We start from the raw sequence: 576,716 nt of genomic DNA on the forward strand, positions 1-576,716 counted from the left end.
GAAGCTAAGTTCAGCTCCCTAAAAAATTTACAGTGAAAAAAATTGGTGGAGGCATTTGCCTCAGTTAATAAGACTCATCTTATGATGTGTCCTTTGACACATCATAATAATAAGTCAGTTAATAATAATAAGGCTATATTGCAGTTTTGAAACAATTCACTGAAACATGGAAAGGTTTAGGAAAGTAGACAGAATGATAAATACCACAACCACTTGCTACAAAGAAATTTATGCAAAAAAAGCAAATGGTGCAGAATAAGATGCAGTGTACAAATTTTAACCCCCACCTCCCAAAATGAGTCTAAAACTTTCCACGAGTTAAGCATCTGGTGAACCACCCTCAGAATGTTTTGTTCAAATTTGAATTTGAAGAATTTTTTGTTGATGACACAGCCTCTATGCAGCCTCTGATTAATCATCCAATTAATAAAGCAGCAACTTTGAAGAATTATTCTTGCTTCAAGTGTTTCCAGCTGGTTATCCACTACAGATATAGTGGATACCGCTACCTAAAGGGCTGCGGGTTTGAATTCCTCCGTGGGCATGGATGTTTGTGATTGTCTGTGGAAATGGTGGTGGTCAGTGGTTGATGGTGTTGGTGTAGTTGTGGTCAGTTGATGGATTGAGTGTTGGAGACAGAGTTGTAGAGCAAGTGCCCTCCCTCTATGTGTCTTTGGACTCCCTGCAGGCATCAAATAATAATAATTATTATTATTTTACTAGCAAGTGAACTATACATTCATGTTTCATTATTTACTATATAATAATAATAATACTCAAATTCTGTGACTAACCATTCTTGGCAAAAAAAAAAAAAAAATATTGACACTTTTCCAAAAATTGATGCATTGATAGAACTAGAGAAGTATCAAAACTGTTTTGATAGTCTTTCATACATTTTTATTAATACATGAGAGTCAATGAAATAAATACTAAATAAAAGTATTCAGTTTAATGACTATACTAATTTTATTGTACAATTTGTGTGTTCATTTACATAATTTGTTGTGAGAATGAATTTTATCCTTTTGTTTTGAAAGTAATTTGAAAATTAACAATTTCAGATATTTTAATTACAATAAAAGGATTTGTGTGATGAATCACAGAAATAATATAACCTTTTTAATGATATCTATACATTCTCTCATTTGTGCTTCATTAATAATAAGTGGAGGTGCGAGGCGAATCTTATCTCCATGGGTAGGCTTAGCCAAGAGGCCATTGTCCCGTAATTGCAAGCAAACATCCCACGCATCGTATTCTGAAAAGTGAATGGGATTAATTTCTTCTTATATTCAGTACACAAAACAAAACTAAAATTAAATTAAATATTTTATCACTTTATTTTATTTTAAATCTAATTATGACTATTTTAAAACTAAAAAAATGGGGAACAATCTAAATAGTAGAGATTGTTCACATTACTCAGCAGTAACATATTGAGACATTTCATTTCCTATATTAAAACACATCTTTTAAATTGAAAGGAAGAACATGTAAGAAAGTTTTAAAGCGAATAAAATTCAGTGTACAGTTCACATCTGACCAGCTCTCAGATGTGAACTGTACACTGAAATATACAAACATTATTCGAGAAAAAATGAAAGAGTTTGAGAACAGGAATCAAACCTTTGAGATTCATTAGCAAGCTCTGAAGAAAACATTGATTGATTTAGCCAGAGAGGCATGTGGTGACATTGTCTGCAAGGATAGAAAAATCAGAACTCCACGGTGAACACAGGAAGTTAAACAGGCAGAGAAGGAAAAGAAGAAAGCATATCAAAAGTTCCTGGCAAATAAGTCAATTTACACTCTTAGAGAATTATTATTATTATTATTATTCAGGCCAGAGACAAATGTAAGAAAACTAAACAATGTGTAAAACTAGCTAAACAAAAGTCATAGGAAGACTTTGGTAAGAACATAGAAAATAAATATCAAGAAGATGTGTAAAATGTACGTGCTATTACTTCTATTATTTCTTGCTATTTATAAAGCCTGCTTAGTTACTGTGCCTTTGAAATACCGTTATTCTAATTAACAGTGCACACTTTCTCTCTTGTAACCTTTCTTGCTTACTGTGTTTATCTATCTTTCGCACTACGAGTCTTATGCCTACGGATACTAGAAAATTTATTTTTTATTGAGAGTGCGCCACTAATATCTTTAAATTGGCATAAAACTCGGTAATATGGCCTGTTGATTTCTTTCTTTCTCTAACACAAATTCCTTTAGTAAAACTTTATACAAATAGTTGTGGTCTATTTGCACTTAACTATACGCTTCGGCTATCTCACTTGGTTTCCAGCTCACAAGTCCGATTTTTTTTAGGAACAGTGCATTGTAAAATAAACAATCGGGTGGCACTCTATTGACATATAATTAAAACACATTTATTTACATTTTAAAATATCATCATCATCATCAAATTCCTGCCATGTACCCTCAAGGGGTGTACATTTTAAAATAAAAGTTCATTAAATAAGCGATAGGGGGGTTACACTTCTCTCTCTACCTATCCTTTTGGCATAAAGAAACAAACTTTCCCTTTTCAATATTAAATGACTAAACAATATATTTACTCTGTTACTTCTCTGCTTAAGAAAACCCAATTGCCGAGACTAATTTACTCATAAAGAGATTAGCTAGCTATGGCAAGTTATCTTACAATTTATATTCCAGTTAACAACAATTCAGAGGACTCTAGAGATTAGCTAGCTATGGCAAGTTATCTTACAATTTATATTCCAGTTAACAACAATTCAGAGGACTCTCTTATAGATATTTCTTATTTACTATTTCTTATCAGTCCATCTATGACATATCTTCTAGATTACAAAAAGAATGTACATTAAAGGTTGGACACATGGAGGCTCTTTGTCATGACACCTTCCATAGGTCCTGCATCAGAGTCACTATGGTTTTTCCTTCATCTCAGGCCTTTTCTTCATCATCAGGGGACATTTCATTGGTGTATTAGCGATTCTTGGACTGCAATTTTCCCAGTACTCAAAAACTCAGGCAAGAAGTTTCAGCATACAGGCTTGAAGATCGTTCTGCAGCTTTTGGCTTCAGTTGACTTCCTAATTTTTTCCTCTGGCGTGGGTTAGCCGTAAATTCTGTTTCTCTGGGTCAGTATGTTCCTGATTCCCTGCCAACTGCCTCTCTTCGGTAACAGCGCTTCGCCTCTTCTGCTTCAGCAACTAGACCTTGCCTCCTCTCGACTGCCTCTGGTTCTCTACCGAAAGCTGCCCTAGTTCTCTGCTGGAAACTCCCCAAGGTGTTCGGCTCTGTCCTCTTTAATTTTTGCCTTCTCGGGACCTTACACCAAGGGTTGTAAACCCTGAAGAAATCGGCAGTTCTCCTTGATCCTTTTGTTAAGGCCGGCCTGTTCTTTTTTCTCCTCCGTGTGCTCTTTTTTCCTTGTCTTGTCAGGCAGCAGAAACTTCTCTGAAACTAGCAGACCTCTTTGATACTAGCTTTGAAAGTGTTCATGCGCAGAGCTTATAAATAACTTTCTCACACACTTAATCGTAAACAACTTTCTTGTACTCTTACACATAGCTATTATACATTATACAAAATTCTGATGCCAAAGCATTACATTTGTTTTTGACATTCTAGAAACTTTAGTTAAAACAGTAAATACAATCAATTCCCAGGGTTATTTACATTATATATTTAGCAAAAATATATAACAAGGTTAAATTTTGTAACAGTTCTCATGAGACTTGACCTCTGTAAAAATCGATGTAAAGCGCTATGGTAATTTTAAGCTACATTGAGTTTTACAGGTGGATAGATTTTCTGGGGGCTGTCGAAAAAGCTCAGAAATGGAGGAAAGCATGCTGTAAAAGGAATCAGAGATGATAAAGGTGATATGAAAACTGGAGAAAAAGATATCCTTGAAGTACGGAGTAATTACTTTGAAAAATTGCTAAATGAAACTAGCAGTGATGACAGCACCCCCCCCACCCCCCCCCCCCCCCACCCCCCCCCCCCCCCACCCCCCCCCCCCCCCACCCCCCCCCCCCCCCACCCCCCCCCCCCCCCACCCCCCCCCCCCCCCACCCCCCCCCCCCCCCACCCCCCCCCCCCCCCACCCCCCCCCCCCCCCACCCCCCCCCCCCCCCACCCCCCCCCCCCCCCACCCCCCCCCCCCCCCACCCCCCCCCCCCCCCACCCCCCCCCCCCCCCACCCCCCCCCCCCCCCACCCCCCCCCCCCCCCACCCCCCCCCCCCCCCACCCCCCCCCCCCCCCACCCCCCCCCCCCCCCACCCCCCCCCCCCCCCACCCCCCCCCCCCCCCACCCCCCCCCCCCCCCACCCCCCCCCCCCCCCACCCCCCCCCCCCCCCACCCCCCCCCCCCCCCACCCCCCCCCCCCCCCACCCCCCCCCCCCCCCACCCCCCCCCCCCCCCACCCCCCCCCCCCCCCACCCCCCCCCCCCCCCACCCCCCCCCCCCAGGGATAATCCCACTAACACCATCACTTCGTACTCTCTCTCTGCTACAGTACACCTCTTTCTTTTTTCTGGCCTTCCCTGTTTCCATGAACCTGACTCTAATTTTCATTCATATCCTTATCATCCCCTACCTTCCAAACCAATATCTCATGATCTCTTACCAACAGGTGGCAGTGTTAATACCTCATTCATTCACAACCACATCCTGTGAGGAAATCACCTAATTCAACACTGATAGACCTCATATTGCTTCCATCACATGCTGCTTTAGATAGTTATCCTGCCAAAACTCAACAAATTTACTCTCCTTGTTACCACACACTATCTCTTCTTTCTAATCCACATTCCTATAATTAAAATCTCCCATTAGGAATATCTTCTTTTTACCTGTCCACCTAATTTGTCTAAACATTCCCTGGCCTATAACAACATCCTCATTAGATATACTATTCTAATGATCTCAATTTCACACCAAATAGCTTCAAAATCTTTACATGTGCTACTATTTACCACTTCCACTCTTCAAGGAAACAATTCCTTTGCTTTCGTTAACAGTACTCCCCCTCCTCTCTTCATCTTCCTATCCTTTTAGAAAATTCTATATCCTGTCATTTCTAGTCCTGACAGTATATCATTCTCAGTCAACCAAGTTTTACTTATATCAATTATCTTTGGGCATATTGATTTGATCAATGCTACAAACAACTCTTTTATTTCTGATATTCCTTATATTAGTATGCAAATAATAATGATTATTCACTCTTTGAGACAAGGCATCTGTGACATGACTATAAACAATAAATTACACGATAACCACAGTAATTAACTTTAATGAAATGAAAGTACAGATATTTTGTACTAAAAATAACAGTACACCATCATCAGTATGTAGAAACAAGCAAATCAAAGGAACGGGAATACCATGTACATACAACAATCAGTTTGCCAATTAAAAATGGTTGCTGCATGCTAGAAATTAATATATTAATAAATAATATTAATTTATTGATAATAAATAATATAAATTAGTGACAGCCTTGGGCTAGATATCTCTGATTGGCTGCCAGCAGAGATTGAACTGCCCACTCAGTCTCCAAAAGTTAGATAGGTCTAAACTAGCCTCGCTTACTCCCTATATGGGAATAAAAGGCGTGAGCTGATTTTTCTTTTTTTTTTTTTGATAATATTAAAACTATTTTTGATGGTTACATAAAATGAGAATCTCTAAAACTTTTGGGAGAGAGACAATCATTCCAATTCAGATTTGGCTGATGTAAAAGAGCTTCACAACTTTCTTTGAAACGGCATTGGGAGATTCTCATTTTATGTAATAATCATCAAAAATAGCTGAAAAAGAGAGCCAAAAGGCTTCACTTCGGCGATGCAAACTTATTCAAATAAAGTGCATATTGAATCCAACATTATTTCAAAGCCAAATAGAGACACTACAAGAGCTTCATGCCAAATACAGAAACTATAACAGTTTCGGCAGATCGAAGCGTAAGCAAACCTTTCATGACAGGGGCAACTCATAGTAAAGGTGGAGTAAGCTCTGATCACTATCCTTAGTATTTCCCATAATGTAAAATACATCTCCTAGCAGACATGTATGATGTTATACATTATGGGGGGGGAGTTACTACCCAGACCAGTTTCGACCTTTGTTGAGGTCTCGTCAGTGGGAGCCAGACCCAGAAGTAAATGTAAATAATCAGGTTAAAGTGATGCAGAACTTATACTTTACCATACGAGTGATCAGAGCTTACGCCACCTTTACTACAAGTTGCTCCTGTCATGAAAGGTTTGCTTACGTTTGGATCCACCGAAACTTTTACAGTGTCTATATTCGGCATGAAACTCTTGTAGTTTCTCTATTCGGCTTTGAAATAATGTTGGATTCAATATCCACTTAATTTGAATAATCAAAAATAGTCTCAATATTATTTATTAATATATTAACATGTTTGCTACCATGCTACTTCAGCATAGTTTGTTCCCATACGCCAAGCAATTTCACTTCTTCAAGGTCAGTATGGTAATCTCGATGCCGGCGGTAATCGACATACGAGTATACTTGTAGTTGGCTTGTGTGGACCATATTCCATCTATGAGTATACACAGTTTTGCTGCTAGCTCCACAAGCCAAGCATTTTCACTTCATCAAGGTCAGTACGGGTAACCTCGTTGCCGGTGGTAAGCGTCACACGAGTATACTCATAGCTGGCTTGTGTGGCTCACATACCAACTACGAATATACTCGTAGTTGGCAGCAAACGTGTTAATTTCTAGCACTCGGCAACTGCTTTTAATTGGGAAACTGATTGTTGTATGTACCTTGTATTCCCATTTCTTTAATTTGCTTGTTTCTATGCACTGATGATGTACTGTTATTTTCAGTACAAAATATCTGTATTTTCATTTCATTAAAGTTAATTACTGTTGTTATCATGTAATTTGTTGTTTACTTTCTGCTACAGTACACCTCTCTCTTCATTCTGATCATTCCCGTTTCCCTGAACCTGACTCTGATTTTCGTTTGCATCCTTATCATCCCTGCTGTTTGCACCTGCAACACTCTGCTCTACCATAATCACTTCCTCACCTTTGTATCTCTCTTCTTCCTGTCCTTCTACAACCTGCTTCTCAACCTCTCTCTGGCTTTTAGCAATACTAATTTCATATGTGATACTCATTCAAATGCATTCCATCAGCTTTAAACCATTCTAACTTCCCTTCAAATTCATTCCATACATTCACAAATTGAATACTCTTTGCCTGACACATTTCAGCCATTTTGTCATTCAATATCATTGCTCTCCTTCTCAGTTCACTACTGTCATATTTAGACAACAAACTAACCACTTTCCTATATTATCCTTCATCTCTGCAACAACTTCATCAAATTTCTATCCACATTCTTTGTCTCACTATCCAAGTCATTTGTGCCCACCACTACCACTAATTCTGATGCCCATTCCTTCCTTCCTTCTATGCAAGGCATCTGATATTTGTTTTATTATTATTATTATTATTCAGGCCTCCAAGGAGTCAAAAGACTCTTCGAGGGAGGTCCTTCCTAAGACATAAAGTCTGTCAAGACTCACTGAGGGGAGGTCCCCCCCCCTGAGAAACACAAAGTCTATCATACCACTCTTTAAACTCACTGACCGTTCTCGCTCCCACCACTCCATCAGGCAATGCATTCCACGGCTCAACCACCCTCCACACAAAGAAACCACTCCTTACCCTCTTGCTCACAGTTTCCTTTCGTAACTTCCAGGGATGGCCTCTTGTCATCACTCCTTCCCGCTGATCAACCAAGCGAAAGAACTCCCCAGTGTCAACCCTGTAACCACCTCTCAACAGTTTAAAAGTCTCAATCATATCACCTCTCCTTCTTCTATCCACCAAACTCTGCAGTCCACATTCTTTCAGCCGATCCTCATAACTATCCTTGTACAGTCCTGAAACCATCTTTGTATCCTTTCCACAGTTAATTTATCCCCTTCAAATCCTGGGGACCAAATCTGAGAACAATAGTCCAAGTGTGGTCTGATCATGGTCTTATACAATGGAATGATAACCCTCTTATCTCTGCAGGTCAGTGTCCTTCTCATAATAGCAGCAATCCTCTGTGTTACCTTCACCACCTTTGCAATATGTCCCCTAAACTTCAGGTTTCTATCAATCATCAACCCCAGATCTCTTGTCTCCCCTACTTCCTCCAGTATAACTCCTCCCATAGAGTATGCAGCATCCCATCGATGTTTCCCAAACCTCAAGACCTTACATTTTGCTGCATTAAACTGACACCCCCCTTCATTTGCCCATCTATCTAGCTTATTTAAATCCTCTTGCAGGGCTACCACATCTGCACTATTACTAATAATCCTTCCCAGCTTCGCATCATCTGCAAACAACTGAATATCCCCCTGCAATCCACTGGCTATGTCATTGATATAAAGGTTAAACAATATAGGTCCTAGTACTGAGCCCTGTGGGACCCACTTGTAACCCTCTGCCTCCTGGAAACTGCTCCACCATACACAACTCTCTGATACCTATCAGACAGCCAATCCTGAATCCAGTTGACCAATCTGACATCCAGACCCATGTGCTGCAACTTAAATATCAGCTTATCATGTGGTACCCTGTCAAATGCCTTCGCCAAGTCTAAGAAAATTGCAGTATATGCCTTTCCCTCATCTAATGTTCTTGTAACTTTATTATAAAAGGCTAGCATATTGCTGAAACAAGAGCGTCCTTTCACAAATCCATGTTGATTCTCACAGATAACATTACCCTCATCTGCCCAATGCTGTACACGGTCCCTCACTACTTTCTCCAAGATCTTAACAACTACTGATGACACACAGACTGGCCTACTGATGTAGGCCAGTCTGTGTGTCACAGACTGGCCTACATCTATATGTCAACTACTGATGACACACAGTCACTCTTCTGGCCTGTGTCTTATATTCCTCATGCATCTCTTCACCTATCTCCTTAGATCTCTTCCATAGCCTCTTTTTCGCATGCAATTCCTGTTTAATATTGTTTGTCATCCACTTTACTCCAAATTGCGTCCTCTTCTTCACTCGTGGTATACAACTTACCATTGCTGATAACAAATATTCTTTCACAATTTCCCACGCACTGGTGATATCCCGGCCTTCCAATTCCTCCCTCCATGAAACTTCCCGAAGTTGACGTCTAAGACTATTATAATCACCTGCCTTATAATTCCACATAAGTTCCCGTCTCTTTGATACTCCTGCATGTCTATTCATTTTCCAAGTCAACACCATATGGTCACTCTCTCCAACTGGTGGGAGAGACGTCAACTCAGTTATTATCAACTCTTCTGATGCTATAACCAAATCCAAAATTTTTGAACCTCTTGTTCCCTCTGTTACATGTTGCCTAAGACATTTGTCCCTCAAGAATTCTAGAAATTCCATTCCCCTATTGCTACATGCATCTTCCTCTCTCCAATTTATACTACTGAAGTTAAAATCTCCCATAACAATCATTCTTCTTGCACTTGCCAAACTTAGCTGTCTAAACATCTCCTGGTCCCCATCCTCTGTGCTCCTGGGTCTGTAGCAACACCCCACTAAATATCCTGTCTTGCCTACCTCTACCTCACACCATACGCTCTCAAAATCATTTGTCTCACTTCCTTCCAAATTCTCCACTCTTAGAGGACATAGGTCATCACTTATCATAAGCAGTACCCCACCACCACGCTTTCCCCTCCTATCCTGACGAAAAATGCTATACCCAGCGACTTCTATTCCTGTTGTTATATCCCCTTCTGTCAACCACGTCTCAGTGATCGCAATAATTTTTGGCCAGGCTGATGCTATCTGCGCCACCAATTCCTCTCCCTTATTCCGGATACTCCTGGCATTAGTATACAGCATATAAATGCCATTGTTTCTATACCCAGCATTATCTCTTCTGGACTCCACTGGGCTCAGTGTTACCTGACATTGTCTCCCTTCTCCCAAGTATCCATTCCCACAAGAGGCCACCCCTGCTATCATCCTCCCTGGGACACACTGACTCGTTCAGAACAGCAATCTCTCCAGATGCCTACGTCCTTCCTCATTCAAATGTAAACGGTCTCTCGCATACAACTCCTCTCTTTCCTCAAACACACTCCAGGCATCCACATATACCAGTCCTCTCTTGTCACACATTCTCGCTATTATGCCATTCAATATCACCGCTCTTCTGCTCAGCTCATCATTATCATACCTAGGCAACACGCACACTATTTTTCCTCTCTCTGTCTTCTTCCGTACAGTCTCAAGCAAAAATCTCATATCTCTCGCTGCCCGACTTACATTACCACTCAAGTAATTCGTTCCTACCATCACAATCATCTCATCCACCCTTTCACCTCTCTTAATTGCCATAGCCACCCTTTCTATTGTTCCTCCTGGCAAACACTCCTCATGCATCCTATCTTGAACACCACGGATCACTGAGTCGCCATACATTATACCTCTTACCATTCCCTTGCTCCTATTGTTTCCATTCTCTCCTCTTCTTTCATTCCCATACCTTTCTCTTCTACTGTTTCCATTCTCTCCTCTTCTAGCACTCCCATACATCTCTCTCTCATTCCCTCTCTCCTACTGTTTCCATTTTCTCCACTTCTAGCAATTCCATATCCCTCTCTCATTCTGTCTCTCCTACTACTGTTTCCATCCGCTCGTCTTCTAGCATTCCCATACCTCTCTCTCATTCCATCTCTCCTACCGTTTCCATTCTCTCCTCTTCTAGCACTTCCATATCTCTCTCTCATTCCGTCTCTCCTACTGTTTCCATCCTCTCGTCTGCTAGCATTCCCATACCTCTCTCTCATTCCCTCTCTTCTACTGTTTCCATTCTCTCCTCTTCTAGCACCCCCATACCTCTCACTCATACTCCCTAAATTCTCTCTCTCTCCTGCTCTGATTCGCCTTGCATTTATCTCTTCCATTCTCCTAATCTTATCTTTCATACTTCTGCTCTCATTCACAAGACATTCCACCTCCTCTTTCAACTCATCTATCTCCCTCTGCAGGTCAGTCACTCTTAATCTAAATTCACTCTCCCAAACAAAACCATCTCCTAAACTTCCACAGTCACTCACACCTTCCACACTATCAACTATTATTTTCTCATTCTCTGCTATCATACTACTTGTCTTCCTACATTCATTCTCCGTTCCTAGAGCAACAAAGTCGGATATCGATATATCTAATGTACTTATTTCCTCCAACTGCCTGCATTTTGCGCACATACGCTCTCCACTCTCTTTACTGGAAAAGATGTCTTATGCACCTTATTATTTACCACATCTTTAATGATTGAGTCTATACATAAAGCTACCTTATCATGGATTTAGAGAAAGATGTTGGAAGTTTATTTTTCACTTGGTTAGACTATAATAAATTTAGTTTAATCCTTTATCTAAATGTAAGCAAACAAAGTTTGTGCCTGAAAATATCTTCTGAGGTAAGGTAGTGCAACACCAGGCAACTCTGAGCAAAGGTGGACCAAGATCTCATCACTCCTTGTCTCAGTATCTCCTATAATGCAAACAACATCTCCTTGCGGACATGTATACTGTTATGCATTAAGGGAAGGGCCACTACCCAGATCCTTGCAGACATGTATACTGCTATGCATTAAGGGAAGGGCCATTACCCAGACCCTACGAGACATCGGTAAAGGTTGAAACTGGTCTGGGTAGTGGCTCTTCCCTTAATGAATAGCAGTATACATGTCTGCAAGGAGATGTGCTTTGCATTATGGGAGATACTGAGACAAGGAGTGATGAGAGCTTGGTCCACCTTTGCTCAGAGTTGCCTGGTGTTGAACTAACTTACCTCAGTCCTGAAGATATTTTCAGGTGCAAACTTTGTTTACTTACACTTGAATAAAGGATTAAACTAAATTTATTACTACCTTATCATCTTTAGATACTTACTTCTTCCTATTAACCTCCTCATTTACATCAGTAAATTTCTTCTTTGAATGTTCAATTTCCACCTCCATACATTTAACCTGACTCTTCATTTTCATTAACTCTTGCCTAAACTCTTCCACATCACTTCTATTATTACTGTCACAGGCACTTCCATTCATTTCCTGATTATTCCTCATAACACAGTTCTCTTTTTTGGAATGCCCATCACACTTCCCTCACACAATAATACATTTCTTCTTACCATTTAATCTAACACTCCTTTAACTTTTTGGGCACATTAATAAAACAATTGTTGTATCACATCCACTGCAAAATTTCCAGGAAAAAAACTTAAATCTCTAAGATGAAACCTTTTACCTTGCTGGTGTAGGCTTCTTTACTGCTATCATGCTACCATTTTTGTAACTTTAACTAGCGCTTCCACATTAATCAAAATAACAAGTGAAAGAAAGACTTTAAGAACCTCAGTACCATAGTATAATGATTATATCCAGTCTGACTATCACACAAAATGACTACTTTTAAAAATCTGCATGATATAATTAAGGGAAAAAAATTTTTCAAACACTGTTCAAGTACACCTCTACTTCTCCTTGTGACACCAGTTCACTGCCTGAGCTAGTGCTGCATGAGAGGACCATACACATATGGTGAGTATAGCACAAAAAAAAAAAAAAAAAATTCGAAAAGAAATTTTGAGGCTTATCTTATGCATCCAGATGCCTTATATGCCAGTATATCAGTATATTATCAGCCAAAGGAAATCAGAGTTCTCTTGATAGTGATCCAGAAATGACAGAGAACAGGTTTAGGGGAAATGACAGAGTCAAAGTTTAAGGGATATACTGCATTGTGGACAAACTGAAAAGGATCATTTGGTTATTGAAAACCACAATGCCAAGTAAGGAGAGATAAGAAAGTTCTTGCCTCTCCTTAAAAACATTGAGATGATAATATTGGACTACTATGCTCAGATTTGAATGCCTGAGTTTTGTGTATATGAAGAAGTGATGGACAAGATTTTAGCTAACTTACATGGAACACTTTGAAAACAAAATACATACCATAACTACATACAAGCCCTTAGTGTGGTTACACTCTGTTAATGATGTTAGCCATTTGGTGACAAAACACCTTGGATTGTTTTGTTACTTACCTAAACGGCCAATACTCCAAAATTCACTTTACAGTGGAAAAATAATCTAATAACTGTTTGCCTTTTCTTGACACATTAGTCACCCGGATTTCAGATAGTTCACTATCTTTTTCCATTTATAGAAAACCAACATACACAGAAAGATATCTATATAAACAATCACATCATCATCCAACCCAACAGCATGGTATTTTTATAACACTTATACACATACAGATCCAGAGCTATTTGTTCTAATGATGCAACTCTTTCCAAACTTAAATATCTTCACCATACTTTACTGCCAATGGCTACAGCTCCTACAAAATAGATAAAACACTATATGATCCTTTTACTTCCTCCTCCTCAAACACACAAGAACAAAATCAAAATACTACTATTACTATTCCCTATGTCCAAGACACATCCGAAAACATAGCCAAATATAACCTTTGCACATTTAAATCACATGAAAAATTAGCAACTCTGATCTGTTCATCTTGAGATACACTCCATCCCTTGTCATATCCTGGAGCATACGAAGTTCCATGAGACTGTGACTTGGCCTACTACGAACAGACAGGAATATCTGTTAACATCTGCATTGGAGAACATAAAAAATACATTTGCTACCATTATTATAGCAAGTCTGGACTGGCAGACCATGCTTTGAACATCCCTTCATACAAGATTAGATGAAAGAAAATTAATATGCTTTATAGAAGTCATTACAAGTCAGCAAGGCTATTTTTAGAATCGGCCATGACTATGAAGCATTCTCCTAACCTGAACAAGTATGGTTTCATTAATTTGCCAAAAATGTGGGGGACTGTTATCTTAAGATCAACTCATACATAGAAGTAATACTTCTTTCTTACAACATTAGAGGATGCCAAATTAGGACTTTAGATCTTTTGTCTGTTACAATTTGAATTGTTTCCCTTATTCATTGTCACGTGTTAACCATAACATGTAATGTGTTCTGAAGATGCAGGTTTGAAATCCAATGAAATATAAGCCAGTTAGTAAACACCTTTTTATGATTTAGTTGGTTCGGTGTTGTAATGCCGTTAAAATAAGTTATGAAACTGATATTATAATAACTTAAAATATCAGTTGAAAGAATATAATATCATTGAGAGGATTTCAAAGACCAGTACTGGGGAAATTTTTCACAAACAGAAGAAGCAGAAACAAGAAACATAATTATTCACATGTGATGTCATTGGACTCCGTATGGCCACTCCCATACCTCAAAGTTTCAGGACAAAATCTTCTATCCTTTGTATAAGGGGGACTGGAAACTAATCAATTTTTTGAACTACATTTTTAATTTTAATATAAATTTTATTCAAGAACAAATTAACATTATTCAATTCTATAATCGCCATCATTAATTATAACCTTATTCCAACAATCTACTAAGTTTAGAATTCCTTTTTTGAAAAAAGTTTTTTTTTGGAGGCAAAAAATGATATCAAACTCCTTTGGACATCATCTTGCAAATGGAAGGTTTTATTTCTTATGCTGTGTTCTAAGGACCTGAATAAGTGATAGTCACCAGGGGCAATATCTGGCGAATATGAAGGATGTGGTAGAAGTTCCCATCCTAACTGCCTATTTTTTTCTTGAATCATTCTTGCAGAATGTGGTTTTGCATTATCTTGCTGCAAAATTACCCCTTTTCGATTGACAAGCACAGGACATTTGATTAACAATGCTTGATGTAGTTGTTCTAATTGTTCACAGTAGATGGCTGAATCTATTAGGTCCCATACTAATAAGGTGCAAATCTCCTTACACCATGAGTTCATAATGAATAATTCCATGAGTATCCCACCAAATGCACAACAGAACCTTTTGTGGATGAAGTCCATCTTTAGGTGTGTTGGAATTGGAGTTTGATTTGGAGATAGTAACTGTTTTTTGCATTTATTATTCTTATATAGCACCCATTTTTCGTCACCAGTTATCACCCATTCCAAAAAGTGGTCATTTTGTTGTCTGGTCAACAATGAATTGCAAATCGCCCATCTCTGTGCTTTATTGTTTTCTGACAGTTCATGCGGTACCCATACACCCTGTTTAAGAACCTTGCCACTCTTATGTAAGTGCTCTTGGACAGTTGACCATGATGAATTTTCTCTGCTAATTCTTGTATGATTTGTTTTGGATCTGATTTAATGAGAGTCTTAAGAGCATCATCATCTAGAGTAAGAGGTCTTCCAGATCGGCAAATCTCCTAAACCATCACTGACATTTGTTAACTTCAATACGTCTCCATAAGTTGAGCAAATGATTTTGGTAGCCTCGGTAGCATTCTTTCCTTGGTGAAACAAAAACAGCATACAATGACGTAAATGGTACTCTTCAACTTTAAAGTCCGCCATATTAAAAAAAAATAATCTAAAATTAAAAAAAAAAACATTTTTTAAATAGAAAAGTAATGCTAATATTTAAAAAAAATCAAATTTAATAATTTATGTGTTATTTAAGAAAAAACAATCGGCTAAAAATGACCTATTAAAAATAATTGATTACTTTCCTGTCCCCCTTACAAATGCATAAATTTTAAAGTAATATAACAGGTACTGTGGAATTTAAAGGAAGTCCTAGATGAGTCTTTTGACCTCACAGCTAATATAATACTAATAATTATGGCTTCTCTACAGAGTCCTATGGTTCATTATGGGACCATACTAATTACTCACACAACACCAACAATGAATTACAATACACTACTGTTAACACGCACACTCTGTTAACTTATTCCATCCTCTCATTAGTATCCAAGCAAAATAATCCTCGCTATCTTACTAAACACACTTTTACTCAAGTTCCAGGGATTACTTTTTGTTGTTCTCTTCTCTATTTCCATATTATTATTCTTTTTATTATTAATATCAAACCTCCATGGAGTCAAAGAATCATCAGAGGAGGCATACAGTTACATACAAATCCCATCACACCAAATCTCATTCAATATATTTGCATTCACCACAATGCCAGGTAATGCATTCCACTTACCAACCACTCTCCATGCAAAGAACCCACTCATGCCCTTCTTATACAGCTTCCAGGAATGTTCCTTCTATCCCTTTCTCCCATTCTATGAAAAATTTCTTCCACATTAATCCAGTAACAACCCTTTACAAACTTAAATGTCTCAATCACATTCCTTCTCTTCCTTCTATTCACAAGGCTTTGCAAACTGCTTTCCCTCAATCTGTCCTCATGTCCCACATCTGAAAGACTACTTACCACCTTAGTCAGTCTTCTCTGTACCCTTTCCAATATATCATAATCACCATGAAAACCAGGGGAACCTATTCTGTGCACAAAAATTCATACGAAGCCTGATCAAGGCTTAATGGAACCAGAACCTATTCATTTTTGCACATTTCTCTGATTCATTGCTGTAATATGATGTGATAACTTCACAACTTCTACAATGTGAACTCTGAACTTCTGATCCTTGTCCACCACCACTCCAAGGTTTCTTCTTTCTCTCCTCAACTTCCTCTGAAATTTCCCCACAAGTGTATATTTTGCATTCCATTGTTGACTACCAAATTTCAGAACCTTACACTTTGCAACACTGAACTAATAGTTCCATACTGTTGCCCACTCATACAGTCTACTCAAGGCATCCTGTAAGACCACAATATCTGCTTGATTCCTCATCACTTTCCCCAAATTTGCATCATCTGCAAACAGTTCCATATCATCAGTTAAACTTATCGCAATATCATTAATGTACAAATTAAATGACAATGGTCCCAAAGCAGATCCCTGTAGCACACAACCAGTGACTTTCCTCTTGTAAGACAGTACTCCTCCCCCCCCCTCAAACAACTTACTGATACCTATCTGATAGCCAGTCACCTATCTAACTTACTAGTCTATCATCAAATCTCCATCTGCTTCAGTTTGGTGACCAGCTTGTGGTATGGGATCTATCAAAAGCCTTTGCAAAATATAAGTATATCACTATATATGCATCTCCCTTGTCCAATATGTTCGTCACCTTGTTATAGCATATAAGCAAGTTGGTTAAACACGACCTCTTTAACAAACCCATGCTAACAAGTACACTACTGTTATCAACTCACTTTTGTATCTTATCTCTCACCAACCTCTTCAATATCTTAACTACAACTGCAGATATCAGCCTATAATTTTTTGCCTTAGGCTTATCACCACCTTTGTGAAGTGGAACACTTTTACCTTCTTTACACTCCTTTGGGACTCTTGTTAAAGCAGCAGGCCAAGGCTAATACTAATTGCTTTGAAAATTCCCTTAAGATATGTGGCAAAATGACATCAAAAATGGTATGATTTTTCCTTCTACTTGCCATATATCTGAAAAACTCTCCAGGGTTTTTCTTGGAATGATTTGCCAATTTCTGCTCGTACTGTAGTTCTGCTGCTCTTAGCAACTGAGTCACTCTTGCTCTTTACACTCCTGAATGGAACTGATTATTACCATTATTGATCCTGAGCTGCCTCCAAAAGTGTCTTTTTCCAGATTTCATGCTTAATCCCTTCATTCATCCATTTTACACCTACCTTATTTAACCTTTTGACTTTCCAAAAATATTTACTCATTGATGCTGTTATGTATTTCTTTGTCAGTTCCAGCAGCATTTATTTACTTACTACTGAACTCCTCATACCATGCTGTAACTCCAAGCAGTCTCCTAAGCTTGTCATAATCACCAGCCTTGTACTTTCACATATATTCTTTCCTCATAGAGGTCTTCATATGACTAGCCACATCCCAGGTGATGTGGGATGTGGCTAGTCATATGAAGACTTCTTACCAATTGGTGAGTGTGACCCCCCCCTTCACAATTCATACTCTGATGAAATGATCACATTTAAAACTCACTCTTGATCTTTGCATGCCCTCTTTTACATACTGCCTAAGATATTTATCTCACAGGAACTCCAGAAATTCATTTTCTTTATTCAAAAATGCTCTCTTCATTCCAATCTATACTGCCATAATTCAAATCACCCATAATAATCCCCCTTCCCTTCCTTGCTAACCCAAGTTGTTTATACATTTCTTCATCACCTCCCTCCACATTCCCTGTGCTATAGCAACATCCAACTAAATATATCTTTCTTTCAAACTCCACCTCACACCATCTTACTTTAAAACCATTGCCACTATTTCCCTCTTTCATGTCTACCTTATTATGTACACATAATTCCCTTGCTATCATCAACAGCACTCCTCCACCTTTCTTGACTTTTTTTATCCTCATGAAAAAAAAAACCCACTATATTTTCATTTCTATTCCCATCAAGATATCATTTTCATTCAATCATGTTTCACTTATTCCAACAATTTTTGGATGAATAAGCTCAATCAGTGAAAAAATTTTATCTCCCTTATTTCTGATACTCCTGGCATTTGTAAATAAACACAGCAGTTCAAGTTTTAGGTCTATAACCAGTCCTCCCCAAGCCACTTGTTGGTTGTGATTTCCTCACCACACTTCCCATTGACCAATCACCTTTATCATCATATATCTCCTCAATCTACCCTACCCTTCCATTTCTATGCTGATTATTCTAATACATTCAGTACTACTGCCAACATCCACTCTCTTTGTGATGTGTCTCACTATCCACTTGGACTAACCCTCCCCCCCACATTTTCCTGTTCCTCTTGCATTCCCATTCTCTCTTCATCTCTCAGACTACTACAATCTGAATGAGTCTCTTCGTTCCACTCTCCTGATCGTTCACTTCCTCTCCTGCTTCTGACCTCTTGCTCGCAGCACCCTCTGCATTTTCATCTAGTGATAGTTTTTCCAGTTCATTCACTTCAAAGCCATTCAAATATAATTCAACACTTTTGTATAATTCCATTATTCCCTCAAATACATGCCACACATCCACAACTTGAACATCCTTCTCACACAGCTCTGTCTGCATACCGGTCATGATTGTTGCTCTCTGCCTCAATTCATCATTGTCATACCTCAAGCAACACACTGACAACCTTTCCCACTTTACTATTATCTTTCACTCTCCTAATAATCGGTTAGATTAGACAGGTTTTTCATTAATTCTTTCACCATATCTGGATTTAACTTCTGATTCCTTCAGTTATCCATTATTAAACTTTCTGGCATGATATTCATTCATCTTCCTTGCATTTAAGATTCTGCTTCTAATCTTTGATATAACTAAATAGTGTCCAGAGTCAATATTTCTCCTCTACAGGATCAGACATCCATCAAATTGGACAGGTGTTTTGCATCAATTAGAAGATGATCAAGTTGGTTAAAGATGTTTCCAGTGGGAGATTTCCAGGACATTTTATGAATGTCTTTATGATTAAACATTGTACTAACAATAATGATGTTTCTTAAAGAAGCAAAGTTGATCAATCTGTTCCCATTATCATTGGACTCATTATTATTATTATTATTATTATTATTCAGGCCTCCAAGGAGTCAAAAGACTCATCGAGGGAGGTCCTTTCTAAGACATAAAGTCTGTCAAGACTCATCGAGGGGAGGTCCCCCCCCCTGAGAAACACAAAGTTTATCATACCACTCCTTAAACCCACTGACCGTTCTCACTCCCACCACTCCATCAGGCAATGCATTCCACGGCTCAACCACCCTCCACACAAAGAAACCACTCCTTACCCTCTTGCTCACAGTTTCCTTTCGTAACTTCCAGGGATGGCCTCTTGTCATCACTCCTTCCCGCTGATCAACCAAGCGAAAGAACTCCCCAGTGTCAACCCTGTAACCACCTCTCAACAGTTTAAAAGTCTCAATCATATCACCTCTCCTTCTTCTATCCACCAAACTCTGCAGTCCACATTCTCTCAGCCGATCCTCATAACTATCCTTGTACAGTCCTGAAACCATCTTTGTCATCCGTCTTTGTATCCTTTCCACAGTTAATTTATCCCCTTCAAATCCTGGGGACCAAATCTGAGAACAATAGTCCAAGTGTGGTCTGATCAGAGACTTATACAACGGAATGATAACCCTCTTATCTCTGCAGGTCAGTGTCCTTCTCATAATAGCAGCAATCCTCTGTGTTACCTTCACCACCTTTGCAATATGTCCTCTAAACTTCAGGTTTCTATCAATCATCAACCCCAGATCTCTTGTCTCCCCTACTTCCTCCAGTATAACTCCTCCCATAGAGTATGCAGCATCCCATCGATGTTTCCCAAACCTCAAGACCTTACATTTTGCTGCATTAAAATGACACCCCCATTCATTTGCCCATCTATCTAGCTTATTTAAATCCTCTTGCAGGGCTACCACATCTGCACTATTACTAATAATCCTTCCAAGCTTCGCATCATCCGCAAACAACTGAATGTCCCCCTGCAATCCACTGGCTATGTCATTGATATAAAGGTTAAACAATATAGGTCCTAGTACTGAGCCCTGTGGGACCCCACTTGTAACCCTCTGCCTCACGGAAACTGCTCCACCATACACAACTCTCTGATACCTATCAGACAGCCAATCCTGAATCCAGTTGACCAATCTGACATCCAGACCCATGTGCTGCAACTTAAATATCAGCTTATCATGTGGCACCCTGTCAAATGTTGAAAGTTTATTTTCCACTTGGTTAGAGTATAATAAATTTAGTTTAATCCTTTATCCAAGTGTGAGCAAACAAAGTTTGCGCCTGAAAGTATCTTCAGGACTGGGTTAAGGTGATACACCACCAGGGCAACTCGTTGCAAAGGTGGAGCAGTGGCCCTTCCCTTAATGCATAACATTAGACATATCCGCAAGGAGATGTGTTTTGCATTATAGGAGATACTAAGATAGGAGTGTTGGTAGCTTGCTCCACCTTTGCAACGAGTTGCCCTGGTGGTGTATCACCTTAACCCAGTCCTGAAGATACTTTCAGGCGCAAACTTTGTTTGCTCACACTTGGATAAAGGATTAAACTAAATTTATTAAACCCTGTCAAATGCCTTCGCCAAGTCTAAGAAAATTGCAGTATATGCCTTTCCCTCATCTAATGCTCTTGTAACTTTATTATAAAAGGCTAGCATATTGCTGAAACAAGAGCGTCCTTTCACAAATCCATGTTGATTCTCACAGATAACATTACCCTCATCTGCCCAATGCTGTACACGGTCCCTCACTACTTTCTCCAAGATCTTAACAACTACTGATGACACACAGACTGGCCTATAATTAGACACTTCCAGTCTGTTACCACCCTTATGCAATGGCACTATCTTACCTTCCTTCCATTCCCTGGGCACCTTTGCCAAGGCCAGACTTTCATTGAGCCACGTTAAAGGTATTGTCAATTCCCTAGCACATTCTCTCAAAACTCGTGGCGAAATACCATCCAGTCCCACAGCTTTACTGACATCCAGAGTACTCAGTATCTGAAACACACTCTCCTCCTGTACTCCAGACCTCGTACCAGTCCTATCCCTCTAGCATTAAAACTGACTCCTCTAGGATGAAATACTCCAATAAAGTGTTCATTGAACAATTCCACTATGTCCTCTGCATCAGTCACTCTATTCCCATTTTTATCCCACAATATCATTCTTCCACAGTCATTTCTCCTCCTACTGGCCACATGGCTAAAAAATTCCCTAGGATTTTCTTTGGATCTTAGAGCCAATCTCCTCTCATATTCCAGTTTCGCTTTCCTTACCACATGAGTCACTCTTCTGGCCTGTGTCTTATATTTCTCATGCATCTCTTCACCTGTCTCCTTATATCTCTTCCATAGCCTCTTTTTCGCATGCAATTCCTGTTTAATATTGCTTGTCATCCACTTTACTCCAAATTGCGCCCTCTTCTTCACTCGTGGTATACAACTTACCATTGCTGATAACAAATATTCTTTCACAATTTCCCACGCACTGGTGATATCCCTGCCTTCCAATTCCTCCCTCCATGAAACTTCCCGAAGTTGACGTCTAAGACTATTATAATCACCTGCCTTATAATTCCACATAAGTTCCCGTCTCTTTGATACTCCTGCATGTCTATTCATTTTCCAAGTCAAAACCATATGGTCACTCTCTCCAACTGGTGGGAAAGACGTCAACTCAGTTATTATCAACTCTTCTGATGCTATAACCAAATCCAAAATTTTTGAACCTCTTGTTCCCTCTGTTACATGTTGCCTAAGACATTTGTCCCTCAAGAATTCTAGAAATTCCATTCCCCTATTGTTACATGCATCTTCCTCTCTCCAATTTATACTACTGAAGTTAAAATCTCCCATAACAATCATTCTTCTTGCACTTGCCAAGCTTAGCTGTCTAAACATCTCCTGGTCCCCATCTTCTGTGCTCCTGGGTCTGTAGCAACACCCCACACAATATTTCCTGTCTTGCCTACCTCTACCTCACACCATACGCTCTCAAAATCATTTGTCTCACTACCTTCCAAATTCTCCACTCTTAGAGGACATAGGTCATCACTTATCATAAGCAGCAATGTAAGCTACATTTCCCAATGACTTTATCCTCTTAATTCTAAGTGCTGACTAACAACTCAAATAGAGACTGTAATGCTTACTATAAAGTCCCATTTATATCATATAATTGTAATAATTTGAACAGCTTTTCTTTTGGTATCTTGTCATATGCCTTTTCTAGATCTACAAAACTCAAATATAGATCTTGTATATGCTCATAATTTCTCACCTATTTGTCTTAAAGTGAAAATTTGATCCTAATATTCTATATTTGGCTTGAACCTAGCTTGATGCTTCTTAAAGTTTCCCTTTCAAAATTTTTCTTAGCCTTTTCTCTAGTATGTCTGCATAAATTTTATCATGAACATTCAGTAGGAAAATTCCTCTATACTGCTCACATTTAGTTTTATTTCTTTTTTTATAGATGGTTACTATGAGAGCTACTCCCATTATCAGTAAGTCTATGTTTGGACCAAGTCTTCTGAATTATGCAAGATAGCCACTGTAAAACTTTTATACCTCCATATTTCAAGAGTTCTGGTCAAACATCATTTTGAGGTTTTTGATGGATTTTTCTACCAAATTATTGATATGTATTCCTGATTACATTTCTTTGCAATGTCTTCCACCACTGTGCTATCACTGCTTGTCTCATTTTGCAATCTTCCAAATTAATTATTCCAGATATCTAAAATATCTTCAGTTTTCATGCACGTTTATGATCTTTGATTCTTTTACAGTACTCCTCTTTCCTCCATTTCTAAATTTTTTCAACTGCTTCCAGAATATTTTGCTTTCCTGATAATAAATTTAGTTTAATCCTTTATCCAAGTGTGTGCAAACAAAGTTTGCACCTGAAAGTATCTTCAGGACTGGGGTAAAGTGATACAACACCGAACGACTCCTTGCAAAGGTGGAGCAAGCTACCAACACTCCTATCTCAGTATCTCCCATAATGCAAAACACATTTCCTTGTGGATATGTATAATGTTATGCATTAAGGGAAGGGCCACTACCCAGACTAGTTTCGACCTTTATTGAGGTCTCTTCAGTAGGAGCCAGGCCCAAGTGGAGATACCAAGGCAGAAGTATTAGCAAGGTCATCTCCTCCTATAGGAGCTGCCAAACAGTGTGCCCCCTTTTTATTAAATTACTCTGGATTTAGAGAAAGATGTTGAAAGTTTATTTTTCACTTGGTCAAACTATAATAAATTTAGTTGACTCCTTTATCTCAGTGTGTGCAAACAAAGTTTGCGCCTGAAAGTATCTTCAAGACTGGGGTAAAGTGGTACAACACCGGGCAACTCCTTGCAAAGGTGGAGCAAGCTACCAACTCTCCTACCAACACTGCAAGGAGTCGCCCAGTGTTGTATCACTTTACCCCAGTCCTGAAGATACTTTCAGGTGCAAACTTTGCATACACTTGGATAAAGGATTCAACTAAATTTATTATAGTCTGACCAAGTGAAAAATAAACTTTCAACATCTTTCTCTAAATCCAGAGTAATTTAATAAAAAGGTGGCACACCGTTTGGCAGCTCCTATAGGAGGAGATGACCTCACTAATGCTTCTGCCTTGGTATCTTCGCTTGGGCCTGGCTCCCACTGAAGAGACCTCAATAAAGGTCGAAACTAGTCTGGGTAGTAGCCCTTCCCTTAATGCATAACATTATACATATCCGCAAGGAAATGTGTTTTGCATTATGGGAGATATTGAGATAGGAGTGTTGGTAGCTTGCTCCACCTTTGCAAGGAGTCGCCTGGTGTTGTACCACTTTACCCCAGTCCTGAAGATACTTTCAGGCGCAAACTTTGTTTGCACACACTTGGATAAAGGATTAAACTAAATTAATTATAGTCTGACCAAGTGAAAAATAAACTTTCAATTGCTTTCCTGATATTTATTTTCTACATTCTTACCAAAGTCTTTCCATGACTTGTTTAACTAGTTTTACATTTTGCTTCCTTACATTTTTCTCTGTATTTTCTCAGAGTACGTGCTGACTTACTTTTCAGGAACTTTTTGATATGCTTTCTTCTTCTTTGACTGCCGCTTTAACTCCTCCCCCCACCCCTGTTAGTGCCTATGAGCACATAACATTGCTTTGTGATCCCTGATTATGGCAATGTACCGTTGCTAAAATACAGGAAATATTAATTAAAGTTAATATAATTAATATTTAGTATATGTTGTTATTTCCTGAAAAACCATAGTTATGAATAGATAACATATAATGATGCTAATAAATAAATAAATAAATAATAAGTATAACAGACAAAATATTAAATGAAAACAGAAGTTCACAAAAATTAAAATAAATATTAAATGGAAATGAATTCATTCAAATATTTACTTTCATTTATCACAATAGCATTGAGAAGTCCTTTTCCTCTTACTGTCTTCACAATATCTTTTGGCAACTTCTGTAGTTCGTTACGAAGCATTATCCCCATCTTCTCGCTATGTTCTGCAAGCTTTTCATCTACTAAAACCTATGAATATGTAATTTATGTAATTTATTTAAGCCAGAAATTTCCAAAATACAGTATAGAAAATAAAACAGAAAAAAAAAAAAACTTGTTGTTCTCTTTGCAATATCTATGTCACATTTATTTTAATGGTCTACTGGAATTATATACATGATCTCTCATTTATTTCTCTTCTGATTAACTGCATACTTCAATTATCCAATCTTATATAACAATATAATTCAGGAATCTGGACTTTTAATCAGATTGTTAAACAAGCCAAAATACATATTCCCATTAGTTCACTTAGATCTGGCACTTCCTGGTCATTCTCTTAGACCTGGAAGTTCCATAACATTACTGTCCTTCCCATATCACCAAAGACCATTCTGAATATCCACCCTTTCAGCTTATGTAATAATCTCTCATATGGAACCATGTCAAATTCTTTGGAAAAATCCATGCATATCATGATATACAGGGTGTTCGGGATAAATTTGACATATTTATAATTAATTATATTTTTCCGTAAGTTACATGTATTAACACACACTTCTCTTCATTTAAAAGTTTGGACCCTTCTTCATTCACATACAAGATGTCAGAAAGGATGGATAGCTGGAACCCACCTGAATCATGGAAGAGAATAACTTGTATCATGATGATTCGTGCCCGCCATCAAAATAAGGATATTACGACTGCTGCCCAATGCTCCCTGAATACAGTAAAAACAATCAGGCATGAACTAGAGACTTGCAATGGTGACTACGAGGATGTAGCAAGAAGAAAGATCCCTAGCAGACGATCTGATTGCGTTCGTACAGCAGAATTCCTCGCAAATCTGCAGGAACAGGTGTTGAAGAACCCTGGCATTGGAATTCGGGCTTTGTTCGTGGAGTTGCTAACTGTAGTCAAGCCCTGGATAACAAGGGTAGCCAATGGTAGGCCGTATGTATGGCAGCAGGATTCGGCCCCTTGCCACACCTCTGGGAAAAGTCAAAAATGGTTGTCTGAAAATTTCTACGACTTCACCAGTCCAAATGTTTGGCCTCCAAACTCCCCAGACCTTAACCCCATGGATTATTTTGTATGGGGCGCAGTTGAAAAAGACACCAATCGCACTTCCAGTAATACAAAAGCCCAGTTAATGGATAAAATTAAAACAGTTTTTGCGGCCCTTCCCAGGGAGACTGTAGCATCAGCTTGTTCGAGGTTCCGAAGCAGAATTGAAGCTGTGATCGATGCTAATGGTGGTTATTTTGAGTAAATCTTGTTGATAGTATTGTAATTAACTCTGCCTGTAATGTTTTTTTGTCAATTCATTAAATTTAATAGATACAAAGAAGATTTTCTTTTTCCTTACGAAACTGTCAAATTTATCCCGAACACCCTGTATATATATATATGAGGGTGGTCTGAAAAGTTCTCGACCTAACAATAAAAAAAATGAATTTATAATTTCAAAATTATGTTTATTTTTCGACATAATCTACCATAAGACTAATACATTTATTCCAGTGATGATCCAGTGCCATTATCCTGTCCCTGTAGTGGTTCTCAGTAAGATCTGCAAAATACCCCTCTACAGCTGCAATTACCTCTTGATTCGAAGAAAAATGCTGCCCAGCAAGGAAGAATTTTAGTTTTGGGAAGAGATAGAAGTCAGAGGGAGCCAAATGTGGGGAATAGGGTGGATGTTCCAACAATTCATAGTGCAGATCCCTTAATTTTCCCATTGCCAAAACACTTTTGTGGGCAGGTGCATTGTTCTGATGAAAGATGATATTTTTCTTCTGCAAATCGGGTCTTTTCTCATGAATTTTTTCGTCTAGTCTGGTTAAAAGATCAGAATAATATTCCCTGGTTATTGTTTTACCTTTTTCAAGATAATTAATAAACAAAATAACTTTATAATCCCAAAACACTGAAGCCATGACCTTTTCTGCTGATGGAGCCGACTTTGTCTTCTTTGGTGCTGAACAACCAGCTTCTCTCCACTGTTTTGACTGCTGTTTGGATTCTGGTGTGTAATGGTGAATCCAAGTCTCATCCATAGTAATAAATCGACGCACAAAATCAGTTTTATTCTTGTTAAAATGCTCCACGCACTGTTCAGAGAGTTCATGTGAGTGTGTGTTTGATCTGCTATGAGCAAGCGTGGCACTCATCTTGTGCAAAGCTTTTTCATTTGCAAACTTAGAAAAAACAAAAAAATCTTTCCGATAGTTTTGCCATCTATAGTCGAGGCCAAGAGTTTTTCAGACCAACATTCATATCTAAACCATCATCCATCTTTATTGTTACTACTATAAAACATAGGCAGACTGCTAAAGCAAGTTCAACTACTAAGAAAACCAAGCTTTCCTTGTATACAGAATCAAAGTGCTATCTACCCACCTCTAGATGAAGGTCTTGACAAGCTTTGCCAATACCTAAATGACTGCTCTAGAGATACTGAATAGTCTATAACTGATTGCATTATCTTGCTCTCCTACCACTTAATAGGAATTATGCTCACAATGAGATACAAGCTGAAAACAACTGGGTCAGGAACACTGCTAATTTTCTAGCATGTCCTTTCAGAACTGTGCTGATATCCCATCCAATATGTGGATGCTCAAGAGGAAGTGAGAGCATGTGTAGACATGAAAGGAATGGGATGACATGGGATCAAGAGGAAACAGTTGGAATTGAAGAGGGTTCTAAAATGAATAAGCAGAAAGGAAAATGGCCCCAGTCAAGCATGGAGAGATCACATCGAATGAGTGTTATCAGTGGAACCAGCTGTAGATCCAGGAATGAGCTGTTGTGTTTATATACAAATGCTAGAAGTGTAAGAAACAAGGCAGATGAAATGGTTGCACAAATTGAGTCTGTTCACCGAAAAATTGTTGGAATAAGTGAGACATGGTTAGATGAGGACAACATGCTGACAGGAAAGAATAGAGATGGAAGGATATGATGTGTTTTATAAGGATAGAAAGGGTAAAAAGGAAGGGGGGGAGTGCTATTGATGATAGAGAAAGGGTTAGGTCCATACAAAGTAAAGATGCAAGAGGAAAATAGTGCCAGTGGTTTTGAGGCAGTATGGTGTGAGATAGAGGTGAATGGAATGAAATACTTGGTTGGATGTTGTTATAGACCAGGAAATGTGGATAGTAGTGACTATGATGTGTATAATCAAATTAGCCAAGCAAATAAAAAAAGAGATCATTATGGGCGATTTTAATTAGGTCCATACAAAGTAAAGATGCAAGAGGAAAATAGTGCCAGTGGTTTTGAGGCAGTATGGTGTGAGATAGAGGTGAATGGAATGAAATACTTGGTTGGATGTTGTTATAGACCAGGAAATGTGGATAGTAGTGACTATGAAATGTATAATCAAATTAGCCAAGCAAATAAAAAAAGAGTGATCATTATGGGCGATTTTAATTATGACAATATAGACTGGAATGATGAGATAGCAACTGGAAGTGAAGAAAATGAGTTTCTTGAGTTCTTGAGGGATAACTACCTCAGACAGTATGTAACAGAGGGCACACGAGGATTGATGGTCTTGAATTTGGTCATCTCATCAGAGGATGTAATTATAAATGAAGTGTCAAATCACCCACCAATTAGTGAGAGTGATCATGAGGTGATTACCTGGGTGGTTGTCAGCAGTGTGAGGACCACTGTGAGAAAAGGGTATATGTGGAACTACAATGGGGTGATTATGAAGAGCTCAGGAGACAGCTTGCAGGTGTAGCATGGAATGAGGAGTTAGCTAGAAAATAGATCAATGCAGCTTGGGGTATTTTCAAAAACTATCTAGTAAATGCAATGTCTAAATGTATTCCAAGGGTGAGAAAGTTAAATAAGGTACGTGTGAAATGGATGAATAAAGAAATTAAGCATGCAATACAGACAAAAGGGCATTATGGAGGCAGAATAAGAGAAGTGGAAATGACCAATTCCATGAGGACTACAAAGACCAGGCAAGGTGAGTGACTTGGTTGGTGAGGGTGAACTGAAGTGAATGAAGCCAAAAAGAATCCTAAGGCGTTATTTCGATATGTAGCCAGCAAAAGAAAGAAAGACTATGGAAGGATGACATTGATTGAAGAAATTGGTATAAAGACAGCTGTTGCATTAGGTATGGTGGAAATACTTAATTAGCAGTTCATAAAGGTCTTTCAATCTTGTTAATGTGACTTCATGAAGAGAATGAGAGCAGTTGATAATGTGGAAGAGAGATTGACTGTAAATGAGCAAGAGGTGTATGGGGAGTTAAGCAAACTAGATGTAAATAAGGCTGTGGGACTTGATAATACATCACCACGTATTCTGAAGGAATGTGCCAGAAAGTTAGCACCGGCCTTGACATATTTTTTTAACACGAGTCTTGCACTTGGTCAAGTTCCTAAGGAGTGGAAGGAGGACAAGTTTGTGCCATTTCATAAAGGAGATGATAGAACTCATGCATCAAACTATAGGCCTATCTGTGTGTCACGTGGTGTAGTCAAGTTGTTGGAGAGGCTTGTGAGAACTAGGATCCAGAGTTGAGTTGACAACAATGGTATTATCTTTGATGGACAGCATGGATTTGCTAAAGAGAGGTCATGTTTTTAAGTAATCTACTTACTTATTACAATAAGGTGACTGCTTCCATGGACAGAGGAGAAGGATACACAGCAATATACTTGGATTTTGAAAAGGCTTTTGATAGATTACTGCATGATAAGTTGATAGCCAAACTAGAGTGGATGGGGTTGGATATTAGATAGGTGCATTGGAATGGAGACTGGCTATCTGATAGGTATCAACAAGTTGTGTATGGGGGAGCGATATCCGGGAAAAGTAAAGTTACTAGTGGTGTGCCTCAGGAGTCTGTTTTAGGGCCACTGTTTAACTTGTATATTAATGATATTGGTGAAGATTTGGATGGAGATATTCAGTTGTTTGCAGATGATGCAAAGTTGGGATGAACCATGAAGAGTAGAGAAGATGTTGTGGCCTTACAAGGAATTAAATAAATTGAGTGATTGGCCACGGGAATAAGAATGCGAGTTGAATGTTGCAAAATGTAAGGTTTTAAAATTTGGAAAACAAAAATGATGCAGAATTTATGATTGGTGAGGATATATTGTCAGAGGTGGAGGAAATAAGAGATCTGGGGGTGATAGTGGATAAGGATCTGAAATTTAGGGGACACAGCCAAAATTGTGAAGACAACACAAAGGCTTCTAGGAATGATGCAGAGGACACTGACTTGTAGAAGTAGGGAGATTCTTGTTCCATTGTATAAGGCTTTGATTAGGCCACACATTGACTATTGTGCCCAGATTTGGTCATCTGGTTTTCAGAAGGATGAAGAGATTAGAATAGATTAGAAACTATCTTAGCCGACTGACTAAGATAGTTTCTAATCTCTGGAATGTCAAGTATGAGGAAAGATTGAGAAGATGCAACTTGCAGAGTCTGGTGGACAGGAGGAGGAAGGGAGATATGATAGAGACCTACAAGTTATTAAGGGGTTGCTATAGGATCAATGCTGGAGAGGTTCTACAGAAAATAGTAGGCAATCAGGGGAGAACCAGAGGTCATCCCTGGAAGCTGTATAAGGAGGGTGTGAATAGGGAAGTGAGAAGCAGGTTTTTTCATGCAGAGTTGTGAATGATTGGAATGCCTTGCCTCAGAGTGTGGTGTCTGCAGAGAATTAGAGTGTGTTTAAAGCACAGTATGATGAGCTGTATGTTTGATAAAAGGACCTCATAGATGAGTCTTTGATTCCATAGAGTCTTGGGTAATAATAATAATATCACTACTGTGTTTGAATTATGTCTTTTGCAGTAGCTTTAATACCTCTAACTCATCTGCCCTCTGTTATTTTGCCATGTTCCCCTCTCAGTATCCGGAGAGCTAATGAGTCTGCTCTGCCAGGAATATATACCTTGCTAAAGGGATCAGTCTACAACCCTATTTCTATTGTATCTGACATTTACTTACCATACATATTCACCAAGATTATTCTTCAATTCATCATAAAATATTATTATTGGAATCACTTATGTTTAATTTAAATGTCTTATTTTGTTAAATTTTTGGTAAAATTTTACACATAAAGACATTTAAATTAAATTTAATTCTGGTAATAATATTTTATGATGAATTCTTCCTCTTATATCTTGAGTTTTAGAAGGAAAAAAAAATTATTCATCCATGTTATATAAAAAGTACCAGATCGACATAATAGAGGTGACTGAAACAAAAAACACAAAAACTGGTGAAATTTTTCTGAACAATAAATACAAAATGTTATATTCAGGCAATGACAATCAAGGAAAGAAGGAATAGCCATAGTATTCAACACTAAATAAGAGGCTAATCTTGAATAGCAGGCAGTCTCAAGTAGGGTTATGTGGACAAATACCAGAATGGGGAACAAGACAAGGAGACTTATTTGTGCCTATGGTCCCACAGAAGGTTCTACTAAGGTAGAAGTCGAGGAATTTTTTGAGAGTTTAGAGAAAGCAATTCACACAATGAAAAAGGAAAAACAGTCCTTGTTGGAGATCTAAATAGAGAGTAGGAAATGATTGTAAGACATACAAAAATATTTTCGGAAAATTTGGAGAAAACAGCAAAGCTAATAATAATGGCAATTTCTGCTCAGTACATGGACTGGTTATTACTAACACAATGTATCAAAATAAAACCGTGCACAAATTCACACGGAGAGAAGAGTAAAAGAATAAGAAAAGTCTCATTGACTATGTTATTGTCGATAATGATGTTTTCTCCCTGGGGCAGGACATCAGAGTGTACAGAGGGTTTGAAATTGGAAGTGATCACCATCTAGTCTTGAGCAGGATAAAATTGAATTTCATACTGAAAAGAAAAACATGTAAGAAAGTTTTAAAACAAGAGAAGTTGGCAGCTCTCAGATATGAACTGTAGACTAAAATATTATTATTATCATTATGATTATTTTTATTATTATTATTCAGGCCACCATGGAGTCAAAAGACTCATCGTGGGAGGTCCTTCCTAAGAAACACAAAGTCTATCAAGACTCATTGAGGGGGAGGTCCACCTAAGAAACACAAAGTCTATCATACCACTCCTTAAACTTATTGACCGTTCTCGCTCTCACCACTCCATCAGTCAATGCATTCCATGGTTCAACCACCCGCCATGCAAAGAAACCACTCCTCACCCTCTTGCTCACAGATTCCTTTCGTAACTTCCAGGGATGGTCTCTTGTCATCACCCCTTCCCACAGTTCAACCAAGTGAAAGAATTCCCCAGTGTCAACCCTGTAACCACCTCTCAACAGTTTAAAAGTCTCAATCATATCACCTCTCCTTCTATCAACCAAACTCTGCAGTCCACATTCCCTCAGCCGATCCTCATAACTATCATTGTATAGTTCTGAAACCATCTTTTTTATCCACCTTTGTACCCTTTCCATAGTTAATTTATCCCCTTCAAATCCTAGGGACCAAATCTGAGAACAATAGTCCAAGTGTGGTCTGATCATGGTCTTATACAACGGAATGATAACCGTTTTATCTCTGCAGGTCAGTGTCCTTCTCATTATTGCAGCAATCCTCTGTGTTACCTTCACAACCTTTGCAACATGGCCCCTAAATTTCAGGTTTCTATCAATCATCAACCCCAGATCTCTCATCTCCTCTACTTCCTCCGGTATAACTAGTCCCATAGAGTATACAGTGTCCCATCAATGTTTCCCAAACCTCAAGACCTTACATTTTGTTGCATTAAATTGACATCCCCATTCATTTGTCCATCTATCTAGCTTATTCAAATCCTCTTGCAAGGCTGTCGCAACTGCACTATTACTAATAATCCTTCCCAGCTTCGCATCATCCGCAAACAACTGAATATCCCCTAGCAATCCACTGACAATGTCATTGTTATAAAGGTTAAACAATATAGGTCCCAGCACTTAGCACTGTGGGACCCCACTTGTAACCTTCTGCCTCTTTGAAACTGCCCCACCATACACAACTCTCTGATACCTATCGGACAGCCAATCCTGAATCCAGTTGACCAATCTGACATCCAGACCCATGTGCTGCAACTTAAATATCAGCTTATCATGTGGCACCCTGTCAAATGCCTTTGCTAAATCTAAGAAAATGACAGTATATGTCTTTCCCTCATCTAATGCTCTTGTAACTTTATCATAAAAGACTAGCATATTGCTGAAACAAGAACGCCCCTTCACAAATCCATGTTGACTCTCACAGATAACATTACCCTCATCTGCCCAATGCTGTATACAGTCCTTCACTACTTTCTCCAAGATCTTACTAACTACTGATGACACACAAATTGGCCTATATTTAGACACTTTCAGTCTTCTACCGCCTTTATGCAATGGCACTATCTTACCTTCCTTCCATTACATCGGCACCTTTCCCACAGCCAGACTTTCATTGAAAAGCCAGGTAAAAGGCACTGTCAGTTCCCTAGCACATTCTCTCAAAACTCGTGATAAAATACTATCCAGTCCCATAGCGTTACTGACATCCAGAGTACTCAGTATTTGAAACACACTCTCCTCCTGTACCTCGAACCTTCCCTATCCCTGTAGCATTAAAACTGACTCCTCCAGGATGAAATACTCCTATAAAGTGTTAATTGAACAATTCCAGTACGTCCTCTGCATTAGTCACTCTATTCCCATTTTATACCAAATATCATTCTTCCACAGTCTTTTCTCCTCCTACTGGCCACATATCTAAAAAATTCCCTAGGATTTTCTTTGGATCTTAGGGCCAATCTCCTCTCATATTCCAGTTTTGTCTTCCTTACCAGACTAGTCACTCTTCTGGCCTGTGTCTTATACTCTTGATGCATCTTCTCTTCACCTATCTCCTTATATCTCATCCATAGCCTCTTTTTCGCATGCAATTCCTGTTTAATACTGTTTGTCATCCACTTTACTCCAAATTGTGTCCTCTTGTTCACTCATGGTATACAACTTACCACTGCTAACAAATATTCTTTCATAATTTCCCACGCACTAATGATATCCCAGCCTTCCAATTCCTCACTCCATGAAACTTCCGCAAGTTGACATCTTAGGCTATTATAATCACCTGCCTTATAATTTCACATACGTTCCCATTTCTTTGATACTTCTGCATGTCTATTAATTTTTTACAAGTCAAAACCATATGGTCACGCTCTCCAACTGGTGGGAGAGATGTCATCTCAGTTATTATCAACTCTTCTGATGCTATAACCAAATCCAAAACTCTTGAACCTCTTGTTCTCTCTATTACATGTTGCCTAAGACATTTGTCCTTCAAGAATTCTAGAAATTCCATTCCCTTATTGCTACATGCATCTTCCTCTCCCCAGTTTATACTACTGTAGTTAAAATCTCTCATAACAATCATTCTTCTTGCACTTGCCAAACTCAACTGTCTAAACATCTCCTGGTCCCCAACCTCTGTGCTCCTTGGTTAGTAGCAACACCCCACTAAATATCCTGTCTTGCTCACCTCTACCTCACGCCATATGCTTTCAAAATCATTAGTGCCACTGCCTTCCAAAGTCTCCACTCTGAGGACATAGGTCGTCGCTTATCATAAGCAGTACTCCACCACCACACTTTCCCTTCCTATCCTGCCGAAAAATGCTGTACCCAGCGACTTCTATTCCTGTCATTATATCCTCTTCTGTCATCCACGTGTCAGTGATCCCAATAATTTTTGGCCAGGCTGATGCTATCTGCGCCACGAATTATTCTCATTTATTCCGGATACTCCTTATTATAAAGCATATAAATGCCGTTGTTTCCATACCCAGCATTATCCCCTCTAGACTCCACTGGGCTCAGTGTTAGCTGATGTCGTCCCCCTTCTCCCAAGTACCCATTCCCACAAGAGGCTACCCCTGCTACCATCCTCCCTGGGACACACTGACTAGTTCAGAACAGCAATCTCTCCAGATGCCTACATCCTTCCTCATTCAAATATAAGCGGTCTCTCATATACAATTCTTCTCTGTCCTCAAACGCACACCAAGCATCCACATATTCCAGTCCTCTCTTGTCACACATTCTGGTACACAAACATTATTCAAGAAAAAATGAAAGAGTTTGACAAAAGGAACCAAACCTTGGAGATTCAGTGGCAAGCCCTGAAGGAAACATTGATTGATTCAGCCAGAGAGAGGCATGTGGTGAGGTTGTCTGCAAAGAATAGAAAAATCAGAATTCCATGGTGGACACAGGAAGTTAAACAGGCAGTAAAGGAAAAGAAGAAAGCATATCAAAAGTTCCTGGCAAAGAAGTCAGCTTGCGCTCTTAGAGAATACTGAGACAAATGTAAGGAAGTTAAATACTGTGTAAAACTAGCTAAACAAACGTTATGGGAAGAAACTTCGGTAAGAACATACAAAATAAATATCAAGAAGGTGGAAAAATATTCTGTAGGCTGTTGAAAAAGCTCAGAAATAGAGGAAAGAGTGCTGTAAAAGGCATTAAAAATGATAAAGTGATATGAAAACTGGAGAAAAATATATCCTTGATGTATGAAATAATTACTTCGAAAATTGCTAAATGAAACAATCAGTGACAGCACAGTGGTAAAAAACACTCAACAGGCATGCAATCAGGAATATATATCCATAACTGAAGCCATCAAAAGCCTGAAATGTGGAAAGGCAGCTGGAGTAGATGATGCGGAGGTATAAAATTGCAGTGGCTGCACTGCATAGTTCAGAAGGGCTGAACAGAGTAATGAATTCCAGATGATTGGAGTAGATCTCTCATAGTATCCATATATAAAAAAGGGAAATAAAACTGAATATGAGAATTACTGAGGTATTTCCCTGCTGAATGTTCCTGGTAAGATTTATGCAACGGTTGAGAATGATTATGGAAGTGAAACATGGTGAAGTAGAAGTTTGATTCAGACCAAATAGAGGCGTATCATATTTTCACTTTATGAGAAATAGTTGAGAAATCGTGGGAATATAAAAGAGATCTGTATTTAAGATGCCAAGAGAGAATCTATTCAAAATGCTACAGTTGCATGGCATCAATGGGGCATTATATCAAGCAATACATAGTCTTTATTTTAGTTGTAAGTCAGCAGTTAGAATGAAGGAAGTACAGGAAGGCGGTTTAATGTTAAATCTGGTGTCAGACAAGGATGTACATTATCCCCTCTGCTATTCATTAACTATCTGGATCACATTATGAAGGAAAGTGGTATTAAACCTGATATCAAAATTGGAGATGTTAATCTCAGCTCTTTGCTTTATGTGGATGATGTTATACTTCTAAATAAATCAGCTACAAGTCTGCAAGATTCCTTGACTAAATTGAATAACTGTTGTAATAGATATGGTATGAAGGTCAGCAGTAACAAAATAAAGACAATGAAAATAAGCAGAAGCATTGAAACTATCAACTGTTGTGAATGGAGAACCTATAGAACAAGTAAAACATTTCAGCTACTTAGGCACGAATTTTAGCAGGCATAATTTTTCAAATGACGTTTTTAAAGCACTTGAAAGCAAACTTGATCATTCAAGATCTAGTAATTATGACTTTAACTAATTTTATTATTTCTGGTGACCCTACTCGAAAATCAATGTAGCAGGTTTTTCTGTTATAGCTAAAACTGATAAAAAAACATTTCATATTATAACAGCTGTGAAATGGATATATGTAATTACCAGGGGCGAATATTCCGGGTGTGCTAGGTGAGCAGTGCTCATCCACGAAATATCAGTATCACCCATATTATATTTTTGCATTTATTTTCATTAAAGACTCCCCAAATGTTTGCAGACTTTGTGCAATTCCTAAAACTGAACACAATATAGTATACTAATGCTTCATTGTCCTCTTCACGAGAGTAATAAAGCATTAGTGCTTCATGAAGAAGACACTTTTCGCCACATAAACATTGCGTCACATTCACGTTAATAGCCCAGGTGTGCTTTTGAAATGCATACACCTTTGCGCCCTTTGAAAAGATGTAAAGAGGGCGTAGCAGGTCAAATTCTTAGCTTTCTAATATTTTTAAACCGCTGAGAAGGTGGGGCTGGGCGAGCTAAAATTTTGAGCTCACCCAGCACCTAGCTGTGATTGGTTATTGTGTCAACCAATCCAATTGAATGTTGTCACTTGTCATGAGTTGAGCGATTACTATATCCAATGGCTTTGTTACAAACAGCTGTTACACGTTTTCTGGAACTGAAAATTTGAAAGTGGATGTTAGGAGAAAAAAACTAAATGTTTCTCTTGCTATGCAGTATAGTATCTGTTGAGGTAGCAAAGTTTTTTTTAATGGTATAGAGACATTTTTATTCTAGTCTTCGGAAACAACAGACAGTAAAAAAATATCTATTCCTGGATAAAAGTGACTATTCTGTGTATTATAAGATGTTGATCTACAACAAAATACCAGCATATGTGAGATTGATAAAAACAAAAGAACCGCTGATGCTAAAATAACAAAAAAAAAACTGGTGAATGTAGGATTCTCGAAAGTGTGGATAATTCTGATAATGATCGAATGTTACGTATACTGAGTCCCCGTAAACAAAAGAAATTTCTTGGAAAACGAAGTGAAATATACACAAACCAGAGAAATACGCATAATATGGGCAACAAATTTGAGAGATGATTTGCTGCTCCATCAAACGATATTTATTCCTGCCATTCTCTGTCTCCTAGTAAGTTTTTTTTTTTAAGTATGTCATCATAAATTCACTTATTCATGTCTAGACTTTATAGGATCGTGCTATTTGTCCAGCAACTTATAGGACATACACATATCACAAATGCTAATTATTAATAATTCTTTTACCGTTAATGAAAGTATTTCTACTGACACTTATTCTTTCCTTTCATTTCCTATTCTAACATGTCTTATAAATGATGGTTCACATATTTCCATCTTTGAGTATTTCAAATATACCAACCAACTATAGCATTCTCCTTCATTGTTGTTTTCTAATAAAACTTAAAACAAACAGATTGTTCCCCACTCTACATAGAAGTATTCAAAGTTATCCTGCAATTAATTGCATTGGACCAATTAAGATGAGTGCTGATGCGCTATGCACTCTCAAAACTTTCATGCATCGATAAAAATGCAATCATGCTGTCATGGGCGTCTGTAGAGGGAGGGGGAAAATGGGAAACCCCCCAGGCTCGAGTAAAAAATTCCACAAATTATAATTGTAAAAGTGATTGAGATATGTAACCTTATGTCTTATAACTTTATATGTAAGCTTTGTCTGTATTAAAATTTTATTATGAGTTAGCCTGTTTCGGCCCATGGTGGAGTAGCTACAGAATACATGTTTTATTGCAACAATAAAACACGTGTTCCTGTTTTTGGCTCATCTTTTTCTGATTCGTGAACAGCGAGACCAGTTCATTGGTCTAGTGAGTCACTGAATGAAGTGTAAATTGTAAATTTATAGTGAAACAAATTTAAACAGAAAATTACATTTTTAAAAGATAAGTGTATGTAATTTAATATTATTTTACTTGTTAGTTTTATGATTTTTTTTTTTACTTTTAAACTGAAATAATTTAATTTAGGATTTTGGGATTAATTAATTAGTTGATTTTTAATAAAATATGCCATTCAATTTTTTATATATGAAATTGTGCTAAAACTGTATTAATTCTGAATACTTTTTCCCCAAGAATTAAAGATCATTAAAATCAATGTAAAATGAAAATAATGTACTGTATTTATAGTTTACATCAATAAATAATTACATCAAAAAATTCTAAAAAACACTGATGTAATTATTTAATTAAATCAATAATTATAAAAATTTATTGATGCAATTATCTCTCGGGGGTGGGGGGCCCCTGCAACCCCTAGAGAGCATGTTCCCTGGGTAGCGGATAGGGGAGCCCACTGTGTGTGTGCGTGCACGCACATCTGTATGTATGGTGGGGTGGTCTGAATAAGGACTCGTGGACCAACAGGGCAATCATCTTGATTGAAAGGGAAAGGCCACTCCCATGGACCGCTAGCTGGATCTATCCTCTTCTTCTTCTTCTACTTTGAGGAAGATCCACTTACTTTAATCTTTCCTATAAGGCCTTATCAGCCAACTCTTCTAATTTTATGACCCTTATACTATTAGAGTACTTGAGGGCCATGGGGTCTTTTCATTTCTGGCCTTACAACTATGCCCTCTCTATAAACCTTACTATAATTCTTCTATAATCTACTCTTTCCCCCCCTTCAATATACCCTATTCTATCATCAGGCTAGTCCCCTGATATGGAGAACATAATTCTACTTGTAAGCTGACAGAAAAAGATAATCGGATTGAATCTATGGAAAACGACCCTGGAATGGAAAAGGTAAAACAAAAATGGAAACGACAAAATATGATACACATAGCAAACCTCTTAATGTAAGAGGTATAGCATATAAAGAAATAGAATTAGACCAACTATTAAATGAAAGAAATTTTAATAGCAGTAATCACTGAAACAAAAAAAGAAATTAAAAGGAACTATGAGAAATGAAAATTTTAATGTGATATACAATAGAGTTGACAGAGACCAAAGAGCACAAGCAGGAGTCATGATTTGGATTCATAACTCTCTTTCAAAACAGATAAAACATTATAAATCATGGAATGAAAGAATAATAGAAGCTAGAATAAAAATAGATAGAGGCTATTTAACAATAATTGGTTTATATGCCCCAGAAGAAGGAAGAGAACAGAGAACAGGATAATATTGATTTTTATAATCAGCTACAAAACATATATAATAAAATAAATAAAAATGCTTACGTAATTTTAGCAGGAGACTTAAATGCAAGAATTGGAAACACGAAAATTAATAATAATACAGGAATACATGGAGAACATATTCTAAACAGGAATGGTAAAAAATTGATCGACTTTGTAGTTTATAATAACCTAAAAATAATGAATTCCTTCTATAAACATAAAGACATACATAAATATACTTGGGCAGCAAGAGAATGGAAATCAATATTAGATTATTTTATATTAAATGAAAAGACATCAAAATTTTCACTAGATGTTAGAGTTCACAGAGGATATGAAATATCCTTTGAAATAAGAAATAAGCAGTGACCACTTCCTTGTTAAAATAAAATTAAGATTACCACCTAAATGGCTACAAGTAACAAGAACGGAAAGAAAATTTGAAACATTTGTTTATAAAACTAGTGTTACATCTCTAAGTTCTCCTTTCTGGTTTTCCTTTTTCGGCTTCTAGTTATTTTTGTTATCTTATAATACCCTAATTTAGTTTCTTATTTTAAGAAGTTACGTGTACCTGAAATTAGTTCCTGACAAATTATTTTAGGATAGACTGCGCCAGCCAGAAAACAGTTTCTGATACTAAAACTTAAGCTACTAATTATATCAACAATTTAATTGAGGTTAGAGATCACGTGGTATGCAGTCGTGGCCCACTTTTTTCCCGCTCTTTATGCAATATCCCCTACTTATACAGTTTCTCCTACTTATACAGGTCCGAACTTTTCTAAGCAGTAGTTCAGTCTCAGACAAAAGACCCTTGCCACATCCGAAGAAAACCCGGGACTAAAGTTAAGGAACCAACTTCACTAAGGAAATAGCCGGTAAGGTGCAGAACTTTTATTTTATATTCACTCAATTAACAGTTACTGTTTTAGTCAGAGGATTAAACTCTTTGCTGTAAAACTTATATAAGTTATAGGCTCAATATAAGGAGCAGGGCCTTCACACACTATCAAATATACTGAATCATTTAATAACTGTTCTGCTATAATGTCTCTCTTACACAAGAGATTAAACTAACATAGGAAGGTCTTATCACAGACGATTAGTTCAAAAGGATCACTTAGATGGCTCGAGCTGGGCTATGCTAAAGGTTCTCTCTCCTTTTGTTTCCTCTCTTTCTATATGTCTTGTTATATATAAAATAAAAGTTCTGCACCTTACTGGCTATTTCCTTAGTGAAGTTGGTTCCTTAACTTTAGTCCCGGGTTTTCTTCGGATGTGGCAAGGGTCTCTTGTTGCACCGCTGTCTGTTGCTTTTCTTTCTCCTCAAAGGATCTCCTTTGCCGTCCTCACATTGGTAGTAGATATACCAATGACTCTGTCTGCTGGTCTTTTGATGTTCTGTTGGATATCTTGTGCATATCGGATACCACAGCAACGTGGAATGTTGCTGGATACCGGAGACAAGCTTCCTCAGCCTTCACGGCCTTCGAACAAGAACACAGGAACACGAGAGAGCGTTTAAAGTGCGCACGGCTCCTTATATTTCATCCGTGAGCGATCTCTCTCATTACTTTCATCACCTACTTAACTATCCCTGATTCGTCAGGTATTGATGATGTCACATTCTTTTCTCCACGCCTTTCTTGATGAAACTGTTACGGTTGAGGTTACCGGATGGCTATACGGTTTTTCTGCTGTGTCACTGTGGACGCTTACGTAGTGATTTGACCTTCCGTTGATTGGTTGACATATGATTCTAATTTCTTTAACATAATTTTTCCATACTGGACATGATTTTAGAATACAATTTGGACTATTTTATAACAACCTTACTAATTAAATTGATATACCGTCTTTGATTACAATTCATTTATTATTTCTTTACCCCTGCTCTTCAGAGTATAAGCATGTTTTTATCGTAAGTCAATTTCTTCTCATGTTGGGTCCGAAATAAATGGCTGACTGATAGTGGGCCGTTTATTTCCAAACCAACACTAGACTATTGAATGACACAAATGTACAATAGCTATATGAACAAAGAATTAACCAATAGCTAGATAATATAAAACAAAATGAAGAAATAGAAAGGCTTAATATAAAAACTAAATGCAGCAGCAAATGAAAGCTTAGGAAAGACCAAAAAATTCAATAAAAGGAAAAAACTGAAGATCTGGGATGGTACAATGAAATAATCAAAAAGAAAAAAAGAAACCTATCACAAATGGTTAAGCAGTAAAAGATTAGAAGATGAAATAGAATATAAAAGAATAAGAGCCATAGCTAAAAGAGAAGTCAGAAAAACTTTGTTTTTCTGACTTCTTTGTTTCTAATTTAGATCATGATTTATACAGAATAAGACCCAATGTATATAAGATTTTGAAGCACTTCAATAGAGATACCAAAGAAAACATAAAATTAAACACCGAATTGAAATTAGAAGAATTTCTAAATTACTACACAGAATTGTGGACAGACAAATATTTTAAAAAAGACAACTGGCAAACAATTAACGAAAATGAAAAGGAAATAACTAAAGAAGAATTAGAAATCAGCCTGAAAGAAACAAACGGAAAATCACCTGGAGAAGATAAGCTAGGTTCAGAACTATATACATACATAGGAACAAAATTCAAAGAAAGACGCTTAATATTTTTAAATAAAATTTATTCAACTGGTATCCCCCCCAATAGAATGGAAAAAAGCAATTGTGATTCCTATCTTTAAAAAAGGTAATAGAGATGACCCTAAAAACTATAGAGGTATCAGTATACTAAATTCCTGTTACAAAATATATAGCAGAATCTTAAATAACAAACTAATGAAATATTCCAAAAACTTTATTTTAGAAGTACAGAATGGATTTAGAAAAGGACAATCATGTAAAGACTTTTGCCTAAAATTAATAATAGAGAAAAGAAGAGAATACAATTTAGAAACACATATTGCATTTATTGACTTTGAAAAAGCATTTGACAAAGTTAAACGAAACATATTATTTAACATATTAAAAGAAAGACAAATACCAAATAATATCCTAAAAGCTATCACAAGTATATATGAAAATAATCAAATACAAATAAGATTAAATCACGAGCTATCATATATGAGAGAGATAAACCAAGGGGTTCGACAGGGATATCCCCTCTCAGCAACTCTTTTTAATATCTACGTAAATGAAATAATAATAAAGTGGAATAAAAATTTACATCAAGGAATTAAACTTTCTCCTACAGTGAACTTAAACACTCTCCTCTTTGCCGACGACCAAATAATAATTACAAATTCTGAAGATAACTTACAGAAAGCTATTTTAGATCTAAATGAGATAGCCAAAGATTATGGTATGATAATATCAACAGAAAAATCAAAAACTATGGCCTTTAAAGGACAAGATCCAGCAAGAACTAAAATGGTAATAGATAACAAGATCTTAGAAAAGGTGAATTCATTTAACTACCTAGGATGTATGATCATATATGAAAATGAAAAAGATATAAATGTAAAAATTGCAAAATATTTAAAAATAACAGGTGTAATTAACTCTATATTTAAACCAAACCTAGTTCAAAAGCAAACCAGACTAAAAGTATACCATACATTAGACCTAGCAGTCTTAATGTATGGAAATGAAATCTGGACAATAAAACAAAAAGGCAAACAAAGATTAATAACAGCAGAAATAAAGTTTATGAGAAAAACTGCAAAGTATACCCTATTTGATCACAAAAGAAATGAAGAAATTATGAAAGAATTAAACCAAGAACTAGTAATAGAAAAAATTAAAAAATATAAACATAAATGGATGGAACGTGTTCAAAGAATGAAAACAGAAAGATTACCAAAACAAGCCTTAAAGTACAAACCATTAGGAAAAAGAAAATCAGGACGTCCTCTTATATGATTCAACAATGACTTCTAAAGTCGGAACAGGCCATGCTAGGCCTAAATCCTTGATACGCATGATGATGATGATGATTGATGTAATTATTTGTCTCCAAGCTTCCCCCCCCCCAAAAAAAAAAAAAAAAAATTTTCTGCAGACGCACATCCATGCATAAGGTCAAATTGACATGAAATTTGTAGCTCATGTTGTATAACCCACATGACAGTAGACACCAACTGAATATCACTCTGAACAGTGATTATCAGTGGCATGTGATGCCACTGATAATCACTGTTCAGAGTGATATTTGTCTATCAAGTACTGATGGCGGTAACTTGTGGAAAGTGGTGGGACTTTATATATCCAAACATTATGAAGTATCATTTTACCACAGATGAACAATGAAATATAGACAAAATAGGATACATGTCAGATTGCTTTAAGATTCAAATGTTGTACTAGTATCAAATTATCTGGTATTACACCAAACCAACAAACTTTACATTAAGATAATTCTGTATTCTATATCTTTTCATGTAGAACACTTTATGAGGCTATGTAACTCACTTAATAATGATGTTCTCTTTCTTTGGAAAGACAACGGTTTAAATCCCTAAGAGAACCTTTTTCAAGGCTTTTCTACTTAAAGTGAGTTAGATGGTCTCATGTAAAAGTAGTTTTTTTTTACCCCCTCCTGGCAACTCTAATTTTTCATCCCAAGAAAATGAGGCAGAATACAAGCATTAACAGATATAACAGACTATGCGGAAAGGATTAAGCCAGACATTTTAATAGAAGAAGAGATGAAACATTTTTAACCACGCTACCGGCCAAGACGTCTATAGACGTTCACGTTATCATGGATGTGAAGTGCTTATTAAAATTGTAATACCATTGTTATAACAATGAAATATATGATGGATACGAAGCGTATGCGGATGCGTATTTGATCCATAACGGCCGGTAAGGTGGTTAATAAACCAACAAGCATTATGTGAGTGGAATGTTTCTAATTATTATTTTTTTTTTTATATTCTTCTTCTTCAACCTTCTAGTTCTGTCCACTGCTGGAGAAGATCTCCCCCATTATTTTCCAGATCACTCGGTTTTCTGCCTCTCCCATCCATCTCACTCCTGCAATTTGTTCAAGTTCATCTCTTCACCTTCTTCTTCATCTTCCTCTTTGTCTTGCTCCATCCATTGGTTTCCACTCTGTTGTTTTTCTAGTCCATCTCCCATCACTGCATCTGCAATATGGTCCGCCCATCTCCACTTAGCCTGTTTAATGTATTTTACAATATCCATGACACCTGTTTGAGATCGTATCCAGATATTTGTCTTCCTATCTCTTAATGTTATTTTTAGCATACTTCTTTCCATGCGATGTTGTGTTGTTCTCAGCTTTTTATTTAGGGCTTCTGTTAAAGTCCATGTTTCTCCTCCATATGTTAGGTCAGGAAGTATGCACTGGTCGAAAGCTTTCCTTTTTAGACTCATAGGGATGTCACTTCTGAATATGCCTCTCATTTTCCTATAAGCCATCCATCCAAAGTGAATTCTTCATTTAATCTCTTTTCTTTGGCACTCCTCAAAGGATAACAATTGGCCCAAATATACATATGAAATAACTTGTTCTATTTCATGGTTTTCAACTTTGATAGTTCTATGGTTTATGTATTTATTCATCATTATTTTTGTTTTTTCTCTATTTATTAATAATCCAATTTCTCTGGAGGCTTCATTTAGCTGATTTAGCCTTTCTTCCAGATCTTCAAGATTATCTGCTATTAGGACAATATCATCTGCAAATTTCAGATGATGCAGCCTTTCTCCATTTATGTTTATTCCTTTTGTTTCCCAATCAAGGCTTCTTAAGACTTCCTCTAGTGCAGCTGTAAATAATTTGAGAGATATGGTGTCACCGTGCCGGATGCCTTTTTGTATTGGGAACTTTTCACTGTTTTTATATAATTTAATTACAGAAGTTCATTATTGTAAATATGTTTTAGTGTTTCAACATATGGTTTCTCAGTTCCCTGGGTTTCAAGTGCTCTAGTGTTGTAGATGTTTTAACTGAATCGAATGCTTTTTCATAGTCTATATAGGCCAGACATAAGGGTTTATTGTATTCAATTGATTTTTCAATGAGCTGTCTTAATGTGTGAATATGGGCCAAAGTATTGTAATTCTTCCTAAATCCAGCTTGCTCACAGGATTGCATTCCCTCTAGTTTAGATTTTATTCTATTATTTATAATTTTTGTGAAAACTTTACATATGGTGGGGAGTAGGCTTATAGGTCTGTAGTTTTTAATTTCTTCCTTATTGCCCTTTATAAAAATTAATATTAGAAGTGAATTGTTCCAATTTTTCGGAATTTTTCTCTGTTTCAGGCATTTATTGAAGAGTTTACTCAACTGTTTGATAACAGGGCTTCCTCCCAGTTTTAAGAAGTCTACCATAATTCCATCTTCTCCTGGGGCCTTTCCATTCTTCATTTCCTGCAGTGCCATTTCCACTTCACCTTGTAAGATCTCAGGGGCATCGTGTTCTTCCTCATTCGAGTTATCCATAGAGGATTCTTGGATGTCCCAGTCTTTGTCTTCAGAGAGTTCAGTATAAAATTCCTGAATTCTTTTGATTATTGCATCTCTATTTTTTTATCAGTTCACAATGTTTTCCTCTTACAACAGCTATTTCCTTTGTTCCAACTGACAATATTCATCTTAGGACCTTCATATTACTATTGTTTTCTATTGTTTCTTTAATTTTCCTAGTATTATACGATCTAAGTTCATGTTTCATCCTTTTATGTATAGTTTTACAAATTTCCGTATATTCTATTTTATTGGTGTCATCCAAATCTCTTTTCATATCTCTTCTTTTCTTCATCAGATCTAAGGTTTCCCTTAGTTTTTCCTCTCAGTGGTGCCTTTTTACACCTCCTATTTCTAGTGCACAATTCAAGATAGATTTTGTTAATATTTCATTAGCATCATCGATGGTAGTAGCTATGTTTAACATTTTTAGTTCATTTTTCAGTGATTCTCTATAACAGCTTTTATTGTGGTAGAGGTTCTGTAGATTCACTAAATTGGACTTTTTTCTTATGAGCTTATTCCTTTCCCATTTTTTGTTGATCCATACTTTTGCCCTTACTAGTCTGTGGTCACTTCCTGTGTTAAATCTATTAAGCACTTCGGTATTATTTATTATATATTTTCTGTTGGAGAGGATGAAATATATTTCATTGTAAGTTTGTCCATTTGGGCTTCTCCAAGTCCATTCTCAGTTGATTTTCTTCTTGAAAAAGCTGTTCATAATAAAGAGATTATTTTCTTCTGCAAATTCAATAAGTCTTTCTCCTCTTTCATTCCTCTGTCCAAATCCAAATTTACCAATGGAGTTCAGATGGTCATCTCTGCTTCCAATTTTGGCATTAATTATTATTATTATTATTATTATTATTATTCAGGCCTCCATGGAGTCAAAAGACTCATCGTGGGAGGTCTTTCCCAAGAAACACAAAGTCTATCAAGACTCATTGAGGGGAGGTCCCCTCCCCCTAAGAAACACAGTCTATCATACCACTCCTTGAACTCATTGGTCGTTCTCACTCTCACCACTCCATCAGGCAATGCACTCCATGGTTTAACCACCCTCCATGCAAAGAAACCACTCCTCACCCTCTTGCTCACAGTCTCCCCCTCGTAACCTCCAGGAATGGCCTCTTGTCATCACTCCTTCCCGTTGTTCAACCAAGCGAAAGAACTCCCCAGTGTCAACCCTGTAACCACCTCTCAACAGTTTAAAAGTCTCAATCACATCACCTCTCCTTCTTCTATCCACCAAACTCTGCAGTCCACATTCCCTCAGCCGATCCTCATAACTATCATTGTACAGTCCAGAAACCATCTTTGTTATCTGCCTTTGTACCCTTTCCACAGTTAATTTATCCCCTTCAAATCCTAGGGACCAAATCTGAGAACAATAGTCCAAGTGTGGTCTGATCAGGGTCTTATACAACGGAATGATAACCCTTTTATCTCTGCAGGTCAGTGTCCTTCTCATTATTGCAGCAATCCTCTGTGTTACCTTCTCCACCTTTGCAATATGTCCCTTAAATTTCAGGTTTCTATCAATCATCAACCCCAGATCTCTTGTCTCCCCCTACTTCCTCCAGTATAACTCCTCCCATAGAGTATGCAGAGTCCCATCGATGTTTCCCAAACCTCAAGACCTTACATTTTGCTGCATTAAAATGACACCCCCATTCATTTGCTCATCTATCTAGCTTATTCAAATCCTCTTGCAGGGCTGCCGCAGCTGCACTATTACTAATAATCCTTCCCAGCTTCGCATCATCTACAAACAACTGAATATCCCCTTGCAATCCACTGACAATGTCATTGATATAAAGGTTAAACAATATAGGTCCCAGTACTGAGCACTGTGGGACCCCACTTGTAACCCTCTGCCTCCTTGAAACTACCCCACCATACACAACTCTCTGATACCTATCAGACAGCCAATCCTGAATCCAGTTGACCAATCTGAAATCCAGACCCAAAAATTTCCTCTAGTCACCGACTAGACTTGAAACTAAGTCTTCCTTCATGCGGCCAAGCGTCGTGGTATGCAAATGTCACATCCACTCAGCTACACACTCACTTTAAAATCACCCATTATAATTATGTAGAATTCTTTAGAATTATAGAATGTGGATTCTAATGTTTCATAGAACACTTCTATCTCTTCATCTGGATGGTCCATAGTTGGGGCATATACTTGTATAATTTTCTGTTGGTATCTTTTATTTATGAAGAGACTTAGTTCAGCTATTCTTGATGTTATTTTATTTACAAACAAGACATTGTCCTTGATTGTTTTATTTATTAGGAATCCTACACCACCAGTTGAGTTTCTGTCACATTCACAGTGATAGAGTAGATTTTTTTTTTATATTAGAACCTGATATTTACTTGATTATTAGAACATTTACATATGAGAAACAGATCAGAGCAAAAATATACGACAAACTAAAGTAAGTAATGGGAATTTTAGAATACCGAATTTTTTTCTTTTTTCAGAAATGGCAGGAGTTGCTATTTGGGGAAAAATAATGAAATTTTATTATTTGATCTGGGCATGCTAGTTAAACTGTAGTATGTTACTTCACACACTGATCTTAACTCAAATTACTATGAATGTGAATTATTACAAATGATATGACATTTTCAATAATTAACAAGAGATTGTTACTGACAATGCATACAACAGTCTTGATATCATCAAAATAAAATGCACACACAAGCAAAATTGGAAGCACTGTATAAAACAGCTGAAAAGGTTGGTCTTAAAATAAATATCACTAAAACAAAAGTTCTTAAACTGAACAGGAAATGCCACAAAGAAATTAAAATCAATCAACATGCAGTATGAAAAGTTAAGAATTTGTGGATAATGAAGGTGGAATTGACAGGGATATGCAAAGATTGACAAAAGTAAATACTGCTTTCAGAAATCATCCAAATGTCATAATAAAACTAAAATAAAGATCTTCACTAGTAGTAATCTGATCCTTATAATGATAAGGCCTTAGCATTACTACTAGCTAAGGCCTTATCATTATAAGGATCAGAGACATGGAAACTGATGAAAAAACAGAAGGCTAAATTAAATAGATATCTGTGTAAAATATTAAAACTATTTTGGCCACAATGTATAACAAACAATGACTTACATGAACTGACTGGGCAAAAAGTATCATCAGTGAAATAAATAAATACAGATGGAAATAGACTGGGAAAATATAGAAAATGGACAGCAGGGAGATTCATAGCTTTGGCATGAATTCCAGAAAAATTAACTTGGCAGAGTATGACAGAAAAAGGAAAGAAGTATGGCTGGTTGACTGAGCTGGAAAAAAGATCAATTAACACAAACAGATGTGTCTGGAAGAAACAGATTTACCCTCTTTGTGCCTCATGGCACAAAGAGGGTAAATACGTAAATATAAGGGTACAGTTGAGTAAAAAAAAAATTTTTTTTTTGCAACACAGCAGTTGTAATGCAGTTACACAAAGCTCAGCAAAACTATACCACAGTTTAAAACAGATCTAATTCAACATAAGGCCTCTAAAATTTCAAAAGAAACTGCTTTGTTAAGAAGACAGAAGCAACTGCTTGGTTTATGAACAACGAACCATTCATCTGCCATGCATTTCAATGTATTACAAGGCATGAGGTTCTGTATTACACTTCTTTTTCATTATATGGCAACAAATGCAATGATTTTTATACTGGTGACCAGTTGACCAATCTGACATCCAGACCCATGTGCTGCAACTTAAATATCAGCGTATCATGTGGCACCCTGTCAAATGCCTTCGCTGTCTAAGAAAATTGCAGTATATGCCTTTCCCTCATCTAATGATCTTGTAACTTTATCATAAAAAGGCTAGCATATTGCTAAAACAAGAGCGCCCTTTCACAAATCCATGTTGACTCTCACAGATAACATTACCCTCATCTGCCCAATGCTGTATACGGTCCTTCACTACTTTCTCCAAGATCTTACTAACTACTGATAACACACAAACTCGTCTATAATTAGACACTTCCAGTCTGCTGCCGCCCTTATGCAATGGCACTATCTTACCTTCCTTCCATTCCATGGGCCCCTTTCCAGCAGCCAGACTTTCATTGAAAAGCCAGGTCAAAGGCACTGTCAGTTCCCTAGTACATTCTCTCAAAACTCGTGGTGAAATACCATCCAGTCCCACAGTTTTACTGACATCCAGAGTACTCAGTATTTGAAACACACTCTCCACCTGTACCTCTAAACGTTGAACCTTCCCTATCCCTCTAGCATTAAAACTGACTCCTCCAGGATGAAATACTGCAATAAAGTGTTCATTGAACAATTCTACTATGTCCACTGCATCAGTCACTCTATTCACATTTTTATCCCACAATATCATTCTTCAACAGTCATTTCTCCTCCTACTGGACACATATCTAAAAAATTCCCTAGGATTTTCTATTGATCGTAGGGATAATCTCCTCTCATATTCCAGTTTTGTCTTCCTTACCATACTAGTCACTCTTCTGGCCTGTGTCTTATACTCTTGATGCATCTTCTCTTCTCCTGTCTCCTTATATCTCTTCCACAACCTCTTTTTCGCATGCAATTCCTGTTTAATATTGTTTGTCATCCACTTTATTCCAATTTGTGTCCTTTTGTTCACTCATGGTATACAACTTACCACTGCTAACAAATATTCTTTCATAATTTCCCATGCGCTAATTATATCCCAGCCTTCCAATTCCTCACTCCATGAAACTTCTGCAAGTTGACATCTTAGACTATTATAATCACCTGCCTTATAATTCCACATACATTCCCGTCTCTTTGATACTCCTGCATGTGTATTCATTTTCCAAGTCAAAACCATATGGTCACTCTCTCCAACTGGTGGGAGAGATGTCTTCTCAGTTATTATCAACTCTTCTGCTGCTATAATCAAATCCAAAACTCTTGAACCTCTCGTTCCTCTATTACATGTTGCCTAAGACGTTTGTCCCTCAAGAATTCTAGAAATTCCATTTCCGTTATTGCTACATGCATCTTCCTCTCCCCAGTTTATACTACTGTAGTTAAAATCTCCCATAACAATCATTCTTCTTGCACTTGCCAAACTCAACTGTCTAAACATTTCCTGGTCCCCACCCTCTGTACTCCTGGGTCTGTAGCAACACCCCACTAAATATCCTGTCTTGCCCACCTCTACCTCACACCACATGCTTTTAAAATCATTAGTGTCACGTAGCCTTCCAAAGTATCCACTCTTAGAGGACATAAGTCGTCACTTATCATAAGCAGTACTCCACCACCACACTTTCCCTTCCTATCCTGCCGAAAAATGTTGTACCCAGCGACTTCTATTCCTGTTATTATATCCTCTTCTGTCAACCACGTCTCAGTGATCCCAATAATTTTTGGCAAGGCTGATGCTATCTGTGCCCCCAATTCCTATCCCTTATTCCGGATACTCCTGGCATTAGTATATAAATGCCATTGTTTCTATACCCAGCATTATCTCTTCTGGACTCCACTGGGCTCAGTGTTACCTGACATTGTCTCCCTTCTCCCAAGTATCCATTCCCACAAGAGGCCACCCCTGTTACCATCCTCCCTGGGACACACTGACTTTTCAGAACAGCAATCTCTCCAGATGCTTACGTCCTTCCTCATTCAAATGTAAGTGGTCTCTTGCATACAATTCCTCTCTGTCCTCAAATTCACTCCAAGCATCCACATATTCCAGTCCTCTCTTGTCACACATTCTAGCTATTATGTCATTCAATATTACTGCTCTTCTGCTCAGTTTGCCATTATCATACCTAGGCAACACACACACACACACACACACACACTATCTTTCCTCTCTGTGTCTTCTTTTGTACCACCTCAAGCAAGAATCTCATATCTCTTGCTGCCCTATTTACAGCACCACTCAAGTCATTTGTTCCCACCATCACAATCATCTCATCCACCATTTCACCTCTCTTAACTGCCAAAGCCACCCTTCCATCGTTCCTCCTGGCAAACACTTCTCATGCATCCTATCTTGAACACCACGGATCATTGAGTCCCCATACATTATACCTCTTACCATTCCCTCTCTCCTATTGTTTCCATTTTCTACTCTTCTTTCATTCCCATCCTCTCTCTCATTCCCTCTCTCCTACTGTTTCCATTTTCTCCTCTTGTAGCACTCCCATACCTCTCTCTCTCATTCCATTTTCTCCTCTTCTCTTAGCACTGCCATACTTCTCTCTCTCATTCCATCTCTCCTACTGTTTCAATTCTCTCCTAGCATTCCCATACTTCTCTCTCATTTTGTCTCTCCTACTGTTTCCATTCTCTCCTCTTCTAGCATTCCCATACCTCTCTCTCTCATTCCCTCTCTCCTATTGTTTCCATTTTCTCCTCTTCTAGCACTCCCATACCTCTCTCTCATTCCTTCTCTCCTCTTCTAGCACTGCCATACCTCTCTCTCATTCCGTCTCTCCTACTGTTTCCATTCTCTACTCCTCTAGCACTCCCCTGCCTCTCTCTCTCTCTCTCTCTCATTTTGTCTCTCCTACTGTTTCCATTCTCTCCTCTTCTAGAATTCCCATACCTCTCTCTCATTCTGTCTCTCCTACTGTTTCCATTCTCTCCTCTTCTAGAATTCCCATACCTCTCTCTCTCTCATTCCTTCTCTCCTCTTCTAGCACTTCCATACCTCTCTCTCTCTCCTGTTTCCATATCCAATTCCATTCTCTTGTCTTTTATCATTCACAAATTTCTTTCCTCTCCTATTATTCCCAAAACTCTCTCTCTCCCCCCCATTCCGATTTGCCTTGCATTTATCTCTTCCATTCTTCTAATCTCATCTTTCATACTTATCATACTTCTCCCAAGACATTCCACCTCCTCTTTCAGCTCCTCTATCTCCCTCTGCAGGTCAGTCACTCTAAATCGAAATTCACTCTCCCAAACAAAACCATCTAAACTTTCACAATCACTCACGCCTTCAACACTATCAATGATTATTTTCTCATTCACATTTTTTTCTTCATTCTCTCCTATCACACTACTCGTCTTCCTGTATTCATTTTCCGTTCCTGGAGCAACAAGGTCAGTTATTGAGATATCTGCTGCATTTATTTCCTCCCACTACCTGCACTTTAAGCACACAAGGACTCCATACTCTCTGAAGCCAGATATCCAATTCCCGAGACGCATACATGCTGCAAAAACTGCATGCCACAAACTCCCTTATTATATTGCTTATAAATGTAAGCAATATAATAAGGCGGAATTAAAAGCAGAGATTTGTTCTAGAACTGTTTCATTATCCTGCTATCAGTACCTCCAACCATTGCTCCCTTCTTCTTCAACACCTGACCCATTGGTACAAGTTCCACAAATGTTTTCTCATTCCTGTAGTCTCTACGCATGCCCCCTCCCCATAATCATAATTTTGTTAAAATTTACATTAAAGCATTTTATATCAAGGAAATATATTCAATCACAAATCCATACAAAAAGAATAAAGGGAAAACACTTGTGCTCTTTTACATACCTCTAAAGCAGCAATAGCAACTTTACATGCAAGTGGATTACCACCATAGGTGGAGCCATGCTCTCCAGGCTTAATAACTAGCATGATGGAGTCATCAGCAAGTACAGCAGATACCTAGGAAAGAATGGAGACTTCACTGTTAATGGTAATTATAAGTTGAAATATCTATTGTGTATTTCTGGAAATTTGCTAAGTTCTCAGTGTGTTATTTGTAAACATTTTAGAAGCGGAGAGGGAGAGTTGTACAGTTGGGGGACCTCCCGCGATGAGTCTTTGGACTCCTTGGAGGTGTCACGGATAATCATCATCATCATCATACGTATCAAAGATTTAGGCCTAGCATGGCCTGTTCTGGCCTTAGAAGTCATCGTTGAATCGTTTAAGAGGACGTCCTGGTTTTCTTTTTCCTAATGGCTTGTACTTTAAGGCTTGTTTTGGTAATCTTTCTGTTTTCATTCTTTGAACGTGTTCCATCCATTTATGTTAATATTTTTTAATTTTTTCTATTACCGGTTCTTGGTTTAATTCTTTCATAATATCTTCGTTTCTTTTGTGATCAAATAGGGTATACTTTGCAGTTTTTCTCATAAACTTCATTTCTGCTGTTGTTAATCTTTGTTTGTCTTTTTGTTTTATTGTCCAGATTTTGCTTCCATACATTAAGACCGGTAAGGCTAATGTAGTGTATACTTTTAGCCTGGTTTGTTTTTGAACTAGGTTTGGTTTAAATATAGAGTTAATTACACTTGTTATTTTTAAATATTTTGCAAATTTTACATTTATGTCTTTTTCATATGTGATCATACATCCTAGGTAGTTAAATGAATTCACCTGTTCTAAGATCTTATTATCTATTACTATTTTAGTTCTTGCTGGATCTTGTCCTTTAAAGGCCATAGTTTTTGATTTTTCTGTTGATATTATCATACCATAATCTTTGGCTATCTCATTTAGATCTAAAATAGCTTTCTGTAAGTTATCTTCAGAATTTGTAATTATTATTTGGTCGTCGGCAAAGAGGAGAGTGTTTAAGTTCACTGTAGGAGAAAGTTTAATTCCTTGATGTAAATTTTTATTCCACTTTATTATTATTTCATTTAAGTAGATATTAAAAAGAGTTGCTGAGAGGGGACATCCCTGTCGGACCCCTTGGTTTATCTCTCTTGTATATGATAGCTCGTGATTTAATCTTATTTGTATTTGATTATTTTCATATATACTTGTGATAGCTTTTAGGATATTATTTGGTATTTGTCTTTCTTTTAATATGTTAAATAATATGTTTTGTTTAACTTTGTCAAATGCTTTTTCAAAGTCAATAAATGCAATATGTGTTTCCAAATTATATTCTCTTCTTTTCTCTACAATTGATTTTAGGCAAAAGGCTGGGTCTATACATGATCGTCCTTTTCTAAATCCATTCTGTACCTCTAGAATAAAGTTTTCGGAATATTTCATTAGTTTGTTATTTAAGATTCTGCTATATATTTTGTAACAGGAATTTAGTATACTGATACCTCTATAGTTTTTAGGTCATCTCTATTACCTTTCTTAAAGATAGGAATCACAATTGCTTTTTTCCATTCTATTGTGGGGGATACCAGTTGAGTAAATTTTATTTAAAAATAATAAGAGTCTTTTTTTGAATCTTGTTCCTGCGTATTTATATAGTTCTGAACCTAGCTTATCTTCTCCAGGTGATTTTCCGTTTCTTGTTTCTTTCAGGCTGATTTCTAATTCTTCTTCAGTTATTTCCTTTTCATTTTCGTTAATTGTTTGCCAGTTGTCTTTTTTAAAATATTTGTCTGTCCACAGTTCTGTGTAGTAATTTAGAAATTCTTCTAATTTTAATTCAGTGTTTAATTTTATGTTTTTTTTGGTATCTGCATTTAGGTGTTTCAAAATCTTATATACATTGGGTCTTATTTTATATAAATCATGTTCTAAATTAGAAACAAATTTATTCCATGATTCTCTATGTCTTTTTCTGACTTCTCTTTTAGCTATGGCTCTTATTCTTTTATATTCTATTTCATCTTCTAATCTTTTACTGCTTAACCATTTGTGATAGGCTTCTTTTTTCTTTTTAATTATTTCTTTGATTGTATCATCCCAGATCTTCAGTTTTTTCTTTTATTGAATTTTTTGGTCTTTCCTAAGCTTTCATTTGCTACTGCATTTAGTATCGTTTTTATATTAAGCCATTATATTTCTATTTCTTCATTTTGTTTTATTTTATCTAGATATTGGTTAATTCTTTGTTCATATAGCCATTGTACATTTGTGTCATTCAATACTCTAGTTTTATAAACAAATGTTTCAATTTTTCTTTCTGTTCTTGTTACTTGTAGCCATTTAGGTGGTAATCTTAATTTTATTTTAACAAGGAAGTGGTCACTGCTTATTTCATATCCTCTGTGAACTCTAACATCTAGTGAAAATTTTGATATCTTTATTTAATATGAAGTAATCTAATAGTGATTTCTATCCTCTTGTTGCCCAAGTATATTTATGTATATCTTTATGTTTATAGAAGGAATTCATTATTTTTAGGTTATTATAAACTGCAAAGTCAATCAATTTTTTACCATTTCTGTTTAGAGTGTGTTCTCCATGTATTCCTATATTATTATTAATTTTCATGTTTCCAATTCTTGCATTTAAGTCTCCTGCTAAAATTATGTAGTCATTTTTATTTATTTTATTATATATGTTTTGTAGCTGATTATAAAAATCAATATTATTCTGTTCTCTTCCTTCTTCTGGGGCATATAAACCAATTATTGTTAAATAGCCTCTATCTATTTTTATTCTAGCTTCTATTATTCTTTCATTCCATAATTTATAATGTTTTAACTGTTTTGAAAGGGAGTTATGTATCCAAATCATGACTCACTGTTAATGGTAATTATAAGTTGAAATATCTATTGTATATTTCTGGAAATTTGCTAAGTTCTCAGTGTGTTATTTGTCAATATTTTAGAAGCAGAGAGGGAGAGTTGTACAGTTGGGGGTCCTCCCACGATGAGTCTTTGGACTCCTTGGAGGTGTCACGGATAATAATAATAATAAAATAATTGTGAAAATAAAGTAATGCAGTATAATTTATATTCATTTAAAGAGCGTGAAAATTACACAACAGTTCCATGAAATAATTTGAGTTTAAATTATTACTTTTTTGGCATAGGTTGCAGATTGCAGCTACAAATTTTTCCTTTTTTTAATACATTTAAAATTTGTAATACATAACTTTATACAATGCTACAATAAAGCAATGCAACACAGAAGCATTTATTTACATATATGTTTCTGCAAATCAGGAATTTCTCTCACTATATGTAGTAAGACCATGATAATATTACTTATAGTGTATCATGTGGAGGAATTTTACAGGGCCTTTTTCAAATAATGCCTCAGAGTGATTGGTCTTCAGTGGAAGTATTTCTTCTCCAAGTAACTCAATCATTCCTCACCTGAAAAAGAAATCAATTCCAGAGACAAGTGACCAAGATGATAGCAGGTCTGTGGAAACCTTATGAGAATAGGTTGAGGATTTGTGGGTTGCAGAAATTGGACGATAGGCGAAGGAGGGGTAATATGATTGAGACATTCAAATTACTGAAGGGTTTTTATAAGATTGATCCATCTTTGTTATCCGTCTTTGTACCCTTTCCACAATGTGGAAAGGGTACAAATGGAGTACAAGGACAGAATGAGAGAATGTAAATTGCAAAACGAGGTTTTGCAATTTATATTAGGAGGAAGGGGGGGGGGATATGATTCTGACATATAAGCTAGCCGGGGGTTGTTGTCAGGTCGACATGAAAGTGATTTTTCATAGAATGGCAGAGGGGGGTAGAACAAGAGGTCATCGTTGGAAACTATATAAGGAGGATGTGAGCAGAGCAGTGAGGAGCAGGTTCTTTGCATGGAGAGTGGTTGGTGAGTGGAATGCATTGCTTGAGGGTGTTGTGGATGTAGAAATGAATCAGTTTAAAGCATGGTTCGATGAGCATTGCATGTAATAGTGTGTACCTCTCATGATGAGTGTCTGACTCCATGGAGGCCAAATTGCAATAATAATAATAATAATAATAAATACTATATACATTGCTTATTCTTATGTACTAGCCCTCCTGATGCACCCTGTATGAGAAATGGAATGCAAACTTACAGAAAATAATTCTGAATTTTACTTACGGGATACAGTCCACCAGAAAGAGCTTTTCCAAGCATCACAATATTTGGCCTTGCATTTTCATGATCCACACATAACATTCTATAAAAGCAAACAAACAATATATATATCGAAACACACACACACACACACACACACACACACACATGCGTGCGTGCATATGCACACACAGTATAGCAATTAACAAACTAGATCATGTAAATAGAAATAAAACTTTCACCACTGAAGTTACAAAATTCAAAGTAGTCCTAGTCCCCATTGTTTACAATGCACTTTATTATTCTCTTCTTCCATGCTTCAAAACAAAAAACTAAATATACTCTTAAGTCTTCTGCTCTTTTGCAGTGCTTTATATCTTGATGTTGTCAGGAAAAAAAATTCCTTTAATGAAACTTTAAGTCAGGAAAAGAAGGAAAAAAGTGATAAAAGCAAGATTTGGTGAAATGTATCTGACATTCCATTGTTTCAATCTGCATTTAGCCCAAAAACTGCTTCACCGATTAAAACAAACATGAAGGAGTGTGGCTCTGATGAAGAACCTACCGTGGGGATAAACTTCTTGGTTTACCTTATAGTTTATGATGAATTTTTATTTAAAATGCTACAAAACATTTAGAATTACTGACTAATCATCTTGTCCTGCTAGAAGATAATTATAGTGCATGACAACATTAGCATCAAAAAACATAATGAACAGCATCTTCATTTTTGAGCATCACATTCATGTCTTTTTTCAGTGTCTGGAGAAGATGTAGTTATTGTCCACTAGTAGCTTTGCCTTTTAGTTTTCAGGGTCATACTGGAAAGCCCATGATGAAAAAGTTTAAAAAGTCTGCCTTTTCCATTTTGTTCATCAATGTCAATATTTAAATTTATTGTGGTTATAAGTCATAAATTTATACATCTTCTTCACACACATATAGTACACTCTTTCTGAACGGAACTAATGGAAATACATACAATGGAGATAATTAACTATAATAAGTGATGTTTAGAACAAATACAAAGTTTTCTGGAGGTTGAAGATGCTAAGGATGTGTGTTTATACCAGAATAGGCTAGATGTGAAAGACAACCCAAGAAGAGAGAGCGCTAATCTTGGTTGATGAATAGAATGTTATTAAAAGTGGGGGGGGGGGGGAGAGTGAGGCAAGCTCTTTCTTCCAGAAGACAGCATGTAGATATAATTACAAATTCATGTTTAGCTTCTTACCCACAGTTTAATAATAATAATTACCATTATTATCTATCATGTGTATCTCATACTAATCATTATTTGAGAAAGACTATCACACTTCATTGATCTTATTCACCAAAGTAATCATTGACCAGTGCTCAACAAATTATGCATCCTACTGACCATGCAAAAAATGTACCCCCCCCACTACTCCATTTTTTAAAATAAATTGTATGTCCTAGTAAGTCTACAGCAGTTCCATAAGATGACTTGTGGTGTTGCATGTAAATTCTCTTAAAAAAAAAAAATCCTTTAGAAAGTTATAATTTATTAAATAAAAAAATATTCTATTTTGTCCAGTTTCCAGCTGATCGTCAACTGGCAATATCTACTTATCACGTATGAGTGGGCAAGTGTATTTGTTGAGTCCTCCTGATAACCATGTCTGGCAATCCATTCATCATGCACCAAGCAAAAAATATAGTTTTCTATTAAGCTATCTGATTAATAGATAATCTCCTTTTCTTACCAATTCTCTCAAATCACTTTTCCATCCATCTACTTATTGGATATCATTAGATGCCACATGGTCGCTCCTTTCCTTGGTGATGTTCCACACTAGTCCTTGCCAAGTGGTCTTGTTATATGCTTTTCTGGAGGCTTCAACTGTGAAGATAAGTCACTCAAGACACACTATATCAATCCATCTCATGGAAGAAGGTCCATTTTTTTCCAGGAACTTTACCCTCTATTACTATTTTGAGAAGTCCTCCTTCCATCCTTTCAATACGTCCAAAGTATTTCAGCTTTCTTCTTTCAAGGGACATTCTGTTTCAGGGACAAAGTGAGCTGTATGGGAGCGATGGACTGCATTTGAGTGGTTATGGTGTGAGTCGCTTGGAGAGACTGCTGCTGGAAGGTAGAGAAGTGAATAGAGAGAATGAATCAGATCGAGAGGGGAGTGATGTGGAAGAGCAAGAGAGTAAGACAAAAGAGATTGAAGAGGTGGATATGAATGGGGAAATGAGTGATATGAATACAGAAAATGAGAGAATGGGTGTGCAAGGGGAGCAGGGAAATGGGGAGGCTCAGGGTGAACAGGAGTACACAGCATGAGAAAGGTGGATGCTCCAAGAGGAGGTGAAAGCATGTGTAGGCAGGAAAGGAATGGGATGACAGGGATCAAGAGGAAACAGTTGGAATTGAAAAGGGTTCTAAAATGAAGAAGCAGAAAGGGAAATGGCCCCAGTTTAGCATGGAGAGATCACATCAAGTGAGTGGTATCAGTGGAACTAGCTGTAGCTCCAGAAATGAGCTGTTGTGTTTGTATACAAATGCTACAATTATTAGAAACACGGCAGATGAAATGGTTGCACTAATTGTGTTTGTGCATCCAAAGATTGTCGGAATAAGTGAGACATGGTTGGAAGAGGACAACATCCTGACAGGAATAGAATGATGGAAGGGTATGATGTGTTTCGTGAGGATAGAAGGGGTAAAAAGGGAGGGGGAGTGCTATTGATGATAGAGAAAGAGTTATGTCCATACAAAGTAGATATGCAAGATGGGAATAGTGCCAGTGGTTTTGAGGCCGTATGGTGTGAGATAGAGGTGAATAGAATCAAATACTTGGTGTAATGTTATAGACCAGGTAATGTGGATGGTGGTGATAGTGAAATGTATAGTCAAATTAGCCAAGCAAATAAGAAAAGGGTGATCATTATGAGTGATTTTAAGTATTGCAATATAGCCTGGAATGATGAGATACCAACTGGAAGTAAAGAAAATGAGTTTTTTGAGTTTTTGAGGGATAACTACCTCAGACCGTATGTAACAGAGGTCACACGAGGATTGAGGGTCTTGGATTTGGTCATCTCATCAGAGGATGTAATTATAAATGACCTGCAAAATCATCCACCAATTGGTGAGATTGACCATGAGGTGATTATCTGGGTGGTTGCCAGCAGTGCAAGGACCCCTGTGAAAAAAGGGTATATGTGGAACTACAAGGGGGGGGATTATGAAGAGCTCAGGAGACAGCTTGCAGATGTAGCGTGGAATGAGGAGTTAGCTGGAAAAGAGATCAATGCAGCTTGGAGGATTTTCAAAAACTATCTAGTAGATGCAATGTTTAAATGTATTCCAAGGGTGAGAAGGTTAAATAAGGTAGGTGTGAGATGGATGAATAAAGAGATTAAGCATGCGATACAGAGAAAGAGGGCATTTTGGAGGCAGCATAAGAGAAGTGGAAATAACCAATTCCATGAGGTCTACAAAGACCAGGCAAGGAGGGTGACTTGGTTGATTAGAGTAGCTAAAGAGAGGTATGAACAGCAGTTAGCTAATGAAGCCAAAAAAGAATCCTAAGAAGTTCTTTCAATATGTAGCCAGCAAAAGAAAGAATGATTATGGAAGGATGACACTGATTGGAGAAAATGGTATAAAGACAGCTACTGCAGAATGTGTGGTGGAGATACTTAATGAGCAGGTCATAAAGATCTTTCAATCTGGTGAATGTGACTTCAGGGACAGATGGAGAGCAGTTGATGATGGGGAGGAGAGACTGACTGTAAGTGAGCAAGAGGTGTATGGGGAGTTGAGTAAACTAGATGTAAATAAGGCTGTGGGACTTGATAATATATCACCGCATATTCTAAAGGAATGTGCCAGGGAGTTGACACCTGCCTTGACATATTTTTTTAATATGAGTCTTGCACTTGGTCAAGTTCCTAAGGAGTGGAAGGAGGGCAAGATTGTGCCACTTCATAAAGGAGGTGATCGAACTCAAGCATCAAACTATAGGCCTATCTGTTTGTCATTTATTTTGGTTAAGTTGTTGGAGAAGCTTGTGAGAACTGGGATCCAGAGTTGGGTTGACAACCATGGCATTATCTTTGATGGACAGCATGGATTTGTTGAAGGGAGGTCATGTTTTAGTAATCTACTTACTTATTACAATGAAGTGACTGCTTCCTTGGACAGAAGAGAAGGATACACAGTAATATACTTGGATTTCGCAAAGGCTTTTGATAGAGTACCTCATGTCAAACTAGAGCAGATGGGGTTGGATATTAGATTAGTGCACTGGATTGGAGACTGGCTATCTCATAGGTATCAACAAGTTGTGTATGGGGGGTGTGATATCCAGAAAAAGGAAAGTCACTAGTGGAGTGCCTGAGGGATATAAGGGGAGCTCTGAATATATTGAATAAAGAGCCCCTTGACCTGTGATTTTGGGAGTCTGTTTTAGGGCCATTACTGTTTAACTTGTATATTAATGATATTGGCGAAGATTTGGATGGAGATATTCAGTTGTTTACAGATGATGCAAAGTTGGGATGAACCATGAAGACTAAAGAAGATGTTATGGCCTTACAAGAAGACTTGAATAAATAGAGTGATTGGGCACAGGAATGGGGATGTGAGTTCAATGTTGCAAAATGTAAGGTTTTAAAATTTGGAAAACAAAGATGGGACGCAGAATTTATGCTTGGTGAGAATATATTGTTGAAGGTAGAGGAAATAAGAGATCTGGGGGGGGGGGGGTGATAGTGGATAAGGATCTAAAATTTAGGGGACACATCGCCAAAATTGTGAAGACAACACAAAGGTTTCTGGGAATGATGCAGAGGACACTGACATGTAGAAGTAGGGAGATTCTTGTTCCATTGTATAAGGCTTTGATTAGGCCACACATGGACTATTGTGTCCAGATTTGGTCACCAGGTTTTCAGAAGGATGAAGAGATGTTTGAAAGGGTCCAAAGGTGACTGACTAAGATAGTTTCTGACCTCTGGAATGTTGAGTATGAGGACAGATTGAGAAGATGTAATTTGCAGAGTCTGGTGGACAGGAGGAAGAGGGGGAGATATGATAGAGACCTACAAGATGGGTTGTTATGGGATCAATGGTGGAGAAGTTCTACAGAGAATAGTGGGAGATCAGGGGGGGAACCAGAGGTCATCCCTGGAAACTGTATAAAGAGGGTGTAAGTAGGGGAGTGAGAGGCAGGTTTTTTTCGTGCAGAGTTGTGAATGATTGGAATGCCTTGCCTGAGAGTGTGGTGTCTGCAAGGAGTTTGAGTGTGTTTAAGACATGGTATGATGAGATGTGTGGTGTGATAAAAGGACCTCCCAGATGAGCTTTGACTCCATGAGGTCTTGGGGTAATAATAATAATAATATCATCTTTAAGAATCCTTAGTTCTGAAAGGCAGTCCATTTGACTGCCTTTCAGTATATGATATTCAACAGCCTTTTGTAACATCCTACCTCAAAAGCAACTATCCTATCAGAATTCTTTAGGTTCCAAGTCTCACATCTATAAGTCACTGTTGGAAAAAACAGCTGCATCCAGAATTCTCAACTTTGTTCTTGTGAAGATAGATTCATCCTTACAGATTATAAACAAGTCTCTGACTGTTGTTTTAGTCATTCCTAGTCTTCTTCTGATGACTTCTGAACAGCAATTTTTCACATTAATAAGATCCCAGGTATTTGAATTTGCTGACTTCCTCAATTCTTCCTCTGTTAAGGAGAAAGGAGTTTCTCTGTCTACATTTCCTTTGAGAACCATAATCTTTGTCTAACTAGGATTGAGTTGAAGTCCTCTGTTCTTACTGATCTCATTAAATTTGTTAAAGATCCATCCTAGTTCTTTCTTGTCATTACAATGGAGTACTGTATCATCAGGGTGCCTTAGATGTCTGATCAATCTGCCACCTATCCTAATTCCTGTGTTAAGCTAATCCTATAGTACATGCATAATGTCTTCAGCATAGATACTAAATTGGTGAAGAGAAAGTAGGTATGCTTACCTAACTCCCTTGCCAACTTGAAGCCAACCAGTTAATCCAACACCTGTTCTTACCATGGCTTCTTGCTCACTGTATGCAAGTTAGTTATCAACCTGATAATGTTGAGGAAAACTAATTATTTTTATTATCTCCCATAAATGTCTGTATGTATATCCATGGATACTGCTCTGCTGAACTGGTCACCATCAGCAGAACAGTGTCCATGGAAATAACTACAGAAAAGATATATGCAGATATAGAACATGTATGGGAAAGCAGTTGGAGGGATTCAGAGATAAGGGCATCTATTAAATGAATGTTTCTCATGAATACAATAATGCATTCAGAGGAAGATTTTTGGTGTGCCATTCAGATGTGAAAACAATATTCTAAGGGTGGATGGATAGAGATTTATAAAGTATTAGGAGTTGAGAAGAAAAAAAATTATCATCATCATCATCTGACCTACATGGAGTCAAAAGACTTGTTGTGGAATGTCTCACTATCACAAACAACTCATCAAACTGTTGTTGTAGATATTTTCACTCGCTCTGCACTCGCCGTAATCAGATAATTCATTCTAATTACTCAGTACTCTCCATGCAAAAAAAAAAAAACTACTCTCACCCCCATGTTTCTTCTTTCTTTAAAAAACTGCTCCTACATTAATCTGGTAATAAACCCTTACCAACTTATATATTATAATTATAATTCCTCCCCCTCCTCCTATCCATTAGACTCTGCAAATTCCATTTCCTCAATCTTTCTTCATGCCCAACATTATAAAGATCAGAAACCACTTTAGTTAATTATCTCTAGAACCTTTCCAATATCTTTCATCCTTCTGAAAATCCAGGTAATCAAATCTGTGTACAGTAATCAATATATGACCTGATCAAGGTCTTATAATACAGTGAAAATCATTAATTGTAATAAATAATGTTTAGAACAGAAAAGCATACCAAGCTTTTTGGAAGTTGAAGATACTAAGAATGTGCATTTATGCCAAAATAGGCTAGATATGGAAGACAACCCAAGAAGAGAGAACCAATCTTGGTTGAAGAGCAGAATGTTATCAAAAGTGGTGGTGATGGTGGGGAGTGAGGCATGGTCTCTCTTCTGGAAGACGGAGTGTAAATGTAAAATATCTGCACTCCACTTCAGAATAGTTAGAAGATCAGTGTGTAAGACACTGGCCATAGAAGATCTTGAAGCTTGAATTGTCTGACTAAAAGATTTTACATATGATGAAAAGGAATGAAATTTAATATCATCAAGAAAGCTATGAATAGGATTGGATGTTAGAGAGATATCACTGATGTATAGGAGGAAGAGTGTAGGTGAAAGCGGATCCTTACGGTACTCTAGTACTGATGTAAAAAATCAGATGATTAACAACCATCCAACAATGACACATGCAATGAATGACTAAGAGCTGGCAATCCACTTACTAAGGGCAAGATGGAGGGTTAGGTTAGAGAGGAGGTCTGCTGTAGAATGAGAATAGCAAAATCGATATGGGTGATCAATAATAAAAAATGATGGTTCTCTAAGAAGTAAAGGAAATGTTTGTTGATCACCTTCCTTATCATTTCACTTTTGAGAGCTGAGGTGAGGACAATGGCATGGTAGTTTGATGACTCTCTTCCCCACCCCCTTTTAGGATCAGGCTGGATACAAGCTTGCTTCCATGCTGTTGAGTAGATAACAAATGAGTATGACAGCTTGTGAAGGTGACATAAGATGAGCTTTATTTCTTGAGCAATTTCTTAGTATAACTGCAAGAGAGATACCATCTGCACTGACTTATTAGTATCAAGCTACTTATCATACCTCTCCTCATACTCATTCAATGACAAGGCACTCACAACCAACTCTGGAAATCCATTTCTTGGAGTGACTGTTTGTTCTCTTCCTTCCTTCCTGCTGTTGTACTGGGAAAAAAAGTCTTTAGTGTTAATCCTATGAAATTCCTTTAATTATATATATATATATATATATACTAGTTTATATATATATATATATAAACTAGTTTTTGAAATTACTAATTATATGAAGAGCCAAAGGCTTCAATTCAGCAACTTCACTACCCAGACCAGTTGACCTTCTCTCATAATGTAGAACAGTAATACAGCTCCTAGGAGCTGGGTTTCACATTATGAGTAAATACCAAGAACAGTGATTGGAGCTTGCTCCACCCTGCTATGAGTTGTCTCAGTGTTGCACTACCAAATGGGTTATGTGTTGCACTATCCAGGTATTTGCTTAAGCTTGGACTCACCGAACTTTATTTATATAGTTTCTATATTCGGCATGAAACTTTTTGAGTTTCTTATTCGGCTATGAAACAATATAGGATGTAATATCCCTTAACTTAAATAACTAGTTTTTGAAGCCCACAAACCTTCAATCTATTCTTATAGGGAAATTCTGTGGAACTGCCACAATCTTGATCACTTGCCTCTGGATCTTTTTCAACACTTACATGCAGAAGTCTAATAGACTAATTAAAGACTTATAAAGAAGAATGGTCCTCAACAACCACATAACCTGATGTGCTGTTCTGGTCACCTTTGTAATGTGCCCTTCTATAAGTCAACTATCTATTCATAATCATCTCTAAATCCTAGATTAATCAATTTCTACAGTTCGGTTCCTTCATTACAGTACAAAGCTTGTAATCTCTTTATCCCAAACTGCATGACCTTACACATGTCCATGTTAAACTGGTAGGTTATCCTTTCCCATACTGCCAATTTTTAAGTCATCCTAAATGGTCTCTACATCATCTTCATTGACTATCACTCTTCACAGCTTTGTATCACAGCAAACGACTGAATATTTCCATTAAATGACTTCCTATATCACTGATATGTAAATTAAATAACAGCGGACCAAGTAATGAGCCAGGTGGCAAACCACTAGTCACCTGCTCTCTCTCCCAGACCCAACTCCCCATACACCTCTATGATATCTGTCTATCAACAATCATGATATCCAAATCACAAGTTTCATACCCATCCTCTATTTGCTCTGATTATAAATCGAAGGATGCTAAGTGGAACTGTTGTTATGCAACAGTTTCATGTAGCATCCTGTCAAATACTGACTAGCCTATAACTGATATTTCTATCTTGGAGAATTTTTTTTTTATGTAGTGAAACTATTTTACCCTCTTTCTACTCCATAGGCATCTTCCCAAAACAAGCTTACATTAAATAGGTTGGGCCAATTCCTTTACACATTCTCATCGTACACACTGAAAATATCTCATCTAATACCATTCTTGCATTTGAATTAAGGTTCTTCAATAATGTAATTCCATTTCATTTATTTCTATTCCCACATCAGTTAATGTCACATTGGCAATGCAATATTTCCACATGGATGGTAAATTTATCCTTACAAAATTATCACTCAGTAACTCAACTGTTTCATTTGTTTCTGTTAACTTCATACTATCAGCATTGTGAAAGTCATCCTTCCTTTTACTCTCCATATAACAAAAGAACTCTGTAGAATTTTCTGAAACTCATCAGCTAGCTTCCTCTCATAATCAGCTTTGGTTTTCCTTAGCAGGTGACCCTTCTTGTCTGTGCCTTATACTGCTCATGGGATTGCTAAGCACCTTTCTTTATAGTCCTTCCACAACTTTTTCTGCCACTCAGGTTTAATGATGCTGCTCATCCACCTAACTCCTGACTCTGGGTATAGTCTGATACGGCTTTCTTCAAATATCTCTTGACCATCTCCCATGCACTGCTAATATCTCTCTAAATTCTTATGCTATGGGACTGCTCTGAGCTGACTCCTCAGATTGTCATAATCACCTAATTTGTAATCTCACATATGCCCTTGTTCAACAGAAAATTCTGCATGTCTGGCATTCTCAAGGTCAAGACAACCGTTGCTTTCTCAAAGTGGAGGCAGTGCAGCTACACTGGTTACTGCTAAGTTTTCCGATGCTATAACCAAATTCAGCACTCTTGAACCTGATGTCTCCTCCATTTCCTCCTCATATCACATGTGATTATCTCCAAGCAGTATAAACTTCATTTCCTTTCTTGTTGTGACCATTCCTCGTACCAGTCTATATCCTCATAGATGAAGTCCCATATAATAATTACCTGATCTGCATCCTGCACTCATGCTAATTTGCCAATATATGCCATCTACATTTATCCTTATATCCTCTGCCTATAGCAGCAACCAACTACATACACTGATACTGCTTTCTTCAAATATCCCTTGACCATCTCCCATGCACTGCTAACATCTCAGGGCTTCCACTGGCTACCTCAGATGGTAGATAGGGAGAAACCCTGATTACCATCTGTTGGATATCAGGGGAGCTCTGAATATATTGAATAAAGAGCCCCTTGACCCATGGTTTTGGGAGTGAAAATTTGGGAGTGAATAGCAATATTTTCGTGAACCAGCATAGTGAATAACGGTCCAATCTTCCAAGATGAAACAAGCAGGAATAAAATGGCCCTAAAATTCCCAAGAGGCCACATTATTACTACCTGCGGAAGCAGGTAGTTAAACATGAAGGCAGAGGGTGTTAAGAATTCTCAGGTAACCAGATCCTCCTGCTCTTGGAGACTAGATCTTGGAACTTTAAACTCCGGGACTCTGAGCAGTGAACCACGACCAACTGAAGAGCAACTAAAATGGGACATTCTTGGACTGTGTGAAGTTAGATGTAACAGTGAAGAAATTCTTAAATTCCACAGTAAGTTGCCAATTAAAAAATGAAGACATACTATATTATAGAAGCCAAGATAAGGAAAGATTCGGTGGAGTTGGATTCATGATTAACAAAAAATTGAAGAACAACATGACAGAATTTGACAGCATATCTGATCGAATTAGCAAGTATTGTTATCCAAATCTCAAAAAGATATACTCTCAAGACCATCCAAGTATATGTGCCAACAATAAGTCATCCTGATAAAGAAATTTAAGACTTAGCATGATGCACTCCAACTTTACAACGAAAAACATGGAAACTGAGTAAGAGTGCAGTTAGCAAGGGTGCAGTTAGAACATCACTTGAAAATTGTAATGGGAGACTTTAAGGCCAGAATTAGTATACATCAATCAGATGGGGAAAAAAAGCTCAATAGGAAATTTTAGATATACAAATGATATATAGGGAGCAGGCTAATATAATTTGCTGGTCGGAAATTTGCTACATCTAGCAAATTACTGACTGATCAGCATGTCAGGATGTATTGGAGAAGTTGGTCAAGAGCAAAATACAGGAATGGGTAGATGGAAATAAGATACTGTATGGGGGGAAGCATGGTTTTGTGAAGGGTAGGTCATGCCTCAGTAACTTGATCACGTTTTATAATACAGTGATAGCTGTTGGATAAAGGTAATGGGTTTCCAGCAATACTGCTGGACTTTGCAAAGGCTTTTGACAGTATACCACATGGAATTCTAATCAGTAAACTGCAGCATATGGGATGGATATAGGGTTGGTGAGATGGATAGGAGGATAGTTGATGAAAAGATATCAGAAAATAGTTTATTCAGGAGTCCAAAGAAGGCCTGTGACTGGTGAAATGCTGCAGGGTGCTGTTCTAGGACTGCTACTGTTTAATTTGTACATTAACAATATAGGAAAGAATCCGAGAGAAACTATTTTCAGTTATTTGCCAATGATGCGAAGTTGGGTAGAGCAATAGTTAATACAGATAATGTCAAAATTTTGCAGGATGATTTCGATAGATTGGCAGACTGGGCAAAGGAGAATGGATGTCAGCTTAATGTGGCAAAGTGTAAGGTTATGCATTTTGGAGTGAAAAGATTACCAGTTGTATACCACATTGAAGGAACTGTACTCCAGTAAATTGACAAAGCCAGAGACTTGGGAGTGTTCATGAATAGGGAGTAAAGCTTAGGGGACACATAGCAAAAATGGCTAAAGCAGTTCATCAAATTACTTGGTTACTGAAGAATACTTTGACGAGTAGAGACAAGTGGGCTATTATTCCTCTTTATCGAGCCTTGATAAGACCTCCATCTTGACTACTGCATGCAGATCTGGGCACCAGCGTTTCTTGATGATGAGGAGGAGGTGGAGAGGATTCAGAGACGAGTGACCAAGATAGTAGCAGGTCTATGGAATGAACTTAACGAGAATAGGTTAAAGATTTGTGGGTTACAGAAACTGGTTGATAGGCAGAAAAGGGGTCATATGATTGAGACATACAATTAATCAGGGGTTTTACAAGATTAATTCAAAGGAAATTTTTCAGAACAGATCTGGTGGTGGAAGAACTAGGGGCCTTCCTAGGAAACTGAGTAAGAGTATAGTTAAGCAAGGGTGTCAGAACCAGGTTTTTTGCTTGGAGAGTAGTGAATGAATAGAATAGGTTTCCAGAATCTGTTGTGGGTGCCATGAGTGAGAATGAGTTTTCAAAGCAAAGTATGATAAATACTGCACAAATGTTGGACGGTTCTTGACATGATGTTTAGAGCCTCCCTTGAAGAGTCTAAGGACTCCTTGGAGTAGTCCTTAATAATAATAATAATTTGCAGAAAACGAAAACTTGTACATCCTTAATTCTTAAAAAAAAAAAAAAAAAAAAAAAAGGAAGTGGACAAGGAAAAGTCCAAGTGGAAAAACTAGTGAAATTGACTATCCTCAGCAACAAGAAAAATATCTTTCAGGACTGTTTTGAAAATCAAAGCAAAATATAGATATATACAAATTGAGCATTAAAAAAGTTATATTCCAACATGAATAAACAACAGATTTAAAAATCTTATTACAGATGACACTGCTGATCCATCGGAAAGTAATGACATTATTACCCAAAACCTTTTTACAATTCTCACCTGAAATATTTGGTACCACAGAACAGAAACATGACAAAATTTCTGAAGAAACCAAACAGCTTGTGAAGAAATGAAGAGAAATGGAAGATAACTCACAGAATAAACTGAATTGTGCAAACAAGATAGGACTATAACCAGAGATAGATATGCTATAGCAAAAAAAAAAAAAAAAAAAAGAAAAAAGAAATTAAGAATTTTACTCAATGTTATATCAGGATGACGAATCAAATGAAGAAGAAGACAACTACGAAATAGCTGAAGTGCCAGAGATTCTAGTAGAAGAAGTTATGTGGAGCATCCAAAGCTTGCAAAATGGGAAAAGCTGCAGGTGAGGATGGAGTTATAGCTGAACTTTTAAAAGCAGGTCGGGATATGATCTATAAAGTCATGGCAAAACTATTTACCCAATGTCTAAAGAAAAATTATGCATTAAGAACATGGAAAAAAGGTTACTCTTATTCTGATATACAAAAACTGACCCATCAGTCTACTATCAGTGGTTTACAAAAGTCTTGGCTCATTGGCTTTGTGCACTCAAAATCTAGCACAATCAAAAGAACAGGCAAGCTTCTGAAGTGGCTTTAGTAGAATGGACCGTATTCAAGTTGTATAACAGATTATCAAATGGTGTAATGAATATCAACTAATTATGTCTTGGTTTTATTGATTATGAGAAAGCCTTTGATTCAGTAAAAACTTGTGCAATACTTAGAGCATTATGAAACCAACAAGTGGAGGGATCCTCCACTTGTTGGTTTCATAATCAGGACCATCAAATCAGCATACACACTGCCATAGCAGCAATTGATTTCAGTGGAAACATCTCTACTGTGGAAATACAGAGAAGTATAAGACAGGGTGACACAATTCTAGTGGTAAGACTTTAGATAAGTGGTAAGACCTTAGATACCCACCATAAAATTCGTTGGAAGAAGACAAAAATAATCCATCGCAGCAAGTTTAAATACGAAAGATTATTCAAAGAATCTTCAGCAGCTCTAAAAAACGTTCCTAACCTCAACAAATTTGGGTGCATGAAACTGCCCCAAATTTGGGAGACTTTCATTATGAGAACTTCAGCCCAACGGCCAAGACTACCAAATTAGCCCGCAAGAGGGCACCATTAGGACTTTAGGAACAAAATTAGTGTCTTAATTTCTTCCTCATTTGCTTTGTTAGTTCCTTTAGTGCACATACCATATCTTTATGTTCCTGAAGATGACAATGTGACATTGTCGAAATATAGAAGTGATTCATTAAAGTTATCTTTAATTAATTTACTTTATATGCGTTGTTAATTCCGTAAATTAATTACCAGGGTGACACAATATTTCCAAAATTATTCACAGTATGCCTAGAAGAAACATTCAAACTTCTTGAATGGGAAGAGAAATGTCTGAAGATAAATAGAAGAGATTTAAACTATTTATGCTTTGCAGATGACATAGTTATATTTACTTCAAGTGGACATGAATTACAGACTCACATCAATGAACTCCAAATTGCTGGCTTAAAGATAAATCTAAAGAAGACCCAAATTATGTTCAGTAGCTATGTCCAACCAGAAATAATCAAAATCAGTAATGATGAAATTGAGCAAGTAGATCATTACAATACTTAGGACAAAGGATATCAATGGAACAAAATATCATGGACAAAATTAAAAGATGCACGATGTTTAGGTGGAAAGCATTTGGAAAATTATAGTCAATATTTAAAAGCTAATTACCATTATGAAAAAAATTTTTTTTAATCAATGTATTCTTCTTGTATTGACATATAGTTGTGAAAGATGACACTAAATGCAAAGGAAATTCAAAAATTATGAAAACCACAATTTAATGTGGAAAGAAGTATGTTTGGTATCACAAGACTAAATCATAAAAAGACTACATGGATAAGAAATCAAATCAAAGTCTCTGACATCGTAGGAAGAGTGAATCCGAAATGGCAATGGGCTGGGCATATTGCTGGAAGATAAGATCATCAATGGACAAAAGAAGTATTGATTGGATTCCATGAGAGGAAAAATAACCATGACTCTGACCCAAATCATGGCAAATTGATGATATCAGCAAATTTGCAGCAGTAACATGGGGAAGGAGCCATTGCCAGACAGTTTTGGAGTAATCTTGGAAAGGCCTTCGTCCAGAGGTGGAATGAAATGGCTGTGGATGATGATGATATATATATATATATATATATATACACACACACACATACAAATTCAATGGCGAGGCATACATTCATCCTGTTGGCCTCTATCTCACATCAGAAGTTCAAATCAAATGAACTGCCTTCTGCATCCCTGACCTATTGATATACTTGTACTCATATGGCTTCCATTCTGAAAATGCTATACTCTTCTCTGAAAATACGAGAATGGTCTGAAAAGTTCTCGGCCTACTTCTGCAAACCGGGTCTTTTCTCACAAATTTTTTCATCTAGGCTGGTTGAAAGATTGGAATAATATTCCCCGGTTATTGCTTTACCCTTTTCAAGATAATTAATAAACAAAATGTGTTTAGCATCCCAAAACACTGATGCTATGACCTTGTCCGATTTTGTCTTCTTTGGCACTGAACAACTGAGTTCTGTCCACTATTTTGACTGTTGTTTGGATTCTGGTGTGCAACGGTGAATCCAAGTCTCATTCATAGTAATAAATCGACACACAAAATCAGTTTTATTCTTGTCAAAATCAGTTTATTCTTGTTATTCTTGATCATGCACTGTTCAGAGATTTTCATGCGAGTACGTTTTTGATCTACTGTGAGCAAGTGCGGCACCCATCTTGCGCAAAGCTTTTTCATTTGCAATTCTTCATGCAAAATATATCCTACATGTTCTTTTGAAATACCTATAGTTTCAGCAATTTCACACACTTTGACTCACCAGTCATCCAATACCATACCATGCACTTGATCAATGATTTCCGGTGTTGTTACACTTTTTGGGCGTCCTTCACGTGGATCATCTTCAAGGCTGGTACAGCCACATTTAAACTCGGCAGCCCATTTCTTAATTGTCAAAAACAAAGGAGAAGAGTGTCCATAAACTTTTATGAACTTCAAATGAATTTCTTTTGACGTTAAACCTTCTTTTACAAAGAATTTTATAACCGCACAATACTCAATTTTATCCATTTCAAGGTATACAGACAACACTTTTGCTTCAGATAGCTTTATAAAACAAACTACTTGATAGAATGATTTGCAATTTCACATGGATGCTTATGACAGATGTACCAACTTAGAAAAAAAAAATCTTGCCAATAGTTTTGCCATCTATGGTCGAGGCCAAGAACTTTTCAGACCACTCTCATACTATATCCCTTGCATTCTATCCCCACAAATACATTATCTTTGATTGACCAATCTCACTTATGCCTATAACCTTCAGCCAAGTTGAACTATCCAATATCAAAAGGTACTCTTCCTTATAAGGTTCTGTAATGTTCTAAGCACCTCTAATTCAGCTACCTCTATTTCTATAAGTTTCATTAATTCTCTATTTCTAACACTAGTCAATGTTAGAAATAGAAATATTTTGTCTTCTCCTGTTACCTCTCTACCACACCACTCAATTAAAACAACTGAAATATGGGAGGGAGAGAAGATTTTGGCATTCTTTAATTCACCCTTGCCAAAAGTTCCATAGTCATTTTTCCTTTTTCCATAACACAGTGAAACAACTGTGTTATTTTCTTTGGCCTTCCAGCCAGCTAGTTTAATAATGCTACTCATCCATCTGCTTCCTACGTGATTTATCCTCCATCAGGTAGACTGATGCTGCTTTCTTTAAACAACCCTTTGACCAAGTCCCTTGCACTAGTAACATTTCTCCTCCAGATTCTTATGTCCTGGCACTAAACCAAGCTGGCTCCTGAGCTTGTTATAATCACCTGCTTTGTAATTCCATGTATACCCTCCTTAACTGAAAATTCTGCATGTCTGGCAATCATCCAGATCAAGACTGCATGATCACTCTTCCCAGTTAGAGGCAACGTGGCTGGCTACTTTGGTTAATGACTAGATCTCTGATGACATCACCAGATCTGGAATTCTGGAACCCCAAGTACTCTCCCATGGATGTCTCAAGTAATTATCTCATTGCAGCTGTATAAATTATATCTCCCTCCCATGACCATTTCTCTTCCTAATCTTTGTTTCTATAGTTGAAGTTCCCCATAATAATTACGAAGGCTGTTCGATAAGTCCTTGCAAAGTCAAAGAGATGGCGCCACCAGTATGTATCGAGGCTATTTTTAGTTGCTGGCAACTGTTGGAGGATCACACACACTAAGTTTCAGTCAGATAGATCTATTACTCTGTGTTTGGCGTTCATTTGAATCGATCAAGTACTGTGATTTGTGAAAAATGGATGAGAAAGAATTTCGTGTAGTGATTAAACATTACTTTTTGAAAGGCAAAACAGCTCAGGTAAAAAAAAGCTAAGCTTGATAAACATTATGGCGAGTCTGTACCTTCAATTAGAACGGTTTATAAGTAGTTTAGTAACTTTTGAAGTGGCCATATGAGCACAAGTGCTGCTGAACATTCTGGATGCCCTGTTGAGGTCCTCCAGAAATTATTGAAAAAATCCATGATATGGTAATGGATGATAGAAATTGCTAAGGCTGTGGGCATAATAAATGACTGTGTACATAATATTTTACATGAACATTTACATATGAGAAACTATCCGCAAGATGGGTGGCACATTTTCTCACACTGGATCAAAAGCGTCAATGTGTGAACTGTTGCAAAATTGTTCGATTTATGCTATGAAGTCCTTTTGCATCCTCCCTACTCTCCAGACTACTGTTTCCAAACATGAAAAAATGGCTGGCAGGAAAGAGACTTTCATCAAATGACGAGGTGATTGCAGAAACAACTGCCTATTTTGAAGAGATGGACAAATGACACTGTATGGATGGAATCAAAAAACTCGAGCATCGTTGGACTAAGTGTACAGACGTCAAAGGAGACTATGTTGAAAAATAAAAAATGTATGTTCCAAATAAATTATGCTTTCTTCATTTTTACATGGACTTATCGAACAACCCTTGTATTTGCCCTACACTCAATGTGCTAATTTGCTGATGCATGCCAGCCCCATTCTTCCTTATACCCTGACCTACAACAGCAACTAACTATAAATTCATTCTATTAGCCTCCATCTTATACCAAATAGCTCAAATGTCCTCCTGATGATTTCCTACTCCTTTTTGGTTTCTATTCTTTGGCAATCATTAACACAACCTCTCCTCTACCCAATTCTCTCTCTCTCTTCTCTATGAAAAATAATTCATCTCTTGCATTTTATCTCTATGACTATCATCTTCTGTCAAGTAAGTGTCACTAACTTTTGGGCAGAGTGAACAAACCGATGCTAAAAACTTCTCTTCCTCCCTCATTCCAGATATTTCTGGAATTTTGGCTTCAATTCACAACCTCCCTTACACCTCATGTGTTGACTCGCCCACTCAATTTCAGGGATACCCACCCCCTCAAAAAAAAAAAATCTCCAGTTTCTGACTCTGAACTGACCGAACACTTCATCCTGAAACCTAACTCCAAATCCATTTAAATCCAGACCATCAGTATTACAGTATATAAGTCAGTATTCATTCATTTCATCCATAAAATTCACTCCATACATTCACAGATTGTATACCAATCAAGATTCAAATCTGTGCAGGGATACCACAATGGAATTTAGTTCCACTGCCTTAACCACTTGGACACAACTACACAAAAACAGAAAGCCAGTGGCATCCAATATTCCCAGGTGGTAACTCTCCAACTACTAACAGGACTCAAACCTGAATATCTTTGCTAATCACATGAGAATGTGTATTTAGCCTAATTTCACTGTTGGGTAATATATATAAAATGGTAAACAGTAATCCCTGTATACCAAATTTCAATTTTTCAATATTATCAGTTTCTGTGTGGTTCCAGATCAATCAGGTTTCAGATCATTCTATACCTCTTCTCAATCATCTTTTGCATCACGCCAAGTATATGAACACAAGATGCTGTATTGCTACCAAACATTTTTCAATATTCCAAAGTTTTTTGTTAACAGATTTTTATATTTGATGAAAAAATCGGTGTTAATGTACTGCTCTAAATTTCTATCACACAATTTCCAGAGAGTGATTTTATCACTCCTCAGCCTATCAGATTGAAGAGTGATAAAATTGCTTCACTGATAATGGTGAGGAAGAATCTCCTTGTGGGGGATTCTAATTCTAGATCTAATTCTGGCCTTTTATGACACTTTTTCTGAAATGTTTGAAAACATCTATGTATAAGTAATGCTTGACTGTTTGTTCTGTTGGAACATGCGTATATGGTTCTTATTGTACAGGTTTATGAATATTTACCATCTTTTAACTATGAAACCTTCTGGGATTCAATTAATGTATTTTATTGTACATTTTACTAACATATATTCATTTTGTGGTTTTTGTTCTAAAGCTGATTCCCCCCCCATCTTAGCATTTGATTAACCTAGCTAACCTAGTATAGTTAACCTTTCTATTGCCTAGCACAGATCTGGAAGTAGTCTGATATCATATAACTTACTACGGTAATAATATTTTGAGTGTAAGCTAACCAAATATAATAATGAAAAACTGAAAAACAGCACAAAGTGTTTGTTGATTTACCTGCCAGTTCTGCAAAGACCAGTTTGTACTTCATCTGCTATCCATAGTACATTGTATTTAGCACATAATTCTTGAACACCTTTTAAATAACCTTGCTTTGGTACAACAACACCTGCTTCTCCTTGAATGGGCTCCATCATATATGCACAAACTGTTGTATCTTGAAGAGCAGCCTGCAAACCAACCCAAAACAGAAAATGTTATTTATGATAAACTTTCAGGGAATCAGTCTCATTGTGGGAGATCTCATTCAGAAAGCAAGTGCTGTATCAATCACGGTGAAACTTAAACTCAGTCATACTATTAGCATTCACAACACATTCTGGCAATGTTTTCCACTCATCTATCACACTCTGCATAAAAAAAAAAAAAATTCTTCATTCTTCTCTTCACCACATCCATACACAACTTCCTGGTATGGTTCTTATTCTCTCCTGAAGCTTTATGTATAATTCCTTCTATATTAATATGTAAAAATCCCCTTAATTTAAACGGCTCTATGGTATCACCTCTTACCTATCTATCCAACAAACTCCCCACAGTATCTACTGATATCATAATAGAATCAAAATCATCAACGTGGTGAAACCAATTCCATATATTTTCTTCCTGTTTTATCATAGAAGCTCTGCCGCTGTACTTATTAACATTATATCTGCAACTCCATTCATTTATCAGAGATAATATTTCAATCTTCCTGAAGAGTGATCACATCAGCATCAATCCTTATAGTTGTTCTCAACTATGCATCATTAACAAGCACCTGAACAACTCCTGTCAATCCACATGAAATATCATTAACAATAAACAGTTCAACCGAATTCTACAGTACACCACTGGGTAGTATTCTTTATGGGACACAGTCTGTCCCCCCCCCCCTTGCAACATACACAACTGGCTGGTATCTTTCACAGAACCAATCTCCTATCATGAATCACTATTCTTCTAAGAAGAATCATGTATGTGTGTCACTTCATCAAGATAAAAACAAGCAAAATATTTACTCCAGTAAATTGGAGCAAATTGGAATAGATATGTAACAGATAAGAGAGAGAGTGGCTGATGGACATACATCAAGTAGCATTATTTGGTAGAAGAGAAACCAGAAGAAATGCAGGTAGCCGGCAGTGTACAGCAGAACTGTGTATGGCTGCTTAATCTGTATTATAAAGATACAGTGAATGATTTCAAGGGAATACTCAGCTGTTTGTCGATGAATTAAACCTAGGAAGATGATTTAACCAGTTGACAGTGTGGGCAATTTATATTTTTGCCATCTCTTCCCTTAACCAACATTCCAAGACCTGATGGTGCTTTAATTACACATCTCTGTAAAGTTTCTGATCATAATGGAAATCAGGTGACTAAATTTATTATTATTATTATTATTGTTATTATTATTATTATTCAGGCCTCCAAGGAGTCAAAAGACTCATCGAGGGAGGTCCTTTCTAAGACATAAAGTCTGTCAAGACTCATCGAGGGGAGGTCCCCCCCCTGAGAAACACAAAGTTTATCATACCACTCCTTAAACCCACTGACCGTTCTCGCTCCCACCACTCCATCAGGCAATGCATTCCACGGCTCAACCACCCTCCACACAAAGAAACCACTCCTTACCCTCTTGCTCACAGTTTCCTTTCGTAACTTCCAGGGATGGCCTCTTGTCATCACTCCTTCCCGCTGATCAACCAAGCGAAAGAACTCCCCAGTGTCAACCCTGTAACCACCTCTCAACAGTTTAAAAGTCTCAATCATATCACCTCTCCTTCTTCTATCCACCAAACTCTGCAGTCCACATTCTCTCAGCCGATCCTCATAACTATCATTGTACAGTCCTGAAACCATCTTTGTCATCCGTCTTTGTATCCTTTCCACAGTTAATTTATCCCCTTCAAATCCTGGGGACCAAATCTGAGAACAATAGTCCAAGTGTGGTCTGATCAGAGACTTATACAACGGAATGATAACCCTCTTATCTCTGCAGGTCAGTGTCCTTCTCATAATAGCAGCAATCCTCTGTGTTACCTTCACCACCTTTGCAATATGTCCCCTAAACTTCAGGTTTCTATCAATCATCAACCCCAGATCTCTTGTCTCCCCTACTTCCTCCAGTATAACTCCTCCCATAGAGTATGCAGCATCCCATCGATGTTTCCCAAACCTCAAGACCTTACATTTTGCTGCATTAAAATGACACCCCCATTCATTTGCCCATCTATCTAGCTTATATAAATCCTCTTGCAGGACTACCACATCTGCACTATTACTAATAATCCTTCCAAGCTTCGCATCATCCGCAAACAACTGAATATCCCCCTGCAATCCACTGGCTATGTCATTGATATAAAGGTTAAACAATATAGGTCCTAGTACTGAGCCTTGTGGGACCCCACTTGTAACCCTCTGCCTCCTGGAAACTGCTCCACCATACACAACTCTCTGATACCTATCAGACAGCCAATCCTGAATCCAGTTGACCAATCTGACATCCAGACCCATGTGCTGCAACTTAAATATCAGCTTATCATGTGGCACCCTGTCAAATGCCTTCGCCAAGTCTAAGAAAATCGCAGTATATGCCTTTCCCTCATCTAATGCTCTTGTAACTTTATTATAAAAGGCTAGCATATTGCTAAAACAAGAGCGTCCTTTCACAAATCCATGTTGATTCTCACAGATAACATTACCCTCATCTGCCCAATGCTGTACACGGTCCCTCACTACTTTCTCCAAGATCTTAACAACTACTGATGACACACAGACTGGCCTATAATTAGACACTTCCAGTCTGTTACCACCCTTAAGCAATGGCACTATCTTACCTTCCTTCCATTCCCTGGGCACCTTTGCCAAGGCCAGACTTTCATTGAAAAGCCACGTTAAAGGTATTGTCAATTCCCTAGCACATTCTCTCAAAATTCGTGGCGAAATACCATCCAGTCCCACAGCTTTACTGACATCCAGAGTACTCAGCATCTGAAACACACTCTCCTCCTGTACCTCCAGACCTCGTACCAGTCCTATCCATCTAGCATTAAAACTGACTCCTCTAGGATGAAATACTCCAATAAAGTGTTCATTGAACAATTCCACTATGTCCTCTGCATCAGTCACTCTATTCCCATTTTTATCCCACAATATCATTCTTCCACAGTCATTTCTCCTCCTACTGGCCACATAGCTAAAAAATTCCCTAGGATTTTCTTTGGATCTTAGAGCCAATCTCCTCTCATATTCCAGTTTCGCTTTCCTTACCACACGAGTCACTCTTCTGGCCTGTGTCTTATATTCCTCATGCATCTCTTCACCTGTCTCCTTATATCTCTTCCATAGCCTCTTTTTCGCATGCAATTCCTGTTTAATATTGCTTGTCATCCACTTTACTCCAAATTGCGCCCTCTTCTTCACTCGTGGTATACAACTTACCATTGCTGATAACAAATATTCTTTCACAATTTCCCATGCACTGGTGATATCCCTGCCTTCCAATTCCTCCCTCCATGAAACTTCCCGAAGTTGATGTCTAAGACTATTATAATCACCTGCCTTATAATTCCACATAAGTTCCCGTCTCTTTGATACTCCTGCATTTCTATTCATTTTCCAAGTCAAAACCATATGGTCACTCTCTCCAACTGGTGGGAGAGACGTCAACTCAGTTATTATCAACTCTTCTGATGCTATAACCAAATCCAAAATTTTTGAACCTCTTGTTCCCTCTGTTACATGTTGCCTAAGACATTTGTCCCTCAAGAATTCTAGAAATTCCATTCCCCTATTGTTACATGCATCTTCCTCTCTCCAATTTATACTACTAAGTTAAAATCTCCCATAACAATCATTCTTCTTGCACTTGCCAAACTTAGCTGTCTAAACATCTCCTGGTCCCCATCCTCTGTGCTCCTGGGTCTGTAGCAACACCCCACTAAATATCCTGTCTTGCCTACCTCTACCTCACACCATACGCTCTCAAAATCATTTGTCTCACTTCCTTCCAAATTCTCCACTCTTAGAGGACATAGGTCATCACTTATCATAAGCAGTACCCCACCACCACGCTTTCCCCTCCTATCCTGGCGAAAAATGCTATACCCAGCGACTTCTATTCCTGTTTTTATATCTCCTTCTGTCAACCACGTCTCAGTGATCGCAATAATTTTTGGCCAGGCTGATGCTATCTGTGCCACCAATTCCTCTCCCTTATTCCGGATACTCCTGGCATTAGTATACAGCATATAAATGCCATTGTTTCTATACCCAGCATTATCCCTTCTAGACTCCACTGGGCTCAGTGTTACCTGACATTGTCTCCCTTCTCCCAAGTATCCATTCCCACAAGAGGCCACCCCTGCTATCATCCTCCCTGGGACACACTGACTCGTTCAGAACAGCAATCTCTCCAGATGCCTACGTCCTTCCTCATTCAAATGTAAACGGTCTCTCGCAAACAACTCCTCTCTTTCCTCAAACGCACTCCAAGCATCCACATATACCAGTCCTCTCTTGTCACACATTCTCGCTATTATGCCATTCAATATCACCGCTCTTCTGCTCAGCTCATCATTATCATACCTAGGCAACACGCACACTATTTTTCCTCTCTCTGTCTTCTTCCGTACAGTCTCAAGCAAAAATCTCATATCTCTCGCTGCCCGACTTACATTACCACTCAAGTCATTCGTTCCTACCATCACAATCTTCTCATCCACCCTTTCACTTCTCTTAATTGCCATAGCCACCCTTTCTATTGTTCCTCCTGGCAAACACTCCTCACGCATCCTATCCTGAACACCACGGATCATTGAGTCACCATACATTATACCTCTTACCATTCCATCGCTCCTATTGTTTCCATTCTCTCCTCTTCTTTCATGATTATTAATATTATTATTATTATTATTATTATCATCATGGGAGGTGCACAATATTGCACACAATGCTCATCCAACCAAGCTTTAAACTGATTCAATGTATTTACATTCACAACATGTTCAGGCAATGCATTCTGCTCACCAACCACTCTCCATGCAAAGAACCTTCTCCTCACTCCTCTGCTTACACCCTTCTTATACAGTTTCCAGCAATGGCATCTTGTTCTACCCACCGTTGCCCATTCTATGAAAAATCTCTTCCACATCAACCTGATAACAACCCATGACTAGTTTATGTCTCAAGAATATCCCACCCCCTCTTCCTCTTATTCACGAAGCTTTGAATTTTCTCTCTTTTTCCTTGTATTCCACATTCCAAAGACTACTGACTACCTTTATGAATCTTCTCTGGACCTTTTCCAACATATTCTCTTCACCATGAAAACTCAGCAACCAAATCTGTGCACACTAATCCATATGAGGCCTGATCGAGGCCTTATACAATGGCATCATAATCTCTTTATTTCTTCATGTCAAGGTCCTCTGCATCATTGCCATTATCCAAAGTGATATCTTCACAACTTGTGCAATGTGGCTCCTGAATTTCAGGTCCTTATCCACCCATGCTCAGATCTCTCATCTTCTCTACTTCCTTTAAAGTTTCCCCACCAAGTATATACTTTGCATCCCATTTACTTTGCTTACCAAATCTCAAACTTTACACTTTGCAACATTGAACTGACAGTTCCACTTACCTGCCCATTCATGCAATCTATTAAAGTCCTCCTGTAAGGCCATAACATCCGTGGTACACAGATGTTATGGCCTTACAGGAGGACTTGGATACTGCACCCCATATAAAACTTTCTTTTTGGATACTGCACCCCCATATACAACTTTCTGATACCTATCTGACAGCCAGTCACTGATCCAACTCAGAAGTCTGTTATGCAATCCCATTTGTTTCAATTTATTTAACAGCTTGTAACTTGGAATATGTGGCAGTCTATCAAAAGGTTTTGCAAAATCCAAGTACACCACTGTATATGCATCTTCCATGTCACCTTGTTATGGTACATAAGTAAGTTGGTAAAACATGATCTCCCTTTAACAAGCCCATGCTGATAACCAGAGAGAATACTGATGTTATCAACCCATTTCTGTATCCTACTTCTCACCAATCTTTCTAGTACTTTCACCAACTCCAGATATACAGATTGACCTATGATTTGAAGCCACAGCCTTATCACTATCTTTATGCAGTGGAACAATTTTACCTTCTTTCCACTCCCTTGGAACCTGTGCTGTTGAGCATGGTGATGACATATCACCATGCTTAAGATGCATGGTGATATGTCATCAAATCCTATCACCTTACTGACATCAAGGTTATTTATTTCCTCAAATACCTCCTCCTCACTCACAATTAAGCTATCCTCTCCTATGTCATTAAGTTCCTCATGATTCCACCCTGATGAGGATGAAACACCGTTATAAATTGATCACTGAATACTTCAACAATGTCTTCTGCAGCAGCTACTATTTTCATCCATATTATCATCATCAGCAGGAGGCAATGGTTGACTGTATACCAAGAGTCCGAATAATAAATCAGGTAGGGGTTAAATGGATGAATAACACTATTAAGCTTGAGCTGCAAAAAAAGAAACAATTTTGGAGGGAATTTAAGGAGAAGGGTGACCATCAGGTGCATGAACAGTATAAAGCTCAGGCCAGGATGGTAACAAGGGTGGTAAGAAAAGCAAAAGCAGATTACGAAAGGAAATTGGCCATGCAGGCTAAAGAGAATCCCAAACAGTTTTTTCAATATGTTGCAAGTAAAAGGAAAAATGCTCATGGTAGAATGATCTTAAAAAATGCTGAGGGTAGGGAGGTAACTGAATCAGTCGATGTTGTGGAATTACTGAGCGAGCACTTTGCAAGAGTATATCATCCAGGTGGTGGCTTTGCGGAAATGGAGGAACCAACAGCTTATACTGGAATTGTGATGAATGAGGTAGAGGTAACTAGTCTATTACAGAACCTCAATGTCAATACATCTGTGGGATTGGATGGTATACCAGCTCGTGTCGTACGTGAAGCGGCCAAAGAATTGTCAATGCCCTTGACCATTATGTTTAATTTGAGCCTCAGGACTGGGTCAGTCCCAAGGGGGTGGAAAGAGGGGAAAATAGTTCCACTGCACAAAGGTGGTTCCAAGGCTGCTGTTGAAAATTACCGGCCAATCAGCATAACAGGAATCATTATCAAGGTCTTAGAGAAAATAGTCAAGAGGAAAATACAAGATTGGATAGAAGAAAATGGGATACTGTATCGGGGACAGCATGGTTTTGTGAAGGGTAGGTCATGCCTCAGTAACTTGCTCACGTATTATAACACAGTGACGGCTGAACTGAATAAGGGTAATGGGTTTACAGTGATTCTGCTGGACCTTGCTAAGGCCTTTGACAGGATACCACATGGAATTCTAATCAGTAAATTGCAGCATATGGGAATGGACATAGGGTTGGTGAGATGGATAGGAGGGTGGTTGACGGAGAGATATCAGAGAGTGGTTTACTCAGGAGTAGAGTCCACAAGACGGCCTGTGACTAGTGGTGTACCACAAGGATCTGTTCTTGGACCACTGCTGTTTAATTTGTTCATAAATGATATAGGAAAGGATCTGAGAGGAACAGTTCATTTGTTTGCGGATGATGCGAAGTTGGGTAGGGCAATAGTGAATGCAGATGAGATGACGTCAAAATTTTGCAGGATGATTTGGATAGATTGGAGGTCTGGGCAAGGGAGAATGGATGTCAATTTAATGTGCCAAAATGTAAGGTTATGCATTTTGGGGTGAAAAGATGGGAGGCAGTTTACTGCATTGGTGGAACCGTGCTCCAGGAAATTGATGAGGCACGAGATTTAGGAGTGTTGGTGGATAAGGAATTGAAATTTAGGGGACACATTGCAAAAGTGGCTAAATCAGCTCATCAAATCACTTGGTTGCTGAAGAATACGTTGACAAGCAGAGACAAGCAGGTTATTGTTCCTCTGTATCGAGCCTTGATAAGACCTCATCTTGACTACTGTGCTCAGATTTGGTCACCTAGGTTTCTTCTTGATGGGGAGGAGGTGGAGAGGATCCAGAGGCGAGTGACCAAGATGATAGCAGGTCTGTGGAATGAACCGTATGAGAACAGGTTGAGGATTTGTGGGTTGCAAAAATTGGTTGATAGGCGGAGGAGGGGAGATATGATTGAGACATTCAAATTACTGAAGGGTTTCTATAAAATTAATTCAGAAGATATTTTTGAGAACAGGGCTGGTTGTGGGAGGACTAGGGGACATCCATGGAAACTGGGCAAAAGTGTGGTTAGTAAAGGTGTTAGAGCTGGGTTCTTTACTTTTAGAGTAGTGAATGAGTGGAATGTGCTCCCTGAGTCTGTGGTGGATGCTGTGACAGTGAATGAGTTTAAGGCGAGGTATGATAGATACTGCATGAATGTCAAATAGTTGTGATGAATATGATTTGGGGCCTCCCTCGATGAGTCTAATGACTCCCTGGAGTTGCCCGTAATAATAATAATAATAATAATAATCTTACCATGATCATTCTTCCTTCTTACTTGCTACATATCTAAAAAAACTCTCTATCATTTTTCTTCGCCTGATTTGTCAATTTCTGCTCATATTGCACTTTTGCTTAACTTACTAAGTCTCTCCTGGCTTGTTCTTTATACCCTTCATGTAACTGATTATTACCATTATTCTTCTTGTACTGCCTCCAAAGCATCTTCATCTTCCAGATTTCATGCTTAAGCCCCTTATTCATCCATTTTACACCTACCTTATTCAGCCAAAAGGCTGAATAAGGTAGGTGTAAAATGGATTTATCATTGAGGTGTAAGTGTAAACTTGTAGGTGTAAAATGAATTTATCATTGCAGCAATATGAGATGAAGTCTTTAACAACTCTTACTCTCACCCTTCAAACTTAGGGATCTATCAATTACTCTACTATATACCAAAATCTAAACCATCTTAGAGCACAGTTCCACCAACATCATCTAATAAGTATCATGTATATATGTGTGTCAATGTATCAAAATAGCACACATCGTAACCTAGTATTACAATGTGTGCTATGAATTGCAAAACCTTGCAGCTTGTGACATTAAAATGACAAATCTTCTTAAAGTTTTTTGAAGGAACTCAGTGTTGATAACTCTCCCCAGTTTTCAGCAATCAACTGAATATACTCCATGAAATATCAATTTAAAAAAGCACCAAACAATAGAAGCTCAAGAACAGAACTCGCTGGCTTGCCAATAGGTACCATCCTTTTCTCAGATAATGCCTTTCCCAAAACACAATTCCAGTACTTTTCAGACAACAAATCTTTATCCATCTGATTAATCTATTGCAGGTAGTTTAACACACCCTTTATAATATCAGAAGATGTCTCTAACAACAGAATGAAATGATAAATGATATGTACATTTTAATCAATTAGGACACATGTTATTATCCATACCCATCTTCCTTCAATTTGTATGCAAACTTCTCATGTGATAATCACCTTATCCAAATTTTGCAATTTATCAACCTTTAATCTGTTCTCATAGCAAACATGGTACTCAACTTCTGAATCATCTTCATTACTTCTTCAGCCCCTAAGCAATCTAGAGGATTAATCTGTACACGGTATTCTTTGAATATGAGCACAGTAATTTCTCTTTCAACTATCATTAACTGATGTTATCAGCTTCATATCCATCTTCATTTATTATGAGTCACATAATGCATTTCCAAGCAGTATATCAAGTCAGATGCTTTCATTTCACAAAATCAATTACCAAATTATCACCCATCAAAGTAAAGCTATACTGTTTCACATTATAGTATTATATTTCTATCTATCCATTCCTAAATTTTGTTGTCCTTAACTACCACTCATGAGATACTGAACAGTCTATGTATGTTCTGTCCTGAAGCTCCCTTTGCAGAAACCATTAAGTCTTGTTAAAAGCCAGTGCCAGTTATCTTGCAATACAGGGGGCTACTATTCCATTTAACACTATGACCAATGTTCACAACAATATCTTGTAATATCCTAAGTTCCACTATCCATTCAATACATTCCCAAATTGGTCCCTGTCACATCAGTCACTGCATTATCTCCATCTAGATGATAAACCTTCACACTATTTCTTCAGCAGCTGTCACCATCCTACAACATGCATTCACTAATGGTCTCTTTCCATAATCATTCCTTTCTCACATAGCAAAACAGTTCTTTTGAATTTCCTTTGGAGTGTTCTACTAATTTCCTATAATAATCTGAACCTATGCTCCTTGCCAAGTCAGTCACTTTTCTTGTATGTACTTTGTAGTTCACTTAAGATTAGTCATTGCAATTCTCCTTATATTCTTCCAATATACTTTACAACTGCTGCTTAATGATGCTATTCATCCACTGACTTCCCCCTTTCCTACCTAAACACATTTCATGACGTAAATCTGCTAAGCAAGATCTTTACCTGCCTATGGTGCTCATCTGAGTTTCTGTCAATTTAAACTGTATTCCAGTTCTACCCCATCTTTCCAATACCTTAACCACAACTGCAACTATACAGACAATATAATTGCCAACCTCTGTATTAGCATAAACTCTTGTGCAGTAGCACCATCTTGGCCTCCTCACAATCCTTGGAGATATACCCCCCCCCTCCATTATTAAATTCCTTTAGTCAAGAATTCAGCTAATTTCTTTTCATATTTTCTACAAACATGTGGTGAAATATGGTGATCTTAATATAAGTATCTCAGATATTTCAGTTTTCAGTGGTGGTTATAGTGCTAAGAAAATGTGTTTACTGAGAGAGAGGCAAGCATCAGGTGGTAATAGACTTGATATTAAGTAGCATGACTGGCGAAAGGGGGGGGGGGGGGTGCTTAAGGGTCAAAGCTGTATAACTGAGAGGAGACCTCCACATAGCGAAGAACCGACCAGGGCTTCTGACCTAATGTCCAATCCTCACCGAACGAACGAGGATGGGCTGGCAATTTGGGATTTAGCTGACCAAATTGTATTCTTATTGGCTTAAACCAACATATAAAATGATGGTACAACATGACAAAATTTCATGCTGGCTGGGGCGTCGCCCGGTTAAACAAGCCCCCCCCCCCCGTTGTTTTCACCAGGGAACGAGGGTGAACAATGAAAAGTCAGCTCTACTGGAACAAATCTGAAAGCACACCCCAACTCAACATCACCAGAGTTAAAGATCGGTACTATCAACATAAGAAGCCTGAATGGCAAAGAAATGGAGCTAGCTGAGCAATTAGATAAGTACCAGATCGATATAACAGGGTTGACTGAAACAAAAAGACAAAAACTGGTGAGATCTTTCTGAGCATAAATACAAAATGTTATATTCAGGCAATATAAATCAAGGAAAAGAAGGAGTAGCCATAGTATTCAACACTAAATATGAGGCTAATCTTCTTGAATGGCAGGCAGTCTCAAGTAGAGTGATGTGGGCAAATATGAGAATGGGGAACTGGACAATGAGACTTAATTGTGCCTATGGACCCACAGAAGGTTCTACTAAGGTAGAAGTGGAGGAATTTTTTGATGCTTTAGAGAAAGCAACTGACTTGGGGATCTAAATAGCAGAGTAGGAAGTGATTGTCAGACATACAAAAAATATTTTGGGAAAATTTGGAGAAAACAGCAAAGCTAATATTAATGGCAAATACCTGTTGGATTTCTGCTCAGGACATAGACTGGTTATTACTAACACCATGTTCCAATATAAAAATGTGCACAAATTCACATGGAGAGAAGAGGCAAGGAATAAGAAAAGTCTCATCGACTATGTTATTGTTGATAGTGATGTTTTCTCCCTGGTGCAGGACACCAGAGTGTACAGAGGATTTGAAATTGGAAGTGATCACTATTTAGTCTTGAGCAGGATAAAATTAAATTTCATATTGAAAAGAATGACATGTAAGAAAGTCTTAAAGCGAATAAAAGTTGAGCAGCTCTCAGATGTGAACTGTAGACTAAAATACACAAAGATTATTGAAGAAAAAATGAAAGAGTTTGAGAACAGGAACCAAACCATGGAGATTCAGTGGCAAACCTTGAAGAAAACCCTGATTGATTCAGCCAGAGAGGCACGTGGTGAGGTTGTATGCAAGGATAGAAAAAATCAGAACTCCATGCTGGACACAGGAAGTTAAGGAGGCAGTGAAGGAAAAGAAGAAAGCATATCAAAAGTTCCTGGCAAATAAGTCAGCTTGTGCTCTTATAGATTACAGAGACAAATGGAAGACAGCTAAACACTGTGTAAAACTAGCTAAACAAAAGTCATGGGATGACTTTGGCAAGAATATAGAAAATAAATATCAAGAAGGTGGCAAAATATTCTGGAGATTGTTGAAGAAGCTTAGAAATGGAGGAAAGAGTGCTGTAAAAGGAGTTAGAAATGATAAAGGTGACATGAAAACGGGAGAAAAAGATATCCTTGAAGTACGGAGTAATTACTTTGAAAATTTGCTAAACAAAACAGGCAGTGATGACAGCACAGAGGTAAAAAACACTGACCAGGCATGCAGTCAGGAATACATATCCATACTTGAAGTAGAAAATGCCATCAAAGGCTTGAAATGTGGAAAGGCAGCAGGAGTAGATGATATTCGACCAGAAATGATGAAATATGGTAGTATAAAAGTCTTACAGTTCAGAAGGCCTGGATAGAGGGACGAATTCCTAATGATTGGAGTAGAGCTCTCATAGTAAACATATATAAAAAGGGAAATAAAACTGAATGCGAGAATTACAGAGGTTCCCTATTGAGTGTTTCGGGCAAGATCAATGCAAATATACTTGAGAAATGGTTGAGAAGAATTGTGGAAGAAAAGATTGGTGAAGAACAAGCTGGATTCAGGCCAAATAGAGGCTGTCAGGATCAGATCTTCACTTTACGACAAATAGTTGAGAAAGCATGGGAATATAACAAAGATCTGTATTTAAGTTTTGTCGATTTGGAAAAGGCATATGAAAAGGTGCCAAGAGAGAAGCTATTCAATATGCTACAGTTATATGGTGTCAATGGGGCATTATATCAAGCAATACTTAGTCTTTATTTGAGTTGCAAGTCAGCAGTTAGAATTGAAGGAATTACAAGAAGATGGTTTAGTGTTAAATCTGGTGTGAGACAAGGATGTACATTATCCTCTCTGTTAATTATCTATATGGATCACATTATGATGGAAAGTGGTATTAAACATGATATCAGAATTGGAGATGTTAATGTCAGCTCTTTGCTTTATGTAGACGATGTTATACTTCTAAATAAATCCACTACAAGTTTGCAAGATTCCTTGACTAAATTGAATAGCTATTGTAATGACAGCCAGCATTAAAAAGACAAAGACAATGAAAATAGGTAGAATTTTTGAAAATGTCAACTGTGTTTTGAACGGAGAACCGGTGGAATAAGTAAAACGTTGGGTAGCTGCCGCTAGAGGGATTCGAGGTCTGTGGTGTTTGTTGAGAGCTCCTGATAAGATAAGTGTTATTTTAAGTTATCATTGACAATTTTGCTTGAATGTTACGTAGTTTTGTTTGCTTTGCGTATCTTAGTGTGTCTGTTTGTGTGTTTTTGGTGTCGCAATTATTAATTTGATAAAATACGATAGAAGCGAGCACATGGCTCCCGTAAAAAGGAAAATGGCGGCTAGTAATAATGGTTCGCCATCTTTGTTAAACAACTGTAATATAAAGGAGTTTATTCAGTGTACTATCTGTGAAATGTACGCTTTGCGGAGAGCGGTTGGAGTATGTTTAGATGATGATAATGGAGTGGATGTTTGTAGAAAATGTAAGGAAAATGAAGAATTAAAGTGTATTTCAGGTAGTGAGTGTGATAGTCTTGATAGTCTTGTCAAATTTCAGAATGAAGAATATAACGATATGATAAGAAATTGCAAGGTTGTACCAGAGAACTGTGAAGGCGTGAATGATGGTATTAATACAGAGGAAATTAGTGGTTTAACAGTTAATAAAATAGATGAGATAGATGCAATGAGTGAGATCGCGTTGTTGAGCGGAGCGATACACAGAGCAAAACGGCAGCTAGAGCATATGCACAAATGTCTACCGAGTGTACCAGCCAATAATAAAAAGTATGATAGGAAAAATAAGAGTATGTTTGTGAACGTAAACAAAATGAAAGAGGGAGTGCTATATGGAGATTCGCTAGTACGAGGTATGTTAGTAGAGAATTTGACAAAATCGTACCAACCAGGTGCGACCATCAAGGACGTAAGTGAATCTAATAGAGAGCAAAAGGAAAGGGTGAAAGAAATGATAGCTGTGGCAGGTACGAATGATTTGAAAGGAGATAAAATGGAAATGATAGAGGACCTGAATGAATTCTTTGAGGTAGCAAAAAAAAAGAGCGAGAGAGTTAGGATGATTAGTCTTTTGCTGCGGAACGATAGTGAAGTGTTTAGAAGGAGGGCCCTAATTGCAAATAACTTTATGCGTGGGTTATGCATGACGAGTGGTGTGGAATTTGTGGATGTGGAGTGAGTTCGATGGGCGAAAGGATTTACATAAGATGGATGGTTTGCATTTGAATGGATTCGGTGTAAGGAGACTTGAAAAAGTGTTGTTGAATGAAGTGGATGTGCAGAATCAGGGGAAACTAGATTGATTAAGGGGGGGGAGAGTAGATATGCAGACCTTAGGGAGGCAGTTGAGTGTATAAATGAGTATAATATGCCAGAGCGAATAAGGACAACAAATCAGAATGGGATAGTTAGTATAAGGCATCAAGGTAGGAATGGGGCTAATGGGGATCTGCAATTCATGTACACTAATGCTAGGAGTATTAGGAACAAGAAGGAAGAATTTTTGGCCTTGGTTGGCACTTCCAGACCACAGGTTATTGGCATTAGTGAAACATGGCTGGCTGTATATCATATAGCTAGTGGGATTGAATGTGATGGGTATAATGTGTTCAGGAATGACAGGAAGAATAAAATAGGGGGAGCAGTATTGTTGACGATAGCTGATGAGCTGCAGCCAAGGAGAATAGAAGTTGAATTGTAGGATAGAGAAAAGAGCACATTTGAGGCCATTTGGTGTGAGATTGTGGCTAGCAGAACAAAACATACAATTGGGTGCTGCTATAGACCAGGTCATGGAAAAGATTGTGGAGATAGTATGCACAAGCAAATAGAAGAAATGAGTAGAAGGAGGGTAATTATTATGGGAGATTTCAACTATGGTAGCATTGATTGGAGTGAGCAGAGCACACACACACACGGGAGGAAGGAACTGGATTTTATGCAGTTATTAAGGGATAACTATCTGCAACAGCATGTAATGGAAAATACTAGGGGTCAGAGAGTGTTTGACCTAGTAATTGCATCTGACGATTTGGCTGTAACTAATAAGACCACATTGCCACCAATTGGTGAGAGTGATCATAGAGTCTTGACTCGGGAGGTGGCTAAAGGTGTGGAATTTAAAATTAAGACAGGGTATATGTGGAATTATCGGGCTGGTAAGCATGACAAGCTTAGGAGTTTGATTGGTTCAGTGGCATGGCATGTACAACTGCAAGGGCTAGAAGTTGATAGTGCAAGGGAGGCGGTTAAGAAGTGTTTGCATGAAGCAATGGCTGACTGTATACCTAGAGTCCAAATAATAAATCAAGTAGGGGTTAAATGGATGAATAACACCATTAAGCTTGAGTTGCAAAAAAAGAAACAACTATGGAGGGAATTTAAGGAGAAAGGTGACCAGAAGGGTAACGAGTGTGGCCAGAAGGGTAACGAGTGTGGTAAGAAAAGCAAAAAAGGATTACGAAAGAACATTGGCCATGCAGGCTAAAGAGAATCCTAAACAGTTTTTTCGATATGTTGCAAGTAAAAGAAAAAATGTATATGGCAGAATGATTTTAAAGAATGCCGATGGTAAGGAGGTAACCGAATCAGTTGATATAGTTGAGTTACTGAGCAAGCGCTTTGCAAGATTATATTATCCAGGTGGCGACATTTTAGAAATGAATGAACTAACAGATTATATGGGAATTGTGGTGAATGAAGTGGAGGTGAGTAGTCTATTGCAAAACTTCAATGTCAATACATCTGTGGGATTGGATGGAATACCAGCTCATGTCGTAAGTGAAGCGGCTAAAGAATTGTAAGTACCCTTGACCATTTTGTTTAATTTGAGTCTCGGGTCTGGGTTAGTCCCGAGGGGGTGGAAAGAGGGGAAAATAGTTCCACTGCATAAAGGAGGTTCCAAGACTGTTGTAAATTACTGACCAATTAGCATATCAGGAATCGTTGTCAAGGTCTTGGAGAAATTAGTCAAGAAAATAATACAGGATTGGATAGATGAAAATGGGATATTGTATGGGGAACAACATGGTTTTGTGAAGGGTAGATCATGCCTCAGTAACTTGCTCAAGTTTTATAACAGTGACGGCTGAACTGGATAAGGGTAATGGGTTTACAGTGATTCTACTGGACCTTGTAAAGGCCTTTGACAGGATACCACATGGAACCCTAATCAGTAAACTAGAGCAGATGGGGATGGATATAGAGTTGGTAAGATGGATAGGAGGGTGGTTGATGGAGAGATACCAGAGAGTGGTTTATTCAGGAGTTGAGTCCAAAAGACGGCTTGTAACTAGTGGTGTGCTGCAGGGTTCTGTTCTTGGACCACTACTGTTCATCAATGATATAGGAAAGAATCTGAGAGGAAGTGTTCACTTGTTTGCTGATGATGCAAAGTTGGGTAGAGCAATTGTGAGTGCATAGGATGTCAAAATTTTGCAGGATGATTTGGATAGTTTGGAGGACTGGGCTAAGGAAAACGGATGTCAATATAATGTGGCAAAGTGTAAGGTTATGGGGTGAAAAGATTAGCATCAGTATATCACATTGGTGGAACCGTACTCCAGGAGATTGATGAGGCCAGGGATTTGGGGGTGTTGGTGGATATGGAATTGAAGTTTAGGGGGAACATTGCAAAAGTGGCTAAATCAGCTCATCAAATCACTTGGCTTCTGAAAAATACTTTAACAAGCAGAGACAAACAAGTTATTGTTCCTCTGTATCGAGGCTTCACAAGATCCCATCTAGACTACTGTGCCCAGATATGGGTGCCAAGGTTTCTTCTTGATGGGGAGGAGGTGGAGAGGATCCAGAGACGAGTGACCAAGATGATAGCAGGTCTATGGAATGAACCTTATGAGAACAGGTTGAAGATTTGTGGGTTGCAAAATTTGGTCGACAGGCAGAAAAGGAGTGATATGATTGAGACATTCAAATTACTGAAGGATTTCTATAAGATTAATCCAGAAGATATTTTTGATAACAGGACTGGTGGTGGGAGGACTAGGGGCCATACATGGAAGCTGGGCAAGAATTTGGTTAGCAGGGGTGTCAGAGCTAGGTTTTTTACTTGGAGAGTGGTGAATGAGTGGAATAAGCTGCCAGAGTCCGTTGTGGGTAATATAACCATGCAGAGTTCAAGACAAGGTATGATGGATACTGTGTGAATGTTGAAAAGTTGTTCTTGACATGATATTAGGGCCTCCCTCGATGAGTCTGTTGACTCCTTGGAGTTGCCCGTAATAATAATAATAATTTCAGCTACTTAGGCATGATTTTTAGTGAAGATGGTAAATTAAATATGGAAATAGACAACAGAATCAACAAAGCTGGTATGGCAGGAAGTCAATTGAATAAATTCATATGGAATAAGAGAGAAATTAGTCAGAACACTAAGTTAGCTGTATACAAGACAGTGTTCAAACCTGTTTTAACTTATGGATCAGACGTAAAACACTTGACCAAAGACTAGAGACCGCAGATATGAGAGTCTTGGGAAGGATTAGAGGCATGAACAGATGGCATCAATGACAATATCATATTAAAAACGAGGATATTAGGAAAGACCTTGACATTGTCAGCATCCCGGAATGCATTAGCAGAGCTAATCTCAGGTGATATGGTCACTTAAACAGAATGGGCGAGGAAAGATTAGCCAAACAAGTGTTCTCTGCTAGGTTGGCAGGAAAACGACCCAGAGGAAGACCATGAGATAGATGGATTGATATGGTACAAAGTGCCTTAGACGATAGAAATATAAGATCTGATAATGTTGGAGTTTTGACAAATAACAGAGTGATTTGGAGGAAAATTGTAGATAGTTAGTTAGTAATGATGTAATTTTTTCATGTAGTATTATCACATCCAGTACACCCCTTTAGGGTACATGTCAGGAATTTGATGATGATGATGACTGGTGAAAGGAGAGAGAGAGAGAGAGAGAGAGAGATTGGAAGATTTGAAAGGCTGAATGATGCAAGACAAACAAGAAGTGGAAGAGAAACATGTGAGAACACAGGAGTAAGAGAAAGCGAGATGAGAGGAAGGCAGATATGAGTGGGAGAGCAAGGAGGAAGAATGTTGGAGGGAGGAAGATGGACAGAGAAGAAGGTGAGCAAGGAATAAATGGATTTGTGAGGGGTGTGATGTATGGAGATTCAATGATAAATTTAGTTGTGGTATTCAGAAGAAAATGTTAGAAAAATACTTGCCTGAAGAATATGTGAAGGCAAGAATAAGGATGATATGATAATGATGGTTGGTACAAATGATCTGAGAGGTGGTGTGAATCGCAAGAGATCTGAGGTTACTATTAGGAGATGTGCAGCAGAAAAGTGTAAGAGGAAAGATATTGAGTTTTACCCAGATATAATAATGCACAAATGAGGAGGAGAGAAGCAACAATGAATGGCATGATAGTGTTGTGTCCACTTTCAATATTATTCCTTGTATCTCTATATCAAGCCGCTAAAAGTGAAGTCTTTTCTATATGGGTCATGTAGTATCTCTATCACACAAAGAAATAGCCTCAGGGTAGAGCTAAAATTCAATGTGACAGAGTCCTCAAACCTTACTTCTCTTAAAATTCTAAGAAATTTATATTTTTAGACTGCGCCACTTAGAATTATTAGATTAAAGATATAACTCAATCAAGAAGTAAGTTAGAAGATATGCTCATGTGACCTAGGGTTGCAATCGTGTCCTTAACTTTATTAAATTAAACTCCCACTCAGATCCGTAATGAGTTTCACAAGTGGTGCATCGAATTCTATACATAGACTCATATATTTAGTTAAAATCAAGCAAGGTTTATTTGTTTCTAAGATTCTGTCTTGCATGCACCTCTCTTGTATCCTCAAATGATCTTCAAGCATCTACATATTCCATATATCTCTCATTCTTGATACATCCTTGCTATTGTTATACCCTGATAAGTTAAGAATGTTAAAATTCCACTTATCATGGTTTAACGAGCAAAGAAGTAAAAAACCTGTAATATAATTAAGTAAACATGCTTGTTTCTAAGTAGGTATCGTTGTAAACTTTAGAAAATATTGAATACATTGATTTAAGAAGAAAGAAATAATTAATTAGCTCAAGAAGAATTTTATAATGTTTAAAAAAAAAAAAAGGGAATTTAGATAAATATGAATAAAGGAAAGTTGCCTGAGACAAAGTGTAAATTAAGAGAGTTATGGTTTTGTGTTAATATTAAATATCAACACGATGCAAGAATAACTTGTAAAGGAAACACTAGAACGTATTCTGTGTGAAAGATAGCCCAAGATTCAAGGACACGCTGACGATTGCCCCCCCGGCGGTCGCGTGCTTGGCATATGGAGTAAACAAGCAGGCAGAGAACGGACGTAGCGAGGTCACGTGACATACAAAATTGAGGTGCTGGGTGAACAGCGGAGTTCGCGGTGTTTACCGATAGGGTGAACATATAAAAGGGTTAGGAACCCCCCACACACACACAAGACTCTCCTGGTCTTTCGTCGTGTGGAGTTCTCACATTTCCTCGAGTAGTGAAGGTTTTAGTCTTATGCTGGTTCGGGGATGGCCGAACGATACCTCTAGACTAGGATGATATTATAGTGGGTAACCCTGTCCTAGATTCCCGGAAAGTAGCGGCAGACCATGCCGTTGAAAGATCAGCAGATGCACGCATCCCGAAGTCTAAGCTTGTAATTACTATGAGATCTTGACCTGAGGCAGATTGAAGGAAACAAAGAAATGTCCTCAGAGGATAGACTAAAGCAGAAGCAGACGTACAGCGGTACCATTGAGTGGAGATAAGTAAAGCTTGTTATTTATATGAATGTAATCTGAATATGTATTAATATGTGAAGATTTATTAGTGAAGGACTCAGATACAAGTATAGGTCAGGACTGTAGCACGTCTGTTTTATAGAAAGTCATGAGTGAATGGTTATTAACTAAAACCGAATCTTTGTATGTTGAAGAATGGTTAGTGTTACCAGTAGTTAGTATAGAAATTAAATACTGGAATTTAGTAGTAATCTAGATGATATCGAATTACTTACTTTTGTGTGAATTACTTGAATATCTAATGAAGTCAAGCTAATTAATTGATTTAGATTAGAATGTGTTTTATTTAGAGCGATGATTATTCTTGTATGTTAAACTGTAATCTTAGAAACAAATAAACCTTGCTTGATTTTAACTAAATATATGAGTCTGTGTATAGAATTCGATGCACCACTTGTGAAACGTTTACGGATTACGGATCTGAGTGGGAGTTTAATCGAATAAAGTTAAGGACACGATTGCAACCCTAGGTCACATGAGTATATCTTCTAAACTTACTTCTTGATTGAGTTATATCTTTAATCTAATAATTCTAAGTGGCACAGTCTAAAAATATAAATTTCTTAGGATTTTAAGAGAGGTAAGGTTTGAGGACTCTGTCACATTGAATTTTGGCTCTACCCTGAGGCTATTTCTTTGTGTGATAGAGATACCACATGACCCATGTAGAAAAGACTTCACTTTTAGCGGCTTGATATAGAGATACAAGGAATAATGTTGAAAGTGGACACAACATAAATGACGCAGTCGACAGGATGTAATTTGCATAATTAAATAAGTAAAATATATGTAAATTACTGCAAGTTGGTTTTGAATTCTATCAAAAAAAAAAAAATTTTTTTTCTAAGCAAAGGTTGAATTTTAGAGTTTGTTAACTTAGATAGCAAGCACGTCTATCATAAGTAGTGAATCAGGTATGAATGATAATGAGTTTTTTAAGTACATTAACCCACAACAAGTGTTTCTTCAATTTTCGGGGGAGGAGACGGATGACGTGATCACGTTTCTCAATTATATATAGGAGCTGAGAAAGGTTGGAGGATGGACCGACTTTCCGTTACTGGTTCTACTCCATAGCAAACTAACAGGGAAAGCCGAAACTTTCCTGTATGCCTCTCCCATTCTAAGAGAAACGCTGGAGTATTCCAAATTTAGAGAGGTCCTAATTTCTCAATATTCCAAATTATGAAGTTTGGGGCCTAATCTGTGGAAGCTCCAGAAGTGTATTCAAAATGATAGGGAGAGTGCTTCTGACTTTCCGAATAGATTGCTATCAGTGGCCAGTGCTTTAAGTGTCTCCAGTGAGGAAAGACCTCACTTAGACTGGGCTGTCTTCCAGCAATTCAGGCAAGGAGTGCGACAGGAATTAAGAGAAACAGCTTTCAATAAAAGACTAACCAACCTGGATGAATGTTACAATGCAGTCAAGGATAGAGAGCAGATGCTTGGGGATCTACATCCCACATCTGCTGCTTGCCATGTTAACTTGGTTGAAGGGGACCGTAACTACATGAGGAAAATCAAACAGGAAAGGGAATATAAAGAGAAGAAGAAATCTAGAGTAAGAAAGGGAAATGAGAGCAACTGTAAAAGCTATAAATAAAGTGACAGAATTCCTTCCTGAAACACATGACATCAAATCTATAATAAAAAGAGAAGTAGAACTTTTCCAGAAACCCGTTATGGAGCGTCTAGATGAAGTGATGAGGAAGCTGGAAGCAGTGTCTGTGAAGACCTCAGAGCCTAAAATTGATAAGGATGAAGAGACTACTAGGCTAGTTACCGAGGAGTTTGACAGGATGCAAAGACCCCTCATTGACCGATTAGACACCATCATGAAAAGGCTAGCAAATGTTACCTCCCAAGAATAAGCAACTCCTTTATCAAATCACAGGACCATCAATGATCTAATTGATAGAAGAGAGCCTCCCAGATGCTATATTTGTAAGAAAATTAAGGATCTTGCTGGCAATTGCTACCAAGGTAGAGGTCAATCTGATAGATATTATAGAGAAGAACCCAGATCCCATACTTATACAAACAGAACATGGAAAAGCGGGTAGGGAAGGAAGGAACGACCTCATGGAATGATGATGAGGGGAATTGCCTATGGAAAGCATTGTAATGTTTTATTAGACACTGGATCCCAAACCTCAATTATTTCTGAGGACTACTCTAAGCTGATAGAGCCCTATGTAAAGGATAAAGTTACTTGCCTCGGAGAATCAGTAAGAATATCTGGGATCAATCCCTCCACAACTAGTGCAACAAAGTCGGTACGTTTAAGAGTGTACCTACCTGAGTTCAGGCTGTGTGCTTGGCATGAGTTTTTGGTCTTATCCAAAGTTTCTCTCCCACACATAAAACTGATTCTAGGGGATGACTTCTTGATTAAATATAATTTCAGGTGTGACTATGCTAAAAGGGATGTGTATCTCTTTGGAAGGAGGAAATTCTCCAGAGAAAGTCATTATCAAAGTTCTTGCAACAAAAAAAAGGAATTCTTTCAGACATAATCTCCAGAACCATTATGGAAGAACAAATCAGCAAATCAGTCGTTAGACCTAGGTGTGATAAGCTCGACATGGAAAAGTCCCAATTATTGGAAGAGGCTGACCCTCATGTGAACTGTGTGTCACAGGTTGAAGGGTTACAAAGGGAAATTAATACTGATGTTGAGAGCATGAAATCGGACGAGGTGCAACCTGATATTAGGAAAATATATTACAATCACATTAGGAAAGGAAAGAGAAATACATCCAGGGTAGGTCAATACGCATTTGGTAATTTAAGTGACAGTAGAATAAGAAACCTTGGGTGCACACGGTTCTTTTATAATAAAGAGAATTCACATTACATAGTAAGGGGGGGAAGAACCCGAGAAGTTGACTGACCCCCCCCTGGGATATGAAAAGAGGAAAACTTGGCAAGAAAATTTTTTTTATTAAAACGGGGGACCTTTGTTATACCCTGATAAGTTAAGAATGTTAAAATTCCACTTATCATCGTTTAACAAGCAAAGAAGTAAAAACCCAGTAAAATAATTAAGTAAACATGCTTGTTTCTAAGTATGTATCGTTGTAAACTTTAGAAAATATTGAATACATTATTTAAGAAGAAAGAAATAATCAATTAGCTCAAGGAGAATTTTATAATGTTTAAAAAAAAAAAAAGGGAATTTAGATAAATATGTATAAAGGAAAATTGCCTGAGACAAAGTGTAAATTAAGAGAGTTATGGTTTTGTGTTGATATTAAATATCAACACGATGTAATATATATTGCAGTTATTATATATATATATACAGGGTGTTCGGGATAAATTTGACAGTTTCGTAAGGAAAAAGAAAATCTTCTTTGTATCTATTAAATTTAATGAATTGACAAAAAACATTACAGGCAGAGTTAATTACAATACTATCAACAAGATTTACTCAAAATAACCACCATTAGCATCGATCACAGCTTCAATTCTGCTTCGGAACCTCGAACAAGCTGATGCTACAGTCTCCCTGGGAAGGGCCGCAAAAACTGTTTTAATTTTATCCATTAACTGGGCTTTTGTATTACTGGAAGTGCGATTGGTGTCTTTTTCAACTGCGCCCCATACAAAATAATCCATGGGGTTAAGGTCTGGGGAGTTTGGAGGCCAAACATTTGGACTGGTGAAGTCGTAGAAATTTTCAGACAACCATTTTTGACTTTTCCCAGAGGTGTGGCAAGGGGCCGAATCCTGCTGCCATACATACGGCCTACCATTGGCTACCCTTGTTATCCAGGGCTTGACTACAGTTAGCAACTCCACGAACAAAGCCCGAATTCCAATGCCAGGGTTCTTCAACACCTGTTCCTGCAGATTTGTGAGGAATTCTGCTGTACGAACGCAATCAGATCGTCTGCTAGGGATCTTTCTTCTTGCTACATCCTCGTAGTCACCATTGCAAGTCTCTAGTTCATGCCTGATTGTTTTTACTGTATTCAGGGAGCATTGGGCAGCAGTCGTAATATCCTTATTTTGATGGCGGGCACGAATCATCATGATACAAGTTATTCTCTTCCATGATTCAGGTGGGTTCCAGCTATCCATCCTTTCTGACATCTTGTATATGAATGAAGAAGGGTCCAAACTTTTAAATGAAGAGAAGTGTGTGTTAATACATGTAACTTACGGAAAAATATAATTAATTATAAATATGTCAAATTTATCCCGAACACCCTGTATATAGTTATTATATAAAGTTATTATATATATATATAATAACTTGTAAAGGAAACACTAGAACGTATTCTGTGTGAAAGATACTCCAAGGTTCAAGGACACGCTGACGATTGCCCCCCCCCGGCGGTCGCATGCTTGGCACATGGAGTAAACAAGCAGGCAGAGAATGGACGTCGTGAGGTCATGTGACATACAAAATTGAGGTGCTGGGTGAACAGCGGAGTTTGCGGTGTTTACCGATAGGGTGAACATATAAAAGGGTTAGGAAACCCCCCCCCACACACACACAAGACTCTCTTGGTCTTTCGTCGTGTGGAGTTCTCACATTTCCTCGAGTAGTGAAGGTTTTAGTCTTATGCTGGTTCGGGGATGGCCGAATGATACCTCTAGACTTGGACGATGTTACAGCGGGTAACCCTCTCCTAGATTCCAGGAAAGTAGTGGCAGACCATACCGTTGAAAGGTCAGCAGATGCACACGTCCCGAAGTCTGAGCTGGTAATTACTATGAGGTCTTGACCCGAGGTAGATTGAAGGAAACAAGGAAATGTCCTAATGAAACAGGATAGACTAAAGCAGAAGCAGACAGATAGAGGTACCATCGAGTGGAGATAAGTAAAGTTTGTTATTTATATGAATGTAATCTGAATATATATTAATATGTGAAGATTTATTAGTGCAGGACTCAGATACAAGTATAGGTCAGGACTGTAGTGCGTGTGTTTTATAGAAAGTCATGAGTGAATGGTTATTAACTGAAACAGAATCTTTGTATGTTGAAGAATGGTTAATGCTACCAGTAGTTAGTATAGAAATTAAATACTGGAATTTAGTATTAATCTAGATGATATCGAATTACTTACTTTTGTGTGAATTACTTGAGAAAAAAACATGTTCAGAGATCATATCTCATGAAGTCAAGCTAATTAATTGATTTAAATTAGAATGTGTTTTATTTAGAGTGATGATTGTTCTTGTATGTTAAACTGGGAGATGGGAGAATGTATGATATATTGCAGAGTCAAATGGAGTCTAGAGGGAACAATAATAGGTACAAAAATGGTAAGAATGTATTGATGATTCTTTATACAAAATGCCAGGAGTATCAGAAACAAAAGAAGTGAAATAGTGGCACAGATAGTCTCAGCTGTTCTAAGATTATTGGAATAAGTGAAATGTAGCTAACTGAAGATGATATCCATAATCTTCAGTCAGCTACATTTCGCTTATTTCATTTTAGCATATTTCATCAAAATAGAAGGGCAAAAAAGGGTAATGGATTGTTACTTATGATAAGTGATTAGCTGAGTTCTCTCAGACTGGAGAATTTTGAAGGCACTAATAATTTTGAACATGTATGGAGTGAGGTGGTCAAGACAAGATATTTAGTAGGATGTTTCTATAGGCCAGGGAACAGAGTGATAAGAAGGAAATGTTTAGACAGATCAGTTTGGCAAGTGGAAAGCAAGTGATCATTATAAGGAGGAGAAAGGAATTTATATGGAGTTATAAGACAGATGACTATAATAATCTTAGAAATCAAATTAGAGCCAATCCATGGATCGAAGAATTACAGAGGAGAGATATTAGCAATGCATGGGGGTTAGTGAAAACATATTTATCAAAAGCAATGGCAAATGACACCAAATTGTTTCACTTTTTTTTTTTTTTTTCAAGTGAAAAAGATAAAACAACTTGGTGTACAGTCAATGACTAATGAAATCAAACAGGAAGTACAGATGAAAAAGCGATTCAGGAAAAAGTATAAACAGAGAAACAGAGAATAGTAATATAATAAGAAAAACAAAAATTGAACATAAGGAGATTAGCTCTACAGTGCAAGGAAAATCCTAAGGAATTCTTTCGTTATATCGCCAGGAGGAGGAGGAGTAATGATTGTTGATGAATGATCCTCCTTTTTCTTAGGATCATTCATCAACAATCAAAGTGATCAGTGTAGATGATACAATGGAGCTGTTTAATGATCAGTTTATTGAGGTATTTTAACCTAGAAAAGCAGGGTTTATTCCTGGATGAATGGGAAAGACTGAAGCTCTAAGAACTGCATGAGGAGAATGAGATTCAAGCACTAAATATTCTGGAAGTCAATAAAAGGAGTGAAACTCGATGGGATTTCATCGTGTATTTTAAGAGAATGCACCAAAAACTTGATTTCAATGAATTGGCTGCTCAAATGCAAGTCTCTAGCTACTAGGATAGTGCCTAATGAGTAAGAGAATAAGATAGTGCCATTACATAAGGATGGTGATAGAATGTAGGCATCAAGCTATAGACCAGTTTATATTTCTTCTAGTCTTGTTAAGATTTTGGAGAAATTAGTGATATATTGTATACAAAATTGATCACTGAGAGTATTATTATCTGCGAAAGTCAGCATGGATGTGTTAAAGTACACTCGTTTCAGTGATTTGCTTTGATGATAAAGTAACAAAAGTGGTTGATGAGGAAAAGGTGTATAATGCCATTTTTTGGATTAACAAAGGCATTCAACAAAGGCTATAGGGTGCCACATGATGTTGATATTTAACTTGCAACACAAGGCACTGAATACCAGATTAGAAATTAGCTGTCTGATAGATATCAGAGAGTTGTGTATGTGGGAGTCATATCAAGGATGAGGAGGTTCACACACAGTGTTCCACAGAGATCAGTACTGGGACCTTTGCTTTTTAACTTTATATAAATAATTTTGTCAATTAGTAGACAGTTGAGGCTATAACACAGAATGAGGAGTTGAGCGGTAAGGAAATAAAAGCTGCTTGGGAACTGACAAACAAATACATAGCATCTTCAATGGGCGAATATATTCAAAAAGCTGAATAAGATAAGTGTAAAATGGTTGAATGAGCATGAAATATTGAAGGAGAAAGCACTTTGGAGGTAGCACAAGATCACTAATGGTAATAACCAATTGCATGAAGAGTATAAAGAAGAGTATAATAAAGAGCAGGCAAGAAGAATGATTCAGTTAGCAAGGATAACAAAAGTGCAGTACAAGCAGAAATTAGCAAATCAAGTTAAGAAAAATCTTCGTCAATTTTTCTGATATGCAGCAAATAGAAAGAAGAATGATAGTAAAATGATATGATGGATGAAAGTGGGAGATTGGTAACACCTGCAGAGGACATAGTTCAGATATTCAGTGAGAAGTTCATCAAGGAGTTAAATACTCATTATGTAATCAGAAGCTCAAATGTAGAGTATCAAATGAGAAAATACTTAATGGTGATTGAGCAAGAAGTATATGAGGAGTTAAGTAAGCTAGATGTCAATAAGGGAATAGGACTTGATATTATTATTATTATTACCCAAGATCCCATGGAGTCAAAGACTCATCTAGGAGGACCTTTTATCATACACACAGCTCATCACATCGTGCTTTAAACACACTCAAATTCTCTACAGACACACTCTCAGGCAAGGCATCATTCACAACTCTGCATGAAAAAAAAAACTGCTTCTCACTTCCCCACTCTCACCCTCCTTATACAGCTTCCAGGGATGACCTCTGGTTCTCCCCTGATCTCCTACTATTTTCTGTAGAACCTCTCCAGCATTGATCCTATAACAACCCCTTAATAACTTGTAGGTCTCTATCATATTCCCCCCCTGCCTCCTCCTGTCCACCAGACTCTGCAAGTTGCATCTTCTAAATCTTTCCTCATACTCGACATTCCAGAGGTTAGAAACTACCTTAGTCAGTCAACTCTGGACCCTCCCCAACATCTCTTCATCCTTCTGAAATCCAGGTGACCAAATCTGGGCACAATAGTCCATGTGTGGCCTAATCAAAGCCTTATACAATGGAACAAGAATCTCTCTACTATTACAAGTCAGTGTCTTCAGCATCATTCCCAGACGCCTTTGTGTTGTCTTCACAATTTTGGTTATGTGTCCCCTAAATTTCAGATCCTTATTCACTATCACACCCAGATACTCTTATTTCCTCCACCTCCGACAATATATCCTCACCGATCATAAATTCTGCATCTCAGTTTTGTTTTCCAAATTTTAAACCTTACATTTTGCAATATTGAACTCACATTCCCATTCCCGTGCCCAATCACTCAATTTATTCAAGTCTTCTTGTAAGGCCTCAACATCTTCTCTACTCTTCATGGTTCGTCCCAACTTTGCATCATCTGCAAACAACTGAATATCTCCATCCAAATCTTCACCAATATCATTAATATTCAAGTTAAACAGCAATTGCCCTAAAACAGACCCCTGAGACACACCACTAAAAACTTTCCTTTTCCTAGATATCGCTCCCCCATACATAACTTGTTGATACCTATCAGATAGCCAGTCTCCAATCCAATGCACCAATCTAATATCCAACCCCATCCACTCTAGTTATATTATCAGCTTATGTGGTAATCTATCAAAAGCCTTTGCGAAATCTAAGTATATTACTGTGTATCCTTCTCCTCTGTCCATGGAAGCAGTCACCTTATTGTAATAAGTAAGCATATTACTTATTATTTACTTACTTACCTAGTAGGTAAGTAAGTAAGTAGGTCAGTATTATTTACCTACAAGGGGTGATATACCACCCTGTTATGTTTCTGTTTACATCTATATTTTACCTTTGACTACCTCTAAATAGCCCCTCCTTCTAATCTACTGTCGTGCCCTTAAAATATTAATTCAGATTTATCTCCTCTTCGGATATTGGCAAAATTTTTATTATGCTGCACCAGCCAACATCCTATAACAGAGGAGACTCTTATTCAGAGAAATAATTCTAAAATCAAAAGGGATACATACAATAATTAATCTCACGCTAGCACTGTGCAGATTCAGTTAGCAGTCGTGACTCAAATATCACTTAAACAATTATATCTAAATTCCTTCCTGCAAAAAAGTTCTATTTCATAAGTGGTGGTATGAATTGGTAATCAGGCATAAACTCAGGTATAAAGTACAAAACATGTTTATTGGAAAAACATAAAACATTTACAGTTAAGAAAATTCAAATACTCAATGGATCAAAATTCACTCTAAGTTAAGGTTCATATTAAATCACAATGAATCTGAGTATGCTAAATCCTTCAATTACGAAAGGATAAGATTAAGTGTAAGCATAATACTACTAGGATATAATTCCTTTCACAAGTTATTCACAGAACATGCACTGAACACTTTCATTAATATTCTATCAATAACTATCTTAATTCTAAATTTCATTAAGCAAGCCTAGCCATTCTCAATCAAAATACTGCCTATCAACAATTCTTGTTTGTTCCACAGGGTCTTAATTAATTCAATCAAATTCTCACTTAAAAGTTCTTTACTAGCTAGTGTCCTTTAGTTTACAGTATACACAAATTTCTTATTCTTCTAAGCGATTTTTAACATAGAATGAAAATCTTTACATTACCAGATCCTTTCAGATTTCATGCCACCATCTCATGTAGATCTGGATTAACTTACTGTATATTCATCGGCCATCTTTTTGCCTGGCAATGCACTACACTTTTCTTTTAATCGTTTCCGGCTGTGGCATGCTGTCTACCGCTCCGCAGGAAACTTTCTCCAATGGGACATTCTGCTAAGGCTCGATTCCGCTTAGGCCGTCATATCGCGATCAGCTCCGCTTGGAAATCTTCAAGCATTCTCAAGAAAAGAACCCGCCGTCCGTCATCACTGTAGTTGATCCACCGCTCTCTCACGAATCCCCCAACAAACCTCCTAAAACTCAAATCCAGGAACCGAAGAAGAAAAAGCCCTGTAAAATGGCCCGCTTCGTCTTTTATTCACCCTTTTCGGGCACCTCTCTATTCGATGTGGTTTTCACCCATGAACTCCATCGTTCATGCCCTACACTCTCCCTAATCTGTTAGGTTATATTATTCCAGGTAGCCGTTCTGACGTCATTTTTCGCATAGGTATAGCCTCCATCACTACACTCAACTCGTACAGATTATACGCAATTATTCCGGATTACTACTTATAATTTTTCTCAGAATTTCGTAATGTACTAGACAGCTTAATGGAAATTACAAATAACTTAACAATTCCCTTACACAACTGTTACTATTTTGACACAAAATTCTCTGCTTCTCATTTCAGTTATGCAGGAATAACTCTCACTATATGGCACACATGGACTACACATTATTACATAACACAAAATAATACTTCATAATTATTAGCTGATGTGCAGATATCTCCTTAATTAGTAGTATTTATCATGTTAAATCCTGAATAAAGAATTTACTTGTAAAGCTCTTCATTCAGGATCTAACAACCCCTTGTCTTAAGGGAATGTTTCAGGGAATGAGCTTCGGCCTTGTCTTGCCTGTTTAATAAGTCTTGCAATAGCACAAGCCTCAAACGAGTGAAAGGAAGGTAAAATTGATCCACTTCACAAAGGTGGTGATAAGGCTAAGGCAACAAATTATAAGCTGATCTGTACATCAGAAGTTGTAATCAAAGTATTGGAGTGGTTGGTGAGAGGATACAAAAAGGGGATGATAACAGTGGAATTTTTTGTGTATATCAGCATGGGTTTGTTATAGGGAGGTCATGTTTTACCAACTTGGTTATTATTATTATTATTATTATTATTATTAAACAAGACCTCATGGAGTCAAAGACTATCTAGGAGGTCCTTTTATCTCACACACATCTCATCATACCGTGTCTTAAACACATTCAAACTCCTTGCAGACACCACACTCTCAGGCAAGGCATTCCAATCACTCACAACTCTGCATGAAAAAAACCTGCCACTCACTCCCCTACTCACACCCTCTTTATACAGTTTCCAGGGATGACCTCTGGTTCTCCCCTGATCTCCCACTACTCTCTGTAGAACTTCTCCACCACTGATCCTATAACAACCCCTTACCAACTTGTAGGTCTCTATCATATCTCCCCTCTTCCTTCTCTCCACTAGACTCTGCAAATTACATCTTTTCAATCTTTTCTCATACTCGACATTCCAGAGGTCAGAAACTACCTTAGTGAGTCGCCTTTGGACCCTCTCCAACATCTCTTCATCCTTCTGAAAACCAGGTGACCAAATCTGGGCACAACAGTCCATGTGTGGCCTAATCAAAGCCTTATACAATGGAACAAGAATCTCCCTACTTCTACACGTCAGTGTCCTCCGCATCATTCCCAGAAGTCTTTGTGTTGTCTTCACAATTTTGGCGATGTGTCCCCTAAATTTTAGTTCCTTATCCACTATCACCCCCCCCCAGATCTCTTATTTCCTCTACCTTCAACAATATATTCTCACCAAGCATAAATTCTGTGTCCCATCTTTGTTTTCCAAATTTTAAAACCTTACATTTTGCAACATTGAACTCACATCCCCATTCCTGTGCCCAATCACTCAATTTATTCAAGTCTTCTTGCAAGCCCACAACATCTTCACTACTCTTTATGGTTCGTCCCAACTTTGCATCATCTGCAAACAACTGAATATCTCCATCCAAATCTTCGCCAATATCATTAATATACAAGTTAAATAGTAATGGCCCTAAAACAGACCCCTGAGGCACTCCACTAGTGACTTTCCTTTTCCTGGATATTGCACCCCTATACACAACTTGTTGATACCTATCAGATAGCCAGTCTCCAATCCAATGCACTAATCTAATATCCAACCCCATCTGCTCTAGTTTGACTGTCAACTTATCATGAGGTACTCTATCAAAAGTGAATTTTGTGAAATCCAAGTATATTACTGTGTATCCTTCTCCTCTGTCCAAGGAAGCCGTCACTTTATTGTAATAAGTAAGTAGATTACTAAAACATGACCTCCCTTTAGCAAATCCATGCTATCCATCAAAGATTATACCTTTGTTGTCAACCCAACTCTGGATCCTAGTTCTCACAAGCTTCTCCAACAACTTAACCACAACACCTGACACACAGATAAGCCTATAGTTTGATGCTTGAGTTCGATCACCTCCTTTATGAAGTGGCACAATCTTGCCCTCCTTCCACTCTTTAGGGACTTGACCAAGTGCAAGACTCGTATTAAAAAAATATGTCAAGGCAGGTGTCAACTCTATGGCACATTCCTTCAGAATACGCAGTGATATATTATCAAGTCCCACAGCCTTATTTACATCTAGTTTACTCAACTCCCCAAACACCTCTTGCTCACTTACAGTCAGTCTCTCCTCCCCATAATCAACTGCTCTTAATCTCTCCATGAAGTCACATTCACAAGATTGAAAGATCTTTATGAACTGCTCATTAAGTATCTCCACCACACATTCTGCAACAGCTGTCTTTATACCATTTCCTCCAATTAATGTCATCCTTCCATAATCATTCTTTCTTTTGCTGGCTACATATCGAAAGAACTCCCTAGGATTCTTTTTGTCTTCATTAGCTAACTGCTGTTCATACCTCTCTTTAGCTACTCTCACCAACCAAGTCACCCTCCTTGCCTGGTCTTTGTAGACCTAATGAAATTGGTTACTTCCACTTCTCTTATGCTGCCTCCACAATGCCCTTTTTCTCTGTATTGCATGCTTAATCTCTTTATTCATCCATCTCACACCTACCTTATTTAACCTTCTCACCTATGGTATACATTTAGACATTGCAACTACTAAATATTTTTTGAAAATCCCCCAAGCTACATTGATCTCTTTTCCAGCTAACTCCTCATTCCATACTACACCTGCAAGCTGTCTCCTGAGCTATTCATAATCACCCCCCCCTGTAGTTCCACATATACCCTTTTTTCACAGGGGTCCTTGCACTGCTGGCAACCACCCAGGTAATCACCTCATGGTCACTTTCACCAACTGGTGGATGATTTGATATCTCATTGATAATTACATCCTCCGATGAGATGACCAAATTCAAGACCCTTAATCCTCGTGTGCCCTCTGTTACATACTGTCTGAGGTAGTTATCCTTCAAAAACTCAAGAAACTCATTTTCTTTACTTCCAGTTGCTATCTCTTCATTCCAGTCTATATTGCCATAATTAAAATCACCCATAATGATCACCCTTTTCTTATTTGTTTGGCTTATTTGACTATACATTTCACTATCACCACCATCCACATTACCAGGTCTATAACAACATCCCACCAAGTATTTGATTCTATTCACCTCTATCTCACACCATACTGCCTCAAAACCACTGGCCCTATTTCCCTCTTGCATCTCTACCTTGTATGGACATAAGTCTTTCTCTATCATCAATAGCACTCCCCCTCCCTTTTTACCCCTTCTATCCTCACGAAACACATCATACCTTTCCATCTCTATTCCTGTCAGGATGTCATCCTCATCTATCCATGTCTCACTTATTCCGACAATCTTTGGGTGCACAGACGCAATTAGTGCAACCATTTCATCCGCCTTGTTTCTTATACTTCTAGCATTGGTATACAAACACAACAACTCATTTCTGGATCTACAGCTAGTTCCACTGATACCACTCACTCGATGTGATCTCTCCATGCTGGACTCGGGCCATTTCCCTTTCTGCTTCTTCATTTTAGAACCCTTTGCAATTCCATCTGTTTCCTCTTGATCCCTGATCATCCCATTACTTTCTTGCCTACACATGCTCTCACCTCCTCTTGGAGCATCCACCTTTCTCATGCTGTGTCCACCCTGAGCCTCCCTGTTTCCCTGCTCCTCTTGCACACCCATTCTCTCATTTTCTATACTCATACCACTCACTTCCCCATTCATTTCCATTTCTTCAATCTCTCCTGTCTTACTCTCTTGCTCTTCCACATCACTCCCCTCTTGATCTGATTCATTCTCTCTATTCACTTCTCTACTTTCCAGCAGCAGTCTCTCAAAGCGACTCACACCATAACCACTCAAATGCAGTCCATCGCTCCCATACAGCTCACTTTGTCCCTCAAACTCATTCCACACATTAACAAACTGTACTCCCATCTCCTCACACATTTCAGCCAGAATATCATTCATAATCCTTACTCTCCGCCTCATTTCACCACAATCATACCTAGGCAACACACTGACTACCCTTCCTGTCACACTATTCTCTTTTATCTTTCCAAGCAGTCTCCTGACATTCATTTTGACATGCTCTTTGTTCTCTCTCAAATCATTTGTACCAATTAATACAATTAACTCTTTTGCTCGTTCCCGCCTCATATTCAATGCCTCAATCACTCTACTCATTTTACCGCCTGGAAAACATACCTTGTGCATTTTATCCTCTAGCACACCTTTAATAATGGAGTCGCCATACAACGCCACTCGCTCATCTTTCGTTAATTATGTACTATAACAAGGTGACGAATGTATTTGACAAGGAAGATGCATATACAGTAATATACTTATATTTTGCAAAGGCTTTTGATACATTGCCACACCACAAGCTGGTCATCAAACTAAAGCAGATTGGGATTTGATGAGATGATAGACTAGTAAGTTGGATAGGTGACTGGCTATCAGCAAGTTGTGTAAGGGTGGGAGGAACACTATCTCAAAAGAGGAAAGTCACTAGTCGTGTGCCATAGGGTCTGTTTTAGGAACGTTGTTATTTTTGTACATTAATGATTTTGGAGATGTTTAACTGTTGATATACAACTTTTCACAGATGCTGCAAAACAGAGGGGAGTGATAAGGAATCAAGCAGATGTTGTGGTCTTACAGGCGAACTTGAATAGATTGTATGAATTCCAACAGTATACGGAAGTGCCAATTCAATGTTGCAAAGTAAGGTTCTGACATTTGATAGGCAACAATGGGATGCAAAGTATGCACTTGTGGGGAAATTTTAGAGCAAGTTGAGAAGACAAGAAATTCTTAACTTCAGATCCTTATTCACCACCACTCTTGGAGTGGTGGTGAATAAGGACCTGAAGTTCAGAGGTCACATTGCATAAGTCGTGAACATCAGATTATGGCAATGATGCAGAGGAACCTTAACTTGTAGAAATAAAGTAGTTCTGGTTCCATTGTACAAGGCCTTGGTCAGGCCTCGTATGGATTACTATGCATATATTTGATCCACCAGTCTTAGATGATGATGAGGATATATTGGAAAATGTCCAGAGAAGCTTAACTAAGATGGGAACTGGCCTTTGGGATGTGAGGACAGATTGAGGGAATTCATTTGCAAAGCCTTATGAAGAGGCTTAAGAGAGGGGATATGATTGAGACATTTTAGTTGTTAAAGGGTTGTTAGTGAGTTAATGTGGAAGAAATTTTCCAACAGAATAAGAGAAGGTGGGTAAAGTGTGGGAACATCGCTGGAACCTGCATAAGGAGGATGTGAGCAAGGGCATAAGGAGCAGGTTCTCTACATGGAGAGTGGTCGTTGAGTGAAATGCATTGCCTAACAGTGTGATGAATGCAGATACATTGTATGAGTTTAAAGCATGGTTGATGGTTTTTTTTTGTGTAACAGTGTTTCTCTTCCACAATGAGTCCTTTGACTCCATGGAAGTCTGTTGTTAACAATAACAATAATAAATATTTTCACGACTATTATACTGAGGCTGTAACTTCGCATCAATTTGCCTCAGTGTTCCATTGCCATTAGAGGGCTTGCAGTTCAGTCTAATGCAAAGTTTGTGAAAAAGAAAAAAGAAAAGTTTCGATATTAATTGGTAACGATATATATATATAAAGGCTTTTGTGTAAATTGAGCATAATTTTAGTCCTGTTTTGTTGTGATTGAGTGTGGTGTGTTTGCATTTCGAAGCTAATCAATCTGAAGCACTTTTTTGAAATAACAGTTAATAATGGCAGTAAGAAGAAGAATATCCAGATGCATGGCACGAAAGTCGAGTATGTTCAGTGGGGTAGATTTTATCAAGATGGTTCATTGTCGGGAATGTGGAAGATGTGTTTGAGAGATTAAACAAGAGAAGCGAGAGAGTGAGGGCCTGTAGTAAGTGTGATATGTTAATGGGAGCAGTGATCTGAATGAAAGTCGGGAAAGTAATATGTATGAATCAGCGAATGTGGCAGATGTGTTTGAGATATTAAACAAGAGAGTGAGGGCCTGTAGTAAGTATGATATGTTAATAGTTGCAGTGATCTGAATGAAAGTCAGGAACTGGAAGTGAAGAATACCAGACAAAAAGTAGTGATGGATGTAAAACTAGGAATGATAGCCAGAAGAGTGTGCATGAGAATATGAGTGTGGAGAATGTGATTATGAATATAATCATCATCAAATTCCTGACATGTACCCTTCAAAGGGTGTACAGGATATGATAGTACTACATGAAAAATTTACATCATTACTAACTTCCCATCTACAATTTTCCTCCAAATCAGTCTGTTACTTCTCAAGACTTCAACATTATCAGATCTTATATTTCTATCGTCTAAAGCACTTTGCACCGTATCAATCCACCTATATCTTGGTCTTCCTCTGGGTGGTTTTCCTGCCAACCTGGGAGAGAACACTTGTTTTGCTAATCTTTCCTCGCATATTCTGTTTAAGTGACCATGCCACCTGAGATTAGCTCTGCTGCATTCCTGGATGCAGGTTCTTTCAATGTCAAGTTCTTTCCTAATATCCTCGTTTTTAATATGATATTGGCATTGATGCCATTTGTTCATGCCTCTAATCTTTCTCAGGACTCTCATATCTGCGGTCTCTAGTCTTTGGTCAAGTGTTTTACTTCTGACCCAGCTCTCAGATCCATAAGTTAAAACTTGTTTGAACACTGTCTTGTATACAGCTAATTTAGTGTTCCGACTAATTTCTCTCTTATTCCATACGAATTTATTCAATTGACTTCCTACCATACCAGCCTTGTTGATTCTGTTGTCTATTTCAATATTCATTTACCATCTTCACTAAACATTGTGCATAAGTAGCTGAAATGTTTTACTTGTTCCACAGGTTCCACTTTCACAACACCGTTGACATTTACAACAATTCTACATATTTTCATTGTCTTTGTCATTTTAATGCTGACCTTCATACCATATCTTATACAACAGTTATTCAATTTAGTCAGGGAATCTTGCAAACTTGTAGCAGATTTATTTAGAAGTATAACATCGTCCGCATAAAACAAAGAACTAACATTAACATCTCCAATTCTGATATCATGTTTAATACCACTTTCCTTCATAATGTGATCAATATAGATAATGATAAACAGAGGGGATAATGTACAACTAACTATGTTTTGCATGATATAATGCCCCATTGACACCATATAACCATAGCGTATTGAATAGCTTCTCTCTTGGCACCTTGTCATATGCCTTTTCTAGGTCGACAAAACTTATATTCCCATGCTTTCTCAACTTTTGTCGTAAAGTGAAGATCTGATCCTGACAGCCTCCATTTGGCCTGAATCCCACTTGTTCTTCACCAAGCTTTCCCTCCACAATTCTTCTCAACAGTTTCTCAAGTATACCTGGATAGATCTTGCCAGGAACACTCAGTAAGGAAATACCTCTGTAATTCTCACATTCAGTTTTATTTCCCTTTTTATATATTGGTACTATTAGAGCTCCAATCATTGGGAATTCGTCCCTCTGTCCAGGCTTTCTGAGCTATGCAGTGCAGCCACTGTAAGATTTTTATACCACCATACTTCAGCATTTCTGGTCGAATATCATCTACTCCTGCTGCCTTTCCACATTTCAAGCCTTTGATGGCTTTTTCTACTTAAAGTATGGATATGTATTCCTGCCTGCATGCCTGGTCAGTGTTTTTTACCTCTGAGCTATCATCACTGCTTGTTTCATTTAGCAGTTTTTCAAAGTAATTACTCCATACTTCAAGGGTATCTTTTTCTCCCATTTTCATGTTGCCTTTATCATCTCAAACTCCCTTTACAGCACTCTTTCCTCCATTTCTAAGCTTCTTCAACAACCTCCAGAATATTTTGCCACCTTCTTGATATTTATTTTCTATATTCTTGCCAAAGTCCTCCCATGACTTTTTGTTTAGCTAGTTTTACACAGTGTTTCGCTTTCTTACATTTGTCTCGGTATTCTCTAAGAGCAAAAGCTGACTTATTTGCCAGGAACTTTTGATATGATTTCTTCTTTTCCTTCACTGCCTCTTTAACTTCAGAGGCAGTGAAGTTCTGATTTTTCTAACCATGGAGTTCTGATTTTTCTATCCTTGCAGACAACCTCACCACATGCCTCTCTGACTGAATCAATGGGATTTCTTCAAGGTTTGCCACTGAATCTCCATGGTTTGGTTCCTGTTCTCAAACCCTTTCATTTTTTCTTCAATAATCTTTGTGTATTTTAGTCTACAGTTCACATCTGAGAGCTGCTCCAGTTTTATTCGCTTTAAAACTTTCTTACATGTTATTCTTTTCAATATGAAATTCAATTTTATCCTGCTGAAGACTAAATAGCGATCACTTCCAATTTCAAATCCTCTGTACACTCTGGTGTCCTGCACCAGGGAGAAAATATCACTATCATCAATAACATAGTCAATGAGACTTTTCTTATTCCTTGCTTCTTCTCTCCATGTGAATTTGTGCATATTTTTATGTTGGAACATGGTGTTAGTAATAACCAGTCCATGTCCTGAGCAGAAATCCAACAGATGTTTGCCATTATTATTATTAGCTTTGCGCTTTTCTCCAAATTTTCCCAAAATATTTTTGTATGTCTCACAATCATTTCCTACTCTGCTATTTAGATCCCCAACAAGGACCAACTTTTCCTTTTTCACTGTGTCAGTTGCTTTTTCTAAAGCATCAAAAAATTCCTCCACTTCTACCTTAGTAGAAGTGGAGGAATTTTAACCTTATGTGGGACCATAGGCACAAATAAGTCTCATTTCCAATTCCCCATTCTGATATTAGCCCACATCACTCTACTCAAGACTGCCTGCCATTGAAGAAGATTAGCCTCGTATTTTGTGTTGAATACTATGGCTACGCCTTCTTTTCCTTGATTGTCATTTCCTGAATATAACATTTTGTATTTATCGCTCAGAAAGATCTCACCAGTTTTTGTCTTTTTTGTTTCAGTCATCCCTATTATGTCGATCTGGTACTTATCTAATTCCTCAGTTAGCTCCATTTCTTTGCCATTCAGGCTTCTTATGTTGATAGTAATTAAAAAAAGGAAACTCAGGTGTAAGTAAAAAGAGAAAGTGTGCCTGAATGACGAAGCAAGAGCTGGTGTGACTGTGTAAATGGAAGAAAGTTGTACTGATGAAGTAATAGTGGGAGCAATTGCTGGAATGTAAGAGTTGAAGAATGAAATGATATGAGGAATGTACAGAACGAAATTAGATGTATGGTGGATATGAATGGAAGAAGACAAAATAATAAAAAGAAAGCAAGTGGAGAGAAAGAAGTAGCAAATGACTCAAGAATAGCACTATATGGAGATTCGATCATAAAAGGTGTGGTGGATGAGAGGGTACATTCCAGAAAGGAGAATGAACAGGGAGATTGAGACACTAGATATGAGAAATAAGCATGTGAGGGAGTTAGTGGTTGTAGTCAGGATGAATGAGATGGTTGAGCATAGAAAGAACATGAGATTGGATATTAGCAAATTATTGAGGACAGTAAAAGACAACAGTGTGGCAGGAAGAGCAGTTTGTGTGTTGCCCAGGTATGACAATGATACGTTGCAGTAGAGAACAAAGATCTTGAATGGAATGTTAGCAGAAATGCATGAAGAGAAAGGAGTGTAGTTTGTGAATGTGTGGAACAAGTGGAGCTATAGAAGAGCGATTGGCTGCATCTGAATAGTTTTGGAAAGAGTCATTTGGGGAGGCTGCGCTTGGGACAGAGTAATGAGTGATGCAAACAAGAGATCAACAGAAGTCAAAGATGATGATGTGAATGAGCAGGAGAATGGAATTGGTGAGACTGTTGTGGTTGTGAATGAAGAAGAGAATGTGACAACAGGAAAGCAAGTTGGACAGGGAAATGGAATGGGTCAGGGAGGTCAAGGGAACACAGCATAAGGAGTGTGGATTCTTGAATTGCTAATGAATGCATGTATGTGGATGCATTCATTACCAATTACCAATGTGGTCAAAATAGGAATGGAATGGCCAGGAATACATGGGGGATTGAGTCTGAGAGGCTATATGGGGCAAAAGATGAGCAGACAGGAGACACACGAGGGTTAAGAGTCTTAGATCTGGTTATATCATCCAAGGATGTGACTGTGAACAGAGTTTTTAATCTTCCTCCAGTTAGAGAGAGTGACAGTGAGATGATCACATGGGTTTCAGTCAGTCACATGAACACTTCCATAAAGAAGATGGAACTACAAGGGTGGCGATTATGGAAAGCTCAGAAGACAAGTGGTAGCTATATCATAGAAAGAAGAGTTGAGTGAAAGAATATAACACAGCATGGGCAATTACCAAGTGCTATTTAACAGCAATAATGTCTGAGTGTATTCCAGAGGTGAAAAGGGCTAAACAAGGTAGGAGTAAAAAGAATGAAGGAAAAGATCAAGAAAGAAATCTGGAAGAAGAAGAAGAAGGAGGTACTGTGAAGGTAACACGAGATGAATGTTCGTAATGATCAGTTGCATGAGGAGTACAAGGAGCAGGCCAGGAAGGCGACTTGGTTGGTGAGGGCAGCAATAATGGAGTATGAGAAGACATTAGCCAATAAGGCAAGAAAATTCCTAGTGAGTACGTGGCAAGTAGAAGAAAAAATGACTATGGGAGGTTGATGAAACCGGCAGACTGGTAACCGATGCAGAGGGTGCAGTTGCAGTATTAAATGATCAGTTTATCAGTGTATTTCATCCTCATGAAGGCAACATCAGGAAAAGCTAGCATGTTGAATGTATGAGTAGGAATTGATGATGAATGAGCAGAAAGTATATGAGGAATTAAGTAAACTTGCTGTTAATAATGCAGTAGCATTTGACAGTATATTGCTACGTGTCTTGAGGGAATGCCCTATGGAATTAATGGTACCAATGGCACAACCATTTAACATGAGCCTTGCAACAGGGCAAGTCCCAAAAGAATCTAAGATGGGAAAAATTATTCCACTTCATAAAGGGAAAAGTGGGTTGATAATAGCAGTATTCTTTATGATGGTCAGCATGGTTTTGATAGGGAGGATCAAGTATTACAATGTGACAAACTCACTCGATAAAGGAGATTCATATATGGCGGTGTACTTGAATTTTTCAAAGGCCTTTGATAAACTGATGCATGACAAGCTGCTAGCAAAACTGAAACAGATGAATTAGATAACAGACTAGTAAGTTGGTTGTCTGATTAGCTTTCAGATAGGTATCAGCAGGTTGTACATGGAAGAGTGGTATCCCAAAAGAGGAAAGTCACTAGTGGAGTGCCACAAGGATCCATGTTGTGACCATTATTGTTTAACTTGCATGTTAATGACAACAGGAGAGAGCCTTAACTAGAGATGGGCAACATTCCGTTAATGCAAAGTTGGAAAGGGCGAAGAAGTAAAGCAGATGTGGCCTTGCAAGAGGATCTGAATAGACTATATGAGCGAGCAAATAATTGGAGCTATCAGTTTAAAGTTGCAAAGTGCAAGGTCTTGAAATTTGGTAGGAAAGGATGAGATACACAGCATACAATTAATTCAGAAATTTTGAAGGTGGAGGAGATGATCTGGTGAACAGAAATGAACAGAAGTGATGGTGAACAGAAACAAAGTTTAAGGTCACATTGCCAAAATTGTAAAACATCCTAATGGATTATGGCAATAATGAGGATGACATGCAAAGACAAAGAGGTTATGTTTCACCTGCATAAGGCTTTGATCAGGCTGCATATAGACTACTGTGCATAGATTTGGTCACTTGGTTTCAGGAGGATGAGGATATTATTATTATTAACATCTGACCTCCATGGAGTCAAAGACTTATCATGGGAGGTACACATTATTACACGCAATGCTCATCCAACCATGATGTAGACTGATTCAAAGTGTCTACATTCACCACACACTTAGGAAATGCATTCCCCTCACCAACCACTCTCCTTACTCCTCAGTTCACACACTTTTTATACAATTTCCAGTGATGGCATCTTGTTCTACACCTCTCTCTCATTCTATGAAAAATCTCTTCCATGTCAACCTGATAACAACCCCCGACCAGCTTATATGTCTCAATCATATCCCCCCGCCTTTCTCCTATTCACGAGGCTTTGCAATTAATATTCTCTCAATATGTCCTTGTACTCCACATTCCAAAGACCACTGACAACCTGTGTGAATCTTCTCTGGAGCCTTTCCAACATATCCTCATCACCACGGAAACCTGATGACCAAATCTGTGCACACTAATCCATATGAGGCCTGATCAAGGCCTTATACAATGGCATCATAACTCTTTATTTCTTCATGTCAAGGTCCTCTGCATCATTGCCATTATCCAAAGTGATATCTTCACAACTTGTGCAATGTGGCCCTCCCTGAACTTTAGGTCTTTGTCCACCACCACCACCACTCCCAGATCTCTCATTTCCTCTACCTCCTTTAAAGTTTCCCCACCAAGTGTATACTTTGCGTCCCATCATTGCTTACAAAATTTCAAAACCTTACAATCTATTCAAGTTTTTCTGCAAGGCCATAACATCTGCTTGACTCTGTATTGCACTCCCTAATTTTGCATCATCTGCAAACAGTTGCATATCACTAGTTAAACCCATCCCAATATCATTAACATACAAATTGAACAAAAATGGTTCCAAAACTGATCCCTGCAGTACACTACTAGTGACCTTCCTCTTACAGGATACCACACCCCCATATACAACTTTTTGATACCTATCTGACAGCCAGTCACTGATCCAACTCAAAAGTCTGTCATCCAATCCCATCTGTTTGAATTTCTTTACTAGTTTGTCATGGAGGAGCCTATCAAAATCCAAGTAAAGTGCTATATATGCATCTACCTTGTTTAAGGTATTTGTCACCTAGTACATAAGCAAGTTAGAAAAACATGATCTCCCCCAAACGAACCCATGTTGATAACAACAAAGAATACTGTGGTTTTCAACTCAATTTTGTATCGCCCTTCTCATAAATCTCTCCAGTATCTTCACCACAACTTCAGATATAGAGATTGGCCTATAATTTTAAACCGCAGCCTTATCACTACCTTTATGCAGCGGAACAATTTTACCTTCCTTCCTTCCACTTTCTTGGAACCTGTGCTGTTGTAGCTGAACTACAAAGCAGTAATTTATGACCAACCGAAGAGTATACTGAGTCCAGTGGAATGGGATCAGTTGCCGGTTGGGAAGAATATCGACAATGCATGGGAAGCATTTAAACAATACTTAAATGATGCAATATCAGAATGTGTCCCGAGAGTTCAAAGAATAAATAGGGTAGGAGTCAAATGGATGTGCAATCTTATTAAGCAAGAGATTCGTAACAAAAGGATGATGTGGAAGGAATACCGTGTGCATAAGGATGATGTCCATTATGAAAATTATAAGCAGCAGGCTAGAATAGTCACAAATGTTGTATGGAAAGCAAAGTCTGAGTATGAAAAGAAATTGGCTCTGCATGCTAACCCACAAGAATTCTATCGATATGCTGCAAGCAAAAGAAAGAATGAATATGAAAGAATAACTCTTCTAAATACAGATGGCATGAAAGTCACAAATGCAGAAGAGATTGTTCAACTAAGGAATGCCCATTTTGTTAAAAGCTATCAACCTTGTGTATGCAACATTGAGCTCACTGTTATCCCTTCACTGGATGAAGAAACTCAGAAAATAAGGATGATGTCCATTATGAAAATTATAAGCAGCAGGCTAGAATAGTAACAACTGTTGTACGGAAAGCAAAGTCTGAATATGAAAAAAACTGGCTCAGCATGCTAACCCACAAGAATTCTATCGATATGCTGCAAGCAAAAGAAAGAATGAATATGAAAGAATAACTCTTTTAAATGCAGATGGCATGAGAGTTACAAATGCAGAAGAGGTTGTTCAACTAAGGAATGCCCATTTTGTTAAAAGCTATCAACCTTGTGTATGCAACATTGAGCTCACTGTTACCTCTTCACTGGATGAAAAACTCAGGTGTATGAGGACAAAGTATTAGAGCTGTTGCACAAACTGAATAAGAATTCAGCAATAGAGACTGATGGGATATCAGCACGTTTGCTAAAAGAGTGTTCAGCTGAACTTGCTATTCCGTTGACCAGGTTTAATATGAGTCTCAGAAAAGGGAAGATTCACAGGAATAGAAAGAATGTATGGTAATTCCATTGCACAAGGGTGGTGCAAAGACCGATGATTTGGCCACTGCTACTATACAGTGCTAGTGACCATGACATGATGGTACTCATATACTGCATACTCTCCTATGACCTTTATGAAATCACTGAACCTTTGGGCAACTATCAGTGATGGCTAAAGATGGAGAATGGCACTCACTGATATTCAAAAAATTAGGGCTAAAAGTGCTTCACCTACTCTTTTTGGGAATTAAAGGAGTTAGAGGAATATATAATTAAGATATTCATTTTTCAGAATTGGTAGCAGAGCGAGGGGATGATGAACTGTATAACTAAGTTCAGTGATCAAAGGCTAGATCTTTGTAATTACTGCTATGAATATAAACAAATCTACAGTGACTTACCTCAAGTGCTATCAGATCATCATATGGGATAATTTCATAACCAGGCATATAAGGACCAAATCCACTGTAGCTAGAAGGATCTGTAGAACTAGATACAGCTGCTAATGTTCTTCCCCAAAAATTACCTTCTGCAAAAATAATCTTAGCCTCATTTTCAGGAATACCTTTTACAGCATATCCCCATCTCCTTGCCAACTTACAAGCTGTTTCCCCAGCCTCAACTCCTAAAGGGGAAGAGAGGAAGGAAAGCAAATGATGAAAGTGTATTTTCAAATGAACAATGGAAATCATCCAATCACGTTACTATTACAACAATTCGGAAAAAATATCTGCTATGGCACAATCTGCGTACAAATCTCAGCTGTTATGTCTATCAATTACATGCATTCTGAAATCAGTTTGACTGCTTTGCTGGAGGGGGGAAGAGGCAGAGAGAGAGAGTTTAAGATAAAAAAGCTCTCTCTCTCTCTCATTAATTTGTTGACTTGACCTTGAAACAAAATAATGCCAGTAAGAAATGATTCCAGAGCAATGCAATACTTCAGGTTTGACTTGAACTGTCAGTAGCCATAAGGCGGGACACCTTTTGACTACTTATATATGGAAATATGACTTCTGCATTACTTCAACCTTGGTATCACTTTTGAGTCTGGCTCCCACTGATGAGACCTCAACAAAAGTCAAAACAGTCAATATAAGCCATCGAATCTGTTTAATTTCAGTCAGTGAGAGCAAGGCCTCACAGCTCTCCTTATATAACTGCTCCAAACGATTTTACTTCTTTGTAAAGATTTATTTTTCTTCCAAAAATCTCTACGTTTAATTGAGATGGCATGTTCTGCTAGGCAAGACTGCTCAGGTTCAAGATACTAGATACCTGTTTTTCATGACAAACGGCTGCAGATCTGCCAGAGATTGTCCAAAGTAAGACAAACCACAGGAGCAGGTGAGCTGATAGACACCTGGAAGGTTGAGTGGAGAAAACTTGTCTTAAGATGAAGAAAGGAAGGTAGAAATCTTCCTGACAGCACAACAGTATAGTGCAATATTAAAAGGTTTTAGAACTTAAATTATATGTTCAGAAATCACTTTAATATTATTAACAACAAACCTTCACGCAGTCAAAAGAGTCATTGTGGGAGGGAAAAACTTACAAAGCCCATCAAACCATGCTTTAAACTCATACAATGTATCTGCATTCACCACACTGTCAGGCAATGCATTCCACTCAACAGCCACTTTCCACACAGAGAACCTGCTCCTTATGCCCCTGCTCACACCTTCCGCAGATGTCCTTACACTCTACCCACCTTCTCCCATTCTGTTGAAAAATTTCTTCCACATTAACTCACTAAGAACCCTTTACCAACTAAATGTCTCGATCATATTCCCTCTCTCTCTTACTCCTTATCACAAGGCTTTGCAAAATGACTTCCCTCAATCTGTCCTCATATCCCACATCCCAAAGACCAGTTACCACCTTAGTCTTCTCTGGACCTTTTCCAATATATCCTCATCACCATGAAAACCAGGGGGGGGGGGGGGCCAAATCTCAGTACCTCTTTATTTGTATATGTTAAGTTCCTCTGTATCACTGCTATAATTTGATATGATGATGTCACAACTTGTACAATGTGATCTCTGAATTTCAGATCGTTGTCCACCACCACCATTCCAAGTTTTCTTGACTCTTCGACTTCCTCCAAAATGTCCCCACAAGTGTATACTTTGCATCCCATTGTTGCCAAATTTCAGAAGCTTACACTTTGCAAGACAGAATTGACAGTTCCCTACTGTTGTTCATGCCCATACTGTTTTACATGGAATTAGTTCCATACCGTTGTCCACTCATAAAATCAACCTCCATAGCTCAGTCGGTATAGATGAAGTCCTTTGGTCGGAAAGACCTGGATTCAATTCCTGTCCATGACATGAGGAACCTTTATCTGGTCTCTTTCAACTACAGGCGAGTTAGCCAGTCTCATACAGCGGTAGAGGACTTTTTTCACCTGGAAACTCGGGTTTTTCATCCCTCAGAACAGGCAAACCAGCTAGTGAACACAAATAGATCAAGAGTCATAAAATACATACTTAATCCCTCATCAAGAGAGCTCAACCAGTCCTAAGGGATGGTGGAGTAAAGGCGGAACCCTCAAATAAATGAACTCATAAAATGTATTCAAGTCTGCCTGTAAGCGCATAATATTTGCTCAATTCCTCATTACTCTCCCCAAGTTTTGAAGCATCTGTAAACAGTTGTATATCACCAGTTAAACTTGTACCAATATCATTAATATACTATTATTATTATGTGACACCTCTAGGAAGTCCAAGGACTCATCGAGAGAGGGCACCTACTCTACAACTCTGTCTCCACCACTCAATCCATCAACTACAACAAACTGCAGCTACACCAGCACCATCTACCACCCACCCACCACCACTAGTATTTCCAGAGACAATCACAAACATCCAAGCCCATGGTGAGATTCGAACCCACAACCTTTTGGTTGGAGCGGATATGCTAACCACTTTGCCAACCAGGCCGGCATTATTCCCAAGTGTTTTCATTATTCCCAAATGTTATTTCTTCATTCCAATCTATACTATCATAATTAAAATCACCCATAACAACAACCCTTCCCTTTTTCACTAACCAGCATTGCTTATACATTTTTTCATCATCTCCCTCCACATTCCCTGGCCTATAGCAACATCCATTTAAACATCTCTTCTTTCAACCTCCACCTCACAGCCTCAAAACCATGCCACTATTTCCATGTCTACTTATGTGGATATAATTCACCTGCTGTCATCAACAGTACTCCCCTTTCCTTACTGTTCTTTCTATTCTTGCAAAAAAACACTGTACCCTTCCATTTCTATTCCCATTACGATATCATCTTCATTCAACCATGTTTCACTCATTCAACAATTCTAGGGCAAACAAACTCAATTGGTGAAACAATTTCATCTCTCTTATTTCTGATGCTCTTGGCATTTGTAAATGCTCCTACACAAGCTACTTGCTGGTTATGATTTTTCCACCACACTTGCCCAATTATCTTTATTACCATTTAACACATATCTCCTCGGTCTCAACTATCCCACTTCATATCCTGATCTATTCCATTTCTATGCTGATTATTCCCATACATACATTCATTCACTACAACTTCCAACATGCCCCCCCCCCCGTTTCCCTGTTCCTGTTGTATTCTCATTCTCTCTTCATCTCTGACACTACTAGTCTTTCCATTGCTAAGCACTTCAGTCTCTTTCATACCACTCTCCTAATCTTTTACTTCTCCTTGCTTGCATCACACACTGCACTTCCATCTAGCAACAGTTTCTACAGTTCACTCACTCTAGTCATTCAAATGCAATCAGTCACATCTGTATAATTCCAATGTCCCCTCAAACATGTCACACATCTATAAACTGTATTTCCTTCTACTCACACAGCTCTGCTAGCATACCATTCATGATTCTGGCTAAACGTCTCAACTCACCATTGTCATACCTCAGCAACATGCTAATAACCTTTCCCACTATACATTATCTTTCACTACCCTCAATAATCTCCCGACATTCATCTTGTGTCCACTTAAATCATTTGCCCCAACAACCAGCACTATTTTTCTTGCTTGTTTCCTCCTCATATCCAAAGCATGAATTAAATTGCTCATTCTCCCTTCTGGATAGCAGACCTTATAGACTCACTCATTAACCAATCCTCTAACAATGCAATCTTCATACATTGCCATTCTCGAATCATTTGTTACCTTTTTTTTCCCCTTTTTTCCTTCATTCTATTTTTTCTGCACTCTTTCATTTGTTTCCACTAAACATCTAATATCACTCTGCATATTCCTCATTTCATTTTGAATATTCCTCATTTCAATTTGTTTATTCAAAACTTGCATTCCAGCAATATCACACACACTGTAGTTTTGTTACCTCTTGTTCTGCTGCACCTCATGTCCGTTTCCTCATTCATAATTCCTTTTGTTCCCACATCACTTACTATTTCTTCCTTCTCACATTCTTTCAATACCTCAGTCTCACTAGCTTTTGTTCCATTTCTTCATTTACACTAACTTTCATTTCATCAGTCTGTTTTGCATTTGTTAACTCATAGTCTAACAAAATATCACACTTTCTACAAACCCATACTTTCTTTTGTGTCCTGATTCAATCTCTCCACTAGCACATCTTTCATATTTTGCCACACATACATGTTGCACTTATAACATCAAACCATTTATGAAAAATTTACGTCGTTAATGACATTTGATCTTCATGATGCTAGTCTAAGTGAACTCATGCATACTGCCATTGTGTTCCATTCAAGAAAAGATTCAAATATTCAATAACAAATCAACAAGGCCAATAATCACACACACACACTAAATTATCAAAAATAAACAATAGTATACTAAAATGCAAGCAGTAATGCTAATTATAAGTTTAGTTTAATCCTTTATCCAAGTGTGAGCATCAAGTGTGAGCGCCTGAAAGTATCTTCAGGAATGGGGCAAGGTAGTACAACACCGGGCAACTCGTTGCAAATGTGAAGAAAGCTCTTTCTCATCACTCCTATCTCAGTATCTCCCATAATGCAAAGCACATCTCCTTGCGGATATGTATAATGCTATGCTATATCCGCAAGGAGATGTGCTTTGCATTATGGGAGATACTGAGATAGGAGTGATAAGAGAGAGCTTTCTCCACCTTTGCAACGAGTTGCCCGGTGTTGTACTACCTTGCCCTAGTCCTGAAGATATTTTCAGGTGCAAACTTTGTTTGCTCACACTTGGATAAAGGATTAAACTAAACTTATTATAGTCTAACCAAGTGAAAAATAAACACTCAACAGTAATGCTAATTATTATACAAAATAGCACTTATCTTTTCTGGAGCCCTTTACCAACAGTGTTCTTATTGTTTTTGTTAACTTACTACAGCTAAGTATGACTGCACGTTTCAGAATTGAAAAGATGACATCAGAACCAGAAGGCATTTCAGTGTCCAAATTTTTTAGTATTCTTATATCATTTGTACAATTGCTGTTCCTTTTCTATATCGAAGATGCCTTAAAATTTTACAATTAAATATCAAGATTTTCTACATGACATTTCCATCTTGTATTATTACAAGATGGAAATCGCATGTAATAAATTGGTTTGAGTTAAATAACTATATTTTTCACTTCATGAAAAGAGAGGAGATGACAAGGGTTGCACTCAAAAGCTATAACAACAAAAACAGTGTAGTTAACAAAGATCTAGATTTTTTACTTAGCGAGTGGTGAATAAGTGGAATGAGCTTAAGGTGGCTGTGAATGCTTTTTTCAGTGAACTAGTTTAAGCAGAAGGATCATAGGTTGTGTGAATGATGATTAGTGTGAACTTTCCATGGATAGTCTTCAAGCTCCATAGATATGCCTTTTCCTCATCTCCTTAGATGAGGGAAAGGCATATATTGCCATTTTCTTAGACTTAGTGAAAGCATTTGACAGGGTGCCACATGATAAGCTGATATTTAAGTTGCAGTACATGGGTCTGGATGTCAGATTGGTCAACTGGATTCAGGATTGGCTGTCCGATAGGTATCAGAGAGTTGTGTATGGTGGGACAGTTTCAAGGAGGCAGAGGTTTACAAGTGGGATCCCACAGGGCTCAGTACTGGGACCTATATTGTTTAACCTTTATATCAATGACATAGTCAGTGGATTGCAAGGGGATATTCAGTTGTTTGTGGATGATGCGAAGCTGGGAAGGATTATTAGTAATAGTGCAGATGTGGTAGCCCTGCGAGAGGATTTGAATAAGCTAGATAGATTAGATTAGCTAGATGGGCAAATGAATGGGGGAGTCGGTTTAATGCAGCAAAATGTAAGGTCTTGAGGTTTGGGAAACATCAATGGGGTGCTGCATACTCTATGGGAGGAGTTATACTGGAGGAAGTAAGGGAGACAAGAGATCTGGGGTTGATGATTGATAGAAACCTGAAGTTTAGGGGACATATTGCAAAGGTGGTGAAGGTAACACAAAGGATTGCTGCAATAATGAGAAGGAAACACCTGCAGAGATAAAAGGGTTATCATTCCGTTGTATAAGTCTCTGATCAGACCACACTTAGACTATTGTTCTGAGATTTGATCCCCAGGATTTGAAGGGGATAAATTATATCTGTGGAAAAGGTACAAAGGCGGATAACAAAGATGGTTTCAGGACTGTACCATGTTAGTTATGAGGATCGGCAGAGGGAATGTGGACTGCAGAGTTTGGTGGATAGAAGGAGAGGTGATATGATTGAGACGTTTAAACTGTTGAGAGGTGATTACAGGGTTACTGGGGAGTTCTTTCACTTGGTTGAACAGCAGGAAGGAGTGATGACAAGAGGCCAACCCTGGAAGTTACGAAAGGAAACTGTGAGCAAGAGGGTGAGGAGTGGTTTCTTTGCATAGAAGGTGGTTGAACCATGGAAGGCATTGCCTGATGGAGTGGAGAGAGTGAGAACAGTCAATGAGTTTAAGGATGATATGATACCACTAGGAGTGGTATGATTGACTTTGTGTTTCTCGGGGGGGGGCCTCCCCTCGATGCGTCTTGATATACTTTGTGTTTCTTAGGAAGGACCTCCCACGATGAGTCTTTTGACTTCATAGAGGCATGAATAATAATAATAATAATATGCCCATATAATAATAATTTACATTCTTATGTCTTTCTGGTTTCTTTTGTCTTTCCATTTTATTCAAATGCAGTCCTCCTAGTTAAAAAAATAAAAGTCTTTGCTTGTTGTTTTTTTTAAAAGCAGGAAATAAACACTAAATTGCTTGTTAAAAATCTCCTTTTAAAAATTTACTAGATATTTACTTAATTCTTTGCTTAACCAAAGTAGTTAAATAACTTACCTGTATTCATTGGTAAAACTTTGTCATATCCAAAGAGTTTAACTATGAACTCTTCGAATTCTCCCAAACAGGAATTATAAAATGCACGAGATGTTAATGTAACTACCTCTGCTTGCTTCTGAAGTGCTTTAACAATTTTTGGATGACAGTGACCTTGATTCACAGCACTGTATGCACTAAGAAAATCATAATACTGCTTTCCTTCAACATCCCACACATATACACCTATAAGAAAAATTAAACAGTTTCTGGAAAGTTTCAAGAAAATGGAATAGTCTTGAATTTATTTATTAAAATATCTATGAAAAGACCACCAATAAAGAAATTGTTTTTGTATTGAATGCAAGAACTTAATTTTTCAGCAAATAAGCTGTCATGTCACATCAATAAAAAAACGTGAACTACTCTTTGAGAATATTATCAATTGTCTGAGTTGTCTATTATTAATGCATTAATTACACAATTCAGAAACTGATTTCTGAACTGTATAAGACAGCTTCTGAACTGTTTGAAGGAAGTATATAGACTGTACTTGCAAAGAACCTGTGTTATTATTTGTTCTAATATTGTTTTAAGGTGGGATATGAAAATTCTTTTCACATCAGATTGTAGTCTGGTTGAAGGATGATAATAATCATAATATTAATTATTATTCAGGACCACCATGGAATCATAAGACTAATTGTGGGCAAACTATCTTAAACAAGGCTTCAGAAAATCAGAGGCAAGATGTGAGTGAATTTTCAACATCATTCTAAATACATTCAAAATATATTGCCTTATTTTCTTCACATAATTTACACTTTTTTTAAACATCTCATTCACTATCAAGTTATTTGATCACAGGAGGCCTCAAACTAATGTAATAAAGAAATTTTATTTTCAACCAGGACATAGTACAGGGTGGCCCAAAATGTACCTACCAAGTTTAAAACCAATTTTCTGTACAGTTAGCTGGTATAATTAGAAAAAAACTTTACTGACACATTATAGCCATCAAGCCATTTGTGTTAGTGTATCAGAACAATCCAAAGACTTTGGAGGAGCTAAAGTCATCTATGGAGCATGAAATCTTGGCTATTCCAACAGACATACTCCACAAGGTGGTGTACAATTTTGTGATACAATTGCAGATGATCATCGAGACTGAAGGTAAACAGATTGAACATGTAATATAAATGGCATAAGATGTAGACCTTAATACATTTTGGATGAGATTCGTATGCCTCCTTGTTCAGGAATAATACACCATTAAATTTAGTAGGTACATTTTGGACCACCCAGTATATTTTAATAAGTTAATGCCTTTGTAGACTCTTTTGTCCTTGCCAAAAGTTGGTCTAAACGGAGATACTCTCACAGATACCTTGCTGCTGTTCCTGAAATGTGAAGTATTTCCTATCTATGACAACAGGTTGCACTATATAAACTAAAATGTACCTTGTCTCTACAGATTAAATTTGAAATAAATAGACTGGATTTTCAAACATTTTATTTTGCACAACGTCCAAGTCATCACCATTCTTATAAAAAATCAGACATATCATTAAATAAAAAAACAAGTCCATTTAACAAAGTCCATTCATTTGTTTTACTGCCAACTGTAATTCTCCCAACACCCTCTTTAACCCTTAAGTAGGTATGCAGTTGTAACGTAGTATTGGCATAAGCCTATTTTCCCAATTCACAACATGAAATACTAACTTACTTACTTAATCCTCTTCACTCCACCTGGGAGGGGGGGGTAAAGATGATTTTCCACCATTTTCCACCAGACTCTGTTTTTTGCTTCTGCCTTTATTTGGTTCCAGTTTTTATTAATATTTGTTATATCTTTCAATATTGTTCTTTTCCATGTTTCTCTTGGCCTTCCTCGTCTTCTTTTACCCTGTGGGTTTCAATCTAGAGCCTGTTTTACTATTATCTTATCTTCTTTCCTCAACACATGCCCCAACCATCTCAATTTCCGTTCATATATCTGTTGTAACATGGGTTCTGGTTTGTTCTCTGCCAAAGTTCTTCGTTTGGCTAATATATTCCCAGTATCATTCTTAAACACTTGTTTAGGAAGACCTGGATATTGTTAACTATCTTTTTGTTTAACATCCACGTTTCTGATCCATACATCAGTATTGCCTTTACACTTAGTTAAATATTCTCATTTTAGTTTTTATAGACAAATTCTTGTTTTTCCATATATTTCTAAGTTGGTTGAAAGTTGAATAAGCAAGCTGTTTCCTTCTATTTATATCTTCAGTAGTTCCTCCTTTCATTGATACTATTGAACCAAGGTATATAAATTGTTCTAATTCTTTAAGTGGTAGTTCTTCTATTGTTATTTGTTTATTTTGCTTTGCATTTATTTTCATCAACATTGTTTTATTTTTATTTATCCTAAGATCAACATTTTTGGCTGTTTCTACAAGCATTGTTGTTTTTTGTTCTATATGTTGGTGCTTCTGTGAAAGTACGCAGATATCATCTACAAAATCTAGATTGTGGAGTTGGTTTTGTAGTAATTTCCATTATTTTTTGTGGGAGTCCATAATTTCTAAGTAATTTCCATAAGGAAGCTCTGCTTATACTGTCGAAAGCTTGTTCAAAATTGATAAAATTTAAATATAAGCTTGCCTGCCATTCCAATGATTGTTCTATGATAATTCGTAAAGTAGCAATGTGGTCAGTGCATGATCTATTGGCTCTAAATCCTGCCCCTGTTCTGGTCTTAGTTGTTTTCTATTTCTATTTTGATTCTTTCTAGTATTATCCTTGCTAGCAGTTTACTTATAACACTCAGCAATGTTATACCTCTCCAATTTTTGCATTCAGATAGGTTCCCTTTTTTGGGTAATTTAACCAGTAATCCAGTATTCCATTCCTTAGGCCACTCTTCTTTCTGCCATATCATTTAGTAAGGGATATAATATCTCTCCTATAAGTTTTGGATTTGCTTTTAGTATATCGCCAGGCATGTTATCTGCTCCCGGTACTTTACCTATTTTGATTTGAGTTATTGCTTTTGTAATTTCTATTTTTGTTATTTCGTTCCAATTTATATCTAATGATGCATTTTATTCATTTAATTCTAGGATCTGGTCACCATCAGCCATTTCTTGAAATTTCTCTCAGAAGAATTCCACCAATCTATTTATCTGTTCTTTTTCATTTGATAATAGTTTTCCTTCTGTTTGTTTCTTTTTTTCCGCTTAATTTCCTTGTAATATCATACAACTTTCTAGTATCATTTATATATGCAGCATCCTCTGCCTCTTGTGCTAGATTCTCTATGTATTTTCTTTTATCATTTCTTGCCCTTCTTTTTATTTCTTTGTTAATTGCTCTATATCTTTCTGATTGTTCTTGTTCAACACTTTTGCCAATCTGTAACAGTTTCTCTTTTATTCTATCTCTCTCCTCTATTTTTAATTTGGTGTTTTCTGATATCCATTCCTTGTCTGTATTAGTTCGAAATCCCAATATCTTTTCTGATATGCTTATTAGTATGTCTTTGATCTTAGTCCATTTTCCCTCTATGTTATCTCCTTCTCTAATTTCAAATTTATCCCATTTATCCTGTAGAGCTGTTATAAATTTATTTCTAATCTCTTTGTTTTTGAGTTTTTCAATTCTAAACCTATTCCTATTGTGCACTGTTTGTTTATTTTTAAATATTTTTACTTTCATGGTAGCTGTTAGGAGAAAGTGATCTGAATATGCCTTGGCTCCCCTTTTAACTCTGACATCCAGGAGTGATTTCCTCCAATTCCTTGATATAAGTACATGGTCTATTTGGTTCTTTGTCTTTCTATCTGGTGTGGTGTTATCCATGTCCACTTGTGTATTTTTTTTTTTTATGTTGGAAGAGACTCCCTCCTATTACAAGCTGATTGAACATACAAAAGTCTATAAGTAACTCTCAATTTTCATTTATTTCTCCTTCTGCATACTTTCCCGTAACAGTTTCTTTATTAGTATTATCATTTCCAAGCTCAGCATTAAAGTCTCCAATTATAGGTTGCATATCTTTTTTATTTGTTGTTTCTATACTTCTCTGTAGCATGATATAAAAATTATCCTTTTCTTCCTGGATCACATCATTTGTTGGTGCATATATAGCAGTAACTGTGATGTTCTGTTTGCCGGCTTTATATCTAGCGTTTAGTATTCTTTCGGACATTGGGTTCCACTCCATTAGTGCACCATAAGCTTTCTTTGTCAACATTAGTGCAACTCCCTTTGTGTGGTCATTCGTATTTTGGTTCCCAGAGTAGATTAAGTAGTGACCAGAGTTTAATTTGATTTTTCTAGTTCCTATCCATCTCGTTTCGCTTAATCCCATTATTTCTAATCTGTATTTTTCTAGAACTCTCGAGACTTGGTATGTCTTCCCAGTTTCGAACATGGTTCTGACATTCCAACATCCCAGTCTAAGCTTGTCTTTTGGTAAGGTATCTGTCACTTTCTTCAGCACCTCTGCATTCCCCAGAAGGGCTTTCACAGAGGTGCCTCGTGTTCGTGGCAGTTCATGTTCTATTTTCTTCATCCAGTATCACATTTTGGAAGGTTTCAGTTTGCATAGCAAAGATTTTTTTTCTGAGACTGGGTTGCTAGCCCTGCACTCAACCCTCCCCATTTATTCAGGCTTGGAACAAGCATGTCAAGTTTTCACTAAGCATGGCTGGGTTTCACAGCATGCGAAACCTGCTTAAACCTGTGAAACCTGAACTCAGGTTTCACTTAAACCTGTGAAACCTGGGTTTCACAGGTTTAACACTTTTTAATAGTGTTATTTAAAAAACAATTATCTTTCAAAGGCGATGTGAGACAGAATCATGTTCTTGACATCACATCGTGAAAAGTTAGACTTGCTCCACTGCAAGTGTCAACCATTTTCTGTAGTTCTGATAAACTTCCTTGTCTTAAACTTACTTCTTAAATTTAAAGGACCAGAAATATTTTAAAATAAACTGGAGAAACTGAGTTCTGTTGTGTTGTGCTTTCAGGACAAATGGCTTGAGGAATTCAAGTGATTGTGCAATGAAGACAAAATTGCATTCTATAACATACAAAAAAATATCCTGGGACTGCTGACATAAACTCTAGATTACTACAAGGTTTTTCCAAGGACTTTTTAAACTGGAGACATTTAGGTTTCATGAGACTTAAGTTTTCAAAAAAAAAAAAAAAAAAAGCAGTGGCATAGACTTGACCAAAAATCATCTAGGAAACATACCTGTATACCAATAGAGTAACAAGAGCAGCAGATGAGGTTAAGGCATACAGTCATTTTTTTATTTTTATTTTTCAAAGACATTTGATAGGGTACCATATACAAGTTCATTTTTAAGTTACAACATATGGGTTTTGATATCAGGTTAGTGGACTGGATTGGTGACTGGCTCTCTGACAGATATTAGAGTTGTAGATGGGTGAGCAGTATCAGGAAGTAGGAAGGTTACAAGTGAAGTTCCACAGGGTTCAGTACTAGGACCATTGCAATTCAATCTTTATGTCAATGATATTGTCACAGGAAGATGTTCAGTTGTTTGCATATGACATGAAGCTTGGGAAAGTTATTCGTAATAGTGCTCATGTTTTGGCTCTTCAAGAGGATTTGAATAGGCTGGAGAGGTGGCCAAACAAATGGGGGATGTCAATTTATTATTATTATTACCACAAGACCTCATGGAGTCAAAGACTCATCTGGGAGGTTCTTTTATCACACACACACACACACACACACACACACACACACACACACACACACACACACACACACACACAGTTGATCATACCGTGTCTTAAACACACACACACACACACACACACACACACACACACACACACACACACACAGTTGATCATACCGTGTCTTAAACACACTCAAACTCCTTGCTGACACCACACTCTCAGGCAAGGCATTCCGATAATTCCCAACTCTGCACGAAAAAAACCTACCTCTCACTCCCATACTCACACCCTCTTTATACAGTTTCCAGGATGACCTCTGGTTCTTCCCAATCTCCCACTATTTTCTGTAGAACTTCTCCAGCATTGATCCTATAACAACCCCTTACCAACTTGTAGGTCTCTATCATATCTCCCCTCTTCCTCCTGTCCACCAGACTCTGCAAATTACATCTCAATCTTTCCTCATACTTGACATTCCAGAGGTCAGAAACTACCATAGTCAGTCACCTTTGGAATTTTTCCAACATCTCTTCATCCTTCTGAAAACCAGGTGACCAAATCTGGGCACAATAGTCCATGTGTGACTTAATCAAAGCCTTATACAATGGAACAAGAATCTCCCTACTTCTACACATCAGTGTCCTCTGAATCAATCCCAGAAGCCTTTGTGTTAACACTAGACATAGCATTCTTTGGAACCAAACCAAGATTCTTCATTTTAATAGATATGGGAATGATAAAAGAGGAGAGAACAGGAATAGTGGAAGAGAAAGAGTTGTGGGAATGATAGAAGAGGAGAAAATGGAAACAGTAGGAGAGAGGGAATGAGAAGAATGCGAGGGAGCACTGGAACCAGGGATAGAGTGATGTCAAGAAGGCAGGTAAGTAGGGGAATATAGAGAGAAAGTGTTAGAGGAGAGAGAGAGAGAGGATGCATGTGAGCAATCAAGAAACGGGGTGATAAGAGGTGTAATGTATGGAGACTCAATGATCCTGGTGTGCAAGATAGGATGTGTGAGGAGAGTTTGCTTGGAGGAACGATAGAAAGTGTGGCAATGGCAATTAAGAGGGGTGAATGGATGGATGAGATGATTGTGATGGTAGGAACAAATGACTTGAGAGGTAATGTAAATTGGGCAGTGAGAGGTATGAGATTCTTGCTTGAGGTTGTATGAAAGAAGATGCAGAGAGGAAAGATAGTGCGTGTTGCCTAGATATGATAGTGAAGAGCTGTGTAGAAGAGCAGTAATATTGAATAACACAATAGCTAGAATCTGTCAGAAGAGAGGATTGGAATATGTGGATGCTTGGAGGGTGTTGAGGACAGAAAGGAATTGTATGCGAGAGACCACTTGCATTTGAATGAGGAAAGACATAGACTTTCTGGAGAGATTGCTGTTCTGAACAAGTCGGTGTGTCCATGAAAGGAAACTAGAATGCCAAAGGTGGATGGTAGCAGGTGGGAATGGGTACTTGGGAGTCAACATCAGGTAACACTGAGCCCAGTGGAGTCTAGAGGGGATAATGCTGGGTATAGAAACAGTGGCATTTTTATGGTTCATACTAATGCCAGGAGTATCTGGAATAAAGGATAGAAATTAGTGGTGCTGATAGCGTCAGCCTGGCCAAAATTATTGGGATCATTGAGACGTGGTTGACAGAAGAGGATATAATAACAGGAATAGAAATAGCAAGGTACAGCATTTTTCAGCAGGATAGGAAGGGAAAGCTTGGTGGTGGTGGTGGAGTACTGCTTTTGATAAGTGATGACTTATGTACTCTAAGAGTGGAGGCTTTGGAAGACAGTGACACTAATGATTTTGAAAGCATATGATGTGAGGTAGAGGTGGACAAGACAGGATATTTAGTAGGGTGTTGCTACTAACCAAGGAGCACAGAGGGTGGGGACCAGGAGATGTTTAGGCAAGTGCAAGAAGAATGATTGTTATGGGAGATTTTAACTACAGCAGTATAAATTGGGGAGAGGAAGATGTATGTAGCAATAAGGGAATGGAATTTCTAGAATTCTTGAGGGACAAATGTCTTAGGCAACATGTAATAGAGGGAACAAGAGGTTGAAGAGTTTTGGATTTGGTCATAGCATCAGAAAAGTTGATAATAACTGAGATGACATCTCTCTCACCAGTTGGAGAGAGTGACCATGTGGTTTTGACTTGGAAGATGAATAGACATGCAGGAGTATCAAAGAAATTGGAACTTATGTGGAATTATAAGGCAGGTGTTTATAATAGTCATAGACATCAACGGTGAAGTTTCATCGAGGGAGCAACTGGAAGGACGGGATATCATTAGTGCTTGGGAAATTGTGAAGGAATATTTGTTAGCAGCAACAGCAAGCTGTATTCCACAAGTGAAGAGGAGGACACAATTTGGTGTAAAGTGGATGACAAACAATATTAAACAGGAACAACATGGGAAAAAGAAGCTATGGAAGAGATATAAGGAGACAGGTGAAAAGCAGATGCATGAAGAATATAAGACACAGGCCAGGAGAGTGACTAGTATGGTAAGGAAGGCGAAGCTGGAATATGAGAAGAGATTGGCCCAAAGATCCAAAGAAAATACTAGGGAATTTTTTAGCTATGTGGCCAGTAGGAGGAGAAATCATTGTGGAAGAATGACATTGGGGGATAAAAATGGGAACAGAGTGACTGATGCACAGGACATAGTGGCCAGCAAAGGTTGGTCGATTGATAGAGCCTCTGCTACTAATGGCTCAGTTAAGTAAGTTTGAGCGCGGTTAGTAGTTGGAAGGGGACCAATCGTTCGATGCTGTTGGCACACTCTCCCTCGATGAGTCTTTGGACTCCCTGGAGGTGTCAAATAAAAATAATAATAATAGTGGAATTGTTCAATGAACACTTTATTGGGATATTTCATTCTGGAGGAGAAAATTTTAATACTAGAGAATAGGGCAGGTTTGAGGTTTAGAGGTGCAGGAGGAGAGCGTGTTCCAAATACTGAGTACTATGGATTTCAGTAAAGCTGTGGGACTGGATGATATTTCAACATGAGTTTTGAGAGAATGTGCTAAAGAACTGACAGTTTCTTTGATCTGGCTTTTCAACGAAAGTTTGGCTACAGGAAAAATGCCAGGGAATGGAGGGAAGGTAAGATAGTGGCAATGCATAAGGGTGCCATTTTCTTGGATTTAGCGAAGGCATTTGAGAGGGTGCTACATGATAAGCTGATATTTAAGTTGCAGCACATGGGTTTGGAAGTCAGGTTGGTCAACTGGATGCAGGATTGGATTTCTGATAGGTATCTTGGAGAAATTAGTGAGGAACCGTATATAGCATTGGGCAGATGAGGATAATGTTATCTCTGAGAGTCAACATGGATTTGTGAAGGGGCGCTCCTGTTTTAGTAATATGCTAGGCTTTTATAATAAAGTTAGAAGAGCAGTAGATGATGGAAAGGCACATTCTACCATTTTCTTGAATTCAGCAAAGGCATTTTACAGGGTGCAACATGATAAGCTGATATTTAAGTTGCAGCACATGGGTGTGGATGTCAGGTTGGTCAATTGGATGCATGATTGGCTGTCCGATAGGTATCAGAGAGTTGTGTATGGTGGGGAAGTTTCAAGGAGGCAGAGGGTTACAAGTGGGGTCCCACAGGGCTCAGTACTAGGACTGATATTGTTTAACCTTTATATCAATGCATTGCGGGGGAGGGTCTAGAGTTTAAAGCCAGTATAGAAAACCTCACACTCCAACACACTGACATAATGGTCAGTTTTGACGTCTCCTCCCTATTCACTAATGTCCCACTCAAAGAAACCCTAGAGCTCATCCAAGCCAAGTTTCCTCCCGATATCTCATTCCTCCCTTGGCCAATTTCTTTATGGAGACATATGAAGAGAAAGCCTTAAACTCCGCCCCACAAAAACCCACTATTTGGCTTCGTTATGTGGATGACGTGTTTGCTATTTGGCCACATGGCTCAGACACACTCCACTCCTTCCTAACACACTTAAACAACCAACACCCCAGAGTCCAGTTCACCTTAGAAAAAGAGGAAAACAACACCCTCCCCTTCCTAGACACTTTAATCACCCACCAGCTTGATGGATCTTTGGTTTTCTCTGTTCACAGAAAACCCACCCATACTGGCAGATACATTCACCAGCAGTCCCGTCATCCCCCCTCACAACAATATGGGGTTATAAAAACACTATATAACAGGGCAAAATTAATCTGCTCAGATGACAAGGCCCTAACGACTGAACTAAACCACATCCTCAACACTTTCTTAGCCAATGGCTATAACCCCCAAAAAATCCAAAAAATACTAAAACCAGTAAACCACACCCCCCCCCCCTCCACAATAAAGATTACACCAAGTCTATCACCATCCCCTACATCCAGGGCACCTCTGAGAAAATAACCAATATCCTCAAAAAATATGACCTTACTTCCTGTTACAGACCATATAAAAAGTTGGCATCCCTTATCCGCTCTACCAAAGACCAACCACTTCCCCTAGAACTACCTGGTGTATACCAGGTCCCTTGCAGCTGCAAATTGTCCTACTTTGGCCAAACAGGCAGAACAACAAATATCAGGATTTCAGAACACAAAGACTACATCCGGTTCCACCAGTACAGCCGCTCTGGGCTGGCAGACCATGCCTTAGATACCCACCATAAAATTCGTCAGAAGAAAACAAAAATAATTCATCGCAGCAAGTTTAAATACGAAAGATTATTCAAAGAATCTTCAGCAGCTCTAAAAAACGTTCCTAACCTCAACAAATTTGGGTGCATGAAACTACCCCAAATTTGGGAGACTTACATTATGAGAACTACAGCCCAACTGCCAAGACTACCAAATTAGCCCGCCAGAGGGCACCATTAGGACTTTAGGAACAATATTAGTTTCTTGCTTTCTTCCTCATTTGCTTTGTGTTAGTGCCTGCGTGCACATACCATATCTTTATGTTCCTGGAGATGGCAATGTGACGTTGCCGAAATATAGAAGGTTATTCATTAAAGTTACCTTTAATTAATATACTTTATATGCGTTGTTAATTCCGTAAACTAATTACCAGTTATGTCTGACCAACGTATAAGCCTTGCTACTAGGATTTTTAATAAATTCTAATTCTTTTGTATATGAAGTTGTATATAAAATATGACTCATATGCATGTTCCTTAGACCCAGTATATTTAAGTCATTCTATAAGATCCCTATATCTTTATTAACCTGCTCTTCCCAATTTTGCATCATCAGCAGCAGACAACCAAACAATTTCCCCTCATATTATTTTCTATATCATTATTATTTTATTATTATTATTATTCAGACCTCCATGGAGTCAAAAGACTCATCGTGAGAGGTCCTTCCTAAGAACATAAAGTCTGTCAAGACTCATCGAGGGGAGGTCTCCCCACTTAGAAACACAAAGTCTATCATACCACTCAATGAACTCATTGACCGTTCTCGTACTCACCACTCCATCAGGCAATGTATTCCACGGTTCAACCACCCTCCATGCAAAGAAACCACTCCTCACCCTCTTGCTCACAATTTCCTTTCGTAACTTCCAGGGATGGCCTCTTGTCATCACTCCATCCCGCTGTTCAACCAAGCGAAAGAACTACCCCAGTGTCAACCCTGTAACCACCTCTCAACAGTTTAAAAGTCTCAATCATATCACCTCTCCTTTTTCTATCCACCAAACTCTGCAGTCCACATTCCCTCAGCCGATCCTCATAACCAAAATTGTACAGACCTGAAACCATCTTTGTCATCTGTCTTTGTACCCTTTCCACAGTTAACTTATACCCTTCAAATCCTGGGGGACCAAATCTGAGAACAATAGTCTAAATGTGGTCTGATCGGAGACTTATACAACGGAATGATAACCCTTTTATCTCTGCAGGTCGGTGTCCTTCTCATAATAACGCATCAAGATAGGGGTGGGACAAAGGGATTACTGCATTTCATGTATACTAATGCCAGGAGTATTAGGAACAAGAAGGAAGAATTTTTGGCCTTGATTGGCTCTTCCTGGCCACAGGTTATTGGCATTAGTGAAACATGGCTGACGGAAGATGATATAGTTAGTGGGATAGAATGTGTAGGTTATAGTGTGTTTAGGAGGGACAGAGAGAATAAAATGGGGGAGGGGTGTTACTGATGATAGCTGATGAATAGCAGCCAAGGAGAATTGAAGTTGTATTGCAGGATAGTGAAAGGAGCTCATTTGAGGCTATTTGGTGTGAGATTGAGACTGGCAGAATAAAATATACAGTTGGGTGCTGCTATAGACCAGGTGATGGAATAGATGGTGGAGATAGTATGCATAAACAAATTGATGAAATGAGTGGAAGGAGGGTAATTATTATGGGGGATTTCAACTATGGTAACATTGATTGGAAGGAGGAGAGGACACATGTGAGGATGGAAATGGATTTTATTCAATTATTAAAGGATAACTATCTGAGACAGCATGTAATTGAAAATACCACGGGATGTGAGAGTGCTTGACCTGGTAATAGCATCTCACAATTTGACTGTAATGAATATGTTCATGTTGCCACCTATTGGTGAGAGTGATCATAAGGTCTTGACCTGGGAGGTGACTAAAGGTGTGGAATTTTTGATTAAGACAGGGTATATGTGGAATTACCGTGCTGGCAAGTTTGACAAGCTTAGGAGATTGCTTGGATCAGTGCCATGGCATGTACAACTGTAGATTAGAGCATGGGAAGTGGTCAAGCAGCATTTCCAGGAGGTTATGGCTCATTGTATACCTAGGGTCTGAATAGTAAAACAAGTAGGGGTTAAATGGATGAATGACACCATTAAGCTTGAGCTGCAAAAAAAGAAACAACTGTGGAGGGAATTTAAAGAAAGGGATGACCTGCAGGCACATGAACGGTATAAAGTGCAGGCCAGAAGGGTAACGAGTGTGGTAAGAAAAGCAAAAGCCGATTATGAAAGGAAACTAGCTATGCAAGCAAAAGAGAATCACAAACAGTTCTTTCAATATGCTGCAAGCAAGAAAAAAACTGTACATGGCAAAATAATTTTAAGGAATGATGATGGTAAGGAGGTCACTGAACCAGTCGATATATTGGAGCTACTGAGCGCACACTTTGCAAAAGTATATCATCCAGGTGGTGACATTGAAAAAAAAGGAAGGAACCATTAGTTTATAAGGGAATTGTGATGAATGAAGTGGAGCTGAATAGTTTATTACAGAACCTTAATGTGAATACATCTGTGGGATTGGATGGTATACCGGCACGGGTCTTGCGTGAAGCGGCTAAGGAATTATCAGTGCCCTTGACCATGTTGTTTAATCTGAGTCTCAGGTCTGTTTTAGTCCCGAAGGCATGGAAAGAGGGGAAAATAGTTTCACTGCATAAAGGAGGATCCAAGTCTATGGTGGCAAATTACCGACCAATCAGCATATCAGGAGTCGTTGTCAAGGTCTTGGAGAAAGTAGTCAAAGGAAAAACAAGGAATAGATTGATGAAAATGAGATACTGTACAGGGGACAGCATGGCTTTGTGAAGGGTAGATCATGCCTCAGTAACTTGCTCAAGTTTTATAACAAGGTGACGGCAGAACTGGATAAGGGAAATGGGTTTACAGTGATACTGCTGGACCTGGCAAAAGCGTTTGACAGGATACCACATGGAATTCTAATCCATAAACTACAACATATGGGAATGGATATAGGGTTGGTGAAATGGATAGGCGAGTGGTTGATGGAGAGATATCAAAGAGTAGTTTATTCAGGAGTAGAGTCCAAAAGACGGCCTGTGACTAGTAGTGTGCCGCAGGGTTCTGTTCTTGGACCACTGCTGTTCATTAACGATATAGGGAAGGATCTAAGTGGAACAGTTCATTTGTTCGCTGATGATGCAAAGTTGGGTAGGGCGATAGTGAATGCAGAAGATGTCAAAGTCTTGCAGGATGACTTAGATAGATTGGAGTTCTGGGCTAAGGAGAATGGATGTCAATTTAATGTGACAAAATGTAAGGTTATGCATTTTGGAGTGAATAGATTAGCAGCAGTATACCACATTGGTGGAACTGTACTCCAAGAGATTGATGAGGCCAGGGACTTGGGAGTGTTGGTGGATAGGGAGATGATGTTTAGGGGGCACATTGTGAAAGTAGCTAAATCAGCTAATCAACTCACTTGGTTGTTGAAAAATACCTTGACGAGCAGAGACAAGCAAGTTATTGTACCTCTGTACCGAGCCCTGATAAGACCTCATCTCAACTATTGTGCCCAGATTTGGTCACCTCGGTTCCTTCTTGATGGGGAGGAGGTAGAGAGGATCCAGAGGCGAGTGACTAAGATGATAGCAGGTCTATGGAATGAACCATATGAGAACAGGTTGAAGATTTGTGGGTTTCAGAAACTAGTTGATAGGCAGAAAAGGGGAGATATTCAAATTAAGAGACATTGAGACATTCAAATTGCTAAAAGGATTCTATAGTATTAATTCAGAGGATATTTTTGAGATCACGACTGGTGGTGGAAGAACTAGGGGACACCTATGGAAGCTGGGCAAGAGTGTGGTTAGCTGGGTGTTAGAGCTGGATTATTTACTTTTAGAGTGGTAAATGAGTGGAATAAGCTGCCAGAGTCTGTTGTGGGTGCTATGACAGTGAGCGAGTTCAAGGCAAGATACGATAGATACTGTGAGAATGTCGAATAGTTGTGTGGACATGATGTTTAGGGCCTCCCTCGATGAGTCTAAGGACTCCCTGGAGTAGCCCGAAATAATAATAATAATAATTGCAGCAATCCTCTGGGTTACCTTCACCACCTTTGCAATACGTCCCCTAAATTTCAGGTTTCTATCAATCATCAACCCCAGATCTCTTTTCTCCCCTACTTCCTCCGATATAACTCCTCTCATAGAGTAAGCAGCATCCCATCGATGTTTCCCAAACCTCAAGACCTTACATTTTGCTGCATTAAAATGACACCCCATTCATTTGCCCATCTATCAAGCTTATTCAAATCCTCTTGTAGGGCTACCACATCTGCACCATTACTAATAATACTTCCCAGCTTCGCATCATCCGCAAACAACTGGCAATGTCATTGATATAAAGGTTAAACAATATAGGTCCTAGTACTGAGCCCTGTGGTACCCCACTTGTAACCCTCTGCTTCCTTGAAACTGCCCCACAATACACAACTCTCTGATACCTATCGGACAGCCAATCCTGAATCCAGTTGAACAATCTGACATCCAGACCCATGTGCTGCAACTTAAATATCAGCTTATCATGTGGCACCCTGTCAAATGCCTTCGCTGTCTAAGAAAATTGCAGTATATGCCTTTCCCTCATCAACTGCTCTGGTTACTTTGTTATAAAAGGCTAGCATATTGCAAAAACAAGCGCGCTCTTTCACAAATCCATGTTGACTCTCACAGATAACATTACTCTCATCTGCCCAATTCTGTATACAGACCCTCACTACTTTCTCCAAGATCTTAACAACTACTGATGACACACAAACTGGCCTATAATTAGACACTTCCAGTCTGTTACCACCCTTATGCAATGGCACTATCTTACCTTTCTTCTATTCTCTGGGAAACTTTTTCGCAGCCAGACTTTAATTGACAAGCCAGGTTAAAGGCACTGTCAGTTCCGTAGCACATTCTCTCAAAACTCGTGAAATACCATCCAGTCCCACAGCTTTACTGAAATACAGAGTACTCAGTATTTGGAACATGCTCTCCTCCTGCACCTCTAAACCTCAAACCTGCCCTATTCTCTAGTAGTAAAATTTACTCCTCCAGAATGAAATATCCCAATAAAGTGTTCATTAAGCAATTCCACTATGTCATCTTCATCATTCACTCTATTCCCATTTTTATCCCACAATATCATTCTTCCACAGTCATTTCTCCTCCTACTGGCCACATAGCTAAAAAATTCCGTCGGATTATCTTTGGATGCTAGGGCCAATCACCTCTCATATTCCAGTTTCGCTTTCCTTACCACATTAGTCACTCTTCTGGCCTGTGTCTTATATTCTTCATGCATATTCTCTTCGCCTGTCTCCTTATATCTCTTCTATAGCCTATTTTTCACATGCAATTCCTGTTTAATATTGTTTATCATCCACTGTACTCCAAATTGTGCCCTCTTCTTCACTCGTGGTATACCACTTACCATTGCTGCTAACAAATATTCTTTCACAATTTTCCACGCACTAATAATATCCCGGCCTTCCAATTCCTCCCTCCATGAAACTTCTGCAAGTTGACATCTTAGACTATTATAATCACCTGCCTTATAATTCCACATAAGTTCCAATCTCTTTGATACTCCTGCATGTCTATTCATTTTCCAAGTCAAAACCATATGGTCACTCTCTCCAACTGGTGGGAGAGATGTCATCTCAAGTATTATCAACTCTTCTGATGCTATAATCAAATCCAAAACTCTTGAACCTCTTGTTCCCTTCGTTACATCTTGCCTAAGACATTTGTTCCACAAGAATTCTAGAAATTCCAATCCCCTATTGCTACATGCATCTTCCTCTCTCCAATTTATACTACTGTAGTTAAAATCTCCCGTAACATTCATTCTTCTTGCACTTTCCAAACTTAACTGTCTAAACATCTCCTGGTCTCCACCCCTCTGTGCTCCTGGGTCTGTAGCAACACTCCACTAAATATCCTGTCTTGCCTACCTCTACCTCACACCACATGCTCTCAAAATCATTTGTCTCACTTCCTTCCAAAGCCTCCACTCTTAGAGGACATAGGTCATCATTTATCATAAGCAGACCCCACCACCATACTTTCCCTTCCTATCCTGCCGAAAAATGCTGTACCCAGCAACTTCTATTCCTGTTATTATATCCTCTTCTGTCAACCATGTCTCAGTGATCCCAATAATATTTGGCCAGGCTGATGCTATCTGCACCACAAATTCCTCTCCCTTATTCTGGATACTCCTGGCATTAGTATATATAGCATATAAATGCCATTGTTTCTATACCCATCATTATCCTCTCTACATGCCACTGATCTCAGTGTTACCTGATGTCGTCCCCCTTCTCCCAAGTACCCATTCCCACAAGGGGCCACCCCTGTTACCATCCTCCCTGGGACACACTGACTTTTCAGATTGCTTAACAGCAATCTCTCGAGATGCTTACGTCCCTCTTCATTCAAATGTAAGTGGTCTCTTGCATACAATTCCTCTCTGTCCTAAAACGCACTCCAAGCATCCACATATACCAGTCCTCTCGTCACACATTCTAGCTATTATGTCATTCAATATTACTGCTCTTTTGCTCAGCTCATCGTTATCATACCTAGGCAACATGCACACTATTTTTCCTCTCTCTGTCTTCTTCCGTACAGCCTCAAGCAAAAATCTCATATCTCTCTCACTGCCCGACTTACATTACCTCTCAAGTCATTTGTTCCTACCATCACAATTATCTCATCCACCCTTTCACCTCTCTTAATTGCCATAGCCACCCTTTTTATTGTTCCTCCTGGCAAACACTGCTCACGCATCCTATCTTGAACACCACGGATCATTGAGTCACCATACATTATACCTCTTACCATTCCCACTCTCCTATTGTTTCCATTCTCTCCTCTTCTTTCATTTCCATAAGTCTTTCTCATTCCCTCTCCTCTACTGCTATTCTCTCTTCTAGCATTCCCATACCTCTCTCTCCTACTGTTTCCATTCTCTCCTCTTCTAGCACTTCCATATCCTTCTCTCATTCCATCTCTCCTACTGTTTCCATCCTCATCTAGCATTCCCATACCTCTCTCTCTCATTCCATCTCTCCTACTATTTCCATTCTCTCCTCTTCTAGTACTTCCATACATCTCTCTCATTCCCTCTCTCCTACTGTTTCCATTTTCTCCACTTCTAGCACTTCCATATCCTTCTCTCATTCTGTTTCTCCTACTGTTTCCATCCTCATCTAGCATTCCCATACCTCTCTCTCATTCCATCTCTCCTACTGTTTCCATTCTCTCCTCTTCTAGCACTTCCATATCTCTCTCTCATTCTGTCTCTCCTACTGTTTCCATCCTATCGCCTGCTAGCAATCCCATACCTCTCTCTCATTCCTTCTCTTCTACTGTTTTCATTCTCTCCTCTTCTAACACTCCCAAAATTCTCTCTCCCCACTACTCTGATTGCATTTATTTCTTCCATTCTCCTAATCTTATCTTTCATACTTCTGCTCTCATTCACAATACATTCCACCTCCTCTTTCAGCTCATCTATCTCCCTCTGCAGGTCAGTCACTCTTAATCTAAATTCACTCTCCCAAACAAAACTATCTACTGAACTCTCACAGTCACTTACGCCTTCCACACTATCAACTATTATTTTCTCATTCATATATATATATATTTCATTCTCTCCTATCACACTATTTGTCTTCCTACATTCATTCCCCTTTCCTGGAGCAACAAGGTCGGATATTGATATTTCTAATGCACTTATTTCCTCCCACTGCCTGCATTTTGCGCACATACACTCTCCGCTCTCTTTCACAAGCCACATATCCAATTCCCGAGACGAATACATGCGGCAAGTACTGCATGCCACAAAGTCCCTTATGATATTGCTTATAATAGAGTTCTTAAATTGCAAAGGACTTGGCGATATGCCACTTGCGATGGCAGCTGAATCCGCCATCATTCCTTACTGCCGAGTAGCATAATTATTAATTATTCAATTAATAAATTCCGTTAAATAAATAAGAAAAAAAGTGCAAACAATTACAAGCAAAACAAAACATTTAAGTACACTAAATATAATTAAATAAAATGAAATATAACTAAATACAGTAATGAAAACTTAGCTTCGTTTTGTCTTCCACCGTTATGCATTCGATTCCGACGGTAACCAAAATATATTATATCACGACAGCAACTAACTTCCAAAAAAACAACCACTGAAGTACACTCGTATTCAGAGAAACAATTTAGCACTCAAAAACGTAGAAAAATGGGGGAGGGGGGGGGATGTACTATTCACTGATTAAAAATCGCTTTCAAAAAATCACTAAAAATCATTATTGTCAAATTAAATAACTGTGGCCCAAGTACAGAGCAATGAGGCACTACTAGAACAGTACTTCTCCTGAACTCTACTCCTGAATCAACTATTGTCTGATATTTCTTCATCAGCCATAATAATAATATGAGATCAGTGACCCACTTTCAGCAAAAAAGTGCTTCAATGTCTTGGTCTCCTAGATAGAATTTAATCCTGTCCTTCAAAATAAACTGCATTACTGATATTGAATGAGCTATTCAGGCAGAGGTGATACTGAAAAGCATCATTTGTTTTCTCTCCCTCACTGTAATTTGGGAATTTTATTATTTAGCTTTTTATTCTCATCTATGCAAGTGGGAATCCCTTGGCACAATTTCTTATTATAATAACCCATCTTCCATCTTTGAATGTGTTATTATGGAAAGATTCATTAAAATATCATATACGATCAGTCACATACATATAACTTACACATCATTTCATACAATGGAAATGAGGAATAATTGAATGACACATGCGACTGTTTTGGAATAACACATACTATACTGATTTTGCTAATGCTTCTGCCTTTGTATCTCCACTTGGGCCTGGCTCCCACTGAAGAGACCTCAATAGAGGTCGAAACTAGTCTGGGTAGTGGCCCTTCCCTTAATGCATAACATTATACATATCTGCAAGGAGATGTGTTTTGCATTATGGGAGATACTGAGATAAGAGTGTTGGTAGCTTGCTCCACCTTTGCAAGGAGTTTCCCGGTGTTGTACCACTTTACCCCAGTCCTGAAGATACTTTCAGGTGCAAACTTTGTTTGCACACACTTGGATAAAGGATTAAACTAAATTTATTACATACTATACTCGGTTTATTTCTCCTTTTATATTCTACATGGTTGTAATGTTAAATTACAGCCTCTATTAGAATATATAGCCATGTGCAGTCTTGAAAAATATACAGAAATTACAGAGATAATGACTATAAATTGATTATCCAATTGTCACAAATGACAGGAATGGAATGTGGTGAATCAATGAATGCTAAAAACAGCATTCAATCTTAAGCTTTGTGAATATTAAGATAAGACCTGCCTTAAAAAAAAATAAAATAAATAAAATAAATAAATAAATAAATAAAAGGCTTATCTTGATATGGATATATAAAGCTGTTCAACTGAAATAAGAGAATATTATTATAAAATCATGATTATAGTGATATAATAATAATAAATTTTTATTAAATCCAAGTTGTTGACTGTCACTTACCTTTAGCTTTGTGTATAGCAACAGGTAAGGGCTTATAGTTATGTGCTCCATATTTGGCTTCTTTTTCAAAAATTTTCTCTGCCGACAGATGACGATAGGTTTGTGGCTGCTGGTTTAGAGATGGTGCAGTTGTAATGGTTCTCACACACTGTTTAACATAAACAAGATGTTTATGTAAATAACAGCCAAGTCTTGATATATGGATCACTCTCTTCATCTTTAATCAATCTACAAATAGAGAACACCAAAATGGAATATTACATCTACTTTATAAGTGGTTAATTAATAAGTCAAGGGATTAATTGTTATAGGTTGGGCAAGCATAGGCTGATTCAGATAGCATACTCAGTAAATTAATTCAGTGAGCACAGGGTGAGTAATTATCATGGAGGGCTTCAACCATGTGAATGCAGACTTAATCCCAAAGGGTTACCTTAACCACCTTTGCAATATGTCCATCAGCGATGCCAGAAGACACAGGTAAGAAGGTCTCCATTCATAGTCTGGAGAAAGTACTGTTCAGTGGGAGAATGGAAGTGCAAAATCAGGGAAGCAATAATTATTACAGGAGATGCAGTTTTGATTTAGATTGTTTTGTTTGTAATTACAGGTGAAGCAACTAAGGCCTACCAGTTTATTATATCAGTTAACTGCTACTGGCTGTTTGACTTTATTTTTGTTATTTATATATATTTTTATTATTAACTGCCCCAGTGCTGATTGTGGCGGTCAAAAGATGCGAGCGTACCAGTGAGCTCCAGGAGATACTACAGCTAAAGTAAACTAATGCAAAGAATCGAGAATGAGTGAGAAGTTTGGTTATATTTTTAGGATAGAGAGATTGAGAACAGGAAGCAGAAATGAAGCCAACAAAATCAGAGGTTCAAAAGGCAGGTAGAGTGATGGGAGGTAGCACCATGAAGGATATCTGGTGTGAAATGGGGGCAGTAATACAAAATACAATAGATTCTGGTTAATTGGGACACATCAGGTCTAAAACATTTTGGCCCAATTAAGCAGCTGCCCCAATAATGGAAAGTTTCATGTTAATATTCAAAAAGATTGAGCAACAAATCATTTATTCAAATTAATTACAACAGCAAAATATGTACATACTTAAATTTTTCTAATTACCAATATCAACAGAACTGTTGTCCTTCAATGTAATCCTATTAAAACAAAATACACATCACATTAAGAAATATTCAATATTTAAACATTTTATTTATATACAGTCATCCCTCGACTTATGTCGGGGTTCCGTTCCATCAGGCAGGACGTAAGCCGATACATTAAATCAACAGAGTTATACAGGTTAGGGAGTTAACAGTAATGAGATGAGATGAGACTTAACAGAGATGAGATGAGATTATAAAACTGTACCATGCATTACTGCCACTATAAAACATGAGAATAATCACCCAAATCTTCCTCCACAATCACATCTTCATTACCTTCCCTATGTGAAGGACCAGGCTGCAGCTCTTCTGTTGTAACGTCTGTTTGTTTTTTTGATGAAAATATACAATGTGCTTTGCTTATTCCTCTTCTTCTTTTCATATAAATTTGTTTACAGAAAGCAAATGTATCATGTACTTTCCTTTCTACTAATAAGTAGAAACCATTCAACCATTTTGAGAACATTGCTAACTGCAGAGAACATTTCTGCAAGACCCTTCACTGTGAATTGTTTAACTACCTCTTCTTGTTTCTCTTTTTCCTCTTCCTTTTCTTGTTCATTTTTCCTCTTCTGCAACATTGTTCCTCCAGTTCAACCAATTCTTTGTTGTCAACTCTTTAGGGGCACTTCCTATGAGTTGAACTATGCCATCATCATTCACTCTGAGATTCAGGCTGTTTGCTAGGCCCACTATTTCTTCATTCAGTTTACAAAAGGTATCTTCATATTTTTCAAAACTTCCAAAATTGTGCACAAACCTTTTTAATGTATTTTTCCAACATTGAGAGATCACTTCTTCCTGAACTAAAGCAATATTTTTAATAGCATGATAAATATTGAATGCTTTCTAGAATTGCATGAGAGTCTGGTCGTTATCTTCATCAGCAGAAATGACGTGAAAAAGTTCTCTGTAGATAATAAACCTTAAACACTACTAGAACTCCCTGATCCATCAGTTGGATCAATTAAGTAGTGTCTGGAGGGAGAAACATAACCTTGAACTGGATGAAGATCACCGATATAAGACGGTTGACCTGGAGCATTATCTAGAATTAATAAAATTTTAAATTCAAGATTTTCTTTCACAAAATAACTTTCCATTTCACTCGCATAACAGTTGATTAAGGTACCATCAAACAATTTTTGAGTCATCCACTTCTTATTACTCGGATAATGAACTGGAGGAGTGTGCTTCCTAATGTTTTTGAAAGTTAATGGATTCTTACTGTGCCATATCACAAATGGTTTCAGTTTATATCCAGCCACATTACCCCCTAACAGAATCGTAACATGGTCTTTAAGAGCTTTGAAACCAGGCATAGATTTCAGCTTTTTGTGGATGAATTGTCGGCTCGGACATTTTTTTTCCGAAACAAGGAGATCTCATCCACATTATATATTTGCTGTGGCAAATAATTTTCCTCCATAATAATTTTATCCAATTTCTCCATAAACTTCTTGGCAGCCTTCTCATTGGAACTTGCAGATTCACCATATATTTTCACATTATGCAGTGTAAAACACTGCTTTAATCTCATGAACCAACCGGAAGAAGCATTGAATTCACAGTCGTAATCAGGTCCTGCTTTCTCCTTCAACATAAGAGACTTAGTGCCTTAGCGATTATGGTCATAGTGCTAAATGGTATGCACTTTTCGTTCAGGTACTCTATCCATGATGCAAGTAGCTTTTCCATATCACCGATAGGACCTTGTCATTGCTTTGTCACTATTGTTGAACTTGCAACTTCGTTTCAAGATCAACTGCTCACTTCTTTTTCTGTGATTCTTCACTAGGTTTTTTAATTGGGTGTGTAGGGGCCATATTGCACAAAATATCGCAAAATATTTAATGATAAATACACAATTAACATATTTTCAAACACAAAATCATCAGAGGAACTGTTAAAGCCAAGTGCTAACTGCCGAAGGAGGTTGCCACTAAATGCACTGTTGCCACTGCATTGTTTCTAGCCTGGCTCTCACTGATGAGACCTCAATAAAGGTCGAAACGGGTCTGGGTAGTGGCCCCCCTTGCCTTTAATACATAGCATCATACATCTCCTCCAGGAGATGTGCTTTGCATTAAGGGTAAATATTAAAAATAGTGATCAGAGCTTATTCACCTTTACCATGAGTTGCCTTGACTTGCACTACGTGTGGGGGTCACCTAGACTTGCAATACTTGCAGGCACAAACTTGACTTACTTGTCTGTTTGCTTACTTGGAAAACGGAGTAAAACCAGGTTTAAAATAGCTTGGTATCTTTAACATTTATTATACCCAAGGTAAAATACTTTCTACATCTATCTCTCATCCTGAGATTTTTATTTAATAAGGTTAAAACACCTCATGGTAACTTGTTCTGGTAAAATACTTATAAGCTCTGTATTACTAAAATCTGTATTTCTAGCCTGGCTCCCACTGATGGGGGCTGGCTTTGAGAGGCTCTGCTTGGGGATAGGTTTTTGCCTATCTCTGAGTAGGGCCACCGCTGAGATTATGGCTTTGGCTGGTGGTGGGGTGAGCCTGCCACTGGGTAGAGCCAACACTGAGAAGTTCTTCTCGGTGACAGGGTGAGCCTGTCATTGAGTAGAACAACGCTGAGTTGGACGGTCTTTCGACCACTATGGAGTGGTCTAGGGATCGTCCTAATTTTTAGAGAGAGGTCTTTACTTAAATACACCTCAATAAAGGTCGAAACCGGTCTGAGTAGTGGCCCCTTGCCTTTAATACATAGCATCATACATCTCCTCCAGGAGATGTGCTTTGCATTAAGGGTAAATATTAAGAATAGTGATCAGAGCTTATCCACCTTTACCACGAGTTGCCTTGGTCTTGCACTACGTGTGGGGGGGGGGGAGTCACCTAGACTTGCAATACTTGCAGGCACAAACTTGACTTACTTGTCTGTTTGCTTACTTGGAAAATGGAGTAAAACCAGGTTTAAATTAGCTTGGTATCTTTAACACACACACACACACACACATCAGTGGCAGCTTGTACATAAGCACTGCAGCACCCTGAAGAAAAAAATAAAAAAATAAAATTTTGTTTGTGTTTATAATTCCCAGATGAGTCTTTGACTCCATGAGGTCTTGGGGTAATAATAATAATAATAAATAATAACAATGCTTACAACATTATATAAATGCAATACAACATGTTAAAGGTTACAATTTATGTTTTGACATTAATTGAATAGTTAATTGGAATTGTTTGATTAATGCTTTAGATTACGAAACAAATGCACTGCAATCTAATGCAGTGTCGGAATTATCACATTCAGTCAGTTCCAGCTAGACTCGTCGATATTCATTTGCACTTGACATAACAAATGAATCTGACACTGCTCGGTTGAGCAGTGTCGCTACAGATAAATTGTATGTTTACACATGTAATTTCTTTGAGATATGAAACTTTTATTATTGGGATGTGTTCGTCGTGAGGGTGAAATATTTTTGGTAAACCTTATTTTATTCTGTTAAAATAACAAAATTATTTATTTATTATAAATACACGGCTGAATTATGACGAGTGTCACTGTTGAAAATATGAAAAGAATTATATTTTCTCATTTATCATTACACGAAACAAATGCACTGCGATCTAATGCAGTGTCGGAATGTCGAAACCGACACTGCTCATTGAGCAATGTCGCTACAGATGAATTGTATGCATGCGTGCGTTATATCTGTGTACGAAACTTTTATTATTGGTGTGTGTTCGTAGTGAGGGTGTGAAATATTTTTAATAAAGCAATTTTTTGTAATATGTAAATTTACTTATTAATAAATTGGTTACTGATTAGGAAAAAATGAATTATTTTTTCTAATTTTGCATATGCAGCATCCCCACTTAAAATTTTCACCAGCTGCCACTGATACATATATTCATATACACACATATATACATATATACACATATGTGCTCATACATATGTTAAATTGTGAATGAAGCTATGTTATGTAATTTATTATTTTTCATTCACATTTAACATTGCTTATTAAATATTAATCATGGTTTATATAAAATTGTTTATTATTCCTTGATTAAGAATTACTAATTAAATATTTACTCAAAACCTGACCTATTATTAACTTATAAAATAATAAAATGTATAGAATCTTGTATAACTAAATATATATGGTGTAACGTAAAGTGTTATTTTATATTTAAATGTATACGTAATCAAAAAGTTGAAGAAATAGCTTAAATATTATATTGTTCTTATTTGTGAAATATTTAATGTTATGTAATCACTCATGTAGCAGTAATATAGCATACATTACATTGGCGAAATGTTTACGCTTAGTCTATTGTCATGGAAACGCACGCGAAAACAACCACGAGTGAAGAGAGCGTGGCGTTCGAACGTAAGGTGGGAGTGAAGGTCATATAGAATAAAAAAAAAAAAAGGGTAAAGAAGAAGGAAGGTCATAGATAAGATAGAGAGGAAGAGAAGAATTATTATTAAGGAGTGAGGAGAGAGTTTTGCGGAACCAAGATTATAAAATCCTCAGGGCAGAAATTTATGAGTATAGTGTTCGGAAGTGAACCTATAAGTAGTGAAACATAAAGTTTAATGTTATAAGCGAAATCTGCTGTTGTTATGAAGAAAGGTTGATACCGTAATCAGATAAAACGAAACTGGACAGTCAATGCGAAAATTCTGATTAGTTCCAGTTAATCTGGATTACGATTAAATTCTATGTTGCCCTAGGAAAACGTTATATTGATTACTTGGAGGAAAGTGAACTGGAAAAGATATTAGTACCTAATTACTGTTATTTGGAATAGTGAAGTGCGACTTACAGTAATACAGTTTAAACTATGGAGAATATTTGTTATGTGTGTTCCGCTAATGTTAATTAAGTTAATTCATAAGTGCTCTCTCAATAATTTGATGTATTGGAGAATTTGTCTGGTAAGAGTAGTTGTATAAGTTTGTCTATTTTAGCATTAACTGTGATATATCTCCGATGCTCAAGGACCGGAATATATTTGTTTGGAATATTGCTTACGTAGTTTATTGCCTGCTGTGAAAATAAACATTGAGCTGATAGATTTGTGAAGACTGATTTAATGTGAAGTTTGTTATATTAACTTGAGATAAGAAGATTTGTGTTTTTGAGACTGTGAATTGTAAATGGAAGTTAGAACATTGATTTAGCATGAGTGACCTAAGAAGTTGTATTAAGTTAATTGTATAGTTCCATTTTAAAATAGAGTTTTTGTATTTGTTAACCATATCATATATTAAATGTTTTATTTTGTTGATCTAAATATTGTTTGCCTGAATTCCTTATTATTGCACCGTTCATAAATATTCGAATCTAGCGGGAACCCCAAGTAAAAATGATAATAGATGATTCGGCCTAATGAGATGACTGTTAACTTAATTTAGAACTGATCCTACTATTTATATAGACTAATCTAAGAATAGGGTGGCGCAGTATAAATATAAATTTCCCTACTTTTGGATCGGTGATCATTTCGTAATTAGTTGTATTATTCATAAAGGTGACTTGAAACTAGATAGATTTAGAACACGACAGAAGGAGTCGTCACGACAAATGGCGCAGCAGTCGGCAGGATGTGATTTAATAGGTAGGAATTAAATTTAACAACTATAAGATAAGAAATTGAATTTAAGTTTAGTGATAATAATCGTAGAATTACTCCCTGAAATTTTAGAAAGTGAAATAATTAAATCACAGTGAACTGGTTATAATCTGGACTCAGGCAAAGATAAAAGTTTATTTTAAAGTAGAAAGATTGAATTAATTGAGATAATAATTTATTAATCACTATGGCTGTCACATCAAGCTCTGAAATGAATGATAGTGAATTTTTTCGTACGGTAAATCCGCAACAAGTTTTTCCCCAATATTCAGGTGAAGAATCAGATGATGTACTATTTTTCTTTACCTATGTTGAAAAACTTAGAGAAATTGCAGGTTGGACTGATTTTCAATTGCTAGTTTTGATTAGAAGCAAATTAGTAGGTAAAGCAAAAACATTTTTGCATTCTTCTCCAATACTTCGAGAAACTTTTGAGTATTCTAAATTTAAAGACACTTTATTGTCTCAATTTTGTAAACTCAGAAGTGTAGGTCCTAACTTGTGGAAATTGCAGAAAATTGTTCAAAAGGATAAAGAGACTGTTACTGATTTTCACAATCGGTTATTAACATTGGCCAACAGTTTGAATGTTACTGGTGAAGATAAACCTCACTTAGATTGGGCTGTGTTCCAACAATTTAGACAAGGTGTTAGGCAAGAATTAAGAGAAACAGCCTACAAGAAGAAAATTTCTACTTTAGAAGAGTGTCTCAAAAGTGTTAAGGAAAAAGAACAAATACTAGGAGACCTTTATCCCTCAAACAATGCAAGTCTTGTGAATATTGTGAATAAGACTGATAGTTCATTCAACCAATCAGAAATAGAAAAGAAGAGTAAAGTTGAAAAAGGAAAAGCGAAGAATACTGGAGAAAATTCAAGTAGTGTAAACTACATGACAGAGAGTAAAGAGCAAATGGACAAGAAACTGATGACAGAAGTGAAATCCCTAATTCACCAGGAGGTGAATAAGTTAAATCAGCCAATAATGGATAGTCTTAATGAAGTTGTGAGACAGTTATCAGCTATTACTTTGAGTTCTCAAGAAAATCAAAACCCCACTACAAATAAAATTGATGAGATGATCAAGCATGAGGTTGAAAAACAAAGTCAACCTATTTTAAGTAGCTTAGATGAGGTAATCCGAGGATTAAATGATGTTAGACAACAAATGTCTGCTATCCCTCAATCCAAGACAGAGACAAAGCAAAGAAATCCTCTTAGGTGTTACAATTGCAACAAAGTTGGACATTATGCCAGGAACTGTTTCCATAACAAGGATAACTACTATAACAACAGATGGAACTCAAAGTTTGGATACAAACCCCACAGTAGAGATAAAAGAATTCAGAATTATCAAACATCTAATGAGAGAATGATGAGAATTAGAGGTGATATCCAGGGCTCTAAATGTGACATCTTATTAGATACAGGATGCAATGCCTCTACCATCAGGATGGATTATTTCCTAACATTAAAGAACAAACTGTGGAAGAGTACTGCTAAGCTGAGACAACCTGTAAGGATTACTTCTCTCTCAGACTCAAACTTTATGGCATATGAAAAGGTTCGAGCTAGAATATACCTGCCAGAATTTGGACTGTATGTGTGGCAAGACCTACTTGTTGTCCCCACTACTTCCAATCTAAATTCTCACATTATCTTGGGAACAAACTTCTTAGCAAAATATCAATTTTCTTGTGACTTTTCTAAGAAAGAAATAACCCTGATGAACAAAAGGAGATATATCAGAAGAAATGAAATTCATGATTGTAATAAGACTAAGTATCAAACAAAACAGTATAGATTGCCACTTGAATCAGGACCATCTACTGAAGAAAAATCAGCTGTGAATCAATCATCTAATAGAGATAGTGGTGATAACTCTCATGTACACATTCAATCTGAGACTCCTCTTCTTACTGATGAACCAAAAGTAGTAGTGACAAAGCCCAAATCAGAAATTGCCACTGATAGTAAACTAAAGGTTGAAGTCAATTTTGGTAAAATGTCTAATCTATATCGTAGAACAAACCACCAAGTTCTGGGACAACAAAAACTTAATTCTAATAATGGAGAACGTGAATTTAATTCAAAGAAGAGAATCCTATACTACAAACTTGAAAGACATGCAGAAAGTGATAATAATAGTAATAAGAGAATTGATGATAAAGTGAAAGAGAATAAAGGCACAAAACATAATAAAGAACCAAGTTTCAGTAAAACTAGCTATTACTTAAAAAATCGAAAAGGAATATGTAATCCAGTTTTTTTTAAAGGAGCCTAGTGTAAAAAGAAAAATTTTTCTTATAATAAAAATTTTTCAAAGAAAGGGTGAGCCTATGTTAAATTGTGAATGAAGCTATGTTATGTAATTTATTATTTTTCATTCACATTTAACATTGCTTATTAAATATTAATCATGGTTTATATAAAATTGTTTATTATTCCTTGATTAAGAATTACTAATTAAATATTTACTCAAAACCTGACCTATTATTAACTTATAAAATAATAAAATGCATAGAATCTTGTATAACTAAATATATATGGTGTAACGTAAAGTGTTATTTTATATTTAAATGTATACGTAATCAAAAAGTTGAAGAAATAGCTTAAATATTATATTGTTCTTATTTGTGAAATATTTAATGTTATGTAATCACTCATGTAGCAGTAATATAGCATACATTACATTGGCGAAATGTTTACGCTTAGTCTATTGTCATGGAAACGCACGCGAAAACAACCACGAGTGAAGAGAGCGTGGCGTTCGAACGTAAGGTGGGAGTGAAGGTCATATAGAATAAAAAAAAAAAAAGGGTAAAGAAGAAGGAAGGTCATAGATAAGATAGAGAGGAAGAGAAGAATTATTATTAAGGAGTGAGGAGAGAGTTTTGCGGAACCAAGATTATAAAATCCTCAGGGCAGAAATTTATGAGTATAGTGTTCGGAAGTGAACCTATAAGTAGTGAAACATAAAGTTTAATGTTATAAGCGAAATCTGCTGTTGTTATGAAGAAAGGTTGATACCGTAATCAGATAAAACGAAACTGGACAGTCAATGCGAAAATTCTGATTAGTTCCAGTTAATCTGGATTACGATTAAATTCTATGTTGCCCTAGGAAAACGTTATATTGATTACTTGGAGGAAAGTGAACTGGAAAAGATATTAGTACCTAATTACTGTTATTTGGAATAGTGAAGTGCGACTTACAGTAATACAGTTTAAACTATGGAGAATATTTGTTATGTGTGTTCGGCTAATGTTAATTAAGTTAATTCATAAGTGCTCTCTCAATAATTTGATGTATTGGAGAATTTGTCTGGTAAGAGTAGTTGTATAAGTTTGTCTATTTTAGCATTAACTGTGATATATCTCCGATGCTCAAGGACCGGAATATATTTGTTTGGAATATTGCTTACGTAGTTTATTGCCTGCTGTGAAAATAAACATTGAGCTGATAGATTTGTGAAGATTGATTTAATGTGAAGTTTGTTATATTAACTTGAGATAAGAAGATTTGTGTTTTTGAGACTGTGAATTGTAAATGGAAGTTAGAACATTGATTTAGCATGAGTGACCTAAGAAGTTGTATTAAGTTAATTGTATAGTTCCATTTTAAAATAGAGTTTTTGTATTTGTTAACCATATCATATATTAAATGTTTTATTTTGTTGATCTAAATATTGTTTGCCTGAATTCCTTATTATTGCACCGTTCATAAATATTCGAATCTAGCGGGAACCCCAAGTAAAAATGATAATAGATGATTCGGCCTAATGAGATGACTGTTAACTTAATTTAGAACTGATCCTACTATTTATATAGACTAATCTAAGAATAGGGTGGCGCAGTATAAATATAAATTTCCCTACTTTTGGATCGGTGATCATTTCGTAATTAGTTGTATTATTCATAAAGGTGACTTGAAACTAGATAGATTTAGAACACGACAGAAGGAGTCGTCACGACACATACATATTGGTAAGCAGATTGAATTCGGTTTCTAGACATGTTAAATATTATTTAATGACTGAATTCCAAGATAATAAGGAAACAAGTAAATTTAATATAACCACACAACTAGTTTTGTTTGAATGCCAATTTCGTTAGGTGTGATAACATAAAAAGCAAATAAAAGACTGTAAAAAACATTGTGCCATTGAATTGGAGTCCAAGCTACAGTTCTATTGTTATGTACATGTGCAAGCATATGACTTCATGAGTTTGTCAATACCGAATAGCAGAGCTATATGAGTCTGGCAGACTGTAACTGAGATTGCTGTTTATGTGGGAAGAGTCAAGGATAATTTCTTTTGATTCCAGGATACAACGTTCTAATTCATAGTAACATATATGAATGTTGGATGTTGAATTTCAATCTATTTGATGTTGTTGGCCGTCATCGTTGGAGTTAACTGAGAACAAGACGTGGTTGGAGAGGGCGCTGGCTCTGGTTCTATTGTATGAGATGTCTCTCTGGTGTTCTTTGAGACGTAGAAAGATAGACTTTTCAGTTTGGCCGTAATACGGTTTCCCACAGTCGCATATAATTTTGTAGACACCTGGAAACTGAAGATGGTAATGATTTTCTTTTGGGTGGCTTAGAATTGACTGTAGTTTAGGTAGAGTGTAGAAACACGAAGAAAATGCAAAAAATGCTGACAAAGGAAATGCAACCGTAATCTTTAACAAAACAGAATATGGCAATAAAATACGTACTTCAACTAGAGAGAGAGACCCCCCCCCCCACAAGAGAGAGAGATGCATGATCGGACCAACAATCTTCTTAAAACGACCAAAGAACTACCAAGAAATATCCGCCTATCTATACGTTCTCTTCATCCACTCATTCGCCAATTGTATGGCCTTCCAAAGATACATAAAGAAAATATTCCTTTTAAGGCCCACAGTTGAAAGTATTGACTCTCCTATATATAACTCATAAAAATACCTTGCTACCTCCTTGAAAGGCTTCACAGGGAAATCTTCTTCTTACATCAAAAATTCAGCTTGTTTCCAAGATAAAAAACCTCAAGCTCAAGAATTCAGATATCATGGCAAGTTTCGACGTAGTAGCGCTTTTTACTAATGTTCCCACCCAAGATGTTCTCGCTCCTCTAAGAAACAAGATTTCAAAAGAGATGTTCTCTTTACTTTTACATTGTATTAATTCAGGCTACTTCAAGTTTGAAGACAAGATTTACAAACAAAATAACAAAATAACAGATTGGCGTTGGATAGTCCACTGTCTCCGATACTAGCTAACATTTTTTTCGAAGATTTTGAAGAAAAAGCCATTTCTTCTGCTACACTGAAACCTAAAATTTGGCTCCATTATATAAATGATATTTTTCTGATTTGGGAGCACGGCATAAACAACTTTCATGTTTTTCTAAATTATTTAAACAACTTTCATCCAGATATCAAGTTTACCGCCAAACTTGAAGTAAATGGTTCACTGCCTGTTCTAGACATCAAACTTATCAGGATGTCTGATTCTTTAAAAATATCAATCTTCAGAAAACCCACACACCCACAGATAGATACCTGAATGCATCCTCTCACCACTATCCAGCATAAAAATTAGGTATCGTATCCACTCTCGTTACCGTGCCAGGTCCGTATTGTCAGACGAGAAAGAACTCAAAAACTGAAACATCTTAAAATGACCTTCACAAATAATGGTCTTCCAAAAGTATTAATAAACTGCTATACCGCCATCATCAAAACACTGTTGAGGCTTCTACCAAACCCCAGAGCTCACATCTCCTTACCTTACATCAGTTCTCTCTCTAGCAAGAATTTTGAAGAAGTTCAATATCAAAACGTGTTTCTCCACTCTAACTAAACTCTGGTTAATTCTAAGCCACCCCAAAGAAAATCATCACCATCTTCAGTTTCCAGGTGTCTACAAAATTATATGCAACTGTTGGAAACCATATTACGGCCAAACTGAAAAGTCTATCTTTCTATGTCTCAAAGAACACCAGAGAGACATCTCATACAATAGAACCAGAACCAGTGCCCTCTCCAGCCACGACGTGTTCTCAGTTAACTCCAATGACGAAGGCTGCCAACCAGTGGCGCACTCAGGATTTAATCTTGGAGGGGGGAGGAGTGGAGTAGACGATTTGAGAATACACACTATGCATCGCATACGACTTATGACTGAGCATCTGAAATGATCACTAATTCATAAGTAGTATAGAAATAGAAGACACAACACAACATAAATTTAAAAAAAAAAAAAAAAAAAAAATTAATTAGGAAAAGATTTTTGGAAAATTTTTGAGTGTTTTTTCCCTTTTTCTTTTGGGGAGCCAGGGCTCCTTGGCCCCCTCCCTGGGTGCACCACTGCTGCCAACATCAAATAGATTGGAATTCAACATCCAACATTCATATATGTTACGATGAATTAAAACATTGTATCCTGGAATCAAAAGAAATAATCCTTGACTCTTCCCACATGAACAGGAATCTCAGTTACAGTCTGCCAGACTCGCATAGCTCTGCTATTCAGTATTGGCGAACTCGTGAAGTCATACGCTCATATGTACATAACAATAGAACTGTAGCTCTGACTCCAATTCAAACATAACTACAGTTTTTAATGTTCTGTTGTTGTAATGGTGCAATGTTTTTTATAGTCTTTTATTTGCTTTTTATGTTATCACACCTGACGAAGTCGACATTCCAACGAAACTAGTTGTGTGGTTATATTAAATTTATTTGTTTACCTATTATCTCGGAATTCAGCATTAAATAATATTTAACATACATATATATGTTAATATATATGTATGTTAAATATATATATATATAAACATATATATGTTTATATATATATATATATATATAAACATATATATATATATATATATATGCTGTATTCCTGGGATAAAAAAGAAGCATGGATTGTGTGCATCAGAAAATTACCTCACTGAGCTAGACTGGAAGGAGATATACATGAGGAGAAATAAATGGAATTTATGCAAAAATTTATGTAATTCATGGATGGCCAGTATGAGAGTGCTGAATGTGGTGACATCAGAGGATCTGTCCATAACTAACTCTACCTCAAGAATGGAGGGGGGGGTGAAGAGAGAGATAAATTATGGAGTCCTGACCTGAGAAGTGACTAAGCATTTGCAATTTTTAGTTAAGAATGGGTACATATGACACTAAAGAAGCACCGAAACAAACTTAGGAGTCTGTTAAAGTTAGAAATGCATGGAAAATGGTCAGGGTTGTTAGAGAAAAGCAAGATCAGGTTTCATACCTCTTAGGAAACTAAATCAGGAAGGAAATAAATAGATATCTGGAATTAATATGCAAGAACTACAAAAAAAAAAAAAAAATTAAAAAAAGAAGACAATGTGATCAAACTTGTAGGGAGTACAAAGAGTATCCAACACATAAGATGAGCAAAACTGGTTTATGATGAGAAAAAAATTGCTGATTGAAATTTTAATGTTAATCTGATTTTTTGTAGGGGGTATATTTCTAATATGTTTCCCACAATTTTTGTTCTTTTTTTCTGGGAGATTTTTTCACATCTACAGTAACACCAGCATATGCACAGTTATCTTTCATGTTAAAATTGATGCAGGAAACTTAAAGAACGGGGGCATGCAGCTAAGATGAGGGACGTGCATATAACTCTGCACAGAGAGTGTCTACACCAGCAGTCGGCAACCTGTGGCTCCGGAGCCGCATATGGCTCTTTGAATGAATAATTCCGGCTCTTTTCATTATTAAACAATCTATTTTGGAATAATGCAAAATGAATGTTATTTATTAAATTAGAAACTAAAACCCCTAAATATAGCATTTGCAATAAATTAAAGACATTTTACATTTAATCAAGGACATTTTAAAATTGAAAATAGTATACATGCGATGTTGAAAAATTTAATACTTTCATGTTTGAACTCTATGAAATCATTCGGGATAATCCTTCTTTACATTCGTCTTGGATTATCATGGATAATGCAAGAATTCATAAATCCACTGATTTGTCAAATATTTGTTTTTAATTATTCATGCCAATTAAAATAAGAAGACATTGAATCTGCTGTTACCACTTGCTTGAAAAGTAAGGGTATTAATATTAACAAAATAATATCTATTGAGACCGTGGGGTGCTGAGCATGAAAGGTACAAAAAACGTTTTTTTTTTCTTTATTTAAAAAACAAATTTTGCATGACGAATTTTCCTTTCACTGCATAATCCATCAAGAGATACTTTGTGCACAAACTTTTCCAAAAGAGATAACAGTAGTGATGGATTTGGTTGTAGAAATTGTTAACAAAATAATGGCAACACTGCTACATCATTGGCAATTTTGTGAACTTCTTTAAGAAATCAATTGCGAATATTCCGACCTTTTGCATAACAGAATAAGATGGCTTTCCAGAGGTGAGGTGTTGATGCGATTTGCCACCTGCCTTGGAGAGGTTAAGTTGTTTCTAAGACAAAAAGACCTTGAATATGCACAGTTAGAAGATACTCGTTGGTTACAAAAATTCTACTTTATGGTGGATATGACCTCCCATTTAAACACACTAAATAAGAAACTACAGGGAAAGGGAAATACAGCAGTTTTGTTTTTAGAAGAAGTGATCCCGTTTGAACAAAAATTATATTTGTTTGCGAGGGAAAGGCACATTATTACAATTTCGTATGTTGCAAAAATATCAACAAGAACAAGCTGATAATAATTCCATAAATTTAACCTTTTTCAAAGAAATTGTCATAAATATGCGATCTGAATTTAATAGGAGATTTAAGGAGTTTAGAAAGAACAAGGCAACTATGTCATTTTTATTGCGACCACTTGAAATTGATCCTGCCGAATTAAATTTTTCACCTTTTGCTGGAATTGATGAGGCTGCATTTCAACTTGAGTTAGAAGTCTGAAATAGAAGATCTTAAAAAGCAAGATCAGATTGTATTTGACATGTGGAATTGTTTACCGGACACTTACATTCAGTTAAAAACATACGCATTTGGACTTCTATCGATTTTCGGATTGACATATTTTTGTGAGCAAATATTTTCTAATATGAATTTTATTAAAAGTAAGTTGAGAAACCAACTAAACAACGTGAGTCTTTCATCATGTTTGAAAATTAAAATTACGGCGTATTCATCGCATATTGAGAAACTATCCCAAGAAGTTCAACAGCAAAAGTCACACTAAGAAGATATTTTAAATTAAAAAAATTAAAGAAATAGGTATGTTATTGGATTTTATACATGTGTTTTTGTAAGGAGGAGGAAATCTTTGTTTTATTATCTAATATTTAAAAATATCATATAATTTTGTGTGACATGCCACCCCTGTGTTTTACAAGTATGATAACGTGTTACTGTAAAAAAAACTGAATAAATAATTTAATAATAATATTTTTCAATGTAGTTTCTAAATTAAAAGCAGTGATGAGCAATTAAATAGTAAATCAAATATTCGGTTCGATCTGCATAAAGAATATTTTCTCTTTCTTTGATAAGAAAGTATTAATTTATTTTCATTATTCAGGTATATTTTAATTTTTTAACCTGCACAAATAAATCCACATGTAAAAATCAATATTCATAAAATAGATTTTTAATTAAAATATACTAATTCTGCAATACAAAACGAACACCGTGGACCGCAAAAAAAACCTGAGAGGGCCACATGCAACTCGCAGACCATTGGTTGCTCATTACTGCATGTGGCTCCCTAAATTTTTTTTTAACAGATACAATTTTAAAAATGGCTCTTCACTCCAAAAAGGTTGCCGACCTCTGGTCTAGACTCTAATCCAAATCTGGTCTCCCCTGCATGTTGCTATACCCTAATTCCCTAAAGACATAACCTAACAGTGTAAGCAGTAGCTGAATAATTGACAAGCTGATCAGGAATCCTCCTGAAGTGTTATTAAAAAGTTTGATCCTATCTGGTAGCAAGTCTGAAGAAACATGCAGATATGTATGTTGGAAAATGTATAGGAATAATGGTGTTTTGCTCTGTGTGTTTGGAGAGGGGAGGTAGTAGGGAGGCATATGGTATTCTATGTATTTTGTAGGAGCTATAGCCATTGGCCAAAAAAGTATGGCAAAGATAGTAGAGTTCTATGGCAAGGGGTATATCACTAAAATCATTTTTTGGTCAATGGCTATATCCCATACAAAATGGATAGAATACTAAATGCCCCTACTTTCCCCTCCCCAAACACACATGAGCAACAAACCATTATTTCTTTACTATATATTTCTATACATTGAAAAGACAGCCAATGTACTAATAAAATATAATATTCAAACCACATGTCAAATTAGAAACTGTGATCTGCTCTCTAAGGACAAACGAACTCCATCCTATAGCACATCTGCCCTTTGATCATAACTTGACCTACTATGAACAGACAGGAAGATCAGTAAGCATCCACCTAAAAAGACATACAAAATTTAATCGCTACCATTATTATAGCACATCTGAAATGACAGACCACGCTTTGGACAACCCTTCACACAGGATTAGATGGAAGAAAATCAATATACCATATAGAAGTCAGCACAGGTCAGAGGGACAAAATAATTTTATTCAGCAATGGCTATGAAGTATTCTGCTAACATAATTAACAAGTTTGGCTGCATTAATATATCAAAAAATTGGGAGGCAGTCATCTTAGGATCAACTCCTATGCAACTGTAATAACTTGTTTTATACAACATTAGAGAATACCAAATTAGGACTTTACATCTTTGTTCATCACAATTTGAAATTTTCTGAGGATGCTCTGAGTTTGAAATCAGCAAAATATCAGTTCATCAAATAAGCATCTTTTTATAATTTAGTGATCTTGTGTTGTAATACTGTTAAAATTAGTTATGAATAACAAGAAACCAGAAAATAAAAATTACTAACACCAGACCTCAATTGAGTCAAAAGATTCAATGCAGGAGGCAAACATGTTACACACAAAGCCCATCAAACTGTGCTTTAAATTCATTCAATGCATCTGAATTCAACAACATGTCAGGCAATGCATTCCACTCACCAACCACACTCCATGCAAAGAACCTATTCTTATCCCCCTGCTCATATTCTCCTTATACAGCTTCCAGGTGTGTTTTCTGGTTCTAATCCATTCTGCCATTCTATGAAAAATTCTTCTACATTAACCTGGTAACAAGTTAGTTACAAGGTTAGTTTTCGGCAGGATAGGAAGGGAAAGCTTGGTGGTGGTGGAGTACTGCTTATGATAAGTAATGACATGTCCTCTAAATGTGGAGGCTTTGGAATGCAGTGACACTAATGATTTTGAAAGCATATGGTGTGAGGTACAGATGGGCAAGACAGGATATTTAGTGGGGTGTTGCTACAAACCAAGGAGCACAGAGGGTGAGGACCAGGAGATGTTTTGACAGTTGAGCTTGGCAAGTGCAAGAAGAATGACTGTTATGGGAGATTTTAACTACAGCAGTATAAATTGGGGAGAGGAAGATGCATATAGCAATAAGGGAATGGAATTTCTAGAAATCTTTTGGGATAAATGTCTTAGGCAACATGTAATAGAGGGAACAAGAGGTTCAAGAGTTTTGGATTTGGTCACAGCATCGGAAGAGTTGATAATAACTGAGATGACATCTCTCCCACCATTTGGAGAGAGTGACCATGTGGTTTTGACTTAGAAGATGAATAGACATGTAGGAGTATCAAAGAGAGGTCTATAACAGACTTAGTTATCAGCTTGGGGAAATTTCATGGCAGGAGGAATTGAAAGGCCGGGATATATTAGTGCTTAGGAAATTGTGAAGGAATATTTTTTAGTAGCAACAGCAAGTTGTATTCCACAAGTGAAGAGGAGGACACAATTTGGTGTAAAGTGGTTGACAAACAATATTAAACAAGAACAACATATGAAAAAGAAAGCTATGGAAGAGATATAAGGAGACAGGTGAAAAGCAGATGCATGAAGAATATAAGACACAGGCCAGGAGAGTGACTACTATGGTAAGGAAGGCGAAACTGGAATATAAGAGATTGGCCCTAAGATCCAAAGAAAATCCTAGGGAATTTTTTTAGCTATGTGGCCAGTAGGAGGAGAAATCATTGTGGGATAAAAATGGGAATAGAGTGACTGATGCAGAGGACATATTGGAATTGTTCAATGAACACTTTATTGGAATATTTCATCCTGGAGGAGTTAGTTTGAATGCTAGAGGGATAGGGCAGGTTCAAGGTTTAGAGGTACAGGAGGAGAGTGTGTTTCAAATACTGAGTACTCTGGATGTCAGTAAAGCTGTGGGACTGGATGGTATTTCACCACAGGTTTTGAGAGAATGTGCTAGGGAACTGACAGTGCCTTTGACCTGGTTTTTCAATGAAAGCCTGGCTGCTGGAAAGGTGCCCATGGAATGGAATGAAGGTAAGATAGTGCAATTGCATAAGGGCGGTAGCAGACTGGAAGTGTCTAATTATAGACCAGTTTGTGTGTCATCAGTAGTTAGTAAGATCTTGGAGAAAGTAGTGAAGGACCGTATACAGCATTGGGCAGATGTGAGTAATATTATCTGTGAGAGTCAACATGGATTTGTTAATGGGCACTCTTGGTTATGTAATATGCTAGCCTTTTATAACAAAGTAACAAGAGCAGTTGATGAGGGAAAGGCATATACTGCCATTTTCTTGGATTCAGTGAAGGCATATGACAGGGTGCTACATGATAAACTGATATTTAAGTTGCAGCACATGGGTTTGGATGTAAGGTTGGTCAACAGGATTCAGGATTGGCTGTCCGATAGGTATCAGAGAGTTGCATATGGTGGGACAGTTTCAAAGCGGCAGAATATTACAAGTGGGGTCCCACAGGGCTAAGTACTGGGACCTATATTGTTCAACCTTCATATGAATGATATTGTCAGTGGATTGCAGGGGAATATTCAGTTGTTTGCAGATGATGTGAAGCTGAGAAATGTTATTAGCAATAGTGCAGATGTGGTAGCCCTGCAAGAGAATTTGAATATACTACACAGATGGGCAAATGAATGGGGATATCAGTTTAATGCAGCAAAATGTAAGGTCGTGAGTTTTGGGACACATCGATGGGACACTTCATACTCTATTGGAAGAGTTGTACTGGGGGGGGAAATAAGGGAGACAAGCGATCTGGGGTTGATGGTTGATAGAAACCTGAAATTCAGGGGACATATTGCAAAGGTGGTGAAGGTAACACAAGGGATTGCTGCAATACTGAGAAGGATGCTGACCTGCAGAGATAAAATAGTTATCATTGTATAAGACTCTGATCAGACCACACTTAGACTATTGTTCTCAGATTTGGTCCCCAGGATTTGAAGGGGATAAATGAACTGTGTAAAGGGTACAGAGGCGGATAACAAAGATGATTTCAGGACTGAACAATGTTAGTTATGAGGATCAGCTGAGGGAATGTGGACTGCAGAGTTTGGTAGATAGAAAAAGGGGATATGATTGAGACTTTTAAACTGTTGAGAGGTGATTACATGGTTGACACTGGGGAGTTTTTTCTCTTGGTTGAACAGCAGGAAAGGGTGATGACAAGGGCCATCCCTATAAAGTACGAAAGGAAGATGTGAGTAAGAGGGAGGGGAGTGGTTTCTTTGCATGGAGGGTGGTTGAACCATGGAATGCACTGCCTGATTGCGAGAACTGTCAATCAGTTCAAGTAGCGGAGGGACCTCCACTACTTGAACTTAGGAGGGAGCTCCCGCGCGTGTCCTAGGAGGGACCTCCCGCGATGAGTCTTGATAGACTTGTTTCCTAGGAAGGACCTCCTGCGATGAGTCTTTTGACTCCATGGAGGCCTGAATAATAATAATAACCCTTTACTAACTTAAACTATCACAATCATATCACATAATAATAATAATAATAGTGAATGTATGCATGAAGATGGAGTATGATGCAATATCAGTGGGGAAGTGGAGACTGAGAAAATGTGGTAAGTTGTGATAAAGATGATTGGACAGGTGTGGTTGAGAAATCACAACCAACAAGTGTCTTGGAAAGGGCTTGTTATCAACCTAAAAATTAATTACTATGTTTGTTTACAAATGCCAAACGTATCAGAAATTTGGTAAACAATGATGGGATGCAAAGTATACACTTGGTGGGGAAACTTTAAAGGTAGTAGAGGAGAAGAGAGATCTAGGAGTGATGGTGGACAAGGACCTGAAATTCAGGGCCCATGTTGCACAAGTTGTGAAGACATCACATCAGATAATCGCAATGATGCAGAGGATCCTGACAAGCAGAAATAAGGCCTTGATCAAGCTTCATACGGATTATTGTGCACAGATCTGGTCATTGGGTTTTCATGATCACAAGGATATGTTGGAAAGGTTCCAGAGAAGGTTCACAAAGAAAGTTAATGGTCTTTGGAATGTGGAGTAAAGGACAGATTGTGAGAATGTGAGTTGCAGAGCCTCGTGAACAGGAGGAAGAGGGGGGGGGGAGGATATGATTGAGACATATAAGCTAGTCAGGGGTTGTTATTGGGTCAACATAGAATAGATTTTTAGTAGAGTGGGAGAGTGAGGTAGAACAAGAGGCCATCACTGGAAACTGTATAAGGAGGGTGTGAGCAGAGGAGTGAGGAGTAGGTTCTTCGCATGGAGAGTGGTTGGTGAGTGGAATGCATTGCCTGTGTTGCATGTGTAAACACATTGAATCAGGTTAAAGCATGGTTGGATGAGCATTCTGTGTGTACTTCCCACGATGAGTCTCTGACTCCGTGGAGGTCAGATGATAATAATAAGTTTGTGGTTGAATATCATCTACTCCAGCTTTCCACATTTCAAGTTCCTGGTGGCTTTTCCCTACTTCAAGATGTACTCCTGATTATATTTCTCATGACTGTTTTCCACCATTGTGTGTCATCTATATATTTATCTTCAGATTTTGTCATTCTTATCAAATGATTCCTTTAATAGTATTTTTTTTTCCCCAGTAACCTACAAAACACTTTTCTACCATGATATTTAGTATTTATAATCTTACCAAAGTCTTCACATAATTTGTTTAGCTACTTTTATACATAGCTTCCACATTTTTCTCTGTATTCTTTAGACAAGCCAACTTGGAAAGAAAATTTGGTATGACTTTTCCTATTACTGCATCTCACTTCTTTTATAACTTAACTCACCTTTTTTAGTTCACTGGCTAAAATAATCAGCATTTTCTTTAGATTTTGCCACTGGTTCTTGTTTTTGAACTCATGCTTACTCCAATAACAATTGTATATCTGAGGCTACAATTCCAATGAATGTTGCTGAACTCAGAATTTTTTTTTTTAACCACCCAAACAACCACATGGATAACATATATCAAAAATGCATGCTTCGTATCCATATTATTTCCATAATATTCAAAGGTTATATTGCCTTCAACAGGCACTTTGCATCCATGTAATTATGGACATATACACATATATACACACACACACACACACACGTGCAGGCTAGCACAGTGGTTAAAACAAATAGATATGATCATTCCTATTTTAAATTCCTTTTAAATCTCTTTTATACTCGACTAGTATGAAGATATTGACTATGATATTGCTATTACTGATAAGACATTACTTTCTCTCTCCATGTTAATTTATGTAGATTTTTATGTTGGAACAAGGTGCTAAAGACTTATAAATCTCTATCCTCAACTAATATGATGATATTGGCTGTGATATCCATGAAGTATGGAAATCATAGAAATCCATGAGGTACTTATCACTAGCTTTTGAAGAGAATTCAGAGGCAAGCAACCGAGATGGTGAGCGGTCTGTGGAATGTCCCTATGAGGACAGACTGAGGGTATATGGACTGCAGAAGTTGATTGATAGGCAAAAAAGGGGGATATGATAGACATATTTAACTCACTTAAAGAGTTTTATAGGACTGATGCAGGGGAAATATTTCATCAGTTGGCTTGAGGGAGAAAAACAAGAGGCCATCACTGGAAGTTGAGTAAAAGTGTGGTTAGTAGGGGGTATGATGGCTAGATTTTTTTGCTTGAGAATTATGAATGATGGAATGGGTTGCCAGTGTCAGTTGAGTGCTTTATCTATTAATGGGATCATGGAGAGGTATGATAGATTGTGTGGATAGATTCGAGCTCATTAACAACCCTTTACCAACTAAAATGTCTCAATCATATCCTCCTCTCTTAAGCCTCTTCACAAGGCTTTGCAAAATGAATTCCCTCAATCTGTCCTCATATCCCATATCCCAAAGACCAGTTATCATCTTAGTTAGTTTTCTCTGGACATTTTCCAATATATCCTCATCACCATCGAAGACCAGTGGACCAAATATATGCACAGTAACCCATACGAGGTCTGATCAAGGCCTTGTACAATTGAACCAGAACTGCTTCATTTCTACAAATTAAGGTTCCTCTGCATCATTGCCATAATCTGATGTTCACAACTAATGCAATGTGACCTCTGAACTTCAGATCCTTGTCCACCACCACTCCAAGATTTCTTGTCTTGTCAACTTCCTCTAAAATTTCCCCACAAGTGCACACTTTGCATCCCATTGTTGCCTATCAAATGTCAGAACCTTACACTTTGCAACAATGAAATGGCACTTCCGTATACTGCTGGAATTCATACAATCTATTCAAGTTCTCCTGTAAGGCCACAACATCTGCTTGATTCCTCATCACTCCCCCCAGTTTTGCAGCATCTGTGAAAAGTTGTATATCACCAGTTAAACCTATCCAAAATCATTAGTGTACAAAAATAATAACATTCCAAAAAAAAACAAAAAAAAAAACAGCCCCTATAGCAGCACACCACTAGTGACTTTCCTCTTTTGAGATAGTGTAGTGTTCCCCCCACCCCACCCATACACAACTTGCTGATAGCCAGTCACCTATCCAACTTACTTAGTCTATCATCAAATCCCAATCTGCTTCAGTTTGATGACCAGTTTGTGGTGTGACAATATATCAAAAGCTTTTGCAAAAGCCTTGTCCAATACATTCATCACCTTGTTATAGTGCATAAGCAGTTGGTAAAACATGACCTCCCTTTAACAAACCCATGCTGACAAGCATAAAGAACACCACTTATCAAACAACTTTTGTATCCTATCTCTCACCAACCTCTCCAATACCTTAACTACAACTTCTGATATACAGATCAGCTCATAATTTGTTGCCCTTAGACTTATCATCACCATTATGAAGTGGAAGCATTTTACCTTCTTTACAGTCCTTTTGGACTTGTACTGTTGCAAGCCTCTTGTTAAAGTGGTAGGCAAAGGCTGATGTCCTTGGAACACTGCCTTAAGACCCATGGCGATACGTCATCAAATCCTATTGCTTTATTGACATCTAGATTACATAACTCCTCATATACCTCTTGCTTGCTTCCTCACTATTAAGTCTTCTCTCATTTCAATCTTTACACTTAAGCTTCTGATTTCATACTGAGGATGAAACACCCTGAAGTGCTCACTGATTACCCTAACCATGTCTTCTGCAGCAGTCACCAATCTCCCACTTGCATCCATTAACATCATCTTACCATAATCATTCTTCTTTCTACTTGACATATACTGAAAAAACTCACAAGGGCTTTTCTTGGCCTGATTTACTAATTTCTCTTCATACTGCACTTTTGTTGTTTTTACCAACTGAGTGACTATATATGTTTAATTATCACAGATCTTGGAGCAATTAAAATTATTACAGCTGAGAAGAATTCACTTTCTTATCCTTATACAAGCTATCTTGAAGTTAAAGGATCAGCTGTAGCAACCTTCTTCAGTAACCTCCATGGAATCAGTAGACTCATGGTGGGACGCTCACTTAACTAGACATGTCTATCCTATTGAACCTTGAAATCATTTATGCTATCCACATTCACAACAATATCCACTCTCCATATAAAAATCTACTTCTCACACACTTCTTCAGACAACTTTCAAGGATGGCCTCTTGTTCTTCAGCTATTACTTTTTATTTTTTTTTATAATTTCATCTATATTAATTGATAAAATCTCCTCACTAACTTAGATATCATATCACTTTTTTTTTCGCAAGTCCACCAAACTCTGCAATTTACATTCATTTAACCTATCTCCACAACCAACATTTCAGAGTCCTGATATTGTTTTAATTACCTCTCTCCGGACCTACTGAAATGTTTCCACATCACCATAAAAACTAAGTAGCAAAATCTCAGCATCCGGTCTATGTGCAATGTGACCAGTATGTTATACAGTGACATAACCACCTCCTCATCCCTACATGTCAATGTACTCATCATAGCAGCAATACACTGTGCAGTCTTTACAACACAGACACATATTGCCAGCTAAACATCAGTCCACTGTCAACCATCATCACTAGATCCTTAATCTCATCCATTTCATGAACCACAGTCCTACCAATACAGTACACAATCTTATATATTCTCTGCAGCTTGTACATCAATCTACCATGAGGTAATCTATCAAATGCTTTTGTAAAAGTCCAAATCACTGTGTAATTTCTCTCTTATCCAACATATTTATCACCTCATTGTAAAATGCATGTAGACTGCTTAAAGAAGACCTAACGTTTACAAATCCATGCTGATCATGATAAAGAATCCAATGTCCATCAGTCCAATCTTGTATTCTATTTGTAATCAGTTTTTCCAATACCTTGACTACTGTAGATATCTAGACTGGTCTATAACTGGCAACTTCTGTCACAGAATCATGCTTGTAGACAGACACTATTTTTCATCTTTCAATTCTTTGGGTAACTTTGCCACTGCAAGAATCATTTGAATAACAAGGTTGAGGATAGAGCGCTTTTGTATATTTCTTAAAAATATGTGGTGATGTGATCCATTCCCACAGTCTTACTGACATCTAACTTAAACAACATCTGATTCTTTCACCACAAATTCCCTTAATATTTTCCTCCTTTCTACATATTGCATAGCATCATTTACATCAGCATGATAAACTGATATAGGGCTCATTAAAAAACTCTGCTGCATCCCTTGCAATGTTCACTCTGCTACCATAACTCTCCACCAATATCACCCTTCCATAATTATTTTTTTTATTCCTTGTCATATAGCAGAAGAATTCCCTTGAAATATCTTTGCCCAAACTGGCCAATCCTTTCATACTGCACTTTTCTTTTATAATTAGTTTGTTACCTTTCTGGCCTGCACTTTGTACTCCTCATGTGTCTGATCACTATGAACTATCCTGTCCTCCTCCATGACCTCTTTTCCAAGCTTCTCTATTATTCATTTAACTCTTGGTATTGCATTTCTTGTGTCAGATGCTGCCTAATCAATTCACATACTATGTCAACTTATTTTCTGCACAACTCATTAACCTAAGGTATTGAATGCCAGTTGACTATGGAACGTCCATAATCAACCATCTTATAATTCCACATATATCTTTTTGATAATAACCTTTTCCTGTTTGCCCACCTTTCAAACAGTATCATATTCACTATCACTAACTAGTAGCAGTGTTGATTTAACACCCTGCTGCTGGTTGTTCATGCAACCACCCTCCTTCAGCCTGTTCATGTGGGATTTTGGTGATATCCTGTGAGAATATTACCAAAATCCCATACTTTATTAAACCTGATGCTGCTTTCATCATATGATGCTTAAGATCCTTCAAAAATTCAAAAAACTCTCTCATTGTTTCTCATATAATCCCCTCATTTCAATCTACATTCCTATAATTCAAATCTCCCATTAGGATCACCTTTTTACATGTCCAACGAATTTACTTAAACATTTCACAATCAGTGCTCTTTGCATTTCCTGTCTTATAACATCTTACTGGATATGCTATTTTATTAATTTCAACTTTCAAAATCTTCACATGTACAACCATTTTCACCTTCCACTTTTAACAGCAATAATTCCTTTGCTATTATTAACAGCACTTCTCCCACCCACCCCCCTCCTATTTTCACTTTCCTAACCTTCTGAAAAATTCGATATCCTTCCATTTCTATTTCAAACAGTACATCATCCTTAGACAATTATCTTGAGTATAATGACTCAGGGCCTCTATAGCTCAGTTAGTTTCCATAATGCCCTTTGGCTGGAAAGAACTGGGTTTAAGTTCCATGTAAGACATGAACCTTTATCAGGGCTTTTCAATTAAAGGTGAGTTAGCTGGTCCCATAGAATGGTGTCAGTATTTTTCCTCCTGGAAATTCAGATTTTTCATCGTGAACAGGGGAAACTGGTCAGAACATGCTGAACATACATAGGAGACTATGATATAAGAATTATCCAACCTATTCAGCAGATTTAGTTTTGAAAACCTATAGTATAGCGTGGGTCTAAAAGTAAGTGTAAAACAAAATAATGATTAAATTAATGAAACAAACTCAGCTCCCTATTTCTGGTACTCCTTACATTAATCAAACAATTCCACTGTTTGAGGCCATCCCACTCCTGAACACTCCTCTCTACTGTAGCTACTATAGCACACTTGTCTATTCAGTCTGATTACTCCTGTTTTGCAGATCGTGATTGATTTTCATTCTACCCCTCTCATCCCCACCTTATGCATTTCATCACTCTATCCTGCCATAATCACATCTTCAACCTTGTATCACCTTCTTCTTCTTGTCCTTCCACAATCTGCTTCACAATCTTACTCTGATCCATAGCTATACTAACTTTATCTTGATTCTGTTCACTCTGAACAACAGTTTCTCCGAATGTCCGAATGCATGAAACTACAATCTATCAACCTTAACAAATTCCAATGGTCATTCAAATTCATTTCACAAATTCACAAACATAACATCTTTTACCTCACACAACTCAGCCATTTTGCTATTCATTATCTGTGTGCTCCTTCTCAACTGACTAATAGTCAGTTGTGCTCCTTCTCAACTGACTATTATCATATCTGGGCAACATGCTAATTACAATTTCCATATCTACATTCGTTTTTCCCATCGCTCATTAATTTATGCCTTCAACTGCCACAAATTCTGAAGCCTGTTCCTTCCATGTAAAGCATGAGTTATTTGTTTCAAAGTTCCATTATTATTATCATCATCACACCCTCCATGGAGTCAACAGACTCGTTGTAGAGGGTTCATTCAACTGACAAGACACTGATCATACTGAACCTTAAAATCCTTAACACTTCTTGCATTAACAACATAATTTGGTAATGTGTTCCATTCACCCACAATTCTCCATATAAAAAAATCTACTCTCGCATCCTCCTTCACCAAACACTCTTACACTTCAGGAATGGCCTTTGGTTCTTCCCCCTCTAACCTTCTTGTCTTTTTTATAATCTCCTCTGTATTAATCTGATATAATCTCCTCACTAAAACATCTCTATCATACCACCACTTTTCCTCCCATCCACTAAACTGTAATTTACATTTTTTTAGTCTCTCTCCACAGTCAACTTTCCAGAGTCCTTATATTGTCTTAGTCACTTATCACTTATGCATTTCTTCTGAATTTTCTTCAATGTTTCCACATCACAATAAAAACCAGGTGACCAAATCTGAGCACAATAGTCCAAGTGTGGTCTGACCAGTGCTTTATACAGTGCCACAACCACCTCCTTATTACACGTCAGCATACTTTTTATCATAGTGACAATACGGCGTGCAGTCTTTGCAATATGCCCTCTAAACTTCAGTCTACTATCAATCAGCTATTACTAACAGATCTCAAATTTCAACCACTTCCTACAGTAGAGCTCCATCAATACAGTATACAACTTTATATTTCTGCATTCCAAACTGCAACAACTTGCACTTATTAATATTAAAACTACAATCCCACTCATTTATCAAAGCTAAAAGTCTATTCGAAAGGAATTAACATCAACAGTGCTCCTTATAATTTTCCCAACTTTGCATCATCAGCAAACTACTGAAGATCCCTACTCAAGCCACACAAAATATCATTAACAAGCAAGTTAAGCAGCAGGGTTCCCAAGAACAGAACCCTGGTGCACACCACTGGTTATCCTCATTTTTTGATTTACTGTTCCATCATACACAACTTCTTGGTATTGTTCAGAGATCCATTCATAAAGGGCTTGCATTTTTCTATAGCTATATTTCTCCATTCTGAGAGCATCCACTCATAGCAGTTGTGTGTGCGTATGTGTAATGATAAGTGATATATGATAGTTTCCTTTTCCTGCTATATTAGTTCCAAGCTATCTTCAACTTCGATGCCATAATTTCTTTCTCATCAACTGAACTCACTGGACTCCTCGCCTGCAGTTATCGCCAGCAAAGGATTAGTGTCCAACCACAGATACTAGAACCTCAGTTGGCTCGATGCCAAGAAGAGTCGATTCGTGTTGAAGGGGAGAAAGAAATAAGCTGATGTACAAATTAGTCACCAACAAGCGAAATTACGTGCTTTATACATAAACTTTTCCAACTGTTATACAAGTTGGAAATTATAAACTACAATATTCATAAAAGAGAAATTAATTTTCCAACATGTAATAATAATCAACTCATCCCACAATAGTTGATTTACCCTATTATCGTAATGGATTCTCCTTCTTCTGACATGCGCAGAAATGTCGAAAGGTCTCGCATCTGTGGGCATACAGTACTTGCCATGGCACTGCATGTCCTGTACCACTGACTCAGCAAAACAAAGACCCCTTACTACTTCACACCTGAAAGGAAGAGCAACATTCACAGAAGCTACAGACATGGAAAATGGGTCAGTCAATTCTAAATCTTATGTTAATATGGTATCCTATGGATATATCCTACTTCCCCAAAAACAGTGATCTCAAAACATCAGCTACATAAGCCATCATTATCAATATCATTTCTAGAGAAAATAGAATTATTATTTTTGCTGCACCCCCAAAGAAAACACCCCACTAAAAGAGTATCTGATGGCATTCCCAAAAATTGTACCTGCAAAAAATATCACCGATGCTTCCTTCATAGCTGGTACTGTGCATATTTATTTCAGCCACATTTCATGGACACGAACAGTACTGCAAAAAGGCACTGACATCGGCATCTATCACCTTGAAGTAGCCGCAATAGCACTAGTCTTAACAAAAATAATGGTATCACACTCTCCCCCTCCAAAAAAAAATAAAAAATAAAAAATTCCCTATCAACTCATCAGATCCATGTTATCAAGCTTTCTCTTTTCTCTCTCTCAGATCTCCTCATGTCTGAGGACTTGTGACCTTCCTGATGATGCTTGGCCATTTCTTTCTCCTCTGTGCTTCTCTTATTGCTTGTTCTAGTTTAAGTCTGGTGATTATATTTGGTCAATCCATCTGTTGGGGGGGGGGTTCCCCTCTTTTTCCACATGGTTTATTTACCCTGGATGACTATTTTTTTCCAAAATACTGCACAATTCTCTTGTCAATTATGTCAGTCTTGTGTGGATATTCGGTTTTTCTAGGATACTTTTGTCTGTTCATTTTTTTCTGTCTAAGACACTCTTAACACTCTTCTCCAGCACCAGAGCTCAAATGCCTCAATTCTTCTTCAATCGTCTTTTGTCATTGTCCAAGACCCAGAAGCATAGAAGGTTCCTACAAGCTTAATTTTGGAATTTTTGGAGATGTGCTTGTCTTTCCAGATTTTAGTTAAATCAGTCATTGCTTTTTTTTAGCTAGTGCTATTCTTCTTCTTATCTCTTTTTTACATCCATCTTTTTTTTGTTATTATCACTCCAAGGTAGGTTGAAATTGTCAACAATTTCAATTCCTTCTATATCTGCGTTGTTTAAAATCATTATTTTCTTGATTTTAGCTTGATTTGTTTGTAAACCAGGGCTTAAGCTTTCCCATTCTAATGATTTAGGATGGATTTTAATTCCTGTTCATTTGTGTCTATTATCACTGTGTCATCTGCATATCGTATGTTAGTGATTATTCGGCCACCTAATTTAATGATTCCATTCCACTTTTCTAGAGATCTTTTCATTATAGTTTAGCTGTAAAGGTTTGAGCAGTAATAGTAAGAGTATGCATTCTTATCTTGATCCTTTTTCAAATTGGAATAAAAGGGACAGTGAGTTTTCAATTCTTACTGTTGCTTGATTTTCTTGATGTAAGATTTTTATGAGGGTTACTAGATGGTTTGGTATTCCTGATTCTTGCATGATATCCTATAAAATATCCCACCTCATACAGTCAAAGGCTTTGGAGTAATCTATAAAGCATAGATAAAAGCTTAAGTTGAATTCCCTTGCTTTTCTGATTATTTGTCTGATGTCAGATATATGATCTCTAGTTCCTCGACCTTTTCTGAATCCTGTGTTATATCTCGTTACTCTTTATTTTTTCTCTTTTGCTTTTACTTAGTATAGTTTTACTTTTTCTTTACAGGTTACTTCTTACACTTACCAGAAATTAGCCTCCGACAAATTTTTTTGTCTTAAATCGACTGCGCCAGCTGGTGACTAGTTCCTGATACTTAATCTTACTTTAACAAACTATCTCGACAATATTGCTTAGCATTGGGAAAGTGGTATGCAGTTGCGGCTCCCTCCTTGACTTAACATCGAGTGTCTCAACCCCCCCACACACACACACACTTACACAGATTCGGTTTTTTTAATAAGTGGTAGGTCAGTCTCAAACAACAGAAGCATACAAACTCTGATTTAAGATAAAACATTTTAATGCAGCTAAATTCATATACAGGAAAAAATCATGTAAATATAATACTAAAAAAAGGAAGTAGGTTCATGTACAAGTGCCCACTCAATAGCAATAGGCTCAATCAATTCTTCTCACGCACTTCCTAATGTGCAAGCTTATACAATTCTAATCGAGGAGCATCAATTAATCAGTGTGATTTGCACTAAGATTAACTGATACTCCTGTCCTTAAGCAAGTTTAACAACACTTAATAAATCAATTTATACATGACACGTTCTCTCAATCCTATAGATTACTTATCTTATGAGAGGTAAACTCCTTGCTATTTAACTCATGCAAATCGCAGGCTCAATATACAGAGCAGAAACTTCATTTATAGCATTTCATATAGCACTTCATTTCTAAAACAGTTCCACTAAAAGTTCACACAAACACAAATTTACAAGTCACAGCAGGAAAGTCCAATCAAGACGTATAGTCCAAAACGGATCTTCTAGCCAGATCAAGCAGGGTTATGCTTAAGGCCTTCTCCCTTTTCTTTGTTCACTCTGGTTTCTACAGCACTTCTCATGCGTATAAGGTAAGAAATATTTGCCTTACCGGTTAATCTCCTTAGCATGGTGGTCCCTTTGATTTATGTCTGATCCTTCCTCAGATATGGCAAGATTTCCTTGTTGTTCCGCTGTCTTTCTTCACTCATTAATTCTGAGGTGTTGAGCCCTTCGAAATCGTCCCATTGGCAGTAGCTCACCAATGGCCCTGTCTGCTGGTTCCATGTTGTTCAGATGGATGACCTGTATGCTACAGGACCCACTGCAACGTGGAGGGTTGCTGGACACCGGTGACAATCTTCCTCAGCCTCCACGGCCTTCTAACTCGCACACAGGAAAAATGCAGGAAACAAGAGAGCGTTTGAAGTGCGCACTGCTCCTTATATCTTAGTGGCGAGCACCCTCTCTTTCTGTCTACGTCACTCACTCAGCCGTCTTTGATTTGTCAGGTAAGGTCACGTTCTTTACTCGGCAGCCCTCTCGACGGAACTGTTACTGCAGGGGTTACCGGATGACGTTTCGGATTTTCTGCTGTGTCATGGACTATTACGTAATGATCAGGCCTTCTGCTGATTGGTTAACATGAATTTTCCCTGTATTGGGTATTATTCTAAAACAATATTTGAATTATTTTACAAGAACATTAATAATTAAATTGATACACTTTACATTTACAAGTTAGTTGTTGCCTCTGTACGTAAACTCTTGAGAGTTCAAGCATGTCTTTACATCAAGATTCTATTCTTTCATGTTGTGTCTGAAACCAATGGCTGACTTATAGTGGGCCAGTAATTTCCAACACAACACCTGCTTGTTCTTCTGAGATTTGATGGTCTATAAAACTTTGTGATCTCTCCTTAATAATGTGTAGTAAAATCTTGCTAGTATGTGAGATAAGAGCAATGGTGCAGTAGTTTTCACATTTGTTGTGATTGCCTTTTTTGTAGATTGGGATAATGGTGGAACTAGTCCAGTCATTTGGTCATCTTCCAGTCTTCCAGATTTTGTTGAATAAATCAGTTGACTGCATTCTCTCTAAAGTTTTTCAGCATTTCAGCCAATATTGAATCAGGACCTGGAGCTTTGCTATTCCTTAATTTTTTGATTGCTTGTTCTACTTCACTTTTGAGCATCTCTGGTTCTGTTTCTATGTTTTCGATAGTTCCTTCATCTTCTTGTTGAATAGCTGGGTCCTTGTAAAGCTCAGCACAATACTCTTTCCATCTTCTGGCTATGTCGTTAGTGTCATTTAAGATCTTGCCATTTTTTTCTGCAATTATATTAAGTTTTGGTTTGAATTTTTTTGGTTATATCCTTAACTTTCTTGAATAAATCTGTTGTTTCATTAGAGTTGGAGTGCCTGTCTATTTCTTTACAGATGTTATGAAATAACATCTTTAAAGCAACAGTAAGAATTGAAAAATATGAACATTGTCAGCAGCCATGAAAAAGCCCGAATTTGGCCACACCAAAAGCTTTCAAAGAAAGGCATTAATGCACTTTCCAAACAATGCACTACACAACTTGCCAAAGTTAATCAATAGGAACACAAATAGAATCACCTAAACTTTCTACTTATCTTTCTCATCACAGTGCTTCTTCTCTCATGAGGAAGGTCACATTAGAAAACACTACACCTATATTTCCAATTATTCATCAACAGATATCCCAGTTCAGAATATCAAACCAGTGGAATAGAATAACATCGTACAAGAAAAAATAAAATAAACCAAAAATCCTCTCCTCATCATGAATTTCAGAGCCAAGAAAATCCCAAACTGTACAAGATAAGGTTCATGTCACTCTTGAATGCCTGCAAGCAATGAGATACAAGAATCTGATAAAGAAGTTTCACAGCTGCAATAAAAGCACTCAACCATAACACCCTGCAGGATGTTCTGGCATCACAAATCTTGGACTTCATTCAAACTCATCTTTCCAATATGACCAAGAACATATAACAGCTGAAGACTTTAACTGCCCTACTGACCAAGAAAAAGACAGACTTCAATGTGCTGAACATCATAGCTCATTAATAAACAAACTTCAAACACTGGTAAATGACAATGAACTTACTGACATCTTTCAGCATCAACATCTAGATAAGTCCTACACATGGAGGTCAGCAATCCCAGCAACTAATATGCCTCTCTACCAAGCATGCCTGGACAAATACCACATTTCCAAACACACTGTTCCTCTAGTTAGAAACATCTCACACATTCCTTCCTGCATCTCGGATCACTGCTTCATCAAACTGCAACTTTCATTATCTTTGGAAGCATCCAAATCAGAAAGTGCCTATTGGATCTTCAACAATACCCTCCTGAATATTCAGATTATGTAATAAACATTCAAGCTTTGATATCTACCCTCATTGACTTAAAAGTGAATACAGAACCAATGAAAACATGGAGGTCCCAAAGATCAGAGGAACATTAGCATCCAACAAGCCCAGGAACAGTTCCATTATCTCCCAGAAGAAATTCCTAAATATCACTCAGCCCTCCAAGCCATGCAAAGAGCAAAGGCACTTAGAATTATCTGCAAAGGGTGCCCTACTTAGGTCACTGTATATATACACACATAAATCTGACAGATGTACCCAAAAATATTTTTTCCCTATGGAAAAAATATTTTTTGGGTGCATCTGACATATCACAGATCCAAATAAAATCACTTCTGAAACCATACAATACTACAAAAGAATGCATACACCTCTACAGGAACATTATTATTATATTATTATTAAAATCTGACCTCCATGGAGTCAGAGACTCACTGTGAGAGGTACACACCATCGCACAATGCTCATCCAATTGTGCTATAAAATGATTCAATGTGTCTACATTTACAGAACACTAAGGCAATGCATTCTGCTTACCAATCAATATCCATGCAAAGCACCTGCTCCTCATTCCTCTGCTCACACCTACCTTATACAATTTCCAGTGATGACCCCTTGTTCTACACCCTTCTCCCATTCTATGAAAAGCTTCCTTATGTCAACTTAATAACCCTTGACTAGCTTATATGTGTCAATCATATCCTCCCTCCTCCTCCTCCTACTCACAGGGCTTTACAATTTACATTCTCTCAATCTGTCTTCATACTCCACATTCCAAAGACTACTGACCACCATCATAAATCTTCTCTGGACCCTTTCTAACATATCCTCATCACAATGAAAACCCAACGAACAAATCTGTGCATAATAATCCATATGAGGCCTAACATAATTGCATCATAACCTCTATTTCTGCATGTCAGGGTCCTCCACATCATTGTCATTATCTGATGTGATATCTTCACAACTTATGCAATGTGGCCCCTCAATTTCAGGTCCTTGTCCATGACCACTCCCAGATCTCTCATCTCCTCTACCTCCTTTCAGGTTTCCCAATCAAGTGTATACTTTGCATCCCATCGCTGCTTACCAAATTTAAAAACATTACACTTTGCAAAGTTGACCTGACAGTTTTGCTTTCCTGCCCATTCATGCTATCTGTTCAAGTCCTCCTGTAAAGCCATAACATCTGCTTGATTCTTCACTGCTTTTCCCAATTTTGCATTATCTACAAACAACTGCATATCACTAGTTAAACCCATCCCAATATCATTAACCTCCCAAATGGCTAGGACATCTATAGACATCCAGCTAAATCTGGATATGATTCAGCCCACCTGTTTAAAGAACCGGGATAAGAAGCACAATTTGGCCATCATGTCCATTAGAAGGTGTGATAAACCCTCACGCTGAAGAGAATAGTTAATCAGATTATCTCACGTTCGTAGCTGCCTCTCAGTTGCCTATAACAAGAAATGCACATCCTTGTTCTATGCTGGGTAACTGGATTTTAGTTATATAGGATAGACTAAAAATAGAGAAATTATTTATATTTTTGTTTTCTCTTTTTATTGTACAATATAATTTTAATGTCTGGACAAAATAAAGGTCTTGCATAACTTCTTCACTTAAATATTGCCTTACCTTGGAGAACCAATTTCATTTTTAATTTTTTTGCGCTAATTTTTTTCTAATCGCTTTCTAGACAAAACATTTTTCTTTGTTCTCAAAGAAATTAATTCACGATAATTATTTGAAATATTCTTTTAAAAAAAGAAAAGAAAACCAGCTGCCAAAGTTCCAGATTATATTATTTTTATTTTTGTACAAAAACATCGAAATCGAATAATATTTCACAGATTTCCTTTAGGACACACTGGAGCAACTTTGCTTTATAGAGAATAACATGGAATTCTTTAATCATATCACTAAACTTTTTCTTTATATTATATAGTAATCTACTGTTCTTTGTACTTTCACTTTCTTGGTTTCCCTGTATAATTGGTCATTACAAAATGAAATTAACAGTCATGATTTAAATTTATATGTAGATATTTTCTACATAATTCAGATATTTTATTTTCCAATTTTTAAAGTAAGCGATACATTTGCTTATTTTTATCATTCAAAATATGTATATCAAATGCATCAAATGTGAAATTTCACTTCCTTTCACAATAGAATTGAACTTTATTTTGCCTCTGATGGTTTAACATCCCCCCCCCCCGTTGCATCACTATCACACACCCGAAAATTGTTATGAACCATAGGTACAGTTTTTATTTAATTCGTTATTTTTCTCTAGTAATTGTTCCACATAACTTTAATTTTTCGATACTGAAACTATGTGGTGATTATTATTATTATTATTATTATTTGACACCTCCAGGGAGTCCAAAGACTCATCGAGGGAGAGTGTGCCAACAGCATCAAATGATTGGTCCCCTTCCAACTACTAACCGCGCTCAAACTTACTTAACAGCCATTAGTAGCAGAGGCTCTACCAATCGACCAACCTTTGCCGGCTAAGTTTTGCTTATAAATTAGCAAATTATAAATAAAATAATATACATATCATTTCCTGATTATTATAAATCAGGAAATTATGTGATATTCGGTAATAGGTGAAATTAATATTTAAAATCACTGTCGTCCTTCAAATGCAATATCAGAATAAAGAAAGTGGAAAACCAAAAAAGAAATTTCTGCCTGTAAAATATTCAGATATTGCTTGAGGGTCTTTAGTGTGCTGCATGTTCTATTGTTTTGTTTCTCAGTAGAGGTTAGTAATTCCATTAGCTTAGAGCTGGGTAGAAAGGAATTACTGGGCAGAAAGAAATAATTAGTAAGTATGCCCAAGACACAATTCATTTATGAGATGGCAAGCAGCAACAGCAGTAGCAGTGACACTAAGAGTAAGAAAATAAAACTTTGTGGGATGCAGAAAAGTTGGAGCCTTCACCTTTCGAGCAGCTCTTGTTCTACCGATGAGGAGAGAAATCTTTCTAGCTCTGAAGATAGCGATTCTGCCTGTACTTTAGATATATCTTCGTGCAGAAAATGGGTGATCGCCACTGAACATACACCAGCTTGTACACGGTTTCCCTTCATAGGTAAGCCAGGAATTACTGAAGACTTTGACTCCAGCAACATTTTAAGCTCTTTCCGTCTATTTTTAGATGATGATATTCTTTCCTTCATAGTGGAACAGACTAACCTTTATGCTTGCCAACAACATCAGCAAGTTGAGTACAGTCTGCATTCTCGCAGTAAACTTTGGAGCCCAATAGATATCAACATGCTCCTTACATTTATAGCACTCTTGATTGTGCAAGGTATCGTGAAAAAGCCCACTCTCGAAATGTATTGGTGTACAGACTAGATTCTGAACATGCCAATGTTTCGTGATGTTATGACTGAAAAACAATTCAGTCTCATCATGAAGTATTTGCATTTTCAGAATAACGAGGAATACAAAGAAGGCAACCCCCTTTCGAGTTTTCAAAGTTCGAGTCATCAGAATTCAAGGAGAACTTCCCTACCAGTCTGGAACATGGGGGATTGGGCATAGTCCCCCTAGTTAATAAATGAAATATATAAATAATAACGTGAACATTTTCACCTTGCCAACACTCAACATTGATGTGATATGGGTTCCAAATTTCTTGTTTCGGGGAGATATATATATATATATATATATATATATTACAAAGTTTTGTAATAAAAATTTCTGCTACAATGAAGTTTGACAGAATCAACAATATTTACTACCTTATTTCTGTTCCTCGTGTGGGAGAAAAACGGTAAAATGTCACTCTTATAATTATATCAGATGTTATAATGGCAAAAATAGTAAGAAAAAAGTCATTTGCACTTTCTCTTCAAAACACAATAAAAGAACATTGTAAATTCAGCCAGTGGAAAAGAAAATACTACATATTTTTCTTCTGTTATCTGATTTTTTTTTTCTTGTAGTACAAAGAAGAAATCACTGCATGTAACATGGAGTCTGCAGGAGGGAAAAAATCTGGAAATTGGTTACATTATAACGAATAGAGAAATCATGTCAGAAAAATTATTCACCTAAGATTCTAATATCAGCAGACATAACATTTTCTTCTAGATTAGATATCTAAAGTAACTGAACCTTGGCTACTATTTTACACTAAAATGAATGGGTATGTTCCCCAAGTGATTTACGTTTGTAACAGTTGTCTTGCGAACGATTTATGAAATAAATTCTCTGAAATATCTGCAGATTGATTAAGTCCATACCCCCCCCCCCAAAAAAAAGAAGATTATGAAACGCATATGTGCCTTTTCTTTATAATTTATAAATAATTTCTCATTTTTCGATAATAAAAGTGAAACTGATCATAATAAATTAAGAAATTATTTTGGCATAAATAATGTATAAGCATGTAAACGAAATGTCAGTATTTCTGTTAGGATATCGGTAATCAACAATCGAAAAGGAAACAAGACATTCAGAGGAAGATGGGAAGAATATTTTCGTAATCTACTAAATGAGGAGAATCCAAGAGAGAGAGGTGTGAGGATGGAGAGGCAAAACGAAGGATCGGTGCAGGACATAAGCAGAGAGGAAATGTATTGGGCACTGAGAAAAACAAAGAATGGAAAGGCTGTGGGGGCAGACCAGATACCTGTAAAGTGTGGAGAAGCTTGGGCAGTGAGGATGTAGACATGTTATGGGATCTGATGAGGAAAATAGCCCAACAGGAAAAGATACCAGAGGAATGGAGGAAAAGCATTCTCGTCCCAATCTACAAGGGAAAAGGAGATGTTCAAGACTGTGCCAACTATAGAGGGATCAAGCTGATGTCACACACGTTGAAGATATGGGAAAGAGTAATTGAAGGAAGGATATGGCAGGAAACAAAAATTGGTGAGGAGCAGTTTGGATTTATGCCAGGAAGGACAACGGATGCAATATTTGCGCTAAGGCAATTGATGGAGAAATAAAGGGAGATGCAGGCGGAGCTACATATGGTGGTTATAGACCTGAAAAAGGCATACGACAGAGTGGCCAGACAGGAGGTATGGAGGTGTATGAGGAAGAAGGGGGGGGTGTCGGAAAAGTACGTCAGGTTGATGGAGGAGACGTATGAGGGAGCGAAAACTCAAGTCAGGTTTAGTGTCGGCATGACAGAGGAGTTCCTCATTGTCATAGGGCTTTATCAGGGCTCTGAGCCCCTACCTCTTTGATCTGGTCATGGATGTACTAGTGGAGGATGTAAAGAAGGAGGTGCCATGGAGCATGATATTTGCTGATGATATTGTTCTCTGCGAATCATCCTGAGAGAAGCTTGAAAAGACCCTGGAAGAGTGGAGAAAGGTATTGGAGGAGAGAGGCATGAAAATTAACCGGGTAAAGACTGAATATATATCAATGGGGAATGATGAGGATATGATCATACGACTCCAGGGTGAAAGGTTAACTTCAGGGAAGAAATTCAAGTACCTTGGGTCAGTCGTTGAGAGGAATGGTGACCTGGATGAGAAAATACAGCACCAAATAACATGCAGCTGGATGAACTGGAGGATGAGTGGGGGTCCTGTGCGACAAGAGAGTGAGTTGTAAGATGAAAGGAAAGCTGTATAAGATGGTGGTGAGGAAGGCGATGCTCCATGGCACGGAGACGTGGCCTATAACAAAGGCACAGGAGAGGAAAATGGAGGTGGCGGAGATGCAGATGTTGAGATGGATGAGTGGTGTGAAAAAGAAGGACAGGATAAGGAATGACTACATCAGAGGAACGATCAAGGTGGGACCGATCGGTAGGAAGGTACAAGAAAGCAGGCTGAGGTGGTTTGGTCATGTAGAGAGAAGGAGTGAGGAGTATGTTGGTAAACGAGTGGAGCGTATGGAGGTGGAGGGAAGGAGGAAAAGAAGCAGGCCCAAACTCAGTTGGAGAGATAGGTGGCACAGGATCTTAGGGAGAAAGGATGGAGTTAGGAAGATGCCCTGGACCAGAGAATCTGGAAAAAGAGATTAAAGATGGGAATGCTGACCCTGTTTAACACAGGATAAGGCATAGCGAAAGAAGAAGAAGAACATCATCCTACCATAATCATTCTTCCTTCTAATTGGCATCACATATCTAAAAAACACTCCAGAGTTTTTCTTTGCATGAAATGCTAATTTCTGCTCATACTCCACATTTTTTTTCCTTACTGAGTCACTCACCAGCTTCTTCTTTATATTCTTCATGAACTGATTATTAACATTATTCTTCATGTACTGCCTCCAACGTACCATCTTCCAGATTTCATGCTTAAGCCCCTCGTTCATCCATTTTACACCTACCTTATTCAGCCTTTTCGCATTCCGAATACATTCACACATTGATGCTGCTATATATTTCTTTTCAGTTCCCAAGCCACATCTATTTCCTTACCACTCAACTCATCCTTCCATACTATAGCTCCAAGCCGTCTGCTAAGCTTGTCGGCCTGGTTGGCTAAGTGGTTATCATATCCACTTGCAGCCAAAAGGTTGCATGTTCGAATCCTGCTGTGGGCATGGATGTTTGTAACTGTCTGTGGAAATACTAGTGGTGGGTAGTAGATGGCACTGGTGTAGATGATGTGGTTCACTGTAGTTGGTGGACTGAGTGGTGGAGATGGAGAGTCGAAGAATAGGTGCCCTCTTCCAGTCTTTGGACTCCTTGGAGATGTCACGTAACGACAATAATAATCACCAGCCCTGTACTTCCACATATATCCTTTCCTCAGAGAAGTCTGTATATGGCTAGCCACAACCCAGATGATCACTCTCGCACCAACTAGAGGAAAGTGCGAAACCCACTCACCATTACATACACTGATGATATGATCGGATCTAAAGCTTTCGATCCTCGCATGCCCTCCTTTATATGCTACCCGAGATAGATAGCTCTCAAGTATTCGAGAAATTCATTTTCCTTATTCTGAAATGCTATCTCTTCATTCCAATCTATACTGCCAACATTAACACCGTCCATAATAATTACCCTTCCTTTGTTCACCAATCCTAGTTGTTTATACATTTCTTCATCACCACCCTTCCGATTCCCTGGCCTATAGCAACATCCAACTGAATATGTCCTGTCAACCTCATACCAAATTGCCTCATAACCATTGTCACTATTTCCCACTTTCACATCAACCTTATGCAGACATAATTCCCCTGCTATCATCAGCAGAACTCCTCCCTTCTTGTCTTTTCCATCCTTGTGAAAAATACTATATCCTTCCATTTCTATTCCTGTTAGGATATCATCTTCATTCAACCATGTTTCACTTATTCCAATGATTTTGGGACAAATAAACTCAATCAGTGAAACCATAATAATAAATTTAGTTTAATCCTTTATCCAAGTGTAAGCAAACAAAGTTTGCACCTTAAGTATCTTCTATGAGGCAACTCGTGGTAAAGGTGGACCAAGCTCTCATAACTCCTAGTCTTAGTATCTCCCATAATGCAAAGCACATCACCTTGCAGACATGTATAATGCTATGCATTAAGGGAAGGGCCACTACCCAGACCGGTTTTGACATTTATTGAGGCCTCGTCAGTGGGAGCCAGACCCAGAGGTGGTGATACTAAGAACGCTGAATGATACTGATTTGATGGGTGAAGCATAAATGCTTTTCATATTTCCCCTTTGTCTGAAAAGGAAGTTCTTTGAATGGAGAATTATTGAGCTTTAAGCTCACCCTGAAAGGGCAGTGAAATTAACTGTGTTCAGCTGAGCATAGAATTGACTTGGGTCTTTTGTATTTGTAAAATTCTGCTTCATTGTAGTCTGAAGCTTGCTTAATCAGTGTTTCTGAATCTGAAGTGAAAAGTGAATCTGAAGCTTCTCTGTGAATCTGGGAGTTTATGATAAACCATAGGGCATCCAAACTCATTCTCAGGCATTTATTCTGTATTCTCTGCAACTTCTGAATATTTGTATTCGAGGTATGGCTCCATGCAGGAGATGTGTAAGTGATGACTGGGCGTATTACCATCCTGTATACGAGTAGTTTGTTCCGAGTATCCAGTTTGCTTCTTCTGTTGATCATCGGGTAGAGCTATGTGATTACTTTAGATGTCTTTGAGGTTATGTGTTTTATATGACTGGTGAATTGCAGTTTTTTGTCGAGCATCATGCCAAGATATTTGACTTCGCTTTGCCATGGGATCTTAACTCCTAGCAGATGTATGTCTTCCGTGGTCTGAAACTTCTTTCTAGTGAACAGTATGGCTGAACTCTTCTGTGGGTTTGCTTGGATCCTCCAGTCCATCAACCATTTCTCTAATGTATGAATACTGCTTTGGAGTCTTCTGATAGCTAGTTTGGGGCTGAGAGATCTTGCTAATAATGCAGTATTATCTGCATATAACGTAGTGATTGTTGGACTTGGGTTTTGAGGGATATCAGCTATGTAGATAGAAAATAGCAGGAGGTCAGGAGTGAGCCCTGTGGCACACCTGACAGGATCTTGCATCTGGTTGACACAGTTTCATTTATTTTGACTTGCATGAATCTGTCTTTGAGGTATGTGTGAATTATTTTTACTAGATTAGTTGGTATGTTGAATGCGATGAGCTTGTAGAGAAGACCCTGATGCCACACCTTATCAAAAGCCTTCGCAGCATCTATAAAGACTGCAGCTGTGTGGAGGTTCCAGTTGAAGCCTTTGGTGATGAATTCGACCAGTCGGTGTATCTGTTGTATGGTGCTATGGTTTTTTCTGAATCCAAACTGCTCATTAGGAATTATACCTAATTTATCCATTGCTGATTGAAGCCTTGTAAGGATGACTTTTTCTACAACCTTTCCAAGGCTGGACAAAAGACTGATAGCTCGGTAGCTTTCGGGGAGCTGGGAATTCTTTCCAACCTTTTTGATTGGCATGATATCTGCCATCTTCCATGTTAAGGGAAAATACTTGAGTCTGAGGATGGCATTGATTATATTGACTAGATGCACAATGGCTTTTCTGGGGAGTAGTTTGATTATTTTGTTTGTGATTCCATCTGGACCTGGAGCCTTATTGTTGTTCAAATGGGTTATGATATTTATAACTTCTGCTGGAGAAGTGGGTGTGATAGGTTCTGGGTCATCCTTTTGTTGTGTTATAGCGTGCTTGACTCGGCGGTGAATCTTCTAGATAAGATTAATGTTCAAATTTTCATAATAGGGGTTACACTGAGTTTCCAAGCTGCCTACCAGAGCCTCTGCCTTTTCCTTGTCATTATAGGCTATTCCCTTCTTGGTCTGAATTGTGGGTATAAGTTGCCTTTTAGTGCGGAGGGTTCTCAAAGAATTTCCAGATGGAGTTTTCCTCTGGGTTTAGCTTCGTCAGCTTGGATTCCCAATCTTGGTTTCGATGTTTATGGAGAGCTTCACGGACTTGTCTATTTAGATTATTCAGAGTTGTTTTATCTTGTGGGGCTTTTATGTTATGGTACCTCTTTCTGGCTTTGTTTTTCAATCTGATTAGATCCGTGATTTTATCAAGGATCTGACCACTAGGGTGAAAGACTGTAGTTTGGGTGACTGACTTTATTTTTTTGATTTGACTGGTTAGGTTGTTTACAGCAAGATCTAGCTCCTCTTTATTGTGAATAACAGGGACTGGCCAATGTAGTCTGGGAGAATTCTGGAGAACTTGTCCCAAGATATGAAAGAGTGCAGAGGAGAGAATTGCTCTTGTGTACTGAGTTTAAGCAGAATGGGGTTGGGGTCGGAAGAAAGTTCATTTAATGTTTCCAACTATACTGGTATCTGATGTTTTTGAGGATGACTATGTCAAGTACATCTGAGCTTCCAACTGAGCTGTGATGGGTGGGCTCTGTGGGTCCGGCTATGACAATAGAATTTTGCATTGAATAATAGTTTAGAGTACGACCTTTGTTATTGATTGTGGAGCTGTATCAAGCTGTATGCTAGGCATTAAAGTCACCAGCCATGATGATGGAGTCTGTGAAGCTGAGAATGGAGTCCTAGTCAGATACCAGTAATGGAATGCTGGGTGGATTGTATACAGCATAGATTTTGATAATGCCAGCATTGTTAGTATGAACTTCAATGCCTCTTATCTCTGGGTTCTTGGTTTGTGGATTGGTCAGGACATTGTGGCTTAGGTAGTTTTTAATGTATATGGCTGTACTGCCTTCGCTGTTGGCGAGTCTGTTTTGTACATTATGTAGTTCCGTAACTTGGAGTTATTAGCTGGCCTGAGATGTGTTTCATTTACTAATATTACATCAGAATTGTGTCTGTGAGTGAACTCTTGCAATTTCAGAATTTTGTTACTCAGTCCATTTGTGTTCCATGCAGTGATCATGAGAGAGTTGGGCTGGAATTTTCTTTTATTCATTATTGAGGGATGTCAAAATTGAGTGGGTACCTTGTAGGAATCTTTTCATGGAGGATGGCGAAGGATTTGTCATGCTGAATTCTTGTAACATGGTAGCTAGTGAGGCAGTTAATACTGATGTCAGATTAGAGCTTATTTGTTCATGGGATGGAACAGCCTTAGTTCGTGTGGCCTCGGCATAGGTTTTAGACATTGCTGCAGCTTGTTTTCTTTCCTGAGTTGTCAAACTGGATATTATTTAGGCTGGGATGCAACCTGCACAACTGCCTTGACCGTCGCCGTAGGGTGTCGAAAGGGAAGTTTTTGCTGACCCACGGTTCTTTGGGTGTATAATGCACCCCTTGTAGTTGGCAGGGTGAGGTCCTCCACAGTTGGTGCATTTAGCTGACGTGGATCTTGGCTTGGTGCACATGATGGTCTGGTGGCCCTCGCCACATTTTAAACACCTGAAATTTGCCTTGCAAAGTTTTCGGGCATGGCCAAACCTTTGGCACCTATGCACTGTCGGTGTCAGGTTATTTTGTGCCCTAGGCAAAGTTTACAAGTGTGCCACTGATTTCACAAGTGCGCCCCTTATTTCATAAACTAAAATGTTTCCAATTGACATTAAACAAAATAGAATTGTCTTTCAGGTTAAATTAATAGGTATATTAATAGGGATTTTTTTTATTTTCTTTTTTAATTAATTTGAAAATTCTCTGTTATAATTCATTTACAAAAAAAAAGTTATAAAATACCAAAATTTAATATTTTAAAATGTTAATGTTTTAAAATATTTATCTTAACTGAATTTTAAATAGTGGATTTAAATTTTTAAAAAGTTCAAATCATTCAGGTAAGGAACAAAAAAGAACCAAGAGTTAAATAGTAAAATAGTGTGATGTGTGAGGGATAAGGAAAAAGAAGCGATACCTAAATCATATATCACTATTTAATTTTGATATTTTAGTAAAGTATGAATAAAGCATAGCTTGAAGTTTTGTGCTCCTTCATGGCTTGCGTCCTAGGCAGTTGCCTAGTTTGCCTAAATGGAAATGCCGGGCCTGCACTAATGGCACTGCCCAGCTGACGACTTTTTCCTTAGTGGCTCAGTAGAAATTCTGAGGCCACAGATAGCGGTCAGTTCATATATCTTTTTCTGTATCTTGTCAATCTCTACAAACTGTGGCATTGGCCGTTTATCTGACCTGAGCATCCTGCTCACTTGATACTAAGACAAAAGCAATGGAGAAGTCATATTTACCTATACGAGTTGCCAAAGGTGTACCACCTTATTATTAAATTACTCTGAATTTAGAGAAAGATGTTGGAAGTTTATTTTCCACTTGGTTCTTCTTCTTCAACCTTCTGGTTCTGTCCACTGCTGGACGAAGGTCTCCCCTATGATTTTCCAGATCACTAGGTTTTCTGCCTCTCCCATCCATCTCACTCCTGCAATTTGTTCCAGTTCATCTCTCCACCTTCTTCTCGGTCTTCCTCTTTGTCTTGTTCCATCCATTGGTCTCCACTCTGTAGTTTTTCTAGTCCATCTCCCATCACTGCATCTGGCAATATGGCCAGACCATCTCCACTTAGCCTGTTTAATGTATTTTACAATATCCATGACACCTGTTTGAGATCTTATCCAGATATTTATCTTCCTATCTCTCAATGTTATTTTTAGCATACTTCTTTCCATGTGATGTGTTATTCTCAGCTTGTTGTTTAGGGCTTCTGTTAAAGTCCATGTTTCTCCTCCATATGTTAGGACAGGAAGTATGCACTGGTCGAAAGCTTTCCTTTTTTAGAATCATAGGGATGTCACTTCTGAATATGTCTCTCATTTTCCCATAAGCCATCCATCCATCCAAGGTGAATTCTTCGTTCAATCTCTTTTGTTTGGCACTCCTCAAAGGATAACAATTGGTCCAAATATACATATGAAGTAACTTGTTCTATTTCATGGTTTTCAACTTTGATAGTTCTATGGTTTATGTATTTATTCATCATTATTTTTGTTTTTTCTCTATTTAATTTTAATCCAATTTCTCTGGCAGCTTCATTTAGCTGATTTAGCCTTTCTTCCAGATCTTCAAGATTATCTGCTATCAGGACAATATCATCTGCAAATTTCAGATGATGCAGCCTTTCTCCATTTATGTTTATTCCTTTTGCTATAATAAATTTAGTTCAATCCTTTATCCAAGTGTAAGCAAACAAAGTTTGCACCTGAAGTATCTCCAGGACTGACGCAACTCGTGGTAAAGGTGGACCAAGTTCTCATCACTCCTAGTCTTAGTATCTCCCATAATGCAAAGCACATCTCCTTGCAGACATGTATAATGCTATGCATTAAGGGAAGGGCCACTACCCAGACCGGTTTCGACCTCTATTGAGGTCTCATCAGTGCGAGCCAGACCCAGAGGTGGTGATACTAAGGCAGAAGCAATGGAGAAGTCATACCTTTACCACGAATTGCCTCAGTCCTGAAGATACTTCAGGCGCAAACTTTGTTTGCTTACACTTGAATAAAGGATTGAACTAAATTTATTATAGTCTAACCAAGTGGGAAAAAACTTCCAAAATCAGTGAAACCATTTCATCTCCCTCATTTCTGATACTTCTGGCATTTGTAAACAAACACAGCTGTTCATTTTTAGGTCTATACAATCCTATTCAAGCCACTTGTGGTTGAGATTTCTCCACCACATATCCAAGTGTAAGCAAACAAAGTTTGCACCTGAAGTATCTCCAGGACTGACGCAACTCGTGGTAAAGGTGGACCAAGTTCTCATCACTCCTAGTCTTAGTATCTCCCATAATGCAAAGCACATCTCCTTGCAGACATGTATAATGCTATGCATTAAGGGAAGGGCCACTACCCAGACTACTCTGGGTAGTGGCCCTTCTCAGATGATGCAGCCTTTCTCCATTTATGTTTATTCCTTTTGCTATAATAAATTTAGTTCAATCCTTTATCCAAGTGTAAGCAAACAAAGTTTGCACCTGAAGTATCTCCAGGACTGACGCAACTCGTGGTAAAGGTGGACCAAGTTCTCATCACCTCCTTGCAGACATGTATAATGCTATGCATTAAGGGAAGGGCCACTACCCAGACCGGTTTCAACCTCTATTGAGGTCTCATCAGTGCGAGCCAGACCCAGAGGTGGTGATACTAAGGCAGAAGCAATGGAGAAGTCATACCTTTACCACGAATTGCCTCAGTCCTGAAGATACTTCAGGCGCAAACTTTGTTTGCTTACACTTGAATAAAGGATTGAACTAAATTTATTATAGTCTAACCAAGTGGGAAAAAACTTCCAAAATCAGTGAAACCATTTCATCTCCCTCATTTCTGATACTTCTGGCATTTGTAAACAAACACAGCTGTTCATTTTTAGGTCTATACAATCCTATTCAAGCCACTTGTGGTTGAGATTTCTCCACCACATCTTCTCTTGCCCAATCACTTTTATTACAGCTTACCACATATATCCATTCAGTTTCAACTTAGCCACCCACATCTCAATATACTCCATCTCCATACACGCACAGTCATTGTTACTTTCAACATCCACTCTCTATGCTGTCTCCCTGTCCACTCAGGCTCCTCCCCCTTTCCTGTTCCTCTTGCATTTCCATTCTCTCTTCATCTGTCATGCTTCTGTTTCCACTGCCAAGCACTTCTGACTCTTCAATACCACTCTCCTGATCATTCACTTCATCTCTTAATTCTGATCTCTTGCTTGCAAAACACACTATACTTCCATCTAGCAACACTTTGTCAAGGGCACTCACTCCAAAGCCATTCAATTGTAACCCATCACGGCTGTATAATTCCAATCTTTTATCAAACAAACGCCATACATCCACGACCTGTACTCTCTTCTCCTCATGCAGCTCCACTAGCATATCATCTGACTCTTCGTCTCACCTCATGTCATACCTAAGCAACATGTTGACAATCATTCCCACTACACTGTTATCTTTCACTTTTCTCAATAATCTCCTGTTTGCCCTCAATGCTGCTTATGTCCACTTAGATCATTTGTAACCAGAATCACCACGAATTCTCTTGCTCATTTCTTCATCATGTCCAATGCCAGAATTATTCTACTCATTCTCCCTCCTGGATAGCAGACCTTACAGTCTCTCATTAATCAATCCTCTAACTATGGAATCTCCATACACTGCTATCCTGGAATCACTCATCACCTATTTTACCCTTTTTTCTTTCATTCTATTCTGTTGCACATTTTCGTTAGTTTCCACTAAATGTCTAATATCACTCTGCATTTCATTTTCAATAACTATTTCATCAAATCTTGCAGTCTTAAAAGCCACAATGTTAAGTTAGGCTTCAACATGTCTGATCATAAATTCTAAATAGTAACATTAGCTAATGAAAATTGTTAAGTTAATGAAAAATGATCATAAACTATATTTCTTTACAGAAATAGAGAGATAATTAACCATTTAACAGGATTTTGTTCTGAAAATGTGCATCTGCATGGTTAATTAAAATCAATTGCTAATAATATCGACATTACTGGGATGAGAAGTATACTTGCCATGAGTTCAGAATTTTTGGTTTCGGTCCTTTCGCTTATTTTCTCTTGTACTACATTAGCTGTTTCAGTTTTGCTTTTAGATTTAATCAAAGCCCCGCTTTGTTTCTGAATATCACGTTCTTTTTCCGATTTTCGTTTGCGATATTCTGTGCCTGATAGATTTTTAAAAAAATTTTTTTATCAAAGGATCTCTTCAGTATGAATTAAAAAATTTATACCGAATTTTATCAGACATATTGGAATGTTAAAATTATTTTAAAATCCAAATCCTAATAATTGTATCAAAAAAGTATTATTAACAATCACTGCACAACTGTATTATCAAAATACATAAATACAGTTTGTATTTATGTGTTTCGATTCTATTTCTTTAACTGGTTTACTCTTAACCAATTATCTCATTATGATTGTTTTGTCTCATTGATTAAATGAGATTTACCCTCAAGTCAAGGTCAACTCACTGCCAACAATGGAATCGGAAATAAATGCAAAATAGGTGTTCTACTATAGTCATGTCATCTGGTATTAACACCGACAGTGCGATATTAAATGCAACATAATACTACATTATTTTAAATTATTATGATTTTTTAAAAAAAAAATATGCAGTACAATGAAGTTTTATTATATAAAAATTTAACTAACGACTTCCTGAAGTCTGGTTTCAACAGAGAAGGAATAAATGATTTTATGATTTATTTTTCGTACACTTTAGGCCGATTTTGCCGCTCCCAAAAACTTGTCACCTCGTGCAAATGCACATGTTGCACCGTCGGTAGAGCCAGCCCTGTATGGAGGCACTTATGTAATACGTTAAACTGGACACAACTGCACAACTACTTTGAACGGCATACGTTCCACATCTTCACCTAGAGGAAGAGTTCTAATCATCAACCAGATGGCCTCAAAGTACTGACCCCACTTGAAGACTTTCTCCATCACATTCAAAAGGCAATCGCATGTTTCCTCTGGAATAATACTAACTGGACAACTTATTCTGCAAGCCAAGTACTCAGTAAGGGAGGTCAAGGCCTGATTTTCCTTGAAAACAATATTACATCTTTCAGGATCATCTTTCTCCTAAAGACACTTTAGTCCAATCATACTTATGTAACCACCTTCGCTTACATTATGAAATCATCCACCAGAGGACTTACACTATCCACAATCCTCCAAATGGCCAGTTCTGCACCATCAACTCCTACACTACCTCGTTTTTACAGAGTTGCTCTAGAGTGGTGGAAAAACACATAACTTAATCACACACTAACACGATCAACAGAGTAGTGCAAGTTGTACTTACAGGACCACTATTTTCAAACAGAAAATAGTGGTCCTGTAAGTACATGAAAGAAAGGAATAAGAATCATAGGGGACCTCCTAACCTAACCTTAAAGTGAAAAACATTCACATGCATACTGCTGAAAAACCCAAAAACCGAAAAGCAATACCAGTACTGTAGATACAAGAGGCTATTATAAAAGTCTTTCAAGATATTGTTACGCCTCAGGGAAATCCAAATTCTTTCTAAAAACTGTGGGAGCCCACCTTTCAATAACAACAAGAAAATATTCTATTTCCTCATGTCATTGCCTCCAACTTCGCTCTTCACATATTCATCCATATCTTTCTCATCTAAAAACTTGCACATGCCATCAAGTTTTCAGTGGGACCACCTATACAAATCAAAGTGTGCCAAACCAGATTCTGAGGCTATGGCACAACATCTTGCCTACTCCTACTAAGCTCTACATATTTCAACTTAGAAAATTGGATCTGTGTCTCTTCTGCAAAGTTTCAGGTACCTTGAAACACACATATCTGACATGTGCTGCAAGCAAAGCGATGATCAGCTATGCCCTGAATACTGCCTCTAGTATCTGTAACAACACACACACAGCCAAGAAGACTACTAGAATTTAGTCCATACAGAATATGCAACTTTCTCTTCATCTCTGCCAAAATCATCTACAGCTTTTAAATTAAGCACAAAAGAAATAACCAGAATCCATCAATCACCGAACTGGAACAAACTCTCACATAGAAGTTACATAGGATACAAAGCAGGCTTTCACTGGAATATGATTATCACAAAAAAACAAAAACTGTAGCCAAATTCATTAAGGAGTGGAATCCAAATGTACCCTGTTCTGGATTGCCAATGACGATACACTTCAACTGAAAGATAGCTAAGAGTGATACTGAACTTTAATGGTGACTCTTTTACTAAGAAGACAAACCCTCTCTATCAGTCATGTACTATTTACATCCTTTCTATTTTATATCCGGAAAAAAAAAAAAATCCTTTTTCTCTGTAATATATTCTTATAATATGTAAATAGTCTTTTTGTTGCCTATCTTCCAATGTATATTTTATCAAGTTAGATATATAAAAAAAGTATCCATTCTCTGCAGCTTGTACACCAAATTATCATGAGGTGATCTTCTTTATCCAACAAACTTGTTACCTTATCATAAAATGCAAGTTAGTTGCTAAAATAAGGCTTACCCTCTACAAATCCATGCTGAGCATCATAAAGAATCCTATGTCCAACAATCCAATCCTGTATTCTATTCCTAACCAACCTCTCCAATAACTTCAGATATACAGACTGGTCTATAATTGGAACTTTCTATTCTATAAACATGCATGTGAGGTGGTACTATTTTGCCTTTTTCCCCCTCCCACTCCTTAGGAACATTAACTGCTGCATGACTTTCATTAAATAACTAGGTCAAGGGCTTAGCTAACTGTTTTGCACATTCCATAAAAATACATGCTGATAATTCTTCCATTCTCACAGCCTTATTAGCATCTAACCCAATCAACACCTGCCATATCTGATTCTTTCACCTCTAATTCTTCTAATACTTACCTCCCTTCTACATGTTGCAGATATGAATCAGCACATATCATCAAGTATGATATGCACATAAAAATTAAATAATTCTACTATATCCTTTGCAATGGTTACTCTGTTACCATGAAGAATAATTATTGACAGTGTCAACCTGCCATAATTATTCTTCCTCTTGCTTGCTTGCCCTTATAGTGGAAGAATTTCCTTGAATTATTCGTGGCCTGATTAGCCAATCTCCTTTCATATTGCATGCTTTCTATATCATGCTTGTCACCTTTCTTCTCCACTTTATACTCCTCATGTAGCTGATCATCTTCTGTCTTGTACCTTCTCTATCACATTTTCAACACAGCTTGCTAAATGTCACTGTTCATCCATTTCACTCCTGCTCTGTTTATTTGCTTAAACAGAGCAGGAGTGAAACTTATTTGACAAGTGATGTATAGATACTATCTTATGAATTGCCATGCACTATCTAATGTACTGATACTAATCGACACGCTCCAGATGTTTTATTTCACTCTTCCTTTTCATCAACTCTTGTGTAATATTCTGTGTAATATAATGTAATATTCTGTGTAATATAAAATGTAATATAATGTGTAAAATGGTTGACAACAATGGTATAATCTTTGATGGACAGCATGGATTTGCTAAAGGGAGGTCATGTTTTAGTAATCTACTTACTTATTACAATAAAGTGACTGCTTCCTTGGACAGAGGAGAAGGATACACAGTAATATACTTGGATTTCGCAAAAGCTTTTGATAGAGTACATCATGATAAGTTGACAGTCAAACTAGAGCAGATGGGGTTGGATATTAGATTAGTGCATCGGATTGGAGACTGGCTATCTGATAGGTATCAACAAGTTGTGTATGGGGGTGCAATATCCAGGAAAAGGAAAGTCACTAGTGGAGTGCCTCAGGGGTCTGTTTTAGGGCCATTACTATTTAACTTGTATATTAATGATATTGGCGAAGATTTGGATGGAGATATTCAGTTGTTTGCAGATGATGCAAAGTTGAGACGAACCATAAAGAGTAGTGAAGATGTTGTGGCCTTGCAAGAAGACCTGAATAAATTGAGTGATTGGGCAAGTAAATGGGGATGTGAGTTCAATGTTGCAAAATGTAAGGTTTTAAAATTTGGAAAACAAAGATGGGATGCAGAATTTATGCTTGGTGAGAATATATTGTTGGAGGTAAAGGAAATAAGAGATCTGGGGGTGATAGTGGATAAGGATCTAAAATTTAGGGGACACATCGCCAAAATTGTGAAGACAACACAAAGACTTCTGGGAATGATGCGGAGGACACTGACATGTAGAAGTAGGGAGATTCTTGTTCCATTGTATAAGGCTTTGATTAGGCCACACATGGACTATTGTGCCCAGATTTGGTCACCGGGTTTTCAGAAGGATGAAGAGATGTTGGAAAGGGTCCAAAGGCGACTGACTAAGGTAGTTTCTGACCTCTGGAATGTTGAGTATGAGGAAAGATTGAGAAGATGTAATTTGCAGAGTCTGGTGGAGAGAAGGAAGAGGGGAGATATGATAGAGACCTACAAGTTGGTAAGGGGTTGTTATAAGATCAATGGTGGAGAAGTTCTACAGAGAATAGTGGGAGATCAGGGGAGAACCAGAGGTCATCCGTGGAAACTGTATAAAGAGGGTGTGAGTAGGGGAGTGAGAGGCAGGTTTTTTTCGTGCAGAGTTGTGAATGATTGGAATGCCTTGCCTGAGATTGTGGTGTCTGCAAGGAGTTTGAGTGTGTTTAAGACACAGTATGATGAGATGTGTGTGTGATAAAAGGACCTCCCAGATGAGTCTTTGACTCCATGAAGTCTTGGGTAATAATAATAATAATAATAATAATAATAATTCCATTCATCTAAATTTTCGGAATTAATCTTGGCAGCATTATTTACTTTTTTGAAATGCTCTAGCCCAGGGTTTACCAACCTTTTTGAGCTATGGAGGACTCTTAAGATGAGGAAACAGTATGGGGGGTCCCCCCCTACCCCACCATCTTTCTTAAAGCAATCAAACAATCAAGATAATTTTATGTTGTGGATAATAAATAAAAGGATCATTGTAATTTTGTTTTTATTGGAATGTAACAAAAATGTTTAAAACAATTAAATTATGAAGAAAAATGGATTTTAATGGAATCTTTGGAGTTGTATATCATTGACAATCCTTCATAGTTGAAAATATAAGACGATGTTGCAGCTTGCAAACAATCATTGACATGTTCATCCTTGAGTGATGATCTGTATTTAGATTTTATGATGTTCATGATGGAAAAAAATGACTCGCACAAGTATGCTGATCCAAAAAACAACATTATCTTGTATGCACAACATTTTAAAACAGGAAATCTTTCTCTACCAACCAACCTCCAGATGTTTTCATCACCTTTATATGACTAATGTGATATCATTCCCGAGATCAAAATTTTCCAGTTCTACTTCTTCTGTTGTTGTCAAAGTTTGTTATAAGTTCAGCAATTTCAATCACACTTAAGTCTGTAAAAAGGTTTTAAAAAATGATACCATTGGCTCAATGGTGTTGAACTGCCGAAACCCCTTGTCAAATTCTTTCCGAAGCACTTTAAGCAATATAGCAAACGATTCCAGGACAAACACTCTGTTGTCAATCATTTTCCTCAGATTTGGGATCATCTGAATGATCTGATCGAACTTATCAGCACAATGTGTTAATCAAAAGTTTATTTTTCACTTGGTTAGACTATAATAAATTTAGTTTAATCCTTTATCCAAGTGTGTGAGCAAACAAAGTTTGTGCCTGAAAGTATCTTCAGGACTGGGGTAAGGTGGTACAACACCAGGCAACTCGTTGCAAAGGTGGAGCAAGCTAACATCACTCCTATCTCAGTATCTCCCATAATGCAAAACACATATCCTTGAGGATATGTATAATGTTATGCATTAAGGGAAGGGACACTACCCAGACTAGTTTCGACCTTTATTGAGGTCTCTTTAGTGTGAGCCAGGCCCAAGTGGAGATACCAGGTAGAAGCATTAGCAAGGTCATCTCTACCTATAGGAGTTGCCAAACGGTGTACCACCTTTTTATGAAATTACTCTGGATTTAGAGAAAGATGTTGAAAGTTTATTTTTCACTTGGTTAGACTATAATAAATTTAGTTTAATCCTTTATCCAAGTGTGAGCACTTGGATAAAGGATTAAACTAAATTTATTAATGTGTTAATCCTTTCCTTGGAATTTGATGTTTAGAGAATTTAATTTTTCTATGATATCTGTAAGGAAACTCAAATCCATTAACAAAAAGGATCACTTAACTGTTCATTCTGTCTTTGGAATTGAGAAATTCTTTTATCTCTTCAATCAAACTCACAAATCTTGAAAGTACTTCTCCTTTGCTTAGCCAGCGAACTTCAGAATGAATAATAAGATCTTTTTTAGTTACATCATTGGTACTCTCAATGAAAGACTTAAAGAGGCAGTGCTGTAGAGGAGAGGCTCTAATTGAGTTTGTTATTTTTAGAACTGTTTTCATAATGTGACTGAAGGAGAGAACTTTACCGCACAATGCTTCTTGATGAATAATGCAATGGTATGACGTAAAGATCGGAAATAATTTGTCCTCCCTGCAAAGAGCAATAAATCCTTTGGAAGTACCCACCATTGCTGGGGTTCTATCAGTGGTGATCACTGCCAACTTGCTTTGAAGGAAACCTATTGTTTCAATGTAAGGTAAATTTCCATTCCTGCTGTTTGACCATTCATAGTCAATAATTTTAACAGCTCCTCCCTAACAGAAACGTCCTCAAATACCATTCTTACTAAAACAGCCAGTTCTGCTGTATCTGATACATTCATTGACTCATTAAATTGCAGGGATAAGTATTCACATTTTCCTAAATTATTTTTCAGTTGGGCTTGCATGTCAAAAGAAACTGAGCTCAATCGCCTTGTGATTGTTTTAACTGAAAGCTCTGTCACATAATTTCTTGTTTGTTTTTAAAGCCTTCAAATAGAGAATCTGCTCCTGCAAGAAATGCCTCTTTTATCAATTCTGATCTAATCTGATTTTCCCTTTCAGTTGTTTCTGATCGTAGATGACTTTGTAGGCATTGCCGACAAAGTATTCCTGGTGAGATTTTTACAGGGTAGTTCACCATTGCTTTCCCCATTCCCCCAATTTTATCCAGGCTCGAGACTGGCACATGGTTTGGACGTATTCTTGGCTTCCATGTGTGTTCACAGGGCTGGTTCGCCTGTTCTAGGGGGACGAAAAAACCGAGTTTCCAGGTGAAAAAACACCCCTACTTCCGTATGAGACTAGCTAACTCACATTTAGTCGAAAGAGACCAGATAAAGGTTCCTCACATCACTGATAGGAATCGAACCCAGGTCTTTCCGACCAAAGGGCTTCATCTATACTGACTGAGCTACGGAGGCTCTGATTAGGATGCAATGAAGCATTTCTGTAGAGGAAAACCTGTACTCAAATCATAAGTTTAAATGAGCAATATATCCGACTCATTTATCAATTCACCATCCTGATATGGTTTTTTTTCCTTTTTACTATTAACCCTGAGGAGGTCGCATGTATCTGAGAGATACATTCATTACTAGTATGTGCTAAAATGTGATAAAACTTAAAAAAAAAAAAAAAAACACTGCAAATATAATACATGATGGTTTATTTATTTTCAGTTAAAATCTAGAAATTACTGAACAAAGAAACAAAAAAAACAAAAAAACAATATGATGTTTAGGGCTTCCCTCGATGAGTCTAAAGACTCTTTGGAGTTGCCCATAATAATAATAATAATATATTTGGCACCGACATTTTCACCACCCATCTTGAGCAATGCATACTCACATTCCTACTAACCACAGGGCTGGTTCGCCTCTTCTAGGGGGACGAAAAAACCGAGTTTCAACTTCCAGGGATGACTCCCTTGTTCTGGTCCCTCTAGCCTGAAGCATTTCCCCTGCATCAATTCTATAAAATCCTTTAAGCAACTTAAATGTTTCTATCATATCCCCTCTTTTACTCCTATCAATCACCTTCCGCAATCCAAACACCCTCAATCTATCCTCATAAGGAACATTCCACACAGACCACTCACCATCTTGGTCCCTCAGCTCTGAATCCTCTCCACTGCTTCCTCATCCCCAAGAAACCCAGGGGACGAGACTTGAGCACAGTAATCCAAATGGGGGGGGGGGTATATCAGGGCCCTATAAAGAGGAAGAACAACTTCCATATCTCTACTTGTTAATGTGTTCTTCAATAGCCAAGTAATCTTATGGGCTATGTTTGCAACCTTAGCAATACATATTCTAAACATTAACTCTCTGTCTATCACCACCCCTAAATCTCTAGCTTCATCTATTTCCTGGAGTATAGTGCCATCAATGTGATACATGGCTTGTAATCTATTTTTCCTAAAATGCATAACTTTACATTTTTCCACATTAAATTGACACCCATTATCTTTAGCCCATAAGAGCCTATTTAAATCATCCTGCAAGCTCTTCACATTGCCTTAATTAACTATTATTCTAACTAATTTCACATCATCAGCAAACAACGGAATATTTCCTTTCAGGTTATTTCCCATATCATTTATGTACAAATTAAACAGCAATGGTCCCAGCACTGAACCTTGCTGCACACCACTGGTCACCTGTTTTTGCCTTGATTCTGCCCCTCATTATACCAGTTTTTGATATCTGTCCAGCAGCCACTCTCTTATCCACTTAACCAGTGTCATAACCCCATTTGTTCTAATTTGCATAACAGAGTTCCATGCAAATATCTTTCTGTCAAATGCCTTTGCAAAATCATTATGTAGCCTTTATTCAACTCAGCTGTTACTTTATTGTAAAAAGATAGTAAATTACTAAGGCATGACTGACCCTTCACAAAGCCATGTTGACTCCACAGTATTATATTTTTATCTACCCATTCTTGAATTCTCTTTATGAACAATTTTTCTCGTACTTTTGCCACTATGCCTGAGATACTGATTGGTCTATAATTTGATACTCAGTATTAGAACCTCCTTTATGCAAGGGAATTATTTTGCCTTCTTTCCACTCCCTTGGAATGTAAGAAGTACTGCTAGTTGCCTTGCACATTCTCACTAAACCCTAGCTGATATCCTATCTAATCCCACAGATGTATTTACATTGAGATTCTGCAATATCCGAAGAACCTCCAATTCATTCACCTCTGTTCCCACATCAGTGTCTGTCACATGTGTTAAAGCAGTAACCTCACTAGGATGATATATCTTTGCAAAGTGGTCACCTAGTTACTCAACTATTTTATCTGCTTCTGTCTCCTCATGACCATCATCACTCATTACTATTAATCTTCCATAGTCATTCTTCCTCTTATTTGCCACATAAAAAAAAGAACTCTTTGGGATTTCCTTTGGCCTGCTATCACACTGTTTATAAGTTTGCTGTTTGCCTTTCTCTTTATATACCCTCCACAGCATTTTCTTCTTTGCAGCTTGTGCTTAATGATATTACTTATCCATCAAACTCCTATTTGATTAGCCCTCCTTACCTTAGGTGCACTACTAACATCATTACCCTGCAGTGTTTTATGCCATGGCACAGATTTAAGCTTCTTCCTAAGCTTATCATAATCACCTGCCTTGTGGTTCCACATATACCCTTCTTGACAGAATATTCCCCATGTTTTATAATCTTCCAAGTCAAGACCGCATGGTCATCTCACTAATTGGAAGAACTGTGGTTATGGATAGTTCTTCTGATTCTATAACCAGGTCCAATACTCTCCCAATACCCTAGTCCTCTCCATCACATGCTGCATTAAGTAATTATCTCTTAGTATTATCCTATGCAATATTTTCCCTATATAAGGTTCCTCTTACCAACTCATATACCTCAATCACACCACACCTTTCCTTCTATTTTCCAAGGTCTGCAGAACACATTACCTCAATTTGTCCTCATGCCAGAGTCCCAAGACAGTCTTAGTCACTCACCTCTAGACATTCTCTAATGTTTCCATTATCCAGTTATGTGCATAGAAATCTAGATATGGCTTGGGCAATGCCACCACAGCAACATTATCAGTTCTATATCGATTTATTGTTTGCATTATGACAACAAATTAATGAATAATCTTTACAATTTTTCTTATGTGTTCCTGAACTTTCTCTTTATGCACCAACTTCTAGAGCGTTCATCTCTTCCCTTTCTAAAGTGAGACTCCACCAATACAAACATAATACAGCACCAATAGTGGAATATTGGAGAGCGCAGCTTGACACTTAGCAACAATGAATTGATATCTCTATTCATCTGCCCACAAGCACCAACTGATTCAAATACACTAGTAGCAAAAGTACATGACAGCCCTGTGCCCTTATTCTCCCTTATTCACCTTAGCATCATCTAGAAGTTATGCATTCCTTTTTTAAGTTACCGACGTTAGCAATATCAAAAGAAAATTAACATAATACAACAGTTCATATATTTAAAAAGAGAAAGGGGAAAAGAAAAAAAAATGAAAGCATAAATATCTTTTTTTTTTATCTATCTATATTTATTTTTTTTATCTATCTTTTTTTTTTTCTCTCACTGGCTTCTAGAAAATAAACAAAGTCATGGAATGACATTTTCAAATGTCATGACGTATTTTCAAATACGTCAAAACAGTTTACCTGAATGCTTCAAATGTAACGCGACACTACCTGTACGATGTCGATAAACCGAAACTTCAATAGCCAAGCGTCATACGCTTACGTCATGTGTAAATACGATAACAAGAACTGCGATATATCTTTATCCGCTGCATGAAATAGTTCGCTCTAAGGAAGGACGGTAATACGAAACCTGTTACGAAACGTTCCCGACCGGAGATGGTAGTAGCGATTTTTGACAATAGGAGTTTAAAAATATATTACATAATAGAAAAGATTTCTCTAGTTTTATAAAAAAAAAAAAAAATCGCAAATTTGCTGCGCAATCATGTAGTTGGATATGTATTACACCATGCACCCTGGTTGAAACGTCTGATTTATTATTATTATTATTACAAGTGCCTCCTAGAATTAAAATGTCATCGTGCGGTTTTAACTACATATGGAAATATCTAACAAGCGAATTCTACGGCACATATTTGAATCACGTTCAAAGAATGAAAACAGAAAGATTACCAAAACAAGCCATTAGGAAAAAGAAAACCAGGAAGTCCTCTTAAAAGATTTAACGATGACTTCTAAGGCCGGAACAGGCCATACTAGGCCTAAATCCTTGATACGCATGATGATGATATCTGAATCACCGTTTGCGCACTCGACGTTTGATTCTCGTGAGTTATCCTGCCTCTGGTAATTTTTTTTCCTTCGGAAAAGAGAAGAAAAATATACAGCCGAGAGACAAATACCTGTAATGTGTAGCATGTAGTTGGATGTTTTGTGTAGTGCTGTATAAACAGTTTCTTGCAAAGAGGTCTGGAATTCCATGCTGACGAGAAGCAGTAATAATAATACGAACTCGTGAATCTATATGAGAGAAACTATTACTTATTACCTGACTCCATGGTAAGTCAGGTAATAATTATTGTTGTTTTATCTCAGTAATAATTTTAAAAAGTAATAATCAGTAAATCATTGAAGCTTTACTGACTGAGGTAAATCGATGTTTACTGATTTACCTCAATCAGCAAAGACTCAACGCGGGAGGGCACCACACACACACACACACAGCGGCGTAGCTAGGGGGAAGGGGGTCCTCCCCGGGAGGCATTTTTTTGGTGGTTTCACGTGAGACACAATTTTATTTGTCGAAGATTCTTTTATTTATGTTAACTTAGTAATTTTTATTACTTAATTAATTATTAGTTTTTAACAACTATACAACTAAAATAAATAAAATATAAATATAACAAAACCGTTACATTTCTCTATCATACTATAATTCAAATTCTTAAAAATAAAACAATAAAACGCATGGCAAGGCGATTGCTTTATTGGTTATTGCTTATACTATGGTAGCTGCTTCTCAGCAGCGAGCACCGCGCAGTCAGTACACATTTGTGAAAATGTTTTTTTTTTCCTTCTAATTTTGCGTATAACTAAGGCCATCGACAGGATTTTAGGACCCCGGTAATTATATCTCTGTGGTTCCCTATTATATTAGGGTTTTTGCTTAACTTGTATAAAAATTAACAAACATTATTCCGTTTTTACCCTAAAAATGCCCAAATGCCTGATCATCATTAGTTTTTTCTAATCTGTTACACATTTATATCATTTAGCTCGTTATCGAAACCGTTGAAAAAATATTTATTATATTCTTTATGTATGGTTAATCTAGAGCACGGGTTGACAACCCTTGGCATGCCTTCCAAATGTGGCACGCCAACGACTTTTTTCCGGCATGCAACCCAGGGCTCATCTTAAAAAATAATTAAATTAAAAAAAAAAAAATACATTTCAAACATCTTCGCTGACTTGTATATTTTAACTTAATATAATACAATTTTGTTAAGTACAACGATACCAAATAAAAATTCAATAAATAAGCAAACCCTACCAACTGTTTTAGTAATAATAAGTAATAAGAAAATAAGAAACAAGCATCCTATTTCCAAGCCATCTATCTCCGCGATATACTGATGTACAAGTTTCTTCCAGTTCAGTTGTTGCATCATTCGTCAGGCATCCAGACGTTTACCATCATTTTATATATCTTTTCATGTTTCTTAAAGAACGTATCCGTTTTCTAAAGTGTGTATATATGTGGATTTGGATTTTATTAAATCGTAAGTCATTAAAATATGGATTGGAAGTATTTATTGTCAATTAATATGTTTAACTTATTAGATATAAAAGCAAATTTCCTTTACATTGCCATAAACATACCATATAATTCGCACTTTTTTTCTCCAAAAATTAAAGCTAAAAATCGTGGTGCGAGATATATGTGGGGATTTTCGGAAACTAAAGTTTTCAGTTTTTTTCGTAAAATCCGCGCATATATCTCGCACCACGATTGCAATTGCTATTTCCTGCCTAGAGAGCAGTTTCCTTGTGTGCATCCTACCCGAATAGTACCATCTTCTTTCCCATTATTTCAAGCAAAAATTACCAATAATTTACGAGACTTAATGAACAATCCTTCACGAATGACTAATGAACAGACAGCTATAGTACTAGGCCAGTAAAGATATAGCAGCTATGAAGATGTGAATATGATTGGTGCGGTATTAACAAAAGATCGCGAGTCAAAGATAAAAGCAGCAGACAATTTTTGAATTGAAATGCTAATTTCCTTTAACCAAATTTAATATATGAAAAATTCCGCCATGGGATCCTTAGGGATCTCATGCCAGTCCCAAGCCTGGATAAAGGAGGAGGGTCGGTCAGATGAGTGTCGATGCTCTGACCGTAAAGAAAAAACACGATTGTTATCTGATGCCTATATAACCAACAGCTACAACATGCCGGCTCGGGCGTCGCCCGGATAAACAAGGCCCGCGATACCAATCGAGCAATCGGGGTTGGATCGAAAAGTGGGATACCGAAAGGAAACTGAAACTAACAGAACTGTTATCAGTAGGAACATGGAATGCGCAGACACTCTGGATGTCAGGAAAATTAGAACCACTTCGTGAGGAAATGAAGAGATCTCGGTGGGATATACTAGGATTGGCAGAGATGAGATGGACATCATCTGGAGAGATCAATGGATGCGAAGTAATATGGTCAGGACATGACACCATGTACGAAGCAGGAGTTGGCTTCCTTCTCGGCAAAAGAGCTCGAGAGGCACTGATAGGCTACAAACCAGTAAATGAACGAATCATAGTAGCAAGATTTCAGGCAAAGCCATTCAACATATCAATAGTCCAGATATATGCACCCACATCTGACAGCACAGATGAGGATATTGACTTATTCTACAAAGATCTGACAGAGACAATAGAAACAATACCAAAGCAAGATGTGCTAATTATTGAAGGAGATTGGAATGCCAAAGTTGGAATAGATAATGATGGTTGGGAAAATATGGTTTCGGAGAAAGAAATGAACGAGGTGAAAAATTGTTAGAATCTGCAGTGGACCACGAGATGATGATCTGTAACACAAGATTCCAACAAAAGGAGTGTAGAAAATGGACGTGGCGATCAAATGATGGGAAAACCAAAAACATGATTGATATGATTATGATTAAAAGAAGATGGATAACATCAGTACAGCAATGTCGAACTTTTCAAGGAGCGGATATAGACTCGGACCATAGTTTAGTGATTGCACACATCAAGATGAAATTGAAAAAGAAATATAAACCCCAACATCAGAATAGAAGAGATATAGCACGAATAAGTGAAGCAGAAATAGGAAGAAGGTACAGAACAGTGTTAGCAGAGAAACTTAAAAGTGTGGAGAAAGAAAAAAAACTCAAATTTTTAGTTTTTTTTCTTTCTCCACACTTTCTCTTTGAGTGAAAAGAGTAATGAAGGCGATAGAAGATGCAGTTGAAGAAACAGTACCAGAAGAAGAGAAGATCAAGAAGAAATGGATTACACAAGAAACACTGAAGTTAGTACAGAAGAAAAGAATGTTGAAGATAAGAAAGGATACATCAGAACAAATAGAAGAGCAATATAGAAGAAAGTGTAACGAGGTGAAAAAAGCAGTCAGAATGGATAAAATGAAATGGTTAGAAGCCCAATGCAACAAGGGAGGTATACAAAATGATCAGAATCATTAATAGAAAGTGGCAACCAAAACAGACCACAATTAAAGATGAAAAGGGCAAAGTATTGATGAATAAAGAAAAAATTGTACAGCGGTGGACAAGATACTGTAGTGAGTTATATGAAGGAAAACTAGATTCAGATAGCATTGGGAAACTCACTGAAGAATTGAAGCAGATATCACCACCAGGTAATGAGCATGATATGGACATTTTAAGAGGAGAGGTAGAAAAAGCAATAGGACGGCTAAAACACAAGGGTCCTGGTAACGATAACATTACTGGAGAAATGATTAAATATAGTGGTGAAAGTATGGTTACAGAAATGCACCAACTATGCAATATGGTATGGAAAGAAGGGAAAATGCCAGAGGAGTGGGTGAAATCAATATTAGTAACATTATACAAGAAAGGATATAAGCTAGAATGTAAAAATTATACAATTGCCTTGATAAGTTATCTTGGTAAAGTGATGATGATCATATTGACAGAAAGATTGAGAACGCAATTGGAAGCATACCTTGCAGACGAGCAAGCAGGATTTAGGAAGGATAGAACCACAATTCAACAGATTTTGACAATGAGGTTAATAGCAGAGAAAGCTAGGAGAAAAAACAAAAACATATATACTTGCTTTGTTGACTTTCAGAAAGCATTTGACAGTATTGACCAGAAAGTGACATTAGCAGTTCTGGAATCCTATGGAATTGATAAAAAACTAATAGTTATATTAAAAGATGTTTACCAGAATGCAGTTGTAGCAGTTAGAATAAGTGATGATTTCGGGAAATTATTTAAAACAAGCAGAGGTACTAAACAGGGAGATCCAATATCACCAAGCATTTTCATCGCACATTTAGAAAGATCAATGGATAAAATGAAAGAAGATACCAAAGGAATATCTGTACACGGAATGAGAATTAACAATCTGAGATTTGCAGATGACATTGTTATTATTGAAGAAGACGAAAGAGAACTACAAAAAACACTGAAACTGTTAAATGAGGAAGGGAAGAGATTTGGACTTGTTATGAACTTTGAAAAAACAAAGACAATGGTATTTGGTGAAAAGAACATGAAACAAAAGATACAAGTGGATGGAACTGATATAGAAAATGTAGAACAATTCACATATTTGGGAAGCAAACTGACATATGACTTGGACTGTAAAAAAGAAATAAAGATCAGGATTGCAAAGGGAAGAACAAATCTGAAGGCCATGGATAACATCTGGAAAAGTAAAGTGATCAGTCTGCAAACAAATCTAAGAGTATTGGAAACATGCATCTTCAGTGGTGTACTGTATGGATCTGAAACGTGGGTAATAAATAAGGAATCAAGAAAAAGAATTTTGTCATTTGAAAGAACTTGTTACATGAAGATTCTAAGAATAGGATGGGTACAGAAAATCACCAATGAAGAGCTCTATCAGAAGATACAACCAAAATAGAATCTAATGCAGAAGATTATAAAAGGGAAGCTGCAATTATTTGGACACATCTGTAGAATGAGTGAGGACCGGAAGATAAAGACATTTATGTTTGGTATTTTGGATGGTTTAAACAGAAGAGGTAGACCATACAGAGAATGGATAGACGATATAAGACTGGTGTGGAATGGGTGTACAAAAACTGCGACACTGTGCACTGGACAAAGAAAGGTGGAAGAAGATAGTGAAACAGGCATCAGACATCAACGGGCAGTGAGCCCATTATTCGTGATGATGATGATGAATATCTGAAAGTGCCATAACAATATTCACTCTATATTTCTTAGCTTTAACATGTTTACGAATTTTAACACTTTCCATTAATTTTTATTGTTGCTTTGCATTTGAGCTGGGGGAACAGACTCCCACGCATCTAGTTTTTAGTGTTTGCCAGTGCAGCATATGGTTTTGCTTGAGTCTAAATAGCATAGTTTCTGTGGGAAGGGGACATGCAATTCATTAGTTAGTGCCATTTTTATCACACCTGTTTGTAATTGCACTATTTGTTGAGAAATATATTACTCAGACTGCAAATGTTTCTGTACCTTATTCAGTGATACAATAAAACGACATATTTTTACTTGTGTCTGCAGTCACTATTGGCTACTGGGGAGGACGCGTGGTTTGCCATGGGAAGCGAGTCACTATCGCTCTGACGTGAACGTGATTAAACTTTTTTTTTTTTCCTGTGCGAGGTATACAGAATACTTTTCAATTTCTTTTTTCGCGAAGTAGTAAAATTAGGGGTGCGAGTTATATTCCAGTAAATACGGTAAGTTATTTTTAAAGCTATGCGAAATGTATTATCAATATTCATGATTATGAAGTGTTATCTGCACGTGATTAGATTGCATGCATACCCTTCTCTTTCATGTGTGTAGGTCGGCTTATAATTGTACTTTGACAAAGCGTGAAAAAGAATGTCTCGAATCTAAATTCCGATATTAGCATGTCATGCAATTTGTTACCTTTCAGTGAGAATAGCGCAACTTACTAAAATTAGGGCTCGTTTCAGGTTTGGGAATTAATCCATTTCGAAAATCGGACTCTTTCCCTTCAAACGGCTGGTTCTTTAACATGGTAGCCTATGGGAATCTTTGCTCGATTTTGTAGGGATGACGAAGTATGCAAAGAGATGATTAACCTTGTAACACTACCTGAGCGTACGTGGGGTTGAAATATGTAAAGCAGTTAGGAACGAATTATCTATTCAGCAAATTGATATTTCAAAAGTAGTATCCATCACAACAGATGGTGCGCCCAGCATGATTGGTAAGGAAGCAGAATTTGTAAATCTATTTGCAAAACATGTTGGTCATCCACTAATAGGTTTTCATTGCATCCTACATTAGGAGAATTTATGTGCAAACGCTGGCCTAAAGGAACTTCAAGAAGTGATGCAAACAGTAACCAAGGTTGTTAATTACATTTCTGTACTTGCTTTGAATAAAAAACACAGAATCTATTGAATGAAGTGGATTCGGTGTACAAAGGACTAATAATGTACAACAATGTTCGTTGGCTTAGTCGGTCTTGTTCAGAAAAGATTTGTTGAATGCCTGGATGAGATAAATCTCTTTTTGACTAATCAACAAATGTCTTATAAAGAAATGTATGACATCGTGAGGGTTTGTAAACTGTTTATTACAGATTTTTGCGAACATTTAAATGACTTGAACCTCAAACTACACTACACGAAAACATCTTCAAATAAACTTGCAGATGCTTTCGTGGATAAATACGGAAGATTTCGAAATGCAGTTGCTTGATTTTCATAGTAGCTCAATTTGGAAGCAGAAATTTGTTCACTTCAAAGTTGACTTGGAAAATATTGAAAAGAATCGATTAGAGACGGCAGTAACAGAGAGAGAGAGAGAAGTGCGGAAAAAGGGGTACTAAGAACTTGCAATGCTATTCCCGAAACTTTGGTATGTTTAAAAATCCTTGCAACAGCATTAATATAATTTTTTGCATCTACATATTCTTGTGAATCATTGTTCTCATGTGATGAACTTTGTTAAGTCTCGTAAAAGGAGTAGCTTTATAGATGAAACTAGTAGCGCAAGCATATCTCTACAGGTCACAAAATATAAACCTGATATAAATTAATTGTCATTAGTGCTGCAGCAGCAGAAGTCTCATTGATTCTAAAGAAATAAAATGTCCACTATTTTTCTTTCTCTAGTTTTGATTTGATGTTTTCTGCTAAAGATTAACATCCGTTTAATAGATTATGTAGGTAAAATAACAATTTATTTTGTTTGTATTTATGTATTACTCTTAAGGGATTAAGAAGTAATACAATTATATCTTTAATTTTATATTCTTTTATTGTGCTTTAGTCAAGTAAAACGATTATGAGACTGTGCACTGCAATATATTGGAAAAACTTGAAAAAACTTATGTCTGACTGATCTTTATAAAAAAAAAAAATCAGAATTATTGTTTAGACTTTTGCTGATGTTAAAAATTGCGTCTTTAAATTGTGCGGCTTTATATGGCAGCTAGAATTACACTTAAATGCAAATAAAAATATTCACGCTATCAACAGGGTACAAGGACTTTTAAGTAAAAATTCCGTCACTAATTTTTACATTCATTCAATGTTTACAATAATCACTGTTACAATATTCTTTGATTTTACCATTCTAGTGTGATTTTTGATTATTTGAAAAGGAGGTTCTCCCAATACTTTAGACACTAAATAATAATATGTTACTCCCAAAATTTCGGTTGGCACGTGAGAAAATTTTGCACCAAAGATTTGAGGATTTTGGCATGTACAAGTTGCTCATTCCTGGTCTAGACTCTAGATTTAAACAAATCTATCATATTGCTGCGCGTTTGGGAGTTTACGGCGATCAGGGAGCTGCGCAAAAAAGCCAGCCAGTCTTACCAGCGGTGATGGTGACTAAGCCTCAGATTGCCAGAAAGGCTATATCTTTTTGGCTTTTTTTGTAGTATATTTGGTGTGTATTGAGAAGGGCAGCAAACTCAGGGATCGCTCAGGCGGCAAAAGCTCTAGCTACGCCACTGACCACACACACCACTGTCTACGTTACTTATTAAAGAATAAAATAAATACAGTACGTATTTATGCCGGTGTGTGTGTGTGTGTGTGTGTGTGTGTGTGTGTGTGTGTGTTCACGGGACCAATTTGCCTGTTTTGGATGAAAAACATGGGTTTTCGGAAAGAAAATACTCTTCATTTTCGTATGAGACCGCTTAACTCACCTTTAGTCGAAGGTGACCTAATAAACGTTCCTCGCAGGAATCTAACCCAGGTCTTTCCGAACAAAAGGTTTCGTCTATACCAACTGAGCTATGAAGGCTTCCCCCATTAGACGAAACACTCATTTACGTTAATTTATCTTCAACCTTAACTGGAGTTTCAATTTATCGTGCAATCTTTCAAATCCTACTTATCTATTAGTTTAACTCTTCTAAGATTTTGTAAACATAGACAGCACAGTGAGGCAGTAAATACAGCACACACAATGTAGGTAATTAGTGGTGTCTTTAGTTTCCGTCAGCAAAATTTATTCGGAACACTTTATAAGTCCTTCCTGATTTACGCTCACACACGTTGACCTACACTTTTTACTGTATAGGCATTCGGAACCGAATCCTACGGAATAGGTGATTACTCCTTATTCCTGGAGGTATCCTATGTCTGTAGAAGCGTGTGTTCACGGGGCCAGTTTGCCTGCTTGCAGGAGGAAAAACCCCAGATAAACGGGAGAAAAACCCTGCCGTTCATGCCCAAAACTGGCTAACTTGGCTATGTCTGAGAAAGATCCTAAGCTCCTCACGTCAGCGACGGGAATCGAACGCATGACACGCCTTTCCCAGCCATATGGTTGCAAAGCGGCTAACACTTTATAAGTAAAGCTACAATATTCTGATCACCAAATGAATTGACCATTTTGTAATATGTTGATAAATAAAATTGAAATCATTCCGTAAACAGATCTGTAGTGAGGTGAAGTATCATAAATTTCTTTCAACTAAACCATGCGAGTTTTATAGAAATAATAAGACTACAGCCATCCTACTCAGCGGTTCAACAAATACTAATTGAAAGGTATTGACAACTGTCAGAAGTAAACTTGCTTGAGGAACCTGGTGGAATACGTCAAGTCTGTGGTGTGCTGGAGCCAGTTGTTAAAATTTCAAGTACTGTATTTTGCGAGGCGGTTGTTAAACCAACACTAGTTATGAACCGTAGACAGAAATGCACTTCATCCACAATGGCAAGTGGCATTCGGGCTATAAGCTTGTGTACAGTGACACAGAAAATCCAGCAGGAGCATTTTTGCCTGCACGCTGTATGCTTCTTTCTCCCCTCTCCCCTTTCCTACAGGGCATACTGTGCGTGTGTTTTCGCGCTTCTAAAATTGTATTGAACCTAATAATAAGGTCACTTCCCTAAGAAGTTGCCCAGGTAAAATTAGCCGATGTTTGTTGAATAATAAAATTCGTTTATACTTTCCGAGGGGTAGGGTTGGTAAAAATTCACCAGCAAAGGTTGGTCGATTGGTAGAGCCTCTGCTACTAATGGCTCGCAAAAAGTTAAGCAGGTTTGAGCGCGGTTAGTAGTTAGAAGGGTCCCAATCATTCGATGGTATTTGCACATTCTCCCTCGATGAGTCTTTGGACTCCCTGGAGGTATCACATAATAATAATAAAAAAATTCACCAGCATACCACTCTCCATAAAGTTGATTTTACTGGACTACAGCATCAAAGGATACCAAACTAAAACTGGAATATAAGTTTGATAAACAAACGAAAGTTATCTATTCACAGAAAATAAAAATAAGTACAGTACTATCCTATGATTGCACTTTTTTTTCTTCGAAATTCAGCAAACATTTTTATTTTACGTGTACTGGTGATCATATGACACTTTTATACAATTAACAATAGCAACAACAACAACACACACACACACACAAAACACCTCCAAACGCAGTTGCAAAACAAGGTGGCTGATATTGTAGTTATTTGTTTACTAAGAAAATGAAATCACCTGATGAACTTGCAACGGTAATGTTGGAAGTTCATCAGGTGAATTCATCTGTAAGATGAATTCGACTATCTTTCCTGCATATTGAATTCACGTATCAATATGGTATAAATCAGCAAAACTATTATTACATATAAGAATTTTAATAACTTATTTCAATATTTAAAATATTAAATAACATAAATCATCAGGGGCTCACTTAAGTGAGTACCGGCGTGACAAACACGAGGTACCTGATGCCTTACTTCATGTAATATACATTGTTATATTATCTTAGATTGGTCCCTCCTCTTCCTCCCTTGCTTCTTTCTTTCTTCTCTTCTTGCTCCTTCCCCCAAATGCTATTAGAGTATTCAAGAGGAATCTTTCCTATTTTGCTGTGTCATTTCATCTTGTGCTAACAGGACACTATCAAACACTGTAACATGATCAGGCCATCAAAAAATGTTCATACCGCACGGATTACCAAGGGATGCATTCAGGTTTTAGGCAGAGGGACCCATTCGAAAAATATGTTACAGTCTCCCTTAGACGCCACTCCTCAGCACTCTGCTAGAAGAAACTCCATCAATGGGCCCGCTACCCGTTTGGGGAGGTGTTTAGGGGAAGCGCAAAGAAATGGTTCTGCAAAAGGACGGAAATGGCAATGACAGCGGCACCAGACTATGGCTTTAGGCAACTGGAACATCTTCTCTCTGACAGGGAAGGAGTTGGAACTGGTCGAGGAAGCCAAGCGCTACCGGCTAGACTTAGTTGGGCTTTCTTCGACCAAGAGGAGAGGCTCTGGAACTGTCGACCTGGATAAAGGGTGGAAGCTCTACTACTCTGGTGTGAGCCCGACAATGTCTGCTCAGGTGAGTGTGGGGATACTCACAAGCCCCCAGCTGTCAGACTGTGTTGCTGAGTGGATCCCACTGGGGACACGGGTGTGTGTGTGTTAAGGCTTCAGATGAAAAACCATGATTTGGCTGTGGTGCAAGCCTATGCACCTAATCTGGAGTCAGAATACTCTGCCTTCCTAGAGGAGGTGGATGCTGCTTTTGACAGGGTGGCAGACATGGAATCAGTCCTGCTAATGGGTGACTTCAATGCATATGTTGGAACTGATGACCAGACATGGAAGGGTGTGGTTGGGAGGAACAGTGCCCCTGACCTTAACGCGACTGGGTTGAAATTATTGGACTTCTGCTGTACTAACAGCTTGTCCATAATGAATACCTTCTTCCAGCACCGAGAAGTCCATAAGTATACCTGGTACAGGGATACACTAGAACAAAGGTCTCTGATTGACTTCTTTATAGTCTCAGCAGACCTATTTTCCTCAGTGTTGGACATTCGTGTGAGGAGAGGGGAAGAACTGTCAACTGACCACCACCTAGTTGTGTGCACTCTACGGCTTCAGAAACCAGATGCTACCATCAACGCTGGTAGGCCTAAGCAGCTAAACCGTGTGAAATGGGAGGCATTGGAAAATGAGGCTGTGAGGAAGAATTTTGCAGATGACATTTCCTCCAGGTTCAAAGAGATTCCCAAGCATACTACAGATGTTGAGGAGGAGTGGAAGCTGTTCAGAACAGCTGTCACTGCCTCTGCACTCTCATGCTGTGGCAGAAAGCGGCTCAGCATGGCAACGGGCAGTGAGAAAAGGACACCTTTGTGGAACCAAGAAATCCAAAAAACTGTCTGGGCAAAAAAGGAGTCCTACGTAACATGGCTTAGGGTCAGGTCACCTGAGATGCGTTTGCAGTATGCTGAGGCATGAAAAGCTGCTGCTGAGGCAGTAAAGACAGCAAAGCAGGTCTTGGGAATCCTTTGGAGAAAGATTAGACTCATCCTATGCAAATGCAAACAAAGTATTCTGGCAGACCATCCGCCACCTTCGAGGGAGGAAATCGTGCACAGCAAAGGCAATTAAGGCCTCTCATGGTGCACTTTTAACAACCAAGAAGGATATCCTCCACAGATGGAGGAAATACTTTGAGAGCCTTCTTAACCCAGGTGGCCCAGCAGTTGTGGGCATCCAAGAGGTGCAGATCGGGGCAATGACTAGTCTCACAGCAGAAGAGGTCCATTTAGTAATAAAATCGCTAAAATCGGGCAAGGCAATGATGAAATTCGGCCCGAAATGCTAAAAGCCTTATATCAAGATGGTGTTCTGTGGCTGACTCAAGTGTGTCAGGCTGCTTGGATATCTGGACGAGCACCAAAGCAATGGCAGACAGGCATAATAATACCAGTCTTCAAGAAGGGAGACCAGAAGGATTGCAGTAACTATCGTGGCATCTCTCTGCTCAGCCTGCCTGGGAAAGTGTATGCTAGGTGCTTGGAAAGACGGTGCAGGAGCATAGTTGAGTCAAAGTTCCAGGAAGAACAATGTGGCTTTCGTCCTGGTAGAAGCACAACTGACCAAATCTTTACTTTAAGGCAAGTCCTTGAGAAATCTTAGGAATATGCCAAGAATGTCTACACGTTTTGTGGACTTGGAGAAGGCATATGACCGGGTTCCTTGGGATAAGCTTTGGTAAGTAGTACAGGAGTATGGAGTGGATGGCCAACTATTAGCTGCCATCAAGTCCCTATATGAATGCCCAGAGTTTTGTGTCAGGGTAAACAGCACAAAGTCTGAAACTATCACAGTCTCCGTTGGCCTCCGCCAAGGGTGTGTTCTGTCACCCCTCCTTTTCATAATATTTATGGACTGGATTGATTGGCACAGCCAAGGCAGTGAGTGTGTCAGAATTGGAAGATGTAGCATTGGATGTCTGCTTTTTACAGATGACTAGCTTAGCTCTTTCACAAATGACCTCCAGCGGACCCTGGATAGGTTTGTAGCTGTTTGTGTAGATGTCAGAATGAAGATCAGTGCGGCCAAAACTGAAACATTTGTGGTCTCAAGACAACCATCCCAGTGCACTCTACATGTAAGTGGAGTCGCAATGAGGCAGGTGGAGAAGTTTAAATACCTTGGGTCCATATTCACGAATGATGGAAAGTGGGACTTAGAGCTAGATACTCGAATTGGCTTAGCAAGCTCAATATTGCAGGAGCTTGGCCATTCAGTAGTATTGAAGCAGGAGTTAAGCCAGAAGGCAAAGCTGGCTGTCTTCAATACAGTCTATGTCCCCATCCTCACCTATGGTCATGAGAGTTGGGTAATGACTGAAAGAATGCAGACACGAATCCAAGCGGCTGAAATGAGGTTCCTTCGAGGGGTTGCGGGACTGACAAGACTCGACAGAGTCAGAAGCTCTGCAATTCAGGAAACCCTCATTACTCAACTGCTGCTTCTCCATGTTGAGAGATCACAGTTACGTTGGTACGGGCACCTGGTCAGAATGCCACAAGAGAGGCTCCCTCAGCAGGCCCTCTTTGCCAAGCCAGAGGGTGGGAGGCCACGTGGAAGGCCAAGGACTCGCTGGATAGATTATATCCAAAACCTTGGGTGGACACATTTGGGAATCCCACCAGAACACCTGAGCTTGGTGACAGAGGATCGTGACCATTGGAAGTTCCTCTTGCAGCTGTTGCCCCCACAATCCAATTAGGAAAGGTGGGCCTTGAAGATGTATGTATGTATTTATTATATCAGGCATTTATTATAAATAAAATAAATGCCTGATGTACACTGCTTGAAAAGAAGTCAACAGACACCATAGTGTGAAGAACAAGCAACCATGCCAATAAGATGCAGGCAGTGCATAGAAGCTGCCTGCTCACGGCGTGGCTTAATAAGGGTGCTCATTCAGCCATATTGTGGTAGGTGCAGTCGCTATGCTAACAATTTCTGTTAGCTTAGCAAGTGTGGAAAGAAGTTTTTTCAAGCTTAAACTGATTAAAAATTATATGCGAACAGCAGTGACCCAAGAAAGATTGGTTGGTCTAGCAACTATATCGATAGAGGCCGACATAGCTTATAATTCAAATTTAGAAGAGCTTAAAAATATTTTTTTTATTCTGCAATATCCCCATAGAACAAACATTTAATTAATATTATTATGTAATCACTTTGCATTAATGTTTCTCTTGTAATAAAAAGAAAATAACAATTGGAGATTTTCTTATATTTTTGTCTTATAATCCATCAGGGGCGATATTTAATTGTTTACCTCAGAGTGAGATCTAATCTGGTGACGGCCCTGGATGCAGGACCTCCTTTCGCTGCAGTGACTGCAGCAATCCAACAGGACATACTTTCCACAAGCATATACAAGAGTGATCAATCGGAATTTTGGATTATTTTTCCTGTAGGCATGGAATAAGGTCCTGGGCTGTTGTGGATTGATGTCCCTTGACCTCACCAGATGCTCCAGTTCATCCCACAGATGTTCAATAGGATTGAGATCATGGCTCTGTGGAGGCCAGTCAAATGTGGTGACATTCATGTCCACAAACCATGCAGTCACAGCAGCAGTATTATGATACAGTGCATTGGTCTTGATGAAAGAGAATGATCAGTTCCATAAAAACACGACAAATTAGAAAAAGTACATGTGTTCGCTATTTGGCTGTATGGCTTGGACACGCTCCACAACTTCTTATCACACTTAAACAATCAACACCCCAGGATCCAGTTTACCTTGGAAAAAGAAAACAATAACAATCTCCCTTTCCTAGACACTCTGATTACACGCCAGCCTGATAGATCCATAGCTTTCTCTGTTTACAGAAAACCTATACATACAGGTAGATACATTCACCAGCAATCACCCCCCCCCCCTCATAACAATATGGGATTATAAAAACCCTATTTAACAAGGCAAAATTAATCAGTTCAGATAACAGTGCCCTTACTACTGAATTTAACCATATTCTTAACAACCCCCATAAAATCCAAAAAATATTAAAACCAATTAACCTCAACCCCCCTCCATAACAGGGACTACTCTAAATCTATCACCATTCCTTATATTCGGGGTACTTCTGAAAAGCTAACAAAAAAATCCTAAAAAATATGACTTGACAACTTGTTATAAACCATATAAAAAATTGGCATCTCTTATCTGCTTCCCAAGGACCAGCCATTTCCCCTAGACCTACCTGGAGTATACCAAGTCCCTTGTAGTTGCAAATTGTCTTACTATGGCCAAATAGGCAGGACAGCTAACATCAGGATATCTGAACATAAGGATTATATCCGTTTCCACCAATACAGCCAGCCACTCAGGACTTGCTGACCATGCTTTGGACACCTGCTACAAAATACGCTGGAAGAAAGCTACCTTACTACACCGCAGCAAGTATAAATATGAGAGATTATTCCTGAAATCAACCTCAGCTCTAAAAAACTCCCCAAACTACAACAAATTTGGATGCATGAGATTGCCCCAAATATGGGTAGCTTGCATTCTTAGAACATCAGCTCAACAGGCAAGACTACTACTCAATTTAGCCCACATGGTGGCACTAGTGGGCTAAATTGTCTTCAGCCATATTTGTTCAGTGTTAGTGCATGCGTGCACATATCATTAATTTTATGTTCCCTGAAGATGGTAATATAACATTACCAAAATATAGGAAATATTAATTAAAGTTTCTTAATTAATATAACAATATATATGTTGTCTTTCCCTAAAAATTGATAGTTATATATCACCAATGTAAGTTTATCTACAAGAATAAAGAAACACCTGCAAGTGCGAAACTTCCTCCCCCTGATATTCCCAAGTTTTTCAACTGACATGTCCCTTTCCTCAAAGCCATTTTCACTGTCATTTTCCCTTATAAGAATAACATACTTTATAATTAAGATTAGCATTAGAATCAACATAACCTAATCATTCAATTATATATAGAAACACAATATTTATCTCTTCTGGAAACTTGGGGTTCAAATCCTGAAACTCAAAATTAACCATGAATTCTATTTCAGAAAATATATTGCTGTTATTTAGTCACAAGACAGTGGTTTTCTACCATTTTTTCTCTCTTCCTCAAATAGAGCTCAACTATCACCAAGACTGTAGGATATAGAGTAGCTGTCTTCAAAAATAGTTGGGACTAAAGAGCTCAGCATATTCCCTCTGGAAATGAGGAGTTGGATTTTTTTAAGATCTATCATGAAATCAAGGCTGCTTTATGCAATACTATTCATGAAATCATAAGGAAACTTACAAAAATCATATCATGCTGACAATGATTTACCTTAGATTTTTTTCTCAAAATATTGACAGATTTGTTTTTAATTTCAAAATATTTGGTATAAAGATGATTTTTTTTTATATACTTTGCAGAATATCTGGCATGCATGTGTCCTTAATTCATTTTGTTCTTTCTTGAAAAAAAACAACAGCAAGAATTATGAAACCTATATTAAAAATTACATAAGCTGCTATACTCAGCATGAATTTAAACAAAAAATCTTTAATCCCTCTTATTCCCTAAAGGCAGTATGCAGAACTCCATTAGCCCTAACTACTTTTTGAAGCTAGATAGACAGAAAAGTCTCCATCCTTCAAGCATTCACCAACAGAAATCTCAAGCCATCAATGAATCAAAACTTTTCAGAGAGTATGGCAATCCATTGCCACCATCTTGTGGTCCTAAAACTCATATTACTGTCTGTATTAGGAACTCTGGAGTAGTTTGAGATGTAATATTAAAAACCAGAGTTTTTGGAAAGAAAGCCCTATTTGCTTGAGCCAAAGATTGAATTACTCAGGAAACACCTCCTAAGGGAGCCACAGAAAAAGACCAAATCTACACACATAAGAGGAACTTATGTGTGTAGATTTGGTCTCTTGGGTCCCAAGGAGATAAAGAAGCTGTGGAAAGAGTGCAAAGAAAAGTTACAAAGATTATATTAAATGCTAGAAGTATCAGAAACAAGGGAAATGAAATGGTTGCACTAATTGAGTTCATTCACCTAAAAATTCTTAGAATAAGTGGGACATAGTTGAATGAGGATGCCATTCTGGAATAGAGATGGAAGAGTATGATGTATTTCATGAAGATAGAAAGGGTAAAAAGAGAGGTTGAGTGCTGTTTATGATAGAAAAAGAGTTATGTCCATAAAGGTAGAGAAGAAAGGGGGAAATAGTGACAGAGGCAATATGGTGTGAGATAGATGTGAAGAGAATAAAATACTTAGTCATATGTTGCTATAGACTTGGTAATGTGGAGATTTTGGTAATGACTATGAAATGTATAAGCAAATGAGATAAGGGTGAGCATTATGGGTGATTTTAATTTTGGCAATACAGATTAGGGTGACAAGATCGCAACCAAAAGTAAGGAAAATTAGTGTCTTCAGTTTTTTTTAGGGACAACCACCTCAGGCAGTATGTAACAGAGGGTACGTAAGGATGGAGGGTGTTGGATTTGATATAATCTCATCAGAGAATGTAGAATGTTATTATAAATCAGATGTCAAATCTCCCTCAGTTGGTGAGGGTGACCATGAAGTGATTACCTGGGTGGTTTCCAGCCATGTGAGGAAAGGGTATATGTGGAACTACAAGGCTGGTGATTATGATTAACTCAGGAGACAGCTTGCAGGTGTGGCATGGAATGAGTTGGGTGGAAAAGAAATCAGTGCTGTTTGGGTGCTATTCAAAAACTATCTAGTAGTAGCAGGGAATACACTTCTAGTAGAAGTGTATTCCCTGCTACTATAAGTTATCTAGTCAAATTTCGTACAAAACTTTCATAGTTTCTACATACATTAGGGTTTGAAATAATGCTGGATTTAATATCCATTTGATTTATATAATATCTTTAGACAGTTCCTGAGGTAGCCAATTTTTAGCAAAGACATGAAGGATTTTCTTTTCTCAGAAACTCTGGTTTTTAATCATGCATCTAAAAAAAAAAAAAATTACTGTAGAAGTCACATTGTAAGAGATAGTAATACAACTGTTAGGATTTGGGACCACAAGATGCCAGCAGTTGTCTTTCTCTATCTCTCTCTCTTTACCAAAAACAGTTAACTCATTGATAGCTTAGGCTCACTAACAGTGAAGGCTTGAAGGAAGAAAATAGCAACACAAGTAAGTAGGCACCCCTCTCTTCCTCCAAGAAATTTATTATTATTATTATTATTCAGGCCTCCATGGAGTCAAAAGATTCATCGTGGGAGGTCCTTCCTAAGAAACACAAAGTCTATCAAGACTCATCGAGGGAAGGTCCTCCCCCCCCCCCCAAGAAACACAAAGTCTATCATACCACTCCTTAAACTCACTGACCATTCTCGCTCTCACCACTCCATCAAGCAATGCATTCCATGGTTCAACCACCCTCCATGCAAAGAAACCACTCCTCACCCTCTTGCTCACAGATTCCTTTCGTAACTTCCAGGAATGGCTCTTGTCATCACTCCATCCTGCTGTTCAACCAAGCAAAAGTACTCCCCAGTGTCAACCCTGTAACCACCTCTCAACAGTTTAAAAGTCTCAATCATATCACCTCTCCTTCTTCTATCCACCAAACTCTGCAGTCCACATTCCCTCAGCTGATCCTCATAACTATCATTGTACAGTCCTGAAACCATCTTTGTTATCTACCTTTGTACCCTTTCCACAGTTAATTTATCCCCTGCAAATCCTGGGGACAAAATCTGAGAACAATAGTTTAAGTGTGGTCTGATCAGGGTCTTATACAACATATTGGCACTTGTCTGCTGTAATCTCTCCAATGAAAGCCTTGATTCACTTATACCTTGAGCTCACCATGAGCAACAGCTGAAGAGTGGAGACCAGCTGCATCTCAACAGCAAAAAGTTAGGGCTAAAGAAGCCCCACCTGCTGACTTTGAGAAAAAAGAAAGAAAAAAACAGAAGATTTTATGAAGCAAATGGATTATTGTGTACATTTAAGATATTGCTAATAAATACTATTTTTGGCGAGCTCCAACATTGGCTATACTGTCATTTTGTCTTAATGTAATCTTAAATAATTTAATGTAGATGTCAGAATTCTAGTTGTGAAATTAACAGTCCAAACAGTATCCATCCATCCATTCTTAATATTTTGCAGATGAACTAAAATAAGTTAAATAAAAAATGCCCAAAGTATTAAGATGAAGCTGTAAGCACATGTGAGTGACCTCATTGATGGTCTTCTTGTTGTATATTTCCAATTTTTATATTTAGCAATCTTATCCACAGATAAGATTGCAAACAACTCTTCTCAACTATTTTATACTCCTTGAAGGCAGTACAATAGCTTAATCCTTTATCCAAGTGTGAACAAACAAAGTTTGCACCAGAAAGTATCTTCAGGACTGGGGTAAGGTGGTACAACATCAGGGAGACTCCTTGCAAAGACTCCTTGGGCCTGGCTCCCACTGAAGAGACCTCAATAAAGGTCGAAACTAGTCTGGGTAGTGGCCCTTCCCTTAATGCATAACATTAGACATTTCTGCAAGGAGATGTGTTTTGCATTATGGGAGATACTGAGATAGGAGTGTTGGTAGCTTGCTCCACCTTTGCAAGGAGTCGTCCAGGTGTTGTACCACCTTACCCCAGTCCTGAAGATACTTTCAGGTGCAAAATTTGTTTGCTCACACTTGGATAAAGGATTAAACTAAATTTATTATATTCTAACCAAGTGAAAAATAAACTTTCAAGTACAATAGCTTTATATGGGTGCAACACATAATACCTTTTTTTTTTCTAAATTATTATTATTATTATTATTATTCAGGCCTCCATGAAATCAAGAGACTCATCGTGGGAGGTCCTTCCTAGGAAACACAAAGTCTATCATACCACAACTTAAACTCATTGACCGTTCTTGCTCTCACCACTATCAGGCAATGCATTCCAGGGTTCCACCATCACCCTCCACGTAAAAAAAACACTCCTCACCCTCTTGCTTACAGCTTCCTTTCATACTTTCCAGGGATGGCCCCTTGTCATCACTCCTTCCTACTGCTCCACCAAATGAAAGAACTCCCCAATGTCCACCCTGCAAATGCCTTTCAACAGTTGAAAAGTCTCAATCATAACGCCTCTCCTTCTTCTATCCACCAAACTCTGCAATCCACATTCCCTCAGCTGATACTTTAACTATCATTGTACAGTCCTGAAACTATCTTTATTATCTGCATCTTCTCCACAGTTAATGTATTCCCTTCAAATCCTGAGGACCAATTTTGAGAACAGTAGTCTAAGTGTGGTCTGATCAGGGTCTTATACAGCAAAATAACTCTTCTATCTCTGCAGGTCAGCATCCTTCTCATTATTGCAGCAATCCTCTGTGTTACCTTCACCACCTTTGCAATATGTCCTCTAAATTTCAGGTTTCTATCAATCATCAACCCCAGATCTCTTGTCTACCCTACCTCCTCCAACAGAGTATGCAGCATCCCATCAATATGTCCCAAACCTCACGACCTTACATTTTGCTGCATTAAACTGAGACCCCATTCATTTGCCCATCTGTCTAGTTTATTCAAATCCTCTTGCAGGGCCACCACATCTGTACTATTACCAATAACCCTTCCCAGCTTCACATCACCTGCAAACAACCGAATATCCTCTTGCAATCCATAGACAATGTCATTGATATAAAGGTTAAACAATACAGGTCCCAGTACTGAGCCCTGTGGAACCCCACTTGTAACCTTCTGCTTTCTTGATATTGCCCGACCATACACAACTTTCTGATACCTATCAGAGAGACAATCCTGAATCCAGTTGACTAACCCAACATCTAAACCCATGTGCTGTAACTTAAATATCAGCTTATCATGTGGCATCCTGTCAAATGCCTTTGCAAAATTAAAAAAAAAATGGCAGTGTATGCTTTTCCCTCATCAACTGCTTGTGTCACTTTATTATAAAAGGCAATCAAATAAAAGGCATCTCTTAACAAATCCATGTTGATTCTCACAGATAACATTACCCTTATCTGCCCAATGCTGTATATGGTCCCTCACTAATTTCTCCAAGATCTTAACAACTACTGATGAAACACAAACTAGCCTATAATTAGACGCTTCCAGTCTGCTACTGCTCTTATGCAATGGCACTATCTTATCTTCCTTCCATTCCCTTGGCACCTTTCCCATAGCCTGACTTTCATTGAAAAGCCAGGTCAAAGGAGCTGTCAGTTCTTTAGCACATTCTCTCAAAACTCAGGTGAAATACCATCCAGTCCCACTGCTTTACTGACATCCAGAGTATTCATTATTTGGAACACACTCCCCTCTTTCAAATTTTGTTGCATGTCATAAAATACACTGAACTTCTCTCTTGAACTGCTTTCACATCACATCTATTGATCAGAATGGAAATGCCATGCATTTGCATAAGTTCTTTTGGTAGGTGATCAACAATCTGTTTGAAAAATATCTGCATTTCAGACACCAGTATTCCTTTCATGTCAATCCATTTCTGTAAAGACACACACACAAAATAGATAAAATAATAGAATCATCCAACATTATCCACCACTAACAATGTGCAACTAACAACAAGTTGCAGATACTGGTTATAAATAGACAGCACACTCTTTTGAAAGACAGTATTTTTGTTCATATATGTGATAGTTGTCAAAGATCATACGTGACTAAGTTACTATGAATGAGAGGTGACAGAGAGGCTGGTAAGAATACTGCTGACTGCTGCTCTGCTAGGATGATCATGTACACTACTGTCCTGAGTATACTTGAGAATGGTGTGATAAACAGCACATCAAAACACTGTCAGGAGTATAGATAACTGATGAGAGAGAGAGAGAGAAAAGCGTTGTTGACAGAGGCTTATAGTCAAAGAGACATGCTATAGTTATTCAGTCAAATGACTACAATCAGAGACTTAATCTGATTGTGGAATGTGTTGGACACTAACCTGAAAAAGTATAACATAACAATAGACAACCAGTGAGAATACCATCCTTATGTAACAAAAAGAAATGCTAAGCTAAAGTGGGCAAATCATCAGCACTGTACACCAGAGAAGGAGTGTCACACAAAATGATGAATGCCAGTTTTTTGTTACTTTTTGCATCTAGAAGGAAGGACAACGGTATGGCAATATTAGCACAAATCCATGAATCTATCATATTTTGTCAAAATACAAGATGGTGGACTAATAGTCTGTGGCACATTTTACTAACACTTTCATACCAATAGAGCAAGGACTAAGTGATGCAGCCTACCTACTTGAGTGCACTGAAACCAAGTAAATCCATTTGTGCTAACCATTTGTCCTGTACATGATGGAAACCTATCAGCAAGGTAATACACCATGACAGGGGATGCACCATTGAAGAATGGTTACAAAAAATGTGATACTCATACTTGTGCCATGAGTGGATTATTGGCATGATAATCCAGAAATCCTGCTCTGTAGATCAAACATGGAACTTTTTTTTTTCAAGTCACTTCAGGCATCCAATAAGTAGGTTGGCATTTTCATACTGGGCAATGATGAAGTCTGATTGCAGACATCATCCTCTCCGTTGTTTTTTTTTAATTTTTAATCTTTTTGAATTGGACAGAATACAGACTTGCCTGTGTAGCTCAGCGGATGTGGCGTTTGCACACCGCAGCGCTTGGCCGCACGAAGGAAGACTTGGTTTCGAGTCTAGTCGGCGACTAGAGGAAATTTTTCTAAGCCTTTTTTCGACCGGTTCCAGAGTTAGTCGATCTCTGGCACGGGCAAGCAGGTTTTTCCTCCCGGAAACTCGGGTTTTTCGTCCTGTAAACTCAAGAAAATCGACCGTAGAACCCACATTATTTCAGACATTAAATATATTGTGTTAGGGTTAGTGACCACGAGATGGCGGCACATTTGAGCCGTCTCTCTTCACTGCGTACCGCTTAATTAGTGATAGCCTTGGGCCATCTGTCTCTGATTGGGTACCAGTGGAGATTGAACTGCCCACTCAGTCTCCAAAAGTTAGATAGGGCTAAATGGCCTCACCTACTCCCGTATACGGGAATAAAAAGGCGTTAGCTGATTTTTTTTTTTTTTTTTTTTTTTACTCCATGTATTGGAGTATGCCAGCCGAGTATAAAAATGCAATAAGTGTTAATTTGGGAGCACACTTTTGAGTACAGCTGGGTCAATGCTATCAGGATAACCAAAAAACATTTGGATTTTGGTATGCAGGTTATTTGAGATTCTTGTTCTGTCTTTTTTGTCAGAGGCAAAAAGACATCAGAGGCGATTTAATCGGTTTAAAGCATGGTTGAATGAGCATTATGTGCAATAGTGACTCCCACAATGAGTCTCTGACTTCATGGAGGTCAGATGTTAATAATAATAATAATAATATCTAAGTGAGAAAGAAGTAGAAACAAAGGAAAGCAGTTGTGTCTGATGACCTTTACAAGGGACCAGAAGACATAACTTCCATTTGGAAAGGAGGTGAGTTTTCTTCTATTTCTTTGAAAGAGTTTTCTTTGAAAATTAGATTTGTTAAGTTGCAATCGCTTTGCATTTCTTTCATGTTTCAGTGCAGGGTGAGTATGAAGCTAGAGTTCTTGTTACAAGCCACATGCAGTATGCTGAATTTTTGTAAAACTGCCTTGGTATATCTGTTGTACAACTATGGCTTGTAAAGTGGGTGGGAATTTTGGATGGAGTGAAGAATGAAGGCAGCGAGAATAAATTCCATAACTCATCCAGATTAGGTGTTTGGATTAGTAGTCTGAACATGGAAAGAAAAACTAGAAGTTCTGGAGGTTGTCCCACTTGGCACCACTATAGTGCCAAAACTGAGTTTGGGGAGTAATTGAGGGAAGGCAATTCTGTGAAGCAGGTTCTCTTCCAAAGAATGGTCTAGTAAAAGATTATGATCGGAGTTACCAAGAGGAGAGGTAATCTTCATTCAGATGATTTGCATTAGATAATGCTTATAGCAAATCCTAACTCATATTTGCCAGGTTGGTCAGCAGAATTTAAAAAAGGAAGCCAGTGAAATTGTGGATATTGAGAGAAAACTTAGAAGATGATCTAACTGTTTAACAGAAAATAGAGGTCCAGAGATAAGAAGTTGAAATCTGACTGATTTTCAGAATTTAGAGAGCAGTAGATACAGCATATGAATTTTACTGAATGGGAGGACACCTTAAGCTAGAGGATTTTATATACACTTGCAAGCAATAATTCAAAATAATAATAATAATAAAAAAATCAATATCAGATCAGCAATATATCTATGCATAGCTTATTTTAGCATTTATGCCACAAATATTAGTGACATGGATGCAATTTTTTGTAGATAGAATTGTTTTTTATATTTTTTTTTATTAGACTTTTGTTTATGTTATAATTTTTTGTTTGGAGTTTGTTTTGTGGAGGGAATTTAATTACAGTGTCACTACAAATGACTGTTGTACTTTTGGTGGTTCATTTTCATGAATAATTAAATACAGAACAGGGACATGCAGCAAGAGGAGACTCTTTGACACATTACCCTTACACAGCATGGTCCAATCTCCTTGTTAGAATGCAGCCATAACAGTACCCATCACACACACACACACACACACACACACACACACACACACACACACACACACACACACACACACACACACACACACACACACAATTTGGAATCCCCACCACCACAACAAGCAGATTTAGCAGAACATGTATACCAGCTGACTGGAAAACTTCCTAATGTGTTACTATCAAGTTCAGTCCAGTGTACTATCTAGCAACCAGACTACAGAACCATTTTATTACTATGCCCTCAAAATGAACGCTTTTGGTCTCCAAGTATGTTAGACATATCCTCTAAGGACACGACTCACACTGCATGAAAAAAGAAGGGGGAGAGATTGAACCTCGAATTACTGCTCTTTGAGGGCAAACATGACCATAATCACTTCCTCCAATAAGCAAAATTTTGTGTTTAACTGGGAAGTGAAGTTCATCCACCACAGCGAACATTTTCTCCAACAAGGAAGATATCCTTCTATAGCAGGAATACTTGCTGAATTTTCCAGAGCCCCTTTTGTGGAAACAAATGACACCATGAGCAGGACTGATAACTGATAGGGAGAGGCTAAATGCATGTATGAGTATACTTAAGTGTATAGTGAAAGCTGTTCAAACAAGCATTCTTTTTTAAAACTGTCTTATATATTTTTTTTTTTCAATATGATTTTCAATTTTATTCTGCTCAAAACTAAATGGTGATCGCTTTATATTTCAAATCTCCTATATACTCTTTCGTCCTGATCTAGTATGAAGATATTGCTATCCACAATAACATAGTCAATGGAGCTTTTCTTATTCCTCATATATTCTCTCCATGTAAATTTGTATACATATTTGTGTTGGAACATGGTGTTACTGATGACTAGTCCTAGACCTGAACAGAAATCCAGGTACTTACCAATACTATTAGCTTTTCCCTTTTTTTCCAAATTTTCCCCAACACATTTCTATATGTCTGATATTCATTTCCTTCTCTGCTGTTTAGATTTCCAACATGGGCCAACTTTTCTTTTACCTTTATATCAGCTGCCTTCTCTAATGACTCAAAAAATTCCTCTGCTTCTTCCTTAGTGAAACATTCTGTTGGACCTTAGGCACAAATAAGCGTCACTGTCAAATTCCTCATTGTAATGTTTGTTCACATCACTCTACTCGATACTGCCTTCAATTCAAGAAGATTATCTTTACATCTTTGTTGTTGAAAATTATAGCCAGTACCATCAACAGGGTGTAGCATAGAGGCAGCCTGTCTCACGGCACGGCTTAATAAGGGCGCTTGTTCAGCCATTGCGTAGCAGGTGCTGAAAGAAGTTTTTCCAAGCTTAAACTGATTAAAAATTATTTGTGAACAGCAATGACCCCACCAATGAACAGCAAGAAAGATTGGTTGGTTTAGCAACTATCGATAGAGGCAGACATAGCTTATAATTTAAATTTAGAACTTATAAACAGTTTTTAAACGATATCCCCGTAGAGCAAACATTTAATTAATATTATTGTGTAATCGTTTTTTGCATTAATGTTTCTCCTGTAATAAAAACAAAATAGTAATTGGAGATTTTCTTATTTTTTTGTCTTATAATCCATCAGGAGTGATATTTAATTGTTTGCCTCAGGGCGCGATCTAATATGGCAACGGCCCTGATTATAGCTGCTAATTTCTTTCCCTGATTCCATTGCCTGAATATAAATCTTGTAGTTTTTATTTTCAAGAATTGCACCTCTTTTTTATGTTATTACTAGAATTAAAACCATGCATTATAAAATCATGCAGTATCGAGAACGATACTGTGTTTCATTTTAGACAGACCGCTACGCTCTTTAGCTCGCAATGAGTGTCTGGAAGACACCGATTCCCTCGGTGCGGATCGCTGTAGTTTGAGCGGGTGATGATGTCATTAGGCGTTCATGCAAGGTTGTTGCAGTCAGCTAGTAACTGCATTCACAGTAATGTTCCCTGCAAGAATGCTTCGTTCTTATTAGCATTATGATAGACAAAGGTTTTGTGATTGTTTGTAAAGTGTGCAACTGTATAGTGTAGGCCGTGCGCTAAAAAATAAAAGAAGTATTCTTATTAATTTGATTTTTTAATTATTAAAATTATATTTTTAATTTTGTTCGTATTTGTATGGTATGTAATGTATCGAATTTTGAATTTATTGTACACTTTTTCTAAATAAATGTTTAATGTTTTATATGACTTTTTTTATTAAACAAAAGTGATGCACTTTTTTAAGTGGGACCCGGACCACAGACTTGTCACGGGCCCGAAAATTTCTCTCGGCAGCCCTGTGCAGGAGTATCAAAGAAAAGGGAAAGAAAAGTAAAGCAGGTGATTATAATAGTCTTAGACATCAACTTGGAGAAGTTTCATGGAGGGCAGAATTGGAAGGTCAAGGATATCATTAGTGCATGGGAATTTGTGATGAATATTTGTTGGCAGCAATAGTAAGCTGTATTCCATGAGTGAAGAAGAGGACACAATTTGGTGTTAAGTGGATGACAAACAATATCAACCAGGAACTGCAGGTGAAAAAGAGGGTTATGGAAGAGATATAAGGAGAGGGATGGAGAGCAGATGCATGAAGAATATAAGACTCAGGCCAGGAGAGTGACTAATATGGTAAGGAAGGCAAAACTGGAATATGAGAAGAGACTGGCACTAAGATCCAAAGCTAATCCTAGGGAATTTTTTTTAGCTGTATGGCCAGTAAGAGCAGAAATGACTGTGGAAGAATAACATTGTGGGATAAAAATAGGAATGGAGTGACTGATGCAGAGGACATAGTGGAGTTGTTCAATAAACACTTTAATGGAGTATTTCATCCTGGAGAAGTAGCTTTTATTTCTAGACAGATAGGGCGGGTTCGAGTTTTAGAGGTGCAAGAGGACAGTGTGATCCAAATACTAAATACTCTGGATATCAGTAAAGCTGCAGGACTGGATGGTATTTCACCACGGTTTTGAGATAATGTGCTAAAGAACTGACAGCTCTGTTGACCTGGCTTTTTAATGAAAGTCTGGCTATAGGAAAGATACCCATGGAATGGAAGAAAGGTAAGATAGTGCTACAGCCCCCCTGCATAAGGGAGTAGCACTATCTGTGTCTATAGGCCAGTTTGTGTTTCATCAGTAGTTGGAAAGATCTTGGAGAAATTATTGAGGAATCATATACAGTGCAGGGGTAGATGAGGGTATTGTTATCTGTGAGAGTCAACATGGATTTGTTAAGGGGTGCTCTTGCTTTAGTAATCTGATTGATGAGGGAAAGGCATATACTGCCTTTTTTTGAATTTTGCAAAGGCATTTAACAGGGTGCAACATGATATAGTGATATTTATGTTGCAGCACATGGGTTTAGATGTCAGGTTAGTAAACTGGATTCAGGATTGGCGATCTGATAGGTATCAGAGAGTTGTGTATGGTAGGCAGTATCAAGGAGGCAGAAGGTTACAAGTGAGGTCCCACAGGGCTCAGTACTAGGACCTGTATTGTTTAACCTTTATATCAATGACATTATCAATGGATTGCAGAGGATATTCAGTTGTTTGCAGATGATGTGAAGCTGGGATGGGTTATTAGTAATAGTGCAGATGCAGCAGCCCTGCAAGAGGATCTGAATAAACTAGACAGATGGGAGAATGAATGAGGATGTTGTTCTAATGCAGCAAAATGTAGTCTTGAAGTTTGGGATACATCGATGGGTGGCTGCATACTCAATTGGAAAAGCTGTACTGGAGGAAGTAGGGGGGGGGACAAGAGATCTGGGGGTGATGATTGATATAAAACTGAAATTCAGGGAACATATTGCAAAGCTGGTGAAGGTAACCCAGAGGATTGCTGCAATACTGAGAAAGATGCTGACCTGCAGAGATAGAAGAGTTATTTCCACTGTATAAGACCCTGATCAGACCACACTTAGACTATTGTTCTCAAATTTGGTTGCCAGGATTTGAAAGGGATAAATTAACTGTGGAAAGGGTACAGAGGTAGATAACAAAGATGGTTTTTTCAGGAATGTACAATGTTAGTTATGAGGATCGGCTGAGGGAATGTAGACTGCAGAGTTTGGTAGATAGAAGAAGGAGAAGTGACATGATTGAGGCTTTTAAACTTTTGAGAGGTAGTTACAGGGTGGACACTGGGGAGTTCTTTCTCTTGGTGGAACAGTGGGAAGGAACGATGATAAGGGGCCATCCCTGGAAGTTGCAATAGGAAGCTGTGAGCAAGAGGGTGAAGAGTGTTTTTTTTTTTTGCATGGAGGGTGGTTGAACCATGGAAGGCATTGCCTGATAGAGTGGTGAGAGCAAGAACGGTCAATGAATTCAAGGAGTGGTATGATAGACTTTGTGTTTCCTAGGAAGACCTCCCACAGTGAGTCTTTTGACTGCATGGATTCCTGAATAATAATAATAAAAATAATAATATGTGAGAGAGAGAGATCATCTATTAGGCAAACCGTTTTCTGCATACACTCAATAATTCTTAGAAAGGTTTTGGGTGCACCCAAACAAATAAGAAAACAATATTCTAAGAATGGTCAGATTTGGTATTTATAGTTTTAGGATTTGGGTGGGAGAAGAAGCGTTTTGAGCAAAATGAATATATGAAGTTTTTGGAGGCTATGGATTCAATACATCTTTGCAAGGATAAGCTGCATGTAAAAGTCAGCCTTAGTAAGGAAAAACTGATCTTGACTAGAATTAGAACCTTATCAAAAATAAGAGGGAGTGAAGTAAGCTCTTTCTTCTGGGTAATAAGCCAGGAATATGTTTTAAAAGCATCAGAATTCACTGGATTATCTTTGCCCCACTTGTTAATGATAAGGAGATCAGCATTTAAGACATTCATTATAGAAGATCTTGAAGCTTGAATCATTTGGATACTACAAGATGTCTTGAAAGAAGAGTACTGCCATGAGAAAACTACAAATAAGATTTGAAGTGAGGGAAAAGATCATTGAGGGAAAAGGATGTATAGGAGGAAAAGCATGGTTGAGAGTGCATAACCTCAGTATTCTGCCATGATAGAGATAATCATTCACCATGACATGCAGTGAATGACAAAAGAAGCTGAAATCCATTCACATAAAGAGTGGGAGCACACCATAATATGGTAGTTTGTGAAAAGACCTCAGTGTCAGATGTAACCAGATGTCTTGGAAATATCACAAATAACTGCAAGTTTCTCCAAATCTTTCGATGGCATGTATCCAAAGTAGAGTATGGTTAGCAAGGTTCTGGTTCAAAGCAGGGATGGTAGAATCCATATTGGCAATCATAACTGAGGGGTTCCAGGAGACAAGGAAGCTGGTTGTCAATGACTTCCTCCATCACTTTAGTTCAGGATATTGAGGCAAGGGACATGGGATGATAGTTTAATGGCTGACTTTTATCTCCCATTTCAGGGAACAAGTTGGATAAAGCTTGTTTCCATGCAGTTGGGCAAATGCAAGACGATTATGAAAACTTATATAGGGAATACAGGATGGGTGTTAATTCTGGGGCACAAGTTTTGATCACAACTTATGAGATACCACCTAGACCAGGAGACTTATTAGTATCAAGTTATTGGATATTTTTCTGATGTCCTTCTGACAGAAGTTCAGAGGAGGTATGCTGCAAGTAGTTCATGGTATTGTAGGAGGTGATTTGCCTTTTTTGTATATGAGAACACAAGGAAAAGACTGCCTTACCATGATACCATTGGAATTTGAGAGGTGGAAACAAGAAAGGGTGGAAGTTATGCTTAACAGCCTTTGAGGGACCAAAAGGCTCAACTACCAGTTGAGTAGGCAACATGCTTATTGCATATGAACAGACGGCAAGTTTATATATAAATATCTTATTATCACCCAAGATCCCATGGAGTCAAATACTCGTCTAGGAGGTCCTATTATCATACACACACAGCTTATCATACTGCACTTTAAACACACTCAAATTCTCTGCAGACACCACACTCTCAGGCAAGGCATTCCAATCATTCACAACTCTGCATACAAAAAACCTGCTTCTCACTTCCCTGCCTCATGCCCTCTTTATACAGTTTCCAGGGATGACCTCTGGATCTCTCCTGATCTCCCACTGATTATCATTATAATAAACCTCAATGAAGTCAAAGGTCTTGTGTTTCAATAGACTTAACATTATTCAAGGATTATCATCATGAGTGTTATGCTTACTGCTAAAGCAATGTGGATGAAACAATTTTTTATAACAATTCCAGCCATGAAATATACGAAACAAAGAAGCTAAGCTGCTATCTCAAAGACCTAGACTGAAGGGAGGAGGGGAGAAAAACTTACTTGAGCTTTGAACTGAGTTTTCTTTACTGATTTCTCTTGTTTGTTCGTTATCTGTAGTTATTCCACTTCTCTCCAACTCTTTTATTCTAATTTTTTTTTTTTTCATCTTGCCTTCTTGTGCCTCTGTTACCCTAATTTCCAGACCCTCTCTCCCTTCCTAATCTGCTTAACAAAAATTCTGTCACTTCTTTCTTTACTTTAACTTTATTGTCAATAAATCTGTTTCAACTTTATTACTCACAGTTATGCTTCTCTGGTAAATCAACTCCTTTTGGTTTTATCCTCAAATATTGTTAAGCAAGATAGGGAACAGTTACAGTCATCACAAGCCAATCAATTGATTGGCTTGTGATGACTTATTTAGAATTGATTTATTTACAAAATGCTCTGAAATATTTACAGGTCAAAATTAGTACTAAAAATTTTATGAAGAAGATCAAAACAGGCTTTTTTTCCCCTCCCTTCAAAATGAATGTAATGGATCATCTAGAATTATAGTGGAAGCAACTGCAGCTATGTGGCCAGTATTATGTCTGTTACTTGCATATATTGCTGGAAGAGAAGCTGTACACTTCCATATTAGACCCAAAATCTCCAAAGAATTATTTTCATTTCAGTTTTATTAACCTACAGAATAATGATTGAATCTTTTTAACAATCAATACATAAATTCATTTTCTGTTCTGCCACCCATAGTATGACTGCATTTAAGGAAGCGAATGGCTAAAATATTCAAGAATTTAAATTCTTTGAAATGGTCTGAAGTCAGTAACCTGAGAATCTGTTTCAGACTCAAGTGTTGAAGTTTATTGTTTATAAACTTCTTGGATCATTTTGATGTCAAAAACGCTAATTAAGTAGTTACAAGGCAGTTTTAAAACTTACCTTGATGGTAAATACTCGTAAATTTGAAGACCAAAACGTTCTAAGTGCTTATAATACTACTTTTTTTTAAAAAATAAACAACAGTTTAGCACAAGAAGTAAATACTATTTGATTATACTAAGCGTCTCAAACGATAGCCCCTCCCGGGAAATGTGTCAGTGTGACTGCGTTATATTTTTACATCAAAAACAAGAATGCCTTGCTGTTGCGTAATACACATACTTTGCATATCCCTATATTTTCGTAATGTGTTGTCATTTGCACTTTAACATTTTGCCACAACACATGGTCCGATTAAAACCTATAATTAAGATGACAAGACAAATTTTAATAACGATACTAAATTTCACTAAAAGCAAACCAACCAAAGCGGAGTTAATAATATGCATACGGAAGGACAAAACGTCTCATTTTGTGCAATGTATCCAAAAATTTTCAGTTGCGCAAGCATCTTATATGTCGGAAGTGTATGAAGGTCAACTCTACTCGCCTGTTTAACAGTTTCTAATCATACTCGCTAGAAGAGCTGCAGGCGGGTGAATATACAGTATTATTCAAGTGAAAGCTTTTTCTGTTATTTAAGGTGATCATCACTGAAACTAAAAGTAATAGAATAACTCATATTCAATTAGCTTTTTCGGGCCTAGCGGCTCGTTACTGTCATGTTATGCGCAATTTGTACTTTCATGCATATAGACTAGGTATCCTGTTTTGGTGCATACCAGTTTCATCGGATCACCTGTTACTGTTCTGCAGTTCATTAACATCCTAGGTTAGGTAGGTCCTAACATATCACACTTATTCTGAATAATGTCAACATTTTTTATTATGGTGAATGGTTTAGTTCTTTCAATATATCTTCATTTTGTTTTATTTCTTCATCTAGTCTTGTATAACCTTCTATTTATTATTATTACATTGACTCTCCTGGAGTCAAACAGTCATCGAGGGAGAAAGAGGTTTATACCATTAACAATTACATAGATTATATAATGTATGCAATGTTGTTATTATTATATCGCTTATATATAGCAAATATCGCTTACACAGATATACAACACGACATCGATCAAATCTAACTGAAAACAGCATATATATAAATCCTGAAACAACAAAGCTAATGACATTCAAAAACCCCCAGGAATATCTCATTATCCGACATCCAGCCTCCTACACAGAAAGCGTCAGGGTCGTCGCCAGATTAGATCGCGCCCTGAGGCAAACAATTAAATAGCACCCCTGATGGATTATAAGACAAAAATATAAGAAATTTTCCAAATGCTATTTTGTTTTTATTATAAGAGAAACTTAATGCAAAACGATTACATAATAATATTAATTAAATGTTTGCTCTACGGGAATATTGCACAATAAAACTGTTTATAAGCGCTTCTAAATTTAAATTATAAGCTATATCTGCCTCTATCGATATAGTTGCTAGACCAACCAATCTTTCTTAGATCATTGGAGATTTTTGGAAATTTTTGTAGTTTTTTTTCCCTTTTTCTTTGGGGAGACAGGGTCCCCCTCTGGGTGCGCCACTGCATCACACAGGCGAAAACAACACGTTATCTCGGATTTCACTTCGATGCTGATCAAAGTTGGAATAGCCATACAAACTATGTACACAACAAACTCAGGATAATAGCAAGTAAACTATATCGATTAAAAGACATTGTCTCGACACATAAAAATATTCATCTATAAAGCATTATGTGAAAACATTTTAAGATATGCAATTACATCATACGCATTCTGTGCAGACTACAAACTTAACAGATTACAATCGTCGCAAATTAAAATGGCAAAAACTGATATTCTGAGAACAAAGAGAACAGCCCACACTTATACAAGTAGCAAGGACAGAACACAAAATATTTAGAGTGAAACACTTATGCCACTACACAGTCATGCTAAAACATTACTTCAGTCCTACCTACAGAATAACCAGAACAACATATCAGATAACAAGACCATAGACAACAAACTACATAACGTATAAATATAATAATCACTACGGAAAAGCCACCCGAAACTTCTACATACTGACATGATAAGCAAACTGCCATGATAAGCAAACTGCCATTCAACAACAGAAACCTAGAGATCTACAGAGAGCTGAAATAGGTGCACTATATATCCACTCTATATATATAAAAAGATAAGCCGAGATTTGAAACATTTTTATGTCACGTTTTGAAACGTCCAACAATGTGTTTGCCTTCATGAGACAACAATTTGTTAAGCCGATAAGCTGAAGGCTTAAAGATAAGGATAAGCCGAAATTTGTCACGTTTTAATGTCATGTCTTCATTGTTTTGAAACGTCCAACAATGTGTTTGCCTTCACCAGACAACAATTTTATCATTTCAGGATTACAACAATCAAATTCATTGTCGACCATTAGAACAGTACGTATTAGTATTCATTACTGAAATTAGCATAACGCGCATGTCATGACTGATTATATAGTAAATATTTTATTTTCATTTCGTGATTTTGAATAATTAAAGTGAGGCTCATAAAGAACCAGCCTACAAGCACGGAACTCGGGGGGGGGGCATCAGGGGGGGACCCCCCTAGTACATATATATATATATAAACAGTTAAATCTACACCTGTCTTGCGACGGGTATTGAAAGAAAACCATGCCATCTATTATCTTCCTCAGATAAGCTCTGTAAAAGCTTCAAGGAAAAAAGCTGAAATGCCACCAGTGGTGGATTAAGGATAGTAGGGGCCCCTAGGCAAATTATATTTGGGGCCCCAAAAAATAATAATAATAAAAAGAATTTAAAAAAATAAAAGTTAGGTGGCAAATAAATGAAATTTTGTACTTTTGAATTTTTTTGAACTGGATTTTTCTGCCTGTTAAAGAGTTAAAGGGTGATAAATAATAAAACTTTTATTTTATTTTTATTTATTTTTTTATCAGTTTTTTTTACAATTTTACAAAGTCTTTTTTACTTGCACTAAACTCAAATAATGAAAACACGAAAAGTCACACTAACACGTTATTTTTGAAACAAACACCTCACTCTTACACAATTCAATAACAAATGAAGTTAAGGAGCAACCAGGCGAAACTTCCTATCTCGTCAATGCAATCAGTTTTCGTGACCTCGAAGCTATCAAGGACAGCGCAGTGCGCCGACATTGGTAATGCGGTTTAATTTAAAGCGTAGATAGCGCGCACTGTTCAACATACAAAATACGAAGCTTGTCAACTAGCACCGACATTGGTATTGCGGCATGATTTAAAGCGTAGATAGTGAGATAGTGCTTTCAAGTAACAGTTGGCTTGCATCAAGGGTCAGCATTAAGTCCGTTTCTGTTTAATATTGTGATGGAGGTGGTAACAGAGGAGGTGAGAGAAGATGCACCTTGGACAATGTTGTATGCAGATGACATCTTGCTGTGTGTAGATTCAAGAAAAGAAGCGGAAACTAAACTGGAAAGATGGAGAAAAGTACTGGAAGAGAGAGGTATGAGACTGAGCAGAAGTAAGACAGAGTATATGTGTTGCGCAGTGGGCGGTGGCCAGGAGACAGATCTGGAGCTGGAAGGAAATGTCATCAGGAAGGTGAGAGACTTTAGATACTTAGGTTCAACAGTGGAAGAAGATGGAGGAGCTGAGAAGGAAGTGGGATGCAGGATACAAGCGGGTTGGAGGAACTGGAGGGAGATGGCTGGAGTGTTATGCGATAAGAGGGTGCCGATCAATCTGAAAGGCAAAATTTATAGGACAGTAGTGAGGCCAGCTATGACATATGCTATAGAAACTGTGGCCCTGAGGAAAAATAACATTAGCAGGATGGAAGTAGCAGAGATGAGAATGCTTAGGTGGATGTGCGGTGTGACCAGAAAGGATCATCTGAGAAATGAATATGTCAGGGGAACAGTGAAAGTTACGAACTTACGAGCGAAAATACAGGAGGCAAGGTTGAGATGGTTTGGTCATGTGATGAGGAGGGAGGACGAATATGTGGGAAGAAGGGTCATGCAGATGGATGTGCAAGGAAGGCGGAAACGCGGGCGGCCAAAGAAGAGATGGAGGGAGCTGGTAGAAGAGGACTTGAAGATGAAGAACTTGGATGTGGTGACAACCCAAGACAGGAAGGTGTGGAGGAGACTCATAACAAACGGTGACCCCACTTAAGTGGGAGAAGCTGCAGAAGAAGAAGAAGAAGAAGAAGAAGATAGTGCGCGCTGTTCAAAATACGTATTAAAATGTAATAATTGTTTCGAAAAAATTTTCGCTTAAAATAATCAAGATTTTTATGATATTAACTGGAAACATTAATCTATTTTAAAACACCATAGGAAAATGTCTTGGCTTGGACCCCTCCCCCGCCAAAGCTTGAGGCCCCTAGGCACCTTCCTCATTGCCTTAATGGGTAATCCGCCACTGAATGCCACCCAAACAAACAAACAAGTATATCAAAAAGAATATGCTCAGTAACTTTTGTATACTGAATTTTTGTAGAGAAGTAAAATATTAAATACAGAATCTATAAATTATTGAACTGTGAGTTGGATTACAATATTGTATAGTGAATTATATTCACATTTGTGCCAATCCATATGTAAATATGATGGATAAATATTTAATTAGTTTTTTAATTGTATTTATAAAGTATAATATTAAAATATAAAGTTTATAAAGTATAATATAAAATATAAAGTTTATAAAGTATAATATAAAATATAAATATTTATTAAAAAATATTTATAAAGAATTAAATGCTCTGCATTTTATTCTGAAGCCTTGTACTGCATAGAAAATATATCTTATGAATATATGCATAAATACATATATACATGATAATAAATCTTGTCATTGTCAAAAAAAGTATTATTATTATTATCAGTTAGCCTAGTGACGGCGCTTCGCAACCATGTGCCTGGGAAAGGATTGTCCCGAGTTCGATTCCCATCGCCGACGTGAGGAGCTTAAGAATCTTTCTCAGACATAGCCAAGTTAACCGGTCTTGGGCGTGGGCAGCAACCCCAGGTAACTGGGTTCCCCCCCCCCCCAGTTACCTGGGGTTTTTTCCTCCCGCAAGCAGGCAAACTGGCCCCATTAACATGCAGCTACAGTTATAGAATATACCAGGAGGCATAGGGATAGTCACCTTATCCTCGGGACGGGCTAAGGGCTAAGGATAGCTCTGTAACAAGACAGTATGCCTATTACGTAAAAGGGAAAAGAAGAGGAATATTATTATTATTATTATAAGCTGAATATGAGAGAAAACGGAATCTCTTAACAACACAGATTAGAACTGCAAAAAGAAACAATTATAGAAACAAATTAACAACAGCTCAGAACGACACCTGCCACCTGATCAATGAAATGCTGGCCAATAGACACAAAACCACTGCCTCAGAAACAATAAAACGCAGCTTTGCTTGCGAGCCCAAATCCCTCAAACAGTTGGCAAACAACTCTAATCAGCAAAATATTTAAGGTGAAAAACTTATGCCACTACACAGTCATGCTAAAACATTACTTCAGTCCACCCTACAGAGTAACCAGAACAAGATATCGGATAACAAGACCACAGTCAACAAACTACATAACATATAAGTATAGTAATCACTACGGAAAAGCCACCGATACTATTACATACTTAAACAAACTGCCATTCGGCGACAGAAACCGAGGGATCTACAGAGAGCTGAAACAGGCGCTATATAAATATTATAGCTAGAATGAAAATTAGAGGAAAATTATCCCCCCCATCCACACACACACACACACGCACGCACGCACGCACGCACGCACGACTGTCACTCCACTCCATTCCACACAATCAACTCACCTTCTACATCACCTAATCCTCCATCAACCACAACGGTCACAAGTTCATATTATAGTTGGAATGAAGACCATAAAGAATGAATTAAACAGAGATTTAATCATTCCAATATCTTATCTCTCTCTCTCACACGGACATCGTGAGGAATACAAATCAGGTGCGAATGCTGGTCTTGAAATTCACGCATGCTCTTGTTTTTTTTCAGGGAGTGAGAGGTGTGATTGAAGTCTGATTAGCGGAATAATGAATTACTGACCATTTAAAACTATATATTTAGAAATTTATGTACATTTAATCATACAAATAAACATTTATTTTACAAATGATATTCTATCTTTTTAAATTTAGCTACTTGAATACAAATTCTACCCTACGGTTCTTCTTTATGAACTGGTCATCGTCATAAAAAGTTGGTTGTAACTTCATTTTCCCAAGCAACACGCACACTTGTAAAGACTGGCTGTAGCTCACTGGCTAGAGTTACGTTGACTGTGTATGGCCTGTGTTTAAGCAACTGAGTGAGACGACGTGAAATGGCTATGCGCGGTCATGAAATCACAGTGCTGCTGCGAGGATCAGGAAGCTCCTACAACCGAGCAAGCCAAGGTAGCTTTGACTAGACGAGCAAGCATTGGCCTTCGATACACAACGCAAAGCTCAATTATTGCCGCGCAAGCTTAAGACGTCTTCTGTCTACAAAAATAAAAGCCTAAATGGAATGCTTATAAATGCATGCATTTATTAACAAATAAATATTACTTCTTTCTCAATTAATGAGCATTAATTCTCCACGCAGCAAGCATGGAGAATTCGCTCCTGATACAAATAGAATTCTAACACGCACACAAACCACACAAGAATAAGTGGAAGAAGTTAGAGTGAAAGCCTAAAGTCCCAAGAGGGATGCTTGCTCTGTGTAGGTGCTAGTATGTAGCCTTAGATGTGGAGAAATGGAATCTAAAAATGATTGTTTCACACCTCTCGAGAAGTTTCGTACAGCCATATTTATTGAAGTTCAGATGGTTTTTAAAATTATTTTACTGATGGATAACTGCTTTCCTTAAGACCATCTGATCCCCTGTCATCGCATTTCCAGGTTTATAAACGGTTCCTTGTTCTTGCAATTTGTTATATTGTTGGCAAATTAGAACTGGAAGATTTGCTAATATATGTCTGGAAGAACATAAGAAATATATATCCATCTCCACAATTATATGATTCAAGTCTAGCAGATCATGAATCAAAAAAAAAAAAAAACTATTCCTCACCATAGTAAATATAATTTTATTTATTAATTAATATTTATTTGCTTCTTTGAGTATTTTTTTATTTGAATCAGCAGCGGATTTAACAAAATCAACAGAATCTCGCAAAATATAGAATATTTATATGAAAAACTTTCCTAAGATAGAAACAATAATTATTAACCTTCCGCTCAACGATCATGGCAGCCTGTCAGTGCGAAGTGTCGCTGTTACAGGTGTTCAGGTTAAAAATTCTCCTATTGGTTTAAGTGCACTAACTCAATTTGATTTTACATTGCAGTTCTCATCATCTGTTTGTTTATTTATTGTACAAGGATGGTATTGCCGAGTTTCCAATTTAAAATTACAAGTGTTTTCTTTATGACATGAATCACTATGTTAATAACAGATATTCATTTAAGGCAGTGTTTCTCAAACTTCAGATATCCGCGTACACCTTCTTAAATTTTCATTATTACCAAGTACCCCCTAATTAATTAATCAATTAATTAAAAATAAATTCATTAATTAATTAACATAAATAAATTAATTAAAATGTTAATTAAAATTAAATATCTATTTTATTTGAATTTATATGTTCATGTAAACAAAAAATATGATTTATTTTTAAATTTTGGTTCTCTAGAGATGTCAGACGACACACTCTTATCAATTTCATTTGATCCAGATGCAATATCAACGTTTTCTTGTTGCTTACAGCTACTTGTATTTGCTATATTGCTCTCTTTTGGGGGTTTTATAAATCCAATCTTTAACCAATGATCCATACGTAAGAAAATGCCGGCAAAGGTTGGTCGATTGGTAGAGCCTCTGCTACTAATGGCTCAGTTAAGTAAGTTTGAGCGCGGTTAGTAGTTGGAAGGGAACCAATCATTAAATGCTGTTGGCACACTCTCCCTCGATGAGTCTTTGGACTCTCTGGAGGTGTTAAATAATAATAATAATTTGAAAGCTAAAAAACCATACTGTATTTACTCGAATATAACTCTAACTTTTTTCCCATAATTAAAGCTAAAAAATCGTGTTGCGAGATACGTGCAGGAATTTTCGGAAACTAAAATTTTCAGAAAAAAAACTGAAACTGGTGCGACTTACCAAGAAGCTCCTACTCACTATCACTACTTTTGATATAGAGAACAGTTTCTTTGTGTGCATCGTCAAAGTCATCTATCCAAATACCGTCTCAAGTCTTGTAAATTACCAGTAATTTACAAGACTTGAGATACGTCGAGCAGCGAAGAACTGCATATGATTGATGCGGTATTAACAAAAGATTGCGGGAACCAAAGACAAATTAGCATTTCAACAGTTGAGTTGAAATGCTAATGCCCTTCAACAGAATTCCATAATATCAGAAACACATTCACTATATATTTCTTAGTTTTAACACGTTAACGACGGGGGTGGTATCAAGCAAAACCATATGTTCCACCGGTAACATATGGTTTTGCGTGGTCTACACAGCAGTTTCTGTTGGAGAGGGGGATGTGATTCATTAGTTAGTGCTGTTTTATCCAGGTTGTCTCTAATTGTATACTGTTTGTTGAAAAATATAATGACTCCTTTAATTATGCATAGCCGAAAATTGCCACGTACCCCCTAACGACCTTTCGCGTACCCCCAGGGGTACGCGTACCACACTTTGAGAAACACTGATTTAAGGTAAATGATCCATCCGTCCAAGACAGATTGAGTCCCCTAATTATGGCTATTCAGGCAAGTTAATTGCATTCAGCTTGCCATTCCTCTTCTGCATCACCCCAAAGGGTAAATATGTTATGGGGTTGGGCTGCCTGTTTGGGGAATGAAAAACCCAATAAATCCGTATGAGACCGGCCAACTCACCTTCAGGTGAAAAGCCCTGATAAGATTCTTCCGTCCAAGACAGAATTCGAACCCAGGTCTTTCCAGCTGAAGGGCATCACCAAAACCGACTGAGCAACGAAAGTTACGAAAGTAAATTAATACATAGACATAAATTAGAGTTTACTACATAACGATTCACTAATGCATTTTCTTATTAATTATTATGTGAATTTCGTCAGTACAAAAATTAAATTGTATGTTAAAGTTAGCGACTTGTTACATACATACATATTCCGAAAAAAAAAAAAAAAGCCTTTTATTCCAGTATAGGGAGTAGACGAGGCCATTTAGCCCTACCTAACTAACTTGGTGACTGAGTGGGCAGTTCGAATTATCTCAAAATGTTACAAATTCTAAGATAAAATACTAACCTATACTAATATTTCTCGTGAGATATCGCAAAAGAAAATGAAAAGAATTGTTAGAATCAGAAAATGGAAAGCCATTAGAAAAGAAAATAAAAGAAAATTATTTGGATCGTTGAATAAATTTCCAGAGAAAATAGATGAAATTCCAGTAAAAAAAATAAAATAATAAAATAAGGACAAGACTTCGTTGCTAGTTTCAGTGGAATGTAGCACCAATGGAACAGGATGTGAATTTACATTCTACCTCCATGTCAACCATAACTGATGAATTTCGAGAAAAACTGGAAAATAAGATTAAAGGGTGATGACGGATAGAGAAAATGAGAGGGCAAAGATGAAATAAATAAATAAGGTTGCCGTGCTGTTGGATGGAATGAGACCTTAACAGACCCCAAGGCCTAATATAGGATAGGAAGATGATGACACATGATTCAGTTTTTGGTAAAACAATGTCTTGCGTTCAGAGGATCATCAAAGAAACTTTACGAGCATGATAACGGAATTTTCTTCATATGGCCGAAATCATTGCAAACTTTAATAACATTATGACGAAACATTTACGCAAAATACAAACATCGACAAACATTATTTTTAGGCATGAGTTGTAAAAGCAAATAACTGAAATTATAGCAATGCTATGAATGATATCACTTTGAAGAATGTAAGAAACGTCAAATATTACTCAATTATTTTAGACGCAACACCTGTAGTTAGTCATGGAGAACAGATATTGTGGACTAATTAAATCAATTAATTTAACTAATTAAATTAATTAGTTAAATTTGTGAATTTGAAAAATACAATAATTCTATATGCGAACTTCTTCTTTTTTTTTTTTTTTTTTTTCAGATGATACAACTGGAGAAGCTTTATGCACATCTTTAGCAGCAGACTACTTAGTAAAACTAAATGCAGACAAAAAATGATTTGTGGGGGAAAGGGATATTAAAGTATCGCAGATATGCGTGCAAAACCTAACCGACTATAACAGAAGATTCGTAAACAAATTCTACATCATTTCGTATTCCTTATTCTGCACATTCTTTAAACTTAGAGAGCAATACAGCAAAAATCTCATTTGACACTATCGATTTTTTTTTATATCATCCAAGAACTATACAGCAATTTTTCGACTTCAACAGAACGTCAAAATGCCATCAACTATACTTTTTCATCAAATATCCTCCCGCGATGAGTCTTCGGACTCCTTGGAGGTATCAGGAATACTACTACTACTACTAATAATAATATTCGACATCATACCACTAAAAACTCAGTTATAAGCAATGTTCTTTTATAAAGTGTTGATATTAATAAAGATATGGATTTTAGAACGCAAGCCAAGGGTACACTTTCAAAAAGATCCACTTTTAAATTGATTTGCTTAGTATAAATTTAACAATGTTTTAAGCAAAATAAATGAGATCAGCAAAGGCATGCGGGAACCAAAATTCAATGTACAAAATACCTTGAAAATGCTGAAGGTTATATAAAAAAAAAAAATCTTCGAAGAAAATCTAAGAGATGATGCTTACGAAAATTATATTAATGATGCTAAACAAATAGCAGTCTCTTGGCGTTGATGCAACTTCGCCAACGTAGAAAATACCAGAAAAAAAAGAAGAAAAAAAGATAAGAGGGATAAAAAAAGACTCATTTTCATTGCGAATCCCACAATCGGCCTAACTATGATCCAAAACTCAATTTCAAAAATCAACTTTTTTTTTTTACATTGGATGCAACGTGATCTTAAAAAAAAAAAAAAAAGGTGTACGATACTAAAATAATATCATGGACTTTTCAGTGTTCTAGATGAAATGCGTCATTTAAATTACAATGAACGCGAACTATACTTTTGTAGTTCTCAGGACCTATTTAACTTTGCAATATTGGTCACCAATAGAGAACGTAGCCTCTCAGTTCTCAGTATTAAAATTCATTAAAAACCAGTTAAGGCCTACAATGTCATAGAAAAGACTGTTGAATCTGGTGACATTTTCTGTAGAAAACGATGTATTAGAGCAAGTATTGAAACTATCATAAAAAATTCCTTTCCATGAAAGCAATCTATTTTATAATAATCATAAATAATAATGTAATTTTCAATTAGATAAAACATTTTTTAACTAATTCGGATTTTTTATTATTTTATGATGAGTCATTTGATTTGTATAATTTATACAGAAACACTTTGTTTGTTAATTTTTTATTACTGAGAAATAAATAAATATAGTTACTTAAAAAAAAAAAAAAAATTGTTGAGGCCGTTTTCTAATTCACACAAATGCGCCGTATGGTCTAGCATCTATCCTACTGGAGCTCCCTGGTCATCATCATCATTATCATACGTATCAAGGATTTAGGCCTAGTATGGCCTGTTCCGGCTTTAGAAGTCATCGTTGAATCGTTTAAGAGGGCGTCCTGGTTTTCTTTTTCCTAATGGCTTGTACTTTAAGGCTTGTTTTGGTAATCTTTCTGTTTTCATTCTTTGAACGTGTTCCATCCATCTATGTTTATATTTTTTAATTTTTTCTGTTATTGGTTCTTAGTTTAATTCTTTCATAATATCTTCGTTTCTATTGTGATCAAATAGGGTATACTTTGCAGTTTTTCTCATAAACTTCATTTCTGCTGTTGTTAATCTTTGTTTGTCTTTTTGTTTTATTGTCCAGATTTCGCTTCCATACATTAAGACCGGTAAGGCTAATGTATTGTATACTTTTAGCCTGGTTTGTTTTTGAACTAGGTTTGGTTTAAATATAGAGTTAATTACACCTGTTATTTTTAAATATTTTGCAATTTTTACGTTTATATCTTTTTCATTTTCATATATGATCATACATCCTAGGTAGTTAAATGAATTTACCTTTTCTAAGATCTTGTTATCGATTACTATTTTAGTTCTTGCTGGATCTTGTCCTTTAAAGGCCATAGTTTTTGATTTTTCTGTTGATATTATCATACCATAATCTTTGGATATCTCATTTAGATTTAAAATAGCTTTCTGCAAGTTATCTTCAGAATTTGTAATTATTATTTGGTCGTCTGCAAAGAGGAGAGTGTTTAAGTTAACTGTAGGTGAAAGTTTAATTCCTTGGTGTAAATTTTTACTCCATTTTATTATTATTTCATTTAAGTAGATATTTAAAAGAGTTACTGAGAGGGGACATCCCTGTCGGACCCCTTGGTTTATCTCTCTTGTATATGATAGCTCGTGATTTAATCTTATTTGTATTTGATTATTTTCATATATACTTGTGATAGCTTTTAGGATATTATTTGGTATTTGTCTTTCTTTTAATATGTTAAATAAAATATGTTTCTTTTAACTTTGTCAAATGCTTTTTCAAAGTCAATAAATGCAATATATGTTTCCAAATTACATGTGAACATGGAATGTCATAATCGTTTGAAGTGGTTGCTATTTTCTGGCAAGTTGAAGAATTTGATCAGGGAAACTGGAACCAATAAGGTTGAGAGTAGGAGGGAGAAGCTCATGTAGAGAATATGTGTTTTGTTGATCCTTTAACGTGGCATAATTTGGAAAACAGAAGAGATTAAGATCGGAATTGGTCTAATGTGAATACTGAAACTACAAATGAGAGCTCCCTGGAATTATTTGTATAATTATGTGCATGCTATAATTCTATATGGTATTCCCTATCGATGATGTCTGTGTGACAGTGACAAAACATAGGAATAATTAAACCTCTATTATGTCTAAATCATCGCTATGACTTTTCTTTAATGAATTTCAAGAAACTGAAATTGAAAAATGCTTGATTCGCCATCTAGAGGATTATACTTCAATTCTCTTTCCAAATTTTCCTACAGTATACCTCTTTTCCCCTTCATATTTATAGTATTACGTTCTTCCACTAGTTCCACTCTCTGATTCTTTTCGTGTTCTTTTATTATATGCTCCTTTTCCTTTTCATTCTCTCCCAAGCTCTTCAAGGAAGACTAGGGGTTTGTCAGATAAGTGTCGATGTGCTGACAGTAAAAAGAAAACACGATTGAAATCTGATGCCAAAGTGCAAGAATAAAGACTCATGCCGGCTCGGACGTCGCCCGGTCAAACAAGGTCCGCGTCCCCAATCGAGTAATCAAGGTTGGATCGAAAAATCAGTTACTGAAAACAAAGACAAAAAATCAACCTCAGGCCTGTAAAGGATGGAATATCAATTGACACATGGAATGTCCGTACACGCTGGGAAACTGGAAAATTACAGTTGCTTCAAGAAGAAATGAAGAAATACAGATGTGATATATTGGGTATTTCAGAAATGAGATGGAGATTGTCAGGGGAATCAAATGGTGGAAGAGTTCTCTGGTCAGAAAATTAAAGTAAGCATGAAGCAGGCGTAGGTTTCCTGCTAAGTAACAAGGCCTGTCAGGCAATGATAGGATACAAACCAGTTAGTGAAAGAATAATGGTTGCAAGATTCAGTGCCCAACCATTTAAATATATGCACCCACTGCAGAGAGTGCAGATAAAAACATTGAGAAATGTTACAGGGATCTACAACTAGTAATTGATGAGATGCTGAAGCAGGATATACTCATCATTGGAGGAAACTAGAATGCAAAGATTGGCAAAAATAACACAGGATGGGAAAAGGTTATGGGAAAATTTGGATATGGAGAAAGAAATGGATGCGGAGAGATGCTTCTGGAATTTCCTACGGATAAGAACCTGACGATTTGCAATACCAAATTCCAACAAAAAGATTGTCGTAAATGGATGTGGCGCTCTTTCGATGGCAAACACAGGAATATGATCGACTTGATATTAATAGACCAGAAATGGAGAACCTCAGTTCAACAGTGCAGATCATTCCAAGGGGCTGATATTGATTAGGACCACAGTTTAGTGATTGCGAATATAAGACTAAAACTGAAACAGAAGTACAAAGGAAAGTTTCAAAAAGCTAGAAACATCTCAAAACTAAATGAAGACAGGCTAAGAACAGCATATTGGAAACTAAGCTTAAGACCGCAAGTGAAAAAAAAAATTAAATACAAGAGCAGAACGACTGACTACAGTGCTAAAAAAAGCAGTAGAGGTAGTAATTCCTGAAAGAGAAAAGATCAACAAGAAATGGATAACTCATAAAATCCTAAAATTGGTACAAGAGAAAAGAGAACTGAAATTTAAAAGAGATAATTCAGAGGGAGCAGATGGGTTATACCGTCAAAAATGCAATGAAGTACGAAAAGCAGCAAGATCTGATAAAGCTAAATGGTTGGAGGACTAGAGCAAAGACATTGAACAGTACTATGGAGAACACAAAACTAGAGAGGTCTACAAACTTATACGAAATGTCAATAGGAAGTGGAAAACAAGATCAGTATCAGTCAAAGATGGTAAAGTATTGATGGACAAGACAGAAATCATACATAGATGGACAAGATATTGCAGCGAACTATATAAAAATCAACTAAATGATACTGCAACAGAAGTAATCAAAGAACTAAAAGCAATCTCTCCACCAGCAGAGATCTTTGAAAATGACATCTTGGAAGAGGAGGTGAATAAGGCTATAAAACATCTCAAGAACAACAAGAGTCCTGGAAATGACAACATAATAGGCAAGATGCTAAAATATGGGGGAGTATCAGTTGTAAAAGAAATACAGCAGCTATGTAATGAAATATGGAGATCAGGATATGCCCCCCCCCCCCCAAAGAGTGGAAAAAATCGGTCTTGGTTGTTCTTCACAAGAAAGGCAGTGCTTTAGAATGCACTAATTACCAAACTATTGCATTAATGAGTCATCTTGGCAGAGTGCTGATGAAAATACTAACAGAACGACTGAAGGGGCATATGGAGGTACATCTTCCGGATGAGCATGCCGGATTTCGACAAGATCGAAGTACAGTGCAACAAATACTCGCACTAAGACTAATAGCAGAGAAAGTTCGAAGAAAGAACAAAACGATATATTGCGGTTTCGTGGACTTCCAAAAAGCATTTGATAATATTGGCCAAAATATAACATGGGCTGTCTTGGAATCCTATGGTGTGGACAATAAATTGATCCGCTTGCTGAAAGATATAAACAGCCAAGCACAAGCAAAAATCGGGATAGCAAGTGAGACTGGAGATTGGTTTGCCACTAGTCAAGGCACAAGACAAGGGGACCCAATATCACCAATCATCTTCATCACACATCTGGGAAGAACACTAGAGAAGATTAAGGAAGGTGGAGGTATTTCAATAAATGGCATGAGAATAAACTACCTCTGCTTTGCAGATGACATCGTCCTGATTGAAGAAGACGCAGCAAGGCTGGAACAGACATTGCAAACACTGTACACAGAAGGAAAAAGATATGGACTAAATGTCAACTTTGAAAAAACTAAAACAATGATATTCGGACAATGATATTAGGAGTTACTGAACAGAGTTACGATAGACAATTTCAACTGGAAAATGTGGAACATTTCACATATCTTGGATGCCACATGACGCATGACTTGGACCCCCCCCCCTTCAAAAAAAAAAAAAGATAAAAATTAGAATAGCCAGAGCAACAACTGTTTTAAAAGCCATGGGCAAAATATGGAAGAGCCGAGCTATAAAGATGCAAACTAAACAGCGCATTGTAGAAACCTGTATCTTCAGCAGCATGCTCTATGGATGTGAGGCCTGGGTACTCCTGAGAGAATCTGAAAGGAAGATTTTGGCATTTGAGAGGAAGTGCTATAGAAAGCTCTTGAGAATAAGCTGGATACAGAAAGTGAGCGATGAGGAAATCTACAGACGAATACAACCAAAAGAAAACCTGATCCAGAAAATAATCAAAAGGAAACTACATCTATTTGGCCATATATGTAGAATGAATGATGAGAGAAAATACTAAAAACGTTGCTGTTTGGAATAATTGAAGGAAAGAACAAAAGAGGAAGACGAAACAGAGAATGGGACGATGACCTCGTCAAAGGGAGCGGTAACTCTGTACACAAACTGAGTCATCCTGCAAAAAAATAGAATGCAATGGAAGAATCATATCAAGATGGCAGCAGACACCTACGGGCATTGGACCCATGGTTGTTGATGATGATGTGATGATGATTATTTTATCATCATTTATCATATTGCATTTATTCAGTGCTTATTTCATCATCGTCTTTTGTCCATTCTTTTACATCTCCTTTTAAATGTTCTGAGAAATTTCATTTCAACTGCTTGTATTCTACTTTCCAGAACCATATTATATTAAAGATTTAGTATGAGCTTTATAAAATTTTAATTCTGTCTCCTGTTTTGGTTTTGTTGTTGTACCACAAACTACTTTGAAAACTGAAATTTGTTATCTGCAACATTAACATGATGAAATATTATATATATGACTATGATATACTGATAATGACTTCATATCGCTTGCCTTGGTATATATCTCATAATGCAATCACACTCCCTATCGGACGTGTATAATGCTATGCATAATTGGAAGAGCCACTACCCATACCGGTTTTGACCTTTATTCAGTTCTCATCATTGGGAGCCAGACCTGGGAGAGATACCAAGGTTGAAGTAATGCAGAAGTCATATATACGAGTATCTCATATACAAGTAGACAAAAGGTGCTGATCTTATTAATAAAAATCTCTGGATGAGAGAAAGATGTTGAATGTTTTTTTTTTTTTTTTACTTTAGGTTTTATTATACGTTAAAGATACCAAGAAATTTCCTACTTGGTTTTTTAACGTATAATAAAACCTAAGGTAAAAAATAACTTTCAACATCTTTCTCACATCCAGAGATTTTTATTAATAAGGTAAAGCACCTTTTTGGCTACTTATATATATATATATATATATATATATACTGTCCACAAAAAAAAATCTACTGTCCACGCTCAAGACCATCAAGCTAGTCTTGAGCGTGCACAGTAGATTTTTTTTCCCCAGTTTATCCTGGAGTTTTTCATCATGCAAAGCACGCAAACCGGCCTTGAGAACTCAACACTACGAACATAGAATACACCGGGGCGTAGGGCTGACCACCTTATCCTGTGAACGGTTTGAGGTCCGATGATTAATAAATCTTCGACACCACAAGGTAAAAGAGGGAAAAGGAAGATGAGATGAGAGATGTCTTCTGCATTATTTCAACCTTGGTATCTCTCCCTGGTTTGACTTCCATTGATGAGACCTCAATAAAGGTCGAAACCAGTCTGGATAGTGGTTTCCCATTATGCATAGTATTATACACGTCCGAAAGAGGGGGTGGGTGCTTTGCAATATGGGATACATACCAAGGTAAATGATATGAAGTCATTATCCTCTATATACAAGTAGCAGCTCAGACGTGAATATATTCCGCACGCAAAACATTTGATATATATATATATATATATATATATATATATATATATATATAAAATTAATTAATAAGAACTCATAATAAGAGAATGGGATTTATAGCTAATTATACCAATAAAGTATTTAATTATTTATTCAAATTCAAGGAATGAAGTTTTTATATAAAAAGTACAAATATATTAAATATATTAATGCGAAGAATAGCAGGGTTCCAAGGTTGAGAGTTTAATTCGCATATCGTGCTCCACATTTAGCCGATGGTGTCAACGCCATGACTAATTTCATGTACCACTCGCATGTATCTGAAATGATATCGCATGTAACTGTATCTGAAAATTTACCAACTAAGATTTTAAAAAAAAAAAAAACTTTACTAATAAAATTTTCTAACTCGCCTTCGATTAAAAAAAAAACCCATAAAAATACCTCTTTATCACGAGGAGAATTGAACTTAAGCTTTTTATACGATCGTTCTTCCAATCGCGTTATGAACGTCCTTTGTACAGTATAACTATCGAGCCGAAAGATAATAATAATAATAATAATAATAATAATAAACTGTTTACTACTGAAAAGGCACTACTCATTTCATCTTACTAGACAACTTCATCGGGTGCATAAAACAAAAATAAAAAATCAGAGATACATAAAAAACAATACTTGCGTACAATGCCATAGTATTAAATTAAAAACGGATCGCTAACATTTGACAGAATTCTTGGACTAGCTACATTGCTGTGTGCAGGTGAAGGAGGCGGTGGTTTCGCATACGCCATAGCTGAATAGCAGAGGAGTAACAATCAGAAAGAATGTAGTTGAAGTTCACATTAAGGCGCACAGAGTTCAGTAGTACAATTTCTGTTGATTTGCATTAACAGAACTTGTACTGAACCTTGTTGGAAAACGTATTCATTCTCCGACCAACAGGCTGAGAGTTCGAATCCAGTTCTGGGCATGGATGCTTGTGATTGTCTTTAGGTGGGAATAAATTTCATCGCTCAGTGTGAGACCATCTCCCCGCTTATTAGAGGTGTGAAATGGCTGCTTGAAAAGGTTCCATGATTGGTCTCTAGAGCAGGGTTTCCGGACTAGATATAAAAGTAAATAATATGTGTAAGTAATAAATTTTTTTTTTAAATAGAAAAAATACTTATCCCACCCACCGTACGAATGTACTATAGGTTTATTGAAATCTTTCATGAGTGGGAACCACATAAAAATTAATAAACTAATAATAATCAGCGGTACTTGAAAGACTTTGAAGCACTCGACCCTTCCAAGTATCCCTGGATTTGTAACCAAAATTAGGAAAAGATAGTTAGTCTTGTGCTTAAACATAGATTGTTGTGTGTAGATTGCGTGTGTTCTCATGGCGTTTGCCTGGATGTGGGATGAAAATCCTGATTAAAATCCAGGTTCTTAGTCTGAATAAGTTATAATTAAAATGATTAACTTGTTCAATATTTCTTTCAATTATCAGCAAAGTGGTTCTGCTTTGGATGGATTTTTTTTAATGCCAGATTGTTATTTCCCCCTTTTTCTGAGAAGTCGTAGCATACTATATTGTTTTATTATTAAATTTTATTTATATACAGCTCTCTCTTCAACTTTTCCAAATATCACCTGATCATCTGTAAACCAGCTAAGTATGAAATTTTTTTTTTTTTTTTTATCTGAATTCATTTCCATTCTTTGATCAGTTCACTTCTATTTAATTTAGACAGAGTTTTCCGTAAATTAGCTTCAGTTTTTCCGCATATTACCAGATCATTTTTTAAAGAGCAAGGTATGTAAGATACCTTGAATTCCTCTCCTTACTTTGATTACTTCTTTCATGTACTCCAAAATATGGCACCCTTGTCAAAGATCCTCTGTTACTTCATATATTTTAGTTCTATTCTTGCTTCAAATCTATCATATATATATACAGAATGCAGAGCGATTTTAATAAATTTATAGGTAAACGTTTTTAATATGTCAAATTTATTATTATTATTGCAAAGGCACCTCCATGGAATTCGAAGACTCATCGTAGGAAACCCAAATTATGTACACAGTATCTATTATACCTGTCCTTGAACCTATTAATATACGAAGCACTCACAATCGACTGCGCCAACCCATTCCATTCATTCACCATTCTCCAGCGAAAAATCTACTCCTCGCGCCCTTGTTGACCATACTCTTACTCGATTTCCATGGATGACCCTGCCATGTCAAAAGTACGTCAGGTACGTTTTTTGATTGAACTCTTTTCTTTTTACTATTAGAATTTCAAGAGTGAAATATAGGGTCGATGCAGAATTTTTCTTCTGAGACAAATCTATCCCTCTCCTCAAAAAAAAAATAAATAAAATAAATAAATAAAAACAAAACACGTATACCATTGATAACATCAATGTACTGTTTTTTATTGATTAAGTAGTATAGACGGAGGATTGTGTTGTGTGATGCCCTCCCGCAATGGGATGCTTAGACTCTGTGGAGGTGTCACGCAATAATAATACTGTACCAGTGTTACTTTTCAAAAAAAAACAAAGACAAAAACATTAATTGGCTGCAATTCACAGAATCTTGCGTGCAAATTGCTTTTCGTTTCAATTTTCTTCTTCGTGCGAGTCGTGCTGCATTTCAGTAAGGCTTTTTCTTCAGAGTCGAAAGAAAGATTCTCTGAATTGTTGAATTGGGTATGTTTTTAGTGTCTGCATTCCCAACTGATAATTTCTGATAATCTGTGAAGACTTCTCGAACAGATTGAGAATTTTATCATGCACACATCCATTTATTCACTGTTTAAAACTAGTATTTTGTATAAAATATACATATAATCATGTCATTAGAGCCTGCGTAGCTGAGTTCGTAGTTTTTCACCCGAAACTTCGGTTTTTTCGTCCCCAGAACGGGCAAACCGGCCCCGCAAACACACACACACACACGGATTTACAGCCATGAATATTTAGGACAATATGTGGGTCCTCATATTGTCCTAAATATAGGGCCCTCATCACATGCCGTAATTCCCGTAGTTAACCATGAGTCGCATCATGGTAATCAAACTTCGAGATAGGAGATGGCATGTGAATGGGTTTGGGAATCATGTCATTAAGATGTTTGTTTGAAATTTGCCTTATTTCACCAAATGACTTTGGGGAACCCTGTATTATAGGAAGAGTAATTAAACGTTAGAACCTCCACAGTTCAGTCGGTTTTGAGGGATCATTTTCGATGGAAAGACCTGAGTTCGAATCCTATCTAGGACACAAAGAACTTATCAATTTTTACAAATGAAAGTCAGTGAGCCGGTCTCAAAAGAAAAGTGAAGGGTTTTTCGTCTCGCAATTAGGGACTTCAGTACCGATAAACTGGTTTATTAGTAAATGGCGCAAAAATCCTTTAAAATTTACTGGTAATTCGTTGTTTTCTACCGGTATTTTGGTAAATCAAAAACATTTGTAATGATTGTTGTAATAAATGTATTGTTGACCAGTTTTGTAAAATATAGTTCCTTGTTTCAATAAATAGCTCGGACATAATTGTCTCGTGGCTGCATAGCCACATGTTTGCAGTCGACTGCTTACCATTATTATCTCAGATATTTCGTGATTAATGTGATTGTGTAGTACTAGTGACTCGTGAAGTTAACACGTTCGCGCCAGACTGTCTCTGCGAGTTGCGTGCAGGCGGAAACTCGCGTGACCTCATAACACTTCCCTTCCGCAGCCGACGGGCTCATTTTTACGAATTCTCAAATGACCCATGAGTCAGGAAGGGTTTAAATATTTAATAACTTTTTTATTTATTAATTACTTGATTCTTTTTTATTATTATTATTATAATGAAATACAGAACTTTGGGATTTTTATTATTTATGAAAAAAACACATCACGTAAATACCTTTCATTTTCGGCTTCACAAAGACGGGCTTTTTCTATGGAAAGAGATTTCCATGACGGCTGTTAATGTTTCTGGCTGCAGCGCCCTAATTTCTGCACGAATGTTCTCTTTCAGTTGTTGGATTGTCTGGAGCCTATTCACAGACACCTTTTCCTTGAGGTAACCCCCACAGGAAGAAGTTGGGAGCCGTCAGATCTGGAGAATGTGATGACCAATTAATTGTAGATCTTCGCGAAATTTTCGCTTTCCAATATGAGTTCAGTTAAAATTGCACGATTTTGGTTCGTTGTTGGGTTGTGAACTTTTCCATGATTAATTTCCCAAATGTTCCTTACCATACCTGAAAAAAATAAAATAAATAAAATAAAATAAATGGAAAAATTAATAATAAAAAAAAAGTGATTCACATCCCCCCCTTCGTGACTTATGGGCCACACTTTATAAATGTTATGTCAATTTCAATTCGGTAGACTCTTATGCAGTGGCGGACGGTGAAAATTTTAAGTGGGGGTGCTGCAGTGGCGCACCCAGAGGGGGGGGCACCCTCCCCCCAAAGAAAAGGAAAAAAACACTAGAAAATTTTCCAAAAATCTTTTCCTAATTAAAATTCATTTTTTTTATTTATGTTGTGTCGTGTCTTCTATTTCTATACTACTTATGAATTAGCGATCACTGCAGATGCTCAGTCATAGGTCGTATGCGATGCGTAATGTGTATTCGCAAATCGTCTACACAACTCCCCCCCCCCCTCCAAGATTAAATCCTGAGTGCGCCACTGGGGTGCTGCATATGCAAAATAAGAAAAAATTATTCATTTTTTCCTAATCAGTAACCAATTTATTAATAAGTAAATTTACATATTACAAAAATTGCTTTATTAAAAATATTTCACCCTCACTACGAACACACACCAATAATAAAAGTTTCGTACACAGAAATAACGCGCGCAAGCATACAATTTATCTGCAGCGACACTGCTCAACGAGCAGTGTCGATTTTGACATTCCGACACTGCATTAGATCGCAGTGCATTTGTTTCGTGTAACGAGAAAATATAATTCTTTACATATTTTCAACAGTGACACTCGTCATAATTCAGCCTTGTATTTATAATAAATATATAATTATATGCTATTTTAACAGAATAAAATAAGATTTACCAAAAATATATCACCCTCACCACGAACACACACACCAGTAATAAAAGTTTCGTATCTCAAAGAAATAACGCGCACAAGCATACAATTCATCTGTAACGACACTGCTCAGACGAGCAGTGTCAGATTCACTTGTTACGTCCAGTGACAAGTGCAAACGAATATCGGCGAGTCTAGCCGGAACTGACCAAATGTGATAATTTAGACACTGCGTTATCGCAGTGCATTTATTTCGTAATCTAAAGCGTTAATCGAACAATTCCAATTATTAACTATTCAATTAATGTCAAAACGTAAACTGTAACCTTTAACATGTTGTATTACATTTATATAATGTTGTAAGCATTGTTATTATTTATAAACACAAACAAAATTTTTTTTCGTTTTTTCCTTGGGGGTGCTGCAGTGTCGCAGTGCTTATGTATAAGCCGCCACTTCTCTTATGGCTTTTTATGACTTCTATACCATTAAGATGTTCATCTTAATGGCATACAAAATCCCAAATGTAATGTTCTCTTGTTTCGAGTCATAAAAAAAAAATAATAATAAAACGGTATTTGTGTTTAAAAATGTGTATTAGATAAAATCCGTTTGTTTCTGCCCTTAGTGATGAAGTATATATGATTGAATAAATTTCCTTATCAGTTACATTCAAATAGGTTGATAGAATATTGTACTTAATTTAGTGCTTTCTTTTGTTTGCGTCTGTGCGTTTGTTTCTGCCCTTAGTGATGAAGTATATATGATTGAATAAATTTCCTTATCAGTTACATTCAAATAGGTTGATAGAATATTGTACTTAATTTAGTGCTTTCTTTTGTTTGCGTCTGTGCAGTAGGGGAAAGTGCAGTTTGGAAAAGGGTGTTTTTCGTTATATAGGATAATAAATTCCAGTTGAATCTAATTATAATAAATATTGTAATTTTTCATATTGTCACTAAATGCAGTGCACTGCTCTATATTCTGCATTTAATACTATAATAAAACTGACAAACAGGAAAAGATAGTTGATGAATTATCTGATACACATAGTAACTCTGGCGATGACGAAACAGGCTTAAAGAAAACTTAAAAGTACACGATTGAAATCTACATAAAAACTGTAAAGACTATGCCAGTGGTGTTCAACTTTCGATCGTGATCGACAGGTCGATCTCTTGTTTATTCCTCCTTACAAATTTAATTAAAACTGAAAACATAATTATTTTATTATTATTAGACACCTCCAGGGAGTCCAAAGACTCATCGAGGGAGGACACCTGCTCCACAACTCTGTCTCAACCACTCAATCCACCAACTGACCGCAATTACAACAACGTCATCTACCGCCACTAGTATTTCCACAGACAACACAAACATCCATGCCCACGGTGGGATTCGAACCCGCAGCCTTTTTGGTTGGAGAGCAGATACGCTAACCACTCGGCCAACCAGGCTGGCAAAAATAATATTTCATTTATCATTATTTTGTATTATTTTTTAATTCTCTTTAAGTGTATTGCTATTGTTTATTTATTTTTCGTTAAAATTGTCAAATCAGTAATTTTCTTATAAGTCCGGCTCAGGGCCGCGCCAACCCGAGGGTGCAAAGGGGACACCGCACCCAGGTGGCAACATTGATAGGGCAGCAAGAAACAAATATCAAATATTTATTTTATGTAGCTAATATCTAATTTGGATTATACAATGCAGTATAATCATTAATAGTAATAACATTCATTTCTTGGTATAGCCTACATCGTAAAATTTAACTAATATAATATAATTAACGAGCCTTACTTTTAGATGTCAGACGGAAGAAAAAGATTTTCTGGAGCAGAATACAGTAAACGAAGAGCACAGAAAGAAGAAAATGTAAAAAAAAATTACGACTCCTATTTCCAATTATTTTGTATCTACATCTTCATGTACAGACAAATCTTCAGTTGCTCGAGAAAATTCTGAAGATTCTTATTCTTCTGCCATACATTTAACTGAAGATTCTATAGCTGTTAAAAAACGATGCTTAGAAAATTCATCTTTCACTTCTGAAACTCTCAACAGCTCACCGGAAGAAACAGGTGACAAAAGCGTGTGCAATACAAATATAACAACTGAAAACTCTCTTATGAATTCTATCCTTGAGCATGATTTTGATGATCCAGGAAAGTGGCCTTTAAAAATAGCAGATAATCTCCAAATGATTCTAATAGATGTTGGACCAAAACAAATATATGATATTGATTTTTCAAAAGATGAAAAAAAAAAAAAAAAACCAGATCATTTTCAGCAGATTATTACTATAAACGATTAATTGGTTATTGTATTCTAAATGCAAAAATTCAGTATATTGTTTTCCTTGTAAACTTTTTAACGATAAAATTAATGCGTTCAATGATGCAACTGGTTATTGCGATTGGCAACATTTATCGAGAACATTAGTGCGCTATGAAAAAAGTGAAGCACACATCAAATGTTACAAGTCATGGATCGATTTAAAAAAGTCATTTATAAATAATAATACAATAGATGCAGTAAATGAACAATTAATAAAACTAGAAAAAAATCGTTGGAAACCGGTAATAGAAAGGATTATTTATACAGTTCAATTTTTAGTTTATTACTGTTACCTTTCAGAGGTAACAGTAATAAACTTTTTGAAGATAGCAACGGTAATTTTTTAAAATTAATAGAAACTGTAGCAAAATTCGATAATGTAATGGCAGATCATATAAGTCGAATACAAACCGATAAGAACAAAATGCCACATTACAATTAAGGGGATACAAATCCCTTGTTGTTCAACTGCCAGTAAGCAAAACTCTAAGATCAAGCAACTACGAATCTATAAGTTTCATATATACCGAAAAACTATCGGCGAATCCAAGTGTAAATGACCACTTGGTAGTACAACACCAAGACAACTCGAAGCAAAGGTGGAGCAAGCTCCCTCACTATCCTTGATATTTTCTCATAATGTGAAAACACAGCCCCTAGGGGATTTAATACTGTAATTACATTATGAGGAGAGGTCACTACCCAGACCGGTTTCAACCTTTTTTGAGGTCTCATCAGTGAGTAGGTAGACCTGTAAGATAACAAGGTTTAATTGAAAAGAACTTACATACCTTTACTATACGAATGCCATAAATGTGTGTTTGTATATTATAACATAAATTTAAAGCCAAAAATAGCCGTTTGGCTTTAAATTTATTATAACATATTATTTATTATAATTAAGTATATTATAACATAAATTTAAAGCCAAAAATAGTTGTTTGGCTTTAAATTTATGTTATAATATACAAACACACCTTTATGGCATTCGTATAGTAAAGGTATGTAAGTTCTTTTCACTTAAACCTTGTTATCTTCCACTAGACATGATACACCTGATCAAATCATACCACTCCAACAGGAGGATGCAAGCCAAAGTCAATGAAACAGTCTCAACCCAACGGAAAATCCTTGCTGGTGTTCCTCAAGGATCACTGCTATCCCCGATCCTGTTCAACATCTATATGGCAGACATCCCTCAAAATCCTCTCACATCCACCATCGCCCTTTATGCTGATGACACGGCTATTTTAGCCAGATCTCGCCAACCATATCTCATTACCAAAAAAAAATACAAGATATCATCCTGAATCTAGAAAAATGGTTTAAAGACTGGCGACTACAATTAAACCCGCAGAAAAGCAAAACGATACTCTTCACAAGAAGACGAGCATCTCCCAAAGGAGACATCACCCTGTTCAACTCCAAAATTCCCTGGAAAACTGAAGCAAAATACCTCGGAATAATTCTCGATAAGTGATTATGCTTCAACAGCCACATGCACCAAAGCTTCAAAAGTTATCGCCCAGCTATATCCCTTGATCAACAGACACAGCAAACTAAGCTCAAGAAACAAAATTCTACTGTACAAGACGGTGATCCGTCCCACAGTCATATACGCCTCCCCAGCCTGGAGCCATACCTCCAAGACAAACATTCTCAAGCTACAAAGACTACAGAACAAATGCCTGCGAATGATTCTGGACGCCCCGTGGTTCATCAGGAACGCCCAGATCCATCAGGACATAAATATCCCCTACATCTCTCCACTACTACGCTCCCTAGCAGAAAAATTCTTTATGAAGACATCTACGCATCCAAACCAACTAATACAGCAAGCCGGAAACTATGACGGAAATGACCACTGGAAACATAAAAGACCGAAAGCCATCCTAACACTCAACGACGAGTAACCACTTCTGCCCACTCAGGGCGAGCTAAAATAGCTCACAAATCTCTCCCATCACTGCTCCCGAAACAGACAACAGGGAATATGAAAAGCGTCAAGCTTCACCCTCTGCGCCATATACAGTATGTCCTGCGTCCTACCTTGTTATCTTCCAGGTCTACCTACTCACTGATGAGACCTCAAAAAAGGTTGAAACCGGTCTGGGTAGTGACCTCTCCTCATAATGTAATTACAATATTACATTCCCCTAGGGGCTGTGTTTTTACATTATGAGAAAATATCAAGGATAGTGAGGGAGCTTGCTCCACCTTTGCTTCGGAGTTGCCTTGGTGTTGTACTACCAAGTGGTCATTTACACTTGGATTCGCCGATAGTTTTTCGGTATATATGAAACTCATAGATTCGTAGTTCTCGATCTTAGAGTTTTGCTTACTGGCAGTTGAACAACAAGGGATTTGTATCCCCTTAATTATTATTAAGGATGCCAGAAAAATAGCCGTTTGGCTTTAAATTTATGTTAAAATGCCACATTATTTAGGCGAAAAAAATGCAAAATGAAATAATTTCGATAATAGGAGAAAAAAATAAAATCTAATATTGTTAAAATGCTAAAATTAAATAAATATTACGCTATTATTTTAGACACCACTACAGACGCATCTCACGAAAATCAATTAAGTATTTACTAATTATATGAAGAGCCCAAGGCTTCAATTCGGCGACATGAATTTATTTAAGTTAAGGGATATTACATCCCATATTGTTTCTTAGCCGAATAAGAAACTCAAAGAGTTTCATGCCGAATATAGAAACTATACCGCCGAACTTTATATAGTTTCTATATTTGACATTAAACTCTTTGAGTTTCTTATTCGGCTAAGAAACAATATGGGATGTAATATCCCTTAACTTAAATCAATTAAGTATTGTTGTAAGATTTGTTTACCTCGATAATGACAACAAGAAAATAGAAATCAGAGAACACTTTTTAGGATTTTATTTAATTACAAACTCAACAGGCGAAGGTTTGACAAATTTTGTTGTAGATTTTTTGCAATCAAAAAATAACTTATAAATCTTTACGATTTACGTGCTCAAGCATATGATAACGGGGCAAACATGAAAGGCAAAAATCAGGGTCTCCAAAAGAGAATATTAGATATGAACCCGAGAGCGTTTTACGTACCATATGCCACTCATACGCTTAATCTAGTTGTAAATGACGCTGCAAGTGTTCCGCGTAAAATAGCAATTTTTTTTTCATTAATTCAGGAAATATATAATTTTTTTTCCTAAATCTGCCTATCGTTTGAAAATTTTAAAAGAAGAATGCCCAAGTTTTACTGTTAAAAAAGTTTGTTTGTGATGCGAGATGGTCAAGCCGCATAGACGCTGTAAAAGCTTTAAGGTATAATTTAGAAAAAATATACGACGCTTTATACATTTTATATCAAGAGATAGCGACACAGGGAACAAGCTGAATCATTATTATTAAAAATTAAATCTTTCAAATTCATATGTTCTCTTGTTATATGGCACCAAATCTTATCGAAAATTAATGTCATAAGTAATTTGAAGCGAAAACAGGACGTAATTATGTCTGCAATAATGAAAAATTATTTAAAGGATTGTAGAACAGATGAGGCATTCAGAAGTATGTTAGGTGAAGCAGCCGAAATTGCAAATACAGTGGATTGTGATCCAAGTTTTCCTTGTATGCCAATAGTCAGACTTCGGAAAACAAAAAGATTATTCTCGTATGAAAGTGAAGATGAAGTTATTGAATCGCAAGAACAAAATTTCAAAGTCAATTTTTATTTAGTTATAATTGATATAGCTATTTCAAAACTTGATGAAAGATTTACATTATTGAAAGAACATAACGATGTTTTTGAATTTTTAAATGACATTGATTTATTAAACCCAATGGAGAAAAAAGAAAAATTAAAATATTGTAAATTGTAAAGATTTGGAGATAAACTTGACAAATGTAAAGATTCTGATATAAACTCCTTGGAATTATGCGAGGAAATTGAAAATATTTTAATCTATCTTAATCCGAATATGAACGCATTTTCGGTACCTGAGTATATATTTTTGAATGATCTTATTAGTGTTTTCCTCCAATTTGTCAATAACACTAAGAATTTATTTAACAATACCTGTGACTGTTGCAACTGGCGAAAGATCCTTTTCAAAACTGAAAATTATAAAAAAATCATCTCCGCAGTACAATGGACACAGGATAGACCAATTTAAGTCTTATTAGCATAGAACATCAAATTGCTACCAACTTAGATATGGAGGATATAATAAATGATTTTGCTACAAAAAAATCACGTCAAGTAAATTTTACATAAAGGCATGTGCAATTAATCTTTGTTTATATTAAGAAATAATTGTTGTTCTTTTTTTGTTTGTTTTTGAAAAATTGTTAAAAATAATACGAAACTATGTATTCTGTGTTTTTAATAAATAAGACATGTAACTTTTGGTTTACATAAATTGTTATTTTATTTATTGTAGTAAATGCTACATGCAATTTCTTTTAGTTATTTTTTTAAGGGGCGACCGATAAAAGTTTGCACAGGGGCGACAAATACCCTTGGCGCGCCCCTGGTCCGGCTAAATGAATTAATTTGGATCAGTGGAAGTCAAACAGTGAGCCGAGTGAATACGATTATAAGCAAGGCACATCGTATGCGTTTCGTTTATAATCGTGTTTACTCGTAACTACATCACACACTTCCCACTACCCACTGTTAGAATTTCAGTTGCTCTCAATTTATCGTTGGGTTTGCCATTATTTTGTTCGCTAATTGATAAGTTATAAAACATTTTTTATTTTAATAAAATATTTAAAAGTTATTTTTTTTAATTTGAGGATAATCATGAGTGTATCAAAGAAATCGAAGACGTATCATTTTCACAAGGAATGGGAAATGGATTGTTTCTTTACAATGGTAAATGGAAAGTGTTGTTTGATTTGTAATTCATCTGTAGCAATTCCAAGAAAGGTAATATTGAGAGACATTTTCGATCGCTACATGCAAAATATGATGATCTTCCCAAAAATTCCGAAATACGTGAATCAAAAATTATAAATTTAAAGGCAGGACTTTCTGGACAACAAAATATGATTTTGTTGTTTTGACTATGAAAATATTGCGAGGTCCAAAAAATGCCAAATTTCACATTAACTTTTTTTTTTTAATCAACCAGCATTTCCTGTAACTTGTGAGTTTGTAATCAATCTGTTATTTTTTCCAACTTTGGTTTTCCAAAATAGAGAAATAAATATTTTATTCCAATATATTTGTTTTATTTGTTGTATTAAAATAATTAAAAGTGATAAATAAATTTTTAAATACACAAATAAAGTTTTTAGTTTCTTTAAAGTTTTTAGGGCTGGGAGAGTCGGTCCTCCGAAGTGAGTGAGTGAGCGCATTTAACTGCATAGTTGTGCGTAATCAGATATCAGGTTGGGGGAACGTGATCTTTATAAGAGAGTAGATCGCCAAATAGCTTAGTATAGAAAAGTAGCTCGCATAGTAAAAAAAGGTTGAACGCCACCGGACTATGCAATGCAGATAAATTTTAGTAAATCCAAATGCAATAGCCATGGGTGGAAATGGAGAAGAGCTTAACTTAAAAGTGGAGGGAAACAGGAACGGGTTAAAAAATTCAGTTACTTAGGCATTGACAGGCTAAATTATGAAGAAACTATTAAACACGATATAAATCAAAGGTAGTCTATTATGACCAAATTTACAAATATATAACACATCTCTGCAAAGAACTAAAATCAAAGTACAGTTGACCTTTGAAGAACGCAGGTCCACTTATAAGCGGTTTTTTAATAAATATATTGGAAAATGTTTTGGAGATTTGCGACAATTTGAAAAAATCGCAGACGAACCGCGTAGCTTAGAAATATCGAAAAAATTAAGAAAAAGTTAGGTATGTCATGAATGCATAAAACATATATAGATACTCATTTACTACCATAAAGTACGTATACATAAATCTATTATAAAAAGTTAAAATTTATCAAAACTTACGCACACTTACAGACCGTACATGGCCATTCGCAGTCGAGAGAAATGTAAACAAACGTAAAGATGCAGTATTAAATCATAACTGCATAAATTAACTGTTATTAATTAGTTAAATTAATTAATTAGCATACAATAAAAATTTATAACGATTCATTCATTAATATATAAGCTAGGCTACCTCGAAGCAATCATACTGCTGCTTCTTCGTATCAATGCATGAATCATTATACATGATTACATGATATACACGAATCATTACTGTACCTATAAATAAATATGAATAATTTCTTTTTCACATTATGTTTATTTATTTATTTATTTATTTTATTATTATTTTTTTTTGATGTTTAGTGTTACTAATACGTATAGCATGTTCAGTGTTTTGTATCATATAAGATAATATTGATGTAGGTACGGATAGACATAGGATTCATCTTGTAACCAGCCGACGTAAACTTACGGTACCGATAAATACAGTACAGTACTGTAAATGTATTTTCACTTCCTTATGATTATTTTTAATAACATTTTCTTTTCTCTAGTTTATTTTATTGTAAGAATATAGTATACTAGGGGGACCCCTCCCCCTGACGCCTACGCCCCCCCCCCGAGTTCCGAACTGGTAGGCCGGTTCTCCTTGAATTCTGATGACTCAAAAGGGGTCCCCCCCCCCTGACGCCCAATCCCTCGAGTTCCGGACTGGTAGGCCGGTTCTCCTTGAATTCTGATGACACGAATTTTGAAAACTCGAAAGGGGGTTCCTCCCCCCCCTCCTGGCGCCTACGGCACCCAACTCCCCGAGTTCTGGACTGGTAGACCGGTTCTCCTTGAATTCTGATGACTCGAATTTCGAAAACTCGAAAGAGGGCGGTACCACCCCCTGTGCCTGCGGCGACCAACCCTCCTAAGTTGCAGACTGGTAGGCCAATTCTCCTTGAATTCAGATGACTCGAAAGGGGGGTTCCGACCCCCCCCCTAGTTCCAGACTGGTAGGCCTGTTCTCCTTGAATTTTGAAGACTCGACACTCAGGGTAGCCCCTGAGTTCCAAAAAGTTTCAAATAACTTGACAAAAAACGTGACACAAAAACGTTACAAAAAAGGCTTATCATTTTATATTATAGAGTAGATAATATATACACACCATACAAAATATGTGTTAATCGACTGTTTATGTTATCGGTAAGGCTTCTGGTCAACAGTAGGTTATTAGTAGTTAAGTTTTTGGGGAGTCGATAGTTATACGCAGATTTTCGAACAACGTGGGGATCGGCAGCCCTAGCCCCGGCGTTGTTCAAGGGTCAACTGTATATAGTTCATTGGTGCTCCCCACGGTTCTTTATGGTGAAGACGTTGGTTATCAAACGGAAGGCAGAACAAAGACTGTAAGCTTTGAAAACAAGTGTTTGAGAAAAATAAATAAAACATTATGGATTGAAATGAAAACCAATTAGGAGATCAGAGAAGAACAGTTACACAGTGGTATGGAATGTCTACTAACAGGTTTCCTCAAATTCTCCAAAATGGAAGGGAAGAAACTTGTTAGAAAACTTTGTTGGCTATGTTGGAGCGTTTCTCGATGGTTAAAAAATCAAAAAGGAAGGGTGCAGCTCATAGATTTGAAATCGTATATCAACTTTTCAGATGTGAACTTGACTTTCCTCTCAATAAATTATTTTTCTGCTGAACTTCTACAGTAATCGATAAAGATTTGCTGTAGAAGCATGATGTTGAGAAAATGTATTTGTATTTCGTTGATGTAACGTTAAAATTAATACTCGAAGACTAACTAACAAATCAAAACACATTTTTAAACAATAAAATTAAAGACTCACTAATGGATAGATCGCCTAAAAAGTGTTTCTCAAACTTCAAATATCCATGTACCCCTTGTTAAATTTTCATTATTACCAAGAACCTCCCTTATCAAAATAATAACAATAATAATAAGTAATAAATAAGTATATTTCATTGTAAATATCTATTTTATTTAAATTTAGATGTACATGTAAACAAAAATAAAAGATTTATTTTTAATAGAAAAAATTTATAAAGATACAATACATTTTTACTTAATTTAAATAATTTATCATCAATGAGAGGAGTGAAATTGCTTATGGTGGGATAAAATTTCAGCAAAATGTGGCTCTATAGTTGTTCATTTCAAGCTTAGATGCGGTTCCTCTTGTTCGTCTTAATATCCTACAAGGGACGAAAATTCAACTTGGCACAGATATGAACTTGGAAATGGAAAAATGAACCTTAGAGCTTTATCTGTTAATTCAGGAAATTCATTCTATATTTGTAGCCAAAATGATGATAACGTATTCTTGTTGTATTTATATTTCAGGAAACCATTAGAAGCTAGTTCTAAAAATTGTTCTTCTTCTAATGGCGACAGACAGACCCTTTGGCATAGATTTGTTGATATTGAAAAGGTATCTTATCCGCTCAATATTAATGTCCAATTCAGGGAAATACTTTTCTATATTCATTTGTAAGCTTTGTAAATGCTGCATGATAATTTTCACATAATCAATTTGTTCATTTGAACTTGCGAGCATTTCATGAAGAGATGGAAACGCGTCAAATTCTCCATTACCAACTCGCTTTTGCCAGAACTTCATCTCTGCCAGTGTGGCGTTCACTTTATCTTGGACATGAAATATAGACATTTCCTTGCCTTGTAAAGATAGATTAAGATATTTAATACAGTGAATATATCTGCCAGGTATTCTAATTGACTGAGCCATTTCCAATTATGTAAATATTTTTTCAATTCAAAATTTTCATCAAGAAAATCTTGTAGTTCATTCCGAAGTTCAAATAAACGAGTAAGGACTTTTCCGCGAGAAAGTCAACGAACATCGATATGGAAAAGAAGTTGTGTATGATTACTTCCCATTTCTTCACAAAGTTGAGAAAAAAGTCTGGCATTTAGAGGACGGCCTTTAATATAATTTATGATTTTTACAGCTTCATCCAGAACTTTTCTTAGGTTTGTAGACATCATATGTGTAGCCAAAGCATCCTTGTGTATACAGCAGTGTGTCGACTTTGCATCTTGTGCAACAGATTGAATCCTTGAAATAAGCCCTTTTTTTTTTTTTTTTTTTTTTTTTTTAGATCTGACCATGGATTTCGCTCCGTCCGTACTTATTTCAACACAACTTTTCCAATCAAGCTTGTTTTGATTCATAAATGTATTTATATTGTTGAATATTTCTTTTCCTGTTGTATGTTCTGACAAGAGTTAGCAAAATAAAAAGTCGTCATGAAGCTTTTGATTTTTTTCGTACCTAACGAACACTAGAAGATTTGCAAAAGTTGTAATTTCGGCGAATTCATCGACCTGTAATGCATAGTAACGACTCTTACGTATATTGGATAACAATGTTTATTTTATAGTTTCGAGTTTTTGCTTCGAGTTGCCTTGGTGTTGTACTACCAGGTGTTCACTTACGCTTGGATTCGCCGATAGTTCTTCGGCATGAAACTCTTAGATCGTAGTTTTCGATCTCAGAGTTTCGCATACTGACTGTAAAATAATAAGCGATTTTTATTCCCTTAAACTGAAGACTTGTTATTCGTTAGTTTAGTTATTTCATTATCTAAGAATGTGCTTTTATGATTTTCTTCATCAAATTCTTAGTCGTATCGTTTGGAAAATAGAATTATACAAATAAAATTACTGCTTTTTTTGGTGGATCACATTTCCCAGCGCACTGTAATATGCATTGCCTTTTAATCTTTTCTCAAACATATATTCATATAAAATTCTTATAAAAACTGCATGCTTTGTCTTCACAATGAAATTGAAAATTGCTTATGTATGGGTATATACACTTATATACCCATACCTATAACCGAGGCTCAACAAATACGCTCGCCCACTCGCTCGTGGCGAGTAGATTTAATAATGAAAAAAAAAATAAAATTCTCCAACCATGGTACAGCACTATTAATCATTTTGTGCGACTCCTATTTAGTTATTGGGACATGTCATTGAAAAAAAAAAAAAAAATAGGGTCTTCGGCGAGTAAATATTTTGCGTCCCGAGTAGGATTCTGAGTAATTTGTCGAACTCTGCCTATATATATATATCAGTGGCGTCGCGTGCTCATTTCGATCCCGCGCTATAAATTTCAATTTGACCGTATGTATGGGCGTGCGTCCGCATAAAATTTTCCAGTGGGGGGGGGGGAGCTTGGAGACAAATAATTACATCAATAAATTTTTATAATTATTGATTTAATTAAATAATTACATCAATAAACGTCTTTTAGCTTTTTTTTTTAATGTAATTATTTGTCGATGTAAACTATAATAATGATGAACAACTATAATAATGAAAAACATTATTTTCATTTTGCATCGATTTTAATGATCTTTGATTCTCGGGGGAAAAAAGGTATTCAGAATTAAATAGTTTTAGCATTTTCACATATCAAAAAATTGACCGGCATATTTTATTAAAAATCAACTAATTAATTAATCCTAAATTAAATTATTTCAGTTTAAAAGCAAAAAAAATCATAAAACTAACAAGTAAAATAATATTAAATTACATACACGTACCTTTTAAAAATATAATTTTCTGTTTAAATTTGTTTCACTATAAATTTACAATTCACACTTCATCAGTAACTCATTAGACACAGAGGGCAAACTAATCGGTCACTGTTCACAAATCAGAAAAAAATGAACCAAAAACAGGAACACGTGTTTTATTGATATTCTGTGGCTACATGCCAACCCATAATAAAATTTTAAGACAGACAAAGCGTTCCCAGGGTCGAGGGTGTAAGATTACATATCTCAACCAATTTTAGGATTATAATTTGACCGTGTGATTGCATTTTATCGATGTATGAAAGTTTTGAGAGTGCATAGCGTATCAGCGCTCATCTTAATTGGTCCAATGCAGTTAATTGCAAGATAACTTTGAATACTTCTGCGTAGAGTGGGAGAACAATCTGTTTTAGGATTTATTAAAAAACAACAATGCAGGAGAATGCTATATTTGGTTGGTATATTTGAAATACTCAAAGATGAAAATATGTGAACCATCATTTGTAAGACATGTAAGAATAGGAAGGAATAAGTGTGAGTAGAAAACACTTTCATTAATGGGAAACGAATTATTAATGATTATCATTTGTGATATGTGTGTGTGTGTCCTATAAGTTGCTGGGTAGAGCGAATAGCACGATCCTATAAATTCTAAACATTAATAAGTGAATTTATGAAGGCATAATTAAAAAAAAAACTTTATGGAGAGAGAGAGAGAGAGTATTGCAGGAATAAATAAGGTTTGATGGAGCAGCAAATCATCTCGTAAAATTTGTTGCACATGTTATGTGTATTTCTCTGGTTTGTGTATATTTCGCTCCGTTTTCCAAGAATTTTATTTTGTTTACTGAGACTCAGTATACATAACATCCGATCATTATCGGAATTAGCCACACTTTCGGGAATCCTAAATTCGTTAGTTTTTTTTTTTTTTTTTAGTATTAGCGGTTCTTCTGTCTTATCAATCTCACATATGCTGGTATTTTGTTGTAGATCAACAACGTCTTATAATACACGGAATATTCATTTTTATTCAGGAATAGATATTTTTTTACTGTCTGTTATTTCCGAAGACTAGAATAAAAATACATCTATACCGTTAAAAAACTTTGCAACCTCAACAGATGCTATACTGCAAAAGAAAAAACAATTAGCATTATTCTCCTAACATTCACTTTCAAATTTTCAGTTCCTGAAAACATGCATAACAATTGTTTGTAATACAGCTATCGATTACACAAAGCGCTCAACTCATGACAAGTGACAACATTCAATTGGATTGGTTGAGACAATAGCCAATCACAGACGCTAAGTGCTGAGTGAGCTCAAAATTTTAGCTCACCCAGACCCGCCTTCTCAGCGGTTTAAAAATATTACAAAGCTAAGAATTTGACCCACTGCGCCCTCTTTACATATTTTCGAATGGCTCAAAGGTGTATGCATTTCGAAAGCATAACACCCGGGTTGTTAACGCGAATGTGACGCAATGTTTATGCGGTGAAAAGTGCCTTCTTAATGAACCACTAATGCTTTATTCCCCTCCTGAAGAGGACAATGAAACATTAGTACAGTATATTGTGTTCAATTTTAAGAATTGCGCAAAGTCTGCAAACAATTGGGGGAGCTCACTCAGCAAAAGTATAATATGGATGATACTGATATTTCGTGGATGAGTACTGCACACCTAGCACACCCGGAATATTCACCCCTGATATATATATATATATATATATATATATATATATATATATATATATATATATATATATATATATATATATATATATATATATATATATATATATATATATATATATATATATGTACCGCAAATCCAAAGTGAACCGCAAATCCAAAGACGCTGGTTCGACTCCAGCTGGCCGCCCTGCAAAATGTTTTCATTTTTCAAGTGTTAAAACAAAAAAGTTATTATTTCTATTATTTATTTTATAAATCAATGTCGAAACTTCCGAGATTCAGAGAAATAACGAGAAACGTTTTTCCAATAAACTATCGATTTTGTTCATAGTTAAAATGTATTGTTTATGGACGTAATAAAAATTTAAACTTTAAAATAAATTATAACAAAAAACGACAACAATAATTAAACACACTAAAAACAATAAAACAGATCAACAACGAGAATAAATAATAAGACAATGAAAGAATTGTTTCCCTATTTACGTACAAACGTAGTGACTGAGCCAGACTAAACTGGGCCCCAAGATAAGCGTTGCGCCTAAACAAACACGATCGCTAGTGCACTTGCCTCATACATGCCCTGTGTTCTACACGTATAAAATAGGGCCAGCCGTGGCTGGACCCAGAGACCGTACTAAGTCGCATTATACAATATTGCCACAAAATACTACAGTAATTTTTTTATTAAACAATAAAACATGTTGGAAAAAGATAAAAAAATAATAATTACAAGAAACATATTTTTTAAAACTACAATTATTGGGCTAGTTATACAAATATAGGTGGGGCTCGGCCCCTATTGACGAGCCTCCCCCGTATATATATATATATATATATATATATATATATATATACACACACACACACACACACACACCTAAATGTAATCCCTCATTAGAAGGGCTCAACCCAACTACCCCAAAAGGGACGGGGGGAAAGGGGTGAAAACCCCCATACGAATAAATAAATAAATAAATCGCTTAGATTTGTATGCTCAAGGGGCGGTTTGCCTGTTCTGAGGGACGAAAATTCTGAGTATCGGGCGTATGAGACCGGCTAACTCACCATTTGAGTGAAAAGACCTGATAAAGGTTCCTCACATCACCTCTCTCTCTCTCTCTCTCTCTCTCTCTAAGACAGCCATATCAAAATACCGACCGTATCACACTTCCGAAAGTTTCGATTTCAGACAATTCCGTCGTCAAGAACCTCAAAATAACATGAGAGTGAATTTTATATCATAAAGGCTAAATTGTTATAGAACCAAATAAATATAATAATTAGTGAAGAAATGGGACTGTTAAAAGAAACGTAAAAAATACATATATATGCACCCCATATTGCTGAGGCACCGGGACCTCGCGAGCATCTTATATAAAAATTAAATTCTCTTCTTCCATTGCATGTTAAACTGAGTGGCCTGTCATCGTAGCCAAGTAACTTGGCTTCTGGTAACTTGATCAATGACAGGGCTTTTAATCCTATCTGCATAGTGTATTATTGCCAACTGCTTGTGTTTTTCTGGCCAGATTTTCATGTTTTTGTGAGATGAAAAACCCTTTGCCTTCGTACGAGACTGGCTAACTCACCTTCAGTTTAAAAGCCCCGATAAAAGTTCTTGGAATCCTGGAGAATAGGATTCAAACCCAGATGGTGTTAAGCAACGAGTAATAATCGAAGCCGATTAAGCTACTCGTAAAAATTAATTTTTTATTATTTTAAAAAAAATATATATAAATAAATAAGTGTGTGTGTGTGTGTGTGTGTGTGTATATATATATATATATATATACTGTATATATATATATATATATATATATATGAAAAATTTAATAAGATAGCAGCATGAGACTACATAGGAAATGCACGTTCAGCTGTTGGTATGAAGAACATTTAGGTAACACAGTTGTCTGAATGTAGCGTGATTAAACATGAAGGTTAACGAAATGATTGATTATTATTTCCTAAGACTATATTAATTGAAAATCAACATTTTCTGATAATTTTATGTCATATTCTAATAACCAAATATTATATTCATAATAACTTACGGTTTGAAGAATGGCAAAGAGTATTAATAAAATTATTGAACAAATGCACAGGAAATTTTACTTACGCACCGTGAAAGTGGATAAAAGTTGTAAGACTGCATGCGTCTTAAAGGAAGGTCATATATCCAACCACTCACCTTAAGGGATGAAAATGTTCTTTGGACTTCTGACGTCAGTGTGGCTGTTTTCCAACGCAAATAAGCAGTAATTGAATATGGAGACAGATTATTCCTTAGGTCAAGGTCTTTCTTTATTATATCGTTATATGTGCAATATAATGAATTATTTAATTATCTTTTTATTTATTTTAATTTTTTTAATGTGTCTATATACAATTAAACTTCATATAGTGACTAAGCATATTGCTTATTGGGTTTTTCTATTACAGCAGTGGAATTTAAACGTACGAATTCCGTGATGCTTGTTTACTGACCTCCCCCTTTTATACTATATTATGTTATATTATATGATACTTGAATTATGTACTAATAATAATAGTATGTAATAATAATTTAATGAAGTGCGTATGTGCAACAGCAGAAGCGAAAAGTAATCCTGGATTGCAGAGCTGACCTGCTACTGCTGCTGCTTGACATGCCGCTATATTTATGAGTATGGTGGTTAACGCAGCCCTAAGTCAACTACTTTTGAAATTTTCTGGCTGTGTCAATACCATAAGTATTTATTGACACGTGTCATGTGAAATTTCGAAACGCACATTTTGAGAAAAATAATTCGTATCTAATGAACTCTGAAAGAAAATCAATATTTTTCTTTCAGAGTTCAACTTATTTAAAATCCAGAAGACAATAAATAAAATTAATAAATCTTCGAACGCGATTTCATTCCCCAAAGCGAGGTGGGGAATATATGGACACTATGCTTAACATATGGACAGCCTTAACTTTTGGAAATCGGCAAGCGAACTTGTCACCATTATGACAAGGCATTGTAGTAGTATAGTGCATTTCTGCCAGTTGACTAGGGAGGATGAAAAAGCGCAAACAACCTGCTGTCAATTGGCATTCCTAATCCAAACTATTATCCTATGTGGATTCTACAGTCAGTTTTTTGACTTACGTTGTGTTTCAAATATTTCCTAATTTTAGGACCGGTGGGGATAAAAAAAAATTTAAAAAAAAGCCTTGAAAAACATTTCCCATTATAACCTACTGTACCAAATGAATATTTGTATCTCATCCCATCTCATCTCATTTGCCTTTTACCCTCTTTTACCGTGCAGTGTTTATTAATCATCGGACCTCAAATCATTCACAGGATAAGGTGGTCAGCCCTACGCCTGTAGCGTTGAGTTCTCAAGGCCGGTTTGCCTGCTTTGCGGGATGAAAACCCGCAAAGTATAAAGGGGAAAACCTTACTGTCCACGCCCAAGACTGGCTCACTTGGCTATGGTCGAGGAAGATCTTTCAGCTCCTCACGTCACCGACGGGAATCGAACCTAGGAATGTCCATAAAGAAATTTAAAAATACCTTTTAAATAACCTTTTAATTGTATACCATGTAAAAGATAATGAATATACAGTATACTGTAATTATGCATAAAATACACAATGAAGAAACTATTTCTTAGAGAAATATTTGAACACGGTCGATTGAACAGTGTTGGCTTCTTCTTTTTTTTTAATTTAATTTTTATTTTTAACCCGACAACAAGCTTCTGTAGGCTCTGGAGAAATAGCATGTTTCTTTCGATGTTAGGATCGGTACAATACGAAAGATTTTACCCAGTTCTTTTACTGAATATCACGAACACGGTAAAATGGTTTGCACCACTTCCATGTTTTTTAATAACTTGAAGTTTTCAGCTAAAGTATAAACTTTTCATGTTTTTTTAATTGTTTTATTGAAGTCGCTTTGTTTTGAAAAGTGTTTTTTCACTCTTTTTTTTTCTTTTCATAATAAACAGAGTTAGAAAATCAGAATTTTTAAATGCAAGTCTGTATTTGACTTTATTAGCAGGAGACAAACTTCTGATGGTTGATGACACAAGGAGGCACACAACCAGAGAGCAAACGCTTGTTTATTACCCGCCCGACGCGCTGTAAACTAAACTTCGCACGTGATTCAAATCTTTTTCAACTGTAACATAAAAGAGATCGTATTAACTGGAAATTTACATCGTGTAAAGCAGGGGTCGACAATCGGCGGCATATACGTGCATTTTTGGCTGCCCATAAAAGGTTGACCATACTTACATGGCATATGGCCCGTATGCTGAATTATTTAACCCTCTCATGCATGAATTTTTATATTCATTTATAAAAAATTATAATGATGATACAATACCATTTAATCTTACAGTATTACCATGAATTCATTAATTTTGTAAATCTGTGCCCTGTATATGTTAAAAATGATGTCTTCATCTGCCAAGTGTAAAGCTAAACATTTTGGGCAGAGAACAATACAGGAAGAGTACCACATTAATGTCCTCATACGAGACCCCTTATGCATGAGAGGGTTAAATAATATATTTTATAATATGAATAATAAATTAAAAATAATTTTACACATATACTTCGTGATATCGCCGTACAAGTTGGCAGGATTCAACCTTGTGAGTCATCATGAGCAGGGATAACAGGCGATTTCATCCGACGACAACCGAGATTTGAGCGCACTTTTGCAGTTGCATTCCTTTTTTTTTTTTTTTTTTTTTTTTTGTCTTTTAATATAATTCAATAACCATAAGATTTAATGATTACAAATACAAAGAGCCAACAAGTTTCACTGGCCACTGTCTAGCATTTTCGAGGCTGTACTGGTGTGAAAACAAATGCATCAAGTTACATGAAGACATACACTTTAGTAACTGCTAGGCCGTTACATTTGATAATTCGTTTGATGGCGTGCATGCGTTCGAATGCTTCAGTCAGAATCTGGTACATGACCACGTGTTGTGTAGTTTGTCGCATATTATAGTTTTGTTGAGCTGAGAGAATTGATGAGATATTTCCATATGTCTTTAAGAATAACACCTTGATTTCTATTTAAATTATTGCCTATGCATAGCACCACTGCTTCTTCTTTGAACGTTCTGTGTCTGTAGTCATTCTTGATGTAAGGCATAGAACTGTTTTTCCAATGTATAACGTGATTTGATGTTGAGAAATGATGAGCTAAACCAGATGTGATGCTTCTATTGTTATTGACATCCCCCACGTGTTCCTTCTTTCTTATTTCAAAACTTCAAGAGGTCTGTCCAATGTAAGAAAGGCCACACGTGCATGGAATTTCATATACTCCAGGAAATTTGAAGAAAGGTACCTCATCTTTGGGAGATCTTAAGACTTGCCTGATCGTGGTAGTTGGTTTAAAAACCACTCTCATGTTATGATCTTTTAACATTCTCGCCAATTTTGTGGAAACTAAATTAATATATGGAATGACAGCTGTGGATACATATTGGGACTCCGTTCTACGTTCTTGGGAGTTGTCTTTAAAAAGCAATTTGTTTAAAATGTTAGAAGGGTATCCATTCAGTGAAAGAGTGTTAGCTATTTGTGACAGTTCTCTCTGTACATCTCCTTCTTTCGAAATAGACCTTAAGGCTCTATTACGGAGCATATGAATGATGCTGTGTTTTTGTGATCTATGATGGTTAGACGAATAATGTAGATATCTGCCGGTATCTGTGGGTTTCTTGTAAATGGACAGTTGGACATTATTATCTTCTCTCCTCACTAGTATGTCAAGGAAGGGTAGTTCTTTGTTCTTTTCCAGTTCCATAGTGTTGATCTTATTATGTGAGTTGATTTTATTAAGAAACACGAGAAGGTTTTCCATGGTATCCTTCCAGATGATGAACACGTCATCGACATATCTCCATCAAATCGACGGTTTAGGTGAAATGGTGGAAAAAATATCCTTTTCAAGTTTTTCCATAAATAGGTCTGCGCATGGTGGTGATCGGGGACTACCCATGGCTAGACCTTCCGATTGTTTGTATACTATGTTATTTACTTTGAAGAAATTTGATTTCAGGCAATGATGAAACAACTGGGTGATGTCCTGAGGGAAGAGATCTTTTAGAATGTTGACCACCTCTACGACCGGTACATTAGCGAATAAGGACACTACATCTAAACTAGCCATAATGTCAGTTTGTGATATTTTGATTTTTTCCACAAATTGTAAATGGACAGTTGTAAATCACCTGGAGACTAATGCTCTTATCCGCAATATGACCGGTTGGTCGGATGAACTGAAAAAAAAACAACAACTTAAATCCTTACACCTTATTACTCCACGCCTTTATGGGGCACCGAAGATTCATAAAGAAAACGTACCACTTCGTCCAATAGTTGATGGAAGATCCTCACCTACGTACTTACTAGCAAAGCATCTGGCAAATTTAATGAAAGGAAAAATTAGACAAACAGAGACCTATATTAAAAAAAGGCGTTAGCTGTTTTTTTTTCCCTCTCAGCTCAACAGAACTACAATATGCGAAAAACTACACAACACGTGGTCATGTACCGGATTCTGACTGAAGCATCGAACGCATGCACGCCATCAAACACGAATTATCAAATGTAACGGCCTAACAGTTACTAAAGTGTATGTTTTCATGTAACTTGATGCATTTGTTTTCACACCAGTACAGCTTTAAAAATGCTAGACAGTGACTAGTGAAACCTGTTGGCTCTTTGTATTTGTAATCATTAAATCTTATGGTCTTTTGACAATAAAAGTTCTCAGTTTTAATAATTCAATAGCATCAACTATTATTTTCAGAGGATATATATTTGTTAAAAAGAATTTCAAAAATGGGTTCAAGAAAACGTAAAATTGCTGATGAAGGAAGAAGGTTTAATGATGAATGGAACAGTAAGTATTTCTTTATTGAAAATGGGGGTAAGCCCCTTTGTCTTATTAAAAAAATTTCATAAAAGCGTTGCTGTTATGAAAGAATATAATATCAGACGTCATTACGAGAATGAACATGAAAGCCAATACAATGATTTGAACTGTGAACTTATAAAAAAAATCAAATTAATAAATTACAAGCTTTTTTTTTTTTGACTGCTCGGCAAAACATATTTAAAAAACAAAGTATTCATAATGAATAGGTTGTTCGTGCTAGTTATGTCGTCCGCTACGACGTAGCGGAACTGGTTGCGAAAGAAGGAAAGGCCTTGTACAGATTCGGAATTTATAAAATGATGTTTATTAGCTGTAATTGAACAAATGTGCTCAGAAAAAGAAGACGATATTTCAAGATATTACTTTATCTGCCAAGACTTGTACAAGGCCAGTAGAAGAAATGGGTACCAATTTATTTGAGCAGCTTAAATTTAAACCAAAATTATTCGATTGTTACGCTCTGGCAGTGTATGAAAGTACTGACCAAACAGACACTGTGCAGTTAATGATACTTATTCTGGCGTCGATAGTGACTGATATTCATGAAGAATTGGTCAGTTTGTGTAGTTTAAAAGGTACTACAACTGGCAAGATGACAGTCGCATTTGGAAGCATATACATTTGCGAACAAGCATTTACTACCATGAGCTTTAGAAAAATTAAAATTTCTTCTCGACTGACTGATGGACATCTGCATGCTTCGATTCGAATTTGCACCTCAGGTTATAAAGTGGATCTAGATAATTTGGCTAAGGGAAAACAATCACAAAAGTCACATTGAGCAGGGAGACACACATATTGTGATGCATAAACTATATTACTTTGTTTTTACGTGATAATAATTTTTCATTGAATTTTATTTTCATGCTTGTTTCATATCTCGTATTACTTTAAATATTTGTGTTTTTTTAAGATTGATATAATAAAAACTGATAACTTAAGTATTTTTTCACTCACAATTTTCTCATAATTAAACAGGTTTAATTAATTAATTAAACCTGATTATTAAAAATAAAAGTTGAATGTGGCCAGCGAGTCTGAAAAGGTTGCCGACCCCTGGTGTAAAGTAAATGGTGGTATATTTTTTGTTTTTTAAATCGCGGTAACTGAAAAACGCGTTGATAGGACTGGCGTTACGCAAGGCCTGGTTGTAGATATTCCACATATTGGATGTATATTTACTATTGAGACCTCTCCTGTGGTTCTACCAAGAAGATTTCCAACGTTCTGTGGTAAACTTCATCTCATAGTTTGTTCATTTACGGAGAATATCAAGTAATGCTTTCATATGCAAAACTCTAGCTATTGATACTAATTTGACATTTCCGGAAAGGGGGGGGGGGAAGAGAAAGAGACGTAAGATCGTAATTAGAATTTTTGTCGATATATGCTTTGAAGCTGCGGTTACCTTCTGCAATCGCATGCAATATTGAGTGGGAAAGTCGTGTGTATGACTTGAATGGATGGGACATGCAATAAACAAATAATGGAGGAGTCTACTGTTCATGACAACGTATTAATTCTACTCGTTCCCATAATACTGTGATCATAAAGTTTAATTCTGCAACAACAGACTTAAATTTTCTAAACTTTCTTCGAATTGTAATGCGGTATAAAAGCAATATTGCATGATCAGTAAACTAGTAAATATTAAAAGGTTGACTCGAAACCTTTTTAATACGCACGATAACAATACTGATTCTATTTTTTGAAAGTATACCAAACATCAATGCCAAACCATTGATGTTTGGCATACCCAAAACACTGCAGCGATTGATCTTTCATCGGAAGAAAAACAATGAACCAATCAGTCCACTAGTGATGATGTCCGGTGAGACTACTTATCAAATTCCACCGCCTTCAATAAATAAAATAAAATAAAACTCACTTATTAGATGGAAGAGAGCAAGCTGCACAATTGTACCACAAGGATACAGTTTGTTCCATGGTACAAAACAAGCTCATCATTACGTTTGAATGAGAGTTAAATTAGAAATACCAAATGTCGTTCGTCCGAAGGCGAGATTTCTCTTTACCAGCCCGCTGCATGCGCAGTTTATTGAACACAGACGAAACAGATCAGCGATTTCCTTCATTGAGTATATTTCACTGAGTATGAAACGAAACTGGCTCTGCAAGCTAGAGTTAACCCCCAAAAATTTTTATTGATATGCTGCAAGGAAATGCAGATGCTGAGGGTGACAGATGCAGAACAGATTTTTCAACCGATGAGTACCCATTTTGCTAAAAACTATCAACCTGGTGTATGCAACATTGAGCTCGCTGCTACCTCTTCACTGGATGAAGAAACTCTAATACCTCCTCCTCAGGTGTATGAGGAGGGGGAGGGTATTAGAGCTGTTGCACAAATTGAATAGGGACTGGTGGGGATATCAGCACGAGTGCTAAAAGAGTAATCAGCTGAACTGGCTATTCCTTTAACCAGGCTATATAATTTGAGTCTCAAAACAGAGAAGATTCCGCAGGAATCTTCTCTGTTTTGAGACTCAAATTATGTGTCTCAAATTAGTGGAAGGAATTATGAGATATCAAATAAATTATGAGACTCAAATTAGTGGAAGGAATGTATGATAATCCCATACATTCAGGTGCATTCAGGTACGCGTGTGCAGCAGCATTCTTTTACTACAAAACCCACCAACACATTATACTCTCATAAAGTGACAGTTTCTCAGTCAATTAATCTGCCAGAAAATAATGAAAAAAATAAAAACAAAATCGGACAAGAACAACGGGAAATTATTTCATCATTGGAAAAATTAGCCATTGCTTGACAGAAAAAATAATCGGTGACAAAATGATCCGATTTCATATCTTTTAAACCGAACAGCATCTTAAAACTCAAGTTGGTCGTTTGCTGTCAATTTTTGTCAGACTTATCACTTTTCCGAGGTACACATGGTAAGTTGCGCAATATGTGGATCAACGACCTTTCGCTTATTGCACAAATGCTTCTGTCTGCAGAGAACGAGTAGATTTGTTAAATGTACGAATATCAAATCGCTGCACTTATCGATGTTGGTAGTGCAAAATAAATGTTTCACACATCAGACTAATTCACTGTTTTCATCGTCAAGTGAATTGGTATCAAATACATAAATTTTTCTAATACCTTTCATTCGCCAAACAGTATGTATGCCGAGCTCTTTTAAGTATAACTAGCTTTCAGAATTCGAAGGCTACCTGCCTCGATCCTTAACTGTTACTGAAACCTGAGCCCATGGCTATCGATGATTTTAGAGACATCGGGACGATAAAATCGGATACGACTTTGGGTATCTCGTGATCCTAAATTTTAAGACTATTCTTGTATGAAATAGTGTAATTCTACGAGTTAGTTTATTATTTATTTTATTTCGATGCGGAGTTACTGACCCGAGTTTTCTGAAAAAACTATTGCCAGCGCAAAAGGTCGACTGACTTCGGAACCAGCTGAAAAAAAAAAAAAATTAACCGAATAAAAAAAAGGACTTTTAGTCGGTGACTAGAATTTTTATTTTATTTATTTTATTATTATTTTTATTTTATTTATTTTATTATTATTATTATTATTATTTTTTTTAATTTATTTATATTTTTATGTTATTTTATTTTTTATTTTTGGCGGCCTAGTTTTATGGTTCAACAAATGTTCCTACAAGTAAAATAGTACAGGAATCAAAATGAAATTAGTCTGAAACCGAATCTGTCATATTCACTTTTATAGCGGCACTTATTCGTTCAAGACGAACGTGAGTACTCTTCCGTCAATTTGTTTTCTCCTCTCTGTAGCGACATTGCCATAATAACCTATATAAGTGGAGCCTCGGTAGATCATTCGGAAAAATTTACTTTTCTTTTTTTTTCATCCTGATATTTTTATTTACAATTAAAAGTATGTCCAGTAGTATTCCAATACTTCTGGACATACTCTTTAATTGAGCCAAATTTGATAATAGCATTTCACATGACAACGTTGCTAGTTTCCTGGTTACCCTTAGATGGAATGAGGTTCTCGAAAGAAAATACATTATAAGAAATGTAAGTGAATTTTTTAATGGAATTTAAAAATTAACTTTCCACATAAGCTAAAGGGGAAAAAACTGAACGTGAAATTAGGTTTGATAAACAAGGATTAGAAAAGTGGAATATTTTTAACAAAGTACAGAAATAATCCAGAAATATTTAAATATTTTTAGTCTAAGCTGAGTTTCCCTATCAAACTGATCTTTGTACATTCGTGATAGAGTTAGATCTATGTTCCTCCAGCCACTTAAATAGATGATAGGACATGAACATTGGTCTGTAATTTTTTTTTGGTCGCAGATGAATGTCCTGTAATTAGAACTTTAGAATGATGCAAACATGATTTTTCAAGATCTGCTTGCTAACATTTTCTGGAAAGAAACAAACATTATTATTCGGTCGTTAAAATGTGTAAACGGTAAGTAGGTAATGAAATGAAGCACTGGTCACATCTTCTAAATCTTTATGCGTTAAGGACAAATTTTTATCTCTTGTTGCATATATGTAATCTCTGTGCTGCAGATAATCTTTACTACGATTTGTGAAAGATTTTATTTCTTATTCATATTTTTATCTGTCTGAGGAATTCCACAGAAAGTTCAGAAACTTGCATTCCATTCCATTTTGAATTTTATTATTACTATTTTTTTGACACTCTTGAAGTAGTTAATCGATTTCAAACCGCAGCGGCAGGATTTTTCGTTTCGAAAATCGGCCAAACCGACCAGGAGAACATACGCAAATCACCAGACATAATACACTAACTTCGTATCCTTTATGCCGTCTCGTTTATGGAACTGATATATATGGACTGAGAGGACAGTTTAATCTCCACAGGAGGTCAATTAGAGATAGCTGGCCCAAGACTCTCACTAACAATATCCTGCATCCGATGAAGAGAGACGGCTGACAAGTACTTCCAGCTCGTTGTCCCTAATCCTAACACTATATATTTATTGTCTGAGATAGTGTAGATTCTACAGTCGATTTTCTTGAGTTAACGGGATGAAACACCCGAGCTTCCGGGAGAAAGAACTCGCTTACTTGTGCCAAAGATCGACTAACTCGGGAACTCAATAATTATAAATTAGTCCTCAAACGCATTTTATTCCTCAAAGGAAGTAACTAAAATTTGTAACTAAAATGACTAAGCTTCTTTTTGAAGAAGCTTAGTCATTTTAGTTACAAATATTATTTATTTTAATAATAATAAATCAGCCTTCACTCATCTGCTAACGCATTTTTGTTCCCCAAAGAGAGTAGGCAAAGCTCTTTAGCCCTAACAAACTTCTGGAAGAAAGTGACCAGTCTCCATCCTTCATCCTTCACTAATAGTGAGCACAAACATCCGTGACTCAAGGATTTTCGATAGCGAGTAAAAGAGTAAGTACAAACACAAGCGCAGCCATCTGTGGTCGCGGTAGATAGCGTTGGACTAGATCAGGGTTTCCCAAACTGTGTTTCGCGGAACACCAGTGTTCCCCGAGAAGTTCTCCTGGAATTTGTCATTTTAGTTTTCTAAGCATTTTTCATGAATAAATATTTTATATTGGAAATATTCTGAGGAGAATAATATTCGTGAATATGTCGAAAAGCTCAGACCCAGAACGCCTATTAACATCTGTGTATCTTTAATTTTCACACATCGAAACCTTTCAACATTTGGGAAAGGGAATACCGCTGTTTATGACCGGTCATAAAAATTGCCTGCAAGCTGATTACAACAATGGGCAGCGTATCCTCTGTTCTCAAAACTGAAAGAAATAACATCTGTGTTGCAAATGTTAGTGACCAATCAGCAAGGAAGTATAAAGAAAATTTTTCCACTAAAATTGAAGATCACGGTAGTCTGTATCCGGTTCTCAAATCTAGTAATACTGAATACTTTCTTTGCAAGTTCGTATTGTAGGTTGAAAGTTTCGAAAAACCGTAGTGCCGTGATTTTTTAAAAGTAATAGGCCTGCAGATTTAAATTTTAATATGAATAAGAGACAAGGGACTTTGTTTAATTTTGGTATTAAGAAATCTCTTATTGAAGGTGTTTACGATGCAACAGATAGTAAGTCATAAACCACCAGCCTACAAAGCGATCTCCAGGATGTACAAAAGGAGGGGAAAACTACCAGCACACAGGAGAAAAAGTCTGCATTCACTCGTAAGTACTTATAATAATATTATAAATTTTTGGTGATCAGAATGGGATATGTCAATGAAAATTAGCACAAATTAATTTAATGATGTTTAATTAATTATTAATTCATAATTAACGATCAATTATTAATTCTTAATAAAAATCAGCTAAATTAACAATTAATTATTAATTAATACATTACAAAATAACCAAGGTGTTCAGTGAAAATTTCAGGATTTTCGAAGTGTTCCGTCGTAGGAAAAGTTTGGGAAACGCTGGTCTAGATTATTATTATTCCTGACACCTCCAAGGAGTCCGAAGACTCATCGCGGGAGAATATACCTACAACTGTCTCAACCACTACATCGAACTTCTACTACGAATCATCTCCTTCAATGCCATCTATCGCCCACCACAACTAGTATTTTTTGTCTGTAAATTGCGTGTGTTCTGAAGGGCCGATTTGTCTGTATGCGGGATGAAAAACCCGAGTTTCCGGGAGAAAAAGCCCTGCTATGATGAAGGTAGTAGGTGAAGTGGTGGAGACCGAGTGGTGTAGAGTAGGTGCCCTCCCTCGATGAGTCTTTGGACTCCCTGAAGGTGTTATGTAATAATGATAATAATAATCTCGTTGACCCAATTACGATCGTATTATATATTCACTATACTCGTGTATATTTGTATAGCTATGCATTCTTCATTATTTATTTATTTATTTGACCTCTCTCTCTCTCTCTCTCTCTCTCTCTCTCTCTCTCTCTCTCTCTCTCGTGTGTGTGTGTGTGTGTGTGTGTGTGTGTGTGTGTGTGTGTGTGTGTGTGTGTGTGTGTGTGTGTGTGTGTGTGTGTGTGTGTGTGTGTTTCATTTCCCACTTCAAGAGCTAGACAGAATGAACCCGTGAAGGCATGTCTATAGAGACAGGATTACATATAATTTTTTTTTATATGACGCTCACGTACGGAATAAACTTGTAATACGTTAGTACACAGTGGGCAGGTTAAAGATTTTTTTTATATTAATTTTATATATTTTAAAATTCAGAGTTTTCATTCCTATGTTTCATTTTCCCCCGAAACTGTTAATGAGCGATAGAAAGATAGACACTTCTACACTGTAGCTAGGCAGCACTACCTAATGTGTGCAATTGATTTTCTAGGAAGAAAATGAATCTCACATCCCACTTGGGGTGGGGGAAGGAAGAATAAGCAGCAGGTGATCCATATACTATGTAATTCCTAACACAAAACGTACTATCTCTGCATAGAATGGCATCCGTACATTCACTCAGCGTATTATTCCCACCCCTTTCATTAACTCACATCCTTTTCTTAGTTAATTAAATTTTTTAATTTTTTATATACATATTTACACACCAGCACAAAACAATGCCACCATGTTCAATTCCTAATCCTATCCTTCTCGTCCGTCCTAGGATGGGTTGAGTCCCCTCCTAATGAGGTATTACTGGCGTATTAATGCAGCCGGTTCGCCACTCCTCTGCTGCATCTCCTAAGGGCGATATTCATGACTGTAATCCGTATGTGTTCACAGGGCCGGTTTGCCTACTTAAAAAAAAAAAAAAAAATCAGCTAACGCCTTTTTATTCCCGTATATACGAGAGTAGGCGAGGCCATTTAGCCCTATCTAACTTTTGGAGACTGAGTGGGCAGTTCAATCTCCACTGGTACCCAATCAGAGACAGATGGCCCAAGGCTATCACTAATTAAGCGGTACTCAGTGAAGAGAGACGGCTCAAATGTGCCGCCATCTCGTGGTCTCTAACCCTAACACAATATATTTAATGTCTGAAATAATGTGGGTTCTACGGTCGATTTTCTTGAGTTTACAGGACGAAAAACCCGAGTTTCCGGGAGGAAAAACCTGCTCGCCTGTGCCAGAGATCGACTAACTCGGGAACCGATCGAAAAAAGGCTTAGAAAAATTTCCTCTAGTCGCCGACTAGACTCGAAACCAAGACTTCCTTCGTGCGGCCTAGCGCGATGGTGTGCAAACGCCACATCCACTGCCTACTTGCGGGATGAAAAACTTCAGATAAACTGGGGGAAAACCCTGCTGTCCACGCCCAAGACCGGCTAACTTGACTATGGCTGAGGAAGATCATTAAGCTCCTCACGTCTTCGACGGGAATCGAACTTAGGACACTCCTTCCCCAGGCATATGGTTGCGAAGCGCATAGCCACTAGGCTAACCGCGCGGACCTAGCATTCCTAAATTAGATAATCATTATGCATAAATTTTAATTAACATATTCTTCAGAAACAACAACCAAATCTAAAAAGCCAAATAAAATAAATCCTTCAGCGCTACTTATTCCTTAAAGGGAGTAGATGGAGCTCCTTTAGTTTTAACTTTTTTTTTTTGAAACCTAGTAAGCAGCAATTTTCCATTCTTCTAGCATTTACTCGACCATCAATAAAGTGAGTCTTGACCATCAATAAATCAAAGCTTTACAAGAGATAGAGTATGGCAAACAACTGACGCTATCTTGTGGTCTTAAATTCTGTAATGTGTGAATTCTATAGTCGATTTTCATGAGATGCCGGTTTTAAAATCCGAATTATTTGGAGGGGAACCCTAATTGTCCATAGCAGAGATCGACTAATTCTGAAACAGGTTGAAGAAAGGCATAGATAAAGTTCCTCCAGTTGGCAACTAGAATCGAACTTAGAACATTCTGCGAATGGCCTTACAGACACGAAAGAACATCAGTAATCTAATTTTTTTCTTTCTTTAAAGATACGGTAAGAGAGCCATCTAATTCAATAGCAGATGTCAAATTCTTTCTAAAAGCTACTATATAACAACAGTGTAATTCAATAACAATTAAGTAATGCCTTTTATTCCCCTCCCCCTTCTTGTAGGGAGTAGGCGAGGCTGCATCGCATTAGCCCAATCATACTGTTGGAGACAAAGGAGGTAGTTCGGTCTCTACCGGTATCAATCAGAGATAGCTGGCCAAAGGGTCAGCCGACCTGGTTGGCCGAGTGGTTAGCGTATCCGTTCTCCAGCCAAAAGGCTGCGGGTTCGAATCCCGCCATGGGCATGGATATTTGTGATTGTCTGTGAAAATGCTACAGGTGGTAGTAGGCGGTAGATGGCGTTGGTGTAGTTATGGTTCATTGTAGTTGGCGGATTGAGTGGTGGAGACAGAGAGTTGTAGAGTAGGTGCCTTCCCTTGATGAGTCTTTGGACTCCCTGGAGGTGTCATGTAATAATAATAAACACTATCACTATTTCTAAAAGCATCTGGTCACGAGACGGCTGATAAGTGCCGCCATCTCGTGGTCACTAATCGTACCACTATATTTACTGTCTGAAATAGTGCGAATTCTACCGTCAATTTTCTTGAGTTTCTGAAAGAAAAAAGCCGCTTGCCGGTGCCGGATATCGACTACTTTGGGAACCGATCGAAGAAATAAGTCTAATTATTTCTTACAACTACTAAATTTACTTCTGTAAATACTGTATCTTGAACAGACTTCTCACGGTCAGGCCATTCCATATATTTTCATCTCTAACAGCAAAAAAAATGAACTTCGTACGAATATATTTGTTATAATATCTGGTTCTGGCGAGCTCAACACGTATTATTATTATGTGAAATTTCCAAGAAGACAACTCATCCTGAGAGGGCACTCCACACCACACAATTTAGTCTTCACTAGTTACTTCTTCATCAACAACACAACGCCATCTATCGCCCACCCGTAGTGTTTTTTGTGAATTCTTTGAATATACGTGTAAATCGTGTGAATTCTGTGAACATCCGTTAAATTTTGTGACTTCCAGTGCTGGCTCTAGGGGTCCTGGCGCTCCGATGCAATTTTACGTTGAGCGCCCTTACTTTTTTAAATGTAGTTAAAATTTAAAGGTTAAAAACTCAAAACACATATATTTTATGTAAAATTGTGTACTTTGAAAAATACATATATTAACCTGACAACTGGCCAGGATGTCTATATACGGCCAGTAAAATCTGGATACGATGCATGCTATCTGTTGAAATAACATGGATAAGACGTGCCATTTGACCGTCATGTCCATTAGAAGGTGCGATAATCCTTCACACCGAAGAGAACACTTAACCAGATAATCTCGCGATCATGGCTGCGTCTCAGTTGCCTATAATAAGAAACGCAGTTCCTTGTTCTGTGCTGGGTAACTGGACTCTTAGTTATATTGGATAGACTAAAAATACAGAAATTAATTTTATTTTTGTTTTCTGCTTTTATTGTACAGTTTTTAATGCCAGGACAAAAGAGATCCTTGCATACTATCTTTACTTAAATATTGCATTACCTGTGAGAATGTCATTTTTAATTTTTTTGTGCTAATTTTGTCTAATCGCTTAGTCGACAATACATTTTATTTGATCTTCGAAGAATTTAATTCAAGATAATTATTTGAAATATTTTGAAGAAGAAAAAAAACGGGCTGTCGACATTCCAGATTATATTATTTTTATTTTTGTTCAAAATCAAATTTCGTAGAATATTCCATAGATTGCCTGAAAGACACGTTTTGACGACTTTTCTTTATAGATAATATGAAAATCTTTAATCATATTAAATGTGAAGTATACATAAGGTGAAAAATATGAAATACGAAATTAGAAGAAAGTAGATATTTATAATTAAGTTACTATGAGCGGTCGTGACGGGGGGGGCGGGTAGAATACTTCAAAACAAAAGTAAATTTTTAATCAATTCCGTATAGGACATGTCTCAGATAATTTCATCATCTTTATATTTATTTATGTTGTTCCACCCACGTATGGTTATTTTCCAACGGTAAAGAAACAGCATTATTATTATTATTGAAATGAGCACTCTACAAATAACAATAATAATAACAGTGTTTCGTTTTTCAACTGCGAGTTCATTTTCGAAACACTACTGAATATAATTTTGCGTATTTTAAAATTAGCCTTGAAATAAGAATGTAATGCAATTTAACACGTCTTGTTCATAAAAGCAAAAAAGAGTTGTTCTCAAACAGCAACATCATCATCATCAACAAATTCCTGCCATGTACCCTCAAGGGGTGTACAGGATATGATAGTACTACATGAAAAAAATTACATCATTATTAATTTCCTATCTACAATTTTCCTCCAAATCAGTCTGTTACTTGTCAAGACTCCAACATTATCAGATCTTATATTTCTATCGTCTAAAGCACTTTGTATCGTATCAATCCACCTATATCTTGGCCTACCTCTGGGTCGTTTTGCTGCCACCCTGGCAGAGAACACTTGTTTTGCTAATCTTTCCTCGCCCATTCTATTTAAGTGACCATACCACCTGAGATTAGCTCTGCTAACGCATTCCTGGATGCTGACAATGTCAAGTTCTTTCCTAATATCCTCGTTTTTAATATGATATTGCCATTGTTGCCATCTGTTCACGCCTATAATCTTTCTCAGGACTCTCATATCTGTGGTCTCTAGTCTTTGGTCAAGTGTTTTACTTCTGACCCAGCTCTCAGATCCATAAGTTAAAACTGGTTTGAACACTGTCTTGTATACAGCTAATTTAGTGTTCCGACTAATTTCTCTCTTATTCCATATGAATTTATTCAATTGACTTCCCACCATACCAGCTTTGCTGATTCTGTTGTCTATTTCTATATTTAATTTACCATCTTCAGTAAAAATCGTGCCTAAATAGCTGAAATGTTTTACTTGTTCCACAGGTTCTCCATTCACAACACAGTTGACATTTTCAATGATTCTGCCTATTTTCATTGTCTTTGTCTTTTTATTGCTGACCTTCATACCATATCTATTACAACAGCTATTCAATTTAGTCAGAGAATCTTGCAGACTTGTAGCAGATTTATTTAGAAGTATAACATCATCTGCATAAAGCAAAGAGCTGACATTAACATCTCCAATTTTGATATCATGTTTAATACCACTTTCCTTCATAATGTGATCCATATAGATAATGAATAACAGAGGGGATAATGTACATCCTTGTCTCACACCAGATTTAACATTAAACCATCTTCCTGTACTTCCTTCAATTCTGACTGCTGACTTACAACTCAAATAAAGACTAAGTATTGCTTGGTATAATGCCCCATTCACACCATATAACTGCAGCATATTGAATAGCTTCTCTCTTGGCACCTTGTCATATGCCTTTTCCAGATCGACAAAACTTAAATACAGATCTTTGTTATATTCCCATGCTTTCTCGACTATTTGTCGTAAAGTGAAGATCTGATCCTGACAGCCTCTATTTGGCCTGAATCCAGCTTGTTCTTCACCAAGCTTTTCTTCCACAATTCTTCTCAACCGTTTCTCAAGTATACTTGCATAGATCTTGCCAGGAACACTCAGTAGAGAAATACCTCTGTAATTCTCACATTCAGTTTTATTTCCCTTTTTATATATGGGTACTATGAGAGCTCTACTCCAATCATCGGGAATTCGTCCCTCTGTCCAGGCTTTCTGAACTATGCAGTGCAGCCACTGTAATACTCTTATACCACCATACTTCAGCATTTCTGGTCGAATATCATCTACTCCTGCTGCCTTTCCACATTTCAAGCCTTTGATGGCTTTTTCTACTTCAAGTATGGATATGTATTCCTGACTGCATGCCTGGTCAGTGTTTTTTACCACTGTGCTGTCATCACTGCTTGTTTCATTTAGCAGTTTTTCAAAGTAATTACTCCATACTTCAAGGATATCTTTTTCTCCCGTTTTCATGTCACCTTTATCATCTCTAATTCCTTTTACAGCACTTTTTCCTCCATTCTTAAGTTTCTTCAACAACCTCCAGAATATTTTGCCACCTTCTTGATATTTATTTTCTATGTTCTTGCCAAAGTCCTCCCATGACTTTTGTTTAGCTAGTTTTACACAGTGTTTAGCATTCTTGCATTTGTCTCTATATTCTCTAAGAGCAAAAGCTGACTTATTTGCCAGGAACTTTTGGTATGCTTTCTTCTTTTCCTTCACTGCCTCTTTAACTTCCTGTGTCCACCAGGGAGTTCTGATTTTTTTATCCTTACAAACAACCTCACCACATGCCTCTCTGGCAGAATCAATCAATGTTTTCTTCAGAGTTTGCCACTGAATCTCCAAGGTTTGGTTCCTGTTCTCAAACTCTTTCATTTTTTCTTCAATAATCTTTGTGTATTTTAGTCTACAGTTCACATCTGAGAGCTGCTCAACTTTTATTCGCTTTAAAACTTTCTTACATGTTATTCTTTTCAATATGAAATTCAATTTTATCCTGCTCAAGACTAAATAGTGATCACTTCCAATTTCAAATCCTCTGTACACTCTGGTGTCCTGCACCAGGAAGAAAACATCACTATCAACAATAACATAGTCAATGAGACTTTTCTTATTCCTAGCCTCTTCTCTCCATGTGAATTTGTGCACATTTTTATGTTGGAACATGGTGTTAGTAATGACCAGTCCATGTCCTGAGCAGAAATCCAACAGATATTTGCCATTATTATTAGCTTTGCTGTTTTCTCCAAATTTTCCCAAAATATTTTTGTATGTCTGACAATCATTTCCTACTCTGCTATTCAGATCCCCAACAAGGACCAACTTTTCATTTTTCATTGTGTCAGTTGCTTTTTCTAAAGCCTCAAAAAATTCCTCCACTTCTACCTTAGTAGAACCTTCTGTGGGACCATAGGCACAAATAAGTCTCATTGTCCAGTTCCCCATTCTCATATTTGCCCACATTACTCTACTTGAGACTGCCTGCCATTCAAGAAGATTAGCCTCGTATTTTGTGTTGAATACTATGGCTACTCCTTCTTTTCCTTGATTGTCATTGCCTGAATATAACATTTTGTATTTATTGCTCAGAAAAAGCTCACCAGTTTTGGTCTTTTTTGTTTCAGTCACCCCTATTATGTCGATCTGGTACTTATCTAATTCCTCAGCTAGCTCCATTTCTTTGCCATTCAGGCTTCTTACGTTGATAGTACCGATCTTTAACTCTGGTGATGTTGAGTTGGGGTTTATTTTCAGATTTGTTCCAGTAGCTGACTTTTCGCTGTTCGTCCTGGTTCCCTGGCGAAAACAACGGGGGCCTTGTTTAACCGGGCGACGCCCCAGCCGGCATGAAATTTTGTCATGTTGTACCATCATTCTATATTTTGGTTTAACCAATAAGAATACAATTTGGTCGGCTAAATCCCAAATTGCCAGCCCATCCTCGTCCGTTCAGTATCCAAGTAGATACCCAACAGGGTGCACCACGAGAAGGTGAGGATTGGACATTAGGTCAGAAGCCCTGGTCGGTTCTCCGCATTCCTTTAAAGGCTATGTGGAGGTCTCCTCTCAGTTATACAGCAACAGTCAAACAGCAACAGTATATCTAAATTTCTAAGCATAACAACGTGACATGCATATTTCCAGACATCGTAGTAGTGCAAGGTAAAATAAAGAGTAATGTTCAAATCTTATTTATTGCAATACATTTTGCTTGAAGCATTTTTTTTAGAATATTTTAAAATAATTGTTTAACACAAGCGCGGAAATTAGCATGAAAATAATTTCCACAATATTTTCTGTAACACATCTTCCAAAGTGAATATATATATATATATATATATATATATACGCGTAATATATCCTGGAAACAACCAGAATGTTGACTTGGAATTTCCTAAAGGAGGATACTTCAGTTAACATAGGTTCACTCTTCTAAGTCAAGGGGTTATAAACTGTACAAATCCGCTGCAGTTAGTCATTCTCATTATTTCCGATGTTCAGTTGACAAAAATTGCAAGAAAATAATCACATGTGCTTTCTTTTCGAAAAACATACAAAGTGCATAATAAATCACACACTTCATTCTGAAATCTTCACTCAATGAAAAGAAAATACTACGTATTTTCTTATTATCATCATTATCTGGCATTTTCCTTTAGTACAAAGAAGAAATCGCCGCATATTTGGAAAAGACATTTACTCCTAGTTTAGATAGGTGGCAAAGCAGCTATTTACTACAATTTTACACTAAAAATGTATGAGTATGCTCTCCGAGTGATTTACGTTTGTAACAGTTGTCTTGTGAACAGTTTTTTGAAAATAAATTATTTCAAACATCAGCAGGAAGAATAGGTGGGTTCTCCCTCTCCCCCGCCTAAAAAAGCTGAACGCTTATGTAACACATATCCACCTATTTTTTTTAAAATTCAAATATTTCTTTCTTTCTTAAATAACTGCATCAAATAATTTATGTTTTCGATAATAAAAGTGAATTGTAATTATTATAAATTAAGAACTTATTTTGACATAAATATTGTATCAGACTGTAAAAGAAATCTCGCTATTTCTATTTAGGATAAAATTTAAAACAAAACAAGACATTGTTGATGTATTATGCACTACTGTTTGAGGTGTGACTTCTCAAGAGCGTTGAGAGTAATCTAAGCTTTTAGCCTTTACCTCCAGCTGAGAAGATTACGAGTTCTTTTTATACATTTCCAGTAATTTTTTGACGGAATTCATGCAATGCTAACATAACAACTAGCGTATTTGTAATGTGATTTCCAGCAGCAGTAAAAGTCGTGATATTTTGAATTTTTCAAGAAAAAAACAACTAACACTACTGAACTTTCTTTTTTGTTGCATATGTAAATTGTTTTTATATGGTGAAAATGTAAAACGGGATTAGAGCCTCCGTAGCTCAGTCGGTATAAACAAAACCCTTTGGTCGGAACGACCTGGGCTGGATTCCCGTTCATAACATGAGGAACTTTTATCTGGTCTCTTTCGACTAAAGGTGATTTAGCCTGTCTAACAGGGAGGTAGAGGGTTTTTTCACCCAGAAACTCGGGTTTTTCGTCCCTCACAATAGGCAAACCGGCACGTGAAATCTACACTCAAAAAATACATACTCAGATGACCCTCACGGGAGGGTACAATTTCAACCGGTCCCAAGGGACGGATAAGGAAAATTGGGGAGGAGGGGGACCCCACACAACAACAACAACAACAACATAGAACAGGATTTTTAAACCTAGAATAATATCAAACAGACATTTTAAATATAACCTGGTTTAAAATCGCTTGGTATCTTTAACGTATATTATATTATATTATACCTGAGGTAAAAAACTTTCTATATATATATATATATACATGTAAATACGTTTTTTTACCTTGGGTAATGTATATTAGGGTTACCAAGTAATTTTATAAACTTGGTTATTTTACTCCTAATCCCAAGTAAGCAAACAGTTAAATTTGTGCCTGAACGTAGTTCAAGTCTAAAGGTGGTGCAACACCAGGGCAACTCATTGTAAAGATGGGTAAAGCTCTGATCACTATTCTTAGTATTTTCCATAATGTAAAGCACATCTTACTAAGAGATGTATACTGCAATACATTATGGGTGGGGTCACTACCCAGACCGGTTTCAACCTTTTTTGAGGTCTCCTCAGTGAGTAGCTAGACCCTAAATACCAAGGTTGACAATTGACATTTATGTCTTTAGGGGTGAAGCAAAATGCTTTTCATATTCCCTGTTATCTGTTGTGGTCACAGTGAATGTAAAATTTACGAGCAGTTTGCTCGCCCTGAATGGGCATGGAGATTATGCATCGTTATAGGAGGCTAATATAGCTTTTGGTCTTCTATATTTGAATATGTCCGTTGGCTCGTATGCTGCAGCTTGCTGAACCAAATCGTTGGGATGTGTGGACGTCTTTAGGAAAAACTTGGATGCCAAGGATTATAGAAAAGAGAGAATATAGGGAATATTTGTGTCTCTGTGGAGTTGGTTGTTTCTAACATACCACGGGGCATTCAGAATCATTCTCATGCACTTGTTCTGCACTCGCTGTATTTTGATAATGTTAGTATTAGAGGTGTAGCTCCAGGCCAGAGAGGCATAGGTGATTATAGGACGAATCTGTGTGGACTAGGCCCTGGTTTGAGATTATGGGGGGAGAAGGATCTGTTTTTATTTTTGATGTTTCTCAGTAGCCCCCAGATAGAGTGATCAATAGGTGAGATAGAGGCTAACTTTTTATCCCAAACTTGGTTTCTATGAGTTTTAAGTGCATCTCTTACTGCTCCATTCAATCTATTAAGTACTGTCTTGTCCTGAGGAGCGCGAGTGTTATGAAATCTCTTCCTAGCTCTGCTCTTCTCTCTGATCAGGTCCATAATGTCTTCAGGCGAATGATCAGGCTTGGGAACAGGTTTCTGGAAGGTTGCAACCGTTATAGCGGACTTAATCTGTTGGGTGAGGCTAGTCACTGCAAATTCCACATCTTCTGGTGTGCATATGTGAGGGAGGGGTCCAATTTGATCCCTAAGTGCTTTAGACAATCTCTCCCACGATATGCCTGAATTAGAGGGAGAAGACAGGCATTCTTGTTCTCCCAATTGCAGTAGAATTGGGTTGTGATCCGGCGACAGCTCGTTTAGTGATATAAGGCTGTACTGTAGTTTAATGTCTTGCAGGATATATCCAGGATGTCAGCAGTGCCAGACGTACTGAGATGAGTTGGTTCGGTACGTCCAGCATCAACAGCATAGTTTGATCCTGTGTATCTAGAAAGGATGCGACCATTTTTATTGGTAGATTTACTGTTCCAAGCAGGTTGTTTTGCATTGAAGTCGCCAGCGATGAAGACCGGTCCTTTTACTCCAAGGATGGCATCCAGATCTGAAGTCAATTATGTCTTTAATGGAGGGTTGTACGCAGAAAAAATTTTAAGGTTTCCAATTGAGTTTGTGTGGACATTAATTCCTGTGATTTCGAGGTTGGTGGTAGTAAGGTTGGTTATTGAATGAATGATTGATATAGTTTTTGATAAGGGTGGCTGTACCTCCACCTCTATACCCAAGTCTGTCGTTTCTGTAAATCTGATACCCTCTAATTTTCAGGGTGTCAGTAGGCCTCAGGTGCGTTTCATTGATTAGCAATATATCTGGGTTGTATCTATTATTAAATTCCTGGATTTCTAACAGTTTATTTTTTATACCGTTGGCATTCCAAGCAATAATCCTAAGAGAGTTTGGGGCGATTTTTTTCCTATGCATCATAGAGTGCGGATAATATGGATTGGGTTTGCTGTAAGAAATTTGATTTGCTGAAATCCTGCAGCATGCTTGCAAGAGAAGAGGTGATAATAGCTGCTAGATTTGAATGTGGATTATTCAGGTTCTGGGTCTGTACTATCTGTTTGGAGCGAGCCACATCAGCATATGTTCTCGCTTCATGTTGAAGATTCGTTTTCTTAAGGGGCTCAGTTAATGATGGGCGAGCACGTGTTGTCATGATCTCACTCTTGGAGAACTGAGGAGCCTGAGCTTCAGGAACTCTCGCACTAGATGACGAGGTAGATTGATGATTTGGATCATTGCATCTGTTTTTGGGGTGATGTATACACCCTCTATAATTAGCAGGGTAGGACCCCCACAATTAGCGCACTTAGCCGGGGTGGATTTTGGCTTGGCGCAGGTGTTTTTGGGGTGATTCTCGCCACATTTTAGGCATCTGAACTGAGCTTTGCATAGCTTCTGGGCATGGCCAAATTTTTGGCATCGGTGGCCCTGCCCAGAAGATGCTTTCTTTCTCAATGGTTCTGGGGTGATTTTGAGTCCACAGATTGATTTTAAATTATAGATGTCTTTGTAAATGTTGTGAATCTCAACCAAGACCAAAGGCATAGGTATCTTATTTGATCTAAACATTCTAGTGACCTTTATGGGAGGTAGTTCCTGTAAGTTAAGGTCAGTAACTATTTCATCCGTGTCAATATCCTCGGAGACTCTTCGTAGGACTACTTTCAGATTTTTTTCGGAGGCAAGTGAAAATGTGTGATATTGAGTTCCTCTTGCGTCCAATTCCTTTGTAAGATTTCTATAATCAGCCACCGTGGTGGGCTGAATTCTTATACCTTCGTCTACATTTTTAGCAGATGTATAACTTATTTGTAAATTAGTCATGATGGTTCTGAGTTGTTTATCTCTGCTTTTCCCTTAGGATAATCGGTGGCACCTTTTCATTGGGGGAAGGATCTGAAATGAGAACATCCTCGTCCATACCAACAACATTTGTTGGCTCAGCAGCGAGAGTTTTTCTCTTCTTACGAGCGTGGGTTTCTCCTTGATCAGAAGGATTAGAGGTAGAGACAACTAGATTGAATTTTTCCTCCATTTGAGGAGAGTTTTCATTTTCCTCAACGTCGACTTCAGGTGAGGAATATAAGTTTAAATAGCCAGGCCAATCCCGTTCAATCTTTTTGAGAAGTTTTTTTAATAAAAGTGAGTACTAGCCTTTTATCAAGTGACTCGATAATGATGTCGGGGTCAATCATGCTAGTAGGCCATGTTGTCAGCTTGAATTTCTTTTGGAGTTTATCAATAAGTACAAGAGCCGGCTCTTTATCGAGCAAATCAGTGAATACGTCTAGGTCAGGTACGCTCATATCGTTTTAACTGCGTATGAGCGTTAATAAAAATCCCGCAGGTCTAAACACCTGCCAGCAGAAATTTTTGTAGAATATCCCGCAGCCGCAAAGGACTGCCAGCAATATCAAGCGTAGGCTAAAGAAAGCGATAGCAATTAAATTGCATCTAAACAAAGTCTTACCTTGATATTTCACAAAATGCAGAACGCCATTCCAAATTGCAAAACGATCATAACTCTCTTACCCAAACTCAATCAAAGGGGGAAGAAACTTCCGATTTCATCCCCCTTCTTGTGACGTCACATCCGGTTGCGAACGAACACGGGGTACCTCTCACATAAAAATGCGTCCGCTCCGGTCTTCCGTAGACTGCCATGTTAACGAACCGCCCGTTGGAAGGGAAAGAGTCCGATTTTGGAAATGGATTCATTCAAAAACAAATAAAGAGCGCCAATTTCTATGAATTGTGCTCTTATCATTGAAAGGTAAGAAATTGCCAGATATGCTACGTTTCGCATTTAAAGAGGAATGATTCAAATGTCATAGAAACCAAATTTTTTTTATTTATTTTATTTGTATATGCAGCACCCCCACTTAAAATTTCACCGGCCGCCACTGAAGCCGAATATAAAAACTATGAAAGTTTCGTAAAAATAGGTTGACCAGAGAGCTTACAGGAATACACTCACTGGCATTCACAAGCTGTCTTAGTGCGGACTACTTAGAAAACATCGTCGCTGCCAGAGAGCTTACAGGAATACACTCACTGGCATTCACAAGCTGTCTTAGTGCGGACTACTTAGAAAACATCGTCGCTGCCAGAGAGCTTACAGGAATACACTCACTGGCATTCACAAACTGTCTTAGTGCGGACTACTTAGAAAACATCGTCGCTGACCAAGTGTCTATATATTCTTTCGATTAGTCCATTTTGATAGGGTTTCACTGGCCTGACAGCTGTTTCGAACTGGTTGGTTCACCTTAAAGACCAGGCAGAAACCTAAGAAAGCAAAAACTCTCTTTCAGTACTAAGGAACTTGAAATGTCGGTAAAAAATAAGTTGACCAGAGAGCTTACGGGAGCATACATTCACAGGCAGTGTCGGTGCCAGGTTATTTTGCGCCCTAGGCAAAGTTTACAAGTGCGCCCCTTATTTCATAAACTAAAATGTTTCTAATTAACATTAAACAAAATAAAATTCTTTCAGGATAAATTAATAGGGCTTTTTTATTTTCTTTTTTAATTAATTTGAAAATTCTCTGTTATAATTCATTTACAAAAAAAAAAGTTATAAAATACCGAAATTTAATATTTTAAAATGTTAATGTTTTAAAATATTTATCTTAACTGAATTTTAAATAGCGGTAAGTTCAAATCATTTAAGTAAGGAACAAAAAAGAACCAAGAGTTAAATAGTAAAATAGTGTGATGTGTGAGGAATAAGGAAAAAGAATCGATACCTAAATCATATGTCACTATTTAATTTCGATATTTTAGTAAAAAACGAATAAAGCATAGCTTGAAGTTTTGCGCCCCTTCATGGCTTGCGCCCTAGTCGGTTGCCTAGTTTGCCTAAATGGTAGCGCCGGTCCTCCTCACCGGCATTCACGTGTTGCATTATCGCGGACTACTTAGAAAACATATTCGCTGCCCAAGCCTCTATATATTCGCTTTCTATTAGTCCATTTTGATAGGTTTCATGGCCAGACAGCTGTTTCGAACTGGTTGGTTCATCTTAAACACCAAGGAGAAACCTTAAGAGAGCAAAAACTCTCGTTCAGTACTAAGGAACACTTAAAATGTAGGAGAGGTGTATTTTTTGTAAGGGAACTCTCGATCGGTGCGTAAAAGTATTTACTTATTTAAAGTATTTACTGAAGCCTTTTGGCTCTTCATTTTAGTAATCTCTCAACTTTTCGTAATAAATTTCGCCATTAATAGTCCCATTAAATCGATAAGTTCCAATTATTCCACGTGAAGAGGTTAACATCCACACAATGATCATAGGTGGATTGACAAAATCCTTGCGTTCTGAAAAAAAGAAGTTTTATCTCTTCGATTTACAATATGATAAAGAAAATTAAAACCGTATATGTTGTTCAAGAAATAAAATATTTTTAAAATGTGTATATATAATTTTAAAATGCCCTTATAAGAGTTTTTGTTTGCCTAGCTGTAACTACCATGCTAGATCGGATGAAGACTTTTTGTTTGATTACAGAACGTTTTCTAGCCTCTTTAGTCAACTTCGATGTCAATCTGATGTAGGAAAGTACGTTTTTCCCTCATGGAACAAAATCTTTTTTTTTTTTTTTAATTTTTAATTTAAAAAATTTTTTATTTTATTTTTGTAACTTGGAAACTCGATCGAATAATACACACGCACTCGCAAGTGCGATAATACAACAATAATGAACTAGTTAAGAGCTGGAAGGCCAGGCGATAGCAAGTGGCTGTTTTATTCTCGTTTCATGTTATCGTATCCACGCTACTTAGGAAGCACATTCATCTACTAGTGGCAAGGGTGACGATAACTGGCCGTTATTCTGAATAAAGTTACTTTTAAATATTTTATTTTTGTACCTTTATAATTAAGTATAGGGCGAATAGTACCATGATGATTTCAATGGTTCGCTTCTTATCACTGAGTGAAGAAACTTTTTCAAGGTTTTTAATTAATTTATTTATTTTTAGACAATTCCAATTAGATGGCCTTGCTGCATATTAAAAGTTCGCGACCTGATTTGTCAAGCGGGGAGAGTACCCGTTCTTTGCAGGCCGTACTTACACTTTTCTGAGGCTTCAGGATTTGACTGTATAATTTTATATATCAATGTGTCTATCTGAAATGCATTTGCATCCATAGAACTTGGTAGTATGAAGAAAGATGATTTTAAGTGAGATATAACTGCTGTTTGGAGGAACTTTCCTTCACTGTTTTCAGAGTTATTCGATGTCTGGAAATAGCAAATAGGCCAATTTTTCTGCAATCAACTTGATTTTAACCCCGCATCTCAAGAAAATCCGCAGAACTCGGACTATTACAGGCAACAATATGTTATTAGAATATAGGAATACGAGATGGTGACAATTCTCTGCCATTCTGTCTCTGTCTCTCTCTCTCTCTCTCACGAATTTATCTATTGATAGTTGGGGGCACTATCAGCAGATGCTTGAAGAATGAAGGCTAGTTACCTACTAGTCTTCAAAAACGTAGGTCCAAACAAGTTTTGCAGACCTCCATAGATCAAGTGACTCATCGCAGGAGGTCTCACTATTACACCCACATTTCATCATACCGTGCTTTAAATATATTTACCATTTCTGAATTCACAACATTCTCAGGCAACGCATTACAATCACCAACCACTCTTCATGCAAAAAAATCTGCTCCTCAATTCCTTGCTTTTGGATCCCTATCATAGCCTACCTGAAAAGAGGCTGTTCTACGCTTGGTTCTGGTCTCTGAAACGAGAAATGTTACTATGCCCTCTCAACTTCTTCCTAAGACAATCTCTAGCGTCTGCGAGTACGGTTTTCCTTCCTGAAAATTCGAGATTCTAACGCCGCATCTCAAGAAAATCGACTGAAGAATTCACATTATTGCAGACAGTGATACGTGTTTGGATTTAATTGAACAAGATCGCAGTAATCTTCTACTATACTCTCTCTCTCTCTCTCTCTCTCTCTCTCTCTCTCTCCTGAATGACTTAGATTTATTGACAGTTTAGGGTGATTATCAATAAATGCTTGTAGTATGGAGACTGACTACCTGTTGGTCTTCAAAAGTTAGGGGATAAAAAGCTTTGTCCAGGGGATGAAAGCGGCAGAGGGCTTTATTTATTTTTACCTTTTATTATGGATGCCCGTGTTTCCCTGTGGGCAGTGGCGCACTCAGAGGGGTGGCCAAGGGGCCCGGACACCCCCTAAGAAAAGGAAAAAACACTAGAAAATTTTCCAAAAATCTTTTCCTAATTAACATTCATTTTTTTTATTTATGTTGTGTCATGTCTTCTATTTCTATACTACTTATGAATTAGCGATCACTACAGATGCTCAGTCATATGTCGTATGCGATGTGTAGTGTGTATTCGCAAATCGTCTACTCAACTCCCCCCCCAAGGTTAAATCCTGAGCGCTCGGCCCCCTCCAAGATTAAATCCTGAGTTCGCCACTTCCTGTGCGAATTGTGTTTTTTTCCATAGTGACAGGCTGACCACTGAAAGTCAGCTAGAGGTTTAATTGTAGTCGCTAATCACAGAATATTTTAGATATATATATATATATATATTTACAATCAAGACAAGAAATATAAACTCAAAGAACTTTTCTTCAGTAGATCCTCCCGTTAGTTAACATTTTGGCAGGATTTTTCACGCTACCTCTAACGTTTAATTTCGAATATCAAAAAATCGATTATAGAACTCACACTACAAGCGTGTTAGGTTTAGGTCCAACAGTTTTCTGATATATTTTCTCTTTCCCTCCCTTCTTCCCAAAAACCTTGATTTATTAGTAGCTTGAGTCACTATCATTGAAGGTCTGAAATAATGGAGCCTGACTGTCAAACAGTCTTGATAAGTTTTCTAGAGTTATAAGAGATCTACCCACTTCATTTGGGGAGAAAGATGTATGGGAAGGACTGGAGAGATTCACATATCTGAACAGGTTAAAAGACGTTGAAAAAAGTAGACATAAATTAGAATTAGGCTTCGATATAAAAACATAGGTAGTTTGCCAATAAACAGAAATGCAAATATATTGATCGTAATTGTTTTACAAGAAAGTTTAAAGATGCATCAGAAATGCTCCAAATACCATTGGCATGTAATAAAAACCAAGGCTTAACCACACCGACCAAGACGTCTATAGACGTCAAGGTTCCCATGGATGTGAAGTGCATATCAAAATTGTAATACCATTGATATTACATTGAAATATATGATGGATACCGAAGTGTATGAGGAGTGTGTATTTTATCCATATGGCCGGTTGTGTGGTTTAATCCTATACCAAGTTTGGTGTGCTTTCATGAAAAATCTGTCAATCACGGACCTAGACTATGACATGCGTCATGGCACAGAATATAACAGCAACAAATTGAAATCTTCAAATGCATATAGATAGTAATTAATATAACGATTTTTTTCTCTCTGGTCACTTGATTGTATGCACTAATCGTGACATTCTGATAATATGTACTGTGTGTAATTACTTTTTTCTAGTCGGTTTGTATGTTTTAGTATCTCTACAACGGATGAAATATGTTGGGTACATTGTTTATTTTATTAAACCTGTTATATGTTTAGATACATAAACTCTCAATACTGAAAATTAACGGATGATCTGGGAAACCACAGAAACCTTCGTATTCAGTATGCATTATTGTATGAAATAATGTAAATTATTGAGTTCTACATCGATTTTTCGGCTTATAGTAACGTTATAGCTACCTCAAAAAGTCAGCAAAATCATGAAATTATTATTATTTATGGCATCTCAATAGAGTCCCGAGACTCATCGGAAGAGCCCCAATTAACCATCGTACACACAAATTCTATTTCTTCTTGATTCCATTCGCCATCAAGGAACTCATAACCAATTCTGGCAATCCATTCCACTCACTCACCACTCTCCAAGCAAAAAATCTGGTCTACACATTCCTACCAACCACACTCTTACACAGCTTCCACGGATGGCAGCTAGTTCTCTGACTATTTGTCATAAATTGAAAAATTGAAAAATTCTTGGTGGTGTTTGATCAGTTAAAAACTTGATCATGTAAATAAAGAAGAAATTAAGGTAAACAAAAAATAAAAGTAATTTCCTTAATTTAAAAACTGTATTCCTTTATCTTTTGAATGACTGGCCATGAAATCTTATGAAAGAAGCTCGTATAAATCTGTTGTTCGGTTTCGTGGAAAATGTGGAAATTGCAATTTATTCCTTATTTTTATAAAGGGAGAGATATAGGTATTTCAAGTAAATGCATATTTTCTAATTGCATGTTACTTCTAAATTCCTACCCATATCACCTTCTAAATGAACTTGGAATTATTTGTACGTTTATTACTTACAGTTACCTCTAAATACATATCCTAATGCCCTTGTAAAAATTCGAACTAACTACACTTCCCGGTTGCATTTATTTACGTCAAAATGGCAATCCTTACTCCTTTGCAAGCAACTAAAATATAAGAAACTAATTGTACCTTTCTTGTATTTATCTCCAACTTTCAAAAACGTTTGATAGAATTGGAGGGCTTACAAAAATTTATTTCTATCTTCTGTATAAAAATATTAGTTAGGATCAGGAACATTACCTTTTGTTTTGCCACTGTGGAAACGCATTGAACTGTAAGAGTACTGAGACGAGGAGTCAATCGCCCTACCAGTTTCTATAAAGTTTGGTTTAAAACTGTATTCTATTAAAAGCCATTAAAGGAATTATATTATTATTGTATTACTATTTTTCATTTAATGTTATTTAAAATAGTTTGATAGCTGCATTACTCAAAGCACTGATTATTTTGGTATTTATAAGTTTAGTAACCTCAACCAAAGTGACATCTGAAACTTTCGGCAAGTTTCCAAAAGCTAATCTCTCTCTTTAGCTCCTAGGAACTTTAAAACCTTTTAGTGCTTTAAAAGGCATTTTCCCTTCCTTTCTTTCTTTTAATACTTTACTTTTCCTTTAATACTTTTTGAGACTATTCCTTTATTAATAATTCTCATAAAACGATAACAGTGGTACTGCAAGCACTGTGAAAATGGTGTTTATCTCCACAGTGCATGGCTGCCTAAATAATGACCGTTATAAGTTTGATTTTAGTCGCTGATCAGAGGAACGTTTTTATAGCTTTCTTTTGCCATTGCCAAGTTAGTTGATCTTTGGTCTGGCAAGTAGGTATTTATCTCTTGAAAATTCATGATTTTAATCCCGCATCTGATAAATCTAACATAAAACTCACGGTATTACAGACAACAATACGAATGGTTTTGGATCGCGATATGGAGGCATTGTCTGCTGCATTCTGCCTCTCCTGAAAAGCCTTCATTCATTAATGGCTTAGTCTCGTTATCCATGTAGGTTTGAAGAATGGAAGTTTGGCTCACCTCTCTTCATAAAGTCAGTTAGAGCTAAAAGAGCTTCTGGTGAATTGAAAGCGTTATGGAATGTATTTATTTATTTATTTTAAAAAAGGCTTCTGTAGCTCTGTGGAAGTAGCGTATGCATCCAGAGCGCAAGGCTACAAGAAAGCAGTTGTTGGTTCGAATCTAGTCGTCGACTAGAAAAACGAGAAACTTCTTTCTACCCCCCCCCCCTCTTTGACTAATTCAAAGTCAATCCATTTCGGGAACGGGCATGCTAGGTTTTTCTCCCAGCAACTTCGGGTTTTTCTTCCGTAAACTCAAGAAAATCGACTGTAGAACTCACAGTATGTCAGACTAATATAAGCATACTGTCCTAGGGTTTTGGACCACGAGATGATTGCAATTGTCTACCTCTCTTCATCATTTGCCGTTTATAATTAGTGATATCTTGGATCAGCTATTTCTGATTGGCTAACAGTGAAGATTGAACGAACCTCTCCCTCCAAAGCTAAATACGGTTAAAAAGAAAAGGGAAAAAAAAAGGAGAGAGAGAGAGAGAGAGAGAGAGAGAGAGAAAGGCCTTGCCTACCCTCTAGAGGGAATAAAACGCGTTAGGTGATTTATTATTATTATTTTTAAATATTAACAATTTTACGATGATGGAGACCAGCAGCCCATCTCTCTTCAAAAAAGTTAATAAAATTTTAACAATTTTATTCGTAATTTATTATTATTTTTTGAAAGATGGTTATGAATAGAGATAAATTCAATATTTTCTAACCACGTTTCATGTATATTTTCACGTCTTTATGATAAGCTTTATTAACAATATGTGTTCAGCTTCTCGATAAACTGGAATTGTCTAAATATTGATATTTAAGTGCATATCAAATGCATTTAAATATCAATATAAAGGAAACTAATATATATATATATATATATATATATATATATATATATATATATATATATATATATATATATATATATATATATATATATATATATATATATATATATACAGAACTCACGAGGGGAAGGTGCAGGGGTACAGCTTACCTGGACGTGGGTCAAAAAAGAGGGTACGGGCAGGGCTGGTTCTACCGACGGTGCAAGATGTGCATTTGCACAGAGCAGCAATTTTTTGTGGGGCGGCAACATATGCTACTGCACGGGGTGACTATACCAAAAATAAGGGAGAAGGGGCGGCAAAATATGTTACTGCACGGGGAGGCCCTGGGTACGGGAGCAAAACATTTCCTGAGATCTCAGAAAATGTTAAGAGCATAAGGCCTTAAATGCAGAAAATTAACAGAACGCTCTTCTCTCGTCATGCATATCCTTCTTGACCTTGCAGGCTTCTCATGGCATAATATCGTAGTGGATAAAAACAAAATGACTAATGGAGAAGGAATGGGCCCAAAAGAAACTTTGTATCGTCCCTACGATAAAATTCCTCTCAGAGGCCCTGGAAGGAACTTTATATATTTTATAGGAACTTTTATAGGAAACTTATATATACAGTATATTATATATATATATATATATATATATTCTCTGGCTGAAAGACAAGCCCTAAAAAATCTAAAACAGAACAGTAACATTATTATTTTACCTGCGGATAAAGGCAATTCCACGGTCATCCTCAACTCTGAAGATTACCACAACAAAATGCTTCAATTACTTGAAGATAATTCGACATATTCAATTATTCAGGAAGCTCCTACAAGAGAATTACAAAACCGTACAAACAACTTGATAAAGACTACGAGTGAACTTCTTCATAATGTTCGCCTCTCTTTACGCTCTCTACATCCTCTTATCCCACGCATCTATGGAGTTCCCAAAATACATAAAGAAAACATCGCTCTTCGCCCAATTGTGGAAGGATAAGGAAGGAGAAACACTTGCGGTACCTCCAATAAATCTTCACCTTTCATCAAAAACACCACAGATTTTGTTTCTCATATAAAAGATATTCCCATCAATGAAAATGACATTCTAGCAAGTTTTAACATTATATTTTTATTTTCTAACGTTCCTACAGACGAGGTACTTACATTACTAAAGGACAAATTATCAAAAAAAAAAGTTTGCTTTATTAAAACATTGCATTCATTCTGGTTACTTCAGATATCAGGACTCCGTTTACCAACAAAAACAAGGCCTGACAATGGGCAATCCTTTATCCCCAGTTCTAGCTAACATCTTCCTTGAAGATTTTGAAACGAAAGGAATTGGGCCCAAAATTGAATGTAAGGGGTACCGTATTTTCAGGCAGGACAGAGATGACAGAATGGGGGTAGGGGTTTTATTAATGATAGATGAAACATTAAAGCCAAAAAAGATAGAAGTACCTCACTGTGACAGGTATGTAGAGGGCAGTTCATTAGAGGCTGTTTGGTGTGAGATAGAGATTAACAAGGCGAAATATGTAATTGGTTGTTGCTATAATCCAAGGGGAATAAGGGAGAATGTACATAGCATGTATTGGCAAATTAGCACGATGAGTAAAGGTCAAGTAATTATTATGGGGGATTTTAACTTTGGAGACATAGATTGGGGGAAGGAATGGTCACAAGGAACAACGGAAATGGAGTTTATACATTTGTTAAGAGATAATTACCTGAGACAGCATGTGATGGAAGGGACAAGAGATTCTAGAGTGTTAGATCTGGTCATAACATCGGAGAACATATCAATAAGTAATTTAGTTACAATGTCTCCACTTGGGGAAAGCGATCATGTGGTCTTGACCTGGGAGATTGAAAGACGTACTGAATATTCTAATAAGAATGGGTATATGTGGAATTACAAGGCTGGTGATTATGGCAAGCTGAGAAGTCAGCTTTCAGCTGTATTATGGCATGAGAAATTCAAGGGGAGAGATGTTGATGGTGCGTGGGAGATTCTCAAGGAGTATTTGAAGAAAGCTGTATCAGACTGTATTCCCAGAGTCAGAAGGAGAAATCAAGTAGGAGTAAAATGGATGACTAATACTATTAAACAAGAGTTGCAGATAAAGAAAAGGTTGTGGAAGACATATAAAGAAAAAGGTGATGAGCGTTCCAATGAGCAATATAAGGTACAAGCAAAGAGAGTAACCTGTATGGTAAGGAAAGCCAAAGCTAATTATGAAAGGAAACTAGCTGATGAATCCAAAAGAAACCCTAAAGAGTTCTTTCGCTATGTGGCTAGTAAAAGGAAGAATATCCATGGAAAGATTACTTTAAAAAGTGTTGATGGTAAGGAAATTACTGAAGCTAATCAAATAGTTGAGTTGCTTAGTGATCATTTCGCAAAAGTGTACCATCTTCGTAGTGATAGTGCAGTGTCAGATGTGCCATTGACAGATGAGAGTATAGAGATAGATGAAATTGAGGTGCTTAATATATTAAAGAACCTTAATGCTAACACTCCATTGGGTTAGATGGCATATCGGCCCATGTGTTAAGAGAATGTGCAAGAGAATTAGCAACTCCTCTAACCAGGATGTTTAATTTAAGCCTCAGTTCTGGTAAAGTGCCAATAGAGTGGAAAGAGGGGAAAATAGTTCCATTGCACAAGGGAGGCTCTAAGACTGATGTTGCAAATTATAGACCAATCAATATATCTGGAGTGGTGGTTAAGATTTTGGAGAAATTAGTTAAAATTAGAATTCAGGACTGGGTGGACAGCAATATGATACTTTATAAGGGGCAACATGGTTTTGTGAAAGGTAGGTCTTGCCTAAGTAATTTGCTTACGTTCTATAATAAAGTAACAGTGGAGTTGGATAAAGGAAATCCTTACTCAGTGATACTGCTTGACTTTGCAAAGGCTTTTGACAGGATTCCAGATGGAACTCTGTTACATAAATTAGAGCAAATGGGTTTGGATCCGAAGATGGTGATTTGGATTAAAGGATGGCTCGCGGACAGATATAAAAGAGTGGTTTACGGAGGAGCTGAGTCCAGGAAAAGGCAAGTGACTAGTGGTGTACCTCAGGGCTCAGTTCTTGGTCCTCTATTGTTTAATTTGTACATCAATGATATTGGAAATACCTTGAATGGAAATATCCACTTGTTTGCTGATGATGCAAAATTGGGAAGAGCGATAATCAATTCAAATGATGTGGATGACTTAAATAGGCTGACGCTATGGACTGAGATAAATGGCTGTCAGTTCAACGTGGCTAAGTGTAAGGTGATGCACTTCGGGAGGATGAAATCGCATGTTGTTTACTATATTAACGGAACTGAACTGCAGGAAGTTGATGAGATAAGAGACTTGGGAGTTATTGTGGACAGAGAACTTAAGTTTAAAGGGCATATTGCTAAGATTGCCAAAACATCACATCAAATTACATGGTTGTTGAGGAACACACTAACAAGCAGGGATAGGGAAGTTATTATTCCACTCTATAAGGCATTAATAAGGCCACATTTGGACTATTGTGCACAGATCTGGTCGCCAGGATTTCTTGGTGATGCGGAAGTGGTAGAAAGGATTCAGAGGAGGGTTACAAAGATTGTTGCAGGTCTGTGGGATGTTCCCTATGAGGATAGATTGATGATCTGTGGGCTCCAAAAACTAACTGATAGACGTAGGAGGGGAGATATGATAGAGGTATTTAAATTGTTAAAGGGATTTTACAGGATTGATACTGATGATATTCTTAAGACCAATGCAGGATGTGAGAGAACGAGGGGTCATCCCTGGAGATTGTGTAAGAGTGGTTAACAAGGGTGTTAGGACTAGATTTTTTACTTGGAGGGTTGTGAATGGGTGGAATGCTTTGCCAGAACTGGTTGTGAATGCTTCAACTGTGAATGAATTTAAGGAGAGGTATGACAGGTATTGTGTAAATAATGGTTAGTGTGTCAATGTCGGGTCTCCCGCGATGAGTCTTTTGACTCCATGGAGACACCGTTAAAATAATAATAATAATAATAATAATAATAATAATAATAAAAGCCATATCTTCCGTCTCATTTAAACCAAAAGTTTGGAAACGATATGTTGATGATGTTTTCATTATTTGGACTCTCACAGATTTTCTTCATCACCTAAACATCCAACATCCTAATATAAAATTTACTGCTGATCTAGAAAATAATAACTCCTTACTTTTCCTGGATGTCATGCTTACACGATGCTCTGAAGATTAAGAATCTGTAAATACAGAAAACCTACTCATACCAATAGATATCTGCATAATATTTCTCATCATTTTCCATCACAAAAACTATCTACCTTAGGACACAGAGCATGCTCTCTCTTGAATGAACCAGATGAACTACAAAAAGAAATAAATAACCTCACTCTTATCTTTAAACAAAATGGATACTCTGAAAAAACGATTAAGAAATTTCTTCTGGATCCTCCTAGGCAGTGCACAACAGAAACTATTAATTTTAAAGGTAGCATCTCCATCCCATGCATTAGCACAGTCTCTAAAAAATTAGCTAAAGTCCTTAAAAAATACAATATCAGGACGTTCTTCACCACACTTCCTAAAATTCGTTCTCTAATCAGCCATCCAACCTAAAATATCCAGGTGTATATAAATTATGGTGCGATTGCAATATCCCTTATTTTCGACAAACTAACAAATCTATTGAACAACGTATAGAAGAGCATAAGAGAGACATCTCTTACAAAAGATCACATGCAACTGCGTTATCCAGTCATGTTCTTTTTTCAAACATCCTAATGATGATCAACAAAGCCACTCCGTTTTCTGGGATAGATCAGAAAATATTTTTCGCTGTGATGATGAGTTTGAAGAGAAAAAATGTAGAAGCAAGGGAAATCCTGTCCATGTAAACAACAATTTGAGTTAAAACATCCCCGATAGCCATGCTGCAGTTACTCAATATTGGGGTTCACGTGAGCCTGCACGCACACTTGCAATAAACAATGGCACGCCTTTTAGAACAACTTGAAAAAATACAACGTTTTTCAATGATTCTCTTGGAATATCCATTAACTTCAAAAGAAGTTTTCAGATGGTTTATTTCTGTAAGTTCATTTGGGTCATTCAGAAGAGAACGGGCTCTATGTCCCAAGGTGGAAATTATTCCAAGCTTATGAGGAGGGAAGTGATGGGACTGACTATGCACATATCTGTTGGTATGTGTGGGCTTTCTATATATCGATCTTTTGAGTTTACCAGAAGAGCGGGGGTCAGTTTGACATCAAGAAAAGGCAAGGAATTATCCGTTTCAAGTTCGGCAGTAAACTTAATACTTTAATGTCGGCTATTGAGATGTTCGAGGAAAACCATAAGGGAATCATGTCCATTGCTCCAAATACTGAAGACATCATCTACATAGTGTTTACAAACTTTAGGTGTTAAAATAAAGGAATAGATAGCCTTGGTTTCAAAATCCTCTAAGTAAATATTTGCGAGTACAGGGGATAAAGGATTACCCATAGCCAGTCCAAGATTTTGTTTGTATATATTATCTTAAAATTTGAAGTAACCGGACCTGATGCAATGTGTAAGCAAGGCTAACATTTTTTTGGATAACTTGTACTTAAGTATTGTTAGGACTTCATCTGTTGGGACATTAGTGAAGTTATGTCCAAGCTAAGCTATGTAACAAAGAAGTTATATCCAAGCTAGCCATGATGTCATCTTCATTAACTATAATATCCTTGATGTATGTAACAAATTCTGTAGTGTACCTGATAAAGGATGGTGACTTGCCTGAAAAACATTTTATGTATTTGGCAAGATATTTTGAAAGGTTTTACGTCGGAGAATTGACACCTTCTATAATTGGGCGTAATGGGGTGTTCTCTTTATGGATTTTACGAACACCATATATGCGAGGCGAGAAATTAACGGATGGAAAGAGCGTAGAGATAAGCGAACGTTTCAGGATAATTCAGTTGTTGTTTTTAATAAGTTGTTTGTATAATTTTGAAGTTCACGAGTTGGATCTCTCTCGAGTATTGAGTAGGTATCATTATGTAGTAATTCAAGCATTTTATTCTGGTAATCTTCAGAGTTGAGGATGACTGTGGCATTGCCTTTATCCGCAGGAAGGATAATTATATCTCTGTTGTTTTTTAAACTTTTAATAGCTTTGCATTCTGTTGAAGTAATGTTATCTGCAGGTAGTTTGCGTTATTGAAAATAAAGATTGATTCAATACGTAGAAGTTTTGCATTTTGTGGAGGGAGAAAAGAAGTATCTTTTTCTATTTTTGTAAGTAGTGTCTCCATTGGTATTAATTTTATTATCAATAAGGCAAAACCACTTGCAGATAACATTACTTCAACAGAACGCAAAGCTATAAAAAGTTTAAAAACAACAGACATATAATTATCCTTCCTGCGGATAAAGACAATGCAACAGTCATCCTCAACTCTGAAGATTACCAGAATAAAATGCTTGAATTACTATATAATGATACCTACTCAATACTCGAGAGAGATCCAACTCGAGAACTTCAAAATTATACAAACAACTTATTAAAAACTACAACTGAATTATCCCAAAACGTTCGCTTATCTCTACGCTCTCTCCATCCGTTACTTCCTCGCATATATGGTTTTCCTAAAATCCATAAAGAGAACATCCCATTATGCCCAATTGTAGAAGGTATCAATTCTCTGACGTACAACCTTTCAAAATATCTTGCCAAATACCTAAAAAGTCTTTCAGGCAAGTCACCATCCTTTATCAAGAACACTACAGAATTTATTACCTACATCAAGGATATTACAGTTAATGAAGATGACATCATGGCTAGCTTGGACAAAACTTCTTTGTTCACTAATGTCCCAACAAATGAAGTCCTAACATCACTCAAGGACAAATTATCCAAAAAAATGTTAGCCTTGCTTACATATTGCATCAGGTCCAGTTACTTCAAATTTCAAGATAATATATACAAACAAAATCATGGACTGGCTATGGGTAATCCTTTATCCTCTGTACTCGCAAATATTTACTTAGAGGATTTTGAAATCAAGTCTATCTCTTCCTTTATTTTAACACCTAAAGTTTGTAAACGCTATGTAGATGATGTCTTCATTATTTGGAGCCATGGACATGATTCCCTTATGGTTTTCCTCGAATATCGCAATAGCCGACATCAAAGTATTAAGTTTGCTGCCAAGCTTGAAACTGATAATTCCTTGCCTTTTCTTGATGTCAAACTGACTCGCTCTTCTGGTAAACTCAAAAGATCGATATATAGAAAGCCCACACATACCAACAGATATCTGCATAGTCAGTCTCATCACTTCCCTCCTCATAAGCTTGGAATAATTTCCACCTTGGGACATAGAGCTCGTTACTCAAATACCGTGGTGTATATAAAATATTGTGTGATTGTGATATTCCTTATTTTGGGCAGACAGACAAATCTGTCGAATTGCATATGGAAGAACACATGAGGGACATTACTTACAAGAGACAGCGAGCCAGTGCATTATCAAGTCATATCCTTTTCTCTGCTAATCCTAATACCAAAGTCACAAAACCTGCTGGAAAAAAATCAACTAACATCTTCCGTTCTAATGATGAACTAGAGAGAAAAATCGTGGAATCTAGAGAAATCATCTTCAGTCCTGTTCATCTAAATAATAACTTGAGCTACAACCTCCCAGATTGTCATTCAGCTGTAATCATGTACTGGCGTTCACGAGATGCTACTAGCACGCACTTTCCCAACAATACAACTAACGAAAGAACAGCTTTAAATTCAACCACAACGATTTAGTGTCAATTATATATAGAGACTCTCTATGATGTTCATAGTTTATTTAAGCTTCAGTGTTTTAGTTTTTTTTCTATATATATATATATATATATTTTTTTTTTTTTTTTAATAAACCTGGTTTTACTCCAATTTCCTAAGTAAGCAAACAGATAAACAAGTCAAGTTTGCGCCTGTACGTATTGCGAGTCTAGCTGAGGCAACTCACAGTAAAACCAGGTTTAAAATAGCTTGGTATCTTTCACATTTATTATACCTAAGGTAAAATACTTTCTATATATATATATATATATATATATATATATATATATATATGAAACGTACTATTAACTCGGGGTTGGGATATGTTCATTTTTTAAATTAACTGACTTAAACCCGAGAATTATAACACAATGACATTTATTTGAAAAAAACGCAACATGTTTCGTCAAAAATGACTTCTTCAGGCGATAAGAACATAGAAAGACAATAAAAGACACTTAAATTAACATTGACACACTCTAAAGCTATACAACTATAAAGCCATAATATTCGACTGTAAATTACAGTTATGAGCTTGAACTACAGTCCGAGTTAAAGTTCCATTGTTGTACACCTGTGCGTGTGTGGAATCACGCGATCTCCAGTATCTAATAGTAGAGTTGAAAGAGTCTGCCAAATTATAGCTAAGATTATTATTCAAATGAAAAGGGTCTAAGGTGATTTCCCTTGACTCTACAATGCGGCGCTCTATTTCATCATGGCTGATGTGTAGGTTTGAAGTCAATGTCCAATCTATTTCATGTTGGTGGCCTTCGTTGTTCGTGTTTATTGAAAGCAGGACATGGCCCGACAGAGCTGTAGCTCTGGTTCTCTTATAGGCAATGTCTCTCTGATGCTCTTCGAGACGTAGTAAGATAGATTTTTCTGTCTGTCCATAGTAAGGCTTTCCGCATTCACAAGTGACCTTGTATACACCTGGGAATTGTAGAAGGTTGTGAGGTTGTTTATAGTTGTTGAAGCGTGATCTTATTTTTGGCAGAGTCGAGAAGCACGTTTTTATGTTAAACTTCTTTAGAATTCTGCTCAGCTTTTTGGATAGTGTGCTGATATATGGCAAGACGATATGACCTTTCGAGTCGTCCTGTGTCTCTACGTTGTTACGTTGGTGGCGGGATAATTGGTTGTTAATACTTTTTAGAGAGTAGCCATTGTTTTTAAAGGTCCATTTAAGATGTTGTAGTTCCTTTTTTAGTTCTTCTTCATCTGACAGTACAGATCTTGCACGATTCGCTAGAGTTGATATAATACCCAACTTTTGCGCTGGATGGTGATGGGAGGACGCATGCAAATATCTGTCTGTATGAGTTGGCTTTCTAAAAATAGAGACTTTAATTGATTCAGGCGTCTTGGTGAGTTTAACATCTAGGAAGCAAATGGAACTATTTTCTTCAATCTCCATAGTCAATTTTATATCTTGATGGCGGTTGTTTAAGTGGTCGAGGAACTTGTTAAGATTCTCAGTACCATGCTCCCATATGAGGAATATATCGTCCACATATCTAAGCCAAATTTTTGGTTTTAAAGTAAAAGAGGAGATCGCGTTTTCTTCAAAGTCCTCGAAAAAAATGTTGGCTAACACAGGAGAGAGAGGGCTTCCCATAGCTAATCCTTTGACCTGTTTGTATAGTTTACCTTCGAATTCAAAATAGCCAGAGTTTACACAGTGAGATAACAGAGAGAACATTTTATTTGAAATCTTGTTTTTTAAAATATGGAGAACGTCCTGTGTCGGAACGTTGGTAAAGAGTGCTACCACGTCAAAGCTCACCATGATATCAGAAGATTTTAGTTTTAGGTCCTGGTGAGCTTTGACGTGGTAGCACTCTTTACCAACGTTCCGACACAGGACGTTCTCCATATTTTAAAAAACAAGATTTCAAATAAAATGTTCTCTCTGTTATCTCACTGTGTAAACTCTGGCTATTTTGAATTCGAAGGTAAACTATACAAACAGGTCAAAGGATTAGCTATGGGAAGCCCTCTCTCTCCTGTGTTAGCCAACATTTTTTTCGAGGACTTTGAAGAAAACGCGATCTCCTCTTTTACTTTAAAACCAAAAATTTGGCTTAGATATGTGGACGATATATTCCTCATATGGGAGCATGGTACTGAGAATCTTAACAAGTTCCTCGACCACTTAAACAACCGCCATCAAGATATAAAATTGACTATGGAGATTGAAGAAAATAGTTCCATTTGCTTCCTAGATGTTAAACTCACCAAGACGCCTGAATCAATTAAAGTCTCTATTTTTAGAAAGCCAACTCATACAGACAGATATTTGCATGCGTCCTCCCATCACCATCCAGCGCAAAAGTTGGGTATTATATCAACTCTAGAGAATCGTGCAAGATCTGTACTGTCAGATGAAGAAGAACTAAAAAAGGAACTACAACATCTTAAATGGACCTTTAAGAACAATGGCTACTCTCTAAAAAGTATTAACAACCAATTATCCCGCCACCAACGTAACAACGTAGAGACACAGGACGACTCGAAAGGTCATATCGTCTTGCCATATATCAGCACACTATCCAAAAAGCTGAGCAGAATTCTAAAGAAGTTTAACATAAAAACGTGCTTCTCGACTCTGCCAAAAATAAGATCACGCTTCAACAACTATAAACAACCTCACAACCTTCTACAATTCCCAGGTGTATACAAGGTCACTTGTGAATGCGGAAAGCCTTACTATGGACAGACAGAAAAATCTATCTTACTACGTCTCGAAGAGCATCAGAGAGACATTGCCTATAAGAGAACCAGAGCTACAGCTCTGTCGGGCCATGTCCTGCTTTCAATAAACACGAACAACGAAGGCCACCAACATGAAATAGATTGGACATTGACTTCAAACCTACACATCAGCCATGATGAAATAGAGCGCCGCATTGTAGAGTCAAGGGAAATCACCTTAGACCCTTTTCATTTGAATAATAATCTTAGCTATAATTTGGCAGACTCTTTCAACTCTACTATTAGATACTGGAGATCGCGTGATTCCACACACGCACAGGTGTACAACAATGGAACTTTAACTCGGACTGTAGTTCAAGCTCATAACTGTAATTTACAGTCGAATATTATGGCTTTATAGTTGTATAGCTTTAGAGTGTGTCAATGTTAATTTAAGTGTCTTTTATTGTCTTTCTATGTTCTTATCGCCTGAAGAAGTCATTTTTGACGAAACATGTTGCGTTTTTTTCAAATAAATGTCATTGTGTTATAATTCTCGGGTTTAAGTCAGTTAATTTAAAAAATGAATATATATATATATATATATATATATATATATATATATATATATATAAGCATGAAAATGGGTTCATACTTTTGCATATTGACGATATTATATCTTTATATCACATAGGTTATCTTGCCTAGACATCAGATAACAGTGGATGGCATACTTGTTTTTCATAGGTTCGTTGTACGTCTGGTTTCGATATTTGAAAAAGTTGTTGCACACTAGTAAAGAAATGGTTGACTTAATTTAGGTCATGTTTCTGATATCCGTCATTGCGTTCCAGGCTATGTATTTATTATAATCCCTCTCCCATTTATTACGTTAACGAATGTATTATAAAAATGTTTTGAGTGGAGATATTGGTGGGATGTGAAATATAGCGAAGGTTGCGTTGTTACGATTTGTTTGAGACACATTGGTATATACTAGTGTGAGTAGTTACATTGCACATGACGTGACTGTCTGCAATGGTGAATCCTATTGCAACAGATTGGCAAATGGTGTTTCTATTATAGTTTTTATTGAATAAAACGTAATTCATTATCACCAGGAAAAGTGTAAGGGGAAAGGATTACGAAGATGTTATTGTTCCTTTGAGATCCAGAGACTTATTTTGATTTAAAAAAAAAAAAAGAATGCTGCCGAAATGTTATAAAGGAATGGGAAATTAGTGGTGTAAGTTTGCTTTTATTTTAAATTAACGATGACTTCTGTGTTAATGTTGTGGATCTTTATTGCATATTAGTCATCAAGCTCAAACTGGTATGAGGATTTTTGTATTTGTCAGTTACCGCGAGAATGTGGATATGTAACATCAAGAGGTGTATAGCATATAATAATATTAAATAGTAAAATTTGCATTATTGCCATCGTATAATAAGCAGTGTACCAAATTAATTTGTTTGTGAGGTCCACAATATTCAGCTCTTATATTTGTCTTCCAAGGCATTTTCTGAATCAATCCAAGTATATCTCTAATCATTTTCATGGCATCAGCCACCCGTTTTATTATTATGATTAATTGATGACTTATGTGATGAAGAGATTCATTTTTTTATGCCTATTAAAATACAATAAAAAGGTTACAGAAATAGTCACATTGGCATATTTTGAAGTATACAAGCTTTTCATATACATTAATTAACTTGACATTTAAAGTAACAAATAAGACATATATTTTTGCATGTGCTTTATAACATTTTATAGGAAACATTACTGGCCTTAGTAAATCTTGATGCATTAGGAGGAAGTTTGTGATCAGATTGCAAATACTATATTATGAATTAAGTTTTAATTTAATTTCAGAAACTTGAAAACATTAAAATTTTTCTCATGAAGTGTGATAAAGCATATATCCTTATTGTTATGATGTATACTTCAAATAATCATAAACATTTTGTTTTGAATAAGGGTCCTTTATAGTGAGACATTCATTTCCTTTTTACATTTTACAAAATGTGTAAGCATTTAGTAGATTATTTTGCTGTGTGGTAAGTAAAAGAAAGAATTGAACATGGTAGGAGAGTGTTGAATGGCAAGTAAAAGTAAGGATGCTTATGGTATAAGTGCCCAATGTACTAGATGTAACCAAATTATTGAGTAATCTCTCTGGTAAAGTATACATTCCTGACAGATCAATTAATTCTCTGGAAGCTGAGATAAAACTAGATGAAAGACAGAGGTCGAAGATGTATAGGTATTAAAAATATCATAAGAGCTTAATATGAATATGACAATTGGGTTGGATGAGATATTAACACATATGCTAAAGGAATGTTTCCATTTTTTATGTTTTTTTTAATTAATGTTTTCATTATATAAGGCCTTGATTAGGCAACATACAGACTATTTGTAAAATGTTGCCAGATTTGGTCACCTGATTTTCAAAAGGACGAAGAGATGTTGGAAAGGGTCCAGAGGCAATTGACTAAGGTAGTTGCTGATCTCTGGAACGTTGAATATGAAGAAAGGTTGAGTAGATGCAGTTTACTGAGTCTAGTGGATAGAAAGTAGAGGAGCGATATGATGGAGATGTGCAAGTTGGTAAGGGATTATTATAGAATCAACGTTGAAGAGGTTTTTCATAAAATGGTGGGAGATAGGGGAAGAACAAGAGGTCATCCCTGGAAGGCTATATAAGGAGTGTGTGAGTAAGTGAATGAGAATTAGGTTTTTTGCATGAGAGTTGCAAATGATTGGAATGCCTTGTTTGAGAGTGTGGTGTCTGCATAGAATTTGAATATGTTTAAGGCAAGGTATGATGAGCTGTGTGTATGAGAACGTGATCTCCTAGATGAGTCTTTGACTCCATGGGGTCTTAGGATGATAATAATGTTAGGGAATTAAACTATGCTCCTAACTTGGTTTTTTAACATGAGTTAACCAGTCTCAAATTATCTCATGTTGAGTCTCCATATGAACAAGGCAGACATGGTAATTACATTATATAAGGGTGGAGCTAGAACTGATACAGTTAATTATACACTGATCTATATCTCTGGAGTAGTTAAGGTATTAAAGAGAGGCAATGAGAAAGTGCATCCCTGATCCTGTATTGAGGACAGCATGGTTTTGTTAAAGGTAAGTCTTGTTTTACCCATCTTCTCACATTTTATGATAGATTGACAGCAGAGTTAGATAAAGAGAATATATGCCATGATTCTTTTAGATTTTCCCAAGGCATTTTTTGACAGAAATTCACACAGGAGGTTATTATACAAACTCATAGAAATAGATATGCAAAACAGGCTTGTGATATAGATTGGAGTGTGGTAGAGGAGCTGAATCTAAGAGAATGAGGATATCTGGTTGTTCCCATACTGTTCTGACTTTGGACCATTCCTGTGTAACCTGTATATTGACACTGGAGATGATCCAGAAAGAAATCATGTACAGATGATTCTAAGATGGGTGATGTGATAAGGGATATTTCTGATACAGAATACTTGCAATTCTGGTAGAAAGGCTTATACGCTTAGCTATTTCATCACTGTATTTTTAAGGAAATTGCAACATAGACTAATTATTCATTATAATAAATTTAATATTTCCAATATTTTGGCAAAGTCAAATTGCCACTATCAGGGAACTCGGTACAATATGATATGTACATGCAGCACTAACAACGGGTAAATGAAACTGAAGCATGGAACCAAAGGTAAGCCTTCAGTTGCCATCCTTTGGTTTCTAAAAAAACACATTACAACCATTTACAGATCATATAAGGAATTGGCATTCCTTACCCATGCCACCAGAGATCAGCCACAACTTCCTAGACCTGCCAACTGTTTACAAGGTTCCTTGAAGTTGCAAATTGTTCTACTGTAGCCAAACAGGCAGGACAGCCAATATAATAATTATCAAACACAAGGACTACATCCAGTTTCACCACTACTATACTTAGGACTTACTGACCATGATTTGGACACCCACCACAATGTATTCCGGAAGAAAGTTACTGTACTGTAATAATTATAATGAATTTAATTATAAGTGCAAGAGATTATTCCTAGAATCTGCCTCAGCCTTTAGCAACTACCAAAACCTCAAGTTTGGTTGCATGAAATTGCCCCAAATTTGGGAAGCACTCATCCTCTGATCTTTGGCCCAACAGCCAAGAACACACATTTAGTGGAGCACTATTAGGAGTTTAGGCTCAACTTTGGTTGCCGTGCTTTAGCTTCATTTACCCATTGTTAGTGCCTATGTGCACATATCATACTGTACTATGTTTCCTGATAATGACAATTTGACTCTGCTGAAATATTGGAAATGTTAGACTAATTATTCATTAGTATAATATTTCTAATATAATTAGTCCAATATAAATTTGTTGTAATTTCCTTAAAAAATACAGTGAGAATATTTGCAGGCTGACTCGAATAGATTATTATTATTATTCGTAGCACCTCCAAGGAGCCCGAAGACTCAACCACTACACTGAACCTCTACTACCAATCATTCCCATCAACTGCCCACCACAACTAGTATTTTTTGTCTGTCAGTTGCGTGTGTTCTGAAGGGCTGATTTGTCTGTATGGGGGATGAAAAACCTGAGTTTCCGGGAGAAAAAACCCTACTACTTTCGTATGAGAAGAGCAAATTTTTAATGAGTGTAAGGTTAATGCTGCTGAGTGTGGAATTATGCATTGTGGGCTAAAGACATTGTAGACTGAGTATTATGTTAATGGCAATTTGCTGTAAGTGGGTGATGAAGCCAGAGACTTAGGATAATAGTAGACATCTGAGTTGAACTTTAGAGGCCACATCGTCAATATGCTTAAAACATCGCATTGCATAAATGCAATGTTGAAAAGAACACTAACTTCTAGGAATAAGGAAGTTATTTTCACACTTTACAAGGTCTTGATAAGACCACTTTTGGACTACTGTGCTCGGATATGGTTACTTGGGTTCTATGGAGATGAGGGAACAGTCAAAGGGTGAGCACCAACTAACCAAAATCATGTTTGACTTGTGGAACTTTGCATATGAAAATAGACCGAAGAGTCTATTTTCATATGCAAAGTTTGGTGAATAGGAGGAGATTTAATAGAATCATACAAGGTCGTGAGGAGTCCTTACAGTATGGATAGATACACTGAAAATTTTACAGCTCATGGCAAGTAAGGTAGTGTGTGTGAGGGGGAGAGAAGTTGTTGTCATTCTTGAAAGTTGAGTAGGGATGTGTTCAGGAAGTATGAAGGCTGGGTTCTTTTCATGGTATGTGATGAGTGAATAAAATAAACCGCATTGGACACTGTGAGCGCATCTTCGGTGAATTCCTATCAAGAATTCAGTCTGACACGTTCCTAACAAGAACATATTCTGAGTATAGTTGGAAATAATTTTCCATTACTTTGTACTTCAAAGAAGTCTAGACACTGGTTAATTTTCCACTTTATGTGATGAGCCACCATTATGAATTGGAATAACCCATGCAAACTTCCATCCAGAGGGTATTACTCCCAATTTCTGCAAGTCATTAAAGATGATCAAAAAGTTTAATTAATCCTAATAATCTGTTTACTGCCAAGGGAGTTATGCCCTTACCTCCAGCCTTATCAATTGTCAAGCAATTTAAGGTATTAAATCAAGCGTTTCTTTTATTATAACATCAATTATTATAACTTCCAAGTCAAATGATCACTGGTGATCATTTGACTTGGAAGATGAATATGGTTCATCACTGATTTCTTTGATGCTATGAAATCCAAGATATTGCTCTTGAAATTTATTGACCATTCTATTATCAGCTCTTTCATTTTCCCAATTAGTATTTTCATATTAAAATGTTGTATTAATAACAGTTTTCTGTCTCTTTAAATACATTGTCCCTTAATATAATATCATTTCTTCTTCCATTGTGATAACATATTCCCATCCTAAACTGTACAGATTCATTGCTTATTATACACCACACTATTCTGAAATTCCTTCCCTAATAGGAATTCAGTATATCATTGATACTGGTTAAAATTTTCCATGATAAGCAATAACACATATCTTCCTCTGTTACCTGTTCATTCTCTTCTGACAACACAATTACCTTTGTTCTTTGATGTAATGAATGTCGCCATTAAAACTAGACTCGGAAATCTCCACAATAGTAGCTTAGTTTTTCCAGTTAATAATTTAATCCATATGAATTTATTTTTAAAGCTTCATATATGTCTAAGAATATCACTTAAATTGTGGAAATTGTTTCACTGCCATAAATTTCTTGGTGGCAAGAGAAACAGTGGAGCCTATACTACATTATGGTAATAGTGTTAAGTTTTTAGTTTACAAGAACTTGATACTATTCAAGGTACAATTTAATATTGAGTTTTCCATATTATTAATGTGAACACCTTTTTTGTTATTATTTTTAATGCCCGTTGTATCTACTTCCAGCTAGTTGCCATCAATTTTTCTTGTGTGATTTCTAAGCATTTTTGGTATATTTCGGATTTTGATGAAAATGCTGGTAGATTCATTGAAAATGAATCTACCAGCATTTAGATTATTATTATTATTATATAGACACCTCCATGGAGTTTGAAGACTCATTGTGAGAGACCCAATCTATCCACATAATCTGTCATACCTCTCCTTGAACCCATTAACAAAAAAAGCACTCACAACTGACTCTGGCAACCCATTCCACTCATTCACAAACTCCCCGAGCAAAAAAATGTAGTCCTCACATTCCTACTAACCGCACCTTTATTCAACTTCCAGGGATGACCCCTTGTTCTGGTTCCTATAGCCAAGTGCTGAAACATTTCCCCTGCATATATCCTATAAACCCTGTAAGCAACTTAAATGCTCCTATCATATCTCCTCTTTTTCTCCTATCAACCAACTTCTGCAATCCACACACCTTCAATCTTTCTTCATAGGAACATTCCACAAGCTACTCACCATCTTAGTCACTCGCCTCTAAATCTTCTACACCGCTTCCTCATCCCCAAGAAGCCCAAGGGACCAGACTTGAGCACAGTAATCCAGATATGGATATATCAAGGCCTTATAAAGAGGAAGAACAACTTCCTTATTACTACTGGTTAATGTGTTCTTCAATAGCCAAGTAAACTTATGGGCAACCTTAGCAATATGAACTCTAACTCTCTGTCTACCCCACACCCTTAAATCTCTAGCTTCATCTGTTTCCTGGAGTACAGTGCCATAAATGTGATAATTCCCTTGCACGTTCTTGTAAAACCTTAGCTGATATCCCATCTAATCTCACTGTTGTATTTACATTGAGATCCTGCAATATCCTAAGATCCTCTAATTCATCCACCTCTTTTCCCACATTAGTGTGTCATATAGATTAAAGCAATAACCTCAGTAGGATGATATACCATTGCAAAGTGGTTATTCAGTAACTCAACTATTTTATCTGCTTCTGTCTCCTCGTGACCATCATCACTCATTAAGGTTAATCTTCCATATTCATTCTTTCTCTTACTTGCTACATAACGAAAGAACTCTTTGGGATTTCCTTTGGCCTGCTCAGCTAGATTCTTCTCATAATCTGATTTTGCCTTCCTTGCCATGCTGGTCACCTTTCTCTTTATATACCCTCCACAGCATTTTCTTCTTCTGCAGCTTGTGCTCGATGATATTACTCATCCATCTGATTAACTCTCCTTACCTTAGGTATACAATTTAATACTGCATGCTCTAGATCAGTGCTTCCCAAACTGTGGGCCACGGCCCCCTTGGGGACCGTAGGTTTTGTTGAGGGGGGCCGTGAAATAATGAAAACAAATTTAAAATGTTTTAAGACTAAGTAGATTTTTTTTATTTTAAAAGAAACGTATTTAACTTTTATTATATATTATTTCTTCTTTGTTATTTTTTATATTTTAATGGAAAAATTCACACATTGGTGTTGGTTCACAAACTTTGCTTCCTCCGTATTTCGGCGCTTAATGAATATTAGTAAATATTGCTTATTCATGTTTCATTTCAAAGCAGTGGTTAATTGTATTTACTTCGAATGCTCTCCAAGAAAGCTCTAAATCTTCCTGTCCCTTTCATCACATGTTCGTAATCAGGGACTGTTGATATTGACTTTATATACATATCAAAACTCGTTTTATATTATCACTGTCATCCGAGCTAGTTTTCTGTTATCAATAAAAGTTTTGCATATACTTCACACATGAAAAAAAGCTTAAACAAGTTCATGTGGGGAGATAGTAACTGTTTGCAGTAGTAAACAACAGCCCTCCCTAACAGCCAATGTACTGCAGAGGCAATAAAAACAAGTACTTTTAGTATGCCAGTGAATAAGGTATGAGGAGTCTGTGTAATATATTTCTCAACAAATAGTGCAATTAGAGACAACTGGGATAAAAACACACTCATTAATGAATCACATGTCCCCTCATACAGAAACTATGCTGTATAGACTGAAACAAAACCATATGTTGCATGGGTAAACACAGCATCTAACTGAAAACTGTTGTTATTAATTAGATGTGTGTGAGTTCGATTTCCCAAGGTAGCAATAAAATTCAACCTACCGTGTTAAAATTCGTAAAAGTGTTAAAACTAAGTAATATATATATATATATATATATATATATAAAATTACTGTTATGGCAGTTTCACATATGGAATTTGGTTGAAGAGAGTTAGCATTTAAATTCAATTGTCAGCTATACTTTTATCTTTCGGTTGCGCGATCTTTTGTTAATACTGCACCAATCATATGCACGTTTTAATAACCTGCCTTTGCTGTCTGTTTCGCGTTAAGCTTAATTACCTTAAAGGGAGAAAAGTCACAAAAGAGAAAAATGTTCCTGGTCCGGGGATTCCCTTATTCAGGTAATATTCGCTAGTTTCATGTTATCAGTCTGTGGTGTGCCAGTATCGGTAAGTGGTGATATTATTTGATCTATTCTACGTTAAAAAATTTATCCCTGAGATGGATAAGTGGCTGATAAAAAAAAATAAAAAAAATTCCCACGAACAATCAGAAGAAGCAGAAACAGACTCAAAAAAAAAAGGACAGTATTATTTTACCAGAACAGCCCGCATCGTCTTCAGAACCAAACGGTAAGAGGCAAAAAATGTAATATATGCATTTGATTTTTGCAATATTCGCTGTGTATGTTTTGTATTGAATATAAATACAATAAATATTATAATAATATATCTCTCTATTACGATTTTTTTTCGAGGGGGGTCGTGAAATATTTTAATTTTTGCAAAGGGGGCCTTGACATCCAGAAGTTTGGGAAGCACTGCTCTAGATAACCCTTAACTATATCCCATACACTACAAACATCCTTACACTGCAGTGTTATGCCATGGTACAGATTTAAGCTTTTTTATTATTATTATTATTATGTGACACCTTCAGGGAGTCCAAAGGGAGAGTATGCCAACAGCATCGAACGATTGATTCTCTTCCAACTACTAACCACACTCAAACAATCGTTCGATGCTTATTATTATTATGTGACACCTTCAGGGAGTCCAAAGGGAGAGTATGCCAACAGCATCGAACGATTGATTCTCTTCCAACTACTAACCACACTCAAACTTGCTTAACTTTTTGCGAGCACTAGTAGCAGAGACTCTACCAATCGACCAACCTTTGCTGACTAAGCATGTTTTTTTTTTTTCCTAAGCATGTCATAATCACCCTGCCTTGTAGTTCCACTAACCACTTGCATAATTCAATAAAATTGAACAATTTCTACTGATAATATAGTATGTTACTTAAACCAATTAAAAAAAAAATTAAGACTCTTAGAGAAATTATTTTCCTCTTGCTTTGACACATGTGCCACCCTTCCAGTATGGCATACCTAATTTTTTTTTCATACTATGTCACACTCACTTTTTTCATTTAATACATGCTTTATATACACTGCTTGGAAAGAAGTCAATGGACACCATAGTGTGAGGAACATACAGCCATGGCACCCACTTTAATAAGATATAGTGACTCCTTTCACTGTGATAACTGCAGCAATCATGCAGGGCATACTTTCTATAAGCGTATGATAGCGGATCAATGGGAATTTTGGGTCACTCTTCCTGTAGGCATGTAATGAGGTCCTGGACTGTTGCCAGCCAGATGTCCCCTTGACCTCACCCGACGCTCCAGTTCATCTCACAGATGTTCAATAGGGTTGAGATCAGGGCTCTATGGAGGCCAGTCAAGTGTAGTGATGTTAGTACCGGACGAAGATAATTTTGCATCCTGAGCAGACTCCGTGTGTGATGTCCTAAGTATTTTATTTTATACTTAAGTACTTTCTAATTGTAAGTATAAGTATTTTTTCAGGTTATTAATAATTTCATAACTTCATTAATTTGCTAAAACTTTTTTCGGCTGTTGCTGCCGTTATAGGAATTGTCAGCAAAATTCTCAATGCAACCCATGTATTTGGAACTATATTCTGCTAATTGCTTGCTTTAAAAATTGTCAAGTTTCTAACGGCGAATTGATGTTTTCCGGAAGTATGCTGTCATTTTTGAATTTGAAATTTGCTAATCATTATTTTCATTATTTTTGGAAGGAGTGTAGGCTCTAAGGCCCAAGTGCCAGCCTTAGTTTTGGTGCCCCCCCTATGTTTGGTGTCCTGGGCAGGTGCCCGGTCAGCTCGCCACTTAATCCAGCACTAGGTGATATTACGTTCGTGTCCACAAATGACTCAGTTACAGCAGCAGTCTTATGACACAGTGCATTTCTTGCTGAAGAGACAATGGTCAGTTCCATAGAAATGCCACAAAGTAGGAAGTTTTTGCATTGTCCGGAATGTTCAAATATATCTCAAAGTTCATTGTTCATTCCATCCTAAATAGAGATCTGAAGCCACATTAGGAAAAGCAGGACCATTGCTGGCTTGGTTAGCCAAGTGGTTAGCGTATCTGCTCTCCAGTCAAAAGGCTGTGGGTTCGAATCTTGCCGTGGGCTTGGATGTTTGTGATTGTCTGTGAAAATGGTAGTGGTGGGTGGTAGATGGCATTGGTGTAGTTGTGGTTCATTGTAGTTGGTGGATTGTGGGTGGTGGAGATATAGAGTTGTAGAGTAGATGCCCTCCCCTCGATGAGTCTTTGGACTCCCTGGAGGTGTCAAGTAATAATAATACCATCACACTGCCACCTCTGAATTTCATAGTTGGGGTTACACATTCTGGAAAGAGACATTCACCAGACATCCGCCACACCCATTCATCTGCTTGGTAGAGGTGCTTGATTCTTTGCTTAATAACAGCTTTCCAAGCTTCCACATCCCACTGTACACACTCTTTGCACAACTGAAGATGACACTGTATGTTGGTTTGGGTAATGTGGGGGCTTGCATATTGTGGTTCTACCATGAAAACTCATGTTTTGAGCCTCATTTCTGAATGTTTTTGTGCAGTTCATGTTTCAGATTGCTATAATTTGAAGGAATTGTCAACTGCATTGTTGAACACATGAACAAGGTGGGGGTTCTAACATATCCCATAGTTGAATAGTAGGGGAGTACCAATGAGAAAGGTTGTAAACCAAAATTCACATTAAGGCATACAGGGTTGAGACCATTTTCTGTTGATACCAAAATTTTTTTTTCAAGCCCATCGTAGCATCTATATTGATTTCTAATTTATTCATGTTCACTGAGTCTGTGGTGGGTTGGACATAATCATGGTTAGCAGAATTAAGACCATGATTGGATAGAGCTGAGGGCCTAGTTCTACCATAGATGATATCTCTGACATGCTTTTCTGTATGAACTTCGATTTCTGCCTGTAATAAGTATGGTATATTGCAGTCTCACCAAAAATGGTACATACCCAGGTACTTTAAGCTGTTGTGTTTTGGTTTTGTTTGGTTAGAGGAATGAATGACATTCAGATCTTATGTTTCTGTGTTTCAGAACTTTTTTCAGATTTTATGTTTCAGATCTTATGTCATCCATGTAAGTTGCGTAAGAGTGTGGTTAGTAGGGCTGTGAGGGGTCCATTTTTTTGTGTGGAGAGTGGTGAATGAATGGAATGGATTGCCAGAATTGATTGTGAGTTCCCTGACAGTGAATGGATTCAAGGAGAGGTATGATAGGATTTGTGGTGATGGTTGATTTGAGTCTCCTGTGATGAGTCTCCAGACACCATGGAGATGCTGTAAATAATAATATTTTTCTCAAGAATTTTTTTCTAATGTGTATCCCAAGTACAATCTTTATGATCGTTATTCCTCTGCTATTCAACTATGGCATATGTGAGACCACTCACCTCATTCATGTGCTGAACAATGCAGTTATATCCAGAATTCCTTCAATTACAACACTCTGTTTTTAATTTATTATAATTAAATATAATTTACAGACAAAACATACTAGTTGTGGTAATGGTGGAGGTGGGCGGTAGATGGCGTTGATGGAGATGATTCGTAGTAGTGGTTCGGTGTAGTGGTTGAGACAGTTGTAGGTGTCCTCCCGCGATGAGTCTTCGGACTCCTTGGAGGTGTCGGGAATAATAATAATAATAATAATAATGACAGTTGTATTCAAATAATGCTGTTGTGTATTTCTTTGATTTTTTTTCTTCTATGTTATGTACCTGATGAAGTCTTCTAGCATAGTCTTGCTAGAAGACTTGAAAGCTTGAGCTGCAAAAAAAGAAAGAACTGTGGAGGGAATTTAAAGAAAGGGGTGACCTGCAGGCACACGAATGGTATGAAGTGCAGGCCAGAAGGGTAACTAGTGTGGTAAAAAAAAAAGCAAAAGCGGATTATGAAAGGAAACTAGCAAAAAGGATCATGCAAGCAAAAGAGAATCCCAAACAGTTCTTTCAATATGCTGCAAGCAAGAAAAAAACTGTACATGGCAAAATGATTTTAAGGAATGACGATGGTAAGGAGGTCACTGAATCAGTCGATATAGTGGAGTTACTGAGCGCGCACTTTGCAAAAGCATATCATCCAGGTGGTGACATTGAAAAAATGAAGGAACTATTAGTTTATACGGGAATTGTGATGAATGAAGTGGAGGTGAATAGTCTATTACAGAACCTTAATGTGAATACATCTGTGGGATTGGATGGTATACCGGCACGGGTCTTGCGTGAAGCGGCTAAGGAATTATCAGTGCCCTTGACCATGTTGTTTAATCTGAGTCTCGGGTCTGGTTTAGTCCCGAAGGTGTGGAAAGAGGGGAAAATAGTTTCACTGCATAAAGGAGGATCCAAGACTACAGTTGCAAATTACCGAACGATCAGCATATCAGGAGTCATTGTCAAGGTCTTGGAGGAAGTAGTCAAGGGAAAAATACAGGAATGGATTGATGAAAATGAGATACTGTACAGGGGACAGCATGGCTTTGTGAAGGGTAGATCATGCATCAGTAACTTGCTCAAGTTTTATAACAAGGTGACGGCTGAACTGGATAAGGGAAATGGGTTTACAGTGATACTGCTGGACCTGGCAAAGGCGTTGGACAGGATACCACATGGAATTCTAATCCGTAAACCACAATATGGGAATGGATATAGGGTTAGTGAGATGGATAGGTGGATGGTTGATGGAGGGATATCAAAGAGTAGTTTATTCAGGAGTAGAGTCCAAAAAGACGGCCTGTGACTAGTGGTGTGCCGCAGGGTTCTGTTCTTGAACCACTGCTGTTTAATCTGTTCATTAACGATTTAGGGAAGGAACTAAGTGGAACAGTTCATTTTTTTGCTGATGATGCAAAGTTGGGTACAGTGATAGTGAATGCAGAAGATGTCAAAGTCTTTCAGGATGACTTTTTGGGAAACGACCACAGTTTGGGAAACACTGATCTACACCATCTACTGCCCACAACCACTAGTATTTTTGTCTGCAAATTGTGTTCTGAAAGTCGGTTTGTTTGTATGTGCGATGAAAAACTTGAGTTTCCCCTTGCTATGGAGGTAGCAGGAAATTTTCTCCTTTTGTACAGTAGTTGACAGACATAATTGCATGTGACTCACAACCTTAGTTGCCTCCTCTTCTAAACAACCGGTCACCTCTTTGTGTGTTTTTGTGCGTGCGCACTTGTGTACGCACGCACGCACATCTATTATACTGTTGCTGTTTTATACTGGATTTCATTTATTTTTTTTCTTTCCCTAATACTGTTCATTATCTTTTTGACTGGATACACACACAAACTGTATTTTGATGGATTTATTTCTGTAATATAATACTATATAAATTAAAACAATAATTTATTTCAGAAGATGCAGCATCTATCAAGAGCTAAAGATGAGTGATGAATCATCCATTTTGAGCAACAATGGAAATCAGGGATCTGATTTTGTTTCAAGCAATACATTACCAGAACACAGTGCTGAACAGATAGATTTAGTGAATAGTACAACTGAGGCAACAGCTAATCCTGATAGCCTACAAGATAACACAAGTGCAGCCACTTTGCAAGATAGTGAATCTAGATCTCAGTTTGTTGGTGATTCTTCTTGTTTGCTTCCTACTAGAGAAATTCATAAAAATAGCTGGTTAAAAAAAATGCCTTCCATTGATAAACGTCCAGCAAGATTTACTAAGGTTAGTTGTAGATTTTATTTCTTGAAATGAACAGTATTCTATATTTTTAACTTTTCTAGGATTTCTATTTACTAGAAATTTGCGCATTTGATTCACTTACATGTATATATTAACTTCCTTACATAACACATATCCATTACATTTAGTACATGCTATACAAAGTTTATATAAAGACACAAAATTAACATTACAATTAGGTATTAAAATTAAAATTACTATGAGTGGGAGGAGGACTTTTATCACTTTTACTCCTCTTTTCCATGGTCAGACTGCTGCTGTTTTCATTCTTCAGATCCAGATACCTATTGTGATCTTGTTGCAGAAATAATTTGTATTAGAATAGAAACTTTCATTATACAACAAAGGAAACTTTCATTCCTCACTCTGTTCCAATTCCCCAACCCATGGTTCTCCAAAAAATATGCTAGGACTGTCCCAAGAAAAGCAAATAGCCTTTAACAAGTGGTTTGAGTCTACGCATTTGCCCACAACACTTGTAAAACCACCATTAAAAGACAAAGTCTAAATTCAACAAATATAAATGCAGAAAACTTGCTGCTTGTGTCACTGGCAGTCGTGCTTTTTGGTCCCTAGCCAAAGCCATTGGGTGCAACTTTTGTCCATCTACACTGCCTCCTCTATCTCACCCTAATGGTAGCATTGTAGCATCGCTTAGAGACAAGGCTGATGTCTTGGCTTCATTCTTCTTCGACTCCTACATAGATGACCATTGCAAATTATCTCTTTCCTTGCCTAGAGCATTGCATCTCATGCTTCCTTCTGCCTGAATGACATCATAAGGATCTTGAATAACTTGGATACTACGAAGACAGATGGTCCTGATGGAATTCCACTCACTGTGCTCAAGAAATGTGCTCTTGAACTAACACCTATTCTGTCATCTATTCACTAAACTGTCCTCAGCTGGCATCCATCCTTCAGCATGGAAGAAAGCTCATATACAACCAGTTCTCAAAAAAAAAAAAAAAAAAAAAAAGGAAATAAATGTTTACCATCAAGCTATTGACCTATTGCTCTTACATCAGTTTTGTCTCAAGTAATGAAAGAAGGTTATCAAAAGTCAGCTCAACACCTAGAGAACTGCTATCTAATTAGTGACCATCAGTATGGATTTTGCTACACCAGATCCACAAGAGATTTCCTGGCCTAAGACGATGATGGTAACTTGCTGAGAAACAAGTTATCATCATTTGGACTGCCTTCATCCTTGTGTAAATGGATCACCAGTTTCTCTCATATCGAACCCACCATGTAATGGTGAATCATTTTCTCTACTCAGACTTTCCTGTCAATGCTGGTGTCTCTCAGGGTTCTATCATTTCAACCACCCTCTTCCTGATTTATATAAATGACCTGCTCTCATTCACTGCAAACCCTATTCATGGTTTTGCTGATGATAGCACACTTCACTCGTCCTACTTGTATGAGAGGCCTTGCAGTACTCAAACATCTCATGCTTCAAAATCATCTATAATTAGTGCACTGAACACTGATCTTCACAGTATCCATGATTGGAGTGAAAGCATCCTAGTCAACTTCAATACTTCTAAAGCACAGTTTTGTTTGTTTCCTCCTTAAATTTTCTGCTTACTTTTGATAATGCTCAGCTCAACAATCAAGATGGACTGACTCTCATTTCAAACCTTTCCTAGTACAATCATATCACTTCTATAGCATCAACAGCTTCCAAAAAACTTGGCATCCTTTTTTGGTCAAGATGGTACTTCTCTGCCAAAGTTACTTACTCTGTACAAATCCCAAATCTGATCAACATTGGAATACTGATCTCGTGTATGGGGTGGTGCACCTAAAACCGCCCAAAAAAATTCATGATGCTGTTCAGAAAAGGGCAGTCTGGTTGATAAATGACACTTCTCTTACAGCAGCTACTATCCGATAGAAGATCAGTTTCTGCATGTTGTTTCTTCCACAGATATTTCTATGGCCATTGTTCAGCATAACTAGCATCCATTATGCCTCATATTTCTGCTAGATTTACAGGAAATTGTACTTAAGCTGCTGAGCATTCTTTTATAGTTGAACTGCATACTCAATGAACCTGCTACTCTCATTCAGCTTTCATTCCTTTCACTTCAGTTCTGTGGAACAGTTCCTTCATGAAGCATTTCCAGAGGACTAATATTTGCCATTCAAGAAGAATATCAACAGATTACTGTATTCTGGACCTCACCCTCACATGGAATCAGTTTGCTATAGGCTCTTCTGCCTTTCATGTGTGGGATAAATAAATAAAAAAAAAAGTAATAAATTAACATAAGAGATTGAAATTAATCAAGGTGTAAGACAGACATGAAGTTTATCTGCAACTGTTTCATATACAAATCTGAAAACAAACCCCAAACAAATCTGAAAACAAACCCCAACTCAACATCACTAGAGTTAAAGATCGATACTATCAATGTAAGAAGCCTGAATGGCAAAGAAATGGAGCTAGCTGAGGAATTAGATAAGTACCAGATTGACATAATAAGGGTGACTGAAACAAAAAAGACCAAAACTGGTGAGGTCTTTCTGAGCAATAAATACAAAATGTTATATTCAGGCAATGACAATTGAGCAAAAGAAGGAGTAGCCATAGTATTCAACACAAAATACAAGGCTAATCTTCTTGAATGGCAGTCAGTCTCAAGTAGAGTAATGTGGGCAAATATGAGAATGGGGAACTGGACAATGAGACTTATTTGTGCCTATGGTCCCACAGAAGGCTCTACTAAGGTAGAAGTGGAGGAATTTTTTGAGGCTTTAGAAAAAGCAACTGACACAATGAAAAAGGAAAAGTTGGTCCTTGTTGGGGATCTAAATAGCAAGAGTACGAAATGATTGTGAGACATACAAAAATATTTTGGGAAAATTTGGAGAAAAGAGCAAAGCTAATAATAATGGCAAATATCTGTTGGATTTCTGCTCAGGACATGGACTGGTTATTACTAACACCATGTTCCAACATAAAAATGTGCACAAATTCACATGGAGAGAAGAGGCTAGGAATAAGAAAAGTCTCATTGACTATGTTATTGTTGATAGTGACATTTTCTCCCTGGTGCAGGACACCAGAGTGTACAGAGGATTTGAAATTGGAAGTGATCACTATTTAGTCTTGAGCAGGATAAAATTGAATTTCATATTGAAAAGAATAACATGTAATAAAGCGAATAAAAGTTGAGCAGCTCTCAGATGTGAACTGTAGACTAAAATACACAAAGATTATTGAAGAAAAAATGAAAGAGTTTGAGAACAGGAATCAAACCTTGGAGATTCAGTGGCAAACTCTGAAGAAAACATTGATTGATTCTGCCAGAGAGGCATATGGTGAGGTTGTCTGTAAGGATAAAAAAATCAGAACTCCCTGGTGGACACAGGAAGTTAAACAGGCAGTGAAGGAAAAGAAGAAAGCATATCAAAAGTTCCTGTGAGAATATAGAGACAAATGCAAGAATGCTAAACACTGTGTAAAACTAGCTAAACAAAAGTCATGGGAGGATTTTGGCAAGAATATAGAAAATAAATATCAAGAAGGTGGCAAAATATTCTGGAGGTTGTTGAAGAAGCTTAGGAATGGAGGAAAGAGTGCTGTAGAAAGGAATTAGAGATGATAAAGGTGACATGAAAACGGGAGAAAAAGATATCCTTGAAGTATGGAGTAATTACTTTGAAAACTGCTAAATGAAACAAGCAGTGATGACAGCACAGTTGTAAAAAAACACTGACCAGGCATGCAGTCAAGAATACATATCCATACTTGAAGTAGAAAAAGCCATCAAGGCTTGAAATGTGGAAAGGCAGCAGGAGTAGATGATATTCGACCAGAAATGCTGAAGTATGGTAGTATGAGAGTCTTACAGTGGCTGCACTTCATAGTTCAGAATGCCTGGACACAGGGACGAATTTCAGATGATTGGAGTAGAGCTCTCATAGTACCCATATATAAAAAGGGAAATAAAACTGAATGTGAGAATTACAGAGGTATTTCCCTACTGAGTGTTCCTGGCAAAATCTATGCAAGTATACTTGAGAAACGGTTGAGAAGAATTGTGGAAGAAAAGCTTGGTGAAGAACAAGCTGGATTCAGGCCAAATAGAGGCTGTCAGGATCAGATCTTCACTTTACGACAAATAGTCGAGAAAGCATGGGAATATAACAAAGATCTGTATTTAAGTTTTATCGATCTGGAAAAGGCATATGACACGGTGCCAAGAGAGAAACTAATCAATACTCTACAGTTATATGGTGTCAATGGGGCATTATATCAAGCAATACTTAGTCTTTATTTGAGTTGTAAGTCAGCAGTTAGAATTGAAGGAAGTACGGGAATATGGTTTAATGTTAAATCTGGTGTGAGACAAGGATGTACATTATCCCCTCTGTTATTCATTATCTATATGGATCACATTATGAAGGAAAGTGGTATTAAACATGATATCAAAATTGGAGATGTTAATGTCAGCTCTTTGCTTTATGCGGATGATGTTATACTTCTCAATAAATCCGCTACAAGTCTGCAAGATTCTCTGACTAAATTGAATAACTGTTGTAACAGATATGGTATGAAGGTCAGCAATAAAAAGACAAAGACAATGAAAATAGGCAGAATCATTGAAAATGTCAACTGTGTTGTGAATGGAGAACCTGTGGAACAAGTAAAACATTTCAGCTATTTAGGCACGATTTTTACTGAAGATGGTAAATTAAATATAGAAATAGACAACAGAATCAGCAAAGCTGGTATGGTGGGAAGTCAATTGAATAAATTCATATGGAATAAGAGAGAAATTAGTCAGAACACCAAATTAGCTATATACAAGACAGTGTTCAAACCAGTTTTAACTTATGGATCTGAGAGCTGGGTTTGAAGTAAAACACTTGACCAAAGACTAGAGACCGCAGATATGAGAGTCCTGAGAAAGATTATAGGTGTGAACAGATGTCATCAATGGCAATATCATATTAAAAATGAGGATATTAGGAAAGAACTTGACATTGTCAGCATCCAGGAATGCGTCAGCAGAGCTAAACTCAGGTGGTATGGTCACTTAAATAGAATGGGCGAGGAAAGATTAGCAAAACAAGTGTTCTCTGCCAGGTTGGCAGCAAAACGACCCAGAGGAAGACCAAGATATAGGTTGATTGATACGGTACAAAGTGCCTTAGACGATAGAAATATAAGATCTGATAATGTTTTAGAGTCTTGACAAGTAACAGACTGATTTGGAGGAAAATTATTGATAGGAAATTAATAATGATGTAATTTTTTTCATGTAGTAGTCATATCCTGTACACCCCTTGAGGGTACATGGCAGGAATTTGATGATGATGATGATGAGGAAGTTTCATATATAATATATATATATATATATATATATATATATATATATATATAACAATTACAGATGAACTTCATCTCTATCTTACACCTTAATTACTTTCAATATCAAACAATTGCAGATAAACTTCTTCTCTGTCTTACACCTTGATTAATTTCAATATCAAACAGTTGCAGATAAACTTCATCTCTGTCTTACACCTTGATTAATTTCAATATCAAACAGTTGCAGATAAACTTCATCTCTGTTCTTACACCTTGATTAATTTCAATCTCTTCTGTTAATTTATTACCTTTTTTTTATTTATTCCACACATGAAAGGCAGAAGAGCCTATAGCAAACTTATTAAATTTATTTAATAAGGTTGCTACATGCAAATGATCAGATTATATTACATGACAATGAGAGATAATGACCTTCAAAAATCAGTTTATGAATTAATAAATTAGGTCAAGAATACAATTCAAAATAAAATATAAGAAGAAGATGAAATAATTGAGCAGATGACACAGTTTAATTATTTGGATTGTATAATAACATGTCTAAAAGACAAAGATACAGATGGAAAAAAATTTCAGAAAATATGTAGAATAATTAGGAAGTGGAAAGAGGGTAAGATTTCCATTCCATAAAGGTGGCTCCAAGACAGGTAGCACACTACAGACTAATTAATATATTCAGAGTGGTTGTTCAAGTATTGGAAAAGTTGGTAAAAAGTAAAATACAACAGTGGGTGGATAGGGATGTGATACTCTATAGTGGGCCACATGGTTTCGTAAAAGGTAGGTCCTGTCTTAGTAGCATATTCACATTTTATGATAAAGTAACAGCAGAATTGGATAAAGGTAATGGCTAAACCATGATACTGCTCGACTTTCGCAAGGCATTTGACAGACTGCTACATGGAAAACTTGCAAAAAAACTGGAGAAGATGGGAATGGATATCAGGCTAGTAGCATGGATAAGGGGATAGCTGATGGGCAGACACCAGAGAATAGTATATGGTGGAATGGAGTCTAAGAGAATGATGGTGAGTAATGGAGTACCTCAGGATTTGGTACTAGGGCCACTACTCGTTAATTTGTATATTAGTAACATAAGGAAAGATTTAAGAGGGGATATTCAGTTGCTTGCTGATGATGCAAAACTGGGGAGAGAAATAGTTGATAAAGGTGATGTAGATATCCTGCAGGAAGATTTAAATAAATTGGCATTGTCGGCAAAGGATAATGAATGTTAATTGAATGTTGCAAAATGTAAGGTTATGCATTTCAGGTTGAAAAGGTTGCATATGGTGTATCATATTGATGGTATTGGTTTGCAGAAAATTGATGAGGCTAGGGACTTTGGGAATAATGATGGACAAAGAGTTGAAGTTCAGAGGGCATATTGCAAAAGTTGTTAAAATAGCTCAACGAATTACTTGGATGTTGAAAAACATGCTAATGAATAAAGATAAGGAAGTTATTATCCCCCTTTATAGGACTATGATTTGGCCACATCTTGACCTGTGCACAAATTTGGTCACGTGGGTTTCTTGGGAACCAGGAGGTGGTCAAAAAGATTCAGTGACGAGTGACCAAGATAGTGATAGGTCTGTGGAATACTCCTTATGAGGATAGGTTGAAGGTTTGTGGGTTACAAATTTAGTTGATAGGTGGAAAAGAGTGGACATAGTAGAAACTTAAGATATTAAAGGGGTTTTATAAAATTGATGCAAGTGAAATTTTTCAATATATGACAAATAGTCAGAAAACTAGGGGCTATCCATGGAAGTTATGTAAGAGTGTGGTTAGTAGGGGGGGGTGCAGACCAGAGTTTTTGTGTGAAGAGTGGTGATTGAGTGGAATGGATTGCCAGAATTGGTTGTGAGTTCTCTGATGGTGAATGGATTCAAGGAGAGGTATGATAGGATTTGTGTGTATGATGGTTGATTTGGGTCTCCTAGAGAAACCCAACTTAAATTTTATAAAGTAATGCCACTCTTATATGGCTTGGAAACATGCACTGTTAAAAGGAAATATATATTTATATATCTATACATAAAGAGAGAGAGAAAGGAAAGGAGCATTCATATAGAATGGAAAGATATTGGCTACCAAAAGAGGTGGAGAAATATAGAAAAGATAGGCTAGCTGCAAGATGGAAAGAGAGTGAAAACTTTTTTCATATCCCATTTTGACCTCTAGATACGAACCTAGACTCGAGATATGAACTGTCATGCTCTTCTTTTCAAATGAACTAAAGCCTGTTTTACATTAACATTACACTTTTTTTTTAAACTTTTTTATGCATGTTTAGCTGAGCATGTGCTGAACCGTCTCTAGTGTTGTTACTACGTCGTATTTATCTGAAATATGACGAACGCTGTATGTATTTGCTTTTTTGTGTATATATTTCGGTATTTGTGTAAACAAACAATACACTTCATGAAGATTTTTTTTAGGTTTGTATTTATTATGTGTACTGTATGTATTTCTTTTTATAAGTGACGTGTTTTATTGTAGCTTCATGTTTATTTTCTGAATAATGGACCAGATAAGCATAATTTCACTGATCAGTGTATTATTTTCAATATGGGAACAAAGAAAACCAAGAAAGAAGAGAAGAAGAAGAAAATCGCAATAGAAATTAAGAGAGATTGTGGAAAAATATGAGAAAGGAGTCAGGCAAAGTGATCTATGCAAGTAGTATGACTTGTCCAAATCCAGCTACAATTGTCAAGAAAGCAGATTTTTATAAGGAACTGGATGTGGCCGAAGAAGTATCTATCATGTTATCTCGAAGAAATAAAGTTATGGAAGAAATGGAAACTTTACTACTCGTCTGAATTAACGGCATGCAACTGAAAGGAGATAGTGTATGTGAAAACATGATCTGTTTACAAGCTCAAACTATTTACAAAGATCTTTTGTAGAAATTGCCATCCACTAGCAATAGCAAAGACATCGGCAAAGAGTTTAAAGCTAGCAAAGGATGGTTTGAGAAATTCAAGAACAGAACCGATATCCATAATGTTGTTAGACATGAAGAAGGTGCTAGTGCTGACAAAGAACCCGCTGAAAGGTTCGTGAAGGAATTTCAGAAACTGATGGAGTCAGAGGTTACGGACCAGAACAAGTTTTCAACTGCGATGAAACTGGGCATTTTCTGGAAGAAGATGCCTAAGAGAACATTCATCACTAAAGAGGAAATGACATTGCCAGGATGCAAGCCAATGAAAGACAGACAGACTTTGCTTTTTTGTGCCAATGCCAGTGGTGACCTGAAGATAAAACCTCTGTTGGTTTACCACTCTGAAAATCCTAGAGCCTTTAAAAAGCAGAAAGTTAACAGGCACAAATTCAGCGTTATGTGGAGAGGTAGCAGCAGAGCCTTTGCTCTCACAGTGAAACGGTATCTACAAGAAAAGGGTCTGCCTGAGAAAGGTCTTCTTATAATGGACAATGCTCCAGCACATCCACTGCAGTTGGAAGAAGATTTGGATGAAGAATTTAATTTCATCAAAATTAAATTCTTGCCTCCTAATACCACACCACTCCTACAACCAATGGATCAATATGTTATTTCCAACTTCAAAAACCTTTATACAAAAGCTCTTTTCCAAAGATGTTTCGAAGTTATCACCAACACAGAATTAACTCTCAGGGAATTCTGGAAGAATCACTTATGTTTGCAGCTTATTAGTCAGGCATGGGAAAATGTTTCTGTGAGAACTCTAAAATCAGTCTGGAAAAAGTTATGACCAGACTGTGTCTAAGGAACTGCATTGAAAAGGACCCGAAAGTGAAATTAACATTGTAGATGCAACTTCCAAATGCATGGTCTTGCCCATGCATTTGGAAGTTGATGAAGCAGACATAGAGGAGTACAATGTTGAGCTGACCACTAAAGAGCTACAGGAGTTAAGAAGAGAGCAGGAAAAAAGAAAGGGATGAGGAGGAAAAGCAAATGTCTTCAGAGGATGAAGAAGACAGCAACAAAAAGGGAGCAATTCCAACAAGTGACGTAAAAACATCTTGTAGCACTGGGGCAAATTGCAAGAATTGGTTAACAAGTGGCATCCAAATCAAGGTGTTGTTTATAGAACCACCAATATCTTCAATGACAATGTCATTAATCACTTTAGAAGGGTGTTAAGGAAATGACAGATTCAGACAACGTTGGATAGGTGTTTTAAACCCTACTTCACCTAAGAGACAAAAAAAAAGCAACTGATGATAACATATCGAAAACTACTGAACCACAAAACCAGCTACAAGAAAATTGATTTTTTTTTTTTTTTTTTTTTTTTTTTTACAATTTAATGGTGGATGATTTTCATACTAATCATGTAAAACCAAAAATTTCATAAATAAAAATTAATATGTAATGGTATACAAAATGCATATTTATAGTGTAAAAATGCTCCTTCTCACTCTTTCTCCATTTCTTTGCATTTTCTTCATTTAGTTGAGAATAGTTTTTTTATTTTTTGTATCTGGGAATGGATTAACTGATTTTCCATAAGATATAATAGAAAATTAGGTTTCGAGATACGAACCATGGTCAGGAACGAATTAAGTTCGTAAGTCAAGGTACCACTGTATTTGCAATTTCAGCATTTACATTCAATAAATTAATCTGTTTACCCTTAACTTAAAACAAGAAGATTTACTAATAAGTAACAAGTTTTAACAAGATTCTTAAAACTTACTTAATGTTTGGTAATAAATTTTAAGAATCTTGTACCCATGAAGAAATAATTTAGTGGAATAGACAATTATAAAAGCATTTGAAATGGTTACATTTGGAGAGTTGAGAGAAAAATTTGCTCATGTGGTTCACTCAGAAATTTAAGTTAAAAATTTCTATAGCCAAACCTTTGATGGCAAAAGCAGCAAAAATGGCACTTCAGTTACATTTAAGATTTTAAATGTGGTGATGGAATGGCTTAGTAGATTTCAGGGCATATGAGAAATCTTGTTATATAACACAAAGTTTATATAGAGATATTTATAGACACTTTTACGATTGGTTGTAAGGTAAACATCTCAGCTAGGGAATCCAGTATGGCCTAAATCTGATTTGTTCTGCATCAATTTTAATTTACAGTTTTTCTTAGTTTTTACTCAAGCTTCCATAAATCTTTTGTGAAACACTCAAAGACAAATTTCTCTTTATGAAAAGAGAAATAAAACCATGTGAGAATTTGATTATAAATACCAATTTATATGTAAAAAATAGAACAATGGAACTTTGATCATCTTGATTCAATCTTGTGACAAAGCCTTCTTGACTATGCATTGTAGCAACTTGGAAGTTTTTCTATATCCAGGTGATGAGTGTAGTGAGTAAGGAGCAAGTTTTTTAGCATCTGAAAGCAAATTGGCTACATGCCAATTTCCGTAGAATTATATTTGCAAATTATACTTCACAAGAAATTATATTTTCATTTAATCTTTTATCCAAGTGTAAGCAAACAAAATTTGTCTGTGAATTATTTGTGTTAGTGCCTTCATAGTGCAATTGGAAAGGACCTGGGTTCGGTTCTCGTCCTGACGAGAGGAATCTTTATATGGGCTCTTGCAATTTAAGATGAGTTAGCTGATTTCATATGGAGGTAGCAGGGTTTTTCATCCTGTGAACAGACAAAAAACACCATTGTTGTTGGTGGTGATGATAATCAGTAGATTACATTGATGATTCTAGGAGCATTGTGTATAGGGGAGACTGAAAGATGTGTGTAGTGGAGTTGAGTGGATTGCCCTTCTGCGATGAGTCCTTGGACTCCTTGGATGTGTTATGCAATTATAATAATAAAGTATTTTCATGACTGCTCTGCATGTATATAGAGTCTGTTGACTTAATATCAATTGTCTTAGTATCACAAAGCACACTTTTTTTTGGTTGTGCTATACGTTGTGGAAAAGGGTCCACAATCCAGACTACTTTCGACCTTTATTGAGGTCTCATCAGTGGGAGCCAGACCCAGGAATATTCCAGAGTTGAATTAATGTGAAAGTTTTGCTTTGTTTTCTTAACTTTGATTGATGTGAAGTCAACAGCCTCTGTATACAAGTAGTGTAGGTGGAATATCATGAAGATATTCCACATGCAAACTTTGCTTACACATAAAGGATTAAACAAGAATATAATTTCTTTTATAGCAAGTATAATTTCAAGTATAATTTACAGAATTTAATTGCTGAGATAAAATGCAGGTCACATGTGCTGAGGATGTAGTAGAAATGTGTGTCCAGCTGCAGGCTAGTGTGTGTGTGGTGAAGGTGTTAGAGAGACTGAATACAAACCTGGATTGATGAGAGTGGTAATCTTTCAAGAGAGCAGCATTGGTTTGTTAAGGAGAAGTCTTTTTAGCCTACTTATATTTATAATATGGTGAATAGTGTATTTGACAGAGGAGATGCTTATACAGTGATTTATCTGGACTTTGCTATAGCATTTAATAGATTACTACACTTATAGTTAATTCTCCACCTACACACAATGCCCCTACTACCGTCATTTGTTAAAGCATTTCTTAAATTTCCACACAATAAACTACTGCTTAAATTAGACAGGATGAAGCTGGATAGTCAGTTGGGTAGCTTGGTTATAGGAATGGTTAACTGATAGGATCTAGCAAGTTTTATATGGTTTTAGTGTCCTGAAAAAGGAAGATGGTGAGTGGAATACCATAGGATTCTGTTCTGCGACTGCCATTGTTTAATTTACATATCAGTGATATAATTCAGAGTGTGAGAGGAGATATTCAGTTGTTTGCTGATGATACTAAATTAGGAAGAGCAATCTCAGGAAGTCCTGACATGATATTGTTGCAAGAATAATTGAATAGGTTGGTGCTGAAGAATGAGGATGGCACTTCAGTGTCACTAAGTGTAAAATTATGTACTTTGGCCAGAAGTTATCATATTAGAGGAGGTGGAAGTGGCAAGGGATCTTGGTGGATAGAGAACTGAAGTTCAGGGGATACGTTATGAGAGTTCTAAGGGTTACCCAGACCCTTGCTGATATAATGTGAAGAATCCTCACAAGTACTAATAAGGCAAGCAGTGATAGTTCCACTGTATAGGTCACCAATTATGCCACATTTGAATTTCTGTACACAGATCTTGTCATCTGGCTATGTTGGCAATAAGGAAACATTGGAGAGAGTGCAGAGACGAGTAACTAAAACTGTCTGAGGAATGTTGAGTATGAGGACATATTAAGGGAATAATTTAGTCTTCAGAGTGTGGTAAATAGGAGGAGAGGTAATATGATTTAAGATGTATAAGTTGGTGAGAGGAGCCTATCACATATAGGCTATCATCTTTCAGCTGTCTTCATTTCATGTTTCTGATAGCATTTTATACCTCAAACTGATATGTTTGAGGTATAAATTTGAGAATTAATTTGAAAATATATTTGAGGTATATTCTGGGAATAATGCAATCATTTTATAATCTTTCGAAGTAATTACTCCAGAACACTATCTTTGGATTTCATATCACATTTGTGTTTGGTTCCTTTTTGTGATACTCTTTTCTTCACTAATTTTCTTAGTTGCTTTCAAAAGATTTTGTCACCTTCATGATCTTTATTTTCTACATTCTTTATAACATCTTCCTCTGACTTTTGTTTAGCTACTTTTATCACTTAGGTTTCATACAACTATCTCTATTTTCTAAGAACTGACTTATTAGTTAAGAATTTTTGTTTCTGCCTTTCATGGACTACTTCTTTAACTCCTTGTGTCCACCTTGAATTTTTTTTTTCCCTGTCTTTATATACAACTTCACTATATGCTTCCATTTCTGGGTCAACTTATGTTTTCTTCATATTTTTCTGCTCAATATCAAATTTGGTTTCTGTTTCCTTGTTCTTTTCTGCTCAATAATATTGTATATATGAATCTACAGTTCACATCTCCATTGTGTGACATTTTATTTTCTTTTAAAAATTTAGTATAAATTTTTCTATTCAACCATATACTCATTTTTATCTTGCTCAGCACTTGGAGGGTGGTGGTCACTCCCCTATTTCAAGTCCTCTGTATTATCTTATTGTATCTTGGACTCATCTTAAGACATCAACAGTAACATAATGACTTATTCTGTTTTTTATGGGTGTTCCATCCATCTGAATTTATGCACATTTTTATGTTGCAATATCGTAGTAATAACTGCTCCATGTTCTGAGCAGAAAGTTAACAGGTAACTTGACATTGTTATTAGCTCTGCATTTTTCTCAAAATTTTTCCAAACATTTCTGTATGCCTGGGACTTATTTCCTGCTCTACTGTTTTCTCTAACAAGAACTAGTTTTTGCTTTTTCTTTACACAATTAGCTTTTTGTGTGACTATTTCTAATTTCAATATCCCCCATTTTGAAATTTGATCACATCACTATACTTGAAATTAGCTCCCATTTAAGAAGTTTTCAGTGTTCAGTATCATAGGTAATTCCTTTTTTTCTAGTTCCTGAGACAAGTCATCATGTTATTTACAAGGATTAGACATTAGGTTAGATCATCAACTCAATTCTTCACATTCCTTATGGTGTACGCAGAGGTCTCCCAGTTATTTTACTTTAACCTTCAATGATTCTTGTTGTAGCTGGAGTAAGAAACATAAATTCATAGGGTTTTTACCAGGTTAGCAAGTTTATTTTGTTGGATTTAGCAATTAATTTTCATCTGGCTACTTATTTTTGGCTCTTAATGACAGTGATTGTGTAAGTAGGGTTGTAAACTTTGTGTTTAGTGACATTTTTAAATGAAGCTGTAGCAAGTTGTAATAAATATTTGTTGTAAGTTTTTCCACTTGGTTATCTTTAATTTATAGTATAAGATTTAATCCTTGGTTTAATCCTTTATCCAAGTGTAAGCAAACAAGTTTGCGCCTGAACTATTTTTTGGGGCAACTCGTAGATAGAAGCTTATGACTTCACATACTAAGTGAAGTTGGTTTAATACATACCTGTAAGGATATGTGCTTTGCATTATGGGATACTAAGGTAAGTGATGTGAAGTCATAAGCTGCTATTTACGAGTTGCCTCAATCCTGAAAATAGTTCAAGTGCAAGCTTGTTTGCTTACACTTGGATAAAGGATTAAACCAAATATATAATTTTCTGGTATTTAATTTATAGTATAACCAAGTGGACAAACTTCCAACAACTGTCTCTAATTCAGAGTATTTTAATAATAAGGTGTGACACCTTTCGGCAACTCGTATATGAAAATATGACTTCTGCATTACTTCAACCTTAGTTTCACCTGGTCTGGGTAGTGACTCTTCCTATAATGCATAGCAATATACATACCCTTAAGGATATGTGCTTTTCATTATGGGATACTAAGGCAAGTGATGTGAAGTCATAAGCTTCTATCTATGAGTTGCCCCAGTCCTGAAAATAGTTCAGGTGCAAATTTATTGCTTACACTTAGATAAAGGATTAAACAAGTATATAATTTCTTGGTATCTTTTAATTTATAATTTTGTAATAAATATTTGCATTCATTCTATTCCAAGTGGTTGTGGATTAATTGAATAATAACACAACATGCAATTCAGAATCATAGCAGTAATTATTGAGGTTATGAGAGGTCGTTGAACTTTTCTCCATACTGAAGAAATATTTTTGGAATAAAAAAGGAAACTGGAACACAAAATAAATACAATTGTTAAAATTTCTAATGAAGAATTTCAAGTTAAATTATTGTAACCACTTTGTTGTCAGAGTCAATTGGAAAATTACAGATGATTTTATGAAAGAATACATTGAAGTTTTATATGAATTTGAAACCATTCCTGGTTTGGTTGGCTAAGTGGTTAGCATATCTGCTCTCCGACTAATAGGCTGCAGATTCAAATCCTACCACGAGCATATATGTTTGTAGTTGTCTAGGTAGGAGATGAATTTCATCCCTTCATATGAGATCGTTACCTTGTTTATTGAAGTCCTGTAAGGGCGTGAAAAAAGTTCCATGTTTTGGTTTCTGAATTATATAAAAAATAAATAAAAATACAAAAAATAAATAAACAAAATAATTATTATTATCTGACTTTCATGGAGTCAGAGACTCATTGTGGGAGGTACATACTATTGCACACAGTACTCATCCAACAGTGCCCTAAACTGATTCAACTTGTCTGGATTCACAACACACAGGCAATGCATTCCACTCACCAACCACTCATCATGCAAAGAACCTGCTCCTCACTTCACACCCTCCTTATACAGTTTCCAGTAATGGCCTCTTGTTCTACCTTCCTTTCAAATTCTATGAAAAACCTCTTCCATGTCAAACTGATAATAACCTCTGACTAGCTTATATGTTTCAATCATATCCCCACCTCTTCCTGCTATTCATGAGGCTTTGCAACTTACATTATCTCAATCTGTCCTCGTACTCCACATTCCAAAGACCACTGACAACCTTTGTGAATCTTCTCCTGACCCTTTCCAGCATATTCTCATCACCAGGAAAACCTGGTGACCAAATCTGTGCACAATAATCCATATGAGGCCTTATACAGTGGCATCATAACCTCTTTGTTTCTGCATGTCATGGTCCTCTGCATCATTGCCATTCTCTCATGTGACATCTTCACAACTTGTACAATGTGGCCTCTGAATTTCAGGTCCTGAAATTCAGACATTCACCACAACCAGATCTCTCATTGGAGATCTGGAGAGGTAAATAAGATCTCTCATCTTCTCTACCTCCTTTAAAGTTTCCCCACCAAGTGTATCCTTTCATTCCATTGCTAATTACCAAATTTCAAAACATTACACTTTGCAACATTGAACTGACAATTCACTTACCTGCTCATTCATGCAATCTATTCAAGTTCTCCTGTAAGGGCATAACATCTGCTTGATTCTGCATTGCTCTCCCAATTTTGCATCATCTGCAAACTGCTGCATATCACTAGTTAAACCCATCCCAATATCATTAACATATAAATTGAACAGCAATGGTCCCAAAACTGACCCTTGCGGTACACCACTAGTGGCCTTCCTCTTTTTGGGATAAAAGCCTAAGTTCGATTCCCATCATGACAGGAGGAATCCTTATATGGATGTTTTCAATCAAAGGCGAGTTAGCAGATCTTATACAGAGGTAGCAGGATTTTATCTTCTGGAAACTTGGGTTTTTCATCCCGCATACAGACAAATCGTCACTTCAGAACATGCAATTTACAGCCAAAAAAATAAATACTAGCTGTGGTGGTGGCAGTAGATGGCGCTGATGTTGATGATTTGTAGTAGAGGTTCGATGTAGTGGTGGAGACAGAGAGTTGTACAATAGGTGTCCTCCCGTGATGAGTCTTCGGACTCCTTGGAGGTGTCATAAATAATAATAATAATACAACCTGATACCTATCTGATAGCTAGTTACTGATCTGACTCAGAAATCTGTTATCCACGCCCATCTGTTTCAATTTATTTTAGAGTTTGTCATGTTGTAGTCTATCAAAAGCTTTTGCAAAATCCAAGTACACCACTGTATATGCATCTCCCCTGTCTAAGATATTTGACACCTTGTTATAGTACATAAGTTACTAAAACATGATCTCTCTTTAACAAGCCCATGTTGATAACCACTTGCTGTTAACAACCCATTTCTGTATCCTCCTTCTCACCTATCTCTCCAGTAGTTGTGGTGAAAGTATAATTTGAAGCTACAGCCTTATCACCACCTTTATGCAGTGAAACAGTTTTACCCTCCTTCCACTCCCTTGGAACCTGTGCTGTTGTAAGACTTATTAAACAGGCATGCTGGTACTACTGCCAATTCCCTTAAGACACGTGGTGATATGTCATCAAATCCTATTGCCTTATTGAAATCAAGTTTATTTATTTCCTCAAATACTTCCTGCTCACTCACAGTTAAGCCATCTTCTCTTATGTCCTCTATACTTAAGTTCCTCATGATTCCAACCTGTTCAGGATGAAACATCCTTATAAATTGATCACCGAATACCTCAACAATGTCTTCTACAACAGTTACCATTCTACAATTTTCATCCATTAATATCATCTTACCATGATCATTCTTCCTTCTACTTGCCATGTACCTAAAATAAAAAAAAACCTCTCTAGAGTTTTTCTTTGCTTGATTTGCCAATTTCTATCATAATCCACTTTTGTTTTCCTTACTGAGTAACTCTCCTGGCTTGTTTTTTATACATGTAACTGATTATTACCATTATTCGTCTTGTACTTCTCCAAAGTACTTTTTCTTCCAGATTTCATGCTTAAGCTCCTCATTCATCCAGTTTACACCTACTTGATTCACCTTTTTGGTCTTTGGAATACATTCACACATTGATGTTATGTATTTCTTTGTCAGTTCCCAAGTAGCATTTATTTCCTTACCACTCAACTCCCCGTTCCATGCTATAACTTCAAGATGTGTGCTAAGCTTGTCATAATCACCTGCCTTATAATTCCGTATATATTCTTTCCGTATGGAAGTCTACATATGGCTAGCCACAACCCAGGTGATTATCATGATTCCTCTCATCAACTGGAGAAAAGTGCAAATAGATTAAAAAAATTTTAAATCTCCCACAGCACTAATGTACTATAATATAATATACTTCTGTGGGTGAGGGTCATAAAAAAAAAGTGAATATGTAGCTTGCTTATATATATATATATATATATATAAAATATAGAAACTTCTTCGTATTGAATCGATTTTTATTATAAATAATGCCAAACCTCCAACAGATAATATTTCAGTGGCTGAAAGAAAAGCCCTAAAAAATCTAAAACAGAACAGTAACATTATTATTTTACCTGCAGATAAAGGCAACTCTACGGTCATCCTCAACTCTGAAGATTACCACAACAAAATGCTACAATTACTTGAAGATAGTTCAATATATTCAATTCTTCAGGAAGATCCTACAAGAGAATTACAAAACCGTACAAACAACTTGTTAAAGACTGCGAGTGAACTTCCTCATAATATTCGCCTCTCATTACGCTCTCTACATCCTCTTATCCCACGCATCTATGGAGTTCCAAAAATTCATAAAGAAAACATCCCTCTTCGCCCAATTGTGGAAGGAATTGATTCACCTACATATAAACTTTCAAAATATTTAGCAAAGTACCTCAAGTGTTTCTCCAATAAATCTTCATCTTTCATCAAAAACACCATAGATTTTGTTTCTCATATTAAAGATATTCCCATCGATGATAATGATATTCTAGCTAGTTTGGACATTATATCTTTATTTACTAACGTTCCTACGGACGAGGTACTTACATTACTACAGGATAAATTATCCAAAAAAATGTTCACTTTATTAAAGCATTGCATTCATTCTGGTTACTTCAGATATAAGGACTCCATTTACCAACAAAAACAAGGCCTGGCAATGGGCAACCCTTTGTCCCCAGTGCTAGCTAACATCTTCCTTGAAGACTTTGAAAAGAAAGCCATATCTTCCTTCTCATTTAAACCAAAAGTTTGGAAAAGATATGTTGATGATATATTCATTATTTGGAATCACGGGCACACAGCTCTCACAGATTTTCTTCGTCATCTAAACACCCAACATCCTAATATAAAATTTACTGCTGATATAGAAAATAATAACTCTTTACCTTTTTTGGATGTTATGCTTACACGATGCTCTGAAAGATTAAAAATCTCTATGTACAGAAAACCTACGCATACCAATAGATATCTGCATAATCTTTCTCATCATTTTCCACCACAAAAACTTGGAATTATATCTACCTTAGGACACAGAGCACGTTCTCTCTTAAATGAACAAGATGAACTACAAAAAGAAATGAATCACCTCATTCTTATTTTTAAACAAAATGGATACTCTGAAAAAACAATTAAGAAATTTCTTTTGAACCCTCCTAAGCAGTGCACAACAGAGACTATTAATTTTAAAGGTAGCATCTCCATTCCATACATTAGCACAGTCTCTAAGAAAATAGCTAAAGTACTTAAAAAATATAATATCAGGACCTTCTTCACCACACTTCCAAAATCATCCATCTAATCAGCCATCCAAAACCTACTCATCACAACCTTAAGTACCCTGGAGTATATAAATTGTGGTGTGATTGCAATATCCCATACTTTGGTCAAACTAACAAATCTATTGAACAATGCATAGAAGAGCATAAGAGAGACATCTCATACAAAAGATCTCATGCAACTGCGTTATCCAGTCATGTTCTTTTTTCAAATAATCCTAATGATGACCAACAAAGCCACTCTGTATGCTGGAATAGATCAGAAAATATTTTTCGCTGTGAAGATGAGTTTGAAAGGAAAATCGTAGAATCAAGGGAAATCCTATTGAACCCGGTCCACTTAAATAATAATTTAAGTTATAACATCCCAGATAGCCATGCTGCAGTTATTCAATATTGGCGTTCACGTGAACTTGCACGCACAATTGCAACAAACAATGGCACGCCAGTTGGAACAACTTGAAAAATACAACGTTTTTATGTATCGATTATGTGAGGCAATTTGTACCTGTAATTTCCAGTTTGTTTAAATAATTCGATGTTTATTAGTATTCCTTTCCTTTATAAATACCTGAAGAAGGCTGCTATATGCCGAAACTAGTAGTATTTATCATTAAAATCTTTATATGTTATCTCGGTCTTGGAGTCATTAAATCTATTTTTTGAAATGTATAACAACCGAGTAAAAGCTGATCGCCACATATATATATATATATATATATACATGAAACGTACTATTAACTCGGGGTTGGGATATGTTCATTTTTCTAAATTAACTGACTTAAACCCGAGAATTATAACACAATGATATTTATTTGAAAAAACGCAACATGTTTTGTCAAGAATGACTTCTTCAGGCGATAATAACATAGAAAGATAATAAAAGACACTTAAATTAACATTGACACACTCTAACGCTATACAATTATAAAGCCATAATATTCGACTGTAAATTACAATTATTATGAGCTTGAACTACAGTCCGAGTTAAAGTTCTATTGTTGTACACCTGTGCGTGTGTGGAATCACGCGATCTCCAGTATCTAATAGTAGAGTTGAAAGAGTCTGCCAAATTATAGCTAAGATTATTATTCAAATGAAAAGGGTCTAAGGTGATTTCCCTTGACTCGACAATGCGGCGCTCTATTTCATCATGGCTGATGTGTAGGTTTGAAGTCAACGTCCAATTTATTTCATGTTGGTGGCCTTCGTTGTTCGTGTTTATTGAAAGCAGGACATGGCCCGACAGAGCAGTTGCTCTGGTTCTCTTATAAGCAATGTCTCTCTGATGCTCTTCGAGACGTAGTAAGATAGATTTCTCTGTCTGCCCATAGTAAGGCTTTCTGCATTCACAAGTGACCTTGTATACACCTGGGAATTGTAGAAGGTTGTGTGGTTGTTTATAGTTGTTGAAGCTTGATATTATTTTTGGCAGAGTCGAGAAGCACGTTTTTATGTTAAACTTCTTTAAAATTCTGCTCAGCTTTTTGGATAGTGTGCTGATATATGGCAAGACGATATGACCTTTGGAGTCGTCCTGTGTCTCTACGTTGTTACGTTGATGGGATAATTGGTTGTTAATACTTTTTAGAGAGTAGCCATTGTTTTTAAAGGTCCATTTAAGATGTTGTAGTTCCTTTTTCAGTTCTTCTTCATCTGACAGTACAGATCTTGCACGATTTGCTAGAGTTGATATAATACCCAACTTTTGCGCTGGATGGTGATGGGAGGACGCATGCAAATATCTGTCTGTGTGTGTTGGCTTTCTAAAAATAGAGACTTTAATTGATTCAGGTGTCTTGGTGAGTTTAACATCTAGGAAGCAGATGGAACTATTTTCTTCAATCTCCATAGTCAATTTTATATCTTGATGGCGGTTGTTTAAGTGGTCGAGAAACTTGTGAAGATTCTCAGTACCATGCTCCCATATGAGGAATATATCGTCCACATATCTAAGCCAAATTTTTGGTTTTAAAGTAAAAGAGGAGATCGCCTTTTCTTCAAAGTCCTCGAAAAAAATGTTGGCTAACACAGGAGAGAGAGGGCTTCCCATAGCTAATCCTTTGACCTGTTTGTATAGTTTACCTTCGAATTCAAAATAGCCAGAGTTTACACAGTGAGATAACAGAGAGAACATTTTATTTGAAATCTTGTTTTTTAAAATATGGAGAACGTCCTGTGTCGGAACGTTGGTAAAGAGTGCTACCACGTCAAAGCTCACCATGATATCAGAAGATTTTAGTTTTAGGTCCTTTATTTTAGAGACAAAATCTGTTGAGTTTTTAATATAAGAAGAAGATTTTCCTGCATAAGCTTTTAACGATGACGCCAAATATTTGGATAACCTGTATGTGGGTGAGTCAGTGCTATCTACTATAGGTCTCAGTGGATAGTTTTCTTTGTGTACCTTCGGGAGTCCATATAACCTTGGAATGAGGGGGTGTAAAGAGCGGATGGAGCCGTGTATTCCGTGGAATTTCTGTGGTCTTTTGTAGGAGATTATTTGTTCTATTGTGTATTTCTCTTGTTGGGTCTCTCTCAATTTCCGAATAACTATCTGAATCTAACAGTGCTAAGATTTTTTCTCGGTAGTCTATTTTATCTAGAACTACAGTTGCATTCCCCTTATCAGCCTTTAAGATGACAATGTCCTTGTTAATCCGTAGATTTTTAATTGCAAGTCTCTCACTAGGGGATATATTATCAGAAGGAGGTTTTGCGTCGTTGATTGCAAGAATTGCTTCGATGCGAAGTAAACTCACGTCTGCGGTAGGAAGTAGCGAAGCTGCCTTCTCCATCTTAGTTAAAAGTAATTCTTTAGGGATGCATTTTGGTGCTAACACAAAGTTTAGGCCTTTTTCGAGAATTTTCTCTTCATCGGGACTTAGCACGTATGACGATTTGTTAAACTCACCAAGACGCCTGAATCAATTAAAGTCTCTATTTTTAGAAAGCCAACACACACAGACAGATATTTGCATGCGTCCTCCCATCACCATCCAGCGCAAAAATTGGGTATTATATCAACTATAGCGAATCGTGCAAGATCTGTACTGTCAGATGAAGAAGAACTGAAAAAGGAACTACAACATCTTAAATGGACCTTTAAAAACAATGGCTACTCTCTAAAAAGTATTAACAACCAATTATCCCGTCAACGTAACAACGTAGAGACACAGGACGACTCCAAAGGTCATATCGTCTTGCCATATATCAGCACACTATCCAAAAAGCTGAGCAGAATTTTAAAGAAGTTTAACATAAAAACGTGCTTCTCGACTCTGCCAAAAATAATATCACGCTTCAACAACTATAAACAACCTCACAACCTTCTACAATTCCCAGGTGTATACAAGGTCACTTGTGAATGCGGAAACCCTTACTATGGGCAGACAGAGAAATCTATCTTACTACGTCTCGAAGAGCATCAGAGAGACATTGCTTATAAGAGAACCAGAGCAACTGCTCTATCGGGCCATGTCCTGCTTTCAATAAACACGAACAACGAAGGCCACCAACATGAAATAAATTGGACGTTGACTTCAAACCTACACATCAGCCATGATGAAATAGAGCACCGCATTGTCGAGTCAAGGGAAATCACCTTAGCCCCTTTTCATTTGAATAATAATCTTAGCTATAATTTGGCAGACTCTTTCAACTCTACTATTAGATACTGGAGATCGCGTGATTCCACACACGCACAGGTGTACAACAATAGAACTTTAACTCGGACTGTAGTTCAAGCTCATAATAACTGTAATTTACAGTCGAATATTATGGCTTTATAATTGTATAGCGTTAGAGTGTGTCAATGTTAATTTAAGTGTCTTTTATTATCTTTCTATGTTATTATCGCCTGAAGAAGTCATTCTTGACAAAACATGTTGCGTTTTTTCAAATAAATGTCATTGTGTTATAATTCTCGGGTTTAAGTCAGTTAATTTAGAAAAATGAATATATATATATATGAAAAGCACAAGGAATTAGTAATACTATTTAAGGCCATATATTTCAGCCTGAATATTGGGCCATAATCAGTGGTGATGACAAGGTAGAACACAAACACTGGATTAATTTGAAAAGTAAATGTGTGTAATGTTATACATAAAACAATGCAATGGTATAACTTGGAATATTGCAATCCAACTCAACATCTAGAAGAAGAATAAGCCTAACATCAGAACTGAAGATTGGAACATTGATGTTATGTATTTCTTTGTCAGTTCCCAAGTAGCATTTATTTCCTATAAATGCTACTTGGGAATATAAGGAATATTAATGGAAAGGAAATCAAACTTGCTGAAGAATTGGAACAGTATCACCTGTACATAATTGGCATTGCTGAGACAAAGAAGACAAAAAACAGGTGAGATTTTACTAAATAATAAGTATAGGATATGTTCAGGCGATAATGATCAAGAAAAGGAAGGAGTAGTGGTAGTATTCAATACCAAACACGAAGATAAGCTTCTTGATTGGGAAGGTAGTTTCAAGTAGAGTTATGTGGGCAAACTTCAAAATGGGGACTTGAACGATGAATCTTATTTCTGCCTATGGTCCTACAGAAGGTTCTTCCAAGGAAGAAGTGGAAGATTTTTTGAGACATTAGAACAGGCAGCTGACATAAAGAAAATGGAAAAAGTAGTACTTGTTGAAGATCTGAACAGCCAAGTAGGAAACGAATCCTACCAAGCATATAGCAACATTTTGATAATCTTTGGAGAAAATGTCAAAGTTAATAATAATGGTAAGTATTTACTGGACTTCTGCTCAGGACATGGACTAGTCATACTAACACCATGTTTCAATAGACAGATGTGCATAGGTTCACATGGAGAGAAGACACAAAAAATTAGAAAAGCTTCATTGACTATGTCATTGTTGATAGTGATATCTTCATGCTTGTTCAAGGTACAAGGGTGTACAGAGGATTTGAAATTGGAAGTGACCATTACTTAGTACTAAGCACAATAAAAATAGATATCACATTTAAAAGAGCACTATGTAAGAAAGTTTTTTAAAAAGGATTAAAGTTGGGAGTAGCTTTTACAAGTAAATTGTAGACTCAACTATCAAACATTATTGAAAAAAAAATAAAACAATCCTTGGAGTCTCATTGACAAACTCTGAAGAAGATATTGATTGATTCAGCTAGGAAGGTATGTGGTGAAGTTGTCTGCAAGGATAGAAAAATAAGAACACCATGGTGGACACAGGAAGTTAAAGAGGCAGTGAAGGAAAAGAAATAAGCATATCAAAAGTTCCTGGCAAATAAGCCAGCTTTTGCTCTTTAGAGAATACAGAGACAAATGTAAGAAAGCTAAACAGTGTGTAAAACTAGCTAAACACAATTCATGGGAACACTTTAGTAAGAATATAGAAAATAAAAATCAGGAAGGTGGCAAAATGTTCTGGAGGAATTTTGAAGAAGCTCAGAAATGGAGGAAAGAGTACTTTAAAAGGAATCAAAGATGATAAAGATGACATGAAAACTGAAGATAAGGATACCCTAGATGTCTGGAAGACCATGAATAAGACTAACTCTCTCAAAATGCTCGACTCAATACAGAGGAGAGCAATTAGACTTATCAATGATCCATCCCTTACCAACTCTCTCCCCCCACTTTCACACAGACGTATGGTTTCTGCAGTATGTATATTCTACAAATATTTCCATGGGAAATGCTCATCTGAAATAACATCAATAATTCCTCCGCTCAGTACTAAGCTCATTGGAACACGTGCAGCTGTTGCACAACATCCCTTCACAGTACACCTAGAAACAAACAGAACAAGTTTCTTTTCCTCTTCCTTCATCTCTGCAACTGCTGCACTGTAGAACAGTCTCCCACCTGCTGTGTTTCCCAAGGAATACAACTTAAAGTCATTCAAATCAAATGTAAACAAATTCCTCCTTTCCCAACCCACTACCCATACACGATACTAATGTACTATAGGTTGACCAACCAACCTTTTGTGTATGGGCTCAACATAAAAAAAAGTTAAAAGTGTCTTAGAAGATTGAAATATAAGATGTGACAATATTAGAGTCCTGACAGATACAGATAACAGACTAATTTAGAGGAAAATTGTCAACAGGTTTAAGGCAAATGGATTTAAGGTTCAGTATGATAGATATGTTGATGGTTGAGTGAGACCTCCTGTGATAAGTCTGTTGACTCTACAGAGGTGTGTATTTGTTATAAAGATAATATGAATATATTTTTTAAGTTTGTCTTCAGATGATCTCTCATTATGAAGCGATAGTGAATCTTATAATTAGCTGTGCATAGAATGTATTTTTTTATTTTTCAGAAGTACATTTTTTTTCTTTTCATGCAGTTTATTTATTGTTTTGAAACAATGCTATTCTTCATTTTTATACTTAAGTTATAGTTTTTCATGACTTACAGAGCATTGTGATATCTAGATTATAAATAGAATGTAGTTTAAATTGTTATGTATGAAAATTTTGAAACTTAATGATAAACTCATGTAGATTCCAAGACCAGAAAAATTTTGGGTAGTTTTCTGTGTCCATGATGATACCGAAGCTTTCCTTGAATTCTATGAAAACCGTCGAAGTGCATATTCTCACAAGTCACTTGCAAGTGTTTCCCTGAAGAATTGTATACATATATCTCCAACAATAGTTGTTCAAGAAAATGATCACGAATTTGTTATTACTCTTGATACTGAAGTCATGCGATTGGCAGCTTCAACAAGGTAGCTAACTATTCTGGTATCAGTATTTAATATATATGTATATATATACATGTGCATCATATATTGAAAAAGCTATATATAGTCATTGTAAGTATTTTTATTCTTGATTTGGTCTTCATTCTTTAGAATTTATACTTAAATATTTATTGCAAAACAGGAAATGAAGAAGAAGAAATAAACTAATTTTCTTCTTGATTATGACAAATTAATTATCTATCCATGAGCTGTAGGTTTTTATTTTATTATATTATATTAAGTTTATTATAACTCAAACCTGTCATGGTTTTACTGTCTTAAACATATTACTTATATAGTAATTTTTTATGCTAATTCTAAAAACAGTATCCATTGTTTTTAGGTGTTCTTCAAATATGCATGCATTTATTAGATTTTTATTTGTCCCATCTATTTATCTGCACACGTGACATAATTTAACAAAGTGTATTAATTTTTTTATGTTTTCCACCTATGAAAAGTACCATGGCTGGCTAAGAATTTCTTCTATTTTTATTAATTTTATATTTTTTTTTGTATTTTAGTTATTTTTACATAATCTGAAACCCTGATTTAGAGACCAAACATATGACTATTTCAAGTCACTTCAGGGCTCCAAATTAAGTAGTGTGCTGGTTATCTCATGCCAGGTGTTGAAATTCATCTCTCATGTAAAGGCATTCACAAACAATGCTCACAGCGGGATTAAAACCCCATAGTCTGTTGCTTGTAAAACAGCTAACCAGCCAACCATAGTCCTATTCATTACAAACATGTCAATCAAACCATTTAGTTTGATTTACATCAGACCATTTTGTCCTTGTTGAAGGGACAAAACCATTTGAAAGGATATATAGCAATAACTTTACTGTATAACTTTATGATCTTTATCTTTTTCTGTAGGTTCTCTATTAATTATAAAGTTTCAAATTCCAATGAAAATTTGTCCAGAATGCATCAGTTTTGGTTTAAATCTATTTTTAGGAACAGAATTTGGAAAAGGAAGAGATTATAAAGCTGACATGAAAACTGAAGATTTGTTGTTTTCTATGGTAATATGTACATTTGTTGTCTATGGTAATTACTTTAAGAGATTGCTGAATGAAACCAGAATTGACAGAACAGTGGTAGAAAATAGTCAAGAGAAATGCATTCAGGAGTACATATCAATACTTGAAGGTAAAAAAAGCCATCATAACCTAAAATGTGGAAAAGCAGCTGAAGTAGATGATGTTCAACCAGAAATTCTCAAATGTCGTTGTTGTTGTACTGGCACCTCCACGGAGTCCATCATCTCAGGAGATCCAAATTTTCTGCATAATCTATCATACCTCTCCTTACACTCATTAACAAAGCACTCGCAACTGACTCTGGAAACCCATTCCACTCATTCATGTGTTAAAGTCTTTGGACTCCCTGGAGGTGTCTAATAATAATAATAAAGATGGATACTTTATTATATTAAAGTAAAAGTCTTTTAAGGTAAAACTTTACCTTAAAAGTTTTATTGGAAAAGCATAAAGAATACAATGTGGAAACCCATATTGTTTTTATTGATTATTCTATAATTCATTTGACAGAGTTAACCGCAATAAACTTTTTGAGATATTAATAAATGATAGAGTTCCTCATCGTTAATTAAAGTGATCCACGAAACATATATAGACAACATGATTACAGTAAAAGTTAATGGAAGAATCTCTGACTGGGAACCTATAAATGGGAGTAAGGCAAGGCTGTAGCCTATCACCCATTCTCTTCACAATCTATATGAATTCCAAAGTAAGACATTGGAGATTCACAGTACATGGTTATATCCAATTAACAAACACACTAATATATACACAGTACTGTTTGCAGATGATCAGGCTATACTTGCAACCTCTGAAAGTGATCTGCAATACTCTATCCATCATCTTACTCTAATAATAAAAAAATGTAATATGGAACTTTCTAAAGAGAAGACAAAAGTACTTGCCTTTAAGGGAAGAGAACCAATAAGAAGTGAAATCTGTTTAGATAGTACAATTATTGGACAAGTCAACTCTTTCAAATACCTGGGATATAACCAGGTATTAGAAAAGAAAAAGACATAGAAATGAAAATTTCTATGTTTTTCAAATTTCAATAGTGGTTTAAATATTATAAATCAAGTTTTTAAACCCTTGAAAGTACAAAAACATATTTGAAATAGAGCTTATAAAACATTGGAAAGACCAGTGCTGACTTACTTATGGAAGTGAGGCATGGATGATCAGAAAAGGAGATGAGAGAAAAATAACTGCAGCAGAAATGAGATTTATGAGAGCCGCAGGATACACCTTGTTCGATCATAAAATAAATAAAGAAATCATGGAAGAAATAAATGAACAACCAATAATAGAATATATCAACAACTGTAGATGGAAATGGAAACAGCACATTGAAAGAATGGACAGTAGTAGAATCGCCAAACAAATCCTTGAATACAAACCCATGGGGAAGAGATCAGTTGGAAGACGGTATAAAAGATGGAATGAGACCATAACAGGCCCCAAGGCTAATACAAGATAGGAAGATGATGATGACTACTGAGATGAGAAGCATATATTTGTTTATGTAAGATACTATAATAGGAAATATTGCAGATACATCTATATTTTATAGCAAAATGTGGAAACAAATGTAGTAAAATTTTCTTTCTTTCAAAAATTTACTAGAAAGCTTATTGAGGAGGTTATGTTCTTACAAAACTCTTGTAAATTTTCAAAACTTTTAAGCTTCTCTCCGGATTTGGCTATAAAATATTGGTGGATCCATAATCTCCATTTCAGTTTCTCACTTATTTCAAATTGGAGCATGTATACTTAAAAATTTGACAGATATTATATTTAGGGAATTTTCTCTTTTTATCGAAGAAAATCCTAAAAGTCTTCATTTTGGCAATTCAAAATAAACAGAAAAGGAAGTATTAAAGAGACATGCTTATTTCATGGCAAATATACATATGTATGAAAACTTAGAGTTTCAAAATAAAGGAGAGAGCTTATGAGAATACATTTCTCGGCATTGGAGTTGCCTTAGTTTGCACTACTTAAGAAATTTTCCAATTTCTTAAGTAGTGCATGAAATATGAATTGATCTGTATATTTTATGATGCTGAAATGAATACCTTTAGGGCTCTTCTTTGATAATTACTCTTAACATGTTTGCACCAGGCAATGTCTACATGTGCATAAACTGCTGGCAGTAACTAGCTTTAGCATATGTATGACACTTCTGCTTTGGGTAGTCACATTTTCACAATGCTTATATGGCATGTTAGTTGCGACTTTTCAGTAGAATTTTATTTGTGAAATTAGCATTTGTGAAGTGTCTTGTTGATATCTCAAATGTAATTCAAACTGATTTCAAGTTTTTTATATATTCTCATATTGATCTTTTTGCTTTACATAAATTGTGTGCTTTCTGTATTCAATGACTGCATTATAAATGTGTACTGTTTTTAGTGATAAACAAAGCTACTCGTTTTTCTTGCTTCTGCAGTATAGTGTCTGTTGAAGTTGGAATATTTTTGTGGTATAGGAACATTTTGTTTCCAGTCTTCGTAAGCAACAGACATAATAAAAATTTATCTATTCCTGAATAAAAATGAACATGTCTATACTTCTTTGTATTATAAGAAGCAGTTGATATACAATAAAATACTAACATGTGTGAGATATCTATTATTGATAAGACAGAAGAGCTGCTGATAAAAGAAAAAAAAGTAATGAACGTAGGATACGTAAAAGGGTGGATAATTCCGATGGTCGAAAATTATGCATCCTATTACTGTGTGAAATGTATATTAATCATCAGTAAACAAAAGAGAACTAAATGAAATGTAATTAAACAGAGAAATAAGTACTCATAACAAACGCAGTAAATTTTACAAGATGATTTACTGTTCCATCAACCCACGTCTTTCTGCCATGCCTAAATGAATCATCTGATCAGCATTATTAGTTCATTGGATTTTGAACTACTGAACTACTAAATGTATATAGCAGGTTTATTATTGGTTAGTTATTTATACTTTGCAAACAAATCTCTTTCCTTCTCACTATCATAAATTTACTTATACATGTCTAGAATTTATAGGCTCATATGCTACTTCCTCCACCCAGCAACTTATGGGACACGCATAATATCACAAATGTTAATTATTAATAATTTGTTTACTAGTAATGAACGTATTTCTACTTGTTTTTCTTTTACATTTCCTATTCTCACATGGCTTATTAATGATAGTTCACATAATTATGCCTTTCAGTAATTCAAATATATCAGCCAAATACAGCATTCTCCTTCATTATTGTTTTCTAATATATCCTGAAACAAACATTATTCCTCCCCCCCCCATGCAGATTTGGTTAAAATTAAAGAATCATCACAATACATAGTTCTTGCATTTGCTGAAATGAAAGCACAAAATTGGCACAGTGTTTTCTCTCGTCTTGTTGGATAAGGTGATGGTAAGAGAGCTACAATTGTCCAACATGAAATGTTAAGCACCAACACTTATGAAAAATACAATTCTCTGAAACAGAACTACTTTGATATTGAATGAGGATTCTTGGCATCTTAAGGTTTTTGCCTGCTCTCTGATGAGAACGAACTAAGGCAACTCTGATGCCAAAGATTATATTCTCATAAGCTCTCCAGACAGTTTTAGAAACTTTCAAAGTTTCTTTATGTATAAATATATATATATATATATATATATATATATATTCATTTATTTTCATGTGGTTACATGATTAGGTGAAGCATTATTACATGTATTTTTAATTTTCTTCATTTTGCAGTTTGACAGATGTGCTGAATATTTGGCCAAAGCATAATTAAATGTTATAAAGAAATGTTTTAAACAAAAAAAAAATATACTTATTTAAAATTTTTATCGGTTTTTAATGAATATATATATATATATATATATATATATATATATATATATTTTTTTTTTTTTTCCCCTCAACATATTTGTTTATAAACTTTAATTCATTATGCTTTGACCAAATATTCAGTGCTTCAGTCAAATCCTGCTTCAGCACATCAGTGATATAAAAAATAATAATAATAATAATAAATAAATAAAAAATTGCTGGTCTTGGTTGGCCAAGTGGTTAGCATATCTGCTTTCTAACCAACAGTTTGAATTAGTTATGTGGACAGATTGAAAGGGATATGATCTGCAGAGCTGATTAGAATAGAAAGTAAAGGAATAATCACATATGGAATCATAACCAGTCGGTGAAGGAGGACTTTATGTATTATCTTTTAAAAGTAGACAGGAGTGAGGAGACAGAAGCAAGAAGTAGATTTATTTGCAGATGCAGAGTGAATGGAATACATTGTTGGCCTGGTTGGCCAAGTGGTTAACGTATCTGTTCTCCAGCCAAAAGGCTGCGGGTTCAAATCCCACCGTGGGCATGGATGTTTGTGATTGTCTGTGAAAATACTAGTAATGGTGGTGAGCAGTAGATGGTGGTTGGTGTGATGAAGGTTCGTTATGGTTGGTGGATTTGAGTGGTGGAGACAGAGTTGTAGAGTAGGTGCCTTCCCTCGATGAGTCTTTGGACTCATTGGAGATGTCAAAATAATAATAATAATAATAAATAAAGTGGATAAAGTGTGGAGATAGTGAAAATTTAAAACACAGTAGGATGAATATAGTGCTAATTACATTCCACACTTTTGCATGGCAGTTGGACTCATGTCACAGAATTCTTCCACAATGAATTGTTCTGTGGAAGTCTGATGATGATAAAAATAAAATCAAAGGGGAAAATATTGCACTTGTTGGTAATATTAATACTTTACTCTATATTCTTTTAAAATGATTTACTTTCATTTGAACTTTTTTCCTCTTAAAATTAAGATTTTAAAACATTTAAACCAAAATTTAAGGTGCTGCTTCCTGAAAACATAATTGGTATATTTTTAATTAGGGAACAAATGTTAGAATGGATGGATGTATTGAAAACTAAATTAACAGATATAGGTGTACTACAGGTAAGATTTTTATGTTTGTTGAACTTTAATGTTTGATCATTTTTTGTATGTATTTATAATTATTATTTTAATAAAATCGGCTGCTGACTTTGATGATTTTAAGCAGAATAGTTGTACATATCAGTATGCATTTGTTGTTTTAAAATTTGAGATAACCAAAAAAAAAGCCTATTTTAATAACATAAAATTTTCGTCTTAGCATCGAAGGCACAAATAGCAATAGCAGCATTTTAAAAATGAGCCATCACAGCATAAGTAAGCCAACTGGTCAATAAAATTACTACTTAATTAATTAAAAATTATATGTATGTATATAGAAAATAATAAATTGGAAATTAATAGAAATTTGATACAATAATGTTTCCCATGGAGGAAATAACCAAAGGTTATCATCAGATATGTTTATATTGAAATTATATAAAAATGTCTCATAGTTATGTTTATGTAAAAATTCCACAAAGAATCTACTCTTGTGTAACAGCTTTTTTTTTACCAATGGACTCTGGTCTTAGTAGAGATGGCATGCTCAGGTTCATGATACTGGATATAAGATTTATGTTCTTTACAGTGGACAGCAGCAGCAGATCTACCCGATTTGTCTGAAATACCAGAAGCTACAGAAGCAAGGGATCTTATGAACACCTAGAAAATTTAGTGGATGAATCTTGTATTTAATAAGAAAAGGTTGAAATCTTTCTAACAGAATGAAAGGGCATCACAATGTTGTGAGACTTCATATCTTTAGCTACTTTCAGAGATCCTTTAATATAAGGAAGAGGAGTTCAATAGATTTTGAGACTGGGAGCCTAAAGCTATTAAATGCTTTGTTGAGAAAGGACTCATTTAAGCCATTTCTTAGAAAGGTAGATTTGTGAGGAAGACCAAGGAAAAGATGGCAGGATTGTCTTCAAAAATGAAGGCATTACAAGTATCCTTAACAGTCAAAAGATTTGTTTAGTAGGATGGATATAATGATTGGTGTGTTTCTTTTCGAAAAATTTAGAATACCATCAAGCTGACCAAGAATTGATAAATCTAGAAAAGCTAATGGGTTGTTAAAGTAGTTTTCATGAAAGTTGGCCTTTTTTTTTATCTTGAATTTTAAACAATTATGACAGCTTACATACTTATTCTTAGACAATATAAATTGCATTCTGGATCAGTGAAAGATAGGACATTTTGAAATATAGCCAATAACTATAGCACTATTTGCTGTGCATGTATAATCTAGTATGTTGTCTAGTTTTTTTTTCATTGTGTTCTTAGAGCATGTAAATAGTGCTTTGTTTTGTGTTGTTACTTCTTCCTAACATGGAATACCGGAACAGGCCATGTGGCCTGTTCCGGTCTCATGCCATCTCTTTCTTGGTCTTCCGATTCTTCTTTTTCCACTTATTGTGTATCTGTATAATATTTTTGATAGTCTGTTGTTGTCCATTCGATTTAAATGTTCTAGCCATTTTTGTTTATACTGTCTTATGTAGTAATTAATTGGTTTTATTTTTAGGGATTGTAAGATTTCTTCATTTGTTTTGTGTTTTGTGTTGTTACATTGACCATATTTAAGTTGTCATCATAATGCTAAATACAGGTATAGACATATTGGTTCTGTTCCGGTCTCATTATCCATCTAATATCCTCTTGTGAGTTATACCCAGCCTTATCTTCCCAATTGGTTTATATTTTATTAATTGTTGAGGATATTGGATGTTGACCATTCTGTTTACATGTTCCATCCAATTTTGTTTGTATTTTTGTGGTTTTTCTTCTATTGATTTTATTTTTAGCTCTTTTAAAATATGTTTGTTCTTTTTTTTCCTTTTCTTTTCTTTTATTTATTGAAAAGATGTTTGTTAAGTTTTCAGATGAGGGATATGTTGACATCTTCATTTACAGTTTCTTGTAATGGTAATGTGAGAAATATTGCTTGTAATTTCCCATTGTGTTTGCTCCATTTGACAAGTTTTTATTGATGCTCACCGGTGTTTGTGGAAAACTGGATCATTTGGTGTTTTAGTGAATGTGTTGTTAATCACTAAGGTTAAAATAAGATGCAGTACAACACTGTCTTGGAACAAATACTTGGAAAATATCTATACACTTAAGAGTTCCTAAAAAGACTTTTTGGAAGTTACTGAGTAAAGGCCATTTATATCTATGCCATTTGTGAGCCTCTGTAGTTCATTCTGTAATGATCAGACTCTTTTCTTGTAGCAAGGCTTATACGTTGGTCACACATAACTGGTAATTAACTTAAGGAATTTACAATGCATGAAACGGATATTAATTAAAAAAACTTTAATGAATACCTTCAATATTTCGGCAACGTCACGTTGCCATCTTCAGAAACATACAAATAAGGTATGTGCATGCAGGCACTAACAAAAGCAAATGAGGAAGAAGGCAAAAACCGATATTGTTCCTAAAGTCCTAATGGTGCCCCCTAGCAGGCTAATTGGGTTGTCTTGGCCGTTGGGCTGAAGTTCTCATGATGCAAGCCTCCCAAATTTGGGGCAGTCTCATGCACCCAAATTTGTTGAGGTTTGGAACGTTTTTTAGAGCTGCTGATGATTCCATGAATAATCTTTCGTACTTGAACTTGCTGCGGTGTATTATTTTAGTTTTTTTCCGACAAATTCTATGGCAGGTAACTATGGCATGGTCTGCAAGCCACTCTGGGCCTTAATTTTCTTCCAACTAATTCTATGGCGGGTATCTATGGCATGGTCTCCAAGCCCATAGTGGCTGTACTGGTGAAAGTATAGTCACTCTGGGCTTGCAGACCATGCCATAGAATTCGTTGGAAGGAAACTAAAATAATACACCGCAGCAAGTTCAAGTACGAAAGATTATTGATGGAATCATCAGCAGCTCTAAAAAAAACGTTCCAATCCTCAACATATTTGGGTGCATGAGACTGCCCCAAATTTGGGAGACTTGCATCATGAGAACTTCAGCCCAATGACCAAGACAACCCAATTAGCCCACTAGGTGGCACCATTAGGACTTTAGGAACAATATTAGTTTCTTGCCTTCTTCCTCATTTGCTTTTGTTAGTGCCTGCATGTACACATACCATATTTGTATTTTCCTGAAGATGGCAACGTGATGTTGTCGAAATATTGAAGGTATTCATTAAAGTTTCCTTTAATTAATATCCGTTTTATGCATTGTAAATTCCTTAAGTTAATTACCAGTTAGATGACTCTTTGTCTGAAAATCCCAGGGTTCAAATTCCATCTAGGATGCAACCTTTATAGAAACTTGACAAACTGGAGGTAGAAGTTCTCATATAGAAGTGGCATGGTTCATTCTCTTCTAGAGACTCAAATTTTGCAAAAGAAAAAAAAAGCAGGCAAATATTCTAGAAGAACACATGCAATTAGCAGTCATAATACATCAATCTCATACCCTTAGTTGCTTTGGCCACAATTCAAAGTATCTTGAAGAAGATCATCAGTTGCAGGTGAATTTTTATTTTGGGTTGCAACAAATCCTGATGTTGAAATATGAATACAAACTCAAGATGAGTTTGTATTTATAGTTTGCAGGAATCATATGAAATGGGGATGAGTTTGTAGAGATATGAAAAATTTACATCATTACTAACTTCCTATCTACAGTTTTCCTCCAAATCAATCTGTTACCTGTCAAGACTCCAACATTATCAGATCTTATATTTCTATATTCTAAGGCACGTTTTACCATATCAATCCACCTATATCTTGGTCTTCCTTTGGATCTTTTTCCTGCCAATCTAGCAGGAAAAAGATCCAGAGGAAGATCTATCTAATCTATCCTCTCCATTCTGTTTAAGTGACCATATCACCTGAGCTTCACTTATATCACATACACATATCACCTATCGCTCTACTTTCCTAATCTCCTTGTTTTTAATATGATATTGCCATTGATGCCATCTGTTCATGCCCCTAATCTTTCTCAAGACTCATATCTGCAGTCTCTAATATTTGGTCTCCAGTCATCTGGAATTCGTCCCTCTATCCAAGCAATCTGAACTGCATAGTTCAGATTGCTTGGATAGAGGAACCATCAGTGGCTGCACTGCATAGTGCAGTGCAGCCACTGTATAGTTTAGCATTTCTGGTTGAATATCATCTATTCCAGCTGCTTTTCCACATTTCAAGCTTTTGATGGCTTTTTTTACTTGAAGTATGGATATGTATTCCTGACTGCATGCTTGTCGAGTGTTTTTTACCACTGTGCTATCACTGCTTGTTTCATTTAGCAATTTTCGAAGTAATCACTCCCTATTTCAAGGATATTGTTTTATCAAGTTATGATGTTATGTTTTACTTCTAACCCAGCTCTCAGATCCATAAGTTAAAATTGGCTTGAACACTGCTCATATACAGCTATTATTTATATTGTTTATATTCATATAAATTTATTCAGTTGACTTCTTACCACACCAACTTTGTTGATTCTGTTCTCTATTTCCATATTTAATTTACCATCTTCACTAAAAATTGTGCCTAAGTAGCTGAAATGCTTTACTTGTTCTATAGGTTCTCCATTCACAATGCAGTTGATATTTTCATTGTCTTTTGCCTATTTTCATTGTCTTTGTCTTGTTATTGCTGGCCTGTATACCATACCTATTACAACAGTTATTCAATTTAGTCAGGAAATCTTGCAGACTTGTACTGGATTTATTTAGAAGTATAACATCATCTGCATAAAACAAAGAGCTGACATTAACATCTGTAATTTTGATATCAGGTTTATTACCACTTTCCTTCATAATGAGATCCATATAGATAATGAATAACAGAGGTGATAATGTACTGTCTGACACCAGATTTAACATTAAACAACCTTCCTGTACTTCCTTCAATTCTAACTGCTGACTTACAACTCAAATAAAGACTAAGTATTGCTTGATATAATGCCCCATAGACACCATATAACTGTAGAGTATTGAATAGCTTCTCTCTTGGCACCTTGTCAAATGCCTTTTCCAGATCTACAAAACTTAAATATTGATCTTTGTTATATTCCCATGATTTATCGATTATTATCATAAAGTGAAAATCTGATCTGACCTGAATCCAGCTTATTCTTCACCAAGCTTCTCTTCCACAATCCTTATCAAACATTTCTCAAGTGTACTTACCTAAATCTTACCAGAAACACTCAGTAGAGAAATATCTCTGTAATTCTCACATTCAGTTTTATTTCCCTTTTTATATATGGGTACAATGAGAGCTATACTCCAATCATCTGGAATTTGTCCCTCCATCCAGGTCTTCTGAACCATGCAGTGCAGCCATTGTAAGACTTTTATACCTCCATACTTGCGCATTTCTGGTCATATATCATCTACTGCAGCTGCCTTTTGACATTTCAGGCCTTTGATGGCTTTTTCTACTTCAAGTATCGATATGTATTCCTGACTGCATGCCTGTTGAGCTTTTTTTACTACTGTGCTATCACTGCTTGTTTCATTTAGTAATTTTTCGAAGTAATTACTCCATACTTCAAGCATATCTTTTCTCCAGTTTTCATGCCACCTTTATAATCTCTAATTCCTTTTACAGCACTCTTTCTTCCATTTCTGAGCTTCTTCACCAACCTCCAGATTATCTTGTCACCTTCTTACCAAAGTGTTCCCATGATTTTTGTTTAGCTAGTTTTACACAGTATTTAGTTTCTTACATTTGTCTCTGTATTCTTTAAGAGCTCAAGCTGACTTATTTGCCAATAACTTTTGATATGCTTTCTTCTTTTCCTTCATTGTTTCTTTAACTTCCTGTGTCCACCATGGAGTTTTGATTTTTCTTTTTCTTTGCAGACAACCTCACCACATGCCTCTCTGGCTGAATCAATGTTTTCTTCAGGGCTTGCCACTGAATCTCCAAGGTTGGGTTCCTGAACTCTTTCATTTTTTCTTGAATAATGTTTGTGTATTTTAGTCTACAGTTCACATCTGAGAGCTGCTCAACTTTTATTCGCTTTAAAACTTTCTTACATGTTTTTCTTTTCAGTATGAAATTCAATTTTATCCTGCTCAAGACTAAATGTTGATCAGTTCCAATTTCAAATCCTCTGTACACTCTGCCTTCACCATTAAGAAAATATCATTACCAACAATAATATAGTCAATGAGACTTTTCTTATTCCTTAACTCTTCTTTCCATGTGAATTTGCGCACATTTTTATGTTGGAGCATTGTGTTAGTAATAATCGGTCCATGCCCTGAGCAGAAATCCAGCAGGTATTTGCCATTATTATTAGTTTTGCTCTTTTCTCTAAATTTTCGCAATTATTTTTGTATGTCTGACAATCATTTCCTACTCTGCTATTTAGATCCCCAACAAGGACCAACTTTTCCTTTTTCATTGTGTCAGTTGCTTTCTCTAAAGCCTCTAGATAGAAATTCCTCCATTTCTATCTTAGTAGAACCATAGGCACAAATAAGTCTCATTGTCCAGTTTCCCATTCTGATACTTGAAATTGCTTGCCATCCAAGAAATTTAGCTTCGTATTAAGTGTTAGATACTATGGCTACTTCTTCTTTTCCTTGATTGTCCTTGCCTGAATATAACATTTTGTATGTATTGCTCAGAAAGATCTCACCAGTTTTTGTCTTTTTTGTTTCAGTCACCCCTATTATGTTGATCTGGTACTTATCCAATCTCTCAGCTAGCTCCATTTCTTTGCCATTCAGGCTTCTTATGTTTATAGTACCAATCTTGAACTCTGGTGATGTTGAGTTGGGGTGTGTTTTAGGATTTGTTCCAGTAGCTGACTTTTCACTGTTCTCCCTGGTTCCCTGGCGAAAAACAATGGGGCCCTTGTTTAACCGAGCAACGCCCATGAAATTCTGTCATGTTATGCCACCATTTTATATTGCGGTTTAAGCCAAATACAATTTGTTGGCTAAATTCCAAATTGCCAGCTTATCCATGTTCATTCAGTATCCCAGGTAGTCATCTGACAGGATTCTCCATGAGAAGGTGAGGATTGGACATTAGGTCTTAAGACCTGGTTGGTTCTCTGCATTCCTTTAAAGGCTATGTGGAGGTCTGCTCTCAGTTTTACAGCTTTGACCCTTAAGCATCTTCCTCCAGTTTTATTTTATAATTTTTAAATTCCATATAGCCAGAACAGAGTTATTATTATATAATATTTTGCATGTTTCACTTCTTTGTTCTCTTGCAAATGGTTTCATTGAAATAAAAATTATAATGACATGACAAAGTTTTGTAATGATTCCTACTATCAGATTTGAATAAAATCCATCTTTTCTTGGATAACTTGTGTAGTTATGGAAAAATTACTTTTGTTAAGTTCTGGAGTATTTTGTATGAAATGCAACAAAGTATTTGCTGGCTAAATACACTTCATCACTCTTAAATTGGTCATTGTTTTTGCTCATCTGATGCAAATATCAGCTTTGTTGGAACGTATATCCTAATGACATGACAAAGTTTTGTAATGATTCCTACTATCAGATTTGAATAAAATCCATCTTTTCTTGGATAACTTGTGTAGTTATGGAAAAATTACTTTTGTTAAGTTCTGGAGTATTTTGTATAAAATGCAACAAAGTATTTGCTGGCTAAATACATTTCATCACTCTTAAATTGGTCATTGTTTTTGCTCATCTGATGCAAATATCAGCTTTGTTGGAACGTATATCCTAGTTCCGAATCCAACATCTTGTTGTAACGTACTCTTATTAATAAAATCTATTAATTGCCAATTGATCACTAATACAAATATAGAGAAATTTATATTTATACTGCGCCACCCTATATTTAGATTAGTCTATATATAATAGTAGAATCAATTTTCAATTAAATTAGCAGTCTCCTTACTCATTCAGGCTGAATTCAATAATTTTCACTTGAGACTCCCGCTAGATTCGAATTATTTATGAACGGTGCAGTAAAAAAGAATCAGGCAAACACAGTATTGAAATTAATAAAACAGAACATTTAATATAAGATTATATAATAAATACATGAATTCCACTTCTAAAATAAGACATTACAATTAAGTTAGTACATCGGGTCAAATCATTCATATTAATTCAGTCTTCAAATTTTCACATACAAGTTTCGCAGTTTTCTCAATTACAAGATTCCTTACTCAGATTAATACAACAGAAATTCTTATTTAATTAGTTTGACCATATCTCTCAGTTATACTCCATACTTAACTCTTGGCAGGCACTTATCATATCATTAAATACGGCAGATATTATTTCAAGGCAAATTATTTTTAACTTCTAACTTCGGCGATATGTCACAGTAAATGTTAGAATAAGCGAAATGGAACTATCACTCAAATCTTCATACACAGAAACAAATAAAATACGACTGTCCTTACCGGAATTAATCTTCAGCACGTCAGATTTAACGTGAGTACATCTTCAAATTATATTTATTACACCTATGGAACACATTTAAAAAGAATTCTTCAAGGTCATAACTAGATTATTATTTGTCGCGCTTCACAATTCTCGACGGCAACTATAGGGCAGATTGATATCCTTGTTTACTACTTCACAACAAATTAAGCTCCATACAATTCTTCCTAAAACAATATAGAAATAAGTAGTAATTCTAAGCTAACTGGATCTATTCTGAATCCTTCATTAACTTTCCAGTCCTTTAATTATCCAAATACGGCACTAAATTCCTAATAATGCCACTGCTGACTTTACTTTCAGCTATCTATAAGTTTTCACTTCGTCTCTGCACGCTTCTAAATACTACTCTCTTGAATTCCTGCCCTTCAGTCCTTTTTATTTACTTTCACCCCCTTGCTTATATCCTTCCTTCTTTTCCGCTTCAAAAACTCTCTCCTTCCTTCTTTACTCTTATATTACCCTTATATATTTTTCTTCTCTCCTCGTTATCGAAGCTCACGGTCTATCCACGCGCGTTCCATTTTATTTCTCTCTCCATGGCAACGAACAAAACGTAAACATTCGCGTTAATGTTACATAAGGCTATACTTTTACATTGAGTAATGAAAAACATTAATAAAATATTACAGTTACTTAATTTTCTCTTTCATTTCATTTACAATTAATAATAATAAAATATATGTTACAGTATATATATAAGGTAATTAAATTATATACATATAATTTCTCATAATATCATTGAAGGAATAAAGTGAATAAGATAAATGATATTTATCACTGAGTCCTTCCAATAGCAAAATATACATTAAAATTATTTAATCAAATAATAGCTGATAAAATTCAGGAATAATACATGAATAATAATTCTTAGGCAAGGGATTAACAAATAATCTTTAAACAAGTCATGCTTAATATATGATAGGTTATGTTAACTGTGAATGAAGAACAAAATATACATAATAATTTCATTCACTTTAACAGCTTCAAGCTGAATAACTGAAATCGTTAATTCTTACTGGAATTCTACATGTCATGAGCGATTCAAAACCAAAACTCCAGCTTTATACTGTCTTTATTGCAGCATCCAAGAACAGCAATAAAATGATTAGGAAATCCAAATCAAACTTTGAGAGGACCAAATGCAGAAAATTTGTCTCCTCCTCAAAATGGTAGTTGAGTCTTCAGTCTTTTGGGAGGCCAGTAAGCCACTGGATGCAACTTCCGTCCATTTATGTTTCCACCTCACTCATGCCCAGTTGATACTGTCACTTCATCATACAAAGATAAGGCTGACTTCTCCATCATTCTTATGGTAACAAGTCTTTTGGCCCTTATGATGTAAACCAGTTCTGTTCAAAACTTGTGCAAAACATTGTTTTTACTGAATCCAGCATCTATTTTAAAGCATGGAAAATCATCCTATATGCAAGCCATAGCAAATGGGAAACAAAGATAACTATCATACTGTCATCTTCATCTCACTTCTCTTGAAAATAATGGAGAAAGTCATCAACATTAGCTTATTCTCTACCTTGGAAGCCTACCAATTCCAGAATGTATACCCATGCGGATTTATATTTTCAATTTGCAGCAGATCTCTTTGCTAACATCACCTGCTCTTTGGACACAACATATGAAAAGGTTTTATGGTCACTCATGTCATTTTTATGGCATTCAGTTGGGTTTGGTACAAAGTTCTCTTACCAAACTCATTTTTTGGTCTAGTATCCATTTGCTGCAGTTGGTTTAATTGCCACTTTCTTCTAGCCAGTACATAATGTATCATGTTCTGTAGTTTTCTTCCATCCTATTCATAAATAGCCATCTCTCACTGACCTTAAATTTGGCCATAATTTTACTCCATTTCTCATTTTTCCTTTGACAGATGTGCAGTATTAAAATATTCCAAGTTGTAATACTGATTTCAAGTACTGGTTATGTTTGATAGCATTCAGAACTCTAGATTTCTCTTTTTTGGCTGACTTACACTTTGTGCTATTCTCACATAGTCTCCTGCATCTCCAGAAAAATGAAGTTCATTACCATTCGAGATGGAACTACTTACTTGTACAACTTTTAACTCTGTATAAATTCCAAATTTCACTGTCTTAGAATATTTTTCTCACATTAGGCTGGTAAGCCAAAAAAAACTCTCTACAAATACATAATGCTATCTAAAGAGGGCAATTGTGATGATCTTTCCACCACCTTATTGTAGACTTTGTTTCTGTCTTATACCTGCCTCTTTTATAGATATTTTCGTGAATGCTGTTCAGCTAAACAATCTGTCACCATTCCTCCACTTTTTTCTGAAGCTGATAAACATACCAGCAATTGCTAATCAATATTATCAGTTTGATGGTGTATGTATAGGCTCATTGCCCACCTTCAAACATATTGAACCAATTCTTGTTTTCCTCTTTCTGTTCTTCTACCTATGTTAATTGGAAAAGTCTTTCTCACACCATTTTCTCTTATCACCTATAGTATAACCTCCAGATGCCTTCAACTTGCCCATGCATGGCACTAATGTGCTATAAGCCTGTTGAGTGTAGGATTGGTATCATGACTTTACAGTTAAAAAATTATTCATCATTGGAATTTCCTGAAGTGCAGATGTTGCATTCACTGATAAAATAAACATTTAGCGGTTAGTCCCCTCCCCTTTTTTTTTTTAAATATAAAATTGACGCAATGCAAAATACATTTCTGGCATAGCTTTCTAATTTTATAGTACAAACTTATTTTCCATTACTTGGTTAAGAAATATCTATGCTTATTCTTCCTTTCTTTTCTTTCTGAATAAGAAATACTGATCATAATTTTTTTTTTTTTATCCATATATAAATTTGTTCACTTAACATTAAGCAAATAAAATTTTATAATACTTCGATGTACTAGTAATTTTTTTTTTCAAATTATTTTTATTTGCTCATTTTTAAAAGTTTTATCTAGTAAATTTCCTTAAGAATTGCATTAATGCTTTATGACATGAACCAGAATTTTTTAGTACGAGTAACTCCTATATAACACGGGAGTTACTTGTACTAACAGTCATTAAGTTCCTAAAAATGCCATGTTATGCAAATTTGTGTTATACAAAACAAAGACTAGTACAAAAAACAGGGTTAGGTTCCAAAAGTTAAAAAAACTATACTGTTTTCTTTTTATAACTAAGAGAAATGCATGTTTATTAAAACAATAATTGATCAAAAGTATTACATATTAATATTATGACATAATGTTTGCATTATGTTTTCTTCGTCATCACTACTAAGCACCATTAAATGAGAACTTTTTCTTTCTGGCAAAAATATCCTCACCTTCTGAGCTTTCTTCTGCAGCATCTTAAGTTCTATGCTCTACTTATTGCAAAAAATCTGTTACTTTTGATTGCTTGCTTTTAGCTGAGAGATTCTCTCAGCAAAAAAGCAAGCTCTGTGAAGTTCTCTCTTAAATTTTGTGCTTCTTTCAGTGGAAGGATCTTCATTTAGAAAATATAACTCCAATTGTTCGGCTAAGTCTAGGCCTTTCTTTATGCTTTTTAGGGTAAAATGTTTAACTTCGTTTCCATCTGGGCTCTCATCCTCTTTATTAATTTGGTTTATCCCAGATGCCATTTTGTCCAAATTTGCTTCATCAGTTTCTTCTTCCACCAGTAATTCTTGAATATCTTCGACATTCATATCATCAAAACTTTCCCCTCCTAGAGACTTAGCAAGTTCTATTATTGCATCCATTCTGTTTTCTGCTGGCTTGATTAGATTTTTGCTTTGAACTGAGTCTAGCCATATATTTTTTCAACAGGCATTTAATTTGTCGGTTTTATTTCTTTGTTGGATGAAGTTATGAGATTAATACAGTCCAAAATTGTAAAAAGTTTCCATGCCTCCATGACTTCAATAGATTAATCGTCAACTTTATTCAAACCCATTGCAACGATTTCCTGATGTAATTAGTTTTAAATGTAGCTATAATTCCCTGATCTTACGGTTGAAGTAATGAACTTGTATTCGGTGGTAAGAAAATTATTTTGACATTTGGGTGATTTAAATCTTTTGGATGGCTGGGTGCATTATCCAATATCAGTAGAACTTTAAAATGTAGATTTTTCTGCTTTAGGTAGTTTTCCACATTTGGTACAAAACAGTTTAGAAACCATTTTTTAAATAAATCAGTAGTTACCCAAGCTTTCTTATTTGCTGTCCAATATACCGGTAAAGCACTCTTTAAAAAAAAGGTTCAATAATACATACAAATAATACATACAAAAATAGTACAAAGAAGAAAATATTGAAAGTCTTAAAATATGTTTAATACTCCACGAACAAAATGAATTTAAAATTCTAATAAATTCTAAAATTCTGTACACAAATCTGACACGACATACACGCTCAAATGAAAAATATAGAATGAGATAGTGCTTGCTCTTAAAAGCTCTCATCACGTCCTGTGTTGCATGGGGATTTCCCCAATTCTCAAACCGTGTTAGAGCGAGAACGTGTTGTAGGAATGCCATGTTATAGGGGTTACCTGTAATTTGTTTAATGCATCCCTAGTAAGTTTCCATGGAGTCAAATAGCAAATCATCATCATAATTTTCTATACAATATAGTGATTAACGGAAATGTTGCTCTCATTAGTTTATCAGATATTTATCTCTACTTCTTAATATCATGTGGACTGTCATCGTGTAAATCTTCTCTAATCATTTCCACTGGCATGAAATTGACTGTAATGTGCCTATTCCTTTACTACCCACCATCCATGAGTGATGTGCAGGTATATCTCTCATGTATCTCAGAGAGAAAATAAGCCTTAACTTAATTCTATCTCATCACTTGAAGATAACATAGAAATTTTCTTTTGTAATAATAGAAAATATGCCAAACTTATTAAGTATGCATATAGTTTCAGTTTATAATGACATGATATCCTTTAAATTAAAATAGGATTTTATTTTATTGCATAAACTGACTTATTATGGTTGTATCCTACAACAGCCTAAAGACAATATATACAGTAAAGAGCCAATTTCAGTTCCAAGAACCCCATCACATTTTTTGGCGCAGGAATTTAATTATCCTGAAAGTCATCACTTGGAAGGTATGTAAAAAAAAAAAATGCACATAAGTACCCATTAGTAACTTCTAAATGTTTTTTCTCTGTTTTTTAGTTAAGTATTGATTATCTGGCAGGTTAGATTTAATTACTAATTACAGCACCTCTGTGGTAAATAATTAAATTTAAAATGGGATTAAAACTAACATATCATCGCTTGTTTTGTTTTTATTTTCAGGATAACCTCTGATTCCCAGATGTTTGGGTACTGACACATGATTATGGAATGACTGATAAAAGCTTATTCTCTAACTTATGTGTAGTAGGGCAACTGCAACATTACTGTTAGCACTAAATTCCAGGGTTTTAAGTTCAAGAAATCATAAAGAGTAAGAAGTAAGCCACTGTCCTGAATATAATTTGATTGAAAGCCAAGAACTCTAAGCAATACTAGTAATATTCACAATTTCTTACATAACTTTGAAATATGTGGGTTCCAGGTGCAGGTGTTGGAAACAATATCTCATTACAAATTACCTGTGAAACTGGTAACTTAATTGTTCATATGTATTATCTTCTGACTCTGTTGCAATATTTATTTTTTATGCTACAGCGGGAGGCAGTGTGCGGGGGTCCTTGTTATTGGCAGCTAAAAATTAGTTTCAACCTACTTAGGTAGTTAGAGAATATTCGACTTGCTTTGATTTGTTTTTATTATATAGGCATGTCCATGAAGTTTGAAGACTCATCTCTGGGAACCAATGCTAACAATTTTTCACACAGCACTATATCATTCCTCTGGAAATCCATTCCACCCAATCATAACTGTATGCAAAAATTCGAATTCTCATACTCTTGTGCTCTTATACGACTACGAGTAGGGTGATCCTTTATTTTCTCTCTCTTCTTGTTACATATTGAAAAACTTTCTTGTGAATTAGTCTTATAAAACCATTTTAGTAACTTATAAACTATTTTTAAATGTTTTTAATAAAAATTATAAACTTTATACTTTATAAGGACAGGAGTGATATAGTACTGTGTGAATAATTGTTAAGACTGATCTCCAGAGAAGAGGTTGAACTTTGATTTCTATTATATCCCCTCTTTCTCCCCCCCTTCCTATTAACCAAATTTTGTAACCCATAAACCTGAAGCCTGTCCTTATAGAGAGCATTTCATACACCTGCCACTCACCTCTGAATCTTCTCCACTACATCATCCCAAGAAATCCAGGTGACCGAATCTCTGCACAGCAGTCCAAATGTATCCATGTTAAAGCCTTAATAATAAAAAATATTCATAATACTACTCCTCCCTGCCCCTATAACACACCCGATTTCTACTTGTCAACATCTGCATCATCCCAGTTGTTCTTTAAGCTGTTTTGTCCACTTTTGCAATATGCATGCCTTCCTTTTCACCATGATTCTTCCTTTAATGCTACTGCATTTTATGTTTACATATTGTTTTTATAACCTTTTTACTCTGCAAAATCATTGAAACTTAAACTTTATTCTGCTTTTAGTATGGTTTCGTTTATATTATTCCAGTCAGTTTCAATATTGCTTGTGGTTGGTTTTATTTTATCTTTTGTTCTGCTTTTATGTAAGTTTCTAACACTCTTCTTTTCTAGAAGATGAATTTTAAACTGTTTATTAGATTGTGATTCTTTATCTTTTTTTCTTTTGAAGTATGTGGTTCTTTTTATGAATTCAAATCTGCATTCAACTAACATGTGATTACTATCAATTTCACTCCCTCTAAAAAACCTTGTATTCTTAATATTATTTAGTTCATCATCATCATTATATTCCTGTATTATATTCCAAATTGCCATGTACCCACAAGGGGTCTACAAGATATGATAGTACTACATGAAAAATTTACATCTTCTTATTACTAACTTCCTATCTGCAATTTCCCTATAAATCAGTCTATTAACGTTCAAGAAAACCATTATCAGATCTTATATTTCTATCTTCTAAGGCACTTTTTACCATATCAATCCACCTATATCATGGTCTTCCTCTGGGTCTTTTTTCCTGCTAACCTGTCAGATAGCACTTGTTTTGCTAATCTTTCCTCTCCCATTCTGTTTAAGTGACATACCACCTGAGATTAGCTCTGCTAACTCATTCCTGGATGCTAACAATCTAAGTTCTTTCCTAATATCCTCATTTTTATTATGATATCGCCTGTGATGCCATCTGTTTATGCCCCTAATCTTTCTCAGGACTCTCATAGCTGTGGTCTCTAGTCTTTGGTCAAGTGTTTTACTTCTGACCAAGCTCTCAGATTCATAAGTTAAAATTGGTTTGAACACTGTCTTGTATACAGCTAGTTTAGTGTTTTGACTAATTTCTCTCTTATTCCATATAAATTTATCCAATTAACTTCCAACCATACCAACTTTGTTGAGTCTATTGTCTATTTCCATATTTAATTTACCATCTTCTCTAAAAATCATGCCTAAGTAGCTGAAATGTTTTACTTGTTCTATAGGTTCTCCATTCACAATGCACTTGATCTTTTCAGTGTTTCTGCCTATTTTCATTGTCTTTGTCTTTTTATTGCTGACCTTCATACCATATCTATTACAACAGTTATTCAATTTAGTCAGTGAATCTTGCAGGCTCGTAGTGGATTTATTGATAAGTATAACATCGTCTGCATAAAGCAAAGAGCTGACATTAACATCTCCAATTTTGATATCAGGTTTAATACCACTTTCCTTCATAATGTGATCCATATAGATAATGAATAACAGAGGGGATAATGTACATCCTTCTCTAATACCAGATTTAACATTAAACCACCTTCCTGTACTAAGTATTGCTTGATATAATGCCCCATTGACACTATATAACTGTAGCGTTTTGAATAGTTTCTCTCTTGGCACCTTGTTACTTTTTCCAGATCTACAAAACTTAAAACAGATCTTTGTTATATTCCCATGATTTCTCAACTATTTGTTGTAAAGTGAAAATCTGATCCTTACAGCCTCTATTTGGTGTGAATCCAGCTTGTTCTTCACCAAGTTTTTCTTTCATAATCCTTCTCAACTGTTTCTCAAGTATACTTGCATAAATCGTACCAGGAACACTCAGTAGAGAAAATACCTCTGTAATTCTAACATTCAGTTTTATTTCCCTTTTTTATATATGGGTATTATGAGAGTTATACTCCAATCATCCAGAATTTGTCTCTCCGTCCAGGTCTTCTGAACTATGCAGTGCAACAACTCTAAGACTTTTACATCTCAATACTTGAACATTTCTGGTCAAATATCATCTACTCCTGCTGCCTTCCAATTTCAGGCCTTATGGCTTTTTCTACTTCAATTATGGATATGTATTCCTGACTTCATACCTGTTGAGTGTTTTTTTTTAATCACTGTGCTATCACTGCTTGTAGCAATTTTTCAAAGTATTTACTCCATACTTCAAGGATATCTTTTTCTCCAATTTTCATGTCACCTTTACCATCTCTAATTCCTTTTACAGCACTCTTTTCTTCATTTCTGAGCTTCTTCACCAATCTTGCCACCTTCTTGATATTTATTTTCTGTGTTCTTGCCAAAGTCTTCCCATGACTTAGCTAGTTTTACACAGTGTTTATCTTATTTACATTTGTCTCTGTATTCTCTAAGAGCACAAGCTGACTTATTTGCCAGGAACTTTTGATATGCTTTCTTCTTTTCATTCACTGCCTCTTGTGTCCACCATGGAGTTCTGATTTTTCTATCCTTGCAGACAACCTCACCACATGCCTAACTGGCTGAATCAGTCGGTGTTTTCTTCAGGACTTGCCACTGAATCTCCAAGGTTTGGTTCCTGTTCTCAAACTCTTTTATTTTTTCTTCAATAATCTTTGTGTATTTTAGTCTACAGTTCCCATCTGAGAGCTGCCCAACTTTTATTCGCTTTAAAACTTTCTTAAAGGTTAAAGCTGTATAACTGAGAGGAGATCTCCATATAGCCTTTAAAGGAATATGGAGAACCGACCAAGGCTTCTGACCTAATGTTGAATCACACATTTTCGTGGTGCACCCTGTTAGATACCTAACAGGGTGCACCACGAGCATGGGCTGCCAACTTGTGATTTAGCCGACCAAATTTTATTTTTATGGGTTGCTCAACTTTTATTCACTTTAAAACTTTCTTGCATGTTCTTCTTTTCAATATGAAATTCAATTTTATCCAGCTCAACATGAAATGGTGGTCTCTTCCAATTTCAAATCCTCTGTATTACTGGTGTCCTGCACTAGGGAGAAAACATCACTATCGACAATAACATAGTCAATGAGACTTTTCTTATTCCTTCCCTCTTCTCTCCATATGAATTTGTGCACATTTTTATGTTGGAACATTGTGTTAGCAATAACCAGTCCATGTCCTGAGCGGAAATCCAACAGGTATTTGCCATTATTATTAGCTTTGCTCTTTTCTCCAAATTTTCCCCAAATATTTTTGTATTTCTGACAATCATTTCCTACTCTGCTATTTAGATCCCCAACAAGGACCAACTTTTCCTTTTTCATTGTGTCAGTTGCTTTCTCTAAAGCCTAAAAAAATTCCTCCATTTCTACCTTAGTAGAACCTTCTGTGAGACCATAGGCACAAATAAGTCTCATTGTCCAGTTCTGCATTCTGATATTTGCCCACATCACTCTTCTTGAGACTGTCTTCCATTCAAGATGATTAGCCTTGTATTTAGTGTTGAATACTATGGCTACTCCTTCTTTTTCTTGATTGTCATTGCCTGAATATAACTTTTTGTATTTATTGCTCAGAAAGATCTCACCAGTTTTTGTTTTTTTTTGTATTCAGTCATCCCCATTGTGTTGATCTGGTAGTTATCCAATTCCTCAGCTAGCTCCATTTCTTTGCCATTTAGGCTTCTCAATTTATGATGATTCTTATGATTCAGATTTCTCGATTGATTATTTAGTTTTTGGTTAATAACAATGTAATCTATTATTGATTTAGTTACTCTTGCTTCCCATCTGTACTTATGTATATTTTTATGCCTGAAGAAAGTATTGCTGGATTTTAGATTGTTAAATATGCAGAAATCCCTTAATAAAATTCCATTGTTATTGATTACAGATTCTCCCTCTGATCCAATGCATCCTGTTATTGGGTTACTTCCCACTCCAGCTTTGAAATCTCCCATCAAGATTGTTGCTTCATTTTTATTTGTTTCATCAATACATTCCTGAAGTTTTCCATGAAATTCTTCTCTCTCTTCTTTTTTCCATCTATTGGTGCATAAATTCTGAAAATATTGAATGTTTGATTCATCATCATCATCAAATTCCTGCCATGTACCCTCAAGGGGTGTACAGGATATGACAATTCTACATGAAAAATTTACATCATTACTAACTTCCTATCTACAATTTTCCTCCAAATCAGTCTGTTACTTGTCAAGACTCCAACATTATCAGATCTCATATTTCTGTCTTCTAAGGCACTTTGTACCGCATCAATCCACCTATATCTTGGTCTTCCTCTGGGTCGTTTTCCTGCCAACCTGGTAGAGAACACTTGTTTTGCTAATCTTTCCTCTCCCATTCTATTTAAGTGACCATATACCACCTGAGATTAGCTCTGCTAAGGCATTCCTGGATGCTGATAATGTCAAGTTCTTTCCTAATATCCTCATTTTTAATATGATATTGCCATTGATGCCATCTGTTCATGCCTCTGATCTTTCTCAGGACTCATCTGTGGTCTCTAGTCTTTGGTCAAGTGTTTTACTTCTGACCCAGCTCTCAGATCTGTAAGTTAAAACTGGTTTGAACACTGTCTTGTATACAGCTAATTTAGTGTTCCGACTAATTTCTCTCTTATTCCATATGAATTTATTCAATTGACTTCCCACCATACCAGCTTTGCTGATTCTGTCGTCTATTTCTATGTTTAATTTACCATCTTCAGTAAAAATCGTGCCTAAGTAACAGAAATGTTTTACTTGTTCCACAGGTTCTCCATTACAACACAGTTGACATTTTCAATGATTCTGCCTATTTTCATTGTCTTTGTCTTTTTATTGCTGACCATCATACCATATCTATTACAACAGCTATTCAATTTAGTCAGAGAATCTTGCAGACTTGTAGCGGATTTATTTAGAAGTATAACATCATCCGCATAAAGCAAAGAGCTGACATTAACATCTGCAATTTTGATATCACGTTTAATACCACTTTCCTTCATAATGTGATCCATATAGATAATGAATAACAGAGGGGATAATGTGCATCCTTGTCTCACACCAGATTTAACATTAAACCATCTTCCTGTACTTCCTTTAATTCTAACTGCTGACTTACAACTCAAATAAAGACTATTGCTTGATATAATGCCCCATAGACACCATATAACTGTAGAGTATTGATTAGCTTCTCTCTTGGCACCGTGTCATATGCCTTTTCCAGATCGATAAAACTTAAATACAGATCTTTGTTATATTCCCATGCTTTCTCGACTATTTGTCGTAAAGTGAAGATCTGATCCTGACAGTCTCTATTTGGCCTGAATCCAGCTTGTTCTTCACAAAGCTTTTCTTCCACAATTCTTCTCAACCGTTTCTGAAGTATACTTGCATAAATCTTGCCAGAAACACTCAGTAGGAAAATACCTCTGTAATTCTCACATTCAGTTTTATTTCCCTTTTTATATATGGGTACTATGAGAGCTCTACTCCAATCATCGGGAATTTGCCCCTCAGTCCAGACCTTTTGAACTATGCAGTGCAGCCACTGTAAGACTTTTATACCACCATACTTCAGCATTTCTGGTCGAATATCATCTACTCCTGCTGCCTTTCAACATTTCAAGACATTGATGGCTTTTTCTACTTCAATGTATGGATATGTATTCCTGACTGTATGCCTGGTCAGTTTTTTTTATCACTGTCCTGTCATCACTGCTTGTTTCATTTAGCAGTTTTTCAAAGTAATTACTCCATACTTCAAGGATATCTTTTTCTCCTGTTTTCATGTCACCTTTATCATCTCTAACTCCTTTTACAGCACTCTTTCCTCCATTCCTAAGCTTCTTCAACAACCTCCAGAATATTTTGCCACCTTCTTGATATTTATTTTCTATATTCTTGCCAAAGTCCTCCCATGACTTTTGTTTAGCTAGTTTTACACACTGTTTAGCTTTCTTACATTTGTCTCTGTATTCTGTAAGAGTAAAAGCTGACTTATTTGCCAGAAACTTTTGATATGCTTTCTTCTTTTCCTTCACTGCCTCTTTAACTTCCCGTGTCAACCATGGAGTTCTGATTTTTCTCTCTTTGCAGACAACCTCACCACATGCCTCTCTGGCTGAATCAATCAATGTTTTCTTCAGAGTTTGCCACTGAATCTCCAAGGTTTGATTCCTGTTCCCAAACTCTTTCATTTTCTTTTCAATAATCTTTCTGTATTTTAGTCTACAGTTCACATCTGAGAGCTGCTCAACTTTTATTCGCTTTAAAACTTTCTTACATGTTATTCTTTTCAATATGAAATTCAATTTTATCCTGCTCAAGACTAAATAGTGATCACTTCCAATTTCAAATTCTCTGTACACTCTGGTGTCCTGCACCAGGGAGAAAACATCACTATCAACAACAACATAGTCAATGAGGCTTTTCTTATTCTTAGCCTCTTCTCTCCATGTGAATTTGTGCACATTTTTATGTTGGAACATGGTGTTATTAATAACCAGTCCATGTCCTGAGCAGAAATCCAACAGATATTTGCCATTATTATTAGCTTTGCTCTTTTCTCAAAATTTTCCCAAAATATTTTTATATGTCTCACAATCATTTCCTACTCTGCTATTTAAATCCCTAACAAGGACCAACTTTTCATTTTTCATTGTGTCAGTTGCTTTTTCTAAAGCGTCAAAAAATTCCTCCATTTCTACTTTAGTAGAACCTTCTGTGGGACCATAGGCAGAAATAAGTCTCATTGTCCAGTTCCCCATTCTCATATTTGCCCACATTACTCTACTTGAGACTGACTGCCATTCAAGAAGATTAGCCTCATATTTTGAGTTGAATATTCGATTTCCCTCTCTGAACCTGACTTCTGGGAGGGAAAGCAGACTTTCCCTGCGTGAGATGAAAGAAAATAGTATAATAGGCAAGATTCACCCCTATCCCTCTACTACTCTAATAGCATTGGGGGAAGGAGCAAGAGGAACAACCAAATAGAAAGAAAGAAGAGTGGGGATCAATCTACAGATAATATACAGATGTGTATTACATGAAATAAGGCACAGTCTAGCATCAGGTACCTCAGTTTCACTTTGTCATATGCATTTCCAAATCTACAAAGCATAAATACAGATCCTTGTCATATTCCCATGATTTCTGAGCTTTGTCTTAAAGTGAAAATCTGATCTTGACAACATCTGTATGGTCTAAACCCTGCTTGTTCTTCATGTTTTCTTGCAACACTTTTCTCAGTCTCCTCTCAAGTATGCATGCATAAATCTTACTTGGAACACTAAGTTAAAAAAATTCCTCTGCAGTTCTCACATTCAGTTTCATTTCCTTTTTTTATAGATGGATACTATGAGATCCCTACTCCAGTTATTCAGATTTCACTTTTCAGATTATTCCTGAATTATGTATTGTAACCACTGTTCAAACCTTTGTACCTCCTATTTTAGCATTTCTAGTTGAATATCATCTTCATTTGCTTGTACACAATTCAGGTGTCGGATAGCTTTTTCTCCTGAAGTATTGATTTGTATTCCTAATTGTATTCTCTTAAATATTTCCTACTACTCTTCTGTCACCATGTATCTTATTTAACAATGATGTAGAGTAAGTACTCCAAGTATGCAGAATATCTTTACGAGGGAGGGGGGGGGGTTGGAAAGTTCTGATAAACACCTAGAACAAAAATGATATTATTGTTATCATCATCAAATTCCTGCCATGTACCCTCAAGAGGTGTACAGGATATGATAGTACTACATGAAAAATTTACATCATTACTAACTTCCTATCTACAATTTTCCTCCAAATCAGACTGTTACTTGTCAAGACTCCAACATTTTCAGATCTCGCATTTCTGTCATCTAAGGCACTTTGTACCATATCAATCCACCTATTTCTTGGTCTTCCTCTGGGTCGTTTTGCTGCCAACCTGGCAGAGAGCATTTGTTTTGCTAATCTTTCTTCGCCCATTCTGTTTAAGTGACCATACCACCTGAGATTAGCTCTGCTAACGCATTCCTGGATGATGGCAATATCAAGTTCTTTCCTAATATCCTCGGTTTTAATATGATATTGCCATTGATGCCATCTATTCATGCCTCTAATCTTTCTCAGGACTCTCATATCTGCGGTCTCTAGTCTTTGGTCAAGTGTTTTAATTCTGACCCAGCCCTCAGATCCATAAGTTAAAACTGATTTAAACACTGTCTTGTATACAGTTAATTTAGTGTTCTGACTAATTTCTCTCTCTTATTCCATATGAATTTATTCAATTGACTTCCCACCATACCAGCTTTGCTGATTCCGTTGTTTATTTCTATATTTAATTTACCATCTTCACTAAAAATCGTGCCTAAGTAGCTGAAATGTTTTACTTGTTCTATAGGTTCTTTATTCACAATGCACTTGATATTTTCAGTGTTTCTGCCTATTTTTTGTCGTTGTCTTTTTATTGCTGACCTTCATATCATATCAATTACAACAGTTATTCAATTTAGTCAGAGAATCTTACAGACTTCGAGCAGATTTATTTAGAAGTATAACATCATCCGCATAAAGCAAAGAGCTGACATTAACATCTCTTATTTTGATATCATGTTTAATACCACTTTCCTTCATAATGTGATCCATATAGATAATGAATAACAGAGAGGATAATGTACATCCTTGTCTCACACCAGATTTAACATTAAACCACCTTCCTGTTCTTCCTTCAATTCTAACTGCTGACTTACAACTCAAATAAAGACTAAGTATTGCTTGATATAATTGCCGATTAACACCATATAACTGTAGAGTATTGAATAGCTTCTCTCTTGGCACCTTGTCATATGCCTTTTCCAGATCGATAAAACTTAAATACAGATCTTTGTTATGTTCCCATGCTTTCTCAACTACTTGTCATAAGTGAAGATCTGATCCTGACAGCCTCCATTTGGCCTGAATCCAGATTGTTCTTCATCCAGCTTTTCTTCCATAATTCTTCTCATCCGTTTCTCAAGTATACTTGTGTAGATCTTGCGAGGAACATTCAGTATGGAAATACCTCTGTAATTCTTACATTCAGTTTTATTTCCCTTTTTATATATGGGTACTATGAGAGCTCTACTCCAATCATCGGGAATTTGCCCCTCAGTCCAGGCCTTTTGAACTATGCAATGCAGCCACTGTAAGACTTTTATACCACCATATTTCAGCATTTCTGGTCGAATATCATCTACTCCTGCTGCTTTTCCACATTTCAAGCCTCTGATGGCTTTTTCTACTTCAAGTATGGATATGTATTCCTGCCTGCATGCCTGGTCAGTGTTTTTTACCTCTGAGCTATCATCACTGCTTGTTTCATTTAGCAGTTTTTCAAAGTAATTACTCCATACTTCAAGGATATCTTTTTCTCCTGTTGTCATGTCACCTTTATCATCTCTAACTCCTTTTACAGCACTCTTTCCTCCATTCCTAAGCTTCTTCAACAACCTTAATAATATTTTGCCACCTTCTTGATATTTATTTTCTATATTCTTGCCAAAGTCCTCCCATCACTTTTATTTAGCTAGTTTTACAGTGTTTAGCATTCTTGCATTTGTCTCTGTATTCTCTAATAGCACAAGCTGAGTTATTTGCCAGGAACTTTTGGTAGGCTTTCTTCTTTTCCTTCACTGCCTCTTGTCCTGTGTCCAACATGGAGTTCTAATTTTTCTATCCTTGCAGACAACTTCACTACATACCTCTCTAGCTGAATGAATCAGGGCTTTCTTCAAGGCTTGCCACTGAATCTCCAAGGTTTGATTCCTGTTCTCAAACTCTTTCATTTTTTCTTCAATAATCTTTGTGTGTTTTAGTCTACAGTTCACATCTGAGAGCTGCTCAACTTTTATTCGCTTTAAAATCTTTTTACATGTTATTCTTTTCAGTTTGAAATTCAATTTTATCCTGCTCAAGACTAAATAGTGATCACTTGCAATTTCAAATCCTCTGTACACTCTGGTGTCACCAGGGAGAAAACATTACTGTCAATAATAACATAGTCAATGAGACTCTCTTCTCTCCATGTGAATTTGTGCACATTTTTATGTTGGAACATGGTGTTAGTAATAACCAGTCCATGTCCTGAGCAGAAATCCAACAGATATTTGCCATTATTATTAGCTTTGCTCTTTTCTCCAAATTTTCCCTAAATATTTTTGTATGTCTCACAATTATTTCCTACTCTGCTATTTTGATCCCCAATAAAGACCAACTTTTCCTTTTTCATTGTGTCAGTTGCTTTTTCTAAAGCCTCAAAAAATTCCTCCACTTCTACCTTAGTAGAACCTTCTGTGGGACCATAGGCACAAATAAGTCTCATTGTCCAGTTCCCCATTCTCATATTTGTCCACATTACTCTACTTGAGACTGACTGCCATTCAAGAAGATTAGCCTCGTATTTTGTGTTTAATACTATGGCAACCCCTTGTTTTCCTTGATTGTCATTGCCTGAATATAACATTTTGTATTTATTGCTCAGAAAGATCTCACCAGTTTTTGGCTTTTTTGTTTCAGTCACTCCTATTATGTTGATCTGGTACTTATCTAATTCCTCAGCTTGCTCCATTTCTTTGCCATTCAGGCTTGTTATGTTGATAGTACTGATCTTTAACTTCTATTTTTCCTTAATTTCCATTTTTTTTTTTTTTTTCAATAGTCTTCAGAACATTTTGTGATTTTACAGTTTTTGTATTTGATATTTTGTCTCGATTCATCTGCCGACTCACTTGCCAGGAACTTTTGATTTGCTTTCTTCTTCCCCAGGATTGGCTCTTTGACTTCTGTATTTCATCATCAACTGTCAGGTAAGTATTATTATTATTACATTATACTACAGTGTAATAAAAAAAACTTTTAATTTTCTAAACATATATCATTCCCTAAGAAGTTCTGTAGCACAGTCAGTTTCAACAATTAATATTATTATTATGATAGATTTTGTGTTTCCTAGGAAGGATCTCCCACGATGAGTCTTTTGATTCGATGGAATCCTGAATAATAATAATAATATTAATTGTTGAAACTGACTGTGCTACCACTCCTTAAACTCATTGACCGCTGTCACCACTATATCAGGTAATTCATTCAGTGGTTCAACCACCCTCCATGCGAAGAAACTACTCCTCACCCTCTTGCTCACAGTTTCCTTTCGTAACTTCTAGGGGTGAACCCTTGTCATCAGTCCTTCCTGCTGTTCAGCCAAGCAAAAGAACTCCCTAGTATCAACCCTGTAACCACCTCTCAACAGTTTAAAAGTCTCAATCATATCACCTCTCCTTCTTCTATCAACCAAACTCTGCAGTCTACAATCCATGACATCCAAACCCATGTACTGCAACTTAAATACCAGCTTATCATGTGGCATACCTGTCAAATGCCTTCGCTAAATCCAAGAAAATGGCAGTATATGCCTTTCCCTCATCTACTGCTCTTGCAACTTTATTATAAAAGGCTAGCATATTACTAAAACATGAGCACCCCTTCACAAATCCATGTTGACTCACACTATTATCTTTTTTTTTATCTAAAAAACAGATAACATTACCCTCATCAGCCCAGTGTTGTATATGGTCCCTCACTAATTTCTCCACGATCTTAACAACTACTGATGACACACAAACTGGCCTATAATTAGACACTTCCGGTCTGCTACTGCCCTTATGCAATGGTATTATCTTCCATTCCCTGGGCACCTTTCCTGTAGCCAGACTTTCATTGAAAAGCCAGTCAAAGGGGTTATCAATTCTTTAGCACATTCTCACAAAACTCGTGGTGAAATACCATCCAGTCCCACAGCTTTATTGACATCCAGAGTACTCGTTATTTGGAACACAATCTCCTCCTGCACCTCTAAACCTCGAAACTGCCCTATCTCTCTAGTATTAAAATTTACTCCTCCAGGATGAAATACTCCAATAAAGTGTTAATTCAACAATTCCGCTATGTCCTCTGCATCAGTCACTCTATTCCCATTTTTATCTCACAATGTCATTCTTCCGCAATCATTTCTCTTCCTACTGGCCACATAGCTGAAAAATTCCCTGGGATTTTCTTTGGATCTTAGGGCCAGTCTCTTCTCATATTCCAGTTTTGCCTTCCTTACCATACTAGTCACTCTCCTGGCCTGTGTCTTATATTCTTCATGCATCTGCTCTTCACCTGTCTTCTTATATCTCTTCCATAGCGTCTTTTTCACATGCAATTTGTTTAATATTGTTTGTCATTCACTTTACTCCAAATTGTGTCCTCTTCTTCACTTGTGGAATACAGCTTACTGTTGCTGCTAACAAATTTCCTTCACAATTTCCCAAGCACTAATGATATCCCAGTCTTCCAATTCCTTCCTCCATGAATCTTCCACAAGCTGACGTCTAATACTGTTATAATCACCTGCCTTATAATTCCACTTATGTTCCCGTCTCTTTGATACTCCTGCATGTCTATTCATCTTTCAAGTCAAAACCACATGGTCACTCTCTCTCTAACTGGTGGGAGAGATGTCATCTCTGTTATTATCCCTTTGGCTGAAAATACCTAGGTTTGAATCCCACTAGAATGCGAAAACCTTTTCAGGGCTTTTCAATAGAAGGTGAGTTACGTAGTCTCACACAGAGTGGAACGGTTTTTCTTACTGGATACTCAGATTTCTCATATCACAGAACAAACAAACCAGCCTTGTCTATTCTGTGAGATGAAAAGTGGCCACACAATTCACAGCCATAATACACAATGCAGATGGGATTAACCATCCTAAAAGAGCATTTAATCATGTTTCAAAGATGCCAAATTACTTGACCATAACTGGCCATTGAGCCAAACACGATCAAAGTTATTGGGATATCGTTCTCTAATCATGCATATGCAAGTTCCTGAAGCAAGTAATTACTAAAATGAAAGTAATAATTTTAAGGTTAAAAAAAAAAAAAAAGTATTGCAAAAAGATTCAAGCATGTAAATTATGAAAATTAAGTGGATATAAAATTATTGAATTATGATTAATTTTACACTAACTTCACCAGTTCCTTGTAGTCTAGTTCTGTGAATGTAACACACAGTTGTAATCTTTTCATCCCAAAGTGTATGCACTTTGGGATGAAAAGATTATACACTTTGCCTAACAAGTATTAGTTATCCTTTGAATCATCATTTAAGACTGCAAACTATTATTACACCAGATTTTGCATCATCAGCAAACATCTGGATATCTGCACTCCTCAAATTGTTCCTTACATCATCAGTGCACATGTTTAATAGTAACAGTCCAAATATAGTCTTGTGGTACACCAGTAATCACCTGGATTCTCCTCCACCATATATTGCTTTTTAATCTCTGTCTATCATTCTTCTGTTATCAGTGTCACCAACTTCATAACTATCTCCATTAGTTCCATTTTGTCTAATAGTTTTCCTTGTTGTATCCTGTTGCACCTTTGTAGAGTCCAGCACTGTCATGTTGGTTTAACTATTTTCTTTATCCAACTTTATTTTTGAGAGTTAACTATGTGGAGAATTCAGATATTCAGGATTCTATGCTCTAGTTCTGAAGTTTCAAACTTTCATGTGTTTACAAGGGAGTTGTTAGAGATTCTATTCTCCTTCTCTCTATAAGGAATTCAGAAAAACGAACAGGACTCTTGACATTATCTAATTCTGATCTTCTTAAGATGCATCCAGTTAGTAAGTATCGACTTGTATACTGAACTAATGAGTAAGGGCTGAAAAATTGGGCTTTGCTGACTCCTGTCATACATAGTAACTTCCATGGATTCAGTAGGCTCACCATGGAAGGCCGACTCAGCCAGCAACATATGTATCATATTAAACCTTTCAATAATTTACACTCTCTGCATTCATCATGAGAGGCTCACTTGACCAGCAACATATGCATCATATTGAACTTTGAAATTATTCACACTACCTGCATTCACAATGCACTCCGGCATTTTGTTTCACTCACCAATAACTCCATGTAAAATATCTACTTCTCACACATTTCTTCACACTCTCAACTGCTCTGCACAACCAGTGCTCTAGACTCCCGATATCAATTTGGTCATTTGTCTTTGGATCCTCTCTAGTGTTTCCACATCACAATTCTGCTGAAACCTTTTGTTTACCTACTTTTACACACTTCTTTGCTTCTTACATTTTCTTATTCTCTCAGAACACATGATGATTTATTTGTTATGAACTTTCAATATGCTTTCTTCTTTTCCATGACTTCTTCTCTAACTTCTTGTGTCCAACATGGAGTTCTGATTTTTCTATCCTTGCAGATCACTTTCACATGGTGCCTGTCTGGCTAAATTAATGTTTTTAGTCTGCTAGTGAGTCTTCAAGGATTGATTCTCGTTTTCAAGCTCTATCATTTTTTCTTGAATGATAATTGTATATTTTAGTTTACCTCTGAAAACTGCTCAAGTTTGATCCTTCCATGTGAGGTATCTGTTTGTGGTAGAGGGGACCTTCCAGTGATGGTATTGGATAAAGAAGAGTGACATTTTTCCAATTGGAAGTTCGCCTGTTGAGTGTCTAATTAGGAACATATTGGCCCTTTTCATTCTTATTCTTTGTCTGTGGTGTTCTTCCTGTATTCTTTGCTCTACCTCTCCCGAGTCTCTTTTGCTATCCCATATTCCAGACCACCCACTGGGATCTAACATCTTGCTGCCATGTTTGTCATGCAGTACAATCCATTGACATCCGGAAATGGGGATCCTGGTAGTCTTATGCTACTTTGTTTGGCAAGATGGATGGTCCAGTCAGGATCATTCAGCTTGCCTGTCAAGGGTATTGCAGTAAATATTATTCCCTATGGTCCTAGAACAGGGCCAAGGTTTGTTGTGGTTCTTGTATTGCATCTGGGGGGGGGGGGGGGGGGGCAGGCCCGGCATTTCACTCCCAAACACAGTCATTGCTTGCTGGTGTGCTGTGTCCATTTGTGGCTCCCTGGTGGGTGTGGAGAGCTCTGGCACTGAATCCAATGCCTCCTGAGAATGAACACTTTTTCATCCTCTTGTTTATCAGAACCCTCAGCAAGCCCCAAACCATGTACAGAAACTATAGAATCATCAACAGAAAAGCAAAGTAAGAAACAAAAATCATCTGACAAAAACAAAAAAGCTGCAATAAATATGTTCCTAATCAGACACTCAACAGGTGAACTTCCAATTGGAAAAATGTCACTCTTCTTTATCCAGAAGGGTTTAGAAGGATTGGTAGGAACGCCAAAAAATGTAAAGAAACTGTGTTCAGCAGATATCCATATTGAAGCAGCTACAGTAGCATAATCAGAAAATTATTTCATGCAGACATCTATTGGGAGGAATACCAATTACAGTCACCCTCCCCTCAACACACAAAACGTTAAACTTTTCTAGAGGCATAATAGCCAAGCAGGATCTAATTGATCTTCCCAATGAAGAGATATGCTCTAAACTCCTGGACCAAGAAGTGACAGCCCTAAGAAGAATAGGGATATGTATGGATGGGCATCTAGCTCTCACTAGAAATATCATCCTTACCTGAAACTAATACCACCAGCATCTTTCATAGCAGGAACTATATCCTGAACTGTCCAGTATGGGTGGACAATCTAGGATATCTCAACTGTCCAGGAACTATATCCTGAACTGTCCAGTATGGGTGGACAATCTAGGATATCTCAACTGTCCAGTACGGCTCTATATCCCAAATCCCACTGCCACATTGGACACGGATGGAAGAGCCATGACAGGCAGTTTGAGAATGACCATATTTCTGACACTTAAAAGCACCATAAGGATTTGGGATATAGAGCCGTACTGGACAGTTGAGATATCCTCAACTGTCCAGTATGGTTGGACAGTTCAGGATATCTCAACTGTCCAGTACAGCTCTATATATATATCAAAGATAGACCTCCACACCCTTTATTAGATGTCTCATCAACAGGTAGCATGGATATCCCTTCTCTGCCTCAGGAAGATAAAACAAGAATATACCAAGTGTTCTAGAGGGGTAGAATTTGAGTCTTGGATATTTTTCCAGAAGAAGAAATGTGGATAATGGCCATCCACAATTCTCAAAAACGAAAAAAATCCAAGACTAATGAAAACAAAACCACTCAACATAGGAAGATGATACCATCAAAAATAATGGAAACATTCCTATAATGGAATTGTCATGAATTCCGACAAAATGTGGATGACATCAACATTCTCTTGCAGAAGTATAAACCAATATGCTTCTGCTTGCAGGAAACATACCTGAAACAAAGTGATGATCTGGCTCTCCATAATGTTATCATCATAAGAACAGGATAGGAGCTGGACCTGCACACAGAGGAGGAGTTGCCATCCTTGTGGACAACAATATCCCCCCTTCCAACAAATTCAAATTAACACCAGTGTAGAAGCAATTGCTATCGACTCCCAGTTGGAAATATAGTAACAGTATTCCTCATCTGCCTTCCTCCTTTGCAGATATTTCTCACGATGACCTTTATAATGTCATATTGCAGTTACCATTGCCTTTACTTTTAATGTTGCTGATCCAGGGGATTTAAATGGACACAACACTATGGGATAATTTCCAAACAAATGTCAGAGGAAGAGTTGTTGAGCGTATGCTCAATAGACTAGGATTTTAAACACAAGAAGCAACACCTACCATATACCTGCCTGAGCATTCACTGCCGTTGATTTAATTATCTGCTCACCCTCTCTTTTTCTACTGTTTAAGTGGAAAACTGATGCCAACCTATTTGGGAGTGATCACTTTCCATGATATCCACTCTTCTACGTGGGTAACCATGTACTACATCACGGATATCGTGTGAAAAATTGAACACATTGACTGGTCCACCTTTTCCTCATTAGCAGTCATTTTATCTCCTGTCACTGATGCAGTGAACCATGTAACAGTTTATTATAGCAGCAGACACAACTGCAATTCTTAATACATCTAGTCAGTTCCCATGTTTTCCTAAGCAATGCAGAATAATCCAGAATAATGTGCAGAACAACCCAGAAGAAAGCTTATTTTCTGCCAGATACCCCCACAGCAACAACAACCTAATTACTTTCAAACAACCTCAAGCAAATGCAGAACACATCAGGCATTAGAGCCAAAAGGAATCCTGAATGTAGTTTACATCTTCTATATCAAGATCCACCAATAGCAAAGAAGTGAGAAAAAATTTGTAAAATGGCAGGCAGTTATACCACCAACCTGCTCTCTATCCCTGAGCACAATGATTGCACAGTTGCTGTTAGAGGTTAGAAGATGTTGCCAATGCAACAATCACTGATCCATCAGTGATTTCTGCATTGGCAACATCTAACCCCCTCCTTGTTCAAAAATGCAAAGAGAAAAAAACAAATCTGTCTTTCTTCAAATAGCACAGAAGAATACAACAGATCATTTACCAAAGAAGAAATGAAAGCTGCTTTGCTTTCGTTTCTTCATTTCAACAGTATCTGAAATTTCATTTCAGATACTGTTGGACCAGATAATGGTAAGCCATGACTAACATCTCCTCTACATTTTCACTAAGCTTCATTGCCAATGCCACATTCTCTATCATTTCTCCTGGCAAACATTCCTTTGGCACTACTCTGTACATCCTGAATCATCCCCTCTCCATACATAACACTCTGAACAGCTTCATTCATTAATTTCTCACTAGCATCCCTGATCCTTTCTTCTTCCAATATCTTTTCTCTCTCTCTCTCTTTCTTTTACCCTCCTTCCTCTCATCACTCTATCCCTTGCAACCACACATCCACTGTCTACTTTTCCCAGCTTCCCCTTTTTCCCTCTCTCTCTCATTCTCTTGCCTTCTTCTCCCTCTTCCTCTTTCACACTCTTCTCTCACACACACCTACTCTTGTTCTCCTCATACTAGCTAATCTCTCCAGGCCCCTTAATCTTTTTCATTCATGCTATTCACCTCAATCTTCATGTCTTCCATCTTCTTTCTCAGCAGTTATATATTTTTTTCCACACATTCTTCGTTTACTCAACATTCACTCAATCAGTCACATCCATCAACATCTCCCTCTTCCACACTGCCCAAAGTCACATCCATAGATATATCATTCACTTTTTCTTCACCAGTGCTATGGTCAGCATGCACTCCCCCCTGTTTCCAAATCTCTCTCTGCTGTTATGTGAAAAATGTTGATAATAAAATATTTTATTTAGTAAATAAAATATTTATTGTTGGTAAGTAGCTTATTACATTCATTGTTCATTGAATTTTGTTTCAGAGCTTTGTTTCTTAAACCATATTCCGCAGAACTCAAGGTTTCCATGAAGAAAATTGTCGGAATTCCCCAGAGTACACAGACATTTATAACTTATATTATATGTAGTTTCTGAAAATACTGTCTGGTAAAAATACATGTTTGTAGACTTTGGGTGCAGTGAAGGCATTAATATTACTGTAATTATTTATTAAATTTATTTACCAATATGTGTGACAGCATAAGTTCAATTTTACTTTTTAAAACAACAGAAGTTAATGCAACTAATACTGATACTGTAGAAGAATATAAACCATTGACGAGCTGCAGCTAAACGTGGGGCAGAACATACTCCACCTATGAATGACTTGAAAGTTTCCACTTCTCAAAGATATGTTAATATCATATCTTCTGTGCAGTGGTAAAGAAAGAAATGTAAGTAATACAATACTTCCTATATAGTATTTGGAGTCATGCATAAAAATGATTGCCCACAATATGTTGTTTTAGATGATTGTTTTCTAAATGGTGTTAATTCCATCAGAACTTCCAAGCATTTGGAAACAAAACAACAGCATTATCAGAATGTCACTTTCTTTTAAAAAAAAGAAGACCTAAAAAAGCTCAAAATATCCCTGATATGAAATTATTTTATGGGGAATTGATAATTACGAAAGTATAACAAAATCATTTTTCCACGGCGCAAAAATTAGTGATAATTAGCTTGGCATTATTTTCTGAGAGGTGAAAAGTATTCTATGAGGGAGGATGTGAAGGAATTGTTGGACAAAGCAAAATTGAAGAGCAAAAAGGTAATGATTGTAAGTCTCCTGCCACACTATGATGGGGAAAATTGAGCAGGAGGACATTGATAGCAATGAATTGATACACAGATCATGCAGAAGGAATGATGTAGAGTTTATATAGGTGACCTGTGTTTGATGAAAAGAAGGATTTGTATAAGACTGACCGACTGAATCTAAATGGTTGGTGTCTAGAGAGAGCTTTCTTCACTGAGCATGATGAAATGCAAATTCAGAAAAACTGCATGTAGTTGTATGTGTGTGAAGGCTCCCATGAGTAAGTAAGGCAAGTAAGTTTGAGAAGAACCAACAAGTGCAGAATCTAGTCTCTCAAAGAAACATATTGAATAAAGTATTCAATTCAGGAAGTAAAGATGATTGAGAGTCTAAAGAGATGCTGCAGTTTCTATATACTAATGCCAGAAGTAGTAGGTTTAGTATTTTCGGGTAAGGTAGGATGGGAGGAGAAGTATTGCTTGATGATAGTAGATGAATTGCAGCCAAAAAAAAATAGGAGATAGGTTTGGAGAGGGGCTGTTCATTTGAAGCAGTCTGGATCAAAGGCCAATAAGACAATATACAGTTGGTTCCTGCTATAGCTCAGGGGTTCCAGGAATAATCTGGAAGACATGCATCAGCAAATTAGTTCAATGAGTGCACATTGAGCGATTATTGTGGAGGGGGGGGGCTTCAACTATGGAGATATAGATGGGAAGAAAGAGAGATCACATGGCAGAAAGGAAATGGAATTTATACACACTACTGAGAGAGAATTACTTGATGCAGCATGTGATGGAGGGGATTCTAGGTGCAAGAGTATTGGACCTGGTCATAGGATTAGAAGAGCTATCCGTAACTAAGGTGGCCACATTATCTTCCATTGGGGGAAAGTGACCATATGGTCTTGACTAAGGAGATTGTAAAAAAATTAGGAATATTCTGTGAAGAAGGGATATGTGTGGAGCTACAAGACAGGTGATCATGACAAGCTTTGGAGGAAGCTCCAAAGCTTGTCATGATCACCTGCAAGGGAAGGATATTAGTAGTGCATGGGAGATAGTTAAGGGACATCTAGAGGAAGCAATATTAAATTGCATACCTAAGGGAGGATTAATTGGACAGGAGTTAGATGTATGAGTGATATCATTAGGCATGAGCTTCAGAAAAAGAAAATGCTGTGGAGGATATATAAGGAGAAAGATGAACAGTACAATGGTCAGGCAAGAAAGGTGACAAGTATGGTAAGGAAGGCAAAATCAAATTATAAGAAGAATCTAGCTGGATGATTATGATAGAATAGCTTTAATGAGTGCTGGTGGTTTGCTAGATGACAGAAGCAGATAAAATAGTTGAATTACAGAGTGGCTACTTTGCAAGGGTATATCATACAAGTGAGGTTAATGCTGTGATGTGACAGACTTATGTGGAAACAGAGATGGAGGAATTGGGTATTCTTAGAATATTGTAGAATCTCAATGTAAATACAGCTATGAGATTAGATGGGATATCAGCTCGTGTTTTGTGGGAATGTGCAAGGGAACTGATAATGTTTCTGACTAGGCTCTTTACTTTAATCAGCAGCTCTTGTCGAGTTCCACGGGAGTGGAAAGAGGGCAAAATAATTCCCTTGCATAAGGGAGATTCTAAAACTGCAGTAGAAAATTATATAGACCAATCAGTATCTCAGGAGTAGAAGTACTGGAAAAATTGGTCAGAAAGAGAATTCCAGATTAGTGGATAAGGAATGATACTGTATGAGGCAGCATAACTTTGTGAAGGGGCGGTTATGCCTTAGTAATTTACTAACTTTTTATAATAGTGACAGCTGAGTTGGATAAAGGAAATGGCTACATGATGATTCTGCTGGATTTTGCAAAGTTATTTTACCAAATACCACATGGAACTCTGCTATGCAAATTAGAACAAATGGAGATGTCACTGGTTATGTGGATAAGAGGGTAGTTGATAGTTGACGGACAGTGACTAATAATGTGCCGCAAGGTTCAGTGCTGGGACCAATACTGTTTAATTTGTATATAAGCTCTCTCTCTCGGATCTCCTCATGTCTGAAGACTCGTGATCTTCCTGATGATGCTTTGTTTCTTTCTCCCCTGTGCTTCTCTTATTGCTTGTTCTAGTTTAAGTCCAGTGATTCTTGATATTCGGTCAACCCACCTGTTGGGGGGGGTCCTCTTTTTCTTTTCCCACACGGTTTACCCTGGATAATTCTTTTTTCCAGGCATTTGCCTTCCCTTCTACATATGTGTCCAAAATATTGCAGTATTCTCTTTTCGATTATGTTTATTAGTCTTGTGAGGATATTCAGTTCTAGGATACTTTTGTTTGTTCGCTTTTCTATCAAAGACACTCTTGACAATCTTTTCCAGCACCAGAGCTCGAACACCTCAATTCTTCTGTCATTCTTTGTCATTGTCCAAGACTCAGAAGCATAGAGAGAAATCGAAAAAAACTAAGATTTCTACAAGCTTAATTTTGGTCTTTTTGGAGATGTGCCTGTCTTTCCAGATCTTGGTTAAATTAGTCATTGCTTTTTTAGCTAGTGCTATTCTTCTTCTTATCCCTTTTTTACATCCATCTTTTTTTGTTATTATCACTCCAAGGTAGTTGAAATGGTTGACAATTTCAATTCCTTCTATATCTATCTCTTCTGTGTTTAAAATCATTATTTTGGTTTTATCTTGATTTATTCATAAACTGTGGCTTAAGCTTTCCCATTCTAATTGATTTAGGATGGATTTTAATTCCTGTTTGCTTGTTGTTATTATTATCACTGTGTCATCTGCATATCATAGGTTAGTGATTGTTTGGTCACCTAAGAAAAGTGGAATGGAGGCATTAAGCTTCCATTCCACTTTTCTAGAGATCTTTTTATTATAGTTTTGCTGTAAAGGTTGAATAGTAATGGTGAGAGTATGCATCCTTGTTTTATTCCTTTTTTCAAATTGGAATGCAGGGGGACAATGAGTTTTCAGTTCTTGATATAAGTTCTTTATGTTATGAGGGTTATTAGATGGTTTGGTATTCCTGATTCTTGCATGATATCCCATAAGATATCCCACCTCGTGGTCAAAGGCCTTGGAGTAATCTATAAAGCATAGATAAAGGCTTAAGTTGATTCCCTTGCTTTTTCGATTATATGTATGATGTTAGATATATAATCTCTAGTCCCCCGACCTTTTCTGAATCCTGCTTGTTCTTCTGAGATCTGATGGTCTATAAAACTTTGTAATCTCTCCTTAAATAATGTGTAGTAAAATCTTGCTGGTATGTGAGATAAGGGCAATGGTGCAGTAGTTTTCGCAGTTGTTGTGATTGCCTTTTTTGTAGATTGGGGTAATGGTGGAACTAGTCCAGTTATTCGGCCATCTTCCAGATTTTGTTGCATAAATCACGTGTCCAGTTGACTGCATTCTCTCCAAGGTTTTTCAGCATTTCAGCTGGTATTGAATCAGGACCTGGGATTTTGTTTTTCCTTAATTTTTTGATTGCTTGTTCTACTTCACTTTTGAGGATCTCTGGTTCTTTTTCCATGTTTTCCATAGCTCCTTCACCTTCTTGTTGAATAGCTGGGTCCTTGTAAAACTTGGCACAATACTCTTTCCATCTTCTGGCTATGTCATTAGTGTCATTTGAGATCTTGCTGTTTTCCTCTGCAATTATATTAAGTTTTGGTTTGAATTTTTTGGTTATATCCTTAACCTTTTTGAATAAATCTGTTGTTCATTAGAGGTGAAGTGTCTTTCTATTTCCTTACAGATGTTTTGGATATAGCTATTTTTAACAAGATTTCTTAATAGCTTTATTCAGGTTCAGGTAATTTGGGTTTTGCCAATCTGTTGTTTTAATTTTTTCCTTTTTTCAATTAGTTCTAGGATTTCTTTTGTAATCCATGGACTACCTTTCCTTTTTATTGGGATGTTTTTGACTGCAGATTTTGCAATGGTTTGTTTTAGGTATGTCCAATATGATTCAATGCTTTGTTCCTGAGGTGTGCTTTTTTGTTTCTTGAGCTCTGATTCAATGTCCATTGTAAATTTGTTGTTCTTTCGTGAAAAGTCATATCTTTTGTTGCTGTTATTCTTGTTTGCTTTCAGATGGATCTTTAAATTAGAGATTAATAATTGATTATCTGATCCACAGTCTACACCTGGCAGTGTTTTGGTGTTATTGATTAGTGTCCTCCATCTTCTGTCAATTAAAATGTAATCAATTTGATTCTTACATTGATTCCCAGGTGCTACCGATACCCATGTGTACAGTCTCCTCTTGTGCTGTTTGTACATAGTGTTAGTGATTGCTAATTCCCTTTCAATGCAGAACTCCAATAGTTTTTCTCTTGGTTTGTTTCTAATTCCCAGTCCGTATTTTCCAATGATTCCATTTAAGTGATCATCATCATCATCATGTGCTTCGAATCCTACCTAAGCATTGAAGTCTCCTAGAACTATTCAAATATTCTTTCTTGGTATTGTATCAATAGTTTTGTTGTGTCCCATTTTTACGATTTTTATTCTATCTAGTTATTTCCCCTTTATCTATGTTCAACTATTATCTACGCACGAGATATCACCAAATTTTTTACTAATACTTAAGTTATTTCTCCCCTTAGTATCCCTAATATTATGCAGCACCTTTTGGGACATTTAGTTTAAGATATTATATGCAAAAACAAGGAGAAAGAACTAAAATATGTCAGAAAGTGTAACTATGTGGCAGTCATGACACTTTATCTCGTTTCTTAACACATTAATTTCCCGTGTGATTAGGTTCGTAATTTTTCAAGTGGTGCATTGGACAAAAGGTTTATTAAATTCCTTAACATGGTGCAATTCAATTTTTGTGATTACTCAATTTAATGCTAAATACTTACAAACTAACATTAGCTTAAATTAAGGGGATATTAAATCCCACAAAGTTTTAAAACCTAACATTAGCTTATTACAAGTAATTAGGCTATGATCCTATAATGGGTATTACGATCATGCCGCCATAACAATTCAACACATAAATTCATTTGACATGGACAAATAAGATTAATTCACACTATTTAACTATTCAAACTTAGTAGATTAACTAAACCATTTACTGCACTAACACATAACTAGTATTACGATCATGGCGCCATGCACATTCAACACGTAAATTCATTTGACATGGACAAATAAGATTAATTCACACTATTTAACTATTCAAACTTAAGTAGATTAACTAAACCTTTTTCTGCACTAACACACAACTATGGCATTTCAACTTTCCTATACATTGCAATAGACATACAAAATTCTCAGGGCACATAATTACTTAATAATATTCATTAACAAGCTTACTTTCATTATATTCTGTCAGATACTAAAGTCCTAGTATAAATTTTCCTTGGTCACTTCAACAGTTCCATATTAGAATAATGATACCTATTACAGACAAATTTTAGTCAACATTAGATATATTTTACAGTACCTTTCTTTCTTGAGTTTTTCATATGGGCCTTTACCTTTTTCTGATTGAACTAGCTTGGTATAACCTCTCCGATAATCTGCTACTCCTACGTTCCTTTTGGAGTTGAACTATGCTTACACGGTCTTAAACTTTCGTAATTCAGGACACACATTGAATCATCTATGTGACGGCTGTGTGACTCGCGATGTGGATATCGATAACTTTATAGCTTTCCCTTTCTCGTGGTTGTCACTGAAGTTGAAACACAAAGAATATGTTTCCTTTTCTTTGACTCTATGGCATTCTTCGCTTCTTACATAGGAAATCCGGAATCGAAATCCCGCTCACTTTTGTTTCCATGTTGTGACCACGGAGATATAACCCCAATCTCCACTCAGGAAAACTGCGTGAAACCTTTGCCACGGAGCTCGTAGAGAACTCCTCTGGAACAGAACCAAAACAAAAACCAAAAAAGCCTTGTGGGGGGGGGGGTTCCAACCCTTTTATACTTGCTCTCCTAACGGCATCCTCTTTAACTTCTTTTCTCCGCCCCCCCTACTTGTTTTTACTTTACCGACCAATTAGGGTGGCGTTTTTTTTTTCTTCTGCCAAACGTCCTTTGGTCGGCGAGCCAAACGATGTCTCAATCCGGGAATCGGCCCTAAGCGATTTTCTGTTGTTTTTCTTGTGCTAGCCTCTAACTTAATCCCCTTTCAAATTTTCTCTATGAATTTACTTAATATTTTAATCTCTAGCCTCTCACATACCATCTTTTATGAATAATCCTTTTCTGTCTTATTTAGTTAAATTTTCTCTTTTGTATCATATTACAACATTAATATATTCTTTCTTTTTGTTAGTTAGTTCAACCAAACACCTTTATATTTTATTGGATGCAAGAATATTTCCTTTTCTTTTAAATAATTCATTTAAATTAGCTATTAGCTTTTATGCAGGGTTTATTAATTTATTTCTCTTCATGTTACACCATGATAGCTGAGAATTCTACATTCTTAAGATATCAGGTGTAACAGTTTCATTTAGATCTTTGTAGAATTCCGCACTTACTTCATCTTCTGCATTTGATGTAGGTGCATAAACTTGTATCAGCATTGTTGGAATTGGGTTGGTGTTTAATCTTACTGTTATGATTCTGTCACTGACTGGGTTGTATCCTTTTACTGCTTTACTTATGTTTTTATTAACAATGATGGCAACTCCCTTTTCACTGTTATGGTCTGGATCAGAGAAAAACACCTTGTTTCCCTTATGTATTGTAAAATGACTACGTTATTTCCACTGAGTTTCAGCCAACCATAAGATTAGTATCTTATTGTCTTCCATTTCATTCTGTATTATGTCTAGTTTCCCAGGTTGCAGGAGTCCTCTGATGTTCCATGTTCCTATCTTGAAGGTCTTTCTAAGAGTTATTTTATGATGATCTGATTTGGTGATTTTGTGGGCTGGGATTGTCATGTCTTGTTGATGTCATTGTTCTTCAGCTTAGTCAAATTTGGTCTTTGTTGCACATTCTTTTCCCCTCCGTGCTTAGAGGTACCACCTTGGTGTGCCGGGCTGGCAGCTGCCCCTCTGTTATAAGTCTGCATCATCATGAAGGTTATCATGGGATAATAGTAGAGTGGTTTCCTGTTGCCTTCTCTACTGCAGTATCCTGGCCAGAGAGATGAACAGTTCGTCATAGCCCAATATTATCATGTTGGAGCCAAGTCATTCCTCTCGATCTCTGCCTCTTATAGCATGTATATTACAAAAGGTTCCTACTAGTAGCGCTTCTGCCCACTGCTAGGTATATTAGTGGTTAGCCGGAAGAGGAGGAAACACCCCTAGCCCTCGAATATTCTAATAGCTCTGGAGAGAATGGAGGATCTCTTCCTGGGGCTAGAAGAGAAACAAGAGATAGATAGAAAGCTTAAGGGTCAAAGCTGTATAACTGAGAGGAGACCTCCACATAGCCTAATGCAGAGAACCGACCAGGGCTTCTGGCCTAATGTTCAATCCTCACCTTCTCGTGGTGCACCATGTTGGATATCTACCTGGATACTGAACGAAAAAGGATGGGCTGGCAATTTGGGATTTAGCTCACCAAATTGTATTCTTATTGGCTTAAACCAATATACAAAATGATGGTACAACATGACAAAATTTCATGCTGGCTGGGGCATTGCCTGGTTAAACAAGGCCCCCGTTGTTTTCGCCACAGAACCAGGGTGAATAGTGAAAAGTCAGCTACTGGAATGAATCCTAAAACACACCCCAACTCAACATCACCAGAGTTAAAGATCAGTACTATCAACATAAGAAGCCTGAATGGCAAAGAAATGGAGCTAGCTGAAGAATAAGATAAGTACCAGATCGACATAAAAGGGGTAACTGAAACAAAAAAGACAAAAACTGGTGAGATCTTTTTGAGCAATAAATACAAAATGTTATATTCAGGCAATGACAATCAAGGAAAAGAAGGGGTATCCATAGTATTCAACACTAAATATGAGGCTAATCTTCTTGAATGGCAGGCAGTCTCAAGTAGAGTGATGTGGACAAATATGAGAATGGGGAACTGGACAATGAGACTTATTTGTGCCTATGGTCCCACAGAAGCTCTACTAAGTAGAAGTGGAGGAATATTTTGAGGCTCTAGAGAAAGCTACACAATGAAAAAGGAAAAGTTGGAGATCTAAATAGCAGAGTAGGAAATAATTGTCAGACATACAAAAATATTTTGGGAAAATTTGGAGAAAAAGCAAAGCTAATAATAATGGCAAATTCCTGTTGGATTTCTGCTCAGGACGTGGACTGGTTATTACTAACACCATGTTCCAACATAAAAATGTGCACAAATTCACATGGAGAGAAGAGGCAAGGAATAAGAAAAGTCTCATTGACTATGTTATTGTCGATAGCGATGTTTTCTCTCTGGTGCAGGACACCAGAGTGTACAGAGGAATTGAAATTGGAAGTGATCACTATTTAGTCTTGAGCAGGATAAAACTGAATTTCATATTGAAAAGAATAACATATAAGAAAGTTTTAAAGCGAATAAAAGTTGAGCAACTCTCAGACGTGAACTGTAGACTAAAATACACAAAGATTATTGAAGAAAAAATGAAAGAGTTTGAGAACAGGAACCAAACCTTGGAGATTCAGTGGCAAGCCTTGAAGAATGCCCTGATTGATTCAGCCAGAGAGGCATGTGGGTTGTCTGCAAGGATAGAAAAATCAGAACTCCCTGGTGGACACAGGAAGTTAAAGAGGCAGTGAAGGAAAAGAAGAAAGCATATCAAAAGTTCCTGTCAAATAAGTCAGCTTGTGCTCTTAGAGAATACAGAGACAAATGTATGAAAGATAAACACTGTGTAAAACTAGCTAAAGAAAAGTCATGGGGGAGGACTTTGGCAAGAACATAGAAAATAAATATCAAGAAGGTGGCAAAATATTGTGGAGGTTGTGTTGAAGAAGCTTAGAAACGGAGGAAAGAGTGCTGTAAAAGGAGTTAGAGATGATAAAAGTGACATGAAAATGGGAGAAAAAAGATATCCTTGAAGTATGGAGTAACTACTTTGAAAAATTGCTAAATAGAACAAACAGTGATAGCACTGTGGTAAAAAAAACACTCAACATGCACACAGTCAGGAATACATATCCATACATTGAAGTAGTAAAAGCCATCAATGTCTTGAAATGTGGAAAGTTAGCAGGATTAGATGATATTCGACCAGAAATGCTGAAGTATGGTGGTATAAAAGTCTTACAGTGGCTGCACTGCATAGTTCAAAAGGTCTGGATTGAGGGGCAAATTCCCGATAATTGGAGTAGAGCTCTCATAGTACCCATATATAAAAAGGGAAATAAAACTGAATGTGAGAATTACAGAGGTATTTTCCTACTGAGTGTTTCTGGCAAGATTTATGCAAGTATACTTCAGAAACGGTTGAGAAGAATTGTGGAAGAAAAGCTTTGTGAAGAACAAGCTGGATTCAGGCCAAATAGAGACTGTCAGGATCAGATCTTCACTTTACGACAAATAGTCGAGAAAGCATGGGAATATAACAAAGATCTGTATTTAAGTTTTATCGATCTGGAAAAGGCATATGACACGGTGCCAAGAGAGAAGCTAATCAATACTCTACAGTTATATGGTGTCTATGGGGCATTATATCAAGCAATAGTCTTTATTTGAGTTGTAAGTTAGCAGTTAGAATTGAAGGAAGTACAGCAAGATGGTTTAATGTTAAATCTGGTGTGAGACAAGTATGTACATTATCCCCTCTGTTATTCATTATCTATATGGATCACATTATGAAGGAAAGTGGTATTAAACATGATATCAAAATTGGAGATGTTAATGTCAGCTCTTTGCTTTATGCGGATGATGTTATACTTTTAAATAAATACGCTACACGTTTGCAAAATTCCCTGACTAAATGGAATAACTGTTGTGATAGATATGGTATGAAGTTCAGCAATAAAAAGACAAAGACAATGAAAATAGGTAAAATCGTTGAAAATGTCAACTGCTTTGTGAATGGAAAACCTGTGGAACAAGTAAAACATTTCAGCTACTTAGGCACGATTTTTAGTGAAGATGGTAAATTAAATATAGAAATAGACAACAGAATCAGCAAAGCTGGTATGGTGGGAAGTCAATTGAATAAATTCATATGGAATAAGAGAGAAATTAGTCGGAACACTAAATTAACTGTATACAAGACAGTGTTCAAATCAATTTTAACTTATGGATTCAAGAGCTGAGTCAGAAGTAAAACACTTGACCAAAGACTAGAGACCACAGCTATGAGAGTCCTGAGAAAGATTAGAGGGTGTGAACAGATGGCATCAATGGCAATATCATATTAAAAACGAGGTTATTAGGAAACAACTTGACATTGTCAGCATCCAGGAATGCGTTAGCAGAGTTAATCTCAGGTTGTATGGTCACTTAAACAGAATGGGCGAGGAAAGATTAGCTAAACAAGTGTTCTCTGCCAGGTTGGTAGGAAAACGACCCAGAGGAAGACCAAGATATAGGTGGATTGATACGGTACAAAGTGCCTTAGACAATAGAAATATAAGATCTGATAATGTTGGAGTCTTGACAAGTAACAGACTGATTTGGAGAAAATTGTAGATAGGAAGTTAGGAATGATATAAATTTTTCATGTACTACTATCATATCCTATACACCTCTTGAAGGTACTACCTGTCAGGAATTTGATGATGATGATGAAGTAAGGAACCCTTATTAGGAGTAATGTTAGTGTGAGGATAGAGGCAATAAGTGGAAGAATAAGAGAAAAGTATGACCAGAAGCTTGAAATATGTCATACTTAGCTCTGGAACCCCAGGTTAGCCATGTTCATGCTTTGCAAGCTGCAAGCCTCGTAGGGATTACACATAAGGAAACAACTGAATATCACAAATATTTAGTTGTTTGCAATAATAAATCAAGGCGATGTGAAGAGCATGCAGGATGCTTTAAATAGATTGTCAGTATGGGAAAAGATAAAGGATGTCAGTTTAATATGGAGAAATGTAAGGTTATGCATTTTGGGATAAATATGTTACAATCTGTCCACTACATTGATGGAACTGTATTCTAGGAAATAGATGTTAGGTAATTAGGGGTGATTGTGGTAGTAGATAGATAGAGTTGAAGTTTAGAGGTCGTATTGCTAAGTAGCTCAAAAATTACTTGGCTATTGAAGAACACACTAACAGTAGAGATAATGAAGTTATTTCTCTTTATAAGGCCTTGATATGTCTGTATCTGGATTACTGTGCTCATTTCTGGTCTCCTGGGTTTCTTGGGGATGATGAAGTTGTGCAGAAGATTCAGAGGCAAGCAACCAAGATGGTGAGTGATCTGTGGTACCTTCCTTATGAGGATAAATTTGAAGGGTGTGGACTGTAGAAATTAGTTGGTAAGGCAAGAAGGAGGACATATGATAGAAACATTCAAGTTACTTAAAGGGTTTTATAATATTGATCCAGCGGCAAGTTTCAGCACTTGGCTAGAAAAGCAGAACAAGGGATCATCTCTAGACTTTGAGTAAAAGTATGGTTAGTAGTGTTTAGATTTTTCTCTTGGAGAGTTTGTGAATGAATGGAATGGGCCGTCAGAGTCAGTTGTTAGCACTTTGTCTGTTAATGGGGTCAAGGAGAGGTATGATAGAATGGGTGGGTGGTTTGGATCTTCTGAGATGAGTCTTCAGACTCCATGGACAAGGCTCCAGAAATCCACCAATTTGCTTGCCCAGGGGAGTAAACAGAGACAATTGGCACGTGCATTTTCGGCTTCATTCTAAATGCATACAAAATATATTATTTTTTTGCATAATTTATACTTAAAAAAAAAAAAATCAATCTAAATTTCACTGTCAAGTTATTCGATCAAGGTGGCTGCTAATGAATTCTTGCAGAAGTTTTATTTTCAGCGAGTTGAAAATAAAACTTCTGATCTGAAATCCTTAATTTGAACCCTACATTGCTTTCTTTTAAAAGATTGCTTGAAACAGTTGCAATTTTAGTTACCGGTTTCTCTAAAAGTCATAATGTAAGCCATTCATCTTTACTTTCTTCTCTCCTTTTATTTCCTTTAAGGTTCTGAACTTTATTTTCCTTTCTATATGAAAGAGAAAATTTGTTTTTTTTTGTAGTAATTAAAAACTCAACCTTTCATATCTCTACCTCCCAAAACAGTTGTTCTGTCATTATTGTCATAACAATGATTTATAACTTTTAAACATTTTTCTCTCTATATATCAAAGACCTCATAAATATCTGCTTTTGAGTTCCAAAAATCTCATTTTTCTCATAGCAATATTATTGGGTTATTTTCAATCCATACGTGCTCTATTACACGACACTTCTGGTTTTCGTTTCAGTCATGAAGTGACAAACAATGAATGGCCATTACGTGTTATGATGGTTTACTCGAAAACAGAAAATATGTAATTATTAGATATATGACGAGCCAAAGGCTTCAATTCGGCGACATATGACTTGTTTAAGTTAAGGGATATTACATCCCATATCATTTCTTAGCCGAATAAGAAACTCAAAGAGTTTCGTGCCAAATATAGTAGAAACTATATAAAGTTCGGCGATTCCAAGCGTAAGCAAATACCTGGATACTGCAGCAACTGACCCTAAAAGGTAGTGCAAGCTGAGGCAACTCATGTCAAAGGTGGAGCAAGCTCCGATCACTATTCTTGATATTTACCCATAATATGAACTTAGCTCCTAGGAGCTGTATTTCTGTTCTACATTATGAAAGAAGGTCACTACCCAGACCGGTTTCAACTTTTATTGAGGTCTCATCAGTGAGTAGGTAGACCTAGTTAATATCAAGTTTGTAGCGAACAGAACTTACAACCCTTCTATGAGTATTGCCGAGAGGTGTCCTAATAAATTATTAGATATATGAAGAGCCAAAGGCTTCAATTCAGCAACATATGACTTGTTTAAGTTAAGGGATATTACATCCCATATCGTTCCTTACATCTTACATCCCATATCTCTAGTGACCTTCTCTCATAATGTAGAACAGAAATACAGCTCCTAGGAGCTAAGTTCACATTATGGGTAAATATCAAGAATAGTGATCGGAGCTTGCTCCGCCTTAGACATGAGTTGCCTCAGCTTGCACTACCTTTTGGGGTCAGTTGCTGCAGTATCCAGGTATTTGCTTACACTTGGAATCGCCGAACTTTATATAGTTTCTACTATATTCGGCATGAAACTCTTTGGGTTTCTTATTCGGCTAAGAAACGATATGGGATGTAATATCCCTTAACTTAAACAAGAAAATATGTAAGTTTTTCGTAACATATTCATTTAAATTAAATTGCAGTTATCATTTCCAATAAATATCAAATTTATCAAATCAGTGCATTCATTTAGTTTAATATTAAATTTAAACGTATATTTCATTATAAACAGTACACACAACATATGTAATTATTATTATTATGTGACACCGCCTAGGAATCATTGGGGGGGGGGGAACATTACTACACTACGGCAACTCTGAAGACTCATCTCACTACGTACAACTGTCTTCCTTACTTAATCCTTCAATTATATGATACCACTACCATCAATACATGGACAATCAGTTCTTTAAAAAAATAATAATAATTTTATTTTTCTTACAAATATTTTAATCAACAAAATAAACTGGTAATTATAAATACAAAAATTAAAATCTGTACATAATCTAATTAAATGCTGCTTGTTCTTCGAACACCTTTACCCCTTAAGTAGGTGTGTTGATATTATCCTAAGATGATTTTCACATATCACTTAGCTTAGTATAATGTGTGAAAATTTTACATGATGCAGATTCTTTTTAATACTCTTATTTAAAAAATACAATTGTGTTGCAAAGACAGGTTAAAGACCGGATCATCTGACTGAGTGCATTGTGAAAAGTAAGTCTGGTTCTACATAGAGTGCCAGCTACTTTTCTTGATTTTGTGAATTTTATTGTCTTCCCTGTTAAATTATTGTTCATGGATAATTTATATAAATTCACCTTTCATTATAAACAATAAATGAAAGAAAGCACAAATTGAGTTGTGATGAGCTGTGTTATGGCATACATTTTAAACCCACCTTAAAGGAAAGCCTACTTCAGTATAATTGCATGTAATGTATAGTGAGAATTACAAAATGTATTTTGTTTTGTCAACATAACATTTTTTTTATTTTTTTAACATCACCGATAACCATATTTATGTAAGGTAGCCCAATACCTTGGGTGAGTAAACTTTTTTCTCGTAGTAGATTTATTCTGGAGACCTGTCCATGGAAGTGCTGTACAATAATAATAATTTCATTCAATGCAATTTTACCTTAAGATTTGTGTGTATTTGGTGAGTACATATTTTTATTAAATTGACTTATTTCTTCCACTGTTTGTAATATTATGTGTAGGGCCGGTTTTATCATTAGGTGAACCTAGGCAATCGCCTAGGGGTACTAAGACTTCAGGGCGCCGGATTTTGCTACATAGTTCGGGAAAAAATTACAACCTTCGAAAAAAATTAGTAAAACCTTGATTAATAATAAATTAAAGATTAATTTTTCATAATTTTTGTATTTAAGATGTAATAATTTTCTTGCTATACTGATATTAGGAGTAATCATATATGTATACAAATGTATTGGTTTTGATTAATACATTTTTTTAATGTTCATAATGATATTATTTTTATAAATATCCACATGTGTAGGTGTACGTGTGCTTGTTTGAGTATGACAAAATATATATAGAGAGAGAGACGATGTATAGGGGTGCCTAAATTTTCTTTGCCTAGGGGCATCAGATACACTTGGATCAGCCCTGATTATGTGTCATACATTTTCTTGATTAAAATATTTTAACATACCCATTCACTATTATAATTTCCTTTCTGATCAGTAATTTTTTATGAAAATTTTCAGAGATTCTGCAAAAAAATAAAAAATAAATAAGCATTTTATATGTAGAGTTCAGCAGTCTCAAAAAGTTTAAGGAACACTATGATAAAGTGACTTTCCTCTAGAATGGTTTCTTTTTTTTGCTGTTAGACTTTGGTTCGAATTTTTTTTTTGCATTAAGCAAGTTAACTAAATAGTGTTTGCTATAATGAGAGTGCACTGAACTGTTTTATCTCATATCTCTAGCAATTTGTTTCTGTAATATTAAATATTTTTTTATATTTTTAAATTATATTTTTCTTTTGTAGATATTACTGATGGGCAATTTAGTTTACACCTGGATTCTGGATCCCAGTCTAGTAGGGATCCAAATTCTCCCCTTCCACCACCTCCTGAGGAGAGCAACTCACCCTTCGATAATTATTCTCCAACTTCAGTAAATTCCAGGAGCGTACATCATGAAACTATCAGTTTAAACACTGAGGGAGAATCAAACAATCCTGCAGTACTACCAAATGCTTTTAACTTTGATGTTGCTGTAGATGTACTGAATGAAAACAATTCAGTGAGAGAAATCGACTTAGATCAAAATGACCTTTCTCCTGATTCCTATAGTACATTTGCTGTTGCAAATATAGCATGTGATGAAGATTCTAGTATTGTATATGAACCATTATTTTATCCTGGAAGTGCATCACCATCAGGACAAGGGCTTACTCTAAGAGGAATCAGAAATCCTTCATATGAAAATCCACGACCTCATAGAAGATCTGAAAGTGATGGTGCCCCTCCTGTTTGTATAGCAAGACGAAGAGAATCGAGGAGGCTATCATCCTCGGTAGTACCAGATATACAAGGAGGACTTGAACTGAGAAATTTGTCTTCTGGAAATCAGATTTCTAGAGAACGATCCCAGGGATTAAGCAGCTCTGTTTCTACTTCTGAACCATCGCTATCTGGACTTTGTAGATCATTTATTTCTAGTAATGTGATATCAAGCAGGATACCAGTTTCCTCATTTTCTGATCAGTTATCTCCGAATCATCTTGTACAAGATTCTTTTAGTAATTCTAGAACCCAAACATTAGAAACATCTGAAAATTCTTTTCCACAGACATATCCATTTTCTCTAGATGAAGGTCAACCACCACATAATATTCCACAACAGATGGCTCAAAGACACAATTCTGAGGCAAGAAATATGATTTTCTTTAAAATAGCAAATTTAATTATGTCATATTGATGAATTTTTGTTTATAAATCTTTCATAATATGCATTCTTTAAAAATTAAAAATTTTTCTCTTTTATTATTATCATATGAGTAAAATGATTAACAACTAATATAAAGGCAAGAGCTCCACAGATGTAAACCTATTTCATTGGAATAGAAAAATATGGAATTTATTTTATTTGACATTACTTAATCATTGGTAGGAAGGTCCTTTGAAAGCTCAATATGAATTTAAGATAAACAAAAATACTTGAGTACTTCATGAAGTGCTGGTACTGTGTTTATTATTATTAAATGTTTTTATAAATATGAGCTTTTGAAGTATTTTAAGATAATCTTGTCTTTCTGGAGTCACTTAAATGATTTAAAATATTTTAAGATTATTTTGAAATATTCAAAGCTAGATAACTGAGAGATCTCCACATAGCTTGTAAGGAATACAGAAAACCAACTGGGATCATTTTCTTAGAACAGGTTGGCCTAGTTGGCTGAGAGGTTAGTGTATCCTCCTCTCCAAACAACAGGCTGCTGTGGACATAATGTTTGTGATTGTCTTTAGGTGGAAGATGAATTTCATCTCTCACCTAAAGAATTCACACTTTAAAGATCCAGTAGCAGAGTCTGGTGGCAATATTTCACTAGATGCTTTCCCTATTGAGGGAATTTTATGCTAGATTTATGAGGGATGAACTTGGTGGATTCATGAAGTTAAAGAAATAGTCCTGAAAAGGACTGCAGGAATAGTTTGTTACGGTGGATGGTTTGCTGTAATGAATATTCTTTATAATAGCATTGTACCTTATTGCTTCAGTCAGGACTTTTCATCATTTATAATGCACACATTTTAGTATAAAGGTGTGTGCTGTAATGAATATCAACTATGAATTCTTATCAGAAGTTCTTGGCAAATAATTCATTCTACCGTATGGCCTCTGTAAGGCCTCATTCATAGAAAAATGTAAGAAAGCTAATTTATTGTAAAAGAAAAGAAAAAAGTAGCTAAACAAAAGTCATTGGGAATACTGGCAAGAATATAGAAGATAAACATAAGGGCAGAAAATGTTCCAGAGGTTATTGAAGAAACGCGTTAGAAGAAGGTTATCAAGAAAAGTAATCATAGATGCAAATGTCTTGAAAATCGAAAAGATGTGGGATGTCTGGATTAATCACTGTTATCAGTTCTGTCTATGTGCTGTCAAGAAGTATTATTCTGGAGTTACAAGATTCATTGTGTGAGGTCCACATTATGCAACACAAAGTGCATCATACAAATCCTTAAACTCATTCACTGTTTTCACTTTCACCATCCTCTCAGGCAATGTATTCCATGCTCCTACCTCAATTTATGCAAAAAATTTGCTGCTTCTTACTCCTCCTTTTGCAACTTCTAGATAAATCCCCCTTGTTCTTGTTCTTTCCCCTCATTCTACCATATGAAAAATCTTCCCAGTATCAGTATGGTAAATACTTTAAACAGCTTAAATCATGCCCCCCCCATCTTATTTTCCCCAAACTCTGCAGTTGGCACTCTCTCAATCTCTAACCCTTGTAACTGCCATTGTACAGTCCTAGTATTATTTTTATTATCTGCCTTTGTACTCTCTCCAAGGTTAGTTCAGCCACTTCAAATCCTGCTGACCAGATCTGAACAGAATAATCCAGATATGATTCACTCAAGACTTCATATAATGAAACCACCACTTTTTTTTTTTTTTGCAATATTACAGCAGTGTTTTGAGTTTGTCTTCACTGCCTTTGCTATATATCCTTAACTGTCCTCTGAACTTCAAATTTTTATCTGCAGTTATGCCATGATTCCTTGCTTTCTCTACATCTTCTAGTGTAATTCCACTGCATGAGTACGAAGCATCCTATTTGGGAATCTCGGATTTCAGAACTTTATGTTTAACTGTATTAAAACTGACATTTCCATTTATTTATTTTCCTCCTCCTTTCCAGCTTATTCAGATCCTCCTGAAGGGCCACAGCATCAGCACTTATTAATAAATCTCCCAAGTGTCACTATCTGCAGAAACTGAATATTTTCTTTAATGTAGTGACAATATCATTGACATAAAGATTTAACAGTAACAGTCCCAGTAATGAACCTTGTGGAACTCCACTTAACTTTCCTTCTCCAGTCCTGCTCTCCCATGTTCAATTCTATCGAAAATCTAGTTTCTAATCCAGTCCACTAACTACATCTAAACACATACTGTATACCTTAAATATCAAATTGTCATACACCTCTGAATCAGAAAATTAGAATAATCAAAGAAAATGTGTTGAATGATTTGCAATTCTAATTTATTGCATAGAAAATAATTATTACCAAATATGAATTAGCATCATCTACATACTTTTAGATTATATAACTATGTAAATTTATATCACATAAAAATGTAATATAAGTTATAAGAAATCTGTTATCTGAAAACATTCACAAAATTTAGAATAATTTTTAACATGGTTCAAAATATTATCATATTCCAAATTTTTCCAATTAGTTTTGAGGAGAGCATAGAAATAGCATATATTTCAGTAGCTGCAGGACTGACTCCTGTGAGGAATCGTTTGCATGTCGATTTCAGTTAATCATATGCTAAACATGGGTTAAACAAGTGACATATTGGAAGCTAAGAAGTGTTGTATGGTGACTCTACACAAAGAAGCCAAACTCAATAGTTTATAGCTAAGGAATTGAAATGTTCTCAAGCAGGCATGAGTAGAGTATTGAGACAGTATTCTAGTAACTGGAGTTTTCAAAAAAATCGGTTGAAAGGTAATAACTACATCAAGAGATGAGAGGAGATTGAAGAATATTATGAAGAAAAACCGCTTCCGAAGTGTAAGGTATTTTCACAGGAGATGGAAAGAAATTTACTTTCCATCTAGGTGTGAATATGTCTAAATCTACGAATTTGAAACTACTTCACAAATTGGGTTTTAAATCTTGTGTGCCTAAGACAAAGCTGCTTATGACTTCTAAGCAGAAAGCAGGTAGAGTATGATAGTGTATGCAAACACTGTTGTGGGACTAGAAGGACTAGAAAAAGGTACTTTTTAGCAATGAAAGTACTGTCTGACCACAGATGCGAGAACCTTGGCTGGCACAGTGTCAAGAAGAGTCATTTTATATTGAAGGAGAGAAAGGAATAAGGCAACTTACGAATTTGTCACCAACATGCAAAATCACGTGTTGGTGACAAATTGTAGATTTTGAACCTTGTATGCTTTATATGTAAAATTTTCCAACTATTGTATGAGTAAAACACTTCAAAAACTATAATTTTTATGAAAGAAAAGCTAATTTTCTGACTTATAATAATAAACACTCATCATTGATTACTCTATTATCGAAATGGATTTGCCTTTTTCTGCACAGATCCATACTTAATCCATGCACAGAAGTGTCGAGAGATCTTGTGGCTGGACAGTATATTTTATGTCTGCCATTGTCATCAAGGGTGTTTGATGTCTTAAGCAAGAAGCATTTGATAAAGAATGCATGAAACGTTTAATGAAATTTGCAACTTCTGTCATGGTATGGGCTTGTGTGACTGCAGAGGGTCCAGGTAGGCTGTGTATTTTGTATGAAAGAGTCGATTCCAAAGTGTACCAAGAAATTCTTAAAACAGCCTCGCCTACTCCTTATATATGGGAATAAAAAGGCGTTAGCTGATTTTTTTTTTTTTTTTAATACTTTTTATAGTCTCTGACTGTTAGATCATTTATTTTCTTTCTTTATATGATATGGTGACATAACTATTTTAGGGAAAAACTTAACTTTTAGACTTGAAGTTTTGATCATGCGATTATGATCGTGTGAATAGTAGATAACATTTATACCACTTTTAAATCAAAGGAATATGTCCTTCCTCCCAATGCATGTTCATTTAATGACATCAAGACCAAAGATCTAGAGTTCAAAGTAACTTGAACTCTAGATCAGTGGTCTCCAAACTTTTTTGTTCGCATACCCCCAAGACAGAAAAAATAAATAGCGCATACCCCCAATTGATTGTGCAAAAATCTATTGTAATAAGTATTATAAAGAGGAAATATGTCTTGTATCATCATATAATAATTAAAAAAGCTAGATATTTTTACACATTATTTTTATTATTAACAGCTTACATTACAAACATATTTATTACGATATTTAATGTGAACAATGGCCTCGCATTTCTTTCATAATTTCTTGAAATTCTGGTTCGATGGCTTCTGATACTGTGATACAAAGGTCTGGTTCCAAGTTTAATTTATTTCGATATTTGGTTTTAATACCTGTCATTGCAGAAAATGATACCTCACATAAATAAGTAGAACCAAACGGTAGGAGTGCATCATTTGATGTGTTTACTAAATTGCTATACTCGGACTTCCGTCCCATCCACCAATTGTGAAGTGATTTCTGTTGAAATTCGTTTTTCAAAGTTGTGTTGTATCTGGTTAGCAGTTGGAAGGGGTCCAATCGTTCGATGCTGTCGGCACACTCTCCCTCGATGAGCCTTTGGACTCCCTGGAGGTGTCAAAATAATAATAATAATAAATAATCTAATGTCAATTAATTGCTCTTGAAAAATAATCGGAAGGTGGTCAATTTTTACATTTTCTGCAAATGGGTATAAAATCCATTGAAATTCTTCGCCAGGAAGATCTGTGAATAAGTTACAAAAATATGTTTCTAAACTTTTTAAATGTGCAGATATTAGACTTTTTGTTTGTTTTACATTATTTTCTGTAACAAAATCAGATAAAGATGGAAACATTTCTAAAACATCCCTTTTCAAATTTCTCTCTCCACGACACTATTTTCTTTCGAAATGCAGTTATTTTCTCATTCATTGTTAAAATGTTACCTTTTCCTTGAAGAGACAAATTAAGCGTGTTTACTTTTTCAAAAATATCAGCTAGGTAGCATAATGTTAATAAACACTTATTGTCATTGTTGGGCTTGTCAACACTAGGATGCTCTACAAACAATGGCAATGATAAGAAGTAAGAGAGTTACTCTCTAGTTTTAAAAAACATGACAGCTTTGCCACGGACGATTATGTGTGCAAAGTTACCCAATGTGCGTAACTCGCAAATTTAAGTTTACAGGATCTTTATAACATCTTTATCTATATTAGATATATGTTTAATTGATGAAATAAAGTAATATTCTTTATCTTTAATTAATTACTTAATTTTTTTCCTATCAATATAAAACTTTTTTGATGTACCCCCACATATCGACTCGCATACCACACTTTGGAGACCACTGCTCTAGATAATCACTTCTACTGACGGCAGCAGCAGCAGGTAAGACATTTATAGTTTCTAATATAATTTCAAGATTCTAGGCTCACCACTGGAAAGCTGCTATAGCTTAGAGATTTAAGAGCTTTTCTTGATGTTACATATTCTGAGAGAGTATAGTTTGAGCTTCTTTTAAACTTCTTTAAAGTTTGAGCATCTAAAAATATCATTTCATAAAGACATTTGAGTTTTTTTATTTATTTATTTTTTTTTATGGATGTTCCGTGTGTGTATGTTTATAAATTTGTTAAATACTTTATCGAACAACAGTTAATTGAAAGACGATTCATTAAAAAAAGACAGTTAATCAAATAATTCAATGAATATAGGCTCATTCTAAAACAATTCACCAGTTATTTTGAATTTTTTTAGATCTGTGAATTCAGATATATTAGAAATCATATTGATTTTTGTGTGTTTTGACCAAGTGGGATCATGGTCCATTTCTGAATAAGTGGAAGAGTTCAATAGAGTAGAGATGCAATCTTGTCATAATCTGCACTATTTAAAATAACCGGAATTTTCTTTGTTTGCTTTAGCTGTGATAATATTGTCATTGTCGTGTTAATTTCTTAAAATGCTTTTCTCTAATGCTGTGAAGTTACTTTTTATATGAAGATTACTTTTAATAAAAAGGAAGTCCGCGCGGTTAGTCTAGTGGCTGTGTGCTTCGTAACCATATGCCTGGGAAGGAGTGTCCTGGGTTCGATTCCCGTCACCAACGTGAGGAGCTTAAGGATCTTCCTCAGCCATAGCCAAGTTAGCCGGTCTTGGGCATGGACAGCAGGATTTTTTTCCCCAGTTTATCTGGGGTTTTTCATCCTGCAAGCAGGCAAACCGCATGGATCTACAGCCATAAATACTTAACCCCCCCCCATGGGGGGAGCTCAACTTGCCCCAATAGGGACAGGGGAGAAAAAGGGAGAGTAAACTCCATACGAATAAATAAATTTAAAAAAAAAAAAAGGAAGCACTAAGTAATCTTGTGATTAATGCTTCATCATGTGATAGAAACTTGGTGGCTTTTTTTTTTTGATGCTAGCCATCATATCAACTTTTGGAATGTGTTTTGGGGTAATGTCATAGCCAGTCTTGGCTTAGAATTGAAGCTTCTACTTCAGTATGATTATAGTTCAAAAAATTGAATACAAATTTATTAGTAGTCAATCCGATTTCCTTCGATTTATAGAGATACAATGGCTGTTAGTTTGAAACACCTGATCTTTTTTGTTTCTGTTAAATATCTTGCTGAAGATGCTGTCAGTCATAATCAGCAAAACATGTTGGAGTATCATTCAGTTTTTAAGAGATAAAAATTCTGCAAGTCAAACCCACTTAATTAAGAAATGTATCATCTTGATGGGGAGACAAAAAAACAACAAAAAAAAACAGGTATTTTTCTTAGAAAAGTTAAAATGTAAGAAATTCTCACTTTCTAAGACTTTTTTTTTTTTTTTTTTTCAGAATATTGCAGAAATATTGCAGAAATAATTCTATAATTCCTGATTTTCTGAAATTCAAAGAAAATGTACATTCTGCAAAAGCAAGGAAGTTTTATAAGAATGCAAATTTTGTCTGCTATGAGCTAAAATACAAAAAACCAGATTGGATCTGTTCTCCATAGAGCAAAAAGCTTCTCTTAGATAATATGCATTCTAAGAGAGTTTCAAAATAGAAAAATATTTTAAATATAGAAAATTCAAGCATTTATACAACAGAGCATACAAAAACACCATTTTCTTACTGCTAATAAATTATAATTAATTTTTTCTAATTTGAATATTGCAATCCATCTTTTGCATTCTTCCTGAATGATGCTCATGTTACAGTGAGCAAAATATATAAGAGCTGATATTAAATTCTAATTTTCCTTATATGTGTTCATCATTTATAATACATTACTGAATTTATTATCTTTCAATTAAGTATTCTCAGAAAAACGTTTTTGTAAATATATTAATATTATTTTGTTATTTTTAGGGTTCAAATGATTCTTCCTTCCTTGCTGATGAAGCAGAACGGCCTCTATCTCTTAAAGAAGTGCAAGTATTAAAATTACAGAAGGAAATTGTTCATAAAAGTGGAGTACGACTCATGTTGAGAAAAAAAGACTGCATTAGTGCAATTGCTATGGTCGAATGTTTTGGTGCTGTATGGTAAGGTATAATTCTTAGAATTATTACAATTTAATGAAGATAAATTTGCAAATACAGTAATTCACCTGTTATGTGACTCTCAGCACCTGGAAAATAGGTTAGAAACTTGGAGAGGGGTTGTAGATCATTTGTAGGATACAAAGAGGAGATTTCAGAGTGCATGCAATAATTTCTTTTAAGTTATCAAACTTTAACAGGTGTTCTGATCTGAACACCTGTTCTAACTTAATAATTGGAATAAATGCTTTCATTCACCATTCCACTCAAACTCCCGACTATGATCAAACGTCTTGATTCTCCAACAAGTGTGGCAAATCAGTCAGGGAAAAAAAAATTATATTTTTAGGTGGCTTGAGTGAAAAAATTTCAGCTTATGCAACTATTCATAATACTGTAAAAACCATCAATCAATCAGTCCTAATCTGATTTTGAAAAGGCTGAATACAAAATCCATGCTCAAATGGGCAATCAACTTTTCTGGTTCTCTAAGACTGTTGAGTGCAGCTAACTTTTATCCTTCCATGCTGCAGACTTCTCTCATATCTAGATAGCATCATAACATCACTCAAAGATAAGACTGCTCTCCTGGCATATTTCTTCTCTTCCAGCTTAATGATGAAGATAAATCAGCTTCCACTACACCCTCTGTCCAAAGAAACTGAACTTTTTGAAAATAGAAGAGACTAGTGGCGCCACCTGTTGTATCTTTTTTGTTGTCGAAAGTGGCAATCTACATTAGTGTTGTCAACTGTTTATGACATTTGTTTCATTAGAAGCTGAGTTATAGTGCCAAGAGTGACAGTGTGTTTTGACGAACAGTCGGAAAATGAGTTTCAAACAGAGAGCTGCTATTGACTTTTGTGTTAAACTTGGTAAACGCATCAAATGCTTCAAAAAAACATACGGTGATGAATGCTTATCCTGTACTCAAGTTTACGAGTGGTTTAAGCAATTTCAAAGTGGTCATGAGACGCTTGAGGACGAAGACTGAGCGAAGTTAAAATCCAAAAAGTGCATGATTTCATCAAAGAAAACCTGAAATCGTCCGTGCAATTGATTGAAGATGAATTGGGATTCCAAAATCAACTGTGCACAACATTTTGACAGAGAGTTTGGGCCTTCGTAAATTGTATTCACGATTTGTTCCCCAGAAGTTGACCAATGACCAAAAAATTTATCGAATTGAACACTTCAAGGACCTCATTAAAACCGCTCATAAGGACTCAAACTTCCTTTTAATGATTGTTACTGGTGATGAAATGAGGTGTTTTGAGTATGAGCCCGAAACAAAGCGCCAGAGTGCTGAGCAGAGACCACCAGAAGAGGGGCATCCGAAAAAAAGTCGCTTGGAGAAGTCAAAAGTAAAGACAATGCTGATTTGTTTCTATGATTCCAAGAGCATTATCCACAAAGAATTCGCTCTGCCTGGCCAAATGGTCAATGGTGAGTTTTATCTTGAAGTTTTGAAGCGATTGATAGCGAGAATTCGTCGTGTACGGCATGAATATCGTGATGCAGGCAGCTGGTCACTTTTGCACGATAATGCACCATCTCATCGTTCGAACATTGTGAGACAGTTTTTGAGCAAAAACCAAGTTTGTGTGTTGGATCATTCACCGTATTCACCTGATTTAGCACCCTGTGACTTCTTTCTCTTCCCCCTGACTTCATTTGCTGATGAAAGGAAAGCGTATCGCTTTCCTTTCATTGAAAACATTCAGCGGTAGTAACCATGACCCTCAACAGTATCCCAAAAACCGATATAAAAAACTCATTTAACGAATTAATCGACTGTGCCAAACGCTGTATCAAAGCTGAGGGAGAGTATATTGATTGAAATAAATGATTTGAATAATTATAATTGGCCTGTGTTTTATTTTATATCAAAAGTTCAGTTTCTTTTTGGACAGAGGGTATATAACAAAAACAGCTTGCTATGCTACATACATTCTCTAGTCTTTTGCTAGAAAGATATTAGACAGATCTGCATGGTAGCAAATGAATAGTGGCATGAGCATAACCTAGTAAACTTCAGTTTTAGTGACCTTATTGGTTTCATAAAATGGTGCTGTACCTGCCTGTATAGGCCTCACAGGCAGGTACAGCACTTTCTTATGAAACCATATAAGCAGGTATATCCTCATATGCTAAATATATAAATGAAATAAGTGAACTTTTAGTGTCACCAGAACATGGTTCTGCCTTATTTTTTGGGCTAGCTTATACCTTTTCTTCTTAGCCTATAAAAATGCAAGCAGTTTCTGGTCATCATCCATAAAAGTAAGTTTCAAACTCATTGAAACATTTTCTCATTTTCCTCTTTGGTTCCTCTATTCTATTTTTTAGAACAGCCTTCTTCACACTTTCCTACTAAAGACTATAAGCACTTAAATTCACTCATCCAAATCTCGATATTCTGACTCTCTTTTGAATTATACAGTATACTACTGTGAAACATTTATGCTTCCATATTTAAATGTTTCTAGTTGAATATCACTGCTCTGGCTGCCTTTCCACATTTCAGATTTTTGACTTGAATCCTGATTGCATTCCTCTTGAATATTTTCTATCACTATTCTTTCACTTCTTGTCTCATTTAGCAGTCTTTCAGAGTAATTACTCCAGATATCTGGAGTATTTTTATCTTCAGTTTTCATGTCATCTTTTATCATCTGATTCTTTTTACAGTACTTTTTCTGAAGGAAGAAGTCAATGACCTCCTTGGAACCTTCTGTGGGACCATAGGCACAAATAAGAAAACTCACTGCCCAGTTTCCCATTTTGATTTGTTGACATTACTCAATTGAAACACTTAGTATTGAAATTCTTCTATAATTTTCAAATTGTTTTATTTCCTTTTTTTTTTTTATATATAACTAGGTCACGTGACTTTTATTTAGCAGCTTTTATGCACTACTTTGTTTTCTTACATTTTTCTCTACATTCTGTCAGAGTGCATGGTGATTTACCTGCTATGAACTTTTGATATGCTTCCTTCTTTTCCATGGCTTTATAGTCAAGTGTCTGAAACTGTGACATGCATACTAATATGGCTTAAGAAAAATCAACAGAACTAGCTTTTAATAGATCCATTATGTAATTTCTAGGCAGTATTTATAATATTTTTGTGTTTTTAATTTTGAACATATTAGGAATTAAATGAATTTGATATTTGAAGTTATTGTTCAATATCCCCCTCCCCCCTCCTTTTTTTTTTTACTAGAATTCAACACAGAATTCTGGTAGAGTTTAAAATTTGTTATTATTATGACCTTCATCCACGTCTTTTGTGTTCTTTACTTATTTTTTTAATAATGCTAATTTCATGCAAGAGGTTCTTTTTATAATGGTGCAGTGCAGAGGCAAAAAGTTGAAGAAAAAAGAAACTTACATTTTAAAACCTGCTGATTGTACTCTTTAAAAAAAATACATACCAAAGGGGTATATATATTTTTTAAATACAGTCATACCCCGACTTACGTGAATCCAGAGTTATGCGGTTTCTTATATGTACGTATTCCCGTTCCGCTTCACCACTAGTCGTATGTTTCCGGTGCCGGCCTCATTCGCCAGTGTCGCACATGCCGTGAACAAGCACTGACGTATTTCGCACGTTCTCCATTCATACACGATTTTTATAGTCTACAAACCTTGTGATTGTTTAATGTTATGTTCTTGATACAAATTTTATCACATAATAAATAATAATGTCCTCCAAAAGAAGCAAGTCCGATTCTGATATAGCTAGCAAGAAAAGAAAAACATCAACTTTGGAAACAAAACTCAACATTATTAAGAATTTTGAAGGCAGAATGAAAATTTGTGAGCTAGCAAAGAAGTTTGGTCTACACGAATCCAGAGTAAGAACAATCATAAAAGAAAGGTTTAGAGATTTTGGAGGACATAGATTCTAATGGGGAACGAAAAAATCATTGGCTTGCTATGAAGAAATTTTGCGTGACAAGAAAAAGACATTATGCCATCAGACGAATCTATTAGATTTTATGAAACGATCGACATAGAAATAACTTTCTTTTTTTTATGTATGAAAAACTACAATTATGAATATATTTCTTTAAAAAAAATAGGTGTTTTTGTAAACCTTTGGTCCCAATTAACTAATATTTTGTATCTGGAAAGACTTTTAATGGGATTATATTGATCAAGTGCATTTGATCAATATAATCCCATTAAAAGTCTTTCCAGAGCTTTTTGTCAAGAAAATTAAACGTTTTTTAACATAATATTTTGTATGTTTGTATTTATAAATGACATGCAAAATTATACCCCGAGTTACGCGAATTCGACTTATGCGTTTTTTGTAGGTCCCACCTACCACGTAACTTAGGGGTATGACTGTACATACTACTGCAAAGGAGAGGAGCTAGCAGAGAAGATAGTAGAAAATTCATTCTCAAGAAAGATCAAAAATGAACAAAGAGGGAAAAAAGTTTGTTCAAGGAGAACAGGGGAATGATGTCAATCGTTGAATTACTGGGGAATTATAGTGACCATGAAATTATAGTAATCATAAAAATGTCTGTAAAAAATGCACACAGCAAAAATTAACATTAGGGTGAAACGGTGAGAGATATATCATTATTCAGCCTAATTGCTTTCTTCTGCACTGGAAAGATTTTTATGGAGCACTTAGGAGCACCACTTCAAATGTGAAAACAGTAGTCGACGACTGAATGATTGTGTGATCTTTATAGATTTAGTAGTTATTCACAGGCAAAGCAATGCTTGCTACAAAGATAACTATATTTCATGAAAGAGGTTGGTACTATATTTATGCCAAGAAAGATTGGAGATAAAAGTTATTCCATCATTAATTAATCTTGGTCTAGAGATTTGAGTATTGTTAAAAAGCAAGAGTGGAAGCAATATGTTCTTTTGCTAATAAGTTAACAGAACTCTACTGAAGAATGAGATTAGTATTTAATATTGTTTGAGGTAAGTAAATATTCTGGACTGCTCATTTATATAGTGAAGTTTGTTAAAATGAGAATAAGCAATATACTGCCATCATGAGACCTGTGGATTTGATTTGCAGTCTGATGGTGAAGTCTGTTGATATAAAAGGAGGAAAGTAGATGAAAGAATTGCACCCTGTGATACCTCCACCATTACTAGTTGTCAACTTTGAGGATGAAGATCCATCTAGCACATATACAGTGAACAACCAGAAAGAATACTGACAAATTGCAATCAGAGGAGAGATCATACGAGGATCTTATTTAATAAGCCTTTGTGCCAAACCAGTTTTCTTGAGTTTCTCAAGAAAACTGGTTTGAAATGGCATGAACAGGATGATCTTCTTTTGGATTAATAATGCAAATTGTGTTATTGCAAATAATGCAAATTGTGTTAATAATGCAAATAATGGAAATTGTGCTGTATATATCATTAAGTGCATAGCTACTCCAGAAGATCTTGACTATACCACTATTAAGTGTGCCAGAAGAGAGGGGAAGGGGAACATAATTGGGCAAAGTATTCATCACTGTATGTGTTATTTTATAATTGTCTTCAAGTTAAAACATTTATTGTTGCTTTTTGAATAAGGTTCTTTATGAAATTGTTTTTATTTTTATTTATTTATTTATTAGTAATGAATGATCTCTTTGAAGTTTAATTTTGTTTACATAAATTTGATTAGGATTGCAGGATGGAAACAAAAAGAACATCCTCTTCTTCACAATACCTTTCATATTGGAGACTGTGTTATAAGCATTGCAGGTCAGAGAGTACAATCTGTGCAGGAAGCACAAAAAATCATAAAGCATCAACCTTTAATAGTAAGTATCATTTCACTTAAGCTACTTTTCCCTTCTTTTCTGAAATAATCTTCTTCACCATTTCTTTCTTTCTGAGGCTGTTAAATCCATGGAATACCAGTGCTCTGAATGGTTCCATGGTTGTGGGGGGGGGAGAAGCCTCTTGTCATTAGATTTTAATGGGCACCAGTTGTTATTTTTTTAAATAATAGGCATGATGGAGAGAAAGGGGATTGTTTCAAAAAGTGGCATTAGAGGGAATCAAGATGTAATGGAAATGCTTGTAAGGGTGCATGAATGGATGGATGAATATGGCTGATGCTATTCTAACAGTTTGAGATGAAAGTGGAATTATAAAGTCGTTGTTAATAAATATTGGTAATGGAAGTTGCTAATGATCATTGAATTGCTACGGCTGTCGCTCTACTTGCCATACCTCACTCCAAATCCCAGGCAAGTTGCATGTATTCTCAACATATTTATCTGGATTGGTAAATTGAGCTGTCTTTTCTACTAATGCTTAGAATGGTTTATTCAACTTCAGTGTAAAAAAAAAAATTCCTCATAGAATACAAGTTTAATGAAAGAAATTGATGGTACAAGTGGTAAAAAACCTCACTTTCAGATTGTTCCAGCATTTCATTCAAGTTATGGTAATATCCTTCAGGGAAAACGACCAGTAAACTAATTCTACATGATCAAAAGTCTTGCTAAGGTTCATTGAAGATTTAGTGTGTAAAGGTGTCTAATATTGGTTTGGCTTCAGGAAGTAGTCTTCTCAAGTGCTGGCAGAAGAGTGTCTCACATGGTTGCTAGCTTTAAGCATCTGTGGTACCATTTATTATTATTGATAATTAAGGTGTCTGCGGAGAGAAAACTAGAAAAGAACAATTCTTATCCTTTCTAAACACTTGCAGTAGTTTCAGTACTGGAAACTCATGTATCTGAGCAGATACATGGGTTTTCAGTACTGCCCACTATCAATCTGCAGAGCAGTATGTTAGCAAGATTTTTCTTCCTTTATGAAAAGTATGTGTTAATTTTCTGCTGTTTTCAATTTCTTTTTTAGTTAAAAAAACTTTGTATTCCACATATATATATATTACTAAAAAAGGAATTAAAAACATTAGAAACCACTTTTTAACAAATTAGTGCAACTTGCAGAGATTAATAAAGACCTATTACTGTTAATCTCCTTCATACACACACCATCTAATATTATAATCTCATCATGTTATAATCTCATCTTGGGTGTTTCAGAAGAATCCTAAAAATTGCAGCCTAAACATACCACTTGAACATATTGTCATATTACAATCTGATACTTCTCTCATTTCCTTATTTCCCCCCCCCCCCCCCACACACACACACTTCTCTACACTTACTCAGGTGATACAGTAGTCAAAGTTCCATATAGTTAGTTCTATTGTAATTCTTTGCTGTTAGAGTGAAGTAAATTATTTATTAATTGGTGTGAAGAGGGTAATCTTGATTGGCAGCCAATATAAAGTAGAGAGGTGTGGGCTAATATCAGAATGGGGAACTGGACAATGAGACTTATTTGTGCTTATGGTCCCACAGATAGTTCTACTAAGGAAAAAGGGAAGGAATTTTTTGAGCCATTAGAGAAGGCAGCTGACACAATGAAAAAGGAAAAGTTGAGTCTTATTAGAGATCTAAACAGCAGAGTAGAAAATGATTACCAGACATATAAGAATGTTTTGAGAAAATTTGGAGAAAAGAGCAAAGCTAATAACGGTATCTGCTAGATTTCTGCTCAGGACATGGACTAGTTATTACTACATGTTATTACACCATGTTCCAATATAAAAATGTACACAAATTCACATTGAGAAAAGATACAAGGAATCAGAAAAGTCTCATTGACTATGTTATTGTCAGCAGTGATGCTTTTCCACTGGTTCAGGACACAAGAGGATGCAGAGGATTTGAAATAAGAAGTGATCACCATTTAATATTGAGCAGGATAAAATTGAACTTCATATTGAAAAGAAAGGTGTGTAAGAAAATTTTGAAACCAATCAAAATTGAACAGCTATCAGATTTGAACTGTCGAATCAAATACACAAACATTATTCAAGAAAAACCGAAAGAGTTTGAAAACAAGAAACAAACCTTGAAGATACAGTGGCAAACTCTAAAGAAAACTTTGAGTCAGCCAGAGAAGTGTGTGGTGAGGTAATCTGCAGAGATAGAAAAATTGGAACTCTATGGTGGACTTAGGAAGTTAAAGAGGCAATCAAGGAAAAGAAAAAAGCATATTGACAGTTTCTGATAAGCAAGTCATTTGTGCTTCTTGGGGAATACAAAGAAAAATGTGAGATAGCAGAGCATTGTGTAAAATTAGCTAAACAAAAGTTATGGAAGGACTTTGGTAAGAACATAGAAAATAAATACAGTAAACTCTCGATTTAACGGACCCTGGTTCAGTGGACTTCAGATTTAACAGACATAATTTGACAAATAAATACAGATAATGAAATAATTAATAAAAAAATAATACGATGGTTAATTGGAAGCGATTGGCAGTGTTTATAAATTGTATCTTTGGATACATTCATGTATATTCGTGATATATTGTGTGTACTCATGCTATGCTTTGGTTTGGTAGCATAGCATTGCTAGCGCAAAACATATGGTGTTTATGCTGTTGCTGGAGTAATTTTTAGTTAAACTGTTATTAATCATTATTAATATCAGTTCTGGGGTTAAAAGAAAATGAGTAAACTTGAGGTTAGCACAGAAACTTGGGTAAGTTGGAAAGTGGTGCATCTGCTGCTCATGTTTGTGAACTTTATGGGGTGAAAAAAGCAAACAGTTTCAGACATATGCAAAAATAAAGACAAATTTACTCACTTTTTGCTAAAATAAATTGTTTAGAGCTCCAAAAGTGCTTTCACTGTTGCAGATATGAAACGTGAAGTTTCCAAGCATAAGGATTTAGAATGAGGAGTTTACAAGTGGTTCGTTCAACAGCGGTCTAGTGACATTATTATTCTTGGTGTATTATTCTTTGCCACTTTCATAAACGCCATGGCATTACAAACAGGCAAATGTGGTGAAGCACTGAGTGCCAATATTGAACAAGTCGAGCCTTCAGAAAATACATCAATGAGGTCATTGAATCTGAGGGTCTTATTTTGTCTCAAGTTTACAATGCAAACGAGACCAGCCTGTTCTCTCATGCTGTTCCTGAAAATACCCTCGTGAAGAAACATGAGATTAGCATGCCTGGCGGTAAATTAAACAAGCAGTGCATATCAGCCTTACTTTGTGCTAATGCTGATGGTAGTTGGAAGAGCACGAAAGCCTTGCGTTTGAAGAATGTTATGAAATAGTTGCCTGTCATCTATTCCAGCTCAAGGAATGCCTGGTTTACAAGTGACATTTTTTCTGACTGGATTTTCAATCACTTTATACCTGAATTGCAAAACTACCAAGAAGAGGTCCTGAAAATCTCTCCTGAAGATGTAAAAGCTATTTTACTTCTTGATAATGCATCAGCCCTTCCTAATGCTGAGAAGTTGGTTAGTAGGAATGGAAGAATAAAATGTATTTTCCTTCCTCTGAACACCACTTCTATAATACAGCCTATATAGACCAGGGAGTCATCACTGCCTGCAAGAGGTTGTATAAGAAGAAGTTTCTTGAAGAGGTTATGGTTGTCTTGGAGAACAAAAGCGATCCTAAAAAGAAACAAGAGGAGCCAGGACACTTCAAAATTTTCACACATACAACATCAAATGTGCCATCTTTAATTTTGATGCTGCTTGGAAGGAGATAAACATTGGCTAATGGCTGGATCAAGTTATTGAACGGGAGTGAACCAGAATACGATTTCAGAGGTTTTGTTTCATGGAAACCTCTGATTTCCATGAAACTTTGATGTGAGCTGGTGATAATGTCAGTGAGAATGACATTGAACAATGGCTAGACATCGACGAGGGCGACCCAGGCTACCAAATCCTCAGTCAAGAAGAGATTGCTGAAGATGTTCTACTGGGCAATCAGGAATTTGATAACGAGGAAGAAGAAGAAGTGGCTCCAGCTGGTCTGAAACTATCAGTGGTTAGAGAACACATGGATGACATCATCTCGTTCATAGTTGCATCTTCATATCCAGAGGTGATTGCTTCTTGCAAACATTTTTGGCAATTTTGATCGTTAATTATTAAGAAACAGTATAAAAGTGGAAAGCGATTGAAACTTGGTGCTTTTTGAAGGCCAATTCTCAGTAAAATGATATTTACATAAAAATGTTTTCATTAAAATATATTAATACTGTACCACTAAAAGTGTTTTATTTTCAACACTATTTCTAAGATTTGCGATTTTACTGACAACCCTTAGCCCCTAATAGTTCATTAAATCGAGAGTTGACTGTATCAGGAAAGTGGTAAAATATTCTGGAGTCTATTGTGAAAAAGCCTAGAAATGAAAGAAAGAGTACTCTAAAAAGAATTAGAGATGATAAAGGGGACATAAAAATTGAAGATAAAGATATTCTTGATGTATGGAGTAATTATTTTGAAAGATTGCTAAATGAAAAAAGCATTGACAACATGGTGGTAGAAAACACTCAACAGGAATGCCATCTAGAATATATATCTGTTCTTGAAATAGAAAAAGCTATCACAAATCGGAAATGTGGAAAGGCAGTTGGAGTAGATGATATCTGACCAGAAATACTAAGGAGGTATAAAAGTTTTACAGTGGCTACACTGCATAATACAGAAGGTCTAGTCAGAGGTCGAATTCCAGATGATTGGAGTAGAGTGCTCATAGTACCATCTATAAAAAAGGGGAATAAAGCTTAATGTGAGAATTACAGAGGAATTTCTCTACTGAGTGCTTCTGGTAAGATTTTGCAAATATTCTTGAGAAACAGCTAAAAAATTTTTGGAGGAGACGCTTGGAAAAGAATAAGCTGGGTTCAGGCCAAACAGGTTGTCGCAATCAGATTTTCACTTTAAGACTAATAGTTGAGAAATCATGGGAATATAACAAGGATCTGTATTTAAATTTTGTAATCTGGAAAAGTCATAATAAGGTGCCAAGAAGAAAGCTGTTCAAAATGCTCCAGTTATATGGTGTAAATGGGACATTATATCAAGTAATATATACTCTTTATTTGAGATACTAATCAGCAGTTAGAATTGAAGGAAGATGGTTCAATGTTAAGTCAGGTGTGCAACAAGGGTGTACATTATCTCCACTGTTATTCATCATCTATATGGATTACATTATTAACGTCTCAAAATTAGAGATGTTAATCTCAGTTCTTTACTACTTTATACAGATGATGTTATACTCCTAAATAAATCCATGACAAGTCTGCAAGTGAATTGGCAGCCATCAAGGTAGTAGGAGATGTTTTAGTAAGTTTCGGTGCATCTTTTTTTTTTTTTTTTTCAAAGAAGGTCTCAAGTGTCATCTGCTTCGTTGAATTTTGCTTCTTTTCATTTAAAATAGCTCGATAGCAAGAAGCAGAAGCATTATTCATTTTGTAGGAAAATTTACTAAATCGTTCAAAGTTTGAATCTTGTGATTCAAAGATTGCTTGAGCTTTTTCGAGAAGTTTAAATGCTTCTTCTTGGCCTTTTAAAGTGAAAAACCGAATTGGAGCTTCATATTCATTTGTCTTTTTCTTCATCGTTTCTTTCTTGTTCCTCTAATTCAAGGAGATCATTGGGTGAGAATTCCATAGTGTGAGATTGAAGCAGCTCATTAACATCACCTTCCGAAACTTCCATTTGCAGCTTAGCCATACCTAAGATCGCTTGAGTTTCAGAATTCACAATCTTTGTTGGGTCTTCAAAGTCTTTGAAATTATCATTAAACTGAGGACAGAGTTTATGCCATAGTCCTTTCATAGTTTTTTCAGAAATTTTATGCCATGTGTTCTGCATTACCCAAATTGCAGCTAAAATGTTGAATCTCTTCCAAAACTCTTTGATAGAAAAGTCTCCATCTTTATAAGTTGCTTCTGTTAGCATTTCAAAAGTCTCTTTGAGATAATGTGCTTTAAACATAGCAATCACTCCCTGATCCATTGGTTGTAAAAGAGAAGTTGTATTTGGAGGTAAAAAGACTATTTTTATATTAGGACAAATGTAAGCTACTGATGAGGAATGGTTAGATGCATTGTGTAAAATTTGTCTTTATATTATTAATACTTGTTGTTATTAATTACTTTAACTAATTCTTGCTCGGTTGCGCCCTTGTCAGATTCGCTGTTGTTCCCTTCGCGACTTCATTTTAATACTCTCTTATTTGAATTTTCTATCTTTGAGGTTCTTTAACATGCTGTGTCTTTTCATTCTTAAGTAACTTACTATAAATTCAGTTTACACTAATTTTGATGCAGTCTTATAGCTCGGTCTAGGCCATGAACCAGTCCAATCGGTAGTGCACGTATATCAGCACATCAAGGGTCTGCCATGGCTTATCGCCAATTCCTTTGTTCTGCACTGGTGCTAATTCCCTTTCAGACTTAGAGAAATTTATTTTTAGCTGTGCCAATCTATGTCTTAGATAGTTGAACAATGTTTATCTTAACCGGAACTATTAATTACTTAGATCATCTAAAATATCAAGATTTGCTTTGCAGTCGTAGCCTTCTACTTTTATTCTCTCCCTGCCTTGGTTCTACTTTTATGAGCAGTTCAATAGAAAGAAAATCAGACAAGTCAATAAATTAACATAACAAAAACATTTAATCATCAATTTCACGAAAGTATACAGATATGAATCATTTCAAGCATATTATTATTATATCAATATTAAGGCTCTAGAGTACTCTGTTAATTACTTTAAATTTTTTACACATTCTCTAAGACATTAATTAAGGATTACAGTTCAGTTACAGGGCAATCTTATACTCCGCCAACAGCATTTCTGGAAGAGATTTGCACTCGACACGGTAAAAATATCTCTAAAGCAATTCTACACAGGCTCTTCAGCTTAAAGCTGAAACTTTCTCTAATTTCTTGAGTGAAAACACTAAAGTCCTTTCACTATTCAGCCTTAGCAATTTGGGAGTCCATCACACTAACAACACATGATTCTCTCAGTACATTTATAAAACATATCAAAAGTCTACTTTACCCAGGCATGAAGAGATACTTGGCCTTCTACACGTGCGTCCAGGCAGCACATCCTTGATCTCGTCCTAATTCTTATGAGAGTTCATCTACACAAATCTGCAATGGTCTCGGGTAGGGCATGTCTTCATGGAAGCGACAGTGTAGGTTTGCCGCTCTCAGGTCAATCAGCTCTGCATGGCATTCTATTCTCCGATGGGTTCCTTGCTGGATCTGGAACTTTGCTCTGCTTGGCTACAGGTTGACCACTCCATTGAAGAAAAGGACCAAGAGAACTCTGTAGGTGCCGCAACCGATTTTATATTGCACGCCCTATGGTTTTCTTCCTACGTCACTCTTTTTCTTCATTGCGCATGGCACTTACTTCTCCCTGGCAACTAGTGCCTTACCGTACTCTGGTGAGCTTCCTGGAGAAACTCACGTGCTACTCTGCCTTGCTCGTGTTTTGGTTCAGGCCATTTTCTTTTATAAGCCGATTACTTCGTTCTCCCTCTCGTACACAATTATTTATAGAAAGGCACACAGTTATCACATTAGGAGATTTACAAGAATTATCTACAATTAAACGACTCGAAACAGTATGTACAAAAAAAAAAGGAATTATGAAAGCAGTAAATGCAGGTAAAAAGGATTATGCAAATTTTACTGTGCGTACGTGACAGCAGCGCCACCAATTCCACTTAAAAATGGATTGGGAACATTCAGGCAGTTATTCGAATGACTGACGAATCGTGCTCAATATGCGTCCTACCTTGCCTCAGCGTGCTTTACTTGTTAAGTTGTTTTACCTTAAACAGTGCAATGCCGTAGTGGCCCTTCGGGAATTTAGAAGGCTTCATGAGCAGTGTACAGGTCCTATGTCAGCTGTAGCACTGAGACTATGATTAAGAAATTTGAAGAAACTGGATCACTAGGAGTTAGACCTGGCAGAGGACAGAAAGCAGTGCAAGAAGAGACCGTAACAGACGTTGCTACTGCGGTGTTCGACAACACGGGGACCAGTACTGGTCCAAGCGCTCGTGCCATAGTTCGCAAACTTGATATGACTTATGGTACAGTCTGAAAAATCTTACAGAAAATGCTTCACTTCTATCCGTATAAGTTCATTCGTGTGCAAGCACTAACTACCGCAGATTATGATAAGCGCATGACCTTCGCGCTAACATTTCTTGCCCGAATGGAGGTCGACAGTGACTGGCCTTGGAGAATATTGTGGGGTGATGAAGCTCATTTTTATCTGAATGGGTCGGTCAACACTCACAACTGCAGAATTTGGGCATCTGAACATCCAGTTGGAATGAGTGACGCGGCTGTCGCTTACACCGTCGAAATGTTATTATTCCATTTTATCTGCTTTTAATGTGTAATTATCCGCTTGTTTTTGGCTCTGCCAGTACCAAAATTTCCCCTATCGGCGACTTTTGGTACTAAATCTTTTTTTCACAGAAATCATCTCCCCATGCCTTCAAAAGTCTTGATATAAAATTTGGTCTCATCCCGTTTATTGGTTTTAGCTACAGATGCCTCCAAAGAGGGAAAGTTATTTTATGACCACCCTGTAAAAAATCAGGTGTAATTGAAGAAAGCTACGAATGACACACTCACGTTGTCAAGGCTCGTGAGTGACTGAGGTTTGTTCTAACTGTTTATTACATCATTACATACTGCATAATTCCCCGTACATGCCTCTAATCACCTTTGCCGTGCACAATCTCATTTTCCTTTTCCCTCTTTTACCTTGCAGTGTCGAGGGTTTATTAATCATCGGATTTCAAACCGTTCACAGGATAAGGTGGTCAGCCCTATGCCCCGGTATATCCAATGTCTGTAGTGTTGAGTTCTCAAGGCTGGTTTATCTGCTTTGCAGATACCCCCCCCCCCCCCAGTTTATCCTATGGGGGGGAACCCTACTGTCCACGCACTAGACCGGCTAACTTGGCTATGGTTGAGGAAGATCCTTCAGCTCCTCATGTCACCGACGGGAATTGAATCTAGGACACTCCTTCCCCAGGCATATGGTTGTGAAGCGCACATCTACTAGGCTAACTGCGCGAACTGCCATGCACAATTTAAAATAAAAATTCCAATCCAAAAAATTTGTAAAGTGAAAACTACCTGTATTTGCATATTCGAGTCTGAAGTTCAGCTGTGAAAGCTGCTTGACTTTGATTCTTTTTTAAACTTTCTGACATGCTTTTCTTTTCAGTATGCTATTCAATGTCATCCTTCTGAAAACTAAATGGTGATCACTTCCAATTTTAGATCCTCTGTGTACGCTTGTATCCTGAACCAGCATGAAGATATCGCTATGAACAATAACATAGTCAGTGAGTCTTTTCTTATTTCTTGCATCTTCTCTCCATGTGAATTTGTATACATCTTTATGTTGGAACATGGTGTTAGTAATAACTAGTCATGTCCTGAACAGAAATTCAGCAGGTGTTTGCCATTATTATTAGCTTTGCTCTTTTACCGAAATTTTTCTGGAAACTTTTCTATATGTCTGGTAATTATTTCCTACTCTACTGTTTAACCACAACCACCAACTTTTCCTTTTTTTTTCTTTGTCTCAGCTTCTCTAATGCCATGAAAAATTTTGCCACTTCTTTTGTAGAACCTTCTGTGAGAGACTAGCATAAATGGCTTGTTGTCCAGTTCCTCATTCTGATATTTTTCCATATCACTTGATATCGATTGTCATTCAAGTTTATCCTCATGTGTAATGTTGAATACTATAGCTACTTCTTCTTTCCCTGATTGTTTTTGCCAAAATATAACATATTTGTTGCCTAGAAAAATGTTAACTGGTCTTGTTTTCTTTGTTTCAATAACACTTGTTATGTTGGTCTGGTACTTAACCAATTCTTCTGCTAGTTCCATCTGTTTTCCATTGCTGCTTCATATGTTGATGGTGCCAATTTTGAACTCTGCTGATGTTGAGTTGGGATTTGTTCCAGTATTCTGACTTTTTGCTACTCCTGATGGAAAAAAGTGGGGGTACTTGTTTAATCTGATGATGCTCCATCTGGATTGAAAGTCTATCATATTTTACCATCATGCTAATTTGGGTTAAGCCATTAAGAATACAGTTAGATCAACTAAATCCCTATATTACTATATTACATATATATGACAGCTGCTGCTGGTTCTCTAAGCTAAGTGGGGAAAATGATGGATTCCATTTCAGTGGAGGACTAAACACGAAAATACATGTAGAAAAGACAAGGCTGAAACACATTGTCTATGAGACTGTGGTTAAGGTGAGCCATTGAGAGAAGGATCATTAATCATTCAAACTGCCCTTCTCTGGACAGCATCAAGAATTTTTAGGGGGAATTTTTTGTATTGCTCCCAACATGAAAAGAGTATTCTGAGGCTGGCAGATCTGAGATGTGTATGGAATTAAAAGTGGGATGGATGAAAAGTGGCATCTTGAGCAGAAAAAGATATGTCAAGTTTTCAGAGGTTGATGATGCAATTGGTATGAAGTTATTATAAATTAAACAGTGATCGTCACATGTAAATAATACACACATACACACACACACACACACACAGGGTGGCCATAATTAAAGAGGGGTTCAGAGCCTTGTAGCGAAAAATGTATTGGATGAAATTCAACCAAACTCGGCATGGTTGGAACATGAGGGTTTTTATTTACGGAAAGAAAAAGAAGTACAAAATTCTGCCACTAGTAGACAATTGATGCTAGAATCGTGTAATATTTGCATAATCTGATTGTTTCTACTGATGAGCTGGTGGATATAAGGAAGACGAAATGGATTTGCATCATTCTGATAAGACTGAAGTGCCTGTGGATCTCACACTACTGGAATGTGCATTGCTAGTCAGGCTTTACTATCAATGATGCGGTAATGCTAATGCCATGCTTCCAGAATTCCAGCATTTGAAGGATAGGAGAAAAGGTACAGTGACAATAACAAATCTTAAAAAAAATGATTTTAGGATTTGAAAATAGCAGACCTTTAGCAGTGAGGATGAGGATGCAAATGGATTATTTCTCAACAAGTTAATGAAGTTGCAATTGCCATTGTGGAACACAAAATGAATAACACACAAGGGTCCAGCAATGCTCGTGCAATATCAAGACATCTGGACATGCATACTCAACTGTGTAGAAAATCCTGCATCAAATACTGAGGTTTATCTCTTAAAAGATCTCCTATGCTCAAGCTTTGCTTCATGTTGATGTAGAAACTAGGCCATTCTTAGCTCAAATGGAAGTGGATGATACTGGCTGTGGAAGATCTTGTCAAATTTATGTATGTCTACAATGGTGGAAGGCTGTTAATTTTAACAGCCTTGAAAGACAGAATAGTGCAGCATGTGAGGAAAATCAATGCAGGTCTGTTGCATTCTGCTGTAGAAAATGTCATTCACAGAATGCAGTTCTTAGAACATCTCAAAGGAGGACATATTGAACCACACCTGTAAGTTATACGAACATGAAAATTGATTTGTTGTGTCTTTTCTAGCTATTACTGTTTAATTAATCCCAAACCACATAGCACCAAAATTTTCCTGGTGCAGAATTTTGTACTGTTTTTTATCTTCTGCAAATAAAAAGCCCTTGTTCCATGTACTTACACCAAGTTTGGTTGAATTTCACCCAATACATTTTTTGCTACAGGGCTGTGAATACCTCCTCTTTAATTATGCCCCCCCCCCCCTATGTGTGTGTGTAGAATTTATTACTCCTATGCATTTCTTCCTTGTTACATGGACATTCATTGTCAGGGAAAATAAATTAAAAGATCAACTAACAATGTTGAAAACTGAGAGAAGGTATGGCATGCATTTACTACTCATGTCTCAGCCACAACAGCAGGATAAAGAGAACACACTATTTGATTTTAAAGGAAATGGTAGTTAGGTTTTGCATATATTTAAATATAGGGTTACACAAGCAAGTAAACAAATTATGAACAATTAATTGATATATGTAACACTATGCTGAATTGTGAAAACTAACCAGTTTCTGATAGTGTGTTCTCCTGTTAGGGATGACCCCAGAAACGATGGGGGGGGGTCATTCCTAACAGGGTGTTATATATAGTGGGTGATTTCGTTGAGGAGTAAACTCTAGCTTCCTATTTGAACTGACCGTGTTTGAAAAGTTACCAGAATAATTATCAGCCTGGTGTTCGGCTATCACGTATATACACTAAGGCCAGAAGCATCAGGAATACGATGAGTAGTTCTTAGTTTCCTTTAGTTGTACTGGAACCAAAAATGATTGACATTAGTAGACCTGGCTGACAGTAGAGGGATATCCTTACAGGTTGAGTGTGATGGGTTCAGTGTATTCAAGTGGGAGTGCAGATTAGAAAGGCAGGGCAGCAGGAAGTATTGCTAATGATTGCAGAGGAATTAAATCCAACCAGAGTAGAGATTTACAGTGGTGGTGGTAATATGAGCAGTACAGGAAATGGTTTTGACATGGTTTGGTGTGAGATCAGTTGAAGACTGAACTGCTTAAATTACAAGGAGGATTACCATTATGAGTGATTTTAACTATGAGATATACATTGGAGAGAATGAATGTAAGTCAAGAGAAAGAATTTATAGAATCACTAAAAGAACCACCTTAAGCAGCATGTGACAGGACATGCATTACAAGTAATAGCACATCTAGTAATAGTGTCTCAGAATCCGTATGCAAATGAGGTGACCATTCCAGTTAGTGAGATTGCAGTTTTGAATTTGAAGGTGACATTGCATGCAAGAATTCAGACTAAGAAAGGATATTTGTGGAACTATAAGGTAGATGATTATAATAAACTTGAAAAGGTAGCATGATGCAGTGCCTTGGCATGAAAAATTGCTTGATAGAGAAGCAGTGCATAGGAAGCTATATCTGAGTTCATCCTCAGAGGTAGAGAATAAATCACATGGGAATTAAATGGATGAATGCCACTTTAAATCAGAACTTCATAAATGTTGTAGATCTGATATCATTAGAAGAGTAATGATTAGGAGTAGTAAAATTGCAGTCCAGGAAATTGATGACCATGGTGAGAAAGGAAAAATGGACTGCGACTCTTCTAATGATATCAGATCTACAACATCTATGAAGTTCTGATTTAAAGTGGCATTCATCCATTTAATTCCCATGTGATTTATTCTCTACCTCTGAGGATGAAGTCAGATATAGCTTGGATTACAATATCAGATATGGATTGCAAAAAGAAGTTAATCAAGTAGGCCAAGATAAATTTGAAAGAATCTCATTGTAGTGCAGCAAGTAAAAGGAAGAATGACCATGGAATAATAACCTTACTGAATTTGGATGGTAGGAAAGCATCATATGCTTTAAAAATAGCTAAGTTAAGTTAACGATACAAAATTAATAACGGAAAAAACTCACGTACAAAGATTATTTAATAGTATAATTTTCGCCTGTGTGTCACAGGCATCTTCAGTACATTAAGCTCAAATTAAACAATAACTGACAATTCCAAAAAAGCGCCACCTAAGTAGCTGGTGTAAGATAACTAAAGATGTTTAATTTGAGCTTAATGTACTGAAGATGCCCGTGACACACGGGCGAAAATTATACTATTAAATAATCTTTGTACGTGAGTTTTTTCCGTTATTAATTTTGTATCGATATGTCTACTCTTGGTATACCTCTTTTAAAGCTAAGTTAAGTGTTCAGTTAGTAAGCATGTTATGGGTAAAATTTATGTAAGTTCCTGAGAAATGACTAATAAAAAATTGTTGGAATTAAAAATTGTGAAAAATAAGCTGGATTTTCATCCATGCCACAGAAGGATTTGAACTACAGCTTGTTGGTTGGAGAATAGTGACGTTATCCATTCAGACAACCTGCTTGTCTAAGCAGGTGTAAGAAGAGTTAATCTAAAAGGTGTCTAGTCACTTAAAAAAATTGGGAGAGTGAAATGCTAACAAAACAAGATTGTGTAAGAATAGCAGTGAAAGGACTGAGAAGACCAAGGTTTAGGTGAATTGATGTAGTTAGCATGGCCTCGGAAGACCAAAATGAAAAATTTTAACTTTTTGATTATTGATTCCTTGAATGCGCTGAAAAAATTGTATTCAATATATGCCATTTCTATATAATGCCACAGTACTTGATGTTTTAGAAAGTTTTTTTCACTTGTTTATTTATAAATTAAACTTGCCAAGAAATTATAGTATTGTTTAATCCTTTATCAGAGTGTAAGCAGAAGATCTTCATAACAAGGCTACTTCTTTATAGAGATCTCAATAAAGATTGAAACTTGTATAGGTTGTAGCTCTTCTTATAATGTATAGCATTATACCTGTCCAAAAGGACTTTGCATTATGGAGTACTAAAGGCAATTGATGTGAAGTAATTAGATTCTATATACGAGTAGCCTAGTCATGAAGATACTTTACATGTACTTTGCTTACACTTGGATAAAAGATTAAGCAAGTATATAATTCTTGATGTTTGGTCTCTATGTGCAACTAGTACTGAATTTTCTTCTCTACATTCTTGATATTCTCTGATGTGCATCTCTCCTTTGGTCAGCCAGTTTGTCCCACATGGCAAATTCCACATGAAATTGATTCTGCATATCCCTGGTTTTAAAAGGGATGCATTTAAGAGAGATTTTGGAGGGTGAAGGAGACTTGAAATCTTGCTTTTAATGGAGAGAATGGCACTTTTATTCTTTGTAGCATCTTTGAGATGTTGTCTGTGACAGATTGTATATAAGGCAGTGATACTGCTCTTGTTTTTATTCCTGTCTTTTGATGACATTTTTATAGGAAGACTCATTTACAGTGTTCTTTTCTATGTTTTTTATTTATTTTTTTATTATAATCATTTTGTGGAAGGATGAGATGTTTGAGGTCTTGGCTTTTTTCTGCACTGCTGAATATGTTATATGACTTGAAGAGTTTTTATAATACCTATTTTCTGTGACCTATTTATAATACCTATTTTATAATACCTATTTTCTGGGGTGCTTAAGGGTCAAAGCTGTATAACTGAGAGGAGACCTCCACATAGCCTTTAAAGGAATGCGGAGAACCGACCAGGGCTTCTGACCTAATGTCCAATCCTCACCTTCTCGTGGTGCACCCTGTTGGGTATCTACTTGGATACTGAACGGACGAGGATGGGCTGGCAATTTGGGATTTAGCCGACCAAATTGTATTCTTATTGGTTAAACCAAAATATAGAATGATGGTACAACATGACAAAATTTCATGCCGGCTGGGGCGTCGCCCGGTTAAACAAGGCCCCCGTTGTTTTCGCCAGGGAACCAGGGCGAACAGCGAAAAGTCAGCTACTGGAACAAATCTGAAAATAAACCCCAACTCAACATCACCAGAGTTAAAGATCGGTACTATCAACGTAAGAAGCCTGAATGGCAAAGAAATGGAGCTAGCTGAGGAATTAGATAAGTACCAGATCGACATAATAGGGGTGACTGAAACAAAAAAGACCAAAACTGGTGAGCTCTTTCTGAGCAATAAATACAAAATGTTATATTCAGGCAATGACAATCAAGGAAAAGAAGGAGTAGCCATAGTATTCAACACAAAATACGAGGCTAATCTTCTTGAATGGCAGGCAGTCTCAAGTAGAGTAATGTGGGCAAATATGAGAATGGGGAACTGGACAATGAGACTTATTTGTGCCTATGGTCCCACAGAAGGTTCTACTAAGGTAGAAGTGGAGGAATTTTTTGAGGCTTTAGAAAAAGCAACTGACACAATGAAAAATGAAAAGTTGGTCCTTGTTGGGGATCTGAATAGCAGAGTAGGAAATGATTGTCAGACATACAAAAATATTTTGGGAAAATTTGGAGAAAAGAGCAAAGCTAATAATAATGGCAAATATCTGTTGGATTTCTGCTCAGGACATGGACTGGTCATTACTAACACCATGTTCCAACATAAAAATGTGCACAAATTCACATGGAGAGAAGAGGCTAGGAATAAGAAAAGTCTCATTGACTATGTTATTGTTGATAGTGATGTTTTCTTCCTGGTGCAGGACACCAGAGTGTACAGAGGATTTGAAATTGGAAGTGATCACTATTTAGTCTTGAGCAGGATAAAATTGAATTTCATATTGAAAAGAATAACATGTAAGAAAGTTTTAAAGCGAATAAAAGTTGAGCAGCTCTCAGATGTGAACTGTAGACTAAAATACACAAAGATTATTGAAGAAAAAATGAAAGAGTTTGAGAACAGGAACCAAACCTTGGAGATTCAGTGGCAAACTCTGAAGAAAACATTGATTGATTCTGCCAGAGAGGCATGTGGTGAGGTTGTTTGTAAGGATAAAAAAATCAGAACTCCCTGGTGGACACAGGAAGTTAAAGAGGCAGTGAAGGAAAAGAAGAAAGCATACCAAAAGTTCCTGGCAAATAAGTCAGCTTTTGCTCTTAGAGAATATAGAGACAAATGCAAGAATGCTAAACACTGTGTAAAACTAACTAAACAAAAGTCATGGGAGGACTTTGGCAAGAATATAGAAAATAAATATCAAGAAGGTGGCAAAATATTCTGGAGGTTGTTGAAGAAACTTAAGAATGGAGGAAAGAGTGCTGTAAAAGGAATTAGAGATGATAAAGGTGACATGAAAACGGGAGAAAAATATATCCTTGAAGTATGGAGTAATTACTTTGAAAAACTGCTAAATGAAACAAGCAGTGATGACAGCACAGTGGTTAAAAACACTGACCAGGCATGCAGTCAGGAATACATATCCATACTTGAAGTAGAAAAAGCCATCAAAGGCTTGAAATGTGGAAAGGCAGCAGGAGTAGATGATATTCGACCTGAAATGCTGAAGTATGGTGGTATAAGAGTATTACAGTGGCTGCACTGCATAGTTCAGAAAGCCTGGACAGAGGGACGAATTCCCGATGATTGGAGTAGAGCTCTCATAGTACCCATATATAAAAAGGGAAATAAAACTGAATGTGAGAATTACAGAGGTATTTCTCTACTGAGTGTTCCTGGCAAGATCTATGCAAGTATACTTGAGAAACGGTTGAGAAGAATTATGGAAGAAAAGCTTGGTGAAGAACAAGCTGGATTCAGGCCAAATAGAGGCTGTCATGATCAGATCTTCACTTTACGACAAATAGTCGAGAAAGCATGGGAATATAACAAAGATCTGTATTTAAGTTTTGTCGATCTGGAAAAGGCATATGACAAGGTGCCAAGAGAGAAGCTATTCAATATGCTGCAGTTATATGGTGTGAATGGGGCATTATACCAAGCAATACTTAGTCTTTATTTGAGTTGTAAGTCAGCAGTCAGAATTGAAGGAAGTACAGGAAGATGGTTTAATGTTAAATCTGGTGTGAGACAAGGATGTACATTATCCCCTCTGTTATTCATTATCTATATGGATCACATTATGAAGGAAAGTGGTATTAAACATGATATCAAAATTGGAGATGTTAATGTCAGCTCTTTGCTTTATGCAGATGATGTTATACTTCTAAATAAATCTGCTACAAGTCTGCAAGATTCTCTGACTAAATTGAATAGCTGTTGTAATAGATATGGTATGAAGGTCAGCAATAAAAAGACAAAGACAATGAAAATAGGCAGAATCATTGAAAATGTCAACTGTGTTGTGAATGGAGAACCTGTGGAACAAGTAAAACATTTCAGCTATTTAGGCACGATTTTTACTGAAGATGGTAAATTAAATATAGAAATAGACAACAGAATCAGCAAAGCTTGTATGGTGGGAAGTCAATTGAATAAATTCATATGGAATAAGAGAGAAATTAGTCGGAACACTAAATTAGCTGTATACAAGACAGTGTTCAAACCAGTTTTAACTTATGGATCTGAGAGCTGGGTCAGAAGTAAAACACTTGAACAAAGACTAGAGACCACAGATATGAGAGTCCTGAGAAAGATTATAGGCGTGAACAGATGGCAACAATGGCAATATCATATTAAAAACGAGGATATTAGGAAAGAACTTGACATTGTCAGCATCCAGGAATGCGTTAGCAGAGCTAATCTCAGGTGGTATGGTCACTTAAATAGAATGGGCGAGGAAAGATTAGCAAAACAAGTGTTCTCTGCCAGGGTGGCAGCAAAACGACCCTGAGGAAGGCCAAGATATAGGTGGATTGATACGATACAAAGTGCTTTAGACGATAGAAATATAAGATCTGATAATGTTGGAGTCTTGACAAGTAACAGACTGATTTGGAGGAAAATTGTAGATAGGAAATTAATAATGATGTAATTTTTTTCATGTAGTACTATCATATCCTGTACACCCTTTGAGGGTACATGGCAGGAATTTGATGATGATGATGATTTTCTGTGACAGATGGAGACAATAAAGGAGACAAACTCACACACCTCAGTCTCATCCTTCCATAAAATTATTATGGTGGTGGGGAGGTTTGCATGAAAGTATCTTCCTTGTTGGCATTCTGGACTGAATACATCAGTTTATTTTGCTTGAAGACATCTAGGAGAGTGTCTAAAAAAAGGCAGCGATGTGATGTTTTTTAATTCAGTCCTAAACTTTATACGAAGATGAATGTTGTTAAGATGATGAAAATTTTTGTCTCCATAGCATAGCCAAAGTATTGGTTGTAACTTTGTAGTCTGTCAGAGCCTGTTTTTCAACCAGTCTATCAACTGGTTGTAAAGCAGAGAGATAGTGACAAGCCCATTAACACTAGCAGAAATAGTTTATCGCATTAACCTGTTTTGCCCTGTCAGGACAAATACTATAAGCAGGAAGAAGGCTAGCACTGGGTCAGTAGGTTAGTATCTCTGCTTTTAGTCCTGTTCTTGGAATACCTTGATAGGTTTGTCATACCCTGTAGCCCCCCCCAGGGTTAGAGTTTGAAAAAACAGGTCATGGAGGAATAAAAATAAATTCCGTGTGATGATACAGCATTCCCCCCTTTTTATGGAAGTTCACGGTACCATCTAGTTCCCCCCCCAAATTTTATCCGGGCTCAGGAACCAGCATACGCTGATGAATCAGACCTAAGGCTGGGTCAGTATTCCTGACTTTAATCCATGTGTGTGTGTCCTCAGACCGGTTTGCCTACTTGTAGGATGAAAAACACCAGATAAACTGGTGGAAAAAACCCTGCTGTCCACATCCAAGACTTGGCTATGGCTGAGAAAGATCCTTGAGCTCCTCACATCGTTGACGGGAATCAAACCTAGGACACTCCTTCCCCAGGCATATGGTTGCGAAGCGCAAAGCCACTAGGCTAACTGCGGTGACATGGAGGAATGAAAAGCTACAATAAAGCTTTGACTATGCTACATTTTCATCATATGACTTAGTTTGGTAGAACAGCTACAGGACTTTGCCAGTCACCTTAACAATATTCATCCCCATATAAAGTTTACCATTAAATCAGTAAACAGATACCTGCCTTTTTAGACACTCTTAGAAATTTGTGAACAGATAAACTCAGCTGTTCAGTCTATAGAAAGTTAATGTACATAGGAAAATACCTTCGTGTAGATTCCCACCACCACTATTACAGAAATAGATATTATAACCATCCTGCAAAAACAGGACATATAACATCAGAACTGAGGAGAGAGAACAATGGAGACAAGCTCACACACCTCAGTCTTATATAAAATTCCTTCCATAAAATTATTATAATTAAAAAAAAAAAAAAGTAGAGAACATCAGAAAAAAGGCCTCTTTAAAAAAATGACAGACATGAAAAACAAAAATGTAGAGGAGAAATATTTCTTTGTTATCAGGAAGTGATATCAGGAGTGCATAAAAACATTTGTTCATTGAATATGCTATGTGGAGCAAACAGGCCAGTCATGAAAGATATACTTGTCAGAACATGTCAAGGACATAGAATAAAAAACAAATAAGGGCCAGCTCTCTAGAGATAAGAGATGAAACCATGTATTTAGCATCATTTCTGTTCCATTTCATCAAACAGAAATGACTTGCATTGATTTTCATTATAGCTTTCAAGGAGTCAGTGACTTAAAAAAAAAAAAAAAAAAAAAAAAAAAAAGAGGTTACGTATTTGAAATGCTTAGATGTTGTTTATTATTCATAATAGTGTTTCACGGTATAAACACCAAGAGAGAGAGAAAATAAATTTTTTAAACTTACTAATATTTCATTGGTTTTCTACCCAGCATTCATCAAAGCACAGTAAAAAAAAATAAAAAATAAAAATAAATAACTGGCGCACACAGATTTTAGACATTTTATGCATTGCATTGCCCATCATCATCAAATTCCTGACATATACCCTCAAGGGGTGTACAGGATATGATAGTACTACATGAAAAATTTACAACATTACTAACTTCCTATCTACAATTTTCCTCCAAATTGGTATGTTACTTGTCAAAACTCCAACATTATCAGATCTTATATTTCTATCGTCTAAGGCACTTTGTACCGTATCAATCCACCTATATCTTGGTCTTCCTCTGGATCGTTTTGCTGCCAACCTGGCAGAGAACACTTGTTATGCTAATCTTTCCTCGCCCATTCTGTTTAAGTGACCATACCACCTGAGATTAACTCTGCTAACGCATTCCTGGATGCTGACAATGTTAAGTTGTTTCCTAATATCCTCATTTTTAATATGATATTACCATTGATGCCATCTGTTCACGTCTCTAATCTTTCTCAGGACTCTCATATCTGTGGTCTCTAGTTTTTTGTAAAGTGTTTTACTTCTGACCCAGCTCTCAGATCCATAAGTTAAAACTGGTTTGAACACTGTCTTATATACAGCTAATTTAGTGTTCCGACTAATTTCTCTCTTATTCCATATGAATTTATTCAATTGATTTCCCACCATACCAGCTTTGCTGATTCTGTTGTCTATTTCTATATTTAATTTACCATCTTCACTAAAAATGGTGCCTAAATAGCTGAAATGTTTTACTTGTTCCACAGGTTCTCCATTCACAATACAGAATTCACAAGGCAAAATCATTGACATTTTCAATGATTCTGCCTATTTTCATTGTCTTTGTCTTTTTATTGCTGACCTTCATACCATATCAATTACAACAGCTATTCAATTTAGTCAGAGACTCTTGCAGACTTGTAGCGGATTTATTTAGAAGTATAACATCATCCGCATAAAGCAAAGAGCATAGATTAACATCTCCAATTCTGATATCATGTTTAATACCACTTTCCTTCATAATGTGATCCATATAGATAATGATTAACAGAGGGGATAATGTACATCCTTGTCTCACACCAAATTTAACATTAAACCATCTTCCTGTACTTCCTTCAATTCTAACTGCAGACTTGCAACTCAAATAAAGATAAAGTATTGCTTGATATAATGCCCCATTGACACCATATAACTGTAGTGTGTTGAATAGCTTCTCTCTTGGTACCTTGTCATATGCCTTTTCCAAATCGACAAAACTTAAATACAGATCTTTGTTATATTCCCATGCTTTCTCAACTATTTGTCGTAAAGTGAAGATCTGATCCTGACAGCCACACTCAGTAGGGAAATACCTCTGTAATTCTCACATTTAGTTTTATTTCCCTTTTTATATATGGGTACTATGAGAGCTCTAATCCAATCATCAGTAATTCGTCCCTCTCTCCAGGCATTCTGAACTATGCAGTGCAGCCACTGTAAGACTTTTATACCACCATACTTCAGTATTTTCTGGTTGAATATCATCTATTCCTGCTGCCTTTCCATATTTCAGGCTTTTGATGGGTTTTTCTATTTCAAGTATGGCCTGACTGTATGCCTGTTGAGTGTTTTTTACCACTGTGCTGTCATCACTGCTTGTTTCATGTAGCAATTTTTCGAAGTAATTACTCCATACTTCAAGGATATCTTTTTCTCCCATTTTCATTTCGCCTTTATCATCTCTAACTCCTTTTACAGTACTCTTTAATCCATTTCTAAACCTCTTCAACAACCTCCAGAATATCTTACCACCTTCTTGTTATTCATTTTCTATGTTCTTGCCAAAATCCTCCCATGATTTTTGTTTAGCTAGTTTTACACAGTATTTAGCTTTCTTACATTTGTTTCTGTATTCTCTAAGAGCACAAGCTGTCTTATTTGCCAGGAACTTTTGATATGCTTTCTTCTTTTCTTTCACTGCCTCTTTAACTTCCCGTGTCAACCATGGAGTTCTGATTTTTCTCTCTTTGCAGACAACCTCACCACATGCCTCTCTGGCTGAATCAATCAGGGTTTTCTTCAAGGCTTACCACTGAATATCCAAAGTTTGGTTTCTGTTCTCAAATTCTTTCATTTTTTCTTCAATAATCTTTATGTATTTTAGTCTACAGTTCACATCTGAGAGCTGCTCAACTTTTATTCGCTTAAAACTTTCTTACATGTTATTCTTTTCAATATGCACCAGGGAGAAAACATCATTATCAACAATAACATAGTGAATGAGACTTTTCTTATTCCTTGCCTCTTCTCTCCATGTGAATTTGTGCACATTTTTATGTTGAAACATGGTGTTAGTATTAACCAGTCCATGTCCTGAGCAGAAATCCATCAGGTATTTGCCATTATTATTAGCTTTGCTCTTTTCTCCAAATTTTCCCAAAATATTTTTGTGTCTGACAATCATTTCCTACTCTGTTATTTATATCCCCAACAAGGACCAACTTTTCCTTTATCATTGTCAGTTGCTTTTTCTAAAGCATCAAAAAATTCCTCCACTTCTATCTTAGCAGAACCTTCTGTGTGACCATAGGCACAAATAAGTCGCATTGTCCAGTTCCCCATTCTCATATTTGCCCACATCACTCTACTTGAGACGGACTGCCCTTCAAGAAGATTAGCCTCATATTTAGTTTTGAGTACTATGGCTACTCCTTCTTTTCCTTGATTGTTATTGCCTGAATATAACATTTGTATTTATTACTCAGAAAGATCTCACTAGTGTTGTCGTTTTTGTTTCAGCACCCCTATTATGTCGATCTGGTACTTATCTAATTCCTCAGCTAGCTTCATTTCTTTGCCATTCACGCCTTTATGTTAATAGTACCGATCTTTAGCTCTGGTGATGCTGATTTGGGATGTGTTTTCAGATTTGCATTTCTAGTTAGTATAATGCATTACACACATACACATTCATGATGTGTCCATTTCAAATGCTCCTTACTACAGATATGTTAGCTTGCTTGTTTGTTAGCATATTCATTGCAGTATGAGAAGAAGGATTTAGAGGACAAGCACACAACACTAGTAGAGAGTATAGCTAATATATTATGAATTGTTCAATATTTTCCATGTTGTTAATGTACTAGACATTAATTTCAACATGTTCCTCATCTGGAGAAGTATCCAAAGAAAGATAGTGGTCTGCTTTTGTTCTGTTTGTAGTTTGTTTATAAGTGTTAAGCAGCAATTGTCACTTGTGTGATGAGAACTGCTTGCTTTTGTTACTCTGAATATGAAATAGATGACCAAGATATTAAAAAAAAAAAAAAAAAAAAAAACTGGGGTGCTTTAAGGGTCAAAGCTGTATAACTGAGAACAGAACACCACATAGACGTTAAAGTAATGCAGAGAACCGACCAGGGCTTCTGACCTAATGTCCAATCCTCACGTTCTCGTAGTGCACCCTGTTGGGTATCTACTTGGATACTGAACGAACGAGGATGGGCTGGCAATTTGGGATTTAGCCGACCAAATTGTATTCTTATTGGTTAAACCAAAATAAAAATGATGGTACAACATGACAAAATTTCATGCTGGCTGTGGCGTTGCCTGGTTAAACAAGGCAACGTTGTTTTCGCCAGGGAACCAAAGCAAACAGCGAAAAGTCAGCTACTGGAACAAATCTGAAAACAAACCCCAACTCAACATCACCAGAGTTAAAGATCAGTACTATCAACATAAGAAGCCTGAATAGCAAAGAAATGGGGCTAGCTGAGGAATTAGATAAGTACCAAATCGACATAATAGGGATGACTGAAACAAAAAAGACAAAAACTGGTGAGATCTTTCTGAGCAATAAATACAAAATGCTATATTCAGGCAATGACAATCAAGGAAAACAAGGAGTAGCCATAGTATTCAACACAAAATACGAGGCTAATCTTCTTGAATGGCTGTCAGTCTCAAGTAGAGTAATGTGGACAAATATGAGAACGGGGAACTGGACAATGAGACTTATTTGTGCCTATGGTCCCACAGAAGGTTCTACTAAGGTAGAAGTGGAGGAATTTTTTGAGGCGTTAGAAAAAGCAACTGACACAATGAAAAAGGAAAAGTTGGTCCTTGTTGGGGATCTAAATAGCAGAGTAGGAAATGATTGTGAGACATACAAAAATATTTTGGGAAAATTTGGAGAAAAGAGCAAAGCTAATAATAATGGCAAATATTTGTTGGATTTCTGCTCAGGACATGGACTGGTTAATACTAACACCATGTTCCAACCTAAAAATGTGCACAAATTCACATGGAGAGAAGAGGCAAGGAATAAGAAAAGTCTCATTGACTATGTTATTGTTGATAGTGATGTTTTCTCCCTGGTGCAGGACACCATAGTGTACAGAGGATTTGAAATTGGAAGTGATCACTGTTTAGTCTTGAGCAGGATAAAATTGATTTCATATTGAAAAGAATAACATGTAAGAAAGTTTTAAAGTGAATAAAAGTTGAGCAGCTCTCAGACGTGAACTGTAGACTAAAATACACAAAGATTATTGAAGAAAAAATGAAAGAGTTTGAGAACTTGCCACTGAATCTCAAACCTTGGAAATTCAGTGGCAAGCCTTGAAGAATGCCCTGATTGATTCAGCTAGAGAGGCATGTGGTGAGGTTGTCTGCAAGGATTGAAAAATCAGAACTCCATGGTGGACACAGGAAGTTAAAGAGGCAGTGAAGGAAAAGAAGAAAGCATATCAAATGCTCCTAGCAAATAAGTCAGCTTGTGCTCTTAGAGAATACAGAGACAAATGCAAGAATGCTAAACACTGTTTAAAACTAGCTAAACAAAAATCATGGGAGGACTTTGGCAAGAATATAGAAAATATTCTTGCCAAAATGGTAAAGTATTCTGGAGGTTGTTGAAGAAGCTTAGGAATGGAGGAAAGAGTGCTGCAAGAGGAGTTAGATATGATAAAGGTGAAATGAAAATGGGAGAAAAAGGTATCCTTGAAGTATGGAGTAATTACTTTGAAAAACTGCTAAATGAAACAAGCAGTGATGACAGCACAGTGGTAAAAAACACTGACCAGGCATGCAGTCAGGAATACCTATCCATACTTGAAGAAGAAAAAACCATCAGAAGCTTGAAATGTTGAAAGACAGCAGGAGTAGATGATATTCGACCAGAAATGCCGAAGTATGGTGGTATAAAAGTCTTACAGTGGCTGCACTGCATAGTTCAGAAAGCTTGGAGAGAGAGACGAATTCCTGATGATTGGAGTAGAGCTCTCATAGTACCCATATATAAAATGGGAAATAAAACTGAATGTGAGAATTGCAGAGGTATTTTCCAACTGAGTGTTGCTGGCAATATCTATGCAAGTATACTTGAGAAACGGTTGAGAAGAACTGTGGAAGAAAAGCTTGGTGAAGAACAAGCTGGATTCAGGCCAAATAGAGGCTGTCAGGATCAATCTTCACTTTACGACAAATAGTCGAGAAAGCATGGGAATTTATCAAAGATCTATATTTAAGTTTTGTCGATTTGGAAAAAGTAACAAGGTGCCAAAAGTGAAGCTATTCAATACGCTACAGTTATATGGTGTCAATGGGGCATTATATCAAGCAATACTTAGTCTTTATTTGAGTTGTAAGTCAGCAGTTAGAATTGAAGGAAGTACAGGAAGATGGTTTAATGTTAAATCTGGTGTGAAACAAGGATGTACATTATCCCCTCTGTTATTCATTATCTATATGGATCACATTATGATCCATATAGGTATTAAACATGATATCAAAATTGGAGATATTAATGTCAGCTCTTTGCTTTATGCGGATGATGTTATACTTTTAAATAAATCTGCTACAAGTCTGCAAGATTCCCTGACTAAATTGAATAACTGTTGTAATAGATATGGTATGAAGGTCAGCAATAAAAAGACAAAGACAATGAAAATAGGCAGAATCATTGAAAATATCAACTGTGTTGTGAATGGAGAACCTGTGGAACAAGTAAAACATTTCAGTTACTTAGGCACGATTTTTTGTGAAGATGGTAAATTAAATATAGAAATAGACAACAGAATCAGCAAAACTGGTATGGTGGTGAGTCGATTGAATAAGTTTATATGGAATAAGAGAGAAATTAGTCAGAACACTAAATTAGCTGTATACAAGACAGTGTTCAAACCAGTTTTAACTTATGGATCTGAGAGCTGGGTCAGAAGTAAAACACATGACCAAAGACTAGAGACCGCAGATATGAGAGTCCTGAGAAAGATTATAGGTGTGAACAGATGGCATCAATGGCAATATCATATTAAAAATGAGGATATTAGGAAAGAACTTGACATTGTCAGCATCCAGGAATGTGTTAGCAGAGCTAATCTCAGGTGGTATGGTCCCTTAAACAGAATGGGCAAGGAAAGATTAGCAAAACAAGTGTTCTCAGCCAGGTTGGCAGGAAAACGACCCAGAGGAAGACCAAGATATAGGTGGATTGATACTGTACAAAGTGCCTTAGACGATAGAAATATAAGATCTGATAATGTTGGAGTCTTGACAAGTAACAGACTGATTTTGAGGAAAATTGTAGATAGGAAGTTAGTAATGATGTAGTACTATCATACCCCGTACACCCCCTGGAGGGTACATGGCAGGAATTTGATGATGATGATGATGGAAAAAAAACTTTTTCTCACTGTTACACATCTCGTGAAGTTAGACTCATTGGGTTTGAGTGGCTGGTCCTGAATTTTAAAAATTGCTGCTGATTTGGAGAGAGAGCTTAAAGATCATGTGACAAATTATCTCTGTTTAATTAATATCTCTGTTTTTTTGTTTGTAATGAAAAACAAACATTTTCTATTGTATTCAAACTTAGAATCTGCCATAAAACCAATGATTCACTTTTTGCCAACATCAATAAATAGTGGTGCTTGATGCTTGATTGATGAACATTTTTGGTATGGATTAGGACATTTGATATTGTTGAAACTGCTATAACAGTTACTTTAAAATGATATGGTGCTGATGGATAATGAACCTTCTGGTATGGATAGGAAGTCATTGCTATCATCAGATAACATTTATGTCAGCAGAACTAATCTGATAAAGCGTAAGAAATTAATGATCTTGTTAATTATTCGATAGTTACAGTTTGAACTGCTTGTATCTCATCAACAGTGAAACTTAAAGTTACAGGAATGAAAATTTCTGTTTTTAGAAAGAGAAACAAAATCATATTTTGAGACCGCCCTTATTCCATGAAGTGTTGTCACCACCCAGAAAGTTGGTTATTATGGATCTCCATATATCCTATCCTGCTTAGTCATATATACAGGAGTTGAAAATTTACCAATTTTCAACTCGTGTGTGTGTGTGTGTTATCCTTGATGAACATGACATTTTAGCAAGCTTTGATGTAGTTAATTTGTTTACAAATGTGTCTACTGTTGATCTACTTCCACTGCTGCAAGATAAATTCTCTAAGAAGGTTATGACACTCCTCAAAAACTGTATTTCGTGTGGATACTTCAAATATAAAAATACAATATTCAAAAAACAAAACTCTGGTCTAGCCATAGCCACTCCTCTTTCACCAGTTTTAGCAAATCTTTATATGGAAGCATTTGAAAACAAGGCCCTAGAAGAATACCATCATAAACCAAAATTATGGAAAAGGTACATTGATGATGTATTCTTAGTCTGGAACCATGGAATATCTTCGCTTCTGCTTTTTCATGAGTACCTGAATCATCAACATCCTAACATTAAATTCATCTATGAATTAGAATCTAATGGTTCACTCCCATTTCTGAACCTTCTACTAAGGAATCAGATATATTAAAAGTCTCTGTATTTAATGCACATACTGACAGATATCTATATGCTTTGTCCCATCATTATAGACCTTAAAAATTGGATATTATTTCCACACTGGGAGCAAGAGCCTGCCGACTCATCACTGACAAGGACGAACTAGCCAAAGAACTTCAGCATTTAAGAAACACCTTCCTCCAAAATGGATATAATGACCACATCATTTCCAGACTACTCAAGTGACATGAGTAGTCTGGAAATGAAGACAAAAACAGAGGATTCATCATGCTCCTATATATTAGTTCTATTTCCATAAAACTAGCAAAAGTACTTAAGAAATACAAAATCAAAGTAGTATTTACTCCCTTTATGAAGACTAGATCGCTGCTCTGATCTGCAAAACTTAAACATAGCCCACTTCAGTATCCGAGTGTTTATTGCCCATGGTGCGATTGCCAGTCATCTTACTATGAACAGACAGAAAAATCAATTGAACAATGCATTTAAGAACATGTTTGAGATATTGAATACCATAAAAATGAAGACTCAGTTTTGTCATGACATGTACTCTCTTCAACTGACCCGCAAGACGCTTCGTAAATGAGACATCTAGTTTTATGGGATAAATCGGAACTGTTACACCGTTGCTATGATACAACAGAGAGAAAAATCTGGGGATCTTTGGAAATAGCATTCTAAATCTTAAGAGAAATCTTAAGCATCTAAATATTAACCAAGGTATTAGCTTATCTGAGTACATCCTAGCCTTCATTAGTCAAACATGTTCATGTGAATGCATAAACATGCAGAACATTCTGAACAATTAGAAATATTTAAAAAAACATCAGCCTCTTCTATAACTACATAGTGGTTGTCACCTGTGTTAGTCCTTACTGTTTTGTCTACTAGTTTGTATATTTACACCTGAAGAAATCCTGTGAAATCAGGATGAAACATGTTGCCAATTAAAATAAATGTTATCAACTTATTCCATTGTTCTGCCTTACAAACTTTAGTCAAATATTCATGAACTGGTCAAGTTTACATACTTATATAGTTTTTATGCACAAATTTGAACTAATGAACAACCACGTTCCCTTATGCATTAATGGCTCAGTGGTCAAGTAATTTGGATTTCAAGAAATTTAATAATTCTATGATATGGCAGTTAATCCTCTCTCCATAGTCTGTTATATCTATCAGTCATGTGTATTACTAGCTGGTTTGCCTGTCTTGCATAATCAAAAACTTAAGTTTCCAAAGGAGAATGCCCTATCACATTTATGAGACTATTTAACTCATCTTCAGTTGAAAAGCCTTCATAAAGGTTCTTTGCATCCTAAATAGTATTTAAACCATTTTTCTGAAGGGTATTTTCTTTATCATTTGAGCTACAGAGAATTGTAAACATTTGAATCTGTGAATTCTGAATGACCTTCTCTTTTGACTGTAGAATAATTATAGGCTTTGCTAGAATACCCAGTTTTTATCCTCTCTAATTCTGTTTTTTTTTCCCCTCTAGCAACTTTTATAAAATGCATTAGCTACTAGAGATTTATTTTGTTTCATCTTACCCTTAACATTTCATCTTCCACTTAGTGACCTCTCATGGCCAAGTAACTGCACTTCTTAAAAACCCAATTGAAACTCTGATAGGGTGATTAATCCTGTCTTTAGAATCCTCTGTGTATCAGTTGTGTGTATGCTCTTGCTAAATTTGTGTGACTTGAATGAAAAAAATTTCATTTCCATATGAGGAAATGAAAAAAAACAAAACCAGTTGTTACTGAACTACAGAGGTTTTCCAGAGATCTATTTATTTATATTTTTTATTTTTTATATATTTTTTATATTTCTCATAATTGCCATAAGATATAAGAAAGCATGAATGAAAATGGAACCAGTCCTCTCAGCTGTTTCATGTCTAATTAAATAATTATATATTAGAACATATATAAATTCAGAAAGACATAATCAAAAAAGTTAACAAAAGAAAGAGGATATTTTTATGATAAAAATTTCAGGCAAATTAACATTCAGAGGTAAACTGCTTTTAAAAAAAAGTTTTGCATTAGCAGCCATACCTAAGTTGACTGATGAATGCAGTACACAGATAACAAAACTTGGGCATTGTGGATTTATTTATTTTTTATTCAAGATATGCCTCTGAAAATGAGAAGAATACGTTTCATAGTTTCTTCAAATGCAAAACATAACTACATCAAGATGTAATGAAAGTAAGGAACACAGACAATAAGGCTTGAAAAAGTAGGCCAGAAGCACTTCCTTCAATGCAAATGAAATGCCTGAATGAAATAATACCAGATTCATTTACGTGTATTGTTTTAATGCATAACTGATATTTCAGCTGAGTACTTCATTAATTTTCTGAGTTCTTTAGCAGTGTTAAAGAATGTTAATCTTAATTCAATTAATCAAATTCTAAATATCTAACTTATAACTATAAGATGAAATAATTATGGATGATTTTAGTAGGGAGGAAGTAGTGGAATTTGTCAAGTCATTAAAAGAAAGAGAAACAGTTATCAAGCCAGTGAAATTTTTGTCAAAAGCACTAATAAAATCTGACTGTACAGAAGCATGAGTAGTGCTAGCATCTTTTAAGCAGTGTATGTTAAGGCAACTCTGATGCTGAAGATTGTATTCTCACAATCTCCCTGATCAATTTTCAGAAACTTTCAAAGTTTCTGTTATTTCTTTGGCTGTTAATTAAATTGGATCTTTTATATCCTCTATTTCAGTCTCCTTTAATATTGGTGAAATGAAATCTTTGGTTCTTTTTTTGATTATTATATTTTCTAAACTTTTTTCAGATATTAAGAGTTTGCGATTTATTTAGATTTTTCATCTACTGAACATTATACATTCTTTCTGTCAGATGGTGAATTACTGCAGTTAATTTTGATAAGTTGCATTGTACCATAGTAATCTGTATCCTGTTATTTGTTTATTTAGAGGATGCAGTAATGATCTAATCTTAACTAATAATTTACTGTGTAGGTGGAGTTTATTGTTAGACGAGTTCCGCATGGCAGAGTGTATGCCATTAAACGAGAGGTTGAAGGTCAGTGTTTGGACATTATAAGAGAAGGAGGTACTGCAGAGGTATGTTAGTTCTGCTCATATTTCTTTAATGAAATTTATGTAAAAAAACCACTTGTTGCTTGCAGCTCATTCTAACTAACAATTTCATTACTTGAATTGAATGATAATTACTATTAATGCTTTTACAAGTTAATGATTTACAAGTAACACATTTTTAGCAAATGCTTAGTATTGTCAATAACTTCTACTAAAAACTCTGATCTTAAACTAAATTTAAATCATGCAGCAGATATATATATGAAGAGTGATGACAGACAGTTTTAAAGCAACTAACAAATGGATAAAATTGAATGTTTAATCATAAATGTTCTAAATTTAATTAATCTTCTTTAAATCTTGGTTTCTCCCTTTTCCCTCAGTACTGAGGTCTTCTTCCTCAGATATTTTAATGTTCACAATTCCAGCTGGCTTTCCTTTTCCAACTGCAGTGATCCAGAAGTTAGAGGTATCAAGACATCACCAGCAAATACATCATCTAAACTGTTTGCTTGGCAACCCAAATATCACTCAATCTTAGTCATTCTGGTGAGGAAGAGATGAAGCACCCTTGATTTCTTCTTCACCATTGATTGCAACCTAGTATTAATTTCTTGTCCTGTGGAGCAATACACACAGCTAATCTCCCATGTTTGGGAATATAAGAAGTGCATGTACAACTATCCTCATGATTTCTATGATTTTTTTTCCCCTTGTTTAGATTGTTTCTGATTTTCCCATCTAAGATTTACATTGAACATATTAATGAAACAGTTATATAGATTATGTTATGTGAAAATTTATTTGCCTTTTCTGTCAAAGTAATGGAGAAATCAATCACTAATGAACTTCTGCCACCTGGAAACTGATAAATGATCATAAAAGGATGGATTCTACAACTGTCAATCACCAAAATATTTTGCTTCTGTACCCCACCTTCAGAAAAATGTTTCACAGTTAAACTCCAAATGCAAAGAACAAATTTTTCCACCTCTTCATTTGGTAATTCTGCTGATGTTCTCTCAAAGAGCTTACCTTGTTGTTTCCTAAAAAAAAAAAAGTACATTCTGAAAGTTTTTGAATCTAATATTAACAGGTTTATTCTTTCACCTCACCTTACTGCCCATCCATAACACTAGTGGACCATAGGTTCAACAACCCTTAAGTATGTGGAATACCTAAAAAGTTCCATTCCAAAAACGCTTCCTGTTGTAAATGCTTAGCATGTGGTCCTACATTCTCAAATGAAAGAAACTAAGGCTAATTATATATAAATGATCTAAAACAACCTGCTTTGTTTTTTATTATTATTAATAAAAACTTACAAAAATTAAGTGGATATTAAATCCAGCATTATTTCAGAGTCGAATATAAAGTCTGGTTAGGACAACTCATAAATATCAACATGTGTATTCCCGTATGCTCTCTGGTCAGATTACATATGAAACTTTTATAGTTTCTATATTTGGCTTTGAAATAATGCTGGATTTAATATCCCCTTAATTTTCACAAATTTGCTTCACTGAAGTGAAGTCTTTGGCTCTTTATTTTAGTAAAAACAAACTTAGTTTTTTTAATAATAATAAACAAACCATCCTCCAATGGCAACTACCTAGTCACCTTCAGTGCTTCCAAAACACATTTTTGCCTATTTTTTTCACAAAAAAAAAAAACTTAGGTCTCCTTTACTTACCTTTGATAATGTTTATCTTAACAGTCAAGACATCATCTCTCCTCTTGGACTGACTCTTACTTCTAATAACTGATAACTCCTAACTGATAAAAACATCACCCCTCTACCATCTTCAGCTTCAGAAACTTTATTTGCTCAAGATGTTGCTTACTCTCTCATCAACATCAAATTCCTGACATGTACCCTCAAGGGGTGTACAGGATATGATAGTACTGCATGAAAAATGTATATCATTACTAACTTCCTATCCACAATTTTCCTCAAAATCAATCTGTTACCTGTCAAGACTCCAACAGTATCAGATCTTATATTTCTATCTTCTAAGGCACTTTTTACTGTATCAATCCACCTATACCTTGGTTCCTCTGGATCATTTTCCTGCCAACCTGGCAGAGAATTGTTTTGCTAATCTTTCCTCTGCATTAATAGTGCTTTCCTTCATAATGTGATCCATATAGATAATAAATAACAGAGGGGATAATGTACATCCTTGTCTGACACCAGATTTAACATTAAATCATCTTCCTGTACTTCCTTCAATTCTAACTGCTGAATTACAACTCAAATAAAGATTAAGTATTGCTTCATATAATACCACACTGACACCATACAACTGTAGCATTTCGAATAGCTTCTCTCTTGGCACCTTGTCATATGCCTTTTCCAGATCTATAAAACTTAAATACAGATCTTTGTTATATTTCCATGATTTCTCAATTTGTCATAAAGTGAAAATCTGATCCTGATAGCTTCTATTTGGCCTGAATGCAGCATGTTTTTTACCAAGCTTCTCTTCCACAATCGTTCTCAACCGTTTCTCAAGTATACTTGCATAAATCTTACCAGGAACACTCAGTAGAGAAATACCTCTGTAATTCTCACATTCAGTTTTATTTCCCTTTTTATATATGAGAGCTACTCCAATCATCTGGAATTTGTCCTATGTCTAGGCCTTTTGAACTATGCAGTGCAGCCACTGCAAGACTTTTATACTTCCATTCTTGAGCATTTCTGGTCAAATATCTCCTGTTGCCTTTCCTCATTTCAGACTTTTGATGGCTTTTTCTACTTAAGTACGGATAGGTATTCCTGATTGCATGCCTGTTAAGTGTTTTTTTACCACTGTGCTGTCTCTGCTTATTTCATTTAGCAATTTTTCAAAGTAATTACTCTATACTTCAAGGATATCTTTTTCTCCAGTTTTCATGTCACCTTTATCATCTCTAATTCCTTTTCAGCACTCTTTCCTCCATTTCTGAGCTTCTTCAACAATCTCTAGAATATCTTGCTATTTTCTTGATATTTATTTTCTATGTAATTATCAGTCTACCCATGACTTTTGTATAACTAGTTTTATACAGTGTTTAGCTTTCTTACATTTGTCTCTGTATTCTCTAAGAGCACAAGCTGACTTATTTGCCAGGAACTTTTGGTATGCTTTCTTCTTTTTCTTTTGTCTCTTTAACTTCCTCTGTCCACCATGGAGTTCTGATTTTTCTATCCTTGCAGACAACCTCACCACATGCCTCTCTGGTTGAATCAATCTGGGTTTTCTTCAAGGCTTGCCACTGAATCTCCAAGGTATGGTTCCTGTTCTCAAACTCTTTCACTTTTTCTTCAATAATCTGTGTGTATTTTAGTCTACAGTTCACATCTGAGAGCTGCTCAACTTTTATTCGCTTTAAAACTTTCTTACATTTTATTCTTTTCAGTACGAAATTCAATTTTATCATGCTCAAGACTAAATATGATCACTTCCAATTTCAAATCCTCTGTACACTCTGGTGTCCTGCACCAGGGAGAAAACATCACTATCAACAATAACATAGTCAATGAGACATCTTATTCCTTAACTCTTCTCTCCATGTGAATTTGTGCACATTTTTATGTTGGAACATTGTGTAAGCAATAACCAGTCCATGTCCTTAGCAGAAATCCAAGAAGTATTTGCCATTATTATTAGTTTTGCTCTTTTCTCCAAATTTTCCCAAAATATTTTTGTATGCTTACTCTCTTCAAATATCAAATCTGCCCACTTAGAATACTGCTCTCGCATTTGGAGTGGTGTACCTAAGATTTTTAATAAATTCTTGATGCAGTACAGTAGAGAAGAGCGATTTAGTTGATTGATGACCCCCCCCCCTTTCTTACATACTTTCTTTCGCCACTGTCTCTTCTACAGATATTTCCATGATTACTGTTCAGCAGAACTAGCATCAGTGATTCTGCAGTATTAGTGATTTTACTAATACTGCAGAATCACTGAACCAGTTACGCTCAGTCATCTCTTATTTCACGTACCTTAGTTCTATGGAACAGTCTTCTCCACAAACTATTTATTTCCAAAGGACTATAACCTCCAGCTCTTCGAGAAGAACATTGATAGGGTACTTTGCTCTTGACTCCCCCCTCCCCACCAACACACACACACACACACATAAAGGATAACATTCAAGCGCTCAATTTCTTTATTAATGTCCATTTCGTTTCTTCTGTTTCAACAACTGCACATTCTGTACTGGCACTCTACTAATATTTGCTGCATTCATATCACCTAACAGACGAGACACTCACTTTTGAAACACTTAATACTCTCTCTCTAGTTTCAATTTACTTCCACATATCCTTTAATTTTCTCAGCAAATACATTTTGCACACGCACTGAATAAAATCCTGCAAATTCAATTCACCTGACAACATGGTGGTTGCCACCATTGTTTGTTCATGAATCGGTGCCATGCTGACAATATCGTATTTTTAAAAAAAAAAAAAAAAAAAAGAAGTTTATTTACAAACTAACTAGCTGGTCTTCCACCTTTCTTGTTAACCCTCATTGTGTAGTAGATCTTGTCTATGAGATCCAGCCTAAAAGCTATCTGATCAAGCTTACCTAACTTTGTGTGTACAAAAGCATTAAACACAGAGATATGTAAAAGGTGTCTAAATTTTTTTTACATAGTATCTCTGTTTATTTCAGGTAGTAGGATAATATGAAAGCATTTGGTCTAAATGATCAACACCTCCCATCGGGTTGTTGAACTGTAATATCACAGCTGGTTTTTTCACTGTTTCCTTTCTTTTTCTTTACATCCTCCATTTTGTTCCTATGGATGGTGCTTAGCATAGTGACATCTTTCTTGTCTTTCCATTTCAAGGTAATGATCTTCCCATGTTGAAAGACGCAACTTTCTCCTTTCTTCAATTTGAGTTCTTCGGGTATTTCTTTTCAGGTTGTCTTAACAGTCACATAAACATCAGTTTTCTTGGTAACTAAGTAGTCTGTGAACTCAGGACTTTTGAAATAATTATCTAAAGTAATACAGTATCCCTTATTCAGCAGTGAAGATGCTAAAGTAACAACAATTCTTGTACCAAAAGCAGTATACTGCATATCTGAGTGCCTTTACCTGTATAAATTATCAGTTCAGTTCATGAATTCATGGCCCAAATATGAGGGGATGGTAGTGCACACCGAAACCACCAATATTCATCATAGAATATGCAGCCCGGGGCCAGGAGGGGGCGCAGACGAGGTGGACCCAGCATTCTCAGCGTCGACCAGACATGAGATGGAGTAGTTTACGAACGCAGAGAAAGCCGATATGCACCTGATGTATGGCATAGCCGGGGGCAATGGTAGAGAGGCACAAAGACTGTACCATGAGCAATATCCTATGTGCATGTGCCCAATCATAAAATTTTTGCGCGACTGCACACCGTCAGCTGTGTGAGGGGCACCTTCCACGTCAGTCGACATGATGCTGGACGAGCACGGACGGTCAGAATGCCAGCTATGAGCGAGGATGTGTATGGTGACAGATAACCCAGGTACAAGCATGCGATCTGCTGCCTGGAGCCTAGTTGTGCATTGGAACAGTATCTGACGAATACTGCATGAAGAAGGGCTACTCCTATCACTTGCAGCAAGTGCAGGCGTTGACAGCTGTTGATTATCCCCTGCACATGGATTTTGCCCAGTGGTTCCTGCAGCAAAGTGTTGTACAGCCCGATTTCCCTGCTCATGTGCTCTTTATGGATGAATCAACTTTTTCACGTGAAGGCATAATCAATGTCCGTAATGCTCATTTGTGGGCGGCCCAGAACCCCCATAGTACATGTCCACAGTCCAACCAGCAACAGTTAGCTGTCAATGTGTGGCGGGGATCGTGCATGACTACTTAATTGGATCCTACCTACTGCCGGACTGCCTCGATGGGCAAACGTATCGTATTTTTCTGCAACAGGTTTTGCCGGAATTTCTTCAAGATGTTCAAGTCTCCATCCGCTCCCATATGTGGTTCCAGCATGATGGGGCACCCCCCCATTTCAGCATGGACATGCATTAGCATTTTAATGCCACATTTGGGAACTGATGGAATGGGTGCGGTGGTTTCATCCCGTGGCCCTCCAGATCGCTCGATCTTTCTTTTCTCGATTTCTTTCTGTGGGGACATTTGAAGAGTGTCGTGTACGAGATGCCCATGCAGTCCGTGGAGGATCTGGAAGCCCGACTGTCCATTGCAGCGCGATGATTTATTCGACAAGCCCAGTGTTTACGAGCAGGTGCGCCAATCACTACTCCGCCATTGTGCCACGTGTATCAATGTTGGTGGGCGCGGACGTTTCAGCATTTGTTGTAATGATCTCCAATAAATGTCACTCTGGAAACTTGCGTCTGTACTTCATTTCCGACTCCTCACTGCATTTGCGCCCACATATTCTATGATGAATATTGATGGTTTCGGTGTACTGCCATCCCCTCACATTTGGGCCATGAATTCAAAGACACCCTTTATGTAGCCACTAGATGATTCACAAAGTTCAAAGCATTTCAAACCTAAATGAGAACGCTTCAGCGGCATGTACTCTTTCCAACCAAGTTGGCCCTTGTATAAAATAAGACTTTCATCAACAAACATATCTTGTGCTGGTGTATAAACTTCCTGGAACTTCTTTTTGAGAGAGTCCAAAAAATAAAGCTTATTATTATTATTATTATTTTTTTTTAGTTTTGGATTGGGATAATCAGAATCCTTGTTGGCAAAGTGTTTAGATTTTTTAGACCTATACTGTTTTACTTCTGATTTCTGAACTATACCTTGAAGTAGTAATAACGCTAAAAACACCTTCAGTTCACTACTCTGTATCTTTCCAACAAAAAAAAAATGAGAAAAACTTTTGAGGGTTGTAGTGGCAATGAACTGCATAGCTGAATTAAAATGTTCATTATATATTCATCAAAAAAAATTCAAACAGTTCCAAGGAGCAATTACTAATGGGGGATATCTTGAGAAATACTAGGTTCACATAAAAGAAAAGTGAGGATGAGGCCAATCCAGCTGATATATGGCACCATCTCCTAGTTTGGGAAAAACCACAGCTGTCTTTATCACTATCAGAACTCTCCAATGAGACATCAAGATCGCTGTCATCACTTACATCTAAAAAGAATTCTTCAAGACATTCTTCATCTGATTCACTATCAGAATCTCTTGCCTGCAGACATCTTGCATTTCTGCAAACCCAATGTTGAAGCCATTTTTTTACACCACGTGCATCCTTCAAAATACTTTCGTTTTAGCAAAGTAAACAAATTTCTTTTCTCACAGAGAAGAACTTCCCTCTGTGTATAAGCAAAAAAATTAAATGATAAACTAGTCTAGCACACGTTATAACGATTATAAAATGGAAAAAGTTTACGGAAACATGCTCACAGCATTAGTAATGTTAAAGAAACAATACCAACGAATGCTCTAGTGCATTTGTAATGGGCAAAGAATTAAAGGAATGTGTATTTTACTTGAATAAATGCCAAGAAATACACATCACACCCACAGCTGTGATATGTGTATTTCTAAACGTACAATAATTATTAACTTATTGTACGTTTAAGTACTGTGGGTGGGAGGAAAGCTAAGGTTACAGTTATCTGCTCTGGAGACTGAGTATGGTACTTTTTCAAGCAGATCTCCAATAAATAAGGTGATGATGTTCTTGTACTAGATGATGAGAGTAATTTAATATTCTTGTAGATAAGTTATTATTATTGAGAGAGACCTCCACAGGGTCAGGGACTCATCGAGGGAAGCCACATACTACACGCACCAGCTTATTCTTGAATATACTTATTCATTCATACATACTTAATCTTTAATTCATTCACACTGCTTGCACTCACAACATCCAGTGGCAATCCATTCCAATCACGCACTACCCTATCAGAGAAAAATTTAGTCCTCATCCCCTTCTTAGCAGCATTCATTCTTAACTTCCAAGGATGTCCTCTTGCCCTTTCCCAACCCTCCATAGATTAAAAAATTCCATCAATTGAAATCCTCTATGTCCCTTTGAGAAGTTTGTAAGTCTCAATCATATCACTCCTGTTTCTCCTGTTTGCTGTCTCCAAATTCTCAATCTGTCTTCATAATCAGTATTCCACAATCCTGATATCATTTTTAACACTCTCCTTTGCACTCTCTTCAATATATCAGAATCACAATGGGAACCAGTAGACCAGACCTGCGCTCAATAGTCCAAGTGAGGTCTTATCAAGGCCTTGTAAAGAGGCAAATGGCATCCTTATCTTTACATGTGAACGTTTGTTTCAGCATTGCAATTATCTTTTGAGTTGTATTTACAATCTTTGCTACATGGCATCTGAACTTCAACTTCTTATCTACTAACACTCTAAGATCCCTAGCCTCATCAATTTCTTCTAACATAATCCCACGACATTGGATATCTGATCACGCCGAAGTGAATGACTTTACATTTACTGACATTGAACTGACATCCATTTTTCCTATGCCCACAATTCCAGCCTATTCAAATCATTCTGCAAGTACTGCATATCAACAGCATTCCTGATTACCCTACCTATCTTTGCATCATCATCAAATAGCTGTATGTCGCCTATCAAATCCTTCCCAATGTTATTAATATACAGACTGAATAACAGTGGACCAAAAGAATTTGTACCACATTCCTTGTGGTACACAACTAGTTACTTTAAATTTTGCAGATTCACCCCCCCCCTCTTTCCCATATACCACTTTTTGATATCTGTCAGTCAGCCATTCTCTTGTCCATGTTAATTGTTTATAATCCAATCCCATTTTCTCCAATTTATTCAACAGTCTTCCATGCTGTATTATGTCAAAAGCCTTAGCACAATCCAGAAGAAGTATCATGGTATATCCATTACCCTTGTCCAGCTCAGTGGTAACATTATTATACAGTGTGAGCAAGTTGCTAAAACATGACCTTCCCTCAGTAAACCCTTGTTGCTCATTGTAAAGTAGAAATTCACTGTCAACCCATTTCTGAATGCAAGTCCTAACCAATTTTTACAAAATCTTCACCACTACTCCTGAGATACTAATTGGTTGATAGTGGGATACATCGGTCTTTGCACTACCCTTGTGTAATGGAATTACCATACATTCTTTCCATTCTTGCGGAATCTTCCCTGTTCTAAGACTTATATTAAATAGCCTGGTCAAAGGAATAGCCAGTTAAGTTGAACACTCTTTAGCACATGTGCTGATATCCCATCACTCCCTATTCCTGAATTCTTATTCGTCCTCATACACCTGAGTTTCTACATCAAGTGAAGAGGTAGCAGTGAGCTCAATGTTGCATACATCAGGTTGATAGCTTTAATAAAATGGGCACTCAAACAGCCTCTTCTGCATCTGTAACCCTCACGCCATCTGCCTTTAGAAAAGTTATTCTTTCATATTCATTCTTTTACTTGCAGCACATCGATAGAATTCTTGTGTGTTATCTTTAGCACACAAGAATGTTATCGCAGAGCCAGTCTCTTTTCTTACTCAGACTTTACTTTCTGGACAACAGTTGCGACTATTCCAGTCTGCTGCTTATAATTTTCATAATAGACATCAACCTTATACACACGATATTCCTTCCACATCATCCTTTTCCTACGAATCTCTTGCTTAATAAGATTACACATTAATTTGACTCCTACCCTATTTATTCTTCGAGCTCTCGGAACACATTCTGATATCACATCATTTAAGTATTGTTTAAATGCTTCCCATGCACTGTCAATATTCTTCCCATCCAGCAACCAATCCCATTCCACTGAACTCCTTAGTCGGTCATAATCTCCTGCTTTGTAGTTCAGCATGTAACCTTTTCTGAATAGAACATTCACAAACTTAGTCACTCCCCAAGTGAGTACTGCCAACTGAGGCAGAATAGTTGTCTTTAACTGAAATGCCCTCGGACACTAATCAAATCTAACACTTTGACCTTGAGTTCCTTCTGTCACTTGCTGCTTGAGGAAGTTGTCCCACAACAGCTCAATAAATTCGTTTTCATTCTTCTCATGAGATTCTACTGCTACCCAATCTATATTTGGATAATTAAAGTTTCCAATTATGATTACTCTGTTTGCACTCATCTTTTCTATTTGGTGATGCATTTCTTCATAACTAGCAACTGATTCACCAGGTCTGTAACAAAACCCCACTATGTAATTGATCTTGTTAGATTTCACCTCACACCAGATGGCTTCAAACTCACTGTCATATGAAATACTGTTGGTAGTAGTATTACAATCATAGGTTTCAATTCTAACTGGATTCAAGTCATCTGATATCGTTAGCAGCATGTCCCCCCCCCCTCCTCTCTACCCTTCCTAAAAATACAGTACTCTTTACACTCGATACCAGTTAGTATGTCTGATTCTGAGAGCCAGGTCTCACTAATGCCTACAATCTGAGGTCCCAACATATTGACCAAGGCAACAAAGTCTACTCCTTTGTTTATGATACTCCTAGCATTCATGTACAGACATCATAACTTACCTGCATGCTCTTTTGTATTATCTGCATGACACAGTTGGACATCTTGCAGATCTCTATTCTTCTCTAGTGACTTACGCATGTAGACATCTTCGTACACGTTTGATGAGTCGAAATCATTCTCTCCTCGTCAACATTTCCACAATGAAGCCCATTCCTATTATTAAGACAGTTATATAACATTGTTGCTCTTACACTCGCATTCCCACCATTCCTTCCTTTGTAATTTAGTTTCCCTGACTCTTTGTGTTAGATCTCATACCAGTTATTAGTTTTTCAAGACTCCTAATACCAAATGCATTCAGGTGTAGGCCGTCCCTCTTATACAAATTCAATCTTCTCTCAAAATCACTCTACACATCTAAAAACTCACATCCATTCCTTCTATACAGCCTACACATTGAATCATTTGCCATTGTACCCCTCTTCTAAATTCATTTTTATCATTATTATTATTATTATTATTTCGGGCAACTCCAAGGAGTCGACAGACTCATCGAGGGAGGCCCTAACATCATGTCAAGAACAACTATTCGACATTCACACAGTATCTATCATACCTCGCCTTGAACCCATTCACGGTCATAGCTCCCAAAACAGACTGGTAGCTTATTCCACTCATTCACCACTCTCCAAGTAAAAAACCTAGCTCTAACACCCCTGCTAACCACATTCTTGCCCAGCTTCCATGTATGGCCCTTAGTCCTCCCACCACCAGTCCTATTCTCAAAAATATCTTCTAGATTGATCTTATAGCAACCCTTCAATAATTTGAATGTCTCAATCATATCACCCCTTTTCCACCTATCAACCAATTTTTGCAACTCACAAATCTTCAACCTGTTCTCATAAGGTTCATTCCACAGACCTGCTATCATTTTGGTTACTCGTCTCTGTATCCTCTCCACCTCCTTCGCATCAAGAAGAAACTCTGGCATCCATATCTGGGCACAGTGGTCTAGATGGGGTCTTATCAAGGCTCGATATAGCAGAAAATTAACTTGTTTGTCTCTGCTTGTTAAAGTATTTTTCAGCACCCAAGTGATTTGATCAGCTGATTTAGCCACTTTTGCAATGTGCCCCCTAAACTTCAACTCCCTATCCACCAACACTCCCAAATCCCTGGCCTCATCAATCTCCTGGAGTACAGGTCGACCGATGTGATTTACTGCTGCTAATCTTTTCACTCCAAAATGCATAACCTTACCCTTTGCCACATTAAATTGACATCCATTTTCCCTAGCCCAGTCCTCCAAACTATCCAAATCATCCTGCAAAATTTTGACATCCTGTGCACTCACAATTGCTCTACCCAACTTTGCATCATCGGCAAACAAGTGAACACTTCCTCTCAGATTCTCTCCTATATCGTTAATGAACAAATTGAAAAGTAGTGGTCCGAGAATAGAACCCTGCGGCACACCTCTAGTCACAAGCCGTCTTTTGGACTCCACTCCTGAATAAACCACTCTCTGGTATCTCTCCATCAACCACCCTCCTATCCATCTCACCAATCCTATATCCATCCCCATCTGCTCCAGTTTACTGATTAGAGTTCCATGTGGTATCCTGTCAAAGGCATTGGCAAGGTCCAGTAGAATCACTGTAAACCCATTACCCTTATCCAGTTCAGCCATCACTGTGTTATAAAATGTAAGCAAGTTACTGATTCATGATCTACCCTTCACAGAACCATGTTGTCCCCTATACAGTATCCCATTTTCATCTATCCAATCCTGTATTCTTTTCTTGACTAATTTCTCCAAGACCTTGACAACGATTCCTAATATGCTAATCGGTCGGTAATTTACAACAGCAGTCTTGGAACCTCCTTTATGCAGTGGAACCATTTTCCCCTCTTTCCACCCCCTCGGGACTAACCCAGATCCGAGACTCAAATTAAACAAAATGGTCAAGGGTACTGACAATTCTTTAGCCACTTCACATACGACACGAACTGGTATACCATCCAATCCCACAGATGTATTGACATTGAGGTTTTGCAATAGACTACTCACCTCCACTTCATTCACCACAATTCCAGTATAATCTATTGGTTCCTTTATTTCTGCAATGTCACCACCTGGAAGATATATTCTTGCAAAGTGCTCGCTCAGTAATTCAACTATGTCAGCTGATTCGGTTACCTTCCTACCATCGGCATTCTTTAAAATCATTCTGCCATATACATTTTTTCTTTTACTTGCAACATATCGAAAAAACTGTTTAGGATTCTCTTTAGCCTGCATGGCCAATGTTCTTTCGTAATCCTTTTTTGCTTTTCTTACCACACTCATTACCCTTCTGGCCTGCGCTTTATATCGTTCATGTGCCTGTCGGTCACCTTTCTCCTTAAATTCTCTCCATAGTTGTTTATTTTTTTTTGCAGCTCAAGCTTAATGGTGTTATTCATCCATTTAACCCCTACTTGATTTATTATTGGGACTCTAGGTATATAGTCGGCCATTGCCTCATGCACTATCAACATCTAGCCCTTGCAGTTTTACATGCCATGGCACTAAACCAATCAAACTCCTGAGCTTGTCATACTTACCAGCCCGATAATTCCACATGTACCCTGTCTTAATTAATTGTACCCACACCTTTAGCCACCTCCCAAGTCAAGACCCTATGATTGCTCTCACCAGTTGGTGGCAACGTGGTGATATTCGTTACAGCCAAATTCTCAGATGCAATTACCAGGTCAAGCACTCTCTGACCCCTAATATTTACCATTACATGCTGTCAAATATAGTTATCCCTTAATAACCACATAAAATCCAATTCCTTCCTCCCATGTGTCCTCTCCTCCTTCTAATCAATGTTACCATAGTTGAAATCTCCCATAATAATTACTCTCCTTCCACTCATTTCTTCTATTTGCTTATGCATACTATCTCCACCATCTATTCCATCACCTGGTCTATAGCAGCACCCAACTGTATATTTAGTTCTGCTAGTTTCAATCTCACACCAAATAGCCTCAAATGTGCTCTTTTCTCTATCCTGCAGTTCCACTTCTATTCTTCTTGGCTGTAGCTTATCAGCTATCATCAATAACACTGCTCCATTTTATTCTCCTTGTCACTCCTGAACACACCATACCCCTCACATTCAATACCACTAGCTGTATCATCTGCTGTCAGCCATGTTTCACTAATGCCAATAACCTGTGGTCTGGAAGTGCCAACCAAGGCCAAAAATTCTTCCCTCTTGTTCCTAATACTTCTGGCATTTGTATACATGAATTGCAGGAGCCGATTTGTCCCATCCCTATTTTGATTTCTTATGCTAACTATCCCATTCCGATTCGTGGTCCTACTTGCTTGGGCATATTACACACATACTCAACTGTCTCCCTAAAATCTGCGTATCGACTCCCACCCCCCCCTTAATAACTCTAGTTTCCCTGATTCTGCACATTCACTTCCACTACATTCGACAACATCTTTTCAAGTCTCCATACACCAAATCCATTCAAATGTTAAACCATCCATTTTATATAAATCCTTTTGCTCATCGAACTCATTCCACATATCCACAAATTCCACACCACTCATCAAACATAATTCATGCATAAAGTCATTAGCAATTATGGCCCTCCTTCTATACTCTTCGCTGTCATACCGCAGCAACAAACTCACCAACCTAACTCTCTCACTCTTCTCTTTTGCTACCTACCTCAAGCAATTCCTTCACATCCTCGCTCATAGCCTTTTTGTTTCCTTTCAAATCATTTGTACCTACCACCACTATCAATTCTTTCACTTGCTGCTTTTGCATTCTAATTGACTTGCTTACATTCTTAATGTTTGCACCGGGTTGGTATGATTTTGTTAAACTCTCAACTAACACACTTCTTACTAAGGAATCTCCATACAACACACGCTCTTTCATTTTATTTACATTCATTGCATCAGTGTCATAATTTTTATTCTCCGATGATTCATTCAATCGTTCTGTATGTTTACCTTCATTCTCACTTTCAATGCCACTCTCACAGCTATCAGGTACTACCTCGCAAATATCACCATTCATACCTCGAATATCACTGTCATGTAGTTTCTCACTTTCATCAACGATATCACTCACACGACCTGAAGCACTCTTTAAATCCTCGCATTCTTTACACTTTTTGCACACATTCACTCCACTATCGTTGTTTAACCAGACTCCAACCGTTTTTGCAAACGGTACACTGAATCAATTCCTTTAAGTTAATATTTTTAGACAAATATGGTGACCTGGACGCCATCTTTGTATTCCTCTTTATGGGAGCCATGTGCACAGATAATCGTATCTATCAATTTACTATTAAAATACTCAAAAAACACACAAAAATCACCCAGACTCACTAAAATACTAAAAGTAAACAATACTATGTAAATACTATGCAAATTCATCAATTTTTACTCAAAATATCACTTATCTCTTCAGAATCTATCCACAAACACAACATACCATATAGCCCTCTAGTGGCTATCATATTAATAGCCACTGTTCATCATATTGAAGTAAAATACATGATTTTCACTTTCTCACTCTTCATGTTTGCCTCTTCCAACAACTCTTTCATGTCCTCCCTCATGCTCAAATTATTGCTAGTTAAGTGATTAGTACCCCCTACAATTACAATCTTGTTTACTTTTCTTTTCTGTTTTTGAACTGCTTCCTTTATATTTTTAATTTTTGCTCCAGAAAAACTCGAACTTATAACTCTCTCATCAATAGCATGTTTTATTAGAGTCACTATACCAAATAACATCCTTCTTTTTACTTAATTTTCCATTTCTCCTTATGTTCATTTAAATGCCTCTCGACTTTTTGTAATTCCTGTGTCATTTCTCTGATGATCTGCTTTAATTTTGCTATTTTAGAGGTTAATTAATTTTCATTAACCTCCTCCATATCTCCAATAACCTCGTTAGCAGGGCTAGCCTTCTTGTTCTTGCCTGCACTGCTCTGCTTAGCATTATGTTTCTTGTGCGTTTTTGGCGCCATTTTAAACTTACACTTATTATTGAAATATCTTAATAAAAATATGTTATAAAGACACTAAAAACACTCATTTTCTAAGGGAAAAACATAATAACACAACAAAAAATCACCAATTTTACACGAGCACTAAATTCACTGACCAACCAGAATGTATCCTCGAACTAATCAAATGTTAAAAGCAATGGGTGATCTATCTCTTAAGTGAGTATTTACAACAATAGAGGGCAACACTATTGGCAAGATTTTTTTTTTTCTAACTTGGTACATCTGTCATAAGCATCCATGTGGAATTGCAAAGTCATTCTATCAGGTAGTTTGTTTTATACAGCTGTCTGAAGCAAAAGTGTTATCTGTATCCCTTGAAATGGATAAAATTGAGTATCATGCAGCTATAAAATTCTTTGTAAGAGAAGGTTTAACACAAAAGAAATTAATTCGAAGTTCATAAAAGTTTATGGGCACTCTTCTCCTTCGTTTTTGACAATTAAGAAATGGGCTGTCGAGTTTAAATGTGGCCGTACCAGCCTTGAAGATGGTCCACGTGAAAGACATCCAAAAAGTGTAACAACACAAGAAATCGTTGATCGAGTGCACAATATGCTATTGGATGACTGGCGAGTCAAAGTGCGTGAAATTGCTGAGACTATAGGCATTTGAAAAGAACGTGTAGGATATATTTTGCATGAAGAATTGCAAATGAAAAAGCTTTGTGCAAGATGGGTGCTGCACTTACTCACAGCAGATCAAAAACGCACTCGCATGAAAATCTCTGAACCAGTGCTTGGAGCATTTTAACAAGAATAAAACTGATTTTGTGTGTCAATTTATTACTATGGACGAGACTTGGATTCACCATTGCACACCAGAATCCATACAGCAGTCAAAACAGTGAACAGAAGCTGGTTGTTCAGCACCAGAGTCTGTTCCATCAGCAGGAAAGGTCATGGCATTGGTGTTATGCTAAAGGCATTTTGTTTATTAATTACCTTGAAAAGGGCAAAACAATAACCGGGGAATATTATTCTGATCTTTTAACCAGACTACCATCACTGCCATCTACTGCCTGCTAATAGTATTTTTGTCTGTTAATTCCGTGTGTTTTCTGGTTGATTATCAGTGATAGTGAACAGCCTTAAACTTGTCATGATTTCTTTTTGCAGATTTTTGTCCTTTCTTCACTCTTTACATCACTTTTCTGCAATAGGACTGTTACGCTTCCTTCTGCTCTTTGGTCTTTGCTTTGTTTTGTCATGCACTCTGCTGTTCCACATTCCCCCATCATGAAATATTTGTTCTAATAGAGTTACTGATTCTTGCTGAAATGAAGGCTGTATTCCTCTCCCTTGTATCTCATTAAAAATGGATTTTCCAATGAGTAACTCCTGAAACAGTCTAAACAAAGATTCAGTCTATCACAGGCTGTTTGACACACACACACAAAAACACTGCAGCCCCATTCTCACTCTGCTGAAGCTCTCAATAGCTGCAAAAAAAAAAAATAAATAAATAAATCATCTAATTCAAATCTCACTTTGAAAGCACTAAATGCAGAAAACTTACCTGCTTACTTCCTCTACAAATGATTGTCATGCATTCTGATCCCTTGCCATCCAAATCACATAATTTTTCTCCAACTCATGCTTAGTTGATTTCGGCAAATAACTTCATGTTATATTAAAACAGTGCATCTTTCATTAGAAAGAAATCGGATAAATTCTGACTAGTTCAGACACCAGAAATTCCTCAGGTACTGATATCTTCTCCGTCCATTGGCTAGCATCCACTCCATGTTGATATGTGGCTGATGACAGAGAAGCGTGAGACAGTAGAGGAGTGGTATTAGCTAATGTTTGCCCCATTCCAAATAATGGAAATAAGTCTGTCTTCAGGGTGTTCTTAAGAGTCAAAGCTGTATAACTGAAAGGAGACCTCGACATAGCCTTTAAAGGAATGTGGAGAACCAACAGGGCTTCTGACCTAATGTCCAATCTCACCTTCTCGTGGTGCACCCTGTTGGGTATCTACCTGGATTCTGAATGAACGAGGATGAGCTGGCAATTTGAGATTTAGCCAACCAAATTGTATTCTTATTGGCTTAAACCTATATACAAAATGATGGTACAACATGACAAAATTTCATGCCAACTGGCCCGGTTAAACAAGGCCGCCCTCTGTTTTCACTAGAGAACCAGGGAGAACAGCGAAAAGTTAGCTACTGGAACAAATCTGAAAGCACACTCCAACTCAACATCACCAGAGTTAAAGATCGGTACTATCAACATAAGAACTCTGAATGGCAAAGAAATGGAGCTAGCTGAGGAATTAGACAAGTACCAGATCGACATAATAGGGGTGACTGAAACAAAAAAGACAAAAATTGGTGAAATGTTTCTAAGCAATAAATACAAAATGTTATATCCAGACAATGACAATCAAGGAAAAGGAGTAGCCATAGTATTCAACACAAAATACGAGGCTAATCTTCTTGAATGGCAGGCAGTCTCAAGTAGAGTGATGTGGGCAAATATCAGAATGGGGAACTGGACAATGAGACTTTTTTGAGGCTTTAGAAAAAGCTACTGACATAATGAAAAAGGAAAAGTTGATCCTTGTTGGGGGATCTAAATAGCAGAGTAGGAAATGATTGTCAGACATATAAAAATATTTTAGGAAAATTTGGAGAAAAGAGCAAAGCTAATAATAATGGCAAATATCTGTTGGATTTCTGCTCAGGGCATGGACTGATTATTACTAACACCATGTTCCAACATAAAAATGTGCAGAAATTCACATGGAGAGTCAAGGAATAAGAAAAGTCTCATTGACTATGTTATTGTTGATATTGATGTTTTCTCCCTGGTGCAGGACACCAGAGTGTACAGAGGATTTGAAATTGGAAGTGATCACTATTTAGTCTTGAGCAGGATAAAAGTAAATTTCATATTGAAAAGAACAACATATAAGAAAGTTTTAAAGTGAATAAAAGTTGAGCAGCTCTCAGATATGAATTGTAGACTAAAAGACACAAGGTTATTGAAGAAAAAAATGAGAGTTTGAGAACAGGAACCAAACCTTGGAGATTCAGTGGCAAGCCTTGAAGAAAACCCTGATTGATTCAGCCAGAGAGGCATGTGGTGAAGTTGTCTGCAGGATAGAAAAATTAGAAGTTAAAGAGGCAGTGAAAGAAAAGAAGAAAGCATATCAAACGTTCCTGGCAAATAAGTCAGCTTGTGTGCTTAGAGAATACAGAGACAAATGTAAGAAAGCTAAACACTGTGTAAAACTAGCTAAACCAAAAGTCATGGGAGGACTTTGGCAAGAGCATAGAAAATAAATATCAAGAAGGTGGTAAGATTTTCTGGAGGTTGTTGAAGAAGCTTAGAAATGGAGGAAAGAGTGCTGTAAAAGGAGTTAAAGATAAAGTTTACATGAAAATGGGAGAAAAAGATATCCTTCAAGTATGGAGTAATTACTTCAAAAAATTGCTAAATGAAACAAGCAGTGATAGCACAGTGGTAAAAAACACTCAACAGGCATACAGTCAGGAATACATATCCATACTTGAAGTAGAAAAAGCCATCAAAGGCTTGAAATGTGGAAAGGCAGCAGGAGTAGATGATATTCGACCAGCAATGCTGAAGTATGGTGATATAAAAGTCTTACAGTGGCTGCACTGCATAGTTCAGAATGCCTGGACAGAGGGACGAATTCCAGATGATTGGAGAAGAGCTCTCATAGTACCCATATATAAAAAGGGAAATAAAACTTAATGTGAGAATTGCAGAGGTATTTCCCTACTGAGTGTTTTCCTGGTATGATTTATGCAAGTATACTCGAGAAACGGTTGAGAAGAATTGTGGAGGAAAAGCTTGGTGAAGAACAAGCTGATTTCAAGTCAAATAGAGGCTGTCAGGATCAGATCTTTGCTTTACGACAAATAGTGGAAAAATCATAGGAATATAACAAAGATCTGTATTTAAGTTTTGTTGATTTGGAAAAGGCATATGACAAGGTGTCAAGAGCGAAGCTATTCAATACGCTACAGTGATATGTTGTCAATGGGGCATTATATCAAGCAATACTTAGTTTTTTTTGTAGTTGTAAGTCAGCAGTTAGAATTAAAGGAAGTACAGGAAGATAGTTTATTGTTAAATCTGGTGTGAGACAAGGATGTACATTATCCCCCTCTGTTATTCATTATCTATATGGATCACATTATGAAGGAAAGTGGTATTAAACATGATATCAAAATCGGAAATGTTAATGTCAGCTCTTTGCTTTATGCAGATGATGTTATACTTCTAAATAAATCCGCTACAAGTCTGCAAGATTCTCTGACTAAATTGAATATCTGTTGTAATAGATATCATATAATGGTCAGCAATAAAAAGACAAAGACAATGAAAGAGGGAGAATCGTTGAAAATGTCAACTGTGTTATGAACGGAGAACCTGTGGAACAAGTAAAACATTTCAGCTACTTAGGCATGGTTTTTAGTAAAGATGGTAAATTAAATATGGAAATAGACAACAGAATCAACAAAGCTAGTATGTAGGAAGTCAATTTAATAAATTTATATGGAATAAGAGAGAAATTAGTCAGAACACCAAATTAGCTATATACAAGACAGTGTTCAAACCAGTTTTAACTTATGGATCTGAGAGCTGGGTCAGAAGTAAAACACTTGACCAAAGACTAGAGACCGCAGATATGAGAGTCCTGAGAAAGATTAGAGGCGTGAACAGATGGCATCAATGGCAGTATCATATAAAAAACGATTATATTAGGAAAGAACTTGAAATTGTTAGCATCCAGGAATATGTTATCAGAGCTTATCTCAGGTCACTTAAACAGAATGGGCGAGGAAAGATTAGCAAAACAAGTGTTCTCTGCCAGGTTGGCAGGAAAACGACCCAGAGGAAGACCAAGATATAGGTAGATTAATACGGTACAAAGTGCTTTAGAGATAGAAATATAAGATCTGATAATGTTGGAGTCTTGACGAGTAACAGACTGATTTGGAGGAAAATTGTAGATAGGAAGTTAGTAATGATGTAAATTTTTCATGTAGTACTATCATATCCTGTATACCCCTTGAGGATAAATGACAGGAATTTGATGATGATGATGAATTCATACTACCTAGAAATAAGTACTCGGTGTTTGCCAGTCTGAATTCATTTATCATTCTTAATCTCTTTGACTATAGATAGTGGAAAGGATTGGAGAAAACTTTTACAGTTGCTCAGGATATTTCCATTGTATTTGATCATGTGTGACATAGATGCATTTTTTTTGTGAACCCTATTCATTAGTTTGAATATTGTAGGTGTTAAGGTTTTCTGGATTAGATACCATAGGGAATCAGGGTTCTGGATTAGATAATCTAGAATCCTGCTCTAGAGACCAAATGGAGAGCATTTCAAGCCATTTCAGCATGCTGAAATGGCTTGAAATGCCTATGGCGAGTTTTTTCCCTGGTTGTTCACTGTGTGTCAAGATGGATCAATGATTTTCTCCTCTCAACTTTTCCTACTAGTGTAGAAGTATCTTAAGCCTGTCCTTTTATCTGTTTCCTTCCTTCCCTATAAATTACCTCAAATCCTTTCCATAATTTTGTTGAAGATAACATACCCCCCATTCTCCTTGTACAATTGTTATGCAAATAACCTGTGTCTAAACTTTGATTTCATTCTTCAGTGGAAAGATAATCTCATCAGTGCTACCAAAACACAAGGACACAGTCCCATCTTCTTTCTCACATAAGAGATTTTTCTTTCACTCCTCTTGTAGTTCTTTCTGTATTTTTTTTTTTTAAATTAAAAAATAAATAAAAATGCTCTATTTTTCTGGTTAAAGTGTTATGCCTCACTTGTACAGTTGCTAACCATTATAAAAATCTGAAGTATGTTCCATCTTAGAATACCATTCTCACATTTGGGACAGTGAATAATAACCTCTAAAAATTCTTGATTCTCTTCAGAAGAGAGTAGTTCAGCTTGTTCAGTGATTTGAGAAACACTGATCCCCAGTTCTTATGTAACCTCTCCAATTTCTTTGGAAATAATCTTTCCTGCATTTCTAATATTTTTCAGTACCCTCCTGAACATTTTACCACCCTCTAGATAATATATTATGCAGAATAAGTAGTCTAGGCAGTTTGCAGTTATTCAGACTCTATTTTCTGTTCATATATAAAAGTTGTCAAAGAGGAGTTTGTAACCAGTATCAGAAATTATGTTCTATATATTTTATAACATAGAATTCAAAGATGATATTTGCTAGCACTTTAGGAATCAATACTGAAAGTATGTTAAAATATAAGCTTGATTATGTATTGTTCAGTCATCATTGATTTCCTGATATGTCCCCCCCAAGGGTATTCAGATTATGACAGTTATTATTACATGATTAAGTTTATTATTATTATTTATTTACATTATTATTAATCTCCTAACAACGGTTTTCTTCCAAATTAATTTATTACTTGTGAGCACTGCAATGTTGTCATATTTCATTCCCCCCTCCACCAAAAAAAAAAACAAAAAAACTTTAAGCTGTTTAAGAGGAGTGATATCAGAGTGGAGCCTCCTTGATGCTACTGATGAGGACATTTGCTCCAAATTAAAAGTTCAAGGAGTTGCAGTTATAAGGATTCTCATACATTGGGATGGTATTCTAGTATTGACCAGGAATATCTTCCTTATGCTTGACACTAAAACTTCCAACATCATTATAGCAGGGTATCTTAATTGTTTGTTCATTGCATTGCTGTAAATGTTATATTTATAGATACTTTCACAGCTTACATGTGTAAAAAAAAAAAATATAGAATTTTATTCAGGAACTCCAATATATTTCATCCAATGGAACACAGACATCAGGTAGATAGGCTGGTAACTACATTCAAAACATGAATCATAAGAATTAATCATGAAACATGTGTATACTAGCTCGTGTCTTGATTGGGTAGATAAAAAATAAAATTAATAAAAAAAAAACATCATGAATAATTAATAGTAATAATTTCCCAAAACTTAGAGATTGGCATAGTCATAGTGGTTAAGGTTTGGATGATTTTATAGCTTTTCAAGGAAAAGATGATTATATTTTAATCCTGCTGGAATAAAACATCTTTGTAGATTCTTCATTCCAGCAGGAATGAAACAAGCAGGGTACCTGATAGACACGTGGTAAGGACAGAGGTGGTAATGTATCTTTTGTAGATGGTAAAAAGGAAGATGGTTTCCAGAGTGGTTTGAAGAAAGTGTACAGATTGAATTTGGGAAGAATCATGCTATTTATGTTCCGAGATTCCTTTAAGGTAGGGTATTGAAATTCTTTTAACATTGGATTATGGATGATAATCATCAATAAGTCTGGAAGATGGATGATAATCATCAATAATTTTTTAAAGGTAGTTTCATTGTATTAGGGTGGTTCCATAACTTTCTAGCCTGACTAACTTCTAGAGGTGATAGAAAGAAAACAACTATGTTACTTTTCAACATAATCTCCCTTTACTTCAACCCACTTTTCACATCTTTGATTTAACATTTCTATGCCCTTGAACAAATAGTCTGTACTTTTTTTGTCTGCAAAATGGCAGATAAAACTGCATCTTTCACCTCATTGTCATCTGCAAATTTTCTTCCTCGAAGGTCTTTCTTCAGTTTTAAGCAGAGGTAGTAGTCACTGGGTGCTAGATCTGGGTTGTAGGGTGGGTGTTCATTCTGATGGAAGCCATAATCCTTCACTGCAGCCTTCGCAACAATAGCCATATGGACTGGAGCATTGTTGTGAAGCAGGCGAACACCATGACTCAGCATTCCTCATCTCTTCTCCTTTATGGCATCACGCACTTTGTGCAGGAGTAAAGTATAATATTCTGCATTCATGGTGGTATCCCTTTCCTTAAAGTCAATCAAGAGAATCCCCCTTCCACAGATCCTACCACACAAAATGTAATTGTGTTACAAATGCGTTCACATCTGAGCAAAATACTTTCACCATCACAGCCAAAGGGGCTTATAGATACAATTCACATCTTGTGTCACCAGATCAACAAATAGATAAGCGGACTGGGAGAAAATTCAGAAAATGACAGCAGATCATCTCTATCCATTTATCTCTCTTCGATCCTGGATCATCATGGATGCTCATCCAAAAGGCAGTTGATTATACTCTCAGGGAGAGTTTCCAAAAACATTGGTAACATCCTTATATATCCCCAAATTCCTCTTCCTTTGTTGGTCTTTGTTTGATCTCAGAGGAAACTCATTCTCTTTATTAAAAATTTTATATCTAACTGAATCTTCCAAGTTGGGGGAAGGGGAATTGTAGAATCAGATAACTTTCATTAAACATCTGTTACCATCCTCCACAAATCAACTGATCTACTTATCCCACAGAATTTTCTATGAGAATGTGAATTTTTGGAATCCTGACAAAAGGAATTATTATTGCCTTTCCAAGCCAGGTAAGGATCCAGAAGCATCTAACTATTTTGGCCAGCTGCTTATGCAAGATTTTGGAAAAAAATGGCTAACCCTTGGTTTCATGGTTTCTGAGGAGCAATAGCTTTTTTCTTTCCTTTTTTCAAGTCAAAGTCCAGCTTCCAAAAGCATCATTATACACTAGATCATTTAATCCAACTGGATTCTATTTGTGTTTTAGAAAAGCATCTCCATTAGAGATACTTTCCTAAACACAAGCATTTAGTATTGCTTTTTCTTTGACATGAAAAAAAAAAGCATGTGATAGTTTGGAGGTTTGGTATATTTAAGACCTTACATAAGTTTAGTCTCAGAGGAAACTCCTTCTATTAAAAAATTTTATATCTAACTGAATCTTCCAAGTTGTGTGTGTGTGGGCGGAAAGAGAGTCAACCATCTCTCGACCCTTTATCCAAAAGGAGTCCCACAAGGTTCCGTGTTAAGTGTCATACTATTTGCTGTGAAAGTTCACAAGAACAACTTCTTCCAGCTGTAATGCCCTCTGTGCAGATGACTTACCATCTTTTGTCATTCTTGCAACATGTTGGTCATAAAGAGACAGTTGCAGCAAGCCAACGATCATCTTTCAAACTGAGTCCTTATACACTGATTCGGGTTTTTGCCAGAGACTGCATGCATTTTGAACAAATGATAATCCCACTTGCAACAGAAGCAGAGTTCTTAGGATTCTCATTCTACCTCATATATACATCAGTTGCGAGATAAGTGGCAAAAAAAGATGAACATCCTTGGCACCCCAACTTCCACTTCTTGGTTCATTGCTCTGCTTATATCATGCCCTTATCAGACTCAATTAGGGGTAACGTTCTGTGCTTCTGCCAGAGATGGTACACTTTGATGGTTAGATTCAGTTTACCATTGGGCTATTAGTACTATAACTGGAGCAAAACATCACATATGCATAGTCATTAGGTAGTTCATTATGCCAAAGCAAATGAACTACCTTTTTTTGACAACAGCAATAATTTTTGCTATCTATATGAGATCAATGTACAATCTTTGCCAGACTATCGCATGTAGCCAGTCATTTTTTTTTGCCCACAGTTTGAAAATTTATACAGTACCTGCTAGACTGCCAAATATCCCTTTGTGAATAAAATAATTATAGACATTAAGACAGACAATGCAGCATGGATGCTACTAAATATGTCACCTTCAGGATACAGCTGCATTCCATCAAGCAACTTCTCTTTGTGCAGATTAGTTAATATTAAATTAAGGATGTCAAGAAATTATATTGTTTAATCCTTTATCTAAGTGTAATAAGCAAACAAATCAATAGAAACATTCTATCTTCTGTCTGCCAGTAACTCTTCGATTCCAAACAAAGTTTGTTCATAATACTCTGATTTATGTACTTGTTTATACAGTTGGTTCAAAATCAGAATCTCTGTTGGGTCTGCATAATATGTATCAATACATCAGTTTGCACATTTTACCACTTTACCACTGAGCTGCATGCAATAAAGCTTGCATTAAATTACATAAAATTGTAATGCTACCTAAGGTGCACTATTTATATTGATTCAAGTAGCTTTCTTCAGGCTACTAGAATTCTAGTACCAACATCATCCAGTGCTTTCCCAGATCCAACATTTCTTGTATTGAGATAAGGGTGGGGAGGGGAAGGTTCCATCTGGACATTCACCTGTGTTGGATCCAAAGAAAATGAAGCTGTTCACATTGTAGATAGGTCAGCTTGTTCCCTAAAATACCATCATTTGATGTCCCCCTACATGGATTACAAACAAATTAGGTCCAGTCTTTGTAGGATTTGTAAAGAGGAACTTGTTCTTGTTCAGCTCTGCATCGGCCACACTAATCTCACACTCCTTCCTATTTAGAGGGTGATGATATGCTATTCTGTGAGTTTTGTTCATCTACTTCGACCATTCATCATATCTTAATTATCTGCTCTCATTATTTTACCACTTTAAATAATCTTCCCAAGTCTTCCTACATTTGGGCATATGTTATCCAACTTGAAAGATATACTTAAATCAGCTAATGCCTTTTATTCCCTTATAGGGAGTAGATGAGGCCTTTTAACCCTATCTAGCTTTTGGAGACTGAGTGGGAAGTTCAATTTCCACTGGTAGCCAATCAGAGATAGCTGGCCCAAGACTCACTAATTATAAGTGGTGACCAACAAAGAGACTGGCAAACAATATACTATGTTTTAAATGAAATCAATTTATACAGAAGATTATATTTTTATTAGGAGTTTCATATTAATTTTGTTTTATATTATAGCATTATATATTTATATACAGTTCCATTTTAGTGCTTTCTAAATTTGGACTTGGTACATCATAGCCTCAATTTCTAATACACCATGAAAGTGATGTGTTACTACTTAACTTTTTGCAGATGACTCATATAATGAAAACTGGGCATGCTTGTTTTAATAATAAAATGAATTAAAGAAATGAGAGATTCCAAAGTGTTCGAGCAATCGAATTCCAAACACATGGAATTTGTGATGTAGTATTCCTTGATTTAAGATAGGTTCAGACATGTTCAAACCATGTTTTCACTCATTTCTTACTATAGGATTCACAGTACCTTATGTTACAACAACTTCAAAAGGGCAATTAAGTCTAATTTTTGAATAATATCAGCACCTTAAATTCTAAACTGCCTTAAAAAAAAAAAGCTTTATTTGTTAACAAATGTTATCTTGTATGTAATAGTAGTGTAATTATGCTAAGTGTTAATGTTAAATTTCTCACTCTTCAATCATATTTTCTTCTTTATTTTTTCTGGTTAAAAAAATATACATAATAAATTTTTTAATTCAGATAAAAGAAGTGAAATCAAATGGCTTAGTTGCAAAGCATGGATTACCAGCAAAATCTCCCACAGTAGATGGAAGTAATTTATGCAACTGGGTGTTAACAGAAATAAATAATAGGCCACTAAACTTATTCTTCAAAGATAATGAGGTAAGCAAAAATAACAGTGCTCTGTGAGTGATTTTCATACCACCAGATGAAAGTGCTTATTTTCCTATAGTAGTGCATATGCTAAGTGATAATGTTAAATTTCTCACTCTTCAATCATATTTTCTTCTTTATTTTTTTCTGGTTAAAAAAATATACACAATAATTTTTTTAATTCAGATAAAAGAAGTAGCTACATGTGAAAAAGAGGCTATGGAAAAGATATAAGGAGACAGGTGAAGAGAAGATGCATGAAGAATATAAGACATAGGCCAGAAGAGTGACTAGTATGGTAAGGAAGGCAAAACTGGAATATGAGAAAAGATTGGCCCTTAGATCCAAGGAAAATCCTAGGGAATGTTTTAGCTATGTGGCCAGTAGGAGGAGAAATGACATTGTGGGATAAAAATGAGAATAGAGTGACTGATGCAGAGGACAGTGGAATTGTTCATTGAACACTTTATTGGAATATTTCATCCTGGAGGAGTCAATTTGAATACTAGAGGAATAGAGCAGGTGTGAGGTTTAGAGGTGCAGGAGCGTGTGTTCCACATACTCAGTACTCTGGACGTTAGTAAAGCTGTGGGACTGGATGGTATTTCACCACGAGTTTTGAGAGAATGTGCTAAGGAACTGATAGTGCCTTTGACTTGGCTTTTCAATGAAAGTCTGGATGCAGGATAAATGCCCAGGGAATGGAAGGAAGGTAAGATAGTGCCACTGCATAAGGTCGGTAGCAGACTGGAATATGAGAAAAGATTGGCCCTTATTCTTCAAATAACTACTGATGACACACAAACTGGCCTATAATTAGATACTAAGATCTTGGAGAAAGTAGTGAGGGACCATATACAGCATTGGGCAGATGAGGGTAATGTTATCAGTGAGAGTCAACATGGATTTGTGAAGGGGCACTTTGGTTTTAGCAATATGCTAGCCTTTTATGATAAAGTTACAAGAGCATTAGATGAGGGAAAGGCATATACTGCCATTTTCGACTTAGCAAAGGCATTTGACAGGGTGCCACATGATAAGCTGATATTCAAGTTGCAGCACATGGATCTGGATGTCAGAATGGTCAACTGGATTCAGGATTGGCTATCCGATAGGTATCAGAGAGTTGTGTATGGTGGAGCAATATCAAAGAGGCAGAAGGTTACAAGTGGGATTCCACAGGGCTCAGTACTGGGACCTATATTGTTTAACCTTTATATCAATGCCATTGTTTGCGGATGATGCGAAGCTGGGAAGGGTTATTAGTAATAGTGCTGATATGTTAGCCCTGCAAGAGGATTTAAATAAGGTAGATAGATGGGCAAATGAATAGGGGTGTCAGTTTAATGTAAGGGAAAGCAAAATGTAAGGTCTTGAGGTTTGGGACACATCGATGGGATGCTGCATACTCAATGGAGGAGTTAAGCTGGAGGAAGTAGGAGAGACAAGAGATTGGGTTTGATGATTGATAGAAACCTGAAATTTAGGGGACATATTGCAAAGGTAGTGAAGGTAACACAGAAGATTGCTGCAATAATGAGAAGGACACTGACCTGCAGAGATAAAATGGTTATGATTCTGTTGTGTAAGACTCTGATCAGACCACACTGAGACTATTGTTCTCAGATCTGGTCCCCAGGATTTGAAGGGAATAAATTAACTGTGGAAAGGGTACAAAGGCGTATAACCAAGATGGTGTCGAGACTGTACAATGTTAGTTATGAGGATCGGCTGAGGGAGTGTGGACTGCAGAATTTGGTGGATAGAAGGAGGGGGGTGATATGATTGAGACTTTTAAACTATTGAGAGGTGGTTACAGGGTTGACACTGGGGAGTTCTTTCGCTTGGTTGAACAGCAGGAAGGAGTCATGACAAGGGGCCATCCCTGGAAGTTACGAAAGGAAGGGTGAGGAGTGGTTTCTTTGCATGGAGGGTGGTTGAACCATAGAATGCATTGCCTGATGGAGTGGTGAGAGTGAGAACGGTCAATGCGTTTAAGGAGTATAATGGACTGTGTTTCCTAGGAGGGACCTCCTTCGATGAGTCTTGATAGACTTCTGTTTCTTAGAAAGAACTTCCCACGATGAGTCTTTTGACTCCATGGAGGCTTGAATAATAATAATATAATATGATGATTCCATCCCAGAGTTGGTTTAAGTATAGAATTATACTAAAAATACCTCTGTGAATTCAGATACATCTATTGAAATGGGAATTTTCTTCAAAAAAAAAACAAAAAAAACAGAGAACATGTAATTAATCATAGCCTTAGTTACTTCAGCTATGATTCCAAACAACACAACTCATTTCAGAAATCGCTATAGTTGCCCATAAATGGCATTTTATTTTTTTAAAAAAAGCTAGAAATCTATTAATCATGTCTACCATTCACAATAGCACAGATGTGAAAGAATGCAATCCCTCTAGTCACTACTGCAACTCTAAAAGGACTAAAGGAATTTACTTGCAATAGATATTAATTCTTCAATTAGTATTATAAGACTTTGATTGGGATAGTGGAGGTTTTGCACTATAATTCAAAACAACAACAACAAAATAAATTATTATTCTGTGGAGTGTGAAGCTCCATTCAGAAGACCTACACTACACTATGTCACAACTCTTTTTGAACACATTCACAGGCAAAGCACTTGCACATATTGTGGCAACCCGTTCACCACTCTTCAAGTGAAAATTCTTGTCCTCACACTCTTATTAACCACATTCCTATCCCTACTCAATTTACAGAGATGATTCTGCTTTTCTCTATATCAGTTTCTATCACATCTGTACAGCACTATATCTTTATGAGGATGATAAACCTTTGCAAAATAGTCTCTCAGTACCTATCAAACATTTCTATCATATATCCTTCTCTCTGCCTGTCATACAATTGCTGCAACCCACAAACCCTTAATTTATCCTCACAGGAAGTATTCCACAGACTATTCACTATCTTGCTCACTCATCTTTAGATCCTCTCTGCCTTCCTCATCTTTGAGAAATCCAGGTGACCAGACTTGTATACAATAATCCAGATTTGATCATATCATTGCCTTATAAAGAGGAATGATAACTTCCTATTTCTGCCTGTTAGTGTATTTGCTTACAAGCTTCAGCTCCCTGTCAACCAACACTTCCAAATCTCTATCTTCATCAGTTTCCTGTAAGATAATTTTTAGATTTTTTCTATCTTTGGCACTCACTGCTTGTAATCTTTCCATCCCAAAATACATAACTTTACACTTTTCTATGTTAATCTGACATCCATTATCCTTTGCTGATAATGTCATCTTATTTAAATCATCCTGATTGCTTTAACTGTTACACTACTCCATTTTGCACACTGGCAAACATGAATATTTTCTAAACATTTTATATATCATTTATGTACAAATGACACAGCAATAGACAAACACAGAGCCTGTTGGTATAGTGCTAGTCACCTGCTTTCTCCTAGATTCTGCTCCTCCATACTACTCTTTGATATCTATCAGCCACTCTTATATTTGGGGCGAATATTCCAAGTGTGCGGTGCTCATCCACCGAATAGCAGTATCAACACTATTATATTTTTGCATTTATTCCCATTCAAGACTTCCCTAATTGTTTCCTTTTTTCATCAATCTTATATTCTTCACAGCAAATCTGATAAGTCTGGACTGGTGCAACAACGGAACAGAGACAAACCACAACATTCTGTGGTCTAAAACTCTCCTTTACATAGTTGTCGATATAAGTTCGAACACTTATTCAAAGAGAGCGCTGAGCCTTACTTCAACACCCTAACTTGAACCAGAATGACTGCATATCCTTGTCAAAAATATGGGAAAGTTTGATCCAAATAACACATTAATTTTTTTTTTTCTTTCATACCTTCTAGATACTACATCTGCCTAATGATATCTTTGATATGATTTTATAAATGAAGTTTTTTGTACGACATTGTAAATGTATACGTAATTTATTTCTGCACTCTTATGTTTACCTTTCTTCAGTGAAATGATATCGTAATTAGTGATGTAACATTACACGGCTCATTCTAATTTTGAATGATCAATTGTTTGTATTCTACCTTGTAAAAGACTGTTTCCTGTCAAGCCATTGATGATAGTTTATTTTCAAACTGAAATATCTGGCAATATATTAAATATACTTTTCTTGTGCTAATGTGTTGATAATTCTTATTTTCTGAAGCAATTGATAATGCAATACAGTTACGAGTGTGCAGGCAATTGGCATTTTCTGTGGTGATTGACAGTAGCAAATTGTCTCGCATCCGTAAGCGCTGGATCAGTGCACTTGAAAGAGTTAAGCCAGATGGAATTATAAACATTAACATCTTCAAGATGATTGCTGTTAGGAAAGCAGAACTGAAGAAAATCGACATTTTAAAAATATGGAAATAAAGTTCAGGATGAACCAGTTGCACTAAATGATGATGATAGAGAGAGAGACAACAAAATTTGATAGAATAAGGTAAATGAATTTTAACTAGAGGATTTTCTTGGACACACAACATGATATATCATAGTTAACATATGTACAAATATACTTTTTTTGAGATGAAAAGATTCAGAGCATGTAATTAGAAATATTCAGATGAATAGTGATTGAAGAGGCATATAAATAAGTAAAAAGGTGTTGGTTTTACAGATTGGAAATGGACATCACTGAGGTTGGAACTAAGACCACACACTCATATAAAATGGATCTAAAAGGTTTTGGTAGGTTTCAGTTTTTCTGTATGTAAACAGTAAGTAAGTAAGTCGAAATTGAAAGAGACATGAAATATGTATATTAAAGGATTCTTTTCTAAGTCATACTGGAGAATTACACCCAATTCTTCTGTAAATGCCTGGCCTATTCCCCACTTGCCATTACTTGGACTTCCTCCAGACACATCTGACCGAATTATTAATAATTTGTTAAACCTCCAAGGAGTCCAAGAACTCATCACAGGGCAATTTATTCCACACAGCCCACTGTCTACACTACCTAATCTCCCCTTTCATCTACTCACTATGCCATCTAGTGCCCTGCCAAAATATTATTTTGGGTAGAGCACTAGATAAGTGAGTAGAGAAAGATAGTTTGGTAAAAGTTGTTGGCATGCAGGAATATAAGACTTCTTATTCTGTTGGAGGATAATGATAAATGCTTTAGAGAACATCAGCACTATGTATAGATTTGATTCTGGATATTTGTGACAGAAGACCATGATGAGCAGCAAAAGTAATATCAGAATATGGAATTTTATTTATTTATTTTTTTTTTAAATAATGAAACCTGTGGTGCGATCATAATTAAAAGAAACACACGTATTAACCACAGTGAAAATTATTTAATTGTAAATATTTCATCCTAAGTATCTTAGGACATCATCAGTACAGTAGTTTAAAACAATAATAGGATAACATACAGTTAGGGCACATGATTACAATAGAATCTCATTAAACATGCGTAACGTGTTAAAAAAAAATTATTATTTAACACAATTTTGTATGACAATTTCCCATACTTTAGGAATAGTAAGAACGTCATTGCAGTTTAAGTTTGGTCTGTGTAGTAGGGCGTCAGAACTTTCTTTATATAAACGTTCATGTTTATATCAAGATCTATGTAAAAGTTTAGACTTTTCCCAATTATTATTGTTGTTTTAAACTACTATATATATACTTTTATATTATTGTTTTAAACTACTGTACTGATGATGTCCTAAGATACTTAGGATGAAATATTTACAATTAAATAATTTTCGCTGTGGTTAATACGCGTGTTTCTTTTAATTAGAATATGGAATGTTATCTATTAGGAATAGAATGCGCCAGTGCGAATGGAAAAAAAATATGTTTGAGGCATATGATGATGAGAGGAGTTTGCTCAATTAATGTTGAGGAGATTTTCTATGAGGTGAAAGGAAAAGGTATACCATAATTCCTAAGGGGTGTACTGAATCTAAAGGTTGTGAATAAATTTAAGGCACAGACAGTAAGTAGTGTAGCAATTAATATGGAGAGGATTACTTTGGTACCTTTGTGAATAAAATTTATTTAATTTAGTAATCTTTTTTTATTACATCCATTCATGTATGGATGATTTTTAAGTTCAGAAATATTTTAAATGGCATCTGAATTCACAGAAAAACGTAATTTTGTCAGTGAAAAAAAAAGTAAAGGATCAGTAATTACATATTCTGTATTCCATTTCTTCCAGGTACAAAGTAGGCTGAATGCAGTAGGCCTTGACATATCAATTCTGGTGCAACCATCAGATTTAGTGAAAGCCTTGAAAAAGCAACTGAAATCATTAAGAGGATATAAAGAATACATTGTTCAATGAGATTCTTACTTAGTTTGTATAAATAAGGATGGGATATATTTTTATGTATAATTTCAATGTGAATAAATTATGTTACTGATGTTTTACATCATACTTGTGTAAGACTTTCTTTTTTGCATATACAGTAGACTCTCGACTATCCGGCCTAATGTGACGGAAGGGCAGGCTGGAGTTCTAGGCCTACCTTTTCACACAAATGTGAAAAGCTAGGCCTAAGATGAAAGAGTCAAAACTTAGTTTTTGAAAAAGTCCTTGATAGATGACTGCTTCACCCTTTTAGCCCTCTTCCGCGACGCAATGTCCCTCTACTTATGCAAATAAATGATATCAGCTGGTGTCGCTTCCTCCTGCTCACTAATGTACTGCAGCGCTGCCTCAATTGTCTTCAACCATTCTGAATGTGGGATGAGATTTTTCCTGTCATCTAAGGATGCCTCCTCCTCTTCTTCCTCCTGTGTCACCATTTCCACAATATCATTGTCAGTTATTTCATCAACTTCGTCATTTGACATTCATTCTGTAATGTCCTCTGCATTTTGATTTACATCGTGACATTTGTGAGCAATGAAACAAGTTTATCTTTTTCATCTTCCACTTCAGTTTCAAGGTTGAAATGCCCACCTTCATGGTCCAAAAGAATTTTCCAAGACTTTACAAGTAATATGTTTCGAATCTCTTTACTAACAATTTACTAATGTAACCAGGAACAGTGGCAAACGTATTCCGCACTTGGGGACATCCGATACACAACTGACGAAGTGGGGAAATCCGCACTTTGCATGTCTCAACTTGTGTTATGCACATGGCACGTAGGATTGTAGCAGATGCCAGCTTGCAACACCTTGGCAAAGTAAATTACAGTACGTATTCCTCATTTTATCACAGAGAATTACTGTATTATTATAATTCTCCGTGATAAAATCCAGGCTCCTGATAGTACGGAGGCCGGATAGTCGAGAGTCTACTGTATAAGAAAATTTATAATAAAAATAACCGAAATTAAAATAAGATTTAATATTTCGACTCAAGTGTTTGATTTCCACAGTACACCTGGTCGTCGAATTACGGCTACAAAAAAAAAAAAAAAATTAATTAATAATAAATCAGGCAGCTGCGCGTACGATAACTATGGGATACGATAGTTATCATACGATAACCTGCATACAATAACTATCTCTTGCATACACTCAGTCGCTTTCAAGCATCTGTTGCGTGTGGTGTATTAATTAAAATTCTACTGAAATACTACCCATAAAATGTCTAGTAAAAGGAAAATGCCTTCATCTACAGATACGCCAGCTAAGAAGTCGAAAACTATTGATTTAGAGTGTAAAATGAAAGTCATCCAGAAGTATCAAGGCAGAAAGAAAGTGAATACGATAGCACGTGACTTGAAGTTATCACATTACATGGAAGAAAGAATTCGGGAAGCTGTGAAAGGTTCAGCACCTATGAAGTCTACAATTTTAACCAAACAACAACAGGGACCCATCCATGAAATGGAGAAATTGTTGTTTATGTGGATGGAAGATTTAATACAGAAAAATTCACCCATGAGCCTTTGCACAGTGCAAGCGAAGGCTAGAAGTCTGTTTCAGAGTTTAAAATCACGTGCTAGAGACGATTACGCAGAAGATTTTCAGGCCTAGTACTGGATGGTTTAAGCGTTTAAAAAAAAAAAAAGATTTGCTTTGCATAATGTACGTGTCACAGAAGAAGCAGGAAGTGCAGATGAAGCCCAAAAATTCATTGATAGTTTAGACTCTTTAATCAAAGAAGAAGGTTATCTACCGGAACAAATATTTAATGTAGATGAAACCAGCTTGCAATGGAAACGCATACCCAATCGTACCTACACACACCAAGAAGCAAAAAAGGATGCCAGGATTCAAAGCTTTTAAGGATGACTTTGTTGCTTGGTGGGAATGCCGTGGGTTTTAAGCTGAAGCCTTTTCTCATTTATCATTCAGAAAACCCTCGTGCATTTAAGTACATCAACAAGCACACACTGCCCGTTTACTACCATTCAAACCCTAAAGCATGGATCACTCAAGCACTGTTCGAAGACTGGTTCATGAACTGCTTTATTCCCCAGGCTCGTGAATATTGTGCAGAGAGAGGTATCCCTTTCAAGATTTTATTGATTATGGACAATGCCCCTGGCCACCCTCCTCATCTGGACGACCTTCAACATGATGTTAGAGTGGTTTTTATGCCACCTAACACAACCGCTCTCATTCAACCCATGGATCAGGATGCTATTTCAGCATTCAAGGCTTACTACTTCAGAACGACATTTGCACAAGCCATCGAATAGATTCTGATGCTGATTTATCTTTGTGAGACTTCTGTAAGCAGTACAACATTCTTCAGTGTATCGAGAATATTTCAACCACATGGGAATGTGTAACAAAGAATTGTATGTCGGGAATTTGGAAAAAGTGTCTAAAATGTTATGCAAACACATTTGAAGGATTTGAAAAAGGAGAGGAACTGAAAGTGATTACAGAAAAAATAGTTAAACTTGCAAAAAATCTTAAATTAGAATGTGAAATAGAAGACATAGAGGAGTTGCTAGATTGTGAAATAAAAGAACTTTCGGATGAAGAGTTGATTGAATTGGAAGCACAGAGAGTGTCAGAAGAAAAAGTGAGAGAGGAAGAGAAAGAAAAAGAGGAGCCAGAAAAGAAATTCACTGCAAAGAGTTTATCAGATTCTTTTTCGCAACTGAATAAAGCTCTCGCCAGTTTCAAAGCAATGGACACAAAGGTTGAACGTATCATTCAAGATGCTGTGCGTTATTATCGTGAGATATATGAAGAAAAAAGAAACAAACTATTCAAACAAAGCTCAGAATGTTCCTCATCAAGAGAACATCTCCTACCTCAACTCAAGAACATGACCCTGATGATTCAAAACCCAGTACAAGCAAAGATTAAAAATTGATTTTGTAAATTTCATTTGTATTAATTTTTACATTAATTTTCGATTGTATTTTTGTGTTTACAGTACAGTATGTACAGTATTATTTTTCACATTATGTACAATATACGTAATTATAAATTTAAAAGATTATAAAAATAAATTATAAAGATGATAAAAAGATTAGAAAGGTTAAAGAAAAAAATTAAATGTCAGTTCAGACTGTTAATAAATATATGGCCGACATACGACCAGATCGACTTACAACCTGTCAGCCAAAACAGAAGTCGACGACCAAGTGTATTTGTTATAAAAGAAAATCCTCACATGCATTTACAATGTTTCCATAAAAACACTGAATTTCATTGTCCAAAAAAGAAATCACGAAAATATTTTGCTTGTTTTCTTGAAATTTCAGCATGTTACATGTCTGTGTTTATTGTTACTAACCAATTCAAGTATCACTGCAATAATAACTAAACACCTGCCTTACATTTTTTTTTTTACCTTTCCAGAATAGATTCACCATCCTGATGAATCTATCTAACTAAGTATTCTATTCTACAAATAAAAATATTTCTTTCTCACATCTTTCTACAACATACAATAATGGCCTCTTTCCTATCACCAACAAATGTCTCTCTTCTTCCTGAGTCCTGACATTGCATTTGTTTATTGTCTCTGTACTTATTCAAGAACTTAACACATCACTCACTCAATGATGAAAATTGACAGTGGTTAGGTGTAGCCAATTCAAACCTTATGTAGTGAAGCAATAACCTTATCAGTAACCTATTCTTCAAAGCTGCTATTTGATTTTGACTTCTGTTATCCGATTCCTACAGTAGAGTTCCACTGATGCAGCATTCCATATCTGCACTGCTTTGTGTTTAGTAATAATGAACTAGATTCTGCTCAGCTGTCTGTATTACCAGCCTCTTCAAATAATTCTGAAAGGACTCAACATTATCACCATCCTTTTAAATATCCAATAAATTATATTTTGTTTAATCTTTTATCTGAGCGTAAACACACAAATTTGTGCATGAAGTATCTTTGCATATAAAGACTGATGACTTCACATCATTTGCCATAATATACCATAATGCAAAGCACACTTTTGGGCATGTATAATGTTATGCATTATGGAAGGGACATTACCCAGACCAGTTTCAATTTTTATTGATGTGATCATCTGCCTCTGTATATAGGTAACCTAGTTGTAAAGATACTTCACACACAAACTTTGTTTACTTACACTTGGATAAAGGATTAAACAAGAATGTAATTTGCAAGTATAATTTATTTCGTAATCAATTGAAAACTCCCTACAATCATCCTATTAACTTTTCCTGACAGCATCATTAGTAAAGTAAACATATGAATATTCCTCCTCAAACTGCTTGCAATATTATTAAAAAGTTAAGTTGCAAAGTAAATGACTAAAGCACCTGAACTCTAATAGCACATTACCATTCTCTTCTTGTATGCTATATGTACCCTCCATATCCAACCAATCATTTTAATACTAATTTTAATACTTCCAATATTTCATTTCATCTCAGTCACTGAGAAATCTTCAGGGAGTAACACTTGTACAAACAAATAACACTTGTAACACATACAAACAAAGACAACAAAATACATGAAACACATGGGTGACTAAAGTCCTATCTAGGTGGTGTGCCTTCTATGTACATTTGTAGGTGGCTTAGGATGCAAACTGTGATGATTATTGTTTCCTGAATTTTGGAAAGTTTTATGTATCCATATTTGTTTAAATTAGGTTGATTTCTGAGTGCTGCTGCAGATTCCAAAAACAGTATTTCCTTTTTAAATTTATATGGTGGAGTATGGTGGTTTTCTTTTCCAGAAGATCTGCGAGTTGTATCTAATACATGGTCTGCAAGGCCGGATTGACCATAGTCGTGATTGCAGATGTATGATTTGTGTTCATCTAAACAGATAGTGGCTAATCTACAAGTCTGTCTAAAGTAAGCCAACTTGCAGGAACAGGGTACTTTATATACTCCTGGCACTGATCTTTGGTAGAATGGATAAGGGTGGCAAGTTTCCAGTGTAGCTTAAAAGCTGTGTAAAGGTACTTTTTTAAAGTCCTGGCTATTTCTTTCCAATGTGCCACAGACATAGGGGATGGTGATAGGGAGGAACTGAGTATTTTTTTAATTCTGTAGCCATTGGACAAAAAGGTGTTGTTTATATGGTTGAGTTCAGCTGAGAGGTTCCACTGGAACAAAGATTATAGTCTGTTGGGTAGTTTTAATGATACCATGTTTTTGAGAGGGGTGGTAGGAAAGTTTATAAATGTATCTGCCTGTGTGCGTGGGTTTTCTATATACAGTGAAGGAGAGGTTACCATTTGAAAGGCCTGTTACTAAAGTGTCCATAGTTAACTGGATTCTTGGATGTAGACTATTGAGGTGACCGAGGAAGGAGTCTAATGTGTCTGGACCATGAGGCCAAATAGAGAACACACATCTACATATCTCAGCCAGATAGAAGGTTTGAGAGGAGCTGAGTTCATGTCTCGTTTTTCAAAATTTTCCATATAAAAATGGTAGGGGGAGGGGCATAGCAGTTCCCTCTATCTGTTTGTAAATTTTGTTCCAAGAAAAATAACCAAAATTGATGGTAAAGGAAAGGAGTTCTAAGATATATCAGAAGGAAAAATGTTTTTTAACCCGCGTTAGTAAGGTGGCGGTGTCACAGTTATTTCTTTCTATATGTTTGGGGTCTGTCACAACCCACCTTACTAATGCCGGGTTAAGAATGTTAAAGTGTCATTTAAGGGAATATTGATAAAAAGTGAGGTGATGTCAAAGCTTAACAAATCTGTATTATTTAAAGTTAGATTTTCAATCAAGGTTTTAAAATGGGTAGTTTTTTTTTTAATTTTTTTTAATTTTTTTTATACAGAATGCAAGTCAAGTGGGGGGGGGTAAGAGTTTCCCAGCTGTTTTGACAATTATTAGCATGGAGCATGCATCTGTTATGGGGGGGGGGATAAATTTAGATTTTAGGTAAACCATATATCCAGTGGGGCTGAGAACCTAAGGGTTTAAGTTTTTTTTTTGTAATGTCCAGTGACCAGGAAGATTCTTTTTTAAGTAAGTTTTTTTTTTAATTTTTTAACTTGTGTTTTTGTAGGATTGCGATCTAGTGGTATGTAGTGCAATCTTGGACTATAATTTAATTGGAATATAATAAAAAAAAATGGATATTATTCTGAGAGATCTTTCAACTGCACTCAACCATATACACAACACCTTCCTATACAATGGCTACAATGATTACAGAATTAAAAAACAATAATTAGTTACTTCCCCATTGCTTTGGAAGGATTTCAGAAATACCATCCCCTACATCCATGGCACATTGGAAAGAAATAGCCAGGTCTTTAAAAAAAAAAAAGTACAACCTCTACACAGCCTTGAAGCCTTACCAGAAACTTGCTACCTATCCGTTCTACAAAGATCAGCTCCCTCCTCTCTCAGTGTCTGGAGTATATTAAGTACCCTGTTCCTGCAAGTTGGCTTACTTTGGACAGACTTGTAGATTAGCCACTATTCATTTAGATGAACACAAATCTTACATCTGCAATCCAGCCTTGCAGATCATGTATTGGATACAACAGCTCATGATGGTGTTCTTCTGGAAGAAAATCACCATGCTCCACCATAGTAAATTTAAAAAGGAAAGACTGTTTTTGGAATCTGCAGCGACATTCAGAAATCAACCTAATTTAAACAAATATGGATGCATAAAACTTCCCAAAATCTGGAAAATAATAATCGTCAGAGGTCACAGTTTGCATCCTAGGCCACCTACAAAAGCACATAGAAGGCACACCACCTAGACTGGACTTTAGCCACCATGTTTCAGGTACTTTGTCTGTGTGTGTGTGTTACAAGTGTTATTTGTACTCCCTGAAGATGTCTCAGTGGTCTGACTGAGATGAGATGAAATATTGGAAGTATTAAAATTAATTTTTAATCCTTTCCTGGTGCTGTTAATACTCCATTAAACTTCCAACATGATTGGTTGGATATGGAGGGAACAGCAACCAAGAAGAAAATGGTAATGTGTGACATGCTATTAGAGTTCTGGTTCTTTGGTCATTTACTTTGCAACTTTACTTTTTAATAATATTGCAAGCAATGTAAGGAGGAATATTCAAATCTTTACTTTACTAATGATTTGGAAAACAATTTGGCCACCTACAGTCGCACATAGTCAGAGGTCCCAGTTTGGGGTCTGTGACACCCCCACCTTACTAATGCCGGGTTAAGAGTGTTAAGGTGTCATTTAAGGGAATCCTAGGCTCCTACAAATGCCCAAAGAGGGCACAGCACCTAGATAGGACTTTAGAGTCACCCACATTTCATTATATATTGTGTTACAAGTGTTATTTGTACTCTCTAAAGATATCTCAGTGACTGAGATGAAATATTGGAAACATTAAAATTAGTTTTTAATCTTTTCCAAGTGTTGTTAACACTCCATTAAACCTCCAACACATAAGTTTGCTATTCTTCCTGATTGTCTTGTTAACCTATTATCCATCTTCAAAATTAATTCCTAACTTGAATATTAGCGCATCATTATCATCAAATTCCTGCCATGTACCCACAAGGGGTGTACAGGATATGATAGTACTACATGAAAAAATTATATCATTACTAACTTCCTATCTACAATTTTCCTCCAAATCAGTCTGTTACTTGTCAAGACTCCAACATTATCAGATCTTATATTTCTATCGTCTAAAGCACTTTGTATCGTATCAATCCACCTATATCTTGGCCTTCGTCTGGGTGGTCGTTTTCCTAACCTGGCAGAGAACACTGGTTTTGCTAATCTTTCCTCGCCCATTCTGTTTAGGTGACCATACCACCTGAGATTAGCTCTGCTAATGCATTCCTGGATGCAGACAATGTCTAGTTCTTTCCTAATATCCTCATTTTTAATATGATATTGCCATTGATGCCATCTGTTCACGCCTCTAATCTTTCTCAGGAGTCTCATATCTGCAGTCTCTAGTCTTTGATCAAGTGTTTTACTTCTGACCCAGTTCTCAGATCCATAAGTTAAAACTGGTTTGAACACTGTCTTATATACAGCTAATTTAGTGTTCTGACTAATTTCTCTCTTATTCCATATGAATTTATTCAGTTGACTTCCCACCATACCAGCTTTGCTGATTCTGTTGTCTATTTCTATATTTAATTTACCATCTTCACTAAAAATCATGCCTAAGCAGCTGAAATGTTTTCTTGTTCCACAGGTTCTCCATTCACAATACAATTGACATTTTCAATTATTCTGCCTATTTTCATTGTCTTTGTCTTTTTATTGCTGACCTTCATACCATATCTATTGCAACAACTATTCAATTTAGTCAGAGAATCTTGCAGACTTGTAGCAGATTTATTTAGAAGTATAACATCATCCGCATAAAGCAAAGAGCTGACATTAACATCTCCAATTTTGATATCATGTTTAATACCACTTTCCTTCATAAGTGATCCATATAGATAATGAATAACAGAGGGGATAATGTACATCCTTGTCTCACACCAGATTTAACATTAAACAATCTTCCTGTACTTCCTTCAATTCTAACTGCTGACTTACAACTCAAATAAAGACTAAGTATTGCTTGATATAACGGCCCATTGACACCACATAACTGCAGCGTATTGAATAGCTTCTCTCTTGGCACCTTGTCATATGCCTTTTCCAAATCAACAAAACTTAAATACAGATCTCTGTTATGTTCCCATGCTTTCTCCACTATTTGTCGTAAAGTGAAGATCTGATCCTGACAGCCTCTGTTTGGCCTGAATCCAGCTTGTTCTTCACCAAGCTTATCTTCCACAATTCTTCTCAACCGTTTCTCAAGTATACTTGCATAGATTTTGCCAGGAACATCTCGGTAGGAAAATACCTCTGTAATTCTCACATTCAGTTTTATTTCCCTTTTTATATATGGGTACTATGAGAGCTCTACTCCAATCATTGTGAATTCGTCACTCTGTCCAGGCTTTCTGAACTATGCAGTGCAGCCACTGTAAGATTTTTATACCACCATACTTCAGCATTTCTGGTCGAATATCATCTACTCCTGCTGCCTTTCCACATTTCAAGCCTTTGATGGCTTTTTCTACTTCAAGTATGGATATGTATTCCTGCTTGCATGCCTGGTCAGTGTTTTTTACCACTGTGCTGTCATCACTGCTTGTTTCATTTAGCAGTTTTTCAAAGTAATTACTCCATACTTCAAGGATATCTTTTTCTCCAGTTTTCATGTCACCTTTATCATCTCTAACTCCTTTTACAGCACTCTTTCCTCCATTCTTAAGCTTCTTCAACAACCTCCAGAATATTTTGCCACCTTCTTGATATTTATTTTCTATATTCTTGCCAAAGTCCTCCCATGACTTTTGTTTAGCTAGTTTTACACAGTGTTTAGCATTCTTGCATTTGTCTCTATATTCTCTAAGAGCACAAGCTGACTTATTTGACAGGAACTTTTGGTATGCTTTCTTCTTTTCCTTCACTGCCTCTTTAACTTCCTGTGTCCACCAGGGAGTTCTGATTTTTTTATCCTTGCAGACAACCTCACCACATGCCTCTCTGGCAGAATCAAATGTTTTCTTCAAAGTTTGCCACTGAATCTCCAAGGTTTGATTCCTGTTCTCAAACTCTTTCATTTTTTCTTCAATAATCTTTGTGTATTTTAGTCTACAGTTAACATCTGAGAGCTGTTCAACTTTTATTTGCTTTAAAACTTTCTTACATGTTATTCTTTTCAATATGAAATTCAATTTTATCCTGCTCAAGACTAAATAGTGATCGCTTCCAATTTCAAATCCTCTGTACACTCTAGTGTCCTGCACCAGGGAGAAAACATCACTATCAACAATAATATAGTCAATGAGACTTTTCTTATTCCTAGCATCTTCTCTCCATGTGAATTTGTGCACATTTTTATGTTGGAACATGGTGTTAGTAATAACCAGTCTGTGTCCTGAGCAGAAATCCAACAGATATTTGCCATTATTATTAGCTTTGCTCTTTTCTCCAAATTTTCCCAAAATATTTTTGTATGTCTCACAATCATTTCCTACCCTGACAAGGACCAACTTTTCATTTTTCATTGTGTCAGTTGCTTTTTCTAAAGCCTCAAAAAATTCCTCCACTTCTACCTTAGTAGAACCTTCTGTGGGACAATAGGCACAAATAAGTCTCATTGTCCAGTTCCCCATTCTCATATTTGCCCACATTGCTCTACTTGAGACTGACTGCCATTCAAGAAGATTAGCCTCATATTTTGTGTTGAATACTATGGCTACTCCTTCTTTTCCTTGATTGTCATTGCCTGAATAAAACACTTTGTATTTATTGCTCAGAAAGATCTCACCAGTTTTGGTCTCTTTTGTTTCAGTTACCCCTATTATGTCGATCTGGTACTTATCTAATTCCTCAGCTAGCTCTATTTCTTTGCCATTCAGGTTTCTTACGTTGATAGTACCAATCTTTAACTCTGGTGATGTTGAGTTGGGGTTTGTTTTCAGATTTGTTCCAGTAGCTGACTTTTCGCTGTTTTCCCTGGCAAAAACAACCGGGGCTTTGTTTAACCGGGCAACACCTCAGCCGGCATGAAATTTTGTCATGTTGTACCATCATTTTTTATTTTGGTTTAACCAATAAGAATACAATTTGGTCGGGTAAATCCCAAATTGCCAGCCCATCCTCGTTCATTCAGTATCCAAGTAGATACCCAACAGGGTGCACCACAAGAAGGTGAGGATTGGACATTAGGTCAGGAGCCCTGGTTGGTTCTCCACATTCCTTTAAAGGCTATGTGGAGGTCTTCTCTGTTATACAGCTTTGACCCTTAAGCACCCCTATTAGCTTATTCTGTCAAATGTCTTGATAATGTCTTAAGTGCATAGTATGCATGTCTCTCATGTTGACTTTTATAGGAAATCAAAATCCTCTACCTTTCAATCTGATTTTATGTACAGTTCTAGAAACACAAACCAGTCTGTACCTTTGTTTGGTACTATCTTTGTGGAATGTACTGTTTTACTGTCTTTTGTGATCTTTTCTCTTGCAAGGCACTCTTTAAATAACTAAGTTAAAGGTACTGTCACACTGTTAACATATTTCCTAAAAGCACATGCCAATATGTAAATCAACTTCAGTATTTTATTCAGTATACATTATTTATCTTTTTAAACTCATTGAATTACTCAGCAGATTCTCAAAATTTTAGATGGAATGATTTCTCGATTATCCAGCCTTCAAATAGTCAAACCCTATTTAATGTTCTTCAATGGATTAGAATGTCATCTAATTCTTGGAACAGCACTATGCAATCATACATTGTTAACAATATTCTCAATCAACCAGACAGCAATTCATTACCGAGTACAATTGGTTAATTTAGATTACTGTATAACTTTCTTCCCTAGTTTAATTATAGATAATCAGGATTTACAATAACACAATTCATAATGAGCTGGACAATGATATCTTCTTTATGTATTATACATGAATAAAATTAACCTAATACTGCATCTTTTATTCCCCAAAGGGAAGACAATTGTTTGGTTCTCATTCAATAATGAACTTGGAGTCTATTTTATTTCCATTAAATCTGTAGTCATCTAGTCAAAGAATGCAACCAGATAAAAAAAAAAAAAAAAAAATCCAAGATGTGAGGCTGAAAGAATATGGTGCTGAAGAGTTGACTCTCTGAAGTCACTAATGCAAGACTGTGAATACTCATTGTGGTTCAATTTGTACAAGCTGATTTTCAAACTGAAATAACACTTGAATTGATAAACAGTTTCTAGCAGTATATGTTAGTGAACTGTGATATATCATATCATAGGAAATCACCAGTTCGGTAAACAAAGCTCCTTAATTTTAAAGGAGCTTTGCAGTGGTTCTCAAATGGTGTGCAACAATATTTTTTATGTCATTGCAGATAAAATTATTCATAATCTTGTTTAATATAGATTTTATTTATCTTGTAGTGCAAATATTCAGCCATCATTCACCATATCTGTGGTCTCACTTGACATGAAACCACAGATATTTCTTTCTCGGTGTCTTTACCTAATAATGATTTGGCTCTTGCTTACAGGCAATAATGATTTGTTGGTTGGTTAAATTTATGACCCACTTATTACTATCAACATAAATAGGTAAGGTTGAATGCTATTGCTGAAAAATTTGAACCTTTGTTCAAATTTTTCAATAATTTTGGCTTGCATTTTAAATGAGCACATTTTGCTCGAAGCTAAGAATATTTTTGTTATTAAATCCTAATGATTCTGGCTGAGAGAATTTTTCAGATATCTAATTTGGACATTGTTCCATGGAATAACTTTTTCATACAGCAGCAGTTGATCTATCAGGACCTTACATTCAAATATACCCATATCCTATGAATAGTAACAAATTTAATGGTCCCTTTTATTCTAAAACAAATAGGAATAATATCAGCTTTCAGTATACCTCACTGTACAACACAATTTTTTTTAAATATCATATAACTCGCAACTCGCACCCCTGATTTTACTTTACAAAAAAAGAAATTAAAAAGTTTCACATATAGTTTGCACACAAAAAAAGTTTAAAACTTTAAATAGATAGTGAATGTTCTTATTGCAGTTTCAGATATTTCGGAATTTGGTTAAAGAAAATCAGCATTTCAACTCAATTGTTGGCTGGTCTTTGTCGTTGAGTTCCACGATCGTTTGTTAATATCACACCAACCAGTAAAGGAAATGTATGAGTGAGAGCATTGATTTCCACTCGATCTTGGATTGCACAGGTGTGGATTAAGATAAGGAGACTATCATTAGAACAATTGTGCAACTAGATTTTGAGAGCTTGGGACATGATTTCGCCAGAAATAATTAATTTAATTCCAGAAGTATTGTCGCTAAAATCTTCATATAGCATGATGAAGGTGAACGGCTGATTGCGTAAATAACAATAATTAAAATTTAAATGCATTCGTTTTATAAATAATGTGAGCAATTATAGTGAATACTGAAGATTTAATTATAAATTATAATGAATACTGAAGATTTAATTATAAATGCCAATTTTATTTTTTTCTGAAAAACTTTAGTTTCTGAAAATCTCTGCATTATATCTTGCAACATGATTTTTTAACTTTAATTTTGGGGAAAATAGTGAGAGCTATATTCAAGTAAATACAGTATATGTCCATTTTCACTGTATGCACTAATCCTGTTATCTACTAAATAGCAAAGTTAGCCAAACTATGCTTAACTATGTTGGTATTCACTTGAAATGCCAAGATCTCTTACAAACAGTTCATAAAGTGACAAATAATAAGGATAACTGGAAGCTTTTCAAAACAACATTACTTTTGAAGCATATGCAAGTGATCTTTGGGACAGTACAGTATTAACTTATTTCAATCAAAGAATAAAAACTGGAGTAAAGAGCAATCAAAATTAATGTGAGTGAATTCACCAGTGAGTATCAGGCTAATGAGTAGTTCACATTTATATTTCTATGAAAAAAAAAAAAAAAAACTGTGGCTTCTTAATTACTTAAATTTAGCATAGCAAAACTCTGTCAAATGGATGAGATTAAAAATGGTCGTTTTGTTCACATAAAAATTGGTATCACAAATTATATAAAAAATAGTTTAAATGAGCTCTTTGTGTACATTTTTTATTTTAAGAAAAATATAATCTAATCACTTCCACTTTATTTAGCATATTATTTACGTTTTTTGTTTCAAAAAAAAAAAAAATATATATATATATATATATATACTGTTGAGTGTGCTCGAGACAGAAACAACACTCAAACTTCAGTTCTTTATTTACAAATTAGTTTTACTGAGAAAAAAAAAAAACACTTGGATTTTTCTTAAAATACAATCAAGCACTCATTACAGCAAGCAGAAATAAACTTTTAAGTACTGCAAACTATTCCTTTTCCCTTCAAGTTTGCTACAGCAACGGATATAAAGCCTTAAACTACTGAATACTTAATTTTTCATCAACTAAAAGTAACATTCTGCTATACTGTCAAACATTTACATAATTTTTTTCATGACATCAACTGAAAAAATTTTTTTGTGAATTCCTGTAACTCTTCACAATGAGATGCATTATTCATAATAATAGTGTCCATCTAAGTCAACAGCAAAATTATAATTGACAGGACTGCTGATGGCTTCTTTTATTGCTGCATCCAAATTTTCAATGGTTATAAAAGTTGGACTTCTTTCCTACAAATAAATGTTAAAATATTAATTCTTTACTTTTTCTTCATTATAAGAAGCTGAAGTTGAAATCAGTATTATGATGTAATGCATTTCAAGCGTAAGCAAACAAAGTTTGCACCTGAAGTATCTTCAGGACTGAGGCAACTCGTGGTAAAGGTAGACCAAGCTCTCATCACTCCTTGTCTCAGTATCCCCATAATGCAAAGCACATTTCCTTGCGGACATGTATAATGCTATGCATTAAGGGAAGGGCCACTACCCAGATTGATTTCGACCTTTACTGAGGTCTTGTCAGTGGGAGCCAGACTCAGAAGTGATGATACACTAAGGCAGAAGTCATATTTACCTATACGAGTTGCCAAAAGGTGTACCACCTTATTATTAAATTACTCTGGATTTAGAGAAAGATGTTGAAAGTTTTTTCCACTTGGTTAGACTATAATAAATTTAGTTTGATCCTTTATCCAAGTGTAAGCAAACAAAGTTGGTACCTACAGTATCTTCAGGACTTGAGGCAACTCGTGGTAAAGGTAGACCAAGCTCTCATCACTCCTTGTCTCAGTATCTCCCATAATGCAAAGCACATTTCCTTGCAGACATGTATAATGCTATGCATTAAGGGAAGGGCCACTACCCATACCAGTTTCGATCTTTACTGAGGTCTTGTCAGTGGGAGCCAGACCCAGAAATGGTGATACTAAGGCACAAGCAATGGAGAAGTCATTTACCTATATGAGTTGCCAAAAGGAGTACCACCTTATTATTAAATTACTCTGGATTTAGAGAAAGATTTTTTCATAGCATTATACATGTCTGCAAGGAGATGTGCTTTGCATTATGGGAGATACTGAGACAAGGAGTGATGAGAGCTTGGTCTACCTTTACCATGAGATGCCTCAGTCATGAAGATACTTCAGGTGCAAATTTTGTTTGCTTACACTTGGATAAAGGATTAAACTAAATTTATTATAGTCTAACCAAGTGGAAAAAACTTCTAACAGCATTTCAAGCCTTGAACATAATCCTGAAAATACACTTATGAAACAAAAATTCTATAGTACAAATATTGCTTTACTGCTATAAACACTGGCAGCCAGTTATATTGCAATGAATTTAATATAATTTACAGACCAGAAGAGAGTAGTTTGGAAATATTTGAAGATGAGAATGACATGTATAACTAGAAGGATAAACAGTAAAAATTTTATCAATCAATTTGAATCTTTCAAAAGGGGATGAAATGGATGAATAAACATCTGAAGAACCACAGAAGAATAGTTTATTGAAAATATATAAAGAAGTGAAGCATGCATGAGCATAAAGTGTAGTTTAGAAGGACTGTTATCCAAGTTTTTCTGCTAGGTTGATGCTATCTGATAAGAAAATTATATTATCTTCATATGAGGGACGCCCAGAAAGTAAGTTCCATTTTTAAATATTTTCACTGCAGCGCTGTGATCGCAATGGTGCACATGCGTGCTGAGTTTGTTGATTCATTAGCAAGGGATTGGTGCCATTTTCAGATTCTCGCTGTGCGTATGCTTCTTTGTGTGCTTATAATGTCTAAGAAAATCAAATTACCTGCCGCATGTGAAATTAGGTCAGTTATCCATTTCTTGAATGCGAGGAACGTTAAAGCAGCTGAAATTCATCGGCAAATTATTGAGGTTTAAGAACACACTCAGTGATTCAATGGTACGAAGGTGGGCAAGACTTTTTTTTAATGAAGGAAGGACATGTGTGCACAATGATGAATGGATCGAGCCACCATCTTTAGTGACTGACGATTTGGTGCATTCAGTTGAAGAGAAGATTCGACAGAATAGGGAGATTCACTATGACGTCACTCTCGCTGCAATTTCCAGAAGTTTCACGTTCATTTCTTCAGGAAATTGTGTGTACGCTGGCTGCTGAAGTTGCTTACAGAACAACACAAAGTGAATCAGCTGGGCAGTGTGTTGGAATTCTTGACATGCTACCATGAGGATGCCGATGCTTTCCTGAGCAGACTTGTCACTGGGGACGAGACTTGGGTGTCGCATGCAACCTCTGAATCCAAACAGTTCATGGAATAGAGGCACACCTCATCACCAGTCAACATGAAATTGAAGACAACAGTTTCCACTCACAAAATCATGTGCACTGTGTTTTGGGACAGACAAGGAATTTTGCTGGTACTCTTCTTGGGTCAAGGCTCCACAATCAACGAGTATGTACTGCCAAACCCTTAAGAAACTGCATCATGCAATCCAGAATGAACGACGTGGCATGCTTACCAGGGGCATTGTTTTGATTCATGATAACGCCCACACACATGGCCGGTATAACACAACTTCTTGCCACCTTCGGCTGTGAACAAGTCCATCATCCCCCATATAGTCCTGCACCAAGCAACTTTCACCTTTTCAAACATCTGAAATCTTTCCTTGGTGGCTGGCAGTTTCAAGATGATGATGAGGTCAAAGAAGCAGTCAATACGTGGTTTGCGTCATAGGCAGCAACCTTCTACGACGAAGGTATCCAACTCTTGGTGCCCCCGTTATGACAAGTGCCTGATCTATGTAGAAAAGTAGTGAAAGATGTCTACTTTAATTTCCAGTAATGTTTATTCTGTAAGTATGTTTTTGTTTTTCTGACAGCCCATCGCAACTTACTTTTTGGACGTCCCTTGTATTTCATATTTGCAAAAGTATATAAAAGGTTGTACTTGAGGCAAGCAGATAGTTGTGAATACTTAAAATCCACTCTCATATCATGAATGTTATTAAAATTGCTACTCTATGTGCCCAGATAGAAGAGTCCACATGGAGATTCAAGAAGGTAAGTAGTATCATGGCATAAGAATGCCACTGCCAAAGCAGATGTGCATCAAACAAATGACTCCATATCTGTATTAGTTGAAGACAATTGAGAAGAGACAGAATACTATGCAGGCAGCCCTCAGTTTACACCTCACTTCCGTTCCTGAAAAAACTGGCATAAACCGAACCCAATTTTAATGGGAGGTACAAAGTTATGTTCCACGCAGTCAAAAAATATGCACATGAAGTATGTATAACATTATTATATTTAAAGCTTTGATAATACATACATATTTGTTAAAATAAAATTATTAATAACGAAAACAAAACAAAATTATATACAAAAAATAGGAAACTTTATAAAGATATTACATATTTCTATGTTGAAGTTCTTAGTTTTGGATCACCTGCATTTTTTTTTGAAAAAAGTATCCAGTGTTAACTGCCTAGATTTTTTTTTTCTTTCTTTAAGGAGTTCAGTGTAAGGTCAAATAGATGCAATTACACTCCTTTTTACATTCGCACTCCATCCCAATCGTGGTCCATTTTGCAGAGTTCATCAGTCAATATCTCTATGCTTGCAAGGATACGCTGTAAATCGGCCATTTTTATATCGCTCAGAGGACCTACTTCGTTTTCTTTCTCCTCCTTTGGATGTTGACTTAATTGTTCGGCTAATTCTTTTAAGTCTTCATTGGAAAGTGGTTTATCATGGCTCTCTAAGACTTCTGTCATATCTTCAGCTGTAATATCATCCAATCCCACCTCTCACGCAGGCTTGGTAATGTCTTCAATAACATTCTCCTCTTGCTCTAATTCTTCGAAGTCGTGCATAAATGCTGGAAGAAGTTTTTGCCATGCTCCGTTTAAACACTTTTAGTGACACTTCGTTCCAGGCTGCCTCGATGTTGTTAATGCCCTTCAAAATATCGAATGACCGCCAATAGTCTTTAATAGTTTTTCCTGAAGTGTCCAAGACTTACCACTTCCATAAATGTTATATGGAGGTAATAGGCTTTGAAGATTGATATAATCTCCTGATCCATCGGTTGCAAAAGCGATGTTGTGTTTGGGGACATGTAAACAATCTTAACATCCAATGGTATTCTTACTTCAGCAAGGTTTTGAGGATGCTCAGGGCCATTATCCAAGAGAAGCAATGCCTTGGCTGGCAAATCATTTTTTTACAGAAGCGAAGCATGGTAGGACAAAAATAATTTGTGCACCAATCTCTAAAAAGCCTTGTGTAACCCAAGCTTTCTTGTTTCATTTCCAATAGACTGGCAGCATGGCTTTTAGACCCTTGAAGGTGCGTGGTATCTGTGAATGTACACCAATATTGGTTTAAGCCTTAAAACTTCCGGATACATTTGCATCCAACAAAAGCATAAGTCTAATCTTTTGCAGCTTTAAAACCTGGAGTGGAACGTTCTTCACAGGAAATGAAGGTGCGTGATGGAAATTTTTTCCAGTAGAGCCCAGTCTCATCAACATTAAAAATGGGATCAGGAAGATAACTTCCTTGTTCTACACAGTCTTGAAATTCTTTAGGAAAAGCAGCCGCTGCTGCAACATCTGGACTTGCCACCTTACCACATGATTTGACACTATGGCACTTACTTTGAGACTTAAATCTCATGAACCAACCTTCGCTTCCTAAAAATGTTTCTTTGCCCCCATCTCTCTTTTTAAGATCCTCAAAAATTGTTTTTGCTTTCTCAGTTATAACAGCCTGCGTCAGAGGAAAGTTTTTCAAGTCATCCAGCCATAATGATCATTTTTTCATGAAGTTTGCCCTGCTATAATTTGCATGTTTTGCATTTATTACTGCCATAGATTGTTGCGCAGACTGTTTTATTTTATCTGCATTTTTCATAATTGTAGTAACAGTCAATGGAAATAAGTTCATACTTCTACAGACTTTAGCACGTGTCCGCCCATCTTCCATTCTTCGAATCACCTCCATCTTCTTTTCAAGTGTGATTGATTTAAAGTAAGTTTTTTTGGGGGGAGGGACCAGTTTTTGTAACAGATGAACAACCATTCTTCTTGCCATAACATGAACTTGACAATACCTCCTGCACATTATACTACTCTTTATACTAAACTACACACTATACTAAGGAAATACAGACAGGGAACCTGAGAAATAAGTGTACCTTAATTGAGAAAGAATTGAGTCAGCAAGTTTGAGTACCTGGCATCCATTATTAATGTGAAGAATTGCTGTTCAGAAGATGATTAGGAATGGCTAAAACAACACTCAGACTTGTCTAAAATTTGAAAAGATGGATCTATCTCCATGGGAACAAAGTGAGGATTTTGGATGCAGCTGTTTTTCCAACAGTGACTTATGGATGTAAGACTTGGAACTTAAAGAAGTCTGATAGAAAACAGGATAGCTGCTTTTGAGATGTGGTGTTACAGAGAACTGTTGAGGATATTATACTGAAAGGCAGATAAACAGATGAGTGATAGAAAGGATCAGTAGAACTTTAAGGCTTCTTAAGGATATTGACAGAAGATCTGAAATGCTTTGGACACATTACAAGAATGGAAGGAGGGCTTCTCAGAACAGTAATAGAAAGTAAGTTCCTGGAAGAAGAGAAAGGGGTAAGCTGTCAATGAGATGGATTGATGAATGGTGTGTCTGGAGTGACTGATCTTCAGAGAGTTGAAGCCTCCAGAAAAGCATATGACAGGACCTCATGGCAAGGACTGATGTGGCACATCACTGATCATCTGAATGATCATATGGCATATGTGGATGTTTAATGAACAGATGGAGATGAAGGGGTGTGTATGAAAGCATTATTAGATTAAGTTTGTATTATTTCTAGTGTTATATCTTCTTAAATAAAATAAAAAATCCTCTAATGCTTTTTGTCCACCAAAGGGAGTATGAAGAATTTTTGGAAATCAGGGGTGACTTAATTCCACCATCAGGTGTCGATAAGTCAACCCCTGATTTCCAAAAAGACTATCAATGCTTATATTATAAAGACATCAGGGCAAGAGTGTAGCAGAAAACTGCTGCTATTTCATGATCTTAAACGCTTGTATAGCAAGTTCTATGGTCAATTTTTCTGAGATGTGGAGTTATAAACGTAAGTTTCTGGTAGGGAAAAATCCTACTTGCCTACACCAAAGAATGATTAACTTAGGAAATGACTAATTTACTAAAATTCCTCTACCTGGGAACTAAAATCAAACCTTTGTAACTGTTTTTCTTCTAGTAGTCTAGCATTTATGGTACAAGAAATTTTGCCATGTCCAATTAATTTTTCATATCTCCAATACTAATACTGTCAGACTGTACATTTATTATCTAAGGCACTGCTAACTGCAGCAGTCTACCTAGCATCTTTTTCCAGGTATATCAACATTAAACTTTTGCTGTTCTAATCTTTCTCTTATTTTGTTCAAGTGACCAGCTTAGATTTGCTATGCTCACATATTCTTGCATGATAATGTCGAGACTTCTAGTATTTTCAATATAATTCTACTATTAATACCATGCATGATTTTCATAAGCATTCTCCTATCTGTGGTCTCTAGTGTTTGATTGACTGTTTTATTTCTAAATTAATTCTCATGCTCAGAGCTTGAAAAATTATGAAAGTCAGTACTCGACTTTGCATAATTTTCTTGCATACAAAAAATGTACTCGGCACTCATTTTTTAATGATATATATCTCAGCAAGCTGATAGGAGTTTCACAAACTAATCAATGATACTACATCTGTGTTTTTTTAAAGATGAATATTCTATTTTGTTCAGTCTGCAGTTACTTAACAGCTGGCAAAATCTACTTGCCATGTGTGAATGGGCAAGCATATTTATCAAGCCCTGCTCACATCCATAAGGTTATAGTTTCATGTTATGGCTAATTTCTCTCTTATTTCATATAAATTTATTCACCTGGCTGCCAATTATGCCCATCTTACTTATTCTATTCCTTGTTAAATTTTTCATCTTCACTAAAAATTGTGCTGAAATAGTTATGATGTTTTATTTATTCTATTGATCATTGAGAATGTAATTAGTTTATTTTATTCTGTTTCCTATTGTTAAAATTTCTTTTTATTACTGAGTTTTATAATCAATTTATTATAAGTTACTCAATTCATTTTAAGAGAACGGAAGATATGTAATGGATTTATTTCAGTCTAATAACTGCCAGAAGAAAAGTTTTTGTAATTTCACATAATTTAGTATGTGAAATTTTTATATTAACCATTCTAGGTACCTAATAAAGGATAATAAAATTCAACCATCAAACTATCATTTCACTGCCCTCACTTTAGTTCTCTCAAAATCATGGAAGTCATCAACAATCATTTTTTTCTATGAATTGACAAGCAATATAGATTCTGCAGCTCTCAATCCACAGGCCTGCATGATAAACATCATCTGCTTTTGGGTACAAGTCATGGAAAGCTTTGGAAAAATTCTGAAGGCTTCAGTCAGATCTGATATAGAGGCTTTTCCTAACTAAAACTACTATCTTATGTTCTGTCTACCTTTTACTCTTCTTGCCACTGGGTTGACAATTTCTACTCTGGTTGTTCACCACATGTGTGGTAGACGGCTTTTTCTCCTCATATTCCCCTAGGGGCTCAGTACTTTCACACACACTGGTCCTCCTGTGCAATAAATGACTTTTTTCTCACCGTCTTTAAATCCTATACATGGCTTTGTTGGTGACAGCATACTCCTCCTCTTCTTTGTTCAACAAACCTAGTAGTGCACAATGAATACAATCTCCATGATTATTCAATAACCAATGTCTTAAATTCTGATTTCCTTGCTACTATTCAGTGGAGTGAGCACAACCTTGTGAACTTAAATGCTACCAAAGTGAAATCTTGAAAGACCTGACTTCATCTCATCTCTGCTAACACCCAGGTCTCCAGAGATCAGATTTCTCCTAGTGCTGAATTACACCACTAGCATTTTCTGACACAAACCTCAAAAAAAAAAAAAGCCTGTACAATTACTAACCCAATATCCACTAAAATTTGTCCAACTCTGGAGAAATATGTATAAACAAAAATCTGCATAAATGATTGATGCTATCCAGAACAGGACAATCTGGTGATTTATTTTATTTTATTATGTTGAGCCCATACACAAGAGGTTGGTTAATCAACCTATAGTATGAATATGAGTAGCGGGTTGGGAAAAGAGAAACTTGTGTACATTTGATTTAAAAGCCTGTATATTGTATTCCTTGGGAAACATAAGGAAAAAAAGACGGTTCTGCAGTAGGGGAGGAGGAAAAGAAACTTGTTCTGTGGGTTTCAAGGTGTACTGTGAAGGGATGTCAGGCAGTTCCAACAGACTGCATGTGTTCCAACAGACTTGTACTGAGTGGGAAACATTATTGATGCTATTTCAGATAAACATTTAGTTAGTTATTCACATTTGACATCATATGGTCACTCCCATACCTCGCAGAGTTTTGGGAGTGAAGCCTTCTGCTACAAAAACTGGTAGGATCGCAGATGTCCTTTCCACACAGAGTTAGTAAGACAATCACAAACATCCATGTACATGTCAGGATTCGAACCTGTAGCCTTGATTGGAGGGTGAAAACACTAACCACTCGGCCACCCATGCTTGCAGATGAACATTTGCCATGGAAATATTTATAGAATACACATATTGCAGACCAAACAGCTGTGCAAAAGTGGGAGGTATAAGTGGTAATAGATGGGTTATTAATCAATCTAATTGTCCTCCTCTGTACTGAGTCAAAAATTTTGAGGGAGCTCTTAAGGGCTCCCACTCCAAATGTGAGAGCAGTATTCAATAACTGGGTGAATTTGTATAAGATTCACAGCTATTCAGAGGTGAAGTAATGTCTTGAGTGAAAGAGAAATCCTAGTTTTTTTAGAAGCTGAGAATGCAATGGTTGTGATCAGGGGTGTAGTTCTAAAAGAAATAGTGCCAGGGCTCTACCTTGTAAACAAAAATCCAGAGCAAGAAGCATGTCGTGATTGCCTTCTTCTTATTATTATTATTGCGACGGCCATATGGCAGAGTGGTGGGTGTAATTCTGAGAGGAGAAGGATTGTGGTACGCCCTACGAGATGAGAGAGAGATTGTATGGTTAAGGCCCCTCTCAACTGGGTGAGATAATCTGGCAGACTAACAGAGAATAACAAAAAATCACCCTAAACACATGGTTAACCATGTGCCGTACAGACAGTACCGTACATAAACAAAAATTATTATTATGTAAACACCATGCCATAATTCTTTCATTGTTTTCATTGGAATAATTTTAATCATCCAGCAGCCTGCATTGATGGTCATTTAAGTGTTACTTCAATTAAAATTATAAATAATACACTATTAACATTTAGGCCTACCTGGTCAAAATAATTTCCAAATTTCCCTGCTCTCATCTTTCTTCTCTGTAACATGTCGTGATTGTCGATCTTCAGCTGAGCGGTGATGCACTAGCCATGACTTGACGTAAGGAAGCACATTCCATGTGGAAAGTGGTGGTGGTCCATTAATCTTGATGAATATCACAACAGAAATGTTTTTCCTTAAGAGTTTTGTGCGTAACTTTGTAATTATAACGTTCATAGCACTAAATCCTCGTTCACACTCAGCCGTGCTGTATGGTATAGTTGTAACTGCATTTGACAAAGGGGGCCAAAGCAACGGGTATCTTCTTCCCATTTTCGTCGAAATACTCTCGAAATCCATTTAAAATGGATTGCACATTTTCAAGGCAGAATCTTGTGCACATTCTTCTAATATTTTCTTCGTCATATAGTATTTTTTTTTTTTTCATCTTCAAGCCATGTGTCAAGATTTAAAATTTCAAAGTTAGCCAACATTTGGTTATAACTTTCAGTTTCATGGTTGCCATCTTTACTTTTTTGGTGTGATGCAACAGTGGTAAAGCAACGTCTTTCAAGATTATTAATAATCCTTGTAAGGAACTGAAGTCTATCAATACTTATTCTTTTATTATTTGTCAAAGAGATCCCAAGATAATTCATGCTCTGTGATGCTTTCTTGGCTTCTGTTTCCTTTTCTCCTGGTTTTTCCTTCAATGATCCTATATACTGAATTGTTCTTTTGATCAATTTGTTTGCACGACTTACTGTGCAAGTTCTCTCTTCAAGCTGCAGAGACAAGTTTTTCAAGTTCTTCCAAAACATCATGCATTAATGCTAAGTCCTTCAGGAACTCGATAAACTCCATGCATTTATACAGCCCAGTGAATTTTTTTCTTTCATCAGCTGATCGTTTAGAATCAGAAGCTGCTTCTTTGAAATAAGCAATTAATGCTGTATATGTATTCCATACCACAGACATAGATCTGAAACTACAAGCAACCCAACAATAATCTAGGACTCTTCCAATTTTAGTTAACTGGACACTTGAGCTTGAGGCTGCTGTTTGCAACTCTGTCATAATTTTTGGTGATTGACTAAATAAGGCATAAATAGTGTCAATCAAACTTCTGAAATGATTAATGGCATTCATGTCAGCAATACAGTCAAGAACAGCCAACTCCAAATGATTAAGACTTTGCCAAATGATAATATTGGGTTGTTGCAGTTTATTCTGAAGCAGTTTTCCAACACCAGAGGATCTACCAACTAGGACACTTGCACCGTCACATACACAGCAAATCAGGTTTCTCTTCAGGTAATACTCAGTGAAACCGTATGAGCAAAGGCATTTAAGAGGTTTGTTAGTGATTTTTCAGCATTTTGATTTGCAAGAGTAATTAAGTCAAGAAATATAATTTCATCTTTGCCATGTATGAAAGTTTTAATATAGACTATTAAAGCAGATTGCTTGCCTAATGTTGTTGGCTCATCTATTAAAATGGAAATTTTATGATCAGCACCTGTAAGTTCTGATATCAGTCTCTTTTTAAATTCTGATGCAATATGTTTGATTATTTCGGCTGCACTGTAACGTGAATGAAGAGTTATCCCAACATCAAGTCCATTTTTCTTTTGCAATTGAATTAAATCTGCATGGTCACTGAATGGTCGATCATTCTTATCCAAGTGAAAAGCAGTGTTAAAAAATTTTTCTGTTACACTGATATGATGCTCTTTTTGTTGTAATGTTAAGCTTTCTAAATGAGATTTTTTAGACTCGGCTAAAATTGACTCGCATTTTTTGTGTGCTATAGATGTCTGATGGACAGAAATTTTAGTTCTCAGGGATTTCAATTGCTGAATTTTTTCTGTAGCGTTAAATGTAATTGTTGCAATGCACCCATTCGTTACTGAGAAATAACCCCTGAGTTTTGTGAAGTCCTAAGTACCCTACTGATGAACAATCACCACAACCTAAATATCCATTCTTGGCCATGAGCCACTTATGTTTGTCCTTGCGTTCAAGCCACTTTCTTGATGTCCTGTGATAGCTGAAGATACACTCGCAACATTGTACAAATTATCTTGCATTTCTGGTGTTTCTGAAAGCATCGAAGAAGGAACACACTCGCATTGTTCTTAATTTTTGACAAAAATTTTGCATCGTGTTCTGAACTCGTACTAGAATTTTCATTCTTTGTTTTGAGAAGTAATTGGTTAATTTGTTTTCATTGTTCTCTTCATATTGTTGATGCGCTATGATGCACTATTACACTTCTCTTCTTAAAATACTTTCTCCAACACCATATAGAATACTATAGTGAGGACACTATATGTTTTAACTTGTCAGGTCCATTGAACTTATTAGGGATGTAGGGATGATAAACGACCAACTGCGATGTAGCATTGGGTGGTGGTGTAATATTGTCAGTTTCTTTGGTTTTGAAACTTCGAAACCGAACATAGATGCAGGTCATTGCCTTGTTTTCTAACACGAAAATGACAAGGGTGGCAAGCTGCTATTTTTTTGACCAAAAGCTGGAAATGCATTATGTCTCATTATTATAATTCTTATAATTTATTATAATGAATTTAAAAATTTTGATAGTTTTAAAAAAATACCAGAGCATGGTATTTTTTTAAAACTCTGGTATTCTTTTAAAAAACTTTAAAACCCTGGCCCGACTACACCCCTGGTTGTGATGTGTTTATCCCAGAGTGATTCTAAGAAGAAAAATCTCATCTTGTCTGGAAATTTGAGTTATCAAAGGTAATACTGGGAGAAAGCGATTCTTTTTGTTAGAAATGAAAGCTAAAGTCCCTTTGTCGAAATTTTTGGAACTATCACTGGCACTTTTGCACATTCAAAACATTATTGCCACACACACTTCTTGCACATTTTTTACAATGTTAGCAGCATTGTTGCTTTTTTGAACTCATAAAGCATGATGTGTTTTTCAGTGACCTCCATAGTAATAACAATAACTTATGCATAATGTTCTTGCAAGGTGGAGTTCTTCAGAATGAGGAAGCCTCAGCTTAGCAGTACTTATAAAGCTTTAAAAATTCATGTTTGAACAAGTACAGTATAAAAAACTCATTCTAAGGAATTCCACCCTCATAGTGCAAGAATCACCTGTACCAAGATTAAGGAACTCAGCTGGGAAAAGCCTTCCACATCCTTCGTATTCTCCTGATCTTGCATCTTTAGATTACCACTTATTTCAAAGTTTGCAATATTTCATTAATGAAAAACAATACGATACATTAGAGACACTGAAATTGAGCCTATGCATCTTCTTTGCCTCCAAACCTCCTGAATTCTATAGAAATGGCATTATGAAATTTTCACAATGTTGGAAGAGTGTTACTGATTCAAATGGAGAATATACACTAGATTAAATTAGGAAGTGATTTATCTTTTATATCCTTTCAAAACTTAATGCTGAAAATATTACTTTTGAGATGACCTGATATATAGTGAGAGTGATATCCTTCAAGGACATGCCAAACATACTTAGACTCAAAACCTCCTCCATTTCTCTGGTACATTAGTAAAAACATTGCTAGATAGTACATGAGCCCAAACCCTATCAGTAATGAGTCAGGAGGCTTTCAACTGATGCATAATCCTGCTGCCACAGCTCACCTGGTCATCATGCTGGAGAGGGAGTCCGAGGTATGTCAGCTGCATGTCCCCAATCTATTCTTCCATATAATCATAAATTAACCAATAAAATTAAACATACAAACACTACCAATGAATCTCCCTCCCCAATTAGAACAAAAAACAAGTACAACAAACAAATCATGCCAGAATCTCCACAAAAATTTCACTTTCACATCCACTTTACCAACATCTGTAGTATAAACACCAACATAAATCATGTTTATCATCACTTAGTCATCCTGACCACATCCCCTATTCTTTACAGAAACTCAAATTGCAGCTACATTTACTACTATCTACCTTCAATGTCAAACTTGCACCTTTTTGAGATCTGACATTGCTTGCAGAGAATGGCTAATTTAGAATCCCCTTCTGATCTCATCTGGCTCAAAATTTCCTTGCCCCATTTATTAATATTCGTCTGCTGCATTTACTGGTGTTCAAACTCAAAACAAGTCTGACCTCCACCCTCCTCTCTATGAAGCTTCTCCATCTGCCAAATAGTGATGTCACATTCCTAGGCACCTTAACATTCACAACTCCAACTGGCTTCCATTTAACAATACCACTGACCAAGCTGGATAAGATGCAGAAGATGCACCAATACTCTATATCTCTTTTTAACCAGTTCTCCTTTTAAATACAGTGTAGAAGTCACATCTCCTCTCACTCAGATCATAATCTTGTGCAAATCTCCTCTCTCTCGGTAGAAAGGTTCCCTCCAGAATTTCAACTCTTCCTTTCCATGGAAGCAATAATCAGACCATGGAAAGGAAGAGTTGAAACTGATGAAAATTTCAACCCTTCTAACCAGGACTGGCTTTACGTGCATTTGCACAGAGTGGCAAAATTGGCCTAAACTATACGAAAAATAAATCATAAAAAAAGTCATTTATTCCTTCTGTGTTGAAACCAGACTTCAGGATATCATTAGTTAAATTTTTACCTAACAAAACTTCATTGTACTGTATATTTTTTAAAAATCATAATCATTTAAAATAATGTAGTATGTTGCGTTTAATATCGCACTGTAGGTGTTGATATCAGATGACGTGACAATAGCAGAACACCTATCTTGCATTTATTTCCGATTCCATTGTTGGCCGTGAGTTGACCTTGACCTAAAGGTATATCTCATTTACCAATGAGACCAAATGATCATAATGAGATAATTGGTTAAGAGTAAACCAATTAAAGAAAAAATACATAAATACAGTTGTGCAGTGATTGTTAATAATACTTTTTTTGATACAATTATTAGGATTTGGCTTTTAAAATAATTTTAACATTCCAATATTTCGGATAAAAGAAAAAATATCAGGTGCAGAATATCGCAAACGAAAATTGGAAAAAGAACGCGATATTAAGAAACAAAGCTGGACTTTGCATAAATATTCAAAAACTGAAACAGCTAATGTAGTGCAAGAGAAAATAAGAAAAAGGACCAAAACCAAAAATTCTGAGCTCATGGCAAGTACTTCTAATTGCGATCCCAGTAATGTCGATATTAGTAACAATGAGGACAAAAACGAAACTGATTTAACATCTTCCTCTTCAAAAAAATTGAGTGATGAACATTGATCCAGCAAGATGGAATCCCTCTTTAAGTGATGCTGAAAGACTGGAAATCGTAATGAAAGGTCTGCCGGCAAGACATAAAGTGATTTCATTTTTCCGCGCATCTCTAATAGTCGGATATTTTCATTAAACCATTACACTAGGGAACTAAGCAATGGAGAACATATTAATCGGTCATGGTTAGTGTATTCTAAAGAAAAAGATTCTGTGTGCGATTTTCTTTCTTGACTACTTGTATAATAACTCTAACACTTTTTTTGAAAGTTAGTCAAGTGAGTTTTAATTTATCGTCCTACATGTTTCACCGATTTTTGCTATCAGAATCTTCATGTAATACAATTGATAAGCTATATGAAGGTAACAGACTAGGTTTTTAACTGACAGTTCTAATTCATACAAAATTAGTATTGTGCGAGACAATGCACGTGTCTCGGGAACATGATTTATTTGTTGCGAGACATAATGTAATTGCCGTGAAAGTTCATTTCTTTGATGTTTAGTGATCTGATTAAAGCTTTCCAAATTTCCGATAGGATTAGTTTCTGACATATCCTATGTGTTCCTTCTGTCTCGTTTCGAAGCTTCTAGAGGTCTGACCAACGTAACTAACACCACAGGAACAAGGTATATTATATACTCCAGAGTACTTGTAGAATGGATGAGGGTCTTTCGGTGATCTTAAAAATTTCCGAATAGAGTTCATCTGCAACTTAGAAAGAGCCATCTCATTGTTTCCACACCCAATAGCTAATGACTTAAGATTAAAAAGCAGCATTATCCTTATCAAGATCTCCTAACTCTAACCAAATGGAAAGAAGAATACTACTCATATTAAAGAATAATAAAGACATCATCATACTTAAAGCTGACAAAGGCAACAATACTGTTATCTTAAATACAAAAGATTACGAAGAAAAAATTAAAAATCTATTATCAGACACATCTGTCTATAACATTCTCAGTACAGATCCTATGCAAAAAAACCATAACGTCATAAATGAACTATTACGTGGAATGACTAACTGGCCTATAGACTTCAAGAAAGCTAAAATCCTTGCATCGTTGACTCCAAGATTGTATGGCATTCCTAAAATACATAAAGAAGGTATACCATTACGTCCAATAGTTGATGGAATCTATTCTCCTACTTACCAACTGTCTAAATATCTAGCCAAGATTTTACAACAATGCATTCACAACTCGAATACTTATATTAAAACCTCACAACATTTTATTGAAAACTTAAAAAACATCCCTATCTCTGAAGATGATATACTAGCAAGCCTTGACATCACATCTTTATTTACAAACATTCCAGTTGTGGAAGTCATCAACATCTTAGACAACTTGTTCCCAAGAAACATCACTACTTTGTTCAATCATTGTTTAACTTCGAACTATTTCATTTGGCAAAAAACAGTCTACAAACAACTTGCCGGATTAGCCATGGGTAGCCCCCTCTCTCCTTCTTGTGCTGACTTATTCATGGAAGACCTAGAGGATAAAATCTTATCTCAAATTACCCCAAAACCAAAAACTTGGTACAGATATGTTGATGACATCTTTATCATTTGGAATCACACAAAAGAAGAACTAATGGATTATCTCAACCAAATCAATAGTTTCCACTATACCGTCAAATTCACATTAGAAATTGAAAAAGATGAAACACTTCCATTCCTAGACATCCTAATAAAGAAACAAACCAATAACAGTATCAACCTGTCTGTGTATAGAAAACCTACGAATACTGAACTTTACCTCCATTTTCAACTCGTCACATCATATATCCCAGAAACTTAGCATTATCCATATGCTTAAGAAAAGAGCTATACATTACACAACAGATCAAGATGACTTACAAAAAGAATTAACTACAATATCCAGAGAGCTATCCTTAAATGGTTATCCAAAAAGACTCTGCAACAAGATTCTCTTTTCGGATATACCACAAAGACAACGTGATGACACCCAATACATCAGTACTATAACTATTCCATTTGTCAGCAGCATTTCCAAAAAATTGGCTATCCTTCTAAAATCATACAATATTAGAGTAGCATTCAAGCCGGTCAACACTATTCGGAAATTTTTAAGATCACCGAAAGACCCTCATCCCTTCTACAAGTACTCTGGAGTATATAATATACCTTGCTCCTGTGGTGTTAGTTACATTGGTGAGACCTCTAGAAGCTTCGAAACGAGACAGAAGGAACACATAGGACATGTCAGAAACAACAGACAAGATATTTCAGGCCTTTCTTGCCACTTTGCCTCTACCAACCATCTCATTGAGTGGGATAAGAGTCATATGCCTTATATAGAAGAGAATAATTACCATTCCAGAACCTTCAAGGAGGCTGCTACGGTCACCAGTTCAACAGGAAACCTAAATAAGAATCAAGGTCTAATCCAACCAGAAATTTGGAGCTTTAATCAGTTCACTAAACATCAAAGAAATGAACTTTCGCACCAATTACATTATGTCTTGCAACAAATAAATCATGTTCCTGAGACACATGCATTGTCTTGCACAATACTAATTTTGTATGAATTAGAACTGTCAGTTAAAAACCTAGTCTGTTACCTTCAAATAGTTTACCAACTGTATTTCCTGTAGATGCCGATAGCAAAAATCGGTGAAACCAGTAGGACGATAAATTCAAACTCACTTGACTAACCTTCAAAAAAAAAGTGTTATAGTTAAAAAGATTCTGTATTTTGTTTCTGTTGCAAGTTGTTTTTCAGTAATAAAATTTCACTCACTGCAGACAGATATAACGATTGGGGGAATTCATATCTGTATCTTAATGAACAAGAAAAATCTAAAAAACACTTGGAGTCCCATAAGAAGTGGATTGAGTTGTCATCTAGGCTTAAATTAGAACAGACGATTGATTCAACGCAACAAAAATTGTTAAATGCAGAGGCTCGGAACTGGAGGAGCATAACAGAAAGCCTAATTGCTATTGTTCAATTTTTAGCTCAACAATGTTTGCCCTTTTGGGGAACATCTGATAAATTGTATGTTCATAAATATGGCTATTTTTTGAAGCTTGTTGAATTAATTGCCAGATTCCATAATGCTATGTCTAAACATTTACTGAGAGTAATAATAAATTTAGTTTAATCCTTTATCCAAGTGTGTGCAAACAAAGTTTGCACCTGAAAGTATCTTCAGGACTGGGATAAAGTGGTACAACACTGGGCGAGTCCTTGCAAAGGTGGAGCAAGCTACCAACACTCCTATCTCAGTATCTCCCATAATGCAAAACACATCTCCTTACAGATATGTATAATGTTATGCATTAAGGGAAGGGCACTTCGGACAAGTGTTCGGACCCAGACTAGTTTCGACCTTTATTGAGGTCTCTTCAGTGGGAGCCAGGCCCAAGTGGAGATACCGAGGCAGAAGCATTAGCAAGGTCATCTCCTCCTACAGGAGCTGCCAAACGGTGTGCCACCTTTTTTTGGTGGTGAAATTACTTTCAGGTGCAAACTTTGTTTGCACACACTTGGATAAAGGATTAAACTAAATTTATTATATTCTGACCAAGTGAAAAATAAACTTTCAATTTACTGAGGGTATCTCATGGATCGGCCTAACAGTATCTTAGGAAAAACATTCAAAATGAATCAATTTCTCTCCTCTCTGGGGCCATGAAAAAGGAAAATAATTTATGTGGTGCAGTATGCTAAATATTACAGCATAGTTACAGACTGTACTCCCAACATAAGTCATACTGAACAATTAACACTAATCGTAAGATTTGTTAATATGGATCCAGGTGATATCAATATCCATGAGTACTTTGTTGGTTTCATTCCTGTAGAAGCCATTACAGGCTCAGTTTTAACTGAATGTATTCTTAAAAAATTGTCAGATATGAATATTCCTATCACAAACATGCATGACCAGGGTTACGACAATGGATCAAACATGAAAGGAAAACATTCAGGAGTTCAACGCATTAGGGATTTAAACTGAAGAGCTTTTTTTTTATACCTTGCTCTTCTCATTCTCTGAACTTAGTTGTCAATGATGCTACTATGACATCTAGTGAAGGGATTTCATTCTTTGAAACAGTTCAGAAATGTTTTTTGCAGTATTAACATTGCACTGGGGAATCCTTAAAAAACATATTACGACTCTAACTCCCAAGCCACTAAGTACCACCCACTGGGAATCTAGAATCTAAGCTGTTTGTCCTTTAAGATATTATATCGATGAATTTTATGATGCTTTGATAGAAATTGTTGATGACAAGTCAGTGAACAAAATGGCAAGACATGAAGCTGAACTTTTGCCCTTAAGCTCAGAGATTTAAAATTTTTATGTTGTTTGGTTATATGGCACTATGTTTTAAATGAAATTAATGTTGCTAGTAAATTATTGCAAAGCATAAAAATGGAATTGTCTATTGCCATATCTACTTTAAGAAATGTTATCCAAAGCCTTGAGAATATCAGAAATGATGAATCATTTCAAAATTTTCTTGTAGATGCTACAACATTAGCTGATCCTAATTAGAAACGAGTGTTTATGAGTATTAGAGTGCGTCGACAGAAAAAACATGATTATGAAGCAAAAGATGAGCCTATTTCTGATCTTTCTGATCCCAAAACTAAATTTAAAATTGAGTTTTTCTTTCTTATTATTGATGTAGAAATGAGTTCTATCCATGAAAGATTTGGGCAATTGAAATTCTACAGTTCACATTTTTCATTTTTATATAATATTCCTAAATTGAAATCTGAGATGACAAATGAGCTTTTAAACAAATGCAAATATCTAGAAAGTATTCTAATGCATCAAGAAACCTCACTTTAGTGAGTACGGGCATGGCAAACCCGAGGTACCAGATGCTGGACCATGCCTTACTTCGTGCAATATACATCTGTTATATTATTCTACAGACTGGTCCCTCCCCTTCTTTCTTTGCTTCTTTCTCCTCTCCTTGCTCCTTTCCCCTGATGCTATTAGAGTATTCGAGGGCTAGGGGTGAATCTTTCCTATCTTGCTAAGTCATTTCGTCTTATGCAGCCACCGAAGGAGACAAGCTAGCCTCAATAGGTGCCAGTCCCAAGCACGGATAAATGGCGAGGGTTGATGTCAGGAAGGGCATCCAGTTGTAAAACTTCACTGCCAGCTCTAGCTATGATATGATTCAAAGAGAAAATGATATAAGGGCTAGGGCATACCCCCCCTTAAGCGATGCGCAGCCACATCGCCCTACAGCTGCGAGAAGTGGACGAGGGCTACCGCATCAAGGGCGGGTGTGGTTAAAGAAGCGAGCCCAGCAGGTGGAGAGGATGTTGCAAGTGGGAACACTGAATGTTGGAAGCATGACCAGAAGGGGGAAGAGAGGTGGCAGACATGATGAGGAAGAGGAAGTTGGACATTTTATGTGTGCAGGAGACAAGGTGGAAGCGGGGGGGGAGGCAAAGGAACTGGGAGATGGATATAAATTGTTCTACTCTGGAGAGAATAATGAGGGAAGAAATGGTGTAGGAATTGTGGTGTGTGGCAGAATGAAGGGCGAAGTACTGGAAGTGGGTAGAAGGAACGAACGACAGGATGATGCGAATGAAATTGGGTCTTGGAGAAGAGCTGGTGGTTGTATTATGTGTATATGCCCCGCAAGTTGGCTGTACAGCAGAGGAGAAAGATGAGTTCTGGAACATGTTAGATAAAGAAATGAAGGGATTGGAAGAAAACGAGATGGTGATTGTTGGAGGAGACCTGAACGGACACATAGGGAGACAGGATAGAGACTGTGAAAGGGTTCATGGTGGCCACAGAGTGGGAATGATGAACCAGAAAGGAGAGAGGGTTGTGGACTTTGCAGTAGCGTTTGATCTGGCAATTGTGACCTCACTTTTCTACAAGAGGGAAGAACGTTTGATAACATTTAGGAGTGGTAACAACAGTTCACAAATTGATTACATTTTGACTAGAAGAAAACATCTTAATGTTGTGACTAATTGTAAAGTAATTCCAACAGATCAAGTGGCACAGCAACACCGACTGCTGTGCACAGACTTTAAAATAAGATCAAAGATAAGAACCTCTGGATGCCATGGGATGAAGACAATTAAGTGGTTTCGCTTAAAAGAGAGTGTGAGGAATCGTTTTAGGGAGAGGGTGTTAGAGAGGATTTCGGATGGACTGGAAAGTGTACAAGATTGGTGGAAACATAATTCAAAAGTAATCCTGAGCTGTGCAATCGAGGTGCTTGGTGAGACATCTGGAAAGATTAGAGAGCAGAAGGAGGGTTGGTGGTGGAATAATAATGTACAAGTGACAGTGACAGCTAAGAGGAAGGCAAAGTAGAAGTGGGATGAGTCAAGAGCAGAAGAGGACAGAGAGGTGTACAGAGAGAAAAAGCAAGAAGACAAGAGAGTTGTGGCACAGGCGAAGGTATATCAAGATCTGTATGATCAATTAGAAACAAAGGAAGGACAGAGAAAAATTTACCAACTAGTGAAATGTAAAAATAAAGCAGCAAAGGACATCTTACATGTGAGGCAGATCAAAGATGCTGAAGGAAGAGTATTATGGAGGGATGTGGACATAAGAAACAGATGGAGAATATACTTTGAAGGACTTTTGAATGAGGAAAATGCAAGGACTCACAGAGAAGATGGGCAGCCTTCTGAGGGGATGGTGCAGAACATCAGTAGAGTGGAAGTGATGGAGGCCATGAAAAGGATGAGGAATGGAAAATCAGTGGGCCCTGACAGGATTCCAGTGGAGGCATGGAAGGCACTGAGGGAAGAGGGACTTGACCTGTTGTAGGACCTGTTCATGAAAGTTTGCCAACAGGAAAATATACCTGAGGAATGGAGGGAGAGTACTCTTGTTCCCATCTACAAGGGTAAAGGGGATGCACAAGACTGTAAAAATTACAGAGGAATAAAGTTGATGTCCCACACAATGAAAATCCTAGAAAGGGTTCTTGATGGAAGATTGACGAAGGAGGTGGAGATTGCAAAGAAACAATTTGGCTTCATGCCTGGTAGATCAACAACAGATGCTATCTTTGGGTTATGGCAGATGATGGAAAAGTTTCGAGAGAAACAAGGGGAGCTACATCTGGCATTTATTGATCTGGAGAAAGCATACGATAGAGTTCCAAGGCAAGAAGTCTGGAGGTGTCTGAGGGAGAAGAAGGTTCCGGAGAAATATATCAGGTTGGTGCAGGAGATGTACAGAAATGTGAAGACAAGTGTTCGGACCTGTCCGGGACAGACAGAAAGTTTTCAAGTAACAGTTGGCTTGCATCAAGGGTCAGCATTAAGTCCATTTCTGTTTAACATTGTGATGGAGGAGGTGAGAGAAGATGCATCTTGGACAATGTTGTATGCAGATGACATCTTACTGTGTGCAGATTCAAGAGAAGAAGCAGGAACTAAACTGGAAAGATGGAGAAAAGTACTGGAAGAGAGAGGTATGAGACTGAGCAGAAGTAAGACAGAGTATATGTGTTATACAGTAGGCGGCAGCCAGGAGACAGACCTGGAGCTGGAAGGAAATGTCATCAGGAGGGTGAGGGACTTTAGATACTTAGGTTCAACAGTGAAAGAAGATGGAGGAGCTGAGAAGGAAGTGGGATGCAGGATACAAGCGGGTTGGAGGAACTGGAGGGAGATGGCTGGAGTGTTATGCGATAAGAGGGTGCCAATCAATTGGAAAAGCAAAATCTATAGGACAGTAGTGAGGCCAGCTATGACGTATGCTATAGAAACTGTGGCCCTGAGGAAAAATAACATCAGTAGGATGGAAGTAGCAGAGATGAGAATGCTTAGGTGGATGTGCAGTGTGACCAGAAAGGATCGTCTGAGAAATGACTATGTGAGGGGAACAGTGAAAGTTATGAACTTAGGAGCGAAGATACAGGAGGCAAGGCTGAGATGCTTTGGTCATGTGATGAGGAGGGAGGACGAATATGTGGGAAGAAGGGTCATGCAGGTGGATGTGCAAGAAAGGAGGAAGCGTGGGCGGCCAAAGAAGAGATGGAGGGAGCTGGTAGAAGAGGACTTGAGGATGAAGAACTTGGATGTGGAGGAGACTCATCATCAACAGTGACCCCCACTTAAGTGGGAGAAGCTGCAGAAGAAGTTCTTTATAAATATATACAATCATCAACAAGTTTTGCCAGCTTAAGTCTGTCTGGCTTCTTCAGGACAAGAAATGAGTACACTAACATTAAATGCTAAAAAAAAGAATGAAGTAACAACAGTTAAATTAAAATCGAAATGACTCCACTTAAGTGGGAGAAGCTGCAGAAGAAGAAGAATTCTAATGCATCAAGAAAATAGAAACATTGATGCCATTGAGCTATTTGATGAACTGAGAATAGTTTCATGCTTAGTACAAGAAAATATGCCACCAATTGAACTGTACGTTATATAGTTGAAAATAACTTTGCTCCTAATGTGGCAGTAGCTTTAAGAATATTACTGTCATTACCTGTAACAGTTGCAAGTGGCAAGCATAGTCTTTCAAAACTAAAGCTTATTAAAACTTATTTATGTTCTACACTGGCTGAAACTCGATCGGAAGGTCTTACCATGATTTCAATTGAACATGAAAGCAGTCAGAAATTACACTACACTGGCCTTATTTGTGATTTTGCGAATATGAAAGCAACAAAAATTTTGTTTTAAACATTAGGTTTGCATTTTAACGAAAATGTAAACTAACTTATGTTAATACATGACACGTGTTCTAAAAGCCAAAAAATATTATATTTACCATAGTTATGAACTGTGTTTATGAACATGCTAAATCACAAAGATTTAGCATGTTCTTAACAAAGTTAAGAACTGCTAAATCTTTGTGATTTAGCAGTTCTTAATTCTACATGACATGATGAGTATTACTTACATGTAAGCTAATAGTAATACATTATAAAAACAATATTTTTTTAGGTTGTGTTGATAGTATTTGTGATATTAATGAATTTTGGAGCAATAAAATTATTGATTTTTCAAATAAACTAACTTTTAAAAATTGCTACTTTGTTATAATTTAATTAAAATTTACAGCAGGTGCATTTACTCTGCATTTGATGAGTATACTCGTCTTTGCTTGATTTTAATTGCCCATGCAGATGCACATTTTCAGAACAAAATTCCTCCGTTAAAGAGTTAATTGTCTCTCTCTTTCTGTAAAAAATATAATTTATGATCATTTTTCATTAACTTATGAATTTTGATTAGCTAATGCTACTATTTAGAATTTGTGATCAGACATGTTGAAGCCCAGCTTAACATCATGGCTTTTAAGATATCATTAAAAGACTTTTTTTTAGGGGGAAGGGGTGCCAAAATTCCTAGGGCTGGCCCTGCTTCTGGCACACATGCCTGCTCCGAGGAAGTTACAGAAATTATCCTCACTGGCACAAAGGCCTTTAATCTTCATTCTATCACAAGTTCTCCTCTACTTTCTAAGCTCCGATTCCACAGAAGGTGTAATAAAGCAGTTGAAGAAAAAAAACAGCTACTGCAGATGGCTTGCATCAAGAACTCCAGCTTCATATTTAGCCTATGCTGAGGCATGCAATAAATACATAAATAAATACAATCAGCAAATAATCTAAAACTAAATTAGATTATTTCATAAAAGCCAACAGCAGAAATTTGTCTCCTCAATTTGACCTCTTTTCATTCCTCTTCTTCATTTGACAAATCATGTCGTGTTGAAATTATCCAAGCTTCAAGTTCACTGATCTCTATGACATTTTCTAGTAGTTGTGGATGAAGACTAGTTAATGAACTTCAGTGCTACTAAAACACAGTCATTTCTTATTTCTCATAAGAAAGAGCTCTCCTCGCTTCTCCTTAACTCTGATGTCCAGTAGATATCCAGTTTTTGGCTTTCTCTCTGGTTACATGCTGTGTGAGGGGTAGATGGATCTTTATCCTCATTCTGCAAATAATATGCCAGAAAACTCATTCTTTCGCCTACTCCTTTTCTTTGGTATATCACTAACATTCTTCAATCAATAATTGTGAAAAAGACAGTACGTTAAATTTTTTTTCCCCTCATTTGACAAACTTTGCTTTAGAGAAATGATTAAAACTTTTAGAAAATCTACTTCTAAAACCCTAAATTCTGCCTCTCCAAACTACTCTTCACCAGAGTTTTACCATCTTTGTTGACTCTGATACTTGCAAAACTCAATCCTGTCTTATTTCTTGCAAAAAAAAAAAAAAAAAAAAAAACTTTTCTTCAGGTCTTATTTTTTATTATGCCCAAATCTCCGGACAAGACACAGAGGGAAAGAGAGAGATTTCCCTTTTTTTGAAATAACTCCACCAGACAGTCTTTCTTATGCATAAACATATTACAAATATTGCATCCAAAAAATTATGTTTTCTCTATTCCTCAGTGTCACTTTACCATTAAACAGCTATTAACTCAACACAATCACAATTATACAGAGTAAATAGCATGTGTATGTATAGGGGTGTTTAAGGGTCAAAGCTGTATAACTGAAAGGAGACCTCGACATAGCCTTTAAAGGAATGCGGAGAACTGACCAGGGCTTCTGACCTAATGTCCAATCCTCACCTTCTCATGGTGCACCTTGTTGGGTATCTACTTGGATACTGAACGAATGGGGATGGGCTGGCAATTTGAGATTTAGCCAACCAAATTGTATTCCTACCTGGATTAAACCAAAATAAAAAATGATGGTACAACATGACAAAATTTCATGCCGGCTGGGGCGTTGCCCGGTTAAACAAGGCACCCATTGTTTTCGCCAGGGAACCAGGGGGAACAGCGAAAAGTCAGCTACTGGAACAAATCTGAAAGCACACCCAAACCCAACATCACCACAGTTAAAGATCGGTACTATCAAAATAAGAAGCCTGAATGGCAAAGAAATGGAGCTAGATGAGGAATTAGATGAGCACCAGATCAACATAATAGGGGTGACTGAAAGAAAAAAGACAAAAACAGGTGAGATGTTTCTGAGCAATAAATACAAAATGTTATATTCAGGCAATGACAATCAAGGAAAAGAAGGAGTAGCCATAGTTGAAAGTTTATTTTTCACTTGGTTAGACTATAATAAATTTAGTTTAATCCTTTATCCAAGTGTGAATAAACAAAGTTTGCGCCTGAAAGTATCTTCAGGACTGGGGTAAGGTGGTACAACACCAAGCAACTCATTGCAAAGATGGAGCAAGCTAATAGCACTCCTGTCTCAGTATCTCCCATAATGCAAAACACATCTCCTTGCAGATATGTATAATGTTATGCATTAAGGGAAAGACCACTACCCAGAATAGCTTCGACCTTTATTGAGGTCTCTTCATCTTTGAGGTCTCAACATCTTTCTCTAAATCCAGAGTAATTTAATAAAAAAGGTGGCACACCGTTTGGCAAAGCCTATAGGTAGAGATGACCTTGCTAATGCTTCTGCCTAGTATCTCCACTTGGGCCTGGCTCCCACTGAAGAGATCTCAATAAAGGTCGAAACTAGTCTGGGTAGTGGACCTTTCCTTAGTGCATAATATTATATACATATCCACAAGGAGATGTGTTTTGCATTATGGGAGATACTGAGATAGGAGTGATGTTAGCTTGCTCCACCTTTGCAACGAGTTGCCCGGTGTTGCATAACCTTACCCCAGTCCTGAAGATACTTTCAGGCGCAAACTTTGTTTGCTCACACTTGGATAAAGGATTAAACTAAATTTATCACAGTAGCCGTTGTATTCAACACAAAATATGAGGCTAATCTTCTTGAATGGCAGGCAGTCTCAAGTAGAGTGATGCGGGCTAATATCAGAATGGGGAATTGGACAATGAGACTTATTTGTGCCTATGGTCCCACAGAAGGTTCTACTAAGGTAGAAGTGGAGGAATTTTTTGAGGCTTTAGAAAATGCAACTGACACAATGAAAAAGGAACAGTTGGTCCTTGTTGGGGATCTAAATAGCAGAGTAGGAAATGAAAGTCAGACTTACAAAAATATTTTGGGAAAATTTGGAGAAAAGAGCAAAGCTAATAATAATGGCAAATACCTGTTGGATTTCTGCTCGGAACATGGACTGGTTATTACTAACACCATGTTCCAACATAAAAAAATGTGCACAAATTCATATGGAGAGTCAAGGAATAAGAAAAGTCTCATTGACTATGTTATTGTTGATATTGATGTTTTCTCCCTGATGCAGGACACCAGAGTGTACAGAGGATTTCTAATTGGAAGTGATCACTATTTATTCTTGAGCAGGATGAAACTGAATTTCATATTGAAAAGAATAACATGTAAAAAAGTTTTAAAGCAAATAAAAGTTGAGTAGCTCTCAGATGTGAACTGTAGATAAAATACACAAAGATTATTGAAGAAAAAATAAAAGAGTTTGAGAACAGGAAACAAACCTTGGAGATTCAGTGGCAAGCCTTGAAGAAAACCCTGATTGATTCAGCCAGAGAGGCATGTGGTGTGGTTGTCTGCAAGGGTAGAAAAATCAGAAGTCCATGGTGAACACAGGAAGATAAAGAGGCAGTGAAGGAAAAGAAGAAAGCATATCAAAAGTTCCTGGCAAATAAGTCAGCATGTGCTCTTAGAGAATACAGAGACAAATGTAAGAAAGCAAAACACTGTGTAAAACTAGCTAAACAAAAGTCATGGGAGGACTTTGGCAAGAACATAGAAAATAAATATCAAGAAGGTGGCAAAATATTCTGGAGGTTGTTGAAGAAGCTTAGAAATGGAGGAAAGAGTGCTGTAAAAGGAGTTAGAGATGATAAAGGTGACATGAAAACTGGAGAAAAAGATATCCTTGAAGTATGGAGTAATTACTTCGAAAAATTGCTAAATGAAACAAGAAGTGATATCACAGTGGTAAAAAACACTCAATAGGCATACAGTCAGGAATACATATCCATACTTGAAATAGAAAATGCCATGAAAGGCTTGAAATGTGGAAAGGCAATAGGAGTAGATGATATTCGACCAGAAATACTGACATATGGTGGTATAAAAGTCTTACGGCGGCTGCACTGTATAGATCAGAAAGCCTGGACAGAGGGACGAATTCCCGATGATTGGAGTAGAGCTCTAATAGTACTCATATATAAAAAGGGAAATAAAACTGAATGTGAGAATTACAGAGGTATTTCCCTACTGAGTGTTCCTGGCAAGATTTATGCAAGTATACTTGAGAAACGGTTCAGAAGAATTGTGGAAGAAAAGTTTGGTGAAGAACAAGCTGGATTCAGGTCAAATAGAGGCTGTCAGGATCAGATCTTCACTTTATGACAAATAGTTGAGAAAGCATGGGAATATAACAAAGATCTGTATTTAAGTTTTGTCAATCTGGAAAAGTCATATAACAAGGTGCAAAGAGAGAAGCTATTCAATACGCTGCAGTTATATGGCATCAATGGGGCATTATATCAAGCAATACTTAGTCTTTATTTGAGTTGTAAGTCAGCAGTTAGAATTGAAGGAAGTACAAGAAGATGGTCTAATGTTAAATCTGGTGTGAAACAAGGATGTACATTATCCCCCCTGTTATTCATTATCTATACAGATCACATTATGAAGGAAAGTGATATTAAACATGATATTCGAATTGGAGATGTTAATGTCAGCTGTTTGCTTTATGCAGATGATGTTATACTTCTAAATAAATCTGCTAGAAGTTTGCAAGATTCCCTGACTAAATTGAATAACTGTTGTAATAGGTATCATATGAAGGTCAGCAATAAAAAGACAAAGAAAATGAAAATAGGCAGAATCGTTGAAAATGTCAAGTGTGTTTTGAATGGTTAACCTGTGGAACAAGTAAAACATTTCAGCTACTTAGGCATGGTTTTTAGTGAAGATAGTAAATTAAATATGGAAATAGGCAACAGAATCAACAAAGCTGGTATGGTAGGAAATCAATTGAATAAATTCATATGGAATAAGAGAGAAATTAGTCGGAACACTAAATTAGCTGTGTACAAGACAGTTTTCAAACCAGTTTTAATTTATGGATCTGAGAGCTCGGTCAGAAGTAAAACACTTGACCAAAGACTAGAGACTGCAGATATGAAAGTCCTGAGAAAGATTAGAGGAATGAACAGATGGCATCAATGGCAATATCATATTAAAAACGAGGATATTAGGAAAGAAATTGACATTGTCAGCATCCAGGAATGCGTCAGCAGAGCTAATTTCAGGTGGTATGGTCACTTAAACAGAATGGGCGAGGAAAGATTAGCAAAACAAGTGTTCTCTGCCAGTTTGGCAGCAAAAAGACCGAGAGGAAGACCAAGATATAGGTGGATTGATACGGTATAAAGTACCTTAGACAACAGAAATATAAGATCTGATAATGTTGGAGTCTTGACAAGTAACAGACTGATTTGGATGAAAATTGTAGATAGAAGTCAGTAATGATGTAAATTTTTCATGTAGTACTATCATATTCTGTACACTCCTTGTGGGTATATGTCAGGAATTTGATGATGAAATAGCATGTGGGGTGATGCCTCTAGGAACTGTCTAAAATTTTAAGTACAAAAGTGAGCAATTAGTTGATTAATGATCCATCACTTGCTCATTCACATTGCATATGCTTTAATACAGATGTTCCATTGCTGCTGATTGAGATTTTTACAGATTTTTATGATCACTGATCATTTACATTGGCATTGATAATATCCTCACTGTCCATCTGTCAAAGGATATAAAGTGACTACTGAACACTTCTTTATGGTTCAACTCACAGAACAAATTTTCTTCCTCTTTGTTCATTGCTATTAATGTTGATTTTTGGAACACTTTCTTCTTATGTAAGTCTTCAAATCTGATATTAATGACTGTATAGAAATAAAAAATCTATATAATCATGAAATGTGGTCAAAAATATGTTGCTGATGTAAGATTTACATAAGCACTTCCATACAACTGTATCATCAGTCTTTTTTTCTTTTTTGCCCCTCTATGAAACTTTAAATCAGCTGCTTATCAACAAAGTACAGTAAAAATGTCTGCTAATGGTATATTTTAACTTGCCTTTTCTTGTTGCACTAACTGCTCAACAGTGCATTTCTGAAATTCTATGTATTCCTTCATTTCATTTTCTGCATGCAGAAGCTGTTCTTGCTTTTTCATGAATTCCTGTTCAGTGCAAGCCTGTCTATAAATACAGAATTACAAACAGATGATTAGTTTTAAAAAATAATGAGTTACATAAATTATTATACTTGTGATATAAATATGATATATGAGCTATATAGAAATGATTTCATTATTTATTATCTTCAAAATGTTTACACTTATTAAGTGAAAGTGGGCTTTGCATTTTCTCCATATTTTAGAAAGAAGTCACAATTATGCCTTCCAAAATCAGTCCTACTAAGCATTTATTTTAAATAGCAGTCTTCTATATCTAAGCCTATATAAAATGTACTAAAGTATGTGGCATGAAAAATATTGCATCCTTGGTATACAGTTGCAACCAAGTTCCAAAATGCCTTATGAGAAATGTCAGCATAACAACTCTTCATTGGGAGCAGAAAAACATTAGTGTTTCCATAGCTGCACACAAGCCTAAAATCAGCAAAGGCAAAGCCAAGCATCGGGTGGGTAGTGTAAGCTATTGGACTCTAGAGCACTGGAAACACATTCTCTAGAGTTATGAATCACACTTCACTATCTAGCAGTCTGATAGACAAGGCTGAGTTTGGCAGATGGCAGGAGCACGCTACTTGTTAGAAATGTCTTGTGCTAATTGTGTAGTTTGGTGGAGAAGGCATCATGGTCTGGGACTGTTTTTCATGGTTTAGTGATGGAGAATAAAGCCATTCTAGAGAATTCTGTCCTTCCAACTTTATGGCAATAGTTCGGTGAAGGCCTTGTCCTGTGTCCAACAATGTCTCCATCAACAAAGCGAGATCTGTGCATAATGGTTTGAAGAGATGGGTGCTGAAAAACTTGACTGGCCTGCACAGTTAAGTTCTTCAGATTTTGAGGCAGAGAAGAATCATCTGACATCAGTGACTGACTTTGCTAATGCTTTTCTGGAAGAATGAAAGAGAATTACTGCAGCAACATACCAATATCTAATGGAAAGCCTTCCCAGAAGATGGTTGGACCAAATGGCCTTAGTTACCTGTCTCTAGAGCCTATCCAAAGTTTTTCTATATCATGATAGATTTGTTTTGTTTTGGTACAAGAACAGCGAAGGTCACTTTGTCAATACAAGGGTTAGAGTAGTTCACAAGTAACCGACAGTAGCATCTTATGTATAGGAAAATGGGTATTTAATGGGTGTAGAAACAGGTGTATGAAAAACAGCTAAAAACAACATATAAAAAAATGAGTGTAAAAAAAAAGTAGATAAAAACAGCCAGATATAAACAAACAAATCTTAAAAAAAATCAGATCTATATACAATATGTACATTTTAAAATCAAACTTAGATATACAATACATACACATACTATATGCAATTATAAACATTAATGCTCTGCAGAAATTTAAACACAAAATCAATACTTGACAAAGAGATAAAACCGCTCTTAGTGTATAGGGCTCAGACATTATTAAAAGGACTAAAATAATGACTGTGCTCGTCAACATAATAAGGGCAATCAATTAGGATCATGCTTTGTAGATAAAACTGAACTACACAGGCATGTAATCACCCTTGAATTGGGAGGAATTTGTAAGATGACTAAGACCTATGCGGAGGCAGGCATGTACAACTTCCTTTCTAGTCTACAGTCCCTGCATAGACTAGACTAGACTGCCACAATTTGATTTCAGGCCTGATCTGACAGAGCTCATTGTTAGCCCTTAACTGAGAAGAGATCTTGAATAGAACAGAGCACAGGAAGTTTTTGGAGTTCCAGACTTCTTATTGCCTGTAGAGAGCTTTGTGAGTCTGAATGGTAATATTCTGCTGGTAGTGGTGCAATTTTATGTAATTTAATCCAAGCTCTATTGCTTGCAGTTCAACAGTAACTATTTTCCAGTGGAATCTGAGTAGACTTTATGCTATCTGGAAAGACAGCTGCAGATCCTAAGCCTTTGATTTTGAAGTCTGTGTAGACAGGCACAAAATTCTGCTGTATGAGCTTGAAAGAGCTGCTGGTAGATAGCAAGAGGGAATGGATTGTTTTGGTTACCTGCACAAAGAAAAGCTGCATGGTAGTATGCATGAAGGCCATGGCTGTAGTGTATCTTGTGGCATATGTGTATTGTGGTCTACCCTGATATTTAGAGATTGTAGGGATGCTTTTGTTCACAAATCAAAGGGACATGTGGCAGTCTAATGATTGTTATACAAATTTTCCCACAGTGGACAAAAAATAGTTGGCCACATGGGATGATCTGGCAGGGATTTTATTTATTATTATTATTACACAGGTATCTCCATGGAGTCAGAAGACTCATTGTGGGAGATCCATTTATTCACACACTAGCCATCCCACTTCTCCTTAAACTTATTCACTGATGAAGCACCTACAACCACCTCTGGCAAACCATTCACAACCCTCCAAGCAAAAAACCTAGTTCTAACAACCTTGGCTAACCACATTCTTACACAACTTCCACTGATGATCCATTGTTCTCTCCCTTCTTGCCATGTACAGAAAAATGTCTTCAGTGTCAATCCTATAAGACTCCTTTAATAGCTTAAATGCTTCTATCTTGTCTCTTCTTTTTCATCTGTCAGCTAAATTTTTTGAAACCTACAAACCATCAATCTATTCATAGGAAACATTCCACAGACCTGCCACAATCTTTGTTGCTCACTTCTGGATCCTCTCCACAACTTCTTCATCAGCATGGAATCCAAGAGTCCAAATCCAAGAGCACAGCAGTCCAGATGTGGCCTTCTTAAAACCTTATATAAGGGAACAATAACCTCATATCCCTACTTGTTAGAGTGTTCTTCAAAAATCATGTAATCTGATGTGTTGTTCTAGTTACTTTTGTAATATGCCCTCTAAACTTCAACTCCCTGTCCACAATCACACCCAAGTCCCTGGTCTCATCAGTTTCCTGCAGTTCAATTCCATCAATATAGTACACAGCTTCTGATCTATTCCCAAAGTGCATCACCTTACCGGGTTTACCATTTACCTTTGTCCATAATGCTAGTCTGTTTAAGTCTTCTTGCAGGATCTTTCTCTCTCTCTGAATCACCTTTACCACCTTCAGTTTAGCAATGTCAGCAAACAACTGAAAATTTCCTGTCAAATCATTTCCTATATCATTGATATGCAAATTAAACAAAAGAGGACCAAGTACTTGGCCCTGTAGTACATTACTGGTCACTTGCCATCTCCTGGACTCAACCTCCTCCATAAAACACTCTTTGAATCTGTCTATAAGCCATTCTCTAATCCAAATCACCAGATTCTTATCCATCGCTTTGCTCCAATTTATGCAATAGGGTTCTATGTGGAATCTTGTCAAATGTTTTTGTTGCAAAGTCTAGCAATATCACTGAGTAATCATTTACCTTATCCAACCCCACTGCCACTTGATTATAAAAAGTAAGCAAATTACTTCACAAAACCATGTTGTTCCCTTATAGAGTATCATTCCTATCCAACCAGTCCTGAATTCTGTCTTTCATCAATTTCTTCAATACCTTAACCACCCCTCCTGAGATGCTTATTAGCTTATAATTTGCTACTTCTGTCTTGGAGTCTCTTTTATGCAATGGGACTATTTTGTCCTCTTTCCACTCCATTAGCACCTTCCCACTACTAAAGCTTAAATTAAACAGCCTGGTCAGAGGAGTTGATAATTCCCTTCAACATTCTCATATACACAGGCCAACATCCATCTTATCCCATGGCTGTGTTGCATTGAGGTTTTGCAATATTTTAAGCACCTCCATTTCTTCAAACTCTATTCTCCAATCAATCAATGTCACTACCTGGATGGCACACCCCTGAAAAATGTTCACTCAGTAATTCAAGTATTTGGTTTGGTTCTGTTACCTCCCCACCATCAGCACTTTTTAAAGTCATCCTTCCATAGTCATTTTTCCTTTTACTTGCCACATAGTGAAAGAACTCTTTAGGGTTTCTTTTGATCTCATCAGCTGGCTTTCTCTCATAATTAGCTTTGGCTTTCCTTACCAGTCACACCTTGCCTGCACCTTATACTGTTCATGGGCATGCTGATCACCTTTTTCTCTATAATCTATTGCTTCAGACTCTAGGTATACATTCAGATATTGCTTTCTTTAAACACCCCTTGACCGCCTCCCATGCACCAATGATATCTCCAAATTCTTATGCCATTGCTCTACCGAAAACTTCCTCCTCAACTTGTCATAATCACATGTTTTGTAGTTACACATATATCTTTTCTTAATAGAAAATTCTGCATGTCTGGCAGTTTCCCAGGTCAAGACTACATGACACTACTTTCTTCAAGCAGAGGCAGCATAACTAGATTGGCTAGTGTTAAGTGATGCAATGATTAGATCCAGCACTCTTGAATTTTAGTCACGTATAATAGAGTCAGTTGTTAATGTTAAAGTAACAAAGGTGGTTCATTTGTTGGTGAAGTATGAAATTCTCCAGCTGCAATTCTGATTGCTTGATGGTAGATAGGATCCACCCATCATAGTGTACTGTCTCTGGCAGAGGCACAGACTTGGCACCCATAATTAAGTTTTGATCTGATAAGCACATGATACAAAGGAACAAAGAACTCATGCTGGCATCCCATGACATAGAAGCTAAGTATTGTATTGGTGGAATTTCACCCCAGGAGGGTGAAATGCCACCAATACAATACAAACCTTATAACAGTGCACTCCAATACCTTCTTCTTCTTTCAACTTAATGGACAATTTAGATCTAATGCTATGATCACCGAGTTTTCCAATCAGTCTCTGTCATAAGCTAAATCTGGTGTAGTGTTCTTTCAGCTGTCTTAAGTCTCTAATCAACCACATTCATCCATCATTTACAAGGTATTCCTGTGGTCTTTTCTTGTTAGCTTTATTTGTAAGTACTTGTTTGATTAACTGGTTATCTGCTCTCCAAACATGACCAAACCACTCAATTTTCTTGCTTGTTATAAGGTGATAGGATGCTGGGTATTTGAAACAGGTTTTGTAGTTCCTCATTATGTCTTCTTCTACAGTTTAATATTTTGATTGTGGATAACGCAGTACTTTTCTTTCAAATATGATAAGTTGTCTACTATCTCCCTTCTTGTTGACCATGTTTTACAACCACAGGTTAATACTGGGTTAATATTTAAAATGAGTTTTGCTCTGAATGTTCTTGATAATATAGTTTTAAAACTTCAGGAGTCGTAAAACTGCAAAATATCCATGACTGGCCATCTCAATTCTTTCCTCTATCTCTTGATGCATATCATTGTAGCTGTTAATGTTTACTCCAGGTTAGTTAAAATTATCCACTTGATCAAAGATATAATTATCAACAACCAAGTTGAAGCAGTTTTGATAGGTTCTTGAAATGTACATATATTTAGTCTTTTCCAGTTTACAACAAGACTTATAGGCTTACTTGCCTTGACTAAATTAGATGTAGTATGGCAAATTCTTATGCCACTGCTCTGCTGAAAGCAGTCTTCTAAACTTGTCATAATCACCTGTTTTGAAGTTACACACATATCCTTTCTTAATAGAAAATTCTGCATGCCTGGCAATCTCCCAGGTCAAGACTACATGATTACTTTCTCCAAGCAGAGGCAGCATAGCTAGATTGGCTAGTGTTAAGTTCTGTGATGCAATGATCAGATACAGCACTTTTGAATTTTAATCACATATAATAGAGACAGCTGTTAATGTTGAAGTAACAAAGGTGGTTCATTTGTTTTGATGTAAAGGCTAGAAATTAGTGAAGTTTGAATTCTGATTCCAGTATTTTGATTGTAGATAACAGATAACTCAGTACTTTTCTTTCAAATGTGATAAATTTTCTACTATCTCCCTTCTTGTTGACCATGTTTCACAACCATAGCTTAATATTGGTTGAAGATAGCTTACATTGAGTTTTTCTTTCAATGTTCTTGATAATATTATAGACTTCAGGAGTTTGTAGCTGTTAATGTTTACTCCTAGATAGTTAAAATTATCCACTTGATATGTACATAAATGTACATATGTTTACTTTTATTCTTTTCCAGATTTACAACAAGACCTAAAGGCTTACTTACCTTGACTAAATTAGATATAGTGTGTATAACAACCTTATGAGAATACCCAAGGATAACAACGTCACTGGCATGAATTCATTTTTATCCATTTTTTTCACTGCTATATTGAACACGGTTAGTGAGAAAACACCTCCTTGGCAGAGTCCAGGTTTTATTTCAAAACTTGATCAATGTTCCTGGAGGAAACATACCTTGCAGAGAGTGTGGCTATTAGAAAGTCATCATATTTATGGAAGAGGGCACTAGCATCATCCTTAATAGTGGCTGTGGTACACATGTTGCTCAGATAAGTCCTTATTTTTAGTAAATATCAGAGATATTGTTAAATATAATTGGTGTTATTTTCTTTATTTTTGACTGTGTCATGTGTGTTGTTTAGTCGTGACTATTATTACATGATATTATTTCAAAAGCATTCTACATTATGCCACAGATGCATATGAGAAAAATGGTGGCCAAGACACCGATGTTGAATGATATTTATATGGCATGTGGTACAGCAGGAGGAAGAAAGAAGGAACGAGTGAATTGGGAAAGCATAAAAGTGTGAGAAACTGGGAGAAAAAGAAAGTACTGTATGGGGATTCAATGATAAGAGCAATGCTTAATGAGAAAGTGATGAAAGCATGTTTTCTAGGTGTGAAGATAAAGGATGTTAGTGAAGCTTTAAGTTTGCAGAAGAAAGAAGTTAAGGAGTTAACTGTTTTGGCAGACACAACTAATTTGAAAGGTAAGAAATATGCAATGAGAGAGAGGATATAAAAGAGTTGTTGGAAGAAGCAAAAATGAAGAGTAAGAAAGAAAAGATGGTGAGTCTGCTACCTAGATATGATAGGACAGAATTGAGAAGAATGATTGTGAACAAGAAGATTGTATGAGGAATGGTGTGCAGTTTATAGATGCACAGAATGAATTTGATGGACGAATAGACCTGTATATGCCTGATGAACTGCACTTGAATCATTTTGGTTAGATCAGATAGTGCAAAACCAGGGAACTAGAGAAATTGAGGGGGGAGCATTTAAGCACATGTCCAGCCACCCCTGAGACAAATGAGTGTGGATGCAGGAATGACTGTAAGGAGAGAGCCACCTCTGGGATAGATGAGTATGAATGCAGGAAAGATTGTGAGGAAATATCCACCTCTGGAATAGATGAGTATGAGTGCAGGCCAAGCAATTATCATGGGAGACGTTAACTATGGCAATTCAGATTGGAAGAAGGAAAAGGCACATGGCAAAACTGAATTCATACATTACTAAGGGATAATTACATGAAACAGCAAGTGATGGAGGGGACCAGGGGTGTGAGTGTGTTGGATCTGGTAATAGCATCAGAAAGATCTATCTTTGATTATAGTAGGAACTCTACCTCCAATCGGGGAAAGATACCATGTAATCTTGTTCTAGGAGGTTGCTCAACATATGGAATTTTCACTCAAGAAAGGATTTATGTCTTATGCCATGGTATAAGAAGCCACATCGAATGAATGTCATTAGTGCATGGGAAGCAGTCAGGGACTGTTCTGAGCGAGTTAGTATCAGACTGCATACCCAAAGTCAGAAGAATAAACCAAGTAGGGATTAAGTGGATGAGTAGCAACATAAAGTAGGAGCTGCAAAAAAAAGAAAAAAAAAAGCATTGTGAAAGGAATATAAATAAAAAAAGTGATCAGCATGCTCATTAGCAATATAAAGAACAAGCAAGAAGGGTAACAAGCATAGTAAGGAAGGCAAAATCAGATTTTGAGAGAAATTTAGCTAAGCAGGCCAAAGTAAATCCAGAAGAGTTTTTTCACAATGTAGCAAGTAAGAGAAAGAATGATTATTTAAAGACTACTTTACTCAATGCTGATAGTAGGAAAGTGACAGAAGCAGAAGAATAGTTCAGTTACTAAGTGATCACTTAGTAAGGGTTATATCATCCAGTGGTGACTACAGTTACTGAGGTGACAGAGACTGATGTGAGCACTGAGGTAGATGAACTAAAGGTACTCAGTATATTGAAAAATATCAGTGTGAATACAGCAGTGGACCTAGACGGTATGTCAGCTTGTGTGCTATGAGAACGTGCAAGTTAAATGGTAGTGCCTCTGATGAAGATGTTTAATCTAAGTCTAAGCTCTGGCAAGGTTCCAAAAGAGTGGAAAGAGGATAAGATAGTTCTATTACATAAAAGTGGCTCCAAGACAGAGTAGCAAATTACAGACCATTAGTATCTCTGGAGTGGTGGTTAAAGTATTGAAAAAGTTGGTTAAAAGCAAAATTCAGGAATGGGTGGATAGGAATATGATACTCTATAGACAGCAGCATGGCTTTATAAAAGCGAGGTCCTGCCTTAGTAATTTTGTTCGCATTTTATAATAAGGTGAAAAGAGAATTGGATAAAGGAAATGGCTAAGCTATGAGACTGATGGACTTTGCAGAGGCATATGACAGAATACCTCATGGAAAATTATGTCAAATGAGTGGAATCAAGGCAGAAATGAGGGTGACTCTCCAGGACTCGTACAGAGTCCTGGAGATTCTTTAATTTGTACATTAATAATATAGAGAAGATTTGAAGGGGGGACATTCAGTTGTTTGTGATGATACAAAACTAGTGATGGCAACAGTTGATAAAGGTGATGTAGATATCTTACAAGATGATTTAAATAAACTGGCAGTGTGCGCAAAGGACAATGATTGTCAATTGAATGTTGTAAAATATAAGGTAATGTACTTTGGGATGAAAAGATTACACATTTCATATCATATTGATGGTACTAGTTTACAGGAAATTTGATGAGGTTAGGGATCTGGGGGTGATGGTTAACAGAGATTTGAAATTCATAGGACATATTGCCAAATAGCTCAGATTACAGATTTGGTCACCTGTGTTTCTTGGGATATCGGATGGTGGTGGAGAGGATTCAAAGAAGAGTGACCAAGCTGCTGACAGGTCTGTGGAATGTTCTCTATGAGAACAGACTGAGGGTGTGTAGACTGCAGAGTTTAGCTGACAGACAGAGAAGAGGGGATATGATAGAAACTTGTAAGTTACTTAAGGGATGCTATGATTGACAGAAGAAATTTTTCAATAAATGGGGAGTAGGGAGAAAACAAGAGATCACACTTGGAAGCTGTCTCAGAGTGTGGTTAGTAAGGGTGTGCATAGGTTCTTTTCTTGGAGAGTGGTGAATGAGTGGAATGGATTGCCAGAGGTGGTTGTGAGTGCTCCAACAGTGAATAGGATTAAGAAGTTGTATGATAGGAATTGCATCAATGGATAGAGTGGGTCTCCCACGATGGAGCTTTTGACTCCATGGAGTGCTTATATAAATAATAATAATATTGAGAAAAAACTACAGCAATCAAAAAGTTATCTGTACAGACCAATGAATTTCAAATTCATTGATCCTAACTGTTAAACATACCTAATTTTCTTTATCCGCTCATTTTCTTTTTTGTTTTCTTCAATAAGCATTTGGTGCTCTAAGTCTTCTTGCTTTGCCTTTTCTATCATTAATTCACCTTTATCTGTAGTTTTTAAATATTCTTCATGTAAATAAATCCTATAGAATGACAATAATAATAAAAAAAAAGAAAATTCAACAATTTAACAGACCATCCTTCTCAGATTTAAAGCAATAATCACACTGATCAAAAATTACTTCACATTAATAAAAGAAACTGACAAAATTTAAAGATGTAAATATATCTTTATTAATAAACTTTTACATTTTCCTTTAACCAAGCACAGATATTTTTATTTTGCATTAATATAACACACACGCTTCTATTGTTAAACTTTTAAAAACAGCCAAAGTATAAGATGTCTCTATTTTTTAAAAAAAAAATATTCGAAAAATATCAAAATATAAAAGTGCAGAAACTTCATATAGGAGGGGTTCATGCTGGTGTTAAGTTTCTGAAGGTAACAGAGTAAAGGAAAGCAGGGGAAAAAATCATACAATAGAAGTCAATGAGATACATTCCATACATTCCTGGTCTACAAAAATCACCTTCTACTTCCAAATTACTTTTCCATATATTTTAGTCCAAGAAATTAAACAGCAAACAGTACTGCTGTTTAACTGTGGATGAAGATATTTATCTTCATCTACAACATACATGATAAAGTGAAAATTCTCACACCACCTCTGTCAGGACATACGGCATTCCCTGTAACTTTAACGCTGTGAATTTTGGTTTGCTGTTTGAATACCTGAAGAATTATATGCAGTTGGTGTCAGCAGCATGCATGCATATTAGCAGATTCCTTCTTGTCTTCTTTTTAATGACTACTTTCCTACACACAATACTAATACAAATTTTACTACTTCTTACATGTAGGAATGATATAAAAAAACAATAAAATAAATAAATAAAAATTAACTACGTCTACCTTAATCCTTGACATTTTCAAAATAATAAATTACAAAATACAACCAAAGGAATTTTGAACAATACAAAAGAAAACAGTTTCAAAATAATGCCAGCCTGGTTGGCCAAGTGGTTAGGTTATCCACTCTCCAGCCGAAAGGCTGCAGGTTCAAATCCTGGCATGGGCATGATGTTTGTGATTGTCTGTGAAAATACTAGCTGTAGATGGTGTTGCTGTAGAGAATGATAGTAGTTGTGGTTCGTTGTAGTTGGTGGATTGAGTGCTGCAGACAGAGTTGTAGAGTAGGTGCCCTCCCTCGATGAGTCTTTGGACTTCCTGGAGGTGTCACGTAATAATAAAATAATATACCAACAGTCACAAGTACATTGCATGTGCTTCAAGCACATTCCTGGCAAAAACAGCTACTTTTATCACAATTTCATTACTAATGCTGAAAATATATGCAAAATGTTAAGGTTCTCCCCTTCTTCCTAAATGGGACACTCTAGGTTTTCACATGAATTTTTAGCTTTTGGTTGGACAGTGCACCATGACCTTGTACTCATGGTCACAGCACACTATCCAGTCAAAAATGCATTTAATTTGTCACCACACAGCGTGACTATTTACGGATGAATGGTAAGGCAAGGTACAGACTGAGAGACTAAGGAAAATTAAAAAAAAAAAAGTATTTTTTAAACCTTACAAGTTAAAAATTAGGTAGCTATATGAGGACAGAATGTACCACGAAATGAAATATTTATGTAAAATAAGGTGCATGCTGCAATATGTGCTAGTAACAAATGGATCTGGCTTTTTGCTGGTGACTAATATATGAAATTCAGGTTTATACATACATTTATAAGAACATTTTCAATTGACAGTGAGTTGGGTAATCTCAGATGAGTAGCAGGGTTTATCTTCTGCAATGCAAACCACAACGAAAATCTTCACTCACATTCTTCTGTTGAAAAAAATCCTCTGTAACAGTACAGGAATATTAAACGTAGTAATGACGATTGTTATATATCTTAATTATTATTTTCGCAGCTAAGTGATCCAAAAGTAAGATCCTAACTGTACATAGGTAAGTCTACCAATAAACAGTTCTAAACAGCTACCCATTAATTCTTGAAGAACGAAAGATATGGCCATACGCATTTAGCAGTCTAATCCTACTTTCACGTTTTTTTTTTTTCCATTGCTATTTGCTTACCTAATATTTTTAATATCGTGTTTATATATGTTATGTAGCAGCCTAAGTTGTAGTTTTTCATCTTCTGGGATAGAAACCTTTTCTGGTATGCGATACAGTTTACTTGGAGCTGGAGGTAACCATCTAGGTTTTCTGGATGGTACTTTCCTAAATCGTACTGTCTGTATTACAGGGTGTGGTAAACGTTTACTACACGTGAATATTTCCCTTGCAAACATCCTGAAATTACTGCTAATTCAAATTAAGATTCACATCAATATTAATTACTATATAAAAAGACACTAAACAACAAATTTTCTTCATGATGCCACCTAGTGCAAAAAATAGTAAAACTAAATCGTTTTATTGAAAGTATATATATTTCCACAGTATTCTATATTCTGTATAGAAAAAGACACAAAATAACAATTTTTCTTCATTATGCCGCCTAGTGCTAAAAATATTAAAACTAAATCGTTATATTGAAAATATTATTATTATTATTATTTCGGGCAACTCCAAGGAGTCGACAGACTCATCGAGGGAGGCCCTAACATCATGTCAAGAACAACTATTCGACATTCACACAGTATCTATCATACCTCGCCTTGAACTCATACACGGTCATAGCTCCCAAAACAGACTGGTAGCATATTCCACTCATTCACCACTCTCCAAGTAAAAAACCTAGCTCTAACACCCCTGCTAACCACATTCTTGCCCAGCTTCCATGTATGGCCCTTAGTCCTCCCACCACCACCAGTCCTATTCTCAAAAATATCTTCTGGATTGATCTTATAGAAACCCTTCAGTAATTTGAATGTCTCAATCATATCACCCCTTTTCCACCTATCAACCAATTTTTGCAACCCACAAATCTTCAACCTGTTCTCATAAGGTTCATTCCACAGACCTGTTATCATTTTGGTCACTCGTCTCTGGATCCTCTTCACCTTCGCATCAAGAAAAAACCCTGGCACCCATATCTAGGCACAGTAGTCTAGATGGGGTCTTATCAAGGCTCGATATAGCAGAAAATTAACTTGTTTGTCTCTGTTTGTTAAAGTATTTTTCAGCAACCAAGTGATTTGATCAGCTGATTTAGCCACTTTTGCAATGTGCCCCTAAACTTCAACTCCCTGTCCACCAACACTCCCAAATCCCTGGCCTCATCAATCTTCTAGAGTACGGTTCCAACAATGTGATATAATCTTTTCACTCCAAAATGCATAACCTTACACTTTGCCACATTAAATTGACATCCATTTTCCCTAGCCCAGTCCTCCAAACATTACAAATCATCCTGCAAAATTTTGACATCCTGTGCATTCACAATTGCTCTACCCAACTTTGCATCATCAACAAACAAGTGAACACTTCCTCTCAGATCCTTTCCTATATCGTTAATGAACAAATTGAAAAGTAGTGGTCCAAGAATAGAAACCTGTGGCACACCACTAGTCACATGCCATCTTTTGGACTCCACTCCTGAATAAACCACTCTCTGGTATCTCTCCATCAACCACCCTCCTATCCATCTCACCAACCCTATATCCATCCCCATCTGCTCCAGTTTACTGATTAGAGTTCCATGTGGTATCCTCAAAGACCTTGGCAAGGTCCAGCAGAATCGCTGTAAATCCATTACCCTTATCCAGTTCAGCCGTCACTGTGTTATAAAACGTGACCAAATTACTGAGCCATGATCTACCCTTCACAAAACCACGTTGTCCCCCATCCCATTTTCATCTATCCAATCCTGTATTCTTCTCTTGACTAATTTCTCCAAGACCTTGACAACGATTCCTGATATGCTAATCGGTCGGTAATTTGCAACAGCAGTCTTGGAACCTCCTTCATGCAGTGGAACTATTTTACCCTCTTTCCACCCCCTCGGGACTAACCCAGACCCGAGACTCAAATTAAACAAAATTGTCAAGGGTACTGACAATTCTTTAGACGCTTCACGTACGACACGAGCTGGTATACCATCATCCACAGATGTATTGACATTGCGGTGTTGCAATAACCTCCACTTCATTCACCACAATTCCCGTATAATTTATTGGTTCCTTTATATCGAGCACTTTGCAAGATATATTCTTGCAAAGTGCTCGCTCCGTAATTCAACTATATCAACTGATTCGGTTACCTTCCTACCATCTGCATTCTTTAAAATCATTCTGCCATATACATTTTTTCTTTTACTTGCAACATATTGAAAAAACTGTTTAGGATTGTCTTTAGCCTGCATGGCCAATGTTCTTTCGTAATCCTTTTTTGCTTTTCTTACCACACTCGTTACCCTTCTGGCCTGGGCTTTATATCGTTCTCCATAGTTGTTTATTTTTTTTTTGCAACTCAAGCTTAATGGTGTTATTCATCCATTTAACCCCTACTTGATTTATTATTGGGACTCTATGTACACAGTCGGCCATTGCCTCATGCAAACACTTCCTAACCGCCTCCCATGCACTATCAACATCTAGCCCTTGCAGTTTTACATGCCATGGCACTAAACCAATCAAACTCCTAATCTTGTCGTACTTGCCAGCCCGATAATTCCATATGTACCCTGTCTTAATTGTAAATTCCACACCTTTAGCCACCTCCCAAACTCATGACCTTATGATCACTCTCACCAATTGATGGCAACATGGTCATGTTCGTTACAGCCAAATTCCCAGATGCAATTACCAGGTCAAGCACTCTCTGATCCCTAGTATTTTCCATTACATGCTGTCGCAGTTAGTTATCCCTTAATAACCGCATAAAATCCAATTCCTTCCTCCCATGTGTCCTCTCCTCCTTCCAATTAATGTTACGATAATTGAAATCACCGATAATAATTACTCTCCTTCCACTCATTTCTTCTATTTGCTTATGCATACTATCAGATTATGGATGTTTGGAGTGAGTTTGAGGGATGAACTTACTTATACAAGAAGGGTGGTTTGCATCTGATTTGGTTTGGTGTTCAGAGTCGAATGACTGGATGCGTAGGTTATGCAAGAGGAGTAATGTGGAGTTTGTAGATGTTTTGAGTGAGTTTAAGTCGAAATGACTCATGCAAGAATGGTGGTTTGCATCTGAATGGATTTACTGTTCAGGTCTGGAAAAAGTGTTGTTGAATGATGTGAGAGTGGATGTGCAAAATCAGGTAAACTAGAGTTTTTAGGGAGATAGAAACTGTTGGGTGGATATGCAAACATCAGTGTGAGAATGTATATAATATATCTAAGTTAGTATCACTAGTAACAAATCAGAATATGATAGTTGGTATAAAGCGTAAGAATAGCGATGGACCTAACCCTAAGGGGATTTTGAACTTTTTGTACACGGATGCCAGGAGCATTTGAAACACAGGAACATTTGAAACTATCACAGGAGAAATGTGATAATTCGTTCTGGTTAAAAGTTTTTGGAATTAGTGAGACATGGCTGACAGAAGATAATATAGTTAGCAGGATAGAATGTGAAGGGTATAGTGGGTTAAGGGAGGATAGAGAGAAAAGAATGGGAAGGAGGAGGAGTGTTGTTGATGATAGCCAATAAACTGTAACCAACGAGAGTAGAAGTTCAACTGCAGGCAGTGAAAATAGCACATTTGAGGCTATCTGGTGTGAGATAGAGGCCAGCAGAACAAAATGTACAGTTGGATGCTGCTATAGACTAGGAGATGGAAAAGATAATTGAAATAGTATGCAAATAGACTCCATGATAATTATTATGGGATATTTCAACTATGGAAACATAGACTGGAAGGATGAGAGGATATCTGGGAGGAAGGAAATTAAATTCATGCAGTTACTAAGGAATAATTACCTGAAAGAGCACGATGGAATATAATAGTGGTTTGAGGATACTCGATCTAGCACTTGCATCTGAGAATTTGTCTGTAACGAATATCACCACGTTGCCGCCAATTAGAGAGACTGAGCATTTGGTCTTTAGCTGGGAGGTGGCTAAATGTGTGGACTTATCAGTTAAGAAGGGGTATATGTGGTAATACAGGGCTGGTAAGTATGACAAGCGTAAAAATTTGCTTGTTTAGTGCCATGGCATGTGAATCTGCAAAGGTTGGATGTCGATAGTGCATGGGAAGTGGTAAAGGAGTGTTTGAGGTAATGAATGACAAACTGTATCTAGAGGCAGGAGAGTAAATCATCATTAAGCTGGAGCTACAAAAAGAAAAAGAAAAAAGATTGTGGAGGGAATTCAAGGAGAAAGGTCACTAGCAAGCACATGAGCAGTACAAAGCACAAGCCAGAAGGGTAGGCAATGTGGTAAATAAGGCAAAAAGCAGAGTACGAAAGGAAATTAACAATGCAAGCTAAAGAAAATCCCAAACAGTCCCTTCGCGATGCTGAAAATAAAACAAAAAATTTTTATGGCAGAATGATTTTAATGAATGCCGATGGTAGGAAGGTAACTGAATCAGCCGAAATAGTAGAATTACTAAGTGAACATTTTGCAAGAGTATATCATCCGGGTGGAGATTTTCAGTAACGAAAGGGGCAACGGCTTATATGGGCACTGAGTTAACTGAAATGGAGGTACGTAGCATATTACAGAACTTTAATTTGAATAGGGCTATGGGATTGGATGGTATACTAGCTCGAGTTTTATGTGAAGTTGCTAGGGAATTGTCAATTCCCTTGACTACATCTTTAATCTAAGTATCACTTCAATATTAGTCCCAAGGGGTGGAAAGAGGAAAATGTTCCAAGACGTAGCAATTATCGACCGATCAGGGTATCAGAAGATTTTGTCAAAGTATTGGAGAAGTTGGTCAAGAGCAAAATACAGGAATGGATAGATGAAAATGGAAAACTTTATGTGGCAGATTGGTTTTGTGAAGGGTAGGTCATGCCACAGTAACTTGCTCAACTTTTATAATATAGTGACAGCTGAGTTGGATAAAGGTTTACAGTGATACTACTGGACTTTGCAAACGCGACTGACAGGATACGACATGGAATTCTTATCAGTAAACAGCAGCACATGGGAATGGATATAGGGTTCGTGAGATGGAAAAGAAGGTGGTGGATGGAGAGATATCGGAGTCGTTTATTCATGAATTCACTCCAGACGAAGACCTGTGAGTAGTGGCTTGCAGCAGGATCCTGTTGGTACACCGTCATTGTTTATTTTGTACATTAACGATATAGGAAAGGATCCGGGAGGAACTGCTCAGTTGTTTGCACATGATGCAAACTTCGGTAGAGCAATAGTTAATATAGATGATGCTAAAATTTTTCAGGAAGATTTGGATAGATTTGCAGTCTGGGAAAAGAGAACGGATGTCAGTTTAATGTGGAAAAGTGTAAGGGTACTCATTTTGGAGGGAAAATATGACCGTTTTTATGTCACACTGATGGAATTGTATTCCAGGAAATTGACAAAATCAGAGATTTAGCAGTTTTAGTGGACAGGAAATTAAAGTATAGGGGAGCAAATAGCAAAAATGGGTAAAACAACTTATCAGATTACTTGGTTACTGAAGAATACTGGACGAACAGAGACAAGCAGGTTATTATTCCTGTTTATCGTGTCTTGATAAGACCCTATCTTGATTACTGCATGCATATTCGAATGCCAGTGTTTCTTGGGGATGAGAAAGAGGGGGAGAGGATCCAGAAGTGAGTGATCAAGAAAGATGTTAGCAGATCGATGGAATGAACCTTGCGAGAACAGATTGGAGATTTCTGGGTTACTGAAACAGGTTGATAGGCCGAGAAGAGGTGATGTGATTAAGGCACAAATTAATGGAGGGTTTTTACAAGATTGATTCAGAGGAAATTTTTCAGAACAGGTCTAGCGGTGGGAGAACTAGGGACCATCCTTAGAAAATGAGTAAGAGCGTAGTTAACAAGGGTGTTATCAGAAGGTTTTTTGTTTGGAGAGTGGTGAATGATTGGAATAGGTTGCCAGAGTCTGTTGTGTGTGTGTGTCATAACTGTGAATGAGTTCAATGAAATGTATCATAAATACTGCGCAAATGTTGGCTAGTGCTTGAATTTTTTGCCTTCTTCGATACGTCTATGGACTCCTTGGAGTATCCCGTAATAATTATAATAACAGTGAGTGTGCTGCCTCATTTTGATAACTAGCAAGTAAATAGAAGGGAAGTAATAATTAATGATATTATGGCAAAAATGTGTGGAAAAACAGGTCTAGAATGTGTTGATGTTTGGAGTGTGTTTGATGGTAAAAGGGAGTTGTATGCAAGAGATGGGTTGCATGTGAACATGGAATGTCATAATCGTTTGAAGCGGTTGCTATTTTCTGGCAAGTTGAAGAATTTGAGCAAGGAAACTGGAACCGATAAGGTTGAGAGTAGGAGGGAGAAGCTCGTGTAGAGAATATATGTTTTGTTGATCCTTTAACGTGGCATAATTTGGAAAACAGAAGATATTAAGATCGGAATTGTTCTAATGTGAATACTGAAACTACTAGAATGTATCGTTATAAGTTGTGAAGGTGGTATGAGAACACACACATTCTAAGAGATAATTACTTGAAACAGCATATAATTGAACGGACTTGTGGTGTGAGAGTATTGGATCTGGTCATATGCAGTGTAGCTAGAGCTTTTGCCGCCCGGGGCGGTCCCTGAGTTTGCTGCCAAGAAATATAACATTCTAAAATGTTATATTTCTTGCTTTTCTGTTAGCAAAATCATCGATGACATTGGCGAAGTCTATTTCATAGTAATGTTGGTAATTCTGAATCAATTTTATTTAGTAAAACTCCTCTCACAACTAGCAACACTTACAGCAATCCTGAGGAAAATTCGTAGTAGTATTACAATATATGGAACTGAGTTCTCGAGACTGTATTTTAGAATTAACTGTAAAAGTTCAAAAAGGTTCAAAGTGCCGCCCGGGGCGGAGCTCCCCCTCCGCACCCCCCAGCTACGTAACTGGTCATATGTTCAGAAGATCTGTGCATAAGTGAAGTGTGCACGTTACCTCAGATTGGTGAAAGTAAACATGCAGAACTGGCATGGGAGGTTGCAAAATTTGTGGATTTTTCTCTTAAGAAAAATTCCCAAACCTCCTGTTGCATAAAAAACTGCAGGGGAAAGATGTTAGCAGTGCATGGGATATAATCAGCGGGTATCTGAGTGAAGCCATATCGGAATGTATTCTCATGATCAGAAAGATAAATAAGGTAGGTGTTAGCTATGATCTACAAAAAAGAGAATGTTGTAGAGAATTTACGAGGAGAAAGGTGATCAGTATACTCACGAGCAGTGGTGGGATTCATCCGGTTCGGCAGAACGTATACCTAATTTTTGTTGAGTTCGGCGAGCCAGTTGTTAAAATGGCACTTGTAATCAGGTTTCTCTTTAAGGTGGGCGCCTTGGCAGCAGCCCAATGGGGAAATCACAAATTTACATTCCTTTCTCCTTTTTACGCTTAGAAATACGCTGCGCAACAGCGTATTTTAAGGGCCCATAGTAGTGTTCATTCCGTCGATAGGTGAAAAAAATTAGACGGAACTATTCTTGTAATATTTATTTATTCATTTGTCTCCGTAGCGCAATTGGAATAAGGACGGTACGTTGCCCTTCGATTGGAAAAAGGCCTAAGTTCGATTCTCGTCATGACGGGCGTTTCATCTCGTCTTTATATGGGCGTTTTCAATCGAAGGTGAGTTAGCCGATCTCATACGGGGGTAGGAGGGTTTTTTTCCCCGGAAACGCTGTTTTTTCATCCCGCATACAGACAAATCAGCCTTTCAAAACACACGCAATTTACAGACAAAAAATACTAGCTGTGGTGATGGTAGTGGCCAGTAGATGGCGCTGATGTTGATGATTGGTAGTAGAGGTTCGGTGTAGTGGGAGAGATGGCGAGATGTACAATAGGTGTCCTCCCACGATGAGTCTTCGGACTCCTTGGAGGTGTCACGATTAATAATAATAATAATAATAAGCGCCATCTACTGGCCACTACCATCACCACAGCTAGTATTTTTTGTCTGTAAATTGCGTGTGTTTTGAAAGGCTGATTTGTTTGTAATATATTAAAATAAAACATGTTTTATGAATAAATTTCATAAAACTCGTTATACCTTTGATGAAATGCTACATTTTTATTCATTCGCGTTTGTGACTTCAGTAAACAAACATATAATGTAAAGAGAAAAAGTGCCAAACAAACAGAGGGGGGTGACACGCTGCCATTTGTTTCAGCTTTGTATTATGCCCAAAATTCACACGTGATATTATAAGTGCGCTGGTGTTCCCTGATCGGTAAAACCAATAGGAAGCTCCGAAACTAGGACACAATCAACCAATAGAAATATAGATTTCAACGGTTATCTTATCGCCCATTTCGGAATCCATGGAAAAACTTGGTATCCTGGAAAATCTATCGCATTTAATCTGCATCACCTATGCCATTTATTAATTAAGCAAGAAATTTTCGTTTAGTATCCATAAAAGGAAGAAATGTATGTTCTGACTGATGTTTATGAATAGTATAAGAACAGTGCTTTATTTATAAAAGTTTATGATATGACCACACGTAGAGAACCAGTAAAAATATGCAAATATATAAGCACATCTCCGCTCCTGCTCTATACTATATTAAAATAAAACATGTTTTAATTTTTTTAGAGCAGCCTTAAAAGGATGAAAAGGCAACAAAATTTGACAGATTTTTTCAATAAGAAACTAAAATTGGAATCTGTTGAATCAGAATTGGCCTTGGATGGTACAAAACATCACAAGCACAACCACTCCAACTTGAAGAAAGCAGCACGTCAATTATGAAAATAAAAAATGATAACAATTCCAAAATTGAAAATAATCTTCCTGAATGCTGGACAGTGCAACAATATAACAATTTTAAAGAAAAATATGACGGACTGGTAATTTCTAACAAAAAGTTAGGTTGCGATTATTGTGTAAAAATATGACTTCATAAAAGAGAAAAGTGTTCATGTGTCAAAAGAATGGAAATGTTTTCAGATTGAGGCATCAGGGAAAAATAAAGAGATACAACAAGCTTCTCTAAGAAAAAAAAAATGAAAGAACATCGAAGGTGAGTTAGCCGATCTCATACGGAGGTAGCAGGGTTTTTTCTTCCGGAAACTCGGGTTTTCGTTCCGCATACAGAAAAATCGGCCCTTCAGAACACACGCATTACAGTAGAGGTTCAGTGTAGTGGTGGAGATGGAGAGTTGTACAATAGGTGCCCTCCCGTGATGAGTCTTCAGACTCCTTGGAGGTGTCATGAGTAATAATAATAATAATAATAATAATAATATTTTCCATCAAAAGCTCATAACATTTGTAAAGAGAACTTAAAACAATGTGAGCAAGATTCCATAACAAAAGTAATAGATACGATGAATGAAATATATTTAAGTACTACTTGTAGAGAGCCTGTGTAGCTCAGTGGATGTGGCATTTGCACACCACGGCGCTCGAAAGCACAAAGGAAGACTTTGTTTCGAATCTAGTCGTCTACTAGAGGAAATTTTTCCAAGCCTTTTTCAGACCGGTTCCCGAGTTAATCGATCTCTGGCAGGGGCAAGCGGGGTTTTTCGTCCCGTAAACTCAAGAAAATCGACTGTAGAACCCACATTATTTCAGACATTAAATATATTGTGTTAGGGACCACGAAATGGCGGCACTTGTTGAGCCGTCTCTCTTCACTGTGTGCCACTTAATTAGTGATAGCCTTGGGCTAGCTAGCTTTGATTGGCTGCCAGTGGAGATTGAACTGCACACTCAGTCTCCAAAAGTTAGATAGGGCTAAATGGCCTCGCCTACTTCCTATACGGGAATAAGAAGGCGTTAGCTGATTTTTATTTTTTTTTTTTTGATTTACTTGTAGAGTATTTAATACAGTTTACAGCCTGAGAAAAAGATGTAAACCGTTTTCAGACATACAAGATGACATAGAAGTGCACATTTAAAATGGATTACATATGGGAATAGGATTACATTTTTGTAAAGGAGAAATGGTATAACTGCTGTGAAAGTAGTTGATTTCACTGCAAAGGAAATTAAAAATGAAATATTTAATAAAATTATTGAAAATAATCTGAAAATATGTTTGATTATTGACGATGCTTCAACGGTATCCTGTAAACCAGTTATTATAATTTTCTTAAAAGTTGAAGATTCATTTACATCACCAACAATTTTCGTTGAACTAGTTGAATTAAAAAAAAACAAGATGCAGAGACAATATATTCTTCAGTTATGGAAAATTTAAATAATGTTGGGCTTACTAAGAACTACTTAGAAAAAAATTAATAGGATTTTGCTCCGATGGTGCCAGCGTTATGCTTGGGAGAAAATCTGGAGTGAGCACTAGGATTGCAAAATAGTTTCCAAACATAATAATATGGCATTGTTTAAACTATCGCCTCCATCTTGTTTTAGATGATTCCATAAAGGAAATAAAGCAAGTAAATCATTTTAAAATATTATTATGATACAGCTATATTGCCTGCTTCAGTTTAGGAGTGCCCCTGTTTAAATGTCATTGGCTATTTACTCATGGGTTCTTAGGGCATTATGAGTGTAGATGTACTAAAAAGTATATGTAGCTTAAGGAATAAAAATTGCACATACCTTTTTCTGGGTGTTGTGGCTTTTCCTCTGTCTGCGATGTCGAGAACTGCAGAGTGTGTGTGTGGTGTTGGGGGGGGGGGTAGGCAGTTTGGTAGAATAAGTTAGAAAAACCCGGGTTTTTTTCGTAATATATAGAAACATATACTTTTATATAGGGTGGGGAAAAAGTGAAAGGGTTAGTTTTTTAAAATAAGGAGGGGGAAGGGGAAAGGTGGTTGACGGGGTGTGGACCGTTTCGACTATTGGATCCACACCCCGTCAACCACCTTTCCCCTTCCCCCTCCTTATTTTAAAAAACTAACCCCCTTTCACTTTTTCCCCACCCTATATAAAAGTATATGTTTCTATATATTACGAAAAAAACCCGGGTTTTTCTAACTTATTCTACCAAACTGCCTACCCCCCCCCCAACACCACACACACACACTCTGCAGTTCTCGACATCGCAGACAGAGGAAAAGCCACAACACCCAGAAAAAGGTATGTGCAATTTTTATTCCTTAAGCTACATATACTTTTTAGTACATCTACACTCATAATGCCCTAAGAACCCATGAGTAAATAGCCAATGACATTTAAACAGGGGCACTCCTAAACTGAAGCAGGCAATATAGCTGTATCATAATAGTTTATAATGAGGAGTAACATGGGAGTTTTCCCAGAAATAATATACATCATTTTAAAATATTTATTGATAAGATATATACTATTTTTCATCAATCTAATAAGAACCAAATTGAACTTTCCAAAATATCCAAACTACCTGGAATTGAAATTATAAAGATTGGTAGAGTTTGGGGACCAAGATGGGCTGCCTGTAGTTTAAGGTCAACCCTAGCTGTGTGGCGCGCTTATCCAGCGCTATATCACTATTTTTATTCAAATAAAAAGTATTTAGGTATGACTGCCCGTCTTAAAAATATATATTTTATAACTGATTTGGCATTGATGATTGATATTTTAAACAAAATTTCTCTTCTTTCAAATGCACTGCAAGTAAGAAATATAGACATAATAAAGGCTGAAAAAACTCGTGATAAGATCTATTAAAGTATTTGAAATGCTTGGAAAGGAAAAGGGTCCATACGAAGAAAAACGTTGATGAATTAATTACTTCAGAAATCTTCAAAAATATAAAATTTGTAGAAAAATCATCGATTTCTCGGCTTCCTCAGGAAAGACTTTTAGAAAACATTTTAACGAATTTGAAAGAAAAAAAAAAGACTAATGGATTGTGAACATTTACAAGCAAATTGTAGTCAATTTCAAGATAGGAATAAATTACAATTTCTCAATTTTTTGTAGCCAGATTACTGGAATATTGAAGAAGTACTAGTTCCATGGAAAGCAGCTGAAGAACAATTGCTCGTATTTAATGACATTTTTAATTATCAAATTGATATTAATGATTATCGAGATTTCGTGAAAACGTTCCCAGAATTATGCAATCCTGAAAGTGTTCAAAGAGCTAAAATATTGTCAGAACAATTGCTGTAAGTTCAGCAGAAGCGGAAAGGGGTTTTTCAAAGATGAACATAATATGTTTAGAGAAGATAAGTCGCCTAACTGTTTCTAATATATCAAACATAATGACTATTAGTCTAATCGACCTACCTCTAAAGGAATGGGATCATACTCCTACAGTGAAAAGATGGTTAAGGATAAATCACACAGCCGATGATGCTCGGATAAAAGCGAAGAAAATTGCAAGTGAGGACGCCAATCAAGAAGCAATATGGAATTATCTTAAATAACAGTTTTGTTTTTTGTCAGGTATTATTTAATATTTTTTCATTGCCTGTGTAGCTCAGTGGATGTGGCGTTTGCCAACCACGGCGCTTGGCCGCACGAAGGAAGACTTGGTTTCGAGTCTAGTCGGCGACTAGAGGAAATTTTTCTAAGCCTTTTTTCGACCGGTTCCCGAGTTAGTCGATCTCTGGCACGGGCAAGCAGGTTTTTCCTCCCGGAAACTCGGGTTTTTCGTCCTGTAAACTCAAGAAAATCGACCGTAGAACCCACATTATTTCAGACATTAAATATATTGTGTTAGGGTTAGGGACCACGAGATGGCGGCACATTTGAGCCGTCTCTCTTTACTGTGTACCGCTTAATTAGTGATAGCCCTGGGCCATCTATCTCTGATTGGTACCAGTGGAGATTGAACTGCCCACTCAGTCTCCAAAAGTTAGATAGGGCTAAATGGCCTCGCCTACTCCCCGTATACGGGAATAAAAAGGCGTTAGCTGATTATTTTAAAACTCTTGTTATAACAATCTAGTTTTGTGTACCTCTTTTATTGTTCTTATTTAAGTATTAACTGTATGAAATAATAAACTACCTTTCAGTATATCGTTTTTTTATACTTAAAACGGTCATTAGGGCAGCGAACCGGTTAAATTATTTGAATCCCACCACTGCTCACGAGCAGTACAAAGCTCAGGCTAGAAAGGTGACCAGCATAGTAAGGAAGGCTAAATCAGATTATGAGATCTTAGCCAAACAGGTCAAAGGAAGTTCCAAAAAAAATATTTCACTATGTGGCATGTAAAAGGAGGAATGACTGGAAGTTTAATAGTCGGTGCTGATGGTAGCGATGGGACTGAGTCAGATGCAATAGTAGAGTAACTCAATGACCACTTTTCAAAAGAAGTTTATCACCCGAATAAGGATATTTCTGTGGCTCTTATATAGCAATAACTGATATGAGAATTGAGTTTAATGAATCAGGAGTACTTAGGATATTACAGAATTTAAATGCAAATGCTGCTGCTGGTCTGGATGGGATATTATTATATCAGCTGGGGTATTATGTGAATGTGTAAATGAATTGTCAATGGCTCTTATTTGACTGTTTAGGGGTACATTCCTAGCTCATCTCCACGTGGTGCACCCTGGGTAATGCTAAATGAGCTAGAGCAACTACTGGCAGCCAGATCTATCTTAATGATCTCCTGGCTATAGACACATGAAATTACAAGCTATGCAATCACCAAACGGTCCTTTTCAGGACCCCAAGAAAATAAGAGAAGACAAGAAAAAAAACTAGGTGCTAATTTCCGGCTTTGCCAACTCAGCATTGAAGGAATCAGCTTTGCTAAAAGTCAATATCTCTCCAAAATCCTTCGAGAAAATTATATAGACACATCTAATGCTCAACAATTGAAATCTAGAAGAAAAATTGCAGGGTATGAAATATTCGGAGCTACACATCACCAAGCTCATGGCTGTGCAACTTATGTATGCAATAATATAGAGAATGCCCACTTAATATTGGCAAATATTAATCAGAATATACACACTATCATAGCCAAAATTGAAGATCTCACAGTGATTAACATCTATAAGCCTTCCCTGGTATAATGGCCACCTAAAGTAATTCCCATATTTCCACATCCTACTATTTACATAGGAGATTTTAACAGCCATCACACCATGTGGAATTACAATAATAATGATGAAAATGGTGAAGCATTAACAAACTGGGCTGAGCAAAATAATCTTAGCAATCTTATTTGATGCAAAGGACAAAGGAACCTTTAAGGCTGCATCATGGAAGAGGGAATACAACCCAGACCTCTGCTTTGTTACTCAAAATTTGCAAAATCAACCGATAAACACAACAAGACAAGTCCTTGAAGATTTTCCACACAACCAACATCGTCCAGTATTGGTAGAAGTAGGAATACAAATACCAATAATATGGTCTATTCCACGACCAAGATGGAATTTTAGAAAAATGGATAAAAACTACAGAGGACTTAGACTTTAAAAAATCAAGTAGAAAAGCATGGAGCCTATTAAAGAAGTTAGGTGGCAGTAACCCAATCACTCGTAAAGTTCCTTTGGTGACTCCAGATCAAACTGTCGAATAACCTCGCTGTCTAGAGCCACTCAAGATCAACACACACGGGAAGTTAAATGAACACTCAAAAACTTACGACAAAGTGCAGATGGCAGTTCCCAATTTTCAAGAGAATTTACCACAGACGAAATAACTGAGGTCTTGAAGGAGGTGAAAACTGGAAAAGCACCAGGCTTTGATGGTGTTCATCCTGAATTCTTGGTAAACCGTGGAAAAAATGCTTGTCAATGGCTATCAAGATTCTTTTCTCACATTTTAAGGACTGGAAACCCTCCAACAGCCTTTAACAGAACCAAAATAATAGCCATATTAAAACCCAACAAGCCTCAAAATCAAGTAGAGAGCTATTGCTCAATTGTGCTCCTCGAGAGACTCCTCCTTAACAGAATTGGGACAAAAATATCTGAAGTTATCCCTGTTGAGCAAGCAGGCTTTAGGACTCAACATAGTTGTGTGGACCAAGTACTAAGCCTTACTACCCATATCGAAGCAGGCTTCCAGAGGTTTGAAAACCTCTGTTGTGTTTGTTGACCTTACTGCTGCATACGATACGGTATGGAAACAGGGGATGCTATACAGGTCATACCCATGGCAATCTATCATAAGACTTATTGGTAACATGCTTTCTGACAGGTTCTTCCATGTGGTACTGGGAAACAAAATGAGCAAACTGAGAAAGTTGAACAATGGGCTCCCACAGGGCTCAGTACTAGCACCAATTTTATTCAACTTATATACATCTGATCAACCAACAACTAGGTCAAAAAAATTTGCTTATGCTGATGACATAGCCCTCGCCATCCAACACAAGAGCAATGAAGTAACAGAAGATATTCTCACAAATGACTTTAGAACCATTGGGGAATACTTTCATAAATGGAGACTAACACCAAATCTCAATAAGACCGAGGCTAGCTCTTTTCACCTAAACACCAAATTGGCAAATAGGAAACTTCAGGTCAACTTTAACAACACAATGCTGCAGCATCAAGATTTCCCTAAATATCTGGATGTTACCCTGGACAGAACATTATCTTTCAAAAGACATCTGGAGAATCTCTCTTTAAAGATCAGAACCCGTAATAACATCATACAAAAAATGTGTGGTTCTACATGGAGTTCTTCTGCTATTACACTGCGATACTCCACGTTGGCCTTAGTCTACTCTGTGGCAAAATATTGTTCACAAGTATGGCTAAACAGTCCTCATATCAAGAAAATCGATACACAAATAAATGCAACGATGAGGACAATAACAGGTTGTGTCAAATCCATCCCCCTCTACTGGCTTCCAACTTTGAGCAATATTACACCATCGAACTTACGCAGACAAAATGCTCTAGTAAAAGAATACAAAAAAACAAACAAACAGCAATCCCCTGTTGCTGATACATGAAGACCTCCTATATATAAACATGAATCGCCTTAAATCCTGACGGTCTCCACTAATACTTGCTGAAGAACTAGTCAATAACAATTTCAATGCTAATTCAAAATAGCTAGAAACTTGGAAAGAAAAATCGCCACCAGACTTAAACAAGTATATCCTTCCCAACCAAAATACGAAAGGGATTGAGCTTCCACGTCACCTATGGAAAAGCCTAAATAGGATACGCACAGGACATGGTATCTGGCACATTGTGGAGAACTGCAGCATAAGAGCCTACCCTGGTGACCTGAGAGACTTTTTTGAAGCAGACAGATCCTTCAGCTCTTGATTGACTATCTAAACTAGACTTAAAATTTCAGACTTTTTTTTTTTTTTTTTAACTGATATTTGTAATATGTGCATTGTTTCATTTGTATTGTCAGCACAAATATGTATTTATATATTCTGATGTCATGTGTCTTTATTATGCCATACATCTACATAAATAAATAAATTGACTGTTTAACTTTAGTCTGAGCTCTGGTAAAGTACATAGTGAGTGAAAGGATGATAAAACAGTTCCTTTGTATAAAGGAGGCTCTAAGGCTGCAGTAGAAAATTACAGATTAATTGCCATCTTGGGAGTAGTGTATTGGAAAAGTTAGTTGAAGACAAAATTTGGGAATGGGTGGATAAGAATATGATACTTAATGTGGGGAAACATGGTTTTTGTTAAAGGTTGTTCTGGCCTTAGTAATATATTAACTTTTTATAATAGTGTGACAGCTCAGTTCAACAAGGGGGATTCACTACACAATAATACTGCTGGATTTGTTAAGGCACTGGACAGGATATTCGATAGAATAGTTACAAAAATGAGAACAAATGGGGATGAATATTACACTGGTGATGTGGATATGAGAGTCGCTTGCGGACGGATAACAAAAAGTAATGTATAGAACAGCACAGTCCAAGATGAAGTATATGACCAGAGGCATGCTGAAAGGCTGTGTCCTTGGACAATTATTGTTTAATTTCAACATAAATGAAATAATTTGAAGGGAGATATTCATTGTTTGCTGATGAAGCAAAGTTGGATAGTGTAGTAATTAATCGACTGATACAGGCGCTTGCACAATGAATTAAATAAGCCAGCAGTATGGAAAAATATAATACCAAATCTATTAATCCCAAAGTGCATATCTATGCACTTTGGGATTAAAAGATTACAAGTCATGTATTACAATGATGGAACTATACTCCAGGAGATTGATAAGATTAGGGACTTGGGGGTGTTGGTGGATAGAGAGTTGAAATTCAGAGGGCTTATTGCTTAGGTGTCCAAGATAGTTCTTAAGATTACTTGGGTAATTGAAGAACATACTAAAGATGCAGAGATAAAGACGTTATTCCTCATTATAAGGCACTGGTACGTCCACATCTGAATTACTGTGTTCAGGTCTCGTCACCTGGATTCCTTGGAGATGAAGTGGAAGAAAAGTTTCAGAAGCAAGTAACCAAGGTGGCGAATGGTGTAAGGAATGCTCCATACACTGAAAGATTGAGAGTTTGTCAACTGCAGAAGTTGGATGATGACGAAGAATAGGGGATATGACAGAAACATTTTAGTAAAAGGGTTTTATAGGATTGGTGTAGGGAAAATATTTAAGCAGTTTACCAGTGGTGGAAGAACAAGAGGCATATCTGGAAATTATGCATGTTGTTAACAAGGGTGTGTGGACTAGATTTTTCGCTTGGAGAGTGGTGAATGAATGGAATGCGTTGACTGAGTCAGTTATGAGTGCATCATCTGTCAATGAGTTCAAGAAGAGGTATGATAGACATTGCTTGTATAGTTTGGGTCACCCAAAATGACTCTTCTGATTCCATAGAAATACCCATACAACAACAACAACAATAATAATAATAATATATAGTATTTCGACTTCGTTAGAAATTAAATTAAACATGCCAAGAGATTATATTCTTGTTTAATCATTTAGCCAAGTGTAAGCAAATATACTTTGCGAATGAAATATTTTCACAACTAGGTTGCTTTGGATATAATGAGGCTGATGACTTCACCCTACTATCCCATAATGCAGAACACACTTTCTTTCTGAATTATATATTGCTACTAAGGCAACTGATGTATAGTTATCAGCCTTTACACACATGTACCATAATGATCCATCAACAGCTTGACATCGATTGAATCATCAGCCTTTATATACAAGCAACCTAATGACTTCACATAAATACGCAGTTGTGCAGAAGAAATGACATAGAGTTTGTGGACCTATGGCCTGAGTTTGACGGACAGAAAGATTTTTGCAATGCTGATGGACTGCAGTTAAATGGATTCAGAATTTGTTGTGTAGAGAGCTCTTTCTTCGCTGAGATTGTGGAAGCGTAAAGTCAGGATAACTAAAGAAATCTTGTGTATTAGTGCAGATTACTTGGTTACTGAAGAACATACTGATGAGCAAAGATAAGCGGTTTATACTTCTTGATAAGGTCCAAATCTATGCAAATCATATGGACTGCTGCGCACAGTTTTAGTCACCTGGATTTCTTGGTAGATGAGGAAGAGGCAGAGTGTATCCAGTGGCGAGTGACTTGGTATCAGGTCTATGGAATGCTATTTGAGAGAACAGGTTGAGGATTTGTGGCTTACAGAAATTGGTTGAGAGGCAGAAAAGGGGTGCTATGATTGAGATATGCAAATTAGTGAAGGGTTTTACAAGATTAATAGAGGAAATATTTCAGGACAGTGGAGGTGAGAGAACTAGGGACCATCCTTGGAAACTGAGCAAGAGTGTAGTTAGCAGGTGTGTCAGAACTAGACTTATTGCTTGGAGAGTGGTAAATGAGAGAGATACGTTGCCAGAGTCTGTTGTAGGTGCTATGACTGTGAAAGCTTAAAGCAAAGTATGATAAATACCGTGTGAATGTAGCCAATAATAATAATAATAATGATAATACAATTATTTCATTAATACAATACAATAATTTCAATAATGACAATAACTCAATTAAGGGTAGAAGAATATGGTGGCAGTTGTCAACCTTACTCTTGCATTAAAGGCTTCAAAATCAATGGAAGACATTTGCTCAACTAATGATGACAAGGATGGAAACTGGCTGCCTGCCAGTTTCCAAAAGCTAGAGTTAAGGAGTTCTGACTAATCTCTATGGGCAATAAAATGCAATGTTAACTGATTTATTTTAAAGTGGCAAACTCTCATGAAAATATTGATTGACTATTGGTTGATTGATTGATCAGCTAGGGAGATATATGGTGAAATTTTCTGCAAGGATAAAAAAAAAACACCATGATGAACACAAGATGCTAAAGTAGTCCTAAACAACAAGAAATCATATTAAAGTTCCTATCAAATCAGCAGATTCCCTGAAAAAAAAAATGTAAGAGAACTAAGCTATGTGTAAAAGTAGCTATATAAAAGTCATGAGAAGACTTTGGTAAGAATTTAGAACATAAATATCAGGACGGTAGCAAAATGTTCTGGAGACTATTGAAAAAAGCTTAGTAATGGAAGAAAGATCACTTTAAAAGGAATCAGAGCTGATAAAGGTGACATGAAAACTGAAGATAAGGATATCTCATATGTTTGGAGTAATTATTTTGAAAGACCATTAAATGAAACAAGCAGTGACAGAACCATACTATAAATTTTTCAGGAGGAATGCAAAGAGGAGTAAATATCAATACTTGAGGTAGCAAAGGCCATCAAAAACTTGAAATGTGGAAAAGCAGCTGCTGTAGATGATATTCGACCAGAAATCCTTAAATATGGAGATATGAAAGTTTTGCAGTGGCTACACTACATAATTCAGAAGGCCTGGTCAGAAGTCAAATTCCAAATGACTGGAGCAGAGCGCTCATAGTTCCAATCTATAATTTTTTTCCGATTAAAATTAATTCCGATCCGCCGGCCTAATCAGCCGAGTGGTTAGCATATCCGCTCTCCAGCAAAAAGTCTGTGGATTCGAATCCCACTATGCGCATGGATGTTTGTGATTGTCTGTGAAAATACTAGTGGTGGTGGTAGGCAGTAGATGATGACGAAGAGATGTAGAGTAAGTGCCCTCCCTCGATGAGTCTTAGGACTCCCTAGAGGTGTCATGTAATAATAATAATAATAATAATAAAAAGGAATAAAACTGAATGTGAGAATTTACAGAGAAATTCCCCTACTTAAGTGTTCCAGATAGAAAAAGAAGTTGAAAAAAATTGTGGAAGAGAAATTTGGAGAACAACCCGGGTTGTTGTTCTCCAAATAGAAGTTGTCAAGATCTGATCTTCACAACAACAACAAATAGTTGAGAAATCATGGGAATGCAACAAGGATCTATACTTAAAATTTTGTTGATATGAAAAAGGCATATTACAAGATGCCCAGAGACAAGTTTTTCAAAACATTGCAATTATATGTGGTAAATGAAACATTATACAGAGTAATACATAATCTATACAGTATTTAAGTTTTAAGTCAGCATTAAAGGAAATATAGGAAGATGGTTTGACTTAGACTATTGACATCAACTATTTGCAACAATATAGAAAATAAATATCAAGAAGGTGGCAAAATATTCTGGAGGATGTTGAAGAAGCTTAGAAATGGAGGAAAGAGTGCTGTAAAAGGAGTTAGAGATGATAAAGGTGACATGAAAATGGGAGAAAAAGATATCCTGGAAGTATGGAGTAATTACTTTGAAAAACTGCTAAATGAAACAAGCAATGATGACAGCACAGTGGTAAAAAACACTGACCAGGCACGCAGTCAGGAAAACATATCCATACTTGAAGCCATCAAAGGCTTGAAATGTGGAAAGGCAGCAGGAGTAGATGATATTCGACCAGAAATGCTGAAGTATGGTGGTATAAGTCTTACAGTGGCTGCACTGCATAGTTCAGAAAGCCTGGACAGAGGGACGAATTCCCGATGATTGGAGTAGAGCTCTCATAGTACCCATATATAAAAAGGGGAATAAAACTGAATGTGAGAATTACAGATGTATTTCCCTACTGAGTGTTCCGGGCAAGATCTATGCAAGTATACTTGAGAAACGGTTGAGAAGAATTGTGGAAGAAAAGCTTGGTGAAGAACAAGCTGGATTCAGGCCAAATAGAGGCTGTCAGGATCAGATCTTCACTTTACGACAAATAGTCGAGAAAGCATGGGAATATAACAGAAATCTGTATTTAAGTTTTGTCGATTTGAAAAAGGCATATGACAAGGTGCCAAGAGAGAAGTTGTTCAATACACTACAGTTATATGGCGTCAATGGGGCATTATATCAAGCAATACCTAGTCTTTATTTGAGTTGTAAGTCAGTAGTTAGAATTGAAGGAAGTACAGGAAGATGGTTTAATGTTAAATCTGGTGTGAGACAAGGATATACATTATCCCCTCTGTTATTCATTTTCTATATGGATCACATTATGAAGGAAAGTGGTATTAAACATGATATCAAAATTGGAGATGTTAATGTCAGCTCTTTGCTTTATGCAGATGATGTTATACTTCTAAATAAATCTGCTACAAGTCTGCAATATTCTCTGAATAAATTGAATAGCTGTTGTAATAGATATGGTATGAAGGTCAGCAATAAAAAGACAAAGACAATGAAAATAGGCAGAATCATTGAAAATGTCAACTGTGTTGTGAATGAAGAACCTGTGGAACAAGTGAAACATTTCAGCTACTTAGACATGATTTTTACTGAAGATGGTAAATTAAATATAGAAATAGACAACAGAATCAGCAAAGCTGGTACGGTAGGAAGTCAATTGAATAAATTCATATGGAATAAGAGAGAAATTAGTCAGAACACTAAATTAGCTGTATACAAGACAGTGTTCAAACCAGTTTTAACTTATGGATCTGAGAGCTGGGTCAGAAGTAAAACACTTGACCAAAGACTCGAGACCGCAGATATGAGAGTCCTGAGAAAGATTATAGGCGTAAACAGATGGCATCAATTGCAATATCATATTAAAAACGAGGATATTAGGAAAGAACCTGACATTGTCAACATCCAGGAATGCAGTAGCAGAGCTCATCTCAGGTGGTATGGTCACTTAAACAGAATGGGCGAAGAAAGATTGGCAAAACAAGTGTTGTCTGCCAGATTGGCAGCAAAACGACCCAGAGGAAGACCAAGATATAGGTGGATTGATACGGTACAAAGTGCCTTAGACAATAGAAATATAAGATCTGATAATGTTGGAGTCTTGACAAGTAACAGACTGATTTGGAGGAAAATTGTAGATAGGAAGTTAGTAATGATGTAATTTTTTTCATGTAGTACTATCATATCCTGACACCCCTTGAGGGTACATGGCAGGAATTTGATGATGATGATGGTTTGACTTAAAATCAGAGGTAATATAAGGATACACATTTTGTTGACTCGTATTCTACATCTATACAGATTGCATTATGGAAGAAATTGGCATTAAACTGGATATTAGAATCGGAGATGTCAAACTTAATTCTTTGCTTTATGCAGATGATGTACTCCTAACCATATGTAGTGCAAAGTCTCCAGGGTTGTTTAACTAAATTGTACAACAGCTACAAGAAATCTGGCATAGCAATCAGAAAGAAAAAGACAAAACTATGAGAATAGGTATCATAGTTTGGTAAGATGCATTCTCAATGGAGAACCTATAGAACAAGTAAAACATTTTAGCTATTTAGGCACAGTTTTTAGTGAAGATGGCAATTAAATTTGGAAATAGACAATAAAATAAGCAAAGCAGGTATGGTGAGGAGTTGCTTGAATTAATTTATATGTAATAAGTGAGAAATTAGCCAAAACCAAACTAACACTATACAAGACAGTGTTCAAACCAGTTTAAGTTATGGAAATGAGAATTGTGTAAGAAATAAACCGCTTGGTCAGGGATTAGAGATCACAGATATGAGAATTCTTAAAAAAATCGGGATAGTGAAGAGATGGCATCAATGACAGAAGCATATTAAAAATGAAGGTATTAGAAAGGAACTAGACTTAGCATTCAAGAATGCATGAGTAAAAGTAATCTAAGATTACTTTTTCTTTCCTGCCATCTTGACATCAAACATCTGTTTGATGTCAAGATGGCATGAAAGAGACAAAGAGGAAGCCATAGGGCTAGATGGATTGATTCACACTGAAGTATCTTAGAAGCACAAAAAGTTAGATACAAGAATATTGGAGTGCTGACAAGTAATAGACTAATATGGAGGAAAAATGTCCAAAGGATATTAATAATAATGTAAAACTTAATCATGTAGTGCTGTCATAGTAGCCTGAACATCCTTTTAGAATACATATCAGGAATCTGATTATGATGATGAAATCCACTTTGTGAACCAATACACTTTTCAAAGGTTTCTTTTTTCACATGCTGTTTAATGTACTTTTCTCTTAACTTTTTTGAAAGTTAACTAAATTTTGTTCTGTACTATATCATTACCTTTTTGTTGTTGTGTAGTAATATTTTATGACTTTTTATAGTTTTATCAATTTATT

The 576,716-nt window shown here is 36.6% G+C and overlaps 3 protein-coding genes across 7 annotated transcripts; 1 reads left to right on the top strand and 2 right to left on the bottom strand.

Annotated features, from left to right (window-relative positions):
* Positions 1-945: 945 nt before the first annotated feature.
* Oat (Ornithine aminotransferase precursor) lies at positions 946-280,754 on the bottom strand. 5 transcript variants are annotated; one of them, XM_090391734.1, is made up of 9 exons: positions 280,694-280,754; positions 149,317-149,544; positions 129,312-129,536; positions 122,390-122,613; positions 77,484-77,656; positions 57,984-58,062; positions 53,784-53,897; positions 24,897-25,035; positions 946-1,261 (listed from the first exon to the last, which is right to left on the bottom strand). In XM_090391734.1, the coding sequence occupies exons 2-9, from the start codon at positions 149,531-149,533 to the stop codon at positions 1,101-1,103; spliced, it is 1,332 nt and encodes a 443-aa protein (XP_090247860.1). In that variant the 5' UTR covers positions 149,534-149,544; positions 280,694-280,754; the 3' UTR covers positions 946-1,100. The 5 variants fall into 5 exon arrangements, with proteins under 5 accessions (XP_090247860.1, XP_090247861.1, XP_090247862.1 ...); XM_090391735.1 differs by having other exon boundaries at positions 280,690-280,733; XM_090391736.1 differs by lacking the exon at positions 280,694-280,754 and adding an exon at positions 280,625-280,643.
* A 40,346-nt stretch (positions 280,755-321,100) lies between these two features.
* LOC150107192 (uncharacterized) lies at positions 321,101-498,189 on the top strand. Its single transcript, XM_090391051.1, has 11 exons — positions 321,101-321,172; positions 337,892-338,219; positions 364,089-364,315; positions 370,282-370,345; positions 383,750-383,852; positions 419,298-420,181; positions 427,506-427,681; positions 433,344-433,482; positions 464,558-464,662; positions 491,478-491,621; positions 497,829-498,189. Exons 2-11 carry the CDS (start codon positions 337,920-337,922, stop codon positions 497,952-497,954), a joined length of 2,268 nt encoding a protein of 755 aa, XP_090247177.1. The 5' UTR covers positions 321,101-321,172; positions 337,892-337,919; the 3' UTR covers positions 497,955-498,189.
* Positions 498,190-511,761: 13,572 nt separating this feature from the next.
* On the bottom strand, positions 511,762-553,692 carry LOC150107193 (small ribosomal subunit protein mS26-like). The gene is made up of 4 exons (XM_090391052.1): positions 553,362-553,692; positions 551,196-551,333; positions 541,631-541,754; positions 511,762-512,190 (listed from the first exon to the last, which is right to left on the bottom strand). Exons 1-4 carry the CDS (start codon positions 553,577-553,579, stop codon positions 512,071-512,073), a joined length of 600 nt encoding a protein of 199 aa, XP_090247178.1. The 5' UTR covers positions 553,580-553,692; the 3' UTR covers positions 511,762-512,070.
* Between the last annotated feature and the right edge of the window lie 23,024 nt (positions 553,693-576,716).

The sequence above is a fragment of the Typopeltis vanoorti genome, chromosome 4 (assembly GCF_054136105.1).
Source record: "Typopeltis vanoorti isolate ZY-2024b chromosome 4, IOZ_Tvanoo_1.0, whole genome shotgun sequence".
Taxonomy (NCBI): domain Eukaryota; kingdom Metazoa; phylum Arthropoda; class Arachnida; order Uropygi; family Thelyphonidae; genus Typopeltis; species Typopeltis vanoorti.

Bases quoted from the DNA above. Each gene is read 5' to 3' on its own strand.
- Oat (XM_090391734.1), bottom strand. From the start codon at position 149,533: ATGAAGAGAGTGATCCATATATCAAGACTTGGCTGTTATTTACATAAA. The intron at 122,614-129,311 runs GTAAGTTATTTA...CTTCCCCTTTAG, and splicing joins AGTTTTACCAATGAATACAG to GAGTTGAGGCTGGGGAAACA. The intron at 77,657-122,389 runs GTAAGTCACTGT...GTTGGTTTGCAG, and splicing joins ATGATCTGATAGCACTTGAG to GCTGCTCTTCAAGATACAAC.
- LOC150107192 (XM_090391051.1), top strand. From the start codon at position 337,920: ATGAGTGATGAATCATCCATTTTGAGCAACAATGGAAATCAGGGATCT. The intron at 427,682-433,343 runs GTAAGGTATAAT...AAATTTGATTAG, and splicing joins GAATGTTTTGGTGCTGTATG to GATTGCAGGATGGAAACAAA. The intron at 464,663-491,477 runs GTATGTTAGTTC...TTTTTAATTCAG, and splicing joins GAGAAGGAGGTACTGCAGAG to ATAAAAGAAGTGAAATCAAA.
- LOC150107193 (XM_090391052.1), bottom strand. From the start codon at position 553,579: ATGTTTGCAAGGGAAATATTCACGTGTAGTAAACGTTTACCACACCCT. The intron at 551,334-553,361 runs GTAAGCAAATAG...GTCATTCTATAG, and splicing joins CACGATATTAAAAATATTAG to GATTTATTTACATGAAGAAT. The intron at 541,755-551,195 runs GTATGTTTAACA...CTGTATTTATAG, and splicing joins GAGCGGATAAAGAAAATTAG to ACAGGCTTGCACTGAACAGG.